Below are 468,398 nucleotides of genomic sequence, written 5' to 3'. Positions count from 1 at the left end.
CGCCCATCAGAGAATTTACTTTAAAACACAGCAGCTGCAGGTGGTGGAGTTCATGCTCGGCTGTGGTGTCTGCAGCTGTCCACGTTCCTTAAATCAAAATGACAGATGCTGTAAAGAGGCTCCTGATGCTGTGGTGTCCCGAACACTCACAGGAAGCTGTTTTACTACAGTCAAAGGGGTCTTCATGTTTTGTCTTGAGCTCTTCTAATAAAAACGTGAAGAAAAAGTTTACCTACAAAGTTTTCAGTTTTTGTTCTATAGTTCAGTATCTTACAGGCTCCCTAAAACCGAACATCGGTGAGCGGAAGTGATATTAGAAGTTCTCTGAAATACCCCGTGAGGATTTAAATGTCCTTTTTCACTGTTGTACTTGCCGGAAATATTTTTTGCACTCCTGATATTCCAGAAGCCTTTCTGTCATCAGTTACACCGATTTAAATGACATTTATTTGGAACAAAAAGCACAGAACATCCGAGTAATATAAAAAAAAACATTTTTAATAGTTTCAACATTCGGATGAGGATTAATTTAATTTTTTTCTCATTTTATCTTACACTGTGTTCCACTTGGTGACTGAGAGAAAGCAAGTCCAAGAAAAGGCATTTCATCTGTACTCCAAACTTTAAAGAGTCCACAGCATCACTACAGTTTGACACAAAGAACTTTTTAAAAAAAGATTCCTTGATCGATCACGTTTTCCCTTTTTGTTTTGGCCCCCGTTACTTGGAACTTAAAGTTATGCAAAGAAAAGGATGAATGGAGATGGCTGCATGCACCACAGTGTAATCTACAGACTGCGCGGGTCCACGTGACCCTACACGTCACAGTTTTTTTCTCATTTGTAGTTGATTTTAGCAGATGTTCAGTCCTCTGAAAGTGAATTATTCTGTCTTATCCTCCATGTTGTTTCGTTGTTGGTCTGTTTGGAGTCTGATGTGCTTTTCTTGATTTGCTATAGATAAAACCGGTGGAACATATGAGGATACGTGGTGAAAGCAAACAGGAAATCATGAATGATTTAAATAAACTCTTAGCAGAACTGACGGGGGAGCTTGACTCAAAAAGGTCAAAGGGCAGCACTGAATTTTCTTCTTTTCTTGCAAAGGTCGATCTATTCACTTATAAAAAATAAATACAAGCACATTTAAATAGGACCAAAGATGAGACGCATTTCATAGGCATGGTTAAAAAGCATGCTTCCGACTTCCACACAGCACAATGTCGATATTTGATACCCCTGCACACTCTTACTCTTGAAACTATGTCACAACACACACAATCCGCCTTTATCACAACCTATGTGGTGGACATTGTCTATCAGTACATTCCACCGATGTAAAAAAAGGCCTTTGAAGTTTAGTGCTCAAAGGGCATGCTTGCAAAAGCTGCAATACTGAAAACTGTCTCTGGAATCTCTTGCCGGCTGTCTTTGCTCGACTGGGTTATTGTTAATAAAGTCGTGTTTGACGTGTTCTGTATGTACAGGCTTTGATCTGAGACCCTTTAGTACAAAAACGAAGAGCAGCACATTGTAACACAGAAACAAAGACAGGACAGACCATTCACCTCAGCACAGCCTAACTGCAACAGCAAATTTGAAAAAGAAACTTTTTTCTAAATATTAAATTTATATTGTAAAACCATGCTGCATTGATTCAAAATCAGCATTTCTTTTATGGCAAAAAATAAGAAGTTGGTAGATTCAAAGATCATTTGAGTACCAGGAAATAATCTGAAACTGTTTTTATCAGTAATTAAATGGATTTTCCAAACATAACAGAGAAATCTGCTCAGATTTGACAACTTTTCTTGGTGCTAAGTGATAGAAAGCTTTCTTTTTCTACAGTTTTTGGAGGAAGCTTAATTTATAGTCCTGTGCTGAATCTGCCTATGCTAAAAAAAAAAATCAAGGCCCTGAAAATTTAAAATCCGGGCCACACATTTAAACAGGTTCTTAATGTTCGGCCTGGCCAGTGTTCTTTGTGGTCTGCACAGCAACAAGCGTCCCATCAAAATGACATAGACAGGCAGACATCCACAGCACCTGCAAGCTAACAAGCTAGCCAACGAGGAAAGCAAGAAAGGGCTCGGTCTCGTAGTAATAGAGCTGCTTCATTCACTGTTATGTGCATCCAGAAAGGCTCGGCTATGGTACAGGGAAACAACACGATCAAAGATCATGATCAATCTACGTCTCATGACGGCTTTATGTCTACAAAGTGAGGAGGCTATATGAGTGATACATTATTAATTAAAACTACAAATTAAAAATGTCTGGATCCTCGTGTGATTTCTCTTTCCTATCATGGTCCTTTAGTGACTCCCACGCCATAATGAGTGGCGTGGTTTTACAATCATACTTGTGCGCTGTTGTGTCTGCAGTGCTCTGCTGTGTTGGACTTGGAGCTGATAAATGCGGAACAACGGGAAAGAGAGAAAAACACCACACGATTACGGTGGTAAATCAGACCCAGCGTTGCTTAATCTTACTGCTCTCATCAGCGTTGGTTCAGACTAGATCTCAGGACCAGTCATTATGAGATCACAGTGGAGCATTTAGTATCTTGACAGCCAGACATTCCTCTGAGGAGGTGGTGGAAAGCGAAAACACAGGTAAATAGAGAGCAAATAGATAAAAAGGAGCCAGAAACACCTGCCCAGCTGAATGGCAATGTGGCTCCGCAGCTACTGGATGTGTAAAAACCAACTGTTTAAAATGTCCTTGTTGGAATTACAGTCGTAATATAAAAAAAATAAACATGAATGGAGTCATTTCCCCAATATTCAATTCTATTAACTGTCAAAATGAGTTGTTTTTCAGTGTTACATTAACACTGGGTAATGAATTAGCACTGTGAGCACACTAAATGCAACTAGAGCCTATTACACGTTGGTTCACAGAGGCATTATCCTTGTAATAATCAATATACATTTTTGAGCATATTACCGCCACTGTAGGCTGCGTTGCCACAGCAGCAAGGTGGATGCCAGACTATGCCAGAGGATATAGGGTCTCTACAGGTTAATGCAGCACTATAAATTAAGCTTTAGTCAGATAAAAGAAGCATCTTGATGGTTTGGATGACCTCTGGTATTTCTTTTTTGTACCAATTTAAAATTTCCTGCTTGTAAAAAAATCTGTTCTATGCAAACTGTTGTTTAACGTCTGTTTTCTCTTAAACATATAACCTCTGTTGCATTGCTGTCTGGTTCTGCTGTCTAAAAGACAGTAATGCAGCAGTTTTCATGCAGAGTCTGTTTAAACCTTTCAAACTGTGATCGATGTGTCACTGCAATTGCAGCACCCCACAGACACTTATTTTTATTTCTAAAGAACACACAATCACATTTCCACGAATCTCAAATATACCAGGAAATGTGCTCAAAGCTGCACGAGACGTCTTGAATTTTCACGTAGCTGCAGTGATGTGTTGTTGTTTTTTTGTTGTCTAAAATCAAATCTAAAAGTTCAAGAGGTTCATTCTGAGGTCAGAAACTGCAAAACAAGCACTAGATTTGACCTTTCAGTCTGCTGTACCATGTTAGGCTTGTGCTAGTTCCAGCAACATTATAATATTATACATATAGTATGGATGTTCATCATCATTTATCCTTTTCAATACAGTATTTGTATATATCTATATATTTATATATATATATGAATTTCTCCCTTCAGTATATACAGAACAAACTGTATAGAGGCTTCGGTATTTACAAGAGTCCTGTGAGTGATATCGCGCTTTAAAGAAAGACACAGGTAGAGCAGCACAGTGACTTTGAGGCCATGTGTAGTGGATGTTTTCAGGACAAAAGGAAAGTCGTATAAATCTGGATAGGTCACAACAAAAACCCACCGCAAGGCAAATAGCAAACTACTGCTGTCGTACACAAACCTTGTTACTCCAGTTTAACTGATTTTCAAGTTTCCTCTTAAACTGAACCTGCGATTCCTGAAAAGGTTTTGATGCGGCAGCAGAGCAATTCTGGTCCCACGTTTGAATACTTGAAAAAAAATTCCTCGGATTCATGTGCAGCGGAAACGACCACAGCTCCTCATACCTAGTAAAAAGTATTCAGAAATATATCTGTATAAATACTCTCATCAAAATAAACACATATACACACATATCTTTGCACTTGCCTCTGGTTCACTAAAATAGACCAAAAATATCAGCATCATCAGGCAGGGTTCCTATAAACTGTAATGTGAATGTGGCTGAAAATGACAGAAAAACTGTGCTTATTTATAAGAGACCAAGCACCTTTTTTCTGAAAGTGTCTCTAGACTGTTTTCTGGCTTTGCTACGATATGATAGGATGTTAAATGTGTCAGGGCTGTTGCTCTTTCCCAAGAATGGTTCAATATGTCAATACAAGTTTGCACTGTATGAATCCTGGAGTGTGATACAGCAGGTTCATAATCTCTAGAATCTTTGTTTTTTAGCATCTTTCCACCTGTTGTTTGCGTTCTGTGTCAGTCTTACTGGTTTCATCAGTGTTGTTTCAAACAACATCTGCTAAGCTAACAGGAAACACAAAGTTAGCAGCTGGCCGGTGCATTTAATGGAGTGTTGGGCACCTAAAGAGCCAGATATGTCTCTCTGAACAAGTGGTGGAGACCAAAAACTGAGCTAAAAAGAGAAAAAGTATAAAGAAAAGCAGATGAATTGAATGATATTGCTTGCTAAGGGTGTACGGCAATCACACATGCCTAAATATGACTGCCTAGCAACCACTGATCGCTAAGGAAAAAGTTATATTGGCCGAATCGTTGGAGGTGAGTGACGGGTGAAATTGGTCACAAAGAGGGTGTTGCACCAAGAACCTCTGATCTAAATTATTATTGCATGGCACAAGCATGCAATTGGGTTTCAGAGTGCAGTGAAGCACATGCTACTTCCTATGTGGAAAGGAAACTAAGACTGTTCACCATCAAAGTAAAAGTCGTGCCTTACAACTGCATCCAACACCTTTCAAAACATGAAACCTTTTTACTTCAACTGTTTTTAAGGCGAATGATCTCCATTTCCACTTTGCATCCCACTTTCCACAGTTTCATTACTGCTCAGCAACTGTGGCAATCTGCAAGCAACCAAAGCAATCACAAGGTGGTCTTTGGTGCATTACCGTATACCGCTTTCTGACCAATTTCACCTAGAGACTGCCAGCAATTTCTAGCAACCATTTGGCAACCAGTTGGGGAATACAAATTTTCCCTAGTGACCGGTGGGTACCATGGGATCACTGACAGGTCTTTAGGCCTGTGCGACTGGGACCTTAATCTACAGAGTCAGGATGAGGAGGTTAACCATTTAGGAGTTCAGAGTAGATCTGCCAACTCAGGTGGTTTGATTATGATGCCTCCTAAGTGAAGTGTTGTCGGCATGTCTTACTGGGAGGCGACCTTAGCCCAAAGCCAGCAGATGCTATTCAGATTTGAGCTCTCGGCTGGCTGCAGAATTCCCCGGTTTCCCACCAGAAAACCTGGAAATTGGGAGATCTGGGCATCTCTGCCTACCATGGCCTGAACCCAGGTAGGCAGCAGAGAAATAATGGATGGGTGGATAGCAGGTCCAAAAGTGATACAATATAAATTAATTAGGTTTGCCAAATTATTTAGCATAGTGTTTGAGGACAAGCATCGAATCGCTATCGAGCTAATGCGCTGACCAACAGTTAGTGGGAACAGCACAGCAATGAGCCCAGCAAAAGTAAAGAGAGGACAACTACCTGCCAGCAAACTGCCAAGTAAACAATGCAAAATGTTTAATATTTAATAGGTTTCTGTCTAATGTCTCGTGACAAAGGAAACACACAAGAAAACCCCACAGGGCACCCCACCCACAGAGCTGGCCATTCAGAGCCTCCGCTACTGCTATGTGGATGAAGTTTATTTTATTTTTAAAAAATAAACGATGTGGTTATGCACTCCAGGCTTCACAGTTACAAACTTGTACATCCTTGAAACTGAAATGACGCCTAACTCGACAAAGAAAAATGAAAGATCTCATTCGGCTTTGCGTCCTGCCAAAAAATATTTCTGAGTAAACACAATTGAGTTTTTCATTTTTCATACTGGTGGACGTTTCATAAACTACAGCATGTATCTCATATACTTTATAGCTCCCTGACAGCATCAACTATATAGCTCTCCCATGGATACAAAATATGATCTGGGTTAGATTGTTAATCATATCATACACTCTGAAAATGTACAGTATAAACAATAAATATCCAGTGACTGATATCCTGACTGAATGCCTTGTTATAAAGAGAAAGGAGTGATTGGGCGTTTAACCGCTTCCCAACCTGCTTAGTTAACTTCTAAACATCTAAAACATTCATTCCTGTTTTTGCTCCACGACACCGACAGTGCAACATCATATAATACAATTACCACTTCACTTAACACGTCACACACACTAGCAAAACACACACGCGCGCGCTTTCCAAAACGACACACTGGCACACTCACAGTGAACGCTCAAGTGGGACTGAAATTCGGGGCGAGAGGCGTTTCAAGCCAAGAGGAGATGAACGGTGAGAGAAGGAAGTTAACAGGACAGATATACAGCACTGTGTTAGTTTGTTCTGAAATTCACTCATGAAAAGCAGCAGCAGCAGCAAAGAGCACTCATCCTCCCAGCAGCCTGTTTCCAGTCTCGTGTGAGTGAGGTTAAAGGCAATATTGCAAGTGAATCAAATAAGGCAGAAAGAAAAAGAAAACATTAAGTTAAATTAAAAAAAACAAACATCCAGCCAATGCAAAATGTCAAATCTTCCCCTGACAACACTGTCGCCAAAACCGTGTGTATGTGTGTTCACCAGATTTTTTTGTTTTACTGTATAGAAGTGCTTTTTTCTTTTGTACGCGCTGGCCCCTCTGGATCGAGCACAGGTGAGGCGTGATGAGGAGGTCCAGAGGTGGCCGCTGAGGCCGAAGTTAATGCAGCTGGAGAGGTGAAAGGTCAATGAATGATCGAGACGGCACAGCAGTAGCTTGACGGAGAGGGTGGGGGAACTCGGTGGCGTCATAGCACTGTGCTCTCAGACTCTTCCTCCGAGTCCTCTTTGCTGTTGGCCGACTCCAGCTGTGCCACTGAGTTCCTGAAGGGGGAGATGTGGGTCAAGTCAAAAATACTGTCCAGTTCCATGTTAATGACGGGGATGTCCAAGTTGCAGAGGGAATCTGGCAGAGCAGAGAGAACAAGCAGAGGATAAGCAGACAGATAAAAACCGTGCAAACAGAGAAAAAGATCCTTCCAGATGTGATTCATCAGCGCTGAATGATGTCACACACAGCAGACGTCCAAACCAAGGTTGGAAGCGTGAAGAAATAAATTAAAAATGCATGACAGGGATTCACAGTGTAAAAAGTGTATGTGTCTGTTGAACATCACCATTCCCTAATGGTGGGCAGGGGTGTCAAACATGAGGCCCAGGGGCCAGAATTGGCCCAGAGAAGACTCCAATCTGGCCCGTTGGATGACTTTGAAAAATGTGAGAGCTTGTGTCTGTGTGGAGCTAGCTCTGTGTAGAGGGGACAATGACACAACAAACACTAACTATCGATAAAGTTAGATCATTTTGACCAAACTAGCATTTTATGCAACACAATTAAGATTTCCTGTCACTGAAGGCTATTTGTCAAAATCAAAATCCTGCTGATGTACCACATGGACTTAATATATGCAGGCAAAACAAAATCCAAACAATATCTGTGCAGTTTACAAGCTCTTTTTATCCACTGCAAGCAAGCAGGCAACAAAGGGTCATGGCTTCTGAGGCAAGGCAAGTTCAGCGTACCCAGGATCTCTTTCTGTTATCTGGATTCACCCTAACGTCAACAATCAGGCTAAACCCCGGCATGCATCAGTCTAACTATGAGAATCTGACCAGACACTTTTATCAGTAAGACTGGAAAACAATTGCTAAAAAAACAAGGTTTAGTCTATATTAACCCACAAAAGAAAACTAAAAACTCAGACTGTAAGGCTGACAGTAAAAATTTGATGGTTTACAATCAAGAGGCTCAAGGAAACATGATGCTATTTTACAGAGAACTGATTGGTCAGTAGGTGGTGACTTCATAACTGTTAATGTCTAATTTTAAACATTTTCTGCTTCGATCCAGGTTAAGTCTACGCCATGTTACCATGGTAATATACCTAGTAAAGGCAAACAACCTACATAATACTGAAAACCCCAGGTTAGACCTGAAGTTACCTGGATAAGCTGAGCTCTCCCTTCATATATTACAGACCTTTGGTGCTTGTGCTTACCTACCTATATAGAAATTTGGCTAGTATGCCATGCAGTACATGTGTACTTATATAATATATTACTATAATATTGACAGTGAAGACATCTAGTGTACAACATGTGATGGAAAACTGGTGCAGACAGGAAGTGCGCTGACTGAGGGGCAGAGGTGGAGTCGGTGGGAAGCGTGAGGGGTGTGTGGGTGGGGTGACAGATGAAGCCAGGGAGAGGAGGGGCAGCTGGAGCAGGGCATTATGGGTGGGAATCCTAAGCGCAGGAGAGGTTGGGATCGGTGGACAGTTCGGTATGCACGCCCATGTAAGCCATGCATCAGTCTCAGCCACCATGCAAAGGCCAACAAAATGAGTAAAAGGTGGACTGAACACAGCGCCTGTATGGTCATATGAGTGAGGCTGCCGTAGAGCAGCGGATAATCTTAAACCTGCATCTACTGGCAGCTTCACTGTGTTGTGAGCATGTCAGCGGGCGGCTCCATGTTTGGGGTTTGAGGGTACCGAAGAGGAGGGGAAGGGAGGCTTTAGCACAGAAACTCCTGCTTACCCTAAAAGTCCCTCTCACACACAGAATCACACTGAACCTCTCGCCTCATACCGCTGCAGGTGAGACGATAAGAGGGGAAGAAATTACATGAAAATCATGATTAGAACCTGCAGGTGATGGAGAGGCAAACAAATGCATAATACACGACTCCTCTCCTGATGGAGAAAGACACCAAAGGATAGTCTGCTGTTATCCTACATCTATCATTATTGCCAATAAATGTCATGAATAGACCAAAAACAGTGCATATACATCCAAGTACATGAACTTAAATAATAAGAATTCATAATATTTGTCAAACTATGGCATATTATTTATCAAATCTACATATAGCAAAAAGAATTACGAACACAAAGTGCTTTAAAAAAAACGGTCAAGTTTAGCATTACCAGTGGACATGCTTTCCCCAGGAGAAAGGCCGTCCAGGAGCCCAGATGAGTGCTCCAGAGGCTGGGGACTAGTGCCAGGTGTGGATGGAGGCTGAGGAGGAGGCAGGCTGGGTCTCTGCCGGGGCGGCTTGGGGGTCGGTCTGGCCTTGGTGAGAGTCCCAGCCAACGAGGGCGGAGAGGACAGAGACGGGGTGGTGACCATCTGCAACTGACCCGGGGAGCTGATGGTGGCATATCCCTGCGGGTAGCTGAAGCCATATGGGGAGGGGGTGCTGGGAGGAGTGGGAGACAGGCTGACTGGAGACGGTTGACCTGTGGACTGGTCGGACATGGCTCCCGTTGGGCAGTAAGGGCCTTTAGGCGGGATCGGAGCCAGCTTCTTTGCTGTAGAGAGACCACCAAGAAAGAACACAAGATGATCGGGGTCTGCAATATTTCCAAAATAAAAGGCATTTAGGAGTCTGCTAGCATGTCTGTTTGTCAAATTAAAAGTGTTCAATTTTTATAGAAATCTGCGGTGATGCTTTAAAGTACCAGATTTTCAACATAAAAGAAAAAAAAAACTTTGACATGCCCATTTTTCCAAAGTAAAAGAAATTTGCTTTAATTTGCCAGATCTTCAATATAAAAGCTGACAGTTATAAAAAAAAGTTACCATGATAACAAATGTCTCTATATTTCTGAAATAAAAGCAACCAGTGTTCTTTAAGAATAAACAAATGTTTTGACATGCTATTTCAAAGTAAAAATCACTTTTTAGTCATCAAAGTTTAAGTGTAAAAGAGATGCTTGTCTCGTCTTCAGTCTAATAAACTCTGAAGTTCCCCAGACAAATTTACCCATCAAATTGCTCATTAATTATAATATCTGCCTTAATTAAACCCTTCAATCATACAGCATCAAGTCAAGTTTATTTCTTCAAACTAAACATCGCCCTCTTATCCTTCGAGTCTGAGGATATTTTAGCAGATAAAACTCTACTGCAGCCGTCAGTCAGTTATTATGTGGTTTTCCAAGGACCTTTTCCCCTCTTTTGTGCAGCAACCAGAGTGGAAACAATGAATGAAAACACACTTTTGCAGATTTACATCCTCTCCACACGAGAGGTTCCACTGTAACTTAAAATGACCTCATTCACAGCACTGACTAATAGATTAGACAGATTCTATTAGAGCCTGAGAGACAGCTAAATGAACACAGCGGGCTGCATCTTTTTTTGCTGTCACAGTACTGGGCAAGGTGCAGAGTTTTTAAATCCCCAAAAGTAATTACTTTTACTATTTTTACCATGTTTTTGAGACAAGCTGAGATCCCTGTCATACACGCCCAGTTAGTTGTATTACCTCTCCTCAAGGTGTGTGGACTGTGGTCAGAGAGCTGCGACTGTCCACTAGAGGTCACTGCTCCCTGGAGCCCCTTCTGTCCAATCACTGGAGACAGCTCCTTGTTCTTCAGAGTACTGAGGAGAGAGTGAAGGACAAAACACACAAACACACACATTATGATATACTTTCTTCTGTAATTTACTAACCCTGCCTCCATAAATCTCTTTGTTTTATAAAAAAAAAGGAAAATATATGAGAGCAGCCATAATTCCCGGTGACCACTGTTGCAGATGGACATGTAGCTTATACAGTTGAGCAAAAAAAGAAGGAAAGAAAATTCAAACATATCCTGACAGCTTAATACATTTTCCTTACTCCTACAGCACAGTGTAGCCAGAATGCCAATGGGAAGAAGGTCTTAAGGTCAAAACATAACCAGTTTACTCTCTGATCGACTGACTCTCCTCAGCTACGCCTCAACACACTCTCACTCTTCAGCAAACGAGACATGGAAGGCGACTGAAGCAGCCAGCATTCAAAGGGAAGCTATTATGCTGATACGATATCTGGATTTTCATATTAAACATGGCTGAAGTTTCAAATTAATGAGGTCAGCATATGTAAAAGTAATATCTGTGATACTACTACTACTTACCTTCTGCCCTATTTCAGCCAGTTTTTCCTGCTCTTAGCTCTGAATGATGTCAGAGAGAGTGGACAGACCACCTGCTGTTCAAATCTGTTTATAAGCGGCAGAAGATAGCAATGTTTTCTGATATTTACTAAGATGTATTTGACTGTTCAACACCTCCAAACATCTCTTACAGGACTGTGACCTCATCTTTTTTTAAAGGACGCTTTATGAGACTGTGGTTGTCTTTGGTTTTGTCTGACATGTGGTAGTTAGCAGTGTGTACTTCCTCCCTCTTTTAATGGTTGCTGGTAATCAGCTTGTAGATGGGTAATGCAACCTTACATAAGGGGAAACTATTTATTCTCTATCAGTGCAAATATGTATAAAAAAAGCAAAATAGGTCCCCTTTAAACTCATATGAACATGTTGCTGTAAACCAAAGCAGATGCTTTTTGGGGTTTCCTTAAATATCAAACAGTGCTGTTTTGCTCCTGCATACATCATTGCCTTCGCATTCAAAATCTCACTGACTCATTAACGCTGACTTTTATAATCATTGACTGAAAGCTTTGGATTTCCTTTGTTGCCTGGCAACAGGCTCCTGAATACCCTGCTCACATGGAAAGTTATGGATTGCATACATGGCAGCAAAATTAAAGATGGATGTGATAATGGAATCCTTAAAGCGCTTTGATTTCTATAAGTGACAGCTGCAAACCAAGCGAGTTAATAGGACACAGAGTAGGGTGGCACTGAAGGGAGTTTCTTTTTTTCTTTTTTTTAAAAAATCACCCCTCTCTTGTGCTTCCTTGTCCCTGCGGGGGCCTCTCCTTATTTGTGTGTGATTTGTGTTAGTGGGAGCGGGTTGAGCAGGGCTCTGTATTTACCTCGTCAGCTTGGCTCCTCTCTCCCGGCTACAGGCACAGGCTGCCCATGGAGGTGGAGCAGGGAGAGGGGTGCTGGGGGTTTTCGGGGAGCCAAGGAAGAGATCGTGACGAGTGAGAACGAGCGGGGGTTTGATGTAAAGGGAGGAGCCATTCGTTTCGGACGGGGGCCCATGCGGAGCAATAGACGGGGAGGCCGGTTTGGGCAGATGCAGGGAGTTAGGTTTGGGGTTGGAGTTGACGTCAAGCTGCTGAGGGGACGGGCACAGGGAGTGAGGGAGCGGGGGCGGGCTGTACCCAGTGCGGCGGGGTGGAGGGGACGGGCCAGGGGGCACAGATTCGGGGCTGGGGGCAACGGGACGCATACCCGGAGGTGTTCGGGTGCGGAAATGGTGGTGAGGGAGCGAGTAGGAAGAGCAAGAGGAGGAGGAAGAGGAGGAAGAAGAGGAAGAGGGGTAAGGGGGAGGCGGCCTCTCCTCCTCTGGGGAGGGGTAGGCGTAACAGGAGTCCGACCAATTGGAGGATGCATCGTCTGAACTGCAATGATAGAAATATCAGTGATTCAAGCGGATGAATTCATTAGTTCTAGGACGAGGGATGTGTGGATTTGAAACTTTACGTTTGGTCCATAACGAGGGAAAAATCAGGGGAAAAATCAGGTGAGGAGTAATCGTTGTTGGGACAGTGAAGTGAAGGCTCCAGGAGGGGAAGAGCACAAAGAAAACAAAATAATAAAACAGAAAATCAGCCACCTCATCCATTGCAGGCTCCTGCGACAATGGACCGTTATGCTGCTAATGATGCTCGGACTGATGGCAAAAGAAAAATAGAGATGTGATCCATGCACATGCAGCAATAAATAGTTTTCTACTGAACTGTGGATGAACCTTTCAACACATTTTGGTTAAACCCAGCCCTAAGTAGAAGTGAAATCTTCACATGATATGCAGTATCACCACTCAGGCAGAAAATTAACTCCACGCGTGACTCAGGAAATTCAGGGGGTGAGGAGATGTTGAAATGAAAAGAAGTTCTAAATGACATGCCTCATCAGGGTGGGTTCACACAGAGGTGAGGATGAACGACAGACAAGAAAACAAGGGGTGGAGGTGGGGTGGGTGGGGGTTGGAAGGGGCAGACAGCGCAGTTCGGGTGTCATTTGCAGGGCGCGGCAGCAGACGCGGTGACGAGCGAGCAGCGGCAGCAGGTGTGTGTGCGGGCGTGGAGCAGGAGTAAAGGAGGGGTGGGGAGGTGAAACAGGAGGACGGGTGGGGCCACAACTGCCTTACCTGGCTCGGTCGCTGCTAGTGGGAGGAGGGGTGGGGGAGGGGGAGGCTGAGAATTCCCCAGGCTGCTCGGGGATGAGCGCGTCAATGGGTGGGGTGGGGGGGTGCACACTCGGTGGCGTGGACAAGGATTTACGCGTAGACGACGATCCCCTGCGCGACACCCAAGAAGTGTCCATCACCCTGACACCCATGCTGCAGTGGGACAGAGATGCACAGCCAATCAAGTCAAAGGGCGTGTTTGTCTGTGTGTAGTTCAGGGGTCAGGTTTCCACACCCAAAACACATCATCCGGGGGGTAAAAGGGATCGGCTTTCCTGTCTCTCATTTATATCAGTGCATTTAAAAAAAGGCCGACCCCAGACGAGCAGGTAGGGTCGCTCAGCTTCACTCACACGATTCCCAGCATGCAACAACACACATTCTCCTGCAACATGATGGAAAATAACTAATATATATTTTAAATAACTCAACAAACAAAAATTAGTTTGGATGAAACAGGATGTGCGTTTCCGTCCTTTTCATTTTAAGTGCAAATCAGCAGAATTAATTGATGGCTGCATGCAAGTGGAAACGTCCAGGACTAAGGAAATGAGGCCAGAGCAGGACTTCGCGAAGCAGTGTGTGACATCACAGTTGCTACATCCATCTTTTCCACTGTCTCCTGATGAGAACGGTATGTTGTTTCAGGGCTTCAACTTATATATAATTCAGACGGCTGGTGCTAATCCAGTGAATTTTGCAGGGTTTTTAATGCATTTATCCCACTGTGGGCTTGATTCTGCTAACTGAAGAAAACAGTCATTGTCAAACTAATTAATTACACATGTACTTTCCTGTGTCATTAAAACAGAATTGATCGATCTCATATAGGTCTCTTGGCTGTCTAGAGTTTGAGGAAGATCGATGCCACACTTAAGGTTTGTCAATTCTTCTTAGGGTTTGAGGTAGTTTAACTTAATATGGCACAAAGTCTGTTGAAACAGCAGGCCCAAGGTAACTAAATCCACCCACCACTCCCTTCTTAGCTGCTCTTCTTCTGTATAAAACCAAATGTGGTTTTATGTATTTTATATCTAAGGTGACCCTTGCCTGGAAACAAATGCCTATAGAAAAAAAAAGAAAAAAATGTAATTGAATTCAAAAAATGAAAGAAATCTACACAAGCCAAGCCAAGCCAATACAAACAAAATAAATAAATAAAAATAAAAAGATGGATATGAAAAGATATGAAAGTGAAGCCAATGCATCAGACCTGCATTCTTTCAAATGGCCAGCAGGAGGCAACTCTTCTGGATCCAAACAGAAGTCAGATTCTATAAAAGTAAAACCTTTCCTCGCAAGTTTATGCTTTGAATCACTTTGTTTCTTAGCAAATACAGCATTATGTTGTAAATGTTGGCCCTATTTAAAGTAAACTAGAGGAAAACCTTGGTACATTACCTACTGTACTACGTGTGATGTCAAGGTGGCTACTTTAAAGTCAATAACTGTCTCAAGTTGGATACTTTGTCTATACACTTACCATAAGCACACAAGTATACTACTACTAGTGTAGTAGTAGTGTTGTCTTAAATCAAACACAAAAGTAAACTTTTCAGGGCGATGCTGCAGGTCATAAATCACTAAACCTCCTGAGTTTTCCTTTGTTTAAAAGAAGTATCCTCTAATGAGTCTAAAATGCGTTTTGGACAAATGAATATTAGAAAGAAAAATTCCATCACATGTAGACAGCTGACTCCGGCTGATGGAGCAGAGCTGTGCTGGAGGGCTGATCTAATTCAAAAAGCTTTTTATTTAATTACTGAAAGGCTGCACACTGTATAGATGGTTGACCACAAGCAGCAGACATCCCCCTACACAATCTGCACTTAGACAATAACACAGATAATGCAAGGTCAGTAAAAAGTATAGTGTTTTACCCCAGCTAAACTAACTGGCTTCCATTTCAAACAGATTACCACAAAAACCCCTCAATTAGTACGATAAGACAAAAACAGTAACTGTAACTATGCAGTCAGGTGAGATAAGCAACAAGAGACTATTGTATCCACAGGCTGAACGAGTCAGAAACTGCAAAGATGCCTCTTACTTATGTAAACAGAGAGAAACAGGCCTGTTTATTCACGTCCCCCCACTCTGCTGAGACACTGAACTACAGGAGTCCAAATATATCATTTCACACACACCCCTATGAAGCAATACACACTCAGACACATGACAAATGAGAGACAGCTCCTTTCAACGTGCAGCTGAGACGAACAGATGATGAACAGAGTGACATGAGGATGAGTGGAGGAAAAGGAGCTATACCGTACCTTTGTATCTTCCTAATGCTGCAGTGTTAAAACAGAGACAAGCACAGTGAGGACACGAGCAGAGACCACGAAAGACTCGTACGCTTGGACTCGATAATAGCATTGTTATCAAAGAAGTGAAACAGGATAACGCTTTAAGAGAGGAGAACAGTGAAATATTGAGGCCATGTCGAAAACTAAGGAGGAATTTAGCTATAATCAGGTCAATGTTTCCCTGCTGGATACAGTAAAATCCCCCAAAACATGCGAGAGGTTTCCTGCAGCTGCAGTGAGTCTTTAGTAAGTGTGGTTTCTCTGCAGTGGTAGAAACACAAAGTAAAAATGACTGGCACTTTGTCTTGACATTCCTTTTTGTTGGTCTCTGATTGAGCAATAACAAGCATTTCTACTGATATTACCAAGCGTGTACACACAGCCTGGGAAGAAACAGGTTTTATGAAGGATCTTTCAGTGAGTTTTGCACAGACTTTCACTCCCAGTCACAACCAGCAGTGATTTAGTGTAGTTCACGATAAAGGACGTGTTTCAACAGGCAGCATTTCTGAACTCTCAACATCTGTTTTCTATAGAAATCCAGCCTATAGTCAGACCCTTTGGCAAGTCTTTGAATATCAATTCTTTCATCAAAATCAAGAAGTGAACAAGATTTATATTACCAACATTAAATATAAGGGTGGCAGAGAAAACCTTACCAAAGATGGTTTTGTAACCCATAGCAATGATTTGCTATAGGTTACAGAGATTCTAATGAGGCATCAGTCTTTCTTATCGGTTTACACGAAATACAGATGTTATTTTGAGATTTTTGTAACAGTTTTCCTAAAAATGAACAACTTTCCCAAAAGATCCCAACAAGTCATCAAACATCAGTAGGGGTTAAAGTGGGATTTGGCAGGTGGAGGAGTCCTAAGATCTGCTGTAATAGGGCAGCAGGAGACTTAAAAAGGCATAAAATCTCTATGGATTTAACCAGCTTCGTCATACATTATATATAAGCAGATGTTAGAAGAGCCATCATGGCTGCTCTCCAACCCCTGGCCAGTATGAAGCCAGTATAAAGGTGGAATGTGGAAATGTTGCTAAAGAGCATCACCAGCTTAAAGGACTTCAAGTAGTTCTTCTGGGAGCAAATCCTGCAACTTGGCAGATAGCATGAAGTACCTCTATTTAGACCTCAGGAGAGTGAATGAGTCCTAAAACCTGGAATGAGTTAGCATTTTGCACTTCAAGTTCCCTGAACTCGCAGGCAGTGGGTTCTAAAAATGTTCATTTTTTTTTAATGCTTTAATACATTCTGTAGTAGTTTTTGTAGCTCTGAACATGTTTTTGTTCTATTGCAAAAGATTACGTAGTAAATACCTGACTCATGAAATTTGAAGCTTTTACTTCAGGAGATAAACGGCTAAACAAGCAAAATTAACATTCAGGATAATTGCGGTGCACATAGAAGCTTAGTGGTGGTGATTTAGCATTAGTGTTGCACTTCTTGTGATTGATTCAGTGATTGAGTGCTATCAATCAGGTTGTGTTGTGTAACAAAACATAAGTATCATAAGTCTAACTAGTCTAATGGAAGCCCCACCCACCTGCTGTTCAGACCTTCTGTTTGTGTGGCTCAGCCAATCAGAAGAAAATGGGTGGAGCTCAAACTGTGAGTTTCAGACAGAGGATGAAGAGAAGGGCTGTAGCAAGGCTGAGGTAAGACATACTAGGATTGTTTTGAACTGTGAATCATGCAAAGCTACTCCAGGAGAATCCAAAAATAAGATTACAGGGCTGGAAATGGCCGTAATAAGTGCCCTTTAAACTTACACTTTTAACATTAAGTGAATATAATGATTGTTGCTTTTTAATCCAAGCTGGGATCTAATCTGTGCTATCAGTGTCAAAGAAGAAGAAGAATGTTGGGCTATTTGTCTAATCATCACCTGCTCTCCCAGAGTTGCAGAGAAGTGCCGCAAGTTTAGTATCTAAATATTAATTAACTTATTAGACTGACATAAATTAAGTAAGAAATTAAAGAGGACTCATGTAAAAGCAGACTTTCTTTTGGTGGAGCAACAGCCTTTGGTTCTAAGGACTGTTTCTACTGAAAGTTGAGCTCTATTGATCCGACCCACACAGTCCAGGTTTAATTAGTCGGGCTACTTGTGGCCCCTGGGCTGCAGAGCTCAGGCTCCCCCCAGGCCCTGATAAGACCATGGGTGTATTAAAGCATTAGAGAAAGACACTCAGATTCAGACAGTGAAAGAGAAAGAAAGCGACTGACTGGTTTTCAGCTAATCCCTCTTCACAGTTTGAGGATTGTCGGATTGCTCATTTCACAGACTAAATGTCAGCTCACCCTCAGTCTTTTTCTTTCTCACTTCCAGATGTCTCAGTGAGCTGCAGAGAAAAGTTATGAGGGCAGGTCCTGTAGATAAAGAGTGAAACTGTATCGTTTTCTGTCCACCTCAGAGTGAAACTGAGCTTCTCACTGAGGTCACTTCTCACGGCAAACTTGTGTAATCATTGGGGAATTTTCCTTCTCTTACTTCACACGTCCAACCCTGTCAGGAAGCAGTCGTGTGGAAAGTTTATGAGCCTCAATGTGGCCTTGTGTAGAAAAAATGTCTCTAGCTGTCAGTCAGCTGGATGACAGTGTACGCAGAGAAGACTGCTAATTAATTCAGAGACAGGTTTAAACAGGTGGAATCAGTGGAAGTTTTAGACGAGAAAGTTTTATTTAGGGAGTCAGTCTGTGCACATATAAACCGTTTATATTTGCATATTAAATTCATGCTGCAACAGACACCCACCAGCCACTTTATCAGGCACACCTGTTTAACTGCTCATTAATGCAAATTATCTCATCAGCCAATCATATGGCAGTAACTCAATCTATGCAGACATGGTCAAGATAATCTGCTGAAGTTCAAACCAAGTATCAAGAAGAAAGAACAAAATTGTGACTGGCTGACAGAGAAGCTGGTCAGAGTATTTCAGAAACTGATGATCTTCTGGGATTTTTCCACACAACCATCTCTGGGATTTACAGAAAAAGACCAAAGACAAAAAATATCCAGTGAGCGGCAGTTCTCTGGGCAAAAATGCCTCGTTGATGCAAGAGGTCAGAGGAAATCGGCTAAGTTAGCCTGAGCTTATAGAGAGGCAACCATGAGAGACACAGAAGAACATCTCTGAACTCACAAAAGGTCAAAGCAGACTGACTCTAGCAGCAGACCACACCAAGAACAGGAAACTGAGGCTACAATTTACATCAGCTCATCAAAATTGGCCAATAGAAGAGCAGAAAGATGTGGTCTGGTCTGAAAAGTCTTGATTTCTGTTGCAACTTTGCAGTAAACAGCACAAAAGTACGGCTCCATCCTGCAGGTCAGGCTGCTGGTGGTGTAATAGCGTGGGGATATTTTATTGGCACACTTTAATTCCCTTAGGACCAATGGAGTGTCATTTAAACGCCACATCATACCTGAGTATTGTTAATGATCATGTCCATCCCTTAATAATAGATGTCAGGTCACAAAGCTCAAATAATCTCAAACTGGTTTCTTGAACATGACAGTGAGTTGATTGTACTTAAACGGCCTCCACAGTCACCAGATCTCAATCCAGTAGAGGACCTTTGGTGTGCGGTGGAACGGGAGATTCACATATTGGATCAGCAGGAACTGTGTGACTCTATCACGTCAGTATGGACCAAAATCTGAGGAATGGTTCCAGCACTTGGCTAAATCTATGCCTTTAAAAATGAAGACAGTGTTGCAAGAAAAAACAGGGTCCAACCGAGTAGTAGCAAGGTGTACTTAATAATGTGGCTGGTGAGTGTATATTCTGTACTAACCTACACTTTCATAACTTGCCCAAGCCAATCTTTCCAGATCTGCAGTGACTAAAAGTACACTGTAACCCTTCTCTCGCTTGTTTCTAAGATTATGTGCATTCTTACTTTAAAAACAGTATTGGGATTAGGCCTAATGTACTGATACTTGATTTTAAGGCCGATATCAATATTTGGCGATTTAAAAATCTAATATATTTGTTATGTGCAGTTATCTATGAATCTATGACAGTACAGCTTAAAAGTAATCTTGTTCTGTGAATTATTTGTTTACGTTCTGCTTGGATCTGCTGATTGTTGTGTTTCAAACATATATGCTGCCAGTGGGAAGTTGCAGAGAGCTTTCTGAAACAAATCATACAAGATCAACTCTCATAATTTTCAGCCGTCATAAATGCCAGTACCAATATCCGCAAATAGCTAATATCTGCCAACATATCGGTCGGGCTCTGAAATGCATCGCTAAGAGACACAGAAGAGTCATACCCGTCCTTCTTATAAAACTCCAGCATCATGTTGTCTGTGGCGACGCTGAGCGGCCGCCGGCTCTGGTCGTTCTGCTTGCGATCCATCTGATCCATATCTGGAGACGGCATCGAGCTGTAGTTGGCGTTGTGGTTGGTGTGGACGGGGCTGCCGTAGTTTCCTGTGACATTGAACTCGATCTCTAACGAAGACAGAAGAAAACAGGAACAACTCAGTATTTTATTTTCTAAAATGCCATTTTAAGACTTCAAGAACAAACAAAGCAGGGCTGTTTCCTCTTCTTTTTCCCTCCTCACCTCCTGGGAAGAACCAGTCGGCGTGCTGGATGATGGGCTCGATGATGCCGACGATCTGTAGGGAAACTGTCGTCATCATCTCCGTGATGTTCCTGGAGCAAACGGAGAAGACACACTTTTTTTTAATTGGGGGGGGAGAAGTGTCTGTCTGTCTGTAAGAATTTCACACAGAGGGTGATTAGCACATTTTCATGATATTACCAAAGCATTAAAATGAGAAAATTAAAATCATTTCAGAACTGTGGGCTATTAAAGTACTAATTAAAAGTTAAGGGGGATGACGAGTTTGTAAGATTTACACAGAGATATAAAAGGAGACGTCCTTCACCCTATTCAAAACTGCCAAGTCATCATCTTTCTCCTAAATATATACGGTATAATAACAGCAGTCTCCTATGGATGAAGTTGTGTGTCTGCAGGCCTTTTTGTTAGTAGCAGCCCATGTTTTTTGATTAAGGAAAAAGAGGAAGAGAAACTGAGCTGCAATGAGAGAATCCCTTTGAGTCCCTCCATTCGTTGTCTGCCACCTTTAATCATCAAGTTACTGCATGAAAAAGTGATTTTAAGGGCCGAGCAGGAGGCAGTGCATGATAAAACCTGCAGGAATTACAATAAAACTAAAATGACTTCACTCGCTTGCCTCTAATTAAATCTGGCCCTTGCTTTTGTTTGTTTAACTTCATAATTAAATTGTAACTGCAAGTCATGGTATAGAAGGTATCTCAGCACATGCATAATTCATGATGTGAAAATATTAGGATGAGATAGCAGGATGAAATAAGTGCACAATAATAATCAAATCAAACACACGGCACAACTCTTCCTCTCGTCATCAGCTGATTTGTTTCCATGGTTCACTGGTACCAAGATCCAGCATTTTGTGTTCAGTTATGATCACACAGAAGAGGATAAGGTAACAAGCCACATGTATATGCATCTGCTATAACTTACCCATCATTCTGAGTCCACAGCAGGTTGGGTCCGAGGACAATAGCAATGTTTCCAGGCGTCATCTTGTTCACATCCTGGTAGTCAGTCAGTTTGGACAGGAATTTGATTAAATACCTGTTAATTAAGGTGCAGAAAACAGACTATTCAATAAAAACAGAATTTAAATGTACATTCAACCTCTCTATCTAAACATTTAGACCATGAAACTGTTACTACTATAAATATTCTGATAGCTGTCATAGGGCGAGAGGCGAGGTAAACCCTGGACAGGTTGCCAGTCTGTTGCAGGATAGACAACACAGAGAGACAGACATTCACATTCACAGGTATGGGCAATTTGGATTAACCAATTAACCTATCCCCACAAGCTGCATGTCTTTGGAGGGTGGGAGGAAGCCGGAATACCCGGAGGCAACCCACGCAAACACGGGGAGAACATGCAAACTCCACACAGAAAGACCCCAGCCTGATGGCGGAATTGAACTCAGGACCTTCTTGCTGTGCGGCAACAGTGCTAACCACCATGCCGCACGCATTTGGAAAAAATGTAAAACAAAAATTAAACATTACCAAAGCAAAATTATTATTTAATCGTTTAATTTAAAATAAAAACACTATTTATAAATCAACATTTTAAAATGAATTATTAATCCATTAATAAATACTTCAAAAATGAATTTCACAAAAAAGTATTAAACTCTCAATAAAAACCTCATTTCAAATTCCAAATTTAAAAACTGATTTTCACAATCTTTTTCCAAAATCTCAAGCAATCCAAATTAGCCACGAGGTGTGACTTAAGGAGCTCACTGATTGGCTGGCTGTCTCGATTTTTCTACACTGCTGTTTTGTGCTCATAGCCTTGCAGTGCTAAGAAGTGTGTGTGCTTGTATAAAGGCCATTCAGCCTCAGTATTTACACTCTACCCAACACGGATATATGATGAACGAAGGGTGTACGCCTGTGGACTCACCCTGACCACCTGTTTCAGGTAACGTGCTAACACGGCTAACGCTAGCGTCACCGCATGTTAGTGAAGAGTTAGGGGCGTGGCTGTTTTGACTGATTGGTGCTACTTGGTTGTAGTGATGGGATTTCCGACTCTTTTTAGAGAACCGATTCTTTCGGCTCGACTCACTAAAAAGAGCCGGCTCTTCAGGTTGTTTTGCTGCTTTAATTAATTTATATATGTTTATATATAAATATATATGGTGGCCCCTAGAGACAAAGCACGTACAAACTCCAAAACACATTTCTAGCGTTAACTGAACTTCCAAAACAGAGCTACCTAGAGCACTTAAATTACACAATTGAAAGCATACGTGTATTGTTTGTGTATTTATGCACAAGCATTCATATATACTCAAATAATTAAAAAAAAAATATGTTCATTTACCTGTTACTACCAAACACCAAATCCGGTAGTTGGTACTTCCTGGCTTGTGTAGCCACTAGGTAACAAAAGCTCAACACTGCCCCTAGCATCCTGGAGCACTTCTGTTGTGTTTGTACATGTTTTGGAGTTTGTACGTGCTTTGTCTGTAGGGGCCACCGTAAATATTTATTCACTCCACATAAAATGTAAAATGTAATAAATAAATCATATAATACAAAAACCAATTATTTACATTTCAACTTTTAACTATTTAAATTTTCAGCTTTTTCCTTTTAAACAAATTTAAACACTAAACACTGCAAACCACAACACAATTAAATATAAATATGAAAAAATATAAAAACAAAAAGAAGATGCACATTCTCTTTCATATGGGCCTGCATCAATAAACTTTCTGAATCCTTTATCATCTGTAACTGAAAATAGTTGTGGATGATTACTATACCTTTTTAATATGACGTTGTTGTCCCTGGCTCCCTCCCGCTCTGTTCCTGTGCTACTGAGTGTAACTATTGCCCCTCCCCCCTCTTCCCAGCGCAAAGCACAAGGCTCGCGTGCGGAGTGAAGCGGAAAAAAAGTGCGAGAGAGAGGGCGAGAGAAAGAAAGGAAAAAAAACAAAACACGACTCCCAATAAGGAGCCGGCTCGCGTCGTTCACTTCAAAGAGTGGGCTTTAAGAGCCGTTTCATTTGCGACTGACACATCACTACCTGGTTGTGATACAGGCAGCTGGAGCCAACTGAGATGTGCTAACCCCACCTCTCCTTCAACTTTGTAAGCTGGACCTCGTTTTGATGCCTTTTGGAGCACCTTAAAGAGTTTCTGTGCGGGTTTCAGTTTTGGTGTATTAGCATTATATTAGCCTATATACATGTTTCTGCGCATTTATGGATACAGCTGTATCCTGCATGCTGGCATTTGCTGATAAGTTAGCAGTCCACGCTCTCTTCCAAAATATGATCACTTCTGGCTCAAAAAAACATAATGATGGCTACATCCATCCCAATATGTTCCGGTCAGTTTCAAACAGCAGATACTGTAGTGTTACAGCTGCAGTCTGAATGATAACTGCGTGCCTGCTGAATGCACGAACCACACTGAGTCAAAGCTTATTATTGCAGCCAACCATTTCTGTGTCTGATGTTTTCAGAAATGGATGGGCTGGTGGATGTCTGTAGCTGAGCTGAATGACTCATCCAGAGCTGAACATCAGGCCGCTCATCACGGCAAACAGCAATCATCTGGACAGGCCTGACAGGTCTCTTCAGAGGAGCACCGTCTAAAAATACGACGCATTTGTGCGATTCGATGATGATGCTGACAAGTGCCGCTGCACCTCGCTCTCCTCATTTCTGTACCATCACTTCCTCTCTTCCCTTTCTCTGTCAGGCCTTTCCACTTTCTTCTTTTGATCAGGAGACAAGCCTTTCAGCATTCTGCATTTAATCCAGCAGCCAACACCTGGGATGCAACGCCTCTTTCTCCACACTGTTTCATAAAGGTCAGAGTTTCTCTTTTCTGGCAGGTGGTGATAAGTAGCGCACAATGAATCAGCCTCCTGAAAGCTGGAAATCATTTTTCAGCTTTCAGGAAGCAAACAGATACCAAGAAGTGACTGAAAATGAAAGAAGAAAAATCCTCGAGAATCAATAGAGGTAAAGCGATATAGCTACGAGTTATTATCTCCCGACTCCACAGCTACCCTCTGATCTACAGAATGGTATTATCTGTATTGTTTTTGGTTCACGCTCAAGTTTCTGAGGAACATTATTCCAGTGTCAAAATAAATAAATATTGTTGCCAATAGTGAAGTGATAGAAGGAGGCCTAATCACAGATTGTTGGTTTAATAGTCTGGCTGCCACCATCTCGGCTTTCATTAATCTGAACCTGACCTTATTTGAACCAGTACTAAAGCTGGCTAGTTCAGGTAGACAGTGATATTAAAATAGATGCTAATCACGGCTAAAAAACAGGTGTGAAACAAAAACCTTTGCATCTCCTCTGAACAGTTGACTCCTGTCAGTGTTATTTAGAAGAGAAATAAGCATATTTCACAGCCTGCTACAAAAATATATTTGGTTTTGCCTCTTTTGCCACAAGCGTACTGAGGATGTATGTCATATATCTCTAGTTTAGAAACTACAGTGCCCCCACTTCACACACTTGCGCTACGTTCCCATATCACGTTTTTTCGATTTCTCTGTAATCTAACAATAAAGTTTGTTAAATCTTATCACTGTGTCCACTTGAGTCTGCTTGTGGGTTCACTCCCATTTACTGGCCACTGTGACAGTAAACTAGGTCTGGTCAAAGAAGAGTATAGTCTAGTGTACTCTAGTTTAGTCTAAACAAAATGCTCCCAACCTGTTATCCTCAATAGTGCATAACTTAAAGCCTTAAAACAGCAGTAAAAGAAATGTGTTACTGGCGGCAAAGACACTTATTTCTGCTCTAAATTTGGGCATTTTGAGGGGATTGATCTTAGACTGTACCAAAAAGATGGGCTTAGCCTCTGTGATACATTGTGGAAGTGTTTGGTCACCATGATGGTGATTTGGAGCCAGATGTGACCATATTTAGACAATAAGTTGCACTTCTAAATTATCAATAACTAGCTTTTTTATGCAAACTGCAATCATACTCATAAAATCTACATAAATATGTGCAACACATAAACACACATACCTGCTAATTAGCCTAAATCACATAAATATACTGGAATTTCAGTAACTATATGTGAGTCACAAATGTCTTGGATGGTCTATTCTTCACAACAAGTCAAACAGTTTGTTGGATAATAAAAAAAGGCATAAACCAACTGTAAAAGTCCAGTTCATTGACTAATTAGCAGCCATGAGGCTCAGGAGAAAACAACTGGCAACAACTCCTCACCAATTAAAACCACTGAGCTGCCCTCATACAGTTTTTATAACTGAGGGAAACTGTGCCCTGAGACCACAGCTGATTGTAAACATATTCCTGCTTTAAAGTTGGGCATTTTAACATGAGAGTCTGTGGGGACTGACTGCCTTTTGGCATTTGCCTCAAGTGGCCATTAGAGGAACTGCAGTTGTTGGCGCTGGCTTATTTTGCAAAGCAATTTTGATTTAGGTTTTTCTAAAGATTTCTCTTTGAACTTATTTTACACACTACAGATGCAACAGAAACACTCAGGGACAGTCAGCAAAGATACAGGTGACAGACTGGGGACTCAATGATATGAACATTTTGGCCCAGCTATTTCTGACCATCAGGTCACTTTGTCATGTCTTTGGTGGTTTCCTTCAGTTAAATGAACTCCTCTTTATAGGCAGAGCCAGCCAGTCTTATATGCAGTTATATAAGGAGGTAAGGCGGAAAATAGACCTGATTCCTTCGATATGCAGTTAAAAAAACCAAAATGAGACTGACTGGGATGTTTCAGCTGGTTAACCAGATTATTTGGCCAATATATGAAAAAAGAGAGAACCAGGAGGGGAGTGAAACATGGAAACGCTGACTCACTTAAAGTTGGTGTTGTTGGCTGAAGGGAGTTTCTCACAGGCATTGAACAGAGCCTGCAGGCGCTTGTCTTGATCTTGAATGCTGCAGGACAACATGAAAGATTGGTTGTAAAACAACAGTAGGTCGAAGAAATGTCTTTAACACGAAGATGGCAACATTGGTCTGAGATGATACACACTTTGAGGCTTGGATCCAGTCATTGTAGAGTTCAAAGGTCATTAATGGTTCAGGGAGCTCGCGCAGGTAGGACTTCAAAGCACCTGGAGAGAGCACAGCAAGAACCATGGTAAATACATGTCTGCACCCGTGTATTTCAGCACATAGAAGCAACCGTAGAAGGAAAGAAAGAAAGGGAGAAAGATGGAAACAAAACAAGAAAATAGAGAAGCAAAGAGAAAAAGCGGGAAAGAAAGTAAAAGGAAGCAAGTAAGGAAAGAAGATCGCAAACAGGCAAGGAAGGAAATGAAGAAAGTAAAGACGTTTATCAAGAAATAAACAAACCACCAAACAAAGAAATAGAAACAAAGATGATAAACGTTTTGAAGCAACCATCTGCTCCATGATTAGTGCTTCAGCGTGGACTCTGTCTGATCCAGCCGAGCCCAGATCTGATCGTATGTACTGCATGAGAGTGAGTGTAATTTCCTGCAGCTCACTGCACAATGGCATTAGATTTCAGATTAAATCACTTTATATAGGAGCACATCTTATGTGATGTGTATATATTCAAATTCCAGGCTGAAAGGCCTTCCTTGCCAGCAGTCTCCATTACTCTGGTCCCCATGACAAAAAGCCAGAGGGATTTTCCATAATTACAAACACAAGTATGTTTATTCAGAACAGAAAATCAAAATCAAATGATTGTTTTCATGACTAGAAAAAGTTTATGTGCCTGTGAAAAGTCTGTCTGTGCACGGTTTGTCCCATCAAGTGCTCAGAAATGAGTCCCACTGGTCTACGCAGCTATCCTGTAAAACTACACAAATCCACATCGAGCTTCCGTCTGACCAGAACTGAGTTTTCCTTTACTGATGAGGAAGGACACAGCTGACCGGGTTTCACTGCGACGTGTCGTCTTCTCTCTTTGGCCTGCCGCTTCCATTCCCCAGAGGGATGGACGACAAACAGCTGTGTATACATATGCATATACATATAGGTGGTGCACTGATGGTGCAAAATAAATACCTGCAGTTCCACTGAACCAGGGCTTCCACCTCCTCCTCCACAGTGGGACGAATTAAATTTGCTGGTGGAGCTGACCCAGTTTAATATGGGACCATTAAAGGGGAATAGAGCGCAGAATAGGACATTTTCTCCACATGCTCCGGTGAGCTGTGAGTTAAATTGAGATTTAATGCTGCATTATTCTGCACTGGTTGAAAATGACTCTTTTTTTCTGACTTTCATACTCGGCTGAGAAATTAAAATCTTCACTGTGCATCAGAGAGGTTTTCAGTTTGTTTGTAAAAGCAAAGATTTAATAGTTTGGTCATGAAACAATTAAGACACATTTTTCCAACAGTAGTACGACAGCTAGGCGAACAAACACAGGACTTAAATGATCTGGCTTATATACAAAAAATAAAAAACTGCGTTTTTGCTACAATATTCTGTTGCAAAAAAACAACCCAAAAACACAAGGACATCCGTAAAGTACGGCGGTTTCCTCAGCAAAGAAAACCAAAGAAGCCACTGAACATAAAACAAATGTTTTTGAAAACACACTGACAAATAATTTACTACAAATGCTGCAGATGATTATAACTGAGAGCCTCGTCATTTTAGAAATAAAAGAAAGATTACTAGCGAGACACCTCTCTGTGCTGAAAGGATGCTTACCATTAAGTTTTATTTTTCGATAGAAAAACAGCCGGTGTGATAATTTTAAGAAAAATGCACTTGTTTTTAAGATAAAAATATTTTCCACAGCTTGTAAAAAGCTTTTCATTTGGAGATGTATGGTTTTCATCTGACAACAGCAATATGCTGCTGCAGTAAAAAAAAAAAGATCAGTAACAGCATCATAAAAGCTTGAAAGCTTTTCTTTCTTTTGTAGTTTGTCACAGTGCAGCTTTAAAAGCGAATACGTGACAGAAACAAAAAGACGTTTTTTGTTGCATCCTCTCCAGAAGATGAAGAATCTGTCTGACACTAATCCCAGTTATATTTGGAATTTATCACTGGGCATTTCTTGGATAGTTTATTGAAAGTGGAAGAAAAACACTTTGCTTTGTCTGCAGACACGCGAGCAGTGACCACAGAAGCAAAGTGAATCCTAATCGAGCCTCAAGTTCCTGTGTCACACCAGCAAAATAACCTTTAAGAGGAAATTTACTGCAAACAGCAGCAGGAGAAACAAAGACAGGCAGCAGAAGGGATTAAAAATGTTTCTTTGATGCGAGCAGCCTGATTATGATTATATTCATTCATTGACAACAGGAGGGTAGCTCAGCATAAGGAAAATAACAGAAATGTACAGAAACTAGACTCGAACAAGCCAACGGGGGCCAACTCATAAATCTACCCCTGTGAGGCAAATTTCAATGGATTATCAGTTGTCATGGGAACACATGATGTACAACCAGGAGGCAGGGAGGAGGTCTAGGTATGTGGCAGTGTTGTTGATAGCTCACCTGCGATGGCGTGTGGGTCTGCAGAGTATTCTTGCACGTCTAAAACCCCGCAGTCCAGAGACGCCTTCAGCTTTTTGAGTTTGGAGGCCGAGGGAGCGATTCTGAACAAACCCTGAGACACAGAAACGAAGCCAAGGTCACTTAACTCCAACAGCAGGAGAATTACACAGGCTGAATTTATGTTGTGTTACAAATGCCTGATTCTCTTAGTAGCAGAAGAGTGTAAAATGCTACATTAAAAGTCCAGCTTTCAGAATTAAAGGTGTCATTTCCCATTTCATCCATCCATCTATGCTCTACTTCTTATCTGAGTCACAGGGCAGCACTCTGAGCAGTAAAGGCTTCTTCCATTTGATACTGACACCCTCCTAAAACACCCTGGTGTGGGGTGGTTGACCCATAGTTTTGAGTTTTGGGCTTCTAAGTTCTGTTCTGTAGTCACTTCATGTTGTTTCTTAGTTGTCGTGTTTTTCTGTTTTGTTCCAGTTATCTATGTTAGTCCTCCGTTCAGTTTACTCTGCCTCCCTGCTGTTCCTCGTGTATTGTTAAGTATTCGTCTGTTCCTCTGTTTAGTTATTTCCTGTTTTATTTTGGTAGCCTTTGTCTTGTGCATTGGTATTTTGTTGTGCTTTTCCTGTCTAGTTTACCTGATTTGTTGCAGCTGGGCTCCCTGGTATTTCCCATCTCCCTAATTACCTGGTGTGTTTTTAATGTTACCCTCTCTGATGGTTGTGTCTCCTTGCCTTGTGTTCACTGAGTTTTTGCGTGGTTTGAATTTCCTGCTCTGCATGTAATTTGGCTTTCCCTGTATTGTAAAACACCAGGATTAAGGATGCATTTTGAATTCATTTCTGGATTTGTGAGTGCATTTGGGTCCAAATCCTGGCTGCTACACAACCAAACCTTGTGCTGGGGCTGCTGCGAGGTCTTCTGAAGCTTAGACATGTTTGAAAGACCTTGTCGAGAAGGTGTCCAGGAGGCATATTAGGAAGTTACCTGAATCATCTCAGCTGGTTCCTTTCAATGCTCCTGACCCTAATCTCTAAGGCAGGTTTGAAATGTATGTGTACACACAGGCTTTACCCCTAACACCTGATATGTAATTAATGGGTTACCTGTAGAATTTTTGAGTCACGTTTTCACTTTGTTTCTAGTAGTTTTAATGAAAAGTTAAACTTTTCAACCAAATCACGTCATGTCATAGTCAGGAAGTGACGTGGTTGCTTGTGCAGTTTGCCATCAAAACGAAGGAGAAATTGATCGTAGTGATATGTGATCACCTCGCTGTACAGGAACAAATATCGTAACCTGCAGCTAGCATGGCTCAGTTAGTTTGTCTTGTGAGTGAGTGATTGTCTGTATCACTTTATTCTCACTTTACTCTTTTCTTTCACCCTCACCATCCAGCAGGTCACAGCACATATTTAACCCTCCATGAGCCTGGTACTGCTGGAGGTCTCTTCCAGTTAAAAGTGGGTTCTTCCTTCCCACTTTTGCCAAGTGCTGCTCATTAGGGGATAATTTGATCCTTGGGATTCTCTCTGTAATACTCTATTTACCTTACTATAACAAACACCTTGAGGCAGCTATTGTTGTTAGTTAAATAGCCCTAATCATCTGGCATGTGTGAGTACTGCCCAAGTGAGAGCCCAGACATCCTTAGCACCCTTACAAAGCCAGCCTCTGCAGTTTCTCTTGTTTTTTTGAGTCACCCACCCACAGTTTATGGTCATAGATGAGAACAGGAATGGATATTGACCGGTAAATCCACAGTTTTGCTTTCATGCTCAGCTCGTTGTTCACAACAGCAGATGGATACAATTTCTGCTGCACCAATCCATCTGTCAGTCTCCTGCTCCACTCTCCCTCACAAGACACTGAGATCCACTTGGTGCAGCAGCACTCGGAGTGGGTGCTACATCCTTTTCCAGCTGAGAGAACCATATACCTGGACTTGGCGGCGTTAAACCTTGTTCCAGCTGCTTCATGTTGGGTTTCATAAAGCCAACAGCAACACAAATTCTGCAAAAAGCCGATCCTGTAACCACTGAATCAGTTGCTTTTCAGACATATGACATTACTCAATTATACCTATGGATGTATTAATGTGTGAGCATTAGTTTAATGTTCCAGCTGATTATTTGTTTCAGGCTTGGCCCCCGATTAGATTTCCCTCTGGTAATTAAGACTGACTTCATCTCTGCGGTGACCTCTGCAACATTTCACACCCATAAATGTGTTTCTTGTGTGTCGTGTGAAAAGCGACCGGTTTGTTTACCTCCTCCTGCATGCCACACTCCAGCAGCATGGTCACACAGGCCTCAATGGGAAAGGCAATATCTCTCCCGCTGAGCGCTAAGTGCTCCTCTAATGGCTTCCCGTAACACGGTTTCTCCACCCAGGTCTCTGTGAAAAAACACACACACACACTTAGAGTTATTCACAATCAAATGCCCAGATCATTCTGCAGCAGCTCTGCTTTTATGATCTTATGACTGCAGCGATTCAGAGTTTATCAAATAATTTTTTTCCAGACTGCAAAGCGATGCCAAAACAAATGCAAGGTTTTCACTATATGCAATAGTTTCCAACCATACCATTACAGAGTTATACTGTGAATGCCGTAGTTAACAGAGACAACAGTTATTTGACATATTTTACTGGTAAAATGACAAACTGCGCTAACAAAAACACATTCATGGATAACATGACTCAATCACTCGGTCATCCACTCTATCAATATATAAAGATTTAATATGATGTTGCAGAAAACAACACAGAGTTTCACACACAATTACTGTAATCACATTACATTTTCCTGTTATGTAGTAATCAAGTGCATTACAGTACTAATTTAAGTTATTAAACTACACCTGATAGTCACAATTATGTTGTTGCTTGAGTTTTACAAGTTCTTTTCCCTCCATTGAGTCGTTTAAAACCAGACTTATTTTACCTTTGATTCTCTCTGATTTGCTCATTTCGTCTCCTGTGACTTTTCAGCCACGACTGTATATGTTTAGCACCTACTAACACGTAGTTGACTTATTTCTTATCTGTTCTGTGTTTTGTGGAGCAAATTTAACAACAGAAACTACTCTGCTCAAAATAAGTTAGGGAACACTTCATCATCGCATTACAACACAAAGCCAGTTACACTTCAGGGACACCAATCTGTCCACTTAGGAAGAATAAACCACTGTGGACCCATTTCCGCTGCTTTGGTGCAAATCAAAGTGACAGCAGGAAAATTTTCCCTCTTTATCCCTCCTGGCTGATTTTTGTCTAGTTTTTGCTTTTTGTTAGTTTCTTGTCTCTATGTCTAGGGCTTTTATTGTGAAAGGAAACACATGCATATCATCAAATCAGGTTTCTGCTCCAGATTGGACATTTTGGTTTCTATTAAAGCAAAACACTGTAAAGTGTATCATCAGAAATGTAACAATTAACAATTAAATGTAACAATTTAAAAAAATTTAAATTCTTCATGTTTAGTGGTATATGTGAAGTGAATGGGGCGACACTACAACTTCCATCAGGCATGAAATAACTTCAGTTAATGTTATAAAGAAATTCTCAGCAGCGTCAAACCAGAAAACACAATGTAGGTAAATGGGTGATAAAAGCACTTGAAAGGATAAAGCACCACTTTCATTTGTACAGCCCGACACATTGTGTTTACCCATTGTCGCTGTAATATGGACTACAGCAGAGGCAAATGTAAGCAGTTAGAGAGAAAGAATAACAAAATAAGACTGCAGCATGTTGGTCTGAGACTCACCCTGATGAGCTTTGATCTGAGGCAGAACACTCTGAAGCAGCTCTAATGACTTCCTGTGGTACTCTGCCTGGACTTCTATCAGCTAGACAGAGACAGACAGAAAAAGGCAATCTGTAGAGTGTGTTTCTTTTTCTTTTTTGTCTGTTTTAGAGACGTGAGTGCACTTACTGTCTGGAAGTAGCTTGCATAGTCAATTTCTTTGGCCACAAAACTGTACATGTCTGCTGATAACTGATCCTGAAAACACATTTTGAAACATAGAACGCATGAAAAACAAAAAGAGACACAAGGCATGTAACAGTCTGAAAAATGTGTTTTTGTAGTTCAAACTTTTGTCTATTTAGAGCAGGTGTATTATTATTATTATCATTTGATATACTGTCACATTAAAGAGTCCTTAGAAAGCATGGCAACTCAATTAATGTAGCTGAGAAAGAGCCATTATTAATGCCATTAGATACACTGATACAAATCAAAATATATGCTTCAAAAAGTGTTTAAAATAATTATTAATATAATCAAAGTACTCTCATATTTTTGGGAATACCTAAACCCAGAACTTCACACTAATTTATGGCTACTTGAAGCCAGCTAATAGCTAAAAGTGCTCATATCTGTATGTATAGAAGTTAGGTTAAAAAAAATCTCTCCTCTTTCTTCTATTTGCTCAAAGTTTGAAAAATTTTGTTCTATATTCTTCTGCTGAAAGTGGAAAGTTTGTCTGTTCTCACCTCATATCAGATTCAGTTACACACATTTGTGCAGCGTTAGAATACCAATCAGGTAAAGCGCCAAACTGTGCTGAGCCAAAAAAGCCCAAAAACTCTATTTTGGTTTTGTAATTTCATAAATGACAAATTTCACAAAACTTTTGCCTTTCTTGTCTACGAGAGATAACATATCATGGCTGACTAGGATGCCTATAATGACGCGAGTCATTGCTTATTGTAGTAATTACACATGATTTCCTTGTTTCCTGTATATTGTGCACATAATAGGTCAAACGGTCCGTTAAAAGGATGTATATGCACATGCAGGATGTGGAAGCTTGAACACTCTTGGAAGCAAGAATGGGCTATTTCAGGACATTTATAAATATCCTTGTAGGTTCACTTTACAAAAACATCAACAAAAAAAAGATGACAAGAATCTACTTGATACATATAACAACAGCCTAGATAGATAGATAGATAGATAGATAGATAGATAGATAGATAGATAGATAGATAGATAGATAGATAGATAGATAGATAGATAGATAGATAGATAGATAGATAGATAGATAGACAGACTATGACTGGCGCTATGTTAGTTAGTTTATTGGGATAAAAAGTGATCACTGACTCGACAGATCTCCATGCGGTTGGCTGCCTCCTCCATCTCTTCCCTGAGGTGGTCGGCCTTGGCTCCTGTTGGCTGCAGGTTGCTGGACAGTCCAGAAGATTTGGTAGACTGAGTGTACCTGTGAGCAGAAGGTAGGTTTCAGTAAGAAGTGAATTTGAGTCACAAAAGTATTCAGGATTTTTTTAGGGCAGCATGTTAAACTGTTAGAAGGCATTTTTCTTTGCCTTTAGCAGATCTAGACTTTTGTTCCCGAGTGAGAAAAGCGTTGACAGCGAGACCTGACAGCTACTTTAACAAAGTGACTCACATAAACAAATCAAACTGTTGAAGGCAATGGATTAAGTCTGTGGCTGACAAAATACTAACACTTGTCTTTCTATATACCCTCATTTATTCAGCTTAAGCTGTTTTGTCTTTTAAGTATTGCTCTCAGACTCTCCTCTTCCCCCTCCATCCATCTGTCTGTCAGTGTAGATAATGTGTAGAACTGCCAGAGGAGCTCAGCACACGGCAGCATAATGGGAAAAATTGCTTTAGATTTGGGTCACTAAAGAACTGGCTGGCTGGACCGCAGTGAGGAAAACAACATTTCTGCATGTCACTGCTCAAAATGGCAGTGAATCAGCTGAAAGAAACTGTGGCAATTGCACGTTTCAAACAGGATCAGGCACTACTGACTTTATTCTGCATCAGCTAGACACCATTAAAAGTTAAATTTACCTGAAAGTTAACTGAAGTTAAGAAATAGCTTCATAAAAACCCTCAAAGTTACAAAGCCAGTGCAGCTGTGAGACATCAGACCGATCCTCTGCAGAGTAAAACGGATTATGTGGTGAGTTATTAATGCATGTGTATATATTAAAGCTGGATGCAATCGATTGGTTTAAGAGGCCACATTTGCGAAGCCTCGAACAGCTGCCACCTTAGCTTTTTGAAACCAAACATCACGCGCAAGAAACCGCGGGACAGTCCATGCTCATATCGTGGACATACCTTGCTTTACTGCCTTTCTGGACACTAATGGGGACCATAATTTAAAAACTGAAAATGATGTTGTTCTTATTAAGACAGTAGTGTCAAAATGCATCAAAAGCCCAGAAGATCATCGAAGTACATGGAGGACATTTACAACACACGCCGCCTCAGCAAAGCCACCAGTATCTGTGTGAACCCCACACGTGCATCACACATCTGAACCCCTCCTCGCGAACACCCAGAGACATACGAGCGCTTAATGAGCCCATCATGTTTGGACTATCTCACTGCAGCCGATAAAGCTCACAATCACAGCCTCATCTTCAACAATTTACACTAATGAGCTATATTGGCAGATATTTTATATTTTTTTTAAATTTTAATTAGTTTACCAAGTTTCTAAGGAGAAGTTGCTTTTGTATCTCATTGGACTGTAAATAAAGGAATTATTTAAATCCATAAACTAATCAGGAAAACAATTCCTGAGTCACAGATCAAGGGAGTCTATGGTTGCTTTCCCGTAGACTTCTATACAACAAATGTCTTTTTGTGACCAGGGGAGTCGCCCCCTGCTGACTATTAGAAAGACTGCAGGAAGCTACATCCGTTCTCTAATTTTATAATCTGATATAAAGCACTCCTATGTCAACACAGCCATAAAATCAGGCTTAGAAAGCCTCTATCCAATTTTGTCCTCTAGCATTTAGTTCTAGTCAAAAATAATAAACAGCACCCTCAAAATAAAAGTCCGCTTCTACAGCAGCTCAGGAAGTAAAGGTTTCATTTCAGTGTTTGAGCCTATTGCTCTAAACACCTTCACACTGATACACAATCTGTTTAGCAGGAAGTGTGAGGAGGAATCAGCCAGTGGTCTGTGGTATTTGAAGCACGAGTGTAACAGCTACAGACATCAGTATGAAGGTCCACACTGAGTGTGTTCGTTACAGAAAAAAAGGACAGTCTGGTTTAAAGTGAGGTTTTCACACACGGGCAGCAGTCTGCGGTGTGAGACAGACGGCGGCGTCACGGTGTGCAACAAAATCCCAGTGACATTCAGTGGGAAGCTGCACAGCCAGTCCATTCACAGCTGATGGAGTTTCTCCGATAACAGCCAAGCCTCTCTCTCACACACACTCACACACAGAGAAACACACTCACCGTGTGCGTGCAGAATCCATGTCCAGGACCAGCTTCGCTAAATGTTTCCTTTGTTTCTGGATATTTGGGATTTCCACCTGAGAGGACAGAGCAGAGATTTTCCTTCAGTCTGCTGTGTTAGTGTGAAAGAGGACAACAAACAGCCTCAGTATTGTGAGGCTTTGCACCTGTAGCAGCAGAATCAGTCTGGGCAGCACTTTCTCATTCTCATGGAGATTAGCTTACTGGCTAATTTGCAGAGCAATAAGTAGAGTTCATCAGAGAAGTCCCGTGTTTGGGGACTGGAGGCAGGAAGCTCCAATCTTCTTGCTATCAGTTTCTAACTTTTTATCACTTCAAAGTATTTTATTCATAGATACAGGGCACCTTAATGAGCAAAACTACACAACAGTCCTGTCATGCTGAAACAGCTCATACCTCGTGAGAATTAGTTGTCGCCCCCTTTCCTTCTTTTCTATTTTTCTATTAAAAAAATAATGAAAAATAAACCATTTTTATAATGTTTTTCTGCCCTGTTGAATTTCAGATGCTCTATAATCATATCACAATTATATTTCCACTTTTTCTTACCAGGACGCATTTTGGACTCCTTTTCTAATCAGATGCTTGCTGTTACTGCTGTTAATGTGACTGGAGCTCATTTATTAAACAGTTAGTCGCACGGCATTGTTTCTGTACCTCTGCGAGCTCGTACAAGGGTTCGGTCACGTCCCTCTCGATGGTGAGCTCGAACAAGATGAGCTCCTGAGCGAGCTTTTCCTGCGTGTCGCCGCAGAGCTTCAGCATCTTTCTGCAACAGGAAATATCACAGCGGATTCACCGAGTGCAACATACGCAGGTCAGTCAGTGTTACAGCTCGCTTCCTGGTTTGTAATATTGAGGTTTCTCTTGAATCACTGTGAAAAACTCATTTCTTTATAGTTTGCTTCTATAATATCTGTAGTTGGACACTGGCTGCTTTTTCACTCATGCTCAGTACAGTTCTTGTACCTAACCATTTTCAAATTGTTGTTTTAAGTCACTTAAAGTGACTCATGACTCAATCAAGCAATAAAAATGCAACTCAGACATTAAACCAGTGTTGTATCTGCACATAATAAACAATTATTAACTAGCAAAGAACCTTGCTTGTTGCAAAAGCACATAATTTCTTCCCATTTCTTTAGTTGAAGCCGTCTGACAGGCATAAAATACTATTTTTGCACCAACGAGGTGACTTCTAAAGAATGTCATTATATATCATTACAGATATTATTATTATACTCGGGATGTGAAAAGCAAATCAGTTCTGGGTCATAAAAATGTTCCTCTCTGCATCAGCCTTTCCAAAGAAAATGTTTCCAATCTCATCGATGATCAACAATAATGTAAATTACTGTGTGTGTGTGTGTGTGTGTGTGTGTGTGTGTGCGCGTGTGTTTACCCTAGCAGAGACTCGTCTCCGAGCACAGCTGCCCCCTCCACCATACATTGTGCTAGCGTTGCGAGCGGAAGCTTTTTCTGCACAGAAACACAAACAGTCGATGAATCAGCTGCAGTTCATAAATAAAACCACAAACACAGAGAAAACATCATAAAAGCATACGAAGATTATAAATTATCTTTAATATAAGTACCAGAAGTTAAAACACGTGCTCATGTCACATCAGTTCATCACTTTTTCAAACTTGTATTTTATTTTTAATTAATGAATTTTAAAAAAGCTTATTTTTCTCTCTTTTTTTCCTTGGCCTTCTCACGAGTTACTGTCTTGGTTCCATCTTAAAACATCTTCATCTCAGGCTCCTCTAAGCTTTAGGATGAAAACATTTTTAATCCAGTGAAGGATTAAAAAGATTAACTTTCCACAACACAAATGGCACATTATTGTGCAGCACTTGAATATTTTGTCACTCAGTCTCTTGGTTTGCAGGAAAATATTTTCTCTGTTTGTTTTTTTAAACATTTACTGGAGGATGAAACATGCTTTCCAATATCGTTGCTAATCACCTGTCAGTGTCCTTCTGTCCTCTCTGAAAGTCTTAAAATTTAATTTGTCATTAGGAAAACTTTTAGTCTGAGTTGTTATGAAATTACTGAGAGCACAATGAAGAAAAACTGGATAGGTAGAAAATGATTCATTTTCATTCTATTCCATTAAAATATAACAATAAATATTAAGTTGTGGCTGCTGCTGATTAGCATGCAATGTTTTTAAAACAAATCAATAAGACAAATGAAGAGCAGCAGCATGCTCTGACTGTAGAAATAAAGCGTAAAACATGCCCAGAGGGCAGATAAGTCTGCTGTTTACACCAATCCTGGAACATTTTACTTTGTATACTAAGATTTAACCGCATAAACTTCACTGCAGTATAACAACTATTGATCGATTTATTCAATTCATTTGAGCGTACACACAGGCCTCGATTTGCTTTTCTTGTGTTACTAACCATCGGTCACTAGTGGACATTCCAGACCCCCGGTTGCCTAGGTAACCCTCTAACGCATTTACCAACTTGTCATATGTCCGTCAACAGTGTTCTTTGCTGTCACTGGTCAGTGATACCCAAATTCTTACCACCTCTCTGCCCTTTCATATACATAAATGTAAAGCCAGAGGCAGAGAGACCAGCAGCAAGACCACGACACAGAACAGAGCAGGCATGAATGACAGCAGATGTGCCACTGAATTAACCAGCATGAAAGGATGAGCTAGGTAGAAGGTGGAAGTGGGTTGCAAAGTGGCCTGCAGATAACCATTAAATGTATGCAGACTAAAGCTGCCTACAGAAGCTGCCCTACGTGAGATTCGTCAGTAGGATATGAAGAAAGGTGTCAAATGAGCAATCAGTTTCTTCTTCACGTTTCTTCTAAGTCCCGTCGTTGTTGGACTTTTGGATGAGTTATAAAAAGATTCACGTCTTCTCTGAGGATTGGACCTCCCAGTGATCGTTTATTGGTTAGGCAAATGTGTAAACCTACCCCATCATATTTATGGCTCCAACCTAACATGGCCAAAATACTAAGGCTGTAAAAAAAAATGTATATGGTTGTAGATCATGTGATTTGTACCTTGATCAGCACACAAGCCCACACTGGTACGGTACAGCTCAGCTAAAATACCAGATGACAGAAAAGGTTTTATCAGATTTGTAGTGTTTATTTTCTCTCACCGAGGGTGACCTGACAGACTTCTTGTCCACGTCCACGCCCTGCTGGCCCTGCAGACAGGCGGTCAGCTTCTTGTGTGTGCTGTGGGAAACCTGCTTCACCAGCTCCAGACGTTTCTCCACCTGAAACACACACAGAAGGGAAGGAAGACAGAAAAGTCAGGGCACAGGCCTCAGCCAGAACCATGCACACACTGTGAGCTCCTTCCACTAATGCACAGCTTGTGTCAGCTTCAGTTACAGACATGCACTCAAACCTCAACCCAGAACAGGGTTAGATTTAAAAATAGAAACTCCATTTTTCCATCAGAGCTTTTCCCCCAATAAAACAACATCATTCTCAGTTGGTGTGAATGACGCCGCACCATTACCTGTTGGGCTTCAATGCGTCTCATTTCATTATTAAACCAGCTGAGTGGAAGCGATGTGTCTGCCACTCAGAGCATCATTAATCTGATCAATTACAATATCGCACCCCAAATCAATCAGCGAGGACGTTTCGCTTTTTGTCTCGCAAAGAGGTTCAATTTCAGCGTTCGTTAATGTTGCCCGAAGGCAGTTCAGAAAGCCATTAAAAATAACAAAATATATTAAAAAAAAATTCATGCATGCTGAATATTTTGCTCCACTAATGATTTTTCTTGTGAGATTTTTCTTGTGAGAAGCAGTGACTATCGAGCCAAAGAGGAAAAGCATTCGCACAAACACACAGATTCGATGAAGACTCATTAGTACCTGCAGCAGGTCTTCACTCAGCACTTCTGTTTTTTCAGCCCTGGAAGAAAAGAGAAGAGCGGCTGTTAGGGTGACAGAGAGAGGGAAACGTTAAAATTACAGAACTTGTTATTGTGGGAACTTGGCAAGTAGCGCACAAACCACTCAATCACTGTAATTGCATCATTTGCTCGACTTCTGTGCAAGAAATATAAAATGCTGCAGCTGCCTGGAGCTAATCGTGTAAGAGGAATGTTTATTTTCACAGTTGCACAGGACTCACGCTGGTCTGGTTTAATTACAAAGTCTCAAGTTGGCAATGTGACAGAAAACAGAGACTGACTGACACTTACAACATTTTTAAACTCTTTGACTTATCTTCCAATTATTTTATGGGTTGGGAATTTTTCTATCCTAATAACTAAATAAACAAATCTAAAAACTATCAGAATCATCTGAAAACACACAAAAAAGCTTCTTTTAGTTCATGGAAAACATCCAAAAACTCTGCTCCAAAAGTGAGTCAGTCTCCATAGACTCTCCCAATTTTACAGCCAAATAAACATGTTTATAGCCCGCTGCAAAGAAACGTTTTGGTCTCTATAGCTAAAGCTCCAGTCAGATAGTTAGCAACCAGTTGGCAACTGCCGGGCAACCACTGGTAGCTGTGAAAACCTCATCCACACAGGCCTAAAGACCAGTCAGTCCCCTGATGATAAGCAGCTGCTAGGAAAAAATGTGTGTCCGGGTCCCCCCAACCAGTTGGTGAGAGCTTGTTTGCTGTCAGTAGGTGAGATTAGTTCCCAAGAGGTTCTGCCCCAAAAGCCTCTTTAGAGTTGCTTTGGTTGCAACTGGTTGCCACCGTCCCCTGTAGTTTGTATGGAAGACACCAACTTATCTCCAACTAAAAAAAAAAAAGTGCAACAAATTCATCCTCAAAGTAAAACTGGCATCTTTTGCAGCACGTTGCTTTCTGAGATAAGGCACAGCTTCTATTTTGCAGGTGAGCAGTCTCGCCTTCCGGTCTGTAGCAACCAAAGCAATAACAAGGAGATATTTGATGCAGCAACCTTTTTGTGACTGATCTCATTTACAGTAGCAACAGCCAGCAACCTCCATCAACCGCTCGCCAGCAGTTTCACTTTCGTGTAACTCCACAGGGTGACATTATTTAACTCACAATTTCAGCGTGTATTTAGTTCCAAAACTATATTTTTTAGCGGGGCTTCTGCTTTGACTGATAAGTGGATGCTGAGTCAGGTAACCAGAGCCTATAGCTGTCTGCTAGGCCTCACCTCTGTCAGTTTAAACCACTGAATGTGACCTTTCAACCACATTTGCGCTGTTTGTTATTATTATTTAATACGTTTCTGTCTTGGTGATGCACCCATACAGCTTTTCGATTCAGCTTGCTTGCGTTAGCTGATAACTTAGCACTCCTCTATCTGGATCAACAAATATGCAATAAAATATTATAAAGACACTACGGTGGTGACTCAACAGAAGAAACTACCGGGAACTTCTAGTGACAACAAGAGAAATAACCCTTTACAGAGGCAAAGTGGGCAGTTCCTGATATTCTCAACCGTAGAGTGCAGGACTGAAGTGACTGATATTTGAAGGGGATCTAGACAACTGCACACCTGGCATGGCCATCAGCCACCAGCCAGCTATGAAGCAACAATTACAGTGTATGTGTGCCAGGGCTTCAGAGTCAAGTCACAAACCGAAATGCCAATGTTACCATAGAAACATGCTCCCAGTGGCAATGCAGTGTTACTGATATTAACTTTGTGTACTGTTGATTATGTTCAGTGAAGATGAAAGGATGTAAGGAGCAGAGGTAGTGAAGGTGGATGAGTTTAAATACCTGGTGTCAACCATTCAAAACAGTTCAAAGAAGAGATGAAGAAGAGAGTGTAGGCTGACAAAGACAGGATACTGGATTAATTTTACATTTCCAGAACTAAGTATGAAAGTATTACCCCAATAAAAATTTATTAAAAAATGTTAATGTTGCCTCTTTCAGAGTCAGACTTTCAGTTAGTGTGCATCAAAGTAGTAAACATATGTATACATATAAGAATGTTTCTTATTTATCTTTTCTTATTGTCAATAAATCCCACATTGACAAGAAGAAAGAATCGCCTCCTCAAGCTGACAATGGTTCATACTGAAGACGCAAGCCTTTAAAAACAACCCACAAATATATCATTTCATTTTCCAGAAAAAAAAGAGCTTAGTAGCCCTAAAACAGCTGCTCTCCGCAGGTTTCAGCAAATGTTTCTCAAACAAGAAGAAATGGAGCTTTTGTTGGAGACTATTATCTGCATCGCATTAATGTACACATGGTACTCTAGTGAGTTTTTCAGGCAGCAGGATGGTGTGTTTGTGAGATTGAACCATTATAAACCAGTGTATGTGTTCATGATAATGAAGAAACATGTCACCCAGTGCAACACTGATGTGTTTTTAATAGTTTCTGCACAACAATGAAGCTCGATAGCACGCAGGAATAAAAACTCTCAAGCTTTAAATGTGCAGACAACACATGGGTGTTGTTGTTATTCATGGGTGTTGTTGATATCAGGCTTTAACTAATGATGAATGATTTTAATCATACCAACGATGTAGCATTTAGAAAAACATATTCTACTCCATTATTTGATCACCAGTTCCTTCAGGAAGCCAAAGCGCCATGCACTGAAATAACACTAACAGACTGCAGCACTGCCTTCAGCAGCAGTTGAACAGCTGATGGAGATCAGTGTGGATATTTCGGATGCTAAGATGACCTGTAGGTTAATAACAAAGACAGCCTCTGGAGGAAAACGTTGCCTGGAGTGTCAGAAAGCCTTTAGACAATAGATCTGATAAGATGCATAACAACAAGCTGCAAATTTAAAATAAGGCAAAACCTGCAATTACTGGTCTTATTTCACCTGGCTAACGTTTGCAGAGATATTTATCTATTGGCATCTTCTTTTAACGCTAATAAGGAAGTTTTATGCATTTTTTAATTGTCCATTTCTTGAAAGTCTCTTAACATTTATGTCTATCTGCTGGTTTAGCATTGCTTACTCCTGCTTTAAAATCACAGGGGTCAGACAAAGACATCTGTGTCCAGTAAAGATGCACAAACCTACCCGTTTGAATTTCAAAATCAATCCAAACACCTGCTAAAACCAAATTTTTGCTCTTTCAAAGTTGACATGAATGCACGACAATTTATAAAGTTTCAAACATCAATCCTGAGATGAAAGACATGAAGGTTACAGTAAGTTTTTTCCCCCCACATAAGTATTTCATTATTTTTTGACAGTTCGAATGCGTTACTGTTAAATTTCCTCTGATGGCTGTTGCAGTATTCCTCTATTGTTGTTCATAAGCAAACACAAAAAGTCCGAGTGTATAAATAGCCAAAATGCTCATTTTTTGTTGCTTGTAAAACTAAACAATGATGAGAAATAGATCCAGCAGTTAAAGATGAACCACAGCATCCTCACCGCCGTACAGGTTCTTTCTTGGGTTACCTTTCCTTCTCTCGCTCTCTCTTGCACATTTCCCCCTGACAACCAGTTAGTTTAACAAAGTTCAGAGAACAGTTAAAACAAATCACAATGCAGATACTCGGAGCTGTAAATAGAACAGATGCAGGCAGATGAGTGGATATAAAAACAGAACCAACAGCATTGAAACTACACACACACAGCTACAGCAGACATTTCTTCTCTCTGAGAGAGAAGATTCAGCCTCACTCACACATCGATTATACATCAGGCATCAGTTTCCTAAAAGCATCTTAAGACGGTCTTTAGAGCGCTGTAATGCTCAGAGAGAAAATATGTTTGGGAGCTCTGGTTTCAGACTGAACTGCTGCAGACAGAAATGATTGTAACTTGAGGAAAAAATCAGAGTACAGCAATGAACCGAGGAACGACTGAGTGGCTTATCTGTCACTTATGAGTAGCAAAGTGCAATTTGGTGGGACCAGCTTAGCAAGTGGTTTCAGGTATCAGATCACCATGTGTCTTAATGGATATTTTCACGTGTATTTAACACTGTGCACTTGTGATCTGATAACCACGGATGCACTTGAAAACCAACTGTAAACCGGGCCAAGATAAAAAGACTAACTCTGTACCTTGTTAAAGTTTTTGTTCTGCTGAATTTTATCAGCCCTGATGTTACGCTCTGCTCTGAACAGCCTTTAGCAACTGTTTCAGTTTGTATTCAAAATATCAGTAGCAACACTGATAAACAGGTAAGTGTGAATCACCTGCGGTGCACTTCCTTCACCCCCGCAGACAGAGAAACCTGTTATTAAACAGGCAGATTAGGTTTTACAAGGTCACCTCCAGAGCCTGGAGTCTTAACTACAAGACTAATTCATTTATTTTACAAGGTCATTACCTTAATGCCTGATGTATCATATTTGACAAGTTGAGTTTTGTGAATTTGACATCAGTGTCACAAAAATTAAAATTCAATGTACTGAATGTAAATAGTTGGAACGTACTTACAGACCAGATTTGTGTGACTAAGGTCTTAAATAAAAATATTATTTACAGTTTTCCTTCACAGCAGATTAAAACTGTGTCAAAAGCATCCGTGAATAAAATTTTAAATAAAGCCAACTCTGTCTAAATGCTGGATTAGCAGAAACTCTTTGATGAATAGATGAAAATATGTTATTTTCAGTGTAACTAATATAATATATAAGTTAACACATTCAGCAGCCCTTTGCTTTCTGACCGAGAACACGCACCAGACCAGTCACACCTACCTTACCTGCCTTTCTGAGCAGCACAGACACATGTTCCCCTCTAAATGTACCTACTGCCACATACAGCTATACATTTCACTCAAATTTAGCTCAAATTCAAAATAAAAAATAAAACACAGAGTGAGCCTGCTGTGGCTCAGTGGACTTACACAACAATTCTTTTTCTGCTCGACCTCTTAGTCTTGCCAGAAATCTGCAGCTTTCTCCTCCACATCCCCCCTGCTCACAGAAAGGAGATCACCTGTTTTCAAGCAGGAGTTCTGTGACCACAAAGAGCAGAGAGGAGGTGGCGAAAGTGGGAGGAAGAGAGGGAGGGGAAGGGCGGCGTAAAGAATGAGACCTGACTATCTGGTCCTTTCACTCACTCATCGTCACCAGCCTCTGCTTTATGTTCCCCTCTGTGAACAGATTGGACTTTCAAATATGTACACATTATGTGTTTATGACTGAACAGACACACATCTCTTTCTCCCCAAAAGCCAACATTTTACATTTTGTAATATATTTAAATTCCAAGGGTGTCCTAATAGTTTTTCAGCCCTCAGTACTGAGTAAAAAGACCCATGCTCTGCTTGTATAAGCTGCGCTCTCAGATTCGTACCAGTGGAAACAAATTTATTTTTTCAAAGAATGGGCCATGGAATTTTCCACTGCCAATAAAGTCCAGTTTATCTAGCCTTAAGTGTTAGATTTAATCCTAAAATGTGAGTTGTAGCTTTCACTGTGAGGTGTTATCATGTTGCTTTTTTCACTCTAAAACTAAACATTCAGTTTGAGTCCAGATGAAATATTAAATTAAGTACTTCACTTTTCAGTTCAGCACATGGAAACTCGTTATTCTTGTGAAAACATGAATAAAGTTTTCTGTTCTGAAGATTATTCAGACCGTGTGGAGTGTTAGAGGAGATCCCAAATGCAGAGATGTGAAAGCAGACTGAGTGGAACTGAAAATAAACCCTTTATTGACTGGTTTCAAATTCTACAAGAGGCAAAACATAAAGTCCAACAAGGAAATACTGAAAACTACAAACATCTGAAATATAAAGCAAGAAACTACACAGGGGCAAGTCGGAGCAGCCACTCTCACAAAAGACAAGGGGAGGCAGTGACTATATATACACTGAAGGGCAATCAGAGAGACAGCTAGGGAGACTGAGACGGCTGAACTAAATCACAGAAGATGAGACCAGGGAAGAAAAACTTAAAACAAAGCACAAAGAACACTACGTTTCAAAATAAAGCAGGAAGTGTGATAAGTAAACTGGGAAAATACAGACACATGAATGAATTTGACACAAGAGGATGAAACAGTGAGGAAATAATTTAAGAGGAATAAACACCAAGAGTCAAGACTATGACAAGAGCAGTTCTGTGAGGCTGTACTTAAATAAAGTAGCACTATTAAGCCTACCCTTATCATGCTAACATGCTCACAGTGACAGTGCTAATATATCTTATGTTTAGCAGGTATAATATTTATCTTGTTCCATCAATTACTATGTTAGGATGCTAACATTTGAGCCACAAGATGTAATCTCTCCAGCGTGTCCTGGGTGCACCCTGGGACCTTGTCCCAGCAGAACATGCCCAGACACAGGAGGACACAGGATGTCTGAATGTTTCACCTCAGCTGGCTCCTTTTTATGCAGAGGAGTAGCGACTCCACTTTGAGGTGATTGACAGAATTCATCACCCGTCTCTAACGGAAAGCTAATTTCTGCTGCTTATATTGGTGATCTTATTCTTTCAGTCATTACTCAGACTCGTGACCACCGGTGAGAATAAGGGCATAGATCAAACCGGCAAATTGACACCTTTGCTTTTATGCACAGCTCTCTCTTCAACCCATCGCCCTAAACTCCCACTCCCCTAATGCTCCCCTGTGACTCATCACCTCAGTGTGGTGGAAAGGTTTGTGTGTTTCTGTCATTCCATGGGCTTTTATGTTGGTCCCCGTGAAAGCTAAAATAACAAGGGACCAGTTTACCCTGGCAAGGAGAGGATGACCCCACACTGGAACAAGACCTGGGTAGGAAGCTTGAGGGAGAGTGCTTGGTGGTCTTAGCCCATGGGGCCTGGCTAAGCACAGCCCAAATGTGTATCGGACAGCAGTCAAGACCGGAGGCCCTGATGGTCCAGTCCCCGGCTGCTGATGCTGGCTACTGAGGTTTACAGTTGGGATTTAATGATGTCTCCATGACATTGTGGTGCTGAATGACAGTGTTTCTGTTTGCAGTCACAGTTTCCTGCTTCAGTAACAAAACTGAACTTATTTCTGACACAATATGTACAAACCGCTGCTCTTTCTCTCCCTGAATTCGTCTTCTCTCTGGCACTAAAGAAGTCTAAGCAAGATTCACAGTCTCTGGATTTAACAACGAGATAATGATCCTTATGCAAACACAGAGATACACGCACGCACACTAATGATGAGGTTAGCAATTGCTCACCCGTCCTGGAAAGCCAGTTGCTGCAGAGAGATGGAGATTAATGCACGCGCACACATTGAATCCAAGCATGCTCAAATTCAATGCACATTGTCTCGTTCCCTTTCCTCAGTGACAGTTTTGTAGATTTCACCCAGGTACACACACAAACGTACACATCCACTTTGTCTCTTTCCAGGTGTGACATAATTAATGTGAAGGCTAACACAAGCAAAACAAACTGCTGTCTGCTGTCACGGTGAGTTTTCACACCCAGGAGATAAAAATTCAGACTGTGTGCATTATGTTTGCAAAAGCACCTGCATAACTGAGAATAACAATGTCTAACGGACAGTTGAATAAGTCTTCAGTTTGAACTGTCCTGTCCTCAATTACCAGAAGGAGGCAAGATTCCATAATACTTTGACCACACTTATCCCAGATGGAAAAGGATGTATTATTAACTGTATATTAAAGCTATAATGTGCCTGCAGTACGACTGGACACATGAATTTGAAGGTAGATTTCTATAATGTGGGTTTGGTAACTACAGCAGCAGCAGAGCAAGCATATGGACATACACCAGTCACCTTTCTGCAAATATAGGGGAAAAAGAGACATGTTTGCACACAGTTCATACCACTGTGATCAGAAATGCCCTTTGAAGCATCTCCATCTAAAGGTTTAATTCTCCAGTTAAAATGTTGTAATTCCCAGGAAACGTGTGCTGCTAGCAGTTCCTGATGCTTGCCTGCAACTCTGCATATCTGCACGTGTAAGGAGAAGGTCAGCTGTTTATGTTGTGCTGACGTTTCCACTCGGGGGATTTGGGCCTCGTAACGCAGCATGACTGGGGTCACAGCTGAGGAAGGGAGAGGCTAACAAACACATGGTTCATATTTTGGAAATGCCTGACTCAATGAAATAAGCAGCTACATGTTGTTGACGGCCGTGTTTGCTCCAGGAAAAAAAAAGTGGGCAAACAGGAGAAAGAGAGCCACGTGTGATGAGTCTAAACCGCACTCGTGATTCAGCTTGCTCTTCTACCCTTCTCACTGCAGGTTTTTTTTTGTTAATTGTTTGACACATCAAGGGCACTACAGCATCCTGAATCAAAGCCTCAGCAACAGAGTCGGTGCTTTACTGCGGCATCAGCTTCTGGCGTCACAGCCGGGATTCCCACCGGCACAGAGAGGCAAAGAGGGGGAGGCAGCGAGAGGTGATGAAGAATACAGAAGCAGAAGAAGATAACAGATGTGTAAAAGGGATTTTTCAGTCATAAATCTTGTGAGGGGGAGCTGAAGTGACAGAGGTTGGGAATACAGAGCGTTCTCTAAAATGACTCAATTCTGTTTCCCCCCATCTCGACAAAAAAAGTCTGTCTGAAAACTTTTTGCACAGGTAGTGCAGTAAAAAGAGTTTCTCTGAACAGCACTTGAGTTAAGTTATATCGCTAATAAAGTGCAATAACAGAAAAAGGGGTTTTTGGTATGAAGCAAAATGCTGATTTGTTTGAGGGAGTGAAAATAGAAGCATGTGGAGAATTCTGCACAATCCACATTTTTCGAGTTATAAGCAAAACATTTGCAATGTGACATTTTTTCTCGCTTTCCTGGAGTTGTCTTTAACTGCCTGAAAAATGTGAAAGCCCAATCCATCAGAGTCATTCAGAACATTAAAACTGTAATGAAACAACATAAGCCTTGTTTCTTCCTCGATTTTTCTCCAGTAAATGCTTCCAGGGGAGCTTTTTTATTTAAAGCCATTGTTTCTCTTACTGAAATATCTGTCAACACGCCACAGCAGCAGTTATGTGTCAGCGCTGCTCTTAAGTTCTTCAATCAACTTTACACAGCTTAACACTTGATGTGTTTTCACTGGTGCCGATCTAAACCTGCTCAGCAAACCAAAGACCTTTTTATAAACAGCCTCAGTGTTGACATATTAAACAGTAATGCACGTTGAAAGAGAAGAGAAAAAAAGGAATTCAAGGCCACATTCAGCGGCTTTGACTCATAATGCCAAGCCACACCATGTTTTCATCACTGGATTATTAAATTTTATTAAGGTTAATGTTTAAGCTACTCAGATCTTAATTATACCTGTTACAATAAATAAATACATTTAAGATTTAAAAAAGCGATGTAACGGAGTAGAAGTCTTAGGCTACATCCACACTAGCGCGGTTCTGTTATCCATTTGAAAATTTAAGATTGATTATTTTGTGTGATTATTTTCAAGATGCTTTTTAAGGCAAAGTCAATCAGACTTACATTTTTTCGTCAATTAATCAAGTGCATATGATTTCCTTCACTTTTAATTCCTATAGAAGCAGTAAGGCTATACTTAGTTTTTCACAGGACTGCGCAGAGTCCTGTGAGGACTATAGAGTGGAAAACATAAAATTATCAGGATCTAGAGCCTATCCCAGCTACCACTGGGTGAGGAGCAGGGCACACCCTGGACAGATCATCAGTCTGCTGCATTGCGAACACAGAGAGATAGACAACCATTCACACTCATAGGCAATTTATCATTACTAATTAACCTAACCCCACTAATAGCATGTCTTTGTACTGTGAGAGGACACACAACATGATGCTAACGCCACAAGGAAAAGCCAGATGATGAAGTCCACCTTACTGTGAGTCAGCATTGCTGACCACTGTACTGCTTCCTCGTTTGCTGTGGACAAGTGCTCTGCTGCTTGTGTTTAGACCCACAGACCCACAGCTAAAAGTTAGAAGCTGCTTATTTGTGTGGATTAGTTTATAAGTGTAGCTTATAATTATTAAATGTTTTCCCAATAGAAAACAGAAAAATACTACACTAACCTTTGTTGTGTTCTTATTGAAAATCAAGAAACTATTGCTGTGGTGATTTTGTGCTTCCAGATCAGTGATTCAGAATGAGACGATTTTATTCAAAATACATCAGCAGAATTTTCTCTGTAACCACCAGCGAGTGTTAACGAGTAAACAGGTGAACTGAGCTGAGAAATTCAAAGATTAGATTTATAAACTGAGAAAACACATCAGCGATGTTTTGACAGTTTGTGTCCTCAAAGGTGCTTTTTTTGTTTTGCTTCTCGCTCTTCTGCTGCCGGGGAGTTTCCATCAGTGACACAGAGATCCGACACTCAGAAGCTTCAAAGAAGAAACTGAACAACTCATCAACAGAGATTATTGTCCAAACTTTGCCTGTAAATAATTCACTTTGCGAATGTTATAAGACAAAGGAAGTGCATTTGGTAGGCCTTGAGGATGTACACGGTACTTTGTGAAAAGAAAACTGAACGTGGAAAATATAAATACTTGTAGTTCCTCGACTCTTATTGTAAAGGTGTTTCTAACACAGTGTTCAAATTCAGGCTCTACAATACACACAGTGAATACTATCAGCTAAACTACACTTCATATTCTAGACAACTCTATCAAATAAACCACATTCATCATTGCAATTAGACCTCAAAAGGCTACTAGGCAGAGACAAGCCATGTTTCTCTACTTTTTTGTCTATTATGAATAACAGCCATATATATGGTCATATGCTTTATCAAAAATGAAAGTTTTAAGCCTAATCTTAAAAATAGAGAGTGTCTGTCTCTCAAATCCAAACTGGGAGCTGGTTTCACAGAAGAGGGCCATTTTTACCTTGCTCAGTTTTTATATTTGCTTTTATACTTTTATGACTGTTTATGTCTAAATTTTATCTTACTATGTTTGCTATATATACATTTTTCTTATGTTTTATGGTATGTTTACGTGTTACTGTAAGGTGACCTTGAGGGTCTGAAAGGTGCCTATAAATAAAATGTAATTATTATTATTATTATTATTATTATTATTATTAAAAAAGCTGAAGGCTCTGCCTCCCATTCTACTTTTAAATGGTCTAGGAACCATAAGTAAGCTTGCATGGGGCCAGATTCTTCAAGACCTTTCATGTGAGGCGAAGGATTTTAAATTTGATCCTATATTTAAGAAACATACGATGAAGAGAAGCCAATATTGGAGAACTATGCTCCCAGTCTGCATCGTGGCTCAAGAGTTGGCAGTTCGCCTTGTAATCGGAAGGTTGCCGGTTCGAGCCCCGGCTGCAACAGTCTCGGTCGTTGTGTCCTTGGGCAAGACACTTCACTCGTTGCCTACTGGTGGTGGTCAGAGGGCCCGGTGGCGCCAGTGTCCGGCAGCCTTGTCTCTGTCAATGCGCCCCAGGGCAATGTAGCTTCCTATCCCCAGTGTGTGTGAATGGGTGGATGACTGAATGTGTAAAGTGCTTTGGGGTCCTTAGGAACTAAGTAAAGCGGCATACAAATACAGGCCATTTACCATAATATCTCCTATATGTGTATACAAAGCCCCTTTTATACATAATACCATGAATAGTAACTTTCCAGCTTTTTATTTAATATCACTGCAAATCATAACTGTACAAATATACTTATTCAAAACCGCAGACTGCATATAAAACACGGATGGGGCTTTGAGGTCAGGAATGGAAGTCCTTAAAAGTGCATTCATTCTAATGGCCAGTAGGGGGCGACTCCTCTAATCCGCCGCTTTCTTAATCTTTAATCTTGAATTTTTACCTTAGCTCAAATGGGAGGATAAAGCAAGTTGTGATTTAAAAGGTTTAAATTGAGTCTTCGCCAACTATCTTTTATACACAGTTTAAATTTAAACATATTCTTTAGTCCATTCCCTGAAAGCATCACATAGTAAATATGCACAAATGTCTGAAATTTAACAAACTTTACGTCTGTAGATATGGGATCCTTTAACACGGTCCAAACAGATGAGCTTATATTTGAAAACGTCTTATATGCTAAATACTTAATTCAGTCCACCTCGGGCAGGAAAATTGGTGCATGATGAAGGAAAAATGGTTCAAGGACAGAAAAGTCCCAGAGGAGAAACGTTTTAGGTGAAGTCAAATTACCCAGCATGCTTCTCTCTCACTGCTAACCAGGGTGGGGGTGGTTTTGGGGTTACTATGGAAACGGCAGAAGGATCAAGCGTGGAAGTGAAGAAGGAGGGTGAAGATGAATGAATAGCTGGAGTAAAGCGGAATCATTCCTCCACCGGCAGCCCGAGGTGCGGTGCCGGCGGTCGAGCTGTCGTTTGTCACAATGGCAGAACCAGCCGAGATGAGATCTGTATCTTTATGTCTATCACACACACACGCTCACATCTTCTTTTGGCTTCAAGGTCATTGCCTCTACTCTTTTGGTGACTGTGGAGTGGGGGTGGAATAATAAACCTTTGAACGACGAGTTCCTGGTGAGCTGACGTCTCACGAAGATGCAAATCTGTGAATAAAATGCGGGCACATGTGCCGTACGTGTGTGTGTGTGTGGATGAATAATAAACTTGTCAGAGAGATTCTCTCTCTCTGCAGATGAAAGCAATAAAAAGATCTTTTTCGACCATATTTTATTTATAGATGGCTCTATTTTCAGCTATTTGATCCACACTCAATATAAAACACTACGCGAGACAGATATTTCAAATTCAGCAGTCTTCAGAGCACAGTCAGTCTCTGAGCATTAAACATGCTGAACGTTATCCTCTGATTATTCACCGCTCCTTACTGCACGTTCATTAAACACCAAACTGCATATGTCAGCCCAGTCAGGCATGAACTGCAACAGTACTGCTGGTAAAAACAAACAGTTTGTTTTTTCATGATGAATTTTAACATTTTAATTTGAAATTTAATCCTCTTGAAAACTCTAATGTCAGCTAAACCCCGTTAGGACTTTGTGAAGTTTGAAAACTGAAAAGTTGTCTTCTCAGACTGTGGATATGACATCCCTTTACATCTAAGAGGCAGAATTACTAAACGGGGTGTGACTGCAATCCCCAAATGAAGCCTGTGTGCAAGTTCACTAAGGAAGATCTGCATTCACTCATCTGTCTTCTTGTCCAGGTGTTTGGCTGCTAGTATGTTAATTACATCACTTCCACTTTCCCACACTGTAAAACTCAACGACGACATCATTTCTGTATCTTCAATCAGTCTCCACGCTATAATCCTGCTCCTCATCTTTCATTCTCCCTTGCAGTGTGCTTTGTGCAACCCACCTGCTCACTCCATCTTATCTTCATCACCACTGGCATCTAGACTACAGGGGGGTCTTGCAATTCCCATCACCGCTGGGATTTCATTCTGCTGCGATGGGCCATCCGAGTCTAATTGCCAAATAGCATAACTGAATTCTGTATATCAATAAATGACAGTCAGCTCCTTCTAATGATCTCTCCGTATTGAGACAGCACTCATAGGTGTGGTTAGTTTTACAGGATTTTACAAAAGTTGTTTAACTGTTGGATGAATCCCTCTGGGTAGCTCATCATGATGAAGATCAGGTAATCCTGATTCACATATACTGGGATCACTGGTTTTGGGGATAATTATTACCAGGGACAAGAGATTTTTTTAGATTAAAATGATGTGACTATAGTGCACAGATACAAAACAAGACAACATGGGTAGTATTGCAATTTATGCTGCAAAATCTTTTAAAACCTAAAACATTTTCGGGCTAACTGAGTAATAAAATTTAATTCTTAGTGGAAAACAAAACAAAACACATGATGATATTCAGCCTTGTGCTGTCTACACAGACCACCTTGATTCAGATGTCCAAGCAGTGTTGCATAGTAATCAGCGGCCACACAGCACAGGATAACAACACATAACCGAAGGGGAGGAAAAGCCTGTTCCTAAGAGCACAACCCATCAAAATGCTGCTCACAGCCAAAAGTTTCGAATGCCCAGGTCCAGCTCTCCGGAGAGCTTTCTATTTTTCTCAAGGAGCACTAAATCCCTCCAGCTTCTCTCCGATGAATACAATGAAATGGCCTGACTCATTCCAGATTCACCCGGAGTACCTCGGCCTTGTTGGCCCTCACAATTGACAAGCCAACAAAACAGAGCAAAGCCTGGAAAAATAAAATCCACCGCAGGAGGTTGTGAACTGCTTTAAAGCTGCCAGAGATTCACTTTTCACCTCCTCTTACTAAATGTTTTTGCTTTTAAGTAGCACAGAGCGTACACACCTCTACTTTTAGGGGTGAAGGAGCCGAAAGCCTCTTATACACAGCACACAAAGATGGATTAATGTGGCCTGGAAAGTGAAGGTAAACAGAAAACGTATTGTGAGTGAACAGGAAGGAGGCTGAAATTAACATAAAAACCTATTATTAAACTAAAGGATGTGTTTGTGAAGGATTTTCATTCTTATTTCCTATTTCTTGCATTCTTGTATGTTCAAATTAACTGTGTAAAGAACAAATAATTAAAAATAAATGTTGGCAGAATAACAAAGAACAGAAATATACTGTAAATCACTGCATTGTAATCCTTATTTCATCCTTATTTTGGCATTTGTGATTATACTTTTGCATAGAAGGACCTGGTCCACTGTTTATCACTGATTAATGTTAAATTCAGCCTTATTTTTATGGTAATACAGGACAATTTAAACCTTTTTTTCAGACCAAAGTAATATCTGCACACAGCTCCAGCAATAAGTCTGTATAAGAGGACAAATTCAGGGGCAAAATAAACCGCACTGACTAGAGCTTGTAATAACTTAGATGCTCATTTTTAAATGATAAAAGTTGAGAAAAGTAGGTTTGTGGAAACTGAAGGGGAATTTTAAACTCTCATCCACCCTTCCTACCTGAGATTTAAAGGTCTTTATAATATGATCTTTTTAAAAATGATTTTTTTAAAGAGCAGGAATCGCTCAGGCAGAGCAGACTGAAACTTTAATGCTCCATACTTTAATGATATCAATATTGCAGTACAGCTAAAAATACAGTCATTTTAACATAGAAGTAAAAGGCTGGGAGCTGTAAGGATAAACCTCTGATAAATTGCTTTCTCATTAACTTACCTATTTATATATAAAATGGCAGAAAAAAAATCTCCAAAGCCCAAAAATAATTCATTAAGGTATAAAATAGAAGCGGGAAGAAGCATAAATATGTTTGCTGATGATTACTGATTACGCTTTTCAGCTCTACACATGAATCACAAGCTTTAATCGCAGATAAGTTTAGGTTACTTTTGTAACCCTGGTTCTCCGAGTTGCATAATTGAGACGTCTCATCAGACAGCTCTTCTTGCTGGAGCAAAGTGATCAAAGGAGTTTATTTTGATTAATAGTAACACAAGTAACACTATGTTACTATTGTGTTAGTAACATAGTTACTAACACTAGTCATGCTTTCCAGCTAAGTCCGTTTCAAAGAAAAGGAGCAGAAAATAAACTCGATGGCTCTGTGGATCTCTGCCAAGGACCAACAGTCCACTCTTCTATGAAAGTCAACAAACAAATCATTGGAAACATCAAAGCTTTTTTTTTCTTACTTAATATTATAGTAAATTCCCCCCAAAATGTGAATGATTGGGTGATCGCATTTCCTGTTTTTTGACTCTTTGCCACTGATCAACTTTTGAAAAGGAAAAATCCACATACTCTAATATTGCTCAGGAAGCTTTGTCTGACGATCATCCGAAGCCAAATTTGGTGACGTCTGGAAAAACTTTTGGTATGAAAAAAATACATATATGTCGTCCTAAAACGCATTTGTGCCAGAACACTGTGATTGAACTTGTTTTGATGTGAGAAATGCAAAAATAACTTAGTTCAAACATTTTTAGCATAACCCCACCTAAATTAGTCCTACTTGCTCAAGGCAGATAAGCCAAAATTTAAATGAAAAATGAAAAATGTTATGTTGTGTTTACTTGATGTTAATTGGCAGCTCAGTGGTTCACAGCAAGAGAGTGTGAACCTGCCCAGAGCACGTCTGTGTGAAGTTTGTGAGCTTCGGGTTCCTCCTTGGTGGAGGTGACAACAGTAGTAGATAAAAGACAAATAAAATAATTATTATATTATTAGAAAAAAGTGTTCTTTTTCACATTTCCAGCTGTTCTCAGTAAGATTTCAGCAATTCCTGACACAACAAATCAACCTACAGCCTTGACTGCAGTTGACACACCATCTCCTCACACACGCATGAATGTGATGTGCGAACCTTGCTGTCACTGCGGCCACCCTGCTTGAACTCTCCCACACTCTGCATCTCCTGAGCTGTGAAGAGCTGATGCACACACAGAGACAGCGAGCCCTCCGACCCCATGGTTTTATTTTCATGTCTTTACACAGCTGGTCTGAACAAGACCGGTGGTTCTTCCTGTCACCAGAGACCCTGAAATATGTTGAAATGAACAGGCTGAGGACACTGACTACAGACTGACTGACTGGACATCTGTGTAGTGACGTTCTCAAAGCTTTTTCTAAAACACAGAAATCCTGTCTATTGCTAAGAGTTCCCAATGTGTAGATTTCAGGATGTTTTTTTTTAAATTTTGGCTGAATGTGTAGCACTGTTTTATCTCTCTATCGCCTTTCTTTGCTAGTAACTTACAAGAAGTTTTTATTATGTATCTACTGACAGTGTTGCAGACTAACAAGAGTGTTTGGTGGCATGCAATGTTGGGGTGTTTAGACACACGTGTGTGAGGTTTAAGCCAATATCATACATGTAGCCCAGGACTTATCTAGACACCAAGTGTATAATAATACTGGTTTATCAAATCTGCCAGGTCAAGGTTGAGTTTTTGAACTCAAACCCACAATCTTTTCATAAACCTCAATCAAGAGATTTTTAATGATTCAACCAAATAAAACCAAATGGGATGTGAACCACTGGCTCTTAGCATATAAACCTACTACAACGGGACCGCTCCAACCAAACGCAGGCCAGTATTGCTTCTGCCAATGCAGCTAATTATGCTTACTGTTATTATTATTAATACTATTAAACCCGTTTTTAAAACGGTAGAACCATTGAGGTCAACTATGTAACAGGCTTATGATCAGCTCAGTTCAAGAAAATTGGGAGATCCAACCAAAGACTTAAGTATCTTCAGCTTTATAACCATGTAGGGTTTGAATATAGACCATGAGTTGGATACTTTTAGGTGACCTTGTGAGAGATTTCTGAAATCTAGTGGAGACTTTACCTGAACTCTTTACACTCTACTGTCTAAGGCCTGCCAAGTAAATATGAAATCAATTAAACAACTGATGATCTGAACTGATTGCTAATGCCGAAAGACAAACTGATTATTTGACAGCCCGAATTGAGAACATGTTTTTCTGTAATTCAGGTGCAAAAAATACGTTTCATTAGAGGCCCTTTGATTCGTTGGCCCCTTGCTGAGAGGTGCTGCTTCAGAGAAGCAAAAGCAAACCTTTAAAATGTAAGACTAAAACACTTTGTATCTGATCAGGTGAAACCCCACTGAGCTATTAGTCTGCAGCTTAATTTGATGTTAACAGATCCTCCAGGGCCTTTCCTGGATAAAACTGAACATCTGGCGAAGTGGCTGTTCTTCAGAGAGCTACAGACATGTTTTGTTTATCCTGTCCCCCTCCAGCCACCAAGTCCAAAAGGAGTTGGGTCACAGCCAGCGATGGGTTCCACAAGAGCCTTGCATATTTTGGCAAGCAGGTCAACGCTCTGCTCTGTTCACTTGTCCTCTTTCGCTCTCATTTTTTTAAATTTTGTTTGTTTAGTTTTTTGTCAGCTCAGTCCCTCTCTCCATAAAATCAAGCCATTTCTCTCTGAGCCTCTCGTCCCTCGTTGTAGCTCAGGAAACACACAGCCGGGTCTGGCAGCCGGGCTGAGGACAGCCCATTGGACTGGTCTCTGCAGGAGTGCTGATTGAGCAGGGGAGGCCTCTCTCCTGCCAAGTTCTCATCATACTCAGCACTTACAGGGAATGACTAATAGCTGTGAGAAGAGGACTGAAGAGGGAGGAGAAAGACAAGACAAGCACCCAAAAAGTTAGAAAATGCACTAAGGGTGAGAAATTCCTTGCTTGCAAACACGCCTTTGTATTAATGCTGCCATTGCCAAAGCTGTGAAATAACTCAAGCAGGTGACAGGCGGGACGAGACAATATGCTGCAGGGGCCTGGAGCAGGAGCAGCATTGTCAAGCTGACGCGAGGTTTACAGTTTTAAATGGAGTGTTTTGTCGTTCATCCCACTGACGGCTAACAATAACGATGATCTGCGAGAGAGCAGGGATGAAAGGAGTCGGACGCTCCCTGAGCTTCCCTCCCTCCCCTCTCATATCTTCAGACTTTCTGTCTCTGTGAGGTTAGGCCGTCGCTGTGGATACCATTGACCTCGCTCATCCTCGGTCAGGCTCAGCCTTTTGCGATTTCACATTTCTCGCAGTGACATTTTATGATGAAAATCACTTCTGAGGACAGCAAGCTCTCGTGCAGGACCACAGTCCTAGTTTTCTGCATGCAAGCTGTGAGATCACTTCCTGTCACTGACAGCTCTGATACTTGTGAGCCAAGCATGAGCATACAAGGGTGTTGCATGGCTGGCAAATGTATCTGAAATGTTGCATCTGAAATGTTGCCAGCACTTGTAATCTGAGTGTGAGCTCACAAAAGGCTTTTGGCAAATTGGCATCTCACAGCATCCAGACTCATGAGTTCAGAAAAATAAGAAAGAGACTGGTGGAAATCTATAAACCTGTGCTGTGATAGGATTCCCCAGCGGCTCTCTCTGATTTTTAAACACATTAAAATCACCACAGAGGATAAATCACAGTCACTGCGGTCAGATACTCTCTGAGTAACAGCTTTTTCTATTTTCACAGTCAGCTTCTGGGACTTTATCATCACTCACACATTTTAGTTTTTAATGTTATCAAAATCGAGCAGTGCAATAAAAAATCTGTACCATGTTATTTGTAACATATTAAAATAAATCTCTCAATCTATTTGTGTCATTTCATCTTTTCATAGTAAAACAATAATTGCTGGCAATGGTTAAGCATCCTTTATCTGTAAGCCTACTAACTCAAGGAGTGGCAACGCTGTGGGGTCTAAAAGTGTGAGGGCACATCAAAAATATGAAATATTTTCATCTAAACTTAGAAATTATCTGAAACTTGTGAGAATTAAGAAACATAAGCTCTGACATGTGGAAAATGGAGGACTGTGGCTCACATCAACGAGGCTCTGGGTTCAAACCCAAGCAGGTTCACCTGTGTGAGGTTTGCATGTTTATCAATGGAAAATGCACTTACTTAAACCATTCCTTGCCCAGGTCCCATCATTGCTCAATTCCAGCTCAATATTTTTGTCCTTGGACTCAAATAGAGCAGATTTTATGATTCATAGCTTAAAATATGTATTTTTGTTTTGTTTTGTCTTTTCTTCGACCTTGGTGCAGCCCTGAGTTCATGCTTTTTCTGAAACATCAGCCCGATCTCATGTGGATGAACAACAAAACACTCCATTTTAAAAAACTCTGTTTCTTTGTGTTCATGAACACAAATCTCTGCAGTGTGTAAGTAACGTATTTAGAAATGAGGCATTTTTTATTATTTTGTCCAGACAAAGTGGGGACGTGTTACCACAGCAACCAATAAACCCATACAATAAACCAAAGAAGTGGCTACCATTGTATTATAACAAAAAACATGAGATTTTTCTAACCTTATCCAGTGATTTTAATGCTTAAACTTAACCGAGCAACAGTTTTTTAAAATAAAATAATGTATTTTAAAAGGTATTATACAAATGAAGTGTTAAAATCTTTGACGTGTATACATGAAATGTGGGTCTCTGGTGTGAGCTTTCAAATGATTTGGCCTGACACCATCCCCTCCAGCCTCCAACCGAACACCTTTGCACCTTTAAGAAGTGGAAAATATAGGGACACACAAGAAAGGTGTAACTTGAGTCCACAATCATGGATCAACAGACCAGAGATCGTGTCTAAACTATGAAGCAGCCAGGCAGGAAGAAAAGAGGAAGACCACAGCAAAGGTTCATGGATGAGGAAGAGATGCGGATGAGAAGCAGGATACAAGGGAGAGATGGAGGCTTTGGTAACCCCTAAAGGGAACAGCTGGAAGAGACGGAGGTGAAAGGTGAAAAAGAAGAAGGATGAAGAAGAACAGTGACAAAGAAGGAAGAAGAAGAATGAAGAAGATTTTTGCCACGAGAAAGAAGATATTTAAACTCCTTCCTCTCAAACAGAAGGGGTGGAAGCAGGTGGGTGGAGCTTCACAGCCAGACCTGTGTGCCTGAGATGCCACATTAGGGAATATTCACTCTCTGACATCACAAAGAGCCAAGAGCAGAAAAAACGATCCGAAAAAAGGAGTACAAAACGATGTGTTTTGTGGTCAAATGTATGTGGACACTTGAACATCACAGTTAAAACTCTGCTGCTCTAACAGCCTCTGCTCTTCTGCCTGCAGACTTTCGAGCAGATGTTGAACCTGCTGCAGGGATTTCATCCACAGGAGCTTTAGCGAGGTCCAACACTGATGCTGGGTGATAAGCACCGACTGGCTCACAGCTGGCGTTCCACTTCATCCCAGAGCTGTTGGACAGAGTTCAGGTCAGGGCTCAAGTTCATCAGCACTCCAATATTATCAAACTGAAACAGGAAACTACTACACAAAACAGCATCATGAGCACTTGAGCCAAAAGCTCAATGAACTGATTAATCATCAGAGATAAAATCAATCTGCAACCATTTTAATTAATGTTGAAATATGTCAAACTCTTGCAGATTTCAGCTTATTGCACACCATAATTTTCTGTTTTCTTTGATATTTATGTAGGATGCATATGTCATAAAACATATATGTGGGAAAAAGCTGAAAATCTTTGGGATTTGGGGGAAACAAATGACTTAGAGATGTCAGATTGGACATTTACCACTGAGAAAATAGCTTACATGCATAGCTTACAGTGAAAGCAGCTCCTGGCTGTGACCCTAACTTTGTGCTGCAGCATGTAGATTTCCCTTAAATTCAATTTAGCCTCAGGCAGCCTCAGACTAACAAAAGCTTTTTGTACAATACAACTGTAGTAGGAAATCAGCTCTGGCATATTTTACTCTGGTCTATTTTGAGGACACAATATAAAACATATAGAAATAAAATGTAATTCAATTCAGTATTAAGTGAGAAATGTAACTGCTATCTTCTCATTTTTCCTCCATATATGATGTCAAGCCTGTTACTGAGCAGAAATAGATCTGAAGGCAGGGATCAGGAGACACAGATGCACATTTAGAAAAACTAACACACACACACACACACACACACACACACACACACACACACACACACACACACACACACACACACACACACACACACACACACACACACACATATAAATTATGTTTAGTATGCAGTCTCTGAAATGTCCTTGTGTGCATCGGACTAATAGCCGCCTTGGGAAATCCTCCACTCTCACAAAACATGAATCTGTGCCAGCAGCTTTGTTAGCACTTAACCAGCCCCTCAGTAACAGCTATGCAGACATCTATACATATGCATGTATACACACAGGCTCAGAGTCACACACACTTCACACTCATGCACACCCAAGCAGCAGAAAGCTGCTGGGGATGAAACTTAATGGATTTACAAGGCTCTTCACAGGAATGAGCAGTTTGGCCAGTTTGTATAAATACAGATCAACGTATGTTAGCAACAAAATAATATTTGTAGAGCACAAAACAAGTCTGCTCTCTCAGCTTTTTCCAGCTGTTTTGGCAGCTTCTGAACACCTGAGACTGCAAGCTTGACTGTTTCTAATAGGACCCGCCCACACCTGGAGGCAGAATCTGTATAAAGGACAGCATGCGATTTACAGGTGACAGGATGTCTCTTAGTTTAGCTTCAGTTGTTATGGATCTGCACTGTCCACCAGCATACATATAAACAATCATCAATAACACTGGTTTCAATCAGCTGTGTAATCCGCTCTTCATCAAATTAAAAACACTCACATTTAAAGCCCACAGAGTCTTTGAATTTGTTTCAAGCGTCCACCGAGAGAAAACTATGTGTTTAATACCAAATCTATGAATATGAGGACAATTTGATTTGAATTTGGCTTTTCTGTTCTGCTGAGTTCTCACTCTGCTCATCTGGATATGACTATTGTCCATTATTATTGATGTGCGCAAATATTCTGTGTTTTTAAATTTATTATTATTGTATTTATTAATTTTGTATTTAATTTTATTTATCTAAATATCTAAAAGCAGTATTCAATTCAGATGTAACTGGGTAAACTGTTTTCACTTTATAAAGACAAAAACTTTGATTTTATTGGATGTCAGACATTCTCCACCATCTTGAAGCGGAGTACCGGCTGTAGTCCTCCTGTCACCAGCTGTAGTCAAATATATGGAGCTGTAGAGCATCCTCAGGCTGAGAGACTCACTGCTCAGTTATTCCTCACAAATTAATTGGTAAATAATGTCATTTGGAGGGGAGAGACTTGTAACTATAAGAAGAATTAACCCACCCCACTATCGTTGCACATGAAAAAAACGACACTCAGTGCACACGTAATGATACATGAAGAAGAAGAAATGCCCGTGTATTTGCTGCTTTGGTGCCACATCCCTCCTTAAACTGTCATCTTCCTCAATGCAATAAATTCCACCACGGTGAATCATGAAGCTGCTAATTTTGACTTTTTGAAGTGTTAAACACCTGCGTGTGTAAATAAAAACACCGATATCCAACTGCATTGTATCGATGATTGCTCAATCACAAGAGAAAGTAATAGGAAGTATTGCAATAAGCAGTACTTCAACCAGGATCTTTGAACATGTTTTTAATCTCATGCTATTCATTCCTCTCTTACTGCTCTGTCTAAATTATGTTATTAAGTATTAAAATGTTTCTGTTTGAATTTTGCCAGGTGTCATTATACCCTCCCCTCATCTTCATATTTCAAATAACACAAGTAAACATCCGACTAATTGAAATATTGAGTCCACAGGCTTCTTGAAAACAGCCATTAGTCCTCTCAAATCTTCTCTGCCACAGTAATTACTGTAGAGAGAATTTAATCTCTTTCCATTACTGCCACCCTGACCAATGGAGACACGATCTCACGGCATAACCAAACTGAATTGGTTTGTCCTGAGAAACGGGAGACTTATAACGGTGGTGTGTTTTGTTTGTTTGTGTTATGAAGATAAGGGGGAGGCTTTGCCAGGGCCTCGATTTACTATGTGCAAATCAGAAATGTGCCAGCAGGTGAGCGCGACACATTGTGTGAGATATGGCAACCACGCAGGTAATATTCCTGCAGGAAGCATGCGGTTATACATCCCGCTGATGGAGCCAGAGATGTGTGCGTGCGGGTGTCGCTCGTCCATCCAAAGATTTAAATCAGCCGTCACAACAAACACAAAACAGTGGGTGGAGCTTAACAGCAAGCTCTTTAATAATCGTTTCATCTGTGGCTGTAGTCCTTTAAAAATGTGGAAAATGGGCTTTTTGATTAGTCAGAAGTACAAACCAACGTGGCTATAATATCATTTTGACTGTTATAAATAATAATTACATGTGTCTATATATGTATATAGCCTCTGTAGAAACTATCCACACCCTCACTTACCTTAACTGCACTACTGTAAATAATCATTCTGTACATACGATAATTTTTAATCCTACAACTGTTTACAACTTGCATAGTTCCCATTTCTGTATAGCTGTATATCCCAGATTTCTGTAAAGTTATTTATTTCATATTCTGTGTAGTTTTTCATATTTATATCCTGTTCATAGCCTGTACATAGCTTGTACTCACTACAGCCTGTACATACCTATAGTTATAGAATATTCACAACATACTTCATACCGTGTACATTGTAACATACCATAATAGACCCATTTCTGTAATATACTTACATATCTATATTATTGCTAATATATATTGTAATATATCTACCGGTATATCACTAAAGCACTTCTGGATGGATGCAAACTGCATTTCGTTGCCCTGTACCTGTGCATGTGCAATGACAATAAAGTTGAATTCTATTCTATTCTATTCTATTCTACGACTTCAGAAATCTAACTGTTGCAGATTTCCCTTCCTGATACAACCCCAAAGGTATTTGCGCCTGGGATCAAACCAGAGATTTTTTTCCTCTTTGAGCTTACATGTAAACCACTACACTATAGAGCCAATTACTCTAGTCTAGTTGAAAAACTGATCCCAAACCTTTAAGTGGGATTTAAAGTTGCACAATTGTGTGTAGAGGCATTTTCACCCAACCTAGACGCACTCCTGTGCAGTCCTTCAAAATCCTAACCGCGCATTGATGTCAGCAGATGATGTAAGCATCTTCCAAATGCTGATTGGTTGACTAGTGTGCCAGAATAGAGCAGTGAGCAACAACGGAGTTCACTGGGAACGAACAAACTGTGAAAAAAAACTTCAAAGATCAAAAAATATAGAATGAAAACAGAGACGTGACTGCAGTGGACGCTTTTCATTGGCTTTCACACTCAGTTTGTAACCCAGACCGCCTTCACCACGTCATTTGTACACTGCCTCCATCTGACATCAGCGCTCACTTCATCCCCGGAGCAGAGCGGACAGCAAACGTACCATCTCCGCTGGACCATAAGTCCCACTTTACTCACTCTGACGGACACAAAGAAGAAAATGAAGCTTTTATTTTTTTAAATTTCTTTCCATCTTCTGATGATTCACTCGTTCAATGTGATTCCCCATCAACAGCTTTGCTTTCTAAAATCAAGTTATTTCCAAATAATCATGAGATATAAGTTCAGGATCAAAAATAGCTCAGAAAAGGAAGAACAATAAAAAGAAAATAATTTCTAAAACAACACAGATTTGTTTCATTAGTTCAGTTTCTTAAAGGTGAATAATTGTAAACTTTAATCCAAAAGGATTTTCTCCTATAAAATCTGAAGAAAGCTGTGTCTAAAAAAAGAGACACAGACACACACAAACACACACACAAAAGGACATGAATTAAGATTTAGAGTTAAAAAATAGGCCTGTTAAATGTACATTTAAGAAGATGCAATTCTTTATAATTATAAGCAACACGTACCATCGTATGTGTCGTAGTGCACAAAGCACCAAAGACATTTTCTCGAGGTGCAGAAGTGGATTAATGAGCTCGCCACACACTGGCACAGCTGGGGTCTCCGACTGCGGGTGCGGAATAAATTCGACACATTTGCTTTAAAGTTGGCCTCAAACCTGATGAATGACCTCTTTTTACGTCCATGGAGACACGTGGGGAACTTCCCAAAGTCTGGCTTTCACAACCTTACACGCTCCCAAATCAGCGTTGCCCTGAGTTGTGCTGCAGGTGCACTAACCTGTTGTTACCTGAATAAGTAACGCAAGCTTGGTTGTTACTGCAGTTACTTATCAGCAATGTGGGTGTTCAGCTTTGTCATTACTCATGTATTTACTTATAGTTGTATGTCAATGTATGTCAAACTCAGCTGAGGCCAAACCTTTTTGGATTGGCCTGCATCCCCGGGGCACGCCAATAACACTGACGCCGATTAAACTAGAGGTCATCCATGATATCGATACCAAAGCTGGTATTGTTACTAGCGCAATAGGATTGATACTTTATTTCTATCTTCAAAGTTCAGTATGTAGCTTAGTTGAACTGTGTTTTTTTTAATGTCTGAACCTTTTTGTGTTAAAATAGCACGTCTATTTTATTTATAAATCACACTTAAACATCAGAACTTGATCCAAAGTGCTTCAGAGACAGAAACATTTACATTCCAGGTATCCAAAAAACAAAACAGCTTAAAAATACATGAAAAGCTGAAAGGTGTTTTTTTGTTGTATTAAAGTGAAAAATGTGATTTAGTGGTCATTAAAATGTGTTCAGAATTTGATAATTAATGATTATTCATCCCATGAATCATGGCAGAATGCTCTCAACATAAGCTGCCTTTGTAGCTGAAAATATCAGTGTTGTTATCGGCCCTGTATTAAAATTTACAGTATCGCACAGCACTAGATTAAAACCAGATTGATTAGGATTATAAGTACATCTTATCTGGTATGTTTAGCCTAAAGATTAACCCATATAAAACTTTAAAATTTGATATATTTCTAAGTGAAATTAAGAATCGTTTTTTAATAAATTTTTGTAAATAACCTTTTGTAGCCCAAATTCTTGCTGTAACCGAGTTAAAACTAGTTACTACCAAAAATGAGTGACCACCAGAGGTCATTGTGTCTGTTCATGTTCATCTATTCATATTACGATTTATAAATACATATATATGTAAACATATATATAAACATAAAATAAACACATATAAAAATGGACGCAGCTTTCAGGTCTGAGAAATTAAGCTGAAAATGAAAATGTTCATGATGACTAGCAGAGGGCGACTCGTTGCAAATAGAAATTGTATTGAAGTTTGACCTACGACCTCAGTAAACACTTTCCTGATGGGTTTTTGGTCTCAGTTACTAGTTTCATGTTTTATTGAATGAAGCGTAGATTTATTTTTGTGAAATATTGTTACATTTAGACAGAAACAAACAAAAAAGCAGGGCTTGCTTTGAGGCATGGGGTTGCAAATCCCCTCTGTTTCTCTGTCACAGCCTCCCCTCACTTCAACAAACAACTTCACTAATAAATGACACCCATCTTTTCTATGCAGGCTATTGTTTCACCTGGACTCACCTTTATAAAAGAAAGAGGCATGACTAAACCACTTTCAGCTCTCCGCAGGCAGCACTATCAAAGGAGTCATGTGTGCCTTTTACACAAGAACAGCACAGCACGAGTCTTCCCCCTTTATATTTTCCTCCCTTTCTCTCTTTGTATTTTTTTGACACAAAGGTTTTTTTTGCTTCTTTCTCATTTTAAGGAACTCCACAATGCCTGGTGAAACAAAAACAAGAGATTCTCTGCAGATGAAGTAACTCCTCGCCTCGGGCTCCTCAGAGCTCCTCTGGGTTTCCTTGGACCTTTTTACTTGTGAGCTGCACAGCCCTAATAAAGCACAACCATTAAAAACCAGAGAGAGGGAGATATTTATGGCGCTCCCCGCAAGGCCTCGCTTCCTCGCTGCGACCCACATTCTGTAACGGTGAAATATTCATCGGCGTTATCGCTGCCGATCAGGATGGAAGCCTTGAACAGCAGCGTATGTTGTGTTTGGCGAAGCCGCATCAGGCAACACTGAATATTTTAACAGATAGCGACCAATGTGTTTGTTCCTCTGGATTACGCTCTCACGTCAACGTGATAAATTTTCAGCACGATCTGCGAGAGACGTGAACGTTGTTAGAAATCCATTTACGAGGCAGAAAAGGTCGCTGAAGGAGGAAAGAAGTGGAAACAACAGCGTGGAGGAAAGAAAGAGGCAACGATGGAAGGAAAGGGTGAGAAAATTCAGGGCAAACATAATCCTTCAGTTTACTTTATGCTTCCTTTGCAGGGCGTGGGGCTTTTTTTTCTTCTATATGTCAGCTGTGATTAGATCAGATGCCGCGAGGCAGCAGATGCCTTCTGAGGAGAGGCCCTCAGGCCGAACACACAGACTCCATCTTCATTCAACACTGCAACAACATGAGCCAAAAAGGTGAGGCTGCTGCTGTTCTGCAACCCAGTGCCAATGCAGAGCTTATTATGGGTGGAGGCATGAAAAAGAAAAAAAGACAGACTGCATTACAGTCTTGGGAGGAAGACTTTGAAGAGTAACACACCACAGAAAGCCTGCTTCTTTGCATGAACAGAGAAGATCACCTGCTGTGTCATTCGGGAACATATGCTGCCGTTCTCAGCTATAAGTCAGTCAGGGAGCGTCGCTGCAGGATGATTTGACAACAAATGTTTCAAGCCAGAGGAAGCCTTCAATCACTATAAAAAAGAAAGTTGTATGTTCGAAAGTGCTGCGTGAATACAGACATTTAAGGTGTGCACAACCAAACCATCTGCCTGTTTTTGAAATGCTGAGCAGATTTATAAATTTGAGGACTGTTTGATTCAAAAAAAGAATTGGAGGTCAAATAAAAAGCAGCTTTAAAGAATCCTGTTTGTAGGTCTCGCATCACCTTAAACTTGCCCTGTTTTCCTGCTTCCTCTTCTCATCCAATGGCAGTGCAGAGAAATAACCATGAGCCGCTTTTTAATGACTGAAGCGAGGCAACACTTAATATCTGATCAACTGATAAGGACCCAACAAACAAGCCTGCAAGTGTGTCGCTGCTGCAGAACAGCAAAGAGTGCCGGGAAATCCTTTACATCGGAGCTCAGAGTCATGATACTAGATAAGATTCTATGAAGAACCACTAGTACAACGCTTTCTGCTGAAGTTATGTTTGATTGCCTTAGATGCAAAGAATATCCCACAATTTGTTTAGGAGACATTTCTACAGCTCTAATATACATTTACATACATAAACTCAAAGGAAAATAGGTTTGGCCTAAGTGCAAAGGCTTAAATCACATACTGGGATCACAACATTTTAGGTTTCCTCTCTGTCTACACCGACTAATGAAGGCAAAAAGCTGTTAAAACATCAAAAGTAACAAACTTAGACACAGTGTTGAGTATGTGGACAACTTAGAATCACTAATTAACCTAACATGCATGTGTCTGGACTGTGGGAAGCCACAGAACCCACAGAGAACCCAAGCAGGCACAGGGAGAACCGGGACAAAAGGAAAGAGGACCAGTGAAGTTCCTAAGTATCATCCCGAGGAGAAAATGAATGTCTGCACCAAACATTATCCTAAGCTGGGAATCCATCAGCTCATCTCATGGTTTAGCATCGAGGGCAGCAGCCAATATTTTGGGGTTTCAGGACCAGCAAAAACACATGGTTCACACTTCCTATTCTGGTCATTCCTCTGTTCCAGTCACTGGTTACCTCATCCTTTCTTTTTTTTAAAACACCAGTTCCCCACCTGAAATAGGGCGAAAGGCTGAGTAACGCCAAACAGGTCACCCTGCCACCATCACAGGGTGCATTTCAGCCAGACTGCATTTCCTTTTGCTATACATACACACTGTTTACCTGGTGCTCAAACATGATTAATCAATACTCCTCAGATTTCTGTGAGCTGAAAGCTGAAAGCTTTTGATACCTGCCTACAGATGCTGCATCTGTAGAGATTACAGCATATGGCATCATTGATGTTTTAGTGTGAAATATGAACAGAAAGGCGAGCTGGTTTAGCTCAGCCGTTAGCCCACACCGAAGCCCTTTTTTCACAGGATCAGTTTTACAAGGAGACCTCAGGTTATTTGAAAATGTCCCCATAACATTCATGTTTCATGCAGAGCATTCACACTGCTTCAGTGAAGTCTGTGTTTTACTGACTTCTGCAGTCAGCAGTTACAAATCAGATCTTATTATTAAGAGGCTCCAACATAAAAACTGTGGAGACAGCAGCATGCTGCTTACCAAATGCTGCCATGCGTGTCATCCATCTCATCTCAGCGTCCTTTGAGATTTCACTGTGCTGATACATTTCACTTTATTCTTCCTCAATATAAATTCATGCCCTCCTAAATGTTAGTCAAACCTTCTTTTATGATTTCCAGTAAAAAAGCTGAAATCACCAAGATGCCTTTATCACAAGACCTGTGTTTCTGGCAAAATATGGTGGGTAATGTTTAACTATACATATATTATGATCACAGGTGACCTCTGCAGTTATCGCATGGGTGGATTTCTCTGAGTTTTAAAAGTAACACGGAGGAGAGGATGCAAATGCAGGACACTCAGAGATTAAATAAAACTCCAAAATGCAATTCTTTAATCAGAAATAAGCAGTGAGGCAAACAATCAGCAAGAAGTTAGGTCATTAAAAGGTCATGCACAAGAAGACAATACTGGAAAAACAGTAGTGAGGGTCAGATACACATGGAAGGAGACACAGGTGAAGCTAAAGAAGGTGTGTCAGACAACACAAACTTGTCCCTTGCACACTTAAAATGCAAGCAAGTTTCTCTTTTTGAAAACAGGAAAAAGCTAAATGAGGCAAATAATTGATCATCTAACACGGACATGCGGCGCTTCGAATAATAACTCAATTTCTTCTGCAAGAAATCTCACATTGTTTTAAAAGCCTAGATGCGCACGTAAGCGTGCGACAACAAAAACACACACAAGCCGAAGCCTTTTCTGTCCTTTTAATCAAAGGAATTCCTGATGATTATGAGGAGGCAGATAAAAGGGAAGTGCTCCTCTTATCTGCCAGATAATCAATTTACACTTTCCAAATGTTCGCCTCTGTCACTGGCCACCTCACAGAATGGATGTCATTTAAATCATTTTTAAAAACTGAACCGTGCCAGTATCTGAGAGCAAGCCTCCACCAAATCCCCAGCATTCAGCTCATTTATGTAACTTCGATGCAAACAGGATACTGTCATTTACCTGCATACTGTAAATACCAGCCGTGTGTGTAAGTGATGTGCTCCAACGTGAACTCTAATTTTAGCTTCGATGCAGGAGAGAAACCTGCGGCGAATGTGCAGGAACCTTTCTTCTCCGGAGCGATGGAACTAATTGCTATTTACTGTGTTACATAAATGACATTTTCCATTATGTGTGTACGCCACTGCTTGAGCCAGCTGCGTGGGACGATGCAGCTCGAAACACGCTGCAGAAATCCATCCTGAGATGTTAAACCGAGGCAAGATGTAACGGGAAAGGGGGGGGGGGGAGCGGGGAAGCCTGGCCGGGTGAGTCATCACCTGCATCATTTACCTGCAGGCGGCACCGACACTGAGACAGTCTGAGACTTAAAGACACCGTCCAGGAATCCTTTCAGGTCTGATTACGTGCATAAATAAATGCTAAATGTAAGATATTAGGAGGTAAATGGACATTATATGAATTTAGGTGAAGGCAGTTTAATAATGTATCACTGAAACAACAATCATGGTGTTCAGTGAAAGTGAAATAACAAATGATGATACTCAAGATCATGTGTGATTCAGAGGTTACATTACAGTAAAGTACCAACATACAGCGCGCAAGACAGACGGGTGGAGACGGGTGGAGACGAGTCTCAGGGGATTTGTGGGAGAAAGTGAAAGGGAAGGTTTACGAGACGACTGTGAGACCTGCGATGATGTACGATTTGGAGACGGTGGCTGTGACAAGCGAACGACAGGAAGCTGAGGTTTTCATTGAGAGTAGAGACGATTAGAAATGAGGACATCAGCGAGACAAAGTTGGAGAGGCAAGGTTGAGATGACTTGGACATGTGCAGAGGAGGGACAGAGGACTCCCTGGACAAAGGAAGACGGAGCTGTCAGGCAGGCAGAAAAGAGGAAGACCTCAGAGGTTTGTGGATGTAATGAATATTAATTGCACATAAGCGTGTGTGAGCAGCTCTGTAAAAGCAGGATTTTACCAGTGTGCTGGTCTGGAGCGTTCAGGTGTGTGTTAACACAATGCCACAATCTTCTCAGCAAATTCACCCAGAGGTCAGACCACGCTGTCAAAGCCTAAGTTAGAATGTTAAAGGTTAAAGTTCATCACACTACAGTGGAAAAAGAGTTGCTGGGAGAAAAAAATCTCTTAAAAAGACAATCAAACACAGGATATCAGCGTGAACACCTCGCACTAACTGTCAGCACAGGGGTGATGATCTGAGCACTTTACAGTCACTGAGTTGACCATGAACTCCTCCTCCTCTACACCAAAGTACAAGTGAAAAGTGAGGCCGATAGATAAAGCTTTCCACAAACTGGATCCTACAACAGGACAATGATCCCAAGAACAGCAGCAAATGTACAACAGCGTTACTGAAAAAGAAGTGACTGATAGTGCTGCAATGAGTCCGCAACTCCAGAGAGCAGTATGTAAACAAATGCCTGCAAACTTCAATGAAATGAAGCAACATAATTCAAAAGAGTCATGAAACAATTGCTGCACAACAATGCGAGAGTCCGATAAAGTAAAACAGAAAGACATCACTTTAATGCTGCTAGAGGTGGTTCTGCAAGCTGCTAAATCATGGGGTGACGCCTGTGAGACGTTCTTATAGATTATTTTTAATATTTGCTGATCATTTTTTTTAATTTGCCAAGTTTTTTCAGATGCATACAGGATGTGATCTACATCAGTCACGCAGTAATGGCATAAGCATTTCCCCCCTAAAAAGTGCTTCCCATCTCTGTTGGTGCACTTTAAAGTACTTAATCTGGAGTTCTTCAGGGATCTGTTCGAGTGAAGAGCTGCGAAGGCTGAGTACATGTGTGAAAAGCTGGAAACCAAAAACAGAGAAACCCACTTAGCCGCTCATCAAAGTGGGTCAGAGTTTTGTTGATTGTGACAAAGAAGCTGCCTCGAACCCGCACAGGGACGCTTTACGTAGACAAGAACAAGGTGAAACAGAAAGTGAGCAAACTTGTGATTAACACCATTTCCAACTTGATGACTTATGCTTCAGAGATGAAGCCGTCACGTATACAGAAAGACCTTGAAGCCAACTTCTGACGACAGACAGAGACAGTAAATCAACAGCTGCTGTCACAGTTACAAAGGGTAGACAAAGAGCAGGATGGAGTGACATGAAACCTCTACGCATGATAAACAGACTAGCCCAGCAGCTACACTGGCATCAATGAACCAGAGATTTGTCACTCCTGAAAGGAAGAGGAGAGCCTTTTACTGCGAATAATGAGGGCTGAGACTCATTACACAGCGGGGTGTCTTTAACAGCCGAAATACACTCTTTGTTTTGTTATCTTCAACTCAAAGCAAAGCCGGCGCTGCAGCACAACCAAGGACAAAACTCACAGCGGCTGTCGGCTGAACGGGCAGGTTTGAAAGTTGGAAGTTTTAAGGTTTAAAAGCACATTAAGAGGCACATTTGGTGTGGACTTTCGTGGTTTATTATCAGGCTAATTATATGATGTTTTCATATTTGCACCATGTGACAAGTGGTGTGTGATTTAAGGTGGCGCGCATAAGCGTTACCATCTGATAAAGAGCAAGTGTGCTTGAGATGTTACGTTCTTTGTTGTGCCCGGTAAAGGTAAACCTGGTGGCTGCAGTGTGAGAGTCACTGGTCTGTTTCTTATGTTGTGTTTTGTTTAAGTTTGCCTGGAAAAAACAAGGAAACGTGAACATTTGAGCTACAAGAAGAGGCCTAATGGAGAAGCTTAGGTGCTGGTTTGAGCTTGTTTGAGCAGTCCTGCACCACAGAGCAGGATTTAGGTTTATGGCTCACTTTGTCTGAGCATACATCACCATGGTAACCTACCTGCTCTAGAGCAGGTTATGTTCAACATCAGAGATCAGCAGGTATGAAATCAGCACCTGAGCACTGAAGTCTTTCACTGATGAGAAATATGTATTCATAGATTCAGTGTTTTTGTTCTATCAACCTCATTGTATGATCCTAAGACGAGTCAGTTATTCTGTTTTTATAGTCAGTCTGTGCTTGCTCTCACACTGGTTAACACCACCAGGCCTGCAGCTGAAAGAATAAAAACTAAAACTGCCTGACACACATTTAAATATTGAACTTAATTATGTTTAAATAGCTTCAAATAGGCTAAAATTTATCCTTCGGAGCTTTTTTACTGTCTCACTGACCAAAGCACTTAAAGCAAACACACATTCATGCAGCACTTTTAATACTTTAACTCTCACGCTGCTGATGTTTCTGCAGTAGCTGTTGCTTTCCGTTTTTATTATTTCACAACATTAAAGCTTCATCTTTATTTCCTGTAAAATCAGCTGCTCCGCTGCTAGTCAAATACTGCATGTCTGTGATTGGTCAGATAACACTCATAGCTAGAGGGAGAAATCCTGCTTTGACTATGAACTACAATGCTACAGCTCAGGTTTCCTACAAAAATGACCTGCACACACAAAATTGTTGGTCGACTGTCTATGCAAATCAGCTTTATCTCTCTGATTTCCACAGTAATATAACTGAACCAAGCGATGTAGAAGAGCCAAAGAAACACGTTCAGAAACTCTTAAAGTGATAATAGATTACTGTTAATTTGGTGTTTCCAGAGAGAAGTTTGAAGTTTTCCTTTTCCTCTCTTCAGCAGGGCTGGGGTGTTTCCCAGTGATGGCCAAGTATTATAGGAATTCCCTTTTATGACTCATCTACTGAGTCATAGAGTACCTGCCAAACCACCTGCTCGAGGTTTATTTTTATCCTTTCATGGATTTAAATCGCACAGAAGACTATGCATCCATGTAAATGCTCTGTTTATCAACATTCTCTGCATTAGTGATAATGCTAATATAATAGTGTTGAGCACTCTGGGCAAACTGTGGACTAGAGCAGCAGGTAAAGGCTTTTACTCATTTATAGGGAAGTCTTTCAGGGGGTTAAATGCAGTTTTAAGATTCAGGTTCAAGTAAAACTGAAATCATTACTTAAATTGTTTAATAATCTATATTTTTTATTACCAGAAATTCACCGCTGCGTTTTCTTAACATGTTACCTCACGTTCTCCACTCGTGTCTTTTTGCGCTGTATGAATAATCTTGCCTATAAATAATTTTGTAGATACATCAATAATCAATAAATATGACAAAAAAGCTCATTAGAGTCAGTCCCATGTTAAATTGTCTGACTGTACAAACCTACTACAAACAAACAGTGCTGGTCTCTGGACCAGTTTTGCCGATACTGTTAATACAAGTAAAGATTTTAAGATATTTCTGTTGTTTAAATGTGCTGTGGGCTTTAAAAAATAGATGTGACAGTAAACACAGAAAGGTTCAGAAACTGCGTGGGCCAAATACTGAACTGAAAGATAGAAATAAGTATTGGTCCTATTGTCCGAGTATGAGTCTGATACTGATACCAGCATTGGTATCGATACTATGGATATTTGGATTTATCCGCCCGCCTCTACTTTCAACCAGAATATGGTGACTTCTGGGAAAACCAAACTTCAAAATGCAGGATGGGGATTCATCTCGTACTGGCTCCGAACTTTAGGCCAGTATAATTAAAACGTGAAAATGTTAAAAACCCCAGCTCCCATATTAAATTAACTACAGCCCCCCCCCTCCAAACCATTCTTTGTAGCCCCTTATAACCATGTTTAATGTTGCTGTTGGAGATTTTACATGTCCTGTCTTTTGGAGCCAGCCTCAGTTCAGCTGTTAAAGAAACTGCAGCTTTTGGCTTATTTGTCATCTCAGGAGGTTAAACTTACCAGCAGACTAAAAAAAGCTTCTTTATTTTTCTCAAAAAATCATTATTATATTTAATCTACGCCTTAATATATCTGATAATCTTTAGCCTTATTATCTACCATGTATTATAATACAGACATGTTTTTTTTTTCTCCATCTGATCTCAGCCGCTGCTAAGAAAAAGCTGGCCACCATGTGAAACTAAATGGCAGCAACATGGAGGCACATTAATTTCTGAGGCTCAAGAAGCGCTAACATGGGGGCTTACCGCACCCCTGTAGTGTGACAGCTTGTTTCAGAGGCATCGCGCTATCAGCAGTGACATCTTCATGCATCTTATCACGGAGCTTCTCTGCTGATTGCTCTCAGATAAAAATTAGTTTTTGAAGAGAGGGCACACAGAGTGCATTGAGCTAAAATAAGAGGTTAGCTGTCAGCGAGGGGAACGCTCACGCAGAGGGGAGTCCATGATGGGTGTTGCACAGCCTCTAGTGCTATCTAAGGTTCCCCTGTGTGTAAAAACACCCTCCTGTGGGGAGCAGTGTCTCATCAGCTGTGTGATGATACACCTGAATCACTCTTGAAGTGCTCGCGTGTTCTGGTTTGAAACTGTATTTGACTCCCTGCAGCAGTCTGGGTATGGAACCTGCAAATGTGTGATTCACGTATTTCATAGTTCAGTCACATGGAAACAACCAAAGATGCAATGCATTTAACACACGCAGCAAATTTTGGACAAAAAAAACACTCATTTTAGTTATTTATTTACAGCAACACAAGTCTGTGTAAACTAAAATATGCAGGCAGCTATCTGTGTGCTTCACTGAGCAAGCAGTGAGAGTATGCCCGCCTCTCAGTCTGCGCTGTCCTACTATAAATGACTTTAATTATTAATTACTTCGAACAAGCCATGAAATTGGATTTCTACTCCTTTAAAGCGACATGTTTCTTGACGATGGACAGGCCAAATTATTTTAAAGATTAAACAAGAGGAAAAGTAGTTGGACAAAAGCTAGAAGGTCAAATAATTTTTAATTAAGGTGGTTTCAGCTAAGTCAGGAAAATTAATGTCTTAGTAGTAGAAAGGTGATTTTATTTGTAAGAGACACATTAGAAATTCATTTAATGGGGCTAAATATGGGCAAAGCTTCAAATAAGGGCAGTGTACATGTGTAAGTAAAGTATAAAGTATAAGGATGTCAGTGAGAGGGGAAGTCCTTATATGTTCAGAACAGAAGCCCCACCCACCAGTTGCTCAAACCTGTTGTGTCTGTGAGGGGCAGCCAATCAGAAGAAAGCTGGCTTAAAATAAAGCTAATATTTTAGGGTTAAGGAGCTTTGACAGCTTGTTTCAGATATTCAACATAATGATATAAATAAGGATCATTTTAAACTATGAGTAGATATGGAGCTGGAAATGAGAGTTTAAAGGGGAATGTCAGGAGCATCCTTCCAGGATACACAGATAGGCGACATAATAGTTTCACATTAACATGACAACATTTTTCATCTTTGTTCCTCAAAATCTTAAAATGTCTGGCAGTTTGTGGTTGAAATCAGTCGCAATGAGGTATACAGTATGATGCTGCAGAGGCAAACTTGTCTGCTAACACTCAAACTGCTTGCAGCATATCTGCACCCTAATCCTCATCTGTTCCTAAACAAAACCAGCAGTGTTTGGTGCCTAAACATAACCAACAAGTGAAAATAAAAGTAAAGAATAAAGTGGGTGAAAATAAAGCTAAACAAATCTGTCTCCTGACAGGCAAACCCGTGACTCATGAAGCTGTTTCGCTTTGCTTTCATGTCATCAGTGTTCGTATAACAATACGAATAACAGCAAAAATGTGAAGCACATTGTCAACATTGCCATCCTTAAAAAGAAAATCTTAATTGTACTGTGGGTCCGTGCAAGGATGCCAAATCCAGTCCTGCATGAAAGCCTGTTGTGCTGCTTGTGTTTGTCCTCTGGATGTTTATCTGCACAGGTTTGTGCAGCTTGTCAGCTTTATATAAAAACAATGTTCAAGCTTACAACACGGGCCATTAAAGACACATCACTGGGTAAATAGCTTCAAAACAGTTAAGCTGTGATATGAAATTAAGTAATTATATCTTGCACTACAGTAATGGCTTACTCATTACACAGAAATCATTTAACAATGAAGAGTGGGGCTAATTTAACAAAAGGGGAATGGCTCAATGATAACTGTGTCCCTCTTGTTTGCTTTAACAGTAATAAAGTTCCATAAAAGCTGCAGAATACATTTGCATTTTGTGTGAGGGAAATCAGCTCCATTCACCTTCCTCTGGCCCATAATCACGGTTACGGACAGCTGCTGTGGTTTGGCGTGAAAAGCTCGGCTAGCACATTAGCAGCTTTGGTGTTTAAGAGGTGAGCAGAGAGGACCCCTGCAGTGTGGAGGGAAAAAAATTGATTAACTGCAGCTGGTGCTCCTGAATAACTGCACAATGAAAGCCTCAGAGCCTTAATAAGCAATCAGCATCGGGTCCAACTGGCGTTATTATTTTATTTCAGGAGCGTGATAACACGAGGAAGGACAAAAGGCAGGAGCTCAGGTGTATGAAAAGCTGTGCCACAGATAAAGCCGAGGGCAGTTTACCCCAGACGCCTCAGCCTCCGTTATCACTACACTCACTGAAGTTGCCTACGCTCTCAGTGTGTTTACATCATCACCCCAGCAGCTCCTCGAGTAAATGACTCAACTGTTGCCATGGGATTCCTGCGTGGAAACGAGGTCGAGTGGGCGGCGGCCTGTTAGAGTGATCTATAGCTGATGAGGCTAATGTGAGGCAGAGGAACAGATGCTGGAAATGAAGGTGAGAAAATGAAGAAAAAGAGAGAGCAGATGCTTCTGTAGATCATCACTCCTCTGTTCCCCTCAGGCAGACACAAACCATGTCACCCTTCATCCACAGTGCTGTGGAGACCATCGTGTGCCATCAGCACAGCTCTAATCCATCATAAAAGTAGACAAAACATAACTTGAGCAAACACAAAACAGTTCATTATAACAGAACATGCAACTTTTTTAGCTCAAAAAAGCTTTAATCCAAAACGTGCCTCTTTAATGTGGAGTATTTCAAAATAAAACACTTCCTGGTGCTGCTGCTGTGCATAGGGAGGAATGTGCATGCTTCCCAGCTGACACACAACATCCTTGTTCCACCTGTAATGAACAAATAACAGGATTACGTCCTGCGACAGCATCCTGCTGCTGTATGTGGATATCAGCAATGTGATATATATGTGGATAAATAGCATCAAATTTGCATTTCAACAGGATTTTTTACATGATAATATTGTTTTATTGAAAAACCAATCAGCAACATCTGTCACAGTCAACAAAAAACAGGTCACGTGTGTATATTATTACATTTTTTGCAGTTTTTCTTTTAAGTTGGGACTATTTTCAGCTGTGGATTAATACAGCTGTGGTACTCTGCTGTGTACCTGGAGAGAAACTGTGCATCTCTCGGTGTTTTAAACAGTTTTTGCATAAAGCAGAGCCCTCCATCAGCCTTGTAATTGGATTTGCTGAAGGTGAGAAAAGAAACTAAATATAGCCAGACATGAAAACGCACGCAGGTGAAAATTTCCTGCTCTTTGTGTCCTCTTCACCCCTGCCCCTCGTCTCACACCACCGACAGTGACACCTGAGCTCCGAGGGTTTGACTTCCCATTAAAGTTTAACAGACATAGATAGGAGTGGTGGTAACAAGGCAACAGGTACAGTGGGAGGAGGCAGCACGGCTGCTTGTCTGACCACACCTTCAAACAGTGTTAATCTGTTGATTCCACGTGGATCAAATGGTCAGGCGGACTTTACTTATGAACGCCGAGGAGCCTTATGGAATCACACAGGAGCCAGTTATCCCACCAGACTGCATGGAGATGATCCTTGCTGACTGGCAGGTGACACAGCAATTTCTCCACCTTTCTACCCACTGATTCAGGGTATTTGTTTCATGTTCCACAAGCACATTTTATCCAGAATAAAGGAAAATCACCAGAACTGTAATTAAAAACAATTTTAACCACTTTAATTAGACTGAAATGGTTTCAGACAACAAGAAAATGTGGAGATTTGTTGGGAATGCAAACTCATTGCTTTCATTATACGATCATACAACTGGAGTCCCTCCTGTTCCTGTTCTTAAGTTCAAGATTAAAGAACTATTCCCAGTACACCAACTTGCAAGACAAACAGTGTGATATTTGTGTAAATATTGCAGGGATTACCGTCTCAGTTTGCATTAGGTCAAGCAAGACACAAAGTGCAGCTCAGCCATAAGCCCGACAGAGTTGAATGCCAGCCTACATCCACCGATGGCTGCAGATCTTCAAGCCATTCCAGATCCTTCTTTCCATTCTGCATTTCTCTCCACATCTGCAGTTTACATGAACGTGCAGGGAAGGGTGGGGAGGTCGCAGAACACGAGCTGCACGGCCTGAAGCTCAGCCACAGTCCGAGCGGCTCCACTGATCTCAGCGTCAGCACACATCAGCTGATGGCTCAGCTAATACTGTTTTACAAAATTTCATACAAGACGTGTTATTTAAGATACGTCATGTGGACACAAGCATTTAGCCACACTTTAATCTTTGAATTTAGGTGTTTTCATTCTGCCTCTCCAAAGTTCTAACCAGCATCTACTAATTGTCCCACACTGAGGTTAAAACCAGAAGCAATCGTGCTTTTGAGGTTGTGGTGCCCAAACTTCAGGTTGGCTGATTCTGCTTTCCCTTAATCTTTTCCCTTTATTTTGGGCCGCAGTCTTCACCTAAATTATTTGCACGCATGGAAGTGTGTATGTTGGGATTAATATCTGACCGTATGGTTGATTATGTGTTGGAACATTTATACTAATCTTTAATGTGTGGCTTTAATTCAAACTGTGAGACGATGTCAACAGCTGTTCATCTGCGGTGACCAGATTCGACCATGATGTCGCAGATAGCTGGGAACGCGCAGATACTCTTTAAATACTGTCGTTTTAACTGAAATCTATTTTGAATGAGTAAATAAAATCATGGCCGCTGTGTCTCTCATATGAGGCCAAAACCCTCTCCCTGCAGGGAGGGGAAAAATCTCTCTGACAGCAGGGCGAGGTGCAAAAACCTCTCCCCATTAGACACAGAAATGAATGAATGAGTCTGGCTCTTTCTGGGAGAGCCGGCTACACAAGATAATGTGTAAATAATGAGGAGGGTTTCTCTACTCCATCAGCCCGACTGGTCTTTTGAGATGGTCGGCTCTGAGGTCCATTGTTTGATGTGAGCACGGCTGAGAGGGAATGTGCTTGACAACAGAGGAGAGCTCAAACAGAGCCGAGGTTCCAGACAGATCCACACAGATTTGTTTACATTTCTGTGCCGAATAAAGCATGTCAAATTAGCTACTGGCAGTTTTTCGGTTTTCTTCTGCAATGCACCCAAATGTATACAGACAGCCTTTGCTGGATTAGGCTGATACTGATGAAATATAAAATAATTTGAATATTCTGAGGCAAATTCTGGGGTTAAACAGCGTGAATGAATACTGTCTGCGTGTTCAGCTCATGGATGTTTGTAGAGAGTTAGTTAGTCAGTTATGTTACCTTCAGCCTTTCTTGAAATGTCCCTGACCCTTCCAACTTCTGAAACATTTCGCCTTTATAAAAGAAACTTGTCATCCCAGAGGGTTTTATCAAAAGCTGCTGAGGGTCTCAAAAGGTGCTGTGATGCTTATAGTACAGCAAAATTGGAGAGCAATAATCTCTCCAGTAAGAAATGATAAGATTACAGAGAAATCGAGACAAAGGAAAAGTTATACAGGCCATATCACAGTCCATCAGGCTCTGATCCTCTTTTACATAGTTACAAACTTCTGAGGTTAACTGAATGTAACATTTTCATAATGTGTGTATGATGTATAGTGCAGGACGTGAGGATTTGTGAGATTATCCTCCCGCACCTACAACACAGGAAAGAAAAACTACTTTTCAGGTGAAAGAAACAAAATTAAAGCTAAAGTTTTAGAGTGACCTGTAGAGGTCCACGAACTTGGAATCAGCTTCAAAGCACTTAAAAATGTTAATCTCTTTTTCTGTCTTCAATCAGACTTAAAGTAACATTTGGAACTAAAATATGTTTGATTTTGAACACTGAATGGTGAGCATCTTGCAAAAGCTCTCTATATGAGATTCATACTATTAGTTTCTCTGCTACTGTCTTATTTATGTGTTAGGATCCTTGGGATAATTTTAACTAGTATGATGATGTGTGTTGGGAATTATATGTGTCTTTGGTGCACATCATCTGATGTTTGGGCAGCTATTCATATGCTTTGAGTATCTTTTCCACAAATAATTATTTTATATATTCACCAGTTGGGGCCAGGCCCTCATTTTAGGGTTGACAGTGTTTTAGTAGGTAAAGGTGAAAAGCTCGGACATGAATTGAGCTGTGGTTTGGGGAAGGCCTCGAAGGGGACTGGGCCTGGCAGATCCCCATGTACTAAACAGAAGTTAAGAAGGGGAGGAAGGGTGGGGCACGTAAACGAGAATAAACAGGTTGTAGAACTGGGGGAACCTATATAGATGAGAATATGAATTTGTATTTTAACTGATTTGTGAATGAACTAAAACCGAAGGAGGGTTTGGAGGCGTGGCACCGGTGTGAATCATTCTTAATGACCACATTATCTTCTGATAGCGGCTTCTAGCAGGATAAACCGCCACGTCACAAAGATGAAATCGTCTCAAACTGGTTTCTTGAACATGACAATGAATTCACTTTGCTCAAACATCACCAGATGTGGTGGAACAGGAGGTGACATGGCAGTCGACAAATCTGCAGCAACTGTGCGATGCTCTCGTGTGAATACGGATAAAAGTCTCAGAGGAATGTTTCCAGCAACGTGTTGAATCTGTGCCACAAAGAATTAAAGCAGGAGGGAAGGAAAAAGGGAGTTCAGCCTGGTACTGGCAAGGTGTCCCATGAAGTGCTTGGTAAGTATCGCTGAGCTGCTAATAAGGGGGAATTAGTGCATATGTTGAGACTATGTCTGTGTTTGTGTAATATTGCATGTTCTGAACTTATTATATCTCTCATTTGATGAATTAAAAAACTAAAAATCTAGATACACACTGGAAAACTTGAGCTCAGAACAATAAAAACTTGTGTAAACTATAATAATGATGTTAATCATGCTGCAGTGTTTGAAGGCCTGTGAATAAAAACTCTAAAGCCTTTTAATCTGTGACTGTGGCCTATTTATAAAACGTTCCCACGGCCTAGAAAAGCGAATTTCATCATCATGATGTCACTTCCATGTAGATTAAATTGGCTCAGTGGGAACTCGTAGCTGGGGCCGGAGGGGAAAGTGCTATTCTGCACTTACAGTGGGCTCCAAAGGGCTGAGGCAAACCTCGAAGCTACAAAACTTTTTAGGCTCGTGCTCGAAGCAAAGTGCTTCTGTCCCGGTCGTTGACTTCGAGTGCAATTTTTGATCTAAATTGCAGAAATCGAGCACCGAGGGGAACCGCTGCAGATGCAACTGACTTCTTGTCCCATTCACCTCATGCTGAGTCAATGCATCACAGGTCGCGGCACAGAGAAAAAGACAACCTATCTTCATGCTGCACTCTATCACAGTTCAGAAATGTTTACTTGTGGGCCCCCTCAGACCGTCCCTGATCCACATGAGCCCTCCTGTTTGCATCAGCGGGTGACAGGATGTTGACGTGATGTATTTTCTCCAGGACGCTGCTTGGCAGCTCGGCTACGCTCAGCTGCAGAGCTGTGAAAGAGACATCAGCGTGCCTCCACCTCCTGCAGCCACTTCAGCGGATTTCATCTCACAATTAGGTTCAATTACAACTGTGAAAATATTTGAGGAGCTCTGGGAGTACCCGCTCCGTGGTGACGTCGTTTCCTGTTGTGTTGAGGCTCCTCTTGGTGTGGATGCCCGTCTCTGGTTTCAGCTGAGAGTGTCTAATAGTCCGCAGAGGCTGCAGGCTGTTTTTAAGAGCGGTGGAAACCGGTGTCAGCTGAGCTAATGTTTCCAGGATGAGTCAGCTGTGCCGGGTGCTCGTCATCACACAGGATAGGTGGAGTATGGTCGGAGCTGGGTGGATAACATCGGTGTCGACAGAGCTGAGGCACCCCAGCTGTTTAGGCAACATGGGTGTGTCACATAACGCCGTTTGGGCGCTTGCACCCAGGAGTTGTGGGGAATTGGTTTCTGTGCTGCCAACTGAAATTATGTGAAAACCCATCCTGTTGTTTCTGATGCTTTTAGGACCCTTCAGTTCTTTTGAAAACACTTTTCCAACATGACGAGAAAGACAGCCCGCACAGAGCCCCGACATCAACCTCATCAAACCTCTTTGGACTGACTGGAACACCAACTGTGAGCTTTATCAGCCGACATCAGGGTTAGACCTCGCTAATGCCCCGGCGGCTGATAAGGGAGGAAAAATCCCTGCAGCATCTGGTGGAAAGACTGAAACCAGAAGAGCGGAGCGGCAGATTAACACCTGCGGTTTTTCAATAAGATATTGAACACAAATCTCTCTATGGGTTCAGGTGTGTATGCACAGATAGTCCCAGAGCCTGAGATGACGGCTTAAGCTGTCAGGTTTTGTTCAACCAACAGTGCCACCCTGAATATATTCTATCCAGTCTGATAGAAAGCATGAGAAAATCATTTTTACCTTTGCTTTTTCCATGTTTACTGGACGAATTAGGGAAGTAAATATGAAATTAAATATCCACTGAGAACTACTGGACTATTCATCAAAGATCACCCTAACTCTTATAAAAGACTTCTGACTATCTGTCTTGGTGAGGTGGACACCTTTTTCTAAATTCTCACCATCTCCCGTATCCACAGAGCCAAAAGATGTTCAGATTAGTCAAGCATCAGCATTATGGAGGGCCTCAGGGGTCCAGCCCACCCAATAAAGACACCTCAGCTACAAGTTACAGCTATTAATGCAATCTGGTAATGAAACACACCCATATTACTGAATTCAGAGCAGCTAATGTTTCTCGCAACTGTTGTCAAAACAAACCGCTGCCATGGTGTGCTGTCATCCTAAGGTGTCAAGTACTGTCACTGTGCCAGAGTCTGACCAAAACACAGAAGGGCCCTTTGGTAGCGTTCACTGACCCACCGACCACGACAATTATTGGACACAAAGAGATACTGGAATATTTTTAAATGCTAAATACTCCACAATGCACCAGCGTTACGGTTTCCACACAAAGATGAATGTGGATGTCTTCATGGCTGTCCATTAGTTATCACCACTGCAGTATTCTCCTTAACGATAAGTATCACCACTCAAAGTCTCCACATCCGCACTGGTACAGGAGAAGAAGAAGTCAAACCCTGAAGCCAGGAAATCGCAGAGTTTTTTTCCAAAGTCAAAAATGTCTCATCTTTTCAAATATGTGAATCTCTGACCTCCTGTTCGTGTCATAAAAGAAACCAACACCATGATTGTACACTCTTGTCTTCAACTAGGGTGCGGCGCCAACGTCAAAACGTGCAGGTAAAGAAATTGAGGGCTGCATAACCCTTTTCCCACACACACATTCATACAAGCACTTTTTTCTAAATCTAAATGTGTGCTCACATTCCAATGACATTTGGTATCATTAACTTTAATTTTAACAAGCGAGGTCATTGTTGTAAAGCAGTGTAAACAGAAATCAGGATCCTCATTCAGTTTTGATGCCTGAACTTAAATTCAGTTTCATTTGTATTGCACGAAATCACAACAAAAGTCACCAAGAGGCACTTTATTTTGAAAGGTAAAGACCCTACAACGATACAGAGAACAGCCCGACAATCGGACCTCCTCCTATGATCAAGCATTTGGCAACAGTGGGAAGGAAAAACTCCCTTTTAAGAAGTAGATCCCTCCTCAAGGAGGTGCAGCCATCTGCTGTAACTGGTTGAGGGATTAATAATGACTAATAATTAAAAGAAATGTATGAACATTTAGAGGGTGAAAAGAAACACAGCAAAGAGACAAGACATGTCATCACTGCCTCACCCTGCGTGTCCTTACGCCCTCGCCGCACTCTACTGCTGAAGGACAGCTTGTGCATTTCTGTGAGGCTCCGACAGATGTGACACAACAGCAGTATCCGACGTTCTGGGAATGAGAACTGCTATGAATAAAGAAAACACCACAGCAGCAGTGTCATCTGCAGTCTTCTCCTATCTGTCACCTCTCAGATATCTAATAAATATCCAAATGAAAACAGCAACTGTTCTCAGTCAAACCTCCCTGAAGGTAAAAAAGATGTAAAACCTCCTCCCTGCTAAGCTATTCGAATAACTAAGCTGGCATCTAAGCAGCATGCTGGTTGATTTCCAAACTTTGTAAATAAGAAAAACAATTTTCTAAATGCCAGCTTGTGTTCAGCAGCAGAAGGAGCAGAGCTGAGGAGGTTGGGCATCTGTTTGTCGGCTCCTCGGTGGCTCAGCAACAACCCAGAGCAGCGTCTCCATCAACACACTCCAGTGATTTCAATAACGCTCCACTGGCAATGACATCTCCCCAAGTAACTCCATCAAATTCACCCAAGTACCTGGCGTCTCAGAGGAGCATTGACAGACAGGACCAGAGAACGTGTCTGTGGTTCTTTTTTTTAACTCATATTTGAACCTAAAATCTTCACTTTTTTTTAAAATCGCAAGTAATTAAAACTGATACACGATCCAGTTCTGTGAGCTGGAGGAGAATATCTAATCAGCCGTCGTGTCAGACGAGGCTATTTTTGTCAACAGTCCCACCATATCATCTTCTCTCTCTCTCTATGCTAATTACCTTCAGGGCAGAACTGTCAAAGCAACATTTCAGAAGGTGCTGCGCTTTCACAAACTAAAGTTTAGGCTAGAGGACTGAGGGGCTGCAAAGGATGTCAAACTAACAAGATGGTGAAGACAGAAAGAGACGGGGCAGGCATGGAAATGAGCATGAGAGGCAAGCAGAGGAAAAATACAGTCAAGGTAAGGAAAACCAGGAGGGCTGGGAATGCTTCTGTATCCTGACGTTAACCACCTCTTTATTAATAAAGGTTTAGTTGTGTTGAAGTCAAAGCAAATTTTTCTAAAACTTTAATAATAAAATAATCCTGAAATAGTAATGTTTCAGTTTGAAGCATTTTTGCATTTCATGTAGAGAAATAAAGCATACTACTTAGAATACTGTCTATAAATGACAGCTGTAGCGTCCAGGTTTGAATGTGAATGCAGTTACTCAGCCCCCCCCCCCAATAATTCGAAGGGCTCGATTGGTAGTTTCAGGTCACTTTGAACATGCATGCCTTTTGTAAATTTAGTTCATACGCTGTTCGTACGCTTTTTAGCCAATGAGGATGCAGTCCTCGGTTTCACAGTCAGAACCACCACCTCGCTCGTAAGGTAGTGACGGCGAGGACTTTGGTACATAGACTGTATATAAAGGATAGACTGTCTCAAATAGTTTCACCACGAACGGAGGTGGAGTCATCATGTTAGCCCAGTTAAACAGAACAGATAAAAGAACCATGAGAAAACCGCTAGCCTGGCTCACCTGAGTTTAAAAAATACAGACTCCAGCACTATCACAGTGAGTTACGACCTTACTGACCTAGATAGGCAGCAATAGCGTTAGCTGATAGCTACCCATCTCTACCGTCTTATCTGAAAAAGGTCGCGTTTGGTTTCACAAAACTCAGATGGCCCAATGATGCCAAACTCTTTAAATTGGCAGGCAATTTCAAGGTGGCTACATCCATCTTTTATATAGAGCTGGTATATGGTAGCATCACAGTAAGATAACAGAATCACCCAAACACGCTCCCTGAGCCCCTGAGTTTAAAAATATATATATTAGATAACCACTTTTCCTTAACTAGGTTTTCATCCAAATGTAGATCAATTTTAACTGAATTTTCAGAAAGCTGAAAAAAATTAATGTACATTAGGTTAAAGGTGCTGACAAACCCAGCTGTAAGAGTCTCACCTCACTCCCAAAACAAAACAAAACAAAAAAAATCTGTGCATTTCCCAAACTGCTCCTTTAACTGTGTTCTGTTCCCTCTGCAGTGTCACAGCTGCTACTGTGTCTCACAAATTTGTAAGCACTGTGAAGGTAGCAAAACGGGTCAGTTTCCAACTATTTGTAGGAAGCCCTCATTAATAGACTTTCATCATGATCAGTGAGGAAGACTTGGACAGGTACATGAGCCCACACACACAGATTTTTACGTATATGCACACACACACACAAATGAGCCCACACATGAGTGTGCACTGGTAGACAGAAATGCCTCTAATGATGCTCATAACAAACCTCTCCGAGTGCCAACACCTCAGAGGAGCCTGGAGAGATGCAGCGCTTCACGCTGTAAACATAATGCCATCCATGTCCGTTCCTCTTTACGCCTTCAGCTCGTAGCTACCATCAGCGCTAACCTTAATTATTTCATTTTGCTTTCAGGTCAGCATATTTCCACTGTACACACTCTGCAAAGCAGCCTGAAAACTTAATTCTGTTCAAATTAAGGGCGATCAATTATCAAATCCAGAGGATGATACAGCTCCGTGTTTGACAAATGGGCTCATTAACTTTCAACTGGATGATCTGGCATGTGAATGGGATGGGAGGGAGGCATTAGCATAATTTATGTTCAGCTCTATGGAGACATTTGTACAAACCCAACATACACATGCAAGATAGGAACGCTCTATTTGCACAAACAACAAAACACAAACTGTAAAACACGTTTTAGAAAGTGGCCAATAAAACACGGAAGTGTACACAGCTGGATTTAGCAGCCACGAGGAATCCTGCAGCCGCTTACAGACACATGGAAGTCCAAATAGACAAATAATCAATTGTTGGGGCTTCACTGAGCTCCTCGCAAGTTTCCCAGACATTGCAAAATAGATCTGACAAGATTCTGTATATTAAGAAACGCAAAACAAGAAGCAAGCCTTTCACTGGCTGATGGCAAAAACATGAACAGAGCACAAAAATTCCAAAACAACTCACAGAGCAAAGGTTTCAATTAAGAAAATTGCCTTAATGCAGCTGTTTTGCTGATTTCGGCACTAGATAAAATTCTGGAGAACAGACCAACTGTTTGAGGAGAAATGAAACAAAGATGATGGCGGGATGAAGAAATGATACAAAAGCAACAAAAAATAATTATTGAAAATGAAAAAGGACAGCAACGTAAAGACACAGAAAAAACAAAGGTATTCAAGGACACGTGATCCACCGGTTTATTTGCAGGAACAATGTGCTGTATATCTATATATTTATATCTTATACCTGCATCTACCTGCAACAAGTGCACAGATATACATGAATGGATTTTGAATGGATTTATTTCATAAATGCATTTGTTGTGTGTTGCACTGAATTACTATGCAACTATGAAACAGCCTCGTGTGTGTTAACACCACAGGGTGACAGCAGTATTTGCTGAAGCACACTTCATTACAGTCACAGCATGCTGTCTTTAACAGACTCTGCTCATGTGTTGATCATAATTATTGATAGCTTGGTATAATAAGTTGCCTCGTTTGCAGTTGCAATGTTGTCTGCGTCACTGTTTAGATTTCTCAAGGTGTGACAACAACAAAAGTGGCCAGTAGGTGTCCCTGTGGAGAAAACACCTAGGTCACATGAGCATGGCTAACTGATGTTTAGCAAGTGAAACAATCATGTTAAAACCAGATCAGTTAAAATCAGTTTTGTTTATATAATGCTGAAACAGAACAACATTAAGGTTTGTTTTGCTTGTGCAATACTTGTCCGTAAAATAGCATTATCAAAGTATGATGACAGCAAGAGTGGCCAGTAGGTGTCACTGTGGAGACGACTGTCAGATTGTTTTAAAACCTCGATAAAATTCATTTCAGATTTTCACAAAGCTGCTGAGGCACTAACAAGTGATGTAACAGCATGAGGCGGGAACAGGGTTTGTTTCTATTTTATATTCTGTTTTATTTTATTGTAACTTCCCCTCATTCAGTTTATAATGGTTTGATCCACTCGTATATCGATTGCTCTGATTTGGTTTGGTCAGTTTTGAAGTATGGAGGCTTGTTTCTCCCACTTGGGAAGAATGTTTTTTTACCATCAACAGGTGGAAATTTCAGGTTAGAGATCTCAAAAAGTTGACCTGGCGATGATTCAATTATGGTTCAAGCTTTACAGTGTTAAATAGAAATTTTGAGATAATAGCCCAAAATTTTTGACTTATGGAAGGCAGAAGATTTTTTTTTGGTTTCGGCTTTTTAAGTAGTATTTTTTGATTTGCAGGCTTATTTGTTTCTTAGAAATATCCCGTTTTTGAATTGCTCTGTACCTGCAGTAACATTACACCTGAACCTGTGTTACAACCTCATAAATATTTTGATTGTGGCTTTGTCTGCAATCGTTAATATAAAAGATCTAGTTTCACACTGATGACAGTGCAGAGATCTAAAACAGACGGGAGTATCAGAGGACAGCACATAGATGAAGGGAGAAGAAAATGACTCGCTTCTTTGATGAATCTCAGCGTCAGGCTGTTCAGCTTCTTGCTCCGACAGATCAAACCGTGTCACGGGCAGCAGCAGAGGTCTGCGAGCCCGTCAGCATCACCACGGGGCGGCACATCGCGCCATCCTCCCTCCTGCCGTCGAATAAAACCTAACAAGCGTGGCCGGGTACTTTCTCAGGTTTCATCAAAGGGAGAACAACAAAGCACAGACATCAACAGCGTGCATGCAGTCCACAGAGAACAACAAGAATCACTGGTCACACAGGTTCACCCATCAATCACAAACTCACTATTGTGTCCTGCAGCTCAGAATATGTCAGGGAAAATAACAATGCATGAAATGAATAACCAAAATAATAAAGGCATTAAGGGCATGCCTGTTTTTTATTTTGGGGTTTTTTTGTGCTGTGAAAGAAACATATAATTTACCTGGGCTGACGGGAGGTGATGGTTTGGGGACAAAAAAATAAATAAAATGGAACAAATACAAACAGCAGTTTCTGAGGTTTGGTGACCTGAAGCCTGAACATTACACAGTGACCAAAGGAAACAATTTCCCTGCCTGTCGATGAAGATTGCGAATCCATTTTTCCACAAGTCTTTAATAGATTTTTTGCGGTTTTTAGTCTTATCTCGCCGTGACATTCTTCAGCCTCCTCTGCAACGCCTCAACTGAATATATTTCTTTTTCTGAATACTATAGGGACAAATGTTTTTACAGAGTGACCCCACAAGGCAAATAACCAGTCGGATTCATTTATCACCGACACAAAAATGTGAATGAGTAGATGAGTTAAAAATACTCTGCAGAAGAAGTGACGGCGCCAAAAGAGGATTAAGCCCATCGCCTTCCTGCCATAACCTCGCTGTGCTCACAGAGAGTCACACATTTTCATTCAGGCACACAGTTTACGCAGCATTACGCAGGATTAATGGTGCAGACTGACTGTTTTAGAGATGATTTTAACTGTGTCTGAACCTCTCTTGACCTATATCCTTAACTGGAGCAATGCAGCAATGTCATCCTGGAGGGAGATGCTTCATTAGTTCGAAGATGCCAGTGTGCCTGTTTCCTGCGGTTTTTTTGGAAGCTGCAAATGCCACTCTAATGCTGAAGACAAGCAGAAAGGAAAAAGATAAACTACATATTCCATACATAAGCTTAAATTGCACTACAAAGCAGATACATACTTAAATAAAATGCAAAGATATATGAATAATACATACAAAACACATTAGCCAAGCTTGTGAGAGGCTCACTGTATTGTGAAGTAAGTCTATAGACACAAAATTGACAAATAAACATGTTAGAAGTGAATTAATACTAATAAATAATACATGGTATGAGCTTAATCTTTCTCGTGGTTACTTATGTTGCACCTTACTGAACTGTAAAGGATGAAAAATTAAATTCAAATGCTTTACGGGGTAAAATATGCATTCATATCCAGACTGAGTACAAACACAAATGAGCGTGCTATGTGTAAACAAAGTCTGGGATCAGATTTCCAGTAAAATGTTAACATAGAGAGACAACAAGGCACTTTCACTTCTGTTTACATGAGGCGGGAAAGACTGAGTTTAGGATTATAGACTCTGCATAAAAGATGGAAGCAGAGAAGTCATTGTGGCAGGGGCTTAAACCTGCATTTTTTTCTGATGGCCAGCAGGGGGAGAAAACAGCTCTCCACTCCCTACTGCCTGAATAAACCCAAAGCAGACACATTGGAGTTTAATCTGGGTTACTGATGGCTTTCTCAGGCAAAAGTTAAGGTCAAATTTGGCCCAAAGAAACCACAAACATGGGCCAAACAATTATTTTGTGGGAAAACCTTCCAGTTGACGTCTCAGTCGCTTCAAGTCCCACTGCGTACAAAATGTTTGCTTTATAAATGATGGTCACTACTGCAGCTAAACGAAGATTAAAGCAGAGAATGCAAGCCTACCGTGTAACTAACAGTACCCCCAGTTTCACAGTGACATCCAGCCCTGCTCATGACACCAAGAAAAGCTTGTAGCCTCAAAGTAGCAGTTTTCACTTACTCAGAACCAAACATCTTTTCTAATTGGAGGTAGCTTATCTGTCATTTGTTGTGTCTGCACTGCAGGAACTGGGGCCTGTTGTAGTTCTTACAAATCTGTATTCGGGGTGTTAAGCAGCTCCTGCTATTGAGTAGGTCATAATAGCGTCTTGGAGTGACGCGGGTAAACTGTGATTGTTCAAACACACTTGACGCAGCACAAGCAAAAAGCCACCTTCAAAAAATATTAGTGTAAGATTAAGCAAGAGCTCTTTACGTTACGTTATTGAGCCTCTATGCAGCAGAGTAAATACACAACACAATGCAAAAATCTTTGCTAGCTATTCTCCTCAACTTGCTAAACATTCACAACGAAGAGAGAATTATAGCGCTGACTGCATTTCTCCACCAAGGATGAAAAGTCCCTCCATGCATCCACAAAGACATCTGAATCCAAATCAGCCTGCGATATTTTCATGTCAAGAAAATGTCTCCCAATTTCTACATCATTTCAGTGTAATATTTGTCAAAATGGGATTAGAAATGTCCAGATTTTTTTAGCATTTAAACAAGAAAGCTAAACAAAAAACAAGCAGGAGCGACATGATAAATGTAGATAAATAAATAGATATGTGACAGTTGACCAGAACTGAGCAGCGTAATCTTCATCAACAGACAAAAAACAAACAAACAGATAAATACAACCAATGAAATGAATTACCAACCTCTCGCTGGCTATGATTGCGCTTCAGATTTCTTATGCAGCATTCCATTTGAAGTCGGAATTGGAATTTCCAAAGTTGGAGCTGCCCAACTAACCCTGATTTAACAATCCCATGTGGCGGCAGATAAAACTGAGAAACTAAATAAGCCGTAAGCAGCGCACTGACCAGGCTCTATCCATGAACGTGCTGCAAAAAAACAAGCACTGCTCTGTATTTCTGGCGATGCATTGATGGCTCTACCTTACTAATTAGCAAAAAAAAAAAATGCAACTTTACTACTGGAGTGCAATGACCTTGGGAGTGACATCACTCCCAGCTCCATTGGAACGCAGTATTATCAGCAATGCCAATGCAAACAGAAAACAAAGCTTTGAATTATTTATTACCTCTGCAGTTTGTACTCACCCCCAGCTGGTCCCCAGAACTTCTAAAACCAGCGTAACTGCTGTTGTATATTGATTGTTGAATACTGAATTGTTTCAAATGGAGTTAAACTGAATATTAAAGGATCTGGAAAGCAGTATTGGTCATACTTTCCCTTCCTAACTGTCTTTTTACTTTCTCTTAGTTAGTTTCGGAAGCTCATACCTGGTTATGAATGCTAACAAGATGTTATTTAGACCCTCAAGCAGCATGTGAAAAAAGCTGGCCTCAAATCTGCAATTTCACAGCTGAAGAATGTAAAAAAATGACTTGTCAACATTAGTGCACGTTTAGGGGATTTTAGAAGCACTAATTGTGAAATGATAATTATGAAGCGGACAAATTGTCCGTGTAGTTTATGGTCACTGAGGTCAGCAGCAGCTGATGTCTGCAGCCGTCAACACAAACCGGGTGATGCAGGCTGCCAAGGTCAAGGAGAAGATCTCAGCAATTACCTGTGTGGCCAGCCGTCGGGCAGCGTGTTGAGTCTCTACCCTCTAAATATGACTAATTGCCCCTGCTGTTCTGCTTCTTATGATACAGGTTAGAACTCATTACCAGGATGTTCCGCCTCACTGGGCTCTAGAGAAGAAGAAGAAGGGGAAATAAACAAGCAACTAACCTACCACACAGGCCTTTTTGTGTCTGTAATACTTACCAATAATTGTTTGGTTTTATTTGGTGAAGTGCATTAAAGCTTTTGTCCCCTCAGGCCCAAGTAGGGCATAATTCCCGTAATTTTTTCGTAATGGGAAAATGTCCTCCGGGGATTTCTGATACCTCTACCAAGCTCACTTTGCTTGGCATTAGCTGCAGTAATACCTTTTTCATTGATTTGTATCAGCGCCTCTGCCTGCACTCTGCGTGTAGCCGAGTAAGATGCTGCATAAAAACGTTTTAGCCTCCAAAAGTAAATTGAGGATGCTCATAACAATTTGCCTTAAACCGGCTGCAGCTTAGTGCAGTTTTTCAAGGCACGTAGCACTTGGTCCCAGAATCTAGGGGAACTTTTTGTAAGTTTATAGGGATTTAAGTTTTTCTTCATGAAATCATTTATGATCAGGTGGTTTGGGGCAGATTTCAGATCTCTGGTGTCTTCTGTCACTTTAGGGAACCTCAGACTCACTGCATGATGCTAAGCTGGGGATTCTGGTTTTAGACAACTTTCAGGCTCTACTGGTTTTGGACTGAATAAGGAGCTGGGTTGAAGACTGATTTTGAGGTTAATCTCGGTCATCATTGGTGGCTGGTTTGGACCTGTTTTGGCTTTGGTTAATTTTGGACTTGGTTTTAGAAGGTCTCTTCACGTAACCCTGTAATATTCAGATCTGGTTTCTGTGGGGAAAAACTCATCTGCTGGGGGACTGTATATTTTGGTACTCTGCACTGCTAGAGAAGAAATTTAGGATGATGAGACAAATGTATTACTGTATAATCTGAAGTACTAATCTACAGTAAAAGTTTTGCATGCCATGAAACCTTGTCTGCATGCCAGCACTGTCAGTTAGTGCTGTCAGCCAAGCAAAACAAACAGGTTTTACAGTACTTACATCACCTCAGCAGTGCATACCATAATGCTTTATAATAAACCTGGTGGAGCTGCAGTTAACAACAGGCTACAAATCACTCCATGTCCTTATTAGACAGGTCCTGTTTGCGTATACGACAGTCTTTCTGTTGTAAGGTTATGTAATAATTTTAATGGGCTAAACAACACGTCAGAACACAAGACAAACTGCCAAGGGTGCAGTATTGACATATGACATTTATTTTCAGTTCAGCTATGGGTGTGGTGGGAAAACAGAAGCAGAGACAAAGTCTTCACAACACCTATTTACAGAAAAGCTTTAGCTACACCTATCTTAACTGGAATTTAAATATGATTCCTTCCTCTCTAGGCTTGGCCCAAAGGCTTAAAGAGGCTACGACACCCGTGTCCTCCTACATGGATCAAATAGCACTTTACACTTGATTGAGGAAGCATATTGAGCATGTTTTCAAACAATGAAAGCTAAAATGAGCTATATACTTTCAACAAGACTCAATCTTGACTGAGAGCTTAACAAACTCCAGAGTTATCTGCAGCATCAGGCCTGGCAGGAAGAAAACAGATGCACTGATAACAAATAAATCACATAAACCTAAACACATTAATCCTAAGTATTTTCACATTTGCGTACTATCTGATGCAAATTTGTGCAGTCAGGATTTACTATGGATTAATCACTTCTGCATTCTTCCACTGGGTTTGAATGGTGAGGCACTTCCAGGATTAAAAAAAAAAAAGCTCTTCCTGAAGCTTGACACCAAAACACTGAAAAGTAATTTAGACAATAGGGACCTACTCTGGGATTTCACCATGAATTGGATATATAGGTGAAAAAGGTGGAGTTACAAGTTATAAGCTTTTGCACAAAAAGGCCAACCTGCCCCACCTCAACAAGGACAAAAAATAGAAATGGAGCAAACACTTGAACTCTGAAAGACTCAAATGTTGTTTGAGATATTAATCAAAGACGAAACAGCAAGAAATTTTCCCAATTTCTAATGATTTCTCCCGTTCTTAACTGAAATATGCCATTTAAAAGCAATAATTAGCCAAAAAAAATTCCAATACAGTTAGTGAAAATACTGTATTTTACACACCTGTTACAGACACTTGTAAAGTAACATATACAAAAGGTTCTATAATCATGTATTAACTTAGTTACTGAGTTGTATTAGTATTGGAGTTCCTCAGGGCTCAATATTTGGTCCTCTTTTTTATTTTTATTTTTTTTTAGCATCGATATGTTTCATTAGACCAAACTACGTAAAACAGTCCCACATTGACTACAATCCCTCGGGTTCTGTTTCCAATCTTTATGGTAAGCTAAATGACCTGTTTTTGTTTTATCAGCTGTTTTGGAACCATTATATTGTATTCAGGAACTTTTGAAGATGCCAAATCTTTCTTAACTCGTGAAAACACAGATGATGAACTCGATTTCAGGATACTGCAAGACAAAACAACATAATGCAAGACTGAAGAAAATGTAAGGTGAATTCTTGCCTTGTCTGACCAATAAAGACCAATCCAGGCACCAGAGATAAACATCTGATCAAATCATCTGTTGGTCCAGCTATCGCACCACTGGGGCAAATGGGCTGTGTGGGTAGGTAGAGCAACTTGGTGAGATTATGTGAGGCAGCACTGGTTGCCATTGTGATAATATTGTGTAGTCCGAATGACTCACTGGGAATTCCCATCTCGAATTCTTCCTACTCAGCCCATCTATCCTAGAACTTCTTTTGAAGCTCAATAGACACAGCTGCAGTTTTAAAAATATAACTGTAAAATGTTGGGATAAAATACTCAAACGATTAACATCACTGCAAACCCCACCCCAAAACTTCCTGCACTTTTATATAATATTACTACGCCCTAAGCAGGGACTTGGACCCGGTTACATCAGGGTTTTAAGATTGGTCTTTGAATGCCTCGTCAAACATAAAAAAAAAAACATATTTCACCAGTTTACATCCCACAGATCACCCGCTATGCCACACTAATTTGATTAAAAGGCGCCTTGAGCATCTTCATAGAGGCTGTATGTTGACTCCCCTCCAGCAGCAGGATGCCTTGAAGCTGCCCTCTGCTTTGATTTCATTGGTCAGTGGGCAGTAGCCCAGCTTCTTGGGTACCATGTCAGTTCCCCGCTCGTCTGCGTGCGGGTACGCTCCTTCCTGCTGAGCTCAATCAATCACACCCCGTTCAAGCTGCAACTGTGACCTACACTGACAGTTAATGCTTTGTGCAAATCAAACCAGCTGAGCAGCAAAAGCCCGACGCGTGAATGACTGAATACTGTACACACATACACACACACAACCGACGAATTCCTGCTTTGGCCGCTTGACCCAGAGCCAATTAAAGCGGGACGCATGCAGCTCGGTGTGGCCAATCTAACGCGCCGTTTCACGCTTACCTGCCCACTGTTTGGTTGGCGAGCTGTCTCATTCGGTTGAACTGCTTCTTCATCTTGTGTTTTTCTGCGTTACCACCGAGCGGTAGAGCCACTCTACATATCTCATTGATGGGATAAAGTCAGATGTCCGCGCTGGTCTACAGCAGGCGAGGAGGCTTTAAACATCCACGGCGTGCATCGCGGTGGGAAACACACGGGAGACAGTCGGCGCGTTAATTCCTCCTCATTTTGCTGATGAGGACTGCGCGTCTCTGTATCCGCTCCGCTCCGCCGCTCCGGAGATGCTGGACCAGTTTCTCTCTCCCCCTCTCTCTCGGCCGTGTCAGCTCGACGTTTCCAACCAGTGCATCCTGGGAAATGTAGTTTACCTACATTCCTCCTACTGGAGAGCGCCATACTAGTGCTAAACCATCACATTTATAATCCTGATTCAGGAAATGTCCTTGCACTGTGAAAGGGGGACAACAGGGACTTAATTTTTGCCTATAAATAAAATCCTTCATATTAAATGAAAGTGTTCTACCTAAAACTTCTCCTCAACAGCCTTGATTGAAACAATGTTTCCCTTCATGTCATATATACACTGACCTGATACACGTGCTCCTTTTTACAAATATCCAATCAGCCAATCACATGGCAGTAAACTCAGTGCCTTGTTGAGAAGACTCGCTGAAGTTCAAACCGAGATGTTGGTGCCAGGTCTGAGTTTTCCAGAACTGGTGTTCTACTGGGATTTTCCCACGCAACCATCTCTAGGGTTTACAGAGAAACATTCAAAAGAAGGAAAATATCAGGCGAGCTAATACAACAACATGACCATCATAACCACTCATTACAATCGAATCATGTAGAAGAGCATCTCTGAACGCACAACACGTTGAACCTTGAAGCAGACGGGCTACAACAGCAGAAGACGACACCAGGTGCCACTCCTGCCAGCTAAAACCCAGAACATTTCAATTTCGTTTTAACTGTGAGTACTTTTTCATTTTTTTCAGCAGTGGTGGTTTGAGGGGAACATGTGTATAAGTAATCCTCATGAGGAAAAACTTCAGGCTTCAGTCTTTTAATGCTCATTTTTTTCTAGCTTACGCTTTGTATCATGTTAGAGAGAGCAGTTATCACTAACATGACGATCCCAGGGATCCAGCACCAGCTCTGAACTCAGAAGCCCAACCCACCTGCTATTGAAACCTTCTGTTTGTGATGGACAGGTTAGGGGTTATAAACAATATTTAATAGAAGATCTGATAAATATTTACCTGTGTGGTTCTGATTTGGTTCTGATGGGAGGCTTAGGGAAAGGCATGACCTCAGAGATATGTGTGAGTGAAAGAAAGACGATAAGAGAGATAAAACTGTATCAGTTGTAGCAGCTCTGGGGAGCTCATTAATGTTTTAGTTTCAGCATTTGATGTGTTCAAATCAAGATAAGAGTCTTAAATAAGGATGTTGTTGAGAGTCCTGTAAGCATACATTTTCCCACTCTTTATGTGGAAATGATCTCATCTCTGCCTTTGCTGTGTGTCTGTGAACAATAATACAGCAAATGTTTTTATTTCTACAGTCACATTTTCGGTGCAAGTATCAGGAATGGACAACTTTACTAAAATTCAAGGGACAAAGATAATGTTAATGTTGGATAGTTCATTGACTGAGTGTTTTTCAAGCCTGACACACACTGATATGGGATGACAAAAATATGGCTAGGGGGACTTTACAGAGTGCAATGAGTTCCAGAGGACTGATGAATAAGTAATCCCAGAGCCAGATCCCAGGCTGCTCTAAGCACTAGACATATTTTTCTTTTTCTCTTGTGGTTCTCAGACTTTTGTCTGAGTCTGAGAAAAAATAATTTCTTGAAAATAAAAGTCATATTCATTCAGCTTAAGCTTCATCTCATGGACCTGTGTCCATGTTCCACCTGTAAGTTTCTCCACACACCAAAATTAGAGATCCACTGGCTTAAAGGAAGGAGGCAAAAGGCTAGTTTTAACTTGCATCGTGCTCTAAAATAAGATCTGTTAATCAAGCAGAGTTACTTTAGCAGAGCAGTCAGAAATAAGCATAATAGGACACCCTTAAAGACATACAATGCTAAATTGGGTTCATTCTAAGGTGTAATATCAGAGCCACTTATTTCTTATCTGAACTGAATTGAACTGAATCTAATTTTTGCATCTAAAGCTGCAGTATATTGATTTCTTTTATATTTAAGGTAATAAGGATCTAGACAGCAGAGCTTTGCAGAGTGCAACTTTAGCCCTTTTACTAGGAAGGACTGAGTTGCAAGACATCGAGACTGAAACGTGCTGACAGAGGATGTCCAAAGAACCATGACAAGCATCTATAGGTTTCTTGGATTTGCCAAAGATACATATATTTCTAATGATTATTGATCATTGTGGCTACTGTTCTCGCCATTTTTAAGAAAGATAGACCTATCATTATATTTTTTTAAATTAATGAACGGTTCCTTGGGTAGCAGCTGATGTATGTCTGACTTAGATTCAAACGCTGACACTACTTTTCCAAAGTCGTTAATGTCGTCAATACACTATCCAGCACAAGCTTGACAACAATGTTGTACCAGGGGCTGAAGGAACATCTGGAGTAGAAGGAAGGTAAAGTACAAAGTGGTCCCAGCGGTAATCGGAGCATTAGGAGTTGTAACCCCAAAACTGGGAGGGCAGCTCCAGCAGATTTCAGGCACCATATCAGAGGTATTCAGAAGAGTGCAGTCTTACATATACCTCAGATGCTGTGCAGAACCTTCAAACTCCTAGAGGGTCCTACAGTACCTTAGCCCAGTTCTTCTCGATCACCAATGGTGGTGTCTCCTAACGGTACATATGCAGCACAGATGTTCTATCCCAGTCATTCGTTTGTGCCTGTCTGTGTACGCCAGAGGTGGACAACTTCAGGCCTCAAGGGTCAGTGTCCTGCAGGTTTTAGATCTCACCCTGCATCAACACACCTGAATCAAATGATTAGTTCATTACCAGGCCTCTGGAGAACTTCAAGACATGTTGAGGAGGTCATTTAGCCATTTAAATCAGCTGTGTTGGATCAAGGACACATCTAAAATCTGCAGGACACCGGCCCTTGAGACCTGGAGTTGCCCATCCCTGGTGTACGCAGTCCAATAGTCTAGAGGGCACCTTTGGACCTCCTGCAACTTTGGTCCTGTCAGCCACCTCTGGTCTCTTCCATCATTATGTCCATACTGCTCACCATTGTTCCCAGTGTGCTGTAACCTCTGGATCTCCAGCTTCAACAGTAACCATCTTCTGCTGATGTTATTGCACTGAGCTGCCAGGTCCTTCTAGCTCATTGTGGATGTTGGTTTTCTACTGATCCCACATGTGCTGCACATAACCTTTTTTTGTGTGTCAGCTGGCATAGTAGCATTCCACCAATTCCAATTTTTTCAGTCCTTCTCCATGTTTGCATTGTTCCAATAGGCAATGATATTTAAAGGTGGGCTTGAGGCGCTGTACTAAAGCTTTCCTGTATGAGTAACATTTGTGTTTAGGTTAGGAGATTGTGCCACCCTGTGGACAACCAGCAGTCATGCAGCTCAAAGAACCAGCTGCTGCAAGTTATTTTACTCATTCAGCTTATCAACCATATCTTAACAATGCATCTGCATGATAACAGTTGGTTTATTGATATAGCAATGTTTACTTTTATGAGTTGTTTTAAGATTTTATGATAAATTAATGTGAAAGCAGTGCTCTACAATTTGACTTAACATAAACAAGTTTCATTGTTGAGGCGGAGGTCAAGTTAAGGCAATCATTTATGCCCTTTTAAAAATCCAGCAGAATTTTTTTCCTGATTATTTTTTTGATTACTGAGATTTCATTACTCTGTTCATCAAATCATGAGTCAGTCACTCACTTTCTGCTTCAAGGTTCCTACAAATGCCGCCCTCGTCCTGATCAGTGCACAGCTATGAGCCTGTCCTTCTCCCACAGGGATCTTTGTTCTTGAAGGTTTCTTTGGTGTTGGGTGTCGTAGAATTTTGTAACTAAAGTCTGCAACATGGAAAGAGCTGTGATCAAGCTATTTATTACTGTACGCAGGAGAGCCAACACACATCAAACTTCATAGTTCACAGTCATGCCAGCTCTACCCTTGGGATGTCTCTACCCCCCGCACACAACTCTGATTGTCTTTTAGTTACAACAGGTTTCTGTCCCATGGGCTGTGGCTGGACAGAGGACAACTCCCACTATCTTTTCATGGGAAGCTCCTGGCACTGGAGTTTCATCCTTCTGAGCAAAACAGTTAGCAGATAACATAGTGAAACATCGTTAAGCAAAGCTAAGCAGTTTTCACAAGGTCACGCTGACATATACACATACTTCATCTGAGCATGCAAAGGTTATACAAAATCATACAGTGAAGTTCTAACCACCTAACTCTACACATGAGGATAAACTAGAATTTTTCCATAAAATTGGGCCAGCTCTGCCTGGAGTTTGGTAGTTTCCTCTTAGCGCTAAGAAGTTCTCAGTATTATTTTTCTTTTCTCTTTAAATGCTGAGACCTGTTTTTAGTTCATCCAATTTTTGGGAAACATTTGTGTGCAACTTCCCCTTTCTTATAAATTTCTACTTGAAGAAATACCCTTGCTTTTTCTGCCTCATCTCTTTGAGTATTACGCAGTCCTTTTCCACTGCTCTATCTCCAAGATTAAGGCAGCATGCTTTTCCTCTAGGGCTGTTATCTGTTCTGCCTCATTGCCCAATGTCTGACTGAATTCAAAGTTCTCAGAAACATCCTGTAAAATTCACTGCTCGTGTTTAGTCTGTATAGCACCCTGTGGTTCTTTCACTGTGGTGTCACTCAGCTCAGGGTGAAGAGTTGGACCAGTTTGGAGAATGTGTGGTGTTTCTGCAGGCAGTGGGCTTCAGTGTTGGTGCCACAGGCTGTGTAGATATTTCCAGCAGTTAGTTTAAGAACTGCTGCAGACTCTTGGAGGATCACTGTATACTGTGGTCATGGAGCTGCAGCAGACTTCAGTTTTGATGCTCTTGCAGGCTGTTCCATAATTTCAGTTCTTGATTTTCAGCAGATATTAGAGCTGTGACCTAAACTGAAATGTTTGAACTCTTCACTTTCAGCAAGGATCAGGTGTTTCAAACTGTCTTTCGGGATTTGTAAAGCAAACCTTTCTTGTTCTAGTGCAGTTACCTCCACATAATTTGGATCTGAATGAAAGCACTCTTCAGATTCAGAGGCTGCACTTTTCACACCAACTCAGGAGACAGCTGATTTTACAGGGTTTTACTTTCAACTTGTTTGGACTGCACCAGTAAATTCATCACTTATAGCGAAATCTGATTTTTTTTAGGCATTAAAACAAGCAAACCATGGACTGAATTGTTTCTGCCTCTGTGTGTAGTTTCTTTTTTTATAGAAAAAGATTTTGATTCCTGAGGTAACAGCTGTTCTCCACTCGGTAGAAACTATTAAACAGCAGTTACAGGCCGACTGAAACAAATCAATGTTTTTAAAATTAATTTAGTCACACTGTTTATAATGCTGCCACAATATGACCCACATGTAACTTTTGGTGCCTAGGTGGCACAGAACAATGAAAATAACATTAGATCTTAAGTCGACATATCAACAGCATCTGCAAGTACGAGAGTAAGAGCAATATTACTGACCATATAAAACTGGCATAATTTTAAAATTTGTAATAAGTTCTGAGGTCTGAGGTCTACAATTGCATTTTATTACATTACAACACCCATGACCAAAATATTGTTGTTAGTCTTTGTTTGCTTTTCCTGTTTATTTTTTTCCTCTTTTCCTTTACTTGTCCACTAAATTATCTATTCTCTTTTTCTGTGCCTCCTTAATCTTAATATCCTAAAGTCACGACCTTTATATCTCCACTGTATCTACACAATATGTGTTTATTTATCTATATAAATATTCGCACATATTTTTTATTTATCTTTATATGCCTAGATTATTCTACGTAGTGAGTATTTGGGAAGAAAGCCTACGATTAGAGCCTTTCAGCAGTTCCTCCTGCTATGACAGGGGCGCCAGTGAGTCGATGAGTTGAGTGGGCCGCAGAAGAAGACGCGCTGCCGCTGGAGTTTACTAGTTGAATGACAGCGGCGGCGTGAACTTTGCGGAGATTACGCTTTGGGAGCGGCTCGCTTTATTTCAGTGCAGCGTTTTTTACTTTTGATTTCTTCCCTTCGCTTTTGGAAAAATGAGGGACCGGACCAAAGAATTAGGAAATGTGAGTTTCAAAGTAAAGTGCTAACATTAGCTCTAGCTCCGCTAGCGTGGCTAAGTTAGCCCAGTTCACTACTTTACCCGAGTTAACCTAAGAGTCTCCAGGGACAACTTAGACGAGCAGAGGGAATCAAAAAGTGGTTAAGTGGGATTTTTTTGCAGATATTTCTCTTTATAAAAGTTGACTTTATTGATGTTTTACTTCCAACTTCCGTTTCAGTCCTTTCTCCTTAAAGGATAGGGCAGGCCGGGACAGGGCAGGGCTCATGATTCACATCCTCGGACAGCGAGAAAGCACTCACTGTTTTTCTTCTGTTTATGTTATTTAAAATCAATGTGACTTCAGACCGCAGAGGCTTCGGATGACGACGAGGAGGGCAAAGCGCTGATCAGATCTGGAGGCTCAGAGAAGGAAAATGAAACCTTTTTCAGAAAGGTGAGGCAGAAACATCACGCACTTCTCTCTGGAAAATCCCCCAAAATCAAATGATCTGCACTGTCCTCCTGTTACTCATTCACTTTGGTAGTTTGCACACACTTCTGAATTTTACATTTGTGCAAAAGAGAGACAAAAATGCACTACAGAGGCTTAAATATCACAGACTGCTGCTGATGCGTTCTTAACCTGTTTTGTCAACAAATCGTAGTCTGCTAACTCCCAGTCTCCTTGTACCCGAACTGTCACGAGTAAGGAACCAGAGTTATTCACCTAATATCACAAAATGTGACTATTCTCTGCGCTGATCTTAGGCCTCTATAGTAATGTGTTTGAATATCTTTTGGTTTTGATTTTAAATGGTTTGAAGAAACTTATCAATTTATGCATATCCACATTTTTGTCCTTGGAGTCTTATTCTTGGTATGGAAAACTCCCTCTAGAAAGTATTTTAAAGGTCCAAAAAGTGCGACTAATATTTCAGGAATGCCTTAGATATTCTCATATTTCAAGATTCAAGACGTTTACAAGCAAAACACAGTTTACAGGTTAATATAAATGCACAAAATTGCAAATGTACAATTATGAATAATTAAAGTTCGACAGTTCATCAGTGATCCAGCCTGATGGCCCGTGGATAGAAATTGGTTTGTTCTTTGTTTTTATTGGTCCAAAGCAAAAACATGGAAAATATGAGGCCTGATCCACTTGACCTTCTTGCCACTATAAATTTTTAGAAAGACGTTTATGTTTGTGACACCATTCACCAACAGGAGGAGAGAAGCTGGAGGATAAGGACCAAGGTTATCTGGGGAGAGGACACAAGGATGTAAGGGCAGGGAGACATCCAGACTGGACATCCAGTGTCAGGTTAAATAGATGAGGAGTCAGAGCAGTTTAAACTGTCCTGCATAAATAAGTGGGTTAACGGTGCTGTATGCAAGTGTTTTATTTTTAAAAAATCAGTAGTTGTTCAACCAGCGTGAATAGTCTAGTTATAAGGCAGATTAATTGGTTAGTGAGCCATACTGAGCCTGAAGTCAGTTTCAACTGTCATGAAGGTGGCTTTTTACTTGGCTGGATCACTATGGCAACTTAGACTGAACACATGACCTGGTCTGCAGAAGGTTATGTTCAGTGTTTTGGTTAAAAATCATCTGGAAATGTGCTTTCACTGATTGAGAATATGTTGTAAGTATGCTTATATTTTTCATGCTGAGGAAAGCTGAGCAGCAGTGTAAACAGGGTTTAATCATGGAAGCTCGCTCACTAAAGAACTTTTTTCTTTTTCCATCCATAAGTCAAAATTTGTAGCCGGCATCTTAAAATTTTGACTTTAATTTGGCCACAGACTGAAGTGGTTTCCACACCTTTGTCATCGAGCCATGGTCCATTGAATATTATGATGAATCAAGTTAAACATTTCACAGCTTTAACTTGCAGCTGTCTCATCAAAAACCTTTGTTGCTTCGGCAGGAAATAAGAGGGCAAGTAGCAGCCAGGTGTTCCTAATCAAATGCGTAGGAAAGCTGCGTCATAACTGACAAAACTGGAACCTCCTCTTAACCCTACGCCATAACCTTCCACATGTTGTGTGCTGCATCGACCCAGCATGTAGTTATATTTCTTAGGAGGTGCACGTCAGGTTACGGCGTAGGGTTAAGAGGGGATGTGGTTACGCTGCAGACTTACTACTTCTTACAGAACTGCAGAGAGTCCAGTGGAAACTTTCTTTTTTCATGTGATGGTATATTAATATATGAATTCACAAAACAAACACTTTTCTGCAGCACTGCTTCTCTGAATTATTTGCTGCACCAGTAGTGCCTTGTTTTTGTAAGTGCAGTCAGAGCCTGGAGCAGAAAGCCTGTGTGATACCCGTTATTGTCTCTGATGGGGGACTTTAGGTGTTGTTGAGCCAGCTAACACAAAGAAAGCTTACATATGTTGGCATTGCTTCATAGATATCAGAGGGAGCTGCACCCATTTTAGCTATAAGGACTGATAGAGGGAATAGGATGAGATTTGCTTGATATATGAGATAAATTGAGCTAACAAAATAGTTCTTTTGTTCCCTAAAATTCTTTCCTTGTTATCGTCAGACCCAAGAAATTCACCAGGGGCTCCAGCAGCTCAAAAGGATGGTGTCTGACCTCGAGAACAAACAGAAAACTGTGCTGGGCGAGGCGCTACCGAAGGAAGGTGCGTAATATATCGTCATATATAAGGTGTAGTGGTTCACCGAAAGTTGCAGACAGAAGCATGTTAGTAAACTGTCAGAGGAGAGGGGGCGATCAGGTTGTCCTATTCAAGGGTTTTGTTTGCTAAATTTACTGTTTTTGATCTTTTGCACAGATATGAAGAAAGAGCTCCAAACTCTTCGAGACGAGATCAAAACGCTGGCTGGTCAAATCCAGAGAAAGCTGAAGAGTGAGTATCTTTGAGCTGCAGGGGGAAAAGATTTATTATTTTGTTCAGCATGGCTTGACTTATGGCCATCTTTCCACAGGTATTGAGCCCAAGAAGGGAGAGGATGATGGGAAATACATACCCATAAATACTCGAATGCAGCGCACACAGGTAGCACCCGAGACTTTTTGTAATCAGCTAAAAACATAACGCCCCTCTCTTTCTATTTTCTCTGTAAACAGCATGCCATCGAGGTCATGTGACTGGCGTATGATCAGTTTTAATGCTCTTTATAGCCTTAAAGTGGAAATGAATGCTGTGCTGATAGTTTAGACTGCGGTTATTGATAACCATTTTAAAAGCAGCTAAATCGTAGGTGTTATCTGTAATGGCCACTCATTGTGAAAATGACAGCTGGTTTTGGGGAAATTTTGAGGGAAATTACGACTACATTTGTTTTTTCACTCTGCTTCCTTTTTCTTTCGCTCTCCTTTTGCCAGCACACTATCTTGTCCAAGGAGTTTGTGGAGCTCATGGGCCACTGTAACACCATCCAGGCTCAGTACAGGGATAGAAACGTTGAAAGAATACAGAGGCAGCTGAAAATCAGTGAGTAGCACGCAGCACCGAGGAGATATATCTGTCACCTTGTCAGATTTTTGTGGTCTGTGGTCTCACTTGGGGAAATCAGTTTTACCGATCACTTCCACACTACGGCAGGAGGTTTAAAGTCGGGTGACAACGCCATGCCGTTTTCTTCTTTCTGTCACTTTCTGTTTTAAAATGACACAACATATGTTTAAAGGGGGTGAGATGGATATTTCACACTAATGTGCAGTGTGCCTCTACTAGGGTAGCTTTGCATGATTCACATTTCAAAATAATCCTTTATTTTATTTTTTAATCTTGTACTGTACCAAAAGCAGTTTTAGCTCCTCCCCCTTTTTAAGACAACTTTCTCCTAATTGGCTGCCCCTCAAACACAGAAAGGTTGGGTGGCCAGTGGGTGGGGTTTGTGACCATATTAGAAATATCCCCTCTCTGTAACGTCATACTGAGCCAAGACTAGAAGAACACAGTCTGAAGCCTGAGCTTTTGGCTCACAGGGAGTACATGTACATAAACTGATCACATTATTTTAAAATTTGATCATCGACCTTTAAAACTGGACATGAATTAAAGGAAAAGCACAAGTTCACTTTAAAAGAATTCCAACACCATGCTGGTGCTTGAAGCTGATTTGACCAAAGATGAGTCAAAGGTGCTCGGCTAGCAGCTCTGCACAGCTTCATGTGTGGTCACGAATGACTAGAAAGCACTGCTGTAATTTCCTGTCATATCCTGCAGTGGTGGTCGTTCCTGTTAAATGAAACCATACAGTCAAATAATGAAGTCAGTTTAGGTACAAACTAAAAAGCTCAGGCCTTGAACTGCTCTAAAATGTTGATGTATGGATTAGAGATGGACCGATCCGATATTACGTATCGGTATCGGTCCGATACTGACCTAAATTACTGGATCGGATATCGGAGAAAAATAAAAAATGTAATCCGATCCATTAAATATCACGAAAGCACCTCACAAAACTTGCAACACGCCGTAACTCACCTCAGAACGTTAGCAGTCGGAGCAGTATGCATCACGTGATAGAGCAGCTGTGGCATGCGGGACCTGTCGGTGGTCTGGATAGCATTTGGAGCTTCGCTAGCAACCCGGCATTTCATCTCCGACAAAGTTATCCCCGAGAGAAGTAAAGCAAGTGTGTAAGTCCATCTCTGAATGTTTGTAAAGCATTCCTGCGTTAAGCTTAACAAGCGACTGCCTCTCGCTCTCCGGCTGCTACTTCAATCGTGAAACTGCTTAACGATCAGCTGATCGGCTTTTCTGTCGCGAGTCCGTGTCTCTTGTTTGCTTTTGGCCCACTTTGCACCAGAAAGAGGAAACCAGCGGCTGAACAACAGCAGCACGTTTAAGCTTGATCAGCTGTTGTTAGAATTTATTTAATATTACTTTCTACACCAGGATCTTTTTCTACGTAGCTGACGCTGGTAACTGTGCAGGGGCGGATCTAGCAAAGTTTAGCCAGGGGGGCCGATAGGGCATTAACAGGGAAAAGGGGGCACAAAGACATACTTTTCTTTCTTATTCTCATTTAAAATGTCTCGCTTTTAATTATTTAATATTTATCTGAATCTTACACCCAAAGTTTTAATCTGATGTAAAATGTATAGAAGTCCATTACTGCATATAGTAACTGTTAAGTCTAATATACCCTAGTAAGCTATAGTACTTTTTCCTTTGGGAAGGTACCATCTGTGCAGTCTGCAATTTTGTTGAAGAAAGATGTTGAATCTATTTAATATTTCTTGAAAAATAATTGATTTCTGTGCATTTTTTTTCACACTGCATCAAATTAAGGTTGATTACGTCGATTAAGCATCATGAGGTGGCGCGTGAGGGGTGGTTCCCTATTTTTTATTTATTTATTTTTGTTGTTGCTGGGAGTTGGAACCCTATTAGTTAGGTTGCTTAATATTTATGCTAAGTACTCTTTAAAATACCAGAATAGGGAGGATGGTGTAGGTTTAAGTTTATTAGATAGATCAGTATTGCTGAACTATGAAATATTTTTTTTTGCATACAGGTATAACAGAATAGCTTTAGTGTAGTTGTTGTTTTAAACTTGAGTATGAACTTATACAAAATGCAGCAAGATATTTAAAAAACAGTTTTGTTGATTAAAAAACACTATATCGGATTCATATCGGTATCGGCAGATATCCAAATTTATGATATCGGTATCGGACATAAAAAAGTGGTATCGTGCCATCTCTAGTATGGATATTACAGTGACCTAAATGGGACCTCTTATCTCGAAGCTCACCCACCCTGCTCCACCCGTCAGTCAGAAGAGGGCTGGCTAAAAGGGGAATGGCTGAAACGCCTTCAAGTTTAAGATAAAGAGATTATTTTGAACTGCTAATCATGCAAAGCTACTCTAGTAGAGTGTGAATAATGCTAATGGGAGCGCTGTAATCAGCTGTAGACGAGGACAGAACAATATCTTCACCGTTCTGCGCGTTCCTCTAAACGCTCTGATTCGATTTTCTCCTGTCTTCAGCTGGCAGCAACGTGACAGATGAGCAGCTGGATGCGATGCTCGAGAGCGGGCAGACGGATGTTTTCACCCAAAATGTGAGTACGTGCGAAGTTAACAAAAAGCAAAGTGTGTTTCAACATGAGAAACCACAACACAGACTTCCCTGCAGCAGATGCAGGTGTTCTGTGGCTGCAGGTTTAGTAACTTTCACACACCTCTCTAACTGCTCAAACAGGACTACAGATATGGTAAGAATATCCTGTGCAGCCCTTAGCTGTGCTGTAGTCTAACTCAAGTAGCTCGTGCGAAGAATCCTGCAGGTTTTGTGCTGCTGTTCATAGATGACCCCCTGAAAAGTTGTGCCTGGTTCTGCTGTCCACGATTTCCCTAATAAATATGGTGTCCAGATCCTGAGTGATACTAAAGCTACGAGGCAGGCTCTGAATGAGATCGAGTCCCGGCACGATGAGATCCTGAAGCTGGAGAGCAGCATCAGAGAGCTGCACGACATGTTCCAGTACCTCGCCATGGAGGTGGAGGCTCAGGTAACGCAGCGCCAATGAAGTCGGTGGAGCTGGTTCGGGCTGCGGATGGCGTTTGATTGTGATGTTTTTGTTCACCGCAGGGCGAGATGGTGGACAGGATTGAGAACAATATCAACAAGTCTTCAGACTACGTGGAGAAAGCAAAGGGCGAACTGGAGAAAGCGGTCACGTATCAGCATAGATCACGCAAGGTACGCACAGAGAAACCCGAATGACATCATGAAAAGGACAGTTTTTTAATCAGTCGATCTAAGTGTCACTTTTACTTTCATTACACTCACAGCAACGACGAAGCCAAGTTTTCTCGCAGCTCGATTACACACACAATCTAAACAAGGATGCAAATCGATGCGAAGCCTCTTAGCTAAGAGACTGTTTTCCCACATTCACATTAAGGTGCTCGTTTCTGCAGGTTCTCACTTTTCTCTAAAATAACAACACAAAGAGTGAACTTCAGGAGGATCAGTCTGTCCAGTTAGGAAGCAGAAACGTTTATGATTTCAGCTGCTTTGGTGCAAATTAAAGCAACAACTGGTAGAAAGGCAACAACAAGGCAACTGCCAAATGGTTTTACAGTGCGTGCTCTCTCCTTATCCCTCCTCTAGTTTTGTTTCGCTGCTACTGGCATGAGATAGTACCTGTACCCCTTTCAGCTCCTCCAGGGTCTCCACAGTGTGGAGGAGAGAGCAGGAGCAGGTCAGAGCCCTACATGTACACATGTCAGAATCAGACTCAGTGAGGGTGGCATGATGACCTGAAGTCCTTTAGTGGGACTTGTGATCAGAAATGAGAGTGTAGAGAGGCCTAACCAACTGTCATCAAGCATGATTGTTGGTTATTTCCATGCAGACATTACCTGATGTTAATACATTGGGGAAAAAAAAAGGATGAGAAATACTTATTTTCCAATTTAGAGGTCAGAGTTACACAGACTACACTCAGTGAAACTGTAAAATCTATGAAAATACTTCCTTAAGCTTGTTATTAAACAGTAATTAATTTAATGGTTATCATTAAATTTGGAAAACCAGAATGTGTTGATGAAGAGATGGAAACACGACTCGCTGTTTTCCTAATATTCTCTTAGTGCCTTTTTCTATAAATATACCAGCTTTCCTAGTGTAAGCAGTTGTCCTAAAATCTCCTAAATTAAAAACTAAATCAGAAACAGCAGAGATGCATAACAATAAACGGACACTTTGTGCTGCAGAGAGTCCTATCCTCTTTTGGTTTCATGGGTACTTTACAGGGAAAACGAGGAGAGGGCTCCGATCCTCTTTGTTTTTCTTCCTCCTCCGTGCTGTTATGAGAGAATAGCTCTGCCCTGTATTCACATGAGTGACGCAAGGTGAAACTTCCTGAAACGAGTTTCCTCATTATTCTGCTTTGGAAAATGCTGCCTTGCAGAGAAATGCTGTTTGGATCGCCACTAAAACTCGATCACTGTGCTAAACGTGCAGAGGAGCGGCCTCTGTGTGCTTAACGGCAGCACGCTCCAAAGTCGGAGAGTTTGTAAATATTGACACTGGAAACTGCTCTAATGGAGGAGAACAGCAAATAAATTAAGCTTCTCAAATATTGTGGTAATCCCATCTGTCTGGTTCTATCAGACTCTCGTTAAAAAGATTAAAAATCCTAGACTGTGTGATAAGTGAAGTGCTACTTTCTTGGCCAGCAGGGGGCGACTCCTGTGAAGTGAGGATGTATGGGGAAAAAAAGCCTTTAATATATAACCTGAGCAAACACTTTCCTGATCAGTTTTTGCTCTCAGTTTGTAATTTTGCACATTAGGGTCTCATGTGTGCATTTTTACGCCTTCATAGCTCTTAACTACACAATAAGAGATGAGAGCCAAGCACCAGGACCCTTTTTTTCCCCTTATAATTCATTGGACAAAACTTAAAGTGCTTTTTCGGTAACTTTGAAGGGTCATATAACCATGTGGGAAAGGTGTCTGGTCGAAACAAGCAACAGCATGTGAACGTCTCCTTTTTGATACCAGGCACATCTTCTAGCTGTATTTCGAATGCTGGGATGCTTTAACACTCCTGAATGTTGCTTATGGTTATGAAATGGAGCGACTTTAGTGTTTACATGACACATCGCACTGATCAAACAGCTTCAGGTCAACTTTAAGCTCAGAAATGAGACCCTCTGGATAAACAAGATCCAGATTTGTCCCACCGGGGCAGATGGCCACCCCTCCCTGAGCCTGGTTCTGCTGCAGGGTTCTTCCTGTTAAAAAGGATTATTTTATTCCCACTGTCGGAAAGTGCTTGCTCAAAGGGGATGGTTTTATTATTAAATACTGATTTCTTTTTTTTTTTTTAATTTTTAAAGTAAAAAGCACTTTAAGGAAACTGCCGATGTGATTTGGCGCTATGTAAATAAAATTAAATAGAAGTGACTAAATCTTGGCTTGAGGTTGAGCGCTTTGCAGGAAAACTGCTTTAATCTTGAACACATCATCCCATATAAAATCAGTGAGCATCTCCCACCTGATCCGATCACGATCAGCTGATTTTTATATACAGCAACTTTAGCTTGTTTATTGAAGCCATTCAAAAGTTGTGCAAGTTACAGGCCCTGAAAACACAATAGCTTGTCTTTGGGTGTTGACTCTTTGAATTAAATCCCCATCTGGTCAGACTTTATGGCACCAGCTAAGCTTCACAGGCTCATGATGATCAGTTGGGAAAGCTCTGGTTTTATGACGTGATTGGAAAAAGACGATGTGTGTTGCTCATGCACAAAAGAAAGAAAAGGAAACAAAAAACAAGGTTAACTTTACAAACCACGCCTTTGTTAGCTAGAAAACAAGCCTGGTATTACATGTTGGGTTAAAATGAGACCTCTCATATGCTGTAACTTATTATAACCAGCGATCTATCCCACAGAAAAAGGGGCCGCTGTACTTGTTTCTGTGTGTCGGAGACTATAAATTGGCCCCACTCTGAAACCATGATGGGGTGGGGGGGATTGATTTTTCTTTCCTGGAATGACTCTAACCTGTGTGCTTATCTCCCGCTGCAGAAAAAACTCTGGATTGGAATCTGTTTGGCCATCCTTCTCCTCATCATCATCATCGCCTTGGTCACCACCTTCTCATCCTAGCAACACCCTGTGGTGCAAGTTAGCAGAAGCACATTATGGATACCCCCAAATCCACACATTCATGCATATACATCAGCTCACAGGATGTACAGCTGAGCGGAGTCAGTGGATTTCAGTTTGATTTTTTTTTTTTTTTTTTATTCCTCTAACCCTCCTGTCTGCCTAACGGTCCTACTCTCCACTTTTTCTGTTGTATGGAAGAGATGTGCTCTGTCGTTTAATCTCACAATCTGTGCTGCGCGCTCGATGCCGGCGCCGCACGTTTTCTGTCAGTTTCTGTTCTGCAAAAACAAACAGCGGGACTCACTGTCGACTGTTACACCAGTCGATCCTTCCCCTCCTGTGTTTAAAAAAAAAAACAAAAAAAAAAAAGAGGAATTAAGTGACCTTGAGTGGGGCACAGAGCAGTATTGATCAAACACTGGCACTCGTCATACTGTACTCAGGAAAACTGTGTTGTAACGTTGATGGTTCTGGATGAATTGGAGACCTAAAGAACAATTTTATAATGTAGGCCTTTTATAGTCGGATACAGGAAATAGACTAATATAATTGTACATAACTGATGTTGCTGGTGATAAAAAATTTATGCAGATGATTTTTAAAACTTCAAAGTTTTTGTTTTCATACTGCGTACATGTAACAAGTGTAAATACAGTTTTGTTTTTTTTTTGTGTGTATGTGTGTGTGAAATAACCCCTACCCTCCGCCCTTTCCTCCTCCTCTTCACATTTGCATAAGGTCTCTCAACAGTACAGGTCCAACGCTTCCCCTTTCCTGTGTCCTTCCAGTTTGCATTTTTGACTCAAAACGTTGTGCAAGCGCCTGCTTAAACAACACACACGTCTTCAGAAATGGTGCCTTCTCCTTTGCAAATGTGACGTCGTGCATTAACAAAAAGGGATGGATGTATTTTAGACTTCAACGTGTTTTTTTTCTCACCCTTTTGTCCCATTATGCAGTTTTTTTGCTAAATTTTGGAGTCAGAATACACCAAGGGGACAAATGAAACCCATTTAAAAAAGAAAAAATTAACCAAAACTGAGAGGCGGCTTCTCACTGACGCCTCGTTCAGAAGCAGAAAAGTTGCTGTGAAAAAGGCTGGCAGAGGATGGAGGGGAGTGACACTGCTACTGTGTAAAGTTATGGCTGTTTCAATTTTGCATCGCTCATTTATTTTATTATACATTTGTTTTTAAAATAAAATACCGCCATGTTCCATTATCCTCAGTCTGCCTTGTATCTTTTTAAGATTAGCAAGTCTTGAACTATCAGCTGGCCCTCTAAAGGAGCCTGGAAGCACCTCGGGATCCCCAGGAAGAACTAGAAAACGTTGCTGGGGAGGACAAAGTCTGGAATACCTGCCTAACCTGCATTTTTGTGATCCGTTTAATGCACAGGGTGTACAGTGGTTTGAAATAATGAACACTGTACCTCACAGGAAAATGGAAAACATCCCTGAAAGCTTTAAAGTTGGCGAGCTTGCTGAACACTCAGCTGTGGGGTGTTTCCATCCTGATTGGTGGGAGGAAAAAAAGTCAGTGGGCAGTTTTCATTAAAATAAGTCAGGGTCTCCTCCCTTCCTGTTCTGTTAAGAGAGCAGCTGTTGCCTTTGTAGCCACAGGGACAAAAATGCAGGTTAACACAGACCAATTTTGGATTTTACCAAACATTTCATTTTTATGATTGAAAAAAGCTGATTTGAAACCAGACATGAGGTCAGTAATTGTGACACTGAAACTCTTTAGCTGATTTATATTTAAGAGCTGAAACTAGTGATTGAGCCAATAAACTCACCGCAAAAATGTTACCGATGAGGTCATGAATCAGGTGAGCCGAGGGCAGTTCTATTCTCTAGTTAATTTTTATTCTATTTCGACTTTGTTTTAATTCAGTTTAGTTTTCATTGGTCTTAGTGTTAAGTCTGTGAAAGTATGGAGGGCAAATATCAGAGGCAAGATTTAGGAAAACAAGTAAAAGTATTACAATAAAAACAGAAGCGCGTCATAAAAGCAGTTGATTCTCTGTTACAAATACAGAAGATGTTTCAGACCTGCCAGTTTTTCATGCTTCAGGATTTAACCTCAGCTAAGTTGGTCTGTTGGCTTCAACTGTTTTTTCTAGCTCCAACTGCATTTTTGGAGCTAGAAGTGATGATATTTGGAAGCGAAGGCATTAAGATTACATCTATAAACAAACTAATAACCTCTTGGATGACTTCTGCTACGCAGCAAACCATATTTGTCAGATACTCCATTAAGAGTTGGAGTTCGGTGAGTCGCACTAATAGAAGGTGAAGCTCAGCAGACGGTTGCAGAGCTCCAGCTCTTCTTTCTTGTGTTGGTCACAGAAATAAATCTTCATTTGGGGTAAAAAAAAAAAAAAATTTCAACTAATTTTTGGTCTTTTTATTCAACTGTAATTGCCATAATTTTCAAGTAAAACAATGTGGAATTACAAGGATCAAAGGAATGCAACAAAAAGAGACAGAAATCAAAGTAAGACCATCACCATAAACTACCCCCCCGCCCCCCCACCAGATATCATCTTTGCTCAAAAGTAAATCAACAATTTACAGTCATCTCAAACTGTACCAGTAATTTTATTCACATTTTTTTTTTTATTTTGTCCAAGTATACTTTTTTCTTTTTTTTCTTTTTTTTTTTTTTAAACATGAACCAAAATCGATGATGTGAGAGAAAAACAAAGTTCGGGTGAAAAATGAAACATTAATTCAGTAGCACTGATGCTCGGGGTGTTTTTCCTTTCTTGTTTCATGTAAGGGGTGGATTTTTCCCCACATCATTTTTTGGATTAATTTGTTTTTTTAATAACCGAATAAGAGAAATTTAACACCCCTGCTTCAGGTGCTTCACAAGGCAATCTGAGGTTCAAAACCATTTGGCCACAGAGGCACTCTTAAATTCAGTTCTCAACATTTACTTGGCTTTTTGTGACAAGTAATTTTTTAAACTGCCTTTAGGACGTTTTGGGGGGATGAAAGCTGGATTTTGTGGTGTGACTAAAGATAATACATTTTCCAAACTGGAGACAAACATCGTCAGGTACCAGGAACCAATTCATCAACTTCAGTTGATGAACAAACGCATCACAACACCACGGTGTACTGAAAAAAAGCCGAGGGCCACGTTATTAAAGATGTGCAAAAGAGAAATGCAAGGCTGGATTTTCGAATCCGATGAACAGAAAGTGACATGGAGAAAATAAAAAAAATTAAAAATAAACAAAGAGGGGGAGAGGAGGGGCCAAACAAAAAGACGAGCTCCAGCATAGTGCAGCAAAGATCACATTGACAGATCTGTTCTCTTCCTAATAACCTGGAAGAAATAATAAAATATGCATAACTTATCAACTGACTACAGAGAAACAATAGTCAGGACAGAAAATCTCAAAACCAAACTTTCTAAAACCTTCAACTTACAATACAACCGCTCACTCGAGACTTTTAAATGTCACACAAATTACTTTTCATGGGTAACCCCAGCAGAGGGCGCCGTTAACCCTGTCTTAACAGAGCATCTGAGTGTTCCAGTCTTTTAATGATTACAGTACATTATGTGAACTAACAACTTGCACCTTTTGTCCCACCCACGCCCCACCCCCTCCGAGTCCAAGTGGTGAGTTTTATCCACGGCATGTCCACATATCTGGACGCTCGACAGCGGCGCCACCTGTTTACTGTCAGTCCAGCGTCCCTGAGCCTTCCCCCAGCGCTCAAAAGCAGAGCTGGCGTGCCCCGACTAGAAAGGGAGAGGGCCCGAGAGGCGGTGAGGTCCCTGGCTTGTGCAGCACTCAGTTTGCTCTTGTTTTTCCTCAGAGTGCAGACAAAGCAGCAACCTTGGAGATCACGTCATGCTCTCGTATCACGCTCCGCCACACCCTCGCTTCTGTTTTTTTTTTGTTTTTTTTAATTCTCCCCTTTGGCACTCCAATCATGTCTTATTGTGACGCTGTTGGCTTGAGGAGGAGCGGGTGCTTGCGGCCGGTGAGCGGGCCTGCACTGCAGCGAGTGCAGCAACACTCCGTAGCACCCTGTCTGGCGTTGACCCCTCGGTTCCCGAGCTGCTGGTCACATCCTGCGAGAGCTTCTGGGACCTCCTGCTCTCCTTGCGACTCTCTCGGTGTTGTTTCTCCTTTTTGTCACGGCTCTTTGCCCGCTCAGGGCTGCGGTCCCTCTCCCGCTCGCTGCCGGAGGAAGTGGCACGGGAGCGGGAACCTCGGTGCTCCGTGTTCTGGGAGCTGAGGGTGCGCTGGCTGCTGTTGCTGCTGCTGCGGCTTCTGCTGCTGCGTCCGCCGCAGTCGCCCTCGCCATCGCTGCTCATGCTGCTGCAGGCGCTGTGGCCCCTTGACGACGATCGCGTCTCTCCCTCGCCTTCCTTGCCCCTCGAGGACTTCCTGCTCCCTCTCTCTTTCTCCTCTGGTTTAGGCCTCTTGTACTCCACCTCTAAGGGTGGAACCAGAGAGCCAGGGCACTGTCTGGTGGAGCGTGATGTAGATCGGCTCGCCTGATTGGGTGTTGAAGGTTTGCTGCTTTTGTTATTGGTCACAGAGTTGCTCTGAGGAGAGGCTGGCACACTTTTACTTTTAGGCTTTTGGTTTTTGTCCGAAGGGGCAGTGGTGGAAGTCGCAGGAGCTTTAGGGGTGGAGTCTTTCCGAGGTGTGTGGCCTGGGGTGTCCACCCTGCCTTTCATAGCTAAAAGCTTGGCTGCTGCATTGAGTGCTGAGCACCTTTTCCCTAGAACCTCTGGCTCAGGAGGTAGCGAGGGCGTGCTGTTGGTCAGCGTTTTAGTGTCCTGTGGCGGCTGTGATCCCACAGACTTCCTGGTGATCCTAACAGAAGACGTATCGCTGCCCGACTCTCCTCCTGTGGACGCATTGGCGTTGTTTGACGCATTTCTGTCCGAGCTGCGTGCTGGTTTGGCTCCCTTCCTGTCCTTGGTGCACTTTTCCTTCTCCTGATCTTGGAGCCTGCGTTTTGCTGAGCGAGTGAGCCGGTGCTCCTTCCTGCTGTTGCTGCTGTCAGAGTCGGAGGAGGAAGAGGAAGGAGACCTGGAGCGCCTCCTTCGAGAGGCAGTGGGGGGAAGGTCCGTCTCACTACCCTCTTCTATCTTCTCCTCCTCCTCCTCGCCATGTTCCTCCTTGTCCTCCTTCCCTGCCTCTGATGTAGGATCCACTCGCCTCTTCTTGGTAGGATGTCTGTTCTCGTAGGTCCTCTTGTGGTGGGCATGGCGGGTGAGGGTGGAGGTAGAGCACCCAGACGATGGCGAAGAAGAGCAAGCAGACTCCTGGCTACTCTGGCGACTAAGTGACCTTTTCTGGATAGCAGGTTTCTGATCCTCAGTAGTTTTCTCTTCTTCCAGAGGGTTAGCTTCATCTTTCGGAATGGGGGTTGTGGTTTTTGTTTCTCGTCCCACTCCTTGGGGCCTTCCTGACTCTTTGGTCTCAGAGGAACTCTCCACCTTTCTTCTTTTAGGCTGAGACTGGCTAATGTCTGAGTTTTTGTCGTCGTCTTCCTTACTCATCGCAGCTTCAGCCTCCATTTCTGTCACCTCTTCTTGGTCGCTTTTAGAAGCTGACTCTTTCTCTGTTGATGGCTCTAAAGATGGTGCAACGAGGGGAGTGGATGAGGGAGCGGATATGGGAGCAGGTGTGGCTTCCTCGGTCTGAGATGGTGCAGGAACACTTGTGGATGAAGAAGTTTGTAGCTGAGAGGAAGTGACTGCAGAGGTTTGTGTAGTGGACACGGGTGGAGCTGTTTTGGTTGTGGATGCTGTGACTGTAGCTACTGAAGCAGGGGTGATGGTTGTGGTTGTTGACCCTAGGGAAGCAGACTTTTCTGGTGATGATGTAGCTATGGTGACAGACAGTGATGCTGATGTTGTAGCTGTTACCGGAGGTGTCTTGTCAGTCTTTTCTGCAGTTTTGGGAGGAGAAGAAGAAGTGAGGACTTTGGATGGCGCTGCAGTTGAAGGTGTTGTTACTCCTTCTGCTGGGGGTGATGAAGCTGCTGAAGCCTTCTTTGCCTCTGCAGGTGTAACAGCACTTGGGGAAGTTGTAGTTGGAGGAGGCGTGCAGACTGGACTTGATGCTGAAGGCTTTTCGGGCTCTACATGTTCCTGAACCTCTGCAGTTGGTGATGCTTGTTCGGTCGGGCTTTTGTTAGCAGTTTCAATTGTCTTTGCTTTGGCTGGAGGGGAAGGTGGAGCTGTATTACCAGAAGATGGTGCCACTGTTTTGACTGGTGGTGATGTAGAAGTCTTGTCAGACACTGTCTGGATTGAGTCTAACATACTGGTTTGTGCTGTTTTTACTGGAGCTGTCACAGTCGTAGCTGTAGCTGGAGGGGTCTGCTTGGGCGAAGGTGGAGCTGGGGAGGTCTGCTTGGGCGAAGGTGGAGCTGGGGAGGTCTGCTTGGGGGAAGGTGTAGCTACAGGGGCTTGCTTAGGCGAAGCTGTAGCTTGAAGGCTCTGCTTGGGTAAAGATGGAGCTGGGGAGGTCTGTTTGGGGGAAGGTGTAGTTGGAGGGGTCTGCTTGGATGAAACTGTATCCAGACTCGATACAGGATGACTGGAGGGTGTGGAGGCTAGAGAGGCTTGTGGCAAGTCCTTCACAAGAGAAGTTGGAGGTGATGTCATTGCAGTGGTGACTTGTGGTGTAATACTAACTGTTACAGACGCTGTGGTAGCAGCTGTTGTGAGTGTTGGGGTGGGGTCTTTAACAGCTTTGAAAGATGACGTAGTGGGTGGAGTGGAGTGTGTAATTGGTGTGGTTGTGGTGGTGGTTGCCTCCACAGCTGGTTGAACAGCAGCATCTGAAACTGTGGAAACCACAAGTGTTGGTTTAACACCTGGAGGAGGAGGTGAGACATCGCTGACAGGTGGAGACGGAGCTGTGTTGCTGACGGGGGTGGAGGTATATGTGGAAGAAGAGAGGACTGGTGCTGGTGCTGGACTTGGAGCTGGGGCTGAAGCAACCACTTGGGGAGAGGCAGTCTCAGAGATCAGTGAGGTCACCTGGGGTGCAGGTGAAGTGGGAAGTGAGACAGGTGTGGAAACTTCATCTGACTTTGTTGAGGAGGCTGGATTTGGAGGCGGGGCCAAAGCCTCAATTTTAGTGTCTGTCTGATCAGCTTTGGTCGACTGTGAAGACCGAGTCATTTCAAAAATAGCAGCAGGAGGCGGGGTCTCTGAGATCGTCAGTTCTGTCCTGGAATCACTTTTAGATAGATCAGTGTTCTGACTCTCATTAACGGTCTCTAGCGTGGTCGTTGAGTCCTTGCGGGGACGACCCCTCTTACGTTTAGGGGACAGTGGCGGGTTTCCTTCCTCAATTGCCGAGATGGGATGTGGGCATGTGGTTGATGCGTTGTCAAGTTCAGGTAGTCTTGTGGGAGTCTTAGGGGGCCGGCCCCTCTTTCTTTTCAAAGGTGGCATGAGAGAGTTCACGCTGGACTCCGCAGCAGAGGCGGAAGCAGCGTCTCTGCCTGGTGGGATGTCCGTTTTCTTGGACTGGTTCACTCCCCGTCCTCTCCCTAGATGCTGCTCTCCCATCTGGGCAGCCATACGAGATTCGGTTTCCAATCTGCGCCGCACGGGAAGATTCCTCAGCACTGGCATGTCAGGAGACAGATGAGGAGGGGAATATGGAGGATAGCCTCTGACAGGCTGAGGGTGCACAGGCGGACTTGGGGTAGCGTCTTGGTCCAGAGGGGATTTGGTAACAGTCTCTTTAGTTTTGCCATCTGGGCTCTGTGATGCGTCCTCCTTGTTTGGCTCGTCAACAAATCCAGCACCGCTGTCCTCCGCCGTTGCCTCTTCTGAAGAGCAACCACCTCCCGTCCCACTTCCTCGCCGCCGCCTCTTTCGTGGCTCTTTCTCTTCCACCACTGTGACTAGCCGGCCCGGGAGCTTCCGCAGAACTTTGGCTGATGGTGAATCTTCAACCAGTCCCCGCAGCACTTCACCGTCAGCTGACTGCCGCTTGCGAGGCGACCGTGAGCTGGTGGAGGGAGGAGACATGGCGCAGTCTTTACTGTCATCATCCTTAGTCTGATGATCCGCCGGACAGCTGGACTCCAGCGATGACTCAGACGCCCTCCTCTCCTTCTCCACCTCCTTCTCCTCCCTCCCCGTTTTGGAGATTTTACTGTCCGTCTCCCCAGCACACTGCTGTTTCCCACCAGGGGGCGAGGCTGTAGGAGGGGAAGGCACTGGGCTAGGATGGGAGCGGTTTGGTTGAGTCCTGGTTTTGGCGTTCTGGTGATCTCTGGCGGGAGATGACGCTTTCGAAGATTTGGAGGAATCTTGAACCCGGGTGGATGATGACGTTTTGTGGTGGTCTGTGCGGGATGGGATCGTAGACGCAGAACCTGTGTCTTTGGCAGCTCCTCGTCCTCTCAGACCTGAGCGGGATCTTTCAGGCACTTCTCTGGGAGTCGTGGGCTCAGGCTCAGTTTCAGGCGAGGCCCCACGGAGTCGGCCGCTAGTCCTTGTAGAGGTGGCAGTCTTGTCCTTGGGTTTACGACCACGACGGGCTGGAGCTGGATGGGCGGGTTCAGCAGAAGTTGGTGTTGACAAAAAGTCGTCCTCGTCATCATCAGATGATGTGTGGAGCTTCAGGCCCTCCTCCTTTGCCTGGTCCAGACCCTTCCTGGCAGCCTCCACCTGTTCCTAAACACACAAGAGGAGAAGATTTTATTTAAAGTTTTATCAAGTTAAAAATGTTTGACTTAAACCGAAATCAAATATTTTCTAGTTCTCGTTCCTGCTTTTCCCTTTATTGTCTAAATTACTTTCAAGTATTAATCACTAATTATTAAGCTGAAGTTGAAAGTTGTGATTTTACCTCAGCCTGCTTCAACTCCTCTTTGCACACATCTTCTAACGAAGCTTCCAGGAAGTTCATGGCGTAGCGCTCAATGGGAGTGAGCTAAAGACAAGCAGAGGAAAAGGTGCGTTTAAACAAACTGTAATTCAAAGATTCAGCAGAGCATTAATATTTTATTATATTATACATTTTTATAGCCGATGTGTTTTTACTCACCTGCTCCACCAGTGCGGCTATTTCCTGCTCGGCTTTAGAGAGCTCCTCCACTTCCTCCTGCTCCCCGCCGTCATCAAGCGGTATGTTTTCGTTGAACTCCGCCAGTTCGGCCACCTGCTCTGCTTTGGCCTGAGAGGCCGCCACTATGTCCTCCTCATCCTCGGCACGACACAGCGCCTGAAGCAAACAGATGGAGATAATCAGGTAAATGTCCACAAGCATGATAAATGTGGCAGGAGTTAAACTTTTTCCTGACTCTTGGATTATGTCTGCGTACAAGGGGTGAAATAAAGTTCAGGTTTTAAAAATCAAATAACTTAGCCTAGTCAAATTGGTCGAATCTCCGAAGTTATTCTATTGTATTCTTTTCAAACAGTGGTCCAGGTTAGTGAATGGAATTGGAGGAGGGGAGAAATAGCAGCTACAACACCCTGACCAGATGGAGGAGTTATTATAAATTCCGTCTCCTGCAGAGTTGGAAAAGGATGAAACTATCCATAGAGTCCAGAAATGTTTTTGTACTGGTCTATAAATGGGTTTAGTCCTGCTGTAAATTTGGGCATTTTAACACCATCGCCATCCTCATATACATGTTTACATGAATATGGGGATGGCTTGCTTTCAAAGCCAGCCTCAGATGGCTTCATTTTTAAGCCCTGGGTGTCAGCAGAAATTATCTAAACTGTGGTGCGTCCCAGCACACGGCACAGTGCAAGAACATTTTTGAAAATGTGCATTATCAAGGATTTGACACGGTGGAGGAGATCAAGAGTTCAAGTACAGCCAGGGCACAAGTAGAGGAGGAACACGACAGGAGTTCTCGTGTTAGATCAAGCGACAAAACTGGGAGCCATTAGGGATGGGAATCGAGAACCAGTTATTGAAGAAAACCAGTTCAATTACGGTTCTTGCACAATCAGCTGATTTCAGTTTGTGTCAGAGGAGGAAAATAGCGAAGCAGTCTAGAGCATGGATTTGAACATTTACTTTTATTGTACAAAAGGACGAGATGAACGGTAAAGTGGAAACTTGCATACCCAGGACAGAAACAACTGCATTATGGTGCTAACACAAAAAAAACCAACAACGGTTCTTTAAAAGAATCTGCCCAGACAGCATGCTAACGCTAAGCTAGCCAAGAACGCAGAGTGAAAGTAATGTGACAAGTAGTATAACAAAGTACTTTTTCCCAGGAGTAATTAAGTCATGTACTGCATTACTTTTGAGAAAAGTGTTCTGTGTAATAATTACTTTTTTGAGCAAAGTTTGAACACTGATCACAACAAAGACGGGAAATACCTCAACAAACATTTGACCCACAGTATACAATTGATTTGCATGAATGTAATTTCTTTGTTCCTGCTTAGATGTCAAAACAGAGCCAATGAGAACCCAGTGTTGATCAAGCAAGAATTGAATCGATGAGTAATGTCAATAAAGGAATCGCTAAATTCTTGAAAAGTCCTTGAAACAGTCCAGAAGTTCATAAGAAGATCACCTTTAACAGGAGATCTTTTTTTTTTTTTAAGCTTTTCATTTCAATAGGCTGAGAGCAAAAACCTGATTCAGTTTATATTGCATCTAAGACTTTCAGTAAACGTACATTTTGTTCCTGGTAATCACCAAAAGGTGGGTGGTAAATATCCAGTACACCAAGTTTCTAACCTGCTCCAGGATGGTGGTGCTCTGCTTGTTGACGGCTTCCTCCTCCTCAGCCTGGGGCACCGACAGCTCCACCGCCGCCTCCCTCTTCTCCCCCTCATTCACATCAAACAGCTCTCTGATGGTTTGCTGAGGAACAAAGTGACAGTCGGACACATTTAGCAAAGGCAGAACGGGTTATGTGTGCTTGATGAGACAGAGAAAACAAGAGGCACTTGAACTGCTTAATGTCATCAACACACTAAACTCAAAAAGACCAATTAGAAGAAACTCCATTATACTTCAAAAAAAAAAAAAAAAAAGAAGAAGAAAAAAAGCACAAGTAGTATTTATATAAAAGACAGTTTGAACAAATTTAATTAAAAGGGGGATGAGGTCTCGGCCTGTCATCCAGCACTGGAAAAACATCCCTTCACATGATACCAGTGACTGTATTCAATTATGCACCAAGCACCCACCCACATGTTTGAGCGCCTTTCAACTATTAATCATGCACAGATGAATCACTGAGCTTATCCAGACACAAAAGAAGAAAGAAGGGAAAAAAAAAGGCTTGACTGAAGGGCATTTATTTTACAAAGAAGGCCCCGTGTAAACGTGATACCTGTTTAAAGAAGGCCGTGGTGAAGTTTCCTCCTTCGATAGCCATATCTCCCAGCATCCTCTTCTGGTTTGCCTTCTTCAAAATGTTCTCCTCCACCGTGCGCTCACTGATCAACCTGAGGAGGAACATAAAACGATTTAGTCTTTTAAAAATCACATTTCTATTTTTCACTGGGCCAATGATTATCGGGTGTATAAAACCTCCCCCTACACCCAGATGGGTTGGTGCTGACCAGGTGGTGTGAAGCGTTTAACCAGATTCTGCAGATCTTTTAAATTCAGAGACTACTGAGCTCCAATTTCCATTTTAAACTTTAGATTTTTATTCCTACTTTTTTTTTTTGTTGCTTTTGCTTCTGAAATTATGCAAAGAAGGTAGGAGATGCTCATCAGTTTAAGTCAAACAAGATGAACGCTCGTATGTGTCAAACAGATGTTGACAACATATGTTATGTTCAATGCAGCGGCTCTGTGCTCTCAGCTTTTTGTTTCTCTTTGTGTCTTTTGTCTGTGAGTCCTCTATTGTGTATGCTTATTTATTGTATGTCTGTCTCTGTTTTATAGTATTGTGTCTGACTTTAAGCTAAGAACTACCACACGGAATTTCATTATGTGACTACATAATGACAACAAAGCATCTTAAATCTTAGCTAAGGGAGTGAGCTTTGATTTGGGAAAGTTTTTATGTGAGGATTTTTTTTTTTTAGTAAAAGCAGGGAAAAAGAAAGTCACCTATAGATGTGGACGTCGCGGGTCTGGCCGATTCGGTGGCATCGGTCCTGAGCCTGAGCATCCATGGTGGGGTTCCAGTCACTGTCGTAGAACACCACAGTGTCGGCCCCGGTCAGATTGACCCCGACGCCGCCACTGCGGGTTGACAAAATGAAGCAGAAGATGCGTCGATCTGCATTGAAGCGCTCCATGAGCGCCTGGTGGTGGCGTGCAGAAGACAAACAGAGGAAATGAGCATCACAGACAGACTACAGCTTTCTCGTTCTTGCCTGGAAGCGGAACAGGTGAAGATTACGCTATCAAAACACCATCACTGCTGACCTGTCTCTGCTCCACCCGGGTGCTGCCATCCAGACGGAGGTAGATGTGTCCGTGGTAGTTGAGGAACTGCTCCAGCACATCCAGCATTCGAGTCATCTGAGTGAAAATCAGCACCCTGTGGCCTCCCGCCTTCAGCTTTCGCAGCAACGTGTGGAGAGTCTGAAGCTTACCTGAAAACAGGAGACAGAAGACACAAAATGAGCCACCAGCAAGCAAAACAAGCTGCAGGAGCATAAAATTATTTAATAATCGCACATGGAGTAAACTCTTTGAAGCAGCCTTTTATGCATAAAACACAGTGGTGGAAAGAAAAGACTAACCAAATACTATTTCAAGAAAATTTAGTGCCAATTTTGCAGTACAGTCGAGAGTTTTGCTAAAGTTGTTGCCAGTGTGCATCTGGGATCGAGTCAGTGATGAGGGATGAATGGGATCTAAGCTGTGGGTGACCCCCACCTTAGTAAATGACAGTCTTATCAAACATCCTGTCAAAGGCTTATAGGTGAGAATGGATACTTAGACAGTCCTGGATTTTCCTGCTTTGTGTCACCCCTGCAAGTCAACACCGTTTTTATTTAAACCTTAGATTTTGTGATTAGGAGTATCTGATGTAGGTGTGGATTGCCACAAGGTGCTCCATGGTTTTCTGTAAAACAAAACAAAACAAAAAACCACACTGAGAACTCACCACAGTCGTACTGTATGAGCCTCAGGTCAGGGAACTGTGTCCTCATATAGGACTGGACGTGGTGGAGGCTGCGAGTGAGCGGCGTGACTTCAGCTGATAACATGGAGGAGAAGACTGCCTGCTTGTGGTTCAGAGATGGCGGAGGATGGCAGCAGTGCATGGAGATGGGTGGAGCTTCCACTGGAGGAATTGCAAATGTGTACCTAAACAAACAGCAAAGTTAGCTCCTTCTCCTTAGCTGAAGCTTTGTAATATCAAATAACCAAACGACTGTTAAGCTAAGTACCGGTCTATGATGTCACTCAGCAGCTCCAGCCGTCCTTCGATGCTGTGGATGGCCTCTCTTACAGCGTGACTGTGAAACCAGTAGTCGTGCTCGTTTTGCTGCTGTGCATACAGACAGCTGCTCTGGCCAGAGCGGCCCCACTCTCCCTGAGGGTTCAGGGCAGCAGGTGATGGACGACGACCGGGCAGGAAAGTCAGGAAGTCCAGAACCTCCTGACCATACATGGGCTTTGCTCCACAGTGGAGTTCGTTGACTCGAAAGATGAAGTCCAGCCGGCTGTCGTGCTGCTGTTTCTCGGAGTCTGCAAGCCATGACTGTTGAGGTAAAGAGATACAAGTAAATGGAGGCTACAGAAATCAGGGCAGTGTTGACAGCATATTTAAGAAAAACATGCTCGTATATCAGGCTCAGTCTTGTTTAAATGTACAATGGAGAAAAAATGATTGTAATTGATTTCCTTTACCAGTTGGGGGCAGCGGAAATAAACTGGAAAAAAAAAAAAAAATCTACTTTGAAGTTCACATGACAAACTTATTGTTCATTGATAAACTTGACCACCGTCTGCACCACAGGAGAGGAAAAACGCTGACACTTACACTTTATTTCAACCTGATAAACTGAGCTGATCTGTTTTCTGTTCTGGTGTTTTACTGCACTTTGTCAGCTTTTTTAATCCAGTTTTATTGAGCCTGACATTTTATTCTATAAAACCAGTTTATTGTCTACTAAACAAGGTAGGCTAAATCATTTATTGCTGTATGCCGATGGTGATGAATGAATTTCAATTATTAAAAAAAAAAAAAAAAAAAAAATTGCCAAACTGGTAAACTGGCATCAGAGATGTATATAATTTATTGACATGCTTCAATTTAACCAATAAAATTTAAAGATCATAGATTATGGTTTTTAATGTTCCCATACCGCCTTAATCTAAACATTGTGATCCACATAAAGACTTCAAAAACACTTTTACAAGTCGGCTACTGAAGTGCAAAAACCTGTTGGAACAGTTTGGGTATGGCAGCTATGAGTATAACAAACTTATCCTGATGTAAAAGCAAAATAATGAACCTTTAATTTTCTTTGTGGAAGCTTTTCTAAAAGTCTCACGGAGCCAGTATCACAAGCCGGAACATGTCAAATCCATACCTGTGCGTAACAGTGAAACCTCTTTGATTATGTAGTTTTATTTTAGTGAGCTGAGCCCTGCTGACTGAATGCTATGATCAAACTTGTCTTTACAACTCCATCGCTCTGAGATTTGGCACACATAAAGTTTGGTTTGTTTGTTGTTGTTTTTTTAAACTGATGTTTCATGCATCTTTTCAGTTTAGAAACGTCCCGGTTCATGTCTACATAGCGCTGATGCATGGTTCCAAAATAACAGGACATTAGATTGTCTCAGTACAGGGGGGCATTTATTTTAACTAGGTGAAGAAGTATTGGGTAACACCTCAAAAAAAATGATTGCAGATGCTTTAAATATCTAAAAGGTGAAGTCCAAGAGGGACAAACTGCTTACCATGTAGAAAGGCGAACGGGGAGCAGGACGAGGCACCTTCCTGGGTGGAGGGAAGGCTTTTGCACCCAGATTGGACTTTGACTTTGTGCTAACTGCTGTCTGACTGCTGCTGCTACTTTCCCGCGGTGTTGCTGAGGTCTTTGGAGCAGAAGAAGAGGCGCTCACCTGAGCTGGAGCTGCAGAAAGACAGAAGAGAAAACAGCCTCCTGTAAAAAACTCAATACGGATTTGCTTTAAAGTCAATTTCACTTTTATTTCTTCTTCTTTTGCATCTCTGTGTTATTCGATTTCAAATCCAATTATTTTCATTACTTAAAAATACCTTTTTGCATGCCTGTATGTTTCATTATACATTAAATTTTATTAACTTGCAGCAGGTTGTTAGGGAAAAGAAGAAATAAAGCTTAAAAACTGGACCCAGCTCGGTTTGTCATGCAATCTTCATTTCATCTGAATTCAATCTGAATTTCAGCTCAGTGAGAATAACAGCTCAAGCCCGTTCTCTCACCTGGCTGTTCTGTGCTCGATGGAGGAGGAGGCTGCACTACTTTGAGGACAGGGCGAGGGGGTTGGGGCTGGTTCGGGGCTGAGCTAGGGTTTCTGGGAGGAGCTATGGTGTAGTGGGCGGTAGCAGGACCAGGGGTGCGCTGGGCAATTTGCAGTGGAGCGGTGTTCCTGACGGGGGTCGTGTTGGCGTGTGGGTGCAGGGAAGGGGATGGCTGGGGAGCGACACGAGGGGAAGGGGCCACAGCCAGGGTGGGCACAGGCCCGCCCTCCTTGCCTGTTGACTGACGCACAACGATCTTCACGACCCCAGGGCTGCTCACCATGGTTGAGGACACTGAAAAACATTAAATATACAAACATGGGTTACATATATCCAGCAGGAAGTCTCATACTTAAAATAAAAGGAGGAGGGAGAAGGATTTAACACCTTGAGAGGTGGTGTTGTGTGGCAGGCGATTAGCAGGGGGGGCAGCAGAGGGATTGTTTGCAGGGTGTGTGCTGACTGTACTCTGGACAGCCACCTGTGCAGGTTGGCTGATGAGGTGATGCTGCACGCCACCGGGGACCAGGTTTATCACATTACCTGTAGAGTGACAGTGAACCAGACTGTTATAAGGACTTTAATTATTCCCTAATTATGGGACGGGATGGGATTTATGTAAATAAGAAATCAATCACAATTATGGGACAATAACAGTCATCAGTTAAATGAAGCAGACCAATGTGGATTATCTTCTGATTGAAGGATTAAAAGACTTTGGCATAACTGAATATAAAGCAGTCCAGCTGCAGTGGGATTCTGCAAAAATCCAAAAACATATAATATCTTTAATCTTTAGTCTGATTTCAAATCAGATAAAAATGAGGTCAAAGGATATCCTGGTCCCATTTAAACTATAACCACAATAGATAAATGCTATCAAACTTCCAGGGCCTGTATGGCTAAATTTAGTATATTTACATGATTGCACCCAAGTTTTCTTGTTAATTAACATGCATAGAATATTTTGACTCAGAAGTAATCCTGGCATCAAAATGTAGGTAAAAATGATAATACAACTTGTTTTGAGCAGCCCCCTATCCCAAACAGCAATATGACACTTTGAAGTTCAAACAAAACGAGGTATTACACCTTTTACTAACCATAAAATCTGATCGGTGAAAACTAGAAAACCCACAGTTAGTGGGAGACACCAACCTTGAACTGGGCGTGAGGAAGCTGCTGGAACTTGGTGGATCTGTGCTCCAGACAGAGTCAACTTGTTGCCCTGAAGCTGGAAGGTGACTGGTTTGCTTCCTTGACACGACGACACAGGCCGACCTGCCAGAGAAGCCAGCTGGGCTATACTTACTACCTCCCCAGCTTAGGAAGAAAAATAAGAGACACGTAGGTAAGAAATAATAATTCATTCACTTTACCACAAATTAATTTAATTATGAATGAATGACAGAGACCTGTACTGCATTTAGTTAATAAAAATCCCCCAAATACCTTTTGTTTTCTTACTGAATGGTCGAAAATAACAGAACACACAGACTCCTGTAACTAAAAGTAGACTAATCTCTTTCTTGTATGTTAATGGTTGATCCATTTTTAGAAGTTGCAAAGTGTGTTTGAGATTTTCTAAGCACTGCCATCTTTATTTTTCACCTGCACCTTAAGAAACAACCTGAGGCAGAGTACACACTGTGTTCCTGTGTGGTTTTTACCCAGCAATGAAAATGAGTAAACAATCATTAAATTGAAATCTAAACCGAGACGCTCAAAATATGCTTCATCTAAAGAGAGAAATGGACGAGACTTACATTTTGAACAGGAGCTCATGAAACTGTCCCCAGGCTCAGAGTTTTAATGAGATAATACTTCAACAACATCACAGCTTATCTGCTTTGAAATAAATGTACTTACAAGGCAACCTAGCTTGCATATCTGGACTAAGCAGGACCCTCTGGGGCATGACATTGCTGGGGTTTGGACTCGGCTGAGCTGGGATAGTGGCTGTGCAGGGAGCAGTGGGAGGCCGTACAGTCAGCATCGCTTTTGGAGCATTGGACCTCACTGCAGTTTGAGCGGTAGGATGAAGAGATGGGCGAGGAGGAGTGGATGCGACTGAACAGACCACTGAAATTTAACAAAAATGCATTAGAAAAAACGTGCAAAATTTATGTTTCACCTTTTTAAGGGTGTTTCATTCCTTGCTTACCCTGCTGAACTACAGGAGCGGGTGCAGGAGCTGAGGTGACTTCAGTGACTGGAGGTGGTTTGGGGGTCTGTGCTGCAGGGGGGACGGAGCAGGTAGGTTTGTTCATCAGGAGAACTGGGCGATTATCACCTTTAGGAGGCGGCTGAAACATTCTGAAAGAGGACACACATAAAATATGGGAACTACTGCACTTAGGACAATAATTATATCATGTAATAAATGTCACAGGTATGGTAACACAGGTAACGTAGAAAACCAAAATACATGTAAATTTGCAAGTATCCAAATCTGCATTTTTCTTTTCTTTCTTTTTTTCCCCCTTTACCTGTTGACTTTCATGCGGACTGGTTTGGGCCTTGGAGGAGGTTCGGGGGACTCCATGATCTCCTGGATTAGTTGGCGACTGGCCCTGTAGCGTGGCAGGAAGACATCTGCCTGGTAACGGGACACGCGGCTCTCCAAACCAACAAGGTCAAACATGGAAACGTCGCAGCGCTGAGAATGCAAAAGCAAGTTAGAATAGATTAAAAATCACGCCATCAGGCTCAACTTTCTGAACAAATGAAAGCTTTTTATTTTCAGGCTTACCTTCAAAGGAGATACCTCCAGGGCGTCATGCACCAGAGAGGCTGTGTGGAAAATAATGGGTTGCATGATGAAGGGAGACTGGATGGGTCGAGGGTCAAAAAGGTTGGGATGATTGCACACTTTGCGAAGCTGCATGAGGATGTTAATCACAGACATGAAGTGACCACTGGCCAGCGTTTCCCTGGTCCTGTAAATCAGATGGTTTAGGGTCAAATTCAATTACATTTTTTTTTTCCAGTTTCACCTTCTTTTGGTGACTACGTTTCAAAACACAAACTAAATTTACATTAACTTTGAATTCCTCCTGCTGAGTCAGTAACTTACGATGCCTGCGCCATGAAGTCATCGTAGAGGAATCGCTGTCTCTTGGACAGACGGCAGCGCACCACATGCTCATATTTCTTGGGCATCTGCTTCTCCACGTCAGCCTTGATCCTCCTGAGCAGGAACGGCCTCAGCACCTTGTGAAGCCTCTTAACCAGGCCTTCGTTGTACTCCTGACTGCCCTCGATCATTCCCGTCAGCGGGTTGGAGAACCACTCTTTGAACTCGCGGTGGGACTGGAAGACGTGGGGCATGAGGAAATGCATGAGGGACCAGAGCTCCATCAGGCTGTTCTGTAGAGGGGTTCCTGTCAGCAGCAGTCGCCGGTGGCTATGATCAGCACAGACACGAGGAGAGACGTAAATAAAAAAGTCGTATCATTCAAGCTTCAGGTGAGTACGAAGAGGAAAATAAGAGTTTTCAGCTGCTAAAGATATCAAACATGCTTTAACTCATTTTAGCCACATGGGTGCAGCAAGCTGAGAACGCAATCTTCACCCCATAAAGAGTTTATAACATCCATCAAACAAATAACATAACCATTTATTTGGAGTCGTGTTTCTGTCTGCTGGAATAGTCTAAATCATAAAACTCTTTTTAAAACCCAAATATGCCACAGCATTAAAGCCACTGACAGGTGAAGTAAATAACACCACGTCCTGCTGGGAAATCCTGAGGTTCATGTAGAAATATTTTTGCGGTTACACTGTCGGCATGGCTACGCTCATCTCACTGGGGCTGAGTATCAATTTAGATTATAGATTATTTTTAAAAAAGCTTTTAGTGCACAATCCACGCTGAAGTGTGCATCTTGCAGCACATCTTTATTTGCTTTAAAGCTCACAAACCAACATTTTGATGCTGAACATGAGAGGCACTCTCAAACTTCTAACGGATCTTTTTTTTTAATATGCTGTGCAAGTATTTCTCTATTCAGCCGGTACTGTGAAACATCCTCATACTGATGATGTTGTAATCTTGATTTATCATCGGAGCGAATCGCTGCAGCCTGTATAAAGGTGTGCGTTCTCAGAGCGTGCATCTATTCATGTGCACAAGCGCCAGGCTCTTTGGAGCGCCACACAACAGTGAGAAATTACCACCAGCTGGCCCCGGCCACCAGCCAAATGATGACAATCATTTTGAAAAGAACAAACACTTTTAAATGTGAAGATATTTACACACAACTGTGGCCTGTAGATTAACAGTTCAGTGCATTTCAAATACATTCAAAGTCAAATGGTACTGAGTGACACCATGTCTTTGAAAGCATTATAGAGAAAGGAGGATGATTTTCTTCAATAAGAATCAGAAGTTGTACATACAAATATTCATGTTTGCTGTCCATGAGTCTAAATACCCCCAAAATATATCTATAAATCTTTTTTTTTTCATTAAAATGCAAAAAAAAGATTTTTATTTATTTATTTATTTTTTAAACAAAAAACTACTTTGGAATTTAGTGTAAAAAAAATCCAGAGGCCATGCCTCATCCACTGAGCCTCAGGTTTCACTCTCTGATGTGGGCCCATATACACAAACAGTCTCCACTGACCTGTTGAAGTTCAGCAGACTCTGCCAGCGCTGGGACTTGAAGTTCTTGATGTTCTGGGCCTCATCGAGGATCAGATAGCGCCAAGACTTTCGCCTGAAGGCCTGGTGATCCTGCAGCACCAGCTTGTAAGAAGTGATGCAAACGTGGAAAGCATTTGGCTTTGTCCAGCCCTAAGAAGAGAAAGTGTAACAGAGTGGCTTATTATTTTCCAGCACTCAGTTTTTCACTTTATACAGTATCTGTCAAACATGTCAACAGTTGCTGGAAATTAGGAATTCGTCAATGCAAGACAGGAATCATATCGGTGGGAAAAGTTAAACAAATCAATCCATAACTGTATAAAGTTATGGAACTGAAAATACCAGAAGACCCCAGTGTATGATGTCAGGTTTAACACTTGTTGGGAAGCTTTTAGTTCTTTATTTTAAGTTAGCATAACCAGTAGTCGCAAACTTGATTAATACAATCTTTATGTCGCTCTGGCAGGAGGTGCACAGACTCTAAATGACAACAATATGCAGTAACGTCGCTCGTGTTGCAGTTACGGGTGACGTATTGGCATTAACACAGTAACCAGTAAGCATTTTAACTTGTGCCTCGCTGTAGTCTACCCCTAAATATAGGCAAATATAAATAAATACCCCAGTCTTAGTGCTAAAAAGGAAAAGGAAGAAGTGTGAACAAGAAACTAATTGACAAACTGCTGCAGTATCTGCACTCCTGAAATTTAAACAATCACTGAAACATTTGTGTTGTGGCTTGTATCAAAAATGAAGACAAACTGTTGAAGCTGAACTAAAGAATGTAAATAAATTAGGTGGATAAAATAAACAGTCTTAGTTTAGTTCCACGCATCATCTTAACCATTTATCAAACTTGGGGGCCTAAACCTGCTGCAGTAGAGAAAAACCTGAACAGGTCAGCAGTCTATGACAGGACATTTATGCTTACATCCTCATCTACGACCAATTTAGAATCAACAATTAGCATGTCTGTCTTTGGATTTTAGGAGGACCATGTTACTAATGGTCCCACCCTGGATTATTTTACTAATTAAAACCACTCCAGTAAATTTAGATTTGACATTTTAATTTATTACATTTTGGTTTTTAAAGTTAGGAATCCCTGAATCTTCTGTTGGATTTCCTCATTAAACTCCTTATTGGATTCTAGTTAGATTTTGGTTGATTTAGAGATTTACTTTATTGTGCTAGGTCAGGGGTAGGCAACTCCAGGCGTCGAGTGCTGGTGTCCTGCAGGTTTTAGATGTGTCCTTGATCCAACACAGCCTATTCAAATGGCTAAATGACCTCCCCAACATATCTTGAAGTTCTCCAGAGGCCTGGTAATGAACTAATCATTTGATTCAGGTCTGTTGACACAGGGTGAAATCTAAAACCTGCAGGACACCAGCACTCGAGGTTTGGAGTTGCCTACCCCTGTGCTAGGTTGTTTTTCATGTTTTGGCTGCTCTGAAACCTGACTGAGGCAAGCATAATGTTGTCCTTCACATAAAAGAGCGATTGCCGAATCTCTTTCTCACAAAGAGAAACCCAGCTTATTAATTTAAGACTGGTATCAGATCAGTGCTCGTATCAGCAGAAACCCCAAACCCCAGATATCCAAACTTAAAAAAAAAAAATATATATATATATATATATATATATAATAATAATAATATTATATATATATATATATATATATATATATATATATATATCACCCAGCACGCCCCTGCGGGCGGTTTATCCTTCAAGCTCGGGTCCTCTACCAGAGGCCTGGGAGCTTGAGGGTCCTGCGCAGTATCTTAGCTGTTCCCAGGACTGCGCTCTTCTGGACAGAGATCTCCGATGTTGTTCCCGGGATCTGCTGGAGCCACTCGCCTATCTTGGGAGTCACCGCACCTAGTGCTCCGATTACCACGGGGACCACCGTTACCTTCACCCTCCACATCCTCTCGAGCTCTTCTCTGAGCCCTTGGTATTTCTCCAGCTTCTCGTGTTCCTTCTTCCTGATATTGCTGTCATTCGGAACCGCTACATCGATCACTACGGCCGTCTTCTTCTGTTTGTCTACCACCACTATGTCCGGTTGGTTAGCCACCACCATTTTGTCCGTCTGTATCTGGAAGTCCCACAGGATCTTAGCTCGGTCATTCTCCACCACCCTTGGGGGCATCTCCCATTTTGACCTCGGGACTTCCAGGTTATACTCCGCACAGATGTTCCTGTACACTATGCCGGCCACTTGGTTATGGCGTTCCATGTATGCCTTGCCTGCTAGCATCTTGCACCCTGCTGTTATGTGCTGGATTGTCTCTGGGGCATCTTTACACAGCCTGCACCTGGGGTCTTGCCTGGTGTGATAGACCCCAGCCTCTATGGATCTTGTGCTCAGAGCTTGTTCTTGTGCTGCCATGATTAGTGCCTCTGTGCTGTCTTTCAGTCCAGCTTTGTCCAGCCACTGGTAGGATTTCTGGATATCAGCCACCTCCTCTATCTGCCGGTGGTACATACCGTGCAGGGCTCTGTCCTTCCATGATGGTTCCTCGTCTCCCTCCTCTTTCTTGGGTTTCTGCTGCCTGAGGTATTCACTGAGCACTCGGTCAGTTGGGGCCATCTTCCCAATGTATTCTTGGATGTTCGTTGTCTCATCCTGGACTGTGGTGCTGACACTCACCAGTCCCCGGCCCCCTTCCTTCCGCTTAGCGTACAGCCTCAGGGTGCTGGACTTGGGGTGAAACCCTCCATGCATGGTAAGGAGCTTTCTTGTCTTTATGTCAGTGGCTTCTATCTCCTCCTTTGGCCAGCCTATTACCCCAGCAGGGTACCTGATCACGTGTTGATGGCCCGGATCTTGTTCTTACCATTCAGCTGACTCCTCAGGACTTGCCTGACCCTCTGCAGGTACTTGGTGGTTGCAGCTTTTCTAGCGGCCTCTTCATGGTTCCCATTCGCCTGCGGGATCCCCAAGTACTTGTAACTGTCCTCTATGTCTGCAATGTTGCCTTCTGGTAGTTCAATCCCCTCAGTTCTGACTACCTTCCCTCTCTTTGTTACCATCCGACTACACTTCTCCAGTCCGAACGACATTCCAATGTCATTGCTGTATAGCCTGGTAGTGTGGATCAGTGAATCGATGTCTCGTTCACTCTTGGCATACAGCTTGATGTCATCCATGTACAGGAGGTGGCTGACAACTGCTCCGTTCCGTAGTCGGTATCCGTAGCCAGTCTTGTTAATGATCTCACTGAGGGGGTTCAGGCCTATGCAGAACAGCAGTGGGGACAGAGCATCTCCTTGGTAGATCCCGCACTTGATGGTGACTTGTGCTATGGGCTTGGAGTTGGCCTCTAGTGTTGTACGCCACATCCCCATTGAGTTCCTGATGAAGGCTCTTAGGGTCCCATTGATCTTGTACAATTCTAGGCATTCCAGTATCCAGCTGTGGGGCATTGAGTCATAGGCCTTCTTGTAATCAATCCAGGCAGTGCACAGGTTGGTCAGTCTGGTCTTGCAGTCTCGGCTGATTGTTCTGTCTACCAGTAGCTGGTGTTTTGCGCCTCTGGTATTCTTGCCAATTCCTTTCTGTGTCCCGCTCATGTATTGACCCATGTGCCTGTTCATCTTAGCCGATATGATGCCTGACAGGAGCTTCCATGTAGTACTGAGGCAGGTTATTGGTCGGTAGTTGGAGGGGACCGGTCCCTTCTTGGGGTCCTTGGGGATCAGGACCGTCCGGCCTTCAGTTAGCCATTCCGGGTGTCTCTCGTTAACTAGCAGCTGGTTCATTTGTGCTGCCAGACGCTCGTGGAGTGCAGTTAGCTTCTTCAGCCAGTAGGCGTGAACCATGTCGGGCCCTGGTGCTGTCCAACTCTTCATACTGGAGACCCTTTCTTGGATATCTGCCACTGTGATGGTTACTGGACCCTGTTCAGGGAGGTCGCTGTGGTCTGCCCTCAGATCCTCTAGCCACTGAGCATTGCCGTTATGGGTTGCATCCTTCTCCCATATGCTCTTCCAGTATTGCTCCGTCTCCAGCCTTGGTGGTGCTGTTCTCTTATTGTTCCCTTGCCACTGAGAGTACACCTTTGCTGGTTCTGTGGAGAACAGCTGGTTTATTCTCCTGCCTTCTATCTCTCTGGTGTACCTCCTCAAGCGGCTGGCCAAGGCTGTGAGTCTTTGCTTGGCAGTTTCCAAGGCCTCAGGTATGGACAGCTTGCTGTATTTCTTAGGCACCTTATTCGTAGCAGCTGGATAGCGTAGTGGTTAGACTACACGCCTTTGGAACAGAGGATCGCAAGTTCGATTCCTGCCTGGGGCGTCTGTATCCAGTAAGGGTCCTAAGGCTAGACCCCCTATGCTAAGCAAGCCTACCGCAGACATGAGCGAGATATGAAGGCATGCCGGCTCGGACGTCGCCCGGATCAACAAGGTCCGCGTCAGGTGTTGAGGAACCAGGGCACCCTGACGAAAAGTGGGCTACTGGAACAAGAAGGCATCGGTGGGCAAGGGACGAAAACAGGGCGTTGTTGGAATGCTACTACGCAAGTAACCCCGGCGGAAGGGGCTACATGAATAGGATGACGGACCTATGGATTCTTCGACGAATATAATTTTTTTTTTTTTTTTTTTTGGGGGGGGGGGGGGGGTGCAACGATACTCGTATCGATATTGAACCGTTCGATACAGTGCTTTCGGTTCGGTACGCATATGAATCGAACAATACAAAATTTGTAATTTATTTTATCAACTTTCCTTCTGACGATGCTGTCTGTGTTGAGCACTCAGTGAATCTGCGTTCGACTACTCCGCCTAGGCTGCACTGTCGAGCGCAGATCCACTGAGCGTTCAACACAGACAGCATCATCAGAAGGAAGAGCGCAGGGCAAGCTAGCGAGACAGAAGTTAAGCTCTCCTTGCAACATGGCAAATTGAACCTCCCCCACCCTCATTCAGATCTGGCGTTTGGAATTATTTTGGTTTTCATGTGAGGTATGACCCTGAAGGTAAGCGCGTCATGGCCTAAAGTAAAACAGTATGTTGGATGTGCCACGCAATCCTCAATTACAAGGGTGGGGACTAGTGTGTTAGCGCAGTTAGCTCGTTAACGTGTTGGCCGTCTAGCCCCATGCACGGGGCGATCAAGGGTAGCTCGTTAACGGAGATTTGCCGTGTTGTGGCGTTAACGACATTTCAACGAGATTAACGCTGACAGCACTAGTGGGAACACAACGAATATGACTGCACATTTACGCTGACATCATCCTAGTGCAAAGACAAGTGGAAGCAGACAAAAAAAAAACAAGCATGCATGCTACAAACTTTACCCGAGTCATTTAGACAGCCGTTAGCACATGATTCTCCTTATGGGGACCTGATATGTTTAATATTGTGGCGAGCTCAGACAAGGAGGAGACGGAGGTGTCGTTTGGTCTTGCTTCCCGTGAGCTAGCCAGGGAGCACAGCCGTTTGACATCTGCAGAAGAACACTGCCGCTAGCTAACTGCTCATCGCGGCAACCGCACAGCAACAACAACAACACACAGGGCGCCCTCTGACCCCGGAAGGACACACCGTCGCAGCGAGAGGGCGTCATCCGTCACTATGGCAACATAAACAAAACATAACTGTACAAACAGAACCCCGAACAGCCCTGACCCAATACATAGCCCCCACCTAAGGGGTCAGTCGTCCCCGACGACCCCATTACCCCACACAAAGTCCTGCAAATGTCCAGGTGCCTTCTTTTGGCGCACCGGCCGGTCACGACCGGCGGGGGAAAAAGTCACTCGGGTCAGAACATGGGGTGCCACCATCATCCCACTTCTGACACCAATGTGGCGAGCTCAGACAAGGAGGAGACGGAGGTGTTGTTTGGTCTTGCTTCCCGTGAGCTAGCCAGGGAGCACAGCCGTTTATTGACATCTGCAGAAGAACACTGCCGCTAGCTAACTGCTCATCGCGGAAACCGCACAGCAACAACAACAACACACAGGGCGCCCTCTGACCCCGGAAGGACACACCGTCGTAGCGAGAGGGCGTCACCCGTTACTATGGCAACATAAACAAAACATAACTGTACAAACAGAACCCGGAACAGCCCTGACCCGCTACAATATGCTGCTGAGAATATAGCCCAGAAGAAGCGTATAGTATAGCTTTTATTTTGGAAAGAGCCATTTCTCTGTAATAAACTCTCTTTTCCAAAGATGAGTGATTCCTCAATCAGATACAGGGCTTGCAAAATCGCCTGCCTGACATCCCGGGGCTAGCGACATTGTAGGAAGGAAAAATATATGTCAATGCTTTTGCATTCTTTCGGAAATGTAGCTGGGTAATTATGTCATTGGCTTCGGTGAGCCACTGTCAATATGTGACATATTGAAATCGCGTTTGAATTTGCGCTTGTTTTTTGCTTTCACTTTGCAATCGCGCGAACTGTGCATAGAGAGCGACAGCACTGATTGGTGAGTGATGATAATTTGCGCACCAATTCCTCTGACATGGTATTATCAATCGTTAGCTTACTATGCAAACATGACAAGTGAAATCTCCCGCAGCAAGCTTAAACATATGAGAGGTTGATCGCGCAGAGAATCGCTGACCGTTGTGTGTGTGTGTGTGTGTGTGTGTGTGTGTGTGTGTGTGTGTGTGTGTGTGTGTGTGTGTGTGTGTGTGTAAAAGCAGCAGGATATATATTTTAGTTCTGCTGAGCCAAATAAGACAGGTCAGGGTGAAGAAGTGACAGCCAAAGAAAAGTTTACCACAAAACGGAAAAGTTATGACAAATCAAACTATAAGGCAAAAAGAAAGTGCAGCTTTATGGTTTCATGGACAAAAGAATTTCTGTGGCTTTAATATGACGAGCTATATAACCGGGGATGCACATAAGTGGTCCGCAGGTGCGCATTCGCTGTCACAAAAAAAAACAACAAAAAAAAAAAACCGCGCACAAGATATGAAGTTGCAACGCGTGTTTGCATACATAAGATTTTCTGGAGGAGGACAGACATCTGTTTAGAACTCTTAAAGATGTCGAAGAAGCTCCTTTAAGCAATTACTTTGGTGTTCCCTCCACCTCCAAACAAATGTCAGGAGTCCGAACCACAAAAGAAGCACGTATTCTCGGAAAAGTGGTTGCAGGAGGTGAGCTGGCTTCAAACAAATGATGAACGCACAGAGATGTGGTACAGAGATGTGGTGCGGAATGTGCCGTGAAAATCCCACTCTAGCGGACAAAAACAGTGCTTTTTATATGGACGCAAACGCGCGTTGCAACTTCTTATCTGGTGCGCGTCTTTTATTTTGTCAGCGAATGCGCACATGTTCTGCCGGGTGTGTTGTTGGTTTTCTCTCGATTTCTGAGTCGACAAGCGCCTTTGTTACTGGGACCAGTCATTTTAAGAAAGGCCCCCATTAGAACCCATGAGAAATGCATTATTGCTCAGTCTGCAATATCTTTCCCAGAACAAACACCAATTGCAAATAACATACTAAAAATAAACCTAAAAAAATCTGTTTAGAACAGCTACTATGTTGCAAAGAGTGAACTACCACTGGCAAAATTTAGCAGTCTTTGCAAACGTCAAAAAGCAAATGGCCTCAATCTTGGTTCCACTTGTCTCTTACCCGTGACTTCAGTGGAAATTTCAAATTCAGGATCTGACACAGACTGATTCATGTCCTACACAGTTCTTACAAGTTCATAGAAATTTCTGTTCAATTAGAACCAAGTATTTGAGTTGATGATTGTAATTTTTATACAATGTTGTAATTTGTTTTTCAACAATTTTTTGATTAATGTTTTGTTTCCTTTACAATATTATACTTTAATGTATAATATTGTAAAGGAAACAAAACAGGAAACAAAACATCAATCAAAAAATTGCTCTCTTTTTTATTCAGGCTACTTACATTTATTTTGGGCTACCAAAAACTGAAGAGTCCCAGCCCGAAGAGCTACCAGGGATTTTGAAATTTTGAGAGCCCTGAGATTTTTTTTTTTTTTTTTAATTACTTTTGTTTCAGCAACATTAAATTTAAAAACTGTACTTTTGAGTTAAAAAAAAAAAAAAAAAAATATATATATATATATATATATATATATAAAAGCTGGATCAGTGCCTCTGTTTTTCCTGGGATACACACTAATCTACATCACTGTAAATAAGCCACAGTCAAAATTAAGACAGCAGTATGTAAGGAGAAACAAAATTATTAAGAGTAAGTCAAGCAGCAGGCAAACTAAGAACAAACAATTGATAAACAAGACGACTCAGCAGATAAGTAACACGGGGAGTTAAAGACTGACAAGAACAATCTGCAGTATATCACAGATGACAGCAGTAAAGCCGGGAGGGAGAGACTAAAAGTAAATGAGAGCAGACAAAGCAGCACATCACACTCATCTAACAAAGGAAAATGAGCCGCCTGCAGAACCAGCAAACTGAGTACCTGTCTCTTTAACTTTCTCTCCTTTTGACTGCCAAAATACGTAAGGATTTTAAACCCTGGACACCAGCGCTTCAGCTCCATCTCCCAGTTTAACATTACGCTGGTGGGGACGATGATGAGGTGAGGGCCCCAGTTACCTAATAACACCAAATGAAACAGGACAGTGTATTAATCACAAATAACACTCCAACAACCAAAGTTTTGTAACTCTGTACATATAAGAAGCCGCAGTCTGTTACCTTTCTCACAGGCGAGGTGAGCCAGCAGAGCAATAGTCTGGATCGTCTTGCCGAGGCCCATCTCATCAGCCAAAATGCCGTTTAGCTTTTTCTCATACATGGTGACCAACCAGTCGAGACCGATGTGCTGATACTCTCGTAATGTGCCATGAAGCAGAAATGGAATGGGGGTCTTGACCTTAAGTTGTAGAGAAAGTTGAAACAACTGTGACTCAGATCTGCAGAAGAGTTTAATCTACACTTTTCCTCCATCTGATAAAATGACTGAAATATACATTTTTAATATTTAAAGACTGACCTTTGTGGTAGCCAAAGTGTAGCCTTTGGGCTGCAGGCTCTCTGCAGTAGCAGCAATGTGACTGATCTCCTTCTTTGGCCGCGAGCCAGAGGAAGACGGGCTGCTGTCTCCCTCCTTCAGCAAAACCTCCATCCCTTCATCTCCACACTCCTCTTCGTCTTCCTCCTCACTCTCTTCCTCATCCTTCTCGCTCTCCTCATCTTCAGCACTGTCGCCTGGTGAATCTGAGAGGAGAACATTTGAAATGATTAATGAATTAATAATAAATTAAAGCAGCAAAACAAACTTGAAACAGACGTAAGAAAGAAAACATTTTCTGAAAGCTTCTGCTCAGAGTGGAGGGAGATAAACAGTTTATTTTGGGTCTTTATGAGCAGTTTAATACCTGAGGAAGAAGTGTTACTTTCCACATCACTCTCATCTTCTTCAGTCTCCACCTCCTCATCCCCAGACACCTCCGAATCAGAGCTCGCTTTAGAGCCAGAAGCAGACGGGACCTCAAAGTCTGAGGCATACGCTCCTTTGTACTTCTCCAGCAACTCCTCCATGCTCATATCGCCTGGAAGGGAAGTAGAGACACGTCAAGGATCCGGTCTGCAGCCTCTTATTTTAGACCAGGGAGCAGCTAGTAATGAATGAAATTTCATTCATATGTACAGAATTTTAAAAAAGGCAGAAAGAGAGCAGCAATGCAGAGGTGTCATCAAGCTTGCTTTCCTCTTTAAAGAGACAGAAAGCTCTTCAAACACTTCATAAAACCTCAGGTCAATGCAATGAATTAGCACCACTTCCAGTAGAAAATAAAGCCCTCACCCTCTTTGGCTAAATCATCGAGTTCCTCTGCATGATCTACATTTCCTTCCACCTTCTCCTGAGCTGCTATCGTGTCCTCCTCATCCTCAGCTGTGAACACAGAAGAAGAAAAACAAATTCTTGACAATTAAAAATGAACTTGGATAAACAAAAAATGAGCAGAAAAAAAAAAATCCAGTAAAAGGTCTCATTCTGTTTTTATGGAGGTTATATTGGGAGCAATCTCACCATCCTCTTCGTTGGCAGTGAATTCCCCGTCTTCTTCCTCCCCCGCCTCTGATGAAGACGTTTCATCAGAGCATTCTTCGTCCGAGCCCTGGTCCTGCGTAACACCGTGATTCAGTGATACATGAAATCTGTGGTCAGTATTAAAAACATGTGCTTTTCTTCAGCTTTTGCACATTATCAGCTAACCTCGTTTTAACAGAGGTGTCAGCGTGTTTACTCAGGTATAATCATCCCATAATTAGACTTGTATGAGTTATAAAAACAAATAATAAAGCTCAATAAGTCCTCAGTGAGATGACAGCATCTGGAATTAATTTGAAGTGAAAATGAAGATGAATAATTATACAACACATTACTGTTAAATCAAATGCACAGCTACAGCTCACCAGCTTGTTTATGTGGGTGATAATGTCAGTGTTTACCAACTGTTTCGAATCTTTCTTAAATGAATTCAATCATTTAATTCACGTTTCCTTTCTGAAAATACTGAACTGGCCAAGCAGTTTGTGACACGTAAGAGAGCAATATGATCAGCTGCTCTCCTACAAATATTCCAAGTCCAAAGTCTCAGACTGCAGCAGGTAACCGTAGTCCTTGAACCTCCTCTCCACCTACTGCGGGTACTCAGCGGAGCAGGAGGAAGACTATTGCTGGCAGCTGTAGTCCAAGAAAGTGGAGTTTAAGGATGTCCGGAAAAACGGGACAGGAACTTTCAAAATAAAACAGAGAAGGCTGTCCACCTGCATTAATCACCCACGTGAGAAACACTGAATCTCAACTGTTACCTTTTTATTTAATGACTCTTTAGATCCAACAATGGGATGCAGCTCAAAATAAAAGTGGCAGGTCTTTAAACAACAGCAGAAACTCAGGTGCTATACTTTGACTCAGCTCACTTTTTACGTGGTCCATAATTTCAGCTGTTTGGGGAGGAAAAGTTTCCAAACTGCCTGAATTTGTACCAACACTGAATCAAATTAACTTACAGTATGTTTAAGATTCAGTGTCATTTTTACATAAAGAGAAGATCATCATAGTAGATCATTATTCTCGGTCCATCATTAGCTACTCACAAGTTTGCTTGGAAACCATGGAAACTTCTTAAAACGTTTGTCTTTTTCAAATCAGTCTAGTTGTTTAGTAGTTGTCTGTATATCCACTAACAGATTAAAAACTGGAACTATTAATAGCTCATTTTTACTCAAATGTGAACAAAACATATACAAAGTAGAGATGGCACGATACCACTTTATGTCCGATATCATACATTTGGATATCTGCCGATACCGATATGAATCCGATATAGCGTATTTTGTAATCAATAAGACAGTTTTTTTTATAAATATCTTGCTACATTTTGTATAAGTTCATACTCAAGTTTTAAAAAACAAAACACTAAAGCTATTCTGTTATACTTGTATGCAAAAAATACACTGCACCCAAAATAATTTATAGTTCAGCAAAACTGATCAATCTAATAAACTTAAACCTCCACCATCATCCCTATTCTGGTATCTTAAAGAGCACTTAGCAGAAATATTAAACAACCTAACAAATAGGGTTGCCAACTCCCAGCAAAAATATTAGGGAACCACCCCCCACCTCACAATGCTTAATCAACTTTAATTTAATGCACGTGTAAAAACAAATGCACAGAAATCAATTATTTTTCTACAATAATTAAATAGATTGAACATCTTTCTTCAACAGAATTGCAGACTGCACAGATGGTACCTTCCCAAAGGAAAAAGTACTATAGCTTACTAGGGTGTACAGTGGGGCAAAAAAGTATTTAGTCAGCCACCGATTGTGCAAGTTCCCCCACCTAAAATGATGACAGATGTCAGTAATTTGCACCAGAGGTACACTTCAACTGTGAGAGACAGAATGTGAAAAAAAAAATCCATGAATCCACATGGTAGGATTTGTAAAGAATTTATTCGTAAATCAGGGTGGAAAATAAGTATTTGGTCAATAACAAAAATACAACTCAATACTTTGTAACATAACCTTTGTTGGCAATAACAGAGGTCAAACGTTTACTATAGGTCTTTACCAGGTTTGCACACACAGTAGCTGGTATTTTGGCCCATTCCTCCATGCAGATCTTCTCGAGAGCAGTGATGTTTTGGGGCTGTCGCCGAGCAACACGGACCTTCAACTCCCGCCACAGATTTTCTATGGGGTTGAGGTCTGGAGACTGGCTAGGCCACTCCAGGACTTTCAAATGCTTCTTACGGAGCCACTCCTTTGTTGCCCGGGTGGTGTGTTTTGGATCATTGTCATGTTGGAAGACCCAGCCTCGTTTCATCTTCAAAGTTCTCACTGATGGAAGGAGGTTTTGGCTCAAAATCTCACGATACATGGCCCCATTCATTCTGTCCTTAACACGGATCAGTCGTCCTGTCCCCTTGGCAGAAAAACAGCCCCATAGCATGATGTTTCCACCCCCATGCTTCACAGTAGGTATGGTGTTCTTGGGATGCAACTCAGTATTCTTCTTCCTCCAAACACGACGAGTTGAGTTTATACCAAAAAGTTCTACTTTGGTTTCATCTGACCACATGACATTCTCCCAATCCTCTGCTGTATCATCCATGTGCTCTCTGGCAAACTTCAGACGGGCCTGGACATGCACTGGCTTCAGCAGCGGAACACGTCTGGCACTGCGGGATTTGATTCCCTGCCGTTGTAGTGTGTTACTGATGGTGACCTTTGTTACTTTGGTCCCAGCTCTCTGCAGGTCATTCACCAGGTCCCCCCGTGTGGTTCTGGGATCTTTGCTCACCGTTCTCATGATCATTTTGACCCCACGGGATGAGATCTTGCGTGGAGCCCCAGATCGAGGGAGATTATCAGTGGTCTTGTATGTCTTCCATTTTCTGATGATTGCTCCCACAGTTGATTTTTTCACACCAAGCTGCTTGCCTATTGTAGATTCACTCTTCCCAGTCTGGTGCAGGTCTACAATACTTTTCCTGGTGTCCTTCGAAAGCTCTTTGGTCTTGGCCATGGCGGAGTTTGGAGTTATACAGATACAGATGATACAGATGATGAGTTCGAACAGGTGCCATTCATACAGGTAACGAGTGGGGGACAGAAAAGCTTCTTACAGAAGACGTTACAGGTCTGTGAGAGCCAGAGATTTTCCTTGTTTGAGGTGACCAAATACTTATTTTCCACCCTAATTTACGAATAAATTCTTTACAAATCCTACCATGTGGATTCATGGATTTTTTTTTTCACATTCTGTCTCTCACAGTTGAAGTGTACCTCTGGTGCAAATTACTGACCTCTGTCATCATTTTAAGTGGGGGAACTTGCACAATCGGTGGCTGACTAAATACTTTTTTGCCCCACTGTATATTAGACTTAACAGTTACTATATACAATAATGGATTTCTATACATTTAATCAGATGACCACTTTGGTTGTAAGATTCAGATAATTATTTATTAAAAGTTAGTCATTTTAAATGAAATAACAAACAAAAGTATTTTTGTGCCCACCCTTTCCCTGTTAATGCCCTACCTGGCCCCCTAGCAAAACTTTGCTAGATCCGCCCCTGCAAAGTTACCAGCTGTCAGCTACGTAGAAAAGGATCCTGGTGTTATTTGTCTCTCAGAAACAGTTCATAACTTCCCTTCAACTCATTCACATAAAAGGTAATCCTGTTTGTCCATCACTGTTCAGCTGATGATTCAGTAAGAACATCTCCTGGATTAATTTTTATGTTTCCCTCTCACCACATATCCAAACGGTGGGCGATAAACAAACAAGAGAGACGGGACTTGCGACAGAAAAGCCAACCAGCTGATCATTGATCAGTTTCATGATTGAAGTAGCAACAGGGGAGGGAGGGGGAGAGAATGAGAGAAGAGGCAGCTGTGCAGCAAAGACAGAATAACTCCAGCTTTGTGCCCTTTTTTTTTTTCCCCCATTGTAGCTGAAGTAATGGACAAATTGCTTCCTTTTCGCCTCAATATGGAACTCCGATGGTCAGTCCAGCTATGGCTCAATATATCAGTTGTTAAGCTTAACGTGGAAATACTATGCAAACATTCAGAGATGCACTTACACACTTGCTTTACTTCTCTGGGATAGTTTTCTCTGAGATGAAATGCCGCGGTTTGGAAGCATGTAGCGAGGCTCCACATGCTCCACCAGACCACCGACAGGTCTCGCAGACAACAGCCGCTCTATCACGTGACACATACTGATACGATGCACTGAGCTGGGTTATGCCAAGTAGCGCGTTTTGTGAGGTGATTTTGTGATACTTCGGATTGGATCACATGTTTTATTTCTCTCTGATATCCGATCCAGTAATTTAGGTCAGTATCGGACCAATACCGATAGGTAATATCGGATCGGTCCATCTCTAATACAAAGTAGCTCAAGTTGTAGGCTGTTCAACTTTTCAGATATAAATATTTAAACCACAAATTTAGATAACCAAGTTAAATTGAGGACATCTGTGAAGTTGGTCTGTTTCTGGATGGTTGCAGTACTTTTGTTCTTTTCAGAAAACAATCACTGCCCTCTGGTTTGTGGACCTACCTGAGGCAGATTGAGGCTGCTGAGCAGCTGGTCCAGTGGCAGCATGCCCTCTTCCTTCAGCAGTTCAATCTCCCTCCGGTGGCTCTCAGCATCATTTCCCTCCTGCTGCTCCTCCACCTCTATGGTCTCTTCATCATCCTCCTCTTCACAGGGAGGTTCAAAGTCTCTGTCTGCATGAAAACAAAGGGTTTGGTATTGGAAAAAGACTTTATTCTGAAGAACACAGTTAGACAAACTGCAAAGTCAAAAAGAGAAAAAAAAAAAACACCATCTCAAACATACACACTGAAAAAGACTGAATTTCCTCTCATATACGCTTAAATATACTTTTTAAAAGAAGTTTTTATGGATTATTTGCATTTTACAGATGGTCTGTGAGGATAGTTGATGAATGGGAACCACGCAGTCCAAGCATTTTGCAAACTGAAACAAGGATTTTACTTTTTTTTTTTTTTTTTTTTAACCCCTCAAGCAAATATATTTCATACAGGAATACTTGTTTTCAGTGGCTTTATTTGTGTATCATACCCACTTATACAGTTTCCTCTGCTTTGAAGCTTCTGCAGCAGTAAATATTGCTACTCTCAGCCTGTTAGTCATGCAAAACATCACAACAGATGTTTAACTAATCTAAATACAAGTCTCCAGAAAATACTTTCAGTATTATAAATCCAAAAAACAGAAGTTTGATTTAGACTAAATTTGAACAGAGGCATAAATGTGTCAAATGGTTTTAAAAAAAAATAAAAAATAATATGCAGCCATTTGAACTTTTTTTTTTTTAAACATAAAAATGATTGACAGCATTTTATATACATTAGATATCTTTCAGATTATCTGTCACAGATAAAAGAAACAGCAAAAGTATGATAAGCACACACTGTTTGAAATATAACATGTTATTTTAGTTTCTAGAATAGGCTGATGTAAATCCATGTCTTGATTAAGAGCAGCAGTTTGTTGTGTCTGGTGGGGGGGTTTTGTTGTTGCTCTATTCCTACCTACCTACCTATCTTTTTTTTCTCTTTCTTAACTAAAGACTTATTGGTTTGTGTCTCCTATTTTGATTTTAACACACAAAAGCCACAGCTGGAGCTACTGCAAGGCTTCAGCTACAGGCAGAAGGAAAATTTAAGTTTTGGTCTCAGTGCTGTGAGCTTCTTCACAGCTAAGCAGACTGTGTTCGCACTTTAGCACCAACAAACCCGTATTTGGTAATGAAATGAAGGTGGGATCAGAACCACTGCTACGTCTGTTCCTCCTCTGACTGAAACACAGCTTCAGATTAAGCTGCTCACCTCAGTGCTTCAGGAATAAGCTGCCAACGGTAATACTGGCGGCAGACAAGTCTGACAGGTTTGATGGGTCTCAAGTCTGACGGTTGCCAAAGAGCATTAGGTACAGCGCTCTGGATGTGGTCCACCCCCCCAAAAAAAATAAAAATGTGTAACTGCTGTGACAAATGTTTGACTTCTCATCATGTTAAACCAAGCCGAGGTGCATCAGCCAGAGAGGGCTCGCAGAAAATGCGGTTTAATCTTACAAAGATGTAGCGACCTTGACGGTGAAGAACGCCTTTTGTTCCTATGAAACAGTTTACCTCTGAACGCTTGAGAAGATTCGCTCACTGGTGTGTAGCTATGACAACGTCCCAGTCTGAACCAGTGAATCAGCTCTGAAAGCTGTCTGCGACATGGTGGCAGTGAGCACTAACGATAAGAAGAAGGTTTTCTTTAAAGGGAAAACTTCTCACCATCCTCCTCGACAGGATTAGGCAGGGATTTCTGTGGAGACACGACGGTCTCAGCAGGCCTGATGGGTGCCAAGGACTTGCTCAGGAGGTCCGAGTATTTCTCCGTCTGGCCAACAATGAAGTCCAGCTGAAGGTCCAACGCCTTCTTCCGCTTCTCCTCTAGCCTGGACTGCTGCTTGTACTGTACCACCTTCAGGTTCAACAAATAAGACAGCGTGTGAGAACAGCTGGGAATTTCACATGATTTTTAAAAAGTAAACAAAAAAACCCCACATAAGCAGAAAAGTTGCGATGCTGGGTAAAACGGCATAAAATCTCAAATGGGTCTCGTATTTTAATTGAGTTTACAATATAAAAAGTTCAATTCAAGGTTTCAAGCTGCATATTTTAACATCAAGAAGAGCCGTGTAGTCGGATTACTCTGGGTGAAATTCAACCGAAATTCTTGATGACTTAGATTTACATACTGTATTTAGTTCAAAAATAACAAACTTTTTTTTTTTTTCTTTTAAAGGGCAATTATGAGCTCTGTGGGGGTCTTTTTGTTTGTTTGTTGGTTTTTAAAAACCAACAAACAAACAAACAAACAAACAATTAGACCATTAAAATAATGTCAGCAACACACATTAAAGTTTTTTGTGTGTGTGTGTGTGTTTTTAAATTAGAAAAACAACACTGGAAAAAAAATGTAATACTAAAGAAAACACGCACTAGATCAGTTCACAACTAACAAGGTTGAACATCCCAGAAAAAGATGGAAGATTCACAAGAGTTTATTCCAAGTGTTTGCAAACTACATCTTACTTTACAAAAAGATGCATCTATTATAAATTAAAGCTTTGCTTATTTTAGCAAAAAGTACCAAAACACATTCTGCATTTTTACAACGACAATAGCTCAGCAGGAAAAAGGATCCAGGTGCTGAACTGACCCAAGCGCACCAGTGAAAATATTAAGCTTGTTCTGAACCAAAGAAAATATGACACGGGACGAGCAGAGCGGCTGAAATCATGAGATAGCGAGCATAGATTAGAAAACCCGTTGGTTTTCCCCTACTGAGGTAATTGATATCCTCCAAAGGTTCCCAGAGTGTTGTTAAAAGAAGAGCCCAATAAAAACTAATCACTTCGTGTGCCATTTTCTATCGTATATGTTTGTTCTGAAGTTTTATTTTCAGTTTCAGCCAGCTTTCAGAGCGAGTTTTGCTCATATGAAAGGGTTCACTTTCAGTTTAATTTAAATTTTTTTTGGTTTTTTTTTTTTTTTTGGTTTTTTTTTTTTTAAATGTGTGTCCAAACTGTCCAGTGTTTTTTTTGTTTTGTTTATTATTTACACTTATTCTTAATTTTATTACTAAGTTAAGTTACTGTGTTGCGTCGTGTTGTATGTAGTGCCAACGTTTTATTGGAGACACAGATGAGCATTTTGCAATTTAGTATAATGTGTGAAAGTTTACATTTCTTCAGTACTGAAAAACAGAAATTAGGCTGTCTTGTCAGGGGCCATTTTTTTGGAGGGGGGCAGCCGACAGCACTGTACACAACGGTAGCTGGGTGTGTAGCAGGCAAACAAAAAAAAACCGAAAATAGAGGTGTTTGATGGTAAATTGGCGTCAAAGCACGCTGAGAGATAGAGCTGTGCAAGAGGTGCAATTTTATCGTGGTGGAAGCAAAACAGCAAAACTAAGAGGGAATTTATTCATTACGATGTTTTTCAAAAGTGTAGTTTTGGTCTTTTGCTGCTGGTTCAGTGAATTTTGGTAGGAGAGTGACGAAACCTGCAGTTTCAGAATCTGTGCGCCAAAGCCTCCTGATCCCCACCTCGTTTTAGTTTTTATTCAGCTACAGCCTTGAACATTACACTGCCACGTTTTTGGAAGCAGGACTGCACTTCATGTGAAAAGTGGATGTTATTTCTGTCATAAACCCGAACAAACACGGGCGCTGAACAGAGAAGCAGAATGTTCTGTTTGCTTGGTTTCAGGGAATCATCTGTACCTTCTCTACACTGCTCCAAAAAGCCCGGACTTCCTTTGCGATAGAAGAGGCGACTCGTCTGATTTTAGCATGCTCGTCCCGCTTTGCTTTTTCTTCCTTTTGCCTCAGCTCCTCATGGTGCCGCATCACCATCCGCACCACCTAACAACAAATCAACAGAACACATTTAGAACATATACAACATCCACCATCAAAAATACAGGAGCGCACTTTTCACCCCTGTTCTTAGCATCATGAATGTGTGAAACTTCAAGCAAACCTCTGTGATGATTTGCACGTCCTACCTTTCTGGCCACGCCTCTCTTCCACCGCCTCTCTTGAGCAAAGTCAGCCGAGAGCCACTGCATCTCCTCACACAGGTAATCCCAGTGAACCTTTGGCCGCGGTGGCTCCGTCAGGCGGGTGAGTCGCTTCATTGACCAGAAGCCCTCTCGCTTCAGTGCCTGTGTTCGATGCTCGATGTCAGCTTCCTGCAGCACAAAGTGAAGAACAAAAAGTCAGTAAACTCCTGGCTCTGAAACAGTAAGGTGGGGGTTAGCTGATTCAGAAATGCCAAATACTAATCTCCTGCTACACTGCATCGTCAAAGGTGCTTTCAAACTGGAGGAATCTTTTCCTAGTTCTTCCGACTCTTAGAGGCGGTCCCCACTTTTGATGTAGGCTCACTTGATAGAAATGGGTCTATCAAAGCTTTGAGAACCCCATTTTCAGGTCTTTTTAGATACTAGTGCCATATATTGGCATTATAAGGAAAATAGAAAGATTATATGGAAAGAGAGCTGAACAAAAGGCAGTTTGTTTGTGGCTTTTATCTCATAGGATTTCACTTAATGGCATCAATTTGTGAAGATTATCTTCACAAATTGACCAAAACATTTTTTTAACAAAGTTTTATGCAATAACACCAAAACAACCTTGAAACAAAAACAGAAAAGAAATCCCACTTGGTGTGTGTAGAGGGAACCATGGTGGTGCCAGCCTCCGGGTTGGCATTTAAAAAAATAAAGGTTCTCCTTGCACCTCTCATTTAGGTACACTCTGGATTCATTACTTCATAATTATCTGTCTCAGTAACAAAAAAAAATAAAAATAGTGGCACTCTGGTGAACGGCTCTCATCGGTCGGAGAAAATATTTGTTTAATTTCAAAAGAGCTGCACCTGTGCAACATTTTCGATAACAATATCCCTCCCTAGCACTCAAACTGCAGCAGAGAAGCTGTTCCACACACCTCACACTTTGTCTCACACAGTCACAAGGCTGCAAGATGTTCCATCTTTCTTCTCCTGCTTTCAAATCCACACACTTTGTTGCCTTGTCCTGTTTGTCATATAGTGACCTTCATCAGCAGAGCTTCACTTGCTTCACAAAAGAGGAGGAGCTGATTGAGACGTTTCTTCTTAAAAACCGTGATGTTCCCAAAAAGTAACGCAAGTAAACAGTACAAAGGACAGAGCTCTTTATATTTAACACTTGAACACAACAGTTTTTAAAGGTTGTTCAGCAGAGCGCTCCAGCATAATCATGTAAAGTATACCATCAAAGTCAAAAGGATGTCAGGGGAGTTTTTAAAAAGTGCTGCATTTCTCCTGAGCTTTTCTTAAATTACTCAAAGCAGACATAAAATAACAATTAACTACTTAACTGCCCGACAGCTAAATAGGGAAATGGATCAAAAGCTGCGTCTATTCACAAAACTGAAATGTCTTTTTAGTAAAAAAGGTCCAATTTTCTCTCCTTTAAGAATCCAGAAGGTTAAAAAAATGCATGCTGTGCCATTCAAAGTGATTTGTTTTGATTATTTACATTTCAGACTCCTGGAGCAGCCTGTTAAAAGGCATCGGACATGAGGCAAATAATCTTCGGATGTGCAACTGCTTTCGTCAATTTGAGGATTTAGTGAGAGGCTGAGAAGCAGCGATTCATACACAATTCATAAGATTTCTGCCTGGCACCACTTACTGAGGGACAAGAAACAACCTACAGCAAAATAAAAGTTAAGATTTTACTTGGATTACGTGGAAGAAATATAAAACTGTAAAGCATGATAAACAAAAAAAAAAAAAACCTTTCATATGCAGGACGGTTACAAAGATGAAATATTTTATATAAAAATATCAGAGCCCGGTTTGAAAAACAAAAAAACAAAAACTGAATTGGGAAATTTGAAGATAGATGAAAGAGGTAAACAGAAGGACAAGCAGTCAGAGAGATTGATAATAGATCGATAGATATAATTAGATAAAACTGTATCTAGACAAGCAGAAAGACTGCTAAAAAACACAGACGGAGAGACAGACTGGTTGACTGTCCCGCGGACGTGTGGACGAAATGCTGAACATCCTGAATGATGCTCACTCACATGTTTAGCCAGCTCTGCCATGTCGGTGTGACGCTCACTGCGGGACCGCTGAGAGGAGCCCTGGTCTGGCGGCGAAGACGACGAACTGTAGGCACCGAAAGAGGAAGGTGAAACAAACTTTCCGTGGGGACCCCGGAGAGGCGAGGACCTCTCCCGCCGTGGTGTGGACCAGTCAGGTGTGGTTGAGGATCCGGGGTAGGAGAAGGTTGAGGGTGATCCAGGAGAAGAATTCCCAGTGACCCTGTCTGCAATCCACTGGCGTACCTGAGAGTGAAGGGGACAAGGATGAAGAGGATTTTTTTTTTTTTTTTTAATTTTTAGAAAATGAAACAAACTAAGGTGAAAGCCTAAGCTTCACTAAGACAAAAGCATCATGCATGAAATGGATTAGAGCATTTAAGTGTTTAGGAAGCGTGTCAAACTGGCCACGAGCGAGTCTGTGGCAGCCGTCTTCTCATGCAATCATAAAAGAGCTGAAGTCAAAGAAATGCCTGCTTGAGTTAAAATTCTCCTGCCTGGGATATGCTCATGAATGCCCTGTTAAAATGAGCCTGTCTGGGTGTCTGACAACCAGCACTTACCTTAAGAAACAGTGCTTGTCTGTCTGTCCTGCTCTGTCCATGCTGGAAAACACACATGGCTTAGCATGCGGCCAACTTAAAAGAAATGAATCACTTTATACAAGAACACCGCGCACACACGTGTTGCATTAAAGATGGACTACATGCGGAGTGACGTCCTTTTAAAATAAAATAAAAAGCATGCCAGCGTATCTGATTACCATTTGATAACTAAAACTGCTTTTTGTTCTTAGCCAAGATAAAATATTAACGCATCTCTTCAGGACTGAATTACAGCTCAGAAAAATGATTTCAGCAACAGTAACAGTGTTGCACATCACTAAAAAATATATATATATATATTCTGTCATACCCAGTTAGGAAGCAAACCTCTCTGAAACTCCTAAGCTCCTCACTCGGATAAAAAGAACAAAAAAGATCCAATAAACAGTTCATCTCATCTTATTCACAGCGACAAGATGTCCGGATGCAGATTTAGCATTTATCAGCTGTTTTGCTTCAGTTGTGCTCGTGTTTTGTGGACGCCTCTTATACCTTGGCATTCAAGCAATAACTCATGACTATGAGTCTTAATGCTATGTCTAAGCTATGGTTTCTTTGGTTTCCTTTTTTTTTTTTTTTTTTTTTAATGGATCAAATACCTTGTGTGGCGAGCTGGGGGTGGTCATCTCGCTTTTTTCGCCGTCGGCTTCGTCGTCACTGCCTTCTTCTGGGCTGCTAACCTGTCCCGAGTTGCTCTCCTGGACCTCAGTTTCTCCCGCAGGGTCGTCATGCTCAATGTCCTCGCCATCTTCCTCCCCGTAGATGGAATCGGGTTGGCTGGGGAAGTCGCCGGGGCTGGTGGATGCTGAGACTGAAGCTGTGAGCATGTTCGAACTGTGCAGCGTAGCGGCTGCTGTGGAAACATCTTGGGATAAAGTTCTGCTAACGGTTAAGGCCTCAGGTTTGCTTGTAGTAGTCGTTAAGGGGGTGGCAGGTGTAGCCGGGTCGGGTTCAAGAGAAATATTACCACTTTCTAGCTTGACAGAAGCTCCTGCTGCTGCTACCACTGACAATTCATTGACAGCCCGCTGCGTCTGATCGCTGCAGCTGCTAAGAGCGGAGACTGTTTGGGGAAGGCACTCCTCAGACACCGTGCCAGACCAGGAGCAGGAGCCGTGGGCATTGGCCAGCTTGCCGTCTGCATTCTGTTGCTTAGACAATGAAAAGGAGGGTGGGTGTTTCAGGAGAGGAGTTTCTCCCGGTTTGAGAAGGAGCAGCGTTGGATTTATAGCCCCAGGAGCGGCACGCAAAGCCACTGGCTTGCTTACTGAGGGCATAGCGACATTCTGAACAGTCACTGATGCCGTTGTGGTGACAGCGGGGGAATCTTTGGTCCCGTCACAAGCAGAAACACAGACCTCAGGCTTTGTGACACTTACAACAGTGACTCCTGGGGTCTGATTTAGGGAGGGTTGGTTTCCTATATGAGAAAGTGTAACAGCAACAGGGGCCTGCATCCCCAAGTTTCCACTGGTAATAGTAACCACTGGGGATAAGAGAGATAACGAAGCAACTGTTACTTCTGCTTCCTGTTTTGGGCCAACAGTCTGAAGCACAGCAGTACCGCTCACCTCCGTCTGGTCAGCACCGACCCGTGTCCCGATTTGCGCGCTGGTGTCCGCCTGTTCAACAGTGAATGAGTCAGCAGTAACGGCCGCTACTTCAACTAAACAAACCGCACTTGAGTGTGCCACTTCAACAGCTTGGTTAGCATCTAACACCAAATGCTGTTCAACTCCGGCCATGCTTGTGTTTCGTATGGATAAATTACTGCTAGAGCAAGCCTGATTTATATCACTTGTTGAACGCAAGGGCTGCTGGGAGATTATGATGGTGTTGTTTTCACCAACTGTGTGGATAGATGCTTCGAGGTCCTCAGAGTTTTCTAGTAAAGCGTTGAATAAGTTCACCTCATATCCAGGAGAATGAGGCATCTGTGCAGCACTGCTGGCACAGACCGTCTCCTCTGCGACCTCCTCCACCAGACTGCAAAACTCGTACACTTCCACAGGTTGAGAGCCCAGCTCCATCTGCGTCTGAACGCTTCCTGTGTACAGCTTCGGCTCCCCAGCGGAGATCTCCGAAGTCAGCTCGTTGACGATGGCGGCTTCGCAGACGCTGCCATCCTCTCGCTGCAGAAGGTAACTCTGATTCAGGTGCACGGTGGGCCAGGCCCCGGTGATATGAGCCTCCTCCCCGACAACCACAATTTCCTGAGTGTCGGCAGAATGCACAATCTCCGCGATGAGCTCTGTTGAGGCGACTTGGTCAGAGGTGTGAGATGTTTCAGCTTTTATAACCTCCCCCGCCTGAAGTGAGACAACTAGGCCTGTGTCAAACAGAGCAGGTCCGGTGGAAGGTTTTGAGGAAATCTCTTGCAGCACTGTGGGGCCTGACGAGTCAGCTTGCTCTTTGCTCGTGCTACTCTCCACCTGCGCTCCTTCAAGGGGACCGCAGCTGGACGCCGAGCTTCCTTTTCCAGTCGAAGTGTATATTCCAGGGAGCAGCTCTCTTGCCTTTGCGGCTTCGAGTATTTCAGCTGAATGAGGCTGCGTTTCAATGTGTTCAACTGACTCCGAAAAAGCCGTTTTCTGCACGTCTCTAGCATTAGCTGAGATCCCCTTGATAGTTTTGGGTTGAGTTTTTGACAGGTTAGTTTGTTTAATCTCTCTATTTTCGGCTGAGGACAGAAGGAGTGCAGGCGATGCCGAGTCCTGGAGACTCCCTGCTTGCTCTGCAGCACCTGACGGAGGTATATGGCTGCTTTGATTTGTTTGGACAGATGGAGTCCTGTCGGACTGCTCCACAGCCCCACCCTCCGTAGCGTCTTGGACAGAGAGAGATGAGGCTGTGAAACAGATCTGAGATTTGGGTTGTTGTGGGAGAATATTCCCACCTGTGTGCTCTTTTCCACCAAGTTCCATATTTGTTCCAGTCTCTGGTTTATATTCCAAGGTGATGGACCGTTTTTCCTTTGTTCCCGTAATAACCACAAGTCCAGCACCTTCTCTAGGAAGCTGGTTTGTCTGACTGTTTGAGTGGCTTTTCTCTTTATCAGTTTGTGACCCGTATTGCAGCTCTTGCACTGTTTTGTCAATCTGTAAGGGGACAGGAGGACAAAGGGAAGCTGGAAGCCTTTGCATCTCAGCAGAGGAACTGCAGTCCTCAGTGAGGGACGCTGGCAAAGATCTTGCAACTCCGACGGCACTCTCTTCTGAGATGATATTACCACTGATTGGTAGAGTCTCAGGCAAGGTGGTCGGAGGGGCGTTCTCCGTGCTGGCGAATGTTGGGGTGTTGCTCTCCAGCAGGGGCACAGTGGACGGATCGGTGAGCGGAGGGACTGGGTGCGGGGCAGCTGCGACCGGCTGCGGGGCATGCCGAGGGGACTCCCCAGCCACATTTTGTGCAGCCTGGGGGTTGCCACCCAGCACATCCACAGCCGGAGAGGCGTGCTGCCGCGCCGCCTCCTCCCCAGAGCGTCCTTCCTCGGTGCTGCCCCGGCTACACACTGCACCTGCAAGGGAAGAGACACAGGCTGTTAACAGGGGTGTCAGGCATGAACTGGTCCAATCGGCTACTGGATATTTTGTAAAGAGTGAGAGTTGCAGTGAAGTCATAAATTACTCAAATTTTTCGATAAAACTCATTTTTTGTGGTATGATGGTACTAGCTTTACACAGAAGTATACATCTCTCTCTATAAGTGTACTTTAATCGTTTTATTTAAGTTTATACTCACTTAAATTTTGATTTTACTTCAGTTCTTGTATTTACTAATGTAGTTGTTTTACTGTGATGTATTTTATTGAACTATATAGCACTGTACTTATCTTATGTGCTTATAGCTTGTATTTGCAGCAATAAAGGGATTTCCCCACTTTTGAGATAAGTAAAGCAGAACTTTATCTTATATTGTCACTATGATTTATCAATTTTAACAAACACATGATGTAAGGAGACAAAAAAAAAAGAAAAAAGAAAAAATGAAAACAAGATCTGAACACTCCGTGTCTGGCTCATTTTGAATCCAGGGATGTCCAGGTGAATGTTCTTTAGTAGCACTGGTTTTACTAGTCAAACTGGGCTAATGGGCCAAACGTGGCTCATGAACACCTCTGGTATAACTCACTTAACAGGTAAAAATGAAAGTGCGACCACATGTCCCTCTTTAAACAGGACATTTTCATCCCCCATGTTTTTTCTTTTAAGTCTAAATATAATAACAACAACAATATAATTGCAATGCACATTTGTAAAAATCTCAGGAAAAAAATTTCCACAATTGTATGTATATCTTTAAAAAGGTCATTAACATACATACACAAGAAAGGGAAAATAAAACACCTGAAACCAAAAACCAAAATAAACAAATAAAAACGGGGATCTCTGGATGCTCCACAGACTAAATAGCATTTATACCAGCTAAATAACATAGTACCTTAGATTCCATCTAAAAGAAGCAAGGTAAATTTTAATGCAAAAACATTAGCTGCACAGCTCATCCGTGTTTACTTTTTAGACTAAATATATCAAAATAAAAACCAGTCTGTGCACTATATTTTGTTTGATGAGTTTCTTTTCATGGGGACTAAGTACAATAAGTTTTTGCTAACAAAATAATAACATAAAGAAGTCTATTTAAATGTCTAAATACTGCTGACTGCACTAGCAAGTCACAAATAATTACTACACATATTACAGCCACTTCTGAAGCGATGTGTGTGCAAAGCAGGAGCCTCTCACCTGTCTGTCGTGTAAGACACAGATCTTCAGTGCTTTCTACTTCCAGGATGCTGAAATTAGGGTCCCCTCCACATATTCTGAGGAAGTGAGGAACAGAAATCGGGTGGTAACTTTATTTTTAAAATCAAAAAAGCAGTTTAAACTCACTATTAGGAACTCTACTGCTGAAATTGACTGGTCTTACAACTCCAACAGCTATAAAAAAAAATGAGCTGTGGCAGAAGCTTCAGTTGGTAAACAGAGATATATGAATGTATGGGATGATGAGTAACATGTCACGTAAGGAGCGGACAGCTAGGCTAGCAAACTCCTGCTAGGACTGTGGTGTGTGTGCAGCGGTAATAAAAAAAAACACAAAAAAAAAAAAAAAAAAAAACAGCCAGCTCCTGGTTGCATTTGCTGCAGTCGCCCACAGGAAGATGTTAGGATTTCTGCAGCACGCGCTCTCTCGCGCTAAAAGCCGGCGACCAAGCGCGCGGGCCTCCGGTCAGTCATTCAATCCGTGCTCTCGTGACTATTTTTTCTTTTTTTTTCCTTTTAAATTGTGAGTACCTGTCGCCACATGGGGTTCAAGACGACCAAGAAATTATGTGTATTCACTAGTGATGTGGCAGCGGTGATACCTTGAAACATGAGCCGTACCCATATGAGAACTGCAGCTCAAGAAGCTTCATAAAACACAATTCAAAGGTTAACGCCTAACGTTGCCGGTTAGCTCTCTGGCAGGCTGGCTAACTAGCTAACGTTAGCTCCAGCAATAACAGTTAAATGGAGGAAGCCTGCTGCTAACTAGCCAGCTAGAAGAGTTAGTTAGTAGGGTGCGTTCATTTGACGCGCAGGCGCCCCTCATCCCACCCGCAGTTATGTAATGCTCAGGCTTCAAAGAAGCCAGTTTATGCCGATACATTTTAATGCGTTACTGTACGCTGAGGACCCAAAAATACCCCCAAAACATCCGAAAAGTCGCATTAAAAGCCGCTTCTGCATGCACTACAGAGGGAGGGGGGGGGGAGACAATCACTCGTGACGTCATTGCGTGGGGTCAAATCCTCTTTTGCGAAAATAAATGGGTTTAAATTATTCAGTTTTAAAAATAGATAGTGATTACTTTTTAGTTAAATATACGAAATGTCTAAAAAAAACAGTGTTAGAAAGTTCCATATAAATTTTGCAACGATTACACGGGGGACTCAAGGGGGCTAACTACGTCCCCACGGACCGCACTTTAGAAACGACCGCACGGAAGTGACGGTTTATCACTCCTTTTTTCTTTTAGAGTAGTTAACATCCGAAGATATCCCATGTCACTGTCTACTGTTTTGTCATCTTGGTTTAGGTCAGTGTTGTAGGTAGGTACATATTTCATCGCACGCCGCAGAAGCAGCGTGAACAAATGAAACGCAGTCTGATTGTGGCCTTCCAGTTGTCTAAAACCCCCCTTGAATCCCCCTTTACTTCCTCCTTCGCCCCCCTCCCTCTCAAGGCCGCCATCTTAAGTTCCCACCTACCTGAAATTTCCGACCAATTTTCTTTTACTAAATTCTCGTTGAAGGAGTCGTCATCCGCGAAAAATCGCACTCAATCCGTAATGCCAGTAATCCGAACTGTCTCCCGGTACCCAACGAGGTACCCCTAGGTCTGTGGGAAGAAGTTAAATTACGGACCGGGAGAGACTGGGTTTCGGCGCAGAATGTAGCGGTCGCGGGGAGGAGACTTTACGCAGCGAAATGGTGGAGGACCGCTGCTGACAAAGTACAGAACGCACGAAAATCTCGCGAGAAGTCGTCAAGCGCGCCACTTGAAATGCTGACATTTGTGATAGTTTATTTACCGGCGTTGGTGAGCGATTAATATAAAGACGAGTTAATTTAATTGATTTACTGCGGTGCGCTTGGAAGAAATAGTGCATGTTGAATCGGTTTTTTTTCGGGATTATTCATTATATTAAAGAAAATTATATCAACGTGACAGCAAAACTATTTTAATTTCCCTGTCGGGGTTTGTTTACACTAAGTAAACGCTATTTCGCCATTTTCCTGGTGATTTAAATGTTGGATTATTTATAAAATATAATCGCAGCTATTTTTAATACACATATATTTTTAATGCACTCTAAGTTTAAATGATTATCTGTATGATTGTAAGTGATGTTATGCATAACATGTTATATTTGATGTACCTGAAACTTGTTGAATGGACTAAAATTATTCAATGTTACTATTAAAAGCTTTATGTAAATATTAGGTGGTTTTCTTTGGTTTAAAGAATGCTGCCCTATTATTTGCCAAATTTGAGTTGGAACAACAGTGAGCCATTTTTAAACAAAAGAAATCTGATGGAGCCACAAAACCAATGTAATCCTTATAATAACAATAGCACAGCCTTTTAAGGACAGATTATCCTTTGAATATTATCAACAGGTGTAAATAAATACTATTGTTACATCCACGTGTTTCAGAGAGGAGCATTTATGACTATTTGCATTTTAATTACAATAACACTATATTTTTTGTTACATATGTAAAATTATAGAACAAAAATACAAAAAACTATCATTGCAAATGTACAACAGAATTGTGAAGCAAAGGAGAAAAAAAAAGTCTATTAAGCCTGATTTGAAGTATATACTGTAATGCTACACTGGTCACTGATGGGTACCAGTGTTTCTGCAAATAACCTAAATTAAAAAGAGCCTGTTTTGATTATAAATATCAAAACCTTTTAATTTAATTTTTTCCTAAGGTCCAGCTACACTTTTAAGTAGTGAAAATAAACAAATCTGTCCTCTGTCTGAAATTCTTAATTTTCCTCCATGACTTCATTTCTGGGCCTTTAAATTCATAGCTCAAGGGATTCAGGACTAAACGTTTTTGCACATATGTCCATGCTCGCCACTCCAACTGAGGTTCAGAGAGATTAAGATAATATGCTGATTGTTTCCACGATTGCTCCATTAATAATGAATTGTTTAGTTCGGGGGGTGTGAACCTGGACCATCTCCAGTGGCTCCCTGTGGTTTTGACAAAAAGTATATAAAGATGAACAGTGGTTATTTTTTTATATAGTCATATTTTAAATGTGATTACTGTAAGTCACTAATTATATTTTCCTATTGAAAAAAGTATGTAGCCTGTATCCTTTTAAATAACAATCACTGGCTATTTTTTTTTCTTTTTTTTGTTACATACACCTGTCCCGACTGCTCGATAATGCAAATATCTAATCAACCAATCACATGGCAGCAGCTCGATGCATTTGGGCATGTAGATATTGTGGAGACAGCCTGCTGAAGTTCAAACCAACCATCAGAATGAAGGATTATTTGACTGTGATGATGGACTGGTCTGAGCATTTCAGAAACCGGTGATCTCCTTGAAGTTTTCCCCCCACACAACCATCCCTTTAGACCATTCACTGTAAACCATAAAGAGCTGCACTGAGCAGCAGTTCTCTGGGTCAAAATGCCTTATTGACAGCAGACTGCTTCAAACTGATAGAAAGGCAACGGTAACATCAACAGGAAACAGGTTACAGTACATTTAGGCTCATCAAAATCTGACAACAGAAAAATATCTCAACTCCTGCTGCAACATTCAGGTGGTAGGATCAGAATTTGGCATAAAAACAAAAGCACTGAGCCGTGCTGTCTCGCTGTTCACCTGCTGGTGGGTGTGTAATGGTGAGGGGGATAGTTATCTTGATTAACCTCTGCCACAAAGAAGCAGTTCTGAAGGTAAAAGGGGGCGAGGTGGTTCCTACCTAACGAAGTGTAGAGCAGGTGTATTTAAAGATTCAGGACAAAAGACGCACACAACAGTGTAAACAACAATTCATTTAATAATTATTCTTTGTGGTCTCTAGGGGAGGGGTTCGAAAGGTATAAAACGGTCATATTAAAATAATCGACCCAGTCTTTTCCCTCTCAGGATACCCACTGCTAGTTGTCTTTTGACAGTCCTTATATGTTTTTTTTCCTTTTCAGTTCTTCAGCACACATCCCACTTATCCGTGTATATAACTTACTTTTGTTGAAGAAACAACTCGACAGTTCAATGTACAAGGCTCCCATACTCCCAAATGGATATAACACACACAACCAGTGAGACGCACAGGCAAACCTCTCTCTCTCTTAGCATTATAGTCACAGATGAGATTCTTGAAGAGGCCAGAGGTTGCGATGGATGCGGCTTTAATGTTCACAAGCACTGAAGAATTTTTTGTGAAGCAGGCCTTTCTGGATGATTTGAAACATTACTACCCGGGGACAGAGTACTGGTTGATACCCAAAACAATGACAAATAACATAACAGTGAATATATTTATTATTATAGAAGATAATTAATGTTAAGAATAATAATTACAAAGGCAATTTCTCTAGACTACTATAATCTGGTCCTGCTCGTATATTCAAGAGGAGACTGGGAAACACTTACAGGAAGCTCTAAAGACACTGTGTTCACAGTGTAGCACAGTTCATTTCGCCATTCATCCTTTGAAAACCAACAAAGAAAAACAAAAAGTTTTTTCAAAACAATGTCAAAATTGAAGCTGAGGGGTCTGAAGTTGGATTTTGGGGGGTAAAGCAGGAAACTGAGGTACGATGCTGAATGATCTTCGTGAAATGGTCTCATCGGTAATCTGTCTTTGCGCAGTGACACACCAACAAAAACAGAAGAGAGGACCACTTTACCACTGTATTTCCAAAATAAACCCTCACCCACAACACCTAAAAGCAGGGTTGATACATGTAGCGGAGGGCTTTGAAGTATCCCATAAATTAACCAAGCCGTGGACAAACAAACCCCTGGGCATTTATCCCCTCTGGAAGTCGTTTCCAAATCCACGTGGAAAAGGCTTGCTTAAGAAAAAAAAAAAAAGTATGGAAAATAATTCACCTGACAAATGAAAAAGCTGTCCTCTGCCTCTTCTGAAAACTTTCAGTATAAAATAAAAATACACCAAGGATGCACAGAAACCATGTACCTTTAAATTGCAATGATAGAACCATTGGGCTTATTCCATGCCTTGCTTTTTCCCCTTCCTGCCATCACCTCCTTCCTTTTTTGTTTTTAAACATTGTTTGGAGGGGTGCGGGGGTGGTTTGGTTGTGTAATTGGAAGGTCGGGGTTTAGTAGTCTGCAAGAGGAAAAGGGGCAGGTTGAGAGCAGCACAGTGATCCTGACATTTCCCTTAATCTCCTCCAGTGTTGTCCCTGTACTATCTGGATTCTGCGTCTTTGTGGGCGCTGTACAGTGCCAGCTCACCTGGACCTGCGAGTCTAGAGCTGCGGGGGGGTGTGGCCGACCGATTGGTGACGGACGGAATGAGCGGAGGCGGCGCCCCCACCTGAAGAGGTCCCACCAAGCCCGCCGTGGTCTTTGCCAGGATACCGTTGGCCATGTGGGGTGGGATGAGCGGGGTGAGGCGGGAGTAGAAGCCCGGGTGGTGCTGGTGAGCACCAGAAGCTCCCGGAGGGAGAGAGTGGGCGAGAGGGTGAAGCTGATCCAGGTGAGGGGCAGTAGCAGCGTGAGAGGGGCTGGACAGGTGAGAGCCAGGAGGGAGGTGCAGGTGCATTAAATTACGATAGTCTTCCCTAAAGATCTGGATCCGCTGCTCCTCATCCATCAGCCCACCTCCTGGGGGTCCGAGCTGAGGATGGCGATCAAAGGGATGCGCCATGAGGCTGAAGTCGGGGCGAACAGCAGAGGAGGAGGCATTAGAGGTAGAAGGCTGTGGGTGGGGCACCACTGCTGCGGCTACAGCGGCCCTTTCTGCCTCAAAAAGGCGCTGATGCCGGAACAGCTGAGCCAGGTGATGTTCAGGTCGCAGGGCTAGGTGATGGTCTGACCGAAATGCTAAAGCCTCCCTACGATGCTGATGTTGCTGCTCCCTCCACGGGTCCCAAGGGAAGCTATGTGCGCCCTGTGATGGTCCTTGAGGTGGACCGTGGGGAAAACGTTCACCACCAGGACCGACTACCAACCCTCCAGGACCCACTGCGCCCCCCAGATATGCTTCAATGGTTCTTGTGCGTTCCAGCAGGGACATCTGCTGGTGCGAAGGTGGGTTTGGAGTAGGTGGTGGGAGAGGGACACCTGGAGTAGGAGTCAGAGATAAAGAGGAAGAAGAAGGGGTGCCAGAACTGGGGTGGTGAGGATGGCTGTTGGGGCGGTCAAAGCTGTGGCTGGGTGCTAGGGGATGGTGGGAGATGGGGATGTGCTCCGGCTCCTCCTTCCGCTCCTGTTTCACTTGAATTTGCATGGAAGGTTTGGACTGGGGCGTCGAGGTCCGATCAGGCTTCTTGGTCTGAGACAATGAAGAAACAGAAGAGGAAGCAGTGGAGGAAGAGGGAAGGCTACCGTCTCTTTGGGAGTGCGAGGACTCGTTGTGGGAGTTGTGCGGTGTGGAAGCCACTGAGCGGGGGTACAGGTCCAAGGGAGATTGGGCAGAGCGGTTAGAAGGTGGGGGAGGAGTGAGCACAGAAGATGAGGAAGACCGCGGCCTGTCCCTGTCTGCTACTAAAGAAGAAGATCCAAGAGGAGGCCCCCTTGAAGACGTAGACAGCACTGGCCTCTTCTCCACATCTCTGTCTCTATCGCGGTCTCTGTCTCTGTTTAAGCTGCGTGTCAGGTCCTCAATAGGTCCAATGGTCCCCCCCAGGGTGCTGCTGTGGCCATTGATGTGTGAGACTGGGGTGCTGCTGCGGGGCTTATAGGAAGGACCGACTGGAGATATCCTCACAGGTGGGCCGTACAGCATGTCTCTGCAAAACAAAAAGCATACAAAGTTCAGGGGATGCTAGATTTTTAAGCAGCTGGAAGATATTTAAACAACATTCAAGCTCCTGATATTTGTATTTTTAATATTAAAACTGGAGGCCTGAAGCAGTAGAGCTTAATACCTGCCACACCAGTTTTCCACATAGATTACAATTTAATTCAGTTTCCAGTTCTGTGAACGTTACACTGCAGCAAGTTTGCTCACTTTAAAAGAAATGAACTGTCTCTAATATTTTGATTCTTTTATTCTAGTGGAGGGAGACACAAGATTGGAAAAAAAGTCCAGAAAATACGCATTCAACAAAAAGTATAGATTGTTTAATAAGTATTTAATCCTCAAGCAAAATATGACTTAGTACTTGGTGAAGAAACCCTTGTTGACAAGCACAGTGGTGTTTCTTGTAGTTTGTCACCAGGTCTGCACACATCTCAAGAGGAATTCTGGACCACTGCTCTTTACAGAAACTGAATCCAATAGGTGTCTTGGCTGCTGCCTGAAGCTTCTACTCCCTCCACAGGTTTTCTATAAGACTGAGGTCTGGAGACTGGCTAGGCCACTCCATGACCTTAATGTGCTTCTTCTTTGGCTGCCTTGGTGGTACGTTTTGGGCCATTGTCATTCTGGAAAACCCATTTTCAGTCTTCTAGCTGAGGGAAGGAGGTTCTCGTCCAAGAATTTACAGTACATGGGTCCAATCATTGGCCACTAAGTGAGGTGAAATCGTCGCATACCCTTAGCACAAAAAACAGCCCCAAAGCATAATGTTTCCACCTCCGTGCTCAACTGTGGGGATGGTGCTTTTTGGGTCATGGTGTACTGTGTTACCAATGGTGTTCTTGCTAACTGGTCCCAACTGCTTTCAGATCATTAACAAGCTCCTCCCGTGCAGTTTTGGGCTGCAAACGTATTTTATGTTTCTGCCATTTCTGAATAATCGCACCAACAGTTCCCACCTTCCCACCAAGCTTCTTGCAGGACTACAAGCTTTCCCTGACATCTCTTGACAGCACTATTTTCTCACCAAAATAGCGTAATGGAAGAAAATCAACGTGTGGACACGTGTGCTTTATACATAACAAGATGAGGGCAGGAGTATCTGTAATTGATTGACTGGGATTACAATCTATGTGAGCCAGTATTCTGCTTGGGTAGTTGGAGATCAAATACTTTTTTCACTCAATGACATGCAAGTCAATTTGTAATTTTTATGTAGTGTGTTTTTTCTGGAGTTTTGGTCAAGTTTCTGTCTCTCTCCGCTAAAATGAAACGACCATAAAAATTAGAAGCTGCTTATTTCTTTATGAGTGAGCAAACTTACAAATTCAGCAGGTGATCTATAATTATTTCCCTCCCCTGCACCTGCTGGTAACGGTTTACACTTTTCTCGAGGTAAATAACTTGTCTAACACAATAAGAGAGACTCCCTTCCCACAACCTCAGCTGTTAAAGGGCGCTGTGTTCACCACTGTTAGAATAAACAGCTGTCTGTCTGTGGTTTTAATGCAAGCTCAAACGTGTTCATTAATTTAGTAAATTCACACACTCAAAAGTTTTTCCTCTCTGTTCCCTTCTCTGCCTGCTGCTGGCTGGTCTGCAACAACTCACGGTCAAGCATACAGATATTTTTTTTAATAAGTAGTTTAAATAAAGGCAGCATTGAAATGTATTAAACCTCTGTGGATCTCCTGGTAAGTCAATATATGCAACTGTAACTTGACTCAAGGTATCGGCTGTACTGTTTCTTGTTTGGTTGGTTGTTAGAAGCGAATATTTGTGGGTTTCCAACATGACTGTATTCATGCATGTAAAATAAAACGACTGAATGAATCTTTCAGCCATCGTCAAAGACTTAATTGTGCATTTGTATCTCATGTCATAGGCATGTGTTTGGGTTTGTGAGTGAAAGCCAAGCAAAACAAGCAGGACACCATGGAACAGGGAAGTCCAACATATGACCCACCATCCAATCGTGCCCAGTGGATAGCTTTGAAAACGAAGGGGACATAACTTTTTGTACTTGCACTGCATTGATCCCCCTGAGGCATCTTACTGCAAGTCTTACAGCCTCCTTACCATCAAAGGCATTACCTACAGACTACTATACCCAACAGGGGTAACACAGTTAAGCCCAGCAGCTGTCCTATCTTTGTAATGCTTCACTGTGGAATAAAATGCTTTTAGTCTGGCCCAGAGTGATTACTTTTGCATTCTATTTGCAGAGACGAGATTAACACTAAATAATGCCACACAATACAGAAAAAATGTATTGTTTTATTTATAAATTAGCCTTAAAGGCTTAAGTTAAAGACAAATGAACTTTTAGTTTCATGAAGTCGACGAGCCAACCTTGCCATCAAGTAAATGATGTAAGAATAGATCTCAAGACTTGTAGATGGCTGGTAGTTCAAAGTCCAGCTGCCTTAACTCAAGCAGTTAAGATTCCCATGACCTGGATGACTTAGAACCTACACTGACTTAAAACCAGTTTAATTTCATACCTGTCCTTTTCATCCTTGATGTGAGGGATGTCTCTTCTCTCGCCTTCCTTCACTCGTTCCCTCTCGTCCCTCCTATCTGCTCCTTTAGCCCAGCTGGGTCCGGCGGAGAATCCAGGCGGGCCACCATGGAGACGGTTCCACGGATCATGATGGTTTGGGGTAGACAAGCCCCCGACTACACTGGCTGGTGAGTCTTTAGGACCAAAGACGGAGCCGGCTGCAAATGAAACACATTTTTTTTTATGTTAGAAAACACTACAGGCAAATCTTCACCTTTGACTTTCACATTAAATATTTGATAATCTACTGGTTGTAAAAACACATGCTTTACACCAAGTATTATTGTTAGCATCTAATATTATTTTAGAAAGTAGCAGTTCAAACTGAAAGCAGTAAAAACACCTCTCAGTAACAAGTCCAGTTATTTAACGCTTAACTTCCTTCAACACCCTCTTCTGCAGCACATACAAAGGAAATCTTCAAAAGAAATTGACCCTTGCTAAACAATCAAACCTCTTGTAACCCTTTAATTGATATAGTTTAGTACTGGGTACTTTTATTAACTCGCCCAGCTTTGTCTAGTTGATCAAACACAACTAAACAATGGGACAACCTCCCAACAAACCCTGATTGTTTTCCAATTGGACAGAAATCCATACGTTCATGGTGGACTTGACTTTCTCGTTACTCAAATTAATGCATCCAACCTTTTACTTGTATATCAGTGACAAAGCCCAGCACAGCATGTCTCTGTGACAGTGACTGCTGAGCTGTAGCTGTGCTATGAGACAGGAAAGAAAAGCATTAAGAGGGGAGAAAAGCATGATGACAAACACCTCGGCCCGAGCTCGAAGACTAGTTTACCCTACTCACAAGCAAAAGGATGGCTCAGGGTTTAAACTCTAAACTTTTGGCTAACATCCCAAAACCTGTACCAGTAATGAAAGTAAAAACATAGGGCTGGGGATGTAATCTCTAAACCAACCAAATAATATCCAAATAGTCTGGTATCTAAAGCTGATAAGATGGATTTTCAGTTAAATTCTTACTTAAAGCCAGGGTAGGTTTTGTTTCATTGGATAAAATGTCCAGAAATATTTTTTTTAATTACTTTAATTCACATTGTCTGAGAGGGAACAAGGCTCCTGCACCTCCTCTGGACCGTGACAGTACACTTTGGCCAAGCAGGACAGGAAGAATATAAACTAGAGGAAGTTGTGTGAACTTTCCCTCTCCAACCTTGTATGAAGCCAGAAGTCAGCAGTGACTCAGCTGTAGCACATGTAAAGCTTAGTCTTATGCCTAGTCTCAGCAAGCTTGTTTTTCCTTTTACATTTTCTACAGCTTCAATAATAGATGTGGTAATATCTAATAGATATGAGAGTGTTCAGTAATATTATTTGGCCTTCCTGCAGCCAAATCCACACAATATATGGGTTGAGTCAGTCAGCCAGTCACCGTGCGTCTCTCTACAGTCTGTTTGGACGCTTACAATAAAGTTTAATCAAAAACAGATGCTGAAAAACGTTTGTGCATCTCTGAAGCTATAGTCAACTTAATTTAGGGCATTTCTAAATGGATCTTTCTTCAAAGTTTACCTTAATTTATCTGACTTTACAACCCCTCAGGTATACTAACAATCTTTACATTTTGCACAAATAATGAGCCTAAATTTAAGTTAAATACCAAACTGTGACCTTTGAGTGTTAAAAATTCAAACCTGGTCAACACTCAAAGCTGTACAGACAGACAGTAGTAATGAGAGGCTGGGTTACAGGAGCTCAGTTCCCCAAATTATACCGACTGGCTTCAGGGAAGGTAACCAGGTACCATCATAAATCTCTCTTATGAGTGTGTCAGGCTATGCTGAATGTTTATCAGCCACCTCAGTTTCTGTTTTTACTGAAGCTAACGGCTAGCCCAACACCCACACCACAGGAGCAGATAAGACTGTTAAATGTAAATCTAAAAGAAGTAGCAGCTGCAGATCAAATCAATCAGTAAAACTTTAGGCAGGGGAGGCCACCTCAGGTTAGAAAACACAAGCTTATATGCATGAAAACACAATTATGACATAAAGAGAAGCTCCCAATCAGAGTGAACCAGCAGTCGTGCAAATCAACAAGTCAAAACCATCTCCTCCTCCTTTCTTCATCATCATCATCATCATCATCGTCGTCTCACTAGCACAGTAAATGCCCCAACACACCCAGACAGATGTTTTTACAATTTAAAGATTAATTTAATCTTACGTGTTGCAGTAAGGGGTGGCACGATAACGTCACATTTCAAAATCAAAACTCAAAATGTGACTGAAGTGTCAACACTGCACAGCTGATCTACTGTCAGTTATTGTAGGCTCTACTTTACAATATAAAGCGCCTTGAGGCGACTGGTGTTGTGATTTGGCGCTGTATTAAATAAAACTGAATTGAATTAAAACTGGCCACACATACCAAGCAACCACGACTGTGCCACATGTAGTTAAAGCAAAGAGGTCTTTGTTAAGTTGTCTGGGCATTAACCTGATATTTTTAGATTTTTGATAGACCAAAAGTATTTATGCTTGAGCAAATTAAAGCCCATTACACAAAAAAATGTATAAATAAATTATACTTTTGGTCATTTTCCTCAGAGGAAAGATGCCAAGCATCTTGGGTAGTTCTCAGTTTTTTGTTTTGTTTTTTGTTTGTTTTGTTTTTTAAATATACACACATACAGGAAAAAAATCCAGTATAATTAAGTTGAATTTGTTGGGATAAAAAAAAAAAAAAGCAGTTTTTTTTTTGTTGTTTTTAAATTGGAGTTTCACTTATATCAGAATAAAATACATTTGTTTATTAAACAGTCAGAAATAAGGAAATACAGAGACATCTGGTAAGTAAGGTTTAAAAAACCACTCAGTTCTTTAAAGTAAAAGTAATTTTAACTCATTCACTGCCATTGACGTCTATAGCCGTCAATGGCAGTGAATGAGTCAATGGGTTTAACTCATTCACTGCCAATGGCTGGCAGTGAATGAGTTAATATCTTATTTTATACAATAATATTAGTTCATATTTTTGTTTAAATCTGTGCTTGTTTTACTTCATTGTATTCATTTTGATTCAAGATTTGTTTATTATTACCATAATATATACTACAGGTGTTTTATTGTATTCCATTTTATTGATCTTTATATAATTTTAATCCTTATTTAAGCCATTTTGTGCTATTAGCTTGTTAGAATTTCAGTAGAATTTTTTCCCCAAATTCTGATAGCACAAGGTTAGAATAAAAACTTAGACCTAACAGCATTAACAGCATTCAGGCCAGTCGTGCTTTCATTTACAGTCGTCCCTCATCAGGCCAGTTTTCAGCCTGAAAGGCTCTAAGCAACATTACAGATCAGTGTGACTGATAGAATTGCAATGATTTGACTTTTTTTTAAACTACAATTGTCCTATAGTGCTTCACATCCTTCAATGGGAGACCCTCCAGACTCCTCGATCCTGTAACTTTACCTCTAGCTGACATCAAGTATCGTGACAGCCCCTCGCTGCACTACATGAGTGAAGACTAGTTTGGTCTGTCCTTAAACTAAACAATTAAGATGTTTCTTTGGCAATTAAATTAAATCATTACAGACTCCAAAAACTCAGTCACCCAGGTGGAAACACTCCACACACCATTAAGAAAGCTCACGCACTGAAGCAGGACTTAAAGGATCAGTTTGGATATTTAAATACCTGTTTTAACACACATGTCACACATATGCTGAATTGCTGCTGACTATAATTATCCCACCTGTCTACATGAGCCATTAAATGTGAGACTACACTAAAACACGAGGGGGCAAAATCCACATGAATTTCCAAGTTTATCTTCAGTAGTTTGAGATAGCCAAACAGATATTTGGCAGTTTCCCCTCCACATGCTTCCCCAAGCAGCATTTCCCTGTCGAGGCACAGAGCTGAGATACTTCCTGATAATTTCATCAGGTTATTAGCACACAGTACCTGTTGTACAACAGCCAGGGAGAAGACATCCAATTCATTATATTCATCTGACTGCTGAAGTGTTGTTCGATGTTTGCACAAACTGTGGATTTTGAACCTTTAGGAAAAGATCACCTACTGGCCTGTGTGGTGAAATGGAACGATTACGGTGACCCAAACGCAGCTCAGAACAGTTTAGCTCAAGAACTTATTTAAGAGGCCAACATGTTGTCAAAGGAATCCAAGAAAAGCAACACCAACATCATCGAGTTAGTGTTTTTGTTTGTTAGGTTTTAGACCATTACTGAGCATCGGTTAAGCCAACACTACCATTAGTGAGGTTGAGCCCAGCTGTATATGTCAATGTTATAAAGGTTCAAGTGGTGTCAACAGTAAGCCACGAGAGGTCAAAGAAATCCAGCAAAACTATTACTAGTGACGGGAGGAGGGCAGGTCCCAACGATCAACTTTGAGGTGAGTGACTAACGGGACAATGACTAGGAGTGAAGAATATTCCTGATTGACGTGAGGGGTGGTGAACACATTCCAGGTTACCTATGTAGTTAGAGACTAAAATGTCTGCTAGTAGCCAAGCTACAAAGCGGTGTGCGATGAGCTTTGTGTTCGGGGGTTTTAGTTTGCCAAGAGAATTATAAATAAACGCTCCTTTGGTCTAGTTGGGGTTTTAAGGTTGATCTGACTGGATAGACTTCCTTTTTTATTCAATACGATCTGTAACATGACCTGAAAGGACCGTTTTCCCTCATAGACAATGGCAAGGCTTCTATTGGCCCGTGAGAAAATGTTAACTGTTGTTGTAATGTTGTTAGACCAAGCGTGAACCATCCAAAAAACACTTTCTCTACACTACAAGGACACCGAGCTGTGGTTCAGTTTTATCTGGACTGAGCCAAACTGTGGAGCAGAGGCACTTTTACACCTTTAATTTTGATTTGGAAGTAAGAACTAAGAAGCCCGCAGAAACTCTTTCAACATCCGTGTGACATGTGAGGGCTACATTCAGGTAGATTTGAAAGACTCTGAACTGATCCTTTAAGCTTTGCACATCAGGCGTAGAGATGCTGAGAAACTGACCCAGTGTTGGACTCCCAAGTCCTCCAAAGGCACCAGAACCCAGAGCTCCCAGCGGGGTGAAGGACGGCGATCGGCCATACAGATCTAAAACACAACCATTAAAAACAGTTTTACAACAACAAGCTAAAATCCTGGTTTCATCAACTAAACATTTATAAAAAAACGTTACTGTCATGAGTTAAAAATAAAAATCTTTCAAGTTTGAACTGATTTTACCCAAGTGTGGAGTCGGTGCGAGGAAAGAGGAGTGTGGCGCTGATGGAGAGATGAAAGGAGCCGAGGGTGGATTGACTGGACCTGAGGGAAAGAGATAATAAAACAAAACAAAAAAATATCTCAAGAATATTCAAATCAAGCTCAACATGCTACTCACACACCAAACAGCAAAGCTACAGAAGGACACAAAGTCCAAGAGTGATCAGAGACATCAGAAGAAACCGATCACATCTTTGGCCCTGATTCGCTGATAAGTTCGAAAAAGTATTCTTAAACTGACCACAGAATCACCACCATCAGCCTAAAGCTCACTCTTTTGGTCCCAGTTATAACATTTAAAGCAACAACTACTAATAACGCAACTACAAAAAACAAAACCTTAAAAATAATAATAAAAACTAAACTGAAATGAGGAAACTCATCTCAAACTGAATTTAAAAAAAAACAAAAACAAACAACTTTTGGTTGCTGCTCTGGTTGCAAACAGTGACGTCATTCATTTAACATTTCATATGGTATACTTTTAATATAATTGTATTATCAATAAGGAATATAATATTGATATTATCTAGGAAAACTAGTAAATTTTTCTTTATTCATTTTAAATAATTAAATGCACCAAGCTTTGATTGTTGTTTTCACTTTTAAATCTTTTGAGGGGTTTTTCTTGATTTGTTTTATTCCTCTCCAGTGTTCGTTGTCTTGGACTTATCACCGCTGTTTGTGTTTTTTGCCATCTTGTGCAATTCTAGAGCAGTACTTGCAGATGTTGCACATACTTTGTTGACTAGCTTCAAATCCATTAAACACCAATACAGCTGCAATAGCAAACAAGTTGTAGTATTAGCAGTATTTACTTAGGGATGTGACGGCTGGGATTTATAATTTTTGTTTATGTAGTTTTAAATTTCTTGGCAGAATACGAGAAATTCAGTTGTGAGGATACTGAAGAAGCCTGGATTTGTAAATGCAATGTTCACACGCTAGTCTAAAGCACAGATTTGCACTTGTTAACCATTAAATCCACAAAGAATTATGATTTTAAAGACACTGACAGCCTGAATCCTGTTTGTCTTGTTGCACATTATTTACAGCAACAATCTGTGCACAGACATAAATAAATAAATTACATTTTACCAGCTGGGACACCGAAACATTAAAAGGCAAGCACCTGCAGCTGAGAACAGACTGGGAGGTCTGGTCAGGTCATGAGCAGGAGGTAAGGGCATTGGACCCAGTCCACCAGCTCCAGAAAAACGGGCCAACGGGTCACTGCGGAAGTCCAGTTTGTGAGGATCAGCCTGCATGAGCTGAATGAAGGGCAGAAGAGTTAAACCTCATACTGTCATCTTTGCATAGTGGCAATTAAATCTCTCCCCACATGATGTCAGTAAGAGACACTCACCTTTACTTTTCTCTGATGGTTGTGGATCATGTAGGCCACCTGAACATGCATAGCACACCATTTTCCTGGTTTCTGCGCAGCACAAAAAAGACACTGTGTTATTCTACAAATCTTGAATCTACAACTTTAAAGCCTTTGTACACAGAGGCAGATCCTGCAGTTCAAGAATATCTTTTCTAACCTCCATACAAGCTTGAGGTTTTGCAGCAGGAGAAAAAGTTAAAATCTGGGGCCCGGCTCAAGTTTGGTTATGTATATATTTTTAAAAAAGGAAAGGCGGTGAAAAGAATAACCGCATACATCATAGCATAATTTCTAGGTCTGAAAAATCTAACCGAGTGTGCAAGAGCAGAAAATAGACCAGTAGTAGTCAAGATGAGATTAGTGCAAAGAGTGCGTGAAGTTGTGAGACAGTGATGCAGACTAAAGAACTGAAAGGAGCAGAGGGATTCAAAAACATCTGTTTCTGCTTACATTTGTGATTTTCAATGTTGATGTCCCAAAGTGTTCAGTAAGCTACAAGAGAAGAGAAGTGTAAAACCACTTTTAATCTGCACATCTTGCTCTTTCTCAGGAGTAGTTTCTGCTGTAGTGACTGTGCTGCAGCACATCCTAGCCTATACTGCAAATTTGCCATCGCGAGAGTAAAGCGCAGTGTCCTTACCCTGGGGTCTTTGGGCTGCAGGTGGGAAGGCACAACCCCAAATCGTTGTATATCAGGACCCGTTCCCTGAGGGACAAAGAGGCTATCACTGACACAGCACAAACACATGAGCCACAGCCTACACCTGGCGTTATTCTTTGCTCTCTTAGCGCTAACATTAATGTATTTTTACTCTAACTAATGCAGCCAGGTCAAACCCAAGAGACACTGCAAGAGCCTTAGGAAGTCAGTTAACTAAAGCACCCATGCTGTTAGATGAGTGCCGCTCATTCGACTAGCCTCTAGTCATACCTGTCAACATTTAGATTTGAAAATCCAGGATTTGATGTGACAGATAAAAACGCACTGATGCAGAATAGGAACGTGCCACTTTAAAGAAATATTTTTTGCACTCTGGTCTGGTCTGCCTTTTCAGCTGCTTAATTTGGTAGAAAAATTGGCTGCAAATGTTATTTTTTTTCTACATCTAGTTTTATTTGAAATATAGTTCAAAACCAAAATTGTTTGAGTGGCTGAGACACAAATTCACAGTGCACTGGATTTACTTCATTAACACCACCTGGACGTCCTTGGTAAGGTTCAAATTAAGTTCAAGTTGTTTCCTTCTCATAAAAGGAAGATTTAGATTTGTCAAGTACCCGATCAACATTTGGCAATGGTTGCAAAAAGCCCGTTAAGCTCAACAGGCAACAAATACACATAATTTACATGTAAACAGAAGAAAATGACCAGAAAACAGGCTTCAGGCATTCCTGATTAAATTAGCAAAATGTCAATCAACATTATTAAAAACAAAGACACTTAAATTTTATTACTTCATAACAAAAATTTGACATTTCTTGCTTTACAGGAAATCATCTGCCTGCACCTCTACGCTATGACAAAACATCCTTTTGCAATTCATTTTAGCGGTTGTACCACCACCAGCTTCAAATGGGGAGATGAAGTTGCCGTTTCCCTACTGGGACGTGGCACACATCAAACACATCGCACATATGGGTCAACAGTGAACTAGTTTATTCAGCATCTAACTCTTCTGCCTGCGCAGAGGTTAGCTGCACACGTGCCATTTTAATCAGGTTATGGGTTCCCAGGTTACACTGAAAGTGTTGAATTCTATCAAACAAATTCTGTCAAATAAAACACTTAAGGACTCAGTCACACACTAGGGACCTATCTGTGACGCTCTGGCTGCAAAAATGTGCATCTGGCCAGTGGTTGCTGGAGAGGGCGAATCACCAAAAACCTGGCACCTGTAAATTGTACAGCTGACGCCAAATTATTTGCACTTGCTTTCAAGCAACTCTCCAAACAGTAGGGATCACTCACACAGACCTCTAGAACCGGTGTGACTGAGCCCTAAGGCAAACGGATGCATTTATTATAGTTATTCCAACTTGAGTGTGATAGGTTACTGGTCGAAATTACTGGAGTTTCTGGGAGAAACAACAAAACGAGGAACTTAAAATATAAGCTTCCTCGTTTAAACCTGCGAAAAACTGGATTGTTGGCAAATTTGCCTCTAGTGCTTGTGACACTGTGACATTGTCATCGCAGGGAGCTCAAATAAACCGTGACGTGGAAGTTATCGCCTGAAAAAAAACAACAAAAAAAAAAAACAACATCATGCTAACACACAGACACAAGGAGAGTTTTCCTCACCTTTGGCTGAAATGCCCCTTGCAATGAGCTGAAATGCCCAGGAGGAGGAGGAGGAGGAGGGGGAATCTGAATACCCTGCACTGAGGGCGGCGTGTACGTTGGGTAGATCTGGCACAAACACAAACACACCTTAGTGGCCGGTACACGACTTTCAAAATACGCCTACAGTTTTAGTTCCCGTTTCCATGCACTATTCTCAGATACTCACAGTGTGTCGGTACAGCCCGTCCATTTTGCCTGGGTACTTATCGAACTAAAAAGACAAAAACAGTTGAGATGGGTCAACACATTCCAGCTGCAGTGGAGTTTAAAACAGGAGTAAAACAGCAGAGTCTCTCTCACCATCGGAGACGCCGTAGCTGGGGTCAGGAAGGGCGTGAAGTGTTGATGCGTGTGCGTGTGTTGGTGCTGGTGGTTGTGCTGATGGAACTGGAACGCCATCGCCGGGATGCTCGTCTGGTTCTGAGACGTCCGGCTCGATGAGCCCTGCGTGGAGCTCGGCGCTGCTGGGCCTCCTGGAGTGGAGCGGCCTGCCGGGTTATTTTCAGCCCCGGGGACGCTGCGTCTGCCCTCACGCTCTGCTGGAATAACGAGGCAGTAATTAGTGGAAGGCAACGGGAAAATAAATTAAAGAACATAAAATTCTGTTTACACTGGCGGTCAAGTTCAGAAATTCAAACAATGCTTAAAAGGGATGTGTGGAGGTAAATCTTCTGATCTGTGAATATTTTGTTTATCAAGCACCAAATTATTCATTACCTGCTTCTTCAGGGAGTCTTATCTAGCAGAAGAACTAACTACACCACCACAACTGCATCTGGCACAGGTAGCCCTTATTCTGCTCTGTAGCTGCTTGCAAGTTCAGCATAGACGCACACCAACCAGTCATCCACAAGTTCAAGCTCCAATCAAGCTTATTTAGACTTCTGCCTTGAATCTATGCGGAGCCTACGACGTAGCTGACTCTTAAGGGTCTTTTGCGTGAGCTTGTGCATCAAGATATAAATTAATCAGAATTTAAGACACTAAATTTCTTCAGTTTGAGTGGACTAAAGGTCATAAGCTTATAGTAGACTAAATATAAAGTTTATTCAGTTAATATAAAGTGTAAAAGTTTGCTGTGTTTTTAACAATGAGAATTCCTCCATAGAGTTTCTAAAGTCTTATTTTCCTCAGCATCAAATACAAAATGTGTCCATGTGTCATTTTGTTGCATTTTCGTGAGAAACAGGGAGCATGGGCGCTAGTTGAAAAGATTTCCTGAGGGCAACTCAAATGTACACGTCTAATCTTACCACACAAGCAGATTACTTCTGATTGGATCTCATCTCTCTGCCACATTTCGTGTTGCATTTCGTGTTTTCGTGCCATCATAGTTTTTGTTCTCCTGCCTCAGTTTTTATTTAGATATTTGTCTTGTTGATGTCAGGAAAAAAAAGGTTGTTGATAAAAACTATAGGTGGAAATAAACACTTGTTACAGCCCAGGTTTTCTCAAGGGTTTGCACTTATATCACAGAGTGGACAAGATCCTCTTTGTGGAAGCAGCTAATAGATATTGATGAAAGCTGCAACAGCAGTTGCCCTTACGAATGGTCGAGCACACAAAGAGTGACAAAAAAAAAATTAAAAATATGCAGGCGTGCACCAGGCTTTGGTGTTATATTACTGCTAATTTTTACCAGGCTGAGACAAGTGTGCAAGTGGGTCAGTCTCTACTGTCATTTGAATTCTATATCAAGGCAGGAGTTCGGAGAGATTATAAGAGGGGCAGATACTGAAACAACAGCTTTGGGAAAAGAAAAGAAAACAAAAAAAACCCTCTAATCATTCTGCTTCCTGTTTTGACTTCTTCTATTCCTGTGTCAGTACTGAAGTTGAGGTTTTCTCTGAGTTGTGACACCCATCGTTTAGGAAAAGACTGCCAGGTCTGTATAAATGGTTACAGATCTGTGAGAACAATGATAATTGGTGTGCACCACAACCAACACAGTGGCCATAAACAAAGCTGAAAACATGAGAACCAAAGGATGGCTCAACTTTCAAAATAAGAGCTGGTTGCTCATGATTTCCTTTTGCCAGATGAAAAGAAAAACAAATCCTAAAATTGTTGCCAAATACTCATAAAGGTTAATAAACCAGGTATGTGTGTGGGAAACATAAACTAAAGTTAATCTCACAGATACATGAACAAAAGAGTTACAACTACTGAAGTGATACTTACATGCAACTTCTACTTTATGCAACACATGCTGTGCTTATGAGACCCGATCTCAGTTCATCAATACACAACTTCCTCAACACCCCAGACAAACCCAGACAACCGCCTGGGGAAGTCTGGGTTTGGTTTATTTTTGCAACACATTAGTCATCACATTCCCATAAACAACTGAAACGGTGAAATGAAGCATTTCTGTTTTGCTGTACCCGCTTCTGTCGGGTGAGCTGTACCTTGCAGCAGAGGTGGAGGCGGAGGAAGGCCAGGTGAGGATGTGAACAATGCTCCAGAGCTGGTTCGGGATGGGGGTCGGAGAGGCCCTGAGGATCCTGAGCCCCTTGAGAAGGGCAGAGAAACACTGGCGGAAGGAGGTGGGGGAAGAATGGAAGATGAGGAAGTCCCGACAGATGAAGCAGACGGTTGAGGCTTGACTGGGGTGCTGCTGCCGCCGAGAAAACACAAACACAAAACACAACAGTTGAGCCAAAGAGATGTAGAAGACAACATCAGAGGGATGAAAGAAGAAATTGAGCTTCAGTTTTCAGTATGTTTCATACCTGTTGTAGATGGATTGAGTTCGAGGGGGCAAAGAGGGCTTGGGTTTGGAGAGCGGGGGGCTGCTGTTGTGGCGGCTGCCGCCGTTGACTGGGCTGGACCGGGGCACCGTGACCGGGGAGTGGGAAGGCAGGCCGGGGAAGAAGGGGGAAGAGGTAGAAGAAGAAACCGGCTCAGGGAAGTGTGGCTCCAGGTTTTTCTCCTGACTTCGCTCCAGCCCAGACACCCGTGGAGTCACCATTAACCGTGAGACGCCACCAAAGCGCACCGGCAGAGACGGGCAGCTTTTGCCCACAGATGAGCCCATGTTTGAAGGGGCGGGATCGACAACTGAGAGAAGAGAAAACCAGTCAGCAATTTCTCAACTCCTGCAGGAAGGACAAAGGTCTTCCAAAGCAAAACACCCTCAGAACAGCCAAAACTGGCTTGACCACTTGAGTGTGATTAAACCCAAAGTTAAAAAATTTGGACGCAACAATCCGATGTTCCAACCTGATTAAATACTTTTTTGCCCCCACCTCCACTGTCAGCATGAATTCCTGCAAACTAACTGCCATCTCAGTGTTTTAGCCTCATGTTCCTTAGAAGTCAAAGACAGAGTGGTACACAGTTTTTAATAACCTAATCAATTAACCATAAAAACATGGACCTGGATCTGAGTATGCAGCAGAAAAAAAGATGATCAGCCGTCTGCCACAGGCGGGTAAATGTTTGAAACTAAACAGTCATATATTAAAAATCTTTGCTGCGTCTCTAACAACATTTCAGTGCCATTTACGGGAACATCTTTAGGAGATGGCGTTTGTCCTGCTTGCTGTTATGTCCATGTTTAGTCAAGTTAATTTAACAAAACTGGTTAAAAACATAACCGTTTTCTTGGCTTTTCTTTAATTCCTGTCCAGAACAAGAATTAGCATGGTGTCTCTGCCGAAATAAGTCATGTCATGAAACTAAACACCAAGTATAAGTTATGACAAAATGATTTTTTAAAATCATATTTTACTAGTGGTTGCAGAAATGCAGTTTATTATATCCAAATGACCATTTAAATTAAAGTTAATTTAAATAAGGCATCTAAATAAATGTACAGAAGGGCTGTCAGGGTGGCTGAACTTGTTTCTAGAAGGACTTTGGATGCACCCCTTTCTACCTGTGACTGTGATACTGGGAGTGAAGGAGTCTGATCTGGACCACTAAGCTTCTGAAAGGTTTACAAAGCATACACATTTATGTTTATAATTGTTTTCATAATTGTTCCTTTGATGAATACATCCAACAAAACTGAATAACCACTGATGGGTTTATCCATCCATCCATTTTATATCACTTTTCCAGGTCCGGATCAGAGTCTCAGTCTAACAGTCTAAGACAGGCCCAGACCTCCTCACCCAGCCAGCTCCCCCACTTCTTCTGGTGGGGGATAAGAAGGCGTTTTCTGGGTCTCCTCCACAGCAGGCATGCGTAAAACGCCTCATTTAGGAGGTGTTGTCTGAGTCAGATACCCAAACCACCTTAAGCAGCTCCTTTTAATGCAGAGTAGCAGTGGCTCTTTGTCTTCTTTAGTTTGTATTTAAGATGGTATTTTCTTATCTTAATAAAATAAACTGAGGTAAATGAAACAAAAAGCAAGTGGGTTCTATTTTAAATCTAACAATACTTTTTCTGGAGATTAAAAGAAGTCTCAGACAGTGACGATACCATCTTCTGTACCCTCTCCAGGTCTCCAAAATATTTTTCTAACGTTTCCTTCCACCTCATGTTTCCGTATGCAGCACATGTCTGTATTCTCTCATTTCATTATCTGCAGATTTTAATCAGCTCCACTTTGTGTAATAACTAAAAGAACGAAAACAATTGAGCCTGTTTAACTCGTTTTCTGTTAAGATCTAAGTTTAGCCCTGTGGGAGCCCACTGACTGACACATCAGTTCAGCGTTTCCTGAATGTAAAGCAGCAGGAAAGAAATGCCAATAGTAAATTTCTCAAACCTTTCCTAGTGCTGACTGTGAACACTGGATCCATGTCATTGTCGGAGGCCTACACGGGAAAACAAGAGGAGGATTTTATTAGAACGAGTCTCCATTTTAATCAACACATTTTTTAAGATTACAACTGAAGAGAACATGACTGTGGTAGGATCCCTCTAATAATAATAATAATTTTATCTACACAAACATAACCAAACATGGAAACTCTTGATAAGAATATTGGTAAACAACACACACCTTGTCTCCTGTGTCACTCTCTGTGTCACACTGAAAGAGGAAAATAAGGCAGAAGAAAACATTTATGTTTATTACAATATGTCAGCCAACGAATGTAAACCAACTTCATCACAACAGTGTTTCCCCACAGAATTATATTTTAAAATATTAACCTAGTGGGGTTTATTCTATTCTTTTTCTTATTAATATTTTGCCTTGATTCCTCATATTTTAGATTCATTTGTTTTATTTCCCACCATGTTCCCGGTTTTACATTTTCCAATTCATTTACCATGTTTTCAGATTAACTTTTTAAATCACAGTGACATGACTCGCAAAGTAAACTATCTGTGGGGCACACATTTTCTTAAATAAATTAGATTATGTACACGTTATGATAATAAATAGCAGAGTGATAATAAACTGCCTCTCGTCCCAGCTTCACTTTCAAGCCAAACTCCAAAGTCTTGTTATCTCAGGATAAAGACATTAATCATTCTAAATGACAATTCTTCTTATTTTGGCTGCTGCTTTTAAGGGTTGCCACAGCAGATTATCTGCCTCCATCCACCCCTTGAATCCTCCTGTCACACCAACCCTGTGTGTGTGTGTCCCCTCCTTTACATGAACTTCTTCTGAGCTCTTCCTCTTTTCCTCCTGCCTAGTATATCCACTATCCCTCCTCTGCACATGTCCAAACCACCTCAGCTTCACCTCTCTAACTTTGGTTTCCAAACTGCTCAACCTGAGCTGTCCCTCGGAAATACTCGTTTCTAATCCTGTCCATCCTGGTCACTCTTAGCATCTTCAGCTCTGCCTGTTGTATTTCTGTTATAGTGTCACATCATAACAGGTGTCCAAAGAAAACAAACATGTAAAGTCGTTTCTGCCTTTCTTGTAATACAGGGACAGGAGCTAGAGTTGGGGCTGTCACAGATGATGATTTAGACATCAGAGGGATTAAAATGAGAGCAAGCAGGATTGTCCTCATGTAAATCAATCATCCCATTCTCTCAGCGCAAGTCTATTTTTGGCTGCTCCCCTATTCACAAGGGACCCCCCCCCCCGAGCAGGTAGCTCTGCATGTTTTTAACACTGTGGCCTTCCCAATGCAACCCAGAAGGGATTTATATCTACTTTAGTAGATCAATAAATCTAAACCCTTTTTTTTCCAGGGGAAATGCCTCCAGTTATATCTCAAGTTTGAGACAAGCTCAACTATTTAGACTGATCTTAACAGGAAGAGATTAGATCAATCTAATGGAAACTAAAACCTGCTGGGCATGCTTTGCAACACATCAGCGGACACAGTCTGCACATCCACGTATGCCTGTGTGCATGCAAGCAGAAATACATGGATTCCAACTTTTCTTTGCTTTTTCCATTTATATTTTTTACTTCACTATTTGTTCCATCAAGTATTATTGTAATAGTTTCAGAAATTTTAAATTATTTTGTCTCCTTGTTACCATGTGGACCACATGATTTTTAAGTCTATGACATACAGATAATGTTTGTCACGAATGATAAAATTGGATATTTTCATAACATTTAATATGTTCTGTGTTCTAAACAAAGCGCAGCCTTTTCCTTTACAGCAGTGCACTCATGGACAGAGTAGAGAAAGATTGTTATGTCGGATTAGTTAAACAAATGTTATAATTATGACACTGTTAATACGCTAAGAAATAAAAGTGTGCAATTTAAGTAATGGCAGGCTATACTGTGTAGAGCTTCATGTCTAGTAAATGAGGCATGCCCAAATAAAGTCTGTGTGGGAAACACTGGACATTAGCAGAAAAGAAACTTACAATATAGCCAGTCTCCAGAGGTTGCCCCTAAGGGGGGAAAAAAGGAATAAAATAAGCTTCAGTGAGTTTCAGTTAGCTCTAAACCTTTCATGGATGTGATTAATCACTCTGGACTGCCTGGACGATAGGTGTTGTCAAAATTCGTGCAAGAGCGTGAATGTGAACCTGTTTTACAAGGTCATTTTCTCAATAGCAGGATATACAGGTGATTACCGCTACAGAAGTATAAACATTGTGTGTTTGATTAGGAATTATCTCAGTGACATCTAACATGGTAGTAAAGTCAGTTTCACCTCTATCTTTCTTCTCTTATTTCTACTATTATTCCAATAGCTGCTGGGCGGGGCTCCTTCCTCCGGCTCTGACAGCGGTCCTCCGCCGTTCTCCTCCGGCCCTCTCTTCCCCTTGTTCCTCCTTCCCAGCATATCAGTTCGCTGACTGGGCTTCAAAGAACAGTCCATCTGATAAGGAGGAGAAAAAATATGTGGATTTAAATGTGGATAAATAAGCATTAATGTGTAAGCCTGAGGCCAAAGACCCAAAGGCAAGCTACAGGCTTATTAGTCCTAATTTTTGCTGTTCATAAAAATAGAAGAAAAAAAAAAAAGATGAGCCAGCATGAGGATATTACTGGAGCTGTTTGTGTGTGGACTCAATTATATTGCTTGTTTTGACAATATATTTAACTGAAGCATTGTACATGACCTCCCTTTCAAAGGGCGTCTTTTACCTGTGGTGTCCAGAGTTTTTACCAAAGAATATAAGGTAATACTTTTTCCCTCTTTATTACATGCGACCCAATCATATTTAGGTATGCAGTCACCCCCCAACAGCACATTTTAAGCAAATAAAAACTTTGATATGCAATAAATAAATATGTATGAGATTTTTCTTGGCTCACAATAAGTCTTTGAGGAATAACTTCAGGTAACAACCTTATTTGACTGAAATATTTGGACCATTTAATGAAGAAAAATGTCCAAATTGCTTGAGAAAAAGAAACTGATTGTTAAACTGGTTAAAAGAACTTAACATGTGTCTTTAAGAGCAACCAAAATTTCTCTATAGAGGATAAATAAAATTGATATAACAACTTACAGTCTAAACAATTACTCAAGAGTTTAATCAATACCTTTCTGAGAAAAATCTACAGTAAGGAGTGTACATGGTTTCTCATTTTTCTGGCCATTTATCTTCCCTACTTATATACCCCCAGCAGTGAGAAGAAAAATCAGCGGAGCGGTGAGACGAGTAACGCATCTCCGCTACAAACAATCATTATTCAGCCTTGTCGCCTTTCTTTGACGAACTGCTGGAAAGTATCAGCCCTCAAGGCAACGACAAATTACAACAACAAAATTATTTAAACAGGGGGGAAAAAAAAAAAAAAAAAAAAATCACTCTTTCAGAAAACTGCTGATAAATTTAACCAGTTGCTGGAATGTCACAAACAATATAAAGGTCAAAGAGAGTAATGGTGAAAAGGTTCAATGGAGCAAATCAATCAAATTACATTGAAAGTTGATGTTGATTTTGCTTTAAGTTGACAATTTTTTTTAATCTTATTTGACAGAAATAACCATTTACAGTGAGTCCTAAAATACAGGAAAATCTGCAGACTTCTGTTAAGTATGGTCCCACAGACTCTTTGCCTTAACTACATCCGGACTGATCACTGTTAGTCACCACCAAAGGCACGTTTTTCAGACGGCACAACTCTGATATGACACGCATATGCAGGATATTTCTCGTCTTTCAGGAGTGACTGCAAAAAAAAAAATAAGCATGACTGGTTCACCTACGCTTACCGCAAAAGCTATGCAGTATGTGATTTTCAGCTATTTGAAAAATAAAAATGCATTTTAAACTGGAGTAAATTGAACCCACTTATAAAAGTTTAGTTTATGCTGATTTTCCTTCACCAAAAAGAGCCACATTAAATATACATTTCCTTATACCTGAGATCTAAAAATTGCTAGTTTTTTGTTGGTTTTTTTTAAACATTTGACTGGCATACAGCACTGTATGTCCCACATTTAAAACATTAACGAGTTTTATTTTATATTAGGCCCAACTTTTATTCAAGTTTAAATATATTTGTGTTTTCAATGGCCAAAATTAAAAAGAAAACTAACATATTAGTTAGTTGATTAGTAAAGTTACACAAACTGTGTGCCTTAACTACAGACCAATCGTTATTATTCACTTCCATGGGGTCATTTTGAGCAAAACTACTTAGATTACACTTAAAAAGGCAAATAAACTCAGAATGACTTGCAGGTAAATTCATGCAAACTAACACAGTCTGTTTGTCTAATTTGGAAAAGTCCCTTTTTAAAAATGTTTTACAGAAAAACTACAGACAGGATATGGTTTCTTTTTTTTTTTTTTTTTTTAACAAAAAGGGACTTACGACGTTTCATTGGTATAGAGCAGTAAATTTTTTGGCAGGTCTCTTTCCTTTTTCTCTGTTAGCAGTTTCTAATACTTCATGGGTCCATTTGACTGTAAAATGAAGTTACCTAGAAGAACAGCGCAGCTGTATGTGTGTGAATGGGCAGTTTTACTGTGGGACCTATTGGCAAATAATTTGCTTCCTCAAACTGATGCAGATGTAAGACGCACGCAAATGACATCAGTACAAAGGCAGATTAAACTACTATCAAAGATTATCCACAAATTACCACATGCCAACATCTTGTAAATAATTAAACGTAAAATGTACTTTTTTTGCTACGTACATACAAAAAAATTGGTCTTCCACCAAAGGGCCAAAGCAGTACAGTTTTTTTTGAAGTTGGGTTTAACTTGATCTACCTTTGGCACATGCTTTTTATCACATAGGGAAAAATCAGGAAACACATACACTTTTTATGACTATATGGGAATCAGTCATGCTTATGCGTGTAGTCACCCATCAAAGGCCTAATTTTGAGCCAGAAAACCCATCAAATACATATCAGGGACTGTTCTTTTCCAAATGGGCATTTTGGGGTGACTTGGGGGCATAGAGTCAGTATTATCTGCATTTACTGGTTTATTTAACACCTTTAGAATCAAAACTGGATTCAATATGAGGTACTGACATCGATATGCGTCCTGACTTTAAATCTTGAGAGTCTGAAGAAAAGCTTTGTGACAGCGCAAACTCAGAAAATAGTTAAACGATCTTTTCTTAATGTTTTTCTTGTTCTTGCTTTATCTACAAAGGCCACTTCACAGCTCATCAACACCTCTAAAAAATTAGATCATGAATAATTGAGGCCTCTCCAGGAGCCATCAGAGGATTGGGGAGTGGATTGTTGTCACGCTTTAGGGGCTCAATCTGCATCCCTTCACACCCTTGGATGATTTAATTTACAAAGATGAGTATTAAAGCAACCACCTACGAGGATGGTGATTATTTAATAAATTAGAGGAAAGGAGGGTGCCAAATCCCCACCGAACACTAACGCTGAAAGTACACATGAATAACAGCTGATTAGTGGGGTGTAAAAAACACCAAATTATGACAATCACCTCCAGAGCCTCCAAGCTGATGAAGCTCGCAATAGCGAAGCCATCAATGATTTCTTCCTCGCAGGACACAGACTCCCTCTTCCTCCGGCGTGGAGGCCTGTGTCTGCCAAACCCTGGTCGGCACTCTCTCCCACCGGGACCCAGCACGCTGTTGGTCCCACATGCCTCCCGATCGGAGCCCGAGGACAGGGATGTGGCCCGCTCCTCGGCCAGATCCACTCGCCTCCTCCGCCGCTCCCTGTCGCGCTGGGAACGGGATCGCCGGCTCTGCCTGAATCCGGTGTTTCGGCTCGGGCCCTCCATGTTCAAATGCCACCTCCTTTTCGCAACTTAGGTGAGATTCCCAAAGGCACTTTTTTACGCAAGTCCCGGCCCGGTTGAAGGTACCGAACCGCGAATAAAAACACCACCACACAGGCCCTCTCCGAGAACCTCTGTTAAAATGGCGTTAATGGAAACCAGTGGCTATTATTTACCGTCCTCTGACAGCAGTATGCTGCTGGCATCAGTGCCGTTCTCTCGGCGAAATGTTAGTGTCATTTCTGAAATCTGAAAACAAACTTACATCCACATGGGAATTCAAAACATCGGCGACATTAACGCGAATGTCAGGACATCGCTGATTGTGTGTCGTTGACGGCTAACGTTAGCTAGCGTGCTAGCTAGCAGGAAATCCAAGCGATAACCACACAAGTTGTAAACATGTAAACAATAAAACACAAGTCTGGCTGTGTTACACCCAAAGCAGGGCGAGATTGCCTCCGCAGGAGTAACAGATTGAAAATAATGCTGTTTTCGGCACAGATTAAATCAACAAACTGTTTGTGATTTCCTTAATTTCTGCACACGCTGACAAAATTAGTAGCAAATTGATTAGCTAGTTAGCCAGGCCTGATAACGACTATTACGAGACGTTGCATATTACTGTGAAACTGAACGTTTAATACTGACAGTTACTCTAATTTACGCCTTACGAGGAATAAAAAGAGCTGTCTGCTTTACTTTAAATAGTAAATGGCTGCTGTTAGCGAACGTCAGTTAGCCTATACGCGGCTAATTCAATTTATAATAATATAAGCCCGACAAACTAAGAATACAACTTTATTCTTAAAACGTTTCTGTAAACACTGATAAGCCGGGCTGTGGAGTGTGAATATAACTAATAATCAGCAGCCAAGAGGGCAAAATCTTCTCCTGTCGGGTTGTTGATGGCCGATAGTGGTAGCTGAGTCGCATCAAAAGAAAGACGTAACATTAGCATGGATGCTAGTCAGCGTTAGCCAATCCAGCTGTTAGCAACAACCAACTATCTCTAATTTTTTAAGAGGAAGCAGGAAGAATACGGAAGCGGGTTTTTATTCTACGAATTATCCACGAAATAATATCCCTCTCCTTCACATAAAACTGTTGAGTCGTTCCACCTCCATCATAAAGGAAAAAAACCGAGGCCCAAGCATCAAAGCCTCGGGGTCGATTTCCATAAACGAGGGTGTCGGCCGAGCCCCGTTGGGCTGGGCAGCTCCTTCATGCAGCCTCTGTAATCCAATGTTTAGGAGAAGCTTGACCAATCGCCGTCGTTTCCGGTCACCGAATTCTTTTTTTCCCTCGATAAATCCAGTGTGTAGGTTATAAAGAAAGAAACAGGTCGGTTCCACTGCTGCCTCTTCGAGAGTTTGTACTGAACTGGAGATTTATCGCGAAAACCAGGGAGACACAACCCTTGTCAACCGTGCAGTGCATTGTGTGCTCCGCTCTTCTTCCTCAGTCATCAGGCAGGCTGATTGGTACCTCCGCTGCTACTGCTACTCCGCTACTGCCACCCTATGGAGACCGAGATGTCCTGTCAGGTTTTTAGTTTTCATAAAGAAACTCCACACCCAGAAGATTTTTAAAGAGCCAAATTATAATATATAATATTTCTTTCAATGTCTACAACATAACATTTTTGCACATAAAGAGAAAAAAAGCGTCTTCTAAGGACAGCGCGAAAACAGTAAATAAGGAAAAATAGCCACCTCTTTCCTATTGGTGGAAACGGCAACACGTGGGTTTCGTATGATTAGGAAGAAGGGGAGGTTTTGGGTGTGATGGTGTCGCCTATGAATTTGGACACCCTCATAGTGATTTTTTTTTTTTTTTTGGTGGGGGGGGGGGTTAAGATTTTTTTTTTTAGATCTTAGAGTTGGGGTATACTTAGTGTGCAATGTAAACTGTCTCCAGGTGGAAAACCAGAGAAGTGAAAGACCTATTTAGAGGCCTGCAGGGTTTATCCCTGTGGTTTTCTCCTCTGTTTTTGTACTGGCAAAAATAATTTCTGGGACATTTTATCGTAACACCAAATTTTTTTTTCGTTTTAGTTATAGTAGTATTTTTAAATGGCTGTACAATTTTTTAAAAAAAAAAACAAACACCAGATGTGTTGGCTGCATTTTTAGATAAATAGTTGTATATAACTTTATTGTTTACAAAATGTATGCATAAGTTTTCAAAATGTACAATTTATATTTGCATTTGAAGTTGTGAAAATAATTTACTAAACATGTTTGTGGTTTTTACAGTTAAAAAAAAAACTACTACTAGGATTTTATGTTTTTTGTGTGATTTCAGATCAGTTGTGTTAATACAGTATGTCAATGAAAAAATAACTGTAAATTCAGACACGTGAGGTTGTGCTGAAAAGAATGATGCCAAGCAAGGCAAGGTAAAAAATAAAATAAAACAATTTGAAGGTGAAATACAAATTTAAAATCTTGTTCCTGACAGTGTAATTTTTTTCCAAAAGCGAAACTTAAGTTAGACCTTTCCTTGTAAATGAACTGCCCCATGTTGTGTTGCTTTCTGGATTTTATACGTATTGGGCTACATATTTATTTATTATACAGGCTGTACAGTGCATAAACTCAAAATTCACATGTTTTATGTAACTGAATGTTTAACTATGTGGTCTACATAACATGTGTATACTTACTGCATTTGAATCATTTTAACCATATGTAAAACCTGCGTTTTGGTTTTTTTTTTAAAAAGCTTTGATTTTGCCACCCAATCTGATTTCCATGCCACCCTCATGCCACCCTGAGACAATTTCTCTAGATCCGCCCCTGACGCTTATTTAAAAGGAGCTACAACAGCAGGTCATTCCATGTGGCGGTTATGACAGATTTTTTACACTAGACACACTTCCTGACACAACCCGAAAGGGACTTGTGCCAACTCCTGTGATGAAACTGGGAATCTTTCGCTTATTTGCAAATGTGTTAAACCACTATTTTATTATGCGACAGTTTTAAACATTTCATCTGTCCCTGACAAATGCCACCCATTACATAATAAAGACAAGCTAAAACTACCACTGAAATAACAAAAAACACAATTAAAAAAATTTGAAGCACTTAAACTAAAATGAGGAAACCCACACTGGTGACTAACCTGTGTTTAAGTGAATTGGAAGACAAAAATTCTAATAATAGAAATTAAAACTGATAAACTGTGATCATATTCTGAAATTTGACGTTGAAGAAAAGCAGAAAGTATAAGGGTGAATGTTAAAATCCTAAATAAGATTTACCAAACTAAGTTTGACCTCTTAAGAGTGAGGATTGGTTTGGATGTAAATAGCTGTTATAGTGAAAGCTTGGAAAGCTTTTAGCTTTCTGGAAAAAATGTGGATCTTGGTGCAGTCCAAAAGGACTTAATTACCACCTGATGAAAAGTATCATTTAGGCACAGGTCGAACCTCCTGAGTAAATCACTGATGTGTGTAACTGATATGAAAGCCATTATATGAAAATAATAATAAAAAAAAATACTTTATTTATATAAAAATCTAGGAAATGACTGTGTCAGAGATGTCTGACAGCAGTCAGAATATGAAAAATTAACTTTTATGTATCTGTTTTGTTCTAGCTTTCATTATATTCTCTTCAAATGCTATTTTCTTTGCTAGATAATGAAAGTTGGTTTGTATTTGCAGTTTTAGTTGTAAAGGTTTAAACAAAAAAAATTAGTATATTTCCACAAACTTTTTATTTTTTCATTAATTTGTAAATGTCACTTTAAGTTTTCAGTTTCTACAAAAAAACGAAAAGTGTTTTTTAAATGGAGATCTTATCTCAGTAACATGACCAAAAGTATGTAGACATCTCCTACTGTCTTTCCTTTATTCTTAGGATTCTTGTTAATAGAAGTGTAAGAACTGCTTGTTTTTCCTGATAGTAAAGAAGAAGACAACACTCATGGGAACACACCTGTCACAGGAGATGAGCAAAACTATGAGCTTACAATCTGACAACCAATAAAAATTGTGCATTTGCCCTGGGCTTCAGTAAATAGTTTTACAGTTTGGTGAGGAAGAACCTGACAAGCTTGCATGGAGCCCTGACGTCACCCTTATTCATGCCTCCAAGATAAACTAAAGCAGCAGATGTGATCGACACCTTATCAGCCAGTATCAGTGCTGCACGTCACTGATGGTCTTGTGACTGATAAATTCCCCGCTGCTGTGATCATATGTTCACAAACCTTTGGACACGTAGTGTTTGATGTGAAGCGTAACCGCAGTCTTCTTTCCTCAGCGGACAGTCGGCATGTCTCAGCAGGAAAAGCACTGGTTTATTAATCAGGGCTGCATTCCACTTAGGGGAGGTCCTCCTACTGTGCTGTGCATGTCTACTCATTGTCATGGTGTACTGGGGCAGTAAATGCATATGAGTCATTATGGTGTCACTTATTCCACAGGTGTTTCTTTTCTTTGGTCAAGGGTCAACATGTGTACAATAAATAATGTGTAAGGCGAAGACAAAAGACAGCAGATAAAGAGAAAATTGAAATCAGTTGACTTAAAATGTAAGTTATATGCTGAAACATATATATATACATACATATATACATATGCACATTTTTGGAGGAATAGTCCGAAAAGTTATCTGCCATTCCCTACCCGCCACTTATCCAACCTAAAGTAGCGGGTAGGGGTTGGAACCTATCTGTTGTGATGGGAGACACCTCTGAGGTGGATGAGAATCTTGTGGGATACACAAGCAGCTGCTGGCCAACCAATCAGAGATAGCGGTGATTGCAAAAGAGCAGAAGACAGCAGCTGTGATAGATTGGGCAATAGCAGCTGACAGTAGCATTAGATAGAAGGGATATGAGATAATCAAGAATTCCCAGTGGCTCAAGGAACAACTGGAAGGTAAAATCAAAGCGTCCCACTGGTAACAGGAGCTGGAATCATGGCTCCAACAGTCTCTGGGAACAACATCAGAGGTCTCTGTTCAGGAAGGTGCAGCCGAACCATCAAATCCTCAAACATCCAGGCCTCTGGAGGAGGACCAAAACTTAAACAAGAAACACTGTGTTACCAAATATTTTTTTGCAAATGCAGAAAAATCATAATTAGATTTACTGTATCATCACACAACCAAGGGTCTGTGAGGAGGACAGCAACATTTGTGAGGGGGATAAAAGAAACCTTGTGTGGAGCAAAACACAGAAAAAGTGTAGCTGTCACGCTTGGTCCTCATGCTTCAATTGTGCAATCAAAAGTTCCTCAAACTGACATGTGGAGGACATTTTGCACCTTGAAACTTTGGCGTACCCAAATCCATGTTTGATTATACAGAAACCTACCTTAAAATGTGAGCAAAAGACATAAAAATAATAGACACTACACAGTCCTGATGCTGGGCGACCAGGACGTACTCCGGTACTGAATCAAAACACACATGGATAAGGTTTGAAAATGTGGACGTTTACCTATGTTTAGTTTATTTATATAGCACATTTAATTGCAACAGTAGCGTTGACTAAAGTGCTGTACAAAGATACAAATTACACAGTAAGATGACTTAAAACATTGATATCAAGTAACAAGTATCAAATAACATCAATGCCAAATAACAGATAGCAGAGAAAATATAGTCAACAAATCCCAGGAAACAATCACGCAGAGACTTGGCTCAGAGCCTGTTGGTTTCCACTGACAACATCAATCTTGAAAATAGGCAATAAATAAATAATGTGTATTTATTTTAAAGGCTACGTAACTTCTTGAAACAGGTGGGTTGTGTTTTTTGTTTCCAGCAAATGCTACTCAGTCCTGTTTTCAGGAATAGTCGTTTTTAGACACAACAGCAGAGAAGAGTATGAGGGCTCTGGTTTGGTCTTCTATGAATTTGTACTCAAGATTACACTGAACTATTTATTCCTGTGGTTGGTTGTGTTGTCAGTGACCTTGCATCTTCATTTGGGAGGCTATTTGAGGTGGCTGTCATGTGGTCGAGCTCCTGGAGGACAGCAAAGAGTGCAGCAGGATGCCTGTGGCTACAGAAACGTTGAGAGACTCGATGCCAGGCACCAGCTCCCTGCCCGCTGGGATGGTGAGAAGTGTCTGACACGTGGAGAGCAGCTCCTTGGAGAGTCCTTCTCCTTCTCCTCCCATCAGCAGCAACGTGGGTTTGGTCATTTTAAAGTCTGAACACTTGGTGATGGGCATCTGCGACACTTCTGCTTCCTGTCCCACTGTGCCAACCACCTGCCAGCCCTGCTCCATCTTCAGCTTCAACATCTCTGCAAGGTTTTCATATCCATACACCCCCATCACCTCCATAATGCCCGAGCTCGCCTTGCTGACCACTGGAGACAGCGGGCAGGTGTAGCGAAGACTGCTGGCGACTCTGTCCACCCCGAGGAAATAAGCAGAGCGCAGGATGGCGCCGAGGTTCATGGGGTCGTGGATTCTCTCCAGAACGAGCCACAGTGGAGCATCTTTCCTGCTGGGTGCAGAGTCCTCGGTGAGGTAGCTCAGGGGACTGGCAAGCAGGCACACTCCCTGATGGACTCCCCCATTGGACATCTTGTCCAGCTCCTTCCTGCTGACCCGATGGACTCGAACTCCTCGCAGATGAGCCTCCTCGCACACCTTCAACACAGACGCCCTGTGAGAGGCCTCGCCATCTTTTACAAACAGCTTACGGACCCTCCTCCTTCCCTGAGTGAGAGCCAAGAAGCAGGGAGCAACGCCAAAAACAACCTCGCAGTCCTTAGATTTGGCTTCAGGTGCAGGTTTCTGCTTCACCTGCCTCTCCCTCTCTGCACGGAAATCTTCCAAGCACAGTTTCCTGAGTTCAGGTGACACTCTGAAGTCATCTCCCCTCATCTGCTTCTGCAGCAGTGAGATCTCACTTTTAAACACTTTTCTTTGAGTTGACCCCTCATGCTCCTGCCCTTCTGCAGGCTTGTGCTGGACCCTGGAGCGCCCCCTCGCTACAGGGCTGACCTTGCTGTCCTTTGGGTTCAGGTGTGAAGCTGTTACGTAGTAAAAGGCAACCTGGGAGGCTGATAAAGGTGCGTGAAATCTTCTGTTCAATACAAGCAACAACCTGTGCTGATTTGCAATAAATCCAGCCATATTTATACAAGGGGCAGCCTCTGCACTGGAGAAACTCGAATCAGCTTCCCGAGAAGTCCATCAATCCACAGATGTGTCAGAGACCTTCACTGATAATCTGTCACGATGAGTTAAAGAACCAACTTCCTATCTCAGCAGACATGCTTGTAGCCTTTACGCACATGTGCAATCCAGTCTCAGCAAGCAGCGGATATTATGACCTGACGTGGAGTCATTTACCCTACAAAATAAAAGCCTGAGACTGCTAGTCTGATGACAGGCGTCACCCAAAGCTGGAAATGTATGGAATTAAAATAATACATTTCGCATAAATAACATTTTTCTTACGGGGTCAAGTCTGACATGTACTTTTGTTGCTGTTGTAATATTTAGTTTCATTTTCGTACTGGTCATTAAACGTCTATTTCTATGGATAAACTGTTATTTAATTACTTTTCTGTTGTATTATCTATTTGGTTTTATTTGTATAATTTTATCGTTATTGCATGTTTTGCTTTGCTTTAATTTTAATCAGTATATTTTTCTATATGTTTTATTTCCCAACTTCCCAACTGTGACAAATATTTTTAAAAAGACAAAAATCAAAAAGAAAGAATTAGGGTGGGGCCAATAGCTTTATCACAGCACTGTATGGCTGTAAGATTCCTTTGTTACAGCTTGTTACAGCTTCCTTTGTTAAGAATTAAGTTAAACGCAAAAAATAAATAAATTAAATAAATAACAATAGCTTGTAGCTATCTTTTTAGCTAGCTTTACTGTATAAGAGTTCTCTAGCTTTTATTTTGAAATGTATGTCTGTCTTTCTCGGTGTCGACTGTAGGCACGTGACAAATGTGACGCCATGGTAAAACTGACGTCTGCCTGGGTGTGCGCGATGGCGTAATTTCCGGGAAGTAAAAGTCTAGCAACACGGAAGCGTAGGAAAGAAAACAAATAACCGTTTAAATTTGTTTCGAGCAGAAGTCTTAGCTGACGCCTCTTCGCGCCGTGTTCGCCGTCTGGACCCCCGTCTCCACCGCACACGGTGAGATTTAACCGCCGGCCTCACGCTGTGGTGGGGTTACCTGTTGGTTTTTGTTGCCCTGCCAGAGGGGGAGAACAACCGAGCTAAACAAGGCTGGATTTAGACTTCAGGCCTTTGGTCACATAACTGACTGCTGAGTAACCGTCCAGTAAACAGGGGCTCGTGACAGCCTGAGACGGCCAGTTTATATGTGTAGAAAATGTCGCTGTAAATTTGTTTAGTGGGGGTTTTATTTGTACGGAAGGCAGAGAAGTTCAAATACAAACCCCCCTCCTCGTATTCTCACATCCACCAAATGACCAAATGTCAGGCATTTATTTATCAATTTATTGACACAGTAATGATGAAAAGCGATTTTAATAATTAATAATGTGTTTGTAAGCCAATGGAGTGAGCTCAGGTTTGAGTTAGGATTATGATGTCTGATATTTCAGGCTTAAAATAACCATTAATGTCCACTGTTATCGGTGTAAGTTTTAGTATTTTTAATTTTAATTATTTATATATTTACTTGGGGGTGGGGTGGGGGGGGACTGGTGATCAGAATACACACCACAATATAAACACAGGAGTTTTTGAAGGGAGCTGATTCATAGTCATGTGGTCATCTCAGGTCTCAGTTGTTGTGGAACAAAGCCTCACCAGGCTCACCGAGACTAAAACTGCAGACTGCATTGTCCATATTTTCATGTAATTTCAGTCTGCGTTTATCAAAATTTCAGTTACTTTTATTTTTCTCCATTCTAATTTTAAATTTTTATTAATCTTTTGTTTTTGTTACCTGTTTTTGTTATCTTGACCCACATGGATTTATTTTAACTCCATGTGTGACAGAGAAGCTCATCAGAGAAGAAGGGAAATCCTTGACATTTTTTGTTTTGTGGAAGACTGTTACCTGTTGACCAACTGATTGATTAATCGAATAATGAACCAGATAAAAACGATTTAAAGGCACTGGCGTATTCGATAACCTATAGATAGATAGATAGATAGATAGATTAATCTCACTTTATAACTGAAGGTAGAGGGTACTTTCAATGGTTCCTGTTGTTTCTTACTCAATCACCACATCATATGGCTACTGATCCCAGAGGACTGCAGGAATATAAAAAAGGAGCCATAACTGATATTTGTTTGATCAAATTTGATCCTCTGCTTATATCCACATCCAGATGGATTTCCTGTTTGGAAGGAGGAAGACTCCGGAGGAGATGCTGAGGCAGAATCAGCGGGCACTCAACCGAGCCATGCGAGAACTGGACCGGGAGCGAATGAAGCTGGAGCAGCAGGAGAAGAAGATTATCGCTGACATCAAGAAAATGGCCAAACAGGGGCAAATGGTGAGGCCGTGGGGCTTGTGAGCAGAGTTTCGTTTGTACCGGAAGAATGTTCACAGTGATTTTATCGTTTCGGTCTTTGCAGGACGCCGTCAAGATCATGGCCAAAGATTTAGTGCGCACTAGGCGCTACGTTAAGAAGTTCATCATGATGAAAGCCAACATTCAGGCGGTCAGCCTGAAGATACAGACACTGAAGTCCAACAACAGTATGGCGCAGGCGATGAAAGGCGTCACCAAAGCCATGGCCACCATGAACAGACAGGTCCGATAACCAGCAAACATTCTGTGATCCAGCTTTTAAAAAATAGTAATGCACCGTGCTCAACGTGCTGACAGACTCTCATTTATTCATCCCATCCCCACAGCTGAAACTGCCTCAGATCCAAAAGATCATGATGGAGTTTGAGCGACAGAGTGAAATCATGGACATGAAGGAAGAGATGATGAACGACGCCATCGACGACGCCATGGGAGACGAGGATGATGAGGAGGAGAGGTGAGGGATTCTCAGAGCATCGGAACATGACCAGACCAAAGTACTGAGCTGTTCAGTCTCTTAATCTTGGATCTCAGGTGTTTTCAGTCTCAATGCTACAGGTGTATAAATCAATCACCCAGGCCTGTGATTTATTTTTTACAAATATTTGTGAAACAAAGAGCTCAATGATTTCCAGCGTGGTACTGTAATAGGATGCCAGCATGGCACCAAGTCATGTGTTTAGGAACCAGAGAAACTCAACTAAAAAATGAAGCTACAGAGCGGGTCTAGAAGTTGCCAACGTTCTGCTGAGTTCATAACTGTAGAGCTCCAAACTTCCTCTAGCATTAACATCAGCACATAAACTGTGGACGTGGAGCTTCCTGACAATGGATTTCCAAGGCCAGGAAGCTCCTGTAGTTGTGATCTTTCTTAAATTTTTAAAACATTAAAAACAAAACTAATAAAATATGAGAAAGGTGTAATATTGGACAACTATCGTTTGGAATAAACAGTTTAAAAGAAGGGTGCTGGTATATCAACAGCAGTATAGTACAGCATTTAAATCAAAGTATAAGATAAATTATGTGGAAGTAGAACCTTTGCATCTTTTAATTTCATCATATTTCCCATCATCTTTCGCAGCTGTGTAAAAATGAAGCTACAATAAGCAATTTAGCTGCTAATTTACATCCGTAGTGCCCGCCCCGACAGGTAGCATGAAACGAAGCTGACAGATATACAACAGAACACACTTACGGACAAAAGACAAATATGAGCTAAAAGTGATCACAGATCTGGTGTGTTTGAGATCTAGAACACTCTTTTATTCTATTACTTTTTTTTTTTAAGTTTTGTTTGTTTGTTTTTTATTGACAGTAGTGAGATACCCTCTGTGGTGGCCCTGCTGTCCTTTGATTTGATTAAATGATTTATTAAACAGTCTTATTTAAAATCATTTAAAGAAGAAGTTTATCTGGCACCCAATATCAATACGACTGGCAGACTTCTGATTTACTCTCCATGTCTGTGCTTCCTACACAGCGACGCCATTGTGTCCCAAGTGCTGGATGAGCTGGGTCTGAACCTGTCCGATGAACTGTCAAGTAAGAAAAAAAAAAAAACCCTTTTACGTTTTTTTCTTTGACTCTCTGGATATTTTCTTTTAACGCCCCGTGTTTATTTCAGGCTTGCCGAGCACTGGCGGAAGCCTGTCGGTGGCAGGAGGGAAGAAGGCGGAGCCTCAGGCGACCCTGGCCGACGCAGACGCAGACCTGGAGGAGCGTCTGAATAACCTTCGGAGAGATTGAGCGCTGTGGCGAAGCCTTTAATACAAACATACTCGAATCTCTGTGTCTAGATTCTATTGGAAGTAGAGCCAGCGGTACGCTGGTTTGTTGCAGCAGAACTCGGGTGTATGACAAAGGTGTATGGCTTTCTGTTTGAGGTGTTTTCTCATTATGTGTAATATGTATTTTATCCAAAAAAAAAAAAGCAAAAGGGTCATTATCCTTCATAGGTTTGGCAAATTGTTGCCTCATTTACGACTTTGCCAAATGACACAAGCTGACTTTATGTCACAGTCTGTAAATACTAACTCCTCCAGGCATGACGTTTTCACAAATTAAATTAACACTAATTATAAAACTGTTTAAGGAAATCCAAACGAAAGCTGGTAATATCACAAAAAATGACATTTTATATGGGTGACGTGAAGTTTTTCTTTCTTTTTTTTTGTACATGAGGCTGTTTTGGTGTTTGTATCACCATAATCATAATAATAATAATACACTTGTAGCCTTTTTTGTTTAGTAGATGGAATCTGCGGTTTGTCAGGGTTTACCTGAAGATGCTGTGCAGGAAGTTGAAATATCTGCATCTTTTGCAGCTGCATTCACAGATTTTACAGATTATATTTGGAAAGAAAGGTGAGGTCAGCTGACTTGGCACTCTTAAGATTTATTTCACCAAAATGTTAATAAAGAGTCAGTGGTGTTTATTTTTGACAAACTGTCCTGTTTTTTTTTTTCTCTATTCAATAAACATTTTTTCCAGATTTAAATAACTGGCTGTGTGATCAGTGTTATTTTTAGCAGATTCTACCTGAACATCTCAGACAAAATTCCAGGGGAAAGATAAACTTCTTAATGTGAATTAAATCACAGCTGTTATTCGTTTATTTCAATTATTCAGTTTTCTGAAAAACTGCTTGAGATAGGTTTTCAATATCTGCTACTAAGGTTCTATGAACATGTGTAGTTAGTTTAGAGAACTGAGAAGAAGTCTGAAGTCTTGAGTCACGCATCATTTCTTTATATTTTCCTCAGCCATAAAAGGCTGATGGGGTATGTGCGTCACCCCACTGGGACACATTAATTTGTGAAGGCGATAACTCGAGAAGGAAGTCACTTAGGATTTTCAAATTGATACCACAGGTCCATCTACTACAAATCTTGGACAAGTTCGAATCTCACTGAGCTTGATGGCAAGGACAGAAAAGGCTTTCTGAAAATTACGTGAATGTGATAACTTGAGAACAAGGCAATGTAGGATTTTGAAACTGATACTATAAGTGTGTCTGCTGTGACATTGAGAGGCAGCACTGGTGGTTGCCAGTATTTTTTAAGGTGTTCTTCAGCACCAGTTCTCCAGGCCTTTCTCGATGTCTTTTAAAGTTTTTCTTTGGACATTGGCTGCTTTTTCACTCATTTCCCATCCAGTCCTTGTACCTGATCAATTGCAGAGGAATGTTTCTTCCTATGTTCACCCACTTAACACTGACCTATGAACCATGCAAGCATAAAAAAAGTCTCCTGATTCAGTGTTTACACAAAACACACAACAAAGAACCGGTTTTAAGTTGTATATTTAGGTACTTTGTTACTAGCAGTCATAAGATCAAAGACTTTGGTCCCATTTCTTTAGCTGAATCTACAAAGTACCAGAAACAACAGTTTGAGTGATATAAAATTTTATACCAACAAGGTGATTCCCAAAGAGCTACCAGCTGAAAACCTGGCATATCTGGGCATGGTGTGCAGCGTGTCTGTAAGAACAATGAGGAAAGTGGACAAGCGGTGCACAAAAGATGAAGTGGAAGGCCTAAAAATATCTGGCAGATAAAGGGAAAAGTCCACCTGATGCCAGACCTGAGAAATGACTCTGACCCTTCAGTTGATCCATCTACTCCAAGGGAGAAAAGGCAGATTACACAAGAACTGGGCTCAAAATCAGCAGGTCGTCTTACAGAGCGATTTTAAATATCTGAAGTTTTAGTCCAGACTGAGGTACAACTGTGAGTCTACAGTCATCTCTGAAACATGGTGGAGGCTCTGTGGTGGTTTGGGGATGAATTTCAGACAGTGGCGTTATAGATCTTGTGAAAATTGATGGAATTAAAAAAAGTACGGTCATTTTTTGATCCATGCAATATCATCTAGAACAGCTTCATTTGTAAGCATGACAATCATCCCAAACACACTGCTGGTGCAGTAAAAGGACCAGCCAGGGGTGGGATGATCATGAGAACGAACAGCCCAAAACTACATGGGAGGAGCTTGTTAATGACCTGTTAACACCTGGAAATTTTCAGTTATACTTCCTCTCTACTCCAGTCATCAGGATCACAGGCACAGATAAAGGAGATGAGGCTGAAGTTGTACACAGTTAAATCTAAACAGTTTTTGTGCTATGTATGGAAAAAATAGCTTTATGTATTTTTCATAAACAACCTCCTAGTGTACATTTGTACCCACTTCATCCCTATCAAATAACCACATCCACATATGATAGACATATTCATTTTATTCCAAAAAAAGTTTTACTTTCAAAACTGTCAATTTGTCAACTTACAATCATAGAACGATATTGATGTACTCAACACTTCCAACATTAAATAATAAAAAAATAACAGCAATGTTTTATGTACATTTGTTTCTGAAAGCTATGTACAGAAAAACAACAGGAAAAAACAAAAAACAAAAACTGACTTTGTATTTCCAGAATGTGCCGCATATGCAGGTGCACACTGAGCAGCTGAAAAAAATTGAAGCTGCAGAAAGCTGTTGCATCAAATGTAGAAGAGGCTGAGAGAACACAGCGAAGAGGAAAACCTGCAGAAACCAAACACTGCGACTGTGACTGAGATGAACTCGCAGAGGGAGAGATTAACTGGCAGCGTGTTAAAGAGCGCGCACAGACTACAGCTAGAAAGCTTCATTTTCTAAAACGGCTCCCGTGAACGTCAGGAGTCTGATGCGTACACCTAAATCGTATATTTACTGGACACAAGCTTTTTTTTTTTTTTTTTATTGGAAACAAAAGAGAAAAATCAAGATCAAAAATCAAACTTTGTTATTATCAGATCGGCCGAACTGAGCGGCCAAAGGTCATGCTTTCAAGACAGTATTTTTGTAGCCCAATGAGCAGAGATTATTCTCCATTTTGGGGCAAAGCCATGCTAATACCTTTTTATTTTTTATCATTTGGAAACAGCTAAAGAGAGTCCATGCATCTCACATAAAAAAAAGGAACTAACAGAAACAAAACCAAAAAAAACAAACAAAAAAAACCCAAAACAACAACAACAAAAAAAGGGGACAGGTTACTGAATTCGACGCCAAGTTTACCACCCGAATAATTTCCTGTACCTTTGTTCTCAAACCCAATCATCTGATTGTTTACATTTTTCACCTTACACTGGATTGGCTCGATTATTTTATATATATATATATATATGCATATATATGAAATCATGCTGGCTCAAAACTCCCAATAATCACACCTAACATCGATAAAATCTTAATGCAGTCGTGTGCAATCGATATAGGCAATACACAGCACGACATTGATGCGGGGAGAACAGGCGCGGTGACACGACCCAAGCGAAAAGGATGCAGCTGCATTGCTCGCGAAGCTCTATTTTCAGTCAAAGTGGCTTTAAATCGTTCCCTCTACACGTATGCACAAAGATTAGAGCTCCTCAGCTTGTCCCTTAATACTACCGACCCCATATAACACGACAGAAACACCACATCTGTTTGATTAAGTCTACGGGTCTTTTTTACGTCTGTGGTGCAGATCCACCAAAAAAGTATCAGGACATGCATGTAACTCTTGGTAAATGTGTAATTATGAACAGCTGCTGACTTGAGGGCTGTAATCTTCTGGCATGGAGGGCTCAGCCTCTCTTTTAAGAGACCGAAAACATCAAGGACACCCTGCCCTGCAGATATCGTCCATCCTTTACCAAAACTCAGGAGAGCAAAAGCAACAGTGACAGTTAAACAACGCGACTAGTGATGCGACTCCCTGCCACACCAGCAAATTTTTTTGTTTTGTTTTTTTTAATCTGGGTGTGGAGCATCATCATAATCATCTTCTTCTCCCACCACTGCTGCTGTTTTTTAAGGGCTTCACTTCCTGCAGGTCCGGTGAGGCGTGTGTTTCTTGGGAACCTCAATGCGGCACCGGCTGCGGTCATCCAGCCAAGGCAGCTCAAAGTTCCTGGAGAGAAAACAACGGACAGTCGACCCTCAGTTCAAGAGTAAAGACGAGTGAAAATAACTGGAATGCTCCTGCTGCTTTTTCTCATTTTATATCATATATATGCTACACACACAGAGTTACAATGACAGATGCTGATATTAAAAACAGCTTCAGGTTCTTATAAAAGCATCGGCATATACCAAAACTTCAAACCTTTTGTTTACGAAGGCCAGACAATATAGTGGTAAAACTACAATATTTATTAGAGACTAAATGTTGAAAAGATGAGATATGTGAGTGAATTGCACATAAAACAGATGCTTAATGGCCTTATCAACATACCATCACTGAATAATAATATTAAACCCTCTGGTGTCTGTTCATTTTTCACTGGAGTGGGGTGAGTGGTGTCCTTTAGCAGCTTTATTAAAATATAATTTATTTATTTAAAGTTTGTTTGTTTTGTTTATAATAATTGTTTAACTCCTGGCTCAAAGGGAGCTTGTTTCAAACTGATGGGCTGCACCAAAGCACCGTGTAAGATAAGGATATGTAACTGTTAATCATCAAAGCTACTGTGATAGTCCAAGGACAAAAAAAAAAATATGGACTGCATTAGGTTCCATTTAAATCATTTTATCCCAGCTTTAAATGAATACAGGCCTGCAATAAATTACAGAAGAAATACAGCAGGGGAAGAGGTGGACTGTGAAAATGGCCTTCACTTCATTTGATGTTTTGTCTTAAATGAAACTCAGACTACACAAAGATTTTAGCTATGATGTTTGTTCAGTTAGAGGCAAATTTCTGTTACCATGTGAGCCAAACAGGCAGGTTGAACAGCAGGTGAGTGGGGCTGCTGTGCTCACTCAACCATATTAAGGATATATGGCCCTACTGACACAGAAGCAAAGTAGTGCCTGAGCTTTAACCTCACAGAGAGCACTTGTACATATGCTGAGCTTGTTATTGGAAGCTTTGGCCATATTTAAAGATAATCCACCAATATTATTAACAGTTTGTATATTAATAAAGGAAAAGCCCAAAACAAAAAACTTTTAACTTACTGTTGTGAGAGTTTAGGCAGAGGCCGACCAAATGCAACCACAGGCAAGAAGGGAGTGATCACTATACTTTCAACTGGAAGAGAATTAAGAATTAAAATTAAGAATGAAAATCTCCTGGTTTGATTTAAGAATTACACTGCTCTAATACTGAAGATGTACCATCTTCGGTGTCGGGATAGAAGGACGACAACTCCGGCTCGGTCTCCTGGACAACTTTCTTCCTGTTCATGCGCTGCTGCAGACGCTGGAACATGCGCTGCTCTCTGATTCGCTGGATATCCCATCTAGAAACACGCAGGATTCGTTTACATGACAGGAAAAGTAAAGAGTGAGAGACAGGTGGTAGTGGGGCTGCTCAATTATGGCAAAAAATAAATAAATACATAAAAAAAAAAAAATCACTATTTTGGTATGCAGATTGACATTATTTAATTTGATTTATATAAGCATTAAAAGCTCAACATCGCTGATAATATCACACCTTCAGCTTTCATTCATTAAAATGGGGTGGGGGATACTTTGGCATTCTTCAACAATGAGAGCAGAACAGACCTTGATGTTTATTCATACTCTGGTCTTTAATATTTAAATCCAGGGCTCAGTTTAGACCAAGTCTCCGAAAATGCTCATCAAAACTATTTAATAATCAAAATTTAGATAAAATTTATCCAATACAGGTTGTTGCAGTTTACTCCAGCACCCATACCGCTCAACACTCAAGAAATGCATTTGTTAAAATGTTAAACCAAGTTTAAGTCAGCGACCGGTACCTTTTCCTCCTCTTCTCATCCAACTCGAGCTTTGAGTGACGTTTCAAAAACACGCCGTCGTCTAGCGGCTTGAGGGGAAACAGAAGTGAATTGTGAGTTAAAAATTCATTTGGATCTGATGTGAGTTCATTTTAGGAGGTACAAGTTTCTTTTCAGATGCGTCTCTCACCTCAGGGGGATTAAAGGAGGAGTCTTCATTCAGCGGCTCTATTATATTTTCCCTCCAAGATGGGACTAGGAGGTGAACAGAAGCAGGGAGAAGAGTTTATTCATAGATATTTTGTTCAGGACACTTTGAAGGATAAAGTGATTGAAGGTGGGATATAGGTTAGGCTTACAAACAATCAGCATATCATGTACTACATGAGGAGTCCACTCACTGGCCACCTCTTCCTCCTTTTTCGGGGAAGTCTCACGCAGGGGGGACAGAGGAGGTTGGTTCCAGCAACACAGATACATCTCTGTCGTTGACATGAAGGGGAGATCCTCCATCTGGCAGCTCAGTTCAGCCTCCTCTTTGCAAAGGAGCAAACCGTCCCTTTCTGCCCTCGTGGGAACAGTCTTCTCTGGGGTTTCCTTGCTGCGTAGCTCTCTCTGATTAGGAGAGCCAGGCTCAATTTCGGGCTTCTGCGGGCTCAACTTGGCACTTTTACCTCGAGATTTTTGCCCTTTTGTATCACCAAAGCAAGATTTCCTAAAAATGAAAGACATAAAATGGAAATTGGCCTTTGGAAATGCAAGTGGTCTACATACAGTGCAGGCAACAAGTCTGCGGCATCTTATCTAACAGTATCAATTCCCCATTATTTCTGGATATTTAGGAAATAAATAATGGCAGTTTCCCTTTGGAGGACGGTTAAAATCTTTTTGGTCTTTCGTATGCAGAAAAATGTCACCTCATTTTCCTTTAATAACGTGGACAAAGTCTGAATAGACCAAATTATACAGAACATTTTTTCACCTTATTATGTGGAACAGGAACAAACACTTGTGCTGCCTCTGCTGGCGTTTATTGTACCTTTTATGACCTTTGCCACCCCGACTGAAGATGAGTGGCGTGGCTGGGTCAGGCTGTGGACTCTCGAGCTCCAGATCCCACATGTCCTCTTTGTCAGGGGTCCATGGCTCCAAGGGCTGGAAAAGGCGCTTATCACGGGGTGGGTCCTTCCTTGTGAGCTGAAGGCGGCGCTCCATTCGCTCAATACGTGCAAGCAGCTGCAAAAGAAGGAAGACATGAGTGTGGAAAAAAGCAACATTTCTGGGATAAAGAAGGAAAAAGCGACAGAAAACACATTAAGACGGGCCAAGACTTTAACGTACCGTCTCTTTGTCTGCTTTGAGCTCATCTATCTCCTTGTCCTTGGACTGGAGCTGTTGTTGCTGTTGTTCAATGAGGTCCAGCTGGAGGAGGAGAATCTGACGGAGGCAGTTGGCCTGTGTGTGAGGGTTGGCAGGGGTCTTCCTGATGTTCCTCCACTTACCCTCAGATGAGAGTTCGATGGATGCGGTGCCAAGCACTCCAGGTACAACCCCTTTCGCACTTTCATCAGCACCGGCATCCTTTGAGTTATTGTTCACAGCCATCTGAGGGTTTTCCATATTGTCAACAGAGAGGGGTTTACCTTTCACCGGGGTTCCCTCACCCCCCATTAGTCTGACAGGGGACAGTACCCCCACAGGTTTAGTGTCTCCTTGAACTACCTCTGCAACAGTGGCAGCGAGGGCAACCTTGCTTGTCATGTAATTCTGGTCTAAGTCCTTTGATTTGATTGGGATCTCGCCCCTCTGCACGTCTTGAACATCTATAACAAAGTCGCAGGACTCCCTCTTGAGGCTCACGGGGCTAACGGTGACGACCCCGGCATCAGCGTGCTGCCTGAATCGCGTGTTTGGATACAGCGTGGACCTCAGAGTCATGGCGAACACAACGACGACTTTTCATCCTGAGATTCAACCAGCAGCAACTTCACATGTGAACTCGAAGCTACTGTCCTGCAAAAACAAAGGACAAATTCATCCGTCTGGCTCCTCCTGTGTGTTTATTTCATAGAGTACACAGTCTTTGCGCTTGGGGTAAAAAACATACACGGGCTTGTAACGGTTGGACAAATCAAAGATGACTACACGGTTAAACTGTATGATTTGGGGGCACATTTTACAAAAAAAAATGCTCGCCGGGTTTGAAAACTGAAGCTAAGCTATACTAGCACAGCAGTGCAAACACAGACACGCTGATTTGGTAACAAACTCGGGCGTTTGATGGGAATTTGACCCATTAATAATGCACCTGGGTCGACATTTCAGTGTGGAGGCTTCAAACAAGGACTCGGGAGTGGCTGTGTAGGACACTGGCATCAGCCATCTCCTCCATTTTGGTTCTCGCGGAATCACGAAAAAACAATAACAGCTAGCTAGGTGGCTAACGCTAACCGGTTAGTTAAACGGACAAACCGCGCGCCCGCAGAGGGCCGGCTGTAACGTACGCATTGTGATATTCATAATTCACACGTACCTGCTTTTTACCAACACGCTTTTATACGTTTTCAGCTTACATCGACTATTATTCAAGTCCACCTGCAACTGTCTTCACGTTCCCTCCTCAAGACTTGTTTTAAAGCGCTGACTACTGCGCATGCGTAATTTGTTGGATGGCCATTTCTTATGTTTTGGAGGTTTCCATCGGAAGGGCACCAGTAGGGGGCGCGAGAAAGCACAACGACGCTTTATACATGCATTAAACCAACATTAGATAATGAAATAGGGACATTTCGAGACCATTGTTAAACATTTTTCAAGTAAGTCGTTATAGACGCCGAGTATGTATTATTTGGAAGTGCATTTAGTCAAAGAGTAACTACTCCCTTTAGAGCTGCCTGAAAAGTCCCCCTGGATATTTAAAAAATGCAACCGAGTGAAGCAACCGGAAACAACGACTGAAGGGGCGTGTTCTAGTGTTACGTTGTTGTCACGTAAGAGGTCAACGTGTTACCTCCGTGGTTGGACGTCAATTTTTCAACTTTGAGCTGATAGAAACACTATGGACTTACATGAGAACTGTCTTTTGTTAAAAACTATAAATAAATAATTCATTTTAAATGTAAATTACAAAATAAATATAGATTACAGTTGAACACCATTTTAACCATTGTTTCTAACAGACAAAGGCTATTACTTCGAGGTTCAAATATGTAAAATACATAAGAAATTCCTGTCAGCAGATAGGCTGCTTTTTGCAAACGGACATCATACAGAGCAAAGAGTAGAAAAAATGTCTAAAACAGAGCTTTCAGAGTACTCTGAAGCCGGAGTTTTTGACCCACATGATTACCTACACAATTCAGCTTTTACACCACTCTGCATTAGTTATTATTAATCTCTGGCTCTCTTCCACAGCATTTCTTTGTCCTGTCTTCCTCCTCTCACCCCTAACTGGTCGCACTAGTTGGCTGCCCCTTTCCTGAGCCTTGTTCTGCTGGAGGTTTCTTCCTGTTAAAGAGGAGTTTTTCCTTCCCACTGCTGCCAAAGCGCTTGCTCACAGGAAATTGTCTGATTTTTGTGTTTTTTTTTTCTGTTTTCTCTGTATTATTGTAGCATCTGTACCTTACAATATAAAGTGCCTCGAGGCAACTGTTCTTGTGATTTGGCATTATAGAAACAAAATTTAAATGAAACTGAATTAACTATCTTAATATTTGAAAGCATCCACCCTATATATGATAGTAATGGGTCTTCTTTAAGCTATAATTTCAGTGTCACTGTGTGAGGGTTGCAATAGCTGAGGCTAAGGTGTTTTGTGAGAGGAGCAGTAGGTGTCATTACTTTGGAGAAAGTGTCATAGAGCAGAGGTTTCTCATTTTACGATAAGCATCAGTCAAACATCTTCACCGTATTTTCAACATGCTTTAATTTTCACATTGCCACTTTTTCATTAGTTTAATGGCCCACGCATTTTCCCATTTAAAGTTTATTACGTCCCTCTTTATCAGTAGTCACCTGTGTGTGTATGTGTTTCATTAATGACTTAATGTGTTGGAACTAAACTGTTTTTGTAGCTTTGGCTCATATTATCTCAGTGAAAACTATATAAAAGCCCATTTTCTGAAAGCAACACATCGTAGTAAGCAGTCTACAAATTTCTCTGGAAATTTTTCCCCTCTGCCTGCTTTAAAGACGTTTTATTCAAAGGTGAGAAAATATACTTGAATGGATTTCATGTAACTGCTCACACACTTGGTTTGAGCTGCAGAATATGCTCACCTTTCCTCCAGGTTGCTTAAAGTTGTTGAACTAAGTGTGGACCTTTCTCCAACAATCTCTGTTTTTGCTTTCAGGTCATCATGAAGGCTTTGTTTTTCAAACTTCTGATCATCTGCCTGCTGGGAGCCCTGCATGCAAAACCAGAAGAGATGGCGTAAGTCTCATTGTATGCTTTACATGCTTGTTTCCCCTGAATATACTGAGTGATAATTGGATTTAACGGCAATATTTATAAGACAAGGTGGCTCAAAATTCCAATGATTTTAAAACTTTTTTACTTGCATTTACTTTATATATTTAATTTTAGAGAATTTTATAACATTGAATGCTTATAAATTAAACTTTGGAGTGAACTGTAGACTGTGTACAGTCTACTGTTTTGCTGTATTTGAACCTCACTGTTCTATAGGACAGTGAGGTTCAGATACAGCAAAACTCATATTTAGCTTGACTTAAAATGTAAAAGTTGGGATTAATAAAAGCAAAAAAGATATGATTATGAAATTGTAAAAATATTCATATATGTTTGTGTTTGCAGAGGAAAATAAATGTAAAGGCTTATAGTGGGGGATTATTTATCACAATATAGTGCATGGCAGGTCACAGCTGTGAAGACAAATCTTAAATGTTAGAAAATATTCTGAAAAAAAACATCTTAAATTGGAATTTATACTTTTAATTGACTTGTGGGTTAAACATTTTAATGAATACAGTCTGAACGTGACAGTATGGGGTAGAAATGGGTTACTGTGGGGGGTACTTCAATCACAAAAGATTGGAAACCTTGCCTCAGTGCAGCAGGAAGTCCTTTTATCTGCATAATGAGCTTGAATTTAATATAATTATTTAAATGGCTTCCAAACTTTTCTCCGTGTGCTTAGCTGACTATTTTTCCCCCAGTATGTCAACACAATTTATAATAGCGTGACTCCTTAAATACATAATAATAAGTACTTTATACCACATTTTATTATATCTTTGATAATTCAGTTAAAATCAGTTCAGATTTATTTATATAGTGCGAAATCACACGAACAGTTTCCTCAAGGTGCTTTGAATTGTAAGGTAAAAACCTCACAATAATACAAGAAAAATGGAGAAAACCTAACAATCATATGACAAGGAAGCTATCAGGGTCCATATTCTGCTGCTATAATACAGTACACTGTAATAATGTGGCTGATGTGGACAAGTTAAATGGCTAATTGGTTAAAACTACAATTTTTATGATTAGTTGAGCTGCTTATTAATCAAATCTACAAAAAGGAAAATCCTCTGCTTCTTGGATGTGAGGATTTGACTCTTGGTCAGATAGAATTACACGTCTGGAAATCTTTTCATCATTTTCTTTAATTTTAGCAATCAAAAGGTTGAACAAATAACCAAAAAAATATAACAATAACAAAAGTCACCTTGAGAGGCCAAATAGTGTGAGACAAAGATCCTGCAATATTAGAGAAAAAGCAGGCGATCCCCTGTGAGCAGAGCTTGGTGACAGCGGGGAAGAAGAATGTGTATCCCAAACTGGGGAAATTCACTTGTTTGAGCAGCAGAAGGATCAGGAAGTGAATTGCAGATATATTAGAAAAATAAATATGTTTCTACTAAGCACAAATGGTTGTATATATGTATATATATATATATATATATATATATATATATATATATATATATATATATATATATATATATATATATATATATATATATATATATATATATGTATATATATATATATATATATAGGGAAGAGCTCTGTTTGGATTATAAGTAGAGGTGGGCAGATCGATCCAAATATCGATCATACCAGTGCTAGTACTGGTATTGGACTGATACTAGCACGAGAGGATCGACACTGTCGCGTCTATTTTATTTATAGCCTACAGCACAGTTAAACAACAGAAGTTGACCCAAAGGGATTTAGAGACAGACAGATTTACAGGTCTCTAAAAACAAAAACAGCTTCAAAGTACATGACAAGCTGAAAGGTGTTACTGGTATCAGCAACACTGACTATGTATTTACTCGCTATCGGTTCGATACCAAAATTTCCAGTATCACAAAGCACTAATAATAAGATACTATTAAGTCTTTAAGATATGACAGGATCTGACCACTATTGAGTGTGAGGAGAGGGAATAAGAGGGTCAAAGAAATAATCTGATTTTTATATTTGTGTCTTTGTTGCCTCTCAGTGAAGACGAGCAGAACCCGAGGAAGAGGTACGCTGAGTCTACCATCGCCAGCGAATTCAGCAAAATCATGGATTCAATGGTGCAGAAAAACTTTATCAAGTTCTTGCTCAGCCAAAGGCAGAAGAAAACCAAGTGAGTCAGTGAATGAAGCACCAGATTAAAAGCAGAACAAAAGAACAGATTTATTTGATTGAAAGGTATTTTCTGTTCTCTCAGGTCTGCTGATGCTGGGAAGGATTTAGAGGAACATCAGTACAACGACTTGCTGAAGCTCAGCCTGCAGGAGAAGCAGGGGAGAAACATTTAGGTGTGCTTAAACTTATTCACGTGCAGAGGCACTACCTGTATTCTTTTCAAATGATGATGTGGCACAGACAATTTGAATATCTGGTTAGAAATAAGCATAATTCTATAATAAACATAACAAGGCTCAATGTCCCAGAGCCTCGTGTCTTCATGAGGACACAGGGCTCTGGGACATTTGAAGCAGCGTTTTCTCTCTATTTTGTGATAGACCAATGAATTAATTAAAAATAAAATCCAAAATCAATTTACTTTGCTGTGTTTAATATAAATAATCTGTCACACTGTTCTCAGGTTGTGAGGATCCAGAAGGATGCAGTGGCACTGTGGAGACCTCATCTCAACTCTTCTTCATCTTTAACTCTGTGATGGACAATCTGTAGGTCAACTAGTGTAAAACTGTGAATATTTGTCCCGTGCAAAAGCTCTATTTGTGTAATGCAGTCTTCACATAAATGAATAAAATTATTATCTAAAAATCACTGAATCACTGAATTGTACTTCTCAGAGTCTTTGAACCTGAAATGCTGGAGATACTATAACTATAACCATAACTATAACACCTATATAACAACTATAACTGTTTCAACTCCGTTTCAAAATAATTGTAGTCCTAAATCAATCAACGCACTACTAATATCACGCTGTAACTCTTTACACTGCAAAACCTGTCACCTAACACCTGCTGATTGTTTTTCCCCCCCACGTTATTCAATAAATTTTATTTTTTCTGTTTTATTAAATGTCATATATTTTATTTTCTATGTTCATTAAAACATCATTAAAAATAAATATGTGTGTGTGAACTTGAAATAAAGCTGGTAATCTGTACGGTGTATTCTTTCTACATATCATTATATTGTATTGCTTTTAGAGTTTTACTTATTTAGGCTCCTTATTTTTTTATTATTATTATTTTGTTATTTAATTAAGCTTATTTTTAATTTTGTGTTTTATGTTGTTCAGATATATGTCTATATAGCTGCTTCTTTAATTTTTCTAATGCTATTTTTAAGGTTTTGTCTGCTGTAACAGCCAGAAATTCTTAATTTATAAGAATTTCTAATAAATAAAGTTAATTCTTCAAACATATAATATAAAGGGATCTCATGATGCAAAAAAGCAATTATTATTTGCTGATGAGGATAATTTTGATAATATATTCATAATAACTTTAAACGGATTAACGGCAACAAGCTGCTATATCCTCCCCAACACCAGGGGGCAGTGTTCAGTACACTGTTCAGCTGTTTACTTCCTTGTAAACAAAATGGAAGCAGTTGCAATCATTTAGCGTGAAACATCCCAGAAAAAACCCAGAAAACTTCACTTTTCAGCCGTTAAAATCGACAGGAGTTACAGATCGGTGATGTAAGAGCTAAATTTGTTCTTTGAGGTGAAATCAGGAAGAGTTTATGAGCGACAATGCGTTAAATTAGGATTCGTTTAGCTTAGGTTAAGATTTTTACCTTAAATTGTGCAGAGGAGTCATTTTTGTGCCATAACCTCGTAGTTTCGAGTTTTAACCTTCCTCTTACAGTTTGGGACAAACATCACCAAAATGCGGAGAGGTGTCGGCGCCGGGGCGATCGCCAAAAAGAAGCTGGCTGAGGTAACGCTGTAACTCAAAGCGGTGATTCAAGAGGAGTTATTGCCTCACATTAGCCATATGTGTATTATCTTTATTCCAGCTGGCAGGAGGTATTTAAAAGCCAACGTGAGCCGCAGATATTTTTTATTGCCGTGGTTTAATTTTAGCAGAATACATCTGCAAAAGCCATTTACTGCTGCTTCATCATTTAGTAATGATGATACAAGGAATTAGTTTGTAATATGCAGGTTAATGTGGGCAAAAGTATCATAAATATCTCTAAATAATGTCAGCCTTTATTTAAATGCACTTGGTAAGCAGTTAACCCGTATTTACACACATTAAAACCGCCTGCCAATGATGAGTGTAGAAACTGGAGCAACATTTTTCTTATCTCACTTGTACTTTTTTTGTTTGTTAAGGCCAAATACAAAGAAAGAGGAAATGTTCTGGCTGAGGATCAAATAGTGCAGGTGAGTTTCTGTGAGTTTTGTCTGCGAAGTGAAACCATTGTCCGTAAATTAAACCATGAATTGTGTGATTATTTGTTTTCACCCTTGTGTTAAATTTAGTATAATTATTTATCTTACTGGCTTACTGACACACTCCTTTAATGCAAATTGGTGGCCTCAAATAGCAATAAATGCACTTAATTTATTCTAGATTGTCGCCTTTTGCTTACTGATTAATCAAAACATATATAATAATAATACTAAATAGTTTCTATTCTTTCCATTGAAAAGTTTTGCTTTGTCTTTTTTAATTTAATATTTTTGTTTTGGAGTTTTTGTTTCATTAAAATCAGATGGTATTGTAATTGGTTCAGATTCTGTGACCTTGTGGTGAGCTATTTTTTAATGTTTCAAAAATAAAATATTTTGAATAGGAAATTTGTTATCAGTACCAATAAATTATGAAAATAAGTCCCAATTGAAGCCCCAGTTTTACAACTGAACATTTTTTCCCTTTTTTGCTAGATGTCCAAGCAGCTAGAAACTTTCAAGACCCACCTGGAAGAATTTGCCAGCAAACATAAACAAGAGATCCGCAAGAACCCACAGTTCAGGGTCCAGTTTCAGGAAATGTGTGCCACCATCGGTGTTGACCCGCTTGCATGTGAGAATGATTTGGGATATAATCAGCATATGTTTTGGCATATTAGTGGCATTAGAAATAAATAAATAAATAAAGGGACTGGATGGGGATCCATTCAGAGAATATGGTCAGAACTTTAGAGATCAAAGTTGTAAATCTGAATGAAAAAAAAGTGAAGTTCACGATACAAAACTTGGAAAATTGTGTTCTTTTTCTACATAGACCCAAATTAATTCACTTTACAAGTTAAATTTGGAAAAAAAATCATGCTGTATGAGAGCAAAATTTTCAGGCTGTTTCAGGTCTGTTTTCTTCTGCTTATCCAAGTGACGTAACCTTTTCTGTGCTGTTTTTATTTTTTGTTTTCCACAGCTGGTAAAGGGTTTTGGTCTGAGATGCTCGGAGTTGGTGACTTCTACTATGAACTCGGTGTGCAGATCATTGAAGTGTGCCTTGCCCTGAAACATAGAAACGGAGGTTTGTATGCAGAGTAGCTGTGAATAGTCCCCCCAAAAAACGTTTTTCTCAGCCTCAGTAGAAAACATAAGGTCAAGGAAATATCTGAAAGAGAACTTTTAAGGACTGAGAGAATCAGACTGCACTTACACAAGACTCCTTAATTATGTTGGGCCTGCTTTCATAAAGGCTAGTTCAGTGTATCCTCTGCTAAATGCGGTAAATAAGAAACACAGAAGCACCTTTTCCTAGTATTTAGAGGATTCTTATTACAGCTGCAGATACTCCTGGGTCACTCAGTTAGGACCCTTCCTATTCAACAGTAACCTGCATCTTTATTTACCTGCAGCAGTCTGCTGGCATTAATATCTTAGACATCAGAGGTAACAGTGAATTGCAGAAAATCAAATCATGAACTGAATCCGGTAATTATAACCCAGCTCTGAAATCACTAAATAAAGTCCCAATGTGTGTGTTTTCTTTCAGGGCTGATTACTCTGGATGAGCTCCATCAGAGAGTACTGAAAGGACGCGGTAAATATGCTCAGGAGGTTAGCCAGTAAGTATAACCAACCGAACGTGTTGTATAGTATAGAAACATGTGCTACTGATCGACATAAAATGCCTTAAAGATGTTTATTTTTGGATTATTTAATGCCTGGACATCAACTTTAAATCACGTGGCTGAATATGTGCTTCCCAGGGATGACTTGGTCAGAGCCATAAAGAAACTGAAGGTGATGGGGAATGGGTTTGGGATGATTCCCGTTGGTGGTTCTTACTTGGTTCAGTCAGTCCCGGCTGAGCTCAACATGGACCACACTGTGGTTCTTCAGCTGGCCGAGGTAAGACGAAGCCAGAGTTCAGCATAAAGCAATCAGCAGCCTTGAAAAATAATCAAGTGCTTGTTTTTACACCATCCTAAGGACTTCTTGTACTTTATCCTCCATCCTGAGGCCTTTATTACATTTTGGTTGTGTAACTTTCATGCCATTACATAATTCTTTTGGACAAACTCTACTTTGTTGCATAGTCCCATTTTTTTATTTCCATGAAGGCAGTCCGCGAATGTGATGCAGTAAAATAAACTTCGAGCCTTTATTTTATTGCCACCATGTATTGAAGGATCACAGTAGGGAGAGGTAAAAGGACAATGTTGAGGATTTTGTGTCTGAGATAAGGGCTTTTATTCTGAAAGGTGAGATCCCAGCTGTTTCTGGTGCTCTAATGTCAGTCTTCTTTTTGTTTGCAGAAAAAGGGATACGTCACAGTGAGTGAGATCAAGGACAGTCTAAAATGGGAGAAGGAGCGAGCGTGTCACGTGCTGGTGAGTACACAGGTCACTTTAACTGTGTGAAAGCAGCCAGGATGGAGATTATATATCAAGGTCTGTGAGGAGCAGGGTACAGCCTGGCCATTGGCTGTTTCTTAATCATCCTTTAATCCTGCGCTACTTCAAACCGATCCGCTGTTTTCTTTTATTTGGGTTCTAAAATAACTGTTTCACTCTCCTTTGTCCTTTTCCCAGGATCACCTGCTGAAGGAAGGCCTGGCTTGGCTGGACTCTCAGGCAGCTGGAGAGGCACAGTACTGGCTGCCAGCGCTCTTCTCTGAGCTGACTTCCCGTGACGTTACACCGGAGGAGGCCAATCAGATGACACCTTAAGCTGTGGGAGGCCCCGGACCTGCAGCTTGAGGCTTGTTGGTAAACAAAATGTGCCCTGTGGGAGGAAGGTGGCTCATGTGACGGAGTTGGCTGAGGCTCTGGAGCTGGCGTGCAGCATGGACTCCCTCTGAGATCAGATTTTGGACATGTGGAGGGGAAACTTTCCAAAGAGTGCACTAATATTACCGCAGAGTCAGTGAAAGGGAGCTCCAGCCCACGGCAGAAGAATTCAGCTTATACTATCAAGGTTTTTGGGTGATTAGAAGAAAGTTCTTCCAACTGTATAAACGAGATAATTCTGTTTTGTTGCACATTTTTTATTATTCTGCAATAAAATGCACTTACATTTATTACTTGATATGACTTTTGACTCAAACTTGTTACATGTTCAAATCATCAGAAACCTGGTTAAATAAATGACTTTGTTATAACTGATCATAATTTCCTCTTACAGATAAGTGCAAAGACAAATGAATAACTCCGGATAATATATTTAATATTTCATCAAGTTTCGATATTAATCTAAAATGCTATATTCATCAACTTCAAGGATCATTTAATAAAATCACACATTTTTCTGATGGCTATATTCAAAAGTAAAAACTTTAAAACTGACTTTCAATGTGAGAAACTAAAGACTACTAAGATTGAGACAAAGATGGGATCTTAAACTGCTAGTGGGGTCATTTTTTTTAAGATTATATCACATCCTGCTTGTGCTGGAAAGAAAAACAGCTTTTGTTTTTTTAAATCCTCCCCGATGATGTTCAGGTCAGGTAAACTAAGGTTTTATCATCTCTTCAGCAAATATGACAGAGTGGAGTCTTTATCTTAACTATACTTCTTCCGTTATACATGACTGATAATCTTTCCGGATTTCAGAAACTTAGGAGAACAAAAACGACATACTCTGATAGCACAATGTTAGGGTGACCACCAATGAGACCACTATCTGCCTCGAGGCTTCTGCAGCAGTGAAGCATCACATTATGATTACTGATTAGAGGACCGTTACAATACAGTTAAAGCCTATAATATTAAGAAACTTGAATTTCCACACAACTTTCCAATTTCTTCACCAAACCAGTGCCTGTGGAAAAACTTAAGAAAAGTGGGGGGAGAAGTAGACTCAAATTTGTGGTGCGAAACATTACATGTTTTGCATGTGGCAGGGGTTCAACATCAGTGTTTGTGTCCCTAAATATCTCCCATATTCATAATGTTTAGGATTTATTCACTAACCAGCCTTTAAATTCATGTGAAACCACCACGGGTGTGTCTTTATAATGCGTGTGTGTGTGTGAATTTTTCAGCGTGCATTCAGAAGTTTGCATGTCCTAAGTAGGTTTTAATGAGGCGTTTGACTGTAGTCTAGTTTAACTGACTTGTTTGACACTTCGTGTGTTAATACCAGCAGCAGAGCCAAATATCTGTGTGTGTGCGCATGTGCCAAAATGTAAGCAGAGAAGTTGTGCCGTCTACTTTTACGTTTTTATATTTAAATGCAATAACATAGGCCGCGAAGGATTATGTAACACAGGAAGGTTTCCAGTGTCTGCAGGCCAACATGTTGAAGCCAAGAAGTTACTTTTAAATGTATAACCACCCATCTCTTAAGACTTATTCAAACCACGCTGCTGCCGCTCTCTCTCCTAATGGCTGTAGACGTGATCTTCAAACGTGGCCTGGTCCATGTCGTCACAGATCATCGTGCAGAAGGGGCAGACGCGGTGACACTGCTCGTGCTGATCCAGTTCGTCCTGGGTGATGCCGGGGAAGCTCTCGCGGCAGTGACGACACACCAGCGACTGAAATGGAGACGGCAGCACATCAGGGGTCGTAATGGAATAGCGAGCGGATTAAGTTTTAAATCCGCTTCAAAAATAAACCCTAAACAGCCGAGTCACTCGAGGGAGGGGCGCTTTTCTCATTAATGTGTTTTGGAGGGGAGAGATGCCACGGGAGTCACTCTGTGGCAGCTTTAGTCAAGATATCTGCACCAAGGCTATCAGGAAAAAATAAATCCTAAACCAAAACCACTGTAGGTGTGAAGCTGGACTGAATTAAATATAAAAACTTAAATAAAAAGGAAAGTATTTGACTCACCTCCTCGTCCTCTGGTCCTGCAATGAGACAGAAGAAAAGCAGTGAGCGCCATATAAGGGGAATTTTTCACCTACACAGTGATACGAATCTTTAAATGAAAGCACGTTACAGGCATGAAATAAGTGCAGTTTTGCAAGATTGTTAAGAACTGCAACCAAAACAGAGTTTCATGATTTCATGCACACATGTCCTGTACACATGAAATTTTGAGTGCTTGGAAATGCTCGACAATTAACGGGAAGAACCACACTCCAAGTCGCCCCTCAGTACTTAGAGGGGCTGTAACATCAAGGTAAAAGTTTGTGTAAATAGCTAAATATACTAAATTTAGTATTTTCTTCAGATTTGGTAGGTTTTAGACAGTACATGTGTGAGACAGTTTCCCACCTATGGTTTCATAAACGTGGGTTGAAGCAGGTGGTGCGTCGTCATCTGGCTGCAAGTACAAAGGTTCTGCAGGAGTCGTAGGGGGTTCTGTGTAAAGTCTGCGCAGGTCCTGAATAGTTTCTTTGAGAGTCTGGCAAAATAAACACAGTTGAGGTGTCAACATTTTTTTTAAAGTGATTCTGAGTCTGAACATCTACCGAGTAGAGCCAGCGTTATTGTGTGTACCTGGTTTTCTCGAGCAAGCTCCTCCTTCTCTTGTGTCAGGAGTGTGAGCTGATTGTCTTTCCGATTTATGGTCGACTCCCTTTCATCTATGGCGATGTTCTTATCTGCCAACACTTCATTAACTTCAAGGATTTGCAGCTGAAAAATCAAAGAAAACCAAGTTCAATTTTCAGAAACGTCCAACAGACAAACTGCAGGTCAAAAATTCCAAAATGATAATAAACCACAGAATTAAAACACCTTAAGTCTAAAGAATTTCCAGCCTGTGTCGAACCCGCTGAGAACTTTAATGAGGTCCAATCCAAAGGTGTCATATAGAGTCAAGTTCAGGGGCTCTTGGGGTTTGATATTTGCACATTTCTCACAAAGTATCAGATCAGCTAAATATTAAAAAAATAATAAGCTGAATTTTTAGTCTGTACCTTTATATTATATCATGAGTTTAGGCACTTAATTTCATGCACTCTGGACAGTAGCTCAGAGTTCAATATGCACATGATAAATATAGCATCATTTAATTTTCTCAGCTTTTCTTCTGTTTTTATTTAGTTATATTTATTTTAATGATTATCAGCTGATTTTTCTTGCTTGTTCTGATTTAGGTGGAGCTTGAGCAGGAAAAAAGAAAACCCAAAACAGATAAGAATTAAATCTTAAAATTTCACATCGATTCACCTCAAATTTGCTGCTCTTCCGTTTTTCGCCATCCAATGCTTTGCACACGCTCTCCAGCTGATCCCGGATTTGTTGCATCTCCGCCTCCAAATACTCATTACGTCTCTTGGCATTTCTGGTCTCCTCCTTTTCAGCTGCCAGCTTGGCCTGAGTCTCCTGTAGCTGTCTGGTAAGAGTCTGACACTGAAACTAAGAAGGAGACGCATCTTTAAGACATGAAATTAGGTACTTTTTAGGAGGTTATGATCCCCCTTTTTTTTTTTTTTTTTTTTTTTTAAAACCTGTTCGCACCTTTAGGTCATCCGAAGGGCTCTGCTGAGTCTCCTGCACTGAAAGCCTCCTCTGTAAGTCCTGGTTCTCTCTCTGCATTTTGTCCACGTTGTAGGTGAGGCTCTGCAGTCTTTGCAGCTCTGCAGCGAGCCTCTCTTTCTCTTTCCTGCTGCTCTGAAGGTCCACCTGCCAGCATGCAATATATATTTTTGTATTTTTCTGGTTCCAAATAAATGACAACTGAATGAATGAACTCTCAGGCCAGCCCATTTAAAATGATCACAGCAGTACATAAAGTTAACTAAATGGTAAAATGGTAAATGGCCTGTATTTACATAGCGCTTTACTAGTCCCTAAGGACCCCAAAGCGCTTTACACATCCAGTCATCCACCCATTCACACACACATTCACACACTGGTGATAGCAAGCTACATTGTAGCCACAGCCACCCTGGGGCGCACTGACAGAGGTAAAGATTTACCTCGATGAGCTGGATGCCGTCCTTTGCTTTAAACAGCTCCCGTTCACCTTCTCTGACCTTTGCATTCAGCCTAAAACGCACAGATTTGAGCATCAGTAAGCAGATGCGTTCTAAAAGTTTTGGTTTGAAGTAGAAAATGACTCACTTGGAGATCTCCTCACTCTGGGCCTCAATCGCCTCCTTCAGCTTCTCACGCTCGTCTTTCAGCTGGTTGATCTTCTGCACAGCTCGATCGTATTTCTCCTGTAAAACAAGGAAGAGGTTTGTGGTGTGGGTGTGGTCTCTGGCCAGCTGCAGAGGAGGGGTGACGCAGTGAGCTCCCGGGGCGGCGCAGGGGCGGGGTGAACAGGTGTGCTGGGATCTGACAGTTATTGTGTCTCTTTATATGTTGGCAATGACAGTCGGAGGAGGGAAGCGGACGTGACAGCAGAGAGAGAGCGGGAGTGTCTATGTCCCAGTAAAAACCACAGTATTAAATAAAAGTTCTGCTGTCATCATATTCGCTCCAGCTTATGTTTCTTGGATCCAACGTTACAAGGTTACTGTAAGATTCAGATCAGCAGTCATAGGAGAAGGGTTCACTTGACATGTGAAACTGAGATTGAAAATGATGAAAATGGGAAAAAAGGAAAGAAAAACAACAATTTTACAAAACTATGACTGTGGTATCAAGATTTTTTATATCTGCCATTAGAGTGAAGTGTGGCAGTTTAAAAAAAAAAAAAAAAAAAAGTTTGTTTGCACACATAATTTGCACAAACACGGCTTGCATTGAGCAAACTGGCTCTACAGACTTCTTTATTTACTTTAAATTTAACCGGGAAATCACACTGAGACCTTTACAACTCAAAGCATATTAAAAATGCAACATAAACATCAAATATTACAGCTTATCACTTCAAATCCAGCATAACGCAATTTTCCTTTCAGCACTTTGGGAGCTGGACAGTGGATTAGTCCACATACAGCCCAGAACCAAACATCGGTGGTGTTCAAAGCTCCCACTTAACAAAGCTCACTTACTTTAGACCGTCTAACAGTGAGACAGAATCCATCTTACCTCGCTCATTCTCGATGAACTCCGCTCCCTCCTCTCAGTGACGCTGTCCTGCTGTATCTCCATCTGCTTCGTCATCTGGATCACCATCTCCTCCTAACGTCAAACATAAGTTTTTACACAGATGTCAAAGTGCTGAATTTAGATGTAAAATGTCAAGCGAGGGCAAACCTTCAAGCTGTCATTTTCTTTCAGCTGCTGCTGCAAAGAGCTTCTCAGGTTTTTAATCTGTTGCTTGGTTTGATCCAGTTCAGTGGCCAGTTCGGCGTTTTCTTTCTCTTTTTGCTCATTCTGCCCCTGTGAGAGAATCAATAACACTGAGTCAGCTTACCAAAGTTCAGCTTACACTTTACTATTTTCTCTGTTGCACAAGACAAATGGCAGAGTGGAAAATAAGATAAGTGGACCTTTAAGCCGGCAGCTTGCTGCTGCTCCCTCAGCAGAGCACTCTTCAAGGTTTCATTTTCAGCTCTTATCTGATCCAGCTCTTTCTGCATTTCAGCTTTTTCGCGTAAGCTCTGCTCAACTTGGTCCTGGAAAAAGGAAAAACCAAATATGTCAATAAAAAGCTCTGTTTACTTTTCAGACACTGCGACCTGCTCTCATGTGTTATTGAAGAGACAAAAGTCAGAAGCAAGCACTGCATTTAACCCCTCTGAAGTATTAGAAGTATAATGGCGAGCAAAGACCTCTCAGGGATCACAGATACTTTTTTTTGGCTAAAAACAAACATCTTCAGAAGCTCTTCAATAGCCCAGATGCTCACTGACACGTGACTGCGAACAGTGTTTGTGATCTATTACGCTCACTGCAGAACTAAGCACTAAAGACCTAACCCTCTACGGACACTGAAAACAGTGGAATAAAATATTACAGAATCTGACAAAGTATAAAGACTGAATGTACACAGGGTTGAAAGGGGTGCAGGTGGAGATAAGGTGGGGAAGACGCTCACACAGGCGAGAATTCAGACAGGCAAAGATGAGACTTGGGGTAGGGGAAAACAAACAAACAAAAAAACCACAACATCAAGGAATTAGGGGAAAAGACAAGTCAATTCACAGGAGGAAAGCAAGGCAAAACAATCATCAAAATAGACCGGAAGTGGAGTGAAGACAGGGGATACAGAGACAAAACAGAGGTGGACAAAGTCAAGAAAACCCTTCAAACAGCAGGAAAATGTGAACACATGAAAATATGAACACATGAAAAGGTCTAGGGGATGAGGGGAAGTAACAAAAAGGTTGAAAAAGGAGAGAAAGAGGTAAAACGGTTAAATTAAAAGGTTTTATTAACATTCCAACAAAACTCAGAGACGGTCAAGCTGCTGTCACCATTAAAAAAAAGAAAAAAAGAAAAAGTAAACACAACTCAGTAGTTGGTCAAAACCCTGAAAAAATTAAGCAAAACAGAAGGTTAATCACCAAACCCACTCCTCTTCACTGAGCAGGAGTCAAGCCACACACACACACACACACACACACACACACACACACACATTAAATCAAAGCCTGATAACTTTTATTCTCCGACTCCTTTTGCAATAACTTAATAAGATCCAATTTCATTTTCGGACCAGTTGTCTCCTCTCTACCTTATACTTCCAACACTGCAAAACAACATGTGCTAAAGTTTCCTCCTCTCCACAATAACCACATTTCCCTGAATTATGTTTCCCTATCAACAATAGTGTAGAATTCAATCCTGTATGTCCAAATCTCATTCTTGACACCACCTCCTCCTCCTCCTCCTCTCGCCTACTCCGTCCTGTGGCTCTCCTTTCTCCTACCCCCCTTGGAATTTTATAGAACCACCTTCCCCTCTTTTCTTCTTTGTTTTTGCCATCTAGCCCTCATTTCTAACTTTAAAATACTCTTAATCCGCTTGAACAAAACTCACCGCCAGATGATCTATCCTATGATAAGTGGCTTCCTTTGCCAACCTATCTGCTTCTTCATTCCCCCTCGCCCCATAGTGAGCCGGGACCCATACAAACACTACTAACAGACCCATCATATGTATTCTGAAAAGACTTTGCCGAATCTCTATTAAAATATCTGATCGACCTTCTGAATGACCGCTCTATGGACTGACCAAGGATGCTCTTGAATCTGAACAAATAATTGCTTTCAGTGGCCTCATCTCTTCCGCCCACTGAACCGCTAATAGAATTGCTATCATTTCTCCTGTAAACACAGACAAGCCATCATTTATTCTCTTCCCAATTTCTACCATAAAATCCAGAATCACCACTTCTACCCCCACTTGACTAGCTGGATTCGCATCTGTATATACTTGCACATACCCATAATACTGTTCAATGTAACCCTGAACTGAATGGGAGTACAGACCACCTGCCTATCCTTACTCTTCTTGTCCAATAATACAAAATCTACTACTGCTTCAGGAAGTATCCATGGAGGGATTGCAGGCCACGGCACTCGTTGACATGACTAACTGATCCAAATTAAATTCTCTAGCTCTCCCCCCCCCCCCCCCCCACCCATCCAAAGCTCTTTAATTCCCTCCTTTCTCCCAGCAAGGTTTAAATACTTCTAGTGTAGGGTGATCCTGCCCCTGTAAATTTGCCCAATAATTCAATCTAAGATGTTCTCTCCTCAATCCTAGTGGCATCTCCCCCATCTCCATCTGCAAGGCTACAGTAGGCGTTGTTTTAAATGCCCCTGTACAAAGTCTTAACACCTGATACCAAATAACATCTGATTTCCCAAGAGTAGTGTCTGCTACCGAATTACATGCCACACAACCACAATCTAACATTGACCTCACCAACCCAGTGTATATGGCCCCCAAGGATTCGCTATTCGCTTCCCAATCCCTCCAAACTAAACACCTCAAAATATTTAAAACTTTTACACTTACCCACCAATTCCTGAATGTGTGCACCCCAAGTTACCCTCCCAGCCAACCACAAACCCAGAAACTTAAACTTCCTCACTCTTTCTAATTCCACGCCATATAGCTTCACCCAACTTCCTCACTAACCCCTTTGAAGCCCCACTTATACGACCACTCTTCAACTTTACCAACTGCTTCCTGCAGCTTCTTTACAATAAATTCTACATTCCTCTCTCTCCTCCATAAGGCTCCATCAAAAAGTGAACATCCCACCCCACGCTCTATATCATTAAACACCAGAGGTGTGGACTCGAGTCACATGACTTGGACTCGAGTCAGACTCGAGTCATTAATTTTATGACTTTAGACTTGACTTGAAAAAATGTTCTAAGACTTGTGACTTGACTTGGACTTTTACACCAATGACCTGGGACTTGAATTGGACTTGAACCGGTTTACTTGAAAAGACTTGATATTTTACCCCAAATATAAAATTTAACATGCATATTATATAGAGATTGAAAATGGGACGTCATTCACGGGTAGAACCGCAAAGGATTCTGGGAACTCGTGGCAAGCGGTACTAGCGCACGCAGGCTTTCAATTAAAATCAGTCACACAGCGATAAAAAGAAACACAAAAATGTCAAGAAGCTGTTGTATTATTAACTGCAATAGCCGGTCGCATGACAGCCACGGGAAGCCGACGGGTAAAGAGATCGGTTGTTATCGGATTACGTCGTTGAAGAGAAATTGTTCAAACCATGTTTCCAAAGTAACAAAGACGCGACGGATGGTCTGGATTGCAGCCATTCAAAGATCAAATATAACGTCCCAGAACCCTCCAGCTCACAGGTTAGTCTGCTCCAAGCATTTACACAAAGGTCAGTCTGCTGTTGTAGTTAATGCGTCATTTTCATAACATAATTAGTGATATAGGTTACAAGCAAGTCTGGCGCTGAACAGAAATTGTCGCGCTATGCTCCTTTGTTTATTGTGCATAAATAGTGAATTGTCCTGACACAATATTGCGTTTCGCTTCTGTTATTATGGTACATTGACAAAAACATATACTTTTATTCACAGGATAAAACAGTTGTTTGTATCACTAATTGCCCAGTACGATTACAGCATACAGTATTATTGTCACTGCTACATTTCTGTGATGGGTACTGTTAGGTATTTTAGTACCATGGGAGCATTTACTGGATATTGTTTTATAGTGACATTATACAGGAAAACTCTGTCATTCAATAAGGCCCCTTTGTTTTAGTTATTTTTCTCTTTGACCCAAGAATTGATGTGTGAGAATCACAGGCTGGTACAAGGTTGAAATACCACAGAGATCACTCCCTCAGCTACATTAGTTTCTTAATCTTTTAGACGCCTGTTGAAGGCCAAATGGTTTGTTTCAGATTTCACTAATGAAAGAACTCTTCGTTTTGTGCCTTGAAAATATGTCGCTGAGATAATCACAATTGTAGCTGAACTGATACACTACACAAAGGATGCTTCTTCACCCAAGGGCAGGAAGACGCTCCCTTATCTTGGTCTGTACTGGTTTAAACTGATAATCTGCTGTCTCATGAATTTTACCCTCTATATAAACTGTTGTACTTGTGAATAAAGTTGAGTCACTTTGGGAAGACAATCTAAAGCAGTCTCTGTTTTCTTGTTCTCCCAAGCTGCTCCCGAGCTCGTACTAACACGCTGAATGGCATGCTTGAATATTACTTGAGAATATATTTGACTGTGTTACAGACTAAGGGACATTCTCTGCTGATAGACGTCCACGCCTCGAAGGAAGTCGATCCACGGATTAGGCCCTGGAAACCGTTTCCTTCAGGTACCAGAAATTATTTCCACTACTAATTAATTACCGTTGATCTCAAAGGTCCTATTAATAAACGGTTAAGGAATGTGTATTTATGACGACGATTTGTGAGACTGGTAAACTTATGATACGTACGATGGTCTTTCGTTCTACACGGTGCATTTCAAGGTCCTGTACCCATCCGTCGGTAAACTGTACCTGGGCTTGTTGCAGTGACCTGAAGTTACTAAACTTCATGAGTGTATGCACTCACTCCAAGAACCGTATGATTATAAATATGCATATAAATATGCTAAGATGAGATAGCTGACTTCATCTAACTAGCAAATGTTTTCAAGGCTACGTTGGTGATTCAGTTTTTTTTAATATGTATATTTTTGTCATGCGATTTTAAAGCTGGTCCTACAACCGCATCCAAGAATAACATGCAGCTTATCTCAGAACTGTCGGTGAAAACTATTCTTGGAGCTAAGTTTAATTGAGCTGCATTTTAAAGAGGTGCAATTTCACAATTTGTGTATATTTTCTAAGTTCACTATTTTGTCATGTGTTGAGAAAAACACAGATTTTAAAATTACATGGTCTAATATTTACATTTAGCATAACTGCAACATGCTTTTTTCGGTTTTTTTTTTTTTAAAGACTCGAAAGGACTTGAAATTCAAAGTTTCAGACTTGTGACTTGACTCGGACTTTTACACCAGTGACTTGAGACTCGACTCTGACTTGCCTGACATTACTTGAGACTTGACTTGAGGATAAAGACTTGAGACTTACTTGAGACTTGCAAAACAATGACTTGGTCCCACCTCTGTTAAACACATCATGAATCATTAGAGAAAAATAACAAGGGACTCACTATGCTCCCTGAGGAGTCCCATTCTCTACAGAAAACCTCTCCTGAATAACTCTGTCATGTGAAGGCTGTGTGCAGGCAGGAAAAAGACCCAAAATCCAGACTCACGGAAACAAAAGGTGAACTTAAATACAGATTTAATGCTGGACGGCAAAACAAAAAACTGGCTGAACTAGAATACAAAATAAACTAATGCGGCAGCCTGGGAAACAGACCATACAGTACAATATGATGGTAGATTGTGACACTGACACAGAAACACAGGGCTTAAATACACAGAGGAGGCAATCAAAAGATGAGAGACAGGAGGGAAACACAGCTGGGACAAAACAGGGCTGACGAGACAAAGGAAGCAAAACTAGACGCATTAACATGAGATACGGACTTTCAAAGTAAAACAGGAAACACAGACTGAACTTATAGACACAGACTCACAAGCAGGCACTGTAACAGAGACGTGGGGCAGGCACAGACACTGACTGGACACAGAACAGATGGAGTATGGAACCAAACTTAAGAACTACAAAATCACACACCAAGAAGAACTGGGGGAAAAAATAGAAATGTAAAACAGAAACCAAATCCTTCACAAAAATAAACTAAGAAGAGAACACAAATAAAGGGTACAAAACAGAAACCACTGGGTCAAAGACCCAGGAACCCTAACACTTTCCAATTCTCACTTGTATTTGCGTACCCTTTAAAAAAATCCAAAATCCACCTATACATCCACCCCCTAACACCCAATTTATGGATTTTAATTAACAAACCTTCTCTCCACATCATATCATTAGCTTTCTCCATATTGAAAAACACTGCCACCGCACACACTTTATTTATCTGAGCCCTCCTAATTTCATGCTCCAAACACAATACTGGATCCATAGTACTTCTCCCTCTTCTAAATCCACTTTGATAGTTAGATAAATCCTCTACTTTCTACATAATATATTAATCTTACATTTATCATTCTCTCTATAACTTTACATATATGTGATGGTAAAGCTATCGGTCTATAGTTACCTGGCTTGGTTCTGGCCTAGAGCTCACCTATCCCTGGCCTTAAGTACCTCTAACTGCTGATGGGAGTCAGCTGTACCAAACGGACGGCACCTAGGCAGGGGGGCGAGAGACCACACCCACTCCAGGACAATGTCAGGAAGAGACCCTGCTAGGGCCGTAAGTCTTTTTAAAGGCTTTGTTATTAGAATGTATAACTTGTTTTTACCAGCTTAGACAGCAAAGCTTGTAATGCTTTCACTTTGAGTCTGTGTATGCATCATCATAACAAAGCACCTACTGCAGCAGAAAATGCCACAGAACTGGTTTAAATACTTCTGACGCGTTCATACTGCACGTTGGGCGTCTGTGGCTGGATTTTGTCAGTGTGACGGCGTTCCAGATGAGTCTTTTACATTTGTGAGGCTATGAAGGCGCTTTGAAGCTTGAAGAAGTAATTTGAAAGGTGGCGAGTGTATGTGGGCAAAAGGCTTTCTTTTTTTCATGCCGTTTTAAATTTTTGATTCATTAACGTGGCATATGAGGCGTCTTTATTTGCTGTACAGTCACAAAACTGAGCTCCATATTTTAAGATGTTTTAAGGTGGTCCTGTTTTTTTGTCTTGCAGCTTCATTTCTGGATGTCAGAAAACTTCCTACAGCTTAGTTACTCCAAATATAGGTACTTTTAGCTTTGTTATTTCCCACAGCAGATGGATTCACAAAGATTTGGAATAGCACTTGTGAACCTCTGAGGCTGTAAACCTCTTTTATTTGGCCTTACATACCTGACCTGCAGCTAGGAAATTAAAACAGGCCCTTCAACATCAAGCTCCGCCCACCATCTGGGTGTGATCTGTAACTCTGAGCTTTGCTTTGACATACATATCAACAAGGTGACGTTGCCATGCTTTCACCAAGTGAAAAATATTGCACAATTTATGCATCTTTTTCCTTGTCGTCATCTGCTGTAATACCCTCTAATCAGAGTCTCGAAACCTATCTCCAGCTTGTTCAACACCACATCACTCCTCACTACATTATCCTGGCTACCCTGCCGCTTCCTTTATGTCAGGTTTAAATCACTTACCTGTGTTGTGATAACCAGCAGGTCGTCGTCTGGGCTGATCTCCAGGCTTTGCTCCGCAGGGCTTCTGAAACAGAAAGGAGTGCTGGCTCCTCGTACCTGACCGGTGCTGTCGACGTAGCAGAACTGGTAGAACTCGATCTCATCTTTGGGCAGGTAGTAATCTGAAGGAAACGGATAACGAGATCTTGATGTCATGATGACTCAAAAACTCTCACTGCTCTTTGAAACGTTTATTATTTTGTTTCTCAATCAATAAAATGCTAAAAAATGTAAACAGATCCATATTACATTTTAAACTCCCCCAATAAACTGAACACACAAAAACCCTGAAGATGCCAGAATGATAGATTTGTTTTTACATGTTCTTGTAAAATTGGCTAAAAATGGTTTCTGATTGACAAGTTCAAAAAAAATCTAATATCAAGAAAAGTTTCATTATTATGAAAATAAGGATCTCTAAAAGCTTAGATTTTGGTTATATAACATATTGACTTTCTTGTGTGCAAAACATGGGGTACTTTCACCTCTTTGAGTCATAAAATATGTGGATACTTTATTGTAAATCTGAAAAACCAGTGATGGATTGTTTGAGCTTCTGCCATTTTAACTGGACAAAAAACAAAAAGAAAAATAGGATTCTGTGGGTGAAACCTGGATATAATCATATCTGTCTGTGCAGATCATTGACACAGCAGCTCAGGAAAAACAGATTTAATCCTAAACTGTTTGCATTTAAGACACAACTAGGGTGTACACTACAAACACAGCCAAACACATTCACCTGGAAACAGAAGTGAAAGCATTTCTTACCCTTAAAGAAAGCTTGCCTTGTCACTGTCTGTTCCCCAACTACATCTATACATGGTTCCACCCACACAAAGGTATGATAATCCTTTGTTGTGGTCCACCCCACCTGGAAAAGGGTAGAAAAGCTTAAGAAGGACATTCTTTGATTTAACATTTATAAAAAAAAAAGTTGAGGATTTAATTGATCCAACCCACCTTAAAGATGCCCACCCAGTCCCTAGGGTTGGGCTGGAAGGCCGCAGTGAGGGTGTAGCTGCAGGTGACGTGGGTGGACGGTGGGTATGACTGAGGGATGTCGATGAACACCACCTGGGAGAAGGTGCGCGCCAAGTGGTCTGCTACCTCTGTAGCAGTGTTGCTCTCCATGCTGAGATGCACTCTGCCAGAAAACATATAAAGGTCGATGATGAAACATTTCAGGACGCTGACAGATGAGAACAGGTACAGCAAGCTCTCGGTGTCAGGACAGAAAGCAGCAGCGGTGTTACAGGCCTCCTCCTGATGTTGTTGCTTATTTGCTTTTGCGCACTTACCATTGTTCTATTCTTTGACTGCTTACGCTCCAAAAACCATCTGAAAATCAACTTTCCTACAACTAAAATGACTTAAATGCTATTTTTAAGACATCCCCCTTGTCAGCCGATGACCTCAAATGTGTTTTATAAACTTTTGAAGGCCGTAAACTCACGATAGATCATTAAAAAAAAGAAAGAAGAAGAAATCGAAAGCAAAACAGCCTAAAAGACCGCACCCTGGACTTAACCGACGTCTTCCACGCATACAAGATAAAAACTACAACAGAAACTCTTCTAATAATCCTAAAATCGCAGTCAGATGTTCGGCTAAACACATGAAACTCACATATTTTCTGTCAGTACCTCGCTCCGACGTCTGCTGCTCAGGGAACTACCAGCTGAGTGCTGCCTTCACATGCTCGTCGGATATTTGTTTTGCATGCACGTAAACGTTACAAACCTCAGTGACGCAGAAGGGGCTTTTTTCGGGCATGTCACGTAAGAGCTGAAAACAATCTTTTAAAACCTCATGCCTGGGGGGGAAACTCAGAAAAACTTTTAAAGCTCTTTGCAGATGTCAGATATGAATGATTATGTTATATTTGTGTAGTCCTGAGAACCTGAATAGTGCTTTAAAAAAAACAACATTTATTTAAACAATACATTTTAAACATTGTTTTAACCCTTCCCTTCAGTTTTTCATATTTTGTAATTTGTACCTCCTCCAGGCTTTCTGAAGGTCGTTCAAATTGGATGCTTTTGCCCCGATTTTAGTCCAGTCCTCGTACTTGATCATTCCTCATTTAGAGGAATGTTTTGTTTATTAACCCACTTAACACTGACCTATAACTCATTCAAGCTTGAAAGAAGCATGTAGCTGAAGTGATGAAACCATGTTGTCTACACATAACAGAAAACTGAGCAAAGAACCAATTTTAAACTGTATCTTTAGGCACTTTGTTACCATCGCAGAAACACATAATTTCTTGATATTTCTTTAGTGTGAGCTATGAAAAATACCAAAGATAACACAGTTTAACAGGTGTAAAATAGTACTTGTGCATCGACAAGATGCATATCTTATTGTAGTTTTCTCTATGTCCCTTAATTTGAGGAACGTGGAAAAGTGGAGGGTAAAGGAGACATAGCAGGTCTACACAAAAAAGATCTTTCTGACCTTTCAGTTGATTCATCTACTATTTACCGAATCCTCATCAGAAATGGTCTCAGTGTAAGGATGGCTGTCAAGAAGTCGTGCTTAATAAAGGGAAAGTGGGAGGAAGGGCAGAGGCATGCCAAATTACACCAGAGCTGGACTGAAATTCAGTGTTGACAGGTCTGATGAATCTGAACTTGAAATTAATGGACACAACCATTTGTAATACACAGTGGATGCTCTGTCATGGTTTGGCGGTGGTGTTGGGATTTTGTCATCATTGTTGGAATTATGAATGCAAAGAAACAAGGTCAGATTTTGACTCACCATACAATACCATCTGGAAAGTGTCTGATTGGCAATAGTTTTATTTTTCAGCATGTCAATGGTCCCAAACACACAGCCAATGCAGTAAGACCATACAAGGAATGAAAAAAAAAAAAAAAAAAAAAAATCACAGAGTGGAACACCATCACTCATGGACTGGCCTCCATGATTCATGGCGCCCGGACCTCAGCATTATTGAAGCAGTGTGTGATCATTCCAACAGAGAACAGAGCTAAAGGCAGCCAACATCCAAAGAAGAGCGTTGAATGTCCTTCAAGACATCTCGAAAAATATTCCTGAAGACTCCTTAAAGAAATTACAAGAAAGCTGCATAAGTGTGTCAAACTGTGTGTGTATGTATGTATGTATAAATATAAATAAGTTATTCTTTTATAAGGTTGCAAGTTAAGATGAATAAAAACTACGGGCAGAATGCAATAAAATTCAAAATACAAAACTACCGAAACAGTAAGACATATAACTTATAGTCAGTATGCACAAAGGCTTGGACCTCTTGTTTCAGATTATCTGTGAAGGCATTCTAATGATGGCTGCATCTTGGGAAATGTAGTCCAATTTTAACACTTTGCTTACAACTAGAGATGGAAACACAAGAGGGAGCCAGGCTCTTTTTCTGTAGTTATGACTTTAAAACCTGCAAGACTCCCAACATTTTTTACTAGCTCTTGTCATACTTTTTTTTAAGAATTCAGTGGGTTTTCTTTTTAGCTTTTGCCACACTGAAATGTCTGTCTTTTACAAAATAACATCTCCTTCAAAATCCTTTTTTGCACATCTCTTTTTAAAAAACAATTTATTCGCTTTGAATACCTAAAACGATTAGGAATATACCGAAAATCTTCTATTATGTATTGTGACTGAAAACTTTTCTCTGAGTTCTGCAATAAAAACAACAACAAAAGAAAGCAAAACAAAGATTCCCAGTATTTCACGCATGGGATACGTGGTGCACCTGTTGATGCAGTTTTCCTCATCGGTGAAACAAACAACCAATCAGAAACGAGAACTCTCACACCCCGACTTGTGATTGGCTAAAAGTCTTAACAGGGTTTTCGTCTTCTTCTCGACTTCATTCATGTTTACATTTGTAGGTTATAGGGCTCCTCGGTCCTCCCAGCCAAGACCAAGAGCACGACACGCCAGCAACATTAACAATACGGAAGGCTGCTCGTTTAGTGTTACTCACCGATAACAAGAGGATACCACATCCATCGGTAAATTCACATTTTGTTTCCTTTTTAAAGCTTTTTAAAGCTGACCGAGCTGGGGAGAGGTCGGCGTTCTGTTGCCATAGAAACAACACGTCTAGCGTCAAGCTGTGCGGTCAGTTTTCTTTGCTAGACGTTTGCTTGATTTTAAAAGCACAGATAAACTTCTTTTGTTTTTGTTTTTTACTGCACTGGGAGAAACACTCGCAACCTATCACTGAAATTTAAATTTAGAGACGTTTTTGCTTAAAAATGGCTTGAGGATGGCTCCGAAAAGAGAAGCTCTGTAAGTCTGTGCCTCCTTTCTGCGTGAGCTTATCTTCACATTTCAAGTTAGCACCTCAACACCGTGGGTAGCTTAAATTAGAGAATAAACTTGATAACATACAATACTGTACCTTAAAGAAAATGTCCACCAATGCATTTTCTTTTGAATACTTTTTACTTTTGAAAAAAATAATAATAATAATAATTTGCGCCCTTTGTTTCATGCTAACCTTCAAAAAATACTTTCTAAACGTTACTGTGCCCGATCCACGCTTCTTTGCTACAAGTATAATCTAGGTGACATTTGCCAGTGGCAGTGCAGCATTTAAATGGTAATTGAAGGAATCAAAATAGTTACATTTGATGTAATGAAGCAAAACAAAAATATCTGTATCTGCAAAAAGAAGCTAAAGAAGATGCAAAATTAACACAAACGACTAAAATTTAATTATAACTAAAAAAGAAACCACAACAAGATTAGACAGCCTAAAAGGAAGTGCAAAATAAACATAAATAGCTTCAAAGAGAACAGGAACTGACTAAAAGTTACAATAAAGAGTTTGGCGTGTACTTGGTCAAAATATATATAGTCCTTATCAAAGCCACATTACAAAAGTGCTTTACAGGAGCAGCATACTACAGCAAGCATTGTGGGGAAACAGTTTGAGGACTAATCAGCTGTATGAAAAATGTACAGAAATTGTTTAGGGAATAAAAGATGGAACTTAGAAAGAAGTGACTGGCTTTTTTGATTTGATTTTCAGATTGTTCCAGAGACTCTTACTCTCATTTAATACATAGGTCAAATCCAGCCCAGTGGATGGACATTGGTTTTTACTGAACATTGTGTGGGTTATTGCTAGTTTTGCAGGCCCTTTTACTGACAAACTGAAGTAATATGTTTCTGATAAGGAATCGCCCTAAAGCTTTTCATTGTGATAACAGCAGGCTGACTGAATATGGAAAAACTCTTTATCCTTTTTGTATTGTAAATGTATGGGCCATAATTTATGTATATGTATTTCTTTGGTTTTATTGATCCACTAAAATTGGTTCCATGTGGCAAACAAACAAACAAGCAGCTCGTCACCCCTGCATTAAACTATAATTTCCCATGAGGCTCACACACATATCAGTTAAATACCTTGAACAGCATGTGCAGTCACGACTCGTCAGTTCAGTCGCTTGAAGCTTAGCAGTAGATCTTTAAAGCATCATAACAAAGGCAGGACATAGATAAGTGAGTGTGGAAGGGAGTAAGATGTCAGCTGATTATTAATTAATGTTGATTGACTGATTAATCAAGGCGTCTGATCAGTGCCAGCTTGTAGCCTCACCAGATTTTGTGCTACTCTGTCACCTCATCATTATTGTCCAGGCCCGTTATGTCTAATTAAGACATGTTCAGTAGCAAGGTACAGTGTCGTGTTTCTACTTTTTATTCTTCTTTGCCAAATGTTTGGCCTACATCTTCTCTTCTGTCTTCATGCTCCGGCTGAAGGTGCTTCGTTTCAGCTTGGCCAGGAAGATCGATGTCCAGCCTGTTCACTTACACCACACACTGCTGCAGCTCTTTTCAGCACAGATTTAAATTTAACAAGTCGAGGCGTTGAAAAGCACTTCTCCTATTTCACCGAACAAATGTCAGGGATTATACCTCTCCACTTGCTCCCCACTAAGATCTCTCAATCTTTTCAGGAGGGATTGGGTTTTTTATTTTTTGTCCCCACTGTTTCTAATTGGTCACCAGATCCACTGCTTGAGTCAAACTAAGTAAGTCAATCTGAGCTGATGATACAAATCTGCTTTTTTTTAAGGCTCCAGAGGTACAGAGATGTGGCTCACCTGTTTGCTTGTTGAGGAGTGTGGCAGTGTCTTAAGAAGCTCTTGAAGCTGAGATCCGTGATTCAAAGAGGTGTGGACAAAGGGGGAGCAACACCCTCTAATATCGATGACTTCACCAGTGCAGGTAAGTAAGAACTTTATCAAAGGATGATGAGACACTATTGAGCTGTCAGTTTATCAGATACACTAGCATAGAACTGAAAACAGTCAAATGCAACAGGTTTTGAGTGCTAAAAGCCCAAATATTAGTTGTCATTCAACAGAACCACAAACTTCACCTTAGAAATGACAAAAACTCAGCAGATTGTGTCAAGATATGTCCAATCATAATCAGGAAAGGCAAACTGGGGCGGTAGATTGCCACTCTCAAGGCTTCAGGTCTATGTCAGGGTGACGGACAGAATCATATGTCCCTTGGACAATCCTTGGATTCACGATTGCAGTTTTGTCCCAGCCCTATCTCCTCTCAGGGCTGTCTGAGGGCACATAAGAGTTTGCCCAACCCATCTATGTGAGTTTTGTAGGAAAAGACATTCGACCACATGCCTCTTTGTGGGTTGTAGTTTTCATGAGGTATTCAACCCCTGTTCCACCACAGTAAGAGCTTGGTTTGGATTAAATAAATCAGACTCATTACTGTAGATGTTGGACTTCACCAGGGCTTCCCTTTTTCAACAATTCTGTTCATAATTTTAGGATAGAATAGGTGCAGCCAAAGGTTGGAGGGTCTTGGGGTTTTATACAACGATGTTCTGTTGGTTTCATAGAGCAACAACCTGCAGCTTGTGCTGGGGTGGTTTATGAATTGGCTGGGATGAGAATTAACACCTCCATGTGCTAACAGGATGGAGTGTCCACTACAGGGCTAGAAGGAGTTTATGCTTCCAGTAGAGGAGTTTAAGTATCTCAGGGTTTCGTTCACAAGCGAGAGGAGATGAAAGCAGGAAGCTGACAGATGGAATGACACATTTGCAGTAATACAGATAATGTACTGATCTTATGTGATAGAGAAAAGTCAGAACGTGAAAGCAAAGCTGTCGACTTACTGGTCAGTCAAGGTCTGGGTCGACACACGACATAGTGGAGAGATTATGTCTCTCAGCTGGCCAGGGGATTACTTGGTATCCCCTCAGGAGAGCTGGAGGAGGTGGCTAAGGAGAGGCAGGTCTGGGTCTTTGTTCAGTCTGCTGCCCTCATGACCTGGATAAGTGTCAAAGTGTCTGAAAATGGATGGATGGCTGGATGGATGCACACGTGAATTATCCCAATACTGCTGAATTAAACTGGGTTAGTTTGAGTTACCATTCACCACCGAAATCAGTCAAGTGACAGAGTTCCTCTTTGAATCTTTTTGAACTGTTAGCAGTTTGTAGACTTGGATTTATTAGCTTGTGCAAATGATATAGACTTAATTTTGCATTTTTAATTAATTGAACTGAATTGAATTTACTTTATTTAAACAACTTGATACAATTGAGAAAGGGTTTTGCAGCCTGGTGCATGTGTATATGAGAAAAAATCCATATGAAGTTGTATGTATGTTTTTTTTTCTATGTATACTTTTTCTCATTTGCATTGCATTACACCAGTGTCAAGTTTTAGACAATACAGTGTATCCCCTCTAAACAATGTGCTTAGTGCTGCATAGTTTTAGTAAGTGTTAGCGTTGCATGTCAAAGTTTAGTCTGACATTTAGTCTGATGTTGTGTAGTGATAATTACCAGTTAAAGTCTCACTTTACTGGAGCATGCCATTGTTTGCTGAGGATTGGGGGCACAAAGGTGCTACTTATGTACCTGCTGTTGTTGAACACTGAAGGAGAGCCTTGGAGAAATCCTTCACGGGGCTGTAACTGAATCTGGGCTGAGGTCAGTGGGGTGTTTCAAGCCAGTGTAAAGCTCACAGTTCAGGGTCAGGATTATCCAGATCATTGGATCCGAGTGCTGTTACCTGGCACCGTAACCTCCCACTGTGTGTACCTGTGGTGTCCCTTTTTAATGCCACCAACCTGCAGTATTCTGTCACGATCATTACCAGGAGTTCACTTGAACTCACCTTGACCCTGTAAGACACCAGACAAGAGTCAGAGGCGAACGGCTGAGACGCTGCTGTGACAGTGACTCAGTTTAGGTCAGAATGCAGAAAGATGTTTACAGAAGAACACGTAAATAACCCGAGTTAAGACCTGTACATTGTCTTTGTGTATTTCACACAAAGCCACACTAATAGGATAGAATTATCCACGCTAAATGAATCGTATATTGTATACTGAGGACTAATTATAGACAACAGAGGTGTGTACTATGAACCAAGTTCAACATAGTAAGGCTTTCTTTTCATTGGCTTTCTTGACAAAAACAAGTCAGAGATAAGAGGTTATCAACAGTGTGTACTCCTCCTGACTGTTTCAAAATTGTGATTAAAGTCATAAAAACGACAATCCTTTTGCTATCAGGATGCGTCAGAACACTCTTCCTTGAAGAGATAAGCTTTTCAGAGTCAGTAAGTTTAAATCACCTCTGATTGTCTGATTTTAGTCTTATATTTTTAATCTTTATGTTTTGTAGTTTGTTTGTTTTTTTTAATATATGTGAATTGACATTTGGCTGTCTGGTTAAGTCTAAACTATCCTGCTTTCCGCTTCCTTCAAAGCAAGTTGTAAACCCCTTTAAATGTACTGCAGGAATAAAGTAAATTATTATTATTATTATTATTATTATTATTATTATTATTATTATTATCTTTTTTATTGTTATTTTAGATATAATGAAAAAACATTCAAAATGTTTGCTGATTGCTTTTAATTAGTAGTAGTAGTAGTAAATAATTTTCCTCTAAAAGTTATGTTTCTATGCAGCCTCTTTGCTTTTATTAAATTTCCCCCATATATCTCAGTTCAGGATTCTCTGAGTGCCATGTCTCTCTGCTTATACTTGCAGTGATACCTGCTACTTATATAAAATTACAAATAACTTGTGTGATGTTTATCTGGAAGAGTGTATTGGTGATCATTTCAGTGTGGTCATTTAGTAAAAGTGCTTTTAGGCTCGACAGTTTCCTGTCAAAAAACTTGATGATCAGGGTGATCGAGACAGCGAATGGTGCTTTGTGCTGCCTTTCTACTCCCAGTCGAAGGCAGGATGTTGTTGAGGAGATAAACTGTATAATATAAAAAGATAAATCTGTCACTTCAACAGGGAAAATGGGGAAGGGATACTACTAAAAGACAACATCTGAAGAATGAATAGACTGAGATATTTTCACTGGTGTCCATGTATTGCTTCCTTACACCACTTATGTGTATTTTTAATTTACGTTATAAAAAGCAGTAAAAGTAAAAAAGTGTCACACTTTAGCACTTCTGCTTGGTATTAGGATCATTTCCCCGTCACTGTGGCTGTAGTATTACCCACTCCCTGTATCTGTACTGCCACAATAACCCTTGAATGCCGGCCTGTGACAGCACGCTGACAGCCAGAGCACTCACCTGATGAGAGAGATGGAAACAGAAACATGATTCCATGCGTGCACTTACAGCATGTAGTTTGTTCTATTTGATTGAATTTCATTGTGTGGCTGTATGGCACATACCATTCAGAATGAGAGATATGAGTGTTGGAAAATTGATCATTTTTCTGTTTGTGTCACAATTTCATGAAGTTTTTGGCATGCCTTGCAGGTCAGCTGAGCACATGTTTCTCATTCAGGATGGGTCTACCTCTGGACAGCCCAGAAAGAAACACCGACACACATAAATGTGAGCAGCGGGGTGAGGGAGAGGAGAGCGAAAGCCAAACTGAATCTTACAAATGCATTCCGCAACCCGTCAACAAGCAGAGAAGGAAAAGCAAGAAGAGGTACTTTACTGCAAGAGCTCGTCCATACGATGGCAATTCTGAAAAAGTTTGAACGCTGTATAAAATGTGAATGCAAGCAAAATGCAATGTTTTGCAAAGATCATAAACCTGTATTTTATTCACAAAAGAACATGAACTGAGAAAATGTGCCATTTTTTTTATAAAAATATTAGCGCTTTCTGAATTTGATGGCAGCAACATGTCTCAAAAAAGTTGGTAAGGGGCAACAAAAGGCTCAAATATATTCTTAAATTGGTAATCTTTCCAGAATTAAAATATTTATTGAATTTATTGACTATAATTAAAACAAAAGAGAGAAACTATAAATTAAAAATTAATCTAATATGTATACAGATCATAAAATGATACCTTTGAAATGTTGGGTTAATTCTTTTCAAAGTTTTGTTAAGTGGGTGTAACTCACTATTCTGTAAAATTGGCTGCTTTGGCTCCTCCAACCAGACAAAATTCTTTCAAAAGAGTGTGTCCATTATTCAAATTGCACTTCCAACCTTACATGGGTTGATCGTGAACCTATGAGTTTTTAAGATGAGAAAAGTAATAATTAAGAAATGTCAACTTGGTAACTGAAGTTAAATGTTAATTTCCTTATTTTTGTCATGTGTTAATGTGTAGCTGCAGGGTGCAGACTCAGAGGCAGGACTGCACTCAAAACAGCTTTTAATACAAAAATACCAAAACTCAGACTACACAGAAATTAATTATATGGACAATATATGCACAGGAAGGAATCAGGGCAGAGAGGAAACACCTGGGCAACCCGGGTGAAGAGAATCTAACTGATGAGAGACACATGAGAAAAGGGACTATCAAAAATAAGACATGAGGCCCAGACAAGACGCACAAACTTGACACAGGAACAGAGTAACAGAACACAGAGACATGACTGAAAGAGGACACAAGACTAATCTGAGAGAACAGACAACCACAGAGCACAGAGAGAGATCACAGATGAAGATAACCCAATATTACAAACTAAACAAAGAAGATAAACAGATACACACTATGACCTTGACATGAAACTGGACACAGACCAAAGGCAAACAAATACAGAGCCAAAGACTGACTACTCACAGATACAGAACAAGGGTGACACAAGAGTGAAACTAACACTGATACAGAACTAAGGACCGGAAATATAAATAGCAAAACTTGGAAGTACAAGGAAAGCAACATTAAACTATAAAGACAACATGCCATGGAACAAGAAAAAATCCAAAAATAAACCAAAAAACATAAAACACATCACCTAAAAACCTAGGATGCTAACAGTTTTGAGTGTGGAGTAATTTAGAAGGATGTCACGTGAACTCAATATAAGTATTTGATGCCAAAAAGAAACATTTTACAAGTAATTAGCTTAATTAGCAACAAGTTGTTAACATGATGGGGCTGTAGAGAGAGGCTCACCTCAAAAAAGCGTGATTATAAATTGTGATACAGATATCAGGATATTGTTACGGTCAAAATCAACATTAGATGCCTGTGTGATCTTTGAGCCCTCAGGTGGCACGGCCTTAAAAACAGGCATGGTTTTGTCATTGAAATACACAGACTACACAGGCTCAGGGACACTTCCAGAAAACACTGTCTGTGAACACAGTTCACCGTATCATCCATGAATGGGATTAATCCATATGCTACCTATGTCCATTTAATTCTGGATCCCTTTTTGTAATCACCCAGCTGTGCTTGAATTAGAATATCCCCAGAAATGTGCTCTTAGATTTCCTTCCATCTTACTTTGTAATTTGAGTTGCAACAGCAAAATAGAGCCCCTAATTGTGCCAGAGTATAATAATCTTTTAATCACAGTAATGTAAGCTCTCCCTTGCTCTTTGCCAGTATAAGAGTTTGAAATCTTATTCTGGGTTTTTCCCTTGCCAACTGTAGCACAATAATAATTTCTCCCATTTACTGAACTGTTTGTCATTTATTTCTGTTGAGAGTGTTTGGAATAGATATAACACGTTTGATATGTTTTCAGTGTTCTATTGTGAATAAAATATGTATTTATGAGATTTGCATATCATTGCACTCTGTTTTCATTTACATTTTACACAGCATCAACTACTTCTGGGGTTGTACTTTTGCTGTTATCTCCCTTTGCAGGTATATTAACTGCCAAGCACCCTGTCAGTTATGATTCTATAACTCGTCCTGGAGGCTCTTAAGGTCTCTTTTCTCACTTATCCTCATCGTTCAGGAGAGCAAAACGAGGCACTGTGCAGCACAGCAGATGTCTGTCCCTCTTTCTGTCTCTCTTGTCTTTCAGATGACTGTGGATCAACCTCACCAACTGCAAATATGAAAGTGGTACGTCTGCTAGAGATCACTAAATCATATATGTCCAATTTTAAGTTGTTTCTAGCTAGACAAGGCTGAATACAAATACTACAGATGTCAAATAGATAAAAGCATGTGGACAGTGCTTTTTCCATTTGGATCTCTGCTGTAAATCCTTATTTTCATCATATATACAGTATTATAGAGATGTATGATCATATTGAGCGTGGGCAAGTTTCAAATAATGAAGTCACAATGCACTAAAAGCTCACCCTGATTTCATCATTGAGTGTTTAGTGTTTAATGTTTCAGACAGCTCTAAACACTCAGTTTCATATTTTATATTCCTCCTCTCAGCGTGAGCAGGGAAACTTCAAATCTGCTATTTACGAGGGGCAGCCAATCAGAACAATCATGGCTAAAAGGTTTCAGGAAGTTGATTAACTGAGGGGTCACACAAGGCTCGATATAAAATAAATGTATAAAATCCCAAATGTGAAATGTGAAATATTCACATGATTACTTAACAGACTTTGTAAAACACATCAAATTCACACAATACAAAACAAAAAGGTTCAGTAACAGATAAAGCATCTAATAACTGCACAGTAAAATACCACCAATAATCCAGTCCTACTTTTAAAACTGCCAGGAATAAAAACAAAAAAACAAAACAACAACATCTAAATAATAACGGTAATTTTTATAAAGTTTGTCTCACTCTATGTATTTAATTTTAAAAAAAAACAGCTTCTTTTTTTTTACAATACACTTTAAAACACTGTACAAGCAGAGAGGGGCCTCTGGTTGCCTGTGGGAAACAGATGGAGCGCTGTTAAGATGCTAAATGCTTGATTTGTCACAGTGTGGCGAGCTGCTCGTAGATACGGCCTCAGAGAGGCGATGGACGGTGAAGATTGGACGCTGTTCTGGACCGACTGCTCAGTGTCTCTAGACCGTGTTAAGGACATGAAGCGTTACCAGGTAATCAATGCACCTAACTAACCTAACACCTCCATCACTGCCATCATCAGAAAAGATTATTGATGCTTCATTTGATTATTTATTGATTAAATGTGTGATTGTATTTGTGAAGCGGAAAATTGATCAGTTTCTTCAAACTATGACATTTTTCTAAATATCTTTACCAATGAAATGATGATGTACATGTCCTTTTTCAGTCCATGCTTTCAATTTGCCATCATACTGGGTAATTCGATGCAGTCAGCCTGACTCTCTTTGACCATGAGTAATTTATTAAAGTAGATTTGTTCGAGATCCTATCTATCTATCATACATTAGCTAGCCTACATTAATATTATTTAGGTTTCTCTTGTGTTGTCAAAACACTTCTGGCCTGTTGCAGCATGGATATTACACCACTGGAGTTGTGCGCTGGTGTCTAGCACTGGGACTTTGGTAGCGGTTGTGGGGTGGGAGCTCTGTGTATCAGACTTGTTTAAAAGATGTAACTAACTACTGTGATATCACCCAGTGTTTAGTGAAGTCTTGAGCTGAGTGTTTTTACCATCAACAGCGTGGTGTTTTTAAACCAGATGTTACAAAAAGCCATGGACATCTACGAGCTACTTTGGGTTGTTCCTCTATTTACAGGGGGTCACCGCAGTAGGTCACTCTGCATGTTTGATTTTCTAGATTTCTTTTATTTATTTATTTTTTCTTCCTGGTTGGGTTTTGCGTCTCCGTTTGGGAAACCTTTCACTTGTTTAAACCCATCCCAAAAAGAGCGATGAGGCCAAGGACTGTCTTCTCATAGACTTCTGTTCATCTTGAGCTGTTTGCAGTGCGAGTCATCACTCCCTGCTGGCTGTTAGAAATAATGCAGGTTTAAGGCACTTCTGCACAGGGTTCACTATTCAGGCTCTGGAGCTACATCTACTGCATCTGCTACACTGTTAGGTGTGTTCTTCTGTTGCTCAGTTGGGATCGGGGGAATTTGAAGTCTAGATCACAGATGTGGGCTCTTTGCCATGTTCCTCTTGATATTTCTGAGCAATATGTCTGAAAGCAACAGCAACATAAATGCCAGGACCTGAAATTCCAAGCAGAACACTCCATGATCAGTGCTTGTGATTTTAAATTGGTGACTGATTGTTTAATATATATTGTAGGCGACTGTCCTGTAATGCCGTGTAAACCTGTCTTTGCAGAAAATAAACCATTTCCCGGGGATGAGCGAGATCTGCCGCAAGGATTCTCTGGCCAGAAACATGAACCGCATGCTGAAGCTCTTTCCCAAAGATTACAACATCTTCCCCAGAACATGGTGCCTTCCTGCAGAGTCAGTCTGCACTTTCCACTCTGTTTTATTTCCTCCCAAAATCTATCTACCACATTTTTGAAAACTACAAAATAAAAATAAGAAAGACAAAAAACCCTCTAGTGCACAAATTCAACAAAACAAACAAAAACAGAAACAGGAGTTTTGTTTTTTTAATTATTATTCTGGCTCTAAATCTTCCACGTATTTTAAAAAGGATCACTAAACCTTTTCAAACACCTCTTATGTAACCTTCAGTATTAATATAATTCTTTCTCATCCAGTGCGTGACGTTAGATCTGTGAGGTTTCCCCCCCCCCCCTAAAACAATGTTGTTAATATTTAGGAATTAAAAAGATAATAGGTTCACTCATCTGTGTTCATCCTCTCTATCTCACTGCAGTTACAGCGACTTCCATGCTTACACCAGGGCCAAAAAACACAAGACGTATATCTGTAAGCCTGACACCGGTTGTCAAGGCAAAGGCATCTTCATCACCAAATCCAGTAAAGACATCAAACCTGGAGAACATATGATCTGCCAGGTTTACATCTCCAGGGTGAGCAAACGGGTGCAACGCATAAAACACCTGCAACAAAATGCACAGTGTATGATGCTTTTTCTGTTCTTTATAAATGACCTCTTCAGCCTTTCATCATTGATGGGTACAAGTTTGACCTGCGTGTCTACGTGCTCGTGACGTCATGTGACCCATTCAGCATTTTCATGTTCAAGGAGGGCCTGGCTCGCTTCTGCACCACAAAGTACAGCGAACCAATGCTCAGCAATGTGGTAAGAACTGTTGTAAGACTGACCGGTGCCTGGGCTGACTTATAGAGACACACTTATTTAGGTCCAGTTAACTCTGCATATATCTCTGGAAGTAAATCTATGGAGAATTTTCAGAATAAAAGCCCCAAGTTAGTGATAGGAATTTGGCAGAATAGTTAAAATGGTCAGTTTATCTGTTTGTTTTTGTTTTTTTTATATTTTGTATCTTATTTTATTTGATTTTGATTTTATTGATTGTTGTATACGTGTTCCTGTGAGTTTAATTACTTAAATAAATAGTAACTAGTCTCTCTAACATTAGGATGACGTGTGTATGCATCTCACCAACTATTCCATCAACAAGCACAGCGAGAATTTTGTCCGTGATGAGGATTCTGGGAGCAAACGGTGAATACTGCTCTCACTGAAGATGGTGCATGATGCGGTACATCGCCAACGCTCTTTAAAGAATCCGTGTTCATTGTTGTTCCGTTCAGAAAGCTGTCCGCCCTGAACAAGCTCCTGGAGTCCATGAACTACAGCACAGAGAAGATGTGGAGCGACATCGAGGACGTGATCATAAAGACTCTGATCTCGGCCCATCCCATACTCAAGCATAACTACCAAACGTGTTTCCCCAACCACACCACCGGCAGCGCATGCTTTGAGATCCTAGGCTTCGATGTACTGTTGGATCACCGGCTCAAACCCTGGGTGTTGGAGGTGACAGACCAGTTACACAATACTGTAAAACAAGCATATATGTGATTGTTACTCATTCAGCCTCACTTTCTCATGTTCTGGAAAGCCGTATGATTCTTGACTGAAAGGTTAGAAAAACATTATGGTCTATTTTCTCTGTCAGCTATCTCCAGGTCTTTACTGAAGCTTTATTCCATTAACTAAAATATAAGCCTAATGGAAATATTCTGCATGTGTTGTACCAAATATACCATTAATTTGTTGTCTTTGGGTCTTTGGTAGCCTGATTCATGGACATGTTTTAATCCACAAATCAATACAGTCTCTCAAGTAGTCTATTGGGATGCTTTTGGGTTTTTTACTACTCATATTATTTTCTTTAAAAGTCTGTCTTTTGACAAAATAGCCTTTATTTATTTTTAAATAAAGGCTATTAATCCCAGCTTTAATCCCAGCCCATTCTTCAATGGTCTCTCTCCCAAGCTTCTTGAGATTTGTTTGTCTTCTGGGGACAGACCTTGGTCTTAAGTTCACTTCACAGATTTTCAATGTGATTCAAGGCTTTTTTCCAGGCCAGTCAATAACATTCCCTTTGGTCTTCTGAAGGTAGTTCTTTACCAAGATAAGAGCCAGATGAATGCCGGGACACGTATAAATGACACAAACACATCTGATCCCAAACAAATAATAACAGTCAAATTCTGTAATTAAAGAAAAAATAAAAGTTAGGGTATGTTTGTATTTTTGAAACAACAACTGGGTGTGAGGTCGACATTTGCATTGTGCCCTTTATAAATCTTATAGATCTTGAATTACAAAAAAGTTGGGTAAACATGAATTGGTGAATGGATTAAGTTAGCTTGAATTCAGCCAAATTTGTTCAGACCTGTGTGTGTGTGTGTGTGTGTGTGTGTGTCTGAATATATTTATGTCCAGGTGAATCACTCCCCAAGTTTTACCACTGACTCCCAGCTGGACCGCGAGGTGAAGGATGCTTTGCTGTACGACACTCTGGTTCTCATCAACCTGAGCGCTTGCGATCGTCGTAAGATTACTAAAGAGGAGAGACGCAAGGTGAAGGAAAGGCTGCAGCAGCACCGCTCCAGAGAGGCCAGGTACGGTGAACAGATATGGTGTGAAGTTTTCCCAAGGTCACACACACCACACATCTGTAGTGAAGGTTAGTGTTTCCGTGTGTGTATTTTATCGGCAGGTCAGAGGAGCTGCGTCAGTGCCAGGCAGCCACGGTGAAGCAGATGGAGAGGTACGAGGCCAAACACCTGGGAGGCTTCAAGAGGATTTATCCCAGAGAGGGAGGGGAGAAATACGACAAGTACTTTAAACACAGCAGCTCGCTCTTCCACGAGACGGCGGCATCAAAGGCCAGAGAGGAGTGTGCCAGGTACCTCCAGCGTGCTGTCAGTACACTCAGTACAGTTCAGCAAAGAGCAGGTGCTGCGAGTTACGCACAGACCGTTTCTGAAGTCATCCACACAGACACAAAGAAATAAGTAAAATAAAAAAGAAAGCAGAGGGAACACTCCAGTGCAGGGAGAACTGAATTATTCTGCCTAGTTTCCATATAAATACAGACACTTGGGTAATAATAATAATTTTTATTCATACAGCACTTCTAACATTTATGCAGGAGAACTAAATTAACATCTCTGCTGTTATTTAAAGGGATAGTACAGTGAGAAGACTTTATAAAATAATATTTATCACAAAAAGACCACAAAGATCGCAAAAAACTTAAATTTCTAGCTTAACCTGTGCGAGGTAATAATTTCTCATCTTGTGACAAGTGGTAGAAAAACTTAGCTGATTAGCAAGATGGATGATAAAATGAACATAATAAATAGGAAAATATAAATAATTGGAATTTATCATAAATCTTTTTAATCACTGTATGTGTGACGATGTCCGTGCAAAGTTTTTGTTCAGACTGGCTCGCTCAGTAACGAGGTATTAGGTTATATACAGGCATAGATGCATATAGGCTACAATCATTATAACAAGATATTTACTCCTTACAACTGATAAATTTTTATTAATAATTTACATTAAAAAATGCAAAAAGAATCTGGATCAAGTTTTTGTAATGTGAAGATCCAAATCATAATAAGTTTAATATTTTGTGATTTTGAATTCTTTGCTGGTAGATTTTTATGAGCTCTGTGAATTTTAATTTACATTTCAAGATGTAATCTTACAAATTGCTTGACTGATAAATAAAAACACTTACATTAAATACAAATATTAAATATTTTTGCAAATGTGTTTGCTGATTGGTAATAAAACACTGGACAAATATTCAAATATGCAGTGTGCTTACTTACTAAAATCTAAATTAAAGATAAATTGTGATTTTTATTTATTTTTTTTTATTTTTTATTTTCCAATGAAGGAAAAGGAATAGACGACATTTTAAATATTTTATTTGGAATGTTGCCTAAAAAATGCATAGCAATTCATTTATCTATTTTCCGCACTAAGGCACACTTAAAATCCTTGAATTTTCTCAAAAATCGGCAGTGCACCTTATAATCTGGTGGCCTTCTCTATGAATTCTGGCTGTGTTTACTGACCTCGAAACGATTTTATGTGGTACACGGCGCTCAAAAATCTGTCAAAAAATGTTTTAGGACTTTGCTAAGCTATGAAGCCTGATGGATTGTCTGAGCGTTATGGGTACTGTAGTCAGGAGCCTTGCGACTCATAGTAATCTGGGTCCAAAACTCAGTCGCGTCAGGCCCCAAACGAACACTGTGTAAATTATTTTATCTTTAATAAAAATGATCAGTGTCGCTGCTTTACCAGGTGTAACAATTAGGTTTAACATCCAGGCATCCATGAAAACAGAATTTATTAAATTTAACGGAGTTAGAAGTTAGCAGGAAGGTAGCAGAAAGTTAGCTCGCTAGTTACCTAAACATGTTACCAAGCATGTTCTGACTGAGAGATTTCTGGGCAAAAATAAAACGTACAGCTCTGCTATCACTTCCAACATGAATGAAAACAGAAAACTAAACAGCAGTGACGTTTGTAGGGTTACTGAAGTTGGACTAGCTGGTATATAATGCTGTGCTAGTGATCGCTAGCGACACAGCTATGTTAGCATATCAAAGCATAACACAGTGAACCTGGAGAATGAATGCTAACTTTTTTCCACTTGCTATAAGTTCCCGGTGTTTGTTTGTTTTGACAAATGCAATCACTTGGAAAATTGCTGTATACCAAATTTCAGTAGGGGAGAACAACTGAGATAATCCAGCCACAATATGAGGTTAGTCATTAATGTAAAATAAGATAACCTTTATTAGTCCCACACATGGGAAAATTTGTTTTGTTACAGCAGAAAGTGGACAGTGCAAAATTACATAGCAAAAATTAGAAAAACACTGGAACAACATATACTGTTGTTCCAGTGTTTATAGAGCAGCTACCAGAGAATTCAACATTAATGAATCAATGGTATGGAAGTGGAAGAAGCAAGAGGAATTAGTTGAGTAATGTTTGACTTATCTGACTGTTTTGTTTTGTTTAATGCGCTTTATAATCCGGCTTGCCTTATGTATGAAAACGGACCCGTTTGTCGACAGTGCACAGATCCCGTGCGCCTTATGGTCCGAAAAATACGGTACTATGATTGCAGTTCATTTAAAGAATTTTTAAATAATAAAATGAAAATCTTATAACATGAGACTAAAATGTGCCCCTAAGTGGTTCTCTGGTGACCTTTTTAAGAAAAATGTGACTGCATTTACATAAACATAACCGTTTAAGAATGTAGCTTCATATATTTTTGTAGCTTGCATCAAAGTATTTAAACCCAAGTTTTCAGAGTTCAGTGTGAGTAATGAGATACAGCTATTGTTAGAAAGTCGTGTATTTAAATGCAAGTAGAACTAAAGAACAAGACATCAGTGATTTAAAAAAAATAAAATAAAAACAGCAGACTGTGATAGGTGGATGAAAAAACATGCACATAAGTAGTATCACTAATAATTAAGCACAGACTAAACTGTACTACAGTACAAAAATACAGTACAGTACGAAGACTAGTAAAAGAAAAATGCGATTATTGTTTTCAGTTTTCTTAGTAGATGTTTCACATAGGTCTTAAAATATTCCAGATTCCAGGATCTGTGGAAGCCAGTTCAGGTGGTTGTGATCCTCAAATCATGACCTTGTTCTAAATCCAATCATTTTTATTGATGATGATGATGATGATGATGATAATAATAATAATAATAATAATAATAATAATAATAATAATGATATATGAATCAATAATGCAAATATGTTCTTCCAAATGTGGATTAATTTTGCCTTTTTAAAAGTGGAAAATATTCGTGTTCTGTATATAGACACAAATCAGTCAATCTATTACATACAGGTTGTCATGGCACCAAAATTGAAAGACAGCTAGAGAAAGTAATGACAAAGTGCTCAAAGTTTTTTCTGAGACCATTAATGCAATTGGGTCCTAGTTTCTATTAATTTTGGTTCCCTATTGTATTACTTGTTTTTTTTGTTTACTTATAAATTAGTTTAGTTGTATAAGTTCCCTTCTTGTTCCCCAAGTCTCTTCTCTGTGTTTTTTTTTTCTCCTTTTGTGTCTGCTTTGTGAAGTCAGTTGTGTCTTTGTGTTTATCTTTTTGTGTGTTTGTCTCAGTTTTAGGTTTCCTCTTTTATTTTTCTAGTCCCTTGTCTTACGTGCATTGTGTGAAGTTTTGTTTCCCTTTGTTGCATTATTAGATTCTGTTCACCTGTGTCTTTTTTACCCCAGATGTTTCCTCTCTCTTTACCTCATCTGTGTTTGTCTGTAAGTCCTCAGTTTTACTCAGTTCTTTGCCATGTCCTCCTTATCCCATGTGTTCCCCCTGGCGACTCCGTTGTGAATCCCTCGCCGCTGCTCTACATTAGTGTGTATTCTGTATTTTTGTCCTCAGCACTTCCTTCCTTAGGTCACATCTCTGTCTTAGGAGCGTTTGGGTCTGTCTCTTACCTCCCGTACAGATAATCCATGAAAGGCTGATGCAGAAAAAAGTTGAGGCCATCTCAGTTTTGATTTGTCGCTCCTGGAAATGATACGTAGCCAGTCGCTTCTTTGCCGGTAGTGTGATCACACTCAGCTGTACATGCAGACATGCCTCGGGGTGATTTAATATGTGCAAACATTATGGAATAATTGAACAAATTGAAGGATTTAAACCTGTCCTAATAAAACAGAATTTAATAGTGCGTAATCCTGCCACCAAATTATGTGCAGTCATGGAATAAATTTCCCTTTAAGACACTGATGACACTCCGCTGCATGTGCCTGTAATTCTCACGTTATTAAATTAAAAGGCCCCTGTGTCTGCCATGAAAAACTGGGTGTCACATCGTTTCCTGCTACTAACTATGATTAGCCAACAGTTTAGATAGCAGTTTGATCAAATAGTAGAGATTCTGGACAACTATGATTTCTCAAAGGGCAAGTGTTTGTCGTCGTGTTCGATCCTGCTCTCTGCTGTGATCGTCACATCGAAGACCACCTGTTTCCACCTACACGCTTAAATCTGCTCTGCTGTGTGCTCACTTTCATGCAGACTTCTCAGATATTTCCTAAAACAGTCTTCACTTGTCTTCATGACAGTTTAGTTGTTTTTGTACAGCAATGCCATGGTCTTTTTAGTGCAGTTTTCTGGTTTCTGTTTTTGTTAATACGCTCAGTCCCATATTTATCTCTCTACAATAGATACACCTTCAGCTTTCTTTGTATTTCTTGAGCTCTCAGCGAAGGCGGTCGCACTTTCTCCTCTCCTCCTCACCCTTATCTTCCCTGCTTCGTCTCTATGTCCTTGTCTTGTCTTGTGTGAATTTACTTTCCCTGGAACAGTCTCTCACTGTCGTTCTCTAAACCTAAAAGAGAATTATGGATTTGATCAACTGGTCTCTGAGTGCTATTGACACCCTTAACGAGAAGTCGGGGCTCGGGAGAGCCTGAGTGCCCTGGAGGGACTTTCCCTGCCGGTTACACGATGGACGGGTGGAGAACTGGAGGACCGTGTGCCTGGCGGGACTGTCGATCGAGGACGCTGAAGATATCTACCTATTCGGAACCATGATAACAGGGTTCATGCTGATCGGCGTTGGCTTAGCCCTGGTTTATCAGAGAAATAAGAAAGCGGAACCGGCTGTTCAAACCCCCACAAGGCTGCCCGCTGGATTCGAAGCGACGGGACGAGGTGCGACCTCTCACAACGAACGTAATATGGTCAACACCTTGGAGACGCTTACAGCTGCTGTGAAGGCTCAAAACAACACCATTGAGCGTATGAGGGGAAACATCAGAGAGAGGCCTGCTCAAAATGAGACCCTTGAGCGACAGTTGGAAAACATCGCGGAACGGATCACTGCAGTTGTGAGGTCTCAGAATCAAAAGACTGACAACACCACGGAACAGAAGTTTAATACCATCATGGGGAGGCTCGCAGCTCTTCAACGGGAGATCGAGAGACCAGCCTCGGAGTGCTAGAATTCGAGCTGCTCACAAAGGAGAAATCAACAATATTCAACATTTGGACACCACGGCCCCAGCTGCAGGCCCAAGGCTGGAGCCCACCAAAACAACTCCCTGATAACGACTGTGTGATGACTATTCTTCCCGCCCCATGAAGGACACCTGGATTGGCTGGAGGACTGTTTACTTAGCCTGATAGGCCGAAGGACACTGTCTCAGCTAAACTATGGACACGCACACACACACACTTACACTGATAAGCACTCACTCATCCCCCTCCCTTTCCAACGCCTTCGATGCTTGTGCCCTACCGGGGATGATAGCAGTCAACTGGACCAGCACAGATGCTGCAGGACCGGATGCGCTGTCTACGCCGGCTCTCTCTTACCCTTTACCCGCCCCTGTTGCTTGTCTCGTGTTTCTATGGTGTATTGATAGTCATGTGCTTTTGTGCTGAGGTGTTTTTTCTTTTATCAAACTGTTCTCCCACTAGGAGCTCAGTCTGAGTGGAGTTTTTTTTTTCTCCTCCTCTTACCTCATGTAGTGTATTTTCGTTGTTTTTTTCCTATCAGCCTACCTTCTGACATGTCTGCCCAATGTGATGTTTGTGTAAAGTTGGTCAGAAGGTTCCTTTGTGAGTGCGCATGCGCCATTAGCGTGCTGCCTGCTGTAACCCCTAATTTCCCTCGGGATGAATAAAGTATTCTGATTCTGATTCTGATTTTGGGTTACTATTCCAGCCGTGTCTCCATGTGAGTTTTTCACCTCTGTGTGTGGTTTGGTTCTTTTGTTATTTGGTGTTTTATTTTGGTAGTCATCATTTGTCATCTGTGCTTTGTATTTTTATTCCTCCCTTGTGATTGTGTTAATTAAGTTCCTGTTTCCTGCATTTCATGATAAAAAGGAACCAAATGCACAATATATATAAATATAAATAAAGCAAAACATTAATGGCTGATTCCACCTAAAAACTAATTTAAAAGTTGAAAACAAACATTCTGTCTTTTTATTTATTTATTTTTTAACAAAATAAAAATGGAAGATGAGGAAACTAAAATGTAGAGACAACAGAGTGCATCATGGAGACAGCAGGAAAATGTGAACAGGCAAAAATCTGTTTCAAAATAAAATACAAGACGGGAAACCAAAATAAGTTGTTCTCTGCATTAAAAAAAGAAAAAGAAAACAAACTAATAATAATACAATTATAAGTAAATGTGGATGAGATTTATCAGATTTAACTGGTTATTTTACAGAAGTGATCACTGGAGTTTAAGTTTTTATTTATTTATTCAAATTAAGATTAATGGACTTGCAGAAGGATCCGAGTTTCTTTTTCTACACTCAATATTTGTCCTCTGTGGGTTTTTAAAAAAAACAAACATCTAAAACAAGAGTACCATAATAAAGCTAAAAAAGTGATTTAATTTGTTTAAATACTTTAAATTATTCTCAAAGTGGTTCTGAAATGTGTGCTTTTATTCTTTTAGGCAACAGCTGCAGGAGCTGCGTCTGAAGCAGGAGCAGAATGAGCACTACCAAAGGAGAGGCCGGAGGAGAGACTCGCAGGGGGAGACTGCAGGGGAAGGAGTCAAACCACGAAGGGCCCCATCAGCCCCGACCCCCATTTCTAACTGCGACCCAGCATTGGTGAGGCTGTGTTTGAAGATGCAGTACCCAAATGTAACCACAAGAGGGAGACACAGCTTCAGTCCGTGATGAATGGCTTTGACTCTGGCTGGTCTTTCTGTCAGAGTATTCTTTAGATTATCTAAATAATATTCTTGATCATTTTATTCAGTTTTAAATAAACAGATTTTATTTTCAGTACAGCAAACCAATGATATTCTCATATATTTTAAAAACCTGCATATACATCTTAGCAATAAAAACTATTTGATTTAAATGTTCTTTCCCCTCCAGCCTCCTGTGTCTGGCCTGTCAGCAGCTCCGGAGTCTGCAGAGGTCCAAGAAGAGGAGCAGGAGCATCTGGATAAGGAGGAGGAGGAGGAGAAGGTGGTGGAAGAGAGGGAGGAGGAGAAAAAAGTGGTATTAATAGGCGACCACGAGCAGCTCGGCGTGCTGTACCAGAGGCAAAAACTATTGCAGGACCTCGGGGTGGTGAGCCAGATCCAGCAGCTGCTGCAGGGCCACAGAGAGGGAGGGGGAGCAAACGACTTCTGCTCCCAGCAGCAGAGAAATCATCAAAGGCAACACAGGAAGGTAAGGCCTGACCACCAGTCCATGCAAAATAAACCATTTCTCATTTATTGTGAGTATTATTAACTGACAGTTGCCATCATCCTTTTTTATTTCAGTTGGATTCACTGACACATTTTTGTCAAAGGACTAAAGAGCAGGACATACCTGTGCAGGTACTCTCCAGCCAAATGAATCCACTGCTCTTCTTTCTTTATTTTAAATCAGTGCTCATAATCTTAAGAAATTAATCATGTCAGCTGCCCTGTCTCTTTAACTTTCAACTTTAATAGGTGGTCAGCCTTTCTTCCTCAGTCTTAATAGAGAATTAAAGGAAAAAGAACATTTTCTATGATTGTTTTGTAGCTTCTCATTCCTCACCAGGACTGCAACAGCACTTATTTTCACTGCTTATTTTCAGTTTTTATTTTAAAGATTAATTTATTTTTCAGTGTATTAAAATATTAAAAAGAACACTTTTAGTTTATTATTATATATGATTAAAACCCCCAGCAAATTATCATTTATGAACAGCCTGAACCAGTGAAAACGTTTTATTTTTACTCTTATAATAATTAATAGTTGATTAAAATCCATGATAATTAATGTTGTTTTGAGCAACAAGTTGATTTAATCCGTTATTCTTTGCATGTCTGTTTGTAACACATAGTGTTATTCAGGCTTTGCTCTGGATTTTGAGTTGAAGAAACATTTTCCTCAGCATGCAAAGCTCAGGTTGTTTGTAAATTTGATGGTTTTTACCTCTGAAAGTGATGAAATCCAAAACACATCAGCGTCAGCGGTTCAGCAGCGGTTTGAATATATAAACAGCCAAAAATAATCATCAGAGGAGAATGAATGAAGTGGGTTAACAGTTCATAACCCTGACTGATAATTCACTGTGCTGAATAATCATTATGGCACAGAATCTAAACGGCATCGTTTTATCGCTGTGTTCGCAGCAGCTCGGGTCCGTCATGACTCAGCAGCGTTTCCTCCGGCCCACTGTGCACCGCAGCTGCCCGAACGGCGAGTCCAAGAGCCACGGCAGAGCGGGAGAAATACGCCGGATCGTCAGCCCCCAGCAGGCGTCCTGGCCAGGTAACCATACTGAGATCTCAGGTCAGCCACAGAGAGGTAACGCTGGTTCATTTTCAGCCTAACAGCCAGCTTCTGCAGGCTTTTCTCTCCAGCTCCTGCTTCCTGTTTACTAAGGAGGCTTTGGTACGACTGTAACACTGGAGATGTATAAATAATACTGAATTTAATGTCTTTTCCCCTCCTGCTGTTTTCTGTTTTCCGAAACATGAACATCACTTGAAGAAAATGTAGAAATACATTTTTTTTTAATCACCAAAAATGCATAAAAAATTAAAATACACGGGAGAAGTGTTTAAATCTACATAAAATGACCATCTACCATTAAAATTACCATGAAAATATTAAAACATTTATTTACTGTGTCCCATTTTGGTTTTTTTTTTAAAACATTTTTATAAATAAATAATCAGGCTGTGCTATTAGTTTAGGAAAAAATCTGTTGATATTATTTCATTTGCAATAATTTTCACACACACATAATTAAAACATCAGAAAACACAATGGGCTCTTGTGGAAATGGTAATAGCATTTATACAGAGATTTCTTTCTTTTTTCTTATATATTAACTATTCAGAGTGTGTGTGTGTGTGTGTGTGTGTGTGTGTGTGTGTGTGTGTGTGTGTGTGTGTTTGTCTCAGACTTCTTCTTTCTTCTGTTTTCAGTCAGCGACTCTCTGAGCAGCTTCTACACCGACGCCCGGTCCCGTCCCGGCATCCCGACCATAAACTGCATCTCCAAAGGAGGCCCTCGATGCACCAACGACGTGTCCCACGACCCCGACGCCCTGCGCAGCCTGCTCGTCATCTCCACGTGCGTCCCGCTGCTCCGGAGGCCTGGCTTCCCTCACAGAGCGACCCAGCACGGTAAAGGGCAGTGAGGGCAGCGGGACCGCCGACCTCACGAAGCCCCTCCGAGTCCAGACCTGCAGCTCTCACCTCACACTGAAGCTGCTCCACAGAGAAATACAAAGAGCCTTGAAGAGAGAAAATTCAGAAATACACAATGCCTTTGATGAACATGGATGTTTGTATATAGCTTTTATACCTGCAAACCAGCTGCCTGCCACTGAATGAGCTCCAGCTCAGTATTTTTTTTAAATACTGACTCTTTGTACTCAGATTTATCCATTAAATCTAACCTGATGCATAAATCTGAGATAGATGTTTAATATTTTTGCTCTGAGGATGAATTATTTCAAACAGAGTGCCAAAATAAAAGCATGCTGGGTTAACATGATATTGAAATCTTTTACTCTGGAAGAAAAAAATGTGATTCTAATAAACTCACTGATTTATATGAACATAAACTGGCTCAGCTAAACTGAAACTATTAAAGGTTCATTATTTAATATTAAATTTAGTTTGAAAAGCTTCACACTGGGGGACATTAAGGATAAAAGCCAGCTGCTCTCATGTTTGTGCAGTCAAGTATTGAAAATAACTTTATTTGCGCTGATGATCAATAAAATGTCTTTTTTTTCAAGTGATTTAGTTTAATCGTCTTTATTGTCACTTTCTGCAAAAAATAAGATTAAAAAAATCTACTTTTTAAAAGTAATAAATATTCTTTCTGTGATTACATTTTAACACATTTTTTTCTAAATAGTTTTAAATTTCTTTTTGATGGTGATTGCCTCCTTTCGTCTCGACGGCTTTCAGATAAGAGGCCATAAAGTTTTACAGCTTCTCTGGATCCGGTTTCTTTGTAGCTGGCTGAGAGCAAGGTACCAATAAACTAAAAAAAAAGAAAAAGATCAAATGCGTTGAGAAATTATTCGATATTATTTTAAAATGTGAGGAAGTGTTTTCATTACTGATAAATATTTAGTATCGAGTCCACTTGCATTATAAAGCGCCTGAGCTGTTTTCTGCAAGCTCCTGTGAAACTCGGGGGTTTACAGACGAATTTAATTAATTATAATTATATTTATCTTTTTAAAAAAATTAAAATCTGGGGGGTAAATTTAGGAGTCAATAAAGGATTAAACTATGGCCTAAATAAGACGGTACCTGTGGAAGTGTTGGGTTTTTTTGTTTGTTTTTTTTGTTTTTTATTTTAGACTTTAATGAAATGAAAACGTTAATTCATATGTTTTAACATTTTGTGTTTAAATCTTAGCCTAAATTTTAATGAAAAGGCGCTATTATATTGGACTTTGCGTCTCTTTGAGGGAGAAAAATGAAAGCGATGGGGAGAATGTTTTGTATTTCAGGAATTTATGGTTTTATTGCGTCTATAAATGTCGGAAATCCTCTCTGTCAGTGTAAAACACCAGAATACCGACTGAAAGAATACTTTAAAAAAAACAACAACAAATCAAATCGGAAATGACTCATTAGAAACAACAAGAAAAAAAAGATGAATACGTTTTTAAGGCCCAAACGAGGGAAAGTTTCATTCTGAAGTTGGGCTGTTTCAAGTTTTTCTGACCTTAAAATCCGCCTCAGGATGGCAGTTAAGCTCATTCCCATCTTTGGCCAATTTGATCTGGAGGAATTTCTCCACATTTGGAGAGATTATAATAGTCTTAATGCAAATAATCTTCACGCCTGGAGCCTTTTTATTTTAGAAAAATAAGAAGACTCAATCACCCGCGTCTGCGGTTTGGAGATTACATGATTATTTTTTCCTGAAAGTGACACATTTGACAAAATGCAGGAGGAAGGACTGGAGCCAGATTCACTTCCTGTTATTCGATTTGAATTTTTGGGTACGCGAATAAGACCACTGCCGTGGTTAGAGATCAATAAGAAGCTACAAACCTTTCTCCAACCAGATGGATCAGAACCGAGAGCGCATCCTTCCCCGCAGACCACCCTCACACCTCCACATCTTGACCCGTTTCTACCATATTGACGCAAAATTTAAACATTTCATTCTTTGGGAGAAAATAAAGATGGCGGTGAGGAAAGCGCGTCCAAAGCACAAAAACGGCCGCTGTTTATGAAAATTTACAACTTTGCCTTGGAAGTTTACGACTCGCCTGGCTCGGGGATTGGTTGCTGAGGGGTCATGTGGACAGCAGGAATGGGAACTTATTTCCCATGAGGTTATATTGCAGCTGCTGTTTTCCAACCGCTCGTTCACTTAACACTTACTAACACAAGCTTTTTCTGGGCTCTTTGCATGTGCAGTGAGCGTTTGGAGTGTTGGTAAGAACAGCCGCTCGCGGTTTCGTGCGTAATTCCCCCCCTCTCCCTAAAAAAAAAAACAAAAAGTAGGCGATGGAGGCTCTGCGCAATTCCTGCGCCGTGCGCGCCTCGTTAATGTGGCTGTACTTGTGTGGCTTTATGTTCGTGAAAATGAGGGATCACCACACTCCTGGAATAGTGGGATTACTTTCATGAAATCACTTAAGCAAAGTGGGGATTTTTTTTTCTTTGTGGGGCTGACAGGAAGCGAAGAGGAGCTGCTGCGGAGTGGCACCCACACTGGAAATGACGGATTATCAACAAAGGTAAGGGCACCATGTTTCTGATATTCCTGCTGGTGCTGCTGCTGCTGCTGCTTCACTGTCACTGCAGGCCTGATGTTTACAAAGCTGGAAACGGGGAGATCTGTCTTTAAGAAAGGGAAATTACCCTCTCCAAAGCATTTTATTATTCCGCTTGCGCTGTTTGTGCTATTCACAACCAGTTGCTGCACTCTCTGTTTAACCCCTGAGGTGCTGCAATTCCTTCACACGCCAAATATTTTCCCTAAAATGGTGAAAAAAGACTCTTTTGCCGAGTCTGAGGCCTGCTGGCGACTAGTGTTGTATAACCAGGTGGCTTCAGGCCAGGCAAGCTTGACTTTGATGATGATGATGGTGATGGTAAAGGGCCTGTGCTACAGCTGAGTCATGTTTTTCTTGGGGGTAAAAAACAAAAAGATCTCCGGCTACACGTTTTTCACTCTGCTGATTGATTTATTCGGATTATTGTAATTCATTTTTGTGCTTTTATTCTGAAGAAATCGATTTATGCTGATATTGCGCACCGTGTCCTAGTTGTATCTTTTCGCCTTTCTGCTTTTCCCCCCCTCACATTTTTGATGTAGCTTTAAACAAATATTCGCTCTGATGCATCCTCGTCCTGATTTTGCACAAAACGCGGAGTCAATAATCACCGCTCTTCTCTTTTATCGATTTATTTTCTATTTCCGGCGCCTCTGCAGGGTGTTCTGCGTCCTTTTTGATGCTGGGAGTTTATGGCTGAGGCCATAACGTGACGGGAAAACACGGGATTGCCTCTTTGTTAGTCAGTGTTTCTCCAAATGTCCAGCAGCTGTCCAGCACCGGGCTGCAGGGACTGCGGCCTGGCGGAGAGGCGCCAATCCAGCTAAAGATTAAGATTTGATTTCATCTCAATTCTGATCGAAATATTAAAATATAAAATGTTTTCAAAGCAGACATGACGCAAACAGAAAATCTGTGGGCCAAGGGCGCAAAATCAAAGACAAGAGGCGGATTATTCATTCCTGATTATTATTATTTTCCCTCCGTCTATGAAGCTCTTATACAATTTATGTGTTTTATACTCACGTTAGAATACTTTTAAAACTGCTTTTTTTCTGGGTTTTATTCAGAGTTATTGGCTTTTTTTTAAAAGGGAAACTAACTGAACAGAAGGAAATAGAATAATTTATTATAAATGCATTTTCCTTCCTTTTTGAACGAAATTCTGCAAACTTTACATTTCGAAAAGCGACTTAGCTTCAGAATGGAAGCAAAATTTGTATTTTATTAATTATAACAATCAATCAATACGAGTTAAATGATGGACAGAGAAGAAAAACACAGAAGACTAATAACAGTCGCCTTAATTTCCCTCCTCGTTTGCTCTTAAATACAAATTAGTTCATGGGTGAAAACAAAGAAACGAAAAGCAGGCTCCAGGCACCTGAGACGTCTTTCAACCCTTCATACTTACCAGTTTTTTTTTCTAAGTGTGAAATTGTTGTCCACTTCATCATGGTGTGTTAACGTGATGATGATGATGATGATGATTATGATGATCCTGAGTGCCGGCGCGTGTCCTCCCCGCTGCTCTCTGCACGTCTTCGTGGACTTCAGTCAGTCAGGGTTGAATCAGGATGAGGTCTCACCTTCGAAGAGTGAAATATATGCATCACTGACGCAGGTTTCTTGCGTCCATGTGGATCAGTTGGTGCTCGTTTTAAAGGGTTTACTGGCAGAAGAGTTTTATTCCAGACTTTGTTGGCTTTAGTGAATTATTAAAGGAGATGGAAGTGAAGGTTAGAGGCTGAGCGAGACTCAGGCTGTGCGTAAATGTTTTGCTTTTTTGCACCGTGTGTTTGTGTGTGACAGAGTGTGGGAGAGAGGGGGCTGGATTGCATGAAACAGGGGTTATATTTAGGCTTTAAAAAAAGTATAAATATATTTCTATGAGTCTTCGCGTCTGTGTGAGCGTGTGCGCGAGCGACAAGCTCGAGCGCTTCATTTCGATTCACCGGGGACTCCTGCGCGCAACAAGAGCCCCCCATGGGTGCAATAGTGCAAGCACAGACGGCGGTGATTGGCCAGAGGTTGATCAGATGGTACACTTCCCCTCTGTATTCAGTGGCACCTCACAACCCCCCCTTTCAGCAAAAACCAAATCTCCGATAAAGTAATGGCAAAACCACTTGGACTATAAAAGACAACAAATCATATTCCTCCGGAGTATATACACCCCGTTGTCCACCCAATGAGTTCCTATTTTGTTAACTCAACTTTTCCCGTGTCTCTGCCGGGAGGACAGGACTCTCTCCTGGGTCAGATACCGCTTTATTCCTCGGGATACACCGATCCGTTAAGACACTACTCCAACGCGGCCACATATGGAGCAGCCAACATGCAGGAGAAGGTTTACCCGGCGTCTTACTACCAGCAGACGGGCGCAGCGGCCGCGGCCATCTACGGCCGGGCCGGCGGCGGAGCGCCCTGCGACTACAATCCGGTCGGGACTTTCTACAAGGACGCGGAGGGCTCGTGCGCTTTCTCGAGCCGCGAGGACCAGCCGCTGTTTGTCACTCAGGAGCATCAGCAGCGCAAAGCGGAGTGCCCGGAGCAAGCTGTCAGCATGAGCAGCAGCATCGACGACAAGTCGTCCACGCTGATCTACCCGTGGATGCAGAGGATGAACGCCTGCTCCGCCGGTGAGTACTCACGGCCGTTAGAAGAGGCTACCTGCCAGGTGTGGAAAGCCTTTCAGATCATTGCGAGCAGCACAGCGCGCGGAGACAGAGCCGAGCGGGAAGTTTGTGTTTTTGGCGATTGCACACGGAGATTCGTGCGCCTTCGGGGCTTTTGGCTACTACTACATCATCAGCACAACACAGGCACGGGCTGCATACTCGCGCGCACACACACACATTCACTACATTGCGCGCACGCACACGCACGAACTCAGTGGGCCTACACCACCCGAGCTTCAACCCAAGAGCTCCCAGCTCGCGTCACATGGCCCCTTTTTGGATTTTTTAACGCGCCTTTTGGCTAAAAAACTTAATTTAACGTCCCAAACACGAACAAAAAAATATGAATTTCACTGCAAATTAAAGGAGAAAACAAGCCTGCCTCTGACTGCACGTGCACAATGCGTGCTTTAGATGACACAAGAGAGCCAGTGCATCATTTATTATACAGAGACTGCGCTGTACTAATGACACTTTTCTGAAAGGCTTACTGTAACAGGCGCCATGTGGGAAGTTTAAGAGATATAATGGGACTACTATCGTAATATCACATATATATGTGAACATTTTTTTTAAACAAGATAAATCTGCACCTACAGAAAGGAGAAAATATAAAATAAAAACATACATTTTGATTTTTTTCGGACTTTTGCGCAGAACGGTTTTATTTTGTTTATTTGTATTTACTTAATTATTTAATTTGGATGCATCACTGCACACAGTGAGTGCGTTTTCCTCCCACACTTAACATTTAATTATTAACACATGACTTCATTTTCATTGCAGGCCCGTTTGGCAGCAGCGGCCGCAGGGGCCGACAGACCTACACCCGCTACCAGACTCTGGAGCTGGAGAAGGAGTTCCACTTTAACCGCTACCTGACCAGGAGGCGCCGGATAGAGATCTCCCACGCCCTGTGCCTGACGGAGAGACAGATCAAAATCTGGTTTCAGAACCGCAGGATGAAGTGGAAAAAGGAGAACAAACTCCTCAACCCCTCAAAGACGCCCGAGGAGGAGGAACAGGCGGAGAAAAAGAGCTAAAAGGACACTTAAAATAAAATAAAATAAAAGGCATGTGTGTGTGTATGTGCACACTCCTGACATAAAAAAAACAATGTATTATTCCTTTGTAGATACAAAGTGCTGCCAAATCACATGTTAGAGACGTGTAGAGTTTATTCCAGTATCTGCACAGTGACTGTGTCCGCATTAGGTTAAAAATCAGAAACCAGGTCCTCCTCTGTTTGTCCTGTGTGTGCTCGTGCGTTTATTTAGGGGACTATGCAAAAAAAACAAAACAAAAAAACAACCCAAAAACAAATAAAATCAAATAATAATAAAAAAAATCCGCCAAAATGTAAATAATTTTTAGTGTTTGGTTCATGTTGTTACCTCATAATCGTGTAGGCCTACTGAGTTCCTTTCTTTGTTTTAATGTTGATTTTATTTTGACATTAAAAGAGGAGTTTTCGTCCTTTTAACTGTACATCCTGTGGCTGTGGTCGCTCTGTGATAGTCTGTAGGCTTGTTTTGTGCCATTAAAAAAGAAGAAAAGAAAGAAATTTGTACAGATGTTACATGTTATTTATTGTCTTCGATGCACATCTGGATATTGTGTGCAATATTTTGTTTAGGAAATTGTACATAGAAATAAAGGCTTTTTGATGTATATTGGAAATTCTGGTTGTCTATTATTATTATTTGTACGAATATTATCAGCAGTAGCGGTGCCATTAGTAGTTTTAGTAGTAATGGTAGTGGCTCAGCGTCTGCTCAGCTTCTTAAGCCACAATAAAATCATATAATATGGCGTAAAAGTGAAAATTTCCCCCTTTTTTTGGATACTTTTGGGTAAAGTGCGCGAGTTTGGCTGAGAGCTCGCTGTTTTGTGCTACCTGAGCCTTTTGTGGCCTGCGTTATGAGTGTTACATAAATGATGGATGACTCCGGGGGCCCTGACAGCGAGTCCCGGCGGGGTGCTACCGCAGCTGTCCGGAAGATGGCGCTCTCTGCCTGCGCGGCTCTCGGGGCGCAGCGGGGAGGCACCATTGACTGGAGCCCTAACGACCATTATTTCGTCATCATTTGTAACCATGGAGCATGAATTACCTCTTGAAGTCATCAGTGAGGATTTACGACTGGTCAACAAAGGCACGTGATTCCCGAACGCTCTCCCATATTTGGCCGCATACCTGGCAAAGTACAGTAGGGCTTCATTGCTTATAATTCATGATTGCATCCATAAATCGTGCAAGCACACAGGATTATAGCGACAAAGATCTACAAATCGAGGCTTTAAAAATCCAAGCAAATGAGCTCTTACTTTGTAAACTCGTTCTCAGGGCGCTATCCAAATGGCTCCGACTATCAGTTACTAAATTATGGGACTAACGGCGCTGTGAGCGGCTCCTTCAGAGACCCTGGCACCATGCACTCCGGGTCTTTCGGCTACAACTACAATGGCATGGACCTAACCGTGAACCGCACCAACACCGGCGGCCACTTCGGGGCTGTGAGGGAGGATGCCCGGGGATTTGGGGCGGACGCCCGCTACAGACAGACGCCCAACTGCTCGCTGTCGTCTCCAGACCCGGTGCAGCCGCCGCCGCCGTCGTGCGCCACAGCCAGCCGGGAGCAGCTGGAACTAAAAAGCCCCTCTCCTCCCTCTGACCGGAGCGCGACCTCGGGCGGCAGCAGCCTCAACAAAAGCAACAGCGCTCATTTCACGGAGATAGAGGACGCCACGGTCGCATCCGAGAGCGAGGAGGGCGCGCATAGCAGCGGCGGCGGAGGCGGCGGAGGCTCCTCCGGCACGGCACCGCGGGCGCAGCAGCAGCAGCAGCAGCAGCACCAGGAGCCCAACGCCACCTCCTCCACTCCCACAGCAAACGACTGCCAAACGCCACAAATATTCCCGTGGATGCGGAAGCTGCACATAAGCCATGGTAGATTTCCACCTCTCTTAATATTTAGTTTTGAAGGCTGTCACGCTGACGGTGTGCCATAAATCTGTCAGGTGTTGCATGAGTGAGCAGGCTGGCGTGGAAGGAAGAATTTAGAGGCAGAATCAGTAAGAGAAAAAAAAAAATCTTTGTGGGGTTGTTTGCTTTAAATGCCGCTGGAGCCCGGAGGAGGTGTGGGGTGTAGTGAGCTGTGCTGGCCCAGAGCTGCAGAGGGAAGGCTGATTGTTGTGTTGTGTTATGTGTCGTGTTGGTTGCATGCTTCCACCCATTTCATGCTGTGTGACCCCCCCTCTCCGTCCATTAAATCACAGCGAAAAGCCCCCCCACATTAAAAAAAAGGGAGAAAAGACAGAAAAGAAAGTGTAGTTGTTGGTGTGCAGTGCGGTTGCTAATTTTCTGGATTTTCTGTAAAATTGTAGATATGACTGGACCTGATGGGAAAAGGGCCCGAACTGCGTACACCCGCTACCAGACGCTAGAGCTGGAGAAAGAGTTTCACTTCAATAGGTACCTAACCAGACGGCGGAGGATAGAGATAGCCCACGCCCTGTGTCTTTCCGAAAGACAGATCAAAATCTGGTTTCAGAACCGCAGGATGAAGTGGAAGAAGGACAATAAACTGAAAAGCATGAGCCTCGTAACGGGAGGGAGCGCCTTCCACAACTGAATAACTTTTTGGTGGAGTTAAAAAAAAAACACAGAAAGAAAGAAAAAAAGAAAAACATAATAAGTTAAAAAAAAAAAAGAACCCATGAGTACTGTAAAGCTATTTAAAGCGCAGCACCTTCCAGCATGCCATTGTGATAGAAAAAGAAGTATTCTGTGGTCTTAAAATGCCATTTTTAGTTCACTGTTGTTGTAGCTTAGATGTGGAAAATAAGATGTAAATATCGCAGGGCTGGGGAGTTATCTGTCCATCTCTCCTCTCTCTTTCTGTCTCTTTCTGTCTTTCTCTTGAAGGTGTTTCAACTTGAGCTCTTTATTGTAACTTCTCCGCGGTCTAACAGGAGTAAATTCATTGTACAGTAAAAACAAAACAAAACACACGTTTAAAAAAAGGAAAAGAAAAGAAGAAGTTTCCAAACCACATGCTGCTCTTCATTGAATGTAATGTATTCCGGGGGCCATTCAAAGCGCTTTAGTGTAACTTTTACTGCTATTTTTGATGGTTAACTTGTGGCCAAGATCCATAAACTTTCAAGCCAATGTGTAGCTCTAGGATATTTTGTGCATCTGTTATTATTATTATTATTATTATTATTATTATTATTATTATTATTATTACCATTGTTTAGGACTAATTATGAGCAATGCAAATGTATTCAACCTGTCAATGTGATAAATTTTTAGTGCAAAGGGTTATTCTGTGGATAGGCAGTGATGTAAGCTTTTTTCTCCAATAAGCTTTTTGTATTTGTAAGTGAACTCATAGCGCTTGAAAATAAAGTTTCTCTCAATTGCTTTGAACGTGTCTCGACTGTCTCATCGATTAGAATAAAAACAGATTAGGTTTTTCTTTTTTAAAAAAAGGCAGGCCATATTTAAGTGGAGATGCGCAACTTTTTCTGTGTGCGTGCGTGTGTATGTGAGTGTGTGTGTGGCTGCTTTTCACCCGCATTTAACTTATTAATGATTAACCTGAAGTATTTGTTAAAATGTCCCACACACAAACAAGATTTCGGGTCAATTTTTGACGCATTGTTTTTGGCGCAGACACAGTGAAAAATAAGACTTTTTAAACACTTACCTCTCTGCAGCGAGATGTTTGCCATGTGGGAAAATATGTTGCTGATAAAATCCACCTTTAAAAAAAAAGAGGGGGTAAAGCTTTGGCTTTACAGGTATATAGGCAAGGCTGAAGTTGGTAAAAATCCCCCTTACCAAAGATTGTATAGGCCTATATTACTTACAGACTGTGAAAAGTCACGTGAGGTCCATAAAGTTGGTTTTATGGTTTTGGGGAGTAGACAATGTACTATATAATTCACAACCTTGAATGAAAGTGACGGCTTAACTGCGTGGATGGGACTGCAAAGGCTGGACTGGGGAAGGAAGTGGTGTCCACTCATGTTTAGTTAGTTTAAGCTGCTGCGCGAAAACTTCCAATAACTGTTACGCATTAAAAGAGTGTGGCTGCTAAAATGTTATTTTAAAAACAGTCTAAATATTAAGATTTAATTGCGCAAATTTTAGTTCTGATTTTGAGCCACAGAGCCACATTATTTGTCACTTTTATCATGAAAATCCTAAACGTTTTGCTGTTTGAACATCCTCATTTAGAGGCCCCTGTTTCTGCTCAGCGTGGACACATACTGGCCGATTTTCATACTTAAAAGAAAGTAATCCAAAGTTTCTTTTTCAAACACAAGCTGATTTTTTAGGAGGGAAAATAAAATCTCTTGAAGGCTAATGAGAAGCTTTATAGAGCTGCCATGCAAAAACGAACTTGAGCGAGGTCCTGGAGTGATTTATCCGAATCTGTCAAGTCACCGAGCGGCCAAAGGTGAAGTCTCGGACAACTCTGAGCTGGACACAGGCTTCACTGACTTTACATAAAGAAAAGCCAGGCTATGTGGGTCCTGGAGTGCATTGTCTAGCGGCCACTAATAAAACATAATGATATTATGTGCAGGAAAGCAAAAGACTGCAAGAGACTTCTGCAATATTTCCAAAAGTATTTCCAAACTAATTTCAGGTTTAAGAAAAAAAAAGAGTAAAAAAGTAGTGGTGGGCTATATGGGTCCCAGACATTTTCCACATATTCATAACTATTAAGTGGCAATTTAGCCAGCGTAATGAGTATTGCATATTGATAGGGGTAATCTGTACCCGGATCTCATGCATAATTCATGGCGGCGGGGATCATCGCTGGGTCAGGAGACGGTAGAGACTGCAGCACGCAGATGCGTCAGGAGGAAGACTTTGCACTGTCACCACCGAGGCTCAGGAGCGCAATAACACGGTGCTTTTGCACAGGAGAGAAGAGGCTTCAATGCTTATATTTCTCATATTTTTCACAGTTTATAATCAGGGTTTCAATCACTCCAAAGCAGCTGCGTAAAATTAACAGAATTCAGCTCCACTTTGCGCTTTTGTTTGCGAGAAAACTGAGTTTAAAAAATGTGGCGATGCACGCTGAGTTATATATCTCCTGTATACATTTACAGAATTTAGAATTTAGCACAAATATTGAAGTCTTAGTTTCAAAATCAGCGAATAGAAATATATATATACATATAATGTTGTATACCTAATAATAGAGAGCGTAAACATAAGGAGTTTGTATTTATTTGCACATAAATGTTAAAATCAGCCAGTCACTGTGAACGACTTTAATCAAAATCATAAAATGCATGAAACCACCTTGAACATTTTTGTTTGTATGGGTGCTCAACATCTGGAAGGCTGTGTGTGACTTCACAGCTGCTGCGGTTTGTTTGTTTGTGTCCGTGAGGTCTCTGTAATGAGGCGGCTGTGCCAGCAGAGGGCGCCTCAGACCGAGCAGGCTGATGATGGATGAGGTTTCTTTCTGGGGTTTTTGCCTCCAGCTCGAGCTCTTATCATCGGGGGCATGTAAGTTACAGAGAAGAACAGAGAAAAAGACGAGCTTTGTTGATCTGTTATTTCTTTCGGTTTGATCAGGTCGAGTGGAGGGAAACACATTTAATCCTGCGCGCTCTGGGAGTGAAGCTGCTTTTTGATTTAAAAATAATAATAATAATAATAAAAGGTTGGGTTCATTTTTCTTTACGTTAGCTGGAGAGGCAATAATCAGACTGACTTCATGTACTTTGTACTAGAGTATTTCTACTTTGTGTTATGCTCTAATCTGTATTCCATGTTATTCCAAAGGTATTGAGGCCTTTTTTACTGCACCATTTTTATCTGTATTTAAGATCCCAAACATTTTATAAAGTTTTATAAGGTGTTTTAAAAATTACTTTCTTAATGTGAAACTTCTCCTTTGTTTTTAGTTTAAATAACTTTTTAAAGCTCAAACCTGTTAAATTATTTTACATTTTACAGCAAAATAAGAAAAAAAAGCTTCTTTTTCTTTCTTTTTCTGCCGTTAATAACCCCATGGCCTCTCATGCTTATCTTATGACCCCTCTGAGGTCACACAATAACCTTCAATTAGGAAACACTGCCCTAAGCCAGCTGTGTGTCATGTAGTTACACATTTTAAGATGCTTTAATGCCAGCTGATGACCTTGCAGGATTTCTAGTGGTGAGTTCAAACTTCTAATGGAGGACTTTTTGTAATCTTTTGGTATTTACTCTGATTTGAGTGTCTGAGTTTCTCAAAGAGGAATCTGTAGCCTCTGACGGTGAAGTGCATTCAGTCATATCACTGTTATAAATGCTCACAATATTTAAGTCTTACTTCTTATTAGAGAAAGACAGCCATGAGGTCACTGCAGCTGTAAAACATTTGCCCAAACTCAAACCTCTGTGGGCATATTTTACAAAAATGTTTAGAGTTGGTGGCTTTCTAGCTAATAGTTAATAAATCATTAAGTTACTCTTATAGATTTATTATAAACCATAAATAATAACGTTTGGGTGTTAGGGCTGTAGAAGCTTCTTCGGGCTGGTTATAAGAACTGAGTGGATATTTTTTAGAAACTCCCTGCAGATGGTACGGACACAACATCCATTTAGTAACAACTTGTTAGCGTGTATAACTGTAGACCTACCATCAGAACCCATTTAATAATAACTCATTAACATTTATATCTCCAGACCTGATTCATCAAATCCTTTATTATTTGCACATTTCCATCTATAGTTTTTGGCAGTTAAACACATTTATTAATGAGTAAAGAAACCCTTATAACTCCAGGTGCTGTAGTCAATACTCCTTATTAACTTATATAATCACAAATACATTTAAAAAATTACTTTTTTTTAGTGATTTACCTCCTTTTTTAATGACTTATTACTTAGTACTGTTACTTTGAAACATCAATAAGTGCAGATTTGGTCACTTGGTGATCTGAGCAGGTTATCAAAACACCATAACAATGACTTATTCACATCCATGACTGCATGTGTTTGCTTTCAATGAATCTTAATAACCTTTTTATGTTTATAACTGGATACCTGATGTAATAAACCCCTAAGTGTTTGCATATTTCCATTTATAATCACATTCTTTGTGGTTTAACACCTTTATTAATGACACATAAACACTTATAACTGCAGGTATTGTGGTTAATGCTCCTTACTAATGACATTGTTGTTACTTTACTCCTTTAAAAAACGTATTAAGGTGTATACCTGCAGATTTTTTAACTAAAAGTATTTTAATAATGTAGTAACATAAAGTGTTGTTATGTCCAACCTTCTTCTAACGATAGCGTTCATCATTTAAAAGCTCAAACTTCTGTCTAATTTATATATATCCTCAGAACGGGTTATTATGAGCCCATATTAATGACTTATTAACTTTTATATCTGTTTTTAATGACTCGTTGAGTGTGTAACGTGTTGTATCATACCACTTGTCTCAATATTCTTATTATTGCAATTTTTATTATTTTAAAAAAATTGAAAACATCTTATTCATGTCTTAATAACAGCTGCTGGTTTTGCATTCAGCAAATTCTAATAACCTTTTTTAAAACTGGAAAGCTGAGACATTAAACCCCTTATTAATTTCTCATTTGCATTTATAATTCAATTCTTGGAAATTAACCTACCCCATCAACGAGATATAAACAGTTACAACTTCAGATTTTCATACAGTAATAACTTATTGGCATTAATAGCAATAAACTTTATTTTCAAACTTTATATTAAAACTAATCTCATCTATAAATGAATTTATAAGTTCTGAACTAAAGACTTGTTTTTGTGCATAAATTCCAGCAACATGCGTTGACCTTTATAAATCTACAAACATGTTGATGTTGTTGTTGTTGTTGTTTTTAAAAAATAAATAAATAATAATAATGACATATCTGGCTGTCAGCTGAATGACTTGTTGATAATTTAATCTTTATCAGTAAGTCAGTAACATTAATAATTGCAGACTGCATGTATTACATTTCCTGTAATTGAAGACTGTGGTTTAAACACTTCCAGTATTACATATAACTAAATATTTTATAAATGAAGCCTTTTATCAATAGCTTGTTAACCAAATTTTCATCTTTATCTAATTAACCTGCAATTAATTGTACAGTAGTTTTTTTATTGCAACCTTTTATTAATAAGTTACTAATATTAAAAACTGCAGACTGCATGTATTAATCCTCTTTATTTGTGACTTATTAACATTTAACATGCTGCTCCATGTCTGAAACATTTGATAAATTACTTGTTAATGACTTATTAAAATCTATGAAGTATTTAATGTGGCTTTAATAGCCTGTTACATACATGACATACATAGATTTCCAGCATGCGATAGGGATAAACATCATAGACCCAGGGGTTTTTTCACAATCTGGCTTTTTTTTTTCTTATTGATGACTTAAACAGGTCGATAATATTTATTAATCACTAATGAAGCCTTTAGTATAACTTATGAAGGGTTTTTTTAAATTAAAAATTGCTGAATGTCCAGAAATATCCAGTGTCACGGTTCACAAAGTGAAAAGATCATGTTTAGATCTGATTTTTAAATTAGCTGACTTCATTCTTCCAGGCTTTTGTCCAAACGCCCGCAGAGACGGAGGATCTGTCACCTATATCCACCCTGTAGATCCGAATTTGTGTAAATACAGCAGCAGCCACAAATTCGCATCTTGGGGAGTATGTAGATGATGACACATCACCTAGAAGGGAAGAAAAACATTCGTCTAGAAGACAAGAAAATTCCTTTCTGTTTGTGTATCAGTGCAACATGAGCGCTACATTTGATATTTCGTGGTGGTGTGTGTGATTTTTTTTTCTTTAGAGCTGCCTTCTGCACAGTTTGGCTGGCTGTTTTCTCTCCTCTTTCCTCCCTTTTAGCGCCTCATTGTTGGGGAGGGTGGAGGGTAAAGAATATGACATCTGGGAAAGTTGCCGGACGAGCCTTGAATGTGGGCATTGTTCCGCACATCATTTGTCACGTCTCCTTTTCACTGCCACTGTCCGTATAGTCAAGGAGGAGTTGTAGTTTGCAGCCAGGGGGAAATGTGAGGAGGAGGACCTCAAACAAACATTTCCAACGGACCTGACTGGATGGAGAAGCCGGCCTGGTGAGGAAAAGCATGAGGCACCGGAGAAGGAAAAAAGTAAGTTCACCAAAGTTGGATTTTACGCAGTGTGAGTTTGATTAAAGTTTTCGGGAGTAACGCGGTTATATTTAGCATTTCTAAGCAGCAAAGGCAACAAATGAATCAAAGGCGAAGACAGGAGGAGCTTTATTAATGCACATTATTTTTAAAAATCCTCCCGTAAAGACACATTATATATTGCGTAACATCTGTTCAGCCTGCGCTGTGCAGCTGTTGACAATTACCCAAACAAACACTTATACATATATATCTGCTGTTTGTTTACTGCTTATAGATGCCAAACAACATTTTTAAATCACGGTTATTTATGAGTATTTGTTTGGTTATCGACTCGCTCGTGTTGCCTGCGTGGGGAATCAAGCCTCTGCCACCGCCGATTCAAGAGAATTAATTCGGGGCAATAAATCCCCTCCTCTGCGCACACGTGGTTCCTGCAGCTAATTGACAGGAGCGGTTGCAGTGCGCTGCATTTGTCAGCAGGCCTGCAGACTGAGTGGAGGGCGGCTGGAGGTGGAGGTGGTGGGGGTATGTGGAGGGTGTGTGTTTGTGTGTGTCCATCAAACACCAGACAGAAGAAGAAGAAGAGAGAGAAGACGATGAGGAAGATCGCGAGTGATGGGCGTAAAGTGCAGCTCGGGGATGTTGTCATACATGAGTGATAACGACATTCCACGAGGATCAAACCTATTTGTATTTATATTTATTGTGCATGCGTTATTCAGTGGAAACTGACTTATCAGGTCAGTCCATCTGCACTTCCACCCCCATCACACACACACACACACACACACACACACACACACACACACACACACACACACACACACACACACACACACACACACACACACACACACACACACACACACACACAGCCTCCACGTCTCATATATCAGAGGGCAGTTTTTGTCTAAACAGCGCACTTATTGCTGATTTTTCTTTGTGTGTTTATGGCGCTTTTTATAGGCTCTCAGGAGGATTTATGTTTATATGTGCACCTGTGTGCACCTGCAGTGCTTTACTCAAGTATTTCTGTCTACTTTCACTACATTTCAAAGGCAAATATTTGCTATTGTTTCTCTGATAACTTTGCAGAATAACAATAATTGTGTTAATGCATCCTATTAACAGAATAAAAAACTTTTTTATTGTGCTATAACCATATGTGTAACATTAAACTAATGCTTGCACGTTAATGCACCATCAGTTATAATCCGGTATTTTTTCTTCCTATGCCATCAGAATGATTTTTGTCTTTGAAATTCTGTTTGATAATGAGACGATAGTTCTAACAGACATAATCTTTTCTTTCTCAAAGGCACACATTAGGGTTAGACCTTACTTTGGGAACCTTTGAGGGTAATACTTTGCACTTTCGCACAAAGGGGTTAAGCAGGGTAGCTGCATGCTAGTTGTTAAGCAGTTATGGCTGAGGACTAAATCTCAGAAATTCAGTGCCACACAAATTGCAGCTTCGACTGATGGGAATGTCTTAGCACAAAGGCAGCTTGTAGTTGAACCTTCCAGGGCTATAAGCTACATCTGGTCGGATCCATCAGCATACATGGAGAGCTGTACAGCTGTTCAAGCAGACGGCACTCGGCAGACTTTCAGCGCTGACCAAAGCCACAAAAAACAAAAACAAAAGAAAAAACCTACATGTGGGGCACAGAGAATGTTTTGCAAGACTGAAATTTTGATAACTAACTTATTATCAAAATTTCAGCCGGGATAGGCTCAAGACCCTGAATTGGAGAAGCAGGCGAAAATTCAACTTAAACAAAATAAACCAAAACTAATCAGGTTAAAGATATGGAGCTGATAGTGTGAAGGGCAAGTGTGATATTTCATTCAAGTGCATTTAATCATCTGTGACTCTCAGCATGCATGGATCAACACATTTCCTGGTAAACTAGAGCCAATCAAAATGTGGAAAATGGTGGTGGTGGTGGTGAGGGGGGTGGTGGTGGGTCATCTCTTCTGCAGGTCTGCATGTTTTTTAACGTTTTGGAGCAAACACAACACGTCACGCTTTTTTCTCCGTCTGCTAAATTCCACTTTTAACGTTTATTTTAATTCAGTCTTTGTTTAATCAGTAAAATGCGACTCGTGGAGCATAAATCTGGTTTCTCAGAGCGCTCTGGCCAAATATAGGAAGCAGTTTAATCAACGGTGATTGCACAAAATAACTGCACCAGTGTGCGTGAGGTAAATCAGCCCTTTTGGACAGAAGGCCCACGGCTGCCATGAGACATTTTTGTGGCACGCATCAAAGATCAAAGACGTCCATTTGCATTAATTAACGCCACTGAGTTAAATATTACCCTCAAGAGCCAATCAAAGAGATCGAGCAAAACGTGAAGACGAGAGATCAAAGCACCGCCAATCGATCCGCTGCAGCGGTCACCAAAAACCAAAGCCAGCACAAGCCAGGCCTCGTTACAAGATTTTCTTTTCTTTTTCTAATGGATGCTGCTGTGCTGACCGCGGTCTGTCTCCACTTTGGTGCTTTGAAATGAACCTCTCTGATCTCTCTTTTAAATTAAGGAAGAAAGGATCCATTACGCAAAGAATGCATTTGGTATAAAGACTAAACACTGATAGCTTTCTTTGGCTGAGTAATTTACGGCATCTCTGGCATCGGTCCTGAACTGGATGTCTGAATTTATTGTTACAGCAGCTGGACGACTTCCCAGGATTGTTTAAACAAGACGTGGCTGCCTGTGTGTTCATAGAAGTGTGATTTCTCTGCGCCCCGAAAGCTTCGCGGTGGAATTAAAAACTGGTAGCCTTTGGGTGTTTTTAATGCATGACAGTAGTGGTGGTGGAAGAGGTGGGAAGCATCTCCTTAACAGGCCATTTTCTTTATCTAAATCTACTTCAAATCGACTTCAGTGCCAAAAATATTTCAGCTCCCCCTGCCCTCTGCTGAGCCAACTTAATGTTTCTGGGTTTTCATTCTGCTCTAATTGCCGCAGAAACGTAGAGGAAGTCAATTTGCCATATAGAAAGACGTAAAAATCCCCTTTCTTATCTTTATCGCAGGCCTATTACCATACATGAAACTGAGCCTGCACGATCAGCAGAAAGGCTTCCTTTTTACGCGCACACACAGACACACACACATCCACACACACACACACACACACACACACACACACACACACACACACACACACACACACACACACACACACACACACACACACACACGCCGATCCTGTGTGCAGAAATGCAACGCAGGGCGGTCTGCAGCTGCAGAAACACTGTCCACTCCTTCACCACTCAAAGCCACGTCGCGTGCACCTTAACGCACGAGAGCCGCGTGCTTCTGCTGGGATTATTCACTAATCCGGGAGGTTTTCCAAAGGTGAGAGGAGCCGGTGTGTTTTGTTTGCGTGCAGGATTGTTTCAGCAGCGGAATGAATGTAGGTTGTGAAGGTAAGGCAGCCGAGCTGTTGTGCCGCGGACTGGGTTATGTGTCTTTATGATTTACGAGCCCGACTCCAGCCGCGGTTCAACCAGAGTTCATAAAGCTGCATGCCTCCAGTCTTATTCTCCCTCTCTCCCTTGCTCACTCCCTCTCCTCGTCCTTAAAACTGCGCCTTTAATAATTTCATTCTCTTTAATTTTGGAAGAAAAGTGAATTAAATTTAATTGCCCGAGAAGATGCGCACAAAACAGCCGCGGCGCACAAAGCACTTTTCTTTTATTTTGCGTTTAATTGATGGATTTTTCTTAGCAAACTGTGATGTAACGTTTAATTTTTTCCCCCTTAAAAAATGCCCAACGCAGGGCTATCCATTAACTGAACAAAGGCTGCTATTTATTAGCAGTCATACAGGCCTAATTTAATTTCCCGCAGCACCACTGAAAGCATGAATAAAAACACTGTTATTTGCTATATTTGTATTTAATGTATGGTTTTATATTTTAGCTATTTATATCTGTCAATTAGTATTATTTTTTTTCTCTTGCCCTGAATCTGAATCAAACAAAAGACTGCCTCCAATAAAGCTGCCCCTTTAATACTCTGCAATCCTTATATATTGCTTATGCTACTTACATAATTAAATGACAATAAAAGGAATTTGTAGGCCACTGAGGTCCATATTAATTGCAAAGGGTGAACAAGAGGATAATAATTGAATTTCTGCAGAGATTTTACAGGATTATCCTCCTCTTGGTGTGTTTTTTTTCTTTCTTTCTTTCTCCAGCACACTCTTCATTCTGCGTCGCCTCTCTGGCTTGGAGAGGCTTGCTATTCATGTCAGCATACTATTGAGTTGATAAGATGGATCATTTAGTCTCCTCCCTGATTCTGTCTCCGTCTTTTTTCTTTTTTTGCTGGATCGTCTCAGGCCAAGAAGCCCTCTGTGGAAACCTGCCATGTGACATTTGGCTGCCAGCGCTTCGCCACAAGGTCAAAAAGGGAGGGGAGGAGAGGAGGGGGAGGAGGAGACCCTGTGCACGTTTAATGGAAATGCAGAAAACCAGCAGCGCTTCACACAGCATCCACCATCATCACCACCGTGACCTCTTCAGCGAGTCTCCGGATGGTGTGAGCGGCTTTGAGTGTGCTCCTCAGCAGCAAGTGGAGGCGTCTGAGCATGGCACGTTTCCCCGGAGGTCAAAGCAGCAAAACCCAAAGTTTGCAATGAGCAGAAAGATTTTCCCCTGGATGAAAGAGTCCAGACACTCAAATCAGAAACCCGGGAGGAGAGTCGCAGGTCTGTATGACATAAACCAGCAGCAGCAGAGGATTTTAAATGAAGCCGTTTCCAATCATTTTCCCTTCAACGTAGCTCCTAATGTAGCGTATATTCCCTGCAGTTCAGCATTAAAGCTGCAATCAGGCATGCGAGGGGAAGGCCCTGGCTCAGGATTTAGGATGACATTTGTTTTAAGAATAAAACAGACCAAGCAATATAATTTAATTTCACATGTCATGTTTATTACATAGAAAAATATTCAGATTTAATCGATTTTGGAGGGACAGACGAAGCCGAGAGTAACAGGACACAGACAGAATGACTCATCAGCGCAGAAATGCTGCTTATTAAAACAGGAAACACACAGATATAGATGGCCCTCCTTCATTTAAACTCACGTTTTTATTCTTTGCAATTATCTTCCACTTTAAATACAGTTTCTCTGAACCTAAATCAGAGACTTTCATGATTTATGACAGAAAAAATATTTAAATAAAAGGCATAAGACAGTCAAATGTCCAGTATCAACTGACTTACCGAATTTCCCAGAGGAACCCACCCGAGGGATTAATAAAGTTTTATCTTATCTTATCTTATCTTATCTTATCTTATCTTATCTTATCTTATCTTATCTTATCTTATCTTATCTTACTTATTTGACATCAGACACACATAAACCAAACGAGAACGAGCCTGGACAGCACTTCTTCTTGTATATAAAAATGTATTTTTATATTTGGGTTTCATTTAGTAAATCATTAAACGCATAGAAATTGCCCCTCCCCCGCCACACACACACAAATAGTTAAAATCAACATCCTTGAAATGCGTAGACTTCTAACACAAACTCATCACCTGCATTTTAGCCTTGGAGCTTGCTGACTTTGCCCTTTAGCACATGCGTACTAACTTGCTCACAGAGCACCAGAGGCACCGCGAAGCTGTGGTAACGTTATGTGTCCTCTGCGCTGCTCCTTTATTCTGTTCTGCTGTTGATTTTATTTACTGATTAAACTTTAATTTGCTGTTTTTACTTTTGATCTTTTACTTTTTGCTTTTTTTTTATAATGGGGGGTGGGGGGGGTGGGGGGGTCATAGCAGGAAGAGCAGGAATGAGACATAAGACTAAAACTAAAAGATGTGCAAACTTAAAGAGTTATTGAAGGGGAAGCTTCTAATTTGATCACGTTCCCGTGCACATTATTGTCTCTACAGACTGCCCCGTGAACGAGAAGAGTCCAAGCAGCGCGACCCCGGCCTCCAAGCGAACGCGCACCGCGTACACGAGCGCGCAACTGGTGGAGCTGGAGAAGGAGTTCCACTTCAGCCGCTACCTCTGCAGGCCGAGGCGCGTGGAGATGGCCGGCCTGCTCAACCTTCACGAGAGGCAGATCAAGATCTGGTTCCAGAACCGGAGGATGAAGCAGAAAAAGGACCAGCGAGGTCAGGGCCTCCCTCCAGCCATCACCACCTCCTCTTGCTCGCCCTCGTCCTCCCCCTCCGCCCCGGGAAGCCCCACTCTGTCGAGCCTGGGTTATGTCCATCTGGGAGGGGATTACCAACCGGCCTCCCCTCCGCTCAGGCCCCAGCTGCAGCAGGAGCAGCAGCCTGCGTACCCGGCAAACTACTCTAAATATCCAGTTTCAGGCTTCACGCATGGCCCGCAGTTTGATGTGCAGTACAGCACCCACACAAGCTCACACACACCAAACCCCAACCTGCGAGGAAACGACCTGAGCGGCTCGTATTTCTCACAGAGCTGCAGTCCTCAGGAAAGAATCATGCAAGCTCCCAAACTGACCCACCTGTAGCGCACGGTGTGGATTTATAAAGAAGCGCAATACTGATATATTTCCATGCATGCGTTATTTATTTATTTATTTGACTAATTAATCAGAATATTAGTCTCAAATGTTGTTGTTTTTTATCTGTATTTATAAATCATTTGCTGTGTGTTTTAAGTGCAAAGTTTCGGTTATTTTCTTTTCGACTTTAACTTTCGTTTAATAATTAAGACCTTAAATTAAAAAGGTTCACTGCTGTAATTTACCCAACATAATAATAATAATAATAATAATAATAATAATAATAATAATAATAATAATAATAATAATAATAATTTATTCCACCAGATTTGATCTCCAAACTAAAAGAGCCAAGCGCAAATTTCTCTCTTTTAATTAGAGCTTAGTTAGCGCCTGAGGTTTATAACCTTACATTAACTCTTATAAGAGGAGAGTGGAGCTTGTAGGCTTTGGAGGATTTTACCCTGTAAGTGTGAACAACTTTTAAGCAGAAAAAGAAAGACGCGGTGGAGAAAAAAAAGACTGTATATGGTTCTTAAACGTGTCTTTGTTCTTTTATGGGGGAAATGGGCCAAACAAGCTGTCAATCTTTTAAAAGGAGCCATGATGGATCACTGGAGTCACTGCAATGCCTTTCCCCCCTTGCCTGATTCGGTGTCTGTCTGCAGGGTTCACTCAGTCCGAACGTGTTTTAATAATAAGCCAGTTATTTAAGCAGCTACAAAAAGTTTATTTTCAGTATAGAAATTAGCTTCATTCATGTCATTTAGAACAGAGAATTAAACAAAGTGCATGAAAAACAAATGATATCACAATTAAAACAGCTGCAGGCCATAAATTAATAGAAAAGGTTATTTTATATTATTTGTTCAAGAGTAAAATAACTCGAAAAAAGTAACTTTTTTGTTATTATCATTTTTATTATCATTTTTTTCTCATATTCATTTATCATTTTTTCTTCCTGTAACACTGTGGCCTGAAAATGTGTCCTCCTGTTTGCCTTCCTATCAGATGGATGAGCGAGTTTGATTGAAGCATTTGTCATGTAAATGCGAGGCCGTTTGATGGACGAGTCTGCAGACTTGACAGAGTGCTGTAGGTCCCTTGCCATTGGCGTTTGGCGGGTCACATGGTGTGTCAGGAAGGTGATATGAGGGTGGAAGGCAGTTTTACAGCTTTGACATACTACCTAGAAGGTTAGGGCAAAGGGAGCACCGATTAATGACTGCACGGTCTTGATCAGTTCTGAACAAACGGCAGGCCCAGGTTCAGGATGAACTCATACTTAGATTACCCCGTATGCAACCGGGGAGCAAATATTTTCAGCGCAAAGGCCGGATACCACAACTTAAACCATGGATATACATCCTCCAACTCTTGCGCAACAAGTGATAGTTACGCACCGGACGGACGTGTAATGGTCGCAACTTCGGCGCCCCACCAGACTCCGAGCCTCCCTCTGCACCACCAGAACCACGTAGGCTTGGACATGCCGTTCGCGGGACCGGGCAACTCCGTGTATGGCTCACCTCTGGAGTACGGACATCACCAGTACGGCCTCGCCCCCGAGCAGGACCGGAGCTTTATCCATGCACAAGTCTCACCCCTCGCCACAAACATGGCTCCCTATACCGGGGACAGTTGTGGGCCTGGGGTTGCACCGGGAGGCCAGTATCTGCATTTTGGCAGCGGGGATCAGAGGCAGCAAGAATATTCAGAAAGTGTTTACGCAAGGTTACCGCCTCCATGTAAGGAAAGGGATTTGGAGCATGTAGAGGAAACTTCGAAAACTTTCGACTGGATGAAAGTGAAGAGGAATCCTCCCAAAACAGGTCTGTTATGAGGAAATCAGAGCTAAGAAATGCAGTTTAGAAACCAAACGGGATCTGTTCCCCGTGCGTAAAACCCCCATCCAGCTGATATAATTAGACCAAATTGTTTTAGATTGTCCTCAAATGATTTGGCAGCTAATATTTCACGCATTTCTTCTGTTCACGCTGACATTTTCATCGTCATTAAAGCCCACTCTTTAGCCCCACGACTTTCATTTTCCTCTATCATCCCATTCATCCATTTCTCTCCACAGCAGTCGTGTCGGAGTTCGGTGTTCCCGGCCAGCACAACGTGATCCGCACTAACTTCACCACCAAGCAGCTGACCGAGCTGGAGAAGGAATTCCACTTCAACAAATACCTATCGCGGGCAAGGCGGGTGGAGGTGGCGGCCAGCCTGGAGCTCAATGAGACGCAGGTGAAAATCTGGTTTCAGAACCGGAGGATGAAGCAGAAGAAACGGGAGAAACTGGGCTGTGTTTTAGTCAACACCCCGGCACCAACGGAGAAACTTTCCACCTCTGAAGCCTCCCCAAAGACACAAGAGAAAAACTAAACCGTGACTACAAATATAACTGGAGGCCCGAGCAGAGTTTTTCACATTTTCCCCAAAGTTGCACCATTCCAGAAAAAACTGAAAATTGCTTGTGGACTTGTGAACTATACAGGGTAGGCAGTGTCTGCTTGTAGTCATTTAATCTTTCTATTACACACCTCCATGCTGTTTTTTCTTTGTTTGTTGCCGCACTGATGTACTCAGTGTTACCGTTTGCACTATTTATTTACAGGGTATTTTCCAACAGTTGTTGAAACAATTTAGCTTAATAAAGTCTATAAAATGCAATAAGAGTTGTATTTGTTGCGTGTGTGAGTGTGCAATAAAATAAAAACAAAAAAAGAGTATCCAGATAATTCTGATTCAGTCCAATCAAACTTTAAATTCTGATAAAGAATTTGTTCTGTTTCACTGTGTAAAATAAAGTTATGTGTGGTTTTAAAAACTTATTCCCCCCCCTGTATGTTTACCTCTATTATTAGTCCCCTTGCATAATGTGACAAGAGGAATCTTTCACAACACATGGGGTGGTTCTCAGTGACCTTTTCACCTCGAAATACCTCCAGGGGCTCTAAACATGACAACAAACTCCAGGGAGGCAGGTCTCAGGCTCGATTTGTTACCCAAATTCTGCCGGGACACAGGTTGTCACAGGTTGTCACTGAAGTCCATTTGTATCTTATAAAATTTAACAATCTTTCTTTTAAAATGATGAAATCAATTAACCTCTCAGCGCTTACTCTGGTTTCACCTTGAGTCAAAGGCTCGCCGGACCTGACCGCCTACTTTCTTGTGATGTTGAAGGGGCAGCAGTTTCAATATTTGCACTGGGTGTTAGGTTTGCACACAGTTTCTGCCCCAACAGCACTGGCCTGTTGCTGCCCCTTTCCCCAAAGCTAAGGTTCACACAGAGTTCAGGCACAAATGAATGCAGAGTCAATCTGTCAAGACACCAGAGAGGCTCAGAGAAGTGCGCTCTAAGTCTCTCAGATCTTTGCAGGTATTGCTTTTAATATTGAGACTAATAAGGTTGTAGGTCATTTAGGTTGTGCTCCAGATTGTGCAAACTTTAATCTCTCCGAGGCTGCTCAAAAACAAGTTTTAAGGAAATGGAAATCATTTGAAATATATCTGCATGAGTATGCAGTCCTCTGACAACTATATTAAAAATTGATACAGTCCTACGAATAGAAGTTACAGTTGAAATACCATACGGCCCATTACTGTAAATTAGAAAAGGAGCAGAGAGGTTTGGTGACATGCATTTCTTTACAAACCAACAGCCTGCTCTTCAGATGAGTCGCAAGGCCAAGGACTGGGAAGGCGATAATCTATAAGGTGAATAGTGACAGATTCAACAACAAAAAAGGGGGACGGTGTGGAAAACAAGTGTGGGACTTCATTCCAGAGGTGCGATCTCTGCCATCTCTGTAGGTAATACCTCAGCGCTCCCAGTGGGCTCTCCATCTGGAGGTGTCAGAGTCGGTGCTGCAGCCAACACCACGGAGACAGATGTTCAGCTGGGGGAGAGGAGAAAGGAGGAGGATGTTTTTCACCTTCGGATCAGTTCAGCCCTCTTCGCCTTCGCCCGGGGAATGTAGGACAGCGAGAGGAGAGGAGCACAGAATGGTTAATGAACACAAAAGGAACACAAAGAAGAAACTGTTACAGGCGCAAATATAGTCGAAACTATTAATAGCTCCAGCAAAAACAGCCTCCTTTTCTTTCCTCAGATGTCTTTAGCCGGCACGTCCGCCCCCCTCCCTGCACTTTGCTTGAGGTCAACCCAGTGCTGTTTGTACCCCATGCTGCTTGCAGTTGTTGCAGGCTCTTTTACAAGTCTATTGCCAGGCTCACTTCCTTGGTTTTCTACCAGTTCCTCTGTCGCATGTCACTCTGCAGGGTCCCCGGGCTTCAAAGGAAAACTAGATACAGTATTCATGGCATAACCGGGGGTTGGTCATCCAAAAGATACCACAGAGGGAAGATATCAAACACAGCTTTGAGGGATAACACCATTTTATCTTGTACTGTAAGACACAGACATCAAAATAAATGGATGAAAGAAATTTGGTTCTGTTCAGTTTCTTGAAAACTTCTTAGAATATTTATCAAACCTAACAAATTACAGTTCAAACAAGGACTCATTTTCCATCTTTGTCCTGTTTTTTTTTTTTTTAAATGCTATTGACCTTTATTAAGATCGAGACCATAAATTAATGTCTAACCAAAGAAATTGAAGAACTAAAAATAGGTGTATGGAATCAGAAACTTAAGGGGAAACAGCTCTGTGCACTGAATCTTCTTTTATTTATTATTTGAAATAAATATAAACATCTTCAGTTTTAACATTTCTTAACTTTCTCTGTCAGTCTGGCACTACAATGAATTTGTTCGGCTTTTGTGCTGCTGGCTGCACAAAATAAGACATTTGATGTCATCTCTGTGGGATATGTGAAATTAGAAAAAGCATTTTTCTCCATATAAAACGTCTCTTTGGTTTCCCATTGGCTTTGAGAGGGGTCTCTCCTCCTCCTTAGTTTATGAGGACTGTTTGGGGGCAGTTTCTCTCTTAAGCTCATCCATCCTTGAAACTTATTAATTTACCGATTCAGAAAAAAATCTACAGCTTAATAGATTGTTTGCATATGTAATTTTCACTTCATGATTGTATCAGTTAATGGTGTTGTCACAGTATCTTTAGCATCAATGCAATAAGACAGATTTGTTGCGTTTTGTATTTTCTGGCAAACAATTAAGAATGAAAGCATTACAGAGGTGGAACTATAACTGTAGAAAGAGCAGATAAAAATAATAATTACACAGTTATTAGCAGTGTTATATGTGCATTATTAACACAGTGTTTCACCCCTAATATGAAGCACGACTCTTGGACGCTGAGGTGAAATGCTTTGATGACATCACTCCGCGTGCAGACATAACTGGGTTTAAATGTAACACGCATATTTTTATAATTAGCAATGATGAGAAAAACAGACTTTTAAACACTTCTTAAAAAGGTGTTTAAAGAAATTAAAACCAAACTTGCATATGCATTTTTTTTTTATTGTTATCAAAATTCATTTGAGGTGTTTGGTCTGTGAAATTCAGTAGTTTTTTTCCCTTTTTAAAAAAATTATGTTGGTGTTTATACCCTCATTGTTGTAGGAGGGAAACAAAATTATGATAAACAATTACATTTGAAAGTCTTATAATCTGAGTAGATATGGGTTGGTACCAGTGTACTGCCGTACCCCTAATTCTTTTTATTTTCATGATTTCTTTCACAGTTTTTGAGGTTTGTGGAGAGGGGCTGCCTGGGTATGAGTGGCACGCTCTTTGTTTTGGCACTGAGGCTCTTTATAGCCAAGCCTGAGACATTCTTGACAACCATCCCCCATCCGAGTCAGGCTCGATTGGATCTGGAGGCGCTGGCCGACCTGAAGCTCCCGTCTCCCGGGTCCCACTGCGACTGCATCCTTTCCCCACTCCATCAGCATGGTAACTGAGAGAGACAAGTGACTTGGCCAGGGTTAACGTCTTAATACTCCCCGGGATTGCCTCCAGGATCCAAATGGCTACCCCTAATAGTTTTCCTCCTCTGTGTGCCTGTCAGACCGCCATGACTATATGCCGTAAGAAAAACAAGACTAGCTGAGAGGCAGCGTAACGAGGCAGCACGATGAAATAATGAGGGGTGGTGAGGAAGAAGAGAAAGCTTTGGTGTAAAGACGCAGGTACGAAGCGCTGCCTGATACTTTGCATGGAAAGCTTGCACACTTGAAATTAAACCAGCTCTTTTCCTTAAAGCCCAGGAGGGGGGAAACCAGAACTCAATCAGTGTCACGTCACATGGTTCAAAGCGGCCAATTCGATGCTGCCAGGAGGCTGAGAAATGCAAGGTGACAGTTCATTTTACCAGTGACAGTGTGTCGGTCTCGCTTGCTGGTTCCACAGTCAATTCCCAGCGAGCAGTGAAGGTTGAGTGTTGCTGTAGACAGACAGCAGCTTACCACCCTCCCCTCACACCACCACCTTCCTCCTCCTCTTCCTCCTCACCGCCGCTCTCTCATCGACCCTGCTCTGCTTTGTATTCCAATTAACTGGACAGAGGGAGAGGCGGCAGCGTTGCCGGATCACAAGCAAAGGCAGACACATTCTTCTGGCGTCCTTCCAGTCTCTCAATCCCACCACTATCAATAGTGCTGTGCTTCCCTTTTCCCCCCTTCACTTTCCCTCTCCTCTCGGCTTATGACAAGGGCCAGTTGTTCCAGAGGGGTAATTCATGGATTCTTCTTTAACAACTGCCTCTAGGGACAAAGTCCTGGTAATGAAAAATAGGTCCCTCGCTCACACATTCATACATCACATGTAATAGAGGTGTGCAATCACTCAGTCGAGTCAACGCACTGCTAGCTGTAACTGCTGTCCTTAACAGACACCTCAAATAATGCTGAATTAATATTTTGAAACGGCTCATATATCCTAACATAATACAATTTGAATGATTTTCTATTCAATGCTCTCAGGGCTAACATTGATTGGAGCACAAGCTGAGGTAACTCTCCGAGTCAGTCAATGTGAGGCTGACTGAAGGTTGTAGATTTAGCACAGCACATTTGCTCTCTTCTGTCTTTCGTGTCCTCAATCTATCATCACTTTTTTTTAACTTCGCCCCCCCCCTGCACTGACATATGTTTGAGCAATGGGTGGGTTGGGAATTCAATGATTCGGAGGAAATCTGAAGAGTAAACTACATCTTTTTTTTATCTCCTTGAGCAACACAAACATTTACAAGAGACTGTCAAGAATCAGGCCAAACACCTTTTTTTTTTTTTTTAAATGAATGCATTTAAATTTGCGCACCATCTTGAGATATATTCTATTTTGAAAGGTGAAGGAGTGACTTTAAGCTATTTTTGTGGCCAATTTGTTTGAAGGTGAGTGTCGCTTTCTTTTTAAACTACTTCCTTTTCCTCTTCTAAACTAAAGACAAACAGAGCTCGACAGACAGGTGTGGGTGCCTCTTTATTTGCCCCTCTGGACTGCCTATCTGGAGAATGCAGTGTTGTGTGTTTGCAGGACAGGATACACACACACACACACACACACACACACACACACACACACACACACACACACACACACACACACACACACACACACACATACCCTTCATGCCCTGAGGAGCCTCCTGACTCTCTCTCTTCTGGCTCTATCAGATCAGAGAGACCTGCTGTCCCTCCCCACACCGCAATGCAAATGAAAAGGAATGCGCTGATAAAAGGCCAGATCCCGGAGATGAGAGAGGGCAGAAGGAGGACAGAGGCAGCAAATGCTGAAGGGGGTGAGAGCCTCTTGGGGAGATGAGAGGCAGCAGAGGAGTCAGTGTTGGTAGTAGTGGGAGATCATAGTCTTGCTCCCCCTCGGCGGCGTTTGATACAGGGCTTTTGTCGCTCTTTCAGCGGTGCATTGTTGGGTGGTGTAATCCCCGTTGGATTACAAAGGGCTTCCCTTTTCATATGGGGCTGACCCAGCAGGCAGGTGGCTGGGGCTCTGTGGAGCTGTCAAGGGGAGGGAACCTCTTTTCCAGGGGAGGGGACCCCCAGTTCCTCTTACCTTCACAGGGGCTTTTTGCTGGAAGGCCAGTCAGGCACAGGTCAGTGTGGGGACAATCCTGACATGGGATTCAACTCGCCCTGACCCCACGGGTTCTTGTGGAGAAGTGACAAGGAAGGACTCCATCATGAGACAGAATTTAACATGAAAACATGTGAAAACACGTGAAAGTATTGTTTGGTGATCAAAAAAAAAGATTTTTAAATAAAAACAGGATCATCGCAGCTGCAACGATTAAGATTAGAGTCAACATGCTGCATTAAGAGTTAAAAAATGCAAGTTTAAGATCTGAAATAATAAAAATCTTGTCTATAGTTTAAAATATGGTATCAGCCATACATCACTTGATTGATACGTCGTGTTTTCTGTCAATGTGAGCTGTGTCTGATTGAGCTTTGCTTATTTGATGGCTTTCCTCACACGCTTTCAGTAATAGAGGATCAATAACACAATAGCAACAACCACCAATATTTCTATTTCTAATATAGCTACTACCACAGCCTCCTCTGCTCATTTCAGCTGAGCCCAGTCCAATCCAGGTCATCCTCTGCTGGCAAACGTAACCATTCATCCAGGCCCTGTCAAATAGTGAGGGGCCAATTTAGTGAAGCTGCATTCATTTATTGTCATAAATATACTAATTAGTTTTTCAGCCAAAACCAAAGACCCATGAAAGTGTCATATTTAAGCAGTGAAACTGAGAATTTATGATACCCGCTTTGCCAAGATGTGCTATTTATGCAGAAGGTAATGTTTAACCAGTTAAATTCAGATTCAGTAACAAAGCTATATGTTAACTGCATCCCTGTTGATATTTATATTCTCATCTTAAAAAAAAAAGAAAAAAGAAAGACAGATTCAGAACACAATATCTACTAGAGGGAAAGCATTAGACATCCCCATTAGGTTATTACTTCCTAAAAAAATCTCTCCTGCTACAAATTAAATTTACCATTTTAAAGATTGAAAGACTGGGCGTACTTGAACTCAGCATTTGCACAAAAACAAAAAGCGGTCAGTAAAATAAAACTTTAAAAAATTATCTTTCTGTGAAAGGTCGAGGAATTGTAGCTCACCTTTATCAGAATATGGTTCTGAAACGCTTTTATAACCACATTGGTAGTTCAGGATGAGGTTCAGGTTCAGTAGCAAAAACGGAAAACATACGCACTTGAAAGCCGCACGCAGGGAGAAGACTTACATAAAGATCGCTATCTAAAATCACATTTAAAATAGCTTCCCACCTTTATTTCCACGTTAACTGGCAAGTATATAACCTTAACAGGAAAAATGATAGAAGATAAACATTGAAGGGCCATTTAGCTGACTTTAAAGAAGCCAAAATTAGCTAATAAACGCCTATCAACGATTGTAGCGAAGTTAGGCTAACTTAACTTAGCCTAGCATGCTAAATTAGGCTAATATAAAACTTGCATGGACAGCTAGACAAATTAAACAGCAGTTACTTTCATTATGAGAATAATAGTGCTAAGTTTTAGTTCTGGCCTGTGACTCCAGCTGTGCAGTATGTGCACTGAAGGCGACATAACAACAACAAGGTTTTCTAAATACTTCCTCCAGTTAATTAAAAAGCCAAGCACTTTCACCAGACTTTATTTAGCTAAATTAAACTTAGCTACTCTGGAGGTATATCATGATACATTTTTCATGTGTGTATTATCAATTTACCTAAATATTTTTTAAGGTAAATTAATCGGTTTACAGAGCTACGGTCAATGCTAGTAAATCCTATCACGATTAAAGTACACACAAGCTGTACTTTGGGCTGTAAATACCACAATTACAATCCTGTATACCTATAAGCCACAATATAAAATGAAGACTGACACCAGAGTTTTTAGAAACATGGGTTTTATTTTAATTTACAAGATAACCCAAGTAAGTCAAGTGCACAATTGCATTCTTGAGAGCACAAACAGGTCTGGCAGGAAGTAGCCTTTACTCTTACCTTACAATGTGTGGACAAGACCCAACAACTCTTTCACTGCCTCTGTGAAAGAGGCCAGCAGAGGTTGCAGAGCAGTGTAACACAAGTTATTGAATCATGTTACCTTGATATTTTGAGTTTTCTTAACTGTTGGATCAAACATCTAGGTTACCAATGCTTCCTTTAAGTCAGCTGCCTTAAAATGGAGGAGTTTTGCTGCTGACACTGTGATATATAAGTGATGTAGAAAAAAACCAAGAATTTTGCCCCAGATTGTGAGACTTGGTGTGGGCGTAAAAATGTGTTAAGTTGCAGTTTCTAGCAGAGTTTAAATGTGTTTTTTCAGCTAAAAAAAATAAGGCAAATTAAAAAGTGCTAGATTTTGATAACCCAGATGCACTAGGAGGGCCTGTAATTAAAAAAAATATTTGTAATATGAAGGTAAAGTTTTACATGGTTTCATTAAATATGCTAGAGCAGGGGTGTCAAACATAAGACTCCAGTCTGGCCCAATGGGGGGCTTTGGAATTTTAACTGTATTTTCATTTGTTTCCACTGATAAAGACCTCACCTGTAGCCATTCATATTACAACAAAGTAATTAAGTAACCAATAAATAAATATGAATTATTAAGAGTTTTACTAGCCTGGCCCTCTTAAGATCAAACTGGGCTGTATGTGGTCCATGATGGTCCTGTGCTAGAGTCTGAAAAATAAATGCTTATTCAGAGAGGGTCAGGTGGGAACCTTTTCCAGATTTGTTGATTTTTATGTGGAATAACTTTGCATTAGTTTCTAGTTTGCTTGTCTAGACGTGGTTGTGCATTTACCACATGCAGTTTTGTAATAACACCGGCAGGCAGCAGTTCATGTACATGACCTACTAAGCCTTATAAGCCAGACAGCGGTGGTTTTTTTTTTTTTTGTCTCATTGTCAGGCAGAGCTTCTTTGCTCTCAGCTGAGAAACCAGAATGCAGAGGAAGTTGTCATTTGTGCACCTGCTCCTCCCCGTTTTGTGCAAATGTTGATGCATGCACGGAAGTTTCATTGCAAAAGGCCACAGGTGGTGAGTTGATCTACAGTGTATGTGTGCCGGGTTCCTTTTTAAGTCTCATTGAGCTGTAACGGTACGTTAAAGACTGGAGCTACGTAGGCTACATTGTGGAGTAAAACCCAAAGCCTAAAGGAGCTGAATAAGTCTGATAAATCATCAAATTGAAGTTTTATTTTTTGGATAGGTGAACCAAAGGAATGGGGACAAATGTGGACGACTTCACGAGGCTTCTGTATGGTAATATCTTTATTTATTTTTTTACATTTAACATATCTTTCTTTCCCCATAGACAAGTTTAACTTTAAAGTCAGTTTAAGTAGGCACTCTTTAGAGTTGAGCTCCCACCTGTTGAGCACACAGTGTTATAGAGAACTTTTAACACTGCATCTTAACAATTTTCATAGATCTTCACTGCTGCCGTGACATTTACTACATTTGCATCCACTGCTAAGCCAGCCAACAGGCTTTTGGAAGAACATTTGCATGGGCCAGAACATCTCTGTAGAATATGAGTGGGTGCATCATGAAATTGAATCAGATAAGTGATGTTGACCGACCTGTTCTGGCCTTCATTATCATAAAGATTGGTGTCACATTTCTCTGTAATGTTTCCACCTCATCAAATCAAGTTTGCAGTTTACTTTAGAGGGATATGATAGCCTTATGTGTTTGCCCTTTTTTTTCTTTTAGTAAGTAAGTAGAAGGAAAGCATAAAGTATTGAGGTGCAGGTGACTAGTTGAAGGAAATATCTAAACTCTTGACCCAGACAGAGATGGCATCTCATGGTATTGTTTTGCTGGCTTGGTTTGAGTCACGTCTTTACTTAGAGTATTGCTGTTAAATATGCAACCCGGGGGCCAGAAGCAGCCAGTCAGAGTGTCAACTCTGACCTCGTGGATGGTTTGTTACCTATTGAGGTGAGATCAACATTACCACATTACCTAACAGGACTGAAAATGTATAGAAACCTAAATGTATTTCTAGATTTGGACAAGTTGTTAAGTGAGTTTCATTACATGACTAATCCAAGTAATCCAAACCATAGCGACATATTAATTACTAACCTTGTGTTACTGATGTATTGTCTCAGACGTTCTTCTGGATGAAATTTTATCCATTTTCGGCGTTTTCTTCCTGCCATGTGATGGCGATTGTTTCTGGCTTTCAGGGACCCACAACTTTAATTGAGAAAAATTTAACGCTCATTCTACATCTTAATTCTGCTAATGTGTTTGTGTTATCCTAACATAGCTTTGAGCTAGCCAACAAGTAGTGGATCATATGTCAGCTAACCCAACTTCACAAACATTGCTGATATTTAGTTTTCTATTAGCCAGCTAACTTAGCCAGCTAAACCTTGGAAATCCTTTCCTTCATGGATGTCTGCATTTTAAGCCTGTGTGAACACCCCGAGTGATCATTTATATTAAGTTCAATGTTTAAACTCTCAGTGGTTTCTCCCCATTTGTTTGACTTGGGGAACTGAAGAATTATTTGGACCTGAAAATGGCTAATGACATCAGACTTAACAGGTCAATAGTTTTTTCGTTCCTCAAAAATCTACATGTGGAGTTTCCGCAGCAAAACCAATACAAAGTTTTTCCTGGGTGATGATTTGCATTGTGATGGGAGTGGTCTCTACCAGTATAAGAAGTTATTAAAGGCTCACCGGATGGTTTGATAAGGTGAGTCATATGCTGTGGTCTTTGCAGTAACGATATCTTAACCATCTCACACCTGTGAGATTTTGGACTGGTGTTACAGTATTTGCACTGTCCTCCATTAAAACACCAGTGGGTGAAAGGCTTTTTGGAAGAGCTATGCTCAGCCCTCCTTTAGAGTTCCTAAAAAGTGGAGATTTAAGGCATACTGAAGCTGTCAGCACGTGGTGGTTTTTCCTTTAATGTGTCAAACATCTTCATGAGCTCAGCACAAAGAGAGGACTGTGAAACATAAAGCAATATTTTATAAAAGAGAAAACTTGATGCGAGATTTGTGAGTGATAAACTAGGAACAAAGATATGAAAGTACCAGATAGAAAGTATTCTTAAAGTTTATTGTCTGGATGCCAGTTTGGAAGCTAGCGTAATTGAGGCTCCCACATTAAACACTTTCAGTTATTGTTTATAATGTCTCTGTTCATCAGATGGTGGTTTATGCTGGTAATTATCATTTTTGTGCTGGTTTATTGTTGTTTAACCGCATGCGAGATGGCTCTTGGCATTTCTTAACACCAGCTGTATTTGTCAAAGTTAGGAAGGTTTAATCTGCCATCATGGCTACAATAAAAGTGTTGAAATTGCAGAGAAATGCTCCCTCGGTTTCATTTTGCGCTGTTATATCACAGTATGCCATGAACTGTTGCGTTCCTTTTTTTTTTTGTTACGCTCCGGGGCCACGTAAAATGCTCCCGAGGGTCGCCTCTGCTGTGCAGGCCGCACTTCGAGAGTCATGGAGGTACGCTAACACAGACTGCAGGGTTTGCTTTGTTTGAGTGCATTGTAGTGCATTATTCTGTGTAAGCGCTTCATGATCGTGACCCTTTAGTCACTCATAACCCTCAGTGCTTAATTTATTTTTTTTATTTTTTATGTTCGTGGTTATTTAACAGGGACAGTGCATGCTAATTAGCACAAGGATAAAAATATAGCATGTAAACATGTCAGATTGAAGCAAAACTGCTAATTTACATCTGTAGTTTCTGTTATATATACAACATGCATAACAGAAGACTGAAGAACAATACAGGAAATGCACAATGCCAAGGTTGCTTTAATTTAGCATAGATGGTTTGCTGCCCTCAGACTGCGAGCTGTTTGTGACAGAGATTCTTCATGGTGAGAACCTGAGTGAATCTGCAGAAGAGACACGAGAGGTTCTGCTGAATAACTTCAGGGTCGTCCATTCAAGGTATGATTTTATCCTTTCGAAGAAGCTCTAAATCTGAGGCCCAGAAACCCACTTTTAAAAGTAATTTCAAAGACTCCGTTATCTAATTTTAGCTGATAATGCCACACAAAACCTTTAATTGTTGCTGTAATTGCTTTAAACACAGTTTGCATGATTACATTTGAAGGAGCTGATTAAGTCTAATGGTGTCACCTTCGAGACCTAATTCTTGCTCTTATTGTTAAAACAGCTTTTAAAGATCTCGTGCAATAATCTTTTCTTGATTGAGACAATTAAATGTGATTTAATTCTTGAGCACGAGCCCAAAAAAGTCAACCTCTTGTATGAAGTACTGGTGACAGCTTACTCCGGAAGTCGGCACTGCCTGCACTGCATGATAAGAGACACAAGCTCTGCTATAGAATCCTTGTGGTTTTGTGGTCTTCTGCTTAAGAAACAATTACTGAATTTCAGAAGTAATGCTGGAGCGAAGCTGTCTGAAAATGAAAGCACAGAAACCTTTGCAAGTCACTGCAAAAATGTAGTTTTTGATTTGTACCTGTTTTGGTTTTGCAGAAACCCCGAGGAGTTTCCTATAAGATGTAAGTAACAATCTCTTAATCTCCATCACATACTGTGTAGTTTTTAAAGATGAGGCCATAAAGTCTGTTGTTAATTATCTCTCTTAGTGACATTTCCTTTATCTCTCTGTTTCACACAATCACTACCACCAGCGGATTTAAGGGAAGATGAAGGCTCTGATGACAACCGCAGTTCCAGCCTGGGTCGCTCGGCCCCTTCAGACGACGCCTCAGTAGTGTCTGACTACCAGGAAGATGGAGTGGCTGACTGTAAGTTAACAGCAGTCCTGATGGCTGGTTCCTCCTTTGTGTGGGCTATTGTAGGTGCACTGCAGAGATTTGTGAGAGATGTGTGTGTTTGTCTGTGCACGGCAAGAACAAAACAAAACAACAACAAAAAACTGTTCACTTTAGTTTATGGGCCACATACAGCCCAAGTTCATCTAAACTAGACCTGACTAGTAAAGTCACTGAATAATAATATATTATTTTTGTTTTCTTCAAGAAACATTAAAAATGCAAAATGTATATATTTTGCATTTCCCTTAATTTTCTAAATAATGGCTGTGCAACAGAAGGTAGGCCAAACAGATACCACCTTACATATCTTAAAAATAGATTTAATTTAATCGCAGTCATTCCACATTTGTTGGGTCTACTCTTTTTATGTGTACATTACAGTTTACAGATCATAGTATAAAGACATAACACCTTCACAGAGGGTGTTTTGTCTACGTTTTAACAACCACCAAAGTATTACATTTCACCCTGAGCGTTACGTGACTATTTGTGTTTCTGCTAAAAGGCTATAAGTTGCTTTAAACAAAAGGTAAAGAGGAGTTGTCACTGTGTTGTGCCCTTCTTTGTCATGAGTGCAGGCGTTCCACAGGATTCATTCTTTGACCTCTTCTACTGACCATATTTAGCATAAATATTGACATTATCATATCTTCCACCCAAATCTGTGACAGGTATTGGGGGGAAATTTGGACTATTGGGAGTAGTCATAGCAAGCCTGAAATGAGAAGTTTGTCTTTGTGTGTCTATGTAATTATTGCATGAATGAATCAGTCGAGTGACTTTGGTTACAAAAATATTGCTGAGGCTGCTGCCACTTCTACCTTTCACTTTACAAACGATGTAAAATTGTTTAGTTTGCTCAGACTCGCTTTTTCAGCGTAGCTAATTTATTTCATGTGGCCAATGCAAATGTGCACCTTGAATCATGTCTTTCCTCAAGAAAGCGTCAAAAAAGAAAAGGAAGAAAGGAGAGGGAGCAAACTGAGGAAAGTCTGTTGTTAATGCGTTTCTTTCAAAAGAAAAGTGAGCTGCACGACTACCAGGTTAGCAAGGGTTTAGCTAACAGCAGGTGGTAAAGACAGCGAGCCAGTGTTAGACCGAGCACAAGTTAAAACCATGAAACTGATGGCCCTTAATTTCAGAAACGGCCAGAAAAGCAGCAGCAGGTGCGTCTCCAAATGAAAGCTTAGCAGCACTGACATCAGGCAGCATTATCCTTTATTGTATGTTGCACCAATGGTTCTCATGGCGGTGCGCCATGGGGTGAGCAGGGCATTTTTGTACAAGCCTGTTTGTTTCAGGCTGATGAAATATAATTTTAGCACAATGATAATGCCTCTTAATTTGAAAATTTTTACTTGTGTTGCGATGGGGTCATTTATTCAGCCTTTGCAGTTCTAATGAAGCACACCATCAGGCAGCACACCAACATACCTGTGTACACTCTCAGAAACATTTTCATGTATTATTAAATCACCCAGTTTATATCAGCCACCATTAGAGTGCCGTATCTCTAACTTTCGTGTTTGATCATTTAAAAAAACGTTAACAGAAAACAGCTGTTATGTCAGTTCATTGCACATATCATAAATCTAATTTATTCTTATTAATTTTAGCCATTATTAAGCTTGCTGAACCACAAGCTGCTGCAGTTTCAGTGTTACAGTTATATAAACACCAATCGGTTTGGACTATTAATTAAACTTTAACAATTATCAAGATAATTGCATTACTTACAATTATTATGATGTGCCTTGAAGATCTGGTTTGACCTCCGAAAGCAAAACTCATTTAACCATAAAGTAATCATAGACTAAAGTATGGAGAAATGTGTGGAGATTTCAAACTATGCATGAATGCATCATACGGACAGTTCATTACAGGCTAGCCTAATGACCACTAGACATTGTTGTAAATAGCTGTCAGCTCAATTGTTTATTTAAAAAATATGCACGAGAGATACGGATGGCCCACAGAGATCGCTTATGAATAGTGCCTGGAGTTCTGCGCGCTAAACCCCTGAAATGTAGTGTTTACACAGACGATACCACTTTATGTGTGTAACAGTGCTTTAAGAGCACCTTTATCCTGCCATTGTTATTTTGGTACCCTGACTGACAAATACAGTATATACAGTATTAAGCAGATGGAAGAGAGCAGCACTTCATGGTGTTTAGTTATAAGGCTCTCATTCTCATGTCTGATGCCTTGTTGCACTTAAACACAGTACTTGTTATGTCGGATCACGTGGACGTTTAGTCACTAGCTGTAGCTCTTTTTCACACTGTACTTGAAAAGATGGTTTAAATGCTTTGCAGCCTACAAACAGACCGAAGCTACGTTCTTACAGCTACAGTGAAATCTTAAAGATGATTTAATAATAACTGTGACAGGAAACAATGCAATTTTAACACACTATCCCCCGGCATTCTCACTGACACACCTACACCTCACCACAGGATGCGTAGGTTTCTCTACTTTGGCGCTCGCCCTTTTTAATTAGAACAGAATAGACCACATGTGTAAAATTTTCCTCCTTGCTGGTGTCCTACCTCTCTGCCAGGCTCCTTTAGCTCCTCCTTCCTCTGCTCTTCCTCCCTTGGTAGTGTGCAGGTAAGGCCATGCTGATGCTGGTGAAAAAAACAGTGTGGGGGGTTGTGGTGGCTGCAAAAGCCTGAATGGTGACCTAGAGCTCCCTCCAGTGGCGGCTCCTGGGCTCCGCTCCCGATCCTTGCATGTGTGTACTATGGGAGGTGTTGAGGCTGCCCACACAGAGAGGAGGCTTTGTAGCTGCAGGCTAATGCAGTGATTGATAGAAGCTGAGCCCCTCTATTCTTCCACAACCGGGTTTGAAATACAACACTGTACCTGAGGGGCCATGAGTGTTCCATCCCTCTCTCCCTGTATCAATCTTTCTTTCTATCTTCCCTTCTCTGATTCGCCTCCCTCCCATTCAGAGTTTTTGTATTTCTGACGCTATGTGCCAGCTAATAGCCCTTGACATGACATGCCGCAGGTGGGCATTATTGCCTCTGCTGCCTCAGGTGCCCATCTCCGCTGCTGTTTTAGCGTCTTTCTTGAGATAAAGCAGGGACGCATGTGGAAATTCCCAGTCGAGAAACAGGAATATTTCCAATCATTTTGGCGATACCGGTATTTAATGCCAGCTGGATGAAGTCGAGCACAAACCCCCCCGTTTATTTATTTGTAAACGGCTTAATGAGCTCTTCTGCTCACAGAAGAGTAACCGTCGCCTTTACTGGGCAACTTTGGAAAAATCGAGAAAACAAATCACGGCAGATGGCGCGAAGATAGCCGACAATAAGACCGCGATAATTCATTTTTTGAAATTGTTCATTTTACAATAAACAAGAGGACATTTGCTTTGTGGGAAACAAACAAAATCAAAGTATGAAATGCTTAAAAAAATTTTCCCTTAAGGCTATAATTGTAACACACCAAACTACAAACGGCACCGTCTGTTGCTGCGGAAAGCGATAGTTGTTACAGCTCGAAAACGCAGTCACGCCATTGTCTGTGTTGAATGTGAGAAGGAGCCAATTATCCCGAATTGCCGTAATCAGTTTTTTAATCCCCTGTTTGTATTTTGCTTTGATTTAAAAAAAAACAAACAAAAAACGCACACACATTGTACTGTCAGATCGATAATCATAACATTTGACTTTGTAAGACAAATGTTCACCTTGCAGCGCTCCGTCTTTTATTGCTGGGGGACGGCGACCATGTTAGCATAGTGAATGGCCTGTGTCCTCAGTAAAAGGGCATGCGGAGTTCATAGTTCATTCTCTGTTCACTGCCAGCTGAAAGAAATGGTTCGCACTTCTCTGCCGGGCGGTCTGAAATAATGGCGCTGGCGCTTAATGAAATCAGCCACATTTTAGGAGGAACAGTTAACCATGATATTCGAACTTTCTTTTCATTCAGAGGAACTGAAAATTAATGATAATTTTGTGGGATTCAGAGAGTAGCGATAAGGAGAAGGGAAGGTAGAAAATTGAGTTTTCTCTCTTGAGTTTAATTGTGTCATTCTTTTTTTTCTTTTTTTTTTTTTTAAATCCTACTGTACACAATGGAGACTTTGTGACTTGGAGGATGTATTATCCGTGGTAATCGACTGCCTGCCTTCGCCTCTCTGTGTTCCCTAACCAGAGAGTGAGTGAGTGTGAAGTCGATGGCTGCTTCTACACGCAGGAGGAGCCTGTGCCGTTTGATTAGATGCGGTGGCCTGTTGTCTTCAGCGGACTGGGTGACACCAGATTTGTAATCGCTGACAGGAACAGATGGAGCCTCCATTGTTAGCCCGGGTTGTCTGCATGGTAATGTGAACTGAGTTTCACCCGCCGACCGCACCGGTGACCTGACCGCGCCTGCAGCCTCACCCCATCTACGTCTGCCCGCTTCAGCACCCTCCACCCTTCTCTCTCTCTCGATGCTGTTTGAGGCTCAAACACCATTCCAGCACATTATGCATACATAAACAAATATAGGCACAAAATTTCCCCCTCTGGCGTGCAAAAATCTCTTTAACACACTCACTTAGACCCCAGGAGACGGTGTGTGATGTGGGGCTTTTAGCCCTGTCATGCTGTTTGCAGGTCAAGTTTACGAAGTCGAAATCGCCTGTTTGTTTTTCTTTGATTGGGGAGCACCGCTGGGCGCTCGGGGATGTTTGCTGGGAAGCTGCTGCGATGACAGAGCACTGCAGAAAGAGCTTTGTTTCAGGAGGCGTGCAGGAAAAAGATGGCGCTTTTGATACGTATCCCTTGTCTTCTTTGTGATTGTGATGATTTTAGTTTGATGTGCCGTACAGCCTGCATTATCTCAGGTGTGGCAATAAACATTTTAAATTTTAAGATTATTTAATTTGAAATGTAGGCAGGAAGGGCGGCAGCTTGTTTTCTAAAGAAAAAAAAATAGGAGGGAATTAGCTTTTTTTTGATCAGGCAGCTAAAGTTTTCAGGTCTACAGTCACATTAGACGAAGAATGGGAAAGCTGGAACAAGAGGAGCTTCTGTTTTCAGTCGATAAATTGATTAATGAACTGATAGTTTTGGCTGCAAACGCAGGTGTGCTCTTATGGCCAGTGTTAAGAATGAAGGAAGGTGACTCGTGTTAGCGATCGCTGCGCTGGCCCAATTTCCTAAACCAATTACTGGCACAAGAATGCGGTAGGATAACCAATTTGAAGTTATGTCTCGCTGCTGTCGCCTATTTCTCATTTGAATATGAGGAGCCAAGTGCACAGTAACAACATTATTACACGGTGCCAGTAAATAGAATATTAAATCTGAATTCGGTCATTTTGGCCGAAACTGGAAAAAAGCTGTGTAACGTGCAGTGTGTTTGAGGAGGGTGCAGCGTGCCCTGCTCGGTCCCTTGGCTTGTGAGGTAGAAGAAAAGCGATGCCAGCTGACGGATTGATGCCCCATTAGGGGGTTAATCAGCAATGTTTAATGTGCCAACTGGCCCTTGTCTGTGTTCGAAATGAAGTCACGGGGAAGGAGGAGGTTTGTGGGCAAATGTTGAAATATGGCTGCTGAGCTGCTTCATAGCAGTTTCTCTTCTTTCTTTTAAATCCACCTGGAAAGTATTTCGGGTCTGCATACGTGACCTGCTTGCAGGTTTGTTGGCCTGTCTGCCCACTCACTGAACTTTTGACCTTTGGCCTCTTTGCTTGGCCAACCCGTGACCCGTCTGCGCGTGTGAATAATCGCCCACGCCGTCTCAGAGCACACAGAGTTTCTTCAGACGTAGCCGTGCGCTGTCTGTCCGTCAGAATATCCGCCCGGAGATCCATTTTTCAGCGCGTTCATCGGCGTATGGATTTTGTGACATTTGGGTAGCGGCTGCTCGTTTGCGAGGAAGCGAGGAATATGCTAATGACCCTCCCCTCTTCCTCCTTGTTCTCCGTCACTCTCTTTTCCTCTCCTTCAGTTGGTGTCTGTGTGCTTTTCTAGAAGCACACACACTCACACACACATTACGAGGCAGGCGCAGGCTCTGTGCATCGCTGCGACTGCTCGCCATCAGGGTTCAAAAGTTCACGCTATTCCCCGAGGGCTACTGTGCTGCTGCAGATGCTGATAGTCTTTTCTTTCTCCCTCTCTCCTGGCTGCCTTTCTTTCCCTCTCTCCCTCGCTGTTTACACTATTAATCTTGTACACTCTCTCTCACACACTCACTCACGCTGCCTGGCAAGAAGAGAGCGGCTTGAAGGGGGGATTTGGACGTATTTAACCGAAGGGCATCCATCACTCTCATCTCCGGCTTTAACCCCCCCCCACACACACACACATCACCACCACCAAAAGCCGCACGGTGTAGTTTTCTGCATCCTCCTGGTTTGAAAGCCCCGTGATGCAGCTCTCCTCTCATTTGCTTTGTTTTATTGTCGCACGGCATATAATTACATCCCTTCGTTGCCTCTGGTGCGGCAGTGCCGTGCTGAAACCTAGGGAAAACAGGCGAAGGTAAATGTGCAGCAGTCCATCTGTAAAGAGGCGCATAGGCAGAATGCAAAGTGGGAAGCCGGGGCAGGGTGGCTCCTAATCTCCCCCAGAGCTGTCAATGTCACAGACAAATAGCAAAACTATCAGATGCGGCGGGTTCACCCAGAGGTTAGCGTTCCCAGGTACCTCCTGCATTCACTCCCTCTCTTTTTCCCCCTTCCTTGCAAATGAGAATTTGATTTTGCCCTCCACTGGAATCCATTTCTGGAGATGAATGAAGTTTCAATGCCAAGCCCAGGTGGCCCCGCTGATTTCTTAGGGAAATAAATGGGGATGGGAGAGATGTGTTGGCCTGTACACAGACAGTGACACGGCGGCTCCCGGTGCCTCTGGGATCCTTGTGTTTAATTGTTGCTGTAATGTAGCACTTTAAGGTCATTAACTTGCCCTTGTGGAGTTATCCGAGCATGTCGAGGATGCATCCCTCTTTACTCCGAGCTCTGCGCACGGCTGGGAGAAGTCACCGCTCTGAGCGTGTGCCAAGTGGGACAGGGGCTGCTGTGGGCTTGTATGCTGTTTTAAGATCGCTTATCTACAATGGTAATTTTTCACCCCTGAGTTACAGCAGCCTTTCCCGTGAGTTGGCTCATCTGAAAGAAATCAGGAGTCGAATGGAAACACATGTAATTACACAGGAACTTGGTCCTGTGTGGCAGTACGGATGCAGTAATTACTTAAATTTAGTCAGTTAACTTTAAAATATAAATTCCCTCCAGTACTAATCACAGTTAAAATGAAAACTTTTTTATGAGATGTAAAATAAACATAATTTTTTACGTTTTTAGGCTGTTTTGCGTAATTTAATATGCTGAGTGTAATTTTGGTTGTCGCTTGGAAAAATAGCTAAAAACTGAGGGCAAACATTATTTTAAAACTTGACCAATACTGCAGAAACATTCGCTGAATAATGATCATCCTTACTGTTTTATATTATATTATTTTTTTATGAGTTCATTTGTATATTGTCAAAAAAATTAGTTTTAAATGACTTCCGCGGCAGTTACTGTCACGGAGGCTGATTTACCGTTTCCCTGCGAATGAAGCTCGACTGACGTGGTTTTGGCTTTTTTTTTTCTTATTTGGTCTTTTTCTTTCTTTTTTTGGTTTATTTTTTTAATATTACAATATTATAAAGAAATTCAAAAAGATAAGAGCAACAAAAAAGTTTTAAAAAGTTTGTAAATGATTTAAAAAAAAAAAAGAAATCTAGTTGATAGTTATATAATTACTTGGCTTTGTTTTTAAGAAGCTTTTAATGTTTTAAATAAATTTGAATCATTTAGCTGCTGCCATGATAAATTATTTTTTTTATTATTATTTGTTGTTTTCTTCAGCAAAAAAAAATGTTTTTAATCCTTAAAAAGTGTCAAAATCCTTCAAAAGAAATCTTCATTTATGGGTCATTCTTCTTTATGAAAGACTGAATTATTGAAACCCTAAAACATAATATATCAGAGTTAGGTTTTGCTGTTCATCAACAAAATTTAAAGGATAACCCAAACTAAAAAAAAGTTTCTGTTTGAAAAACCTGCTCATTATTATTAATAAATAGTAGTATTAATTTCATTATTAATTAATGTGAACAGTTGTTTTGATTTAAATGAATCCACATGAGCTAGAACAATCACTACTTTGGTCCTCTAAAATAATTTAAACTAAAAAAACATTTTTATTTTAATTATAAGTCAATAAATCAAATTTGATTAAGACGTTTTTTAACAAGCGTTCAGTCTCATTTTCCTCCACAGAATCATTTTTCCATCACACCTGTTGCCAGCTGGATTTGCCGGTGATTTATGATCGGAAATCATAAAATATAACTTTATTTATTGACATGGTGTTTAACAACAGTGGCTATAAATAGGAGTGCTTTATATAAAATGGTAATAGGTGTGAGATATTGCTCTAAAATCGTGGTCCTTTCTTTAAAATTACATTTAAAGCATTTAAGCGGCGATCACAGGAGCATTTTAAAGGTGCAATAACTGTACATTCAGAGGGCAAGTGTGCTGATTTTTTTTGTGAGTGTTTTTCCCTCCAGGCTCTGCCTTTGATTGCGCTGTATCCCATTTTTATCACTGAGACGCAGGCTCCTCTGTGGGCCCGAACTCCTCCATTGTTGGTATTTATATTCTTACGACTGTTTCTTTCTTTTTCTTTTTTTTTTTTGGTCTCTGTCAGTGAAGCAGCTGAAAACCATCCCCAGCGATTAGAGGATCATTGTATCTGCAGTTAAGCATTTGAATAGTGGTAGTAAATCTAGAAAAGGGAAATTCAGGGTCGCTGTAGACGCTGCTTATGGCTGCCCAGGGGGAAGCCGATGTCACATAGTAAATTTAGCCCCTTAGTGTCTTTACAGTGGCCGGCCCGTGATGTTTGAATGTAGGAGTGGAGCAAAACCGAGAATGACTTAACATCTATTCCCGAGTACGGGCAATACATAAATATAAATATATATTTTTTTGTTCACAGTTACAGAAAAACAGAAACAGTAGATAACTCTCTGCAGATGCAGCCTAAGCGAATGTCCTGAATCAAAATCAGTCAAGAAGTGCAATTAAATATTTGCAGGAAAGTTTTTATTCTGTTCTGTTGCTCAGATCTCAAGTCAGATTTTTTTATTAAGACCTGACTCATATAAAAAAAGAAAACCTTGATCACTCCTGCATACATTTCTGATCCTTTTAAGTATTATTAGACGGTGATACAGCTGTGATATAATGATCTGTGTGTTTTCTTCTGTTCAAACACATGCATTAGGAGGTTCTAAACATGGTTTATGTATCGATGACTGAAGTCCTAATCAAATCAGGGGGAGGGAAGGAGGGCAGGGAAGACACTGTGCCCTTAACCTCAGTGCCTCTCAGTTTCTCTCCTCCCTTCTGACGGCCGGCTCGCTGGAGGGATGTACTGCAAAGGCCTCCTACTGTAATGAGGAAAAATGTATCAATTTAGCCTGGCGTGTGCGCAGATTGAGCGCCAGGCGGGTGAAGGTGCACCGAGTGAATCCTTTTTCCTAATCAAGGACGGTATCGAAGAGGTTGCGGTCTCGTTCCCTTTCGTCTGTGGAATCAGCAGCATTCCTCCCCGTAGCCCCCTCAGGGCCGGGGAGCCTCTCTCTGCCTTCTGTTTCACCTCATCAGCAGAGTTCACCCGGGGGTCAGGTCCTGCCCCCCTGATGCTGCATTCACTGCAATACCTCTTGCATCGTAAGGCGCTGTGAAAGCACCTCGTGCTCAAGGACTGAGTGGAGGAGAAGGGAGGCATATGACAACTTTCTGCCCTTATTTTACACCTGTGCTTCTAGGTGGGTCATCATGCACAGATACGTATTAATCCCAATGTGACAGATATTTTACCCCAAAATAACAAGTAAACACTGGGATTTTCAGGCAGTTTGTTGTCTCTGTACCTTCTGTTATTTAGTTGTAAGGGATGAGATGTATGAAATCACATCAGGGTGGTGTAAAAATGACCGGATTTGAGCAAAAGTCTATGATGGGAAGCTGATGTTAAGGATTAAAAGCAGATGCCCATTTCTTAATTGTAAAACAAGTAGATGAATTTGTAGAAACCAGTAAAAGAGCTCGCATTGAGGCATGAAAAAGAAAAATACATACAGTTATAAAAAAATATGTAACAAAATTGAATATTTTTGTGCAATGAAATACATTTTACAAACAAAAGGAAATGATCAGTAACCAATGAGCAGATGTTAATTAATTAACTGTTCAATTTAAAGCTGAAATGCCACTTGGTTTTATCGGCCATTTATAATAGCAAAACTCATTATTTTATAATTGTAATACAATAAAAAACACGTTTTTCACTCTTTTATTACTCTTTTGTTTTATAGGGTAATAACCGACAAGCAAGAAACAGTCAACAAATGAGTCAGTAGCAGTGAATCAATAATTTTTTTTAGTTATAGGCAAGTTAATTAGATTAAAGGAAACAAGCAAGTCAGTAATCAGATATTTGTTTTATTAACTGTCTTGTCTGAGGTAAATAATAATAATAATACTAGTATAGAAACTGAAATTTGGAACAGTATGAGAATCGTTTTACGACGAGGAACAAACAAGTCAGTGAGCAAATGTAAGAATTGAAACACCATTTGGTTTTTACCGGTAATTTATAATATCAAAACTGTTATTTTTCAAGCACATAAGAAGGATTTTGCCTTGTTTTAAAACATTTTATAGTCTGAAAATCTAAATCTATATAATAATCACCAATAATCACCAAATTAATTGTAAATGGCAATATTTATTAGTTGCAGACAAGCTGATGTTCAGTATTAAAAGAAAAAAAAAAAAAACGAGCCAGTGACTGGAAATTGAATAATTAATTTGTTGTTTATAGCAGAAAAGCTGGACTGTATAGGAAATATTTTTAGTATTTTATGACATCATATAGACCAGAAATGAATCGATATTGACAATATTTGTCAGTTTCAGGCAGGACTAACGTTAGGATTAAAGAAATGAACGAGTTGCTTTAAGGTTAATAAATAATTGCCATGTTTAAAGTGGAAACACCGCCTGGTTTTATTGCTCATTTAATAAAGCAAAAATTACATCTTTGGACAGCGTAAGAAGCTTTTTTTTATTACCCAAAGTATTAATACAAAATCTACAAATAATCAACAAATTAATCAGTATTGACAATGTTTGTTAGTTGCAGACAGATTGATGTTCAGGATTTAAAACAAACAAGCTAGCGATCAAACAATTATTCATTAATGGCCACATTTAAAGCTAAAACACTACCTGATTTTATTGGTCGTTTTTAATACTGTCTTGTAACGTTATACATCATGGGGTTTGATCTACAGTCAAGAAATAATCAACAAGTTGATCAATCAGTCAAGCCAATAATGATAGAATAATTGATGAACTGGTTGTTTATAACAGCAAAGATGCATTTTTCACTATTTCATGATATTGTATTGGCCAGTATTTTGCAATCAGACATAAATGAATAATTAATCATTAATGACAGTTATGAGCTCACACAGTCAAATACAACAGAAATGGAAAGAAAAGAAAATCCCCATTAGAAATGTAACAGCCACAGATGTACAGTAAAACCTCTGCAGCACGAGGGACTACAGTAATAAAGCCCACGCATGACACACACCCTCACTTAAATAAAGACAGAGCAGGCACATAAGGCAGCCATTATTAGACATCACAGGCATGCAGTATTGATGGACAGGGAAAAATATTATCAGTTAATTTTTAATTCCACGTCTTTCCAAACGTTTTTAGATCCCACTCTCAGTTACAACACACTGCTTCCACGTGAAAGTAAGGCATGTTTTTATGTGCAAAAAAACAAGACTGAATAGCATTTTGCCTGATTTAAGGCTTTTCCCCCTCATCTCACTGTGTTTCTCTCCATGTAACCGGCCATTTTATAGTAATGGTTAGAGTGGAGCCTCTGAAGTACACGTCTCCGTGCTGGGACCGAGTCCCGCCGCTGCCGTCGCCGCTCCCTGCCACCCAGCACTCTCAGAGAAGAGGCGCTAAGGGGACCTCTGGCTTTGCTTTCCATCTTCTGGAGCACCATCAACATCTTCAGAGCATTTTTGTGTTTTCATAGCATCTTTGGCGCATTATGACCACCGTTAGATCTAATGTAACGTATTAGTCCTCCCACCCGACCATTTCCCTTCATTTTGATTCACTCTCTATCCAGGCTTTGATTTACTTTCAGCCTAACTAAAGTGGATTTTAATGAGAGAATACATTAACTCCCTCTGGTCATGCTAACATAAATCAGCCTTTTCTTGCGGGATCAACTGCTGAGCTCATAACACCATGCTGGGAGAGTGTGAATAACCAAATGAGAGATTGTGGCTTTGGCAAACCGCTGGCAGCTTGGATGCATTGTTATGTATTCATGTATCCCCTCTGAGTTTTAACACGACTTCAGGAAGGCAGCAGAATGGAGCACTTATCGGCACGCAGGTCGGCTAGCTTATGGAAACGTTCCTTTGTCGGAATCAATTAAACACATATCTCTGGTCAATTTTCCATTGATTATCTCCTTACATTTGGATCTTTTCATACTGATGACCGCTGAGAGCCGTTAGATTCAGTTAGCGCGGCCAGTAGCAACTCCTCACCTTGATTTACGAAACACGGGATGCGACTCTAACGCCACATCTATCTGCTTCTCTTTGTTGGTAATTGCACTCAGCTAAATAGGTTATGCTGAATATCAATAAATTGCCATCAAATTAATGTCAATACCAAAGCTGTGGATGGTGCTAATTAAAACGCAAAAGGGATGAAAATGAAGTCATGGCATTGCCCTGAATAATTGATAACGCAATTTATGATTTTTATGAAAGAGTGCCGTCTGTCTGCGATTTTGATGAGGCCTTAATTAGATGCATTAATGTGTCTCTCTGTGCCTGTACTCAAACTCAAACACCATGATGATTTTGGAGTTTTTTTAACACCCTAAATTACACATTTTCAAATAACATTACCTCAGAATATCCTCTTAAAAAAAACACAAAAGAGGTGTTAGTGTGTAATTCTCATTAAAGGAGGCATTGTTAACTCAGGACCAATCAGAGTCTGCTTATTTTAGGGTGGGATCAAGCAGCATTGGACAGCGAGAGGCTTTTAGGTTGTGCCGCTACCCTGTGGATGAATCTCGAGCTATTGTTTCGCCGCAGTCGATGTTTGCAGCCGTGTTCACGATGCATGCAAGGATAGTCAAGTGGAGGTCAGGTCACCTGGCGTTAAAGTGTTAAGCACGCACGAATGTGTAATGTTTATTGACTCAAGTAGATCAGAGTGATCCTGTGTTGATTTTGCACCTCCTCATCTATTAGCCGGGCCGACTTTGCAGATAAATGAAGAGCGAGGGAAGCAGACGGATGAGGGGATTAGAAGTGGGCCGCAACAGGGAAGCAGGACCAGAAAAAAAAATGGACGGACTGCCGGCGGATAGATGAGGTGGAGGAGCATAATGACCGCTGTTTGTTATGATGTGCCGAATCAGGTTCTCTTTGACAAAACAGTCCTTAGCACCTCTGTATTTATAGTGTCACCGGTCAGTCCATCCACAAAGGCAGGCTGATGATATGTGAGCGTGTTAGTGCTGTGAGGTGTCTGAGGCTCAGCTCCGGAATGACCCGCTCATCTGTCAGGACCGCAAACCGAAGCCACGAGGGGTTATCAGATCACACACAGGTTTGTGGTGAACTTAAATCTCAGAGATGTTGGCCTAGCAAAATGAATAAATAAATAAATAAAACAGTAATAGCTCTATTTCGCTCTCTGGAGCTGAGTTGTTTAGATGAAACTCGCTGCGAATAGATGGCAAATAATAAGTTCAGGAGTGGCCATTCAGCTGGGCTAATACCCACTTAGTTTTCTCCTTGTTGGTGATTTTTATGAATGACACAGAGGTTCCTGTTTGTCTAACGTTGGGGGATGCTCTTTGTTTGACCCAGAGGAGCCAGTTGTGGGTTGACATGTTTGGTTTTTCCCAGCAGTTAAACAGGCCCTCTCTGAGGGGGATGGACTCCAGGCATTCCCCCTGTCATCGCTGCTCTGAATGGGGGTGTCACACGGACTCGTGTAAATGGTCTTTGAATTGTTCCTGTGTTTCAGACTAAAAAGGGAGCTCCTTCTCTTCCTCTGCTCCTCCAATCCCCGTTGACTAATGAACTCAGAGGAAGCTGAGCTTTGTTTTTGACATGTAGAAAAGCCAGGTACTCCCACTGAAACACAGGGAGGAGGATGGTCTATGAGGTCGATGTAAGGTCAAGTTCCTCTCTAACAGCTAAAGGCTAGAAAATGGGAAAATACTTTGATTTTCTTCTGACAGGTTCAACAATAACTTCAACATGGAGCAGCTGGTTTAAATTGCATCTCTTCAGGCAACTTGCTGTGGAGTGTTTATCTCATATAACTGCAGCATTATAACAAAGAGAAATGTTAAAGCTACTCTCACTGTTCTGAAAAGGTTACTATTCAGTGTTAGTCATGTTTTTTACCTGCAACAGAAACATTATTTCAGATACTTCAATAGTTGTTTGAGTGGTTTTGATCAGGCTTAAATTACCAGATAACATTTTATATATAAAATTTCTCTATACTATTTATATATCTACAGATAAACTGTTTCTAATGGGTATCTCATTGTGTGGTGCATGTCTCAATGGAAACATGTTTCCTACATGCTGACACTTTTTACCCACATTTAGATATAAAGTCTTTTCAACAATCTGAGAAAACAGCCTTTCACTTTTCACTCTCCAGTCAAATCTCAACGTTGTTTAACCCTCCGGAGTGAATGTCCAAATCACATGACTGATTTAAAATGACCCTGAGCAAGACACAGCCGGGCCGAGTCTTCATTTCAGCTTGTGTTGAAAGTGCCGACTTCAAACTATATACCAGTTTTTACTCCTAACGGTGCGGAGATCTGGATTTTATTGACAGACTGATCCTTATAAGTCCTACAACAACAGAAATGGACGCTAACAAAATAACTATGCTTACAATATCTATGTTTTAAATGTAAATAACAGAAGCTTTCTAGATATTTTATGATTTGATAATGATGCGTTAAACTATGTAAAATAATGCATACATAATTAAACGTGTTCTGAAGCACGTTTAGTGTTATATTTCAGATCATCTCAGTAGATATTTGGGGTTCAAGTATTTATTTTAGTTTGATATTGCAAAGGTAATTGATCATAACCTAACTATCATCCTGTCATGTTTAAATTTTGACTCGGCACTCTGACGAGAGGTTTTTAATCCCCACAGGAAGTTTCCTCTCATTAAAATGCAATGTGAGCAGATGAATGGAGTGCAGTGCTCAGCAGCACTGTAGAAGTATTGATCCCAGTTTCCTAAAGACTAGCAGGGATGTATTTGATCCACGGGGATAGAGACTTTATATTCTGATGTGTGTGAAGTGCCTTGAGGGAAAAAGGGAAGTGTATGTGTAGCTTATAAGGAGTTAGTGAGGAAACAATTAGTTGTTTTGTCAATTAGCTGATTCACTGGAAAAAAATGTTAACAAAGCTTGAAGTCGTTTTTCAAGAAGGAAATTCTCAGATTTCAGCTTCTCTCATGTGAGGAACTGTTTCTTTTTCATTTGTGATTATAAATTGATTTTAGACAGACATAACAAGATGTTTCACGTCTGGTTGCTCTCACAGACGATGAGGATATCCTTCCAGTGGCAGCCTATGAGCTCACCAACATCCTGAAGCAAGGTTACTTGGAAAAGAAACGAAAAGGTACGACAACAGATAGACTATCAACAGTCTCTCTTTCATTTGTCTCGCTTTTTGATCTGTTTACACACAGAGAATTGGTTTCCTGTGAATAATTTCCTTTTTTTGCTTTGCTTTTTCGTTAGACCACAGCTTCTTTGGACCAGAGTGGCAGAAGAGATGGTGCATCCTGAACAATTCGATATTCTACTACTTTGGGAGTGAAAAAGGTTTGTTTTCAAATGCCACCATGTGGAAACATCGCAGCTGCATAATTTTAAATTGGATTTCATCCCACTGCGTGTTCTCCTCTCCCCCCTACAGATAAACAGCAGAAGGGTTCATTTTATATCAATGACTACACTGTACAGATGGTGACCAACCTGAGAAAAGACTCCAAAAGAAAAGCCTGTTTTGAGCTCAGTGCTCCCGGAAAACGGCCCTTCCAGGTCTGTATTATCTCTGTATTATTATTATTAAAGAAATAAACTCCAGTAAAATCATGTCTTATTAAGAGCTGACATGATTTCTTCTGGCAAAGAATATATAATTATATATACTATAGTTTGATGGAGTCCTGCAAAGATTTTGCAAAGGTTTTTGTAGGCCAATCCAAAAATTAGCATTGCCCTGGTTCCTTAGACAATAGGCTGGTTGGATTTTAACATTAGTTTTTTTGGATTATTTCGGAATTTCAGTGGGAAAGAAAAAGCTTATATAAATAAGCTTAAATAAAGCTTTATGTCACCACCATCCTTTGTCCAGGATATCCACTCCTCCTCTGCACATGGCCAAACCAGCTGGTTTTAACCATCTAACCATCAACCATCATGTAACCTGTTTAAAAGACCCCATTGACTTTTGAGTTCAGGAAACTTGAAGAGCAAAATGTTAATGTAATTTCTGGGTCTTAGGATTCATTCTTTTGGCACTTTATCGAGACTTTTGGGGATTGTAAAAGGGTGCTTAAACATATTTGGTCTCTGAATTAAAACTAAACTGCAGTAAAAATACATTTTACTGAAATGATATCGTCAGAGCATACTTAGTCCCCCACAAACTTCTGAAAAGTTTATTTTTCTCCTGTAAAATGTCACTGTGCGTCACATTGTCTGTGCCTATAAAAGGTTGACATTCATCCTCTCACGCACACTAAGACCACTAAAACAATCGGTGAGACCCATGAGGGCAGGTATCGAGCTGCTGACCCTGTAATTATTGGGCATCCCACTCCACCATCAAAGTCACAGCTGCCTCAAACATTATCAGATTATCTAGACTAATACAATTTTGCCTTTTTTGCTTTTTTATTGTTGTATCCCTGGTTCTGTTTATTAGGTTTTTATTGTAATCCTCAGGTCTTGATTTTCCTTCTTCTGCCTCCTATATTCCCATCGGTCTCATCATCTCTACATCTCTTTCAGTTTATTTCCTGTTTTATTTTGAAGGTTAGATATTCAGGTGATTTTCTGTAGTTTTACTTCCTTCCTTTGTTCTTTTTCCTGCTCTCGTTAGTGTCTGATTACCTGTTTCTTATTACCCTTCTCTCCTTGTGTCTAGTCTGTCTTTAAAGTCTTACGTTTTCTTATTTGAAGATTTAAACTATTTAGTTTTTTTTAACCTCTTATTATCGTACAGACCTCTAAGTTTCTAAGTTTGAATTGAAGAATGTCGCCCCAGCTTCAGCCTGGTTTTCAGTCTGTGTTTGGGTTGAATGTGTTTTTTGTGACATTTATAAACTAAAGATGTAGTTTGATAAATGTACACGTGGAATGCGTTTTTGTTTTCCAAGTCATTTAATTTTTAGTTAGATTCAGATATTTTTTTTAACATTTCACAGCTATTTTAAAAAGAGCAATATCTGTTCTTTCTTTTTCTCTCCTCTTATATGGCTAGAAATAAAAATGAATAAAAATCCAGGCACATAAATGCACGTTTAAATTATAATCACAGTATTATTATTGCCGCTCTCTCCTTCCAGTTCACTGCCAGCAGCCCTCAAGAGGCCAGAGAATGGGTGGACCAAATCAATTTTGTACTTAGAGGTAAGCCAGCTTCTCTCTCTCTTTTTCTTTTTTCTTTATTTTACTTTTTCTGACTTATTGCATATGACTCATTATGGAAAACCACTCCCTGCCTTGTTTTCCTCCTTTCTCTCTGCACTGTTCAATGATAGCCCATTCTTAAGACAAATATATATTGTTATATATAAATAAAATTGACTTGGCTTTTTAAAAGTCACATAGGTTAAGTGGAAAATACAGTTAAAGCAGTATAAATGTTCTAAAAAATGTTCTTTTGTACTAAAGTTTTCTTGTGTTTTCGAGGGGCAGAAAGGTCAGAAGTGCAAGGGAGTTCTTTGTCATCTCTGACTCATACGAAAACCGCCCCATCCATCACTAACTACACAGCTGAACACAAGAGTCCTGAATCACCTCATTCGACATGTCACCCACCATGTCATGTGCACCATCGTGTAGCTCTGGTTCTCCTCCACTCCTCCCCTAACCCTCCTACCGAATTCCAACTTACAGGAAATTGATTGGTAGATGTTCTGGTTATCCTCCAGTGACATTGATTTCTGCTTGGCTGCTGGTGTACGGCAGAGGACCTGATACCCTGTGTTGCAATGGCCAGTCGCCTGCAATGAGACAGCTCCTCCATCTGAGCGAGCAGTCGTGCCTCGTCTACGCTAAAATGGGCTCGGGCCGGGCCACTGATTTGCGGGAAGTAACGGACACTCGGCAGTTTGTCTTACTTCCTCCCACCCCCCACGCCTTTTTTTTTTTTACTACAAAAAAAACAGAGCATGCAAATGATTATTTATCCTCTTCACCTTCAAATTCATCTGAGTGCATCGGCACGCTTTCCAGAACGTTTTGCCTTAAATGCAAGGACAGAGAAAGAGAGAGAGAGGGGGCGTATGAGATGCAACAAAAGATGCAGTTAGATGGGATGCGTCTTCATCTGTAGGACGACCCAGAATGAATATGATAAACAGATGGTAAGCAGGAACCACAGGGATGATGTGAGAGGGAGAGGCTTCTTATTGGATTGTGGAAAATTATAAAGTGAAAATCAACAACAACCGATAACTTATTAACATCTGCTAGATCTGACCTTTCAAATGTGCTTTCCCCTTTGTGTTTTATCCTTTTCCTCTAGGTCTGAGCTGTCAGACAAAATGGAAATTATAACCGCTTTTTTTCTCTGGCGTTTTAACAATAATTTATTGCTTAGTTGAAAACAATATAAAGGCTAACAGCTAATGAGCATGATAACGGTTTGCAGCATGTTTCGGGGGCACCAGTGTTTGTCACCGCTGCTGTTTGGCACGTGTCTCGGCCCCGTTGTGCAGCGAGGACGTGGCGGACATTTCTCTTACTTTAGCCCTTAATGCATGTCTCTGTCTTTTGTGCCACGCTGTGACGCTAACACTTTCTATCACATTGTTTCCCCTTCCCTCGTAGATCTCAGCTCCAACTTCATCCCCGTCGATGACGAGGAGGAGGACGAGGATACCTACGATGACATCGAGGGGGTGGCCAACGAAACCCCAACTCGGCCGACCCTGGCCTCCCGGGGAGGAGGAGTAGGCAGAGGACAGGAGATAGAGGAGGAGGATGACGAGGAAGAAGATATCTACGAGGAGCTGCCAGGTATGAGGATGTGGTTGGACACACACTTGCGCAGATAAATAAACAGAGAAGTGACGCACACACACAACCCCTCATGATACTCAGTCAGACAGACGCTCAAACCCTGGGGGATTTTTGCAACATGAAATATCTGCCATCTTTCCCTGCTGCGAAATTTGTGTTGCCAGGTTCCTCCAGACTGATCGCTCATTTTAAATCAAGCAACACTAATAAGCTTGTCAGCACCGGGGTGGCTGCTGCAGGACAGGAAGAGGAAGATTCACTTACACCTACTCCAAATCTGCTCCCTCCTTATCTCTCTGAACAAGTTATGTTGTTGAAATCAGCGAGAGCTGGCTAGTTTCGCTCCGTCATAGACCGTCCAATTAGCTAATGTTGCCAGGCAACAAATGGCCCACAGTTCAATCCACTAAGCAAGAGTTTTGGCTAAAATTGCCTGGCAACAGCAATTTAGATGAAAGGAAGTAAAAACTGCATCTCGCAGAGCTTAAAATAGATCTGAAGCTCTTAATGTCACATCTTTAATAGAAATTAGAGTTTGACCGACGAGACCCCATGACTGTGTGTGTGTGTGAGTGTGTGTGTGAGAGACAGTCCCATGGCTACAAGATCCCAAGAAGGACAAAAGGGGGTGATCCGATCTTCTCAGGGCCGTCGTCCATCACTCGTTCTATTAGATAAGATACATCAAGATTCAGTTTCACTCAGTGAGTACATTACCTTTGCCAAAATCACTGGTGAGAGGGGAATCAGTCTTCAAACTGTCACGCCGGCGTTCAGAGCCATCTGGGAAGAGGTACCGACCCTGACCACAGATGGCATATCGAATGACGGGCTCTTTCGTTCACTTTCTCACCCCTTCGCTTATCAGTCATGCTGCACCTCCCTCTGCTCGGCTTTTACACAGTGATTACAGACTGTTCAATAATTCAATTTGGGAGTAATTTTCACTGATCAGCTGCCATGTTTGCATTTAGGAACCTTTCTATCTCTGCAAATAGAAGCATTTATTCCATTTGTAATTAGTAAAAAATGTCTTCATATAGCACACGTTTACTTTTAGGTTTTTTTCCCCCTGACCTTAAAATAAACAAATTATTGTGACACTTGTGAAAGCTGTGTATGATTTAAAAATAGTGCTGTTTAATAGTAAATTAAAGCAACTATCTAAAACAGAACAACAAAACATTACAGCTTAGAAATAACATGATAGAGGGTTAAGAGTGATAAAAATTATGGTAAAACCACAGTAATAACCTAGCTTGGTATCATCAACAGATAATATGAAACTGAAATCTATATTTCGGGATAAAAGCAGGCAAAAACAAAAGGAGGGTGAAAACTGCCTCTGCATAATGGCATGAATTAAGTCCCTGCATCCAGAAAGATCTGTATCTGGATTAGTTTCTGACGTTGGATGCATTTGTGAGGGCATGGCCCCAAATTTCCATTTTCTTTACAACCACATCCAAATCTGGATTCCCACTGACTCTAGAAGTTAATCATTAACTTCATAATTTCTCAGTTGAGCAAAGACCCACCTCAAATCCTCTCCAAGTAGTCCTACTAAAAACAAACAAACAGAACAAACAGAAACAATCTCACAACCTCCTTCCTGAATGTAATAATAAGGAAACACATTTAAGGATGGCTTAATAATAATTTAATGATCCAGTTTTGTTACCAGTCTTGTATATTAAATGTAATATTTGATTAATCCATGCTTTACCCTTTGTTACATACAGACTAATACAGCTAGATGTAGCTTTTGTTAATATGATGCTATTACCTGATTATTACTGATATTACTATGATATGGAAACACTTGTGGGTTGTACTGATTATTCATGGGTCACTTGCTTTAGTATTATTGTAGGCTCTTTACCTTACAAGATAAAGCACCTTGAGGCAGCTACATAAATAAAACTGAATCCAACTGAATTAACCTTGGTGGCATGCATTCCTCGTGCGCCATACTCATCGATGCGCTCGGGTTCGATACTGTCTGCCCACCTTCCTGTCATCTCTTACTGCCTAATAAAAGCAAAAAAGCCAGAGATGATTCTAAAAAATATACAATTTTATTCATTTCTAGTCACGTTATTTGTTCTAATATGGCCGGGGCTGCAGCTCCAGCAGATGGAGGCATGGTTCTCCTTTTGTGTGATGAAAGTTATTAAACGACATAAAACCAGCGCTGTTCTGCTGCACTTTGGTTTAGAAAATGCCGTCTGCAACCGAATAAACTGATGTATAACCACTCAACCTGAGCAACATGTAACCACCAGCCGGTTTTCGTGGTGCTAATGTTAGCAGCAGGAAAGAAAGGAAAGAGGTCTGAACACGTTTCAGCTCCAGTTTTGTAATCTAATTCTTAAAATGTTTATTCAGAGGCAGCTTTTGGATCTGTAGGCTCTTCAGACTTGTCTGTGCAGACCTGACAAGAGACTTGACAAGTTTTGCCTAGATATACTCGCATGCTTGCTGTAGTAGTAACCTCAGTTTTTTTAATGTTTTATGATTGCTATGCTAGCTGATTATTTTAATTCTATTCTATTCTATTTATATAGCGCCAAATCACCACAACAGTTGCCTCGAGGTGGTTCACATTGCAAGGTAAAGACCCTAAAATAGTTACAATAGATTAGTAACCTTTTAGTGACTTTAACCAGGAAGAGAGAGGAAGAACGTCCTGTGAGAGTGTCCTGGGTGGAGAGGATAAACTGTCTCCTGTAGGGCAGGAGAGAAAAGGCGCTCCTGGAGAAAGCCCTGTTAGTGCTAACCGCTGAGCCACCAGGCTCCCAGCTGTCACCGGTGTCGTAACATGGTACTACCGATGAAGTTTTAAAAGGGACCTCCACTCGTGTTCTTAAATTGGAATGCAAAGGAAGTCTCACAATGTCTTATTTGATAGTTTCCTTCTGATGTGTTTCGAGTGCTGACGGCAGTGAAGTTTGCAAACTTGCAAAATGACATCCGTGACTGCAGCATCCATTTTTAGGCGATGTCAGTTTGTCGCAGCAAAACTCAGTTGCAGGCAGAATGCAGAGCAGCGGCTGGTATTGGCTCTGATGCTGATGACTGATTTTATTGACTGGAAAATTAAATCACTTTGATATAGAAACCGTTGGCCCATAGCGGTGGCCTCTCGATGGAACGATGCTCGCAGTCGAAGAGCACCAAACAAATGTTTGGACCCGCTGCGAGCACATTTAAAATCTCATTTTTTTATCTTTTGGATCATTTGGTGTAGGAACAAAGTGCCGCAGTTTGTACTTTTTTAAATTTATTATTATTATTTTTTTTAAAGAAAGCTGTGATTATCTGTTTGAAGAAAGAAAGCAACGGGGAAAGACAAAGGCATCCCTCATGTATACATAAACTAAACTTTTTACATTCAAGCTGGACACATGGTGTGTGTCTGTTTGTGTATGTGTGTGCATGTGTGTGTGTGGTTCGTGTTTCCTGCTCTTCCTGGAAGCAGAGGTGCAGCCTGTGCTGGAAGGTGGATAGTGTTGCTGGGTTGTGGCGTTGCTGTCAGCTGGTTTGTGTGGAGGATGGATGTGGGAGACAGAGGGCAGGCATATCACCGTGTCACCTCTCAGACCACCGGGTGCCACGCCCCGCAGTCAATGACATGTCCGCCTCCGCGTGGCTTAAAAAAAACTCTTCTTCTTTAACATTTCCCGCCTGCGGTTTAATAGGCTGATCCTCACGCCAGAGTTCATCCTAGTTAAAGAAGAATTAACAGCTTGTGTCATGCTGAGATTCATCAGGGATTTGCAAATGATCCAGTTTATTAATTTTTCTGTTTGTCTGGCTCTATCATAATTTCTTTGCTGTTCATTTCTCGTTAACACGTGGGACAAATATAAATTATTTATAAACTATAGTTGTTAAAGTCAGGCCACCAGCAGGTAATGCCTTTTATTATTATTAAAAATTAAATGTATTTCTTTTAGACACTGATATTAAAATATTTAGGTTCTGGATAGGGCTGCACACTTTGTCGAATTTTTAATTTAAATATCAATTTTGGCTTCAAGCAATTAATAAAACAAGATGAGCAATATAAAATGTTTAACACGGATTCTTTGGTTTTGCCTTTCAGCACATCTGCCTCTGCAAAGACTTGGTTCAGTTTTGCATTAATTTATTTAGTTTTTGGTTGAAGTTAAAATTCAAGTGGCTGAGTGGGGTCAGTCATGTATTTTAATGCACTGTTGTGATGTTTTATTCATTTAAAATGTTTGCTACTGTAATTCTGTTAATCTACCTCTCCTGCTATTAATTATTTACAGTAATTTTTTAATGGAAGTTTCTGTTCTGGTGATTTTTAATATTATAAGCTTTGATTTTAGTGTAACTTTCCCCTGCACTGTCATGTTTTCCACGGCTAATGGCCTAGAACAAGATTCAGAGATAACCTGGAGTACTTGGGGTTTGACCAGCCAGTGCAGACATGCATGTGGACAGCCTTTCAGGGATATTAGGATCAGCTAATAGATCCCATCCAAACCAGACAAATGTCACATACATACTTTGTTACATACAGACTAATACAGCCACATATAGCTTTTGTTAATATGACACTATTACCTGATTATTACTGATAATTAGATCCCATCTAAACGTGACATGAAGAGTAGGTGGAACTGCAATCTCTGAACTTCTTTCAGCAAAATAAAATCTTATAAAACACAATTAATTACATTCAATTTGTAAAATGTCTTTCATAGGTAAAGGAAGCCATACAGGTATAATATACACTAAAAAATAATGTCATATTTTTGTTACGTGAGGGTTAAAAAGACAAGTTTCTTCTTTGATGATTAAATCATGATTTGAGCATTGACCAAAGTAATTGTGATTATGAGTAATCCTACTTCTACACCTGTGATAAATACTCTTGTTCTTCCTTTTTTGTTTGTTTAGACGAAGAACTTGGAAATCCAGGTGATGAGAGCGACGAGAAGAGCAGCAAACAAGGTTTCTGCCTCCGTCTAGTAACTTATTTATTCCAGCCTAAAGTTTCCCTGCATCTACGTCCTGCTTTCTTCTATTTAAATGTGTTCCCTGTGCTTCCTTTCAGTTTGGTCCTCAGATTATTCCAACTACTACCAGGGTTTGTGGGATTGCCAGGGCGACGAGTCAGACGAACTGACCTTCGAGAGAGGAGATCTCATCTACATCATCAGCAAGGTCAGCATCGCCATCAGCACAAAATAACCCGAGGGCTTATTTAGGCTTTTTTCACAACTCTTTGTTTTTCCCCTCGATCGTCCCTAATGGAAATCCGTCCCCGATTGCACGCTTGACTCGTAGATATAATTACTGGACCAATTACAGTAGTTTAGGATAGGATGCAGTTGTGTAAAACGTGCAATTATTTAAGGGTTAAACAACATCAACTCCAGTAATCACCTCGTCCTCATTTACTTTCTGAACATGCTGATATCTCCAGCATCTAGATTTGTCCGTTAGCATCTTGGTGCAGCACCAACAGCGGTGCTGTCTGTTCGCGGGCCACTAGGGTGAAGTGCCATTCGGGTGCTGCGTAATGGTGCTGTTGTTCATTACGGCGCCTCTATCACAGGGGTTAATTGAGTAGGCAGCCATGCGAGGCTCTTCCTTTTCTGTCTGACGTGAAACTGCAGGTGAAGCCATCCTGCATCTCAGCTCTTTTCCTTCAATCTATTTCCTTGTGTTTTATGGCCATCGTGTAGTTACATGCGGAGTATCTACCAGGAAAAAGACATCCTACTGGAAATCGATGGCTTGTAATTTGGGTACTTTTACTCTGCTGCGTGCAGGGACTTGTCTCCACACTGTTGCTATTGGTTGGTTTCAAATTGAATCATCATGTTGTGTGTTTAGACTAAATTATCTGAAGAGGAGAGGCAGGAAGAAGGAACTCTTTTTTTTTTTCTTTTGTAAGTAATTATGAGCTTAGAGATGAGGAAATTATGTATTTAGTGTCATGATTTCTTGCATCTTTAATCACCAGTAGATTGTGGTGAATTTTGAGTATTTGTCCTTTTTTGGTTAACAACAGTTTCAGTGCAACAATCCTTTCAAAGAGGTCAGGGTTTTGGATTTTGATGTATGAATTGTGTCAGCTTGTGTTGAAGGAATGTGAGCCTCCTCTTTATAACAACAGATAAAGCACAGGTGAAAAATGCCCCTCGCAGAAGATGGACTTATAATTGCAGTTCTTTTGGCAGTGGCAGATTAATGAGATGCCAGGCTCGTCTGTCTGCGTGTGCTGCTTGATAGGGGGAAATGTCAAAACAGCCACATCAATTTTTCACAGCGATGACAAAAGCACTGTACTCGGGGAGACAAAGGGGTCCTGGCTCTGGGCTTCAGATCCGCCTCAGATGGCCTCGGCCTCACTCGCCGTTATTACTTTTCACTGTATGCATCAGATTACTGCCTCGCCAAAGACCTTAAAGGCAAACTAAGTCCAGGTTGGAGGCAGGAGTTTGCTGTTGTATCTCACAATCTTAATGACAGAGATTACTCTTGTTTTGTCAAACTGGACGCTGGAGTCATAACAAGGTGACAGACCACGAGAGAGCGCCCTAACTGCCTCCTAATAGACTTCAAGCGAGCATTGTAAATTATTTAAAGGTGATGCCCGCACGACTTCCGAATGTTTGGTTTACTGTGACGACACGACTCCACCCGTGTCCCATTCTGCGTCCTAATAGCATCACATTCACCTCATGAATAGCATTATTTGGATTATAGCCTGTAATCGCCTATTCATTTTAATGAGCCCTCGGGGAGGGCTTCCCTGTGCCTTCTGTATGTACACGCAGACCCCCAGCGGCATTCAGTTTTACGGGGGGAATTCCTAAGGACCCTGACCTCGATGAGTGAAATACGGGCCCTTGGCTAGAACTCAAGCCCGTCGCTTAACGGGGGACCCAGGCACACGAAATGGCCGTAATAAAACCAGGGCCCATAAATTCTCTCAGAGGGTGGGAGGCCTGGTTGTCTGTGCTGTTATGTCAACACTGACCATAATTACAAGGTAATAAGGACACGCTCTAAGTGCTAAATCAATGGTGCTAACAAACTGTTATTTTTAAAGCTGCGATGTGATTGACTGCTGAAGTGCAGAATGGGATAGCCACAGGCGTGGTGTCATATGGCTGTGAACTGAGGAGAACATGCCGATTGTATAAAAGGCCCTCATCCATCATTATTGATCTCTCACTTACTGTAAAGTGGGAGCATTTTTACTGTATTTGTGTTTTTCCTCCCTCTTGTGTGTTGCTCTGTGTGTGTGTGTATCACTGACAAAGTAAATAAATTAGAAACCTCACAACTCATATGAATCCCATTAGTTCAACAGAATTAATCTCGCAGACCGTGCCGCCTGGTTTCAGCGATGCCTAACTCTGCCCTCCGCCGATGCTCAGCCCGCTGAAACATGAGGTAGAAACGCACGCTGAAATCCATCATGTGATTTTTTTTTTTTTTTTTGCTCTGGCATTTCATTTCTGAGAGCTTGCATTTTTCTGATGCACATTATGGCTTTACGCTGGCATTTTAGTGTGTGATGACAAATACGGGTGAGCGCAGTTCTTTTTTTTTTTTGCAGTATCACACTCTCCAATTTTAGATTTAAATTGCAAAGATGTTTCAGCCACATCAGGAGCGCTGTAACGGCATCATCGCCTCGCCGGCGTCATGCAAAGGGATATTATTTGTAGTAGGATTTAAAATGTGTTAAATTTATTGTTCCACTTCCCGCTGACACATGTAGTACCTGTAGTGCTTTGTCTCTAAAGCCATAAGGTGCATTCTTGCCCTCTAATTTATGGATCCACAATCAAAAGACGTGGGCTCTACAGGTCAGCTGTCACATTCCTGTATTCCCACAGGCACTCATGGAGAACGGCGGGATGGAGTGGGAAGAGATTTATGGCACAAACCCATCCAGGGTCCTTAAAACTCTGGCAAGTGCTGCCCCTGCTGCTGCTGCTGCCGCCGCCACCACCTCTCTTCCTCCATCCCGTCCAACCAAAATCCAGAGAGAGGGCGGCCGGCCAGCCAATCCGGTGCGGCTCCCAAAGAAAAGCGTCACTGCACATTTGGCCAAAGTGTTCAGCTTGTTAGAGACAATGAGAACGTGGACACCACTGACACCTTGTGGTGGTTTTTAATCGCTTTTTTTTAATGAAAACTTTTACAACCACTGAAAGCTGATTTACGTCCTTATAGATGTACTTGTTGAGGGGTATAATTGCGTAAAACTCAAACTCGGATATTCACAATTTAAATTATATATTCCATGTTGTGTCCTTGCTAGCCGGGACAGTTTTTCGTCATGTTGCCTTCATGTTCTCTTTTGGCCCTCTGCGTGCAGGCCACACCAACTGAAAGCAAGTGAAGAAAAGGAAAAGTGGTCAAATAATCAGATGGGAAAAGTCAAGCCAGGGAGACAAAGAGGAGGGGATCCCTTTATTCTTTTGTGTGAACCCTGTCCACCACCCCCCCTCTCTCTTTCTCCTTTTCGCTGTCACACAGCCATTTAAAGACCCCTAGCTGCTATTGTGGCCATAGACACCAAGACGCTATAGACAGGCAGAGACATCCTATTTACCACCCAAAGTAGCAGGGGGTGAGTCTGGGGTTTGGGGTCATGCAGGAGGCAGCGGTCATCCCCCGGTCAACTACAGTAGGTCATTATTCAGCCCAAGCCAATAGCCCAGAACAGCGTCCGAGCAGCCCACCCCCCAATCCATTCTGCTTAATTATTATAAATGAGGGGCGGCGTAAACAGCCATCATTACAGACACTCAGTGGCATACACAAATCCACTTTAAATTGCTATTAAGTTAAGGAGCTATCTGTAATCCCAGGCGTGCATTAGAAAGGAGCGAGTAGGTTTTCTTTTTATTAAATCTCATCGTCCCTGAGATATTTTCAAACGTTCTCATGCTCTGTCATGTTTCCAATTTGAAGCCAATTCGCTGATTTAATTAAAAGCCCACTTGGAAAAAAATGGACACCAAGTAGCCATTTCCATCTCTGGTTAAGCCGAGTTATCATCCGTGTTTCCGAGTAGATTTCGACCTCCCCACCCCATCAAAATAAAGAGAAGATCCTTCTACCCTGAAGTTTCAGGTGTTATCAGTTGTGAAGTGTACCTGTGTGAGCGGCGAGGAGGGCTTGCTAACCTGATAACAGGTTACAGATGGTGTGCTTGTGCCTGGCTGAGGTGTCCATGTTTCTTTATTAGGGTCAGCAGTGATGGAAGAACTGCAGAGAGCTGCAGTGCATGTGGAGGAGAGCGGGGAATAAAAACAGAGAGGATGCAGGCGGAAAGGTTGCTACAGGAGAGACGTGGAAGAGAGGAAAAAGAGGAGGTGGAGGAGGGGGTTGGAAATGGGGAAGGAGGGAGGGAGGGAGAGATTGTAACACCCAGGCGGCGGGTTCAGCGGCAGGGCAATGAGAGACTTCCTGCGCTCCATCATGCCCAAGGCCTGCCTCAGTCAGCTGGTGGCCGAGGAAAGATGCCTCATGTGTCAGGCTTATTAGCACTCCCCCTAGTTTGTATGCATTTGGGATTGCACGAGTGTGTGTGTGTGTGTGTGTTTCATGTGTGTGAGGAAAACATGTGGTCAGGATCCGTGCAGATTTTTACACGTGAAAAAGGTGATTTTTTTTTCTTACCTGACACGAATATTGAAGATGTGTTTTGTTTAGGCGGATAATGGTGGCGTGACACGACACCTGCCTTCGCCCACCGCCCTCTGTCTGTCTCTCTCGGTCGCCACATCCAGCCAACCTCGACTCACCTTCTCCCCGCTTCGAGGCTCGGGGTAGCTGTCAATCTGTCCTGCGGGTCGGGGAGCCGTGAGCGATGGGCCTATCAGAATGCCACCATTAGCCAGCCCCCTGAGTGGTAAATAAACGATTGCGCCGGTACACTGCAGGTGTTGTCATGGCAACCCACTCTCAGTGCCAGCCCCGCCCACACCCGTTCTCCCCCACCGCCACCCCACCTCTCCTCTTGGTGGAGGAGTCACCGGGAGGTCAGCGAGTCAGCGTGCCGCAGCCGCCACGACACGGCGCTGTTTGCCCCCCACCACCACCACCACCTCTCCTCCCCTTTCAATTTGCGCCCAGGTTGCAGCAAACACAGCCTCGGATACGTGTCACCTCAGCACACGTTTCCCAGAAGTCAGACCCCTCAGGGAAACCTTATTTTTCCCCCTCACAGGGAACATCTTCCATTTTAGTCCCGAGCCCAAACGTTTATCTGTGCCCCGTTTGTGAGTTTCACGGCCTGAAAGCCAAAAAAACCAGAGGAAAACAAACAGAAGGGTGGGGAGTGGGGGCATTGAGGAGCCTAGTTTTTGTCATTTGGATAATTTAGTCTGCAAGCCTTTTGGAATGTCCCTATTACAGCAGGTGTACTCTGGATGAACCCATTTCAAGTGTGAGGAAGATGGACTCTGCACGCCTGACAGACTTCTACCGCCATTGGCACCCACTCCGTGATGTAGCAGTTGTATTAAAATGGCGACGCTGATAATCCAAAAGACCTTTCTCAGGGAGAATTTGAGACCGACTGCACAGATGGGCCGCGGAGATAAATAAAACTCTCTGTCACTACGGTTGGTGGAATAGTGCTGCGACGCCCCCAAGGGAGAGAAAAACTGTTTCGCTCCCTCTCTCCGATGCCTCCCCCCACCGTCCGTCTGTCTGCCCTCTCCTCCTCCTCTCCTCACGTTCTCCGAATGGGAACCGGAGCCAGCTTTCCGCAACCGGGCTTTTCCCTGCACGGTCTTATGGGGAGCATAAAAAGGCCATTTCGGCCCTAACTTTCCCCTTCGTTATGAGCTCAGACACAGCGAACTGTCAGTTTGTCAGAGAGCCAAGCACACTGGAGCATCCCAGTCAGAGCTGTCAGAGAGGTTTGCAGGGGGAAAACGATGAGGCCTGGGTGGACAATCTGCTTATTGTGGGTACCTGTTTGTGCTGTTAGAACACTTGAGCCTTGTGGTTTATTACCGTCTAAGCGGTTCATCCATCCTCGCTGTCCAAACACCGCTCATTAGCTGCAGGCCTCATTCCTCTGGCTGCAGAGAGGTGTCAGGTCCGGATGATCGGCTAAACCTCCTACACGATGCTTTTCATCATGTCAACAGAGTGCGCGTGAACCAGAACCTGAATCTGAGGCATGCACTCAGCGGAAAAAACCCACCAATTTATTTTACATATGTGTCTGCACGTGTGTGATAAACTGTCCGCACAATCGCGTCGGGTCTGAAAAAGAGGAGAGATGAGTGGCACTGGGGTTTCTGCTCCAGCAGGGTGGCTTGTGCCCCCACTGCCAAGCCGATCGCTTTCCAAATATTGATCCAGTACAGATCTACTCATAGCCCGGCTGCTGTGATCAGATCATCATGCAGCGGTTCAGTCATGTTCGTTAAATGCTTGAAGCAGATTAAATAAGCAGCTTCATTATTTCAATGTACAGGTCTGGAAGCAGTGCAAACTGCTGTGTTCCCTGTATAAGTGTATATCAATTAACTTACTTACATTTGATTCGGCTTAGAGTTAACTGCGATTCTTTCAGCTACAAATAAACACACACAAAAAAATCCCTGTTTTCATAGAGATTCTAGTAGATTTCCTCCATGATAACCAAAGCATATGTTCAACCTCTATTTATTAATTTTTAAAGCCAAATTTTAGCCTCAAATAAATTTGTCTACATTATATTTTTAGGGTTTTTCTTCTAGGATGTTTTCTTTCAGTTCAGCAGATGAAAAATCAACATTTCTGGGGTTTCTTATCTGCACAAAGACTCATATGGTTTTCAGTCACAATACATCCTCCAGATCGATATTTATTGTTTGTTCTTAGCTTGTTTCAGGTTTTTTTTAAATCCCCATTATTATGCTTCTGAACTGTCCTAATTGTAAATAAAAGCTGTAATCATAAGTAATGAAAAAAACTGGTGTTTATGGGATTTTTTTTGAGGCACAGTGGATTTAATCGGTCACCTTCAACCAGCATTTATATTTTCTCTGAACATGCGCGTGAAATAATCCGTCTTTTTTGTGTTGTTTTTTTAATCACAGTACAGAAATGAACCCTCGTTATAATTAGTCTGGGGAAACGGGCCAGCTGTGGCGATGGCTTTGGAGCGGTTAAAAAAAGCTGTTTTATTGTAGACACTCGCTGTCTCGATAGCCTTGTTTACCGTTTGCCTCATTTTTTAATGAAAACCCTGGAGGCTAATACACCAAAAGTGTCCATTAGGAGTGTTGCGCATGGCTCTTTGTGGACGGGACCACGCTCGCCTGGATTTCCTGCGCCAGAGTTGACTTTAAGCATTTGTAACCTGATAGTTTTTCTCTGGGTTTCTGTGTTAAAATAATTCAAATGTCTCCTCTTGTGTTCAGTGGTGTGTCAAATCAGTATCAGTATCAAAGTGCAGGTTTTATGCCTGATCCCGCTTTGTTTACCTGTTCCTAGACGCCCTTTGAGCCTCACCGCTCTGTTTCTTCTTTTTTTTTGGGGCCCAGGAGTACAACATTCACGGGTGGTGGGTCGGCGAGCTAAACGGCACCGTGGGCATCGTCCCCAAGGACTTCCTGCAGCCTGCCTACATCCTCTGAGCTCCAACAGGTACCGAGGTACTCTCTTATCATCAGCATTATGGACCATTACTGTGGCCTAATACACAGAAACGGTCCCCCTGGTACTCATCCAGATTGCCACTGAGGTATATGCAGTCGTTGACCTGCCATTTATGGCATCTGCTGGCTGGAAGAAGTACTGCATAAAGCAATCCGAGTGCTGCAACGGGCAATGGGCGAGGATAAATATATGCAACAGAGGCATGATTACAGCGTCAGTTGTCCTATTTAAGAAAATGATTCCCTAATGCAGTCAGATAGGTGCAGCTTAAAATGAACACTGAATTATTAATGCGTCCTTCTCTGATACGGTTTCTTTTTCTTCACAGCGCTGCGGCTGCCAGCACGTCCTGCCATGAATTACTCTTGACACATCTGTCAGATAAGCGTTTGGCATTTCAAAATTATTCCCCTTTTATACCAATGTAAATTATTATATTATCACCTAAACCTGCTGCAGCTGTACTTACTCTTGTACACTATAAGCCATTTATAAAAGCCTGTTTAAAGAAAAAAAAAATCTAAGTGCACACTAGAGCTGGAGTAATTAGTCTGTTTATCAGTTTTGATAAGTGATCAATCGTCCTAAATGTGAGATTTCTCATTTTCTTTATAAGTCTCAACCACTGTGTAGAAAATTCAGAGAAGTGCCAAACTAAACAGTGAATGTGTTAATTCAAATAAAATGACAGACACATCAATAATTAAAAGCACCATTAGCTGCACTTTTGAGTGATTAAGAATGTTGCATGCATGCATTTATGAATCCACTGGATAAATCTGAAAACAGGACGTTGATTGTTAGTTTATAAATAATTTTCTCATAACTGACATAAGAAACAGTAATGTAAAGTATTTTAATGTAAACTCTGCTCAGAAATACTAAAAATAAAATATTGTGTGCTTTTGTTTCTGTTCTAAAGAAAAAGGGGGATTTTTAAAACTGTTTATTTGGAGCCACTAGGTGGCAGGCTTGCTTCAATGTCTTGAGTCATGTGTAAAAAGCTGTTTAATAACATGTCATGACAGTAAAGAGGACAAGGTTTTATTGAAATAAAATAAAATAATCATGTGCACATGTACATGGATACCATCACTCACATTACCCTCGTACTCTTTGACATCCGTATTTAAACAAAACTCAAAATAAACCCCTGTAGTTATTACCAGGAACAAAACCAGTGAAACGTTAAAATCCCTCCACAGCTTAGATGCAAACAGCTTATTAAAATAAAGTCTGATTTCTGTGCGAAACCTCACAAATAGAACCTGCCGGTCCCTTTTAAATGCAGCTTAAAAGAAGCAGAAGTGTTGTGGGAACAACGTCGCTGCCAAGATGCAGACAGGTTACAGGCAAGACGACCAGAATTTCCACAGCAGGCATTCAGGATGTGTTTGAACTCGCTCATTACGATGCCAGAGGACGACGGCACGATCACACTGGACGTTTCAGTGATCAAACAGGCTTAAAAATTTTGATATAACTGATAAATTACAGGATTTCTTTTAGTGATAACTCAGTTATTGTACCTTTGTATTTTTATTTAGCTTTTACTAGAATTTATTTTTAGCTTCCAGATTAGGTTTGCTTTGTTTTTCCTTTCTTTTTTTTTGTTAATTGAGGTTAAGTAAAATAAATATTAATATTAATTTATATAAATAAAATTCTATATTCATATTCTAATCATATTCTATGATTAACCCAAGGTTGTTAGTTTTAACTAAAACTCTGTGTAATAAAATCAAGACTAACTGAAATTATATTGATAATGATGATTAAAATGAAATAGAAATAAAAAGAAAATTACTTTAACTTCAGTGTTTGTCTGGTAAACTTTTTGTTGTTTGAGATTTAGGATGTCTAACTGCCTCAAAAGGGAAAAGTTTGTACTGTAAAACCAAAAAAAAAAATTTGACCAATGACAAATATCCTTTATATTTTAATATTTAAGTAAACTAAAATCAACACTGACACTAATAAAAACTGAAGTGAACATTTTCAAACCCACTCTGGGAATCAACAAATTGCACTGAAAAGGAAAGAAAATTGAAATAAAAATGAATTCGAAAATACAAAACTGCTGTATTTTAAGTGCATTGTGTAGCATGCAATAATACTCTTTACATGCAGATAGATGGAAAATCCATCATAAAATCCAGTGCATACAGAGTAATGAGTGATTTCAGACACACTGAGTTGTGGAGAGAGGAAAACACAGGTGTGTTAATCATGGCTACATTTCACGCAGGGCAGGTCCTCTTTTTGGATGAACCTCAGTTGACGTGTTTCACAGGTGTCTGCTGTGGAAAAAGGCCCGCTGGAGTTAAAGCTCACATGTGTGAGGAAGAGTAAACTATTCTTAAAAATAACCTGTGCCCATCTTGCCTGAATGGAGTGTATAAATTATAAGTAAAAACTCTTAGTGTGTGTAAAACCATGTCATGGCCCTAAAGGTGCAAGGCATCCATTTCTACTTCATGAAGCTGTATAAACACAAAACAGGAATCACATTGTTACAGATCAGAAGTTCAAACAGGAGCCTCTGTGCATTTCACAGGTTGACTTAAGTGTGTTTTTTCCCCCTCTCATCCTTCAGTAATAAATACCAGTTTAACACATGATCAGAGACGTGTGTACGGGGACTGAACTATGCGTATGCTTGTTCTCAGCCCGAGTATCATCCTGCGTTAGTGACCAGCACAGTGAAAGCTGTGAAGAATTAATATAAGCCGGGTATAACAGAACTATTTAACAGCATGTGAAGCACATTTAAAGAGCAGTTAGGTCTCATTTGAGGCTCCAAATGTGACGAGGAACTCTAGATTTAGAGAAAAGTTCACTTCGTTCAATGTCTGTCGTGAAAGAAAAATGTGTCCACTGATTATTTATTTTAGTGGCTTTCACCATTCCTCCTCTCCTTATTGGGAATTTAGAGATCCCCTTTTCAAAGAGATTTAAATAAAGGTTTTTCACATTGATCTTTTAAGTGCTGAATTTCCACTCTCTCTGTCCACTGTAGGAAGCAGTGTTGTGTTTACAAGTTAACCCCCTCCAGGGTTTTTCTAGGCTCAAAATGGGCCTCAAGAGTCAAAGTCAATGCAAAGACTCTGTGTTAACATGCTTTAACTTACAAAAAGAAAGAAAAAAAGTCACAGTTCTGGTGATTTTGCTTTAGTAGAAAGCCAAAATCAATTTAGTGGGCACTAATTTTTTCATATGCAAGAAAAACCCCGACCTTGTGTTAGCATTTTTGGTTGTTTTTTTCTTTAATTAAATCAGGAAAACGTCTCTTGATGGTCAGTATGAACAGGAACCACAAATTTCACTAAGTTTCAATACAGACACAAAGGAATGTGAACTTATCCTTTAATTTAGGTGGATATTTTTGCCTAAATTCAGCCCCAGCTGTTTCCTTACTGAAAGGCCTCAGAGTATGAACCTAAACTTAACTCGAGCACCTTCTGCTGTTCACTGAAGCCAAATGGAGAAGTGAAGCAGTCAGGAGGGAAATCAGATCCGGTACATAACAGAGAAATTCTAATGTTAGATTCATGCTGTTTTGGAAGTGTTATACCTACATGACTGAGAGTGTGAGGTGTGTCTCGTAACCCTGACGATATGAAGACGCTGTGTACGATGGGCAGAGTTTGGAACCGAGCGTTTGATTCAGTGGATCTATATTAGAGGAAGACTTAACTAATGCACCTCCACCTCCTGAGTCTCCTCTGAAGGTGAGAGCGTGGCTTCCTCCTCGGTACATCTACCGTCACCCAATCCACGAGCGTGGCTGGTTGCTAAGATACTAAAGTCTCCATTTTCAGTCAGATATCCCGCAGTTACAGCAGAGTTAAGGTCTGCAGATTTACTCAGGTCACTGAGGGTGTATTGCAGGTCCTCATCCTCCTGGGCAGAAAGGTGCAGTTTTTCATCAGGATATCCGTTCACCTGCAGGTCCATGATGTTCCTGCTGGATGCCTCCACATCTGACCAGCGAGTGGCGTCTTCAGGAGGAGTCTTCACAAAGTCGTTTGCAACCTGGATCGAGTCGTCTGCCTCCTCACAAACGCTTTCCTCATCACTGACCTTCACGATGCTGTCGTTGGAAGATGGCAGAGAGGAGCTGACCGTGTCGCACTCGTCGCTTTCATCTTTGTTGCCAGCAAAATCCACTTCCTGTGTGTCATCACCATCCTGTACCACCGCAGATACACCGTTCAACATGTGGGCCTCGTCACTGATTTCTGATTCGAGCAGTGTTTCCTCGTTACCTCCTGCTTTGTTGCCTTTTTGGTCGTCTGCGTTGACTTCTAGAACATGAACCTCATTAACCTCAGAGATGACGGGATTCTCGGTACAGATGTTTTCCATAGCTTCCTGAGATCTGGCATCACTTCCTAAAATGTGTTCATCACAGTTATTTTCCTTAAAATCTAAAATCTTCTCAGAATCATCACATTTTTCAGGCTCACAGTTGACTTTTCCTTCATGAGCATCCTCATTACTCTCCTGCAGCTCCACCTTTTCTTCTTCACCTGGAGGTAAAACAATCTTCCCATCGATCACACTGTCCTCAAAGCCGATCCCCGTGAACGTGTGCACCTCCACCGGAGTCTGTAACCTCTGCTGGATCTGCTCAGCAGAGCTAAGACTCTCTGGACTGTCCCCCAGATAAAAGGTTGCCTCTGATGGGCCGCTGTCCTCAAGAACCGTTTCAAGAACGGCCTCAAGATGGTTGCTCTTCTGGGAAATCCTTACTGAGCATTTCTTCCTATGGTCCTGATCATGGACCTCCAGTAAACCTTCTAGAGGGTCAGCGTCACCACATGAGACGAGCTCCGGGCTGATGGTCTCATTAGGTTGTTGGCAAGGTTGATGAGGAGCCGGGCTGTGGAGGAAAACAGGAACAAGGGTTTAGAAATTGTTCAGTTTAAACATTTTATACATTTAATGAGGAGTTGATACGTTGCTACTAAAGGGGAGAGGTGTAAGGAAAAGCTCTAGAATACGGAGACTATGCTGGTTAGCTCAGCTTAGCACAAAAACTCCAGAATGGAGAAGTAATCATCCAATAAATAAATAAATAAATCACAAAATCAATCATCCAATCCCAACAATTTCCATCTTTTTTTTTTGTAATGTGTTAAACAAGATAAAGAAGAAAGGGCTCTATATAACTGCCAACATTCAGCCGAATTAAGAACAAGCAGCAACATGTAGGGCTAAAAATCTGCAGTTCCTGTTATCCGATTGTTCAGTCTGACGTCACTAGCCGTGTCTGGGTCTAAACTCCGCTGCAGGTCCATATATCAAACGATCACTATGGCATTACTGAGAGTTGAAAAACTGTCTAAAGTCTTTCATCTTTAATAAAATGATCAGCGTTCTGCTCTACCAGGTGTAACAATTGAGTTTAACATCCAGGCATCCATGAAAACGGAATTTATGACATTTAACGGAGTTAGAAGTTAGCAGGGAGTTAGCTCGCTAGCTTCTATCTAAATACAATATAGCATGTCCTGACTGCGGGGTTTTGGAAACAAATTAAAACGTACAGCTCTGTTATCACTTCCAACATAAATGAAGACAGAAAACTAAACAGCAGTGACGTTTGTAGGGTTACTGAAGTTGGGCTAGCTGGTATATAATGCTGTGCTACGTGACCGCTAGCGACACAGCTATGTTAGCATAATATAAACAAGCTAACTTTTTTTCCCACTCGATAAAAGTTACCGTGAGTGTTCTCGGTGGTCAGAAACAAATGTAATCGCATGGCAGGATGCTGTAAAAGGACCAAACTTCAGCCAGGAGAACAACTGAGATAATCCATCCACAATACGAGGTTAGTCATTCATATACTGCTGCATGGGCTGGGCTGTAGTTACATCCTAAGGTTTTAAAAACTGATCTTAAATAAATGATTAGTGGTAATAAAAGCCGAGGGAGGTCAACAGTGATCACTGACTGTTTTAGGAGCTTTTTGAGATCAAATAGAAGAAAATACAAAACATTAAACATGTTAACAATACAAAAGCCATATTAAACGCAGACTACTTTAGACCCGGAAGTAGGATTCGTCACGTCATCACTTAACAACCGGATGGCCACTTGAGGCTGGCTGCAAATGAGTCAGTCCCCCATAGACATTGTTAAAATGCCCAACTTTACTACAGAAAAAAAAATACAATGGTCTAATACAAAAGAAGGTTTTGGCCTCTTTGGGTAATTTTTTTTTTAACTCATCGATTTGGAAACTTCTAGACTTCACCTGGCCTTCTCCACCATATTTGTAGTACTTTTGGAGTATTTTTAAAGTGATCTGTTAATATTGTCTGCTTTGTGTTTAACTGAGCTAATAAGTTTGTGACTTTTGGTAAGTGAAATTCTGGATTTTTTTATTGGTTATTTAGGAAAACTTAAAATTCAATCCTCTTGTGCAAATATGGATGCTGCTGGCTTAAAAAAACAACAACAACATCAACGATGACAACACCAACAACAACAACAACATGGTAGCTGCTAAATGTTAATGCTGAGGCTTCAAATGTCTCAGTTGGTGAATATAAATAGTCTATTGTTTACAATCATAGACTGTATATAAATGATGGACAAACATATAGACATGTTATATCTACTCTCAGGTTTTAACATGGAAGTCTATTAGATTGGCTCACTTTTGGAGTGAGCCTCAAGTGGGCATTAGAGGTACTGCAGTCATTGTTTTTAGCCTGTGACATTGGTTGCTGTTTGCAATACACCCGTATGCATAATCATCTCTGTAGGTACCGTTCTGATCTTTTTCACTTACCTTTCCATTGATTCGTAAGAAATGGTCAAACATGGCTCCTTGATCAAATCGTCCTCCTGTGCCTGAGCTAGTCCCTGATTGGACGAGGCATACGTGAGGATGGCATCTGTCACGGAGTAAGGGGTGTGGCCTTGGACACAGTCCTGGATGTGACCGACTGGCAGCTGGGTCTGTAGAAAGAGGTGGAGCTGGCTGTCTGACAGACAGACGGTCATGTGCACCACTCTACAAAAAAACAAAAAGAAAAAAAATGACAGAGGTAAAACAAGATTAGAAAATGCTTGTTTAGACGATCAAATACTGATTTTAGAAGAAGGAGAACTGACTTGTCCAAGAAAATCTGAAGTCCCTTTCTTCTCTTCTCCAAAAAGTCCTCATTGTTGAAGGAGAAGAAGGATTTCCCTGGAAGATCTGGGACTGGTCTGTAAGGATAAATAATAATAATTATCCATGTCTGTGGAGATAATTATGTTAAATCTGGCATAGAAACACTGCTCCAGAGGTGCATCCTCATATTTGAGGTCACTGTTTCTATAAGCAATCCCAGTGAACCAAAGCACTCAGTCGCACTTTTTTTTCTGGTTGGTTCTGTGTGTCATCACTGAAGAAACCTGAGATTAAAGGATCTTTCAGACATATCTGTGAATCACACAAAGCTTATCTCATAAAGTCCAACAATAAAAACATGGAGCTGGAAATGAGCAGAGTAGAATCACGTTAAAGCAGATGAGTTTCCTGTTCAGTCCCGTTTTAATTTTGTTTCAGTAAATATCTGGCTCTTAGCTGCTAAATGCTCCACACAGAGCAGCTAATGTACATCCATTTATTTTCTTAACCGTTTAACCACTAACATGGGCTGAAGCGTATCCGGCTATCACAGAGAAATAGGCAGGTACACCTCAGATAGGACTCCAGTCTATCACAGGCCTAACCCTCTAATCAGAATCACCAGTTAACACATGCAAATCCAGTGAGTGTACAGTCAGAGGAAAGGAGGAACATGCTTCACAGAGCTAAATGGAGTCTTGTTTCAGGCATCCCTCTACTAGATGAGACACAATGCATCTTTGTAAAAGACAGCCTTAGATCACTAACAGACATTTACACAAAATGTTTAATTGTTGTTGCTTTTTGTTTCTCCAGACTTTTTTTTTTTTAAAGTCCCAAATAAGTCATCCACGTTGATTCCATGTCCATTTCTCTAAATAAGGTTTGTACATCTTGTTATAGAGAAGGGGGGTGGGGGTTAACTGACTCTGTTGTGTAAAGCACTTTAAAAGAAACAACACAAATATTCTTATTTTAAGCATTCTGGAAATCCAGGATGCTTAAAAGTCTTTTCCTGATTGTTATTTTGGGATTAATAAACCCTGGGTGGCGACCTGCTTTCATCTCCATCTTTGTCATATCTCGTCTATAATATCCAGACAATAACTTGAACCTGGTATTCAATACCGCTGCACAATCCACTTTGTATTGTCTCTGTCCTGTCTTTGTTTATCGTACAGTTAATATTGTATAGTTATCATTATAGTATTGTATAGTTACTAATTAATACCTTTTTAATCCCTTTATTGTACCGAAATTTAGCACGTTATTTATTTTATAATGTCTAGTTTTATATCTCTTGGAGATATATCTTTTATATACTAATAAATGCACCGTGGGAGGCTTGGGGTGAATTTCGGTACACTGTACACTGTGTATACTTCTGTATTGACAATAAAGCTCTTGAATCTCTATGAGGACCAAAGAACAGAACAAAACTGGACCAGCTGACTTACACCAAACCGGCGTTCTTCTGCAGCTTCTTCTTGAGCCACACAAACTCACTGTACCGCCGCCGCACACAGGATGTCTTGGCTGTGAAGGCTTTACTGTTGGTCTGAGAAAAAAAAAAAAAAAAAAAAAGTATTAAAAATGGGAACGTTGGTGATATTTTGAGGGCTTTTTTCATAATATAATTAAAATCAAAAGGCACAATAGCCTGACGCCAATAGAAAGAGAAGGGGAAAGAGGTGTTGTTCTCTGTGCCGGAAATATTCAAAACTACATGAAATGCAGATTCTTTCAAAACAGAAAATAATAATCCCCAAATATTTCACTTAGTCCTGCCTAAAAACATAATAAAGAGTCAGATATTTTTAGGCCAGTGGCTGGGTTACATACGGGCCAGGTTTTTAGTAAACTCATGCCACTGATGATCACACTCATGCTGTGACTTTAGTGAGTCATGTTGCAGCTGGTGAAACTGCTGCTGAGCTTATGAAGTTATCACATGTCTGATTTGTTCCAGTAACATGTGACACTTTCTAGTCATGTCTACATAACAACGAGGTCCGTGGTTTTTAAAGAAATAACAAATAGAATCCAAATTCATGCTTTTTAAGATGTAAAATAAAATTGAATTAGGAGCAAACAATGTCAAAACTACAAGTTTAGAGAAAGAAGAACGGAAGCGCTACAAGGTCCTGACATCTGATCCCACAGCACGCTTTGGTGATGCAGGTAGGATTACAAAGGTCATGGAAAATGTGATAAATATCATCTGCAAGTATACCCTCAGGGAAAAAGAAAAAGCAAAACAAAACAAGGTATTGTGGTAAAATGATATTTTAACTTTGGTCGTTTCTTTAATCCAAATTAGTTAAAGAATAATGTGTTCGTCTTAAAAATGTATTATTCATTCATTCATTAATAAGCAATCTACCAACACCTGTGACCTGGTACATTCTAATCACCTCTGTCAATTCTTGATATATATTATTATGTATTTTTTATATATTGTGCTATTTCTTAAATGTGTAAATCTGTAACATTTTGTAGTGTTAAATAGTCGACTCTGTTACTGTACTGGAGCAACTGTAACCCACATAATTTCCTTAGGGATTAATAAAGTATGCTGATTCTGATATAAAACACCGAGGGTGATCAATGGGCTAAAATTTTTAAATTTCAACCAACAGGTGAACAAAAGTGCTGCTAAAGATCTAAACTTCTTAAAGATGATAAGAGAAAGACTTTAGAGCTTTCTGCCGCCTGCCTAACAATAATGTGTCGCCTCCTGCATCTCCCCATTAGGTATCCTTTATATTGGCCTTCTACAGATAAAGGTCGTGTTTAACACATGTAAAGTCCTCACGCTTTCCAGAGTTAACACCCAGAAGACCCCTTGGGACCTTAAAAGTAATAGTTGAGCGGGGAAATTATGAATTATGCATGAAATTAGGACAAAGAATGCGCTTTGTCCACTTAAATTTACAGAGATCTGTGCATTCGCTTTTACTTTCAGCCACTTGGAATGTATTTCAAGCGTCTACTTAAATTAAATCCCATTTATAGAAAAATGCACAGCACTTGTGATTTCCCTTTGTTGGAAAGTCAGAACCTCTCTGGTGGGTCGCAAAAATGTTTATATGCAGGAAAACCCCTGGTTAGATTTAGACACAGAGAGAGCTTAGGCAGTTAAATGTTGGACAGGTTTATAGTTCCTGTGAAGTAAGAGGCAATAAAAGTGCTAACTTTTGTCCTAAAAAAAGTATTCTTGAGGAAACTGTCTCACCTATGCAACACAATAACATGTCGACAACAAACAAACCCATGTAAGATCATGTGAGGTTGCATAGTTTTAGCCAATATCATGAGTCAGCTCCCACAAACACACAGACACAGAGAGGAAATCCGCCCAGGCATGAAGCCTTGCTGCTGAAACAGCATTCCTCGGCACGGCTGGTGTCTCCATAACAACGTGAAACTCCTCCCCCCCTAAAAAAAAAAAAAACATTCAAGGAGCGGTAAAGCCCCGACTCTTTTATACTCTTATCTGTTAAAAAAGTTTGCGGAAATCCTTGAGGTGTTGTTTCAGGGAGAAATGTCTTTATGTGTCACAGACTATTTAACATTCAAGTCTGTGTATTTTTTGCATTTTATCTGCACTGTAATCACTGCAAACAGTTAGTTTGCAGTACTCCATCCATCCACGCAGGCATGCATGCATGCATGCAGTGAAGCCAAAACCTCCAAAACTCCTGGGAGGACTCATGCATGTGTTGAGTTTGCCTCTTCATTGTTGGACACCAGCACCCAGGAGGCATCCTAGTGAGACAGTGCACCACCTCAGCTGGCTCCTTTCAATATGGTGGAGTAGCGGCTACATTCTGAGTCCTTCTCAAATGACCGAGCTCCTAACCCTAGCTCTAACGGAGGCACTTGCAGCAACAACTCATCCCTGACCTGTAGTGGGTTCTGTGAACCAGCTGAGAACTATGACCTCAAACTTGGAGGTGCCAATTCTCATAGCTGCGACTTGGCTACACCCAGAAATCCTGTCCATACAATTTTGATCCCAATCAGTGAAAAAAAATTAAGTCCAGTGAAGTCCAACACCTACCGGGAATGAGTACAACCTATTACCGGCAATGAGGACCAATGGATTCAAACCAACAATTTTCCTGCTCTGAGGCAGCAGTGCTTAAACACACATTCACTTTGAATTATGACTCTGGTTTAATTAGTTGATATAACCTAGTTTAAACTACACATTTCTGCTTATAAATGATTATCAAAAGACAATAAATTTTTTTTAATGTGTTAACAGTCAAACGGAGACGTATGTTGACATAAAACTACTTGTAATGCTCATCTGTTATCTGCACTATAATCACTACTACAATTAAAGTGTGGAAAGAAAACCCTGTGATGTCCCAGAACTGTACGTGTTCTCTTCAGGTGTTTATGTTTTTTGGTCCAAAACTTTAACCTGAATGAAAATCTTTAATCACCCACAAACGCTGTGGCCAAACATTTCTGCTGCTGGTTCATTTTCATACTCACATGCAGGAATATTTTATAATCCACATAGGAGTTCCAGGAGCCTTCGTTCTGAATGCGGGGATCTTGAACCCGCACTGCCACAAACTCCTGAAAGATAGACACACAAAGCGTGTCAGCAGTGCTGTTTGCATGTGTGTTGTGTCATTATTGTGAAACCACCACACTGTTGGCACGACACAGGCCTCTTCTGCAAACGTTGTTTTTTACAGAGGCTTTTACCCATCAGTCTGTTGTTCTCCAGTTTAGCTAAAGGCTAGTGTGAACATGTGTAGAAAGCAGAACTTGTGTTGAAAATTAAAACATTTAAATAAGAGAGAGAGAAAAGGTACTTACATCTTCTTCGTGATTACTGATCATCCTACCGAGTGCTGCACTGCAAAGAGAGGAGCAAACAATCAGATCAGCTGCGTTAAAACCTTTTGAACATTGAGAAAGTTTCACCAGTGGCGTCATGAGCTCATGAATCACCCTTTGAAAGAGAAGCTGGGCAGCTCAGCCTAACTGAGTCACTCTCACACTCACACTTCTATTTACCATGAGTAGCCCGCAGCCACTCTTCCACAGAGGGGAGCATGTGTGAAGTGAGATTAACATGCAAGCTTAAAGTCACAGTTTTTTTGCTCTCTTTTTACCCTGACAGAGAAATGAATACATTAACTGGTTTAAAATAAGCTGCAAGCACCACATTTTCACTGATTCTTTTAATTTACAGTACAATCCAAGAGTGATACAGATTCTCCACTGAGGAATACCTTTTAAATGCAACCTGCTGAGTTGCATCTTACTAACAAGCCCAAAGGAAGCTGTGGAGACATGTTACAGCAGCATTTCTATTCCACTGCTGATGCAGAAAGTGCATCAATTTTTTTTCCTGCTTGCTCCTAATATAGATGCCAAGTGCATTTTACACTGCTGGGAAATGCAGATAATAGTACACCCATAATTTTCAATTAATACAACTAATCTCACTTTGATCTAATCAAAAACTAAAGTGATTTCCACGTCTTCTTTGTTAGGCTACATGGCAGTGCTGGAGCTAAAGGTGCTAAGCTTAAAGCGATCCAGTTTAACCAGCTGCAGTGTCAATGTGCAGATGTCATGTTAGAAATGAATGCATAACCGATTTGCAGCACCAATGTTACCTTTTGTATTTTATTTTATTTGTAATAGGCCATACTCAGTCGGTCCAATTTGTGCAAAAATAACACCCTGCTGTTTACGTGAGAGAGCTCACAGCCTAAAGCAGGCAGCCCGAGTTAACCAATAACGCTGATAATCACCATCATGACACCCGTTAACGCCAACTGGGGTTTCAGGTTTTTGTTGACACAAGGAAACCCCAGCTATGTTGAATTTTCTTCATAGTACACCTCACAGGACTAAAAGTATGCTGTTTAGTCTGTTTCCTGCTTTGCAAGCTTCCCTGTTATCAGTAACCAAATACTGGAAGTTGGTTAAACCACTGTCAGTTCAATTCTTTAATTTAACTTTGACTGACTGGTTTCTTCCACCAGTTCTTAAAACTAGTTTGAAAATGACATAACACTGTCTGAGTGACACCTACACGAAACCCAAAAGTGTCCACGTGTATTGAGTCTTGTGAAAGTTCAAAGCAACTGAAAAAGGGTATTGATACTCAGCACAAAGTGTAAACTATGACTGCATCCAAATATCAGCTGAATATCAGGACCAAAATCCACCACGAAATTGGTTATTGGTCTAATTTAGTATTGATATCACCTCAGAATTTGCCAGTCAGCGCTTCCTTATTGTAAACAATATGTACACGGGGGTTTTCAGGCAAAAATCAGACAATATGTGACAAAGAACATGCTCTTAATTTTTTTTGGCCTAAAAAAAATTTCCCCATGTAATGGTGGTTTTGTGGCCAGTCTTAAATATAGATTCCTCTTATAAAGTGCACTAGCAAATAAGCTATAAATAACACACAAGCAGGATGCGTGAGTTCAGCAAAAGAAAAAAAAAACGATTTAAAAAAGCCAGGATGATCTACATGTACATAGCTAGTCTCAAAACAATCAACACAACAGGGACAATCACTTTAAATCTCCTTTTACTGTTACAGACACTTTTAACAGCTATTCTCCACCAGAAACACCGCGTAAATGTGTTTTTCTCTGCTTTAGCTGGCATTTCTTGAACCAGTTTGATAACAATCGAAAACAACCACATATGAGCACCCACTTGGAAGAGGTGAAGACTTAACAACAACGTGTTTCGTTTAGTTTCCTGGCCTGACTAATTGTACTTTTCAACAAGGTGGCTAACAAACAAACACCAGCTGAAGGGCTAGCTCCAGCTAGCAGGTACTTACTTTCATACGTTGGCTGCTGTGGTCTCGCCCGGTCGGCTGTGATCGACGTTGCTGGTTTCGTTTGTCGATATTTCTGCTCGATTTGGCAACAAATTCTTCAAACACAGAGGACTGTGTTCACCGGTAGCTCCTATCTCCATTTCGCAAGTCACAAGCTCCACCCCTGCGCGTCACGTTTTTACGTCACCGCGTAGTGCAAGGTAGCACGTAAAGAGGGAGGGGCGTGAACAAAAACCCGCTGGCTTTGAAAAGCTAGCGGGGTTGTTTTCTTTTTCTGTTTATTAGTAAAAACAGCAAACGATGATCAAATTGTTTTAATGTAATGCTCAGTTTGCTTAAATATTATGAGTAAAAGTTTAAAGCGGGTAAATTTGGCTCTGTGGATGCGGTACTGTCCTGAGATAACTGAAATACTGATTATATGTAATTCTTTAAAATATTTAATACCTCTATTCTTAAACAGTTTTTTGAAAGATATTTGTCAGGCACAATAAAGTTTTATTTACATCTCAGTCAGTCAAATAAATGCTGCTTGACTGTTGTTGTTGTGTGGTAGGTATGGTCAAACGGAAAATACTTTTTTTTATGGAAGCATTTTTTTCCACCACAGAAATTTTTTACCACATCAAAATTACTCAAAATCTTATTATCTCGACATTTCAACTTAATAATTCAAAGTTAGGGTTAGTGATTAAGATTAGGGTTGTCTGGGGCTTACTAACTCTTCTCAACATTTGAGAAAATAACTCAAAACTTACCCCAAAAAAAGGGTAAAACTCCGACATTTAAAGTTCTTGACTCAAAATTTAGACTTAAAAATGGCAAAAAAAAAAAAAAAAAAAAAAAGTCAAAATACTGTGGTGAAAACACACTTCCACAATTTCTGACATCTTTCTAAAAGCACTACTTTTCATACTTTATATAAACGTAACTAAAATACTTATTTCTTATAATTGGTAATTTATTTCAACATGTGAACAATATACAAGTACATTTAGAAAAGAAAATAAGAGAGAGAAAAAAATACTATACAAATTACATACAAAAAAAAAACAATCAGTACTTGTGCTCAGTGCTGAGCAAGAGCCTGGATCCACTGCTCATTTCTTTATATATATTTTAATTCTTTAATACAATCTGAACTCTAGGAAAGCGTTTAATATAGTTTTAAGTAGTTTGCAGGAACAGTTCCCTAATCTTTTTTGAGGACTTTCTAAGCTCATCTTTGGATGCTGGTTGGTTTTTCTTCTGTTCTTTGTCATGATGATGCCACACTGCTTCACTAATCAGAAAATCTGGATCTTTTATTATGATTCTGCCAAAAGCACATCAGAATTATATGCTGTCCCATTCACTGCAAAGAAAGCACTCTGACCATTCAAAAAATACTAAAATAAGAGTTTCTAATAAATACAGTATAAAAATATAAATGTGTACAAATGTGTGTGTGTGTGTGTCTGCCTGAGTCATTGTAGAGTGCACTGTAAAGTGTACTGTTTGTTTCAGCTTTTATTATCCTGTACTGCCTTCCTGATGCTAATAGCTGGAACAGGTGATGTCCTGGGTGGGATGCGTCCTTCAGGATGCTGTGGGCTTTACTTTGGCAGTGGGACCTTAGAGATCCTTAAGGAGAGAAGAGCACAGCTGATGATCTTCTGTGCTGTGCTGATGACCCTCTGGAGTGCTGTCTTTTCTTGAGCAGTGCAGCTGACAAACCCCACTGGCATGCAATATGTCAATACACTCTCAACAGAACATCTATAGAAGGACATCAGCAGCTCCTTGACTATAGGGTGTTGTTTTAGTACGAAGCAGAACGCCTGCTATTCCTTCAGTAAGATTGAGGTCCGTGCTTCCAGGAGGCCAGTGCATGACTGATAGAGTTGCATTGTGTGTTTTTCTATCCAGGTATGCTTTTACTGCATTGGCAGTGTTTTGGGATGATTGCAAAATGAAGCCATTGCCTATCAGATGCTAGATGGCAGGACATCAAAACCTGATGGTAGTTTTCTGCATTCATAATTCCATCAGTTTTTAAAAGTTCCCCAACACCACTGGCTGAAGTACAGCACCAAACCATGACATAGTAGTTATGTTAGCAACCCAGTCCCTAAAAGTAAAAAGCAGCCAAAGGGAAAATATATGAAAGACCCCCAGAAAGCCTGGAGAACTAATTCTAAAAATTACAAGACAGTCTGGGTCCATGGAAGCAAAATATATGGATATAATCAGTGGCACATTAATGTGTATGTACATTTATTATTAATGAGATGTAAACATTTTTCATGACACAAAACTATAATAATTTATGGTCTTTCGCGCTCAATTTTGGTCCCTTATCGTTGCAGTTTTATTTGTCTAATCATTTTTCATCTTTATCTTTTTATGTATTTATTTCGTGTATTTTTCTGTGATATAAAGAACACTGTATTTAAACAGGGTTAGCTCAGGACGCCCGCCGCCTCCCTGGGACCCCGGCAGTACCGCTTGGTAGTCCTCCCCGCCTGGGTATTTATCCAGCTGTGCACAGATTTATAAAGCACCTCGAGCATCTATAACCTGTGTTTATAACGCAGGGAGGTCCGCTTCGTTCATCTCCAGCCCGCCGTTTGCGCGCATGCTGCTTCCGTAGATCTGTATATCGTCCGCACTGAGCGCGAGTGGCGCGTGCTGGCGCCGAGCGTTCCATCCGCGTGCTTCGCGGTCTGCGGAGGGGCTCCTCCTCGCGCTCCAGCGGGCGTTCCCCCCTCCTTCTTCTGCTCCCTTCACACCAGACGAAGGGGCGGAAACGACACATTTCGCCGTGGAGAAGGTAGCGGCTCTGTGTTTCGACAACAAACCGACACAAACGTTATTACCGTAAACCTGCGATAGCCGTAGCTGTTTCATTTCGGCTCGGGCGGAAGTTTTAAAACAAACCGATTACACTGTAAGTCATCGGTGAGTTCCATTTTTTCACCCTCCTCCTTCCAAAGGTGCTCTAACGCTGGATTGTGCATGAGGCTAACGTTAGCTAGCTGGGAGGTTTATTTTAAGTCAGTATTAAAAAGACACCTGCTCAGGAGACTAGCTCCGCATACTGCGCGGTTATTCGCGGTGTTTACATCCGACAGGCATCCCTGAGCCGCTACATTAGTTGCTACCACGAAGGCAATATGGAGGAATCGCCAGCTAGCAGTACACTGTGGGTCCCTGCAAGGCTTTTGTCGTGCGCTCTTTTCTTCTGCCTCTCGCTCTCTGCTAACGTTAAAAATAATCCCTTCTACACTGAGCACAGAGGAGTATTTTACACCGCGACGACGCCCCTTTCCCCCAAAGTAGTCCAGTTTCTTTTTTAATTAGCCCCTCCACGCTGCTGCTCAGCCGCCGCCAGGTGTTGCAAATCTCACGTTGTTGATGCTGATTGCTACATGTACGGCCATAGATGCCTCCCTACTCTGCCTCCGCTTTATTATTAATCGACTAAATTATGAATAAAGCCAGAAATGTTGGAATCGACATACTGGGAGGATGCATACTCATTTTTTGTTGAACCTAGAATAAAATATATAACACATATGGTAAAATCTATTGTTCTTTAATAGCTGGACAACCTGTTCTCATGAAGCACACACCAAACACATTCAATGGGATTATTTTAATCAATGGGAAATGAAAAATGTGGAATCAATAACAAAAACATCACAATTTTAGTACTCTTAATTCTTTGAGGCATGAGTAAGATCTGACAGATCAGCTTTGCAGAATGAACCATTACTTCCTTCAGTTTCCACCATACATTTGATGTACCTCGTCCCTGAAGTGAAAAACCTTTAACACTCTTTCCTCAGTGGCAGGTTGCACACCTTATCATTACCAAAACCTTTCATCACGGAATGAGAAAAGTCCCAAATCTGAGCATACACCTGTCCAGTTACTGTTACTGCCGCCTCCTCTTGTTCTCCACCTGTCCTCCAACCCCATACCATGAATGAGTGGGGATATTTGCTTGTTTTCTTCAGGCAAAAGTTCCAGCATCACCTTCTCGACCAGCCCAGATTCATCACTGAACATCTCTTTAATCCAATAATCCACCACCCATGATTGTTTTTTTTTTTGTTAGCCCACTCTGAGCTTGTTTTATTTTCCTGTATGGAAATCCCATTTCAATCAGCCCCTCTTCCACTTCTGTCACAAACATTAAATAGTTTTTCTTCTTTTTTTGCTTGTTGCTGTGCATTTCTATCATGAGTTTTCTGTTTGAATGATCCAAATTGTAGACACAACTGAGAACAACCTCTTTAGTCAGATTCCCTCTTTAAGCTCATTAGGGTCACGCTTCACCATCAACAGCTTTTGCAGACTTTTGCATATGTACATTTACTATGGTTATGCTACTTGAGCTGGAAAAAATGCAATTTATTAAGGTAATGAAGCCAGAATATCAGAGATTTGTTTATTTGCAGCAAAATGAGAAAAGAGAGAGAAAAAAAGCTGAATGAACATCCTCCAAGTGTGGTGATTCCATCATTTTTGCTGGGGCTTGTATATGCAATTGTCTTACTTTGCACTCGGCAGAAGCACATGGAAATACCATTCTGTGAGCTTATATCATGTCATATAAGGTTATAAATCATGGTTAACATGAGGCAATGTAGATTAGACAATCACTTCTTTGACAGAAAAGCTCTTAAACCTTAAAAAAAAACCCACAATCATAGGCTGATTGTAATAATCGGCATTGCCTCTCATGCTTCTCGTCATTGAATCCCATTCTCCAATGCTGTTTTTTTCCAACATGCAACAATCTTGACGTTGACCAGGCACCTGCGGGTCCCCAGGTCTACCTGATGAGTATGAGCCTGACTACAGAACCCTCTAACGATGGTCCCACTGTTACAGAAGGTTTTAAACATCATTATTTCCTAACATGAATTTCTGTTTCACTTGTCGTTGTGCGATTAAGGTGTCTATCAAGAAATGAATCGTGTACGTGACTCTATAAGTGTTTGTGATGCCATTTGAACTCGGCAGACACATGTCAGCGTCTTTAACTCTGCAGGCAGTAAGAGTTCTCAGTTTCAAGCCACTGAGGCATCTGGGGCCACAGATGTGTTCTCATTTCCCCTGTTTGCAAACCGACAGAGAGCAAAATGACTTCGGCTGAGAAGAAGGACAAGAAGCCAGATGAAGTGGCCGAGGAAGAAGAAGAGGAGGAAGAATATGTGGTGGAAAAGGTTCTGAATCGACGGGTGGTGAAAGGCAAAGTAGAGTACCTTCTTAAGTGGAAAGGCTTCTCTAAGTAAGTGTTTAAAAAATTAATTCATGGGTCACTGGTTGGCTCATGTCAGCTCATTCACACTTTTATCTTCACCTGACAACCCAGATTTGCCAAACAAACGCCAGATGAAAGATGCACTTCTTAACATGAGCTATGCAAAAGTTAAGGTTCCTGCTAGGGCTGTTCGATATAACGATATATATCGATGACGATATAAAAACGTCTATCGTTTCATTTTACGCTATCGTTTGTTTCGTGGTGTCGCAAAATAAACTGTTTTCGGCAATATTTTTTCATCGTTTTGATAGTCACTGTAGTGGCTATATTAATTTCTCTCTTTCTCTTATATTTAATATAACCACACAGACAGACAAGCGCCTGTTTTTATGCGTTGTCGTTAGCATCAACAACAGTAACAGCATCGCGTGTCCGCTTGTTTATGTTCCACATAAACCTTTCACAATGAAGCTCAAGATCCTGTTGAGACTTTTCAAAATAAACTGAATAACGTGAAAGAGCAGATTATTTACGGATGAGAAGTAAAAAAGAGCCGCCAGGTGCTAACAAATAAACCTTAGACTCAAACGTTAGAACAGGCTTTTCCCCGCAGCACGCCGTGTAATAAATACTCACAAAGAAAACGGCGGCAGTTACAACTTATGTCTAAAAATGTATCGTTTCATGCATCAGTTAAAACACTTGACTCCAGCTACATGACGCGCAGCTGGAAAAACTTCCCGCAAGTCGAGCTGCCCGAGATTCACAGAATTTACAGAAAATGTTACATTTTTGTGATTTATATCGTTATCGGGACGATAGAATTCTTATATCGGGATATGAGATTTTGGTCATATCGCACAGCCCTAGTTCCTGCTGTTGTTGGTTTTCTGTAAAGGGTTTTTAATGTTTTTCTAGCATCATTAAAGGTTTCGAGTATCTGGTACTACGGCAGCGCGGTCTGCTAGATCTGATTCAGATCTAACAGGTGTTTTTAATGGAGGTAGAGTCATATGTGCCTCAAAGTTTTAATGAACATATTTGTTTCAAAGGTTCACGTCTGTGGTGTGGGAACGTGAACTCTAAGGAGCCACATGTTGACTTTGAAAACAGCTGCTATAAGAGTTAGATGTCATTACATGCAGCTTAAAATCAAATCATTTAAAAAAAATGCCAAAGAAAACACAGTTTTACTCACATTAGTGTTTTTGTACCAACAAAGAGATTTCTAAAGAACTATTAGCCAGAAAATCGGCATATATTGCCATGGGTGGGTCCTTAAAAAGTCTGATCTGATCTATCTGCTGTTCTCTGATGCCTTCATAGGAGGCATCAGAGAAGGGAAGCAGACCGACTTACCAAAATACTCTAAAACTGGACTGAAAATCAGTGGTAACGGGTGTTGTGGAGTGATGAATCCAAAAATTTCAATTTTTGGATCAAATTGATGTCAGTATGTACGGATAAGTGTCTACAGCCCACCGTTAAAACACGGTGGAGGTTCAGTCATGGTGTAGGGCTGCATTTGAATCACTGATGTTGGGAATTTTGTCAAAATATCTGGACTCAATATCTGCCCCCACCCACCCAAACATCAGATCTTTGATCTGACATGCAATCTGACTGGCAGTGGCCTAATTTTTCAGCAAGACGATGCCAAAAACACAGCAAATACCTGTATTAAAAATGGACTGGCCTCCCCAGAGCCATTGTGTGAGGGAAAGTTATTGTATAGCTTGTGTAAGTATCTTTGCAAAAAGTGAGAAAAACATCAGGACTCTATGTTATCAGACTCCAGTGATACTCAGCTGGACTCTGGAAGCAGCTTTCGCATGATGATAGTGGAGAATATTTTGACTGTAAACATCACAAGCAACTAAATGAGGAGTTAAATCATATTTTCGTGTATTTAAATCTACAGTGAAGATAACACGTGGGAACCAGAAGAAAACCTGGACTGTCCAGATTTGATTGCAGAGTTCCTGCAGTCCCAGAAATCAGCACATGATGGAAAAAGGAAGGCAGCCGGAGAAGCAGAAGGAGATGACAGTAAATCAAAGAAGAAGAAAGATGATGTGAGTCCCAATTTTTCCATGAGTCTCGTTTAATGCCAAGTTATCTAAAAATACACTTCACTGTTAAGAAAAAATGAAAGGAGCACTTAACCTGATATACCAAAAAGTCAGGATGTTGTGTAAAATGTAAATAAAAACTCAATGCCGCGATAAAATTCAAAACAAGCTAATTTTTTTTGTGTTCTGTTGTCAATAAAATATAGGTTTGTGAGATTTGCAAATTACTGTGTTTCATTTTTATTTACATTTTACACAACATACCAACTTTTTAGGAAATAGTTTCTAATTTCTTGAGAACAAAATGATGTGATAACAGTGGAAACCAGGATAACCAGTGATGACAGGATTAGTTCCTGTATGCATTCCCAACAACATCTGGGCATGCTTCTTCACCTCCTCCTAGACCTGAATCATCAGTCTGTGGTGCTGTTTAGCCCCATTTGATGTACCAATAGTGTCCCAGAGGTTCTCTGTTGGATTCAGGTCAGAACATGAGGGGCTTTCCGTGGCTTCCATGCCTTCAACGTTTAGGACTATGGGGCTGGGCAGGACAAACCCTGGGCTCTCTGCACCAGCTTAAGGTGGTTTGACACCAGGTGTGAGGATTCCATTCCAGTACCTTTAACCCAGAAGTCCCCCCTATAATCATTGTTGACCCACTTCTCAAGACTCTCACATCTATCAAACATGCTCAGTGTAAACCTCTTCCTCTTATCTGTGAAGAGAGCAGGGTGCCAGTTGTGGACCTGCCAGTTCTAATGTGTTTTTCTTGTGAATACCAGTCAAACTGCAGTGCTGGGCTCCGAGTTAGGTCAGAGCCGTGTACATGAGTAACCAGCTGGAGGTTGTTTTGTTGGGCTCTGGTAGTGTTCCCCCTGTTCCTCCCAGGACCTACCAGAAATGTCTTGTATGATTGATTAGAAATCTTTTTGTCTCCGATTTGACGGTTTTTCTGTGGGCATCCTGTATTAGGATGGATTTAAGTTTTATTTTGTTTCTTGATCCTCAGACAGAGAAGTTAAGGGGCTTTGCTCGAGGTCTGGATCCAGAAAGGATTATCGGTGCCACAGATTCCACAGGAGAACTCATGTTCCTCATGAAATGGTGTGTAAGTGTTGCCCCACACGTTGGGGAATTCAAATGTGCCATTAAATTCGTTTCTACAGTAGGTTAAATGACTTTTTCCTTTGCCCTTTTTAAAGGAAAAATTCAGATGAAGCGGACCTTGTGCCGGCGAAAGAGGCCAACGTCAAGTGTCCGCAAGTGGTCATCTCTTTCTATGAAGAACGGCTCACCTGGCACTCGTACCCCTCCGAAGATGAGAAGAAGGATGAGAAAAACTAGCACAGGGCGAAGGGGCAGGAGGAGAAGAAATGTCATTTTGAACTTCTGTGTACTTTCCATGAGGGAGGGGAGGGGAGGCGAAGAAGGGGGATGGGCCAGAGGCAAGCAAGACATCCTGGACTCATTAGTCTTCTTGGCGTAGTATCACTCATTCGATTCTACTTTTATCCAGATCAAATCTCCATGTAAATATCCTTCAGATTTGCTTGACAAAAACCAGCTCAAACAAAGCAGTGTTAATTTTCCCTTCACCAGGCTTTCGATGTCCTTTCCACATCTGGCTCATCTTGCAATGACATCGTATCAGTGAGGTGATGTTTTCATTTCTTTCGCGTGCCATTGTTTTTACTCCGTTTATCAGCGCTCTCCGGGGCCAAAACTGTGTTCATTTTAGGCGTTTCCTTAGCATCCGTATTGATGTACGGTTATGAACAACTTCTGTAATATTTTGTTCTTTGGTAATCTTTGTAGTGTTTGTCACGTCTTGCTTGTCGCTTTTGGAGAATAAACCACTTTTTGTTACAGTGGCTTTGTGTCACTTTAAATTTGAAGATAATTATCATCTTTATATTCTGGTTAATTTATCAGACTGGCTAAAAATGTTGTTTTATTTCAAGGTAACGTGTCTGTCTGTAGTTTAGATGCCTGAATTTTTCTGATTTTCTTTATCACATGCAGGTTAAAAGTCACTGTTGAGAGAAAAAGTTGGATTGCATTTCAATAAATGCCACGATGTAAAACTGAGACCAGAGCAGGAAGTCAAACAGCGTTTCTGCTGTCTGGATAGCCGGTTACTTCAAGGTAAACCATTGTTCGAGGTATAATAACTGAAGGGGACCGATTAGGGCTTTCTTTATTTTCTGGCAATTATATTTGCATGACAAGCATAAAATTGCTGGTTTGACTTCGGCTGGAGACACAAATCCCCTCTGGGGTTGAATAAGGAAGGGCATCCGGTGTAAAACATGCTGCAGCGACCCCTTGTGACGAGGAAGCGGCTGAAAGTAAACATTGACCGACTTTCTAACAATATGTGAGATCTCAAAGGTGAGCGCGTGCACGCACCTCAGCACCATTTCAAGCAGGTTTTTCCCTACTCTTGACCATTTATGATGTCAAAGAGTAAATATTTCTAATCTGATCATCTCAGGCACAGCAGGAGTCCCACCCATGTGCTGTTCGAACAGGGCACATCAAGCTGCAAAACCAAACTTGGAATACAAGTGCATGGAAATGTTGAGGTAATCTGTCAGCTCTACAGAAGCATAAAGAAAAAACAAAGGAAGGCAAAGTTGGTGATTTACATTCCTACCTCACCTATTGCTCTGGGTAGTGTCCGAAAGAATGAGATCGCAGATACAAGCGGCCAAAATGAGCTTCGTCTGGAGGATGTCTGGGCTCAGCATTACAGATCAGGAGAGGGGCTCAGAGCAGAGCTCGACACTGAAAGGAGCCAGCTGGAGTGGTTCGAGTATCTGACCATGCCTCTTGGATGCATCCCAGGTGAGATGTCTCAGGCATGCCCTACAGGGAGGACACGCTGGTGAATGATATCTCTCAAGAACACCTCGGTATCTCCCTCCAGAAGAGCTGCGGGAGTTCCCTGAATTATTGATGTTTTAACACGCCACATCCAAACCTTGTTTGCAAGCAGCAGAAAGGTGGCTTAAAGGGAGGAGATGACCTGAGGGGCTGGTCAGTATTAGATAAATAGGGGTTATTTTGAGCTGTGGATCAAGCAAAGTTACTCTAAAAGAAACCAAAAATAATAGAAAAAAAGGAAGCTGAAAATAAACCTTTTTCAGGTTGTTCATGGTCAAGGTATCTAGTGCCTTCGCCGACTGGAAGCCTGAAACATGGACAACTAGAACACAAGAGTCACAGGTGAAAATAAAAACACTTTATTAATCAATAAAAACAATTCTTGATTGCCAGCAAATACCTCAAAACGGAGGGAACTACATCCAAACTCAAAGCAGAGGGTGTGACCGTTAATGGAGACGTTTTTAAACAGACTACATAAAATCATAACAAACACAAACATGAAAATATTTACAGAACAAGACAGACAAAAAAAGTGCACTAAGTAGTAGCAGTACTAAGTAGTTGGTGTTACACTGAAGTGAATGTTAACCAGAGGTTCATGCCTGAATATCACATTTAATGAGGACACTTCTCCGTTCAAAACTGTTTTTTTTGGACATCATCTTAATGTTGCGAGTTCTGTTCAGCCTCTTGGAAAAAGATCTAGCCTATCTCCTATCTCAGCTGACACAACGGACCTATTTTATTTATTTTTTTAAGAAGGTGATATAACACATGTACTGACAAACTTCATTCAAATAGACAAGTAATAGCACTTCTACTTTGAGAACATTTTTTTAAAATCCCTCCTCTCTTCGGTTCTCAAAACCCATAAAAGTGACGGAAACGTTAAATAAAGGCATTCAGATCAAAGTGGCCACGACACGTGTCGTCATTTCACACATTCGAGTTGCTTTTGCGTTATCAGTCGCGTGGCTCGCTCTGTTATAAACACAAAAACTTGATTGAAGCCAACACTTTGGCTTTACAGCAGTTTAAAAAAAAAAATCCTCAAGTGGTTTTTCGTACAGTCGCAACGCCGTACCAGGGTCGTTCAAAGTAAAACAAAATCTACAGGGCGAGGAGAATCAGGCAACTCGATTTAAACTGCAATTATAGAGAACTCTAAAACATTTCCAAGAAAAAAAATTGGCAAATATGAGTAGAAACTGAATAGAAACTCGCAAAGTAGTTTTTTTGTTTTTGGTCATTTTTTTAGTCAAGCAACCTTATCTAACCAAAAAAAACAACCTGTTTTCTTGTTACAGCTTTATGTTTTTGAATTGATCTTTTCTTTTTCTTTTTCCACAATTTCCTTTTTGCTTTGTTAATTTACATATTCTTTTCTCATTCATTTGCAACTAGTTTTCTATGAAATTTGCATTTTTTCTTGTGAATTGCCTGTTTTTTCTCATAAATTTTCTTTACAACAGACTTTTTACTTTTTTTTTTAAACTGTGAATTTTCATTTCATTTTCTTGATAATTTTCTGCAGTTTTAATGTAAATTTCCATTTTTTTCCTCATGAATTTGCCTGTTTTGTTTTCCTAAAATATCTCTTTCGACTGTAAATATTCTCCTAATTCTTTTTCTCTTAAATTTTTCAGGTCTTCTTCCCATAAATTTGCCAGTTTGTTTCTTGTTTCTGGTTTTGAAATAATAAACAGGTTTTTTCTCCTCAATTTGAGGTTAAAGCAAAACAATTCTGAGAAAACAAAGAAACAACAACAACAACAGCAACAAAAATCTCTATTCTTTTGTCTCAGGCCTTCACCTCAGCTTCGCCAAGCTTTTTAAATTGTTTTCGCCCTTAACCGGCCCTAATACACTGTTGTATTTAACATTTGGCGCGTATGTTACTTGAAAAGGAAGTTGCTACACCCCAGCGTCAACTGAGCCTGCCTTCTGTTAATGCTAAAAATGGGGCATCCAAGAAAACTGAATGACTTTGACTCAAGACTGCCTGGAGTTGGTTTTAATAATGCACTACTCTCTGGAGCTCCTGGCCCATCACCGTTATCTTGAATTCTTCCTTTAACTACAGGCTCAGAATTTAGAATTCAACAAAAAGGGTGTAGGCGTCTATGTAAAGCTGATGTGGCTAGACCTATAACCTTGCTTATACTACAGATTATGAACAGTTAATAAGAGCCTTCCTAAACGCAGCTCCCGTATTTAATCCTGCAGCGAAGGAATAGCGACAGACACGGCAAAATGCATACAGCCAAGCCTTTTAAAGACAAATTACAGTGCTATGTATAATTTATAAGGAAGTCGATACATTTTGCAATGCAGCGTGCCTCCTCCCTAAATCTGCTCCCCTTCAAAGACTTCACCTCCAGGCCTCTTTCAGCAGTGACCAGCGCAAGAATGCTCTCAGCCTCCCACTCCTCTCATCTCAACATCCACCTTCCACACATCAAACCCGATCTATTTATGGCCTTCTAAACTTAGATGCCACCTGACTCGAAAACTGGAACCTACAGAATTAGAGTGCAGTGTTGGAGCATTTAAGATGTATACAGATCATGTGATGTGCACCAAATACAACCTTTGGTTAGTATAGGTGTTAATTGGCATCCTAAAATAATGGACTTCCTTTTGGCCTTTGGTATCTAAACTCACAACCATCGATGCATTTCTTTGCAACTTAAAAGCCTCAGTGACTATGAAAATCACCAAAAGTCTCCAGGGTGGGATGTGATCTGATAGTCCTTTAAAACCTTCGGTGCATAGGTATTCCAAACATCCTCGACAGTGTTCTTGTACTCCCCCAGTCCCTTCTTTCACCCTGCGAAACTCCTCCATCCTCAGTGGTTTGGTGCAAAAGGATCAAGAGCAGCTAATTTTTTTTCCTTCTTCCTAATAGCTCGTTTTATGTCCTTTTATATCCCTCTTCTCCTCGTCTAAATAATTAAATCTCAGTACTCGAACGAAGAGCTACTTCTGCGTCAAAGTTGTTTCCAGGAACAAAAATTGTAGGAACAGAATGAAACGGGAGAAACTAATGCAGGAAGAGTAGTCAACAATGCCATTTTTCTACTCACCACAATCTTCTTAAAGGAAATAAGGACATCTCTCTCGTGTCTGCAGAAATCTTTCTTACTGACTTAGCAAAGTTATAGAATAAACAGCAGTTTGTGCTCCCTCACTTCTTTTTGTCCTTCTGTTTTTTCTCTGGCTTTCGGTTCTGCTCGGCGGTCGTCACGCTGCGGGGCATGATGAGCACGCTGCCGTCGGCGCTGTACTGCAGCGAGTACTCGCTGGGAGGATAGGGCCGGCCCTCCTCATCCCGCAACTGAGTGAACACCTCTTGGTACAAGCTTTGCATCTTCTGCTTCATTTGCCGGATGGAGCGAATGAATTCCATCTTCTCCTTCAGCAGGCGGGCCTTGTCGCGCCTCAGATCTTGGACGCCCTGCTCCAGCTTTATGATGGTGTCCAGCTTGCGTTTGCGGCAGTTCTGGGCTGCCATCTTGTTCTTCCCGCGCCTGCGGATGTCACGGATAAGGGCCAGCTGGGCTTCGCTCAGGTGGTGCTTGGCTAGCAGCTCGTTGAACTCTTCCACAGGCAAGTTGATGATCTTTTCGTTGGAGAAGGGGATTTTCATGGCCCGGGCTCTGCGCTCGTCGCGGCTTGAGTGCTTGTCGAGCAGGTCCTGAGGAGGCTGAGGCTTTGAGTTCTGTTTGTCACGGACAGTCTTCTTCCCGACCGAAATGGGGAGCTCTGGGTGCTCAGAGAAGGCAGAGGAAAGCGGCAGGTTGTAGGTATGATTATGGCTGATGCTGTCAAGTTGAGGGAGAGTGTGGAACTGGGAGGGGTCCTGATAGCTCATACGGCAGAGCTTGCTATATTCAGGCTGGTAACCTCCAACAGCTCCTTCCTCTGTCTCTACAGTGGCCACCTCAGAGTCAGTGCTGTAGCCCACAGCTCCTTCCTCCGAGAAAGTGGCAGACGTTGAAGAGGAGGAAGCTGCAGATGAGCAGGAGGTTTCTGAGCTGCTTGGGGAGGCCGGGCTGTGGCTGGAGTCCAGGGAAAGACCAGAATCTGAGTCAAGCTCATCCTCCAACTGGGACGCCTGGGCCTGACTGAAGCCCTCCTCCATGGCGAGGTCCAACAGGCTGATTTCGTCAAGCATCGACTCCTCCAGCAGGGTGCTGAAAGGATCGGGGAGGACAGGGGTGGAAGTAACGTTGTTACTGGAACTGTTCACGTGTGGCGGGAGAAAGATCCCAGTTAGGTTGGTGGCTCCGAATGTGGAGTTGATGTTAGTGGAGTTGCTGGAGGAGGGTCTAAGTGTGGCGGTTCTTGGGGCAATGCTTGCCGAGTCCAGCTGAGGGTTAAAAATCTGGGGGAAGTCTTGGCTGCAGCTGGGGAGGGAAGCCTGATGAAGGCTGACATCCTGGTTTATTGGTGTCGAGCGAGTAGACAATTCAAAGTTTCCCGCAGTGCTTGACTCAGTTGTCCCACTTATGGCACTTACGCTGCTTGAATTGGTGTGGAGAGAAGTGTTGTTCACTTCCATTGCCTTTAAAAAACGAGTTTAAAGAGAAAAATGCATTATTTTAAAACAATGTTAAAATAATTTCAGTATTTTGAATTTAATGTAGACCTGAAGGTGTCTGGTGTTACAAAATATACTTCACAAGCAATCATGAGGACAAAACAAAAACATCTTACTTGTAGCTCCATGATGGCCATGATGTCTTGCCACTGCTGCTCCAGGTCTAACTGTGGTTCTGCTGAGGGCAGCTGTGGCACCAGAGGGAGGCCCTGAGATGTAGAAGGAACTTCTTCATTGGAAACGGCAATTTCTGGGCTGACAACCGGGGCTGGAAACTGATTAAAAATATCACATAAATTAAAAAATAACTTGATTTTACATTATATGTAGCTTATTGTGCCAATTTATCCAATTTAAAATATGAGACTGTAGGTCTGATTTATCTTTCAGCTGCACTAAAGTAAGAACTGCTCAAGTTTTGAGAAAAGGGGAGTGCATCGTATCTCATCAGTCAAATCCAAGGCATCCTGCTTAGGCTGCTCTAGCCTGCCTTGAATTACTGCTTCCTCCACCCCAACTCCTCACACTTGTCAATATCATATTTGCTTTTCCTGATGGCTGGTCTGTTTTGTTCCCTAGTTAGTGGTTTCTGCTGCTGCTCTCACTGCCTTAGGCTTTCCGCACATGTATGTGGGGGGGAGGGGATGGAGCGATGCCACCAAAAAAATAAAATATGTGGCCATGACAATTTCAACAGCAGATTTTTCTTTGTTACCTCAGTTTCTTCTCCAAAAGGGAATGTGGCCTCCAATAGCCTCAAGCATTCTTGTAGAGACAGTGAGGTCTGTGTGCCGAGAGCTGGAAGCTGGTAACACCGAAGAAAAAAAAAAAAAAAAGAAAGGTAATAATCTTAAAGTGTTTTCACAAGAGAAGCTCTTATATTTTATTTGTCCAGACAAAATGGCTTTTTTTGTACACACATGAAGAAGTTCATATATATGAATTGGTATGGGGGATTGCTGCCTAAATTTGAATAATTATCCAGGGTATAAACCAGGGCTTCCCTCACCAAAGACATTCCTAGTTGACAAGTAGTTGCCATTTTAGGTCAGCAATTCTTAAACTGTGGGGCACACAACCAGGGAAAAAAATATGGAGTAGAACTTAGTTAATTGAAGGTCGGCTTTTTACTGCATATTCAGAACTCTGGTGCTCACTAAAGTGGCTGCAGCCATCCGGTCAGAGGAAAATCACCAGGACGATTAAAAAAAAAAAAAAAAAAAAAAAAAATCAGATACAAATATTTTTAACCAGCTATTTTTACAAGGGTTTTTACTGGGGCTTCTGAAAAGCCAGAAAAAAAAGGTGTGAGAACCACTGTTTTAGGTCATTTGTTAACTCTTTGTTACATCTTTTTAATTCACTTACACATATGCTTTTTGGGGGGGAATCAAAAAATGTTTTTTTTACTTGATTAATTAATAAATTTTTTACTTCCAGGTAGGAGAAGAAAATCTAATCAACACTTACATTACAAAGAAATACAACAGCGAAGTTTAAAAGCAAAAATATACATTTTACAAAAACATGTGCACCCAGCCAGGACAGCTCCTAATCTAAGAGTGGCTAACATTAGGCTACATGCACGTTTAAACAGTAAATCAGTGCTTGAGGTTAACAACTGACTCACCTGAGGGGTTTCCGGGCACATTATTGAGGTCATCCTTTACCGTCTTTAAATGATATCACACTTTGGATTTATAGCCCAAAAACTATGCAAATTGTTTGTCAGTTTGTGAGCGGTTTTATTTTTTTTTTACGCAGCCAATCAACCAACTCAAACCCGATCATGGCTTCTTAGTCACTAACTTTGCCAATAGAAATCAAGACATTGCTTTCTTAACAGTGCTTGTGATTGTTTCACATCACAAGCAAACTCCAGCAGATTCTGCTTGGAAGCAGACTTGAGACCCTCCTTTTTTGAGGGCTCTCCTTTGGGCTTTCACACCCTGCCCATATTAGCTCAAACAGTTTAAGGCTGTAAGCATCAGTCATTCCGACAGTCCAGCTCAGGGGTGTCCAACATGTGGCCCAAGGGCCAAAAATGTCTCCCAATGTGGGGGTTTAAATTATTATTATTATTTTTTTAAGGCAGAAATTTGTGACTTTTCACTGTATTTTTCTCTTTAAGGAAAGATAACCTCATGAAAGTCTGAACTGTTAACCTGAGGCAGAGATCTGAGTAATCGTCATTTTTACAACCTTCTTACTAACAAAGAAATCACCCATAGCATACAATACTAGGCCAAAAAAGTACCGGATAAAGAAAAACAAAACAAAAAATAAACCCAACAGGTGGGGTTTTTTTGGGTTTGTTTTACTATTACTTTCATTATATATCAGAAAAAGTGTGTGTGTGTGTGTGTGTGTGTGTGTGTGTGTGTGTGTGTGTTGGGGAGAGGGGGGGGATTTCTGTGAATTAACAGAAAACTTCTGTTTTATTTTACAGGACAAAGTCCAGGAAACGAGCTGTCAATACTTTTTCTGTAATTTTACCATGCAGCCAGTTTCCTTTGATTTACTGCAGCAGCATTTCTTTGTAATGTGGAAAAACAGACAGTCAGAAATGCACTTACTTTTCTAAATACGTCTCGATCTGGGCATAATTGGTTTAAAAACAAACAAACCCCAACCCCTTCTTTTAAGTCTAGCTGCTGAAATTTTAAGGCCTAAACAGACAAATTCCTGTAATCTCTCATTTGTTTCTTGGACTATTAATGCAGTTAGTTAATACTCTGTGTATTTGTCAAGTCAATCCCCAGCTAATGTATCTAATCAATATTTAACACAAATTTCTTTTGCTTTTGATTTCGTTATGGGTTTGTATAAACCCTGTGCTTGACACTATGCGTCTCTATGCAGTTGTACTTTTATGGTGGGTAACATGATCTTGTGATTCTGAACTGCCTCTGGTTCGCTGGAAAATTCTCTTGGATGGGAAGCCTTAAAATAAATGCAATACAGTCATGTGTGTCTCTGTGAAATGAACTTCTACCTTAATCTAACTGCAACGGCTTGATGTGCTTTATATTACCGGCTTGTGTGACTCAACAACGAGATGATGCTATTACATACATGCGGAGCAATTTTGATTTTGAGCACAAATTTTTAAACTTGCAACATCTTGGTCAAATGCAGCAAAGAAACTAAGTGGAAAGTCTCTACATTTATAAAATTAATACTGAGCAGAGAAAATTTCCTTTTTATCACCAGTGTACAGCTCCTATTTTTAAGTTTTCTTTTTATGTCTTAAAAGGCAGGCATCCGACTAAAAACAATAGCATATAATGAAAGGCTTGGTGTTAACAAACCTGCTCAGGAATGCTCTCTCCAGTCTCTCCATCCACTGGTGGAGCCCCTTGTAAGTTCACACCATTTCTCCAGCTTTCTTGTTCCTCATTCCTGTCTTTGTTCTCCTGTGGGCTGGGCTTCTCCTCCTCGTTTTCCTTCTGACGGTTGCTGTAGTTAAAAACTTCTCTTCCTGCGCCAAGATCAATGTCCTGTCGCCATAGGATGTCAATCAAGTCAATGTCCTGAAAAAACACAGAGCAACCATTGAAAAATGGCCCTGTATAGAGAGGAAAGGTACTTTAATAGCCACATACTGACTATCAACATATTTGGCATGTGCACAACTAAAAATATGACCTAATATATGATAAATCGTCACTTTTTATTAAACCTTTTATATGGGCCGTTTTCATCTGAGAGTGGATATAACACAAATCAGATGATGTAACCGTGACATAAACACTTGGGCACGGTAGTTATCATGTGATCAGAAAGAAGTCTTGCTTTATTGCAATCCAATAATGACTGTGAACTCGATCTCCACAGTGTCAATATGGCCATTGTGTGTTGAGAATACTTCACATAATAGTTAATGTGAGAAATAACAACACATAAACACTAAACGTAAAAGAAACAAACAAAAAGATTGTATAGTTATCATGTCTTTCGTTCCATTTTAAGGTAAGGAAGTAAACTTGGGGGGGGGCTGCTCGCCATGCATTTCAAAGTTGGAGAATGTTAAATATGGCCAGAACCACAGCTGTATTAAATGTGACTCAACTGGTTCGACTAAAAATATCACACACTGATAAAAGACCTAGGGTGGAGGCTGTTTTTATTACTCACCGTAAAGCTATGTTGAATGAACTTTTTTGTATTTATTTTTAGTGGAAACGGATACTAAATACTGGATTTATTAATAAATACATATATACAATGTTTTCAGGTAACAAAAAAAGCATTTTTTCCTCTCTTCTTTCTTTTTTTATATTTTTTTTTTTACTTTGCTAGGCTAGACTACTCTTAAATCTGCCATTCACAACATAAACACACATTCACACACACACACACACACACACACATATATATATATATATATATATATGATTTTATATGGCCTATATGTATCATAGTTACTGTAATTATTTAAATTATTTTGCTTTATGCTGCGTTTAATTTTTGGCTTCTGTAACAAACAAATTTACTCATTTGTTGAAAAAAATTCTCTTTTAACATAACTCAAATCCATAAATTCTGCTAAACGGAGAGCATCTACATTTTGATTGATGCTCTCCTGGTGGAAACATACCTCTTTTGTGAGATCATCATTGCCATCCCTGTTGCCGTGCTCCTGGTTGCCCTCGGGGGCCACAGCTCCCAGGCTGCTGTCCGCTGTGTTCAGACTGTATGTGGATTCAGGCGCTCCACTTCCTCCCCTCATGGCCGGGGTAGCGTCAGGGTTGTTAACGTCCTCTAGGCCGGCCCCATTGTCCAGGGTGATGGTGGGGCTGGACTGGCTGCTGGCGGACACCACAGTATCAGAGTCACGATGCACTAGCCAGGTGTTGAGCTCTGTACTGGGCACGAAGAGGCGATCCAGCTGGCGCACCTGGTTTAGCAGTCGTCTAGTGGTGAAGAAACGATCGAGGTCCACACTTTTTGGATGGATGCCATAGCCGTCCAGCGTGTTGCGCAGGTTGTGAAACTGTGTCTGGGTGTAGGCTGAGCTAGGCCCCAGGATGATCTCTCTCAGTGGGGGCAGCTGATTGTTTAGGTAGGTGTCAACGTCCACCCGCACCCCAATGAGACTCAGAAGGATGGTGAACTGAATCAGGCCCTCTGTGAAGTACTTTTTCAGGTAAAGCATTTCTTTACAAAGGAACAAAAGGTGAAAGTAAAAAACAAAAACAAAAAGGGGGCCAACTTTCTTGGATCAATAGTTCTCCACTACCACTAAAAGACTGAGATAGATACATGAACATAAAAACCAGTTAAATATAGCAAAAGGGGAGGGTTGTCAACAGGATTATCTATGTCAAAAAGCTGTATAGGATCCAAGATGAGGTTTTCACTTTTTTAGAGAGTCCAGTTTAAAGTCAAAGCTCTGCTCTTCAAAAGAGTGTCATCATCCCATTCCTGGCAAAAGTGAGAAATAAATGTGTTAATGCTCTTTTGCAATAAAATTAAACATTACAATACATTCAGCCCTGAAGCACGCCAAGCCTTACCTACCTACATTTGCTTTAGGCACATGTTAATGAAAACAGGACTTGCTAGCCCATTGCAACCACTCCATCCTCTAAAGACTAAATAAGTGATGTCGGTTCGCAACGCGCAATGCCTCCTCATTGCTGGACATTCAGCAGCCCAGAGATGGTGAAGAGAGAGCTCCAGGCATCACCCCACCCTTGACAGGACAACTACTTCGTGTGGGTGCTGCTGAAGGTGAATGAGGGAGTCCAGAAAGCTCGCTGGGCTGCTAGCATACGCACCAATGTTAGGTGGATGGCACGGTCCCTCCCTCCTTTCGTCCTTACGACGTTAGCTGTTAGCTGCCCTGTCTCTTAAAATCCGGCTATCGGTACTACGCATTACCTTATTACACAAGACAAAGTAGCTGTGATGCGTTTTATCCACTTACCCTTAAATAAATGACAGCTTTCTCTGTTTATATTTTAATTTTAGGACTGCCTACTTCCGCTGTAGCTAGCATCAACAATCTCCCTAGCAACAAGTGGTGAAAAGGTGATTGACAGAAAGTACAGCCATCCACATGCTTTGGGCGCAGCGACGACACATGACTCCAGTTACTCCCGACCAATAAGAATAGGGCAAGGGCGGGGTTGACAGAAAATGCCCAACTACTATTGGAGCTCAAAACGTACACTGTGCTAGCCTTATGAGCTAGTTGTCTTCTAACTACCTAAACAATTCAGTTAGTTTTAAAAGTAACGTAAACAAGATACACCACTATGTTCATTGCCCTCCCGTAAACATCACTTTTATTAATTTACGTGTCTGCTAACGTTAGCTTGCGCCGTAAGTCAATGCGGTTTCGCCGCACAGTATTACTTATTTAATTTAAAACCTTTTGATTGCAATACTTACGCATGAAGATTTTGCAAGTGTGCCTTCATGCCTCAAAGTCAGCTTAGAATAGTAACAAGTCCTTTTTCATTAAAAGTTCCACAGTGATGCCAGATACAGCACTCTCCAGCCTTTCCTCATTGAATGGCCCACCATGACTTGCAAAATTGCTAGCTAGCCCGGCTAGCCTAGCAGCGCCGCTTGACACCATAACACGCTTTCACACAGAGCATGCGTAGAACATTCTAGTGGCAAGCAAGCTTTCATCAGCCGACTGAAAATTCCCCCGCTGGTAATCTTCCACAAGTATACGACGGCAAAATAAAGATAATAATAATAATAATAATGATGATAATGAAAAAAGGTCAAGGGTGAGGACATGCATGTAAAATTTCGAAATAAAAAATATTTTGTAATGTTTTGATTTACAAGAAATAAAAGTAAATATTACGGGAAAAACACGCAAAATTACGTGAAAAGGGGGAAGTTAGTTTACTTAAAATATAATTGGAACATTTAGGAAATCTTGGATTTCCTTTCTTTTTCGTTTTTTGAGACAATTATCGGCAGCTTTACTTTTCAAGGTTCAAGCTGGGGAGAAATTCAGTGCATTCTACAATTGCAGGCCATTTTCTGGCCCAGCCATGAATTTGAAAACAATATGCACAAAATATTTTAAAAAACATCTGTCCTGAGACTAAATGTAAACCTAGTTGTTGAAAAGTGGTTTCAAAATATAATTTTAAATACAAAATAGCTCTCCAGAACCCAGAAAAAAAATCAGTGTTAAGTTATAAATCCACGTTTTTGTTTTGATTTTATTGACCTCTCTTGGAACTTTTAAACCATTTTTATTTTTATTTTGTAATTGTCCATAGCAGGTTGTGCCTCACAGCATATGTGCAACGCTGTTACTGAAACCTTTTTAGCCTGTTAAACAAGAACTAGTGGTAACACTGTGTCATCATTCATATGCCTTGTATTTTTCCGACCCTTTTTTGCATTGGGACAGTCTAAAAAGTGCAGAACGGGAAAGCACATTGCATGCATATTAAGTAATAACTTTACAGCCAAAGTGTCCTTTTCATAAAACACAGCGGCCCTTTATTCTGCTGTAATATTGTTGGAAATATTGAGGGAATCACTTTTTTACAGTTGGTTACTGCACTTTTCAGCTAAACAAAGTGGTAATGTTGAGCTGAATTAGTCATATTTTAGTCATATTTGTTATGACTAATGTCATTGACTAATTTTCATTTTCCGTTTTTCCCCTCATATATTTATGAGGACTTTTTTTTTAGGTAAAAATATTCATTTTTATTTAGCTAAGTTTTGACATAAATTTGACCTTTTTCTTAGTGTTTTCTTGTAAATTTACAACTTAAATATTGTAAATTCTTGATTTACAAGAATTTGTAAATCAAGAATGATGAGTTGGGGGTGATTTAATCACCTTCACCCAGTCTTTTAAATTTCAAATATTTAGTTTTTTAATTATAGTGAGTCTTGAAAGCAATGACAATGCTTTTCAATGATAATAAAATGAAAATGTATTTATATTATAAATATATTTAAAGAGGTTTGTAAGGTTCCTTTGCAGTCATAATAACATATAGAAGTCAAAGTATGACATTCATATTATGGATGCATAGTCTAAAGAAACAAAACACACATACGGAAAAACAAAATAAACCAGAAAATTCTGGCAAACATCAGCGACAAAGAAGATCTTGTTCTTCAGCCAGTGGTCATGAAAAGTTTTCATCATTTCCGACGCGGCTTCAGTGAATAGTACATGGCTCAGCTGAAGGTCCAGATGCATCTCTCAGGTCTTTGATGGATTTATTCCTATTTCTTAATGACATGACCTTCAGATACTGTTCATCTGCTGTTTTTCAAAAATGTTTTCAAGTCTGTCGCTCCTTTTGCCCCAAACTTGTCCAGTTTCCTCAAATTTCTTAAGGTCACACTGCACGCTACGCAGTGTGTTTGTTTTTTGGCCAATAGCTTTTTTAGAATCACCTTGTTGGTGCAAATATACCAGTTTATAACTGCAAATCAGTGTTGTCTTTGGCATTTTTCAAGCATTCCTCTGAAAATGGTTAGGTACAAGGACTGGACTGAAAATGAGTGAAAAAGCAGTCAATGTCCAAAGAAAAACTTCAGAGGTCCACTTTAGAAAAATTTCAAGAAAATCAGGTTTCTTGGAAGCGAAATATAAAGAAATGAGTGGTGGCTCCGGACTCTTGGACAGTAATATATTTTGTTTTAATACAGGGGCATCAAAACTTGAAACCTGCTTAAAATCCAGTTTTATTCCCTGGTTTTAAACCAATCCTAACAATACACAAGTTATTTTTATCACGTTTTAGTATTTTCAACATTGTTTGTTTCTTTATCTCTACAGCAGTTATACAAAAACGCAAAGAACAAAAAAAAAACCCCAACAAAAGTTTACATTAAATATCACTTTTTTAATTTCTGTTGTAGATCATGACAAAATATTTTCAGTGACTGTCTGAAGTTCACTAAATATTAACCCCCATCAGGTTCACAGGCCTGTTGTGGTATCGCTTTGAAATGTCTGCCTCGATCTGTGAAAACAAACATAACAATCATCAGTTACTTCTGAGAACATTGTCGGCGTAACACTTAGAATTTGTACCGTTTCCATGTCACATAGAATATGAATACCTTTATGTGTCTGCTCATATTTAAACAGAGATCTCACAATGACAGTTTTCAGTATTTTCTGCTTCCTGCAGCCTCCTCATTTGACATAGTTAGTAAATTATCCACCGTGCCAACAGAAACAAATACAAAAAAATAATGCTGTACCAGCTTCTGGAGTTCCCGGGTGCATCCTGCCAGCAGGTCAACACGAGGCTCCAGCCTGGACTGCTCCTGCAGGGCTTCCTGCCTCTTCTCTGCCATTGTGGCTCCTTTCAGCACCAGAATGTCAGCCTGCTTCATTTTCTGTCTCAGCATCTCTGACACGCGCTCAACATACCTGAACACGCACATCACATTAAAAATAATGAACAAAAGGTGCAACATTTCTGATGCATACAAAGGGGTTTTTCCACTTTATTTAAAGACTGATGCTCATGATAGAAATGATTTATGTCATTTATACTGAATAAGTGGCTCTGTATTGTAGCGGTTAACTTATTTGCCTAACAAGCAAAAGAGCCCCAGTTTGAGCCCACAAGGAGTCACAGAGGGGTTTGTGTCAGGAAGGGCATCTGGTGTAAAAATCTGCCAAATCAAATATGCAGAGCTACCCGCTGTGAATAAGTGAGCAGCTCAAAGTAGCTTATATTATTTATACAGAATAAAATGTATTGTCAGTGTACTTTACATAAAAAAGGACCTGCTACAAGGCAATTAATTAAGCATTCTATACTTTAATTTCCCTTCTACAGAAGAGAGACAGAATAATAAAAGTTAACTGTCTCTTAAATCACAGCCAGTTATGGTAGAAATGAATCACAGAGCTAATCACACTAACCACAGACATGAATGTCAAGGTAATATCAGGCTTGCAATTGTTTATCTGCAAAGGTTTTTTCTGGGTCTGATTGGAGAAAGGGGATCCTTAAGAGTACAGAAACTCCAGATTTTGTGGCACAAATTCTAACTTTCACTTTCTGAAATAAGCACAGGGATGGGGAACTCCAGGTCTCAACGGCCGGCGTCCTGCAAGGTTTAGATGTGTCCTTGATCCAACACGGGTGATTTAAATGGTTAAACGACCTCCTCAACATGTCTTGAAGTTCTCCAGAGGCCTGGTAATGAACTAATCATTTGATTCAGGTGTGGTGACGCAGGGTGAGATCTAAAACCTGCAGGACACCGGCCCTCAAGGCCTGGAGTTCCCCACCCTTGCTCTAAGCTATAAACTTGTTAAGCTATTATATACAAAAGTCACAATAAAGTGCTAAAAGAGAAGTTTGAAATGATAGTTCTTCATCTTATGTGTGTTATTTTACAACAAGGTTATGTATTCACATTGTTTCCTGAAATAGAGCTCAGTGGTGATCATGCTGATATTCTGGCGACCATCATACCGTGGAGAGGCGTGAATCATGAACAGGTGCTGCATCCGGAGAGAGGTGAGCCTCCCCAGAAGGTCCTGCACCTCAGACAGCATCGCCTGGATGTGTTCGCAGGTTTGGCCTTGGATGACCGAGGGGGCCTGCTGGAACTGGCTCATAGCTACCACATCGCCCTCTTCTCTCATCTCACTCAGACGCTGAGTCAGGAACACCTCCAGCTGCACCAACAAATGAAGCCAGAGTCATGCGTTAGTGACAGAAAACCAAATCTGGCATTCAAACACTTATATATAAATATCACAGTAAAAAATGCAATTGCACCTCAACAGTGGGAGCATTCCTTCAGGTGAAATATTGTTAAACTGAGATCCTAATCTTCTGTTATGTCTGAATGCATAAGACCATATCAGCTAAACATTTATCAGGACCAGATTTTTCTATTTAATCCACGTAAAAGATTATGAAATCACACCATCTGCCTTTATTGCCTCTTTCCTGAATTTCTGCAGTTCTCTCTGTGCAGAGGTCTTCCTTATCGCACCAGCAGCTGTTTAACCATGCAGCAGAGACACTCCTGACTAGTACCAAACACCGAAACCATGACCCAATTCCAATCCTTTTCACTTCATCTGGAGTATAAAGTGGCCGCCTCTGCATTTCACTGTTGCTATGCATTCGTCTTGATTCAGTGCTACAACTAGAAACTGTTTGACCTCAATCTTGGCGTTCTTTTTTCACCATTTTAACTTCATTCTTGCAGCTTTGTTGCCATCTCTTTTGAGCTTATCTAAAACTTTATAATGACATGTAGCCGCTGTGCTCACAAGAACGTCAGGCTGCTTGTTAGTGGTCTCAAAGCCTTCACCTTGATAACACACTGCAGCTACTTTATTCAGCTTTCTTGTTTTCTTTCTTCTTGGTTTACTTCGTCCTGACTGGATTGCTTACCTGCCAACATATGTATGTTTCTACAATCTGAAATAACCTTCTTAAAGGCATTTGAATTACATACACCAGCAATTTTCAGCTGCAGCTGTGTCTTTATTCTTACTTAGCCACTGCTACAGAGAAGAGACACACAAGGAGATTCTTCAAATCTGAAGTTATACTTTGAATACTACATTACACTTTACTGCACTATTATTCATGTTCAGTAGTACCTAAAACATGTGAATTACTGCAACCTGTTTGCAGTGTGCTCTGCCTCCAGACAAAAATCAAATGAGGCAGGCTTCAGACACCCCCTGTACCCACTTAATTAAAAGTACAGATAGATGTGTGCTGCTCTGATGGCCTTGGGAATAAAATGTTTTGATTTGGATTAAATAATAAGTATGGTGCACACAACTACATGGATTGACTGCTAAAAACTGAGTCAACTCTTGAGTTTGGCTGTTAACGCAAACCTTGGACATTTTACCTTTTGTTCCACAACATGAAACACATGTAAATAGCTCACTGGTTAATATATTATGTGTACTAGAGAAGATGCTTACTGGCAAATGGCTAAATAAGACTGCAGATAAGTCGTCATCAAAGTGAATGCAGGAGGTGATGGTGAAGTCATAAGACTATGGCGTACTTTATTTGTAGCCTAATGGCAGAAATACCTTTGGTGGCTACAGTCATGTTTCAGACATCAAGATTTTTCTTGCGTCATCCCAACATTTACAGTCCCTCCTCTCACCCTCCACACTCCCTGCCTTTCCTTCTCTCTCGCTGCCTCCTAACATGCCTTCCCCCTTTCCTCTTCCTTTGCATTCGCCAACAGTAGCAAAGCTTTCACCAGCACTCTGACGAACATTCAGCACTGAAGGTGGTCTTCGTTAACCTGGGCTCTGACTGATCCAGTATGGAAATCTCATTCTTCATGATCCACATGTTTGATTTTGGCCAAGATTTTATGCCAGATGCTCTTTCTGACACAACCCTTCCCATTTATCTGGGCTCGGGACCAGCATTACACATACACTGGCTTGTGGACCCTCGCACAGTTGTGTTCCAACAAAACCTGTAGACGACATAAGCTTTAACCTTCCAGGAACAGGGTGTTCCTAACTTTTTGGGTGGCCAAGAAAAAACCCCAAAAGCATTTCCCCGGCACTTCTATCTGAAACTAAGCAGTTCAATTAGACCTTTTTCCTTAATTTAAATAGATTTAATGGCTTAGTGAGGAGACCTGTGGGACTAAATGATATTTACAAATTTTCATCATCAATAATTTTGTCCAGAACATTTTACAATCATCACACAACCTTAAGTTAAAATACAAATGTTCAACCTAAAAAACTGAGCAACACTTAGCTAGTCACTGAAAGGTCACTCCTTCTATCCTTCAAAATTTTAGTTTTTAAAAACTGCAATAAATATAAACAACAACAAAAGACTAAAACCATACAAATACAAATAAAATAAAAAATTACAAAATGTCCTCCGTGTCAGTCTGTGGAACTGTTACCTTACACGTTTTTGTCTGAAAGTTAAAACTGATGCTGTTAAATGCTTTTCACTATCATTCACTCCAAACACACCAGCAAACCTGGTGTGTTTGGAGTAAAACAAAACGTTTTTAACAACACACTCTCCCTCTAAGCTGCTTAATGCTCCACTTGTGTGTTCTGCCTATAGCTTTATATCATTAGGCTATATACAAATATATGTGGGTCTTCTTGAAGTAATTTGAGATCGAATGACTGTAGTCTTTACCTCCATCAACTCGTCAATGAACCGGCTGCGTGACTGAGGGTTTTCCAGTATAGTTAGAGCATCTTCACCCCTCGCCACTCCCTCAGGGCCTTCAAAATAAAATGAGTCTTTTTTAGCAAATGGACATTTCAGCAGCTGAGCATGTGACAGCTGCAAACATAAAAAGGATTAGAAGGGGGGAAAAAAAAAAGTTTCTCACAGTCTGTGCCCACATCCACAATTTCAATTTCAATGGGAGCTTCTGCGCTGTCACCCCAGTCGATACCGCCTGCCCCGGGGTCCTGATGAGGGAGACGGAGAGAGAATAGTTCAGCCTTTTACCTCCCATTACTCAACTGACTACCTTCTCCCAAAAAGTAATCAACACTGTGGTTTATTACAGCTTTTTCTGCCTGGCATAGCTCTACAGTACTTTTAGACATTTTCACCCAATATATTCTGTAGTTCCGCAATCATGTAACCATATACTTTTACTTTATCCAGCAGTTCTCAAACTTTTTCTGGCATATTCCCTTCAGAACCTGAGAGATTGCACCAAACAGAACAAAATGTATTATCAAGCATTAACAATTATAATGAAAGAACAAAAAAACAAACCAAATTTAATTTGACTTTATTAAAAGTTAACAAAAATGCCATTAAAGCGTTTTTAATATTTTATGGTGCAATGTTTTTGACCATTCATTCATAGCGCCTGTATATTCCAAGCAACTATACAGTAAGATATCTATTTTGACCATTTATCCATTAATCTGAGGTTATGCTTGACTCAATGGCCACTTCCTACACACACTGATGTTGCAACACAATACATCACCACAACATTGTATACGTCACTCACTGCAGTCTCCTGAAATTAATTGTGTCTCTGCAGGGAAAAATATACCTGGTAGTGCGTCACTCAAACAAAAACAAAAAAAGTGTCTTTTATTTTCAATTTTTTTCTAATTTTCTTGAACCCCCCACCCCACTCCCAAACCTCTCTACTGGTTCTGTTCACTTGCAGGACCCTGCACTGATAGACTGTGGAGATGCAATTTTCCACACCATTGGTTGTGCCAAAGAGCTGGAGTTGCATGCCAGCAGTAATGGCACAAATTATGTTGCAAATTGCTGCACATAAGGGGGACAATAGCGAGCAAGCAACTTTGCTTTAGTGGAACCTACACAATGAAAAAAAGTTTTCATTATTATTGTTGTTATTATTTTACCAGGCTTCATTTGTACGATTTACCTTGTAGTTTTAGCCAGTTATTTTTGGCCATTTGTATGTTAACTTGTGACCTATTTGGTGTTAATCAGCTTGCTAACATGTTTTCACACACACTGAATTTCTGCTGCAAAATTCAGGCACTGCAGCTGGTTTAAGATGAGGATGTACCTTTAAAAAAAAAATCACTATATCATATATCATTGTTTTAGAGAAAAGGATGCAACGCAGACGTGTTCAGACGCCCTACCTTGGAGTTCGGCTCCAGGCTGATTCCCCAGTCTATTCCATCCTCGGCTGTGATGCCTGAACTCACACCCAGGGAATCTGATACTTTGCCAAAGTCGCCCCAGTCGATCTAAAACAGATTTTAGAAGACGAAGCAAAAACAGCGGTAAGAAAGGACTCCTGCTGTGAGTGGACATTTGGAATCACTTTGAAACATGCAGGCATTTACTGATAATTTCAATTATGGCCCAGTTTACATAGTGAACTGCATTAAGATAGAATAATGAATGGTTCTTACTAGTTTTAATTATATGAGCACAACAACAAGAATACACATGCAGTAAAACTAACCGTGTCCTCTGTGATGGTATCAGGTGGTGATTCACCCACAACTGGCCTTTCAACAACTGTGGGGACTTTCCCCGTTCTCCACTCATAAAATGTTGCATTCCCTCTTTTTTGGGCAAATGTCAGCATAGGGAGTACTGGCTCAGACCTACAAATGACAACATGTGAGCTCATGTGACCCAGCACAAACATTATCTATGGTTTATGTAGTTAAACAGAACAGAAAGTGTTTCTTTCAAGTTTACTTTCTTAGTTTTTTGTGAACTGCTCTAATGGATATACACCGATGTTTGAGCTGTATCTGCAAAAATATACATTTGAGTGAAACTGCGACAAAACAAAACATAATATTTTAAGTCTGGATGATAAACTGGATTTCAGTTACAACTGAAAATAATTTAGCTTCCAATATTATGAAAACACAAAGTTTTTACACTGAAAGCTGCAGTTGCCCAGTCACAGATGCATTTATAAAGGCCTTTCATGCTTTTTTGGTCCAAGCACACATCAACATGTGGACTGGAAGAGTCAACCACTTTACCTCTGATTAGCAAAGGAGCTGCTTTAACTCATGAGTGAGCCTTTGGACAACCTGGTCTATCTTGAACGAGTTAGGATCATGAAACTTGAAGGATCATTAACAGTTGCCTGCAGCCGGCTTTGTCTTTTTAACTCAGATTGTCTCTCATCCCATCTGTTTTTGGCTCACTCTTCACAGAATGGCCCACCTTTTATAACTCAATTATTAACTTGTTTTCAGTTTGAACGACATTTAAAGTTCAAGGAGATTCCCCGTGAAAAGTTTTTAACCATTTGTTAAGTTTGTAACTAACCAATTTTAAATACTTAAGATTTCAATATTGCCCAAAATAACAGAAATTATGTTTTTTTCCCCCCATAACATGGCATCTCTACTGTATCCCTTACTCACCAGTCACAGACAAAGTTTGTAAAGGCAGCATAAAGTTGTATTTGCTCTTCGAGCCTCGCAGCATCCTTCCCGACTTCGTCAAGAACCGCTGGCAAGTCCTTCACCAGAGCCTGAAGCTCTCGAGGAACATTTTCACCCTGTAAGAAGCAAATAAGTCAATCAAAGGCTCAGAAATCCTCACATAGCACACGATTGTTAAAGCTTTTCCACCAGCTTCCTGTGAAGTTTAGATTTGAGTTTAAAATCTTTGTTCTTACATTCATAAAAATAGCTTTGTCCCCGTTGCTGTCACTGAATTAAATAAGAACTGTTTTTGATTCGAAATATTAAAGTATGTGTCACAGTGAGTTTTATATATTTACTAGGTATGTGTGTTTTTAAAGGGATGTCAAATGCTGTCATTTTTCTGTAAAGCAAATTTACCTTGCCTTTAGGTATAAATAAAGTTACCTTACCTTACCTTACCTATGGCCTTACAGGGTGAGGCCCCCGCCTAAGGTTACTGCTTTCTGTTCACATTCGCATCAATCAGTTAATAAAATGCGTAACTCTGAGTGTTTGTGTCTGAATATTCTCCTAGAGGTGTGCACGTTCTTGCACTTACTGTGATGCCATACTGTTTGCAGGCAGCATAGTAGCGTTCCCTCAAGTCTGCAGCTGAGCTCTGGCACTCCACCTCCCGCCTGCTCAGCTCCTGCTGCAGCTGCTGAGCTTTGGCCAGCTGCCTCCTCAGAGCCGGGCCTTCGTAGCTCACGTTGCGGCTCAGCAAGCTGGCCAACTCCACTGGGACACACAAACACATTTTTTATCATTCAGCACATGCAATTATTTTGTTTCTTCAGCTGGATTTTGTGGTCGATATCCTAAGCTACACAAATGCAGCAGCAAAATTAACACTTATAACCTTCCTGCTTTAAAAGAGGGAGCCTACAGGTATAAGCAAGTTAAATCTTGACTTAAATCAAGACTTCAGGAACTTTAACATATCTTAGACTAAATTTAAGGGCTGGAAAAATACACCAAAAACCACAGACTGTATAACAGATACAGCATAGCTTCAAGATCTGAAACAGCAATGGGAAGTGCTTTAATGCTGCATTCTTTCCATCCAGCAGGGGGCGACTCCTCTACAGCCACCAATTACATACAGTCTATGGTGAAAATACACTCTTTTAAAGTAAAGTTAAAAATAATCACCAAGACAAAATATAAGGTGGTTCATGTTGCTAGATGTCAGTTTTAGCTGCTAATTTAAAGTTTTCTAACCATAGTGAAGTGACTTCTATATTCCTCTACATCAGCTGTATTTGATATTCACGTGTTAGACTTTGTACATCCACGAGGCCCTACTTGGGAAACTTGATCATTAGAAGGTGCACATAGAGCTCTAGAATTCAAAGAAGTTCTCTTGGACTTGCTTCGTGCTGCTATATAAGCAATCTGTACATGGAAAGTTTTACATTTTAGTCCCCAACACCGGATGATTAAACTGTTTTTCTGTTAAGGCAGCAGAGTTGTGAAATTTGTGACCACAGAACATCAGAAAACGCGGTTGAAAGAGTCGCAGTTCTGCAGACAGCAAACTGTGTGAAAATGAACTTTGGTTAACATGGTTGAAATTTATTTGCACTAAAGAATGCTTTTATATTTACTGATCCGGTTCATCTGTCTAAAAACTACAGATGAAAGTGAGCTTTTAGGTCAAATATATGCCTTGTTTATTGTCCCTACAAAATAAACAAGCTAAAAAAAATAAAAATAGACAATATGACATAAAGTGACAACAAACGGTCTCATAAGCACTTTGTGTAAACAAGTAGACTCGTCTTCTTTGCCTTTTCCACCAGTATGTTACAAGGTCAGCATCCAACTGGGCCTAAACCAATTTCCCACCTGGACCCAAGTACAGGGGTCCCTATATTTAAGACATTCTTTTAGGCATAAGCTATAATAATTAGGTTAACCAGATACATTATCTCATTGCTAACTGGTTTAAAGCATATTAAACAGCATGAAAGTCTTAGCTGAACTATAAAGCATTAACACATGTTTGTACACAGTCGCATTTCACGACCTAAATGTTTAAATGGGACAAAAATAGCAGCACTGAGAGATGGAAATTTGCACATTAAGAAGACAAAAAACACTTAAAACTCATCCATACTGTCAGTAAATATGAATTAAAGATATTTTAAGATTTATTTTCAAAGGAGCCAAAGATACGTAGCTGTGTTCACAGGTGTTTTTATACTATAAAGAAGACATATTGATATGTCTTTCCCTTATTTTCCTAACACACTTACCCAAATAGACATTATCTGCTTCATAAAGAGACACAATCTCCTGCCAGTCCTATGAAAACAAAACCACAAGGGAGAAAGTTTTACAGCAGAAAACCCAAATAAAAAAAATCCCCTTAACATGTGACATTGACATGTATGAATCCTCTCACCTTCATCCTCTGTGATGAGTATCTGCCAAAGATGTTCTTGGAGGAAGCCTCAGTTCCCTTCAGGATCTCCACGATCCTCAAGCAGTGAAAGTAGTGAATGTCTGTCAGTGAAAGTAAACAAAGCACAGAAATAGATGAAGATTTAAAAGCAGTGCATATTAACAGCTGCTTAAAATACAATAAACACCAAAGCCATGCTCCTCTGCAACCCCTGCTGGTGTTGCAGTAGCAGTGCAAGAGTCTTTGGGAGTTGCCTGAGGTTAACTGCTAGTTGTCCAAAAGTTATGCAAAAGCATGCCTGAGGTTGGCTTGGGAGGGACAGCACTTATTGCTAAACCCTGTGATGCTCTCCTGACTACCATTATTAGCTTAGATTAGACAGTATTTTAAAATAAGACCATTAAAAAACTCCAATGTTAGTCTCCACTTTGTTGCAGTCATTAGCAGGGTTGTAACACCACCTTAAAATAAGAATAATGATAACAACAAGAAAAAAAAAACATTAATAAAGTTGTGAAGTGGGGTTTAAGCCTGCATTGATGATTATAAAGTAACCCAAAACCTATATCTGGTTGGAAAGGGGAGTCCCTGAGAAGAGTAGAAATGGTGCTAAATAGCCTGCTGGGTCCATAATAGATTCATCTCTCAGAGAAGTGGAAGGATGGGTGGGTGTATTGAGTTGTAGGGGACCTACAAGAGCCGGAGAGGAGCGCCTTGATCTCCTCGTTCTCCGGCATGTCCTGGATGGCAGCATTGATCTTCTCCCTGATCACCTTCACTGCACTTTGCCATTTCAGGTTACAGTGCCTCCGATCCACCAGCCAGTCTGCAACCACACAGAGCAAGTTTACGTCTGTAACATCTGTTTCAGCCAGCAGGCTAAAGGACTACAGGGCTGTATTAGCTGCTTGTAGCTCAGCTGCAGAGGAACACATAGAAAAGCAAGTGCTTGTTTTAAATGTGCGTGTTTTTGTCTTACCTAAAAGTTTGCTGGTCTGTATGTCGATGGGAAGGTTCTGAATGTTCCGCTGAAGGGAGACAGCCAATAGATTTTGTTATTTACACCTTATTTAACTAACGTAAAGGACAATATCACATTAAACCGTTAGGAAGACATTGTGAATAAGTATCTTAAAAAATGTCATAGGACAGACTGTTTTCTTTGCTAACTTAAACTCAGTGTAAAGTGTTCATTTCTCTGTCACTTAAGTGGACTTTTGACTGTGTCAGCTAGCTAGCGTTAGCTCGCAGGCTAGTTTTTAAAGCCAGCTCGGAAAAAAAACTAAATTTAATCTCACCTCCATTATTTCCTTTTCTTTTTAAAAACGTTTCCGACCATTCAAGGCTTCATTATACGATTATATTCCGGTTTATATCCAGGATTATCATCACCATCCGGAGCTTTCCTGTTTATGACACGTTAGAAGAAAGAGAGCCAATAGGAGGAGGCGATGTTGCCATGTCGATAGCTGCATTTGGATTGGTGAATCGTCGTGGCCCCTGATTGGTGCAACTAATGAGACTGTCGCTAGAGGGCGGTAGTGTCACTTTACTTAAGGTCAGTTGTTCCCAAACTAAGAGTAGCCCATGAAAAATGTGGAAGAATACCTGGAAAATGTTGGCCATTTCTTGTTATGGGTCAGTCATTTGTTAAAAAAAAGGTCTCATGATATTTCTTGCACAGTTAAATAAACATAAATGTAGTTTACCTTCAGAAAAGGAAATCTACATCTATCTATCTAGACAGTTATTACCTGCAAGCCTGTTAAAATAAAAACATTTGACACAGTTGTAACAAATGTGCTCCAATTTCTTTAAAAATGTATTAAAATTATTCTGGTTCTGTGTCTACATCTCATTTATATCTCTCTTTATTTGTTTATTTCATGCTTTCCTATATACTTATTACTCTATTATCCAAGCACACTATTGTAAGTATGCTATTTCTTTGCACTTAATGCTTTGCATGTTTAAATTCATGCACAAAATTGAGGGGAAAAGAATCAGAACATTAATCCAAAGTTTTATATCCACAAATAGGAAATTTTGAATTCTAAACTTAAATTTATTGTTTAAAAAAACTTAAAAAAATGAAATTTGTTGAAATGAGACGATGAAATGATGAGAAATGGGCTAGTGGAACAAGAAGCTCAGACGTGGACATGGGATGAGAACATGGCGCTGTTGGAATGCCACTATGCAATTAACCCCAACAGAAAGGGTTAAATGAAGAGGATGTGGGACCTCTGGACTTTTTGATGCCCAACATCTAGACCAACGGTGAAAGAACTAGTAACTCAGTGTTCCAGCATTCGGAAGAAGCAACTGCTATCACAGCTGGAGATTGATGAGGTACAACACAAATGCTACAGCAAGGGGGAGCCAGGATGTCAGGTCAGGAGGGAGATCATCACCCCCACCCGAGATGTGGTACCAAGCCCAACAACTGGTGTGTTGAAGTCATTGAGTGAGACCTCAGCGATTAGTAGATCTAAGACCACAGCAACCTTCCTGAACAGGGTTTATAGTAACCATTACAGTGGCAGACATCCCAGAAAGGGTCTCCAGTATGAAGAGTCGGACAGGCCCCCGACATGATTCACTCCTGCTAGCTGAAGAAGCTAACTGCACAAAGGAACCAACTGCTAATAAAAGAGGCACAAGATCCCTGAGGATCCCCAGAAGGGACCAGTCCCATCCAACTACCAGCCAATAACCTGCCTCAGTACCACATGGAAGCTCCTGGCGGGCATCATATCGGCTAAGATGAACAGGCATGTGGCTCAATACATGAGCGGGGCACAGAAAGGAACTGGCGGAAACACCAGACACCAATTAACGTCACATTTTATGTCCATCTGTTATATTTTATACATTTGATAAGATATCATTATCTCATCAAATGTATAAAAAGGTTGCTCATAGGGGGTCATATGATTGTTGGGTTTTTCTCTGTATCTATGAAGCGCCTCGAGGCGACTTTTGTTGTGATTTGGCGCTATATAAATAAAATTGAATTGAATTGAATCATTATTAATACTTATTTATTTATGTTTGATTTTGGCCGTTCAGTGATCAATAACTAAACATTAAACTTTGTTAACTAAACTATTAACAAAACATTTATTTACTAAACACGTTTTTTAAACAGTTAAATGTGTCGTTACAGTTTTATTTTGTTCATTATGTAACATAATTTTAAATATGAGAAAACAGAGACTGACACAGTGTATTATTGTTATTGAAAAAAGCGATATGGGTGAAAAACAACAGTAATAATTCAACAATTTGGCTTCTTGTGAACTCCAGACTGGACAAACCTGAAAACACAAGCATTAAATCCCTGCAGCAACAGAGTTTCTGTAGTGGCCTAATTTCAGTTCATTTGAATGGTGACCTAACTTGCAAATTCAGCGTCTATTCACTGTCTGTGATTTTAAACAAGCCATGCAAAGCAGCTCGATTGCTCTCGTTCTCTCCCTCCAGCTTAAAGCCATCACAAAGACTTATGTAAGAGAAAATGCTCAGTGAAAGGTGACTTTATTCTGACTCCAAAGTCCACATTAAAACAATACTTGGATTTAAAGTGAGACTGATAACGGGGGTTTTATTTACAGTTTGGAAAGCCAATCACCTCTCAGGTTCACATTAGCCCTGATGTCAGAGATCTTGATATGGGACTGAGCTGAAAATCACATGGCTGCAACATTTACTCAGTCATGCACTCAGCTGGGCGGGCTCTAGGTGTGTGTGTATGTGTGTGTTTGAGGAGGGTGTGTGCTAAAGAGGAGTGCAGAGGGACAAGGTAAGAGGGAGAGGCAGAGGGAGAGAGATGCTGCACCTGTGCACGCTCACCTGAGGAGAGGAAAAAGATTCCACAGAAAAACAAAGAGAGGAGATAGAAAGTTTGTAAGCATGGTGAGACAGTGTCGCATGTGAGAGAGTCCCCTTTCAGCCAGCACACTGTGAACAAGGTAAGAGAACGAGCGCACCTGAAAGCCTCCAATGAACTGCAGTGGAAACTAGACTTTTATCTGTGCAAGAAATACACATTTAACTCTAATTACAAAAATCAACATGCTACTTCCATCTTTTTCGCTGGTATTTCCACAGCTCAGCAACCCTGATCAACATATTAGAACTGCAGTACTGTATTTGTATAGCCAAACAACAGCTAAAGTCAAATTTCCAAGTGAAAATGTCAAAAGTTTTTTGTTTCTAGATCCTTAAGTTGGAGAAACGACTTTAGTTTTTCACAGTATGTAGATGCAAACTGGATATTTTTGAGTTTTTCAGGGACAAAAACAATAAATATGGAGACATTAGCTTGGGTAACTTGAGGTGAGTGCTGTGTTTTAACAGTCAAATTATGGCTGAAGTAAAATTCTTTGGAAAAGAGGCCTGACTTTCGATGATTTCAGCCTCTCAAAAGTGAAAACTTGGGGTTTTTACTTGTCTTATATCAAACAAATTCAGAGTTTGAGAGCTTTTGATTTACAGAAGAAAACATTGGAAGAAATCAGCTTGAGCTGGACAAACTGTGACACATTTTGACCTTTGCCACTGTTTTTAAAGACAGTTAATTGAATAATTAAAAAGGGTTGAAGCCTGAAGGAGACACTAATGCATTATCTTACATCAGAAAATATTAGGAGGCCCACAGGGTTACTATGCATGCTAAATAACATAGTGCAGATATGTTTTAACATGATTTTATTTGTCATGTTTGAGCTGGTTAGAATAACACTAAGTCATAAAAGAGCTACAGTCACAAATTAACCTTTTTGGACTTTGCACCTGTGTGAAGTTTACAATTCAATCAGCCTGTGGATTTTTGTGACCTTTGAGAAGGCAGGAAGGCCTCTGGAACAAATGACTAAAAGACATTTTTATTAATGGAAATAATCAGACGAGCCAAAAAAACTTTGCTGCTAGGGGTCAACAGCAAGTCTGGTACAAGGGATGAAACCTGAGAATCTAGTGAACCTTCAGTTTAAGTTACGAGGGCAGCAAAGCCCTCGGTGCCCTTGGAGGCTCCTCTCTGTCTTTCTGCGGCTCAAAAGTTATTCTTTTCAAAGACTTTGCAGGTCGTTAGTGATTTCTGATTGTGCGCCACAGTTCCTGCTGTGATCTCTGAGGCTTTGCTTGGGCGGCTCACCCACACATAACAGAATACATGGTAACTTATTAAAATGGAGGGCCTCCTTTGTGTCAACAGGAGTTTTTGTCTCAAAGGTCATATCTAAGTCAAACACGGCATTCTTTTGGAAATATGTGTGCATATCGACAAGCTGTCTTACTTAACATGGTGTGAAAGTGCCGAGAAGGTATTCTGTCTTGTAGAAGCTGTTTTGATGGAGAGTCAAGAAAATTATGCAAATGCTCTGTAAATGTTTGCTATGAAGAAACCTGTCCTTTTTGTGTAGGAATAAACAAACAGATGATGAAACAGAGAGAAAAAATGCTAAAATCTGAGGAATGTGACATAAAAGAAGCTATGGAAACCCAAGTAAACACATTGAAGTGGTTCAGACCCTTGTAAAAGCTCTTCTTGGTGAGCAACTATCTGTTACCTGAGCATCTGTGAAAACCACACACCCAGGTTATTAAGCAAAGAGCAACCCCGGGTCCAGAGGAATAAATGTAAAAGGTGCCTGCATTGCTGTTTCCAAAACTTAAAATCAAAGAACCTTTGCACTCTTCGTTCGTGCCATTTGCCAAACATCACATGGGTCAGATAAGAGTAGGACGAGTGTTTCTTCAAAGTGCATAGACTCTTTATTTGCATAGGTGCTACATGATAAAATAACCACACCAAAGGGCCTGACTTCCTGTCAGCCATCATAAAAGAGAGCGATATGGCTGTGTTTGTGAAAATCATAAAATCTGGTTTATGAGCCACGCTTTTATCTAAACACTTTTTTTAAATGTTTCATCCCAACCTTCAAGTTTAAGTTTTAAATGTTGCAGTGAGAGGTGGGGTTAATCTAAAATACTTAATAAACTGCTCACTATGTGTTTATCGCACATTCACGTTTTCATTGAATCTATCTGGTCCCCGCTTTAGTAAAGTAGCTCAACAAAATTCCTCTAAATTCTGGTAAAACTAAAATAAAAAGACCTCAGAGCTGGACTTACCATAATAGTCTCACTGATTGTGCTTACAACTACAGTAAAAATGCTATTATTTACAAGTTCACAGCTTATTTTGTGGTTTTGAGGACATGATGCACTGCTTTAAACGTGAAACTTACAAAATTCAGTTTAAAATATGTAAAGTAATTTCTGACTTTTTGTATTTTGGCAGTTTTACTTGGAAATAAACCATCAGAACAGTTGCAGGTTAGCTTTCTGTCAAGCAAAGGATCAATTTGAAAACTGTAAAGCCAAGCAAACACGCCTGCAGTTAAATGCAGTAAAATAATAATAAAAATATTCCTCAGAGATTTTGGTTCATGTTGACATGACAGCATCACACAGTTGCTGCACATCCATGATGTGAATCTCCTGCACCATTGCATCTCAAAGATGCTCTAATAGATTGAGAACTGGTGACGTTTGACATCATTTGAGCTTTGTGACATGGTGCGTTATCATCTTCCAACAACCAGCAGCAATATTCAAGCAGGCTTTGGCTTTTAAACAATGCTCAGTTGTTACCAAGAGGCCCAAAATATGCCAAGAAAATATCACCCACAGCATTACACCTCCGGCAGCCTGAGCCATTGATAGACTAATTTTGCTGCAGAAATTAAGACTCATCAGACCAGGCAAAGATTTTCCAGTCTTCTGTTTTGCAGTTTTGGGGATCCCTTGTTAACTGTAGCCTCAGTTTCCTGTTCTTAGCTGACAGCAGCGTTACCCCGTGTGGTCTTCTGCTGCTGTATCCTATCTGCTTCAAGGTTTAACATGTTACATAATCAGAGATGCTCTTCTGCATACTTTGGCTGTAGGAAGTGGCCATTTGAGTTTCTGTTTTCTTCCTATCAGCTCAAAGCAGTCTGGTCATCCTTTGCCCTCTGACATCATAGGGATTTTAATTATGTGGGAAAATCCCAGCTGATCAGCAGTTTCTGAGAAACTCAGATCAGCCCATCTGGCACCAGCAACCATTCCACGTTCAGTGTCACTTGAATCACCTTTCCTTCCAATTCTGATTATGGTCATCGTGACCAAGTCTAAATGCTGCCATGTGATTGGCTGATTAGATACTGAGGTTTAGGAGAAGCTGAGCAGGTGCACCTAATAAAGTGGCTGTAAGTGTATATTCTTTACAGACATAAGAATATATTAAAAGAAGGTGGAAGAAATAGAAAAATAAAGACACAAAACATATTTTCTGTGTGTATTCAAGATGATTTATGTAAGGCATGATCCGACCCATGAACATGTTTATGACCTCTTTGATACGATAAAAGAGTTGGCATGAAAGAGTCAGCGATTGCTCCATAAGGAAGTTATTTGACCTGTTTGGTTACCAGGTGACCGAGGACCACAGAGACCTGGGTGTATTATTCTGTTATCGTTACCTGTGTATGTATCCATACACCTGAAATAATACAGATGATATCACTTGATGAGAAAACCCAGAGGCTTTTGGTCATGTTGTGATTCTTAAGTGAACAACAGAAAGACACCCTTTGTCATTATGTAACACGTTTCCAAACTCCTGGTTCAGCATCGGGATGACAGCTTGCTTCCCCAGTATTTGCTTTCCTGACTTTATATCAGATCACATGCGAGCGATAGAGGATCCTGTGCAGATAATCATTAATTTATCAGCTGAGAGCAGAGTGTCAGGTGTTGCTCCCCCATTGGGTTACACCTCGTAATCACGGAGATGTGCACTGGATGAAGTAAGCCAGCCGTAGTATCGTCTGCTTTCTACAAACTAGTCCTGCACAGAGCAGCGGAGTAAACAGTGTTGTTTGTCTTTTTGAACTGGTTCACCAACAATGAGAGAATGATATAACATTAAAGGCATGATGTTCAGTGCAGACTGAGATTAATTTGAATGCAAATCTGCAGCAGAAAATTTGTACAAGTGAAAAATTTGCATCTACTTTTTGACATTAAATGTAAGTAATTGGAGCTATAGTTATTGTAAGTTAGCAGAACTTCAAATATTAATGCATTTTCCCTTTAAAAACCTTATAAATGAATTTAAATCTTTTGATTACATGCTATATGTATAATTTAACTTCAGATCAATTAAAGTTCTTATCAAAGAACTTCAGTCACAGTTTTACAGCTTTGCTGTTCTCGCATGAATGTAAATAAAGGACATCCTGAGCAAATGAACTAAAACACAGAGGAACAAATATAAAACAATGAAGTGTGGCAGAGCATGTATAAATTTAACTAACATCCATAAATGACTGTTGCAAATCTCTGGGTTTTCCTACACTGTAATATCATTGCTTTAATCTTTATTAAACCCGGAAGCAAAACTGCTGAGATTAAAGCAGAATGCCCTGGGGCAATAGAGGTGGTACTAATTTAACATGTTTTTCAATAGCAGGAGAAACCAGAGCTACCTGGGGAAACAAGCGCAGCAGCATAGACAACACTCAAAATTCACACAGAAGCAGCTGCTTGGGGGCCCCCACATCAGCAGAGGGCCCCCAATTAATTTAATAAATATGTTAACTGACCGGTTTAATCATTCACTGTGAGCGCTGAGCTTTTGCAAGTTATTTATTATTAACATTCACTAACAATAACAACAATAACAGAAATGTCAAGGGGTGGTGAGCTCAGGGGATATTGTATGGAAACAGCAATTACAGTGTTAACCTATTTTTACTCTCTAGACAGTTAGTTTCCATTTAATTTATTTAACACTGTTTTTAAATTTGCGCTGTTACATAAAATAATATTTCGGTCTGTGGTAAATTCTTTGTGACTGTGCTGCCCTTTTGCACAATTTAAAAAAAATTTAAACAGTGAACTTGTTTTAAAAATCATCATCTGCTTGTTTATTGTATTTCTTTCCAGCACAGAATAACTAAGCCATTAGAATTGTTGTGTTAGATGCGTAATGCAGAAATGGTTTGGCAAGGGCAATATAGCTAATAGTGGCTTTGCTGACGTGGGTGGCTGAGGGCCTTTAATCAAATCCTGCTTAAGGCCTTGTAAAACTTTAGGCCACCTCTGTGTACGAGGCTTTGCAATTTACCACATAAAATCACCTTTAAATTATTTTAATTAATTCAAAATGAAAAAAAAAAACAAGTAAGTGGAACTGGAGTTTATTTTATACAAACTACTGAATTACTTCTTAAAGTACATTTTGAGTTATGATAATCTAATCCAATGTTTTGTATTTTTATATTAAAACCTGAATTTTATTGACGTTAGCAAAAACAATTTGACAGAAAAAACATGGCTGATAATGGCGTCTCTCAGGGATCAACACCGGGCCCACTGTTAATTACTTTCAAAGTGCATTTATTCAGTGTAATTTCCCACTCAGAAGTGTAATGTACATTTTTATGCTGATGATGCTGTCTTGACTGCCACTACCAAACTTTCTCCAGCTTAGCCTTTCATGATTTCAGACCTTTAAATTAAAACTGGTTGCAAGTGATACATTAAAGTTTCATAAATACTTGGCTATTCAGTTGATTCGTAACACTACAAAGCTCTTATTTATATTGTTGACCAGGTATGAATAAATGTAAATGTTTGACTGGTTTCAAATCTTCCTCTGGTCAAATGATAGTGATAAAGAGACTCGGTATATTTCAAAATTCTACCAAGTTTTGATCTAGCTGTACATACTGTAGTTTTTTTGTGGCCTAGACCCTTTCCTGACTACATTTAGATATGCATTTATAGATGGAAATAAAAAGACTTTTTGTATAGATAAAGACTGACTAACATGTCTGCATTAAAACTGACAGAATAAATGCTGTTTTGAAGTGTACAAAGTAATGCTAAAACATTTTATTTACCTAGAATTCTTTGCTATTGCTCACCACACGCTAAGATCTCTGAACTTTACAGGTCGATCCTCCAGTCTCTGTTGGTGCCATGGCTGACTCAAGCTGGTGGAGGCTGACCTTCTCACGCAAGAAGAAGTCTGAATCCAAGGTTCTGTATGAAATCCCAGCAGAGCATGGCAGTAACACTGGGAACAAAGACCACCCGAGTAGTAACGGCTCTCCAGAACTGGACAGCCAGTTGAATGCCAAACTGGAGAAAATCGTCGATAAATCTGCCACCAAAGGACGCCACGTCAAGGTCTCCAACTCCGGCCGCTACAAGGAGAAGAAGAGGGTCCGCGTCACGCTGGCCGAGAACCCAAATCTGTTTGCAGACAACAACCTCAGTCAAGAGAATCATAAAAAGAAGACAGAGAAATAGCACAGAAAATGCACATACTTGATCAGTAATGTGTCATATACACATAAGAAGCTTCAAAGATGGCTTGAATGTATGCAAACACCACCATGTTGTCCTACATGTACTACTACTGTGCTACTATTCACCACACACAGGAAAACACAAGAAAAAAAGACACTTAAATAAACAACGAGGTGTCAAAATTTAAACATCCACCCGGCAGACGGGAACTAAACACAGTCCTGGACACATTTTTCTCCAGATTTTCTGTCTTTTAACTTTTATATTTACTTCCTTGTGCTCACGCTGTTTTATATTTTCAAAAATGACATGAAGGAAAATTTGGGGAATTCTCGCCTCATGATTCAAATGTAACATTGGTGTCATTTAAGTTTTCATTTTTTAATGTTGTAGATGTAATGTTATGTTTCAGGTTTTTATGTTTTGTTAAATGTCAAAGGAAATTTTTATTACATTTTTATGACCAAAGACTTGACGTCACTGATTACATCTGAAACATTATGGTGGATGCTTTCAAATATAAAGGCCCCCAAAAGTATCAAGTCATCATTGAAAAGACTTGAATTTCTCAGCTCTAAGAAACAAAATGTTCAAGTAAATGTATTTATTTATATATCTATATACACTTGTCAAGTAAAATATCCCCAAACGGGGAAGGACAAACATCTTTCGTCCATCCTTGTTTCCACATGTTCTTAAATGAAAATTATAGATTGTATATGAAAGATTAATGTAACCATTAACGATCACCATGTTGATCTTGTCATCCAAACATGCAACAATGTCAACTTTTTCTCGAGGCAACAGTCAGTTTGACAACATATTTTGCAGCCACAAATATTAAACGTTTACTTGTGAGGAATACATGTGCAAATTACAGCTCTCATTGTCATGAATTCTAAGTTGACACCCTGAAAAATGCTCTCATGTTTCACATATGAAAACATCTAAATTCACGTTGGTTTCCTTGGATGTAGAAGTTGGATAAGAGGGTGGAGTTCTAAATTATCAGCTAGCCCTAGAAAGCCTGATTAGATAGGTGCAGTCATAAACCGCAGAGTTTCGATAATGTTCAGTATCGGTCAGTACAGCTGATCACACAGGAAGAAACGTGGCAGAAATTCCTTTAAAATGCTCTAAAAGGCACCAACATGGTTTAGATGTTTTGAAATGTACATGGCAAGCTACAGTTGCCTATATCAATGTCTGTCACTCCAGCCACAACCGTAATAATGCAAGCTTTAAGCCTTAATATGCTTTAAAAAAGTCAGTTCTTTAAAAGAAAATCATCCTCTCATAGTTGCTGTTAAGGGGGGAATTAGCTACAGGGACAAAATTCAAGCTGTAAATTCAGACTGACTCATATCTGGAGCCAGGCTTTTAGAGGAACTGCAGGTTTTGGCTTTATTTTTCGAGCCTGGAGGTTGCCCCAGGTGACCGCGGTACAGTTTATGGATACAATCATATCAGAAAACATGACTTGGGTATGCTAATTGTGCTTTTGTACGAATCAAATATCTGTTTATGTCATTGTAAAATAACTTCATGCTGTTTTGTTGGTTTAACTGTCCAAATAACTCCTGCAGCCATTGCATGTGACACATCAACAACAAGAAATGCTGTCTGTAATTTTTTTCTGAGATGCTTTTTTGTTTGTAATAAATATAAAAGTTGTTAACATGTAAGATTTTCTTCTGTTTGTGCTGGAGTCTACAGCGAGGAGAGCTTTTAACATGCAGATGGTGGCCTGTTTAAACGCGATGATCTTGGTGAGGTCGTTCTTTGGGGTTAGTGAGCTGTTCAGCCTGTTTTGGTGACATGGTGATAGTAAGCAGGGTGATATTTGACACCCTGTGGTCTGCTTCTGCATTTTGTAGTGGAGCTGCCCTGCTGTTAGCTGAGAAAATGACAGATATCATCGAGTGATTCACAGAAATCCACAAGTCAACAGTTAATCCATGAGAATATTGCATGTTTCTAGTGATTCTGAGTGATCGTGTTTCGCTGAATCTTGGTGTTTGTGTTAGCTGTGCTACTGACATCTGCTGGTCAAACGCACACTCTGTCCTCAGTTACAAATTAAAACTTAATTAATAAAATTTTCCCACAGTTACTTCAAGCTATATACCACAATTTCATCCTCAAACAATACAGGACACACAACAGTTGGCACAAATGACATCACGTGCTCTTTTAATCTCACTATTAAAAGGCAGTCACTGCCATAGATTTAAGCCTGATACAATCAATTTAAATTAAGTTAACCACCAGTACAGGTCACATATTTTCCATTTGTAAGTGTAAAATCATATTTGTCACCAATTAGAAGAAAAATATACTTTAGTTGTTCAGTTAACAGACTTGTGATTTTTTCACGAGTTGCTAACACGACTGAGGCAGTAAACTGTCTAGAGACAACAATGAATTTGAAACAAATATTAGTTTTCTCATGAGGAACAAGCTCTCTTTGTCATAAATTCTAAGATGACACATTGAGCATGCTCTCATATTCCCCATATAAAAGCCTCTAAATTCATTTTTATATTTATTGTTCAGGTTATGGCCAAAGATGATGTTCTGAATCCATAATTAGCAAAACAGTCACACTTTTCTTTCTTTCTCAAGCAATTGTCTCAATTTTCCATATTTTCTTTAGAAAACTACACACCTGTACAGAAATAATCACACCAATGGAGAAGAACAGCAGCTAAGTGTTGATGAGTGGAACAGATTGTGCTTTTTAAGAAATAAGAAACAGTTTTCATGTCCTAGAAGGTCAACGACTGCACTGTTAAACAACCACAGCCATACTGTTAATCATTATTTTGAGTGGGTAAAGTTTGCTCCACTTTTTCAGGCCAGTGCCCTTTTTCCATTACAAAGCATGGAAAACTCAAAAGTTGCACAGTCAGATTGTGCCACGCTGCTCCACTTATCCACTTAGCACACATGGTTCACCTCAAAAACAGCACAGTGACATTTGGCTTGTTGATAAACTGCGCACAACAGCACCTATGCAAGGTTATTAATGTGAGGTAAAGATGGTGATCTTTTTAAATCAGTGATAGTCGAGATGAAACATGTCCTCTCCTTTATTTCACAGCCTGCTGATGCTCCTCATGGGGACAGTCGCTGGTACACCCAGCCTCCCTCTGCAGCGTGCTGAAACTCTCCCAGCTCGGACTCTCCGTCCTTCAGCTTGGTGAAGACGATGCGGTCGTGAAGTCTGTTTGTCTGTCCCTGCCAGAACTCTATTAAAAAAGGCTTTACGATGTAGCCGCCCCTATTGGAAAAGAAAATCATGGGACAGTTAAAGGCAACGAACCGAAAAAGCTTTAAGAAGCCGTACCAACATGTTATTAACTTTAATTAAGAGCAAAGGTTTACCAGTAATCAGGCATAGGCACCTCTGTGTCCTTGTACTTCTCCTCCAGTTCTGCATTTTTCTGCCTCAGATACTGAAAGAAATTGTGAAAACTGAGACTTAGACATTGTACGCATTACCTACAACGTGCAGGTGGAGCAGCTTCGGCGCTTACATCTCTGTTAGGCACAGTAGTGCTTTGTCGGCTCACGACAGCGCCGACCTGGCTGCTCTTTGGCCGGGAGTGGAAATAATCGCAGGAGCTCTGGTAGGGGATCCGCTCCACGGTGCCTTCAATGCGAATCTGAAAATCAAAATTAAATTTAACTTACATTTACTATGAAAATAAAAAGTTTAAAGAAGAACGTAATATTAAAACGTAATAGTAAAATTAAGGTTTCTGCACCTGTCTGTTCAGTGGTTCCCAGTAGAAGACCAGGCATGCATGCGGATTGCTCTCCTGTGGAGAAGAAAGTGATCAGAGGACCCGACAACACGGAAGAAGCCTTAAAGATTCATGGATGAAGTGAAGGAGGACATGCATAGGGTTGTTGTGACAGTGGAGGATGCTGGACACAGGGTGAGATGGAGGCAGACTTTATCAACAAGGGGCGACAAGTGTCAGTATTTGATTTAAGACAAAAAGGAGACAATGCATATCAAAATTCATGCAAAACATTTGAAACCTGATGAATAAAAAATTCCCGCGATATAATTTTTATTTAGAATAATAAAAACAAAGTCTTCAGAAAGCAATATGTACTTATCAGTAAAAGTATCAGTAAAAGCCAAAGAATAAAAATGCATTTTCAAATGTTTTTTTTAAAGATGTCTAAAATCAGTGGATCACCTGCTTCCATCTCACCCTATAACTGGCATCTAACATGAACCTTCTGTGTGGTCTTCTTCTCTTCTTCCTGCCTGGCAGCTCCATAGTCATTATATTTTGTCCATTATATCCACTATCCCTCGTCTGTGCGCGCTAAAACCATCTCAGCCTTGGCTCATGAAGGCATCAAAAACCCTTTGAAACTCTAAAGCAAAGAAATGGCTTGATAACGTGTTCTGCATAAATTATGGGCAAAAATCCAAAGATAAAGAGTTTATTGTCCCCAAAGTCATAGAAATGTATTTCCAAAGCTCAAACCAGTGAATTGGTGCCATTTTTGTTTGTATGACTGATACAGATGTTGATTTGTAATTTTTTGTGCCTGCTAACTACTCGCTTAAGAAATACATTATTGATAAAAGCAAAAGAGCTGGACTCAATAATAGCATTTAAACACAGTAATGCACTATCTGTGAGACAATAACACAGGAAACAGGAAGAATTACACATTTATTCAAAACCACCTGAGGGCAAAAGAAGCAGAGCATGGATGTAGACGGCTGCTGACAGAGTCAGCGATAAAGATGCTTCTTACCAGCTCGCAGCCCTTTCTGCTCTCATAGTTGGTGAAGAAACGGAAACCTTCACTGCTGTAACCTTTCAGGAGGACCATGCGAGCGGACGGACGTCCATCCCTGAGTACACAACAGATACGATTAATTGTACAAAACTGTGAAAAGAAATCAGCTCCAATCTGTTCGGGGGGCAGCGTTTCTTACTTGGTGGCAGTGGCGAGGCACATAGCATTGGACTCTCCTATTTCAGGACACTTGGTGGCTTCATCAAACCAGTTTCCAAACTGCTTGATGGGGTCGAGAGACACGAGCTGACTCTCCTCAAAGCACTGGAAACAAAACAACCGATACAGATGTAAAAAAACACAGGAAAACAGCCACTTTTACATAATGCAGGATTCAAATGATTCACTGATGCTTTTGGATTATAGTGAGTACAGGCTGTAGGCAGTATAATTACGATTTAATTAATTATTCAATTGTGTTTATCACTTTTAAACATGCCAGAGAAATATGTCCTATTTAGAGGTCAAAGCTGAGGTGTGAAACATCTGGGGAACACCTGCTTTCTCCAGCTGTATACAGCGTGACCAGATGCAAACTTCCTAAAAGTAAATTTGTGTGGGACAATAATTACACAGCCTTTTATCTGAATGCAACTTTCCAAACAATAAGAATAAAAGGAAGATTTTTGCTTGATAGTATTCTTAAATCCATATTATTTCACAGGCTTGACCCACTCAGTAGTTTTTCCTTCTCTTTTTGGTAGTTTCTATACATCATATCCTGCAGAAATCTGCAGAGCTCATGACTTTGTAGTGACTTCCCTTGCACTTTTCCCTGTTAAGCATGGGATAAGTGAAAAAAACTGTTAACTGGCACTTTATCCGGGAAGATATAAGCCAGATTTTATGGGTAATGGTTTTAAATACTAGAGCCAACCAATATGTGGGATATCATCTGAATATGTGGGATGAGGGACAAAGGATAAAAGTGTGTGGCATCATCTACAGCTACAGCTAGGATGTCCCATTTTAATGGTGGTGACAGCACACCATTCATCAATTTTTTGTTGTTGTTGTGGTCATTTTTCAGTACTACTCAGGGGTGTGTGTTTCATTAAATGATATCAGTTCATATGAATCTCACACGAAACGTGCTTAAAAACAAAAACAAGGATAGCAGTGTCCCTCACAGCAATAACTTCCCTGTTTTGAACCTCCTGGGGCTTTTCTGTGTTAAGTCTCAATGACCTCAATGTGCCTGCGTGGCTTTTTATCCAGGTACTCCGGTACTTCACTGAAGTAAGACGCAACCCATACGGAAACATTTAACGCAGTGGGATCTGGTCACAGACTCTATCCATGGCAGCCAGATTACATTCCAGCTGTGCACACTCACTGTATTTTTTTTGCACATCTAATTCAGGGTTCATAAAGTGACCTTGCATTTGCACAGCACTGACAGAGTGGCTTCAGTTACATGACTCAATACACTGTATCCCAACGCAGGTAACTCAGCAGTTTCTCACCTCCAGATCTCCTTTGTACCTCTTCCTCATGTTACTCAGGTCCATACTGGTTCCGCTGCAGTATTTCGAGGTAAAAACGCGCGGCAGCCCTACTATCCTAGTGGCACGAGAGGGCAGATTTCCTCCAATAAAGCAAATATGTCTCAATATAATCGTACTGAGTATGCGCCTCATGCCTGTAAAACACACGCTGACGTAACGCTCCCTTACGTAAAATGTTACGCAAAAGAATGCTGTAAGAAAATCATCGATTTTAAAAATCATTTTACTCTACTTATTTAGAAACTATGTAATCTACGGATTTATTTTCATATGAACTAAAAATGCAAACAAAAACAAAACAAAAAAAACCCGAACGTCGGTAATTGTGCGTCATTACGCTAGGACGCGTTCGCGTACAAGCCCACTCGGAGTCTCTTCTCCGGCATTGCAGCAATTTGCTTATTATTTTAGCCAAATTATTTAGATAATACGTATATGGATACAGGTTATCGGTTTTTAAATGTTTTCCGACGTGTTCGTCACAAAGCACAGCTTCATTTAGGTAATTTTGTTTTCTTTTTACGCTTAAAGTTTGTTAAATATGAGGAAGGTTTTCTTTTTGCCGACATGTCAGTAAACGCAGCACGCATGCGTTCGTCACTTTCCTGAATAACGACGTTTTCCTGTGAAAGATGGCGGCGACCTTGTGTTCGAAATTGCTGCCAAAACATGGTAAAGTACTATACTTATACCATTACTTTTTCTTTTTTAAACATTGCGGTTCTGGTTAGTCTGTCTAATTTTCAGCAACTAGCTACTGTTAGTAGCGTTAGCGGGGACTCCGTCTTTAGCTGTTATTACGCTCAGTTAGTCGATGTTAGCTCCGCAGCGCTCACTGACAGGTTGTACAGCAGACATTTACCTGACATTTGTGGCTTTCAGGATGGCTTCCCCTCACACAGAGTGTCCGACACGGGTCCAAGGCTGTGACCCGCCACAGGAAGCCTCTGCACATCCAGAAACAGAAGCTGCTAGCGGTTACTCAGTACATCCCCCCCGCACGGGAGTTTCCTCCAGGCGCTTACCCGTCCCAGACCAAACACGTCCAGGAGGTAACACACCAGCATGTTCAGCCTTTTACTGAAAGCCTGCACGATCGGAACAAGTCTCACTTCATATAGGACTGCTCAGCATTGTGTGCTTATTTCTTGGATTGGCTTAGGTTTACAAAACCTTTGAAATATGTTGCTTAAAAACAGGCATTTGGCATTGCATCCTAAACAACTTTTACCAGGCAGTCAGCAGCTGATGGAGCAGTTTAATAACTGTTGCAAAAGAAATGGGAATATACAACAGTGTTTGTACACGTGCTTAAGGACATGATAAACTTTATCTTCCACATCTGCACTTTGTATTTAATTTGCAAGGTAATTGGAAAAGTTGGTTTCATTTAAATATTTGCAATATTGTCATATTTATTTTTCGCTTGGTCATTATGAAACCTTTAACTTGCACGGTTACCCTACCCTATTCCATGATGTGACAGAGCATTCTCCTCTGTCACACCAACCCTCTTCATGTCCTCCTTCACTAATTGTCTCTGTGCTCTCCCTCTTTTCTTCTTGCTTGCAGCTCCATCTTCACGATCCTTTGTTCAGTATATCCACTATCCCACCTCTAAACATGTCCAAACCTTCTTACCCTTACCCCTCTAAGTTGTCCTTCCCATGCACTCATTTCTAATCCTGTCCATCCCGCTCATTCCCAATGAAAATCTTTACATCTTAAACTTGGCGTCCTGTCTTTTTGTCAGTACTATAGTGTCCAAACCATACATCATAGCAGGTCTCACTAACCTCTTTAAAATCTTACCTTTTACTTGTACTGCTATGCTTCTGTCACCTCGACACATGTCGCCACCCTGCCTGCACTCTTGTGTACTGTCTGTTGCTTTGGATGTCTTTTTTAAAAAGTAGCATAACAACTGTGTATACAACTCTGATAGATGTAAAGCTTATTCAGAACTTTAGCTACTCTTACCATTTTCAAAGATGAGGTTATTTTTACCTGAAAGCTTCATCTTTTACAGTAAAATACGATATATTTTCTGCTGCTCAGTAGGTAAATGATAAAAACATTTTTTGGAACCAGAATTTTACACATTACAGAATTAATTGGGCTTTTATTTTGTTACTTCAAGCAGATTTTGAAAGTATGCACTTATGTCCTTTTGTTCAAGTAGTAGTTTTTTTTTTCCTGGTTTGGTCTGCAGGTCTCGTGCTTTACTGAGTGTCAATCTCTTCCGTCTCATTCCTTCAGGATAATGATTTGACCTTACTAATGAAGAGGGAGTTGAAGAAGTTGTTTGAGGATTGTAAAATGATCGCCGTGGTCCAGAACAGCAGCAGCAGTGCTGAAGACATGATGACTCTCAGGCACAGACTTTATAAACACAACATCACAGTCAAGTTCTTCCCCAACAAGGTAAGACTGACGTTGTTGATTCTGTGACATTTCCTATTTATCGGGAATCAAATACGTTTGAGATGTTTCTGAATAATAACATAATAAAACAGCTTTCATTAATCCAAATCTAAGTAATAGACGGTGTTTTTGGTAACATTTTTAGGGTCAGAAAGGACAACAAAGTGTGGATTATATTCTCTTGAATGTTGACAGCTGCACACTCCATGGATGAGTAGTCCTGTAATACTTCTAATGCGTGATTTAGACTTCTGTGGCGAATCTATGTCATAACTTACTTAACCACGCCTTAACCTTCCACGTAACCTGATGTGCACCTTCTGAAAAGTGTAACCAATGTCAAGTCGACGCCCAGCGTAACGACTGAATTTGTTCACTGTCTGATGGCACCCAGGACCATCCCTTATACTTTACATAAACTATAACAGCAACAATAAATCATTTTCTGATGATACATAAGACGATAAACTTTGAGTTGTTGTTTCTGTCTGCAGCTTTTTAGCTCACAGCGTCCTTCATATAGAAGAACATCCTGCTGCACAATTTCACATCAAGGATCATTAATCTTCTAATTCACAGTTGTTTGTTTTCAGGTCGTGCGGTCGTTCCTGAGTGACTCCATTTACTGCAACATGGGTCTTCTGTTCGTCGGCCCAACGGTTATGTTTGTTAGCAAAGAGCCGAAGGTGAAAGAGATGCTGACGACTCTGAGGGGCAGCCCACAGATGACACTACTGGGTACGTTTATCCACGTGCGAGGAATAATTAGCATTGGATATTGTTATGATGCCTCGGGAACCATGAAATGAGTTCAGGAAAAGTTGAGCTAAATTGTCTTCTAAATTAACTCGTCAATCTTCTGCTGGTGACAGTTTGGGGCTGTGGGTTGAGATAAGGTTCCACATCCTGCTTGTGTCTAACCTTGGAGCACAATCGGTTGGTAGATGAAGTTAGGGATCCAGTTAGTTGGGATAAGCAGTTACTGCCTCTCATCTAGAAAATGCCAAGTGTACTGTGAGTGTACACAAGGATACTGTGGCCCAAATTCAGTCTGTCCTCTACAGACGTTCGCTTTGTCTGCATGTTCACTTCCTTAAATGGAAGTGTGTTTTCAAACCCTCCAACACTGAATCTGCACCAAATCACGCTTATTAACCCAAGTTTGTGAACCGGTGTTAAAAACTGTTTGTAAAATTAAACAGATAATATTTTGCCAGCTGAAGCCTGTCTCTGTAAAACAGATTTCAGATCAGTCCAGAAATGGAAGGAATCCACTGCAAATATCTGTAATGATCTTTGCTCTTCTTTCATCAGGAGCCTGCATAGACAACACGCTGCTGAGTGCACAGGGCATCGTGAGCTACTCCAAACTGCCGTCAATGACTGTCATCCAGGGCGAGGTGGTGAGCGGGCTCTCCATGCTGACTTCCCACACAGCTTACCTGCTGCAGCGCCACCCGGCCCACCTGTCACAGCTGCTCCAGCAGTATATCAAACAGCAGAGCTCGGATGGAAGCGCAGAGGCAGCTCCTAAAGCAGAGGAGGCCACGTAGAGCTACAGAGGACATTACTGGGACTGGTGACTTTCAGATCGAGAGCCAAGTGGAACAGCAAACGACTGTAAATGGACTGGATGCAGTCTTTGTTTTAATTTGGCATCAATCAGACTTTAAAGATTGAAAAGAAAGTCTTGAGTGAAAGAGATAAATTGGTGACACAGTGAGCGTCCACCTTTCGGACACCTCAGCCTGGAGATGTCTGGAGTTATTGGATAAATAATGCTTCAAATGGCTTTATTTAAGTGTTTAATAAATGACTTCAGCGCTTACTTTGGCTCATGTTGTTTCTATGAAGACTTTCTGTTACTGAGGGAACAGTGCGAACAAAGAACAGTGTGAGATAGCATACTTCTGCCACGGTTAAAAGCACACTCCACACCATACATCAGTCAAGTCTTTGGATTTAGAAGGACTAGGATCGCTTGTGATATTCTTCCTATTTCAGGGTGACGGGCATTTGTGATGATATGGTGCAAAATGTCCAATTATTGGGCAAAATCTTTCTCGCACTTTCATGCAAATCTGGGCAGAACTTTTTCACAGACACTACCAATCACATATTCCCATTGGTTGGGGTTATAATGCTTCTGTTTACATTTCAGGAGATTTTGTTTAGTACAGTGCCAGATGGAGTTGTGACCAAGTGGCATAATAAAAACAGCTCCAGCCATAATAAACACAACTGGTCACAGATCTGATGAGTTAATCTCCATGTTACAGATTACAGCATGCTAATCTGGGTCAAATGGGAGAGATGCATATTACTCATTTTCACTTCAACAGTATGCACCTCTGCACAAGATCAGGCAAACAGTAGTACAACAATGTAATTTAGAGTGCAGAAAAAAAGGAACCGTATTAAAAAAATTTAAGATTTTATTAACAAAACGACAGAAGCTGCAGAACTGAATCTATTAAAATAAGATATAATATTAAAGAAATGGTAAATCATGGTTTATTGTGAATTATTAAGAATTAAGAAGGCCATATCAAGACATTCTGGTGTTCTCCTGGAAGTTATTAACATATAAAGGTCATTAATATCCCCTAAAATACTGTATTAATAAGTTTGTGTGAAGAGGCTTCAGGTTTTGTCCATTTAATCTCAGCTTCAACCTAAAAATGAGTAAACCGAGTGTTCAGAGAGAGGAGCCTGCTTAGATTCACTCTCCACTACAGCCCTAGACTCTCAGTGTAATTCCAGCTAATGCGGATAATGGGCAGGACACATTGCGCATGGTGCGCGCCGCCTGCGACGCACGGCCCTCCTTGGATTTGAGGGAGCTGCTGTCACCCGCCGCAGAGAGGGCACGGTGGGTGAGATTATGTGATTGTCTCTGGATAAAGCATGCAGTCTGACTTCTTTTGTTTCAACGTTTGTCGCTATTTTTTCATCGAAATGCTGAGTTTTCACAGATTATTAAACGCCAAATGAGACTTTTGTCGGATTAATCAGACGCGGAAGGACAGACGATGAGAGTCGGAGGTGGATTTCAGGTGGGAGTTTTTAAAAATTGCTTTTCCAAAATAGATTTGAAAATACCAGACAAGCAATGTGAAAGTTTGGGCTAAATCTTAATGGAAAACACAGAATATAACCACCAGTATTCTGTGTAATTCAGCAGTTATGTGTGGTCTAATCTGGACAGCGAATGCGTCATGGGAATATGTTAATCTGCACATACATATATATATGTATGAAACAACACTAAAAGCATTTGATTAAAATGAAAGTAACCTTTACTTGTCGTTGTGCTGAGGCAGTAGTATATTAATCCAGATTAGACCCTATGCAGACTTCAGTAGTTTACAGGTGAAACAAAGGACTTGTTAACCAAGGATGTGAAGTGATCAGGACAAGAATCTACCTTTAAAACTGTTTCACTGCCCTTTGTAATGTTTTGTGTTTTAAAAAAAATTCCCTCTGAGTTTGGAGTCCAAAAACGTGCTCAGCATTTAGTCTTTTTGATGTAAGTTGCACGTTTTCTTGTATATACTAGCGTCCTGAACACTATTGGTAAGAGTATTTTATTCCACACAAGAGATTATAACAGTCATAATCTGTGCATCTTAACTCCACCCTCAGGCATGATGCATGAAGTCGCCACCTTGGCTGACTTGTTGTGTTGACCACCATTCCCCCCCCCCCCCCCCCCCCGTGAGCTCATTAAATCACTCATCCATCTGCATGCACATTGTTTTAGAATCAGAATCAGAATACTTTATTAATCCCGAAGGAAATTATAGGTTACAGCAGGCAGCACGCTAATGGCGCATGCGTCATTAGCGTGCATTATCTAGGTTTTCTGGGTCAAATGAGGTCAAACAGTAGTCCAGCAAATAACCATTCATCATCTTTGAGTTATTTATTGTTTTATTGCAGTTCGGAAGTTGAGTTAAATGAACTGGAGTGTGAGTGGTTTAAATGTATGCAACTATGATATTTACACTGTAAGGATAACTTCTAAACATGGGAGATACACAGAGGTTTTTTATTTTTCTGTGTCTAGAACATGAAACCAAAATAAAATGTGAGTGGAAATCATAATCAAACTCAGTGCGGACTATTGTGCATGAACCTTTCTGACTAAGCAAGCTCAGAAACCTGCAAATCCTTTCATCCTGTTTCCACCACAGGCTTTCAGTACTGAGGTCAGTTACTCTCATCCTCTCTTGCCCTTACATAACAGCAAGGCAGGCTGCTTCTGGATAGATTTAGACAGAAATCAAATTGAATGCACTGACTTAGCATCCCAGTACTGGCAAAATTACTTACTACAGTGTATTGGAAAGATTTGTAAAGCATTTTGTTGCACCCGAGAAACCTTCTTTAAGTCAGTCAGGTCAAAAAATATAAATATGAAAGTTATATTCCCACAACTGTACAGTGATTCTGCAGACTGACACTGTGATGTCTGTGTTAAAATGCAAATTTTAACACAACGAATATTAGTAGCTTGTTCTCAGACTCACAAATTAAACTCAAATACATAAAACACACATAAACACATACACATAAAATACGACAAATAGAAGAGTTTTCTTTGGAAAAAAAGTATTTCTTTTCTGCAGCTCTTGAAAGTCATAAAACATTCTAAGTAAAACAAACCATGGCATATATTTATATTAAGTGTATAGAAGTGTTATTCTGTGGTAATCATGATTAATATTATTGTGTCAGTGCTCTCCGTCTTCAGATCGAGTTACTCCGTGTCCAGGTTACTCTAAGTAGCTAAAAACATCTCTTGAAAAACCAATTAAGAAGAGGTAATCCTCTCCTTGCAGACGGTATTGGCCATGGTGCCACACACTGCACAAGAGTGGATTACCAACAAGGCAAACTGCACGGGGATCCCCCAGAAGCCACAGATTCACCCACCTCCAGTAGTTTTAGCAGTTTAATTAGCTACATATGTGTTAAGTTGCTTAAACAGCTAATTACCCAAAATTAATTAGGCTAAATATTTGGAGATCCTCAGTCCATCTGAGAGTTTTTCTAAAGATTCATATTGCTAAAGAGGTGTGTCATCAAATGACTCCAAACTGATGCAGGATTGTTTGATGTGTGGTTTGTATTTAGATTAAGGGGGAGGGCCAGAAGGCGCCCTTAACACAGGGGTGGGCAATTCCAGGCCCCGAGGGCCGGTGTCCTGCAGATTTTAGATCTCACCTTGGGTCAACACACCTGAATCACATGATTAGTTCATTACCAGGCCTCTGGAGAACTTCAGGACATGTTGAGGAGCTAATTTAGCCATTTAAATCAGCTGTGTTGGTTCAAGGACACATCTAAAACCTGCAGGGACACCGGCCCTCGAGGCCTGGAATTGCCCACCCCTGCCTTAACAGATCAATCCAGTCATAGTCATACAGTAGCTGTTAAACCAGCCTGTGCAAATAATTACGTCTGCACAGGCTGATTAAAATGTCAATTAAGATTTTCTTGGCCTATTAAATATCAGCAAATGAAAGCTTAAAAAACCATCAGCCTCAAACCCAAAGTAATAAATTTACTGCCACAGATGTCTAAGGATGTGCACACATTTAAAGATCTGGAACCAGGTACATCTGCTTTTTTAATCAAACAAATTTAAAATGTTGCATCTGCTACAAAATAAACTTGTTAAATTAGAAATCTGCATTCGCTCTTGTGTCTTTGTAAATAAAATAATAAAATAATAATTTAAGACATATAATGTTATTTTATTTATATTTGTACAACTAAACCTGCCTTTTGTGAAACTTAAAAACTTTGATTTAAAAGACAAAATTAAAATCATTTTGCTATAAGAACAACAATAAAAACATGTCAGGAATGAAGACCCAAATATAGACTCAACTGGGACTATATGTATATACACACACGGACACACAGAGGGCGATCACGGGAAGAGGAAGCAGGTGGGGAAATAGGAACAGCTAGCCTTATTGAGCTAAACATACAAACTTTAAAACTGTTAGTTAAATGGCCTGTATTTATATAGCGCTTTACTAGTCCCTAAGGACCCCAAAGCGCTTTACATATCCAGTCATCCACCCATTCACGCACACATTCACACACTGGTGATGGCAAGCTACATTGTAGCCACAGCCACCCTGGGGCGCACTGACAGAGGCGAGGCTGCCGGACACTGGCGCCACCGGGCCCTCTGACCACCACCAGTAGGCAACGGGTGAAGTGTCTTGCCCAAGGACACAACGACCAAGACTGTCCAAGCCGGGGCTCAAACTGGCAACCTTCCGATTACAAGGCGAACTCCCAACTCTTGAGCCACGATCGCCCCCAGTTAAAACTTAAAACTGTTGATAATAAATTGTCACATATTTCCCCCCAAATCTGTGCACCTTAAAGCGTGATGTATTCATTATGATAAGATAAAACATAACATATTCTTAGATAAATCTTCCAACTTTGGCTTTGGTTTTTGGTCAGTAAAATGCTCTAAATCAGTGTGCTTGACTCTAGGATCCAGAGTGATCTGGTTGGAGGATTCAGGTGTGCTGTGCTATATCCAGGTAGCATTTATGATAGCAGGCTTGAACCAAGAGCTCAGCTCTCACCTGTGTTAGGTAACTGGATTACTTCGATTCCTTCCTTGTCTCCTGCTCTGCTCAGTCTGTTAAACACTTTCACTTGTTGCTCATGGAACTTTCTCACCTTTCACAGCTCTTCATACAGGACTAAATTAAACTGACCTAATGCAAGATTTGGTGAAAATAAGACATCAAGGTAGAAATGTATCAATATATTTAAAGTTTTTGTTTGTTTGTTCATGCAGGATTGTTTGCCAACTTATTGTTCACTTAAGTCCTGACTTTTTAAAGGCTCATAATTATGTTTATTTTTATTATTCATAGTGCTAGCGGGTATACAGGCAGGAAACGGGAAGGTGTCAAAGGAAGGAATGATATGTGACACAGTTAATATCACAGGTCTCAATGAGAAGTTTAATAATCAGAGGAACATATCAGTTTTCACCTGTCACTGATTAGTTGATCAATTATATTTTTTAAACCACTGGAATTTAAATATGTTTTAAGAACACAGTTTAAGCAAATGAGCTTCGTCAGCTGATGGTGTTTGAGGTGCCAGAATCTTAAACACTCAAATGATAATTTTTCTCAGATTTGTTTAGATTTGTCGCCCAGAACATTAAGGTTATGAGAAAAAAATTGACCTTTTGTCTGATATTTAGAAGACTAATAAAAAAATAATTATGCACATCCAGTTAAGAGGCTGTCTGCCTTACTTTGGCTAAAATAGATTTTTGTTGCAGCTAAAATAAGTGTGCACTAACTCTTTGCTAAAGGGCTGGTGTTACCTTTTAAAGGCCAGTTTGGATCAGGCGGAAATAAATGGGAAACAGGCTTATTGTACATGGAAGTGTCTCCAAGCCCAGTGTTCACTGATTTGGTTTAAAGGTTTGGTGCCGTTTTTTGTTTTTGATATTATAGGATAGTAGATTTTCTCTGGCAAGTGAAAATGTAAATGTTTGAGAAATCACTACTTAAGAAGTCTTGTGATGGTTATTTCAGTTATTTTTTGATTAGACTTTGACTGCTGTGGATGTGTGATGTGCTTTTCAGTTTTATGTTTATGTGGCTAAGAACAATGGGCCTGCATTGATTCATCAGATGTGGCATTCATTTCTGTTTTAAATTCTGCTTTATAACAGCTTAAAAATGGAAATAATTATAAGGAAGTAGGCACTTGTACTCTCAGAATAACCATCATCTCCTTGGTCTTCCTTTGATTTCAGGGGGATTTTGGTAGATCGCAGCAGAACTCGCTCACAACAAGAAGGGGAGTCTGAGGTCGGCGCTCTGAGATGGACCTGTCTGGATCTTCACTCAATCGCAGCCAATCGCTGGCAAGCGGCCTGGAGAAGACTTCCCACACCTGGAACAAGCCAGCCCACTCTCAGAGCAGCAGCACTCTGTCATCTCGCCACTCCAGACAGGTCAGACAGTTCGGTCTATGAAAACATGAAAATAAATAATATTCATCAACTCCACATTTCCTCTCGATCATCCCCATCCTCCCAGACGTTTTGAGACTGCTGAAGTTATATATATGTTTAAAAAGTCACATAACTTAATCAGTCTAATAAACAATCAAAAAACAATCAAAAAAGAACAGTTTATATGATCAGATGCAGCAAAAAAGCCACAAATCTTCAAATATATTTGGAATTTTTGCCTTAAAAAGTATTAAAGCGGTTAATCGGTTATCAAAATAGTTGCAGATTGATTTTCTTCAATTTACAACTTTAGGATATTTCCATTCATCCATTTAAACTTTCATCTTTATCCATTTATTTACACTGTAAGCAAGAAACGACAATTTTCCTGTTGAATCGGACACTTAATTTTTCTTCATACTTTCCGCAGATTATCAAAGACTGGGAAGTAATTGACGACCTTCAGGTTGAAATGCAGGGAGCAGGTGACGATCCTCAAGACAGGACCGCCCCGGGAATCTGTGAAGGATATCTTCTCAAGAGGAGGAAATGGCCACTTAAAGGCTGGCACAAGGTGAGAAGTCAGTGCACTCATTCACAATGCTGCTCAAACGTCGGGTCTCTTTAAAATCCGTCAGTTTCAAAAAAAGATGATCTCTTTTTCAGCGGTACTTCGTCTTGGAAGGAGGGATCTTACGCTACTCCAAAAATCAACAAGATGTAAGTGAAATTTTATGTTTGTCCAGACAATGCAAGGATTGACCTTTCAAACCAATCCACACCACCTCTAACCCAACTTTAATGTGATGTCTGATTTATTCAGTGTCAGTAAATAATCTTAATAACAAGCTTTCATATCACTTTGTTTTTGACAGGTGGCCAGGGGACGAGTCCAGGGCTCGCTAGATGTTAGCCTCGCAGTAATATCGATAAACAAGAAATCAAATCGGATTGATTTGGATGCAGAGGACATTCTGTATCATATGAAGGCAAAGAGTCATGAACTCTTCTACATCTGGGTAACCAAGCTACAAGCTCACCGCCTGTACAAGAAGAATGAGGCGGCTCATCTTCACAGCAGCGTCCTCCACACTTTGTCCCTTCCCACTGCGGCTGAACGAGCTCAGGGAAATGGAGATTTGGTAATAATGGAGTAAGAAAGTGACGTCAGACTGAAAGCCACAGTTGTTACAGGCCACCGAGAGTAACCCGGTGTTCTCTTGCCTCTAATTTATCAGAGCGCCACGGGGATGGCAGATTCAGCTGGAGTGTCAGGCGTGCTGCCGTCAGCTAACACAGCCGTGAACACGAAGGTGTCTGCCTGGCTGCAACAAAGCCACAATCCCGACATCTGTGTTCAAGGTATTTGTCTAATAATCCTAGCTGCAACGACAAAACTGAACAGGTGATTCTAAAAGTGGCAGTTTGTTGAGTACAGTCTTCAAGTTTCAGCATTAGGTTATATTGCCTGACATCCTCTCTTCTTCAACTTGGTTTTCTCTTTTTGATAATATATAATAATTGAGTGTCCACATAAAACACCCACAAATAGTATTTACAGAAAAGAAGACTTAAAGTAGGTGACTTAAAAATGACCAATGTGTCCTATGTGACTATTATTAGATTATTTATTAGGTGTGCAAAATGTCTAACTAACATTTGCTTTTGAGGTTGGTTGGAGTTCAGGTATTTTTCCGACTGTTCCAGTAAGACAAGTGTTATTTACTAAATTCATTGAATTACTGATTGATAAAATGGTGAAAGAAACCTAATACAATTATCCAGAGTTTCGTCAGACCTATTAAAATCACATTCACATCTCAATTATTACAAATGTTGAAAAGAAAAAGCTGGAACATTAAAATTAATATTAGTTATCATTAATAATGTATGTACTGTTGGATAGTTTGATTTAAATCAAAGTATATTGTAAACTTTTTATATCTTACATTTTGTATGCAAATTCTTTAGGCATGAAAAATAGCAAGCAACAATAACAATGAGGTAAAAGTACAATAAGTTTACTTAAATGTATTTTACTGTGTCCCGTTACTGTTTAGAGTTAAATTGGGGAAAATATAGTTAAATTTTCTTTTTTGTTGTTGTTGTCATTTTAACATGCTAACACCATTTAATAGGGGATAGTCATCTGCATAAAACTTGATAAACATCAAGTTGTTGTCTCAGTCCACCAGATTTAAAGAAAAAGGTGTTTTTCTTGCGCTCACAGTGCAACGGCTATTTCTGTATATTAGCTCTGTGGCCAGCAGGACTCTTTTGTGATTAATTAGTTAAAAAAATTTGCTTCCTTGATATTTCCTGCCAGAGCTGAACCGTTGTCATCTGGACCTTTCTGAGCTAAACCGCTTAATCCAGAGGCTGCAGGCACTGGAGGTGGGGCAGGCCTTTACTAATGGAGACCTGCAACGGATCATCAGCATACAGGTGCATATAGGCTGATCATTCAAGCATGTTGTACATACTGCATTATGTCTCCAGCAATAATCACATGAGAAAATAAACCTTTTTTGGTGCAGAATCTGTCACTGGAGAAACCGAAGAAGCCGAAATCAGGGAAGATCTGGGGTCATTCCCGCACACTGTCCAGAGTGGAGGCCCTGGGAATGGTAAGAATGGTCTGTAACCTTCACTTTCTTAAAAAGGACACGATCAACAAGATTGCTAAATGTTCATGTTCAATTTGACATATAGTACATCTTGGTTTTTGAATTTATACATTGAGTCAGCATATTGGGTTTATGAAATCCCAATTCTTCAGTAACATTTTGGGACCTTTCTCTAATCTAATCCAAAGCCTATTCGTGGGATTACTAAATCGGTGAGTCACTATTAGTACATGAGACAACTTCATGCTTAAAAATGTTTGAATGTTCTTCAGTCACACTCTACAGCAGACTTCCTAACCATGAATTATAACTTCATGAATGATGTTTTTTTTCCAGGGTAAAAAGGAAAACAGCACTGCCAGTGTAACCCATATTCTCTACTGTGTTGAGACTTCCTTAGTTATACATATGAGGACTAAGGTGCTGCTTGTGCACCTCTCGATTTTTGTAATCTGGCGTATGATCGTCGTGGTTTTTGCTAACATTTTAATGATATAAAAGTACAAAAGCTCAAAGATGATATAGGAGTTGTTGCAACTGCTTGGAAAGATTTTGTGGACAAAATGTTGAAAAAACCCCCCAAAAACTCAGCAATTTCTTTGATCCTGGTTTGGCCTCCTCTCCTTCTATACCAGCGCTGATATTGAACTCCAATTGTTCAGGAGAATACTGCAGTTACCTGTGCTGTAACATAACGTGAGCATAAATGGGTGTGACTGTGTGATGTCATCGCTGTTGCTCAAAGCGACCAATGCAGCAGGTAGCGGCAACCGAAGATGTGTCACCTATGGTGTTCACGCTGTGGCTGTATAAGCACAATGTATGAGTGGTTTCTTGTGTTAATCTTGACTGGAACATATTTCTTAGAGCCCTGGAGGTGGAGAAAGAGTCTCTCCACTCTAGGTTACAATGTAATCAACCGTTTTGCACAAAAAAGAGCATAACAATGGCATGACTGTAAGATGTATGAACAAACTTGTTTACAGCAAATCTGCTTTTCCTGTCTCCAGTAATGTCAGCTGTCTATTCTACAGCTTTGTAGGTTTTCTTTCTTACCAAACAACAGGAAGTGATCAAACTAAAAAATGGCAAATTAATGCATTTGTAAGCAGCTTGTAAGACAGAAAACCTGCAGGACTGTGGTAGCAGACATCCACATTTAAGACATTAATATGTCACTGATTAGAATGTTGTAATTTTATAGATTACACTCCTAGCCATGTCTTTATATTAGCCAGAAGCATAGGAGTATTTAATAACAATAATAAAAATTCGGTGCAATTCAGCCATCATCTTAACTAACTAACATCATGTGTAACACCCAAAAGCTCCAGATTTTATTCTAGTTTGTACAAATACATGTTAATGTAGATAAATAGGCTCAATAAAGAAACAAAAAGCAAGCTTTATTAGGAACAATTACAGAATACTGCAAAAACCTAATGTATGAAATCCACACAATCACAGACAATCAGACAGGGAAAAGGATACAGAGGGAAAAATGACTATATATACACACAATGTGGACAATTACGTAAGAAGACTTATGTAGCGAAATAAGACAAAGGTGTAAGAAATCAACAGCAGGTGAAGACAATGATGGGAGTCTACTCATCCAACTCATCTAAAAGAGCACACATTTCCCCAATATTAAACTATTCTTTCCGCTCCGTTGTAGGTGCTTTTGTAGTCTCTGTTAACCCCTAACATTAGAGGTCTTCACAAACCCAAAGAGGCCTAAAGGTGACATGCAAATACAACACACAGATGTCCCAAATAGACCCAAAGATCATTTGGATCCTCTCAGATGTTCTGTAAGCACAAACCTGAGATGGGCAGTAAAACAGGACTCCCACTTTCAGCAGTACTAGTAAGATTTGTGAAGATCTCTGTATGTTGGTGGTGCATTCCCATTCCCTGGTATAAACATTGGGACTTCCCTTCATAGTGCTAGTTAAACCTGTGCTGGATAACACAACACAACAGTGACATCTACTCACACAAAGATAGATAGCAAGGGAATCAACCACAGTCCTTCCTCTGTTCACTTCACAGCTGTCCTCAAGTCACCTGAGCAACTCGGCCCACCTCGGTGCATCGGTCCCGTGTATCCCCGACTACGTGTACTCTCAGCTCTCCCCTTCCACGGTCAATTCGCCCGAAGGGAAGAAAATCCAACAGGACATCTACGCTATGTCTCAACGAGGTCAGAGAAACATATAAACACAAATATGTCATCTACCGGTAGACAAAAGTTAATTTGAGCACATTTATCCTGGGAATCGCTTTATTGCAAAATATGTAAATGCCACAGATACCTTCCTGTTCAACAGAAACTGTTGTTTAATGCTCCTTTAGTGCTCAACTCTCTGAAGTCGGTGCATGAGACTCTGTCCCAGGAGAGGCAGAAGCTGCAGGCAGTCTGGGACGCTAACAACATGCACCAGTCTAACACATTAGCTCAGGTTAGATTTGTCATCTGGACTCTCTGTCCCACTTTATCCTGTTTGGTTTTTTATACTTGGTGGCTGATTTTCTTTGTTCATTCCTTTTTTTTTTCTTCCCCTGGTGCCAGCCTGAGGCAGTGAGGCATTCATCCCAAGGACCTCCTTCAGTGGCAGACTCTGCTGCAGAATATTTTGATGCCAGTGATGACATCCTGTGGGGCAGCTCCTCTGAGGTGTCTGATGAATCCGGACTAAGTGACGGAAGCACCACCAATTCTGAGCCGGAGGAAGGACACAGTGGGTACACCAGTATCAGTGACCAGGGTTTAAAGTGTATAAAAAGTCAGTGGGTTTTTTTTATATCCTAAAAAAAATAGCTTTAATGTACTTGAATAGTATTGCTGAATAGTTCTACCTACTCTTCTTTCTGTATCTACTCTTTGATGTGAATATTGTACTAACTAAAACAACAATTCACACTATGTACAACCTGAAAACCACTGGCACTGATGCAGACTCTTATTCTTGTTATTGCCTGAATAGAAACATCCAGCCGTACTTTTATTCTTGATAATAATAATATTATTTTCTTTAATCAACATTGCAGCATCAGCTACCCGGAAGTACCGTGCCAGCATTTCCAGGACTCCCAACAGTGTTGTTCCCAAGAGCACTGGACGTCGAACAAAACTGCCTGTTCACTGTCCTGACAATAGCCACGTGGGGCTCGTGGCCATACTCTATAACAACATAGGTAAGAACCAGGAATCCAGACTTACTCAGTACTCGAATTGATAATATGCAAGAAAAGAGTCTTTGTGGCAGTTTTCAGAGCCCTCTGTTTTGTTTCTTCACAGGTAAAGACTTGGCTCGAGTGTCCATGCCAGCTGTTCTCAATGAGCCCATTAACCTGCTGCAGAGGCTGTGTGAAGAGCTGGAGTACAGTGAGCTGCTGGATACTGCCAACAACACATCAGACCCCTACCAGAGGATGGTAAGTCTGTCCACACTTAAAACGAGTTAACATACCATAAGATATACGTCCAGCTCAATGTGTGTAGTAAAAGATTAAAGGAAGTGCCTTAAAACTGCATTCTTTGTGATGGCCAGCAAGAGGCGGCTGTTCTGTTTGCAAAAAGACCTCTGCCTACATATCAGCCTATAAAAAAACAGCCCTCAGCTTTCTCACACTGTGACCTAAGTTAAAACTCTCACTTCGCTATGAACTGGTATTTTCCACATTAACACAAGCTTTGTATATCACTTACTCTACTCATCAAATCGAACTTTCTGTCAGTTACCCAAAATGAAATTTTGACAGAGTGGGGCAGATCCAGCATGCACTCCAGGTGGACAAGTGCAGGTGGTTAGAACTTACAGGGGCCTTTGAAGTGATCCAGAGATGCACAAGGAGATGACCTTAAAGGGGAAATATTTAAAATCGCAAGAGAAAGAAAATATAGCATAGAAAGCAATAACTAAATAAAATTATTTTACATGGGGATAAACAAAGCGACCTTTTATGTTTTGTGTTTTATCTCGTTTAGGTTTACATTGCTGCCTTCGCTATCTCTGGCTACTCCACTGCGACGTTCAGGAACCGCTACAAGCCCGTTAACCCGATTCTGGGGGAGACCTACGAGTGTATCAGAGAGGACCGAGGTTTCCGCCTCATCAGTGAGCAGGTATCTTAATCAGGTGTATCATGGTTATCTTTATACGCGGAAAACACTCAGTTACCTAGAAGGGATATTTATACAGCTGAACAGATATAGAAAAGTAGGAAAAGATGAATTAGGAAGGATAATCTAATTAATTAATAATAGATAATCATAGAGCTAATGATTATTCTTTTTAATTTAGAGAACTCCAGTGTTCCAGCTTATATTTGGGTATAAAAAATGCATGCAGTTTGTCTAAGCCTATCAATAATAATTTTTTACTTTTGAACAGGTTTTTGACAGATCTCTGAAATATCTCTTTAAATATCTTTGTAAAATCGAATAAATTTGTTATGCATCGTACGGTTGATACAAAATCCCACCGCATACCTCAACTTGCCTCAGGTCACACCGTTTGGGAAACGCTTTCTTAGAGCATGAACCATACCATGAAGTGCAGCAAATGAAAGGCTGATACTAACACTAGTGCTGGTGCGGCATTAGTTCTGCCTTGGTGCTTTTTAAGAACCACATATTCAACAGACAGTGTTAATTAGCAATCCTAATCTGAATTAGAAATCTAGGTAATTTCAATGGTAAGAGGATCGGGGTAGAGTCTTTAGTCTGGGCTGTCAATTTTCTAGTTTTTTGGATTGAATGCATGGAACCGGCTCTAGATTGGTTGGTGGGAAAGTGTCGGTGGAATAGGATTTGGTTTTGTAGTGCATACAGGTAAAATTGCTGCAGGTAAATCTGTTGGTTTAATGAGGAAGATGTATTAAATGGACACAATGTTTCCTGCTTTTTTAACTTGGGAACTTTGTTTCATTGTTGAGGATGAAATAGTTAAGACATAATTTTGTGATGAAGTCTCTGTACTTGCCCAGGTCTGCCACCATCCTCCCATCTCTGCCTGCCATGCTGACTCAGAGAACTTCTCCTTCTGGCAAGGTGAACAACTTCTTTTATCAAACCAGCACACTCTCTTTATCTGTTGTAACTAGCTGTTTCTGTCTTCTGACTTAATTATGCTTTTAGGAAGGATGTGAGTATATTGTATAGTGTCACCAATACTTTCTTACATCTGAACAGACCAGCGATGGAAAAATAAATTCTGGGGAAAGTCGCTGGAGATCCTGCCAACAGGAATGGTAAACGTGACTCTGCCGAGGTAAACGATCTGGCTTTATTTTCAATTTTTCCTCTCTGGCTGACATATTATAAAAGAACCCAACCAGCGATTGTTGATATTTGAAAATTTTGTTGGTAGATTTAAATGTTTAGCTAAAATGAGATGCAATGAGAAGCTCCTGATATAAAATACAAAGATAAGATAACCTTTATTAGTCCCACACATGGGAAGTGTGGGTGGTGTGGTGTGACTTAGACATCTGGGCCCGTATCCCTAAAGAATCTTTGTGCAAAAAGTGGCTCCTAGCGGCCAAATTCTAAGAAAATTCTCAGAGTCATGACGTTTTCTTAGAATTTCCCCTAAAAGTGACACGACAATCCCAGTTAATATAAAAGCTATTCCTCAAGATTCCTAACGCTTAAAAGGGCTCCTAAGGCGAGATCTGCTAAGAGCAGGGAAGAGGACTGAGCCGTGTTACCCTCGTTAAGACCACACTGGACTTGTAACGTTGTGATTTCTACTTCATTAATGACAGCCCCTTGAGATAGGCCATCTTGTTTTCAACAGGGTCCATATGGGAGTGAAAGTACAAAATATGTCAGCTAGGATATTAATATGAGCAAATAAGACACAAATCATTATTTGAACAGGGTGTAATGAGTTTAAGTTTTCACATATTTTAGATTCTAATGTTAGGCTATAACCCCTACAGCTTACTATTCATTTTCCAGATATTTTCTTGAATGTGAAATATTATTTACAATTACAGTCAGCATAAGATTAGAGTGTATAATTATGTTTATTGATTTGAGGGTATATCCTTTGCTCATTATCACCAAAAGCTCATTTCCATCAAACTTGTAGGATCAACCAATCACGGCTTTTGAAATGATGACTCATACCTAGCAACGGGGTCAACCACACCTCCTCACTAAGATAGGATTTTCCATCCATTCCTTGCTCAGAGTTCACTGAAAATGTTCTGGAATCACTTCTAAGCTAAAACTCCTGGCAAGGAATTTTTAGGTTAAGTTAGGAGCTCTCTGAGAGGATTCTCAGAATCTTTAGGGATACGGGCCCTGGATGCTACCCACTTCCAGGTGGGGCATAGCAGCTTTTTGTGAGACCATTTACACTAGCACATCTGCGTCTTTCCCACTGTGTCAGAAAGGTAGCTTTCCAACTAAAATTCCATTTTAGGGGCAATAATATAGCCAGAAAATCGAATGAGTAGAGTATTCAGTGAACAGCAGTTGGTTTGGCTTTGTAAAGAAAGTGATTTCAAAGCACTGAGCTGGCACACCATCTGAGGTGCCATAATTCCAGTGGTTCACCCTCAGGGCCACACCTTAGGATGGTAGTTAAGCTTTACATTGCCATGAGAAAAACTTCTTAAACGAAAAAGAATAAAACACTTGGTCATACCCGTGAATTGTTTCGCCACAGTCTGGATACTGTGGACTCCTGTGCTGTGTCTAAACTCAGTGTCGCTGCTGGAAACTGATTTTTTTTTAAAATTACACATGTTCAAAACCTTAAAAAACCCAAATAAAAGTATGAATCCTCACTTTTGAAAAGCTGCAATCAGAATTATTTGCCATCTTTTTTTTATTTAAAATTGACCATCTGTGTCAGTGATGACCAAATATTCTGCATTTGTGGGTTTTCCTCAGGTATGCTGACCACTATGAGTGGAACAAAGTAGCGACTTGCATCCATAACGTCTTCAGCCAGCAGCGCTATCTGGAGCATTATGGAGAGGTCATCATCAAAAACCTCAAAAGTAACATCTGCACATGCAAGATTACTTTTGTCAAGGTGAGGGACCACTCACAGCGCTCGTGTCTTACACTCTTTAGATGCGAGATTAACAGGTTTTTCTTCTGCCGCAGTCTCGTTATTGGGGTTCAGAAACGAATAAGAATGAGGTTCAGGGTGTGGTGTTGGACCAAAGTGGGAGTGCCATTCACCGGTTTGGAGGTCTGTGGCATGAAGGCATCTTCTGTGACACTCTGCCGACTCCAAAATGCATCTGGAAGCCAAGTGAGTCCTAAATAACTAAGACATGCTTCCTTAAATGTTGTCTGTTTAGTTTTGACCATCATTTCTTTTTAGTCTGAGTCACGTGGTGGGTGCAAAAACGTCTCTTTAGAAGTTTAAATGGAGGTTAAGTGAGATGATTAGGTACTCTTTCTACCAAAATAGCTAATCAGGATAAAGCCAAGTGTCACGTTTGTGCCTCAGTTCACCTAAGAGGCTTCTATCACCCCACAGATCAACAGCCAAAGGATTACCTGCTGTATTATGGTTTCTCCAGCTTTGCCATGGAGTTGAATGAACTCCCTTCAGACTTGAAGCCTCTTCTGCCTCCTACAGATACGCGCCTGCGCCCAGACCAAAGGTCAGAAATCTTTCCAATGCAAAAAATAAAAAGGGAAAACCAAAACAATACTAGATGGGATTTGAACACAGCTGTGGTCCATTACAATGCTCTGGAATATTATCTATCTACAAGTAGATAGATCCATGTACTGCCCACTTTATTAGGCATACCTGTTCAACTGCTCCTTAACAGAAATAAATATCTAAAAAGCCAATCACATGGGAGCAACTCGGGGCATTTAGGCATGCAGTTATAGTCAAGACGACCAGCTGAAGTTCAAACCCAGCATCAGAATGGGGAAGAAATGTGATTTAAGCACTGGGTATTTAAGAACAACTCTGTGACACTGGGTTCAGAAACTGACTCCTAGTCACAGAGAGTATTATACAAATTGTTAAAACCAAGGTAGGCAGAAGTGCATCTCTGAAATCATAACATGTTTAATCTTGAAGCAGATGGTCTACACCACAGGTGTCGAACTCCAGGCCTCGAGGGCCGGTGTCCTGCAAGTTTTAGATGTGTTCTTGATCCAACACAGCTGATTTAAATGGCCAAATTGCCTCCTCAACATGTCTTGAAGTTCCCCAGAAGCCTGGTAATGAACTAATCATTTGATTCAGGTGCGTTGACCCAGGGTGATATCTAAAACCTGCAGGACACTGGCCCTCGAAGCCTGGAATTCGACACCCCTGGTCTACAGCAACAGAAAACTACACTGGGTGCCCCTCCTCTCAGCTAAGAACAGGAAACAGATCACACAGACTCCCCAGAATTGGACAACAGTAGATTGGGAAAGTTCATTACCAGGCCTCTGGAGAACTTCAACACATGTTGAGGAAGTAATTTAGCCATTTAAATCAGCTGTGTTGGATCAAGGACACATCTAAAACCTGCAGGACACCGGCCCTCGAGGCCTGGAGTTCCACACCTGTGGTATAGATCCATCCTGTCTTACATCAACAGTTCAAGCTGCTGCTGGTGTGGGGGATATTTTCCTGACACACTTTAGGCCTGCTGACCATCATTTAAACATCACAGCCTAAACAAGTATTGTTCCTGCCCATGCCCATCCCTTTATGACCACACTGTACCCATCTTCTGATGGCTGCTTCCTGCTGAATAACACACCAGGTCACAAAGCTCACAACAATTTAAAACTGGTTTCTTTAACATGAAAGTGAGTTCAAATGGCCTCAAGTGGCCTTCACAGTCACCAGATCCCACTCCAACAGAGCATCTTTGGGATGTGGATGAAGAGGAGATTCACATCAAGGATGTGTAGCTGTTGTCACATGGCAAACAGAAAACTCCCCTAGCACTTTAAAGTCCTTCTGTGCATTCAGGGGAAAGAGAGCAATGGCTGTAAAGGCCATAATGGTTGTTTTCACAACTACGTAGGAGGAGCCAGGTAAGAATGGCTTTGTATGTAAAAGTCAGCACTCCTCTGCAATACTGTACAGACTATAGTGTAGCACAAGCTAAAATCATCCAGAAACACGGAGTAAATATGGTGTAAGCTTGATGTCACCTTCTTGCAGAATGCTGGAGGATGGAAGGGTGGATGAAGCTGACATAAAGAAGGACGAGATTGAAGAAATGCAGAGAGAGCGGAGAAAAGAGCTCGGCAAAAGGGATGAAGAGCATGTTCCTCGTTTTTTCAAGTAAGTCAATTCCCTTTAAAATCCAGGTTCATTGATAATTTCCATTTATCTTAATTGTAGTCTTCCAACCTTGATATTTGGTTATATCTTTGTGTCTGTATATTTGAAGTAATTGTACAGTTCAGGTTATTTGTGTGCCACATTTAAAAACAACTGCTTTTAGAGGAAAAAGCAGGCAGCTCCATAGACTGAAATTTGCTTTAGTACATGGATAAATCACAGAGGTGGGACCAAGTCATTGTTTTGCAAGTCTCAAGTAAGTCTCAAGTCTTTATCCTCAAGTCTCAAGTAATGTCAGGCAAGTCAGAGTCAAGTCTCAAGTCACTGGTGTAAAAGTCCGAGTAAAGTCACAAGTCTGAAACTTTGAATTTCAAGTCCTTTCGAGTCTTTAAAAAAAAAAAAAAAAAAAAAAATGTCGCAGTTATATGCTACATGTAAATATTAGACCATGTGATTTTTAAATCTGTTTTTCTCAACACATGACGAAATAGTGAACTTAGAAAATATACACAAATTGTGAAATTGCACCTCTATAAAATGCAGCTCAATTAAACCTAGCTCCAAGAATAATTTTCACCGACAATTCTGAGATAAGTTGCATGTTATTCTTGGATGCGCTTGTAGGACCGGCTTTAAAATAGCATGACAAAAATATCATACACATTAAAGTTAGTTGACATCACAAAGTTAGATGAAGTCAGCTATCTCATCGTAGCAAAAGAGAAGCACCACCTACCGTTCTTTATGCAACTTCAACTGTCGGACAAAGTTGGAAGTTGTTCCATCGCTGTCTGTGATTCTCTGCTTGCATGTTTTGCATATTGCATTTCGTTTTTTTGTTGACTACTTCATAGTTTATGTACCTGAAAATAATAACTCCTTGCAGCATTTTTGAGCGTTTGTTTTCTTCTTAAAAAAAATCTGGTTAATTTGATTTGCTGTGCTACAGCTCATGCACACATACGTACGGAGTGTGGTTGGAATAAATGAATGAATGAATTGAATTAATGGTGCACACTTTCTATATAATATGTGTGTTAAATTTTAGATTTGGGGTGAAATATCAAGTCTTTTCAAGTAAACCGGTTCAAGTCCAATTCAAGTCCCAGGTCACTGGTGTAAAAGTCCAAGTTAAGTCACAGTCTTAGAACATTTTTTCAAGTCAAGTCTAAAGTCATAAAATTAATGACTCGAGTCCAAGTCATGTGACTCGAGTCCACACCTCTGATAAATCATTCAGTAAAAATACTTACAGTCCATTCAGTTCTTGCAGCTTTATATGGTAACTTTGTAACTTCAGTAACATTATTTAAACATTTAAAATCATTTCTGCCATCAACAACATGCAAATTCATGAACTGTAGAAATGCCGGTGTGCAAATTATTATTCTTTATGGTTATTTTACATCATCAGGAGATCCAAAGATTCCTCTGGACGGGACGTGTGGTTGACAAACGGGACTTACTGGAAACTTCGAGAGAATCCAGGGTTTGCTAATCTTGAAAACTTAACTCTGTGGTGATGAGATGAGACTGCAGAAATGAGTGGACAAAACCACATGAAAGGACGAGATCATGGATATTCAGCCGTGGATATTCTGGACAGCACGTATGAACCACTCGGAGAGTGAAGATAGTGCTGCGGATCTGTTCTTGATTCTTCTGCACACCCGTGACTGGCTCATGGGAATCCTCAGATACCCAACAAACATTAATGGAAATACAATAAAATCTTATTCATTTAATTTTTTAGATTACTTAAATCAATATGCTGTTTTTATGTGAATTTCTTTTCCCCCCCAACAAACTCTAAACTCTTTAAGACTTAAAAATTGCTTTTCTCTGTGGTGTTTCTATCAGGATGCTGCTTTGTGATAGTTTGATCTATTGCAATTGAGTTTGAGAAAAAATTTGGTGGAGTGGTGGAGACCAAAATAGAGCAAAAAGAGTGTAAAGAATATATACATATATAGTTCTAGAAACTGGAAAAACACATGACTTTAAATATAAAAAACAGTGTCCTTAACTGCTATGTGTGCAAATGTTCTATATTGAGTATAGAATTTGATTCCAATGGTTCAAAACTTTTGAACATCTAAGCAGACCTTTAATTCAGACACACCTACACACACACAGACACAGGGACCACCTACAAGGTGCATTACTATCCATTACAATCTATGTTTAGATAGTAATGGACAAAAACAGCTGGTTCTATTGATTCCCATCTGTGCTCAGTTTTCATTGACACTCCACAATTTTATGGATAATAGAAAAATACTGTGTGTATCCTTTGGCACACCCTGACTCCACTGGAGAACCACTGTGAAACCTCAGTTTATATGTTACAACAGACTCTTTATCCAGGCAAATCTAACTTCAGGCTACACCAGGGGTGGGCAACTCCAGGCCTCAAGGGCCGGTGTCCTGCAGGTTTTAGGTATCACCCTGATCAACACACCTAAATGAAATGATTAGTTCATTACCAGGCCTCTGGAGAACTTCAAGATATGTTGAAGAGGTAATTTAGTCATTGAAATCAGCTGTGTTGGATCAAGGACACATCTAAAACCTGCAGGACACTGGCCCTCGAGGCCTGGGGTTGCCCCTGGGCTACACTATACAACATATATTTAACTGTCCAAAAAATGAAGTACTCCAACTTGATATCTGTTGCTTCCTCTTTATGAGAACGTTTGCTTATCGTGGCTCAGGACATTCTGGCATAAGAGATTCTTGATTGAGAATTTCAATTCCTTTTGCCTAACTAAAGTCAAAGACAGAATTTGTCTGCTTTAGTTATGTTATCATTGAAATTTTTTTTCCCAAAAAATATATATTATTAACATTTTTGTATGTGTTTTTGACCTGTAATCTAAATAAGAGTTACAAATGTTCAGTAATCACATATTTAAAAGAGGAGATAATATATTATCCTTTGTTTATATGTCATTAATAGGAAAATGAGTATCCAGCTGGTTGGAAATCTGCACATACTGTATTTATACATTACATTAAACTGGTGATATCATGACTGTGTTTTTACTGGGACTGCATTTATTATGAGATGCCCTTTCTTTTAAAAGACCACTGGAAGTTTCTGGACATAAAAGAAGAAATAGACTTGAGATTGTTTATAATTAAGCAAGGCTTTTACTGCACTTCTTTTGCAGCAGGGGAAGGAGCTTAAAAGATGCTTTCCATAATACGACTATACCATAACACTTGGAAGATGTGTGACACACAGCTGGAATATTTCCTTCTCCTCTTCACTTCTGCTGCCCCCTGAACACGAAGGATGTTATGAGCATAAAAGAAAACATGCCGCAGTAGGAGAAACTATTTTCTCACCTTAAAACCAAGTGTTTACTATTAACCAGGTGTCTGAAGGGGTGTGAAAAAAATAGTCTTTTATTTGTGCCTTTGGTTTCCTGTGATAAATGATGCAGTTTCCTTCTTCGAACCACTCATGTTGAATGGAGAAAGTTGCAACCTATAATCAGCATGTTCTGCACATCTCATTAATCAAATTAAATGTGCACAACCTGTAGGTCTCCTTAGTGTCTCCTTATAGATGCCCTGTTTTTGAAACACTGTACTTTAGCTATCTGAAAAACTGTCCATCCAAACCACTTCAAACTTGGCACTTGTACAGCTGGGGTCATAGTGAATTCAGCATTACACACTGCACAAACATCCATTCTCTCGTGTTTCTGGAGTCTAGCCTGGCTATCAAAGGACAGGAGGGTACACCCTGGTTGCATATCGTTTTACTGTGGGAGGAAGCCGGAGTACCCAGAGAGAACCCATGCAAGCAGAGGGAGAACATGTAGAAAGGTCCCGGCCAGATAGTGGAGTCAAACTCAAGGCCTTAACTTCATCATTGTGGCTGCAGCTCAGGAGGTAGAGCAGGTCACCTACTGATCAGGTTAGTGGTTTGATCCCTGGCTCCTCGTCTGCATGTCAAGTATCCTTGGGCAAGAAAAAAATGTATCTTTTTTCACTAGTTTTGCTTTTGGCTAGGGGCAGTGTCACTACTGGTATAACGAGATGATACCTGGCCCCTGCAGAGATTACACAGGTAGTCCAACATCAATATGTGCCACTGGCAGAAGATTTCCTGAAGGAGATTCCAGGAGATAAGCAGCTACTCTACGAGGGCTGGACAGGGCTGTAGAAAACCCTTAACCATCAGAAGGACCAGTATCTGCTCCTTTGTGCAAGGACGAACAGGATGAGCACTACCATAACTACAAAGCAGGACACTAACGTGAATGGTTCTGACCAAACAATCAGAAACAGACTTCATGAGGGTGGCCTGAGGACTTAACGTCCTCTAGAGGGCCCTGTGCTCACTTCCCGGCACTGTGTTGCCAGACTGGATTTTGCCATAGAATACCAGAACTGGCAGGCCCACCACTGGCGACCTGTGCTTTTCGCAGATGAGAGCAAGTTCACCCTGAGCACATATGACAGACGTCAAAGGGTCTGGAGAAGCAACATTCCTGATGCATGACAATGCCCAGCCTCATATGGCAAATAGGCAGTTCCTGGAGGATTAAAGAATTGATAACACTGACTGGACCCCACAAGCCTGACCTAAATCAACAGAGCACCATTGTGTTTTGGTCCATTCTACACCGCCAGGTTGTGTCTCAGTCTCATCAGAAGCTCAGTGATGCCCTGGTCCAGATCTGGGAGGATATCCCCAGGACTAGGGATGGGAATTGATAAGAATTTTGCATATTTGAAAAAGGGGAGACACTATTTAAATAGCTGTGCCTGTTCAAAACATGACTGTGGAGGACTTGCAAACTCTAGGTTGCAGCTTTCTCAACATGAGTGAGTGACTAATATCATTTGTCACAGGAAACCAAAGAGAAAAAATAAAATATTTTTCACACCCCTTCAGACACCTGTTTAATGAACTTGTTGTTCAGGTTAGAGTTAGAATGAGGTTCAGGGTAAGGTTTTGGTTTGACACTTACACTTAATTTAAAGCACACTGTGCAATCCCTGGCAAAGTGGAAAACTTCATTGTTTAGTTCTTTACACATGAAAGTTATTGCAGACCTTTTATAGTTGTTAAAGTATGGATTTCTGCAACATGCCATTAGACTTCTGGGAAGGTGGATGTTAGACTATGGCCTAGATTTAACATAGTACTATAACTCAGACTTTAGTTGCTGTGCTTAAACTGACATTTAAGCATTATGACTGCTTACGTTAAAACTTTCAATAGATTCATATCTGTGACTGTCTTCTCAGAGATAGGGAGAGAGGTACACATGCATACAGATGCAGGCATGTATGTTTGGCTATCTCTGACATAGACGATGGTCTCTCGTAATAAAGAAAAGCTATTACGAGAGAGTCCTGGTAATAGCTTTTAGGACCCACTAATCCAAAGGATCCCAAGCTAATACTGTACTTCCTCAGACCCTGGTAGTACAAGTGCCAATTTCGAAGTGGATTGGAAGGACAGGTTTTGAGGTAGAAAAGAAGAGATGTTTCAAAAGATGGCAACTTTAGGGAGATACTAATGTAATGTACAGATTGTGCAGATTTGATTTGATTTTAAAAAAAAAAATGTGTAAATTGTAGGTTGCAGTCTTCACCATTCAAAAATGAGTGGGTCATAGGAAAAAGCTGTATCATTGGTCACAGGAAACCAAAGAAACAAATAAAAAAACTATTTTTCACACCCCTTCAGACACCCAGTTAATGGTAAGGAGTTGGTTTTAAGGTGAGAGAATTAGTTTCAGGTCAAGGTATGGTTTGGTCAATTTATAGCGGTGCATACAATCTTTCCCATAGTGGGTGACTTCAGTGTTTGCATTTATACTTGCAGTGGATCTGCGTCACAGAGCTGTGAAAGTGAGCTGAACACGTCGGTCACATTACTTTCACTGACATACAGAGAAAAGGCCTTAACTGACACTCAGTTCATATGCATATTGTCAGAACTATGAAAAGAGAAAGCAGCATATGTCTACACTGGCAGAATACTAGCTATTGCATTAACTTATGAACAAGCTAGATGGACTTAGGCCCAATTACTTTGTGATAAAGTTATTATCTTAGTGCTAATCAATTTACTGTGGATACACTGCATATTGATGCCAAATCTGCTTTTCACAGGTCAGGTCTGCATCTCTGTTACATGTAGTTATAATTCTGGGAAGGTGGATGTCATACTATGGTGCGAATTTAACATCTAAATCAGGCATTAGTTGTGATTCTTAAACTGAAAGGTAAGATGTCTATTAAAGATATTTAATGTCCTCTTAAAGATAGTCAAACATGTCGATGTATCCGTCTAACAGAGATAAACTTTCAAGTGAAATATAAGACCTGCTCATCTAACGTTCCTGAATGTTATCATGCTGTATATCTATACTGATGTGGACATGGCAATGTGTTAGAAAGGAGAGGAAGTGACATCATTTGATAGAAATGGCAATTATCCTATGGCACCCTGATGAGCTGAGGACTCATATACACGTGGTTTTCTACAGTGCGCATACGTGGGCATGCGAATTAACGCATTGCATGGCCCTGACATGTATGCAGAAATGTCAACACAGCGGGTACACCGAGAAGTGCAATCAGCGAGCAAAGCAGATGTCGCCAAAATGCGATCAGTGCTATTTTACGCAATAAAATATTTGCGCTTTTCCAAAAACAATCAAACAGTTTACAACATGCGTGTCACACCAAAAACAGCAGTTTCTTACCGAAGACGATTGGAAACCCTAACATCCATTAGCATTTCCGCAAGGGAAAAAAATCTCCATGTTACAATCTCCTTCACTTACATTTGGGCTTTGCTTCTCCTCACTTCTAATATGAAGTAATCCGCTCAGTGAGATGATGGGAGAAAAAAAACACATAAGGTCCCCAAAATTGTAGTAACTTTTCCTCGGAGAGTCCGCCCCCCCTTCGCACACATCGACCTACTTTCCCTGCATGGGGTCTGATGGGATTCCCGATCCTGCTTCGGTAAGAAACTTGGTTATATTTCTGGTGTGGTGTGCATGTAGGGGGATGTTATGTTGTGAACTGTCTTGATATGCTTGAGTAGAGAAAGATTATTTTATTGCATAAAATAGCACTGATCCTCTGCCAGAGGAGGAAAAATCCGTTTCTGTGGGTCCGTGAACCACCTGTCACCTGGCTCAAAGACTCTACACACTCTTCTTACTTTTAAATAGCTTTACAACACAGAACATTACGGCTAACAGCTGGATTTTCCCGTATAGGTGCAGCTAGCCCAGAGGTGGGCAATTCCAGGCCTCGAGGGCCGGTGTCCTGCAGGTTTTATATCTCACCTTGGGTCAACACACCTGAATCACATGATTAGTTCGTTACCAGGCCTCTGGAGAACTTCAGGACATGTTGAGATGCTAATTTAGCCATTTAAATCTGCTGTGTTGGTTCAAGGACACATCTTAAACCTGCAGGGACACCGGCCCTTGAGGCCTGGAGTGTCCACCCCTGACAGCGACCAGCCACTTACTGCTGAAGAGACAGTCAGTGAAAGTGGACAGTATATCCTGGGTTTTAACACAAAACTCATTGTTGCAGCACCAAAGTGATCCCCTTAAACTGACTTTTCATTTTAGTGTCTTTATTTTCCTCCGAGTTATCGATTCTGCCACTAGTTAGCTAACATAAGCACAAGTTCTTTTTCCTCCAACTTTATTTCAAGAGGAACAATAACAACAAATGTAATACATGGAGGAGACAATGTACAATTTTACTGCAAAATTATTATAAACTAATGTAAATCTATTAGCTGCAACCAACCACGTGATGTCATGTTCCATACTGACAGAAGATAGCACTAAACATGTTTTTAAAACTTTAACTGTAAGCACTTATTTTTTAAAATCTGGCTTCACAGACAGAGTTACATGTATGTCATCTTTTGAGAGCAGGGCTCAGTGGTGTAAATTAGCCTTTATATGTGTAGCATTTCATGCACCCTCATTGTTTGGTCAGAGACATTCACACCAGTGGCCTGCTGGAGGGCTTTCACCACATGCTAAATCTTGACAAATCTACGAATCCTTCCAATCAAAACTTGTGGCCACACATAACTCATGAACACTCACACAAGCGTGAGACCATTCTGTCCTTGAATTCCCACTGAAGAGAGCAGAGCCCACTTCGCACACCTATTTCATTTTCAAGATTCATCTGCCAATCAGACAACATAGGGGAAGCAAACTGCCAGGTGGCACTGACACACTTAATTTTTTTGAACAGTGTGTTTTGCTTCCTGTGAGACAGGAAAGTGTTCTGAAGGTCCCTCCTTTTACCTGATTATTTTCAGAGAAATGTTTTATTTTTTTTAAAAAATGCCGTTAAGCCGCTGAACACTGACCTTTAAACTGCTCAAGCATAAAAAGGCTCATAACTGAAGGAGTGAATCAGTGTCAAAACAAACAACTTTTAAATTGCATCTAAAATAACTTTCTTCTTTTGGATGCTCACAGCCTGTCACAAAAACACACCTTTGTTCTGATTTCTTTGGTGACACTATAGAAAATGTCAAAGATAAAACAGTTTGATAGGCATAAAGTAGTATTTTTGGCAGTGGCAACAGGTCTGATGGAGTGATAAATCCAAATTTTAAATCATTGGATCAAATTTTTCAGTATGTACTGAAGAGGTCAGGACAGCGGTACAACAGTGATTGTCTACAGGCATCTCTAAAACATGGTGGAGGCTCTGTCATAGTTTGGGTTTGCATTTCAGCCAGAAAGTGTTGGTGATCTTGTTGGTGATTGATGAAATAGTGAATGCAGAAAAGCACCATCAGATTTTGATTCACCTTGCAATATCATCTGGAAAGCATCTGACTGACAATAGACAGAAAAAAAAGTCATTTTCCCTGTTTTTCTGTCTGACTGTAAAATTGTAGTTGGTTAAATACTTACTCTCTGATCGTCTACAGTGCTGTACTTGTTTACTTATCTCAAAAACTGTCCACTCAATCTACTTCGTACCTGGATGGTGTTCTGCTGAGGGATCGGGTAACCGCAGCACTGCCTCTGAGATCATTTGGATGAGTGCGTCTTACATTTTACCTGAAAGTTGTTCTCAGTTTGAGGGACAGACATTTTCTTGGGAGAGGGGCACACATACACAAAGGCATGCATCTTTGTTAACTTTGAGAGGACATCCCATGACATTAAAGCACTCACAAATATCTTACCCCTCAATTTATTATTTGCTGAATCTGCTACAGAATCCACCTTCCCAGAAATGTAAATCCAGAAACAAAGACCTTATTAGCCTGTGATAACTTTCGCTTGTGATGGCAGAGCAATGAATACACACCACACGTATAAATGCAAACAATTAAGTTATCCACTATTGCAAAGATTGTATGCAGCATTCTAAATTAAGTTTAAGTATATCAAACCCATCTCACCCTAACCCAGCGGTCCCCAAGCTTTTTTGCGCCACGGACCAGTTTAACGTCAGACAAACCGGCCTTTAAGGTGTCGTGGATAAATACAACAAAATAAAACGATATGACCAAGACAAAAACTGGTATTTTGTGGTTTATTTTGTTTATTAGCAGCGTCCTCCTGAAGTGCGCCAACAACATTGAGTAACATCCTCCTCTCTGCCACTTAATGCTCTCCGGTCGCTATGGTAATGTTTAAATATTTCTTTCAAAATAAGACACACAGCTACAACACGGGAAAAGACCCAGTGAAACCGAGTTAACAATAAAAACCCCAGGGGTTGGGGACCACTGCCCTAACTGAACACTAATGCTACCTCTGACACTGACACCAAGGTCATTAAACAAACAGTTGGAGGGGTGTGAAAGAGATCTTTTTATTTATTGTCATTGGTTTCCTGTGATAAATGATGTTAGCCACTTACTTGTGTTTTTTGAACACGGCATCCTAAAGTCTGCATCTTCTGCACAGCCAAATTTAATTAACGTCTCTTCTTTTGTGAAGTACATAATTCATTATTGTTCTGCATTTAAGGGAAGTTTGTAAATGATAGCGACCAAAAACATTTGTTACACTGTCCCCAAAAAGTTGCTGCATCAGTTGAATAAAAGGACAACATCAACACGGCAGAGACTGTTCATGTATAAGCTTTAATTTTAATTAATTAAAAAACATTTACAATAAACCTATTCGACATTTAATAAATAAGAATTTCCCTAGCAGAAATCTTTCTTCTTATTTCTTCTTGTATTGCAGTTCAAAAGCTCTTAAATAAAGGATGATCGGTTCAGTGCACAGGGGTCACACTCAAAAATTTACATGCTTGTTGCTTGAGTTGTCTGAGCTCCATCCTTCACACCATTGCATTACAGTAACATCTCTGGAAATACAGTTCCCAAACACTAAGAGAAATGTGCTTTCAAGGTGAACGCGGACTGAGGGGAAACAGAGGTATGAGTGGTCCAACACCAGGGGTCAGGGTGAAGCTGGTTGTAATATCTGCAGTATCCAGCAGGGGTCTTTCCTTTGCCACCTGAAAGCATTTCTCTGCTGTTTGATCTGAGATCATACACTCATGTGGTGCAGTAGCATTCAGTGTACTATATTAACAAGAGCTCCATAACTCAAACTGTCAACATAAAACTCTTCTCTCGTTGTTCTCGCCACAACATCCTTAAATCTAAGCTAATTTTTGTTCTATTAATTGCACTTAAAATATGAACTGGCGATTGTACAGCTTTGTTAATGTGAGAGCACCCTTTTTCTGACAGATGTCAACAAAAACATTAAATACTACATCTTTTGGAAATGCTACACAAGCTACTTTTTCTTCAGTTCATACCGATTCAGTTTTTAGCTCTTCGTAACCAGTTTTTTAGTTTTGTTAATGTCCTGGTGAAGGGACGATTTGTTCTTGAACGTTATGTGTTTATTATTGTTTATGAGATCCGGTGGATCCAATAAATTTCAGGGGTCAAAGGCAGGATTTATACAGCAACAGGCCTTTTCACAGTCACACTAGGAAAAGCAAAGGTGCTCCCAGGGACATTAATCACCTTAAAGATCTCATTTTTTACATCCGCACTTATACAGCGACATGTCTCCTGAGAAAGAAAGCCCATATAAAGTCAGGAGTCCAACTCATCTAACTAATAATGATGATTTTACATTTTATTATCAGCTAATTGAACTGTTTCTGCAGACATTTATGTCCCAATACAGTCCACAAGGAAAGCACATTTTGCTGTAAGTTTGCCAAACATGCATATATATAATCTATATGCATGTTTCAAAGTCTCTTGCAGTGCAATTTTTTCTGTTTTTTGCATCAGTTAAACATGATTTACACAAAACACAGCCTCAGCATCGGCCTCATTTGATTATTTTACAGTCAAGCTTGGCTCGTGTGAAAGAATTGGCCTGGATTTTTGGAAATATAAAACTTGATTAGGGTTAAGCAGCTTCTGCATGTAGTCGGCCTGGTGCTGTCTGAAGGTGAAGAAAATCTGACTAGTAGCTCCTCTAAGCACACTTTTGTATGTTCGTTAACCTTTACAATAACCTTTACAATTCATTTATTAAAATAAATACGTTTTTAACCCCTGGAGGGTCCTAGAAAAATGCATACACTATTGGGCTTAGAGCCACAAATCGACCCAAGACCCTCCAGGGGTTAATTTAGTAGACGAAGCTTAAACATTGTAGCACACATGCCTACATTAGTGCAGTGCATGTGTTTTGGTTTTGAACTTTTAGCTAAATCTAACGAAACTGTGCCACTAAGAGCCTTAGTGCCACTCTCTTTGAATAAAAACTAAAAACTATCCAAATAGTCTACAAGGAAAGCATGTTTTGCTGTAGCTTTCTTGTTCAGTTCAACAAACTTTTTTTAATGAAATAAATGTTATATTCAGTTCAATAAAACTACATGCATTTTAGAGAGGCTACAGTTAATGGTGCTCTGCTCTGCTTTGTGTAATTTGATGAAAAAATAGACAATTTTGTTTATGAGGTGAGGAAAATGTAGAAAAAAAGCCAGAATCAAGTCTGAATATTCATTAGACATAAAGGAAGTGACTATCTGTTGGTCTCAGGATGGTAAACCGAGGACTTCATTTTACGTATTTAAAGTCTTTTCAGATTCAGTCACACATATATAAAGAGACTCAACTTCATCTCTCGATCTGTAGAGACTTGTTTGACACCGAGTGCCTGCCTGTCGCCCGTAGTGTTGTCTGAGGCCATTAGCACACCTAGTGAGGAATGAGGAGCAGACCTCTGATCAGCGCCGACTGGTGCCTCACTCTTCATTTCTGTCACCAGGGTGGGAGCCGGGCCTCTGTCAGCCGGCGTCACCACATGATAGGCCCAAAGACTAGGGGGGAAATTCAGAGTGTCTGTCTGGTCACTTTGTGCTTCCTGTTTATTGTGGTCTGAAGGTGACAGCACCATGTCTCTTTAAGTACAGGTGCGTGTGGTCATCCTCTATGACCCACTTTAATGGTCTACTCCAATTTATGGCAGCAGATTGAGGAAAACCTGGAGAACTACGGCAAGAATCCCCAGTCTTACTACTGAGGCAACAATACAAATTCTCATTTAGAATTTTGGAGCACACTAAATGTCTGCTGTGTGGTTTAAGTGCTCACGTTTCCCCTCACCTGGTCCTGTTTCATCAATATCAGTGCTGTTATTGATTGTGGGCTGTAGCCATGTGTGGATAGGAGCATTTTGAAGTCAGCTGAAGGAAGCAGGGTGCTCGGCCTTTGTCATATATATTTTTTAATCCAAGCAAAGTAGGGTGCAGCTGGGTTTGTGTAAATCTGCTGCTGAAAAGTTTAGCCTTGCTGAAATCACTCATCAGTGCTTCTAAATCGCCCAAAAGCTAAAACTACAAAAAAGTGATGTTGATGGAACTGATTAAAACGGAGGGATTTTCCAAACGCTATGACAAACCGTTGCAGCTATGAAACTGCTGCTGAAAACAAACTGATACCGAATAATTTGCTACAAACTTCCCTTAATGCGAACATGTTGCCACTTTTCTTTCATATTATCTATAAAAACAGCAATAATTTTCTGGATTGTGACGCTATGATTGCAGCGAGGGACTTTTCTGACTGATGCAACGTCGACACATTGTGAGGTAAGGACTAGCTTCACGCTTAAAAGCTCTTGGTATGCTTCTTCAGAACAGTCAGATCGCCTTGGAAACTCCCTCCTCCTACATGCCCATCACACATCAGATCGAAGGAGTGCTGTGTCCAGCAATTTCAGTAACTTTCAAAACCAAATCTGATGTTCAGATTCATCACTTCACATAAAAAAATGCCCATTTGTATGGAAGTGAAACTTAAACAATCTTAACAAATGTATTACTTTGAAAGCCTACATGTGCACACCAAGATCTTTATTTCTATATTTAAACAAATACCAAAACTTGGAGCTATTAAATTAACCCAGATCCTCAAAATTATGACACTGTTATATGGAAAACATGGCAATTTGTTTAGTTAAACATAAAGAGTTTAATGCTTATGTACCTTTGAGGTTTTTCCAATATGCAACATAAGCCATAATGGAGTTTCTGGTATCATTTAAACCAAAAACCTTGATGGCACTGTTGTGTTGATTGGTTTCAGGGGAATAATTTGAACCGATTGGAAATACCCTGCAATATGTGTTCCCATGAGCATGCTACGGACAAAATATGGCCCCACTTATTAGAATATTGCTTCACAGTGCATTGAGAGGTCAGTATCTTGCTTTAAGACCTACATGCACACTGCAAACTCAATAGAAATCACAAGCACCATCCCAAATGAACTCATGTGAAAAATTCAGCCAGAGTCAGTACAACACTTTGTAAACCATGCAGATCTCTGCTGCTACATCCTGCGAAACCCTCAAAACAGTGTTTGCATCAGCAGGAATTCCTCAAATTGGAGAATTTTGTTAACTAGGAGTCAGTGTACAGTGAGAAAACAATACAGGACAGAAAACATCTCCATCTTAATTGAGGAATCCAACGACTAGGAAATGAACTGTGGGTAGTGCAGATGCATGAGATGTGACTGACAGATTCAAAAGCACAAACTCTTTTATAATACTCCCCCCAAAATTCAGCTTACTAATGTTTGACAAAGTGAACCACATCCTGGTGGGTTGATCAGTTTTGATTAAAACCTGACTGCGACAGTTACTGAAATTGACGAAGGTGGTTCTGTATTACCTGCGTCTGGGTTTGGACTTAGAGTGGCATACAGGGTTACAGTAAAGTACAAAGAGGTGTCACAATAAATTGAATAACTTTTAACATTAAATATTACTCAAACAGCTTTGCTTTCAAACCAGTAAGATATGTTGGATTGCCTGCAGGCGTGTGGACCTGCGATTTTTGCTGTGGTTGGAAAAATCTCGGCAGATGTAGAGGAACACACAGAAAATGTCGGGCTAATATGTATGAGGAAGGTTCCCCTTCTAGAACACAAGCCTGCTGTCACTTCATGGCCTACAGCGCTTCACTGTGGCCGCTAGGTGGTGTTGCACTAATTAGATAGAGGACACTGTGAAAAGCCATAATTTCTGCTCAGAATCGTCATGGGAAATGAACATGAACATATTGCAAAGATGTGTGAATGGTTGATGGTGAGAACTGACGTAGATGAGACCAAAGGAGACATGGTGAGAGTGTTTGATGCAGAAAGAACAGACAATTGCTGCAGGCGTCTGTCAGCAAGCAGATATGCACATCTTTTTTTTTTTTGTTTCGTTGTTTTTTTTACAAATCTCCAGATGTTTCAAAGGCCTAAGCCACAGGTCTTTATGTCTGTTTGGTGTTTATGTCACTTTAGGCCAGCGTTCCAGTCACTTCCACTCTGTTCGACACCAACCTTGACACTAACTTTGAAAGTTCCTGTAGTCGTCTGACACTTTGAGGGGCTGGTCACTGTCCTTCTCTACGTTCTGCAGTTTGTCTGTAGCAAAACCAGAGACTGTTCCAGCCCGTCATCGTTATCCTGGACAGACAGTAAATGTGTCAATGAGGGCAGTGTGGGAAGGTGTTGGGAGACACTGTGGCAACCATGATAATGTGTGAGGTCTTCAGTGGGTGTAATAACCATAATAGTCTGCATCGCTGTTGCTGTCTTTTTCACAGACCTCTCCACTGCGCGGGGGTGGGGAGTTTTCAGTGCTGGACGTATATGGCGACACCCTCCTCTTCTTGTTTTCACCCACACCTCCCTCAAACAGGCTAGAGTCGCCTGAGTCCGCTGATTTCACAGAAGGTGGTTCGAGCCAAGGCTCCTCTTGCACTACGCCCACAGTGTCTTTGGGCTTGTCCTGCAGCAAGGGCGGCTGAAAAGAGTCCAGGAGTGGAGGAGGGTGCAGCCTGGGGTTCCCAGGGGATGTCGAAGATGAGGAGGAGGAAGAGGAGGATGATATGGGTCTAAACCACCCAAGAGTGGGGCCGGATTTAGTGGGGTGACCGAGGTACTGTGGGGTGGGCCGGCTGGCGCTCCAACCTGCTGAGGCGGCTCCTGATACAGACACGCTTGTAGACGCAAAAGGATGATCTGAATAGTAGCTGAGAGCATGGTGAGCAGATGTCTGCAAGGGGAAGGGCTTGTAGAAACCATTTCCAGAGAAGTCCCCCTCATAGGAGGAAGTGAAGTCAAGCCGATTTGGGGCCACGCCTTGCTGAGGTGACAGGTACCAGCGGCTGTGGGGACCGGGGGTTGCGGATGGGTCTTTGTGCTGCTGGCCCATACCAATGTGCTCGCGGCCATAGAAGCGGCTCTGGGGCAGGGGGCTCATGTACTGTTCAGAGAGGTAGCCTTGGGCGTAGCAGCTCCCTGGCAGCAGCTGCTGGCCCTCTGTAGGGGAGGGGGTGAGGCGATCAGAGTCGGGAGGAGCGTACAGCCTAGGCAGGAGGGAGGAGGAGGAGGGGAAGAGAAGCGAGTGTGAGAAGAAGAGGAAAAAAAGAAGGTGTTATTTCCTGCCCAAACCTCAAACAACTATCAAACATCTCACAGCCCCTCACACCCTTTCACTGCAGCATGCTCAGCAGCAGCAAGTAATTGCATCTTTTCCAATATTAAAAGGCTGACACGAGCACTCAGGACATTCAAGTGCCAGCAGTGACCCAGTCTCATTATTAATGCTGAGAGAACGCAGGGTTCACACTGAGAACAGAAGAGGATTTGCTTTTTGTAAATACAGACATTTTTGAAATTACTTACGTGTCATAATTGTCACGGAAACCTTTAGCGAACGGGTTATGGTCTATTTTCAGCTGAGTGATCTGTGTAGGGAATAAGAGGAGGGCAATGAGAGAACGTAGGCAAAGGAAAAAAGAGAAGGAGTGAGTAACCACATTGAAGAAACAAGAGCGCAGAAAGAGAACTAACCGACTAATAATTAATGAGGCTACACTGCAGTTTTATCTCTTATTGGAAAGATTTCATCTTAAAAACCGCAAAGGGGAGGAACACAAATGTAAAATTGGGAGAGTATATCTTGCATGGAGTAACTGTTCCACAGTTTATTTGAACAGCCGTAAAAAATACACCGCACACAAGAGAGATGTGAGCTACGGTGCTCAGGTCAGCCGAGGTGAAGCGACTCTTGAAGGTTGCAGAAATGTAAGTTGGTGTGTCTGCATTTTTGATGCATGCATGCATAAATCAGTAAAACATGTCGCTGACATGAATCATTGATCTCTCAACATCATTAAAGCTGTGCAATCGAAGTTATAAGAGGTGTTTTTGTGGGCCAGTTGTGGAAGGTTGTTGCCAAATACAATACAATAAATATGCAAACATGGTAGAATAGCATGTCAGTGGTCTGCAACACAGGCTGCGGTTCACACCTTAAAACATATTTTTAAAGCATACAAATCTCATCTTCATCTTTGTGTCTGAGGTGACTTACATCTGCATTTTGATAAGCAGTAACAGCGATGAACTGAGTCTCCGGGAAGATGAACGTCTGAGCTTTAGAAGAGAGGAAGGGGTCCTCCGTGCCATCCTCCTTTACCTGCACGATGTGAAGACGAGGCTGGTATTTATGGAGGGACTGGAGAACTATCATCTGGAGAAAGGGAGATGTAATATTATGGTCATTTGGCTGCTAAAGATTAAGAGCAGGAAACAAAGATACCTTTATTTTACCGATAAGCGAGAAAAATAAAGGCAGGAAATGAGGAGGCAGAAATTGAGTGTTTGCAGATGGTTTCCATCGCGACACTCATAATGTGGTTAATGTTTTCATATATCAAGAATACGAAAGGAAATGATTAAAGTAGTGTAAAATATAAGCAGAAGGTGACAGTTATTGCATTCATCGATATGTTTCAGCCACTCACTGACCACGCGAGCGTATTCACAGACAGATTTGTAGATAGAAAGCAAATTAGAGGCAAAAGCACGGTACCTGTGCCACATTGTTGGTGCTTCCCTTGTTGTTGGTGAGCTTGAGCTTGCTAAACGACACCTCTTGTCTCATCCAGTGAGCTCCTGTGTTGGGAGAGTCGGGGTGCATGTACATCCTGTTCCCTGCAATCACCGAAGCACATGGCGAGCAGCGCATGTAGTTATGAATAAGGGCTGCACGCTTTGTTTTATTTATTTATTTTCACAGTTTTGGCTTCAAGCTATCACAAAAACAAGAGAACAGGAATATCGTGCTGCAGCGAGTTTTGCTTTGATTCTCACTTTTTCTCTTCTGCACCATTTCCTTTACAGCTGTGTTTTATTCAGCTGGTTTTTTTTTGTTTTTTTAAAGCTCTCAGTAATGAACAGACTAACTGTGATTAGATTTCTTCCCATAACTCAGCAGCTTTTCCATGAATCCTCCACCTGTTAACCCAGACGGTCAATGCGCTGAGACCAAGCAGTTTCAAAATGTAACCTGCCACTAACACTATGACTAAAACAGGTGCATCATGACACGCTTCATTTCTGTAGCGTCGAATTTGGTAAATTTTGAAATGAGACTTTTTAGGACAGTTTCAGTAATATCAGTGTTTTCTGAGTCATTTTTAAAATGCTGCTATTCACTTTCTGTTTTGCTGATTAGGCAGAGGGAAACAACATTTTGCTGGAGCCCCTCAGGTGTAAATTTACAAAAAACAACTTTGGCTTAAGGACTTAAAATCTTCTCTGATCTAAAGTCAATTTTATAGAGATTTACATGAATTCAAGTTGAATTTGATGCAATTAAAAATTATATTTTCTGCAAATCATCAGCAAGCACTATAAAATATTTATGGCACAAAAGTTAATGGATATTAATAATAAGTTACTGTCTGTAGGCCACTTCAGTTGAATACAAGGGAAGATGAAAAACGTCTTAAAACGCCACTTTTCCATCAGGTATTTCCCCTGCAAACTGGGATGGCTCTGTTTTCCTTCCTTTAATATTTTAATATATTCCTAGAGCAGCCAAGATTTCTCACAACATTACCACAACGACCTGCTAACCTTATTTTTGCACACCACATAAGGGTAATATTAAATCTAATTGAGTGAAGTTGTTTCACCACAAATTCCACAACTGTAGCACATCAGCAGTCACCTTTCCACAACACCTGGCATATGTGTAACAGCACCTTGCAGTTTCTCTCATTTATATATTTGTGGTTTGTCTATCATCAATCACACATAAAATGAAATCTCGGTTAACTTGCTATTGTTATGCTTAGTTTTTTCTTTTTTTTTCTGAAGTGTGAACAGGAGGAAATACTGAATGAAAGGTTGTGGAGAGAACAGGGCGTAGAAATGTAAATGTAACGTGTTAAATAATTACTTCTATGCTTGATGTTGAACACGTCTTTACAAGAAAAGACGAGAGAAGTGGCTGAAATGAACTCTGATGTATAACGAGATACTTGGGGAGAAGCACGATTGGAGGTACATCTGGTGAGTAATTCAGACACTCTTGGATGCCACGGAAGATCAAAGCGGGACCTGGAGAGCTTTGATAGGTGCTGGAGAAACTGTGAGTGCAATTGTTAGTCATATTCAAAGTGATCAAATTACTGGACATGTTTTTAGTGGGTTTAAAGAGGGGTTAAAGATGGCATAATATTCCTAAAGATTTTATTGTCGTACTTTGTAGATGGAGGCTGACTAAAAAAAATACTCCAAATTTCCAAAGTACAAATTTTCCGCGTCTTAAAAATGTTTGAGTGTATTTTTCTGGTAAGTAAATTGGTTTTTAGGATTCGTCTCGGCTCAACAAAAATGCATTCCTGTTTAAGTCAGTTATTATAGCTCCTTAAACCAAGGAACATCAGGCAATCTTTGAAAAAATTGCAAAACATGTTGTGAAGCTGCTGACTGAAAACCTCTCAGACCAAGTGTGCATCTTAATGCACGTTTTGGTTTCCCTACTGTATGCATCTAGGTTTGCTACAATACTGCTAAATAAACCACTTCCTCAGGCTCTTCCAGGCAGCACACTGAGTGAAGTCTCCTGCTTGACTGACCCAAGTTTATTTTCGATGGCGGGTTTAAATCATAAACTTTGCATTAGAATCTAGTGTAGGAAGCCCCAGGAAGATTGTGGGTTTGAGCTGTTTACCGGCTACTGGTGGTAAATGCACGATGAGAAGAAAATAGCTATTTTCAATGAGTAGTAGACATTTTTTTTTCACAGGTGGAAGAGCTGTTCTTACGTATTAGGAGTACTAGTAAAACTCGTGAATCCAAAATTGCAATATTTGTCGTCCAGAATAGCCGGTTTCATTATATTACATGCATTTATGTATGTATCAGTGCAAATGCTAATCCAACTACGTTCCTTTGATATAATGCAACAGTTTATTTTAAGGTTTTAACTATAGTGGAGTTAATATAAAGCATTTTAAGTGAAATCGGTCAAGTAAAGTACAGTTACTTTGGTGGTGTACGTCATCCCTTTTATATCCTTTTGCATTTTTACATCTGCTATATATAAAAGTTATAATCTTAGTCGCTTATCGTTTTTATCAGTGTGTTCAAAGTCTTTTTCAATAGACGCTGCAGCACTCTTTTTTTCTTCTTTTTTTAGTATTTGTGAATGTAAATGTAGTTGTTTGATCAGCGTACCAAATCTTGGTTTCTAACAGTCATAAAGGCAGCCCCAGGGTTTTACATTCTGTGCTATAGTTTCAGTGTACCTGGCATGTTCCCTTCTGCCTTCCCACACTGGACCCACTTGCCGCCCTGGTATCTCCAGTGGTGCTGATCAGCTAGAACGACGTCCACATAGACGTTATAGTGGGCAGTAGGATCCAGAACACTGATATTGAAGCTCAGAAAGGGGAACATCCTCCTGGAGAGACATAAGAGAAATTTATTTGTTAAAAAAACAACCCAAAAACGTTGTTTATACCTTTGTTCACATATTGTAGAGGTTTATGGATCAACTACGCCCACGTCCAAGGTGCACAGAGAAGCAGATAAAATCTCGAGAGGTTATGACTTTTTTTGTTATCACGATTATTCTGATGACAGTTACAAAATGCATCAAAGTGCTGACAGATCTCAATGTTAAACACATCTATCTATAATTGAAAATGTCTATCCAGCAAACATATCTGTCTTCAAAGTTAACAGAAAACAGCCATGTGAGGCTGCTGCCCCTGAGTTTTTAAAATAATGTGCATGTGAGTAGCGACTGAAACCCATATTACACTTTATCCATATTAGCCCTGCACATGGTTAGTGTGTTGAAAAAACAGGAGATGAGTTTTTATTCCGTATAAAAGGTTTATGTTATATTTCCAAATATTAAAACTTAGACTCCAGTAACTTGGATCACTATTCAAAATCAGCTTTATTGGTGTAGACCATTAGTTCATCCTCTGTCTAAAACAAGCCACTTTGGCTCCTCTTGCTTTAAGTCAGCTTTCTTCTCACAAACCGGAGATTTGAACAGCAGGTGGACATACAGAGCTGAGAGTGGAAAGTAGACCCTGATGTCTGTTGATTACATGCATATACACTGACATCATTGCATGAAACTTTATGTAACAGAATAATAATGGATTGGATTTATATAGCGCTTTTCAAGGTACCCAAAGCGCTTTACAATGCCACTATTCATTCACTCTCACATTCATACACTGGTGGAGGCAAGCTACAGTTGTAGCCACAGCTGCCCTGGGGCAGACTGACAGAAGCGAGGCTGCCATATCGCGCCATCGGCCCCTCTGGCCAAGACCAGTAGGCAAGTAGGGTAAAGTGTCTTGCCCAGGGACACAACGACCAGGACAGAGAGCCCTGGGATCGAACCGGCGACCTTCCGGTTACAGATGCGATTCCCAACCCCCTGAGCCACGGTACAAACAGTACAAAATAAGTTCAGCTGTCAGAAACAACTGACATTTCTCTCTTTTGAATCACACAGCCTCTAAAAATTATGGATTCCATTAAAATAATCTGTTGTTGAAAACTGAACTATTGTAAATTTTCTCAACAGTGCATGTACGTAAGCTGTTGAGATGATTCATGTTTGGCCTTTCAAACTGTAATCCTCGGTTTCCTAAGCAGCTAAAGGAGTCATGAGAGGTGGAGAGGACAGCTGACACTTGAGCTCAATATTTAATGCTGCTTTTAATAAAAGATGCCCCAGAAGATGCTCCTGATTGCTGGAGCTTTGCATGTTCAACTCGTTTTGATCACTTCAGTGAGACGAGGTAACTGGGAGGTCAGGTTGTCCCCTGGCTGGACGACCCGGGAACGGAGAGGGAGAAGCTGGGTTAAATTAAAATTAAAGAGACACACACAAACATATAAGAAATGGACTCTGAACACACAACGGCAGATAAACCCTGCTGACATTCACGTGTGCGCCAAATATCCGGAGTGCATGTCGACGCGAAACACTTACTGTAGTGATTCAGAATTACTAACCCTACTGAGTTGTAGTTCACACTTTACATTATAGCGCAACATGTAACACACAAATGTTAGTCATTCTCTGGGGGAAATCCACTTAAGGGAAATTAGTTGGACAATCATGTCCTTTAATATTCATTTTCCCAAATGACTGATAGGTGAGAAAAAGTTTGATGGAGATTTAATCGACAAGGCTTTTATTAAACTGATTTTTTCCCCCACCTAGTTTCATATTATTTCCTGGTTAAGTTAGACATCAACACGGCTTTGTGAGCTTTAGGAAAAGACCCCTTTCACAGCCACGTTAGAGGCCTGTCCTCTGCTTTGTGGCTTGTAATAATAGTTTACTTGATGAGGTGCTAAAGGTAGACTATAGATAGCAAAGATGTGCTGCTTGCAATGTTTTTGTGAGCAAATGTTCTCAAGCAGAAAAAGTATTTCCTTGAGATTTAACTGAGAATGCCCTTTAATATTATGAGACTGAACAAATGCTCAAACTAAATGGTGATATTAGCTGTACGCGGCAAGCATCTGAAATGACTCATGTAGGTGTTTCTAAAATGCCATCTAGCAAATGACTGACTGACATCATATTAGCGTGCAAACTCAGAAGAGGTGGCATGAAAACTTTAAAGAAGCCTGGAGTTTGAATCTCATCTCGATTTACTAATTACTATTACGGATTTATTTGGTTAGGTTTAGGAAAAGCTTGTGGTTTGGGTTAACATGAAAATAAAGATGTGAATAACAGTTTGCAAAAACCTAATCTTTCTTAGAGGAAGACAGTCTAGCGATATGTAAATTTTAGGAAAGATGGCATTAACACATTGCAGAACTCCGTAGGATGTGGCCACTCGTGACCTTGAGCTTCTCTATAAAACCAAATCATTACTGAGAAATTTCAGACTGAACCACAGAGTCCTTCAAGAGACTGAAATTGACGTTTCTGGAGATATAATGACTAAAAATTTGCCTCACAACTCACCTTCCCCTAAAGATCACTGCATGCAAAAAATGATCTCATTTGTTTTATCATTACAGAAACTCAGTGATTTAAAGGAAGACCTGAGCTTTTCCTGATAATGCCACCAAATCTCATGTTCATTCATTTCTGTCTCTTTATTGCCATGGCATGCTTATAAATACCCCTGCGATGAACTCTGGGTCCATATGAGGTCACCAGAGTGTAGCTGGTGTAAATAAAGGCATTGTGTTTGACACCAGCTAAAAGCTCCTCAGGCTATGGAGCATTTGTAATGACTGACATTCAGCTCCCGCTGCCCACCCCTGCCACTTAGATTTGTTCGGTATTAAAAGTGCACAAGTGGTTTTAAACCTACAAATGTAAATAGAATAAAAACATGCCTTTGTCTATTTTTCTTCAAATAATAGATTTGGCTAAAAAAGAGCTGAAAGTGTGTAAAAGTATAGATGGTTATAATGAGTTCTATGAAAAGCATGTCGTAGTCACTTTAAGAGGGCAAAGTGCGCACAAAAACAGAAAAAATAGCTCTTCGAGAAACACCCTTTACTTTCTTGTCTAAAACATTTTGATGTGGGTGGAAAAGATAGATAAGGTCTCATGTCTATTTGATCACCGCGCACTGCGCAAACTGCGCGCGCACACACACACACGTTAGAAATGAAAGTTAGACATATAGCCTAAATATAATTCAGTCAGTTAAAGTTTGTGCCGAGAACATGATACTACATGTTGGCAGCATCGTTTTGGTAAACTACAAAACCTGTTATCTCTTCTCGATCGAAACTGACCTCATCTAAAATCAGCTGGGTGATTTAGGGGTGCAAAAACAAGACAGGTGTGTAACGAGACAATGAGTAAGAGGCTACTGTTAGCGACGGCCCGAGGGCCCGTCCATGCTGATGAGGATTTCATGTGTGTAGCCTGAATCTGCGTACATCGTTTGTACGGGAAATTAAGAGATGCATAAAGTTACTTTTACATTTGTCACATGGTATTACGATGGGGCACTTTACTTTGTGTTTAAACTGTATAATATACAAAATGAGCAACAGTGCTAGAAATAACTGTAAATAACTAAAAGCTGTGATACTGTGGTTCACTAAGCATAACTGACAGCTGAGCATAATCGTTAAGAATAAATCGATTATTCAAAACTTTTAAAAAATTATTCAGCCAGTTTTGAATAATCGATTCACTCTTAATGATTGTTACAATTATGCTTAGTGAACCACAGTATGACATCCATTTATCCCAACTACTGACTTACTGTTCTAACCAGTAGTTCACTGCTGTTAGGAAATAGCCCAATCTATTAATAAAAAATAGACAGTTCTATCTACCAGTATTTACACGGTGCATATATTATGTTTAAAATAAGAGCAAGTGTGTGAGACCAAAAAGATCCATATTATTTGTGGTAAAAAAAAAAGTGACTTTCTTTCTGCAGACTTTTATTAATAACTTTATCGAGCTTTATTTTAAGTGTTTATCATTTTTAATCTGTTTTCCATACCGTTACTGAACATTTGTAGCTGTTAGCCATATTCTTATCTAGCGGTATCAACTATTTGTTAAATTTCTTGTTACAATGAATTAAATTACTTTAATTAAACTGTAATTTCTACTGTTTCTTTTCAGATTAGTGTGGTTCAGATTTCCAATTACCCCCCTGGCAATTGCAGAAGCACCCCCTGGGCTACTCGAGCTCCCGGTTTAGGTTCACTGGCTTATGGGAATGCTCTGCAGAGAGAAAGCACAGATGCTGTGATGTTTCACATTATGCATTTATTGCTCATTAGACCTCTCAAAAGGCTGAGCTGCAACATACAGCCACTGGCTGTGAGCACAGCTGCAGCTCCAAATCAGCTTTGGCAGTGGTCAATGAGCAAACTGGTACACCAGCTCCTCTGGTTATCTTTCTGACTGTAAGGCTACAGACTTGCAACTGAGCAGCCACAGCTGAGGGTATGCAGACTGGCTGTGGCCACAGCCAACGGCAGTGTGTGTATCATAATACAGCTCAGCATTTCTTTATGAATCAGAGGAAACGCAAAAGTTATTTTCGGGTAGTGCAAAAGAAGTCTTGAATAAATTCCTGATGTGACCCTTAGGGGGCTCTGTACTGCTCACATATGTACCCATATTGTTTAATAACAATGCTGAAGGGTTAAAATTACTACAAAAATCGTGGTAATTCGCATTTGCATTGATTTGTAGACTAAAGGTACTTTACTTTAAATTTGGATATATAAATGCAAGCTTTGTGTCCAGTTTTCAAAAACACATCTCTATTGATTATAAAAAGAACGGCAAAAGCTGGACTTTTCCTTAATTCATGTAAAGAAAAAGTTCAGATGATCAAATGTTTTCCAGTTTGTCTCTTTGACTGCTGGCTCTTTAAGACGGCAGCACATACACACGCCCTCCTTGCTCACTAGTAAGACAAAACCCTACGCTGAACCGTCCCAGTTGGGGTTTTCTGGCTACAAGGCGAGTCCAGTTTAACAATCAATCATAGTTCTCGGTGAAACACAATCGTGGCAGCAGCTCTTTAGTGGCTCGCAAAGAACAGGTGAAAGGGCTCTTCTTCCGCAGCAGTATTTAATACAAGCGAAAACAGAAACTTGGCTGTTGAGCTCATGAATGGATTGATCCACCTACACTGAGTGAGAGTAATCTAGAAAGAAGTAGAATTGTTATAATTTTTTTTTTACCCCATTCATATTATCAGTTTACTTATAGTAGAGCCTTTTATAGGAAATCAGAACTTGAGAAGGGGAGAAACCAAAGAAAACACAACACAGAGGGGTATTTGCATGTGTGGGAGGCTCTTTGTGTTCAAAGTTCACTCAGAGACGCTGAAAAGCACTACATACATACATGATAGTGTGCAGTTATTTTCAGTGTGGTGGCGTTGTGGTAATTAAGGGCATGGTAGCTGTCATGTCTAGAGTGTCACACAAACATGATTTTACTTTTACATGGCAGATACAGTCACAAGGAAAGCACCTCTGTCTGTTGCAGTTTGGAAAATGATGATACACAGACACATGAAGTCGCTTTAACACAATAGGAAATCACAATTTCAGTTACCCAGCTACCAGACAGGCTAACTAATAAACCTGCCAGCGTGCCACTGAATTATAGAAACAGTAACGGCAAATGTCTATTTCTGAGCACGCCGTGTACGAACATGAAGAGTCATAACTGTAGTCGTTTTTAAGGCAAAATACCATAGAAGAAGATGAGTGTGGTGAACCAGTCACTAATATAGAGACAGTGACATTTAAAAGAAAAAAAAAATCAAAATAAACTGTGTGGATGTTGGAGAGCGAGGAATGGGAGGGCACAGGAGGGGAAACTGTGGGGGGGAAACGGAGGTTGGAGAAAGGGAAAAGGAAAGAGCAGAGGGTGGAGTGAAGAGAGGGAAGGAGGGAGAGGAGAGGAGAGGTGGGGTGGGGAAGGGTGGGGGTTTTGTCCTGGGGATGCGAGGCAGAAGCTTGAGCGGAGAAGAGGAACTGGGTATTCACCAGGGAGAAGACTTTTCCACATGAGCGCACCCGCTGATTCATCTGGACAGGAGTTCAGGTCCAGTTTTTGTCACCGCGCGTACGCTTGATCATCTGTGACGAAAACATGCCAGTCTACAGCTGCTGCCGGACACAAGGACTCTTTAGCACATGGACACCCTTGTTTGTGTATTGACTTATGGCAGAGGAATTCAGCCACTATAAGTGCTGAAATGTCCATTTTGGGGGGTAGTAGTCAGGGGTAGTCACCTGATACTGTGGACTTCATGCTTCAGACCTCATAAAGGATAATGCTGCTGTTAATCTGGATTTTTATCATAAACAAAGCCTTCGGACAGACTAAAAGCAGTTGTAGTTTAGTCTGCTTTCCAACACATCCAGCTTCTTGTCTATCAAACACGACACAAGGCCATTAGTTTCTACAGTGAGGAATTAGGAACAAATTTCAGGAGCACATTAATTCCCATTTGTTGGGGTTGGTGTACTGGTGTGTGCTTGTTTATGCTTGGGCCTCGCTAATGTTTCTTTCAGTAGCTTTTGGACAATCAAACAGTCTGGTAAAGATCCTATCAGCCACAACATTATAACCACACACTGTACAGAGAAGATAAATGTAGACACGCCCTAGCACATCCAGCTTTATCATCTATTTCACTCTAAAAGGGGCCACACTTTAAAAAAGAACATAACACTGCATTAGCGATTAAAAGTGATAAAATTAAAGGAACATTTTCGCTGAGGTCAGAGGTCAAATGAGTAGTAAAGTCATTTTTTAAAAGACCTCGGTATGAACGAACTGAGTAGCCCCCTGTTGGCCATTACAAGAAATGCAAGTTTACCGTGTTTTGACATTAGCTTAACTTCTCAGATCCAGAATGTATAATTAAAAACACATGTTTGGAGATCAGTCGATGCTCCGGGTTCGGTGTTGTCTTCCTCGTGCCATTCCTGAGGAGTTTTTGGATTATCCTGCAGAGGGAGGCTGCAGCCATCAGGGAGCATCTGCGATAACGTTTAGGTGTGCGGTATGTGTCATTATGCCAAGTAGCAAAGTAGCATCGCGATGAATAGTGATACTGACTTCACCTATCAGCGGTTGTAATGTTGTGGCTGATCAATGTATATATTAGTATTTATCAGTATACAGACCATTTATAACAGTGGAATCAAATCATTGTTAACAATGAACTTGCCAGCAATAGAAAACAAATAGGGAAGTAGATAAAGTTTATATTTCTTTATCTAATTAGTCCCACAACCAGTCAGCAGCCTATCTTCATGTTCAATTAGTAACAGTATTTTTTAATCAAACTTTTTGGGAACCAAATATAGAGCTATAAAGTTAAAAAAAATATGTCAAGTGTGTCAGTAATAAGCCTAAGGCTCCAAATGCGGTGGACATTACTCACGTTGAAGAGGAGCTTAATTACACGGTATGAGGAAGTACTTGTATAGCTGTCTAAAATATTGGCACTAGATGTTTCTGCGAAAAGCTACATAGGCACACATAAACAGCTGAACAGGAAGTGACAGGTCATACTGTCAAAACCTTGAAATAGTCCCACTTCTGCTTTCAGAGAGAGAGAGAGAGAATGCGAGCAAAAACGAATACATACGACTTCTAAACATTCACCAAAAAGGCAGCTCGTGATGCAATTCTTAAATATGTTTTTCTGATATGTTAATTTCAGCATTAACTTCTTTAAATTTCTAGAGCAAGCTGCCCTTCTAAAGACACCCACTCTTATTTCCTTGGTGATGTGAAGTGATAATTTCCACAACATGAGAAGCCTACTTTGGAAATAAAGCTGGTTATTACCTAAATCATTTGATGAATTCATAGAAAAACAGCATTTTCACCAATGGGCTGCAGTATATTAGAAGAATAAAAACCACATTTCATTTTCATTGTGTGTTAATAAAAAAGCACCAGAACGGTTTATTAAGAACAGATACAGGAACCTAAAACTCATCATACGCGGCGATTACCGTTTCTGAGCGCTCATTCTACTCAAAACACAGCAGCACCATCTATTCTTGGGAACAAAATAAATCAAAGGATTGTTTCCTCTCAAAAAACTACAGGATGTCAGACTGATACAGTTTACAGTTTGCAGTCAGTGGAGCAGAGAGGGCAGATGAGCATGATTCCTCCGAGTCTGAACTTTAGTTTTACATTATTTCCCTAAAAGGTGTTTTTACGCTGAGAACTTAGTCAGTACTTTCTCCTTCCTAGAACACACACTGCATGGCCGAGCAAGACTTTCTTTGTAAGTTATGTGCTGTAATTAAAGCGAATTATTTCCTCTTTGAAAACTACCAGAGGATCGTTCAATTAGAGGCACATTTCGAGGTGATTTCCTACAAATTCAAACGCGGCCTAACCCTTTTAACAAAAAATGAAGCTGCTTTCTACTGCAGTTTCCCAAAAAAAGTCCCCACTAATGCATGTACTTCTTGGAAACAGCTGCAGGGAAAAGTTTGCCTTTTTGACTCATATCTGCACCAAGAGTACCACAGGTGTAGGATCCCTGGTCAAACAAATGAATAAGGAAGAAAGCTTCACTTTCTCTTTTCAAATTTAGTCATTTGATTTCTTTTAAATCACAAAATATCCCCTTTTTCCCATTTTCTACCACAATTTGTTCGACCCCTTGGATCATCGCGGTAACACGGTTGCGCTGACACAAACTTCGTCTTAGCCGAGGACAGCCTGTGCCATGGTATCAGCTAGTGAGGTGAATCTGAATTTAGCTCATGAGAAGTGCAGATGAATTCGCCCCCACCCTTCGCTACAGGCCGAGAAAATGTGTCTAGATTTCAAAGCCCAGGTGTGCTACATGAGCTTCTGAGAGATCTGTCAGGCTGTACACCCACCGTCTAGTGGAGGCTGAAGAAAGCAGAAAAAAAAGAGAACCTAGTCTTTTACTTCCTGAACATCAAAGGTGCCTCACCTCCTCAGTGTGGCCATCTAAAGCTTCAGTAATGTTTGACCCTTCACTTCATTTCTCTAGAGTTTCTTTCACCCTTTCGCCTACTGATACCGAGGTTTTGATTAACATTGCAGACCCCCGGACTCCTCTCTTAAAATCACACCAAATTTATTGTGGAAGCCTGAAACCAAGATGAAAATTTTAAGAAGGATATTGCCTCTGATATTGAAAGTTTTTTCTTCTTTTTTAGTGTTTCTCTGCTCACCTTCTTCAAAATCTTGTAGGATTTTTTCTTTTTTTATGTTACGAAAAAGTGTGAGTGTCAGAAACAGGGGTAAAGATAAAAGACAGAACATTTTCATCGCCAGGATTTCACATTTTCACAATATGAGGTTTGTGGTTTTTGCACAACAAGAAAATTTGCTTTTTGTCACATGTGGAAGGATAACACCTCTGCACTCACCGACCCTATTATTATTGCGGGTAGTCTTTGACTTTTTCTTTGCTCTGAGGGAAGCTGAAATTAGCTGGAGCAAAATAAAAGTGTACTGCATGCATTTTAATTACGTGACCTGATATATGATGCTACTTACCACAGTGAGTTTGTCTACAGAGGAAACTGCCAGGAATTGCTACGTCAAATAATAGAAGATGCACGCACACACACACACACACACACTCGCACACACACACACACACACACACACACACACACACACACACACACACACACACACACACACACACACACACGCACACACACTTGGATAAAAACGTAATAAAATACTACATTTTTAACACTAAAATCCCCAAATCATTGGCTAATTCTGCAAAACCTGTGCACACCATAAAATGAATTACAAGGCATTGAAGGGAATTTCTAAAACGATCCATTTGTGAACCATGTGAACAGTTAAATGTGCAATTTGTGATCAGGTTTAGCAGATAAAAGGCAAGAAAGTATATCAAAAGTCTATCTAAAAGGAGCATTTCTTACCCCCAAAACCGTAAGTGTACTGCACTCAGAATAACTTTCAGTAGTAAACCAGAAGGCAAAGAAGCCATGCAGGTCAAAGGGGAATATTTTGCAAGAACATAAGCTGCACCTACCAAACTGAAATTCATCTGTTTCAAAAAACCACAAAACGCCACATGCAACAACAACAACACCACACACACAACCTTAGATATATAGATTAAAATGGCTTGAGTAAACTTTGTGAATTTTTACTCAAGCCATTTTAATACAAAAATTTTGAGTTTCAGCCGACAAACCGAGTGAAGCCACTGGAAATATCAGTGTCATATTATGTGACAGCGCAATTGTTTCCCGTGCACAGATCCGAGCCATGAGAAACCTATGGCCTGAAACCTTGTGTCAAACACAAGTGTCGCATATTAGTGAATTAATCCTCATCGACGTGACTGCATCTTAATGCTCGGTGACCTATCAAGAGAGGCCCGGCAGCGCCGTCTCTTCCCCTCTCAGGCCATGAGCTGTGTGCGCTGCAGAGAGCCGCCTGCGCGAGCCCACATGTTTTTTTAATCACAATTTCGATATCGTCATTTTTTTTAAAGCTTCCCACTTAAGAGTATCGCTATGAGGGTTGTTTTTGACTCTTGTTTTAGATTTCTTCCTCGCTGTCTGCACGAACAAGAATTTGATTAGCTCCCAAATTGAGTTTTGTAACGTCGATTATTGCCAATGACGGATGGTCAAAAAGATGACGTAACTTTTTTTTTTTTTTTTTTTTTTTTTTAAAGATTACCGCTTTCTCTGATGGTTCGAAAAACTGTAAAATTTCCTTTTTGGCAGCTGAAGAGGTGCTGATATAAAGTGAAGGCACCCAAGAGACTTTATAGGTCAAAGAACAGCTCAGCCTGCAGCTGAGACTCCACTTTGCAGTTTGTTTGCCTCTTCAACAACTTTTTAATTCGGTTGTAATTCCTTGCATAGTAACAAACCTTTGAGATGCCTCTCAGTAAAATGACATAGTGGCCTTCTGTGCGTACCCTAATAAATTTCAAATTTAAAACTCAATTCTTTAGAAACTGTCGTACTTTCACATCCTTTAAGTAGGCAACAGCTCGGATGAGGCAAATTTTGCGCAAAACTTTGCACCTTTCGATCATTATCCCAGAAAAACTCCCAACAACCACGTCACCTGAGCAGAGACGTGTTGGTGATGCCTGCACAGTCTGCAGAGCTGGAAGACGACCGCCATTCAACTCTCGGAAACAGAAAAATAAAACTGGTTTTAGACGTGAATTGAAGTGCGCTCTTGTGGCGTAGCGGAGGCTGCTCATGGTAAAGATAAGACAGGTGAGTGAGTAAATTAGAAAGTGTAAAAACCAAAGGGCAGCGGTGTGAAATTCACGCTTTCTATGACCCCCTCTTTGCTCCATTAAATGTGCTAATCGACAGCGGAGGAAACAATGTGTAGTTTTTCTGTTTTTCTGTGAGACTCACCTCCCCTGCTTGGTGATTATCATCTCGGTTTGGAACTTGTGGAACTTGGCCCACAGCGGGTAGTTATTGAGCAGAGCCTGAGTCTTCCCGCACACCTGTAGCCCAGGTAAAGGGTAGAGAGGCTGCCGCTGGAACCCGTGCTGAAAGCTCGCTGGGTAATTCTCCGGAGAAGGGGAGTACACGTCTTTACCGCCCGTGGGAAACCCGTCTCCTGCCGTCGGGATGTAAGCCTGCCCGGCTCCGCTTCTCGGCGGAGAGCGCACGCTGCCGTACGGGCAGCTGCTGAGGGTCTGTGCGTAAAACCTGCCGGGTTGCGCTCCGTATCCTCCTACCGCCTGGTCCGAGTGGTAGGGCAGCGGCAGCGCGTCCTGCCCGCTCTGAACAGAGTCCGAGTAGTAAAACCTCGCGTCCTGAATCCCCATTTTGAACTCGGCTAGATCCTTGCCGCCGCGGTGGAAGTGACTGCTGATGTCGGCGTTCTTTCCGAAAGTTTGCGTTTCAGTCCCATTCAACATGCTGAGGTAGAGGTTGCCACCTATGCCGCCCATTTGCAGCCCCGCTCCCAGGCTGTGTCAAATGTCATAAGTTTGCGCTCCGTTTGAGTAAAAACATGTACGATGATAATCATAAAAACCAAGACCAAAAAACAACAAAGTCACTTGCCCTCACCTACGACTCAAAACGCACCGACATGAATTTTTAACTCGGTGTCTCCGCCGCTCAGAGGTTCAGATATAAAAACATCCCTCACGCCTCATTAGTCTGTTCATCGATAAACTTTTATTATTGCCAGAGTTGGTGTTTGTCTTTTTTGACGTGTGGAGTCGCTAGCAGTAACTCAAACACATGCTCGCTTTTCTAACCTATGATATATACATTTTGTAGGTGGTCATATTTTGGAGGTGTGTCAGAGGCAGGGGAGGGCGCGATAGGCTCCAGATATGAAAGAGAACATCCCCTCAGTAGAGACACGAGATTACACCCACACACACAGACACGCACGCAGAGACCTTTGGGGAAAAAGAGGAGTAGAGTGTAGTCTTCTGCTTTAAAATTAAAATATGGACACAGCAGAAATGTTTTAGAAGTGACAGCAAATAAAAAATTTATGTTATAATTTTAATTGTCTCTGATGCTATTTTGCGCCTTTTGGTTCATTTGCGCACATTAAAACCTGCTGTCATGATTTTGTTTAAGAGAAAATAGGTAATAATAATTTAATGAAGTTAGTCAGAGGTGGAATTCAATTAAAGGCCTGCAGAGGTTTTTAATAATTAGAGTAATAACACTGATAATTTTGACAAAGCAACAATCATTCGCAGATGTTAAGTCCCACACGTTAAATTCGCATTTAATTTAGCGATAAAATAAACAATGGTGCAGTCGGTTCATATAAGACGAGTTTATTAATTTTATGTATTTCTACTTTTTAATAAGACTGAATAAAACTACTTAAAATGTACTTTTATCTCCTACCAGCTCGACACACCGTGCTTCTTTCTAACGTTAAAGTTTATCCGTTAACGTGTGTGATTTATTGTAATTTAGCTGAAACATATATTTACAAAAACAAGTCTATTAAAGTATTACTCACTCTGTGTCACAGGGTTTCAGGTTTTTTTGTCACCATAAACTAGTTCACATTTTGAATCAGCAACACGATTTTATTTTCATTTTCAGTCTCAATCACGAAACACGTCAAAATGTACAAGTTTATTTTTTATTTTATTATTTTTTACAGTAAGAAAAAAAAAATCAACAACGAGACTGACTGTTTTAGCAGCTTCAGAGAGCTCACTGTGTTATAGAAATTATTTAAAAATAAAGCCCAGTGAAATGTATCATATTTTATAGGAAATTGATTATATTTTTATATTTTTTAAAATAATATTTTGGGTTATTTTTTATGTTAAATATATTTGTAATCTTAAAAAATGATTTCCAGTACATAAAAATACATTGTACCCATTATTTGAGCAATAATCTTAAAAATAATACACTTAAAAAAACAAACCTGTGTCTATATTCAGAATATAAATAAAAATCTATGCGTTTAAGTCAAGTGACAACAAAGAGAGACTCTTACTGAGGCTAAAAATGATTAAAATTTACCTTTAACTCGAACCATTCCCCCTCCAAGCAGAGTCTTGTTTAAGGCCCTGATAATGGCATGTTTAAATGGGTCTTACTGCTGGACTGACACTACATTTTCAGTACTCAGTATGGGTATTATATAATGTTGTTATGACTTGGTTTTTTAACATGTGCGCCCTGTGGCGGCAGAACACCTCAGACAGCATCAGGTACAGTTTCAGTCCCAATATGCAAAATTAACTTTCACATATGTTTCCTGAAACTGTCAAAGCGTCACCGTTTGTAACCAATCACACATCATTTGCTTCCAAAGCTGGATGAAACAGGAAGCTGGCTGTCACACAGCAGCAGGCTCTTCTATTAAATAAGACCTCTTAGTGTTTGTGTGTCACTGGTCAGCGAGCCCGGCCTGCACAGGGGATCTGCTTTATAAACACAGATGAAAGAGATAACCCTGGGGTATTAACAGCTGCATGTGTGTGACCATACACATGCACACACATTAATAGATGAAACCCCCCTCCAGTGCAGGTATGACACAGTTATCCCCATCGACGCTGTCACTACTCTAATCCCACTTCCTGCGTCTCTCCTAGCAAGGTGAGCTCACAAGGGCGCACGCTGAAGTCATCAGTGTTGACACGGGTGGTGAGAGGGCCACAGTGTGAGCGGCACCCCTCCCCACACACACACACACACACACCTCCACCTCCACCCATCTCGTTCACCCCTGGAGTCACCACTTCCTCTTCTATCCTCTTCTTGCTTCCGGTTAGAGCCTCAGGCCATCACCTTCTGTGGCACAAATCAGCTTTCATTTTCTGTTAAGAGCAGGTCAGGTGGCCCTCATGTGCTCATGTGCACAGGAGCATAACTTGGAATATATTGCGAGCAGGATAAAGTGTTTGTAATCCTGGTGGAGCCCGTACAATATCAGCCTTTTCTGCCGGATTCTAAACTTTCCACCGATACCTGAACGTAAGCCAGTGGATAAAAGTGGGTGAGAAGGAGTTATAAATAGTGAATTATAACCGCGCTCGTACTCAGAGCTATGCGGTAACTGGAAACTGAAGTAAAATCTTGATGACTTCAAAAGAATGCAGTAAAAGCAAGTGTGGTTAACTTGTCCACGGCTTCTGTGGGTTGACAAATTTAGAGGTGATAGACGGGCACATCATCAGATGTCTTCATTAAAGGAAGGTGATGATTATGAGATAGCTGGAATTACAGCATGAAATAATTCGCTGTGCTTTGAAATATAACTGAAATATGAAAGTGAGATGTTTGATTTGGCCTGTAATTAATGACACAGTGGCTCACGTTAAAGGCCCCAGTATTATCCACATTTTCAGATGATTTACAATCTTTTTAAAATCTTGTAAATGTCCAAGACATTTCTGTTTGAATTTTTCTACCAATTAGGTTTTTCTAAACCTAATCAAACCCTGGATTATGTTGCCAAGAACGGCTTTAAAGAAACAAAATAAAATGTCACACTTGGGGGCACTGATATGTAAATATAGGTATTTTTCTCCAATTTACAGTGTTGTTTAACCGTGCATGGTTTGGTTAGATTAAGGCAGACAAAAACTTAATGAATGACAATGTGAAAAACAATATGACACTGCGAAAGGTGTTGCTTGTAAATGAGCCTACACAGACTTTTCAGCTCCATTATGGCACTCCATAATGAGTTTCAGGTCCTTGTTAAGCTTTGCTAGTCAGGTTCACCGCTCATTGTGCTGTTTTCAACCACAGCACGTAGTTGTTTTGGTGAAAAAGTTGTAGAAAACTCTCTATACCATAAATGCTCTTCGCTGAACATCAGAAAAACATGGTTAGTGAGAACAGTAGTGCAATCATCATGTAAACAAATGTGTTATTGCCCCAAGAGAAACCAAAAATGACAGCGCATATCTGATAAATCAAGCCGAAAATGAATCATGAAGCTCCAGAATGATAACAACATGTTTTCCGTAGCCACTTAAAAGATGATGACATATCAGTGTTGGGTTACTTCTGCTCCTCCATGCGGCCGTTGCAGGCTTACAGTCAGAGAACCTTCAGAACCACTTCATTAAGATTAGAAATAAGAAAGCAGAACAGTGATCTTCCAAGACAAAGTTCAATATTTTGTTGACGCATCCATCCACCCCCATCGCTTTCCTACATAGAGTTTGCCATTCTGTAAGAGCAGAATAACCAACAGGTGTTCATACCAAACCTAAAGGAAAGAATTATTCCATTCCCAGTGGTTCCTAAATTTACAAATTGTCAATTTTAAGCCCAAAACAGGCAATATCAAGGCCAGCTATCAAGAATATGCAGCAAATTTAACATGGCTTTAATTCAAAAATTTGTTTTAAATTTGTGCCCCATGTGGAAGCAGTGTTCACTTTCTACTCGTGGTTTTCTGTTATTACTTTGCTTTACAGTCGGGCCTAAATCACACTTTGAGAAAGACAGAAGTAACTTTAAGGCGTAAAGACCAGCCTGGAGTGCCTTAAACTTGCATTCTTCCTAATGACCAGCAGTGGATGACTACACTGTTTGCAAAAAGAATGCAATCTCATAGGAATCTATGGGAAAATGATCCTCCTGCTGTCTTCATTAAATATCACATTAAATATTATGCTAATGGTGTCATGGCCTTAATCTTATTTAATACAGCATAATGTTCGATTTGTATGTTGTGATTCAATTGAGACTAAAAGAGACAGTAAAGTAGTGTATGCTGTAAGCTGTGGTTGCTTTGCTGCACTCCTTACTCGGCACATCTGTCTTTAAAATAACAAGATGGTAATGGAAATACTCCTCAGCTCAAGTCTTTTTGATAAGACTTCACTAACCAGTGAGTAGCTAGATCGATATTTCACATATGACATATTTCACATATGACATATGAAAAGGTTTTACAGGTAATTCAACGAGGTAATTACTCAGAGAGCCGCAAGACGTCATCTACTTTAACCATATGGTAAATGGCCTGTATTTATATAGCGCTTTTCTAGTCCCTAAGGACCCCAAAGCGCTTTACATATCCAGTCATCCACCAATTCACACACTGGTGATGGTAAGCTACATTGTAGCCACAGCCACCCTGGGGCGCACTGACAGAGGCGAGGCTGCCGGACACTGGCGCCACCGGGCCCTCTGACCACCACCAGTAGGCAACGGGTGAAGTGTCTTGCCCAAGGACACAACGACCGAGACTGTCCAAGCCGGGGCTCGAACCGGCAACCTTCCGATTACAAGGCGAACGCCCAACTCTTGAGCCACGATCGCCCCATGCTAAAAATATCAACGGCTATTGTAGTTCTTCTCATGAGTTCGGGATGGGATTAACATGCAAACATATGGATGACTCTTTCTCCCTTTTCATGTGTTCAAATGAGATTTAATTTATCTTAATCGCACTGAAACCCTTAAAGCAGGTATAACACTTACGAGCGGACACCACAGATATAGTTTACAGTTTGCTCCCGCTCAATCTGCACTGGAAAGGCCCACCCTCCCCCCACCTGAAACCCAAGGAGGCTTCATGTTGCTCTAACTCATGACCAAAATGTTCACTATGTCAAACTCCTATACTTGTCATTAACATCCACTTCCTACAGTATTTGAGCCACATCTGTCCAAAACTGAACCTTCATTGGAGCTTTGAAATAATATTGACTCTAGAATGACTGTGTCATTTATTTTTCTTCCTTCATTGTTCTAAGTCAGCTTTGTTTTGGGTGCTTAACCCCCTCAGCCATAAATATCTGGTCTTGACATTGTGCCGATGTGGGTGGGCAAGGCATGCCTGACACAGAGTTCACAAATCAAACCCACTGTACAGGCTGAGCCGTGGCATTCATTTCATTTCAACTCTATTTTCAAGCAGTTTCAAGCATCTCTGCATGTGTTGTCATCGCATGGAGAGATGAGTACGAGATTATTGTTTACCTACGATAAAAATTTACTTGACATGAATTTGTTGTCATTTAGAACATTTATGAGCAAATGTTTAAAAATCTGAAATTAGACAACTTTTTAGTTTTTTGTGATGATTTAGAACCATCAGTGCTTCTCATTCGGGTTTCCTTGGAGTTCTGAGCAGTGTGCCAGAAAACACGTTGTACCATTCAAATAGTCTGAAGAGGTAAAACTGAGGATCAAGCAAAGGTATTTTGATTCAAAGAAAATCAGCAGAGAGATGTGTTTGGAAAATATTATTGGTCAAATAGCACAGACGGTAAATAAAAGACGGACATGACCATAAGAATTTGTGACTGGGCCAACAGAGGACCGGAAAAGTAAGTAACATTAAAAAGAAACAGCTGTAGGTACATTTGCAAATAATCAAGTTATTCAGAGACGGGTCAGTGATATTACTGGGTATAAAAAGAGCATAGAGAGGCAGTATTTGTCAGAAGAATTTGAACATATTAACATCTACAGTAGGGGAGACCGGGGATAGTTGTAACGTGGGTCAGTTGTAACACTTCTAATTTCTCCAATCAGGGCTAAGTTTCAAATCATGTGATTCACTCTGTACATGCGCAATTCAGTTCTTCTATCACTGGTGAAAAATCAGCACCCTTCGACAAACACAGACAATTTTAGAAGAAAGAAACTAATTTGTATGCCAAAAAGTAAGTTTTTTGACTTTATTTCATTTTCTAATAGCACTAACTGCTTTGCAGTTAAACTCATCAAACTTAAATTATGTTATTTGTATGTCTATGGGGATATATTCTGTGCATGTCTTTAGTGCTAATGTTTTAGGTGTTAGCTGTAATGCGAGCTAGATCGTGGCTATAGGAGTCTGGGTCAGTTGTAACAGCAACAGCCTGGGTTAGTTGTAACAACCATGCAAATGTTACAACTTACCCCACTATTACTTTAACTCATATTTTTTTGTTTTCTTTGAATTACAGTATGCCTAGGTCATGGAAAAGACAGACTGACCGAGGGGTGCCTCTCAGTATTTTGGAGAGAGCATCAAATGATGTTAGAAATCAGGGAAAGTCCACCAGATCTGTGGCAAAATTGTATGGCATTTGCCATGTCACTTTGCACCGATTTTGTAAAGAGAGGAAGAAGGTGGAAGAGCAGGGATCAATGGAACTCCCACGTGTAGGATACCATAGTGGAAAGAAGGTCTTCACTGATGAACAAGAGAAGGAATTAACAGAATACCTGATGAGAGCTGCAGATGCATTTTATGGACTATGTCCACGTGAGGTAAGCAGATAGGAAGCAATAAAGGATAAGACAAGGGAAAGTTAGAAATTTGTAATGGTAGCAATTTAAAATATAGTATATCAGAAATACTAACATATTTCGTGATTAAAATTACAGGTAAAAGAACTGGCATATCAGCTTGCAGTGAAACATGGATGCAAATATCCAAAGTCATGGGACAAATTCTCAAGGGCTGGACCAGACTGGTTCTCAGCCTACATGAAACGAAACCCAACTTTGTCCATTAGAAGTGCTGAGGCTACAAGTCTGGCACGGGCCACCAGTTTTAATCAACACAATGTAGCAATGTTTTTCAAAAAATTTGATGAAGTGCTAAAGAGACACACCTTAACAGCAAATGACATATTGATGAGACTGGCATAACAACTGTGCAAACCCCGGACAGAGTGATTGCAAAACGTGGCACTAAACAAGTTGGTGCAATGACATCGGCAGAGAGAGGTTCACTGGTCACCCTTGCATGTGCAGTTAATGCCATTGGCAACACAATTCCTCCAATGTTTGTGTTCCCACGCATACGTTATGCAGACCACTTTGTCAGAGATGGGCCAGTAGGAAGTATTGGCAGTGGAAATAAGTCAGGATGGATGCAAGAAACAGAGTTCCTCATCTTTTTAAAGCACTTTGCAAACCACACCAAGGTCAGCAATGAAAGAAAAGTGATTCTTCTCATGGATAACCACAGTTCACACCTGTCAATTGCAGCCATTGACTTCTGCAAGAGCAATGGAATTGTGATGCTCACATTTCCCCCTCACTGCAGTCACAAACTCCAACCACTTGACAGGAGTGTTTATGGCCCACTGAAAAAGATGGTGAACAGTGCAAGTGATTCCTGGATGAGAATGAATCCAGGAAAGACCATAACAATATATGAAATACCAGGTCTTGTCAGGACGGCACTTCCAGCAGCAGCTACACCAAAGAATATACAGGCTGGATTCCAGTGCTGTGGAATTTGGCCATACAATCCAAACATATTTGAGGACAGTGACTTTGCTCCATCACAGGTCACAGATCGTCCTTCTCCAGCAGTCCATATGGACATTTCTCCAGCTGACCAACAGTCCGCTCCTATTGCTGCTCATCTCACCAGTCCTACAGCTGACGACATGACCACTCCTCCAGATGCTCACATCTCCAGTCTCCCAACTGACCTCCAAGCTGCTCCCTCATCAGGCTGTGATGAAAACCCACAGACCTCCTTGGGCTTTAACCCAGAAGATGTGCGACCCTTACCAAAAGCTGGACCTAGAAAAACCCCTTCAACGGGAAGAAAAAGGAAACAAACAGCAATACTCACTGATACACCAGTTAAGATGGCCCTTGAAGCAGACCAGAGAAGCAGGAAAATAAGTTTTCCAAAGAAGAGGCTGTGCCAGAAACAAGGCAAATCCACTCCCACAAACCTAAAACAATCCAAGCTTTCCACATCACGAAAGAAAAATCAGAAAATGAATAACACTGAACAGGACAACACAGATTCCTCAGATGCTGCTGAGAATTTCTGTATTGTGTGCATGGAAAACTTCAATAACTCAAAGCCAAAAGAAGCTTGGGTTAAGTGCCTGACCTGTGCACTGTGGGCTCATGAGGCCTGCACTCCAGGACAGCCATACATCTGTCACCACTGTGATTCTGATGGTGATTAAAAACTTGACAGAAACACATACAGTTCATTTGATGAAGCTGGTGCACAGCTACATTTTTTCAGGTTAATTATTATGTTCAAATGTGGCAAGAGTTGTCGGTTATAATCCCCACCGAGCCAATGAAGACTCAATGAAGGCCAACCAAAATTATTGAAAAATTCAGTTGGTGAAAAGTTTTTGTTACAGTATGTTCAAAATCTATATTTCTGCACTCTGTCACACACTCCTACACACACTCACAAACACACAAATAGCTACATAAATGTTTATAAGTGCATTCAGGTGTTGAATAAAATAGATTACATCTTAAGATTTTGTCAGTACCCTTATTTCATTGTGTTACATCTCACCCCGGGGTATGTTACAACTAACCCAGACTATGGGGTTAATTGTAACATTTCACTCTTTGTGTTTGAGAGCATACCATGCAATGGGTAATTGTGCTGCAGAGAAAATAGCTGCACTATTTAATAGCAGAGACATGTAAATACTTTGCATTACATTTTGAATCCACTACCTTAAAAGAGCTCCAAGCTACAGACAGAAATGTCAAAAATGTTACAACTATCCCCGGTCTCCCCTACATATAAACAAATATCAAACTATTCAGAGAATCTGTAGAAAGGTCTGTGTACAGGGTGTAAGGCCAAAAATCAATATGGGATGCTCACTAAGCACACTATGGAAATCAGAGCATGGGCTCATGGACACTTTCAGAAATTATTTTCTATGGACGCAGTCTGTCATTCTATCCACAAATGCAGGTTTCCAGAGTGAAAAGAAGAAGCCATATGTGAACATTGCTGTTTTCTCAACACCAAAGCTCCTTTAAAATGCACTGGGGCAAAGCAGGAAACGATACTGTGGTCAGATAAACCAAAATCTTTTTGGAAAACATGGAGATCCAATGCACTAAAGAGGAGAGGGACTATTTAGCTTGTTATCAGCACTCAATTCAAAAGCATGTCTGATGATATGCAGGTGTGATGGAAATGCCAGCTTGCACATTTGGAAAGGCTGAGCGGCATTGCAGGCAATGCTGAAAGGTAAATTCAGGTTTTAGAGCAACATATCCTCCCATCTAGGCAATGTCTTTTTCGGGGAGGACCTTGCATATTTCAGCAAGAAAATCCTAAAATGTATAATAGATTTCCAACAGCATAGCTTCACAGAAGAGTCCCGGTGCTGAACTGACCTGCCTGCAGTCCAGATCTTTCACCAACTGAAAACATTTGGTTTTCAGCAGCTATGTCAGACAAGAATGGCACTACTTATTGGTTTATGAGATGTGCAATTTATTGCATTTGACTCTTTTCTGGAACTGGAGTTGCACTTTCCTGGTACACATTAATAAGACTTATTGCATATGTTATAGAGGCTGTACTATGATAGGCAGCTCTTTTCCTACACGACGCTGACAAGTTTATTAAGTTTGTAATAAAAATGAATATTGTGACGAAGCTTGGCTTTAGTTTTGGCGAGCCTGTGCTGGGAGCAGGTGTTTGGGAGCTGTGAGAAGCACGAGTGAGGACATCCCTCATAATCACTGTGCAAACGTTTCTCATTAGATCGACTTAGCTGGAGCTCAGACCCTCCATAGCAGCTTCTAAAAAACGCCTTCCTGTCTGAAGCACCATGGCAGTGGTTCATAATTAACGCAACATATGTTTATTCAAATCTCTGAACAGGGTGTGAAAGAGGGCTTCAGGAGGCACCACCCACAGAGGCTGTGAAAACAGAGGGTGGTGGAATTAAGTGAGGAAAGAGAGAATGGAGAGATCTTGTGAAGTCAAGACAGAAGTGAGACAGAAAAGATAGCACTTAGTGCTCAGCGGAATTCGCACCCGATAGCTCATGAACTCTTGGTGAAGTGCAAATGTATTCCTCAGCAACCCAGAAACAAACAAGCTGCCACTTCCTTAGTCTATAATTAGCTGGTAATCAATGCTGGGTGGTTTTCTGTCCTGTCAGACGTCCCCAGCCATCGTGGGGCAACATTAGACCTGCAGCTGTACTCTCAGGTCTCAGATGACGATCCAACATAGAGAGCATTAAGCCTTGTTTTCGGAAAGTGTTCCCAGCATATTTGGGCTACCTGACAAAACATGGAAACAGGATGTTCAATTTATAATTTTGATGCAAGTTCAAGGGTGAGCAGTGACCTTTCCGAGGGTGTTTTGAAAAAAAGAAAAACCTAAGGGGGACGAAGAGAAAAATCAAATATGTCTTTGAAATGATGCCATGTCCCCAGGGAGTTCAAAAACAGCTCTATTGGCACAAGCTGTGTTGTGACACTTCCCACTTTCTCTTACCAGAGCTTGCTTGGGATGGGAGAGTGTTGCGGTGGGAGAGTAATGGGATGGTTATCACTCTGTAGTTGACCTCTGAACTCTCTCTAACCCCTATAAAGTCAGAGAAAGTAAACCTAAGATGACAAGTTGTCAACTTCTCAGTCCTGGCTTTAACAAATTTCCCACGTGTGGGACTAATAAAGGTTATCTTATCTTATCTTATCTTATCTTATCTTATACTCCACCGCTGAAATTAAATTATTTAAAGCTATCATAGTTTTCAAGATCAACACATGATCGTTTTTACTGAGAGCTCCAAGTGGTTGAATTTAAAATTTACAGACAAATGTATTTTTGCAGGACCTTTGCCTTTATGGTGCTGCTTTGCTTTAACAGTGTTTTTGACACCCATCATATTGTTTCCATGACTTCATATGAGTTTTGGATACAGTGTTGGTAAACAGTAACCAAGTAACCCAAACTTAATGACATATTGTAGCTGTCATGAGTTTCTGGAGAATCCAAATATATGATTCTCCAACTTTGATGATTTAATGTATCTACCTGGTGCAAAGATGGGTTGGCCATAAGATCAGGCTTGATTATACAGGAGTGTGTGAAGCTAAACCTCTATATCAAGAAAGATTAACAGAATACAGAAAGGGCACGCTTTTAGGTGACTCAAAGATAAAGTTTATACAAAAATGCATTTTTGATATTCTGAAATATTATTTAAACATTAGAAAAACGATTTTAGGCAACTACTGCTTGCTTAAAGGAATCCTTTAAATTATATAAGAAAAGGAGAGATGGTAATGTGTCCAAGGTGACACACTGAATTAGCTAATAGAGCCAAAACTGAGATGTCGCTCAAATACATCACATACTTCAAAACCTACATTTTACAAAGACTCTTTGTTTTTAAATTTGAGAGATTAAGCAAGTGTTTAATTATATTTAGAGCTAAATACAACCAACTATAGGAAGAAAAGAGGTCTGTTCTGTTCGTATACGTACTGCAGTACTGTTGTTATCTGGCTATATTATCCACCCTGAAAACACCAGCCACACATCACACTGCTTGTGTTGGTTTCATTGTAAGCACAGTGATAGATCTGACAGCGTGATGAGCCACAACTAAAATAAACTATGACTGATGGCCAGTGCTGCTTTCAAGCCCAGACTCCGCTTCACTGGCTGGTGCCCTGTATATGTACGCTCGTGCTGGGCTGTGCATCTGGGGCCTGCAGTTCCACGGGAGGTCCTGCACATGAACACACAACACTGGCAGCTTTATGTTACTCAGACAGCACAGCGCGCAGCTATGACAAAACTGGGCAGCTGTGCATTTCCCCCACATTCCTCTGGCCTACTCCATGAACACAGATCAACCCCAGGGCGCCCCTCAACCACCTCCCCTTACGGACGCCATACCTCCCAACTTGCGCTCTTCACCAAGACCCAACGTATACGGAGACAGTCTTTCTGTCTCTGCCACTGTTTACTTGCTGTGCTCTGCGACTACATTCAGAAATCATCATACTTCTCAGGGCAGGGCTGATCCCGCTATGCCAAATGCTACTGTCAGGGTCAGCTGGCTTTAGGTCAGCTACACGGCTGCAGCTATTTGGGACTTAATTCCAGGCAAAGCATTGAGTTTACAGCAGATTAACCATAAAGACCTTTATGGAATCTAGTTGCTGCCTATCAGCGTTTTAAATTTCATCTCCAGACATTTTCTATGCATTACTGAAATTGTGAATGAGTTGTGGTTCTGTGGTTGTGTCTCTAGTGGCGGTGGTCCCTACAGTATATTCCCGGCACATTGCCAAGTTCTGAAACTTATATTTATGAGTAATATCGAGATTATGGAAGTGAAACTGCTGTTTCTAATACTCAATTTTATTTAGAACCTAAGCAAGCAGAAGCTACTGGATAAAGCAGTTTTTACTTTAGGTTGTATATGATAGAATGAAGGATTAAAGGATACAGTTGCGTTCCTAAAACTGAGAAAAAAGCAGCGCTTCAATGGGGACACAGACTGTGCAAAGCCGACAAACAGCATCTATTAGCCCTTTGAAAACTTGCTGATTAAGATATTTTATCTTACTTTAGCTTAAAGAATGGAAACAGTACGATCCAGGTCACAAAAGTATAATGTGCTTTTTTCAGCAGGCCGTGTTATTGATGTGTGGAGGCAACAACTACTACATCTACTAAACCAACTCATCCTGATTCCCTAAATCTAATTAGCAAGTTTAAATGAAAATAAAATTTGTGAGGAAAAAAATAAAAACTTTCTCCTTTCTCTGTTCCCCCAGCCTTCTAATGTTGAGTTTGTAGCTATCTTTAAAAGATACCTACAAATCAAAGTCCAATATTGACATGGTCGGTCCATTGATGCACTTAAACCCAGCGTCATCATGTGGGTCTGTGCAACACCTGCAGCATGCACACTTTTGGGGGTGATAACTGGTTCAATGGTCTGTAGGTGCTGTGTCCAAAAAAAATATGTGGCTCATTTCCCTCTACACCTCATTTTATTAATTAATTTTAGAATAGTGTTGATCAGTGTAAATTTGTGAAGACTTTCTACAATATGTGAATAAATAATAAAAGATAATAAAATAATGTAATAAATTTAACATAGACTGAGACAAAGTAGAAAACCGTTCTGTGAACAGGTGACTTAAGATTTGAAATTCTTTTTGGAAAACATGGACATGGTGCATCCTGTGGACTAAAGATGAAAGGGACTATCCGGCTTCTTTGCAGCACTGAATTCAAAAGCCTGATGTTTGGGCCCATCAGTTCATACAGAATTAGCTGCTTGCACATCTGGAAAGGCACCATCAAAGTTTAAAGGTATATACATGTTTTAGAGCAACATAAACCCATCCAGGTAAAATCTTTTTTATTTATTTATTTGTTTTTTCCCAGGTCAGTTTCAAAAAAAGCTAGAAAACAGGGATGAGACATGCAGGGCAAAGATTAGCCTCTTTAATAGCCTTAGCCTGAGCTAGTTTTCTCGCATATTTCGAAACCACATGCCTCATATATTACAACAGCATAGGTTCATAATAGAGGAGTGTGGTTCTCGCTGCAGTCCAGAAATTTAACTAGCTGAAAGCATTTTGCACATTATGAAATAAAAAAGACAACAAGTCAACAACAAGTCCCCGAACTGTTGAGCAGCTAAAATCCTACATCACAAAAATATGGGATAACCTTCCTCCCAGAAGTCCAGCAACTGCTCCCGGTTCCCAGACATTTATGGATTGTTGTAAAACACACAGGGAATGCCACACAGTCATATGAGCACATAGTTGTGTCCCAACTTTTTTTTAACAAGTCGCTGCCAACCAATTCAAAAAGAACAAATTTTATTCTGAAAATGGTACTTTTATTCTAAACATTTGATATATTTTCTGTTTTCTATTGTGAATAAAATATGAATTTATGAGATTTAAAATTCATTGCATTCTGTTTTTATTTCATACGGTGTCTCAGTCTTATTAGAGTTGGAGTAATTTTGTTGTGTCACCAGTAAAAATGCACAAAGAGAACTAACATATTTTGCATTTAACTAAACAAAAAAAAAAATGTAATTTATGCTGAAAACTTTATCTAGGTTTTTGGGTTTTTATTTATAAGATTGTTGTTTTTTTTCTGATGTTTGGCTCACATTTAAAGGGCATGGAAAAAAACCCTATGTCTTCCTTCAATGACAAGCTTAGCTGTTTCTGTCTATCCAGAGTAGCAACTGTACATCAGCTGCCTTTCTGGATAGGCTCTCCTTTTAATGCCTAATTATGAGGCTATAAATCCTCCTGAACAAGGTGTCAGGTGCTGCCAATTCAGCCAAGGATTTCCACTGGCTTGAGACACGTCTCCTCACAGAGGCACAGTGTGTTCATTTAATAATTGTTCAGCTCTCATAAAGGGTCGGGGCATGCAGACGGCCAGCATGGTTTCTGTTGTGTCTCAGTGCCTGCCCAGCTTTCTAATCCCACACTGACACTTGAGGGATGGCTTCATTATCCTTGACGTTACTGTAACTTGAGAGGAATTTAGCGGATGTCCGTGAATACCGCAGCAGAAATACGAGATGAAATCTGGCAGTGGAATATTTGTGAATTTAACATGCTTCTTTCTGTTGAGTTTGCCTCGTATCAAGCATAACCAACTGCCTTTTCTCCCACAGCCTGTGAGTTGAAACACTTGAGCCATCCTCACTCTGACACTGACCCACTTAGTCAGCTTCCCTTGCTTCTCACTGTCTACCTGGCACTTCTTGGTTCTTGTGTTTGGTTGCAGCAGTGATGAAGCACTGGAAAGTGGCGCTTTGCTGCTGCCGAAACAGTAAAAAGATCACATAAATATGAACCCACGGTTTTAAAGAAAATGAAAAAAATTATTTATATATCATGCACTTCAAAGAACGACAAAAACACTAAGTTGATTGCATGCTGATGTGCTAGTGGGCCATGTCATAGCCCAGTATAAAAACTCCAGCTTTATCACCTTCCAGTCCAATGTCCACTTAAAACCTCATGCCTCTCCCACTCTAACTCAGGCTTTGAAAAACACTTCATAAGAAAGTGCAGCAGAAAATTACTTTTGAAGGAAATTTGATCTGAATGGTGTATTAAAATAATCCTGCCCCCTTACTCCCCAACATCCTGCAATCTTGATGCTGGCGGCCTTGATATTACAATCATTGTAATGAAGCCGCTATTGATTGAATGATTGGCAGCTTAAGACATGTGTAATGAATGACCTGAGCTGCAGATTTACACAGTGATGGACACGGTGTTCCGGGGGATGTGAAGCCTTGGAAAGTGCAGCAGAATTAAAGCACAAGCGGCTGAAGTCTGAAGTGTGTATATGTGTGTGTGGGAGGACGCTGGAGTGTGGTAGCCCCTGTTTGTTTCACTTGCTCCTGGGTGAGTGCTGGCATTTGTTTGCAATGTGTGTGATGTGAATGCGGATATTTGTGTCTATAGTTTGATTGGCAGGGGGCAGAGGGGCGCTGCTAGGGGTGGTCAAACACAACAAGTGCGGGGGGGGGGGGGGGGGGGGGGGGGGCGGGGGGCGCTGGCATCGAGGTGGTACATGCATGTGTGTATTGGGATTCAGATGAGACACGTTTGAGCCGGACACGCTGGCTTTAAGCGGCGTTTCAACTGACAACAGCTTGCCAACCACAGGTCTTGCCTGCCACCGCCACCACCTAAGCCCTCTGATTCATCTGGCCCTATCAGTCTGCTGCTATCTGTATCAATCATTAAAAATCATTTATTTTTAGTGGGATGTGGCCTCTCGCCCTCCTCCCTGCCCTCTTGCCCCCTGCGGGCCCTCTCTGTCTCGGAGCCCCTCACTAATGAGTGTCAATCTGGAGGGCTGTGGCACTTTTACTGCAGACACCTCCCCTGACAAACGCAGGGCTTCAGTCAACATGAATCATGTGAATGGACACCAGCTAAAGTGACAGCCATGCCATCCACTGACAAACCCCTCGCTTGTTTCCTCCCTGGCCTTTTAAAAGTTTGATTATGAATAAGAGAACTTCTTTTTGTTTTTCCTTTTGATGCTTTTTTACTGCTTGAAGTTTAAAAGATTAAATGTGTCTGAAATCAAACCCCACTGACTACAAAGTGCAATATTTATAAGCTTTTAATCATTAAATTCTTGCACAAAACAGTGTAAACACATGTATGCTAGTTTCTAACAATTCAGTAGTTAAATGTGTTACTTTAGAGAGATGTGAAAGTCACCTATTAGAAATGACTAGAAGTCTGAAATCTCATTATACTGTTTGCTGGAATTTCTAAGCAAAATGCAAATGCTAACATACCCGCAGTGCCCACACTGCACAACACTGTAGCCTAAATCTATGCAAAGGCACTGGGACAATAATCTGAGGGAGTCATGGTCTTGTGGTTTTCTGAGACTTTTAAGATAAGATATTTGAATTAGTATTTCTGTTTGACTATTTTTCTAGTTTTGAATGACATCTTTAAGGTCATAACAAAGCATCTTAATCTGATTTGAGTCATTGCTCCACTCAACAACCTTTATTTTCTTAATTTTTTCTGAGGCATTCAGATCTGGGTGCTGGTGTGTTTCAGATCATTGTCCTGCTGCATAACCAAAGTGAGCTTCAGGGCACAAACTGATAGTCGGAAATTTGCCTTGTGGATTTTCCAGTAGAGAGCATAATTCAAAGTTCCGTAAATTCTTCCAGGTCATGAAGCAGCAAAGCAGCCCCAGACCATCACACTACCACCACCATGTTTGACTGTTGATGTTCTCTTCATGAAATTCTGTTTTAGTTTTACGCCAGATGTGATCTGACACAAAGCTGCCGACAAGTTCGCTAATTTTTTTCACCTTATGAAATTGAATCATGATTTTAAAACTGCATTTTGCATTTACTTGAGTCATCTTTGTCTGATATTAAAATCTGCTCAATGATCTGATCCCTGTTTTCACTGTATGTTGTGAGTCTTAATTTGATTTTCAGTCTTGTATTCCCGATTTTACTTCATGCTTATTCTAGTGATGTGTTTTCAGCGTTGCATTCTGCTCACGTGTTGATTTATAGTTTTAGTTCCCTCATTGTTTGCCTGTTTATTCCTGCATCTGTCTCTTTTATCTTGTCTAGTGTGACATTCGTATCTTTTTTTTTTACTTACTATTTTACTTTGAAGGTTGGTTTCCTTTCACACCTTGTATTCAGTTGACTTTCTCCTGAGTGTCCTGATTGTCTTGATCTGTCTGTAATCACTTTCACATGTCTTGTCTTGTTGTTTCTGATTCACAGTCAGACCTCAGTATATAAAAGGCCTGTTTCCCTCTTTTGTGCTTTTCAGATTGTCTGTTATACTCCCTGTTTGGGTCTCCCTGTGTTCAGATTTTTCTGTTTCATTTTCATTTATTAATGTTTCACTGTTTGCATTTGCCTAAACCAATCTGCTGGTGTCCTCCCTTTGGATCCTACCTCTCCTCAACCCAGCCAGCCATGCACTGACTCTGGTTACTGGACTGGTTTGGGACGAATTCTTGGTGTCAATCAATCCAATAATTCAGGAGTGGGAAAGTAATTTTCCCCAAGAGTCTAAATGAGCAGCTGGGATTGTTTCTGACGGCTGCACCAGCAAACAGAGATAAAAATTAATATTGAGCAGAACTGAAGTCAAGCTTATTGGGCCTCAGTAACTGCCCACCCCTGCAACAGATACTCAGACTAGAAAACTTTGACCTCCTGGTGGTGCTTTTAAAGAATTAGTAGCTCATCAGTGTCATTAAGATTCATCTCATGGATGACATACATATTTGTTCTGGATTTCATGCAATATTTACTGAGACACTTTAGTACCTAAATAAAAGGAACTACCGATGCTCTCACTGGAATCACAGCGGCAGGCTACAATAACATACAGAGTTGGTCTTTCTTTTTATAGACTATGATGTGTGCTTTTATATTAGCGATCAGAAAAACCAGGTTAACAGCTGTGGAAGATATTGGCTGACGTACAGTAGGCCATCCACATCTTTAGATGAGTACTGTTGCCATTTGTATTGATAGTATTGATATGGGTAATTAGCATATGGAGGTCAAGGTCTGGTCACTTTTCAGACCACAGTCGCTCCCTTCCCCCACACTCAGCTCTTATGTGTGACATCGCTATTTAAAGGCTCCTTTTCTGCGTAATGTTGTCATGTACCTTTGAACACTCTTTGTCATGGCCGCATACATATGTATATCTCTCTGTGGTTCTTTTGTATAAAGAAATATGTCTGTGTTTTATTTATGTACACCTTTCTACGTGTCTATTCTGCATGTTCCTTTGATTCTTGGGACACTGGCGTATTCTAGTAATCAGGCGGACGTCACAGATCTATTCTAGACGTCCAGCGCAACAGCCGGCCAGCAACAGCAGCAGCAGCAGGGGGAAGGAATGCCGTCTGTCCGGAGTCCTGGGCACAGTGAAGGCTGATCCTGGGGAGGAAGCCGAGATGGCGGTTCTCCTGTTTCATGGGTTGTAGAAAAGAGAGTGAGAGAGATAGGTGGGGGGGGGGGGGGGGGGGGGGGGGGGGGGGAGTAAGGGTAGGAGAGGGGTGCTCGTGGTGCTGGTTGGGCGGGGGGCTGAAGGCATTTGGTTTGGTGCCAGTCAAGCCAGCTCTCTGGCATGCTGCATTCCAAAAGATCAGCACCACAGTGTTTCCTTTCACCCACATCCACCACCCTGGAGCTCACCACAATCTCTGCACCAATTCTTTGTAATAACAAGACAATCAAACCAATAACGTGTTGTCATTTGTGTAACAAACAAAAAACTAAAAGTGAAACAATTAAGGCTGTCGTTTTATGTGTGTAATAATGAACTAATATTTACTCAGACCTCATGAAATAAGACACACAGGCCCAGAATACGACAGTAAAAACAAGAGTCAGGATGTTAAAGTTGGTGTCCTGATATAAATCAGAAACAGAAATGATAAATTATACACTCAGGTGTTCTGATAAAACAAGTCAATTTGCCATTATGAAGATATTCTACCGTTAACCCTTATATTTGATTTATGGCAACGTTTTTATCTACTCTGACTTTATCTTGGGATAAGCTAGAAGAAGACCCCTGTGAACTCTAAAATACTTATTAATATAGTTAATAAATATAGTTTCCTCAAAGGGCTCTGTGAACCCTCCTCAATCATTAAGTAGCTTTTCTGTTATGCTTGTTAGAAATGCTGGCTGCTCCTTATGGTGCTGGCTTTTAGTAGGGTGATGAGACAGAGGATGATCAATACATCAGCAGATGATTTTCACTCATCCAAACCCATGTCATGGAAAGATGTTAATCTTACAATGACATAACTAATGTCACTGACATTAGTGTTGGAAGGACTTTGGAAGGACTTGGAAATTGTTCAAGACTTGCAATTTCTTTCCTAATTTACTAGTTGGCACATCTTGTGGATCTCACGGCTGATATGAAAGGAGTCCATGGTCAGTCTCTGTCGCACGCCAGCCCACCCACACTCCTCTGTCTCTCTCTCCTTAATGGATAGAGTCTCCAGTCATGCTAACAGTGCTAGAAGCTGCACAACAGTGCTTAGGGCTAAATGCAAATGTCAGCATGCTTAGGATGACAACATGCTAACATTCTTATGTTTAGTAGGTATAATGTTAATCATGTTTACAATTTTAGTGTAGTGTGTTAACACGATAATTAGCACAGTTTTCAAAGTACACTTGAGACTGTTGGGAATGCCTTTAGACTTTCAGGTATTTTATTATAAATCAAATCTGTACATAAGGTGTGTGGAGTCCTTACACATGAAACCTCTTACTTATGGGTCACTTTTCAGACCCTAACACTTCTAGACCCTTTAAGGTCTAAATGTGCCCCATTAAAAATAAATTAGAATTCAGATACATTGTGATTGACAAGGCCTTACTGTATGAGCATCGGAGAAGGGCAGTAACGCGTTACTGTAGTCTGATTACTTTTTTTAGTAACAAGTAAAGTAAGGGATTACTATCGCAAAAACGGTAGATTACCGTTACTTTCCTATAGGAATGCTGCGTTACTGCGTTACTAAAACCGTGATTTTTTTGCGAGAATGTCTCATGACAGTGACGTAAGCGAGTGCGACGTTCGTGACAACAGCTGTGTGCAGATCAACAATGGATATTAAATGGATTGTGGGAGAGAGTATGAGCGTGCAGCGTTTAAAGCGTGGAAGTACTGACCTTACTTTGAGTTTGATTCCATAAAAAGTGACAAAAACATTAGTGTCCGTTGTGCGTGGGAAGAAAACTTCTTTTTACAGCGGGAAAAAAAACCCTAAACAAGCACCAAGTGCGCAACGAGGTAATGGGAAATTCACAGAGAAACTCGCGGATTCTTCCACTGACCGCAGCACACCTGCACCAGGGCACACCTCCGCCTACACCACTCCTGCTTTACAGGTGAAAATAGAGCAACAGGACCGCTAGTCTTTGACTTTATTTATTTTCTGCTGTGTTTTACTTGCATCTATTTGAAAGAGTGAGTGTAAACACACAAAATATTTTATTTTATGTGCTGGAATGTGCAGAAAATAAGTTTAAATGTTAAACTAATTTCTTCCAGTCAGAGAATGGTGCATATAATTTAATTTTTACTTGATGCATAAAGTTAAAAGATTAAAACTGATAAAACAAGTTTAAAAAAAAGAGACTTTTCCATTTGATTACATTTTGTATGATGGATTATGGAGAAAAAGTAGAATTGGGCTGAAAGATCTATCGCTTTATCACCTCTTCAGGTTGTAAATCATGTTTTTTAAGTAACTAAGTAATTAATTACTTTTGAAAATAAGTAATCAGTAAAGTAACGGGATTACTTTTTTGGGGAAGTAATCAGTAATTAGTAACTTGACCAACACTGATGAGCATGCATATAATTTCTCAGGCTTGACCAAAACATTTAAAACGTTTTAGTCAGATAACATCTGGAAAGTCTAGAGAAGTCTTTTGATTTGATTTTATCCCTTGCGGAGCATGTGGCATCCTCCACAATTATATGGATGTACTTTCATTATTTGTTGCCAGTATGCTCAGCTTGAGTTGATGCTCAGGTTATAGTCAGTATTTGTGAGTTAAAATGTTAGAAAGAAATGAGTTGAGCTGTTGCAATGTACAACTTTAATAGCAGTTAAACATCACCTTTCTCTTGTTGTACATTGTTAATAGCTGTTTTGGTAGTAGTCAGTAGGTTATTCACAAAGCACCTTGGACAGATCTTGTTTTGCTTAAATATAGTATATGATCTGGTTGAGGGTACATAGTATTTTTAGTTATGATAACACTGAGATGTTAACATGTTTAGGATCTGTTTTACTTAACGTGACTGGCTTAAATGCTGCAAGGTGTTGCCTCAATAGTACTGTATGAAACATGCTGGAAATGCCACCAATGATGTTAGCATCAAAACAGCTTTAGACAAGGTTTTTATTCATGTGGAACACTGATGCCCACTAATGACTCAGATGGCTTGATCTGAAGTGACATTTTGAAGTGACATTTTAAACTTCAGGGAACATTATGCTCCATGCGCCTGCCTGGTGTTACACCTTTGCCTTCCACCATCACTGCCTGCAAGCGCCCTTGAGCAATGCACCGAATCCCAGCCTGCTGTGGATTTTATCATGGCTGTATCTAAGGAAATGTGTGTCCTCAGCTGGACTCTGTTGATTCAAATGTGGTACTTCACAGTTAACACTGTCGGGTTTATATTAAACTGTAAATATAATATAGGATTACGTCATATCTGAAGAGAACCATCCACTGTAAACCGCAAACAACAGATGAGATGTTGATGTTGAGGAGTTCTTAAGTTCTCAGATTTAGAAAAAAAAAGCAGTGCACTTCAGTAGAGTGAACAGTTTCCACTCTGTTTCTAATCTGGTTTCTAACCACATGATGCTCACATGAACATGCTGGGTGTGAAAACCATCACATCCCCTCAGTCATTTGCCCCTTTTTATTTATGTCAATGTGAAATGCATTTTACTGTTGATGTAAACAGCAAGGCAGTAGACGGAGCAAAATGCACAGTGTTATATGTGCATATATTTGCCCTTACCTGATTACCTAGATTTAATTAACTTCACAGAAGAATATCAGCCCATCTTTCTGGTGACTCAAAACTGTTGAATAGATTGGTGTTAAGGCATTCATATTCCCAGCAGTGGGATGGGTTGCAGTGGATAGCATGAGTGGGGCTTTTCTGTGAGAAGTTTGGATTTTCTCATGTCTGAGCAGGTTTCTTCTGGGTGCTCTGGTTTCCTACCACAGTCCAAAGTCATTCATGTTAGGTTAAGTGGTATTCTATAATGGTTTTAGGTGTGAACTGCTGCCTGTCTTTATATGTTGGCACTGTAATGGTGACCTGTCCAGGGTGAACTCTGCCTCTGTGCAACCCTATCTGCATAAGAGCATTAAGAGGATGGATGGATGGATGGGAAACAGACACCCTCTCAAATTGACTGGGGCTGAAATTTTCCTTTTTAATAAAGCTTATAGTTGGGGCTGGATCAGGTGACCCTGAATCCTCTATTAGTTACTGTACTGCACTGTACTTTCTCTGTGTTTTTACACCACTTTGCATTTAATTATTACTTATTATTAATTTCTTGCTCTCTTCCACAGTGTGTCTTTTGTTCTGTCTTCCTCCAATCACCCCCGAGGTGGATGCAACTCCCTACGCCTGGTTCTGGTGGAGGTTTTTTTGCTGTTAAAGGGGAGTTTTTCCTTCCCACTGTTGCCAAGTGCTTTCTCATAGGGGTCATCTGATTGTTGGGGTTTTCTCTGCATTATTCAAGGGTCTCTACCTTCCAATATTAAGCACCTTGAGGTGACTCTTGTTGTGATTTGGCGATATATGAATACAACTGAACTGAAATCTCCTGGCACCTCTTTGAGACTGACATTGGTGATTTTAAGTAAGTAGTAGTAGTGGCTATTTCATGGCTAACTATTGGGCTAAATTATTTTGGACATTATTTCTTCACTTGATAATATATTTTTTCATCACTTTGGTTTTTATAACCAAATACTTTCAAAATTGAAAGTAAATTTCATTTACTAATGAAATTTTAAAGACCAGAGGATTTTGAAGCAATCAAGTCACTGGTCACAATACTGCAGAATTTTAACAGATGAAGGCATCAAAGCTCAATAGTAATTTATAATATGAATAATTTGTCCAGGTGCAGGTCAGGCTGTGGTAGCCGGGATTAGTATCAAATCAGGTCAAGAGTAGAAGTTATCACTTAAATTAAGCTCATTTTCAAGTCCAGATTCTTATTCTTCATTTCCTGTACATACACACAGACATCATTATGTTTGCCATAAGCATCCATTACTGGAACATTATAACATTTGCTGATTTTTTATAGGATGCAAGTCGTTTTTTCCCCCATTGCACCACTACAGTGGATTTTATGGTTTCCCACCTCCCGATCCCACTTTAGCCAAAAGCAGTTTTTTTTCGTGTTGGAGAGTTTTTGTATAAACTTTCCTTTTTATTTCAGTTTGGTTCTTTTATAAGTTTCAGCACTCAAGTCTTATTCACAGTGGAACCGTTGTATTTTTAGTGTATATGTGTGAACCGCCCGTTGGTCTTGTTTTTTTGAACTACTGAGTAAAAAAAATCAAAATATTAAGAAAGTTAGCACAACTTATAAAAGTAATATAAGAATTCAAATGTACACATGTGCTTTATTTTTTTTTCTAATGATCATTCTGGCTGTGTGTGTGTGTTTGAGTTAGACTGTGCTTTTCTGTATACAAGAAGGTGGTTTTGTGTGGCTTTGGGTATTTTTATGAACTCATGTGTGTGTATTCGTATGTGCATGTGTGCATCTTTATGAACTGGTGGGTGTGTGAGGACGTGCACGCTTCTGTGAGTGCAGCTTGGTGGACAATCTGTCAGCTCAGGTTAACCTGATGCTGAGTGGCCACACCTCGGGGGTGTGCAGGCCTGCGAGGCAGGCTCTCTCTCATCAGCAGCATTAGGCCGCCGTGTGTGATGGCTGCTGACCCCCGGCGGAGCATTGGCCGTGATGGTCGGCCGGTGTTGGGCACCAATGATGCCAGGTTCTGGGCTCACTTCCTGCCAGGAGCAGCCCTCACTCTCCTGCTGTCAAATAGTAAGTGGCGATGGGAAAGATGGCACTTTGGGTAATATTTGCTGGGCCTCATCAAGGACACCTTGTTACAATGGATTAGAGGGGGGAGTGGGAAATAGTTTGCAGAACACTTTGAGGGAGAATTAAAAGATAATTAAGGCTCATTTAATTTTCGGCCCTAACTTTTGTAGGTTTGGGGATTTTTGGATTTTTAAAAAAGTAGCTTAGCGTAGAAAAAAAGAAGCAGAACTAAAATTATGACCCATTATGGTGTATTATAAACATCATTAAAAGGCCAACTTCCTTCAACTTTGTTCAAATGCCTTTTTTGTAGCTGTGATTAAACCTATAAATAAAGTACTTTAGATAATCTT

At 40.8% G+C, this 468,398-nt stretch overlaps 25 protein-coding genes and 1 long non-coding RNA gene across 57 annotated transcripts; 14 read left to right on the top strand and 12 right to left on the bottom strand.

Moving 5' to 3' along the window:
* Window positions 1–5,822: 5,822 nt before the first annotated feature.
* LOC101463982 (rho GTPase-activating protein 44) lies at window positions 5,823–99,740 on the bottom strand. 3 transcript variants are annotated; one of them, XM_076887713.1, is made up of 25 exons: window positions 99,604–99,740; window positions 97,439–97,602; window positions 96,851–97,298; window positions 39,914–39,953; window positions 39,182–39,301; window positions 37,450–37,526; window positions 36,705–36,816; window positions 36,027–36,103; window positions 33,894–34,011; window positions 32,718–32,786; window positions 32,550–32,631; window positions 31,047–31,174; window positions 28,769–28,880; window positions 26,314–26,395; window positions 26,136–26,216; window positions 21,235–21,348; window positions 20,284–20,375; window positions 19,988–20,168; window positions 15,661–15,678; window positions 13,346–13,537; window positions 12,809–12,865; window positions 12,060–12,593; window positions 10,557–10,672; window positions 9,214–9,597; window positions 5,823–7,190 (listed from the first exon to the last, which is right to left on the bottom strand). In XM_076887713.1, the coding sequence occupies exons 3-25, from the start codon at window positions 96,901–96,903 to the stop codon at window positions 7,033–7,035; spliced, it is 2,997 nt and encodes a 998-aa protein (XP_076743828.1). In that variant the 5' UTR covers window positions 96,904–97,298; window positions 97,439–97,602; window positions 99,604–99,740; the 3' UTR covers window positions 5,823–7,032. The 3 variants fall into 3 exon arrangements, with proteins under 3 accessions (XP_076743828.1, XP_012778671.1, XP_012778672.1); XM_012923217.3 differs by lacking the exons at window positions 12,060–12,593; window positions 12,809–12,865; window positions 13,346–13,537; ... (1 more) ...; window positions 97,439–97,602; window positions 99,604–99,740 and adding an exon at window positions 44,828–44,915; XM_012923218.3 differs by lacking the exons at window positions 12,060–12,593; window positions 12,809–12,865; window positions 13,346–13,537; ... (2 more) ...; window positions 97,439–97,602; window positions 99,604–99,740 and adding an exon at window positions 44,828–44,915.
* On the top strand, window positions 97,603–113,945 carry stx4 (syntaxin 4). Of its 2 annotated transcripts, none has more exons than XM_076887714.1 (10): window positions 97,603–97,823; window positions 103,464–103,553; window positions 105,656–105,755; window positions 105,909–105,983; window positions 106,063–106,133; window positions 106,463–106,571; window positions 109,084–109,157; window positions 109,470–109,607; window positions 109,688–109,798; window positions 112,641–113,945. In XM_076887714.1, exons 3-10 carry the CDS (start codon window positions 105,695–105,697, stop codon window positions 112,719–112,721), a joined length of 720 nt encoding a protein of 239 aa, XP_076743829.1. In that variant the 5' UTR covers window positions 97,603–97,823; window positions 103,464–103,553; window positions 105,656–105,694; the 3' UTR covers window positions 112,722–113,945. The 2 variants fall into 2 exon arrangements, with proteins under 2 accessions (XP_076743829.1, XP_004565929.1); XM_004565872.6 differs by lacking the exon at window positions 97,603–97,823 and adding an exon at window positions 102,925–103,121.
* Window positions 113,946–115,304: 1,359 nt separating this feature from the next.
* On the bottom strand, window positions 115,305–160,591 carry srcap (Snf2-related CREBBP activator protein). 5 transcript variants are annotated; one of them, XM_024803426.2, is made up of 34 exons: window positions 160,358–160,591; window positions 158,850–158,926; window positions 154,704–157,621; window positions 154,063–154,104; window positions 153,482–153,745; window positions 151,405–151,590; window positions 151,121–151,261; window positions 149,124–149,313; window positions 147,371–147,540; window positions 142,811–142,904; window positions 142,583–142,672; window positions 142,155–142,328; window positions 141,770–141,993; window positions 141,472–141,649; window positions 141,233–141,369; window positions 132,777–132,946; window positions 131,222–131,551; window positions 130,898–131,084; window positions 130,635–130,804; window positions 130,310–130,461; window positions 130,015–130,227; window positions 129,304–129,468; window positions 128,533–128,688; window positions 128,107–128,439; window positions 127,599–127,774; window positions 126,077–126,390; window positions 125,791–125,993; window positions 125,103–125,272; window positions 124,782–124,978; window positions 124,051–124,165; window positions 123,450–123,575; window positions 121,785–121,961; window positions 121,587–121,670; window positions 115,305–121,411 (listed from the first exon to the last, which is right to left on the bottom strand). In XM_024803426.2, exons 3-34 carry the CDS (start codon window positions 157,245–157,247, stop codon window positions 116,675–116,677), a joined length of 12,609 nt encoding a protein of 4,202 aa, XP_024659194.1. In that variant the 5' UTR covers window positions 157,248–157,621; window positions 158,850–158,926; window positions 160,358–160,591; the 3' UTR covers window positions 115,305–116,674. The 5 variants fall into 5 exon arrangements, with proteins under 5 accessions (XP_024659194.1, XP_076743826.1, XP_024659196.1 ...); XM_076887711.1 differs by having other exon boundaries at window positions 128,380–128,439; XM_024803428.2 differs by lacking the exon at window positions 128,533–128,688.
* Window positions 160,592–162,668: 2,077 nt separating this feature from the next.
* On the bottom strand, window positions 162,669–189,348 carry fbrs (fibrosin). Of its 5 annotated transcripts, none has more exons than XM_004565869.6 (18): window positions 187,452–189,348; window positions 184,226–184,393; window positions 183,933–183,959; window positions 182,143–182,172; window positions 181,906–181,954; window positions 179,921–180,248; window positions 179,597–179,805; window positions 177,489–177,724; window positions 177,355–177,399; window positions 177,147–177,254; window positions 175,485–175,550; window positions 175,295–175,336; window positions 174,821–174,892; window positions 174,587–174,725; window positions 173,416–173,496; window positions 173,200–173,283; window positions 168,128–168,344; window positions 162,669–165,612 (listed from the first exon to the last, which is right to left on the bottom strand). In XM_004565869.6, the coding sequence occupies exons 1-18, from the start codon at window positions 187,752–187,754 to the stop codon at window positions 164,067–164,069; spliced, it is 3,750 nt and encodes a 1,249-aa protein (XP_004565926.3). In that variant the 5' UTR covers window positions 187,755–189,348; the 3' UTR covers window positions 162,669–164,066. The 5 variants fall into 5 exon arrangements, with proteins under 5 accessions (XP_004565926.3, XP_004565924.3, XP_023009626.3 ...); XM_004565867.6 differs by having other exon boundaries at window positions 177,489–177,727; window positions 187,452–189,346; XM_023153858.3 differs by having other exon boundaries at window positions 177,489–177,727; window positions 179,597–179,802; window positions 187,452–189,345.
* A 3,851-nt stretch (window positions 189,349–193,199) lies between these two features.
* On the bottom strand, window positions 193,200–195,389 carry mrm1 (mitochondrial rRNA methyltransferase 1 homolog (S. cerevisiae)). The gene has a single exon (XM_004565866.3). It carries the CDS (start codon window positions 194,860–194,862, stop codon window positions 193,723–193,725), a length of 1,140 nt encoding a protein of 379 aa, XP_004565923.1. The 5' UTR covers window positions 194,863–195,389; the 3' UTR covers window positions 193,200–193,722.
* A 337-nt stretch (window positions 195,390–195,726) lies between these two features.
* chmp2a (charged multivesicular body protein 2A) lies at window positions 195,727–199,769 on the top strand. The gene is made up of 6 exons (XM_004565865.4): window positions 195,727–195,886; window positions 197,059–197,226; window positions 197,309–197,488; window positions 197,592–197,722; window positions 198,749–198,810; window positions 198,893–199,769. Exons 2-6 carry the CDS (start codon window positions 197,059–197,061, stop codon window positions 199,012–199,014), a joined length of 663 nt encoding a protein of 220 aa, XP_004565922.1. The 5' UTR covers window positions 195,727–195,886; the 3' UTR covers window positions 199,015–199,769.
* A 2,525-nt stretch (window positions 199,770–202,294) lies between these two features.
* msl1b (MSL complex subunit 1b) lies at window positions 202,295–207,694 on the bottom strand. Of its 2 annotated transcripts, none has more exons than XM_004565863.4 (9): window positions 207,541–207,694; window positions 206,349–207,020; window positions 206,047–206,243; window positions 205,367–205,722; window positions 205,198–205,262; window positions 205,029–205,096; window positions 204,418–204,542; window positions 204,259–204,331; window positions 202,295–203,209 (listed from the first exon to the last, which is right to left on the bottom strand). In XM_004565863.4, the coding sequence occupies exons 2-9, from the start codon at window positions 206,943–206,945 to the stop codon at window positions 203,119–203,121; spliced, it is 1,572 nt and encodes a 523-aa protein (XP_004565920.1). In that variant the 5' UTR covers window positions 206,946–207,020; window positions 207,541–207,694; the 3' UTR covers window positions 202,295–203,118. The 2 variants fall into 2 exon arrangements, with proteins under 2 accessions (XP_004565920.1, XP_004565921.1); XM_004565864.5 differs by having other exon boundaries at window positions 205,409–205,722; window positions 207,541–207,693.
* Window positions 207,695–208,055: 361 nt separating this feature from the next.
* Window positions 208,056–212,532, top strand: gip (gastric inhibitory polypeptide). The gene is made up of 4 exons (XM_076887710.1): window positions 208,056–209,439; window positions 211,481–211,612; window positions 211,697–211,787; window positions 212,078–212,532. Exons 1-3 carry the CDS (start codon window positions 209,366–209,368, stop codon window positions 211,785–211,787), a joined length of 297 nt encoding a protein of 98 aa, XP_076743825.1. The 5' UTR covers window positions 208,056–209,365; the 3' UTR covers window positions 212,078–212,532.
* Window positions 212,533–213,000: 468 nt separating this feature from the next.
* snf8 (SNF8 subunit of ESCRT-II) lies at window positions 213,001–217,026 on the top strand. Its single transcript, XM_076887708.1, has 9 exons — window positions 213,001–213,154; window positions 213,324–213,395; window positions 213,797–213,847; window positions 214,352–214,490; window positions 214,842–214,946; window positions 215,412–215,484; window positions 215,629–215,770; window positions 216,178–216,252; window positions 216,454–217,026. The coding sequence occupies exons 2-9, from the start codon at window positions 213,345–213,347 to the stop codon at window positions 216,589–216,591; spliced, it is 774 nt and encodes a 257-aa protein (XP_076743823.1). The 5' UTR covers window positions 213,001–213,154; window positions 213,324–213,344; the 3' UTR covers window positions 216,592–217,026.
* A 301-nt stretch (window positions 217,027–217,327) lies between these two features.
* calcoco2 (calcium binding and coiled-coil domain 2) lies at window positions 217,328–235,597 on the bottom strand. 5 transcript variants are annotated; one of them, XM_004565855.5, is made up of 15 exons: window positions 235,576–235,597; window positions 230,432–230,615; window positions 230,240–230,342; window positions 229,430–229,590; window positions 222,201–222,326; window positions 221,965–222,090; window positions 221,797–221,889; window positions 220,882–220,979; window positions 220,737–220,806; window positions 220,276–220,440; window positions 219,985–220,173; window positions 219,310–219,447; window positions 219,085–219,214; window positions 218,698–218,714; window positions 217,328–218,399 (listed from the first exon to the last, which is right to left on the bottom strand). In XM_004565855.5, the coding sequence occupies exons 2-15, from the start codon at window positions 230,600–230,602 to the stop codon at window positions 218,244–218,246; spliced, it is 1,743 nt and encodes a 580-aa protein (XP_004565912.2). In that variant the 5' UTR covers window positions 230,603–230,615; window positions 235,576–235,597; the 3' UTR covers window positions 217,328–218,243. The 5 variants fall into 5 exon arrangements, with proteins under 5 accessions (XP_004565912.2, XP_004565911.2, XP_004565910.2 ...); XM_004565854.6 differs by lacking the exon at window positions 235,576–235,597 and adding an exon at window positions 234,875–234,999; XM_004565853.4 differs by lacking the exon at window positions 235,576–235,597 and adding an exon at window positions 231,115–231,218.
* Window positions 235,560–256,787, top strand: ttll6 (tubulin tyrosine ligase-like family, member 6). Of its 3 annotated transcripts, none has more exons than XM_014410631.4 (16): window positions 235,560–235,699; window positions 239,255–239,432; window positions 241,732–241,769; window positions 242,605–242,723; window positions 243,911–244,026; window positions 244,424–244,580; window positions 244,670–244,813; window positions 245,115–245,200; window positions 245,290–245,515; window positions 246,431–246,609; window positions 246,708–246,896; window positions 253,496–253,655; window positions 253,929–254,228; window positions 254,324–254,380; window positions 255,167–255,305; window positions 255,944–256,787. In XM_014410631.4, exons 2-16 carry the CDS (start codon window positions 239,284–239,286, stop codon window positions 256,180–256,182), a joined length of 2,298 nt encoding a protein of 765 aa, XP_014266117.1. In that variant the 5' UTR covers window positions 235,560–235,699; window positions 239,255–239,283; the 3' UTR covers window positions 256,183–256,787. The 3 variants fall into 3 exon arrangements, with proteins under 3 accessions (XP_014266117.1, XP_012778656.1, XP_014266118.1); XM_012923202.5 differs by having other exon boundaries at window positions 243,911–244,041; XM_014410632.4 differs by having other exon boundaries at window positions 235,562–235,699; window positions 239,283–239,432; window positions 241,729–241,769; window positions 243,911–244,041.
* On the bottom strand, window positions 255,881–258,376 carry LOC143419899 (uncharacterized). Its single transcript, XR_013099923.1, has 2 exons — window positions 258,068–258,376; window positions 255,881–256,278 (listed from the first exon to the last, which is right to left on the bottom strand). It is a non-coding gene; the product is annotated as an uncharacterized LOC143419899 (long non-coding RNA).
* A 9-nt stretch (window positions 258,377–258,385) lies between these two features.
* hoxb6b (homeobox B6b) lies at window positions 258,386–263,162 on the top strand. 2 transcript variants are annotated; one of them, XM_076887709.1, is made up of 3 exons: window positions 258,386–258,762; window positions 261,047–261,443; window positions 262,269–263,162. In XM_076887709.1, exons 1-3 carry the CDS (start codon window positions 258,649–258,651, stop codon window positions 262,523–262,525), a joined length of 768 nt encoding a protein of 255 aa, XP_076743824.1. In that variant the 5' UTR covers window positions 258,386–258,648; the 3' UTR covers window positions 262,526–263,162. The 2 variants fall into 2 exon arrangements, with proteins under 2 accessions (XP_076743824.1, XP_004565915.1); XM_004565858.5 differs by lacking the exon at window positions 258,386–258,762 and having other exon boundaries at window positions 258,776–261,443.
* Window positions 263,163–263,285: 123 nt separating this feature from the next.
* On the top strand, window positions 263,286–265,195 carry hoxb5b (homeobox B5b). The gene is made up of 2 exons (XM_004565859.3): window positions 263,286–264,429; window positions 264,867–265,195. The coding sequence occupies exons 1-2, from the start codon at window positions 263,796–263,798 to the stop codon at window positions 265,112–265,114; spliced, it is 882 nt and encodes a 293-aa protein (XP_004565916.1). The 5' UTR covers window positions 263,286–263,795; the 3' UTR covers window positions 265,115–265,195.
* Window positions 265,196–271,224: 6,029 nt separating this feature from the next.
* Window positions 271,225–278,425, top strand: LOC101478821 (homeobox protein Hox-D3). 2 transcript variants are annotated; one of them, XM_004565861.2, is made up of 3 exons: window positions 271,225–271,673; window positions 276,038–276,406; window positions 277,604–278,425. In XM_004565861.2, the coding sequence occupies exons 2-3, from the start codon at window positions 276,154–276,156 to the stop codon at window positions 278,197–278,199; spliced, it is 849 nt and encodes a 282-aa protein (XP_004565918.1). In that variant the 5' UTR covers window positions 271,225–271,673; window positions 276,038–276,153; the 3' UTR covers window positions 278,200–278,425. The 2 variants fall into 2 exon arrangements, with proteins under 2 accessions (XP_004565918.1, XP_076743822.1); XM_076887707.1 differs by lacking the exon at window positions 271,225–271,673 and adding an exon at window positions 273,748–275,046.
* Window positions 278,426–278,502: 77 nt separating this feature from the next.
* hoxb1b (homeobox B1b) lies at window positions 278,503–281,011 on the top strand. The gene is made up of 2 exons (XM_004565849.2): window positions 278,503–280,025; window positions 280,280–281,011. The coding sequence occupies exons 1-2, from the start codon at window positions 279,467–279,469 to the stop codon at window positions 280,579–280,581; spliced, it is 861 nt and encodes a 286-aa protein (XP_004565906.1). The 5' UTR covers window positions 278,503–279,466; the 3' UTR covers window positions 280,582–281,011.
* Window positions 281,012–287,311: 6,300 nt separating this feature from the next.
* Window positions 287,312–326,001, top strand: skap1 (src kinase associated phosphoprotein 1). 4 transcript variants are annotated; one of them, XM_076887704.1, is made up of 15 exons: window positions 287,312–287,468; window positions 289,090–289,214; window positions 289,387–289,439; window positions 292,008–292,113; window positions 292,669–292,694; window positions 292,827–292,943; window positions 308,706–308,786; window positions 308,909–308,992; window positions 309,087–309,211; window positions 310,744–310,807; window positions 312,233–312,421; window positions 317,357–317,410; window positions 317,514–317,623; window positions 324,979–325,081; window positions 325,422–326,001. In XM_076887704.1, exons 3-14 carry the CDS (start codon window positions 289,400–289,402, stop codon window positions 325,069–325,071), a joined length of 1,089 nt encoding a protein of 362 aa, XP_076743819.1. In that variant the 5' UTR covers window positions 287,312–287,468; window positions 289,090–289,214; window positions 289,387–289,399; the 3' UTR covers window positions 325,072–325,081; window positions 325,422–326,001. The 4 variants fall into 4 exon arrangements, with proteins under 4 accessions (XP_076743819.1, XP_076743821.1, XP_076743820.1 ...); XM_076887706.1 differs by having other exon boundaries at window positions 324,979–325,089; XM_076887705.1 differs by having other exon boundaries at window positions 287,336–287,464.
* Window positions 326,002–326,115: 114 nt separating this feature from the next.
* Window positions 326,116–339,238, bottom strand: snx11 (sorting nexin 11). Its single transcript, XM_004565846.3, has 7 exons — window positions 339,067–339,238; window positions 337,065–337,104; window positions 336,732–336,818; window positions 333,683–333,783; window positions 332,225–332,320; window positions 331,899–332,123; window positions 326,116–329,978 (listed from the first exon to the last, which is right to left on the bottom strand). Exons 2-7 carry the CDS (start codon window positions 337,086–337,088, stop codon window positions 328,790–328,792), a joined length of 1,722 nt encoding a protein of 573 aa, XP_004565903.1. The 5' UTR covers window positions 337,089–337,104; window positions 339,067–339,238; the 3' UTR covers window positions 326,116–328,789.
* Window positions 339,239–341,733: 2,495 nt separating this feature from the next.
* cbx1b (chromobox homolog 1b (HP1 beta homolog Drosophila)) lies at window positions 341,734–348,264 on the top strand. 3 transcript variants are annotated; one of them, XM_014410635.4, is made up of 6 exons: window positions 341,734–341,878; window positions 343,869–343,950; window positions 344,191–344,347; window positions 346,245–346,398; window positions 347,408–347,502; window positions 347,601–348,264. In XM_014410635.4, exons 2-6 carry the CDS (start codon window positions 343,896–343,898, stop codon window positions 347,740–347,742), a joined length of 603 nt encoding a protein of 200 aa, XP_014266121.1. In that variant the 5' UTR covers window positions 341,734–341,878; window positions 343,869–343,895; the 3' UTR covers window positions 347,743–348,264. The 3 variants fall into 3 exon arrangements, with proteins under 3 accessions (XP_014266121.1, XP_014266120.1, XP_012778660.2); XM_014410634.4 differs by having other exon boundaries at window positions 341,819–341,995; XM_012923206.4 differs by having other exon boundaries at window positions 341,819–342,006.
* Window positions 348,265–349,627: 1,363 nt separating this feature from the next.
* On the bottom strand, window positions 349,628–360,498 carry nfe2l1b (nfe2 like bZIP transcription factor 1b). Of its 3 annotated transcripts, none has more exons than XM_004565842.6 (6): window positions 360,290–360,498; window positions 358,491–359,317; window positions 357,202–357,423; window positions 354,606–354,695; window positions 354,007–354,165; window positions 349,628–353,854 (listed from the first exon to the last, which is right to left on the bottom strand). In XM_004565842.6, exons 2-6 carry the CDS (start codon window positions 359,046–359,048, stop codon window positions 352,475–352,477), a joined length of 2,409 nt encoding a protein of 802 aa, XP_004565899.3. In that variant the 5' UTR covers window positions 359,049–359,317; window positions 360,290–360,498; the 3' UTR covers window positions 349,628–352,474. The 3 variants fall into 3 exon arrangements, with proteins under 3 accessions (XP_004565899.3, XP_014266119.3, XP_004565900.3); XM_014410633.4 differs by lacking the exon at window positions 360,290–360,498 and adding an exon at window positions 359,823–359,908; XM_004565843.5 differs by lacking the exon at window positions 360,290–360,498 and adding an exon at window positions 359,414–359,816.
* Window positions 360,499–362,721: 2,223 nt separating this feature from the next.
* Window positions 362,722–373,658, bottom strand: cdk5rap3 (CDK5 regulatory subunit associated protein 3). The gene is made up of 14 exons (XM_004565841.5): window positions 373,500–373,658; window positions 373,181–373,229; window positions 372,896–373,027; window positions 372,202–372,302; window positions 372,053–372,101; window positions 370,354–370,532; window positions 369,750–369,886; window positions 368,822–368,966; window positions 368,493–368,600; window positions 367,232–367,313; window positions 367,033–367,121; window positions 364,339–364,544; window positions 363,107–363,278; window positions 362,722–362,862 (listed from the first exon to the last, which is right to left on the bottom strand). Exons 1-14 carry the CDS (start codon window positions 373,503–373,505, stop codon window positions 362,797–362,799), a joined length of 1,521 nt encoding a protein of 506 aa, XP_004565898.1. The 5' UTR covers window positions 373,506–373,658; the 3' UTR covers window positions 362,722–362,796.
* Window positions 373,659–375,979: 2,321 nt separating this feature from the next.
* Window positions 375,980–384,247, top strand: prr15lb (proline rich 15 like b). Its single transcript, XM_014410638.3, has 2 exons — window positions 375,980–376,175; window positions 382,210–384,247. Exon 2 carries the CDS (start codon window positions 382,237–382,239, stop codon window positions 382,567–382,569), a length of 333 nt encoding a protein of 110 aa, XP_014266124.1. The 5' UTR covers window positions 375,980–376,175; window positions 382,210–382,236; the 3' UTR covers window positions 382,570–384,247.
* Window positions 384,248–384,745: 498 nt separating this feature from the next.
* pnpo (pyridoxamine 5'-phosphate oxidase) lies at window positions 384,746–389,185 on the bottom strand. The gene is made up of 7 exons (XM_004565840.6): window positions 388,869–389,185; window positions 387,542–387,666; window positions 387,358–387,457; window positions 386,340–386,393; window positions 386,109–386,237; window positions 385,957–386,027; window positions 384,746–385,852 (listed from the first exon to the last, which is right to left on the bottom strand). Exons 1-7 carry the CDS (start codon window positions 389,130–389,132, stop codon window positions 385,687–385,689), a joined length of 909 nt encoding a protein of 302 aa, XP_004565897.3. The 5' UTR covers window positions 389,133–389,185; the 3' UTR covers window positions 384,746–385,686.
* A 128-nt stretch (window positions 389,186–389,313) lies between these two features.
* Window positions 389,314–393,162, top strand: mrpl10 (mitochondrial ribosomal protein L10). The gene is made up of 5 exons (XM_024803540.2): window positions 389,314–389,582; window positions 389,793–389,962; window positions 391,170–391,334; window positions 391,928–392,072; window positions 392,649–393,162. Exons 1-5 carry the CDS (start codon window positions 389,543–389,545, stop codon window positions 392,885–392,887), a joined length of 759 nt encoding a protein of 252 aa, XP_024659308.1. The 5' UTR covers window positions 389,314–389,542; the 3' UTR covers window positions 392,888–393,162.
* A 1,007-nt stretch (window positions 393,163–394,169) lies between these two features.
* On the top strand, window positions 394,170–414,299 carry osbpl7 (oxysterol binding protein-like 7). Of its 5 annotated transcripts, none has more exons than XM_076887701.1 (22): window positions 394,170–394,390; window positions 399,154–399,354; window positions 399,785–399,928; window positions 400,021–400,074; window positions 400,230–400,496; window positions 400,593–400,716; window positions 401,681–401,799; window positions 401,892–401,990; window positions 402,170–402,193; window positions 404,037–404,187; window positions 404,340–404,446; window positions 404,557–404,770; window positions 405,036–405,182; window positions 405,286–405,422; window positions 405,976–406,113; window positions 406,977–407,040; window positions 407,182–407,260; window positions 408,895–409,039; window positions 409,114–409,264; window positions 409,496–409,622; window positions 411,143–411,265; window positions 412,680–414,299. In XM_076887701.1, exons 2-22 carry the CDS (start codon window positions 399,223–399,225, stop codon window positions 412,786–412,788), a joined length of 2,655 nt encoding a protein of 884 aa, XP_076743816.1. In that variant the 5' UTR covers window positions 394,170–394,390; window positions 399,154–399,222; the 3' UTR covers window positions 412,789–414,299. The 5 variants fall into 5 exon arrangements, with proteins under 5 accessions (XP_076743816.1, XP_076743817.1, XP_076743818.1 ...); XM_076887702.1 differs by having other exon boundaries at window positions 394,171–394,390; window positions 401,892–401,981; XM_076887703.1 differs by lacking the exon at window positions 402,170–402,193 and having other exon boundaries at window positions 394,171–394,390.
* A 7,140-nt stretch (window positions 414,300–421,439) lies between these two features.
* On the bottom strand, window positions 421,440–443,899 carry tbx21 (T-box transcription factor 21). Its single transcript, XM_004565837.5, has 6 exons — window positions 443,052–443,899; window positions 431,411–431,565; window positions 428,683–428,804; window positions 428,182–428,340; window positions 427,491–427,552; window positions 421,440–427,171 (listed from the first exon to the last, which is right to left on the bottom strand). Exons 1-6 carry the CDS (start codon window positions 443,597–443,599, stop codon window positions 426,352–426,354), a joined length of 1,866 nt encoding a protein of 621 aa, XP_004565894.1. The 5' UTR covers window positions 443,600–443,899; the 3' UTR covers window positions 421,440–426,351.
* Window positions 443,900–468,398: the final 24,499 nt, after the last annotated feature.

This window comes from Maylandia zebra, linkage group LG8 (genome assembly GCF_041146795.1).
Source record: "Maylandia zebra isolate NMK-2024a linkage group LG8, Mzebra_GT3a, whole genome shotgun sequence".
In the NCBI taxonomy this organism is placed as follows: domain Eukaryota; kingdom Metazoa; phylum Chordata; class Actinopteri; order Cichliformes; family Cichlidae; genus Maylandia; species Maylandia zebra.
The sequence above is the reverse complement of the archived record's forward strand: the minus strand, read 5'-3'. Positions and strand labels throughout refer to the sequence as shown.

Excerpts from the sequence above, each read along its gene's own strand:
- LOC101463982 (XM_076887713.1), bottom strand. The coding sequence starts at position 96,903 with ATGAAGAAGCAGTTCAACCGAATGAGACAGCTCGCCAACCAAACAGTG. Across the intron at positions 37,527-39,181 it reads AGTCTGTCAGGTCACCCTCG|AAAAAGCTTCCGCTCGCAAC; the intron begins GTGAGAGAAAAT and ends GTTTCTGTGCAG. Across the intron at positions 7,191-9,213 it reads TGGGGAAAGCATGTCCACTG|ATTCCCTCTGCAACTTGGAC; the intron begins GTAATGCTAAAC and ends CTGCTCTGCCAG.
- stx4 (XM_004565872.6), top strand. The coding sequence starts at position 103,092 with ATGAGGGACCGGACCAAAGAATTAGGAAAT. Across the intron at positions 103,122-103,463 it reads GGACCAAAGAATTAGGAAAT|ACCGCAGAGGCTTCGGATGA; the intron begins GTGAGTTTCAAA and ends ATGTGACTTCAG. Across the intron at positions 105,756-105,908 it reads CGAGGCGCTACCGAAGGAAG|ATATGAAGAAAGAGCTCCAA; the intron begins GTGCGTAATATA and ends TCTTTTGCACAG.
- srcap (XM_024803426.2), bottom strand. The coding sequence starts at position 157,247 with ATGCAAAGGCTTCCAGCTTCCCTTTGTCCTCCTGTCCCCTTACAGATT. Across the intron at positions 149,314-151,120 it reads TTTGGAGCAGTGTAGAGAAG|GTGGTACAGTACAAGCAGCA; the intron begins GTACAGATGATT and ends TTGAACCTGAAG. Across the intron at positions 121,962-123,449 it reads GCACCACCATCCTGGAGCAG|GCGCTGTGTCGTGCCGAGGA; the intron begins GTTAGAAACTTG and ends TGTTTGCTTCAG.
- fbrs (XM_004565867.6), bottom strand. The coding sequence starts at position 187,754 with ATGGAGGGCCCGAGCCGAAACACCGGATTCAGGCAGAGCCGGCGATCC. Across the intron at positions 177,728-179,596 it reads GCCTCCACCTCTGCTGCAAG|CAGAGCGTGAGGGCAGACGC; the intron begins GTACAGCTCACC and ends TCGTTATTCCAG. Across the intron at positions 177,400-177,488 it reads CAGCTACGGCGTCTCCGATG|TTCGATAAGTACCCAGGCAA; the intron begins GTGAGAGAGACT and ends TTGTCTTTTTAG.
- mrm1 (XM_004565866.3), bottom strand. The coding sequence starts at position 194,862 with ATGGCTGGATTTATTGCAAATCAGCACAGGTTGTTGCTTGTATTGAAC.
- chmp2a (XM_004565865.4), top strand. The coding sequence starts at position 197,059 with ATGGATTTCCTGTTTGGAAGGAGGAAGACTCCGGAGGAGATGCTGAGG. Across the intron at positions 197,227-197,308 it reads TGGCCAAACAGGGGCAAATG|GACGCCGTCAAGATCATGGC; the intron begins GTGAGGCCGTGG and ends CGGTCTTTGCAG. Across the intron at positions 197,489-197,591 it reads TGGCCACCATGAACAGACAG|CTGAAACTGCCTCAGATCCA; the intron begins GTCCGATAACCA and ends CCATCCCCACAG.
- msl1b (XM_004565863.4), bottom strand. The coding sequence starts at position 206,945 with ATGACTCTGAGGTCCACGCTGTATCCAAACACGCGATTCAGGCAGCAC. Across the intron at positions 206,244-206,348 it reads TCAAAGCAGACAAAGAGACG|CTGCTTGCACGTATTGAGCG; the intron begins GTACGTTAAAGT and ends CTTCTTTTGCAG. Across the intron at positions 205,723-206,046 it reads GGTGGCAAAGGTCATAAAAG|GAAATCTTGCTTTGGTGATA; the intron begins GTACAATAAACG and ends TTTCATTTTTAG.
- gip (XM_076887710.1), top strand. The coding sequence starts at position 209,366 with ATGAAGGCTTTGTTTTTCAAACTTCTGATCATCTGCCTGCTGGGAGCC. Across the intron at positions 209,440-211,480 it reads GCAAAACCAGAAGAGATGGC|TGAAGACGAGCAGAACCCGA; the intron begins GTAAGTCTCATT and ends GTTGCCTCTCAG. Across the intron at positions 211,613-211,696 it reads CAAAGGCAGAAGAAAACCAA|GTCTGCTGATGCTGGGAAGG; the intron begins GTGAGTCAGTGA and ends CTGTTCTCTCAG.
- snf8 (XM_076887708.1), top strand. The coding sequence starts at position 213,345 with ATGCGGAGAGGTGTCGGCGCCGGGGCGATCGCCAAAAAGAAGCTGGCT. Across the intron at positions 213,396-213,796 it reads CCAAAAAGAAGCTGGCTGAG|GCCAAATACAAAGAAAGAGG; the intron begins GTAACGCTGTAA and ends TTGTTTGTTAAG. Across the intron at positions 213,848-214,351 it reads CTGAGGATCAAATAGTGCAG|ATGTCCAAGCAGCTAGAAAC; the intron begins GTGAGTTTCTGT and ends CTTTTTTGCTAG.
- calcoco2 (XM_004565855.5), bottom strand. The coding sequence starts at position 230,602 with ATGGAGAGCAACACTGCTACAGAGGTAGCAGACCACTTGGCGCGCACC. Across the intron at positions 222,327-229,429 it reads TGCTGGTTATCACAACACAG|GACCAAGTTGAGCAGAGCTT; the intron begins GTAAGTGATTTA and ends TCCTTTTTCCAG. Across the intron at positions 219,215-219,309 it reads AGCTTGCTCGAGAAAACCAG|ACTCTCAAAGAAACTATTCA; the intron begins GTACACACAATA and ends TTATTTTGCCAG.
- ttll6 (XM_012923202.5), top strand. The coding sequence starts at position 239,284 with ATGGGTCTACCTCTGGACAGCCCAGAAAGAAACACCGACACACATAAA. Across the intron at positions 241,770-242,604 it reads CAACTGCAAATATGAAAGTG|TGTGGCGAGCTGCTCGTAGA; the intron begins GTACGTCTGCTA and ends GATTTGTCACAG. Across the intron at positions 254,381-255,166 it reads AGCAGGACATACCTGTGCAG|CAGCTCGGGTCCGTCATGAC; the intron begins GTACTCTCCAGC and ends CTGTGTTCGCAG.
- hoxb6b (XM_076887709.1), top strand. The coding sequence starts at position 258,649 with ATGAAATCACTTAAGCAAAGTGGGGATTTTTTTTTCTTTGTGGGGCTG. Across the intron at positions 258,763-261,046 it reads ATGACGGATTATCAACAAAG|GACTCTCTCCTGGGTCAGAT; the intron begins GTAAGGGCACCA and ends CCGGGAGGACAG. Across the intron at positions 261,444-262,268 it reads GATGAACGCCTGCTCCGCCG|GCCCGTTTGGCAGCAGCGGC; the intron begins GTGAGTACTCAC and ends TTTTCATTGCAG.
- hoxb5b (XM_004565859.3), top strand. The coding sequence starts at position 263,796 with ATGAGCTCTTACTTTGTAAACTCGTTCTCAGGGCGCTATCCAAATGGC. Across the intron at positions 264,430-264,866 it reads GAAGCTGCACATAAGCCATG|ATATGACTGGACCTGATGGG; the intron begins GTAGATTTCCAC and ends GTAAAATTGTAG.
- LOC101478821 (XM_004565861.2), top strand. The coding sequence starts at position 276,154 with ATGGAAATGCAGAAAACCAGCAGCGCTTCACACAGCATCCACCATCAT. Across the intron at positions 276,407-277,603 it reads ACCCGGGAGGAGAGTCGCAG|ACTGCCCCGTGAACGAGAAG; the intron begins GTCTGTATGACA and ends TTGTCTCTACAG.
- hoxb1b (XM_004565849.2), top strand. The coding sequence starts at position 279,467 with ATGAACTCATACTTAGATTACCCCGTATGCAACCGGGGAGCAAATATT. Across the intron at positions 280,026-280,279 it reads GAGGAATCCTCCCAAAACAG|CAGTCGTGTCGGAGTTCGGT; the intron begins GTCTGTTATGAG and ends TTCTCTCCACAG.
- skap1 (XM_076887704.1), top strand. The coding sequence starts at position 289,400 with ATGGGGACAAATGTGGACGACTTCACGAGGCTTCTGTATG. Across the intron at positions 292,944-308,705 it reads GGAAGATGGAGTGGCTGACT|ACGATGAGGATATCCTTCCA; the intron begins GTAAGTTAACAG and ends TTGCTCTCACAG. Across the intron at positions 317,624-324,978 it reads TCATCTACATCATCAGCAAG|GAGTACAACATTCACGGGTG; the intron begins GTCAGCATCGCC and ends TTTGGGGCCCAG.
- snx11 (XM_004565846.3), bottom strand. The coding sequence starts at position 337,088 with ATGATCAGTAATCACGAAGAAGAT. Across the intron at positions 336,819-337,064 it reads TCAGTAATCACGAAGAAGAT|GAGTTTGTGGCAGTGCGGGT; the intron begins GTAAGTACCTTT and ends TCTATCTTTCAG. Across the intron at positions 332,124-332,224 it reads CTTCAGATTTTCTTGGACAA|AGTGGTGCACATGACCGTCT; the intron begins GTCAGTTCTCCT and ends GTTTTTTTGTAG.
- cbx1b (XM_014410635.4), top strand. The coding sequence starts at position 343,896 with ATGAGTATGAGCCTGACTACAGAACCCTCTAACGATGGTCCCACTGTT. Across the intron at positions 343,951-344,190 it reads TGGTCCCACTGTTACAGAAG|AGAGCAAAATGACTTCGGCT; the intron begins GTTTTAAACATC and ends GCAAACCGACAG. Across the intron at positions 344,348-346,244 it reads AAGTGGAAAGGCTTCTCTAA|TGAAGATAACACGTGGGAAC; the intron begins GTAAGTGTTTAA and ends TTAAATCTACAG.
- nfe2l1b (XM_004565842.6), bottom strand. The coding sequence starts at position 359,048 with ATGCTTTACCTGAAAAAGTACTTCACAGAGGGCCTGATTCAGTTCACC. Across the intron at positions 354,696-357,201 it reads GAGAGAGCATTCCTGAGCAG|CTTCCAGCTCTCGGCACACA; the intron begins GTTTGTTAACAC and ends CGGTGTTACCAG. Across the intron at positions 354,166-354,605 it reads CTTTTGGAGAAGAAACTGAG|TTTCCAGCCCCGGTTGTCAG; the intron begins GTAACAAAGAAA and ends ATTTTTAATCAG.
- cdk5rap3 (XM_004565841.5), bottom strand. Across the intron at positions 370,533-372,052 it reads AGCAGATAATGTCTATTTGG|TGGAGTTGGCCAGCTTGCTG; the intron begins GTAAGTGTGTTA and ends TGTGTGTCCCAG. Across the intron at positions 369,887-370,353 it reads GCAAACAGTATGGCATCACA|GGTGAAAATGTTCCTCGAGA; the intron begins GTAAGTGCAAGA and ends TGCTTCTTACAG.
- prr15lb (XM_014410638.3), top strand. The coding sequence starts at position 382,237 with ATGGCTGACTCAAGCTGGTGGAGGCTGACCTTCTCACGCAAGAAGAAG.
- pnpo (XM_004565840.6), bottom strand. The coding sequence starts at position 389,132 with ATGATTTTTAAAATCGATGATTTTCTTACAGCATTCTTTTGCGTAACA. Across the intron at positions 387,667-388,868 it reads GGTACAAAGGAGATCTGGAG|TGCTTTGAGGAGAGTCAGCT; the intron begins GTGAGAAACTGC and ends TTTTGTTTCCAG. Across the intron at positions 386,238-386,339 it reads GGGAACCACTGAACAGACAG|ATTCGCATTGAAGGCACCGT; the intron begins GTGCAGAAACCT and ends TTTGATTTTCAG.
- mrpl10 (XM_024803540.2), top strand. The coding sequence starts at position 389,543 with ATGGCGGCGACCTTGTGTTCGAAATTGCTGCCAAAACATG. Across the intron at positions 389,583-389,792 it reads GAAATTGCTGCCAAAACATG|GATGGCTTCCCCTCACACAG; the intron begins GTAAAGTACTAT and ends TGTGGCTTTCAG. Across the intron at positions 391,335-391,927 it reads TCAAGTTCTTCCCCAACAAG|GTCGTGCGGTCGTTCCTGAG; the intron begins GTAAGACTGACG and ends GTTTGTTTTCAG.
- osbpl7 (XM_076887701.1), top strand. The coding sequence starts at position 399,223 with ATGGACCTGTCTGGATCTTCACTCAATCGCAGCCAATCGCTGGCAAGC. Across the intron at positions 400,717-401,680 it reads TCCCGACATCTGTGTTCAAG|AGCTGAACCGTTGTCATCTG; the intron begins GTATTTGTCTAA and ends ATTTCCTGCCAG. Across the intron at positions 409,265-409,495 it reads AAAATGCATCTGGAAGCCAA|ATCAACAGCCAAAGGATTAC; the intron begins GTGAGTCCTAAA and ends ATCACCCCACAG.
- tbx21 (XM_004565837.5), bottom strand. The coding sequence starts at position 443,599 with ATGGGCGGCATAGGTGGCAACCTCTACCTCAGCATGTTGAATGGGACT. Across the intron at positions 428,805-431,410 it reads GGCAGAAGGGAACATGCCAG|GGAACAGGATGTACATGCAC; the intron begins GTACACTGAAAC and ends CGGTGATTGCAG. Across the intron at positions 428,341-428,682 it reads GCACCAACAATGTGGCACAG|ATGATAGTTCTCCAGTCCCT; the intron begins GTACCGTGCTTT and ends CCCTTTCTCCAG.